This window comes from Gavia stellata, chromosome 17, assembly GCF_030936135.1.
Source record: "Gavia stellata isolate bGavSte3 chromosome 17, bGavSte3.hap2, whole genome shotgun sequence".
NCBI lineage: Eukaryota > Metazoa > Chordata > Aves > Gaviiformes > Gaviidae > Gavia > Gavia stellata.
In genome coordinates this window covers 18649803-19191613 of record NC_082610.1, presented here as the reverse complement: position 1 = coordinate 19191613, position 541811 = coordinate 18649803, and the positions used below count along the sequence as shown (strand labels likewise).

The following is a 541811-nucleotide window of genomic DNA, read 5'->3' as shown; positions in this document are numbered from 1 at the left end:
TGCCTAGAGAAAGCTTTATTGCGTATCGGTTTTATGGATGTTATGGTCCTAACAGACAACACAGTGCCAGGGAGAAGACTGTTTTCCTATTAATTTTGTCTCTTGATCGATAAAACATTCAGCATTTTTCAGTTTTGGTGACTGTTCAACACTCATCTTCATTATCTAAATGATGGAGAGTCCAAAGGCATCAGATGGGTATATTCTCTAGCAGCCTTTGGGATTGCAGACACTCTCAGAACCCTTTTCCTGGATGGGGTTAAATTCCCTCACCTGGGTCTAGAACAGCTCTGCTCACTGGCATAAGAGGTACAGAGATAAAAGCCTCCTCTCATTTGCTCGCTGTATTCTAGTTGCCAGGATGATGGGATAATAGGCAGGCTACAATTTGTTTTCCCTGTAATTAGTGGAGAGGTCCAGAAGACAAGTATTAAAAAAAAAAAAAGAGGAAGGGAAAACTTTACTCATCACTACCATTCCATGTCCTAGATCAAAAGGGATCTGCCTTTAGAAATCAGCACTTGCTTCTTCAGTTGAAGAAAGAAATCTATACATAGATGAAAGCTCTAATTAGTTAGGAATACTTAAGGTGAAGCCAATGAACTTAGTAAAATCAGAAAATTTTCCTGCTCATAATTTTAACAGTATTCACAAATAAGTTCAGGATATGTTTTTAAACTGTGCATTTGTTTCCCGCGCTATCTAAAAGGTTTGGACTGGATCTCCACTAGTGAGAAAATTGGCTGCCTTTTCCCACAGTAGTTCATCATGTTTACCTGAACTGTTTGGAACATTTACCTTATCAGTAGCTGTTATAATACAAAGCCTGAAATCTGCCCTGGAGACTTGGCTGAAAAATAAAGGAGGAACTGTTTGATCAAATAATTGCACATTTTATACATGCTTATTTAGAAGTGAAATTCAATCCCTGAATTAAATCAGTAGAGCCCTATCTACTCGCTTTCGCAGGCATGCCGCGATATCATCTCAGGATTGCCCAGCAGGGATAAGTAGGTTTGTAAGCTTCGCTGAGCTCCGCTCACCTCTCCCCTAGCCACGGTTTGCCTGTCCCACAGCAGGCAGGCTCCAGGCTGGCTTACTGGGTAGGACAGCAGTGCAGACAGCTGTACCACTCCCTGTACCTTCTCCGACCCAGTAACAAGCCACTTTCCATTGGGAACCTGAGCTGAAGCCAGACCAGCTGCGCGCCACCAGTTTTAGAATTTCACCACTGCATCCTCAGACCCTGGACACCAGGTATCGCTGTGAGGTGTCCAAACAGTCCTGAACGGAGCGACCACTGGGTCAAGCACAGCTTCAGCACAGCTTCCCAGGTTTCCGGCTTCCAGAGGGTTTAGCACTTTGGGCATAGCACCACGGGAACAGAGAGAGCCTGATGGGATCTAGAACGGCGCTGCAACGACAAACCCAGATCTAGAACTGCGCGACAAACCAGCACTGCTGGCTGTAGGAGGGCTGCCTACGTCGGAGGCAGTCACATACGCCAGCCACGTTAGGCCTGGTGTTACGACGTAGAGCTAACAATGGCAACGCAAGCCAGACAAACTGATGCCCCAGAGCTGATGGGTCAGGGCGCAGAGTGCAAAAACCCGGTGACACTTACGTAACATAAACCAAACATCTGTAAACACTCCGCACATTGGCTTTGAGTTCAGACTGAACGCAATGAAATCTGTGTGCTTTTCCCCCTTCCTTCCTAGCTCCCAGTCCCCATATTCTGAGTGTTTAGCACCGTGTTCACTAGTTACAAAGCTTCCCTAACATTTTCTGGTCTGCAGGTTTTCCTCAACTACTTTAAGCACTGTATTAACACATTAGCAGTACACCCCAGTTCAGGTCTTCAGCTGCCCTCTAACGGTCATTACTCGCTTCTCTAAACAAAACTAAACCAGGAACTATTCCCTTAATTCTACTGGAAACATTAAGCCTTGCAGGGCATCCATCAGAGATCAATTATATTACCATGTAAAGTTATTTTCTTTTAAATTCCCAAATTATGGAAGATGTAGAGGCTATTTTTCAAGCTGAACACCACATTATTTGCCCATGCGTTTAATTTGAAGGTGCCATTGCAATCCTCAGCGTTCATGTACTGTGTTCAGGAAAAAAAAAAAATAATCAGGACCACAATTCACCGCTTAGAAGAGAATCTTGATTAGTGGGGGTTTTGGGGTTTGGGTTGTTTTGGGGGGGGGTTTTGGCTTTGAAAACCAGCCCACTGCAAAACGCTAGGAACCACTGAATTTTCTCTGTTCTCCTTAAAACACAGCTTCCAATTTTTTTAAAGGCAAATCTATTTTTGTACCTTTTTTTCTCTCAAGCCTACCCAGAAGAAAACCCAGGGAATTTGCACTTTAAGTAAACAGGATTCAGGAGGAGAGAAACATGTAGATTTCTCTTTGGAACAAATGCTCTACTACAATTACCAGTCCAAGGAACCTCTAGTAAGTACTTTAGAGCAGAGAAATTAGCTCAATAGGAAAACATGAAGACATAGGTTTGTTTGATATACAAGAAGTTACTATTTACACTAAAATATATCTAGCTATTGTGTACTATATCAAGCTCCTTAGAACTTGAAGTGCTAGAATGCATGGACGCCTTAATTTTATAGCAAAATTTCCAAATATGTTAAATGTACAATCATAGCAGCAAAATAGTTCCAGTTATAGAACTACAGATTAATAAATAATATTTAAGACAAGAAACAGTATATAATACAAAATGAATCCTGAGTTCTTTCCTGTCATTTCCATGGGGTATCAAATTAATCAGAAAGTGCTGAGTTTTCATCCTATGTTATTTGCCATAATCAAATATACCAATGCTTCACTAAAAATTACCGTAGACAAGCATTTACCTCCACCGGGAAATAGAACAATCATTTTTCTATTCCACTAACTAGGCAATTACAGGGACTACTGCGTTAGGGAATGTTACGTTGTAACACGCATATGTACGCTGAAACTACCCAGTTAGTGCATTTTATTGATGTGTCACATAATGCCTTTTAAACAAATCCGCTGGCCACCCTGAGAAGCTTAAACAGCTCATTGAATAAAGTGTCCCATTAGCAAATAATTTACAGGTTTTATTGTCTGATGGTCTAAACTGGGCAAATATGAAGGTTATGCTGCTGTTCTATAACAGCCAGGGCATTTGTAGAACTGTAATACTTAACCACATGAAAGACATTTTTAAAGTTTTAAATAAGTATCTATAATATATACCCAGAGTTCATCAGTTGGAGGACAGAATTTACTATCACTGAACAGACTAAATTGGGCAAAATAGCTGCACAACATTCATTTGCAAGGGCCTTTACCTCCCAATCCAAATTGATGACTTATGCTTGCTCTAGCCCTTCCAAAACAGAAAATACCAGCAACATTCAATCAGGTGGAGGACTGGAAAACTGCCAAGTAGGCTAAAAGTAATTTGAAATATTAGATGAAACCAATTACCCTGTAAACTGGGAAACAATAGCTCCAAATTATTTTGGTTAATAAAGAACAGCAGGTCCCTATTTATCAATCTTTCCCGAAGTCTTAAGCATATTTTGAAAAATTTGCATGATATAGAAATTCTAAACAAGATCAATACTTCTCCCTTTACACCAGCGTTTCTCTCTCCTCCTCACCTTTCAGAGTAACTTTTCCTGTTTCCTCTTCTCTTGAAACAGCACCTCCAGGCAGTGATTTAAGGAGCTATGTCATTCATTTTGGCTTCTTACTTCCACTCACCTCCCTTACCTCCCATCCTCTACTGATATTTGATTGCACTTCCACGTTTTTAATACAGTAACATTACACCTAGGGAGTTTGATGTGTTCGTTCATGTCACCTACTTGTCTCCCAACACCACACAGAGTTTCTGCATTGTTGATTTTGCCACTACACATAACGCAACTGCATCTGTCGAGAGCAGAGATTCTGTTCTCTAAGAGGCAACATGCTCCTTGGCAACGAGTTATGCCAGAACATTCTTATGGATACCTTGGCTTTTCCATCTCCCGTTTTCACACTTTCATTTCCTGAGCCTCAAGATTATGTTGCCAACAGGAGGGTAAGTAACTGATTTGGCATATTAGGCTCCCCAAATACTGCACCAGTAGCTAACAGGAGTATATAAAATCCACTTACTATAATCCTGAAAATAGGAGGTATGTGCAGAAGTGCTTGCCCGATGTATGAGTATCATACAGAGCTCTAACATTTTGATGATTTTGGGGATCCAGAACTTTATAAGGAGTTGGCTACAAACTAAAGAACACCTCCTTTCTACACAGTGTCAGAAGGGACCATTAAAACATGGTATGCTGACCTTCTTTAAATGACCAATCATACTCCATTTATTTTTGTTACAAAAATCATAGATAACACTAGCTTGGAATCTAAAAATTAAGATATTGCAGACCTTGAATCCGTTTTTACTTATTCCTCTTTCTAAAGCCTCTGCCTTTTCCTCTCTAGAGAAGTAAAAGATTCTTAATTGGATTTTGCCTCCAGTAGAAAAGGATTGAGAATTTCTTTTGCATAAGGTTCCTTCACCCCATCCAACCCAACTCACATAATAGCACAAAGAAGCATTTCTATTTAAAACATAAAAGTGACAATCAAAGAAACAAGAATGCTGCGTTCTAACATCTAGTATCACAGTAACTTTGTGGTTGTTTATGCAGAGATAGTTACAACGTAGTCACACAGAATCACAGAATCACTAAGGCTGGAAAAGACCTGTAAGATCATCAAGTCCAACCATCAACCAACACCACCATGCCCACTCAACCATGTCCCACAGTGCCACATCCTCACGGTCATGCTGTTTGCTGACAGTTGGCTATACCACAACACTAAAGTAACTAAGCTCCCCTGATTTTCTCAGCTGCTTTCACGGTTTGTTTTGTTTGGCATTGATAGCAGTAATGAATCACCTTCAATGTAAAAATATTCAGATTAGCTCAACGGGCTGAGCCATTTCTGAGGTGCATTTTAGCACTTCTGCTATATTTCAATAGCGCAGACACAGGTCACGTTAAATTCTTTTGAAACATTCACTCGACATGAAGTCTGAGTCCTGGTCCTCAGGTAATGAGGCTCTATATCACATGAATTTAAGTCCTGAAGTATGCCAGAGTATTTAGCCGCTTCTTGCTTCCATGCTGCGTGAACATGCTGAAACCCTGAGAGACACACAAATCATCCTTCCATTTCTTTTGAAAAGAAATGTGCTCCAGAGAGGTCATCGGATTGGTCTTACCAGCTGTTTCAACGGAAGTATTTAAATTTATCATTTTAAAGTATTCCTACAATACTCTGTGTCATAAGAGAAAAATAAAATAATCATTTCTTTTGGCATCATCCTGCTACAGTTTTCTTATTCAGACACCCACATTTTAGTAGTTTCAAGTGACCTTTTTCAAATGGACAAAAATAGCACTTGAAAATGTGTTATTTAGGGTGAAGAGGGAAAGAGTTCTCAATCCTCCTGCTACAGGCCACATGCTGATTTTTAATTTGAGCTGGAAAAAAGTCTCCCTTCACAACTTCTTACCAGTACTATAAAAAAAACCCAAGCAGGTACCTCGGAGGGTTACTCTCTGTGCAACAATCTCAGTACCAGTTTCTGCCAGCAGCAGCACACAGGTTAGACTAACTGATCGCCTATTCCTGTTGGTAGGACTTCAATCAAACTGGAACATCTAAATGAATGTATATTACAGCTTTACATACATGGTCAATTTATTCATCAATTCTGCATTTCCTTGATTGTTAAAGGCATCCGAAAATATAACAATAACCCAAAGCCTCTCACACTCCCGTGCTTACCGTGTGGCCTGTAATGAAACAGAGCCAGATCTAAGCCATTGAATTCAGTGAAAACATTCCTGCTGATAACAGGAGGCTTTGAATCCCACCTTGCATTTATGGAAAAAAGGCACATAATGTTTAAATTAAGTACCTCACGCACGGAACTACAGCCTTATTCTTACACCGCAATGATTAGGTTTGCTACTCACCTGCCATGAGAAAGAGTTTCTTTTTAAACACTTCTCTCACTTGCCAGAAGCGTCGCCAACGGTAATTCATCTCTTGCCTGCAGATGCCTCTCTTCACAAGAGAAGGTTCAAGCGCACATTACAGAACACAGAAACCCAACTGTTTCCCTCCTCTCCCCAACTAGGCTAAGTGCGTTTTTCCAAGAGAATATACTACTTGCCCCATACTTCAAGATGCAAGTGTATTCATGGAGAACGTAAGTGCTGCAAGATAGCCCGTTCTTGGTATCATACCCAAGAGCAAGGTAACACGAAACAGGGGGACACAAGAAATCCCTTGCCAATTGTGCGCATGGACAGTGTAACAACGCAAAATGGGGGACACAATGGAAGAACTTTTAAGGTGTACATGAACCTGTCCCTTCTAATCAATTAGAAATTGTAATGGTATTCTGTAAGATTCAAATTTACACTTTGTAAAAAAATAAAGTAGTAATTTTCTCCACAATATTTAGGATATTTGGGATGAAGAAAATTATTACTGAAAGAAACCTAAACATTTTAACACTTCAGCACTGTAGAGAACACTTGAAGTGAAAAGATGAAAAAATAGCCCCCTCCTAATTGTTTAAATTTCTCTGTATTTTCTAACACCATTTGTAAGTTAATGTGAGTTTCGAACTTACTACAAAATTCTATGCCATTAAAACCATGCTGTTACAGCCTTTTATGTTTTGTATTTTCTTCAGTAGTGCTATGGCTGCGCTGGACTGCACACCTGATTTCCGGGGTTCGATGTTCTTCAATGTTTTACTATCTGCGAAGAAACAAATCGTGTGACAACCAAAACACGTGAGACAGGCTGATTAACAATGGACTGACTACAAAAGGTTTTAAGCTTGGAACATCCCCTAGAACAACCAGAGTGATATTTTCATTCTTCAAAATGATAGAAAATGAAAAGATCAAGCCCAAATAAGAAGTCACTACAAACGTCAGCATTGCAAGTTCATTTTAAGTAGGACAAATGTATAAATTAATGTCCTTTTACGAAACCCGAAACCTAGACACCTTGAAGTTGGGGAGTGGAACTGATACTATTCGCAGCTATCTGGATCTCTAACTTCCCAAAGACACATTCCAAGCACAGCTGTATTGTTTGAAACTACATGAAGCATCTTCTGGACTCCCAGTTACCACCCACCCACTAAATTAAACTGAAATGGTTGCCAGCTTATTTACACATCACATTAAAATAAAAAAAAAATAATCTTGTGATAGCAAGCAAGCTTGTTAATTCATACTGTGCCATTTGAGAACAGAATAAATTCCATTTTATAAAGGGAATTACGTTCAGTGAGCTGGCTCTAATAAAAGCTATTATCATAGAGTATCTCAAGTTGGAAGGGACTCATAAGGACCGAGTCCAACTCTCTGCTCCTCATAGGACTACCTAAAACTAAACCATACAACTAAGAGCATCACCTAGATGCTCCTTGAATGCAGACGGGCACGGCGCCGTGACCACTTCCCTGGGGAGCCTGCTTCAGTGACTGACCATCCTCTCAGTGAAGAATCTTTTCCTAACGTCCAGTCTGAACTTCCCCTGACGCAGCTTCATTCCATTTCCTCGTGTCCTATCGCTGGTCATCTGGGAGAGGAGATCAGCACCTCCCCCTCTGCTGCTCCTCTTGAGAAAGTTGTACACTGCGACGAGGTCACCCGTCAGCCTTCTCCTCTCTAAACTGAACAAATCAAGTGACCTCAGCTGCTCCTCACAAGTCTCGCCCTTGAGACCTTTCACCGTCTTGGCTGCCCTCCTCTGGACACACGCTAATAGTTTGATGCCGTCCTTATACTGAGGTGCCCAAAACTGCATGCAGTACTCGAGGTGGGGCCGCACCAGTGCAGTGTAGAGTGGGACAGTCACCTCCCTCGGCTGGCTAGGGACACTGTGCTCGATGCCCTGCTAACTCCCACGCAAAGACCCTTTTCCTGCTTCGAGACAGGTGTACTCCATCTGTCGCCAGCGGTCTGGTGTCATGTAGACCGACTCGTGATCAAAAACCCAAAATTCTGCCAGTGACACCAGCCTCAGAGCCAGGTATTGATCAGCTGGCTCTTCCTGTTTCTTCCCTCATCATTCCCAACAACTGGAAGGATAAAGGAGAACACTACTTGTGCTCCTGATCCCTTACCCAGTCATCCCAAGGCCCTGAATTCTCTCGATTGCCCTTGGACTTCTTATTGCAACTTCATCAGCGCCTACATGAAAAAGCAATAACGGATAATAATCCAAGGGCTGTACCAGGGTAGGAAGTTTCCTCATCACATCTTTAACCCCGGCCCCAGGGAGGCAGCAGACTTCCCTAAGAAATGGGTCTGGTTGGCACATTGGGCCTTCTGTTCCCCCCCAAAAAAGAGTCTCCTATGACAATGACCCATTATGGAAGCGGTTTTGATACAGGGCCTAGGCTGACTCAACCCTGGCGACACCTCCAGTCTAGATGAACCATCGTCCTCACTGTTGTTTGGTTCCACTTGCAGAGCCTCGTACCTGTTATATGAGGGCACCTGGGAAGGTGGGGTACTCACAGAGGAGGTTCACCTGCTGCGCCAGCCAGGAACTCGTCACCATTCCCTCCCCTATGTGCACTTTTATAATTACTTAGTGGTTCATTTTTAAAATAGCATTAAGCATTTCAAATCAACCTCAATGCTCCACATTAAGCTGATTACTATTACAGAAATTATGCATTTAAGGTGGAAAAACATTGTCCTGTGACACAGTGCCAAGCTCCTAAATCTAATCCATAAAGAAACATGGACAGCATGGACATAGAAGATAAGTTCAGTGTACTTTTTCACTCACTGTAGTTATTCTATAATTGGAGATAATTTTAAAATAAATTGAATCATCCTTCATTCTCTTCCAATGATAAATGCATTAAAATTATAAAGGTTGTCCATTTGTATCTAGGCTGCTTCATATTCCAGATAAGTACACTTAATGTTTTAAAAAAAATGTTCCAAGTGAATTCTTTGAATACTCCAAAGAGCAGTACTTTCATAGTTCTCCCACACATGGGAACACAGACATCGCCAAGACCAATTTCAATCTACTTGCTTTCCACAAGTTCAGTTTTCCCACCTATGTGCAAATTCCACTTCAAAAGTTGTGGTATACCATAAGTATAGACTATTTGTTCTTACAAAATTAATTAACCTTTTGGCAAGATAGTAAAGAAAATCCTTCTAAAACATACTGTAGTATGAAAATAGATCAACTTGGGTTTCTCAACAAGCTTCCTGAAGATGTAGGAGAGAAAGCTGAAGTCTTCAGCAGGCTACAACTTAAAACTGCAGCAGAGAAGATTGTTAATATTGGGTTTCATTTTTCCTACTTATTCTAAGAAAACACATATTTGCATTTCTTCCTAGAGGCCCTGCTCTCATTGATGTACTTAAATGTTTTAATAATTCAAAATACACTGACTTCTCTTTACACCCCCACACACCATCACTGGTTGATTAGCATTGAAATGAAAAAGCTAATAAATATTAAAAAGCTAAATAAATGCTTTAGCCAACATTTGTTTAAGTAAATTAATTCTCACTTTTCTTCTCTCTCACAGTGCACTGGAGAAATGTGAAAGCAAACTGTAAGCTTTAGAACATAAATTGGGATAGAAACTGACGCTCAAGGGCTAGCAGAAAGCACAATTTGAACACAATTTCATTTCAAAGTAAGTACTAAGTACATTAACGAAATAAATCAAAGGAAATTCAGTTGTGAAAGATTCTTCTCAACTATCACTTGTTAAAAAAATTAACTCCTGATAAAAACCACACTATGAACTGAACAGTAAAACCCAAAACGTTAGCTTGATAATACACTAATACCTCAGACTAGCAGCTGATTAATAATCACTGAGCATAGATAGCAATGCTGTTAAATGAGAAAGGACCTCAGACAGCTTTGCAGTCAATCGTAGAATTAAAGAGATGCTACGTAAACCCAATCTTTAAAATTCATTAATTAGGTATGAGCCGATAAAGCCAGCTCTTGTTGTAGCTGAAACAGCACATAACAAGGTCTGTTTCGTAACTCTTCACTTGGACACCACTCATCTAGAGAGTTCTCAATCCCTTCATACTTCCCTCCTCCCTTGCCCCCCAACATCCTTCGAACAATGCAACCTCAATACTGCCTCATTCTGGCCTCTAGACCTGCAATATTGAAACATTTTCCTGAGAAAGTAGCACCTAGAAGAGTTAGAAAAAGGCATCTACCTAGAGATGAACGCTTAAAATACTTTTGAGCGTTTACTGTACTAGTCCCACCAGATGATCACATTAAGAACCAGTGTAACTTGTTAACTAATGCGCAAGACTGAATAGACAGTAACCGATACGTGAATTCTGGATCAATCTATAGACAAAGACTCAAATTGTGGTGCGCTCCAACAGAGACATAATACACTTTCATTCAGATGATACATTTATTAAATTAGAATGAAAAAGTTAATGTACTTTAGAGTGCAAGAAACACATTTGGACACTGGACCTCATTACAGAGAAACAATGTCTTCAGAATTATTACAGCGAAAAACATCCTCTGTACAGTATTACATATCAACCAAACAAGCAATAACATTTGTAATGGAAAAAACATTCAGTACCATCAGCAGATGCAAAGAGCAGTAGAGAAGAAGGTAGCAAGGATCTGGCTAGACAAAAAACGTTCCTACCTTTAGCAAGTTTAGGCTCTTGGCAGGACTCAAACTAGTAACTAACTTTTAGCAGACGCCAGTCTTACACAGCTGGCTTTGGCTCCAAGCTGCTTGAAGCTGTTGAGCAGAAGAGCAGCATCAAACACAGTATTATCCCATTAGCATTTTGTTAAAAGCTACAATCATAATGAGTGACAATTTATTTGTTTTAAATCAAGAAACAGACTTTCAGTTCCAATACCTTAATTTCACAGACCCTAGAATAACTAAACACTCCCTGCCTTTTTTCATCTCTCCAATTCAAACCTGACGATGAACAGTTTGACTGAGAAGATATGTATGCTGAAAAGCTGAGTAGGCTTGTGATCAGTGTTTTGTTCTTTTTAACAAGATAAAGTAGCACATCTTGACATAAGAGTTTCAGCTATAACGCTTAATTAAATCAAGACAAAAAAAATCCCCAGAACAATATTTAAATATAGTGTAACATGCTGAAATCCATCTACTGGCCATACTGCTCGTACATATCTCATCTTCAACTCACACATCTACCCTGTTTTGAACAAAACAAAAAAAATGCCAAGAACAGGAGCCTCCCCCAGAGGCCCAGAACCTTGTTTATGAATAAACCCGGCTAACCTAATGTTCATGCTTACCCCTCCTGGTGGTGAGGACTGAAAGGTGTTTATTCTGTGCTTGAAATTGAGCTGTAATAGGATGCAGTACAATTTACCAGCCAAGTTGAACCATGACCACTTGCTTTTATAAAAAGCTGTATTATGGATCCCAACATTTTAATATAAAAATGTAAATATATACATTTTTCCCTGAATTGTTCCATCCCTAGCAGTTCATGCTATCTGTGTAAAAGTTACAGCAAGGGACTCTTCGTGGAGATACCTAAGCATCAAATCCTTACCAAGATTTACCCTTTTGGGCGACAATGTCACAAAATCGCTGTGCTATAACGACCAACTGCCTCTACACCTACTCAATCACAAAATTTACCATGATTGTAGGGAAGGGGCAAGACTAGCTTCTTGATGAACACCTATTTTAGAAAATAAAAATGTGGTGACTCTACAACTGAAGCACACAGAAAGTATAGCCTTGAATCTCATTATTGAAAAGCCAGTTGGAATATGTATAAAGACACTTACGCCTTCAATGGTAAATTTAAGATAAGGGATTCATAACAAAACTTAAAATCATACATTATGAAAAGACAGCTTTAAAAGGTCAGAAACTAGGATGATTTTTGGTGCTGTATTTTAAAAGTTTCAGTATCACTTTTAATCATAAAAAAAATAAATATTCGTGCTCTACTGTCAGTGCTACCTAAAACCTTCTTGAATGTAGGTGGGGCGAAAAAAGCTCATCAGCTTTTCAGCAGATAAAGATAATATTTTAAACATGGGACATGAAACAAAGTGGGGGGAAGAAGAGAATACGGGTCCCTTTTCCCTATTCCACACCTGGCTTTAATGTTCTCATGAATCACTCAAGAGCCTAGATTTCAAGTGTACATTCATTCCAACTCTTGAAAATATAAAGGTCTATGGCTATTGTAGAAAGTATTTGAAATCAAACATTAAAAAGATAAAACAGCAACATTGCACATCACTGGAAAAATAAACTGCTGCATACTATTTAAAGTGCATTGCTTTACCAGCTACAAAAACAGACACTGCAGAAATTTATCCAACAGGTGTAACTGGTGCATACTGTAAGATTCTGCAGCTCCAAGATGAACTGTTATCTGAAAAAAAATAACACTAACAATAAATACAAGCAACCTCCAAGCTCATCTGAGGATCAGACTGTAACTCAGATATGTTAAATTTTTTTCTCACGAAGAATTTATTTCCACCTGCATCAAATAATAATAAACTGACTACAGCAACCGTAGTCTAACAAGCCACTGAGCAACTCATAATGCCATTCAAAGACTCTGAAGCTACTTTTCGTGCTTATTTCAGATTACACGAAAAAATACAATAGTTGTTCCGCTGATATAAAATGATAATTTTGCTGAAATATAGGTGTAAAGAAAGAAGCCTTATAACCAGGTCATAGATTTCTGCTTTTTTAATGTAAGACAACACCTTAAATAATTGTTTACGGCTTCAGTAATTCTCCAGGTATAAAGATCTTTCCTTCTGCACTTACCCTTTGCAATAGCTGTGGGAATGCAGAAGCAGTAGTTCGAGTGCAATTAACTGTGGGAGTACATTAGGGCTCAGTCCTGTTCTCTGCTACAGCAATACATACTGTACAAGTTAAAAGTTACCTGTTAAGGTTTTACAGATATATAACCATACTATATGGGAGGATAAAGCCCCAAATGCACACCAGATAGTATATTGCTTTGGTGCCCGATGACTAGATAGAAGATGCTCATTACAAATACCAACAGCACAACCTAAGAAATTTACCTTATTAAATTAAAAATCTTCAATCAGAAACAGCTGAATATATCACAGCAATAACTAAACACCACAGGACAAGGAAAGGTCTTTTAATTTCTGGCAGAAATAGGCTGCTTAATGAAACCTAAATACTTTAACAAATCAGTTATTTTTAAAGAGCAAACCCTCCACAGAAAAAAAAAAATTTGAGCTAACAAACAGTAGTAAATCCTGTACTGCATAGAGTTACTTCGTAAGAACAAGTTTATGAAAAGGGGGAGAGAGAAAGAAAAGCAGCAGCATTACTCCCCACCCCATCAGAATATAGCCACACAGGGCACAGCTGATAGTAAAGATGCTTCGATGCTATACTGGAGGACATAAGCTAAACTGAGTACGTACATATTGAGAAAGAAAGTGAAAAAGATCCAAATGTCCAAGGAGAAAAGGGGTATAAACTTTCACACAGGATGCGCTAACAGAAAGCTGTTGGGAAATTCTTCCTCTAGCTAAATCCCTGGCTTGGCAAGTAAAAATAAGTGGCATCGAGGACGGGGACTATGCAGGAAGTAGGGACCTATGATTCTTCAGCCATCTGAAGCAAGGAGTTGATAGCTGCATCCTTGTTCCCCCTCTGAGCTTCTAGCACTGAGCGGATTACTTCCCTGTCCATGTTGGGAAACATGTCCTGGATAGATTTCAGGTCCTCTTCATTACACAGGTGCTGAGGGTTGACCGCAGGAGGTGGTATTGCCACTGGTACCATGCCTGGATTACAGACTGCTGGCATCCCTGCAGGCAAAAAAAAAAAAAAAAGAAGGAAAAAACCAAAACATACATAAGTGGAAAATTAAAAAAAAAAAAAATCAATTATTTTGAAGAAAGCAGCTCATGACTTGCCCCAACCCACCAACTTCAGTTGTTTTTTTTAAATGTACTCCAGAAAAAAAAAAAAAAGATTGCAGATATTATACCTAGACTGTTGCAATCAGAATACAGTTTTCTGGAACAGGTTCTCTGCCCAAGTTATGTTCCAGAGTGGTAAACTACAGTATGGCAACAGGTACAGCTCAAAATAAGGTACAACTTTGCATTAACCAGGTTTACACATGAATCGCTAACCAAACACCAAGCACATCACAGAAAGGTGGTGGTGTTTGCCCCCCGCCCCAGCTCTGAACTCCAAAAACAAGGCACCCATTGTATTTTAGTTCCTAGTGTATTTATGTTGTGATGAAAAGAGATGGTTTTACATCAGCAATATACATAACTACTATTTAGAAATTCAATGAATGCAATCTCCCTTTCATTCAAAGGAAAGCAAAGTACTTAGGTCCACTAGAAGACTGGACCACACTCATAAGCAAATTTTAAGCAAATGTTTTTTCCTGGCTAAAGTTCCATCCAGTTCAGCCTGCAAAGTCACAAAGTGGCAGAAGAGCAACTCCTCTTACGCCTATAGAGGTACAGACTGCTTTTCCCTGATCCTCCGCCCGAGGACAAAATTCATCTGACATTTTGCATTAACTTCTTGCACATCTGTGTAGAATTAAAGCACTGTCAGTTTATAAAGACAGTTTTAGAAAATGAGTTTTCTAACTCCTATTAACAGGAATTACTAGACAAAAGTTCCTTTTAATCACTTAACTTTTTTCATTAATTAAGCTTAGATCCATTGCTGAAAAAACTACCATTTGTTTTTAGAAAACTGAAACCAGGAGTAGTATATATTAGGAGACTTTTGTTATCACTGCTGAAAATGGCGTATTTCATTTCTTCTCTAAGTAGTTCCAGACCCCTGATTATCTTAGTCCCACACCTTTGTGTGTTACTTTTCCAGTTCTGCTGTACTGTTTTTAAGGTAAGGCACGGAGAACTACCTGCACCTAGACGCAAACACGGCACCACTTCCTACAGCAGCATGATAAAGCTTTTGTATTTATTCTCTATTTGCTTTCAAGCATTTTATCCATTGTTTCAAACACTATTCACCTGGTATTTTCATAGAATAGTCCACGGTAGTTTAAAGATCTTTATGTGTAGCAATGACCAATCAAGAAATCATCACCAGACATGTATTAGTTAAGATTTTTCTTTACACATAATACTTTCACACCAGCCTTAATATGTGATTTTATTTCCCGCTTACTGTAATGAGATCCTTCTGCAACCTGCTGCAATCAGAGAGACTCAGAAAATTGTTAAGAGTTTTTGTTTTGACGAATTGTCTATTAGTCCCTTTACCTCGATTAGTTTTTAAAAATAATATGATGCACCCCACCAAAGGCCTCCCTCCATTAGGGGATGACTGGTCCCTTCTTTTTATCTGTTCGTCAGCTTTTAAAAATAGCTAATAAACCACAAGAGGACCTTTATTGTATCAGAATATCATACGATAGTAAGAGTCCTTAGCAAATAACATTTTTCAAAATGCAGCTGACAAGGTGATAGACACAGAGCCATCATTCTTACCCACATACTCATACACCCATAATTTTTAGGATGTGCGCTTTCCCTATAGAACCATGTCACCTCCTTCTGAAGTTTACCTAGTTAATTGTTTGTTTTGAATCAGCTCCTTCTGATCTCCATAGGTTTTAATCAGTTTATGCAATAGGGAAAACAGTTACTTCAGAACTGTTTTTAAAAACATCTTTCAGTTTGCTATCCTCCAGTCCTCTGAAAGCAAGACTAATTAAGCAATAGGTTACATACTGCATTTGGTAAGAAAATCCAAAATACAAGACTGGGATTTTCTTACTGATCATCTTAACAATTAGTGTTGAACTCTAAAATTATACTCTGAGGCTTTCTTCCTCCCCCCCGTTATGGTCTCACATTCCAACTGGGTTTTTTGTACTCCCTGATATACTTGTATCTTTATAGGCACTTAATCACCTAAATGATTCTAGATTCTCTGCTTCTTTAAAACAAATAGTTCTCAATTCCTTACATATTTGATCTTCAAAGGCTTCGTTAGCCAATCTTATTACCAGTTTATATTTAATGCATAATTTAACTCACATCCCTTCATTTGGGCAGGCCTACCAATTTTCGGCAGAAACCTACTTTACTGTTTTACTGCAGAGACTTTTTAGGATTCTCCAAGAGTGCTTTTATTTATTTTTTAAATTTGGCATACATTTACTTCGAGCAGCTAACAACTTTTTTTAGGTAGTTTTTAATTCACCTGTTTAGCTTTCTTTCTCTGACCTTAGTTACTTCTCCTTAAATTAAACAAAGGATGAACTATTTGTGTCACCACTATTATACATCTTCAAAATAAGGTACTTTTTGAACTAGGTTTCATATATTACTCAGGAGTAGATCAAAAGCTCTTCCTCTTCTACTGAATTCTGCCTGACTGCTCAAAGCATAATAACATAAAGCAGATCTACAACCGACATCATTTTCAAGTGTGCCTCTTTGCAGCCTCATCTCTCTCGGCATAATGACTGAAGTACTACTTAAGTGATCAAATGTATTGCAACTATATTATACTACTTCTATTCAGACTTAACACGTCCAAAAAACCAAACCAGAGAAAAGAGCAATTTCAATACTTACCTTGTCTCTTCAAGGTTTTCTTTAACCTGTAACTATATAATCAGAAACGTCTATGCTCACTCTAACTTGCACAAATATTTTAGAAAAATTATAATCACTGAGATGCTATCAGCTTTAAAAATGCTACACTAAAATTCACATTCAAGGCTGGATCAGCTAAACCCATCTTAGCTTACATCAACTCTGGTTGACAAAGTACTGCAACTGAATATAGTCTGACCATGTGCTTTGCAACTGAGATTTTACCTAACGTACTCTTTGCTGTTTCTTTCCTCAACTAGGACTTCCGTCCTATCTGAAGGGATGCATTACTGAATTGTAAGCACCTTCATACTTCTTAATGTTCTCTAATTTTGATTCTAAAATTCCCCTTGTAATCATAAGTTTTATTAGAAGCAAAAAAGGAACCCAAATGCCTTAAGTCTAATGTACGGGCTGCATCTATTCGAAAAGGTTCATGCTGGCAGCTAAAGAAATGTCCCTCTCACCATAAATTTATTACCTACACACTGGAACCATGTCTCTGCCCAACCACTTGCATCACACCATTTCCAAGGATATCTACCGCCTCTTCTGCAACAACCTAAACTTTAGCTCTAGAGCTTCTTATACCATTTGAGCCACGGCCCCGGGAATTCTGTCTGGCACTGTGTGTTTGAACATCTGGCAAATCAGACCACGTGTGCACCCTGGAGCCAAACCACCACACAGTCCTCACCAATACTGCAAATACGCTTTACCCAATAATCATATCCAGCAGCATTTCAGATTGCCTCTTCTATAGCTTCAACAAGCCTCAACTCATTCCTCACGCTTCCTACAAACAATCAAAAAAATGAAGCCGCAAAGTACCTGAAAGAACAGAGCAACAGAAGTTATGTTTTCCTTCTAACACAAGTTCCCTAATATTCTTCAGTAAGTCATCAGCACCCTAAAATTATCCAACTATCATGCTACGTTGAGTGGGAACTGTCCATACAAGAGGTCAGTTACGAATCCAAATGAAACATGAGGCTAACTTTGAGTACCACAGCATCCTACAGCTTACCAATAAAGTTTCACTGTCTTGCAGGGTCAAGAAAAAAAAAAAAAAACAAAAACAAATCAAGACCAGCACACAGTTTTTCTTACTGCTTTCATCAAAACAAGATAATTATGAAGCCAGACATCCACACAGGCAGTATTCAAGAAGTATTTTCAATCTAAATGTTCACGTTTAGAGACAAGAAATTTCTTTAGAGTATTGTTTTTCACTAATGATATTCAAAATCCATTTTCTCAGCTCTTACAGTTTTAGAATTAGTTTATGCTGTGTACAACTACGCTGTATACAAATGGAAATCAGTATCACAGTGATTTTTAATAAATATTTCCATGATAAATGCCTACTTTTCACAAAACTCAATATTCAAGCTATACAAATACCAATTTAAAGAGTACCTTGGTTTTTGCTTTGTTCTGCACTCAGACTAAAAGCACCCATAATTTCTGATTTACAAAGTAGTAAGCAAGACTTAAGCATAAACCTAAAGAACTATGCACTAAATTTAGCAAATATACATATATATGCAGTCATTAGAGACAGTTATAATAAACTTTAAAATTATCAATGTTCAGCAAGAAGCTGCTTTACATATTAAGCACCTCCTTTCACTAACAAGTGAAAACTGAAACTAAACCCCATAAGAATCCACTGTAAATGGAATTGCACACGGCCGTGTTGCTCTCAGATACCAGGTAAGTGTTACAAATCAGAAGAATGGAGCACTGTTTTCCAATTCAGTGAGATGGCAATGACAAACATGCTGGCATAAGCAGTGACATTCCAATCCAGGAAACCAGTACGTACAACAGCAAGTCAACTGCCACGAGCAGCAATGGAAGCATCAAAGCAGCATTAACAGGGTAAACTTTTTCTAACTGCACACAAGGCATTACACACTTTTTATTTTATTTTCTTGTTCAGTCAAGTGCCCTACGTTTGATTTCTTAACTCATTATTATTCTGTCCCATGCATAGACCCTTTCAGAGTAAACTCAGGAACCTTCACAGCACAAACTCTTTAATTTAAAGGAAGAAATTGGTATCACCTTTTTTGAAATACGCAAATAGGTCTTAATGATATTTACTTCAGAAAAAAATTCAGTGCTAAAATATGCATGCTCTCATCTCAATTTTTTTTAAAATGTTGCTTCTTCGCAAACTAGTAGAAAAGTGAAGCGTATGGACCCACAGAAAAATTCTACAATTCCACTGGCTCTGAATAAACCAAATACGCTGCGACAACAACATCAGTTTTATTTACAGCATCTTTCTAAAATTCAGAGCATCAACAAACGATATTTTATCTCACAGAATTCTAGAATTTTCTGAACATACTTGATTGAAGACCAATGCTTTTATCAAAGTTAAGGATGTCACAATATCTTTGCACAATTCAAAAATCCAAGGTGTCCTAGTAAAGTGAGTCTAGACTGAAGGAAAATCTATTTCCTGTAACATAATTTGCCTTTAGAGTTCAAGTCAGATGTTCAACTTGACATGGATCTAAAACAGATGTGCACGAAAGATACACACTGATGAAAGAAGTGTTACCTTTTTGAAAAAAGGCTTATTTGAAGATTAACAGAAGGCAACTGGCAGGCTCAATGGCACTGCAGAACCGAGTTCTTCGCTTTCAAGCTTACAAAAAGTCATGACATTACCTGCTTCTCCCCAAATTTTGCAGTAGCAGAACAACTGCAAGATTAAATTTTCCTTTCTAGGCAACCAGTACTATCACCTAGAATAGCTCACTGACATACAATAGTTTCAGAATAATACTAACATCACATTTTAGCCATCAACACCACTATCACCAATTACTTTTATCATTACAGCTTGAAGCTGAGCAGATGCCTTTAAAGACTTTCCAACAGGTTAGAAGGGCTTTAAGAATTTGCAGGAGATGCATTAAATTGTTCTATTGTGACATCCAAGTGGCAATACCTTGTGATACAGTCTGCTGTAACAAATAAAGCTGTTTAGATGAGTTCATGCAAAGACTCTTGAGTCAATGAGGATGGGAGTGAGAAAAGAGCTTGGAAACTTACCCAGAGCAAAGTACTCAAGCCCTAAAGATAGGTGAAAATGAAGGGGCAAGGGGAAAGGAATAAGACATGGGAAAGAAATATTAATCTATTTTTAAACGGAAATGAACCATTTAGCTTCCAAAGGTGAAAGTTGGATAAACTGAGGCAATTGGGTAAAAGCTAAACTACCTAATATCAAAAACTAAATGCAGCTAGGATTCAGTCTCCCAACTAATTTGCTTCAGCACTCTGAACAAGTTTCTTAAATGTCCTGTTTTTACAAAAGCAACAATTAGAGGAAATGTTTTCAAAATAAGTAAGCCACCAGCTGTTTGCAGCAGGGATTATATTTTATAGCCCACAAAGGACAACATATATCCACGGTTTTCTGAACAAACACCAATAACATCACAAGCTAATATATGAAACTCAATACAGGCACCTAAAGGAGTAATGTACATATACACACAACTTTGCCTCAATGAAAAATGATATTCTGCACTCTGACAGAGCCCTGAAACACATGGGGCTTTAACCTACTTTTTACGCAGATGTTTATAAGTACAAATAGATTTCCTATTTGTCCCATGAATACTTAGCTGATAAGAAATATAGCTTGCTTTACGGGACTCACTTTTTTAGCTTACTGTCTTTGATGCCCTATCAAGAAGATCAGCTTGGACTGTAAGCAACCAGTATACCACAGTATTCTACAGCCTAAATTAAGTAATCTTTAGAAAAAGAAACAGAAAAAAATGGTAGATAAACTCAACTTTTAAAAGAGCATCAGGATTGACTAGTTCAAATTTTCCCAAACCCAATCCATAGATATCATCTATGGCAAATATAATTTGTAGCAACTAGCATATTGTCAGCAGTTTTTAATTTTTAAAACTTTTGAAATGAATTAGCATGGTGCAAGAATATTTTACGGCCATTTCTGCTATCATCGCTGTTCTGTAACACGTATCATCAAACGTGGGGGAAAAAAGCATTACTTGTGTTGGCATTTCAAGCTTCATCCGGTTACCACAGCGACTAACTGCTACTACTGTTTACCTCAGTTTGTATGACAGAGACACACGTGAGAGGAATTAGTTGCTTCAACCTTAATTAGAAGGCTAGTTATGTATACTAAGCTTTGAACGGGAAATTTTCTGTTACAGAAAAAACAGCTTGGCCTTCATGACAGCTAAATTTGACTTAACAACATCTCTCTTTAAAGTGCAATTATTTTGGATGGTTAACAAACAACTGTTAAATTGTCTGGATACGCGTTTTAGTCCACCCACTGTATTTCCATCACAGATAAGACTTAAAATCTAACAGCCTTGCCCAACAGCAGCATGTCTTCCATTTCAGATGTAATAAACAATTCAGTGCTGCTCTTCCACTCTTCAGAAAGAAACGAATAGAATTTGCTTATTGACTACGCTCATTTAACAGGATAGGTAAAAAGCCTGAACTATGACGGGAAGAAGGTAAACGTATTCCTGTGGAACATACTGATGTTCTACCATTGCCCTTCTTGAAGCAGTCTCAAAAAGAGAGAAAACCCAACTGAACTTTACTTATCAGTTATCTAACTAGGGCAAATTCAAGCTTACTTACATACTTTAAACTTTTCATCTTTGATAGAAAAACTACAAAGCCTAAGTTAAGATATTTCTTTGGTGTTCCAAAGACAGCATACCAACAGAGTTTCCCCAGAAGACACAATCAATTCAGCTGGGCAGGGAAGGCCAGTAGTTTGCACACACCTTTCTGAAAGGGTTTACCGAAACCAGGAGGAGCATCTAGTTCAGTACATAGAAAACATTCTGACAATACTCCATGTATTCCAAGATGCACTCTTGGTTCCTTTATAATTTGAAATTACTTTTATTAAGCCATACAATTAAATGTATGAAAGAGTAAAAGTATTCTGAAGTCCCTTTCAAAGTCCAAACCTAACCATCCATCTAATTACTATGAGTGGGTCATTGACTAGTGAACAGGCAAAAGCTTTAAAACTCACAGTGCTTTGAGAAATTTTGATGGTGCACACAGAAATTCTAGAACAGCAAATTCAAAGCACAGTAATATTAAAAAAATATCAAAAATATATAAAAAAATTCTAAATACCTCAAAGGTGGCTTGTAATAAGTTTGGCACTTATGAAGTCACGGAAGTACATTCAAGCTTTCCCAGAACAAAGGAAAAATTCAAACCGAGGGGTGGGACTTCACAATGCTTTAAATATACATGTCATAGCATCAGGAAAAAAATTTTAATACAGAAGATTATCATAGCAGTAATTAAAACAAACATGCTGGAACTTTGCAGAAGGGCAATGCTCCAACATACCGATCAACAAAATTGTTACATAAAGCTAAATTCTTATATGCTAAAATGTCAGGCATTACTATCACTTGCTAAATATTAGTTATTTCTTCACTTGACCAAGTAGATTTAATATGTATTACTGAAACTATTCAAGATAAATACAAAATTTACAGAACACCAAGATACACCACTGCACTTGTTTTTCAACTCTGAAGTTCTAGTATCAGTTTTATCTGTTCAGTTTATGTCTAGTTTCAATTATACCTGAAACTAGTCTCTTCATTTCTACTGTTTGTACTCTGACTGGCACAGTAATTTTGGAATATGAATATTCTCATTTTGATCTGTTCAGGAAATTCTATAGCACCTTCTATTACATTGCTATATGTACCACCCCAGCTATTGTTTTTCTTTTAACCACACACAAGATAACTATGTTTGAAGTTCACTAACTGCTCCAGTATATAGGGATGCGATGAACCTACAAGCAAAAAAGATATGGCATCTAATTCAAACACAGAAAAGCTACACAGAAGTCTGGCTTACCACAACGGAATCACACTTCAGGATGCACACACAAGCTGAAACTAGTTAGTTGGCAAAGCAAGCAAGACCTACATCCTGAGAACTAAACTATAGAGGTAAAAGCACTTTAAATGAAGCAAACTGCATGTTTTCATCAGGGAATCAAGTATGTAACCAAACTTTGCCACGTTTTGCTCTAAGTTAACTCTATAAAAATGAAACAGGAGGTATGATTCTTTAAGTTACATATGCAGTCTTCTGTTGAGGAGGTTTGTTTTTACAGAGAATGACATTTTAAATTCAATCAGGAATTGAGTCTTCAAAAAAAAGTAAGTCTGTTGTGTCAGGTCTTAGCATTGCAATTATGTCCCACACACTCTATCACTCATTCATACACCTGTACACAAAGAAATTCAAAATATGTAAATTTTTATCTTATTTTCCCTAAAAAGTACACATATTACTGAATAAATGTCCATACAACAAACTGGAGCTTTTAAGAGCTGTAGGTGAAACGCACAAAAAACCCCAACTGAACTTTACTTATCAGTTATCTAAGTAGGGCAAATTCAAGCTTACTTACATACTTTAAACTTTTCATCTTTGATAGAAAAACTACAAAGCCTAAGCTAACACATCTTTCTATAAAGTCCAAAACTTACTTTGCACATACTAAGAGAACTGACAATATGTGCTTTAGCTCTTCTTGATGCATTTACGTAACCATCTCAGGGCTCCCTTACATTTTTCTATTCACTGGGCTAAACACTTCACATGCTGCGTAGAAAGTTTCCAACAAAGCATCTTTAAAGACCACAGAAGAGTCAATCCCTTTATGGGCTATTTAAGCTGCAGTTCTGACAGCCCAAGTCATTTGGTGCGCTGAAGTCTGAACAGTTTCACACACAGATTGCCACCATTTAAATAAGTACACATTACATTAGAGTGCAGTGACCTGACATAAAGCTAAAATAAATACTCAAAAAGAGAAGCCTTCAAGCTACTTGTTCCAACTTGATAATCATTTTAAGCCATTTAATCAAACTCATGCAGCTCCCTTAAACTGGATACAAGACTGAAAGCAGACCCACACTTAATCCGCTCACACTTCTCCTCCCAAAAACATATCATGGGAAAAGTGGTCACGAACAAAATCATTTATAGCTTCCTTTACATTCCAAAAAACAGGAGAAACTTTGGTAGTTACTTCTGCAAAACCCTTCATCTGGAAGTTTTAAGAGTCTTCATGGAGAGAAATCTCACCTGCTATAGGCACATATCCAACTCCTTGCTGATACACAGTGGGCATCAGGACCACTGGCTGGGGCTGCATCATCATGGCAGCTGGCAAAGACTTGACACAAAAAGCACAACAGAGATTAGAACTGTTCAAGAAATAGAAAAAACTAAACCAGCAATTAAAAGAGTATTTGCAAAAAGTCCTCACATTGCAAAACCATGTTCAATATTACAATATGACTAACTACTAATCTATATTAAGCAAAATCTCTGGCAAATTAACTGAACTACCATCCTTTTAAATGACAATTTGCCTGTACATCAACACAAACATATGTCAAATAAGCCTTTTGCAACAGTTCAACAAATTCTGCCACTGAAATTTTGTTACTGAAGCAAATTATTTTAAAATATGGGTTTAATCACCTTTCATGCCTTATTCTTGTGAAATGGATATACAACATATTCATCGTAAGTGAAAACTTAGCGCAAACCTGAATGTTATTAAAAGCAGTATACTGCTCCTAGAAGCAAATTTTAGTTGAGATCAATTATTTTTGAGGTAAACCAGTACTTTAAACAAAATATCAGTTTAACTCCATTCCCTTTTACTACCACAATTCCTGTTCAGTTTGATCCTGGAAAATATTAAAAGGTCAGATTCTACGTACAGTACATTCATGGGCAGACAGTTTTAAAGGTTAATTACAAACTCATTTCTCCTAGGGGTAATAGAACAACTGTTCAGATGTGGGGCAGAATGTGAATTTCAAACAGCAGGGAACATCTGTTCCCAGTTGTGCACTCAACAGCAACTTGGAACTTTTGATCATGTACAAGCGTAGTAGGAAGCATTCGGGGCTGCACATGCTACACATGCTATCCAACAGCTCCTTAAGACAAAAGTGACAGATGACAGAAGAGTCCATGAGCTGCTAAATGGACTGGTGTAAGTCAGCAGTTCATGACTAAAAGCACCAAATGAACGAGAATGGAAGTGGAAAACAAAGTCAACAGAAAGAGCATTCAAACTATCCAGAAAGACCTAAAATGGAGAATAGCTTCCATTATTTTTGCTTTCAAATTGACATGACTTTCTAAATATTTAAGGGGAAAAAAAAGTTATGGTTAGATTCCATGAAGCTTTTTAAAAATTATTATTATTATTATTAAATTAGAAATGACAATTGATCATTTGACTGAGGATTTCTTTTTTATCCGTCTATCAGCACAGAAATAAGCTGAATTTTTGTAATTGCAAAACCAGATAAATAAATACCCATCTACCACCTCACCAAAAAGTATTTACTGCCTTAACTAGTATTTTTGACTGCTATTCCCAAAGTTAAATATAATTATTTTAAATGCTGACACACACAAACACCCAGTAAGGTACAATGCAACTACTTTGACCTCAAACTAAAATGTCTCTCTCCCACTACCTAAGAAGCTTCACTCCCTTCCTCCTCCCACCCCAAACCTGGCTTACCGTGTATGACATAACCAGATTAATCATTCCTTCCTTGTCATCACCCTGCCTTCCGCTCAGGCTATACCATTCATCCTCCACATTTCCTTGTTTCAGAGACTCAGGAATTGTAATGTGCGTCCAAGCGATGCGGTCATCCATTGAAAAGGCCCGCTGGAATATAATTAAAAAAAATTATCAAGTTAATTGTCCTAAAAAAATAAATCTCAAAATTATTCTTGACTAACACTTCCTTCAGTTTTATGCTATTTCATTTCACCAATTTTATTTTTAAGTTATTCCTTTTGAAATTACCAAAGTGTCAGTAAATATTTTAGCCATCTCCTTTCCAACAAGGATGAATGATGCTTGAAGTGGAATTATAGATTGATTGCAGATATTTATAAGAAATTGAAAACCTGAAGCAGAACACTTCTAGAAATACAACATACTAATATTAATATCAGCATAGTCTGTGTAAATCTAGTGACACCAGAGGCCATTAAATGAACGTGAACAGCTTCTGTTTACACTGCAATAGGCTGTGAACTCCAGTAATTCAAGAGCAGATACAAGCACTCATCTGCCACCCCTGTAGCAGCAATGAAACAGACACTTCAACCGATCAACTAAGCCCACAAAAGAGCATCCAACAGCCTCGCTTGTGTAATGACCACACAGCTGGTGCAGTGTCAAGTTTTACTACACACAGTAAGAGAGGCAGCAAAAAAAGGCAAACCACAGACTTTAGCCTCAGTTGTAGACTCTTAGTTTAAATTGTTCAAGAAGGTACGTTTGTGCTAAGTCAAAGTCAATATCCTGAACTGGAACAGCTGAGCTGCCCGCATATATTCCCTGTTGCCAACAATAACAACATCTAGCAGAACAACATACTAGAATTAAAGACAGTACTCTTCTAGAAAAGCTTTGTAGAGCAGATTGACAGTGCTGGTAGGTAATCAGACCCATTCAATCTCTAAGAAAATGAAATTGTTCAGAGGTTAGGTATTTATTACCACTGTGCCTACGTGCCCACTTGGAATGAAATTTGGGCAAGTATAGATTAAATTCTGTTTCTGCTAATAAATCCTAGTGACCACACACAGTCTATATCTGACAGTTTTATTCTCAGCATTTCCAAGCTTGGGAAAGCTTCCAAGCTCCTCCTGGGTTAGAGTAACACTGAAGAATTTCTGAGTAAAACAGCATTGTATAAACAAGCTATTTTTAATAGGGACAGTACAGAATATAAGGCTGCAGGGCATTTTGATAGCGAAGAGGAGCTTAAACACCACTCAGACATTTTTGCTTCTTTTCCTTTGCAGCGAACCCTGCTGATGCCCCCTATCAGCTACAAAGGAAAAGTAACAGCTCAGATATTCTTGGAGAAGAGCCAAGCCTTATGCATTGCTCCTCTTGGGATTCTGAAAAATTTTCGTCATCTCCCAGAGAGCACAGGTAAGAAACAGCCTTTGGTAACTCAACCCTTTTTTGCAAGATTCCACCCAATCCTCAGTGCAAACAGGAGATGGGGAGGGGAGAAAAAAATATATAGTAGTTCTGACCTCATCAAATATCTCTAGGTAGAAAGAGTCCACACCCGGGGGAACAGTGCACTGAATAACTTTATTCCACCGAGGGTTCTTGGCTCCATTATGCGCTGTTGGAGTTTCATACACAGCATACCCCAGCCGTATTCGACAATACGGATCCATGCGGGTCATTCCATAGTTCTTCGCCAATTTTGCCTGGAAGGAAAAGAAAGCCTATAAGTGTTTAACATTTACAATAATTTGATACGTTAATTAGTATCAGTTCACAAAGAGAATCAGATATTGAACAAAGAACTAGATTCAATTATGAGGTAGACAGGGGAAAAAAAAAAAAGAAAACCAGCATTCAGAGAAGAACACTGAATAGCCAATGACACCATGAAATGTCTGGGAGACCCTGAAAAGGGAAACTCTTTTTAACCTGTCTTTTGTAGAAAATACACATCTTCACCATAGCTAAAATAAGTTACTTCATACCAAACCCAAAAATACATGATTACAAGGAAATAGTACTAAGTTCAATTTTGGCCTAGGCATCTGCTCTCCAATATGCAATCATAAACTTAATGTGATAGGTAGCCTGCCCTCTTTCACTGAAGTACTTTTAAAGGATGAAATACGGAAATCCAGTAGCTTCAAGAATATGACACCATACAAAAGCACAAATGGCAAAAGCAGTTCAATTGAGGTAAAAATCTAGAAGATCATACTTTTCAAAGTGATTAAAACTTAATTTAGTGTGTGTATTTGATATTACTTAATTCAGTGGGCAACTTAAGTTCTATGTTACTATAAAAACAGATGCTGTATAGGATCAGAAGAGATCCAACATACTTTTGCTGTAACATCAGAGGAATAGAACAAAACAAGTTGATGACAGTCCTGAAGACAACAATGAGTACTGTTGCATAACTATGCCAAACTAGAAATCGGACTTTTTGGACATGCTGTTTCTCTGACCTGTACTAAGCAGCCAACAGTTCTTTTTCTAGTAAGACAAGTGACAAAATACAGTGCCTAGAATGCCTCCCACATACAGGACGTTTAAAGAACTGGAACAGTTGAGACTTGCGTCACAATGGCTGCAGCTCTGGCCTGGAAAGCCCTTTTCTCCTTCAGGGCACATGCTGGTTCAGTACTTCATGTGTTAGAGCTGGTAAGAAATGTCTCAAACCATTCCTTGTAAATGTGGGCTTAAAGTAGGAAACTTGGCACCTAAATTATGCACTCTCTAGACTCTGAAGTCCTGAGATTAAGCAGCTTACCATAAAACTTCACCAAAAGAAAAAAGATCATATAAATTGTCTGTTTAGTATTTTAAGAGGACACAATCACCGTGCTTAGACAAACTCACCACCATTCCTATGTATCTGCAAGGAAAAAAAAGCAGTAAAGTACTTTCCCAAAAACATTTTCTGATCTTCCACTAGTTTATTAGTAATGGAATTAAGGCATGCTGCTCTATATACTTTATCAACGCATATTTAAAACCAGAAGGCTTCAACCAGCTTTTCATGTTCGACAGGTTAACTATGCCGTGGCAAGTCTCCTATCCAGAATGCCACATGCCTCAATATGCAGCCAAGGTTCCCACAGCATTCTTGCATAAACTCTCAGGTACAGAAGACTTTCTCTTGGGACACCACAGGGTTGTACTGCCATTCAGAGGAACCTTGACAGGTTGGAGAAGTGTGCAGACAGGAATCTCAAAGTTCAACAAATGAAAATGCAACGTTCTGCCCCTGAGGAGGAGTAACCACATGCACCACTATAGGCTGTGGGCCAACTGGTTGGAGAGCAGCTTTGCAGAGAAGGACCTGGGGGTCTTGGTGGACACCAAGTTGGAAATAAGCCAGCAATGCACCTTTGCAGCAAAGATGACAGACAGCATCCTGGGCTGCATTAGGAAAAGCACAGCTGGTAGGTCAAGGAAGATGATCCCTTCTACTCGGCACTGGGGAGACCATATCTGGAGTACTGTTCTCTCTAGTTCTGGGCTGTCCAGTAGAAGACATGGCCATACTGGAACGAGCCCAGCAAGGGGCCACTAACACAATTAAGGGTTTCACAGAATCACGGAACGGTTGAGGTTGGATAGGACCTCTAGAGATTGCCTAGTCCAAGCTCCTTGCTCAAAGCAGGGTCAAATGCTCAAGCAAGTTCTGGGTGTATGGAAGCACCACAAGCCCTTTGGGCAACCTGCTCTTTTGTTTGACAGCTCTCACAGTAAAAAGGTTTTTCATATATTTTAATAGAGTTTGCTGTATTTCAATTTGTGCTCACTGTGCCTCTTGTCTTTCCTCTAGATAGCACTGAAAAGAGCCTAGCTGTCTTCTTCACAAATACCTGATGGCAGGGACCACTCATTGATAAGAATCCCACCCCCAAGACTGTTCCTCAGCTCTCTCAGCCTTTCCTTGTATATAACATCCTTCTTAATCCTCGATTAAGGGACTGGCCTGGGGGCGGTAGGTAGGCGTGGGATGAGGTTTCGACAAAATAAACTCCAGAGGTTCCCTCTAGCCTCAACTATCCTGTGATTCTATAACAAGGGGTTACTTACAGACATGGCATCAAGAACAGCCATTAGGTTTTATTCTTCAAGCAAGATAAATATTTTTTTCTTGTCTGCACAAGCACCTAAAAATAAACGAGGCTTGAACCTCATAACAACCAGTACCAACTCCATCAGTTCACCAGTCCAAACAGGAATCTGGATGTTTCTATACACAGCCAAAGTGAGATGCAAAACTCCTTCTTGAACACTGTACTGTCTGCCCCCTTATCTGCTCTGAGAACTTCTACCATCTATACCAATTGGATCACCATCCCATAACAAAAAGCACTTTAAGCTGTCCAAGCAAAATAGCCAAAGATGAACAACATACAGAGCAGCATACAAGTTGCTAGAAACTGCTAGAGAGTTAAGACAGACATGGCATGTTGTTTGATAAATGTTTTGTTTCCTCATAGGCCTAAGGTTTAACCTGAATCATCTATCCCTAGCTGTGGAAAAAAATTATACTAAAGCTTCTTCCACTATGCTCTAAAAGTGGTAACATTTTTCTGCTGTTCAAAGTTGCAGAAGCAGCTTCCAATCTTACACTCTCTGAACACAGATTGGGAAACTCCTCAGAATTAGAAAGGGCTGCAACGGAATGCAGTGAACGAGTTCAAGTGTCTAGACCTTAGAAGTAATAAACTTGGAAAAAGCATTACCCCCAGTTTTCAAAGGAAGGATATCGGCTGTGAAGGAGCAAACTGACCAGTGAAAGACATAAAGGAAGGATCAGTGCCTTCTTCCCTCCCCCGAGAGGCCCTACATAGGTTTACTCCCCAATAAGGACCTCACCATGGTAACCATACATGTACTATTCCAGGCTTGGTGCTAAATATCTCCTCGGTATTTTTTTAGAGAATGGCTTGAAAAAAGCACTTGTGACTAGATGAGGTGGGTTAAGTTAATATGAAGGATATTCTGGTGTGCTATCGTAGATAAACAGAATTGTGTTAAGACAGGCAAGTTTTAAAACCTGAAATCTTCTGTATAACTAATACAAGAATACAGTACTGCCGAGAGATGAAAGAAAGGATAACAAGGGAAAAGAGGAAGCAGAAAATAAAGAGCTAGGACTATGCACTTGTGATTAATAAGAAAGCCTGCAGAAAGCACTAGGAAAAACAGCAGATGCGTTAGAGGAAATGGGGATGGAACAGAGCAGTCACTCAAGGAAAAATATGTAAGGTAACTGCAGTTCCCTACAATATTCTCAAAGTTGCTAATGTCTTCAATATTGTGTTTCTACAGGAAGCCTTCTTAACAGAAGTTTTCAGACAAACCTGTTCACTGTAAAAAAAACCCATGAGTTTATTTGATTATGTGCTATAAAAGCAAGGTTTATAGGAAATTGCTGCACGATGCAGCTATGAAACTGGAAAAACCCCACTGATGTACAGAAACACAAAGCTCAAAAAAATTTAAAAATTACTCAGTCCCTATATACAAGTAACTTAGTAATTCAAATTCTAACACAAAAGCTTTTCATGGCCACCGATCAAAAAAGATTAATTGTATTAATTACAATTGTACAAAGATGGTACAATTTATACCTGTACTACAGTAATGCTGAGTCTGCCTACTGTACCCATTGGTCCTCCATACTGTAGCTGCTGAGCTGCCTGGGCATCCAGCTGGATTTGTTGCTGCTGCTGAGTTGGGGTAATGCGAAGAAAATCTTGAGGAAGCTCACCAACATATACCTTAAAAAAGAAAAGGAAAAAAAAACACCTTGAAATTTAAGTCTTCCACTTTCACAGTGAAAAAGAGAAAAGAATATAAATCAAAGAAAAGCTTAGCAAAAACATTCCGCAGAATTTAGTCTAGTTTTGACAGCATGAACAAAGAACTAATTAAATGACAAAACTGCCAACTCATGTAGAGACCGTTCTCATATTCACTTTCAAAAACACTGATTTCCAACATAAGCCTCTGGAAAAAAGTAGGACACACAGAGGCAAGGCTGCTCTGCAACTAAACATTTAAGTAGTCCACACAAAAGTCAGAGCTACCAAGTTTTACATCCCATTCACATATGACTGTCTGATGACACCCAGCTCTTTCACCTACTCATCACTCACGTTGCATCCAATCATTCCTGTGACAAGACACAGCACCCTGCTTTCATTTGAAAGGGTCGCTTTCACAGTCACCTTCAAGACAGATCATAAAGCCAATGTTTCCTATGAAGCAAATAAATCCTTTAACATAACTAAGAATCCTTCAACATAGCAAAGATGCCCTAATACTTTTCCAATGTTAAACACAGGCCGGCCTGCAACTAACTTTGGGGACAATTTGGGGACAAAAATCCCCCCATACTCAAACCATTAAGGGAGGAATTAAAAATCTGATCTACCACAAGACAGACCCAGGATGAAAAATTCAAAGTAGAAAAATCTTAGAGGAATTCTGTCACATATTCATCCAATATGAATCAGCAGTCACTGTGTATTTTCTGTTAGCTTTACAGTAAAAGAAGGGGAAGTTTCTACCTATTACTTGTCAATTCAACAACTCAGGTTGTTTCTAGGTTTTAAATGCTCAGTGAACATTATCAATAACACATTTAGAGAGATCACCACAAATTAACAAGCATACTATAATAATAAACTTTAAAAGGCAAATAAAGTGGCATAGAAAATTTATAATTAAGCTGTGCTCATTTCTGCTGTCTATAGAGTTGCTTACATATTTAATACAGAACTGTCCACCGCATCAAGACAGAAGACGGTGCCATTTCTTATGTTGCTATCCCAGGCAAGATTACTCAGTTGTATATCTGGCAGACACATGCCTACAGAACATACTTTAAGAAGTTAACAAGCCTCTAGGACATAGCTTTTGAAGCTCAGACAGCACTTGCATGCCAAGACTGCATCTTGGAGATAGCAACAGTCATACAAAATGGGATTTGGCAAGAGCTGTAATTTCTAAGAGCCTCAGGATCCTGGCAACAGTAGGTGTTACATGCCAGAAAGAAAGTTTATCAAAAAGCTAAGGAGGAAGTACTGAATGCCTGCTGCAAGGCTGTTGAGAGGCAGGGGAAAGAGGGAATCAGTTTTGCTTACGAGCATCTTTGTAAAATTTTACAATTAAGATCCTAAGTAGCTTAAGCTTTAAAAAGTGGTGAGGGAAATGGGGGCAGAAAGGGAGAAGACTAAGCTAAAAGATAGTACTAATATTAAAAGAAAGCTTATTTAAGTTAGGCTGGAAATTAGACTGTCTTGTAACAGCCTTCTCATTAGAATACTTGTTATAAGAAAGGAGTTAGTTTTAAAATAAAACATAATTCATTTAGGAAAGATTTGAAATGGCACCACAATTAGCATTTACAATAGCAGGTCACCTCCAATCCTTGACCTCCATGAAGTTTCAGGTCTGGTATTATTAGCATCTCTAAGAACAGACATCCAAGATTTCCTATAGCCAGAAGTGGCGGCTGCAGCCCTGAAATTACATTCCCATACGTTCAAGCTCCCTCTGTCAACTTCTCAGAACATAGGATAGCATATTTTGTCTCAGACATCTTAACACGGACATTGGAAAGCTTAATTCATTCACAACAAGCGTGGAGCCCAATAATACCCTTCACTTTTCAAATTATTTAAGTCACCCAAATACTGCTCCAAAGTAAAATACATAAACTAGTCTCTGTACTGAGGTCCAAAAGCGACAAACAGAATCTGTAAGGGAGACCAAAGTTTTCTTACAGAACCTAAACTGATTTTAGGTCATTCAGTTATCTCACAGAAAGCTACATTCTTATCCTGGAATTGCGGGGCAGACTCACACAGAAACTGAAAACAGCCAGGGTAACTAAATTCTCAAAGGACCAGACTGGTAAACCCCTCCAAAAGGAGAGTGGGGAACAGGAGATGCATATGCTCCCATCTTAAATGTTCTGTTCTGACTGAGATCCGGTACACAAGTCCTGGTGAAATATTCAGTAAAATATCCGGGAGAGATGCCTATTGAGGAAAATACACTACTCAATAAGTTCTTATGCTAATTATCAGTTGATTCCACATTGAGAGAGACAAATCAGTAGCGTGCAATCTTTTTATCTGTAAAGAAAACAGGCTAATTTATGTCTTCCTCAAAGCATTTAAAAGCAGGCACATAATTGCCACCTCCAAACCTGAATCAAAAATACAAAGTTACATAACCAGAGTTCAACCACAGTTCTTGTTTTTAAAGCAAGGAGAACATAAGTGACAAGAGCATATCACTGATCCTACTCAACATCCACTTTACAACAAATGCACTTCCCGCTACTATAACATTTAAGGAAGAATGTGAAATTCAACCCCGCTCTGCCATTAACTGTAGAACAAAAAATTAATTCCATTTAACATTTGAATTTTACTAGAACTCTCTTTTCAAGCAAGACAGCAATATGACAGTGCTATGATAGAAGAAAAATGCTGAGGAGGCATTCATAAAAATAAGCCTGCCTTCTTAATTAGTTCTTAATAAACTTTACAGACAGCATTGCATATCAAAAATATGAATTACCTAGAAACAATAATATTGCCCTTCCTATCTGCTAAAACCACCTAAGAGCTAGTTTTGAGGATCTTCAAAGTGAAACGCTTCAGGTACAAAAATTGCATCTCAACTTCCTCCAATTGAAGGCGGTGTGATGTTCTACAGCTATTCGAGCTAATTTAGGACTAGGCTGTCTCAGTCTCACCCTCCTGTTTCTTCTCACCCCCATTTCTTCTGCAACATTAAACGGTGCCAAGGCAATTGTTAAGTACACTAGTGCAGAGGGCTGATCAGAAGAAAACGAAACAAGAGCTGGCAGTAAAGGGAAAAGGGGGGGAAGTCATCAGGACCCTTACCTCGCTAACTGATCGCACGAGTACTGGTACCTACATACGGCAGGGAAAGGGAACGCAGAGCCAAGGACAACCACAAATGCCCTGACTTACAGAACCATATGCTAAGACATGATACATTCAGGGAACTGTAACTAAGGTTTCCACAATAGCAACTACCATGATACTGCGACAGTAGGTTTCAGAGAAGTTTCACGTTAAAGACCTTTAGACACCGAGCTACTCAAAAAAAGTTGTAACCATTCTCCTTTAAACAGTTTTAATGTTTTTAAGAAAGAGTGAGTGAAGGAGAGAGAATTTTGAATTATTATTCTATGTTTTGCACACTAAAGAAAAAATTGGGACCAGATAGGATGCATCCAGAGGTCCTGAAAGAGCTAGCTGATACTTTTCCAAGGCTACTCTCTATCATCTTTGAAAGGTCATGGAGATCAGAGGAAGTCCCCTGTAACTGGAGAAAGACAAACATCATACCCAGCTTTCAAAAGGGCAAGAAGGATGACCTGAAGAACAGGCAGGTCAGCTTCACTTCGGTTGCTAAGAAATTCATAGAGCAAGTCCTTCTGGAAGCTATTTCTAGACAGATGAAGGAAAAAACAGGAACTAGGAATAGCCAGCTTTACCAAGAGGTCAAAAAAAAAAAGCCTAATGAGCCCAACTGCCTTCTACAATAAAATTATTAGAATCTGTGAATAAGGAGAGAGCAGTAAGTATCAAAGCTGAGTCAATACAACCCAAATGGGTGGACCACTGGATGGATGAAAAACAGGCTGGGTCACTGAGCTCAGAAGTTGAAGTGCAGTGGTTAATGACACTGGAGTTTGGTTAAAAGCAGAGTTTCTCAGAGGTCTGTACTGAGACTAACTTATGTGTCTAACATTTTTCCTTATCAGTGACCAGAGGTGAAGACAGAATGTACCCTTATCTGTTTTGAGGTTGAAACCAAATCTGGGGGGGAATGACTGGTATAATTGAGGACAGGGCCAATAACCAGAGAGACAGAAGAACTGACTGACAGGAATCTCATGAAATTCAACAAGTGCAAAGTGCTGTACTTTGGACCGAAAAATCCCTGGCACCAGTACAGACTAGAGAACAACTGGCAGGGCTGCAGCTCTACAGAGAAAAACATGTGGGTCCTGGCAGAGAGCAAGCTAAGCATGAATGAACAGAGCACTCTCACAACGATGAAGCCTAACAGCATACCGCACTGGATCAACAAAAGCCTAGCCAGTAGGCTGAGGAAAGTGATTATTTCCTTTACTCAGCACTCATTAGATCACATCTGGAATACTGCAATCCATTTGGGGCCCAGCACTACATGAAAAATTATAAACTTGAGAGAGCCCAGCAAAGATCCACCAAGATGGCCCAGGAAAAGGGCTGTAGCACAAGGCTTGTGAGGACAGGCTAAGGATTTGTTTAGAGTAGAAGAAACTTAGGATGCACCTCGTAGCAGCTTTCCAGTACCTATGAGGAGGTCATTAAGAAAACAGAGAAGGTTCTCTTCTGAGATGCAAGGCAAGAAGAGAGACCTCAATTGTCAAACTGAAACAGAGGAGGTTTGACATGAAATAAGGAGGGGAAAAAAAAAATTCACTGCAGGGACAACCATGGATAGGAACAAATTGCCCAGGAAGATTGCAAAAACTCTCACCTCAGAGGTTTTGAAGATCCTGCTGGACAAAGCCCTGAGCAACCTGATCTGAATTAAAAATCGACCATGTTTTTAGCAAGAGGTGGGACTACATGGTCTCCTGACATCCTTTCTAACCTGAACTATTCTATGGTTCTATAGAACTCACATTATAGCATGACACATCCCCAGTTAAACTCCTGCAGAACTGTAGTCAAAGGCTCTACTTCAGAATTTCAATTTAGAGATGGACAAAGGAAAGAATATAACAGTAATTAAGTTTATTACATTTACAGATTATTGCCATTTGGTTTTCTGTTTTGGGGGGGGTGGTTCTGGGGGTTTTTTTTTTTTGCTTTTTTTGTTTTTTAAATGTCACCAAAACAAGAGAGTGTCATAGACTGCAAGGTACCAGACATTTCTTCTCCTGTTATTATTTTTTCCTGTTGCCAGGAATTTCCCACCTACTTTGTCACTTCCGTTGCTTCCATATGTCTACCTACAAAGGCCTTACGATTCTAATGTCATCACTTTCACAGTATTTTCCCTTTCCCCCAATTGCACCACCTATATTTAGTCTTGACTAAATATTTTGCCACAAGCTACTGCTTCTGGATTTTCCCAGCACATCTAAATTTGGCCAAGACATTAATATTTAAATATTTGCAAAATACATTCCACAGTCCAAAAGCACAACTGTTAATACAGAAAAAAGTTTGGGTTTACTGAAGAAATCAATACGAACCATTGATTACGACCAAAAAAAAGATTCCCTTCATCACTAAAACAATTCCTGCTAAGTATGGCAGGAATTATTGTATTCAAACATCAGTTAAAAATTAAAGATAGAATGAGTGTCCATAGACATCTCAAATTCAAGGAGCATTTATAGCATATTTGATTCAGTCTGCACTCAATGTAACAGAGAAATAACATCGGGAAAAACCATAGAAGCAGCTCAAAATAAGGAAACCCATGAATTCACATTGGGATTAGCATTAAGGAGCAGGATAATTGCCATCAATTCCAGGAACAGGCTTCTGATTTTTTTCTACACTACCACTAGACATACCAATACAGACCTTTCTTTCCTCCAAGTCTTGGCTGAAAGAAAATGCCATTGGATGCCACAGAAAATAATCCACTTAGTGCCTTAAGGCACTTCTCTTATCTGTTAGAGAGCAAGAGCTTCAAAGCATTACCAAGGCTGCCCTCAACATTTTCTGTCAAAGGAACATGCTCCAGAAATCAGATCACAGCACTTAATTTCCATTTTGCTTAGAAACACTCAATGACATCTTACTCCAACTTTCTAAACAACTTCTGAAATCCAAATTGATTGCAACAATGTGTCTTTATGAGATTTCCACCTTCACAGATCAGGATTTTAATACTACATATATCAACACTCTAGTAAGAAACAAAATATCTAATAAAATACTCAATTATATCCAGAATTATCAACACAATTGGTGATGGCACTTTGTATTCAAAATTGCTCATGTGACAGCATAACATGTATCAATACTGGTCAATGCAAACATGAATTGCTTCTTTGTCACCTTCGTTCAGAGAAAAGCTATCAAAGTTTTGAAGAGTCTCAAAACAAAACTTCAAGTAAAATCAGAGACAAGACTTATGCAGTGAAATGACAGTATTAAGACAAGAAAAGACAAGTAATCATAAATATACCCTACCCATTAGAAGATTTCTAATCATCAGAGTAGTGATTATTAGGGAAATTAGCAGTAGAAATCAAAGTAGTCCTAAGGTTGGTACTTGATCTAATTTTGGAGGACCTGACATATTTGCCAGCATGGTGAATAATCACGGAAATTAATTTTGGGTGTGCTTGGCTAGCTAAGGAATCACAAATACAAGGTTTTGGTCTCTCAGACTTAACCTGAAGCCTGATCAAACTGTTCATCGATACCTCTCACTTGGAAAAGGTATCATTTAGCAGCCCTTGTATATTCAGCTATAGTTTAGATTTCAAAAGCTGTTTTGTTCTCAGAAGGTCAAAAAATGTGAGAACACACTAAATCCATAACATCCTGAAAACAGCCAGAGAAATCTATATTGTAGCAGAACATTTACCAGTAACAAACTGAATGAATTCCAGTTCTGTTTCATCTGAAAAACTAAACAGCAATCAGAAGTTTTAATTACTCACCAAATAAGCATCACCACAAACTAGAAAGCACAGGTACAAGAACAAGACTGGCAACAGTACAGCAGCGCACTTTATTTTCTTACCTGCAAGAAACAAGCTTGAGTATTTTCTTGCCTGTTCAAACAGAAAGGGACAGAACTGCTCTCTGCAGCACTAAACAGAAAACGTTTCCCAATCCTTTAGCACCATTTAGTGGCTATTCATTTGTAATGCAGTTGTATATAGAGAAAAAAGCAGAATTCTACCTTCCACTCTAGCGAGAATTAAGAAAGGCTGGCATGTACCATATCAGCATCCTCACCTGTGAATGGCAGCTTAATATTGCATAATTTATTCATTCATTTGAAAACATTCAAATCTCTAAAGTGGTTAAGACGAGGAAGAAAAGCATACACAACAGTGTTAGGAACGCATGAGAAAAAAGGTATTTATATTAGTTTGAGCTTTTTTCCGTAAAACCTATTACATATTGACAGAATTTCATTTGGGTGCAATCACACCATCAACTCTCAAGCACCAAGCCTTTGGGGATAGCAACTACCTAATTCACCACAGATTCGACCAGAACAGCAGTCGTTGTCTTTTCAAGATACCATCAAGAGAGAACAAAACACTTAATTCACTTTTTTTACCTTCATTCTCCACTTCAAACTTTTATTCCAACAACAGAACCATCATCACAATCCATTGTAAAAGGAATCTATTCTGGAAGACCAGGCAAATAAAGCATTTTAAGGAATTAAATTGATGATCATACTATATTACTGTCATAACAGACAGTGATGCAGTTTTTCAAGATTAGCAGTTTAATAATTCACTCCTCTGGACTTTTATCAAGGCTGCATAGACAAGAAAAAAAAAGTAGCTGTTTCTAGGAAATAAAATACAGCAGTTTAAATTGATTAAGAAAATCTTACTTCACCTGCAGAGCAACATGGTACTGTCAATTACTACCAGATCCTTCCAGACAGGAGGAACGAAGAGAAAGAGCACATCAATCAGAGCTGATGTTATACCCCAGTTATACACCACACAGCAGAACATCCCGGTGTGGGGCAGGGTTAATCCGGGGCGCAACTAGACAATAACAGACTCCCAATAAACTGTCCACACTAACTCCCAGAAGAGTGTTAAATTGGCTGTAAGACTGCTCGGTGCCTCCCCCGCCCGCCCACCTGCTACCCCTGAATGCGTCTTTCAGCACGTTTCGTGTTCCAGCTTTCAGGTGGCAATTTCAAAGGCAGCTACCTGCATCTGCCCTGCCCAACCACGAAAGCACGAAGCTCTGCTCCGCTTTACAGAAAAAAAGGTTTAACTTCGGTTTAGTTTAAGCCGTCCCCGCCTTGGGAAGGCCCTCAGACAAAGAGCGGGCAGAACAGCCTCTTCAAGCCCTCCCCGCAGACAGGACTTTCCCCTCCCCTTTCCCAAAGCCTCTTGGCGAGGCGGAGAGCCAGGAGCAGAGGCACTTTCCTCCCCCCGCCGCCTCCGCCCGTATCACGGCAGGCAGGAGAGGTCTCTTCCCCCCTCTCCGCCACGGGCCGCGAGCGGGGGAAGGGAGGGAGACGCGAGGGGTGAGTCCCCCTCCCACCGAGGCCCCCCGGCAGAGGCCGCGCCGAGGGGGAGCGGGACGGCAGCCGAAGCCCGGAAGGGTCCAAGCCGGGCCTCCCCAGCCCAGCGCCCTGCAGTCGCCAGAAGGAAGAGGAGACAAGCTCCGGAGGCCCCTGCGGCTGACCCTCAGCCGGCGGCACTCACCGGGCCCCGCTGAGTAGTGACGGTGGTCGCCATGGCGCCGCCCTCGGGCCGAGACCCCTCCTGCCGCCCCGCCAGGCCACCGCCGCCCTCGCGACCGTTACTGCTCCAACGGCCGCCGCCACCCCTCACTCAGCGTCAGGCTCCCGAGTCAGCTGACCCCGGCCCCGCCCCCAGCGCCGCGCGTGCCTGCAGCAACGCATTCCTCCCCCGCCCCTTCTGGCGGTTTCCAAAGCCGCGCCGTGCGCATGCGCCAAGGGAAGGAGAAGGGGAGCGCGGCCACCCTGTCTTGCGCATGCGCCTAGCGACATACCGGGAGGGGAGGGAGCGGGAAGCGCGGAGCCACTCTGGCGCATGCGCTCTTCTGCTCTGCGGCCGCCGCAACGGAGCGGAGCGGTGCAGGGAGCGCCGCAGTCGCTAGGAGGCGCCGCGGCGCTGGGGAGGAGCCGGGGCGGGCACGAGGCCTCGGGGCCGACATCTTGGGGCCGGAGGCGCCTTCCCCCGCGGCCTGAGGGGAGTTCCCGCCTCCCGCGCGGAGAAGCGGGCAGAGGTTTTGCGTGGGAGTCCGCGGAGCGCTCCCCAGTGGGTTTTCTGCCAGTGGGGCGATGTGTGTAAGGCTACGGCTTCTTGCCTCGCCCGGCCTGGCTTCGGGAGAGCTGGCCCGCTGTTGGTTTTCCAAAGCAGAGACCATGACCTCCTTCAGCTTGGTGAGCAACTGCAGCCCTTTCCAGAAGAACAAAAGTGGCTTTAATATTCATCCAAGTGCTGCTTTGGGAGATAAAATCTGATCATTTCAAAGCCTATTTAAATAACATAACTGTTTCCTGTTGTTAGGATCTGCTGCACAAATTTAGTCCTTAATTAAAATTCTAGCCCGGATTTCGGCAGCTGGAAATAGAACAGTGCAATTAGGAACGCTCCAAATATAGCACCAGCTTTTTTTTCCACGCTACCCTAACATCTACTTGGAGTGGAAACAGCCTCCTCTTTTTACTTGTGCCTTGATACTCAGAAAAATGACTACTACAGGGTAAAATTGATTGGGAGCCATCGAATGAGTAGAGTTGACGCCAGCTGTGAGTCAGCCAGCCGGCTGAAGAGAAAGGCCTTAACACTCCCTCGTACCCCCACCAACGGTTCCTCTGCTGGAAGCAGGATTCAGGTCACCCTACAGAACCATTAAAGAAGCAAATCATCCTTCCCTTGTTCCTACCACTAGAAAAGAAACCAAACCTCAAAAGACATGGATTTTTTCTTAAAAAAAAAAAGGGTAAATTCACCCCTTTTTTTTTTTTTTAGTTCAAGTCTCTAAACAGTCTTCTTGACAGAGGGGTTTTTTGCAGGGAGAAGGGGTTAAGTTTCTCGGAGGAAGCTAAAGGGACTAGATTTTTTTCACTGCCTCTTGTATAGGCCTTTCAGCAGAGATAGTGCACTATATGAAGGAGCAATGCAATGTAAAATTAAGCTAAGTGATTAAGAACATTCAGCATCTTACAGTATCAGATATGTGCTCTGTCTGTACCAAGTTTGCGTACTGATACAGTGACCTTAGTTTATAACATGCTATCCAGATGTAGCCTCTTTCAGGAAACTCTCAATTTCTTTGTAGTCTATATATGTGCAACTGAGTTTCAATGATTAAATGATAGAAGTTTATTGAGACAACATGGTTAAAACAGTAAGTAAACCCCACAGAGGTAAGGGAAGAAGATCAGCGCTTATCTCCATAATTACAACTTCGACACCATGAAGGCAGGTTGGAGGGAAAAGAGTGTTAACAAGCCTCATTGCTAGTCTTACGTCAATAACCACACAAGCTAGGAAATCAGTTTAGGTAAGTCACGGGTAGTTACAGTTTTACTTACTGTGGATTTCATTCTAAGACCTGGTCTAGTCATAACAATTTCAAAGAGATTAGACATGAGAAAACATTATTGTCTCTATAAAATCTATATCAACAGAAAAAAAGTAGTAATACTAACTCAGAGATTTTTGAGATTTGTTTTCCTCATACAGAGATACACAGTGACTAGAGTGAACATTGTGCCTTCCTGACAGCACCACCATTTCCTAACTGTGTCTTTTATTTTCCTGTTTTATTAATTATTATTCCCAGGAAATCCACATAGAATCTAATCACTTATTTTTAATCACCATTTTTAATCTATGCAGTAAAGGATTTGTTGAACAAGCCCCCACTCTCCCTAGGATGAATTAGTTTCTGAAGGTGGCCTGGGAACTCTGCAAAAATACTGGCTTTGCCATCTGGTGGACATCCCCAAGAACAGCAAGTAGCCTTCCAATCAGGAGAGCCAGGTGGTTTTGTTTCCCCAAGTGCAATATCACCCCAAATAGGGAGCACTGGTGCAAAAACATTAGGCGAGGCATCTGATGTCAATGTAGTAATTAAAGTGGGAATGTAAGCCATGGGAAAGGTGAGAGAACAAAAGTCATAAAACCCTGTTATTTGCAACATATGGGCATCATTAAAAAAAGGTTGAAAGGTAATTAAAGAAGCTATAATGACAATAAATTGCATTTATCTTGTAATAAAAATTTACATGTCAGTTTCTCCTGTATCATTCTTTCATTCTGATTCCCAGACTCTTCTGTTCTTCCCAGTTCTTCATCTGTCCCTCTCAGAATCTCCCCTAACCAAATCTGCCCCTTTTTTCCATTGCCCCATCTTTTCTTTCCTAAATGCCTCTAAACCCTTTTGCATCTCCTCTTCTCTTTGGCATTGACACTCTGTTTCATCTCCTACTTTTTTCTACTTAACTTTGCTTCCTACAGATTTGTCATAAGCCCTGTATTCCCTGAATTTCACCTGGAGCTTTCTGTTCACATTTTTATAACCTCATCTCCTTGCTCCAGCTACTGGCTGGGTAAGAGGCAATGCTGAGCTCTCCATTCTGCTTCCCCAACACCAGGCTGAACACCAAAGATGACTGTTACCGTTGCTGAAACCTTGGCCTGGTGGGGTCACTAATACAGTTTATTTTCTGTAACCAGTTGCCAGAAACTAATGTCTCATGGGGGGTAGGAGGGGAGAAGAGTAACGCATATGATGCTGTCCTCACTGAAGAACAGTTACAGCAGAATTCCTGCCAAATTAATTTCGTGCTTGTTCACAAAACCAGAAGGGATACTTCAAAGGTTGAGGAGAGTCTGTTGCTATGGGGGGAGTGAGGGAACGCGAAGCGCAGTGGAAGAGAGTCTTAACTTTTGGTCGGTATTTATTTAGCACTCAGCATTGGGGTCTAACTCTAAAACTGAAACCTGTCAGATCTACAAAAATGTAAACAGCAGTAATTAGTGCGGTGGGAGGACTACATTTGTACCTCTAATAGTGCCCTTTTAGGAAGGTCAAGCCTCCCAGTTTATTTAGGTAAGATACATAATAGAATCTTTCGGTTAGGAAGTGAACTTCAAACTGTTTGTTAGCTGATCTCTTTCCCAGGGAAAGCTCACAAGTGAATTGGGTGGTTGTATTTTATGCCATTTTTTCTGTCAATGAGTATCTGTCATGATACTGGGGGAGTTCCCACAGCCATTTAAACCCCATTTGTTTATTGTGGCTTACAAAGACAGTGAAATCACAAGAACGTGTTTTAAAATGCACTCTTAGCTGCTTAGCTGAACTAAAGCTGGTGTACAACAGCAGAGTAACAAATCGCAGCTGTGATTTGCTTAGTTCAGAGGTATTAATCTGGCCATGCAGAGATTGAAGAAGGAACTCACAGCGAACTAGCAAAACAGGTTTTGGGTTAAGTTTTGTAGGTGTTACAAGCACACAAGAATACTGTGGGATGGCTATGCATCCCTTGCATCACTGGCTTGAGTCTCGGGCAAGATCAGCCCTTTTCGCTGTGTCCCCATAGGACTTCAGATGCCACACAAAGGTACAATTGTGTTGGATGGGAAAAAGCATCTTTTGCAAAATGCAAAGCCCAATTCCACCATGATTTCTTACGCAGCATCCCAATGCTGACTTGAAGTTAGTAGCAGGCAAGGGTAACAGCGGAGAAGGGCAAAGGGATCCGCTGCTCTGTGGATCCAGCCCATACCAGAGTGGAAGTACAGAAAAAGGAAAGGGATGTTGCAGGCTTCAAGCTACAGAAAAGCCCTTGGAGTCCTAGTGTGCCGAGCACAGCTTTGCAGGATGTATGTGGGCTTATATAGGTGCTGGACACAGCACCAAACACACAACAAAGTGCAATGCTAATCTTTTGTTCATGGTACCAGCTCAAGCTTGGTGATGTACAACAGAGCTGAAACAATAACCTGGCAATCCCAGATGGCATTCAGACTGGCTGTAACAAACAATAATTTCCACTTCAATAGCGTGCAAGGTACTTACAGTGCACTGCAAACTTTAATTAATCCTCACAGTCCAGTTGGGATGCAGAAGGATTACATCCCTCATCACAAAGGAAAGATAGCTCCAGCACAAAACATGGCAACTCTGTAACAGCACACAACAACATTACCCAGGAATTTCAGCCAGGACACATACTGCACTGAAATGACAAGGGAATTCAATCGGATAGACTGAAGAAAGAAAGAATTAAATGCAAACCAAAGCTCAAAATAAGCGTTGCATCCCTCCCGACACCAGGCCATGAAACAGAGATGTTAAACAGCAGGCAACTTACTACCATCGCAACCACCGCATAATTTCATAGCCCAGCGTTAGAGCTGCTGATTGAGCTAGATGAGTATTGGCAAAAGTGTTGTTCGAGCAATTGTGAGGGATTCTAGCAGAAAAGCCAAGAGCACTGCCGAGCAGCTAATAAGTGGCTATTCTTCAGTCACGCTGCACTCAAAATAGCTTTCCAACAGAGGAAAAGCAAATTCTATTGGCTTCAACACCTGGTTGAGCAACTTAATAAGGACAAAATTGAAAGTTAGAGCTGAATCATTATTTATTTTATAACTACATCTTCATCACAAAGTCCAGTCCAAAATGGGAGTTATTTCATTTCAAATCGAGCTCACGCCAGGTTTTTCTGTAGGCTCATTCAGCACAGAGGTGAGGAGAAGGTTCTTTGAAAACAATTTCAGACAGCAGCTGCTTCAGAGTAGGAGAGCAATCTACAATCATAGGAAGATTTTTTCCCTTTTCTCCAGTTCCGCCACGCTTTTCCTGAATTGTATTTCTTAAGTGTATTTTTAACGTACCAGGAAAATTGTAGCAGTGCAAAGACTGTATTTAGTGTTATTTGGGTAACATGCCCGTTTCTAGACAGCACTTCAAAAGAGATGAGCAAACAGTTATGAGAGCAAAATGTCTCTATCCTGTCCACAATAGACACAGAAAACAGCTTGTTCGTCTCACTGAAATTACCTTTTATGTATTTGAAAACTGCTGTTGTTTTACCTCTCAGTTTTCTTTTCTCTGAAGTTCAGCCATTCAGATGAATGTCAGTCTAAACTTAACCCAATTCCTTCAACCTTTCCTTATAAGTATACTTCTATGAAGCCTGATAATTTTTATTGTCTTCCTCTGTTTTTTTCCCAATAGGACCGTACCTTCCTTGAAGTATCCAAAATTGGACACAGCATCCCAGCTGGGGCACAGACAGCTCCAAGGAGAGCTGAAGAATTGCTAAATGTTTTGTAGGTGATAACACTGGCTATAAATTGCAGTAAGGTTTGCCTTTTTCACAGCAGCATAACATTGTTTACTCCTGTTCAGCCTATGATCTATGTTAACATCCAAATCTTTTTCTGCCATGCTGTTACTTAGCTTGTCCTTCCTCGCCTTATGTTTTTGCAGTTCATTATTCTTGTCTAAGTGTGGTCACGTGATTGTTTTTATCGAGTTGCATCCTCTCAACTCCTCCTGAAGTTGTTCTACAATGCACACCTCGTATCTTTGATTGGCAAAAATACCTACCCACAGTAACTGTGAATAAATCAACAGGTTTGTTTATTTAAAAAGAAGCTGCTCTCTTCTCTAGAGAGAAGTCTAGCAGATGAACTCTTCACATCTTTTTTTATTGACTCAGATTATTCTTTTTTATCTAGGTTATTTCGCAAATAGAAAAATTCCCTGATGCCTCATTTTTAAAAAGACAGAATTCAGAAGTCATTATTTAACAATAAAGACTAAGGCAACTTAGATTTTGGCATTTTAGACTCACAGAAGGAGGACATGCAGCATTCTCAGTTGTGATACCCATATTTGTACCTAGTACCATGCCAGTCTGTGAGTAGGTATTGTAGGAATCCTGTTCATGTGCTGTACTATTTTCTACGTATTTGTTTCATTTTTTGTTTGCTCCTTTCTCTTTTCTTTTCTTTTCTTTTCTTTTCTTTTCTTTTCTTTTCTTTTCTTTTCTTTTCTTTTCTTTTCTTTTCTTTTCTTTTCTTTTTCTTTTCTTGTCTCTTTTCTTCTTCTTTTTCTCACAAAAGAAAATAAATATGTAGAAAAGTGAAGGAATTGTTTTTGTCCACTCACCAAATTTCCCCTCACCAAATTACAAATTAAGACACGGAAGGAGAGAAACGATGAAAAATAAGTGAAATGACACAGGAAGAAGCAACAACTTCCTTCAAGAAGTTAAGGGTATTATTTTGAGTAATGCTTACAAGCCCAAATTTTTTTCAGATTTCCTTCAAATACTCAATTTGTTCATACATTTCCCATTTGATCTAATATTTTGTGTAGGCACAAGTAGTGCAAATGTGAATCTCCACTCAACATAACAAACATTTCCCGCTGGTTTACACAAAGTACAATTCTCCACGCTCATAGTAATAGGCAGAAATTATTTTTCTCCCACTCCATCCCCAGGCAAGCAAACATTGCTCTCCTGCTTACTCAGGTTCATTATAGAAATCTTTGCTTATATGCAGCAAAACACTGTTTTTCTCCTTTGTAATTCAGCCAATTTGTTGCTCCTCCTCGATAACAAGATACACATGCAAATCAATATGCTCTCTCTCTCCTCTCTCCAACTGCTGTTTTTTACACAATAAGCACCAATTTTGTGTGTGTGTAAAAGGATTGAAGGGAGAAGGAATTCTGCACATTAAATGTCGTACTTTCTCCCACTGGGTACTTCAATTTTATAGATATTAGTTTTTATAATTAACAGTGAATATTAAGAGGACACTACAATAATAGTGGCTTTCGATAGTGATATTTAGCAGGTTCCTTCTCTGGTTGGCTCTGCCTCTGTGCCTTTATATTTGGTCCCTAAGTGCCTTCAAGGAAATCATTATTTTCTGTTAGATGTTTAATCACAAACCTTGCAAGGAAATTTGCTGTTTTGCAAACAGTGCAGAACTAACTTCATTACCACATTGACACGCTAGATACACTTGTCAGCTCTAAAGTCCCATCTTCTTAAAAGTCCCTAGCCTATATTCCTTTTGGAAAAGATTATTTTCAAATAATACAATAGCCTGATTTACTATTTCCATCTTTCCTCCAGAGCCTTTCTTGCTGAATGTGACAGGTTATGGGGAACGGGGTAAGTTGCACAGAAATACACTTGGTGTCTGCAGTGAAAGGATTCTTACACGTACTGGCTCTGGTTTCTTTGTGGTCAGATCCTCAGCCTCCTTTGAAGTCAGCACCGATGTACAAAGAGGGTCTCGAGCTCTGTCCAGGGAGGGACAGCGGTTTTGCTTCTCTGCAGAGCTGCCTTACTTCAGCCTCAGGGAAGTCAATAGGAGCTGCAGGAGTGCAGCACCTCTGAAAATGCAGCACATTTGGCAACTTCTTAGCAGGTTTCTTCCAACAACCTCAAAGTTGTTAGGGTACTAGAGACAGTGCTGAGGAAAAGCAATAAGATACCAAGTCAGCTGTGGCTTCAGAGTTGTCAAACATCTGGACTGGATGAGTCTACATCTGTAGCTAAATATTTTAAGCATTTCCCGACTCCAACTTCTGTTCACTGATCATTAGGTGTCACCACATAAGGTGTCACCTTAGTGTTCAGTCACACAAGTATCTGAGTGAAAAAGAAAATTAATTTGCTCCCTACAAGGAGAAAACTAATGAGGAATTGGTCTTGTGTTTAAAGCTAATTGCTTTAAACACAAAAGCAATATTCATCTTGTTAGACTGGCTGAAGATCTAAGTTCCGTTTCCATAGGCTCTATGATCTCAGTAAGTAATTTGATCTTGCCACCCAAACAGGGAGATATTACCACATCTGTTGGGTGTTACAATTCTGCATGCTCAAGGGCAGGATCTCTGTGTCAATAAACATGCACAGAGTGTTTAGCACAAAAGGTCATTTTGGTCGAGGTCTTCAGCACTTACTGGAATATGTAAGATACATACTGTAATTTACAAGAAGAAATTACAAACCTGATATTTAGAGAGTGTACATCATTCCTTTCTATCTTCTGAAAGACCGGAGAAAGACTTAGAACAATGGAAGTGGTTTTTAAGATACAGGACATGCAAGTGGTGTAATTACTGGTGCCACATGGGAGCTGCCAACAGGCTCCTTCATTACAATTAGCAGATTAGGTTTCTCCTGTGGCCAAAGGGTACGTGCGGCGCACCACAGGCACGAAAACCAAGCTGAATGTACAGCGCAGCACAAGCCTGCACCTTCCCAGGTTAATCGTTCTGTAGATCACTAACTTGTTAACATACAATAGTCTTCTAGGCAAGATAACTGCAGAAGTATGTGTGCATATGAACCCTCACGAGACCTCATGTACACCTCAAGTTGTCTACAAGAATGCACTTGGAAAGAATGAATGCCAGAAAGAGTAATGAATCGAATCAAAGAGTGAAAATGAAATAAGATAGGTAAGAAAAGCTAGTTTTCATCATCTTTGTAAGTAAAGTTTTCACATTAAGAAGATTGCTGTTTAAGAGCAATGAATTGCTGCTGTAAGTGTGGTTTTAACTGAAGTTGTAATAAACTGTAAAGAAAGCAAAAGTTTGTATAACACACAGATATAACATATCTGTATAACACATATGCTCACATACCTGTTTCAAATCACTTCTTGCTCGGCTTCCCATCTGCTGCTTATAGCATTGTGTAGCACTTTCTGGCACATATGGTGTCTGCAATGGAAAGGTGTTGTCACCTGACTGTAATTGTACCGATTTTCCCTGCAGGAATTCAGCCCTACAGCTATATTCAGAACATGAAAAATGTGTGAATTAAAAATACGACTTTGCTTTTTTTTGTGACAACCAAGCACATAATTTATTATTTTTTTTTTCTAAACTAAAGGTGGGAAAACCAGAAACATCATAGGATTGTCTGAGCCTTCTATACATCATTCATAAAGACTGCAAATTGTAGAAAGGACAATACTGCATATGTGATTTTTTACCTCATTCTGGTTCTTTATCCCTGGTTTAACAGAAAAACCTTATTTTTGTATGACCTGCATATACTGCTATTGAAACAGTTTATCAAAAACAGAGAGAGATTTATTTGCTCTCTGTGCAGAATTCACCACATATTTATGTGTTACGTGAAGTAACAATTTTTTACTGAAAATACATTTGCAAGCTGTAGTACTGCCATAGGTTCCTACAGAAGCCTCTAAAGTTTTACGTAAGCCACCCTCAGATTTCATGTGTATTACGCATACAGGACAGCGGCTGAAGCTGTTTGAGAAGATCTGTTGAAAAATTAGGGTAACAAAGCTATCTACCCCATTGCAGAGTTACCTTCTGTGACTCTTCTCAGGACATATTTCTGGAACCCTTTCTTTAAGACCATGTTTCCTTTTTAGCTTTGACCCCACAGAACATTTGTTTTTCTCATGGCTTTCCCTGTGGCACTGGGCAACAAGAATTAAGTAACATCGGTCTGGCTTTGCACAGCTGCAATTGCCAATGAATTGGCAGGTGATAGAGTTCCGACTACCTTGGCACAAATACCCCCTTACAGGCAGTTCACCTCTCATTGTTGGTATTATCCAGTAACAATAGTACTTAAAGGTCTCTATTTAGATTGAGTCCTAATTGTACCAGATGTTTTCTCTGACTAAACCATTTTTATGCGTGCATAAACTGTTCTCACTGATGTTGCTGATCCAGCGTAAGAGATTTCTACCCTCAGCCTTTGCCACAACTCCTTCTCTTTTACCCCCCTCACTTTGCCCTTTCGACTATTTATCTTCTCATTCCCTCCCTCAGTTCTGTAAAATTATTCTAGTTTAAAACAAACAAACAAATAAATGCTCTCAAGTATTAAAAGAAACACGCTATTTAATATTACTGCCTTATTATTCAGTTGGGGAACCGAGATATGGAGAGATTTAGTGACATGCCAGAGGAAAAGGAGGAAGGATGCAGGAAGAATTTAGTTCCTCTGAGTCACAGTTCAGCATCTTAAATAGAAACCTTCTTTGTTCTGACTTCACCTTACCTCTGAGAGTTGCCTGATCTCTTTATGCTCAAACTTTCCTCTTCTAGACTGTATCTCTTCTGATTTCAAAGGGTGACTTGTCACACAGGACAGGCACGGACAGGCACGAAGGAGATTAAGGTGTTGTTCTAGCCTTTTCATCTCTGGAATTCTTCTCCACTGCCACTGCTACAAGCTGCAGTGAAAATGATGTCCTGGAATCACGGCTTTCACTTCACCACCTAAGATTTTTTTCCCTGTATCATATTTGTTCAGTGTACTGTTTGTTTGCTAGCTCCCGCCTGGCAAGCTTCATCTATCTGCTTTGTGCATAAATGTCAGGGATAATTCTGGAGGCTCAGCATGATTACCAGTTGGCCAGCTGCCATGTTGGTGTTTAGGATTTAACTTTCCATCCACAAAATGGCATGTATTTATTTATTTGTATTTAAAAAGTTCCCGTGCCAATTGTCTCTAGATGCACAAACAAAAGGTCTTAGCCAAATGTAAATAGGCACTGTCTGAATTAATGTCCACTAATGAAAGCCCTTCTTAACCAACCTCAACTAACATACAGAAATCTCCCACATCTTTAAATTCCTCCATGCTCTTCCTCAAAGTCTGGAGAAAAGATATACTCTGCAATGTAACCCATAGATGAAAAAACTTAGAAGCTGGCAGACTAGTAGGGAAGTGGATTCCAGGATCAAGTACTGTGCGTTGCCCACTTTCAGTCAGATTAGCACAAACTGCAATATTTTTGTCTCCTTTGCCTGAGGCAGTGAGTTTTCTGTTGGGTTTTTACTACATGCAGCCATCTATTATGAAATATATTCACAGTTAACAACCTAATTGAAAAAAAACCCAACTATGCTCAGAACCTAAAGTTTACTTGATTTCTAAAAAACCCATGAACTCATGTATTAATACACAGAAGGGGTGTTGTGGTTGAACCCTGGTAGGCAGCTCAGCACCACACAGCTGTTTGCTCACTCCCCCCCAGGATTAGGCATAGAACGAGAAGGGTGAAAGTGAGAAAACTTGTGCATTGAGATAAAGACAGTTTAATAATTTTAAAAAAGGAGGGTGGGAGTGGGGGAGTGGTGGGCAACCACAACAAAACAAAACCAAGAAAAACAAGCGATGCAAAAGAAAACAATTGCTCGCCACCAACCGGCCGACGCCCAGCCAGTTCCCGAGAGCAACAGCAGCCCATGCCAACCTTCACCCTCCCCAGTTTTATTGCTGAGCACGACATCATACGGTATGGGATATCCCTTTGGTCACTTGGGGACAGCTGTTCCGGCTGTGTCCCCTCCCAACTTCTTGTGCACCCCCAGCCTACTCGCTGGTGGGGTGGTGTGAGGAGCAGAAAAGGCCTTGATTCTGTGAAAGCACTGCTCAGCAGTAACGAAAACATCCTTATGTTTTAATCACAAATCCAAGATGTAGCACCATACAAGCTACTGTGAAGAAATATAACTCTATCATAGCCAAAACCAGTACAAGGGGAGATTACTAAATTGATGCGGACATCTCTCCAGAGTCTTTATAGCTATTCTTAAAATGGTAATATTCCTTAATTTTAAAAAATGAAGTATGGGTACAAGACTTGCACCGGTTTATCAAATATACTGCCACTGAACAACAGTGGAATGTTGTTGCTGATAGAATAGTAGCTGAGAAATCCAAAGCAAACTGTTACTAACAGCAAGAGCTTTAAGATATTCCAAATGTAACAGAAGAAATTTTGGGTTTTAAGCAAAGGGAAAGAGTCCTCCAGAAGTACGGCTTCAGCAGACTTGGGCAGTAAGGAGGAGCACGCCCAGGATTTGTTCTCATTCACTACTGCCAAAAGTGCAGCTTCCTCAGCTAATTCTTCTAGTTGTCCTTTCATCTGCGCAATGCAACTCCTCTGAACTTCCCTGAGCTTGTCACGTTCTTCTAATATGTTCCTTAACTGGTGGACTCAGAGCTTTTCTTTCTCGTACAGTTTCTCCTTCAATTCCAGTCTGATTTGCAAGCATTCCAAATGCCTCTCATTTTCAAACATATTCCTGACTTCTAATGTATCTATCTTTTGATACATTTTATTATCCCAGTATGCAGAAATCTGGCAGGACATTTCCATGATCTCTGCTTTCAGCTGTTCATTGATTTAATCCAATTTTTTGTTCTGCAGTTCTAATTGTTTGATTTTGTTTTCTTTGTCTTTCAGTGTGTCCCTGGCATCATCTACCTTTCTGTGTAGGTCTCCTACTAATGTTCTCAAACAGCTTGCACTGGCCTGCAGTCGCCTGTACCCATCCTTCAAATCTTCACTTTCTTTCAGTGAATTCCAATTTTCAATATCCAGCTCTGCTACTGTTTCTCTGAGGTGCCATCTTTGATTTTTTAAATTGTCATTTGTCAAAGATAGTTTATTAACCAGAGAGGTTTTCATGTCAGAGGGAGAAAGCATGGCCAAGGTGGCAGGACACTGCCGTGCTCCCACTGGGCGGCCGTGGCTTGCAAGATGTTGTGATAAAAAATATCAGAAGGTGTTATTAAGAAAATTAAGAGCATTAGGGTAAAATGCCTTCATTAGAAATTAGTTAAGAGTTAAACAGTGAGCAGAAATAGATCATTTTTCAAAACAGCTAAGTTTTAACTGAGAGTGGTGAAAGGCACCATGCTAGGACTGATGCTTTTGGTGTATTTACTGAGTGAATGTTCAGAGAACTGTTATGAACAGTGAAGTGACCCCATTTTTAGATGACATAGCATTCTGTAGTATCATGAAAACTAAGAAATTTGAAAGGCACCTTGACAGATGATGTAGTGATAAGTGCATTTTTGATAGTTAAGAAATAACGCACATTAGAGCACTTCCAGCTGAATTGTACACCAGATTCTTAGATAACAGTAACCATTCAGGAGGCAAACATGGAAATCGTGGTGGATAAATCAATAAAACAACAATCCCCATACCATTAGCAGCAGCAGGGAGAATTCATACTGGATAAAAAAAATTGTAGGGCAAACAAAGACCTAGGGAGCCGTTCTTGCAGCAGAGCTCCTCTACCCCTCCCTCGGCACTCCCACCCATCTCCTGCTCCTATCCATGGCAATTCTCCTGCTTGGTTTTTCTCCAGCTTGTGCCTGTGGTAGTGTACCCTTTTCTCTTGGTTGGCGGCATATTTTATCTGTGCCTCTACTGTGGCTATTTTAAAGTTAAGGAGCAGCCTAGAATAGCTGTATACAGCACGGAATGTCATCGCTATTCTCACACTAGTCCCATCCTCACACGCTCCAATAAGAGGACAAGCAAAGTGGGCTGTATAGGGCTGTCTACCCTATTCTCCAGTGGAGATCTGTGGCACCTTTAGAGCATCCATGTGTTGAAATAATTAATGAGGTTTCCCAATCCAGCTCATCAACCTGCAAAGTTTCTTCAGTGTGTCTGTCAGCAGCTCTTTTGCTTTGCTAATGAGTGTCCTTTCTGGGGCAGAGCCCACAGCTTCTGTAACACGGCACACTTTCACACCAAATCCTTAATGTGGTGTGTTGTGCCTTTCCCAGCACTCAGCTGTACCGCTCCTGCTTGACTTGTAACAGGCTGTGCGCACCTCTGCGCCAAATGTCTCATTCTTCATTCCCAATGGCTGAAGTACACCAGTGACACCAAACATACTGGTTTTGTCACAGTCTGTAATACTATGGAAAAGAAAAGGAAAGGAGAAGAAAAAGCAGGCATCCATGAGATGGAGCCTGGGCAATACAGGAGGATTTTATTCAGCTGCAATATACCTTTTTGTCTGAGTGAATTTAGGTGAGCTGTAATAATACCAAGCTTTTTTCCTCCCTCTCTTTTCTTCCGCTTGTTGGTAATGTATCTTCTTGTTGTTTGAAACCAATTAGCGGGTGTATGGCACTGTAGAGCCAGCAACATGACTTTCCAAAGGATCTTCGCTGTCTCTGCTGATTCTCCTTCACTACTGTTACATAATCCCCTCCTTCTGGATGAGTTATTCTTCCATTTTATGCTGTTCTAGCATGAAATTACAAAGCCCCATGCTGCAAATTAGATTTCTGTAGGGAGATCAGGTGTATCCAGAAAGGCAATTCCAAGTGGCCTCAAAAAACTGCCCTTTTAAAATGTCTCTTGAATGGGAGTATCCACTAATCTTGTAGGGAAAACAGGGGGAGAAAAGGCAATAGAGGCAAGAAAGATTCTGGTATGTTTTGCATTGTAAAGTTTGAGCTGGTTAGCCTCATTTTCAGTGTGCAAAGTCCTTATTGCTTTTAGGAAATTTGAGACACACAGCAGCTCTGCGTATAGAGCGCTTCCCTTCTATTAAAATATCTTTGAACAATGTCCCTTTAAAACACACTTCACTAGGAAGCAAAAAGGGTGCAGGAAGAGAGAAGGAGATTCAGAAATGTGCAATGAATTTCTACGGAAGGAAAACCTCATTAGGAGGACACGAGGTTATGTCCCAACTTATTTTAACACGTACAGGATTCGTTCATCACAGCTAACGTTCACTAAAGCGGCACTCCACCAGCTGCACAAAACCCAAGGGAGGCTAAGGAGAGTGATAATCACTGAAAAACTCTGCTGATGACTCCTCAGGTGGCTTCACGCTGCCTCTTGAAGACTCCATGTGGCTGTTTCAGAAGTGCAGCCTTCCTGCCTGTGTTGTATATCGATGCAGGAGAGAAAGACAAAGTCCTGTAGACAAAAGTGTGGGAATATTATAATTTGAGGAGGATAAAAAGTTTCAGCCTTCAAAACCAAAAGAAGATATTCCTTGGACCACCGTGGCTTGTCATAAAACTGGAAAGGAAATATGTACATTCAACATCAATTCATCTATTGGTATTACTAGAATGGAAGTCCAAAATTCCAATTTTCTATTTGAAAGGACATTGGAAAGCCAGAGAGTTACACCAAATCCCAACTGGACCTGCTGTATTTAAGGGAGTATTCAGAAGGTTTCAGGGGAGGGAGAAATAAAATGCAGGAAAGAAAAATGCCATGTTGAATAACATGGAAATACTCCATAATAGGTGAATTCATAAAGTCCTCATATATTATAAACTCATTGCTTATTCAACAAAATGACTGTTTATGTCAAAAGGAAGTTGGTGAAGGAAGGAAATGAAGATTTGGCCCTAAGTTAATTTCATGCTCCCCTTGCTTTGGACTCATAAGCACCAAATTAACTTTGTGCTAATCAAGAGGTTAGAAAACATTGTAAAGATGGATGATTTCTGCTGATTATGGTAAAAAAAAGTATTTATGACATTCAGACAATACAGCAGTGCATTTCTCCTAATATAATTAGTTTTACACTATTTCAAACTTTTCATGCACAAAAGTAGAAAGTTTTGAGAAGCCTTTTCTTTCTCTCCTCTCTCCAGACCCCTGTCTCCCCTACCCCCCTCCTCAGTGCTTCACCACTTCCATTCACAGAACAGCAGGAGGGAGAATCAAACAGAAAATCATGTTGTTCTGCTTTCCCTTTTATCATATTCAACACTTGACCCAAGCAATCAGGAAGCAATTAAAAGCTTCTGTTTCAACTCCCCATCCTGTTCAAATTCTTGCTCTCATTTTGTTTGTCTGAAACTTTGCTCTTTTAAAAGCTTGCCCGTGTGTGTGAATGTGAGTGTGTGTGTGTGTACTTACAGACATATGTATGCCCTTGTTCTTTCAGTCAAGTGATAATACAAAATGTCTTTTCATTTCTAACAGGGTTCAGTCATCTTTGTAATAAACACGTCCTTTAACAAAATTCTCAACCTTAATGCTTTTCAAAATGTCTCTAATGATTTCTAATTTACTGACATTTTCCCTGAGCCCCTCATCAATTTAACTACTCAAATTGCTAACACTGTTAATAATTCCTCTGTCTCCAGCAGACCACTGCAGACCTTGAAATCCCTCTGCTGCCTCTGCAGACAAGAACACATCTGGTTGCGCATCCATACCATGCTGGATCAGAGTATTTATTAGTCTGGCAGCGGAGTCTCATCACCATGCAGTATGATGATTAACGGCTTCATTTTCACCACTGCTATCCAGAAGGGCCTCTCACGGGGCCACTTCCTTCCCTTGCTTCTATCTTACAGTGGTGTAATTCCACTTATTTCAGCACATGGAGAACAGCATGAGCACAAGGGTCTGTATTTCTACCGGTTTGCGGGGAAGATTTTGAGAAACATTTGGAGCTATGTGCCAAATTGCCTTCCATGCCTTTGAAAAAGTCCAGATGTCTGTACTTTGGGGGAGATTTGAAGGGGAAGCAGATGTAGGCTGACCTGTCTTCAGACAAAAGCCCAAATTTTCAAAATGGCCTGATGCATGCTTTGCTGGGACTTTAGGGCTGAAGATACTGAAACAAGCTAGGCATGACCTTGCTGCACATCAGCTGAACTGTGCTAATTGCTCTTACCCTGTGGTATATAAAAAGCATTTGGAAATGGCTCATCTGTCAGAGGCAGTTCAGGCCTTGGAGTGTTTTGCATTCCAGCTTTCCAGACAAAGCTCCCATGTAGAGGCAGCTTGTTAAGTGGCTCAGCTCAAAATTTCCTGGACAGAAGTGGTACACATCTATGGTGGTACACATGCAGCTAGCAAGTGATATGTGACAGTTTCCTAAAAGAGATCCTCCTGCTTGTACATGCAGAACAAAGAGATGAACTGCCTCTGCTGACATTGCCACAGCCAAGGAAAATAAACAAACTCAGACAGGAACCGGATGGTCTGCAGCAGATAGCCAGGAGAGCGGTTGTAAAGTAGCAGCGTGTCAGGGGAGAATCCCTTTAGAAGTGCAGCCCAGTAATTAGAGCATGAGGAACTTGGTAAAGATTTCTAGAGTCTATGTCTTAACCACAAAGTTCCTGTTAACCAAGTTACTTAAACCTTCTGGGTTTTGGTTTCCTTGTTTGTAAATTTGCAGTTGAGATACCCATCCTGGGGCGATGTAATTAGCTTATGTTTACAAAATGCTTTGTGATACTGCAAGGGATGTTACTGTCTACATGCAAGGAGTGGTTTTTGTATAGGACAGCATACACGAGTTTTTCAGTCTGCCTTGATAGCTGCATGTTCTGTAAAACTGGGGTAATAAAAACTACTGAGCAGCTTGAAAGAGTGCTCTCAATGCCTCTGGAGCTATGGAGAACCGTGAAAAGTTGTCCACAGAAAACAGAAGTCTGCCTCTCTGAATGGTGCTTGCTCCTTGAAAAAAAATTTCGTTTCCATGAAAAACAAGCTTAGAAACAAATCTATGAAAATAATGGCAGAATTAAGTTTCACATCTCCACTCAAGTAGCTTTCTGAGGAAGATCAAACCCATTATTTTGTAGCCCTGATGACTTCCTATGTGGAGTCCAAAGTTCATAATGAGGCCCTAAACTAAACTCTCTACATGGAACTAAATGAATCCATTCCCATGTAACACTTTTGAATCATATTATATAGGAGTAATTGGACCAGAATTTGGTCCTCAATCAGATGATTTATGAAAATATACAGACACAAATTATGAACTTCAGGCCTAGATCAAAATCTAATAGAGTGACCAAGGAAAAAAAAGTAAGTAAAAGCAGCCACACCTTCAACATGTGATAAGCAGGGCTCTGAGCTGTGAAGGACCTGCTAGTGTGGGATAAAGAGTGTCATTGAGCTATTCTGATGTATTTAACTTCTTTGCAAGGCCCGTCCTATCAGTGGGGCTAGCAAGTGCAGCAAGACATTAGGGACAGCTAACTGTCCAGTAAAGATGTGTGGGTGATGACACACGGGAGATTTGCTGCTTTGCCTGGGGCAACAGAGCCCTTAGAGCTGCCAGCCCTGCTTCTCTGCATCTTTCAGTCTCAGATGCTGCTGACGCTCTATTGAGAGGATCTGTTTCCCCATATGTATTAATTTGTAATATTAAAAATAGCTCCTGCATGCGTAGGAGCTGAGTGGAGAGGGAGGCATTCTTCTTTTCTGCTCCATTGTCTCTGGAGATTCCCCATAGCCACAGTGCCTTTTCAAACAAGCTCAGAGCAACATGTTTGAACATTAGTTAGAAACTTTTCCTCATAGTATAAGGATGCATAGAAGATGAACATGTGTTAGAAAAGAGATCAGGGTTTAAAGCTCTTGATGTTGCCATTGCATTAGCACAAAACCTTGATTTGTATCCCTTACTCTGCCAATAGAAAGGAGAAAAGAAAAAGGCACACTCCCTGCAACTCCATCTTGGCCATGCTCAGATTGTTTCTCTAAAGACATGAAGGAATAGAATCATAGAATCATAGAATCATTTAGGTTGGAAAAGAGTCCTAAGATCATCGAGTCCAACCATAAACCTAACACTGCAAGTCCACCACTAAATCATGTCCCTAACCACCACATCTACACATCTTTTAAATACCTCCAGGGATGGTGACTCAACCACCTCCCGGGGCAGCCTGTTCCAATGCTTGATAATCCTTTCAGTGAACTGCCTACAGGAAAAAGCAATAATGGATAATAATCCAAGGGCCATACTAGGGTAGGAAGTTTCCTCATCACATCTTTATTCGGGGCCCCAGGGAGGCAGCAGACTTCCCTAAGAAGTGGGTCGGGTCTGCATATTGGGTCTTCTGTTTCCTACAGGAAAGGGGGTCCTATGACAATGACATGACTTTTTTTCTTTATGGAAGCAGTTTTGACACAGGGCCTAGGTCAACTTAACCTTGGTGACACCTCCAGCCTAGATGAACCATCATCCCTGTCACCGTTCAGTTCCACTTGCAGAGCCTTGTACCTATTATGCAAGGACACCTGGGAAGGTGGAGTACTCACGGAGGAGATTCACCTGCTGCACCGGCCAGGAACTCGTCACCATTGCCCCCTACCCCTGAAGTCACCACATGAATACTTAGGGAGTATGTATTTCTCCCTAGTAAGATCAAAAAGGCAGGGAATGGAAGGATCAGGCAAAGAAGGCTTTGCCTCCAGTGGGTGTAAGCTACTCCACAAAAGGGGCAAAGCAGCTTACTTCTCTAAGAAACAAAGAGGAGATTGTCTGGTGTTCAGAAATCAGGCCATGATGCATAAAGGCATTTAGGTGATTGAGTTGAGCAGGTTGCCCAAATGCTTTTCTGGATCTTAGCATATATGTACATAAAAGCTATTAGGAATGGCTGAGGGAACTGGGTTTTTTAGACTTAGGAAGAGAAGGCAAAGAGGAGATCTTACGGCTGTCTGCAACAACCTAGTGGGAAGGTGTAAAGAAGAAATGCACCCATTCTCAAACTGGGGGGCAACCATCCTGTCCTGGGGTGGTAAAAGGAGATGAGGACATTAGGTTACTGACTCCCAGCCACTCAAAGTTTATCTGAATGAAGGCTGCACCTCTGTTCCCAGCCACTCAAAGTTTATCTGAATGAAGGCTGCACCTCTGTCTTCCTTTTTCTGACAGCCATTCTTTGCAGACGCAGGGAAAGTACTCATTAATCTTCCTCCATTTGATTTCTATATTTCTGGAGAATTCTAAATCGACGAGTGGGGCCTTTTGACCAGTTCACTTTCCCTTGCAGGGTATTTTCTCAATTCCTTTTTACCTTTGACACCTTGTGCACTCAAGCTATTTGCAACGTCTACTTTACACTACATTCAGCTCAACTGATTTGGCATTTCAGGCTTCACAGCTCCTTGCCTGTATCCTGACTCAGGATCCCAGACCTTAAAACACAGTCCTCAATATTATGACTGCAAGCAGGAATTACCTATGACTTTTTTATTCTGTTTCTGGTCTATTTCTGGACAAGCTTGTCCTCATTCTCTTCATACCCCTTAAAATAACCTTGTTTTTTCTGTCTGTAAAATAGGACTAATAAGAACGACTTTAAAAAGTGGACTCCGCCTTGACATTAACAATCATCAGAAGGGTCCTTGTCATGATTAAGCATCCTGAGCTATAAACATGCTGCTACCTGTACATGCCAAACAAATAACTAATGAATACAGTATAAGATTTGGTAGGATCTGTCTCCCTTAGAGACCACTTTGATGATGTGACACATCATTGTGTAAACTTCAATTGAAAGGGAAAGAGAGCACTGGTTCTGCTGCATATGACAGGAGTGACAATGAGGACTTGCAGTTTAATAAGCCCAGTCTATACAGGAAACTAAAGTAATTCTAAATTACCATAACTAATTAGCAGCCTTAGATAACATAATTGCTATGCAGAACTTCCCAGTTTTAGTTAGCATTCTGTATTAACGACTATGTAATTATTAAGGCACCATACTCAGCACCAGCAACTTAATTATCTTTAGTATTGCTCCAGTCTCAAGCTTGAATGCCGATGATTAATAAAACACAATTATTTACATTGTAATTGTGGCATTTTAATTAAACTGAAAATGCACTTCGTTTGCTTTTCGCCACAGTGTTAATTTTTTAAATTAAGGTCAGATCTTTTCATCAAGCTTTTTTTTTATCCCTAATTGCAAGTTAGATAGACTGATCTCTTGTCATCTTAAGAAAACATTGTGACTCTTGGTGACAAATGGGCCTTGGGGCAACAAAACAGCCTCATTGCTCTGCAGTTATGTAATCCTAGTGCCAATAAACAATACCTTGATATGTTATTTCCATAATTCTTAAGTAACTTCAGTGTATGTAAGTTCCATTTAATTTTCTTTTAGAATTAGTCTTTGCAAGGGTCAGTTTGTTATTACTTACATTATCACAATACTTAGAAGGTCCTGTTGAGACCAAAGAATTTACAGACCAACAAGATCAAAGGTGAAAGGGGAAGTGTTGGCTTACAGAAGTAAAATGATCTGCTCATTGTCACCTAACAGGTCACTGTCAGAGCCTGCTAGATCGCATCGCTCTTCATGTTTGCAAGTTTAGAAATGCCAAATGTGTGGAGGCGGAGGCTTAGTCCCTGTTTTCATAACAGGGTTCCTGGCCTTAGTAATAATTGAAGATTTTTTAATGCATTTTTGTAAATCCTTGGACTTCAGAGGATTTTTTTCTGATTTACACTAGTATAAGATGGATCAGGCCCGGGATTAATAGCATTCCTCAGAGTGCCTGAGCACAGTAAGATTTGCTTATATAGAGGAAGAATGATTTCCCTGCCATTACCCAGAGAAATTTACTATGAATTTGCAGCAAGTTCTGCCCCAGTTTTTGCCCTCTGAGAGACTCTCAGTGCTAGCCATTACTTTATAGGTAAGCTTCAGCTTCTTTTTATATAGCCAGAATATAACTTAAATCAAAATGTCAATGTGTTTGCCTTGGGGGAGAATAGGAAGGAGAATTACCTAGTCCATTTCAGGGATTAGTCTTACTTGTGCTTGCTTTATTGCTATATCTTCCAAGTTACAGGACTGGAAGCCCAGAGGTGAAATGGCTGAACACTGGATCAAAAGACAGGTTTTTGAGAGCACAGTGAGAGAGGATTTGTCAGGAGGACTGACTGAAAGCCATGACAGACAGAAAATGAAGACTGGAAAAGATCCAGAGGGGAAAAAATATCTGTCAATTTAGGAAAGAAACAGGTTATGGAAAGGAGGATGCTTTGGGTTGTGCTACTTAAAACAAAAGCAAGGAATTAGCAGGCTTTGAAAGCTAAAGAAGGCAGTGTAGGAAGCAAACCTGGAAGCTGAGAAGGAGGAAGAGAAGAAAATGTTATAATTGCAGGGCCACTTAAATGTGATCTAATCTCTGGCCTGGGCAAATCCAAGATCTGTGTGTCTGCTCAGACCAGCACAACAGTGAAATGACTGACTTGCCAGGAAAGGGGAAACCAATTGCCTCTCTACAGAGATAGTGCAGATATCTCTGTTGCTGTACATCAAACACTTGATGGAACTTGAACAGGTAAAGAAGCTTTCAGTCTACAGGGAAGAAAAGTCTATGTCCACTATGCAGATTCATAAGCATGTATGTGTCCATCATTTCCAGAGGTCTAGTAAAAAGGCTAACCCCCAAATCCTTCCCCCATATGGGATGACAGCAGGTCACTAAGGTAAAAAAAAAAAACCAAACAAAAAAATTATGCAAAAGCAGATCAACAGGTAACAGGAAAGGTAAGAGCCCTTTGTAAGAAAACTCACATAAGCCTTTCCATCCACTTTCAAATTCCCCTTCTACGTTGGAGAATCCTCCTTTTTAAAGATGTAATTAGCAATAATTGTAGGGCTGGATGCTCTTGTCATTTGATTCTGCTGCTGTAACTTCTGTGAAGCTGCTATGGACTTACATAAGCAAAAGAAGAGTCACAAAGTCCCCTACTCTAGGGATCACTTGCCTATTGCTTTTGTTGCAGATCTCTTAATCTCTGGAGATTTTTCTTCAGTTACTTAAGCATTCTGGCTGAATTTCAAGACATTGTAATAATGAGCGGGGTGAGGACAGGGGATTTCTAGGCATTAAGAGAAGCACTTTTCATTTTGTCCTGAAGCAGACATATAAAGTTAAGGATGGCAGCTTGATTCCCGAAGCTATTGGAGGCTTTGGGAATGACAGTACTTGCCAGTTTAGTGAGAAGATAACAGAGCTGATTTACACCAGCTAAAGACTGAGCTAGATTCTCTAGTGCTGCAGAGCAATCACAAAAGTGTCCTATATAATGGCCTCATTAGCTTGGAAAGATGTCAGCTGAATTCTGCTGCTTAGATAAAACAGAAAGATGCTACAGCTTTTCTCAGTCAGATTTATTATCAATATTCTCATCTGTATCTGGTGAGAAGAGTATGACTCTCTCTTCCAGGGGTAATCCCTGCCAGAGTAATCCCTACTTCTATCACTTCAAGATTACTTACCTTAACACCCCTGGGAAACTCAAGCTGAGAAACAATTCTATGACCAATTTTCAAAGCAGCATCATGACAAAATTATTATTACACCAATATTTCTAGGTCTGTAGCAGCTGCCACTAGGTTTCTAAATGGAGTTTAAAATACTAGGATCAACCTGTAAATCCCTACATTTATGGGATATGGTTACCAGAGGGACTGCCTCTTGATTCCTTCGCAACTGTCCTGTCTGAGATTTCTAGGGGCACTTCAGTGGGAATTCTCTGACTATAAATCAGAGAGGTCACAGACAGAATGCTTTTCACAGGGATGAGGTAAGGGCTGGAGATACTTGGATGAAATCTGTATTTTGTAAAAGAGAAAGGAATTTGTTAGTGCAATTTTACTACAAATTACATATATCTGTAGTTCATAGGGTAGGAATGAACAGCTGGGCATGAGTCTCCTCTGCACAGGGGTTTTTATGAACTTACATGCATATAATTACTGCTATGTACTTAGTGCTTTTGGGGCAAGAGGCAGAGTAATGGTCTTCTGGCGCAAAGCATTGTCACCTGAAAAATTCCTGTTTCGTTTCAGTGGCTCTGGATCAGACCTGTTAAAAGGAACAGTCATAGCAAAAGCCCTTACAAGAAATCCAAGCTAGTTAAATGTTGACAACTGCTGTATAGAATAATAATATTTTCATAAAACAGACAGTTACAGGAGTATGATCTCCATGCAATGAATTAGATAAATCTTGAATGCTTTGTATAATTGTTCAATATTTTTCTATTACTTTCATTTAAAGAGCTTTTTATTATGACTACTTGCACCTCCACATGTTGTCTTTCACATAAAGTTTGGGATGTAATATACTTCTGATTTTTAAAAACTAAAAAAAAAATTAATTAAAACCAAAAATAAATGATGCCATTTCATGGTTGAGCACAGAGTTTCTTCAGAAGGAGCACTGAAAAGGTCTCAAGATCCATATTTCATTAAACAAGTAAATACAAAGACAGTCATACTAAAAATGCATGGAATTGTAAGCCACATTCACTTGAGTATAAACAATATTAAGTTTTGATGTAAACCATGATCAATCAGAGAAGTATACACAGTCCAATTTATTTTACGCCCAATTGCTTTTGCCACAGTTCCTTTCTTCATCGATTCTTTTTTGGTGAATTCACAGGGAAAATAGAAAAGAAAACAAGCAGCCTCCACCACTCCACCATTACAGTACTTTACTTGTGTTTCTTTAATTTATTTCAATTTATGTTTATTTTTAGCTAGATCTTTGCTAGTTTTCACTGACTTATTGTTCCTATTGTCTTGGCAACGCAGCAACCCTGCTCCATCTTTCTTCTTCAGTTAGCCATAGCGAGCATTACCAGCCATTGTCTTCCTGTGCGTTCAGTAGTCCTCAGAGGGTGTGATAAAAGTCAGGAATTGAGTATTCCTGGGCCAGGTTCTCACTGTCAGCACAAACCTACATGAAGCATAAATCAATGCATCTGTTTCAAAGGATATTGTATACCAATTCAAGCGGAGATTTGGCCCCTTTTTGGCGATGCAGCCATTGGATAGCCTATGAAGTAACTGGGGAGTTAAGGTGTCTGTCTGGTTTTAGTAACTTCTTTAATAAGTTAATTTGGGCTCTTTACAACTAAATAGCAATTCTTCCATTCTCTTTATATATGCCAGTTTGAATTTCATGGCTGTTTCTTGGTTCCACATGATATTCCCCCATTTGTTGCCAAGACTGGAAGGTGAGTAGCAAATGGAGCTGGGAATATTAATAGGACAGGATGGGCTCGTGCTTAAGGTAATCATCAATACCCTGGGTAACTATATTCCTTCCCTGCCACTGTGATAGTCCTCAGATAACATGCTGCAAGATAAGAAGTCACATATTTGACATGGGTTCATTAATTGCTTCCTTCTCCTTAAGTATCTGATCAGATGTGCTAAGAATTTGCAGCTAAAATTAGCATCAATGAGAACTATTTAATTTATAATGCCCAACACAAAGTGAATAAACAATTTGCATCTAAATCACTGTGTCTCAATTTCCATCTGGAAAATGTGAATAAAAATAACTAATTAACAAGTATGTTGTGGGGAAAAATGTGTGAAGTACTGGCATACTACAGTGATGACTGTCATAGGAAAACCCACAGGGAAATTATTAATTGTCTTTTTATAACGATCTTATTAATATTCAGTAAATAAGTAAGATCTGCTAATCAAACAGTTAGCAATGATAATGAAATTAATTCTTGTTAGCTAAAATTAAACACTCTTGCACTGAAAGAGGCATGGTCACCTGAAAAAAAAAAATCCTGACGTGAGATTGTGTTGCACTACAATTATCTTAAACTCGGGAACTTCCCAAATTTAAAGCTGTCTGGCTTTGTAACCTTAGGGATGAAGCCAGTGTTATTCATACGAAAACCAGCAAAACTGCTGCTGAATACAATTCCAAAACATTGGTTTTTGAAAAAAATAAGGAATCAGCCTCTATCCAGTATGTAAAAAGACTCCATGTATCATCCCCAAACTTACAGCATATAAGCTCTGAGTGAATTTTCTGATAACTTACAAGTAAATCCATTAAGTAGATTAAGTTAAATTAATTAAAAACAGCGTCCTACCAGATATCTGTCATCTGTGACACTTTTGAATTGGACTTGAATGACCTTCCTGACAAATAACACAGATACATCCAACTTTTCAGATAGCAAAAAACTACCAAAATCCCCTCTTTGAAGACATTAAATGGAGGTTAGCAATTGTTAGGATTATTTAGGTTAGCTACAAGCTTGACTCAAGTTAGCATGTGTCAGCATTTGTGGAGATCAAGCAAAGGAAAATGAAGAAGGGGTCTGAATGTCTTAGTCTGATCAGGGAAAAGCAACTCTAAAACTGTTAGCTGGCGTGAAGACTCAAGAGAGTAATGAACTGGCAGTTTAGGTGATGATTAAGCTGAATAGTGTCTGCTAGGAGGACACAGAAAGCTCTGTCACCAGGGAAGAAAAACAAAACTACAGCCTAAGAGACTGACAGCTCCTCATATGAATATCCTCATATTCTCTTTTCTGTAACCCCAGAAGACTTGGGAGCAATGCAGGCTTCCTCAGAGCACGCTGAAGGAGGAAAAACCTAGGTTGAGCATTATGTCTGAATTGAATGTCCTAAGAGTGACATCTAAGTAGTGTCCTTGTCTGGAAATTGCTCTAAGTAAGCACTCCAACCACTTAATTCTAAGCTTGCACTTAAATGTGTGACTGAATTTGTGCCTGTGACTCTCTGGATCCTGAGTGTTTTCTCATTCTCAAAATTTTTGTCTAACTTCGCCCTTCTCAGGCTGTTGCTCCTTAAAGTGCCTTTAGACAAAAGCATGGTGAAGATGACATTCTTTCTAGAAAGACCAAGGGGCTCCAGTTTGCTTTATGTATTCCCTGCTTTCTCTTCACTCTTTCCATAGTGCATCTTCCATGTGTAAATCTTTGCAAAGACTCCGCTCACTCTGTCTCATGCCCTTGTGGCTAAGTTGCTGTGCTGAGCAAAGAGATGGACCATGGCTCAGTCGCCAATGCTGCAGGGAGACACCAGCTCATTGCCAAATCTCAGCGGCTGTGGAAAAAGTCCTTTGTTCATGTGCCGGGGGTCCCAAATAACACTTTTCGTTATTTGGGGTTTTGGAGAAGACTTTTTTCCATAAAGTGAACTCATATGTGGTTTTGTATTGACAGCTGCAGGGGAGAAGTAGGGCCATTCTTCCTGTTCATCACTGACTTGTTGGCCACAGGCCTGCCCACAAGTGATGGTGGAGCATGAGCTTTACTGACAGGCACCTGGCAGCAGCTACGTTAAAGAGAATGACAGTATTCCTGTGTGTCTGTCAGTTTGACTCCCCACAAGGAAGCCACTCTGGTGCTGGTTGACGGACTGGAGCTGAAAGTATCATTTTTTCATGCAGCAAAACCAGAAGCCTCGGTGTTTGTCTCCTTTCTGCCATCGGAAATCTGTGGGAATGCAGTGCTGTAACTCAGAATAAGTTACTAATGAAGTAAGACAGATATTTTTACAGACAAGTTCTAATCCACAAGGTAAGTCAATATTCCTGTAAGTGGGAGCAGTGGCTGCATCGGTTCATAAAGATGTAAGGTTTAATTCCTCAATTTGTATACAAACACTAAATTAGTGGGATTCCCGTGTATGCAAAACTCACTCAAGTCGATTATCTCTACTGGGTGTTAGATTAGACTCTGCCTGCAAGACAAATTGTGTATATGTTGACTGAAACAAAAACCAAGGTACCTTGAAAACTAAGACACCACATAACTGAAGAATGAGTTTACATAAAAAAGGCAAAATGATGAAAAGAATTGTCATTAAGCACTGTATTGATAAAGATAACATCTCCCATTATTTGACTGGCATCTGACCACTTGTGCTTCCATTGCTATTCTACCTCTGTTCCTAAATCATGTTGAAAGGTAAGACTTCCATATTTATTCACATTTCTAAAAGACATTGTGTGAGCAACTGAGGATGAAGGAAAGGTGACTATTTTCAGGCAACTGAAGGCAACTGATTCATTAGCTACCCCAATTTGCCTCTATTTATGTCCTGTTAAGTAGTCCATCCTCACTGAACTTAAACTCCCATAAAGCAACACCACCACCTACAGCTCAAACATCAGACTCTCCACCATGTGCTAATTGCACCTCTCTCTGTCCTGAGCTAAAGCCGTGTCAGACCTAAGAGTAACACATTACTTCTTCTGAAAATATACTGTATCACTTTAATTTTCATTATCCAAAATTAGAGGTTGGTTTGGAAAAAAAAAAAGAAACAAAAGAAATGAAACACCTCAATGCAACTTTTTCAAAAGAAAGATTCTTCTCTATGTCTTCATTCTGCACTCTTGACTTCTGCAGTATAGGACTCCCCAGGAAATGCCTTTATGCATTGTAAGCAAAACGTTTTAGTTCCAGAGCAATCCAAGTTCCTCAGAAATTGATGTTTCTGTATTTCTATGGAAAAAAATACCTTCATCAGCAATGGGAACTAATGAGGTGAATGTTATGGAGAGAGACTTCTTTTTCTTCTACTGGAAATGGATACCACAGCATAAAAATTGGTTTACTGCAATCATTTTCCGGTGATTATTTCTTTGGTTCTTTGCCCCATGTTGCCAATCACACTGTGGCTTTGGCAAGCTGAAAGGGATATTTCCCCCTTGGTTTCACAAAGGTGGGTACCAGGCTGCATTGCACAGTTGAGGGAACCATGGTCTCCACGGTGACAGTGATAGAGAAAGCTAAAATTTTGTTACTTGCAGATAATAGGAGTTCAAGGGAAGTGAGAGAGCCCACAGATGCTATTCTGTCCCATGGTCTTTACCCATTCCTCCCCAAAGTAGTAAAGCACATTTGTTAGCGGCTTTTGACTCCTTGTCTGCCCTAGAAGGCTCTGTTAGTGCTTTTTTGTACCAGTGTAGTCTGGCTGTTGGAGGGAACCACAAAAGCTTCAATATAGAAAAGGCCAGTGATTACCCGAATTTACTGTCTATAACCCTGGCTATGTCTGTTTGTGCACCATGTTTTCTATTGTCACCAGATGTACAGTTATGCAGAATAATGCATACAAATTGTTCTTAAGATGCAATCCTAAGCCACTGACATAGCTGTTTATAGCTTTCAGCACCAAGATATTGGTTTATAGCTTTGGCATTAGTCCAGTCAAGAAAGCTCTGTTCAAGTCTTTTGTAGTGTGTTTTCACATGATTAACCCATTCATGATCAAAGGAGGCTTAAATGTGCTGTTTAAGTATTTCAGAGAACTGCAGGTAACAGCCATTCAAAGTTTAAAAAATGAAGAAAACAAGTGTGTGTCAATTTACTGGCAGCTTACCTTAAATAGAAAGCTAAACGTTCACTGGACAGGGGAGTTTCTTTTAGTGAAAAGGCACAGGAGGCTTAATAAGATTTCAATTCAAATAATATGATCCATGAGGTCAGTGGTACTGATACTGATTCACACTAGCTGAAGATCTGAGCTTGTCTGTTTATACTTCCAGACCGTTACAGTATTCATGCCATGCTATATATTGCACTAATACTTACAGGAGTTAGAACTGGTAATAGAAAATGACTGCTGCCAATGCTGAAAAGTGATTGACAGTGAGTTATGATTAGATGCAGCCATAGGGATCTGTTGTGCAAACACCTAAGCAATCAACGGAGAAGACCCAGAAGAATTTTGAAGATGCCACTCACAGGGGCTCCATTCTCTGAGGAGCCACAGATGTAAGCAAAGAGAAGTCTGTGGCCTGTTTTAGCATTAATTATTACCTGTAACTCCACTGTACCCAACCTACCCCTGCAGGCTAGGAGAACCCACACATGTGTAACGGATCTGTTCACATGCTTACAGGCTTCAATTCTGTCAGGCAAAGGCATTTTTGGGGTGGGTCCCAATAGTATTAGCTGCAAAACCTGCCTGCAATCTGAGATCAGGACCCCCTACCCCAGCTGAGTTTGGTAGAAGGACTTTTAGCTTTGGCACGTTGACCACTAGAGGGTAGTAACATACATTTGCACTAGGTGCCTTATAAATAGGAGAACGGAGTAAAGAAAGAAGTGAAAGAAGATAAAAAAGAAACCTGGTGTACAGAGAGGAGGTGCCAGACCTTGCCTATTTAAGTGTGTTGTGCCCTCGATACATGTGTCACTGTATAGACAATCATTCACTACTGTGAATCTGGGAGATCAAGAATTACTGGCCAGCTAGGAGAACTGTCTATGAAATTTCACATTTGAAGTTAGTCATGTGCATATTTGTTTTCAAGAACTTGCCTTAGACAATACAGAACACAAAGGTAACACACTACATTCTTTTCCACAATTGTATGGGTAGCTGGGAATAGCTTAAAAGCATTGTACCATTACTAATGCTGGCAGAGCTACCAGCATGATTTCTGCATGAGAGGGCAAGAAGTTTTTGACTTTACAGGTGGGGTGGAAATCTTTTCAAGGGATCTTGGTACTCAAACATCTGATTTAGGTTCACACAGAACTGAGTTGCTGTCAAAAAGCTAGCCAGAAGTCTGCCATATAGAAACAGGTGCATTTCGCTGAAGGATCTCTCAAACAGTAGGATTCAGTTTAGTTTGTCCATAAACCCAAATCTTTTCCTGTCTTTATATATCTTATTCTCATCTTTCTTACTCTGTGTGCCCCTCTTCCTGTTTATGCCACCTAGAGCTCTATCCAGAGTGCCTGTGAGTAATGAGTATCTTCAACTGTTGTTACTGATAGCACAATTTTTGCTATAATGGTAACAAGAACAGTAACTTGACCCTTTTGGTTTTCAACTCTTCACGATTCTCTGTTTTACAAGCAAAATTTGAGATCTACTTTGAGATAGTCAGCTTGTTTTCACATCATCGATAATCAGATGGACTTCATGACACACACTAAGTTGCTAAGCTTTAGCAGAAAGTATTTTGGGTTTTTTTTGCCTTTGAGTGTCCCAAGATTTCATGGCTTTTAGCAAGAAATAGAGAAAAAAAGCTGCCTTGTGGCTGCTGAATTGGGACTCCAAAGTTCTTTTCAAACCTGTTTCAGTTGTAGACCTCTCAAATGATGCTGGGTAAAATATCTCTCTGTACCATAAGTCTGTCTTTGTGAACTGGGGAGAGTCATCACTGGGAGAAGGATTGTCAGATACTTATGCCTGACAAGTACTTCTTAAGATACAGCTCTTACGCAGGTTTGGACCTCTACAACAAATTGTAACATAAAATCTAGTAATCTGTAAATGCTGACACGAACAACATAGATGCAGGGGGAATTCCCCTTTTTAAATACATGTTCTTTTCTGTAAAAATGTCCACCAGAATGGAAACAGTGTTAAGGCCAGGTCTTGACTTTACCACCACTGATGTTTGTTTACTTGGTACATTTTTAAAAAGTCTATTTATACCTGCTCAGGACCTGGTCTTTGGACTTTTAAGAGACATACGACACTATTCCCATCTAATTTCATTACAGGTATTTTGCTTACTTCTACAGTTCCAGTTCAGGCCTGTTTCACTAGTATTTCTTTCCACGTGAGCTGTGCATTCTTCATTTTAGGTATATTTTGTTTTTCTTAATAGAATAAATGGGATAAATGGAAACCCCAATGAAATACCTCTTCTATGGCCTCTCTCATCCTGTGCCTTTCAAGTTCTGGGACTGCTAATGTCAGTCCCTGTGATTTATCTGCTGGGGTGAAGTTGTTCTGACCTGCAATAACAAAGTACATCATTGTTGGCTTGCATGTTATAAAAAAGATGCACAATACTCACATCTAAAAGTCAGAATAAACCTTTTATGCAGCTCTTTGTCAATTCTACAAATGGTTGCAGTTAATCGATGCTATAAAACTTTCCTGCGGGCACTGGTATTCCGCTTTCACACTGGGAAATGCAGTTTGAGTCTGACATTTTAAATACCGGTGGTATTATCTAATGAAATAACTCGGGGTTTGAAAATTCCCATCAGTAAAAAAGCACAAAACTGCTGTTAAGTTAGGGTATTTAAAAACATCTTTTGGAGCCTTGGGAAAAAAAGATACTGTACAGACACTATTATTTGCTACTCTTTTCCTGCAGACACTTTTAACTCAACCAGGGGTCTACTGTCCCATCTGTGTGTCCATGTAATTTTCACCAACATTAAAGGGAGCTATGCGTATGAGCTGATGAGGGCATACATTGAATTCAAAATTCTTTTTTTCTTTATTAACAGGTGTCATGCAAGTCTTGTCATGAGGGAAGCCCTTGCGAGTGTTTTCCTACCTTGCCATAACGAACACTGTAGATTTAGCAAACATTTTGGGATTTCTCCAGGATATATTTTTTTCATTTTGTATTTTACAGATTTGCCATTCTGAAATCAACTAGCTCCATCTCAGGGGCTGTGCAAAGAAAAGAGGCAAAGGAAAGGAAAGTCTCCCAGGTGATGACAAGCTGTGGAAATTCCCCAGGCTTTTATCTGACAGTTTAATGGTGAATCACTGCCTGGACATTTTCTTACTCACGTTTAGGTGTATGAAGAGTAAAGATGGCATTTGGAATTTTGCTCTTATGAAGCCCTCAAAAAAACATTATATCTATTGGGGCCATTTTCTTAGCATTTACTGAAATTCTGGACACTCGAAAAAGGATGACATAGAGGAAAGATGTAAAAAAGTCATGGTGGAAAAGGCAGAGAAAAAAAAAGCCTTCTGGGACTCTCCTCTTCTAGTACACGCTGTACTGTATCCGAGGCAAGCCCGTGCCTGGAGGGCACAATCTATCCTTAAGTGTATGTGACCTACTAACCACAGTGAAAAAAAAGAGCAGGTGAACTGATTTACTGCTTTTCTAAGAGAGTAACTTTTGCCTTGGCAGGAGAAATTTGAAGAAAGCTAATGTGTGCACTGCTACTCCCTTGGGGTTCACGGACCATTCTTCAGAGCAGTTGTGTCCCAGCTTTTCAACAAAACTGTTGAAAAGGTCAGCGCAAACTGACCATGTTCAAAAAAGATGACCCTTCAGTCCTGCTGTCAGAGTGTTTGTTGTTCTCATTTCTACACAGGTGAAAAAACCTAAATAATATGCAAAGAATGCATTTGTGATATAACTTTTCAAGAATCTCAGACTTTTCAAGGATCCTTTTCAAGGATCTCTAAGTATATCATAAAGAGCAGGTGAGTTGGAAATACTTTCTTACAAGGAATGAAATGAAAAGGAAGCTAAGGGCAGTAATGGGATTTTAGACATCTCAACTTTGGGCTGCCTACTTTTAGCTAATTTTAATAGGACCAATGTTTAGGAGGGCAGGGGCTCTGCACTTTTTGGTAACGGGGCCTCTGCCAGTGGACTGGCAAATATCTATGACACATAAACTCACTAGTTAGTTTGGCAATTCTTGGTCAGAGTGACTTGCCCAAGCTCATGCAGTAAATCAAAAGCAAAACCTGTGTAACAAGACAGAGTCCTATTTTCCAAAGTTTGTTTATTCAACCAGTTCATAACACTTTCTTCCTGTTCCAGCTGAATCATCTAATCACTACAATGCTATAGTTTGTTTCAGCTTTTTATATCGCCAGCAGGTGGGGGTTTAAAAAGCACTTTGCTGTTCACCTTTCGGTCATCCTCGTAACTTTCATCTGCGTATTGTTTTATTTTGCTAGAGGCTTTCCCAACAGGCTGGCATTTTCTCTGAAAAGCTGGATCACCTATGAGGCTAGGAACTGTGACCTTCTGGTGCTTGGATGGTTCTACAGAAACTTCAGAACTTCCTTTACTTTTTTTTAAAAAGAAAAGTCATTAAAACACAGGTGTTAGAGAGTCTGAAATCCCCTCCTACAATTCTTTGCTCTTTGGGGGGACGGGGAAAGTGCTTGAGCCCTCAGTATTCTGGACTGCCCTGTTCAATACCTCATGGATTCTGGAGCTGGATTTTTCAGGTTTTGATAAATACTAATTGTACTTTTATTTTAGTAGCATTAGCATAGCTCAACTGTCTAAATATTGTTCTAGTATCTAGTAATATTGTTCTAGTATCTAATAAATATTGCATCTAGTATCTGGTGCTCCCACTCTGAATGTGTTTGGGCCTCTTCATTACTGAGCAGAAAGGCTCTGAAGAAAATTCAGTTACTGAGGAAGGTGTTAGTATTTCGGTGTATGGTTTTTGTTAGTTTTATTGGGCTGTTTTTTCGACTGAACAAATGGTTGGTGTACTTAGGAAATACATTTTAAGGGTAATGATGTTGTTTTTCCTTTGTGATATAAAACCAGTATAAGCAACTACTTGCACCAACTAATACACCTCGGTATGCAAATCTTCAGAACAGCCTCTCCTTTCTTGTCTGTGCAACTGGTGGTAGAAGAATCTTGTAGCTGCTTTCCTTAGGATGAGCAATATCCTGTTGACTCCTCAAATGGTTCTTCAGTTCTTTATTTTCTTTCATCAGATGAAACTCTTCCTATTGGTTTATGCTGGATTCCGCTGCCAGGTATGCTGGCTGTTGCTAACCTACACCTGTCTTGCAGTTTTCATCCCAACTACTGTCAGGAACTACCTCACGTGATCTGTTTTCCTTAAAAGCTTATCTTTTGCACTTGCAACTGCTATGTGTGGCAATTTGATGAATAGATACAGATCTGCTCACTAGTGCATAGTGGCCTAAGGTTCTTGGCTCCTTTGTTCTATTTGCCTACTGCTTAGCTTGGCACTCTTTTTTATTGTTTTTGAGTCATGCCTTTTGTTTTCTGTGAGACTGCAGTGAATCCAAAAAGCAAAGCCCCATTTCTTCACCTCATCAATCTCTTTGCTCACCTTTTACCAAATACCTGGGATAGTGTATTTTTATGGAGCAGGGGACCCTTTATCACTTTGCCATTGCCATCAGTCGCTGGCCTGTCTTTACCTCTAACTCTTCCTTCCAACATTTTGTGGGAACCTAGGGCTGGATTTCATCTTCTCAAATTCCCAGTAGGTGCTAAATTGCTACAAATCTGCACACTTTGCTATTCCCCACTATGTGTCAAATGCCAGCCATGCCTTATCTTCCAAGAGATATGGCATGCCTCCAGATCACAATTCCTGTCTGAGGGTCACTTCTGTAATTCTCCCTGCAGCAGGAATGGCAGGCTATTATATCCAAGAAACCGAGCACTTCTCATAGTTGAAAGACAAATTATCCAACAGCATAACACATACAATGTTAAGTTGTGTGATAAAAGCCCACAAAGGAGCTCGAGAGACAACAACAGGAGGGAGGTGCCCAAATAATACCCCCGTGGCCTACTCCCAGGCCCATCTCAGGGGCCATCAGCACAAGCCCAGATGAGCACAGGGGCACAAGGGCTGGCAGGAACCCAAATCAAGGACTCTCCAATCAGCTTTCGGACTAAGGGGCTCACAGCCTAGGGGGGGGACATATTACAGGATGCAAGGGAAAAGCAGTTCCGGATGGCATAGGAGTAATTATGGGATGTCTAGGGGAGGAACCAAAGGTGGAGAAAGGGAGAGGTTTAGGTGATTTGGGGAGGGACAGGAGTGGGGAAAATAGAAGGGTAAGCTAATAAAAACGGCTGGTTCCATCTACATAACTGGCTAATCAGAATGCCTGTCTGGCTATGCTCTGTGCCTGAACAGCACAGTCTGTCCTATGTTCTTATAAAACCCTTTTCTAATTCTTTCCTGAGTGAGGGGTCTCTATTTAGCACACATACATGTATGGAGGTGTGAGTCCAGCAACTGGAGACAGGCCACAGGCTGGAGGGCCTGTGTGTCTGTGGTGCAGTGACTGATTGAGCGTGGGCATGTGAGTGTGTGATTGCCAGCAAAGATCAAACCAAACCAGCTGGTGAGTAGGTGAAGTGACCTGGGAGCAAGGGGGTGAAGGGGTCTCTAAGAGCCAGCTCTGGCTGTGAGAGCATATGTGCATCTCCAGGGGCGAGAGCACAGGGGAGTTTGTGTCTGTGGGAGGAGTGGGGGTGCTGGCCTCACTGGCTTGTATATCCAGGTGCCAGCAACTGAGCAGGCTGGGATCCAGGGGCCAGCTCCTGGGCAGACTGACTGTATAAGTCCAGTTGCTGGAGGCATCCACCTTGTGCGTATATATATATATTCCCACTAATGGACTTCCATCCTGCTCAGCCAGAAGGGGAGCAGGATGAGGCCATCAGTGCTGCCTGTGTTCACATGAGTGCTCCCAGTGTCCATCTAGGAATTGTGTGTCCAGCCATGTAGATATGTAGTGTATATGTGTATATATGCGTATGTGTAGTGTATACATGTGCTTTGTGTGTGTATGTCTGCTGTCTTCAGCCTTGCTAACGGTTGGACATGGGCATATGGAGAAGCAACAGCCTCACCCCTCTCAGGCTGCTGGATTGAGCATGATGTATTTTCCTCTAACATACACATACTGCATTGCTCCAGTTCATTTGTGCATTACTGTCAGCCCAATAGATACACTCCCTGGCTTATCTCAGGAGTACCCCTACGTGCACACCTGAAACATGCATCTATCCATGCATCCATACCCAGTTGTACAGTACCTCTTGATCCCTTTTTCATCAAAACCTTATGTTGCACATATAGCTAAAACCACTGTGCATATTTCACTCAAACCGTACATCTTACTTTCTCTGGTTAAAGTTCCCCTGCGGTCTAGTGAATTTAGTAATTTTACTTGTTCATCCCGGTCAAAGCTTCTTAGGCTACTTGAAATCTCTGCAGAGAAATGCAGAGATATTCTAGGATGTTGACTGAATGTTCCACTGAACCATCTGTGATAAAATCTAGAAAATTTGCTTTACTCAGTGTATTTGACATCATACAACTTCACTGTGTATTGTCAGAGTGCCAATAAAACATTCATGCTAGCTGCTAACACGTGCTTAACAGTCACTTCTTTATGATATAGTCCATCAGCTTGTGATCAGGCTGCACACGCCATTTTGTGGCAGAAGCTGAATGGGTGGAATTGCTCTACAACAGAAAAGCACAGCCAGAAACTGTGTTTCTGTTTTCACATACCTATTTTCTACGTCTTAACCACCAAATGCTCTGGTCTCCCAGCTCTACTGTTTCTAGGCTTCCTGAGCAGTCACCTTGCAGCTAGAACTGCTCCATACAGCTGCAGGATTTCAAGAATGGTGCCTCACTCATAACTTTCTCCCCTTTTTGGGGTTCTTGAGCATTGATCAATGGATGTTACTTGTCTCAAGGATTCACTGTCTTCTGAGAAGCATGCACATAATCTGAAGAGATAGCTGGCCATCTGTCATGGTGTCAAGTTTTTAAGGGAAGACAAAAACAAGCTCACAGAAAAAGAAATCTGTTGAGGACTATGGCATACACAGAAACAACATCTGGCTCAGAAAGTCCCTGAGCTGAAAACAATTGGATCCTGAGAGAGTACTGCAGGGTAGAATTGCATACACTTGCCCTGGACTTATTCTTCGCTAAGTTTGTGTTTACAGGCACCGTTGGAAACACGGTATTAGGGTAGGTGGACACTTGATCTGACAACCCAAGACAGTCATCCTTTTGGTCTCTTGTACCTCAAAGACAGGTCAGTTACCACAGAACCATCCTCACCCTGAAGTGTCCGATTGCTTTCAAGTTTGGTTTCCATCAAGACCCAGTCAAAAGCTTCACACGTTGAGCCTATGAATTTGTCTGCATAGAGTATTCATATTTTTATGAAACACAAAGCTCAGTGTATGAAAAAAACTTCACACAGATATTTTCACATTGCCTTACTAAGCTGGAAAAAGCTTTTTGTTACTTAATAGTCTAACAGTTCTGTGAGGCACAGGTAATGACAGCAGCAGGCTTGAGAAAAAGACATTAATATTTCCAAAGGTATAAAAAGAGTCCATAGTCCAGAGGAAGTAATACTGTGAAAGCAGTTATCTATTTTGTTATTAAACATTTTACTAGCTTTTACCTTAACCTGGCTTGAAACAAAGTTGATATGTAGATGACAAGCTAACAGTTAATTTTTTCTGAGTGAACCTTAAAAATGAGGTACTAGATTACACACAATGCCAAGAATCCTAGTAATAATAGCTAAATCAATAACAACAACAGAAAAATCTCCAAAGTGCCTATCTAAATACCATCATGGTAAACCTCTGCTGAGCGATGTGGACAAGTTTAGGAGCTGCTAAAGTGAGAGTCTATGTGGAAGCACTGTCTTCCAGTAACCAATGTGAACTATTCCAAGTTGCTCAGCGCTTGGTGGCTAGTTGAAAAAGTATCTGAACTCTGAGGGTGTTCTAAGAATTTGAAACACCATCCACTTACTGAAATCCCTTTCTTTCTTTTCTTAGGGTCTACCTGGGCTTCTTAGAAAGACGGTAGATATCTAATGCAAAGGGGACAAAATCTCAATTTCAGACTGTTAGTATCTGTTTAGAGATGTTGCAGATTGATATCATTATTCTCAATATAAGTATTATCAGTTTGTCAACAGTATTGATGCTTAAATGTCCCTCAAATACCTGGCTCAGTTTATTATGGAGTATTTATACAATGAGGTGAATTCCCCAAATATTTTATTCCCAATACCACTTATCAAAGGGGTGTCATGTGTGCCTAGGTATGTGGATGGAACACATAATTCAGCATGTGATAATGGATCCTGACATTGCAAATGCTGAATATTTTTGCCCCATTTATCTTTAATATGTCCTTATCATTGGTATTAGCTATTAGGTTATTCTAACTGGAGACAAATCCCTAGTTTATGTAAAATTCGTCTTACCATGAGAAAAGTATTGATTCATTCTATGCTAAGTACACAAGTTGATTGGTGCCTTTTCCTGGAAGCCTGACACTTCCTTTTTTTAATTTTTATTATTAACTTCACAAATATATTCAAGTGAACCAGTGAAAAATACTGAATAAAATGTCCTCATGGACATGTTTTTTCCTCTAGCTTCTTGCATCATTTCATGATCCATCTTGACACTTAAGATTCTCATGGGAATAAGAAGAAAGGCAACGGGAAGCATCTAAGAAAACAAATGAACATGAGGACTTTCATTAGACACAAGCTAGTGTCAATGGGAGTGGGCGAAAAATGCCAAAAAATGCAAATAATTTTGCTCTGCTTTCTTTCAGAAGTATGAGAAAACTGAGCAAAATTCTAGAATATTACTTTTTTTGTTGACTCCTTACTCACGCAAAACTGTTGCTGGCATCTGTGTTGAGTCCTTCCTGAGTGAAATTTCTGGGATTTAGTCCTTTAATGAGAACAATGAAAAAAAATAATTAATCGGGAAAGAAGTAAAAGGACTGAAGACGATGCCTTATACACTAACTATACACTTAAGTTTACACTGCCTGTTCATTTAAGCACAAGATGATACAGAATAAGGTCAGGGGAAATCATCCTATATGCATCCCCAAAGATATCTGATATATTCAACGACAACAGAGCCCTGTTTATTCAAAATACTTTTGGAACATCAAAACATTTGGATAAACAGGGCTTCAAATAATTGAGGGAGTTATTGTATAAGTAATTCACACCAGGGGGACATAACCTAGATTCAAAGGAGTCAGTTTCAGATCAAAGGGGTACAGATAAATGGGATTTTGCTCCATATGAACAAATAAAATAAACAGCATTTGATTATTCAGGAATCAAGAAGCGTCCAAGTATTTTTTCAAAAAGAGTTTAGGACGAAAGGTCAAAATTGTTGCAATAGGCCGTACAGAAGAATATTCCTATGGAATCAAAACAACCAATAACTAAATGAGACCAAAAAGTTGTGGGATTTTTTTCATGTGTGAGTTTTGTGGGGTCTTTTTGGTTTGGTTTGGTTTTGTTTTTTAAACTCACTGATCTTCCACTCAGGATCATATAAACTTTACCAAGTTTTCTGATCTTATTCCAGCTGTGACACTATCACATATTTTGAGGCGGAAGGTAGGGATTTGTAACATCCATGGCTTTGTAACTCATCTTCCCCAATGCCCAACCCAACTGAAGCAAACTGTAAAATACACAAGTTGGGTCTTGGATGGACACTACTATCTGATTGCTCATCTTTCTATTAATATCATGACCCAGATACAGTTTATTTACATACAGACATCATAATCTCCTAGTAAATGCCCTTTAAAATACAAATTTTGGAATTTAAGAAGATGTTAAGTGTAAAGATCTATGCTGATATTCACCCCCTGCATTGTTAATATGGTGGTATAGATAATTTGCTAATTTAGACAAATAAACAGCCTTTTCCATCTTCTGAAAGTTACACTCACATTCCTGTAATTCAGTATTGCCTCTCACTGTGTAGTGGCCTTTTAGTAGGGGGGGTGGCAGGGAGAAGACAGATGCAACATTTAAAGGGGAGTTAAAGGGCTGAAAACATGACACATTTTGGTTCACCCCAAAACTTGATTTCTGTGGCCGAGAGCCCAGCCAGGAGAGTGCTTCTCCTGCCACGGTGCCTCCCCTCAAACAGCCCCATCCGGGCTTGTAGCCATAGGGAAAGGAGGGCCCCTGCGGGATGGCGTGTGTGGAAGGTGCCTTCTGCCTCAAGTTTCAGGGACATTTTTTCAACCTTGTCGCCAGAGGTTCCAGATCATCCTGTGGAATCTATCCTGACATTTCTAGGCCTCGTAAAGGGTTTGTGAGCCCTGGCGTCTGCCAGCCCTGCCAGGGCCGAGTCCTGTGCCACACCTGCAGCGGGTTCACTTCGTACCACGGGCGGGCTGCGCCTCAGCCCTCAGCCGTCGCTCCCAACAGCCCCACCCTACGCCTCTCCACGGGGGGAGTCCACGCAGTCTTCCCTCCCGCCGCGCTCGGCCCCGGACCCCCCCTCACCACTTTTGGCGGGAAGAGCGGCGCCGCGCCGCCGCCATGTCGCCGTGGCTGCCAGCAGGGCCCGCTGCCTCCTCTCTCCTCCCCTCCTCCGGTCCCGCGGCTCCGCCGGGGTGTGCAGGGCAGAGGGGAGGGGTGCACGGCGTGGGGAAGTGCCGCCCCGGTGGTTGGCATCGTTTCCCCCGACCGCCTTTCCTCCCTCCTCGGTGAGGGACTGCGGGCTCAGCTGCGTGAGGCGACGCACTGGGGCTCTGAGGGGAGAGGGGTGGGAGCGTGAGGGGGAGCAAGGGTTCAGGAGGGGCAGCTGTTGGGATTGCGGTACGGTGGGGGAAGAACAGCGCTTAATGAGGGATTTGGGGGAGGCAGCTTGGAGAAATGGCAATTTGGAGTTGAGTTTAGTAGGGGCGGAAAGTAAACACCTGTGGGGGCTGGAGGGGGCAGAGGTTGCCATTGGTGAAAGGTAGAGGCAGTCCTCTCAGCAGAGAAGGAGTCTGAGTGGGTGGTCACAGGGTGAGGTCTGGAGGGGGAAGCAGAGGAATGGGGACAGTTTGGGGTGTTGTGGAGTTTGCTGGCAAGTTGCTGCAGCGGCACAGTCTGGAAGTGAGTAAAGATTAACCATAAAGAGCAAAGCAGGGGAAGGTCAAGCAAGTGTTGGGGTTTTGTTTCCTGAGGAGGCAGGAAGATACCTTCGAATTGGTTTAAGGTTTTAGTCCACTGGCCTGATTTCCTCCCATCACCTCATCTTGTAACTCCTCTGCAACCTGTTGGGTAGAGTTGTGTTGTATGCGATACAGGTAAAGAGCTGATTTCTAGTTTTATTCCAATTGAGAGCAGCAGCTGCTGTTTGTAGATATAGGTATTAAAAAAAGGTAAATTTCCCTCCAAAAAAACCACAAATAAACCTGAAATAGTCTTTTCTCTCAATGAGCAACAGGTAATGATAAGGCTTCTTCAAGTTTTGCCCTCTCTTTACTCTCTCTTTCTTTTACAGGTTTGTCAAGGCTTCCCGCCCTGACTGGAGAATCCTTGCTGTGTGTTATGTCTCGCTTGCAATTTGATAAGAATACCTTGACCAGTTTTCTCTCTGGAGTGGAGCAGAGAAGAGAAGGTAAAAATGGAACTTGTGCGTGGTAATGGTTTCAGCTTGATAGCCCTGGAGTCTGGCTGAAACTGTTGTGTGGTCCTGAATCCAGAAAATACATAGGCTCGTGCTTAACTTGAAGCGAATCTTCAGAATCTTTTATTTCATCCAACTCCTTAAGCTCTGAAGGTTAAACACAGGCATATGTACTTGGACAAAAACAGTTAAAGTTTTCTTATGTTGCTAGGATGGGGCCTGTGGATCTGGGAATCAGTTCCTATGGCCATCTAATCCCTGGATTTTCTGCTGTGTTTCTAGTTAACATAGTGGCCACACCATTTTTGATCTGTTTATCTAAGGACCTGAAGTCTGTTTGCTCCTATCAAACTGAAAAGCAGGTCTGGCACTGAATTCAGTGGCTACAGGATTGGCCCTGGTTTTTTTCTATCTTTTTTCTCTTTGCCCCAACCCCCCCCAACCCCGCCAAGCCTCTGTTTAAAGGGTAAAACCCACAGAAGATGTAGGTCCTCCAGAATCAAACTGAATCAATTAATTTCTCAAGCTCATTTTCAGAAGTAGCTTTTTTTCTTTCCTATTTCCTGCCACAATCTCAGCCTCTCTTTAATACTCTGGAAGTACAGCTGCATGTTGAGCTGTAACTCAAGAGGAGAAAAAAAAAAAAAGTGTATGTTTGGGTCTTAAAATAATACACACATTAAACCATATTTAATTGTGCCTTATCGATAGACTGATAAACTTCGGTGTTCGCTGTTGCCACTGATCATGATGCTCTGTTGCAGGCAGCAGCAGTAACTGCTGCTGATGGAAAAGAAAAGGTAGTGGAAGGAGGCGGGGAGAAGGAGGTGGGAGACGAGGGGATTGGCTGCTTTTAATGTCAATCACAGCTGCGGGCCCCAGCTCTTCCGCTGCTCTAGCTCTGGCTCTCCCTTGAACAGCTCCTAGGGAGAACAAGGCGTGCGGAGCTCAGATCACCAGCATCATGCTCCTTGGGCTTGGATCGTAGATCCCCCTCTTTGAACATTAAAATAACCTCTTCGTCCATCAGCGTCCCAGGCAGACCCAGCGAGAAAACACGCACGTGAGAGAGAGAGGAAAGAAAGAGGAGGAAGAGAAAAATCTGCAACCAAGTGGACTAAAGCAAAGAGAAAGAGTGCTTTGCTTGCACAGCTGCAAAGTGGGAATTTAAAGAACTGCAGAGAGAGAAATTCCAGCTCATCAGCACATACACATTGCAGAATTACAGATCCAGGTAGAAATGACATCAACAGGGAAAGAAGGCAGCGGAGCTCAACATGCACAATATGTTGGACCCTATCGTTTGGAGAAAACCCTAGGAAAAGGACAGACAGGTTGGTTCTTTTGCAGCAGCACCGGCGCTAGGGGGAAGGTGCTGTAGCAGCCAGTGAGGTGTTGGGGATGGGATATTTGAGGGTTCAGGTTTTCCCATTTGCTGTTTTAGTGGAGATAATATTCATAGGGGATTTTTGCCTTTATTTATTTTTAGTTTTTGTTTTAATTCTTTCTTTTCTTCCTTAAAAAAAAAAAACCAAACAAAAAGCCTGGGATGCTTTATGTTCATTACTCCTGCTAATGGGTGTTGTTCTGATGACAGCCAGAGTGCAGGCAGAGGAAAAAATAGATGATCTGCTGGTGGTGAATTTTCACATCAATTTCTTCACTGCCCTACTTAGGAGCATTTTCTTTTTAATCAAATTATATTGAAATGAAAGGTTCACAGCCTGTAGTACCGAGGAGGTGGTGGTGGTGGTAGTGGGGGAGTCACCAGCAGTATTTCATGACATCATGATTGAAAAGGGTGTAGTCCTTAAGGTGCAGTTGGGGGGGTGGAAATATGTACAGTATGTCTGTGGCACTGACTGCTGTGGGTATTTAGCAAATATGGATGGATGGGCTGGTGGTTTTTGTGGGTAGGGTCTGAAATAAAAGAAAAACAGAGGATCGGTAGCAGAATTAATTCTGGTTATGCTGTGTTTTTGTAGGAGGGCTTGGGGGGGAGGGGAGGTTATTTAATTATTTTTCTTAAAGCTTGTTTATGAAACTCGCCCCCAGCAGATTTTCGTGAATGGAACAATGGTAAGAAATATTAAAAAGAGGAAACCAAGTGGAGGGAATTAGCAGAGAGCAGGTGCTTCTGCCCTACATGACATAATTAGATCCCCTAAATGCGTTCAAGATCTGGACTTACTGTTGCTTGCTTGGATAGCATATTCACGTCAAGGGCAGGGGAGCATTAACTGGAAGAAAAACCATTAAAAAGAAGCCCAAATGTCTTCCTTATTTTTTTTTTATTTATTTTTGTTTTTTAGTAACAGGTGCAATAAGATCTGGCAAATTCATTGGGTTGGGAGCCCCCCGAAAGTGGATTGAAACTCAAGATTATAATTTAGGGGAAGGGGAAGATCAGCCATAGGGGGGCTTCTTTGGGCATGTGGGTGTTAAGTGTTGTTCATTATGGTGGGACAATAAAACATGATGCATTGTGGTGTATTTTTTTTTTTTTATAACCCAGCCGAGCTTTGCCCATCTGTTGTCTAAAGGATTTAATAGGCGTTTCCATCCCCAGCTGCTGCCTCTGCTCTGCCTGCTTCCTCACTGCCCTGCGTGGCAGCAGCTCTGCAGTCCGCAATTTTCTTAGGGACACAGTCAAAATCCAGATCTTTCTGTGTAAGAAGCAATGCTCTTCTGAGATGATTGATTATAACCACCCCCCCCATCCTTCCCCTCCTCTTCACAACCCCATAGCAACCGTTCAGAGACACGGATGAAGATGACATTGTCTTCTAGTGAAAGTGACTTTTATTTATATTTCATTTTTTCCAAATCTCTTCAGTGTATCAGCTGCTGAAGGTAGCTCTCTGTCACTGTTTTGGTTACCACCTTTATTCTTTGCATAGCTCAATAAGCCCTTACTTCTGCAGCTGTATTCTTAACTAAAATCTGTTCTGGTGATGATAATGAAAATACTCTACCAAAAAATTGCAGTGTATTGGTAATAAAACTGCCCTATTTCTGCCAGTAATCCTTTCCTGGATAGTCCAGGTGATCAAAGAGCCAGCTGTAGATGACAAATTCATTTTTGTCTTCATCACCATTTCCTTTTTTTCTCTCTCTCAGCTTCTAAGCACCCCTCCCTCCCCTTTAAATACAATTGTGTCTGAGATTCCTGAAAATACAGCTGCATTAACCTTTTGCTCCATGTCTCATAGCCTGACGTTGTGGTCCTGAAGGGTTATCTGCAGCTTTGGTTATTTTTTTCTTCTCTGCTAATCTTCCTATCTTCCTCCTAAGTGATTAGAGACGTGGGGGTGGAGGGAGAAGAACAGGATGTATTTAGAGGCTTGCTGCTCTGCAGTTATTCAACCAGCTGGACAAGGGTGAAAGTTTCCTTTTGCAGTTTTACCGTATAACTGATCTTTATAGATAGGTCTTTGCTGTTTGCATGCATGAATGCACATAAAATGCACGATGCATGGTGTCACAGAAGCTGGACGTGGGGGGAAGAGGAAGAGAAATCTTAAAAGTAGCTGATGTCAGTCTATGTCTTCCTTGCTATACCCGCCCTTGACTAATGGAATAATGCACTGAGGTGAAATCTAACTCGGTATTAAACATACATGGCTAAATATGGAAAGATGCCTTCTGGTCTTCTCGCATTTTCTGTGCTAATCACATTTGGGAGCATGCAGAATGGCATGAACAGTGTGTGGTACGTAGCTCATTCTCATCCTGCTTGTTTTGGAGGGTAAGCAGACAACCTGCAGCATTTTAGGGAGAGGACAAACGCAGTGTCAGGGCCTGATTCACCATACTATGTTGTCATGGTGTGTAACTTTGAATTTGGGTTGCAGTGGCATACGGCTGAAGAAAATACTGGTTGTAGTCATTCCTTTGGAGCTTGACTTTAAAGCTTGGAAGATTAGGAGGTAATGGCTTGGAATATTTTTTTTTTTTCCCCAAGGGGTTGGGGAAGAGTGAGGAATAAAATCTGGCAAAATGTGATGATGAATGGAAAGAAAGTGTAAGTTGTGTTGCAAAGTCCTATCCATTTTGCGGTGATCTTCATATCCATAATTTTTATTTTGAATAAAAAATTCCTGACTCTATAAAGTTATTTCAGATAGGCAGGTCTAGCTTTGCTCCCACATACATTAATATTATACAAATGTGTTAATCAGTCTTACCTGCTTTTACTGAGATCAAAAGGAGGGGGTTTTGGGAAGGAGCGTGGGTTCATAGTTCAGGGCAGCCTTGGAGAGGGTGCCACGGAGGGAGAACTTAATGGTTAAGTAGAACTCTCACTGGCTTTCTCTCCTGCTGATTGCCACCTTAATAGCTGAAAAAAAGCGTCTACCAGCAGCAGCCTACTGGTCCCTGGAAAGAGGTCCAGTTGCCGTAGCTGTGACATTAGCGGAACCTGGTGGCATCTGGCTGTGGGTGGGCAAAACTGACACGAAAAAGCCTTCAGTTCAAATTGGTGGGTAACTACAGTTGTTGAAAGTGTTGATTAGAATTCAAAATCGGGTATGCAAAATTTGTCCTGAGCAGCCTTCTGTGCTGGTGCGTCAAGCTCGCTGAGGGTGACTGGTGCCACAAAGAGAGGATTAGGGCTTCTCAGTTGGAGATGTTGGAAAAGGGCTACATGGGGCAGTGCTGAAAAATGTCTGTGCTGAGCTTTTTGCTGGTAGTGGGAATGGTAGAGGAACGAAGGAAAATTATTTTTAATAAGGTAGCATACAAATTTAATGTATAATTTGTGTATTGCAATAAGATGGTTTGCTTTTGTAATATGCTGAATTCAGAGCACCTCTTGTTTACTGTAGCTGGAGGAATAGCTCATGGAATCTGTATTTGAATGATTTTGCAAGAATACAATAAGCAGCATAATGTTAATTATTGTACTCAAAAAATTATTTCACAGAACTGTCAGTGTAAAAGATCATTACTGTATAGATACGGGTGTGTGGGAAAAGGTGGGTTTATCTACCTTTCATTGATACATTCTTCTACAGTTACTTATAGGAGGTTTTCATTGTAATTAACAGTAACGAGCAAAGGATGTGTGTCATTACAATAACACATGTGGAAACAGTGTGCCTTGAGAAACCCCAGTTCACACCTGATCATGAAGCACCGTTTTAGTTTTAGATCAAAGAGAGGCTTTTCTCCATTTGCCACTAACTCTTGTGTGAAATCAGCTTCTTGCATAGTCCTTGCTTTATTTTTTTTTTATTTCCACAAATATCTTTGTTCATGTGTTTCTTTTGGCCTCGTTAACCCCTATTTCACCCTTAAAACTCTTAAGAGTAATTCAGATTGACTAGCAAATATTTATTAATGAGTGCAAAGATGAGGAACTGAAGTATTTCTTGTGAAGGGCTTCAGTGTTTTGGAGGGTTTTCTTGTGTTTTCATTTAACAGTCACTGTATAGGCGTCAGCATCATTGTTTGCTATGGCATCAATTCATAGTCTAGTTTAAATTTCCAAAACGCTGCTTTGTCTACAAGCAATAAGACGTTGGCTCTAAGTGGGAGTTACCCTATTCACTTTGAGATAAATATGATGAAAAATTTAATGTTGCTGATACATTTTGTTTTGTTCCTTTCATTCCGTTTTAAGCCCAGTTCTGTAGACATTCAATACAAAGAATAATTCTGCTTGAAACTAATGGCACTTTGACCTTTGCAAAAGGTGTAGGGGGTCCCTTTTCTGCATTGTATACCATATAACTTGGAGTTATTTCGGTGTATAACATGTTAATTATAATGAGCCACCAGTGAGGTGTTCAGCAGTATGCTATTGGGTTATGTAAGAACAGAAATCATTACATTTGTGTCTTAGTGAATTTAATAGTCTTTTATGCAGTGAGAGCTTAAACAGGATGTTTCTTTACAGCCTTAACCACCTGTTTCCATGACACCGGCAGAAACTGAAATTTGTTAATTTTTTTATTTGTCTCTGTCAAATTTGGTTGAAAGTGAAAGCTTCAGATCTGTTTGAGGAGTATTCGGTAGACAATGTGATCTCAAAAGCCTGGTTTCCTTAGGTAAGTAGGCTAAACAAAGTATATCCTTTTCATTCATACTGCTGTAATTATTTTTTTCTGACCCGCTGTGTTGGATCTAGAGAGAATCTAAAGAGTACAGCTTTATTCCGTTTAGCTGTCTAGATGAATATATCGTTACAGAGGTGTAAATCATCGTAGTTTCCCCCATGGCCTTTTTAAACAAACAACAAACCGGTATATGTTCTATTAATGTTTTCATATATATATCTTACTTAAAAGTTTCTTTCAAAACAGTGAATCCACACCCTTTGTCATGATAGTCTGTGACGACTTAAGGGTTCATTAGTACTCATAGAAATAAAATATTGCAAGCAATACTGTGGGCAGTAGAGGTCTTAAGAATGAAATTTTGCGAGAAAAGGTTATTATGTCATAGTGACTTAGACGTAACGGATTTTCAAGTAATGATTGAGTTTTGAGAGATTTGGTCTTTCTTAAGTTTATATACCTTTTGATCTGATTGTTCAAAACTACTGTTTGCCTGTGTTACTGACTGAAGTAAACTAATATAAACATGCCATGTGTCTGAACTACAAAGTTCAGATACCCTTTTTATGACTTTCACTCTTTTTTTTTTTTTTTAAGCAAATTCCTGTTCTTTAACTACAGTGAAAGCAATTTTTAGGCTCCATCCTTCTGCAAACTTTGTAGAGGCACGACATTAGTCTTTTACCCCAATATCAGAGGTAAAATTATTATGAACTTGTTGAAACAGGAGGAGGGTCTGAACGATTGTTTTTCTTTGTAAAGCACAGTATGCTTTCTCACCCAAGAGTTGTTAAAATTCAGATACTTTCAAATGTGTAGGACTATATGACTATTTATATACCTATGTTACAGGCATTAGCAGGAGCTATGGAAGCAGTGATTTCACAAATAGAGTTCTTGCACTGCTCAAGCACTTTTCTACTTTCCATCACCACTCTAATGTCATTTTCTGCCACTACGGTGGGAAGGACTGCATGAGAATGATGAGAGACATTGGAGAAATTAAAAAAGCTTCTCAATAGGATTTACCTCTTGAGAGGAACTCTTTCTGATCTCTAGAAAACCTGTGACTCCGTGAGAAGAGCAAATGTAGCATTTTAAGTGGGTTCTTACAGTTCCTTTTGTAAATTGCAGTGGAGCAGCCAGTGTATGTTTTGGATTCTCCAACATTGCAGTATTTTTCAGTATACCATAAATTCAGTCCATACATTATAGTTTGGGAAGTCTTTAATATTGTGTACTTTAGAGAGTTAAACAGTAATTGCAACGTGGATAATAAATGTTGATATCCACCTCAAAATTACTAGGTAGGTAATATAGAACAAATGTAGGTGGTGAAAGAATTCCAGCTTTCAGAGAAATTTCAAAGGAAATGCGAAATTCGGAAGTCATGCCCTCTGAAGTAAGAGACATTGCGTGAGGAATGTGTTGCACACATAGGAGAACAGTCAAAATAAGAGGTGGAAGCGTGGATATAGATTTCCATGAAGATAGAGTAAAGGCAGAGACATAAATGAATGCTCAAGGAGTGCTCCTCTTCGAATGCTGAGATACTGTAAATCGCCCTCGTGAAGTCAGTCAGTGTTTTAACTTGAGCTGAGTTCAGTAGGAAGATCATCGAGCCCATGATAAATAGGTAAGGGTGGAATTGTTCTGTTTGTCGTGGATTGTTCTATTAAGAAATCTCAAAGAAATTTTCTGGTTTTGTTTTAAACAAACCCAAGATGCTTAGCAATCCTAGTCAATAATGCTGCTCGTTCTGCTTATGGAAAATGAGGAGATTGTTTCATTTTCAATTCATGCATAAGCAGTACTGTTTCTCCACAAAACGTCCATACTGTAGAGTAACATGAATAATTTGTTGTAAACAGTGCTCTTAATGAACTTGAACTGTCTTCATCTGCAGTGTCTGTAAGTGCAGAGTGATTTCCTTTTAAGTTCTTATTTGTTTCAGATTTTCTGCCAAACAACTATTTTTACCTCGTTTCCCCAACTGCCTGTACCTCACTTATGGATTGGTTGCACTTAATCAATATTCAAAGATTTGAATTGTACTCTTGAACGTAGTCTGTTGGATATGTTGCATAAGAGTATTACATTCTACTTGAATAGTTGTGCGAGGACTTCCAACATAAATGTTTGCAAGTGCAAATTGAAAATTTAGTTTTCCTGGGCAGTTTGGACCTGATTCCCGTGAGCATCCTTGCCTGGAAGATGTGAAGTTTTCCAGAAAGGTTTTTTAAAAGGCGCGCAAATGTGACCAAATCAAACTTACCTAATTTTAAATGCTTACTTTTAGAACATATCCAATTCCATTTGACTTACTCTAGATTTAATTTTGAATAGGGATATAATATTTTAATTCCTTTAATTCTGTTTACAGGCTAGAAACATTACTGGTAGAATTCTGGTAAAAAACACGTGAAAAATCCACCCAGAAGATTTTTTTCCATTGCTTCATAGCTTTTGAAAATTCAATGTAAATGGAATTTAGGTGGAACAGAGGAAATTGTATTGGTTCCTTTCATAAAAGTGTATTACTCGCTGTTGATGTAGCTGCAAGCATTTCTTTCTTGAATGTGTCATTTGTGGCAGAGATGCCTATGAGATCGCTGTTGTCCTGTGGACTGTATAAACAGGAATATACTGTTTCTTTTGCAATGACCTTGGGATACAGTTTTTAAAGGATAATAAATGGAGGTGTGTCGTGAGACTGAGGATAAGGAGCAATATGGATAAAGAAGGTAAATGATGGTGTTTATATTTAAACAAATCCAGGTACGTTCTCTTGCTGATGGTACTGTTGCCTTCATAGTAGTGCAGAGTAACCTTCAGGCTGGTGCAGGTAGCTGATGGATAGTTAGTGCTGGAGCGGGTAGAATAGAATACTTATCTTGAGTTGTCAGCTCTCTCAGTTTTATTTTGAGAAAATTATTTTATTATTTCCTGAAGGCCACAGAGATCATTGTCAAGTGACATAAATTAAAGTATCCCTGAAGCTGCCCTAAATGACTCTTTCACAAGGTTCTAATGGCTGAGCTTACTGTTTTGCACCCCATGGCTGTGCCAGGCAGTTTCTGCCTTTTAGACTCTCGCTGTTCCTACTCTGGCTTCCTTGCATGAAGATTATTGCATACTTAAGAGGAAAAGAAATATTTTTTTACATTTCTTGTTCAGATAAACGTTTTTAATTTGGGGTGGTGGAAGGGGTGAGGTCAGACTGGAAAGAACTGTTCCTTCTGTAGCTTACCACTGATATCAGGCTGCTCTTCCTAACATCCATCCATTGATAATCAGTGATTTGATAATTAAGGAGTTTGGAGAAAATTAGGTAACTTGCCAGTTACTGACAAAAGGAAATTATTGCTGGTAAAACCTTTGTGCCAAGATTTGCAATTGACAGTAAATGAGTTAATGCGCAGGGTGCAGGGGGGAATTGAGGGGAGAAACCAGTATCAAGTGGCTTAGGGTGTGCAAGTACTATCTTTTTTTCTTTTTTGTTTTAGTGATCCAACACTATGTGGGAATTATAGGCGTGATAATATTTCCAGTGAAGTGCTTAACTTTAAAAAAAAAAAATTAAAAAAAAAAAAGATGGAAAACTGTTTTCAGGCATCCATTTAGTAAGTGCTCTTCTGGCTGCCTGGTTCTACGTACCAAAACAACATACTCTCTTTATATTCTGAGGCTCTTGCAATTTTGATTTGCTGTCTTTTGCAGTATATGCTTAATGTGGGAGAAAAAAAATCAGTGTGATAATGTATATTTTTTTAATAATGTCTACATTACATACATATTAACAAGCTCTGCTTTTGCAGTGTCATTCTTCTGTGTGTTCAGCCTTACGTGCCATAAGCTGACTGCCCTTGTCATTTAGCTATTAAAAGCACTATTGACTGGAACAAAAATAATGGAGGAGCTGGTTTCTGGGAGAAGCAAACTGGTCTGGACCAAAAATGTGTTAATTTTCTACTGTCTAAAGCCTACTCTTAAAACTATAAGTTTCAGTCTGCCAAAGGTTGAACAGCAGTCCTTCAGCTGCAGGTGAGAATGTGCCAGGTCTTCATACTGACCCAGCAGGGAACATTGATGGAATTGCTTGGCTCTTTGTCTTCTTTCACTCTTTTTTTTCTTAATTATTTTATGTGTGGCTAGCAATGTAGACACTAGATTTCTACAGATGCTCTTCTTGGAAGAGTGATTGCTTTGGTCCAGGGTGAGGTGCACTGTAGCCTGTGTTCATAATGTTGGCTTATCTGCCCTATGTTAATACAATTTATGAGGAAGAGGGACCAGCAATAACGTATTTGCAGCTAAACATGAGCTGATGATGTATGATTTCGGGTTTTTTTAAATTTTATTTTTTAAAAAAACAATGTCCTGCTCTGATAAAATTTGAGCTAAGCTAGCACAAGACTTTGCTAAGACTACTGTTTTATTGCATTTGAATTAAAACACAAGTTTAAGTAGGAAAAGAAGACTTCACATTCCAAATCCTTGTGGTATGAAATGCACTGTGCAGGATGTTTAAAAATTTCTCGTGTCTCTTGCTGACTGTTTGCCAGCTGAGGGCTGGGTTAGTCATCATGCCAGCCATTCACCCTGGGTAAGTTTCATTCAGTGACTGTGTGAATTCCTTTTAATAACTGTGACCTGTCCCTGAGGAATGGATTTGACTCTTTGATTTTTACGTTATTGGAATCTCTTCATCTCTCCCAGTATTCTGTTCCAAAGCTCTCATCTTATTTTCAGGTTGTAAATGATGGGTAGCTTGGCTGTAATGTTGAGATGTCCTGCTGTCAGCAGGTACAGGATTGGTCTGCATTTTTTCTTTTGAAGTTCTGGTCATCTGTTTTTTGGTTTGGTGTTTTTTGATGTTTTTTTGATGTGGTTTGTTTTGGGTTTTTTGTTTTTTTGTTTTGTTTGGGATTTTTTTTTTAACTTGGAAGTTACTTTGCCTCTTCAAACTGGAAACTGGTTCAAGGATTGGCATCTTAATTGGGAGGATGCTAGACAGGTATTTCGGTTTTTTGTACAGCTGCAATCTCCTACAGCAAACCAATGAAGACTTTAGGAGGGTGTTCTCAGGAAACTTTTGGCGATGCTACAGTTCTAAGACTGAGCCCTGTAATCATTTCAGCCCTGTTTAAATAGGTTGATGGTTACTGTCAGAAGAGCTGGTAGAAATACTCGTAAGCAAGAAAATAGCCAATCTTTAAATAAGTTTATGTTATTGTTAGAGATTTTTTTATATACTCTATGGTCACAGTAGACTGAAAAATAAGGTACTTCTCGGGTTTTCTCCCACTTCTTATGCAGATGCATTGTCTTTGGGAAATTAACACCGCACTGTGTATCCTTGGAGAATTATTTTCTCTTATACGTATATTTTGTCTTCCACATTTCATGTGTATTGCCTAGGTTGTGAACTGAGAGGAAAGATAATTTGTGTTACATTATCTGCATATAGTCCCTTTCATGCTAAGGCAGTAATCTTAGTTCGGCCTTTTGTGTGTGTATAGAAGTTTCATTTAAATATAGGAAGAGGCTTCTTCACTGTGAGGGTGGGCTGCACCTGGCAGAGGTTGCCTAGAGATGTTGGGAAGTCTCCATCCTTGCGTATATTCAAAACCAGACTAGACACAGCCTTGAGCAGCCTGCTCTAGTTGTCCCTGCTTTGACCAAGGGTGTTGGACTAGGTGAGCTCCAGAGATCACTTCCAATCTCAACTCTTCTGCCATTCTGTGTTATCCTGTGCAACTAAACCGTAAGTTCTTCAGTGAACTGTGAAACTAAGGAACTGTTTCTGCCAGTTTTGTACCCTCTATTCCCCTCCTCCTCCTGCTCTCTCTGTATGTCCTGTGTCTCTTGGGCTAGGTGAAGACAGTGTTTGTGGCTCATTTGGAACCGTCTCTGCTGCGTATCCATCTTTTTTCTTTCTCTTGGAATACATTAAGGATTAAAACACAATTACTCTTTCCATTGTGGGGAGCAATCTCTTCTTTTCTGCAGACATTCAGCACTTTCCATGAAATTTGTAGAATCTTAGAGACTTCCCTTGCTCTTTCCAACTTGGTTGAAACTTGCTAATCTATTCTGGTGTCATGGGGGAATTCCAGACAGCCTGCCTGAACGTTTAAATTTTGTTTCTTTAAGAAATCAGGCTAAAGCAAAGCTGTCCTAGACAGCACAGCTTCTCTAATCTGCATTTGGTTTTGAAGGCCGTGAGATGCTGCTATGGCAGAGTGGGATTGCTGGAATACGGCTACTCTTCAGATATTGCCCTTACCTTGGTTAAGACTCTTAGACTGAAGTTAGGGGGAAAAAGTGGTGCTAAACCACATTGTGATTCTTTAATGCTGGAGGAATCCCAGCCAGCTTGATAAGCTGGATTCCTGTCTGCTTTCTCCTGCTGGAGCAGTGCAAAGCAGGGAGGATGGAGGCTAGAACTTGGTCCTTTCTGTTTGCAAGCTGACCTCAGTCATTGGGGAGTGTGGGAAGAAGGGAGCCCTCTCTGTGTTTCCTCCATGTATCCATTTTGGTCCAGTGGTGGTATTTGAAGTGGTCCTTTCCTGCAGAAAGCTGAGAGGAAGACTGAGAGCTGTTTATGAGTCTGCAATGCCTGTCTGTACAAAAATCACCACCAAAGACAAAGCCAAGTATTATATTAGAACTTGGCAATGACACAAGTGCTATAGCCCTATTAAACGCAGGCATTTGTTTTCTTGAAAAGACATGGCTATGAGTGGCGCAGCTTTTAAGATTCCTTATACTTTGTGAGCACCAGCCTTAAACAGTTTTTCATTAGCTTTTGAAGCTAGTTAAATCTACGCTTTTTTCCAAACTTCCCACTCCTGTAAATCAGTAAAGCTTGATTAAAATCAGTAATCATCGACAACAAAGATAGATCTGTCCTAGCATTTCTAGGTTTTGTCCCGTGCTGCTTTTCTTCTGGGTCTGTGGTTGATTTCATTTGCTCGTATTTGTGAAATCACATCTCTTTTGCTTCTGGTTGTTTCCTGATTGCACTGAAGACATTACTTAGTCAAATTCCCCACTCAGTTGCATCTGTGCAGACCCAGTGACTTCAAGGCCTTGCTCAAGTTTATCTGAGAGGGAAGTTTGACCCATGAGCAAGCTTCTCATTGATGGCAGCAGAGGCAGACCTCTGGCAGTGTTCTAGTTAAGAGCAGCCTAGAAATACATCTCCTCCGCAGTGAATATTCAAGCAAATTAGAGCACAAAGTGGAATGATACTCTAAGCTAATTCAATTCAAACTGAAAATACAGGCCCAGCATTTTACAAGTTACTATCTTTCATCCTTAAAGCAGAAGTCTGCTCAGCTAACAGACAAATTAAGGTAAGCAAATGTTTTAATGCTTTTAGCAGTAATTCTTCTCTAGTATTGTACGCGTACATATACTGAAATCACCCAACCGGTTTGCATTATGCTTCAGGATGTAACAAATGTCCTTACCTTTATCATTACTGCATCTCTGCTAGGGAAAGCAACAGCCAGACTACTAGCATGGTTGGGACAGTTGCCATCTTGTTACCAGGTGGCTCTTCCTGCTCAGAGGAAAAGCTGCAAAAATAGGCATGGTTTCTGGATCTGTGTCGTAATGCTGTCAACACCGTTTCTCTTACCACCATTGAATCAGATGAGTTACAGCCGAGAGCCTCTTTAGCTCCACCAATGCTTATTTATTCTCAGTGTTTTGGCGCCTGTGGCTCTGCGGAACCAGGTGGTCTGTGGACTGCTTCTCAAGAATTCGTAATAAGATTGATTAAAACTGCAAACTTAACATCATATTTACTGTTCAAGTGTCTGCTTCTCTACTGCAAATTTCTGAAGAGCCCACCAGAGGGGACAACATGTGTTTGTAGGCCTTTTTCTTCTCATTGAAATGGTGAGAACTGAAAACATGGCGAGGCAAAGGATCTTGATCAAAGGGTATGTCTACCTTGCAGTCAGGGGTGGAACTCTAGCATGGGTGGGTAACACTATTATCTCCTGGCACAAGCAGCAGTGAAAATAGGGCAGCGCAGGCTGTGTAAGGGTTGGAGAGGTGTACCAGAGCACCTACGAACCTTGCCCTGTGTAGAAGTCCAGTCTTCCCCATCTTTACCTGATTATTTACTTGTACCAGTTGTGCCTTTATTTTGCTCTCTTGATAAACCCTGCATCAGCTACGAGTCAATGTGGTATGTCAGATGTGGATAGCTGAGCATTTACATACATAATGCACTGTACGCTTTGTGTATGTAGGACCTCATTTCAGGGCTGGGGTTTTTTGTGTATGCAAAATACTAACCTTGTGCTTGATCCTGTAGAATTATAATTCTGATGTGAAAGATTATTCTGTGCTCTGCAGGCCAGATTAAAGGTACTCAACTTCTCAAAGGATTGGGTCCCTATTTGTACTCTTATGGTCTCTAAAATGCTACAGAGTCCTAGCTGGGTCATTTCTTGGGGGCAGAGTAGTAGAGACGTGTACAAAACAGGCTCTGTTCATGTCATTGTGCAGTTATAAGGCAGATTATTCAGAAACAATAACTATGTAGTCTTCACTGGACCTAACAGGCTCAGCCATTGACTTGGGGTGGAGCCTTTGGCAAGTTAATTTATCTTTTTTTTTTTTTTTTTTTCATGATGCCCCGCTGTAAAACTAAGATAATGCTTGACTTCCCTTTTGGGACTGACAGGATTAGCCAGCTAGTATTGATAACTTTTTCAGAAATAAAAAGCAGCACAGAAAGACCTGGGATAACCCTACTATTTAGGCGTAGTGATTTTTTTTGTTTTGTTTTGGGTTTTTTTGGCTAGTGTTCATTTTTGCTAACTTCATTTTATTTAATGTACCTCTGCGGATTTTCATCTCCTGAGGACAGACCGGACCATACAGCCTGGTCTGTCCAGGTGATGATACCTTTTCACGCTGTATTTGTCTTCCATCGTTTGTCCTCTTGATTATTGTAATACTAATACATAAATGCTGAAATCTCTGTGGTTGCAATTTAAAACTAAAGTTGTTTTAACTATCTAATAAAATAGAAAAATTGCTTTGATGTTCCCATTTTGACAATTTGTGGCTATGCTGACTTTTGTTGCTTCTTTCCTTAGGGATGTTTGTCCCTCATCTCAAACAAAATGTCACTGAGTAAAACTATGTTTGTATGATGCTGTGTGTTCTACTTAAGAGATTTATAACTTGGTCACTTTTATTTATGCTCCCGTGGAGCTGGTAGAATTATACTGCAGTGTTAAAATGCAGCAGTTTCATTTTCCTGCAGGCAGCAGCCCTCTGGTGGTGTGGGGTTTCTTCTTTTTTTTTATTTATTTTATTTAAAGTCATCTTTGGAAATTCTGACAGACTGGTAGAGAAGCCTTTAAAAATGCCTCAAATTAAGCTGCCACAGAATCCCATATCTCCTCTCTTTTCCTTTCCGATCCTCACCGTGTCACCACCCCCACCTAAATTTGGAAGTGGAATGTAAAAGGCAAAGCAAGGTTAATAGATGCACCCGGCTGATAATACCAACAGTCTTATTTGGCAAAATGATATTTACCAAATGCTATTTCAGTAGGTTTCAGCTTCCAGAACGATTGCCTGGAAAGGGTATAGGTCGCTGTGAAGTGGGTGGCGAGGCTAATGGGTTATTCTAAAGACTGGCTGAATTGTTAGGAATGCAGGCATTTCTGAGGAGGCTGCTGATGAACTTGAAAATTGAAATATCAAAGAATTTTTTAAAGGGATGACCTTACTAGTCTGTTATATGGGCGTTAATGATAGTTACATTGCAAGTTACTGTCTGGAAAAAATATTTCGGCTAATGGGGAAGGAGAATCTTCTCATCAGTGTCCTAGGAGTGAAATTTACCCTTTTGCTAGTATGAGATTTAGCTATCACTTGAGTCCCACTTAAGACCTATTTTGAAGTATTAAGTTATGTACCGGAGGTAAAAATGGGAGTTCAGAAAGTAGATAAAATATTACTCCTTACTATTTTTGCAATGATAAGCCAGAGTTACGTGCAAATGTTTTTTGAAATTATTAAAGCTGTGCCAGGGATGCATTTGGCTTGTTCCCTTTTCGGCGCTACAGTAAATGTCAAAATCATGCTGTATCTGCAACTGTGTTACTGCATAAATACTCTGTCTTTGTAGGAAGGCATACAATTTTGTTATGATTGAACCCTGAAGTTGTATTAAAAAAATAAAAGGAGAGGGGGCAAAAAAAAAAAAGAGAGCAAGCTTTTATATAACTGAAGCTGCGCAGAAGTGATAATTTCTGCAGTTTCCAGTTTTAGGGCAAATAATTCCAGTTAAAATTAGTTGTTTTAAAATGCACTGATTTTTGACTGTGATGTTTGAAACCTACCGTGTGTGTGTAAAGTGAAATGAAAGTTACTGACAAGGTTTGTGTGTTTGGGGTTTTTTTTGTTTTGTTTTTTGTTTGTTTGTTTATTTTAAATAAGGCTAATGGATTGGTAAATAGAAAGCATTAAGATACAGAATAAATTCTATTACTTTAAATGACAGTGGTTGTAGTGTATGAACCCTTCTCAGTATTTGGTTGCACTTCATACTGTGGACAGCAGATAATACAAATTTGTGGCCTTACTGGCTAATGCTTTAGGTCACTTGTGATATAATTGCTAACAATTATCAAGAGGTATTTACACCAGCTAAGACATATGATGCAAAAGTATTGTTTCAGCCATGATACTTCTGGGGGTGTAAGTTTTGACTCTTTTTGCCAGGTTTGCCTCAATTACAAAGGTTGTCCAGCCTACCACATGTATCACTTGCACAGTTTGGGGTCAGAGTCTAATCCATGCGAAGAACTCTCTATGCACATAGCTAATATGTTAAAGGGATAGCACTAGCTTCAGGCTTTTAATTCTTGCAGTTTACAGAGGGTGAAAAGGAAGTAAAATGGAATGGGAAAGATAGAAAGAAATTCCCCACCCTACTGCCCAGTTACCCTGTCACTGATCTTGAAAGTGAAAGCTTACTTGAGATTTTCCTGCTCTTAATTGTACAGAAATAAATTTGGGAGTAAATCCACTGAACTGAGTGGAGATATGTTGACATAAAAATAAGATGAACAAAGGGGGGATTTGGCATCTTTAAATATTAAAGATTCAGAGCTTTTGTCACCTTAGAGCTGTTTTTTTAAACATAAAAAAACGGAGAATCATAACAGAACTGTAGAGGCATTGCTAGTTCTTGAATAACCCACAGTCTCCAAAACAAGGTTTTATTTTTGCGTATTCAGATTCTTGTTTGTGATTTAAAACGCACAACATTGTAACACATGCTGCAGTAGTTGCTGGTCATTTTTTGGAGTCACAGCTTAAAAAAAAAAAAAAAAAAAAAAAAAAGAAAAGAAAAAAAGAAAGACCTTGGGCCCTTCGTATCCTTTTTCCTAAACATGCTTGTCAAATTGGTGCTGAGAGGCCTAAACAAAACAGCTTTCTGCCATTCAGTGGAGAGGGTTAAACTTTAACTTTTAAACTTAACCTTTTAAACTAAATCCATAAAAATGATAACAATGCAAAAGCCAGGATAAGGGAATTCACTTTTTAAAAAAACTGAATTTGCCCTGTCTCTACGTAGAAGCAGTGGTGAGTCACTTCTCTGTGAACAAAGTGGCATATGGTTTTGTGGAGCTTACTACTGTCTTCCAGTGAGCTGACATCACCAGTTTTAAATGAGGATTTTCAGCTGTTTTTTCTATATTCTTTTATGTTGGTGTAATAAACCATGGGAAAACACATCCTGATGTGGAAGGCCAATGCTAGGCCACTTCAGACCAATTTCAGCTCCTTGCATTTCTTTCTAAGAACAAAGTTCTGCCACAAGCCTATGGCAGTTCAAAGCTTTTTTAAAAGGAAAAAAAAAAAGTAAAATTGAGTTAGTAGACTGGGGATGAGGTGAAAGTGAGTCATATTTCAACTAGAAAAGCAAAGTGCCTCCCCCATCTTGATTATTCTAAATACTTCTTCTAGTGAAAACCTCAAAGTATATTTATTTCCAGCCTAAAAATGAATTCAAGTGGTTCATGGCCACTGCTGGAGGTAGGGTGTTGAACTTGATAAGACTTTTGGTTTGATCCCAGTGTAGCTGTACATGTATCCCAGGAGGAATTAAATCTCTAAGACTTTATTCCCTAACCTTAACAGAGAAGCAGCTATGATTATAGTGTCATAGCCTGTCTCATGCACATTTTCTTCGATTTCGTGTTATCTTCTGACCTGCAGAGTACTGAGATTTGAAAGGAAAGTGTTCAAAATTAATTTGCCCTCTTACTGGCTCTGTTCTTGCTCCTGGATGCGTTTAGTAATGCGACCCTCACAATTTTTGCCATCCTAATGTTTGTCCTGCTGTGAAGTTGCATAGATGTGCCATTTCACCACATTTTGGAAGTTGTGTGATGTGAGCCAGTTCATGTGAAAAATAGTATATAAGTATCAGTTTTAAACTGACACATTGGTGTCCTGGAGTTTTTGGTTTCCACTGGTTATAACAGGCTGTTTTACATGAGAGTCTAAACTTCTCCCTGATCATCAGATTTGTGCCTTTTGTTTTTTATTCAGAGATTGTGTTTTACATGAAAAATCTCCACAATGATGGGTCAGACTTCTGTTCTTGCTACACTTTTTTGTTCTCTTTTCCTGTTGCAACTCCAGTGCTTCATTGACATTTCTTTGGATTTACAGCAGTTTAGCACAGCAGAGCAGTATAATGTCCTACTATGGACCTTATTGTCTTCCATACATCCATATAAGAGTCACCATACTGAAGTCAGCAAATGTATGCTGCCAGAAAGCTGTTCTAAGTGAGAAAATTTTGTAGTTGCTGCTCCTGAATTACGTGTAGACTAAACAGCTTCAGCAAAGGCTAGACAATAAAGGGTATAGATAGAAATATTAGCCAAATACAGTTTGATTATAAGCTGTACCAAAAAAAACCCTGATGCATTCTCTTATTGTCAACTCTGATGCTTATTTAAAATGACATATACTGCTGAAGAGAGAAGCATTTAGTAATTGAAATGTAAGTGGGTGACTAAGAAGCAATACATATGCAGCAGCATTTTTTTCTTCCAGTTTTGTGTTTCCAAAACTCTGGCTCTCATAGTAACAACTATCGACAGTATTGGAAGTAACTTTTTTGGTTTTCTTACTCCTCTGATGCTGTAGTAAACCTTTTATTCTTTGGCATTCAGCAGGTCAATGGTATAGGTTCAACTTCCTGCTCACCCTTTGATTCCACCCCCCCTTTCCCTGTGGCAACTTTCCCTGCTGGATGCATCTGGATTTAGCTTGATTCCCAACCTCGCCAGCAGCGTTGTAAAATCGAACTGTAGCATTTGAAAAAACTGCTCTATTGAAAAACAAGCTGGAGCAATCCAGACTTGGATTTCAAAGGGAATAGAAAGATCTTGATCCATGCTGCTGTTGCAGGCTCAGCACTGTGGAGTGTGATTGACTGTAAGCTCACTCACCATTATGAAAAACTGAAGGGTATTTAGTGTAATGGCCGGCTGTTATAGTGGGATCTGTGAGACCATGAAGAAGCCCAGAGTCTGCCTCTCTCCACAGGCAAATTGGTGTTTTGCTTATGCTGTTGTAAAAATGGCAAAATGGTTCTGAGGCTATCGAGTCTTTAGATTTACACTGCTGCAAAGAAGACACTATTTAACCATGCATTATTCCGGAAACAGTCTGAATTTGTATCCCATCCCCTTAATTGAAGTTACTTTATTCAGTGAAACCTAAAGAAAGGTCAGGTTCTGTGACTATGGACTAGAGCCTCAACTAGTGCTATTTGGTTAAGAGCCATGGACTCCATGCTGCTGGACTGGCTTACCCTTTGACCTTCTCTATGAAGGCAGAGACTATAAATCTAAAATTTGGGAAAGGGTCTAGAGGTTGAATTCTCTCTTTTCAAATGCTGCTGCTTGAGAGAAATAGAAAACCACACACATTAGGAAAGGTTTTGATGTCTAAAGTTTTGGATATCACACCCTTTCTGCAGAGGGGCATATTTGTTTCTGTCTTTGAAAAAGCCTTTCCATAATCTTTACCTTTTTCTTTACTTTCTTCCTGTAAGTAAATGATGAGCCTAGGGGTGACGTGCCACTGTCGGGGGCAAGACCGATAGCCCAGCTCAAGTGCATCTATTCCAATGCACGCAGCATGGGCGGCAAACAGGAGGAGCTGGAAGCCATCGTGCGGCAGGGCAGCTATGACGTGGTCGCCATCACAGAAACATGGTGGGACGACTCGCATGGCTGGAGTGCTGCGATGGAGGGCTATAAGCTCTTCAGGAGGGATAGGCAAGGAAGGAGAGGCGGTGGGGTGGCTCTGTACGTCAAGGAGTGCTTTGATTGTATAGAGCTCGATGATTGTCATGATGGGGTTGAATGCTTATGGGTAAGGATGAGGGGGAAGGCCAACAAGCCGTATATCCTGCTGGGGGTCTGTTATAGACCACCCGACCAGGGCGTAGAAGCCGATGAAGCGTTCTACAAGCGACTGGCAGAAGTCTCACAGTCGCAAGCCCTTGCTCTTGTGGGGGACTTCAACTTACCGGATGTCTGCTGGAAGTACAACACAGCTAAGAGGGAACAGTCCCAGAGGTTCCTCGAGTGTGTGGAAGATAACTTCCTCATGCAGCTGGTAAGCGAGCCTACCAGGGAAGGTGCCCTGCTTGACCTGCTGTTTACGAACAGAGAGGGTCTGGTGGGAGAAGTGAAGGTCGGAGGCCGTCTTGGGCTTAGCGACCATGAAATGATAGAGTTTTCAATTTTTAGCCAAGTAAGGAGGGGGGTCAGCAATACCGCTACCATGGACTTCTGGAGGGCAGACTTTGGCCTGTTCAGGACACTGGTTGGGAGGGTCCCTTGGGAGATGGTCCTGAAGGGCAAAGGGGCCCAGGAAGGCTGGACCTTCTTCAAGAAGGAAATCTTGAAGGCGCAGGAGCAGGCAGTGCCCATGTGCCGTAAGAAGAGCCAGCGGGGAAGACGACCGGCCTGGCTGAACAGGGAGCTTATGCTGAGGCTCGAGGGGAAAAAAGAGAACTTACCACCTCTAGAAGAAGGGGCAGGCAAGTGAAGAAGAATACAAGGACCTCGTTAGGTCATGCAGAGAGGGAATTAGGAAGGCGAAAGCCCAGCTAGAGCTCAGTCTGGCCACGGTCGTGAGGGACAACAAAAAAAGCTTCTATAAATACATTAACAACAAAAAGAGAGCCAAGGAGGATCTCCATCCTCTCCTGGATGCGGCGGGGAACATTGTCACGAAGGATGAGGAAAAGGCTGAGGTACTTAATGCCTTCTTTGCCTCAGTCTTTAACAGCCACACCAGGTATCCTCAGGGTATCCATCTCCCTGAGCTGGATGACAGGGATGGAGAGCAAAATAGGCTCCCCATGATCCAGGAGGAAGCAGTTAACAACCTGCTATGCCACCTGGACACTCACAAGTCTATGGGGCCTGATGGCATCCACCCAAGGGTGCTGAGGGAGCTGGCGGAGGAGCTTGCCAAGCCGCTCTCCATCATTTATCAACAGTCCTAGTCAACGGGGGAGGTCCCAGACGACTGGAGGCTTGCCAACGTGACGCCCATCTACAAGAAGGGTCGGAAGGAGGATCCGGGGAACTACAGGCCTGTCAGCCTGACCTCGGTGCCGGGGAAGGTTATGGAGAGGCTCATCTTGAGGGCGCTCACGGGACACGTGCAGGATAACCAAGGGATCAGGCCCAGCCAGCACGGGTTCATGAAAGGCAGGTCCTGCTTGACCAACCTGATCTCCTTCTATGACCAGGTGACCCACCTAGTGGATGAGGGGAAGGCTGTTGATGTTGTCTACCTGGACTTCAGCAAAGCCTTTGACACTGTTCCCCACAGTATTCTCCTGGAGAAGCTGGCGGCCCGTGGTTTAGACAGGTACACTCTTCGCTGGGTAAAAAACTGGCTGGATGGCCGAGCCCAGAGAGTTGTGGTGAATGCGGTGAAATCCAGCTGGCGGCCGGTCACAAGCGGAGTCCCCCAGGGCTCAGTTTTGGGACCGGTCTTGTTTAATGTCTTTATTGATGATCTGGATGAGGAGATAGAGTGCACCCTCAGCAAGTTTGCAGACGACACCAAGTTGGGAGGGAGTGTTGATCTGCTGGAGGGTAGGAAGGCTCTGCAGAGGGATCTGGACAGGCTGGATCGATGGGCTGAGGCCAACCGGATGAAGTTCAGTAAGGCCAAGTGCCGGGTTCTACACTTTGGCCACAACAACCCCAGGCAACGCTACAGGCTTGGGGACGAGTGGCTGGAAAGCTCCCCCGCAGAAAAGGACCTGGGGGTGTTGATTGACAGCCGGCTGAATATGAGCCAGCAGTGTGCCCAGGTGGCCAAGAAGGCCAACGGCATCCTGGCTTGTATCAGAAATGGTGTGGCCAGCAGGAGCAGGGAGGTGATCATGCCTCTGTACTCGGCTCTGGTGAGGCTGCACCTCGAATACTGTGTTCAGTTTTGGGCCCCTCACTACAAGAAAGACATTGAGGTGCTGGAGCGTGTCCAGAGAAGGGCGACGAAGCTGGTGAGGGGTCTGGAGCACAAGTCTGATGAGGAGCGGCTGAGGGAGCTGGGGTTGTTCAGTCTGGAGAAGAGGAGGCTGAGGGGAGACCTCATCGCTCTCTACAACTACCTGAAAGGGAGTTGTGGTGAGGTGAGTGTTGGTCTCTTTTCCCAAGTGACTATTGGCAGGACTAGAGGAAATGGCCTCAAGTTGCGCCAGGGGAGGTTCAGGCTGGATACTAGGAAAAAGTTCTTTACTGAGAGAGTAGTGAAACATTGGAATAGGCTGCCCAGGGAGGTGGTAGAGTCACCCTCCCTGGAGGTATTCAAGGAGCGTGTGGATGTGGCATTGTGGGATGTGGCTTGATGGGCATGGTGCTGTGTGGTGTTGGGTGGGTTGGTTTTTGGTGTGTTGTGGTTTGTTTTTTGTGGTGGGTTGTTTTTTTTTTTTGGTTGTTTTTTTTTTTTAAGGTTGGACTTGATGATCTTACAGGTCTTTTCCAACCTTAGTGATTCTGTGATTCTGTGATCTCTGAATTTATAGCAACTGTATTTCTGTGTTATTATAATCGCTTGAATATTGCCTGTCTTCTAAGTTATCCACAAGTGCTTACAATTTTCTTAAAATTCATATGCTTGACCTCTAGTCCAGAAATTACTTCTTTCTCTCTCAAGAGATCTTGATAAAAATCGATATGACTAGGTTTATTTTATCTGACTGTTGGCAGCAGGAGGTGGTAAGGAAGGGGAGGTCACTAGTTCAATTCCTTGCTGGAATTAAATCCTTGAGAAAATAAGGATAATCCTTCATTTGATGTTTACTTAGTTGATTGCTTCCCAGTACTTAGCTTGCTCCACATCGGACTTCATAATTTTTGTGCTTCCTTTTCTTTTCATCAGAAGTCCTACAAGTTGTTAATTTTGCATTAATACCCATTGATAAATAGTCACATAGGTGAAATGCGCACAGTTAAACAGAGATACTGTTAGTTATAGGTAAATCTGAGGTCTAAACATCTTTGAATTTCAGGAGAATGCTTGTAGGAAAAGTGTTTTTTGTTCCAGAACTGAGCACAACCACATACTTACTTTTCATCCGAGTAAGATGCAAAGCTGTAAAAGGGCCTGTCTTTTAGATCAATATTGGACATTGTCCAAAATCTCAGGCCATTTGGCACTGTCAAGCCCAAACATCAGCCTAGTTCAACTTTGTGTATGTCTACACTGCAGTTACTAGCCAGGCAAGAAGGAGGGCTCTAGACTGCTGTGATGAGTCAGGCTGATACCTGAATTTGCTAATTTGAAAGTGCCTTGGTTATCTCTACTCTACACTGCTATCAGTTTTAGACAGCTTAGCTCTTGATGGGTGCAATAGGAATGTTATGGTAAAACAGTGGTTTTTGTATCAGACCAGTGTTCTCTCTTGTTACAGTATGGTGTGGTAGATAGATGTTCAGTGGACGGTTTTAGAAATGTTGCAGCATCTGACTTCAGAATCACCAATAGTAGGATAATTTTTTTTGCCCCCAGTATCTGTTGGTTAGTAATTGCCTTCTATCTGAATGTGTCAAAGCTTACCTATTGTTTGTTTTTTATTCTAATATGGGGATATGAATCTATTCCCAATATCTGTCTTTATTTCAGATATATGTGATTGTATATTGTACAAACCCCCAAATGAATGAAAAGGACCATCAAAATCCTTTTCTCCTTTTACTTCCTTCTCCATTTAGAACTTTGTTCCCTTTTACTTTATTGAGATAACACACATTCTGCTATTAAGAAAAGGGGGCATTCTTGATATATCATCTATATACCTTTCATCATCCTGTGTTTGTCTAATGTTATTTAGTATGTCTCTTTTTACTCAGGTCTTCAAAACTGGCAATCTGTATATTTTCATTCTACCCTGATATGATCCTCATGCACTCATCGTTTTTGCTGCTTGTCTCTTAATGTTACCTATTTCTGCGATGCGTTTTCGAGGTCAGTATTCCAACTGAGGCTGTATCATTGTTTTATACATTGGCATTACTCATTCTCAAGTATAATTTTCGATTTCATTGTTCAGCATTTTTGTTGTCACTTTTGATTACCTCTGCACATTGAGTTGATATTTTTATTATGCTGTCTGAAGTAATGGTAAGTCTTTTCTTGAATGACTCCAGTTAACTTGGGAGTCGGAAATGTGTATTACTAGTTCGTATTATTCTTTCCATTATGCATTTGTCAACGCTGAACTTCATCTACAGGCATGCTGTCCGTCCACCAAGCTTTGCTATTTCGTTGTTTTAAGTGCTTAAGTGGGACTTAAGTAACACATTGGTCTTGTGCTAGCCTACTGTGCAAGGGGAAATTTCACCCTTTATGAACTGATGCATCCTGTCACATTAATCAGGGATGTGCTGTGTATTTCCTAGGGCAATATAAAGGATCAAATTTCCCTATTAACCCCTTCAGAACTGAATTAAGTGTTGATGCCATATCTAGAATGTACAACACAAACTTGATGTATCATGATCTGTAGTTCTGGTGATCTATCTTAGTACGACCATAGGGGAAATACAGAAGCAGCAATCTGCTGGATACTTGAGATATCCTGAGATTGAAAAGGTCACAACTAGTGTATCCAGGTGTTGAGAGATTTGTGGGTTTTTTTTCTGTCGCTCCTTCTGTTTGTAACATAGCTTTTTTTGAAAGCGAAGTCCATAAAGGTTCCCCCAAAGCCTAAAACATTTAGTGGAATTTTGAAGAAGTGACTGATTTATGCCCATCTACCCCTTTGCTTTTATTAAAAGGAAAATCCATTTCTTCTTTGCTGTTCCATGAAAGATTTTCTGGGTAGGTGAGCAAACGGCTGGACTCAAGCTTAGGCGGTTTGATTTCTTTAGTTATCTCTGATTTTGAGACTTGGTTCTTGACACTTCTGTTTTGTCACCTATAATGTTGATGATATTCCTTACACAAATTGAGAGTTGCAGACTCAGTGTTCTGTAAAAGCTAGAGAATTTTTTTTGAAGTGTAGCATATCATAATATATAACAGGATTTGCTTAGGTCTGATTTGCCTTTCTGTTGATCACCAAAAATACCAACAAATTGACAAACCAAATAAAACATCTCTCCTCCATATCCCCCAAATGAGGGGGAAAATATAAAGCTATGAAGATGATTCTTCTTCCTACTTCCCAAAAATACCCAAACAAAATAAAACTGCAGTATAAGGGTTGTAAAAATGTGAACAGATGGAATAAATTTTTTCAACCCTGCAAGCTTATTATTATTATTTTGGTGCTTCTGGTTTGGGAAGAGAACTTGATGGGTTCAGTGATCACTGATTGCTGTAAAATTGGCAAACTGTGCCCAGCTGTTCAGTGGATGCTTGTCTGATCATGGAAATGCTGCTTATGAAGTAGTGCAGGGAGAAGAAGAGAGGAACATGCTGGTATCTTAGTGGATTTAGTTTTACATAGTAGCATCTGTTAAACATGCAGTGACTCTTTTACTTAGCAATTTAGACTAAAGCCCATAATTATTTAATGAGCAACCTCCCTCTTTCTGTCCCAGTTGTTTTGCTTCCCACCCCCCAAAAGCGCTGGCTTCAGGATCTATGCTTAGTCTGTTTACCCACTGCCCACCCTGGGTATTGTGTACATTGCTTTGATTTATTTATTAGTCTTTATTTTTTAATCTTTGTGAAATTGCAGGGAGGGAGGAAAGAAACAGGACCTTTAAATGACAGTCCACAGCTCCTATTAAGTAGTGACAGATGCCTTCTGACATGACATTTTAGGGACTTCGAGGCTCTTGATGATAATATTAGTGGTTTGGGAATGACCTTGTGTATCAGAAGGTCTTTGCCTATCCTGCATGTCACCATGTGTTAAACATTCTGGTGAAACAGCACAAAACCAGTAAGTGCTGTGTCTGAAGCTCCTGCTTCCTTGTCGTGTTTAGGAAGAAAATAAAAGTGGATGTATCTTTCTAGACAATAAGGAAAAATTGTTGTTGAAAGGAAATAGCTGTTCGTGTGTGCTGCTTAGAACAGTCTACAGGCTATGCTGGTACTTGACTCAGTGATGGGCAGTATATGGAAAAAGAACTGCAAGATGTCTGGTATGACGCCAGTTCAGAACCTTGCAAGCAAACTCCTGGACTCACTAAATCATTTATGTCCTAACCTATTCTAGTTAAACTAAGTTTGTCTTACTTACAGTTACCTTTCTATATTAACTGTTATTTATGGTGCTAGATGGGGAGGCAAGTGAAAGTTGCATTTCGGTTTTCAAAGACGACTTTTTCTTCAGCTTACTAAAACAAGTCATGCTCATTTGCGCCAATGTCACAATCGGTTACTGAGGGGGAATGGTTGTGTCATCAGAACTGAGGATTGTGATTTAGATTCAGCAGCGGAGAACAGCAACATCTGGATTACATGCAAATGCTCAGGAATACTGTTTTGTATCTAGAGATTTAAGGTTGGAAAAACAAGATCTAAAGGGCTTGGTATTTCAAATGATGCATTCAGTTATAATGAGATTGTGATAGAACTCATTACAGTTATTTTTCAGTGTTGCACTGTGATGCTTTGTTCTGGTTGTGCTTCAACTTTGGAATGAGTTCCCACCAATGTGAACTCCTTATGAGAGGCTTGAAGCCAATCTCTTGTAGTCGCCACATTGACTGAAATACAGTTCTTTGTTATGTGTCAGAGTTGGGTTTCTGGACTTTGCAAGGACTGAAAAGGCCATTGCTTCTAGAGAATGCCTCCCAGCTTCTCTGGGGTGCCATGCAGGAACCTGATGGGTGGCTGGTGAAGCGGAAACAGGAGGCCAGTGTAAGGGCTATATACAGCAAATGAGCTAAGGACAAGAAGTATTAAAGGAGCACCCAAAACTGCTTTTATTTATTTTTCTGCAAGGGTTGCATCTTGTCTGAAGCGTAGCCATTATTAATGAAACCTTTCCTGCATGTCATGTTGGACCTGCTGGTTCTGCCCCTAAGTCTTACTGAAGCCATGAATTGGGAAGACCTTCAGGGTTTCACCACTCCTTTTTCTTCCTTAATGAGGATAAGGGGAGGGTCTAAAACATCATCAGAACACTTCATTTGCTGCTGGGTTTGGTGTGAAGTAGCCTCTGACTTAAACTCTTTTTGGTCAACAGGAAATTCCCTGTGGTAGCAAGAAGTCTTCTGCTTCCATAGTGGTATCCCACTACTGGAGGCAGCTCCTGTGCAGGCCTTGCTATTCGCATTGGCCCAGTATATATGTTGTAGAATGAAAAAATGTGCTGAAGCAGAGCTCTACCATGCCAGTCATTCACTGATACAAGGTCCCCCAGAGATTCAGTGACATATGTGAGAACAATTCCTGCTTTTGCAGGAATAGCTTCCTGCAGTGGTAGCATTTATTTGTTATCATGGCAGGGGTAGGTGGAAGGCAGGTTGACTTTCTTTTTTCACTTTGGTTTAAATGATGGAGGAAGTCTTACGATGTTGATTCTTAATGATTCTGTGATTCCTAAAAATCAAGCCACACTCCCATCTAGTTTGGATAGCCGGGGAGGGATTCTACTTTCCTCTCTATGTCATGAATCAGGAGCAGTATCTGTTTTGGAAACAAAGCAGATATGTGGAGAAAAATTATGTGAGGCCAAGAAGTCATGCTTCCAGTGGTAGATGTGGACTTGCTTATATTTTTGCCATTCTGGGCAACTTTATTTTTCCACCTCTCTAGATAGGAGAAAGCCACGTTGAAATGATAATACTGAGGTGTATTATGGCCCTGGGGCCAATTCTCCCCTTTGCAGGATGTATATAAGCCTTTCTGAAGTAGGAGTTATTTGGTATTCTGGGAGTATCAGAAACTGAACAATTGGACACCTGTTTTTAACATGGCTAGAGCACAGGTCTGTAATGTGATTATAATAAAATTCCTATCCACTTTATGCAATGTATAGAAAGGTCATAGCAAATCGTATTGTAACATGGATACATGATTATCATTGTAAAGGATGATCTCTGGCACAGGCTGATAGTGTAAGTCATTAGTCATTTCTCACATCATTCTTGAACACTTCCTGTTTTCTCAACTGTTCAAGCAGCAGAGATCTAGAACCAATTCCTTAAGCTGAGATAAACATCTGATGATTATTGTGACTGTTTTCATATTATATAAATACCTTGGGAGCCACCCTCTTGGGGAGCTTCATCCTGACTGAGCAGTTGCTACCCTGAGAAACCCGCATTCTGAATATTAAACTTCATGGCTATTAAGGTACTGCCAGAGGCCAAAAAAAGTAATTTAAAAAGAAATGTATTTTAAAAAACCATCACCCTTGCATATTGATGCTCTCCTCTACTAAATATTTCCTTAATACGAATAACTGACAATTTTAAACTAACTTTCTTCACTGGCTCATTTTACATATTTTGGAACAGGAGTGTCAGTACTCTGAAAAATTCATTAGAAAATTGCGTGTGTATGCTAAATAATTTTTTGCGTCTTTGTCAAACTACAGGTGGTACCATAAAACTTCTATTGTAAGACATTATTCAGTAATAATTGTTTCTGAATTGCAACAGCTATTCTGAGTGCCCAGCAGAACACAAAAGTTTTTCACTGTTTTTCACAGGCATTGTATCCTTTAGTCAGACTTTTTGTTTCTGTTTGTTGGTTCATGTTGAATACATAGAGAACATTAATACCAATTGTATACTCATATTTGTTTAAAACTGGCCTAAATGTACAGGGTGACACCATAGATACAATTTATGGATTCTTAGCACAGTGACAGGTTGCACTGCATTTGTTCAACTCCCAGTCCTCCAGTGAGGAATTAACCCATCTATGTAATTTTTTGCTACAGGAAACCCATGTGGGAGGGGTAAATCATAGCTTCTGGCAAACAAAAGGAACTGTCCAGCATTCTCCAAGCTGAATGTATTAAAACACTGATAAACTTGAAGTGGCTTTTAATGTTGTCTTTCAATGCTTCAAAAGCCTCTCATCTATGAAATATTTTTCTATACATAGGGTATATGTGTTTAGATATCCACATATCTCTATATGTTGAGAGAGACTGTGGATAGTCACAACGACAATACTGTTTGTAGCCTAATTCTAGCAGTTGCAGCATGAAAGTGATGCAAGCTTTAAACTTCTGAATCTCCTCATGAAACCTCCAAAAACTTCTGAGTTTGTGAAAGGACACAAAATGAAGAAAATTTGGTTTTAACAGCAATGATAAACAATGATGCACCTAGGTATTCAGACTAAATAATAAAGAATTGTGTCTAAACTATGGCACAGCTGAGAATATCAGTAAGGATGAAAGGAAAGGAGAAGACAGGCATAATACTCAGATTATTGATTTTCTTGGTTTCAAAAAACATCTTAAAAATTTCAAAATTAATGAGACATAAAATCATCTCCCTCCTTTGCAGCTGATTCTCATCAGCCAGTTATAAAAGAGCTATCATAGGAGAAGAGAGCATACCATTAGTTGTTAGTTCAGAATGACTCTGCAAAATATTCCTTAAAGGTCTACTGACATCTTTCTGACAATCTCCTAAAGGTCTCAAAGCTGCTAGTTGCTGCATTATATCAGGCTGTCATCAAACCTGGATCTGAGTTGTATAGCAGAAATGTCCTCGCTTTGCAATTTGCTTTAAAGCAACAGTCTCCGAATAATGTAACTCGGGAAGATATGTTTCCGCAGGGGTCATCTGAGCTCTGTTGACCTGTGCAGCGGCAGTAGTGATAAGTTTATCACTAACACAGTCGTATTTTCTGCCAACAGGCTTTAGGATTGGATCTCTACACTTAATATCATTTTGTCTTGTTTAAAAAAAAAAAAAAAAAAGATACTATTCCACAGCGGGGATGTCTGTGCTTGCTAGCAAGGCTACTTTGTGACTTTTGGTATGCAGCCTGTAATGTAGTATATTGCTCCTGGAAAACTTTTTCTTACTTGAAAGTATCTTTCAACAGTATCTAACCTTGACTGTCCCAAACTGCCCAACCAACAGTCTTCCATTATGCAGATATTAATCATTGTGATGTCTAAATTTTCATTACTGTCATTTTTTAGTAACTGCTGTAGAGACTAAGGGATGGAAGAAAAGGGGTTAAAAAGAATGGGAGCTGTATTGCAGTGAAGTTAGGTATTGTATGTTACATGCAAATTATGTTCACTTGCAGGAAGTTACAGCTGGGTGAGAAAAAGACTTCTGAGTGCTCAAAAGCATGAGTTGTCGTCCTTACTGGTTAAAGGCAGTTTTGGAAACTGGAATTCTCTCCCCCGTCCCACTTACCTCATCTGAGCCAGGTGTCATGCAGCCAGCTGGAAAAGCAAAGTTTCCATTAGTGCTTTGCCAAATGTACCACATTCTCTGAAGCAGGATGAGCCCATTTTTGCTTCACTTATTTTTAGGACTGACAAGTAGCTTGGCTTACACTTTTCGATCCTTGGTGTATTTTGAGAATAGCCTTCCAGTCATTCTGAATTGCATGCATTGCTTTGATATTAAATTTTCATGTTATGAGTTCCATTGGAAATAAATGTGTTTTCTACCCCCTGCAGTAAAATGTTGGTTTATACCAAAGCAGTCTGAGAGGCGAATTGGCTGCTTGTTTAAGGATGTGTTAATGAAGAGTTGTGAACCTAAATATCTTGATTAGTATGAGTAGATTATGTGAAGATAGCTAGCTTTACTGTATTACTGTTGGCACCCACAAATTAGCCCAGTAGCCAGGATGACTGACGGTTCTTTATTGTGCGTTGCTATTTGGTGCTGGTGAGAAAGTGGGGAACCACTAAAAGCAGAGGACAGTGCTACCCACATATGTAATTTTGGGTCACAACAGTTTTTGATAGTTCTCAGAGAATGTTTCCCTAGTAAATGACAAGGGGCAGGGGGAGGGAGAGAGAAAAAGGTGACTGGAATGATGGTGACATTTGAAAGGGGAAGAGCCTTGTCAGAGGCTTGACTTTGTTCAGATAAGAAATGTATTTTCTGATTGTACAGAAGGTTGGGAGAGGCTGCTGCACTGGGCAGATAAGAAGTGGGGTTACATGCCGGTTTATCTGTAACGAGACGGAGTGTTCCTCTCAGACTTGTGTATTTAATTTAGATCAAAAAATCCTAGGGGATTTACAGCTAATCATAAACCAGCATAGATTAAGAAAAACCCTCTGAAAAATATTATAGTGACATATATTATATGTCACTATATAAATGGATGTAAGTAAGCATACATAAATATATATTTTAGCTGAATTAAAGGTCGTTCTGCTGTACTAGTGAAGGACATTGCAAATGTTTCTTCTGGGAAATTAAATGTAGGTGTGTTAGGGAATCTTGCTGAATATAGAGCAGGGCATGTCCTTTGGCTGTAGAACCGGTCCCTGCATGGGCAGCATGCTTGATGGCATGACTTCTTTCAGTACCAGGCTGATCTGTGGTAGGAACTCGCCAGAACTCTGGGCTGCTGTAAATTACACCGGATCTCAGGCAGCCCTGGGCAGTATTTGGAATTCAGAAGATACGTATTTTTGCTCTACGCATTGTTTGTTGCATGTAGTGAAGGAGATGGTAATACTTGATATGATTTTTAAGTTTTCATGTTTCAGCTCCTAGTGGTTGTGACAGTTGCTCAGTGAATTCATCTGAGTTCTAAAACAGGTACCATATGGGCAGTGGTAATATTTTTTTTTTTTTTTTGTCTTCTGCCCTGCTAATATATTGGAGCAATCTGAAAAAAAACAAAAAAACAAACACAACCAAAAAAAATCCCAAAGCCTTTTTAAGCTTCCCTACCTGTAGTTTCCATGGCCTTTTCACTCCTGCAAACTGTAGTGCTTTTTCTGCAATGTACAGTACATCTACCATGCCATAGGAGCTGTGACTGCAATCTGTAGGCACTCCTAAACTGTCTTCCATCTTACTAGGTCAACAACCTGTAGAGTGAAGCAATGGCATTACAGACCTGGGCTGGATAAACTTGTCCAGAACCTTAAGTACTCTGATCAAAACCCACCCAACCAATGCTGAGGCCTGTGCTGCTCTTGACTTGCTGCTATTGTAGTTGTGCTCAGGTAGGCAGATACCTGCCACAGTATAGATGCAAGATGCAAGTCTTATGATGTTACTTGTTAAAAGTTGAACTCTGACCACGTTTTGAATCCTGAAAGCTGACAAAGAGCTGCTGTGGTGATACCTTTGGTTGTGTAGGCATAGGTGTGAGAGACAGAGGGCTCAAATGGTACCGCATCTTTGGAGGGAGACCTGTTGTGCCATCCCGCTGCTGTTCTCGCAAAGCGTCATGATGTCTTTCTGCCTGTATGCTACATGAGAGAACATGGAGTATTTTATGTGAATATAATTTTAAATTATCTTTTTGTCTTGTTTCTCTATTTGCATATATTTTGTGATATTACACCTTTTAACATAGTCACAAAGGTTTAACTATACAGCAGTTCCTAGACTAATGAACCTGCACGTGTTGAACTGTTGGAGCACAAGACACACTCCTGCTTGAATAAAACATCACAAGGTGAATATTTTAGTGATACAGTGGGAGAACAGCAACTTTGTTTACACAAAACCTGAATTTTGAAAAGTGATTCAGAAACAGATCTTAGGAAGCTTTCACAGAGCTGTCCCGAATGAGTTATGGAAAACCAAAGCAGTCTTTCAAACGTACTACTAAGACACCGATGTGAGTTTTTAAATGCATTTTTCTAAGTCATGCCTTCTTCCCAATCCAAGCATAAAGATTCATTTTGTGTTTCCTTGTTGCAGTCCTCAGATGCTGGGTTCTGAACCCACCGAAGAATTGTCACTGAAGGATTCAGATGCCTGTTGGGAGTTTCACTTGACTCCATTTTGGCAAGAGAGGGTGTGTGAGCTGGTTATCTTGCTGAGACCTTGGTGCAGTCCTGTTCCTTAATGCTGCTGAATGGTTCAGAGCCAGCTGCTACCACTACGTTTCAAGCACACGGGGTGATGAACCAACTTTTGGTTCTTTCTACTTAAAAAAAAAAAAATGTATTTTAATTTTATCATCAAACATACATACTAAACTTCTAATGCTGTTCTAGCCTAGAAATAATATTAACCATTTCCATTTTGTGGAAATTTCTGTATTTCATAAGCTAAGTTGCCACTTTTTTTTTCTTTTTGTTTCCTCCCCACCCATTCTACCAATCAGTACAAACTCGTGAGTTATCTTTTAAAGTCTTCTATCTTTGGAAGATAAATTCTTATAGTTAAGGGTTTATATATTTACCTTTGCCTTTTATGGGAGCTTGATTTTTATTTTTTGTTTTTAAAGAGATAAAAGGTTGAGGACTAGGCAGGATGATGGGATGGTTATGTGCTAGTGATGAAGGCAGCAAAATGTGTCTTGAAGTTAAGTCAGTATGTACATGTATTAATTTGCTGGGTTACAGAATAGCCTGGGGTGGCTGGCAGAATCCCCATCACATGAGCAAAGGTAGAAGGATTGTGCCTTCTATTGCATTTCACAAACACTCTTTCTAATTAGGTGGGTTGCTTTTTGGTTTAAGGAAGAGAGAAAAGGGCATCCTGATTCCCTGCAATCTGCACTGTTGCTTGTTCCTTGGGACCCCACTAGTCAAAACAACGGGATTCATATGTTGACAACAGCTGAGAGACCAAAGTATGACCAGATGGCAAGGGGGAGCTGAGCTGTCTGTTTCTGCAAGCGATAGGCACATTATGGTTATTCTCTTCTGGGGATGAGGGGGTGGAAAGAAGGGGGAGGGGGAAAGAGAAAGAGGGAGATATTAGATAAACAGACTGTAGCCTGAATGCATATGACATGTGGGAGGAAAGCTTTGTTAAGCAAGGACTGAAAGCCTCTCACAGAGCATTAAGCAGCACCGCCTGTGCGTTGGACTGAGCCAAAGCAGAGGAAACACAAGCACAAACCTGTAAAACTGCTGTAAGACCAGCAAGGTTCACCAGGCTTCTGCAGAGGTGCTTGAAAGAGTGAAGTAGTGGAAGGTTTTACTGTTTTCTTAGATCAGCTTACTTTTTTTAGTAGGAAGGAAGGGTCATTTAGCAGCAGATGTGCCAAAGGTGTGTTTTCCTTATCTTTGTGATGTGCGAGCTATGTTTTATGAGTCAGAGTTGATTCATAGCTTCATTCTGCTAGACTTTCTAATCAGCCTCATGCATAGGAGATGGCTTTATGGCGTTCTGGGTATCTGCTGTTTGCACTGAAGTCACTAGAAGTTCAGTCTAGCCAGTGATTTGCAGGTGGTGCTCAGCATGCTCTGTAATTAGGGAATGCATCCTTGATCTATATCCCCCTGAACCTGATCTGGAGCCAGCTGAAATCTGTAAAAAATCTTCCCACTTGACTGCATTAGGGTCTGGATTATGTCTTATGGATGAAACTGAAGTATACTTTTATTTTATCAGTTATTGATAGTAGAACTATCAAATCTTTCTTTACTGCCCTCTCTGGCTCAGCAGCATAAGTTGCAATGTTTGTCCCATTTTCTTCTTATATTTTTCTGACTGTTCTTCTTGTGGGACTTGAGCAAATGAGTAACTAGAGCAATGGATACTTGCATTACACAAAAAAAGGAAGAGGGTATTTTCGTTATTTTGCTCATGTGAGGACAGTGTCTGACTGTCTAAAAACCGGTAAGAGACCATAGAGAGCATTTATTTGAGAAGGGTTTTATATTCTTTCCCATCTATGCATCACATGCTGGTAACTTTACTTCCTTTTTTTCCTTTCCTTTTTTGTTTTGACTTTTGCTTCTCTGATTTGCTGACCTTTGAGTAGTTCTTTCTGAAGTAAGGTGATAGGAAAGCAGCCTCATACCATTGTTTTCCTGATGAACGACTGTGAAGTACTCTGGTTTACATAGGGGGAAACATAACAGATTTGTTGGACTGTGGCACCTGACACTGCTGCTCGATAACCTATTGGAGTGTTTGAATATGGTCACCAGCTTGGATTCCCTGCTGCTCCCTAGATAGTTGCTTGTGACATTGATCTGGGGGGGACAGGGGCAAAAAGCTGATTTATAGCTGTAGTCTATTGCCAGGAGGAGTGGGTTAGCTAAGGTTGCATTCTGCCTGGTTTTGGTCACAATACTAAGACTTTAGGGGGCCTTTGCTACACAAAAAGCGCAGCTAGAAAATTGAAAATTTTGATACTCGTACATACATAATGAAAGCCTTAAAAGAATTAAAAAAAAAAAACACCAAACCAACACAACACCACACCCTCCCCCCCCCCCCCCCAAACAAACAACAAAACACCTCCCCTGCCCCCCTTAAAAAAACCAAACACAACCAAAACCAAAAAACCCACCAAAAACATTTAAGCTCTTTTTGGAAAGATGCTGAGTGTTGTATGCCAGTTTTCTATTCACTTCTTGGAAAGCCTTTTGCAGTTCCATATGGGACACCATCTTTTAGAACACTGTTATTTTAATTAGTGAACCAAAAAAAGCATTCTGCTAATTACCATTGCTTCTCTAGCTATGCAGAAGCCCTTTCCACTGTTTGATAGTAGTACAACACCTATAACTGCAACGTATTGGAGATTAACTTTTTTATTTTTATACTAATTACAATGGCTGAACCAGAGATGCCAGTAAGTTTTTGTTGTCAGCCTCACTGATCCAATAATTTATGACCCTGTCTTTCTACAAAACTTCTACCCCATTTTCAGGACTCATAAAAAGTTAGGTGGAACTCAAGTTAGGGACCTCAGCCTCCAAGCCAAGGAAGCAAGGAAGATAACAACTGAAATAAGGATCCAGAAAGTTAGTTCTGGAGTTTTATTCTTTTCTCGGCTGTTAAGTTACTTTGATATTTTTAAAAACCTTCAGGCACAGGAGTGTATATCATATGCCATTAACGTTCAATTTGGTTGTCTTTTGAGCACTTGTACCTAGAATTAAATAAATGAAAATAATAGGCCTTGAAAACTGTGCCTGATGTGTCTCAGCATCGGTTTTCCATGTGTAAGAAAGTTGTACTCATCTACCTCACCCATATGTTGGATTGCTAGTGTGAGAATTGAAAAATGCTCTGCAGTTATCAGAACAGAGGTGCCCAGTACTTATCTTATAAAAATGACAGAATACACTTTGAATCTTGTCTCTGTGTTTTTCCTCTTTGCTTCTCTTGCTCTTAGAGTTTGCTGCCAAATACACTTGAATGTCACGTATCCATGCTGTTATAATGGGAGACTTTTCATCCTGTGAATAAACTGGCAGCTATTAGTGGCAATGGAGATGTTTTTAATTTCAGCTTTTCAGTACAGCACTATGAGTTCTGAGCATTAATGACTGTATTCTTGGGTCCACCCATATACTGAAATGAAAGAGAGAGCAACCCTGTTTTACAGTGATCAATTTTCTGTAAGGAAATGTCAACTGTAATTGGGACTTAAAATAGTCCTTAGTGATGGCTGCTTTGGTAAAAAGTGATAGAGTGAGATCAGGGGTATGTGGCTGACAGTTTTTTTTGAGCAAAAGGCGGGTCACTAGAGTTCTAATGTTCTGACTATAACCTGAGTACAGTAGTTTACAGCATTTAGTTTACTGCTACAGTCTCACACTTTAATGTATCACCAGTGGATCACATATATCTTACATGAATACAAGTGTTTATGAGATTAATTTTTTTCTATACTGTTACTGAGTTCAGATAAGGATTTCTTCCTCTGTGCATGAATACTTACTCATTACATTTTCAGTTTCTTAATCACAATTAATAATACACTAGGTATGTTTCTATAGCAACTTCTACTCAGGGATCTCAAAGCGCTTTAGAAATGCTGGTCTTAGTTTCATAATAGCACTCAGATAAAGTGCCTATAATTATTCATATTTTGCAAGTGGGGAAACTGAATTTGAGAGATTGAGTTGCTGAAAGACGTGCAGAAATTGGTGATGGAATTAGGAGCATTACCCAGAGATTTGATCTAAAGCCTATTGAAAGTGTGTGGATTCTGTCATAGGTTTCTAGTTCCTTTGCAGCTTTGTATCCACAAAACCGAGCATCCTTCCATGATGAGGCAGCCTTGAATAAAAATCCTGTTTTCCTATAAGGTTTTTGTTTTACCCTACCTTTGGACTACTTTACAAGTTTTCTGAAACAATCACTTTTCGTGGTTGCAGATTTTTATATTTCAAATCCCACCTGATGTTGGATAATATCCACATGGGAAGGGAAAGAGGACAGGTAATCATCTGAACATTCTGAGCATTTGTTCCACCTGTGCAGACAAAACCAAGACCATTCTCAGACAGCTTCTCAGAAAGTGGATAGATTGCTTAAAGCTGCTGTCCTTTGTGCAATATCATCGATTGATATCTCAGTAACAGTTGTACAGGAAGTGGTAGGAAATGGAGGCATCTTGTTGCTTTTTTTCTTTCCCTAATGCACTTATCTCTCTCTATCATTTTATTTGAACTCTATTTGCAATTAAAGCTATCTTGAACATTGCACTCAAGAAAAGTATAGTTTTGTTTGAAATGCAGTTGCTCAGCTTTGCAGAAGCAGAGATAGATTGGGACAGGACCAAGAAAGTCTTCATTTTCAATCCCCATTCAAGAACAGAATTCTCCATTTTCTGAACTGAAATGGATTTAATTCTGTTCTTTTCCTTACTTGTTCCCTCCACCTCCCAGCAGCTGCCAAACAAACTAAAACCAGCCACACAAAACATAAAACTTTTTTTTTTGTTTAACTTGAGAGTAGTATCTATGGTGACCAAAGAAATAATTTCTTTCTAGTGCACAAGTGGTATCCATGGATTGGCAAAAGTGTTTCTTGCTTTTTCAAAATTATTTTTACTTCCTGCAGTAAAATGAGATGGGAGATGCAGCCTTTCTTTTGATTCTCTCAGAAGATCTACATTCAGGTTTCTCTCTCTTCCGCAAGCTGTATTTGCTTCGGCTTGTCCATCATTCTGTGCATCTTAGCTTCCAGTCTGTAAAATGAAAGTAAATGAAGCTTCCTTTCTCTTGCTTGTCTGTTTTCTCAGTGACTAGAGGAAAGAAAACTTGATCTTGACGGAAGCTTTTCTAGTGTCATAAGACAAATAATAATGAAATGGATGGAAGAAAATGAATCTGAGAAAGAAGGTAATGGAACCTTTCTGGCTATTGTTTTGCACCTTGCAGTAGTCATAGTGCTGGAGACTTACAAATCCCACCTTTGACTGAGCAGTGCACTGCTGCTTTTGACTGCAGGAAGAAGGCAGGTTTTCTTCAATTTTGGTTCCTTCAGAAGAGTTCTCTATCTGTAAAAAGCTTCTTTCCTCCCTCTTTCCTTTCCCTACTTCTTTTGTCCAGTTCCTTCACTTGTTATTGAAGATGAAAAGTTACTGACAGCCAGAGAAATGGAGGGCAGTATTCTGCATTTTGTCTTCATTTTTATGGCGGTTAGTGTAGATGTTTTTCCAAAGTTCCCAGGACAGCTTTGAGATGCAGAGCGCAATGATAGGAGTTTTTATTTCAGCTCCTGGCAGAGTGCATGGAGATCCAGTAAAAAAAAAAACAAATACGAAAACCACAAAAACAAACAAAACCCAAACCCAACCCCCCTATATTTTGCAGTCCATAGGTATTTGGAGAAACAGGAGGAGTCAATAGGATGAAACTTGAATATTTGGCAGGGCGTGGGGAAGTTGAGTTGGCTATTAGTACGTGCTAGCCAGTGGGTGTTCGAATGGGCCCGTCCTATCTTTTACAGAGCCACTGCTTTCCTAGGTAGTTCAACAATCAGGTCTGTTAGCCATGTTTTTATAGAGCAGAAGGATTATTTTGCACTGTCGTTAACAAATGGGACAAATCAGTGTTGGAAAGGAACAGTTCAGGAATACTTTCAGTGTTAGTGCACTTGGGCACTGCTTAGTTACAGACCCTATTTAGTACCACTCTGTTGATAGCACAGCATTCGATTTATGTTGTTTACTCTATGCGCTGGTATTTGAGAGGCTCTATCAGTCAATGTAACATTTTGGGATGTCAGTGCTGAAGGTTTGCACCTTAATGCAAGGGCGTGGATGACACTTGCCATTGACTGGAATAGCTGCATATTATTGCTGTCACCTTAGCATGAGCTGTCTTACAGTGTTGGATCAAATTAATCTCTTGTGCTGCTGAAACAAAGTGATTGTGCCTGTGATAAAAATTTATTTGTTGTTTCCTAGTGGTGTGTAAGCAAAGACTTGTAATGATAGTGACATCTGGGAAACGCCTGTTGCTACCCTAGTATAAACAGCACTTTAGCTGCTTTTCCCCAGTATAATTTTGTGGGTTTCAAAATTTCCTTTCCTGTCATTTTATTCCTGTCATTCGCAATCTATTTGTCAGTTAGTGTAGTTGTAGCACTTGGTCCAGGATCAATACTTGGTCCAGGACTTCTGTGACATCTCTGAAATACTTTCCTGTGATTCAGTATAACAAGTACAGCTTTCTGTGTGCCTCTAAGTTATAAACATGTTGGCTAGTTGCACAGAGAGGACAGAGAGGTAGTAGTGTCACAAATACTGAATTTCTAAAAGCTTGTTGAAAACAGAGCCTTGGTTAGAGGAAAGAAACCAGGTTAGTGCTCTGTTTAAGGGAAATACTGTAGTGGAAGCTCAGCCACTAGGTATCAGAGAATCTGTATGTGAGAGATGCTTCACACAGCTCAACTACAGAAAAGTCTGATGTGAGCTTGCCCCTTTTAGAAACCAAAGAATGTGGTATGAACTGAATACCTGCCAGAGAGCAAGCTTCTTTAGTTGTGCTGCTCACATGACTACTTTTTACCCAACAGCAGGTAGATGCTGGCAGTTTGATGTGATCCAGTATAGCACCTGACCCATCTGCAAACGTTCAGGCGGAGTTTTCCAAGGTAGTAACTGCTTAGTTTATCTGATTGTATCATGTTGGATCTAAGAAGTATGAGGTCCTTAAGAAAGATGCTGGGACTAGTTAGGAATGCCCACTATCTGTAACACAGTAAGAAATGCCATACACAAGCTTCATTCTACTTACTGAAGGTTGGGAGTTGTGCCTATTGGATAGCGTCCAAATGTAATTTATGATTTCTGATGAAGGAAGATCAGCAGTCACTCTTGGCTGTGACATCTTATTGTATTCAAACATGTAGTTATCCACTGGAGACTCCCAAGGAGCTGTAGGGATAGCTTGCATATTTGGAGATGAGCAGGGAGAGTTTGCAAGAATCATCTCTTCCCACTTACATATTTCTGACTTACCCTTTGAGGCTTGGTGGTTGCAGTTTCTGTTCTTGGCTGGCTACGAAAAAATGATTTAAACCCCCCCCCACTATACAGTTCCCTACAATAATTAGGAAAAATAAATTTTCTATTAAGATCTTCCAGATATCAATGTTGCTATTGTAACTGTGGGCCTGTAGGAGTTTCCCACTGATGCAGGGTTTTGGTGTGCAGGTTTGCTGCTGTCTCCAAGAACTGCCACAAGGAGCCTGGCTTCCTGTTGAGTTTTCATATGGGAAGTAGCAATCAAACTTTGAAGGGCCAAAGAAAAAAGATCTTTAGAGCGCCAAGTCAGCTGTGGAAGGCATAGTGTGCAAATATACTTTGGCAGGAAACATATTTCATATGAAATTATTTTTTGGCATCTTCACTACCAACGCTCCCTGTGGTGGTTGGGCTTGTTCATCTTCCAAAAAAACAACCACCCAAAACAAAACAAAAAAAGCCAAACAAAATGGGGAAAAAAAAAAAAGCCCTACCAAAACAGTTGCCTTTAAATCAATACCACTTCCCTTAGTACAGAACACTGACACCATAAAGGGATACCACTAAGGGATGTTTCTGATTGCAAAGATGGAAGTTTGCACTGGAATCAGGCAAAGCAGTCGACTTCTGTGACATTTGGGATGGGATGGTGGGAATTGCCTTAAAGCCGAAAGCTTGCTTTTGATCCAAGAAATTCCATCATTTGTTAGAGCCTTCTCGTCTTTCAGTCTCAAAATATGTGCTGTGTTTGAGGAAAGTGAATGTGTACTTAAGTTCTTGCTGATGCAAAGCAATGTTGTCTCTCCCCACTGTACAGGCTACACAGATGTGTTCCAGTGCTTCACTGGGTTTATGAGATCTTCTTTGCCCTGCCCCAGTCATTAACAGGACAGATAGGACAGATCTCTGTTATTCTGTTATAGGGTAAAGTTTACAGAGCAGCCTATGTCTATTCTGCTCTGGCAAATTGTAGTTTACAAAACCTAGAATAAAATACTGAAGAAATTTTTTCCCTCTGTGTATGTGGCTGTGGACAGATTGATAGAGGAGATTATACAAATCCAGTGTAACTATTCTTAGGAAGTGTTGCAAAACCTTTCTACTTTGCTAAAGCTTTCCTACCACCATAGTGTTCGCAGTTATCAGTTAGGCCTCTATCCTCTCTAATGAAAAACTCATATACCACTTTTATCTGTTGCATCTTTGAAGTCTCCAAGAGATTTGTGTTGCTAACATACACAGAAGAGATGGAATGTGTTCAGATGCTGAAATAATGGGTGACAGAACAAAGCCAAATACAGGGGGATTGAGAAGAATATGGTGAATACATGTTTCTAGCTCCTTGTTCTGATCGGTAGACTGGCTGTTGTCAGACTGGACCACTGGCCTCATCTAGTATGGCAATTCTTTTGTCCCCAAAGAAGTCACCTAGTTTCTATGTGCTTTCTTGACCCACGAGGTTATTTTACTTTATGCTCCCTTCAGCTGCACCTTGAATCATCTGCAGAAAAAATCAGCACTATGTGTATGAGTAGATTTAAAAAAGAAGATAGCCCATCAAACCTCTCTCCCTTTGCTTCTTGTTTTCAGAATAAAACTGTGAAATTTCTCTCATTTCACCATGACTGGTCTGTGAAATTGGGCATCGCTCTCTTTAGTTTACTGAAGGCCCCAATTATAAGATCAGGCTCTGGAACCATAAGCTTTGCCTGGCATGGAAATTTTGTTTGGGAGCGATTTGTTTGGGTCTATGTGTATGCACAGGATGGGAAAGCTTCTTTATACTGAAGGGTTTATCTGAAGCAGAAAGCCAACCGACCTTTAGATGTAATTCTTGTACGTAAATGATCTGAACGCATACATGCTGATTTTTCTTGAGGGTGTGTATGTTTAAAAAGTCATGCTCTCACTGCAAATGTTCACATTTGTTCCTACCCACCACTTAACTGTTATTAGAAGAGAGAATAGTATTAAATGTAACCATACACGTGTAACCACAGGATTGATTAGAACTTTTCCTTCACTAATCTTAAAATATTTAGGCACAAAGGAGGTACTTACTTAAGACCGTTTTGCAACTGTTAATGGGGTCTTACAGCATCTGAACCAATGGCTGATCCTGCAGAGAGCTGCAAACCATTTGTGTGTTGGTGGCGGTTGTTTCAGGGTACTGACTAATCTATAGTGAACTAAAACTTCTTCAACCTAGTGATCTATTCGTGTTGCACCAGTTTACTTGCAAATGTAAGTCTAGCTTAACCTGACCCACATCTCGGAGAGTAACTGTAGCAGATGGGGGGATACAGCCTCCACTGCCTGAATCTGTCTCCTGTTCTGATCTCTGCATCTCCTTCAGTGAAATGTGAATGCTGGAGTCCTGGCTGTGTCTTCCTATTCATATGCTAAGTTAAGATTTCTGTGTCAGTCACACATTCAGACTTTAGTGACTAAATTGAAAACTGATGCATTTATCCAGTACAACTGGTTTCATGTGAGTTTCTGGTAATTGCATTTCACACAAATAAAGCTAACTTTTCTGTGACCAAGTACTGCTCTGAAGGATTTGGCTGTGTTTTGCTATTTTGTCCAGGTTTTTATTCTTCTTTCGTCAAGCTTTGCCATCAAGACTAAATCTGGAGTTAGATATTCTCTGTAGCATATCTTTATTACTAAAATGATTCCCTGGGGAGCGGGGTTGGGAAGCATAATATAATCTGCACTGTCATGTTTAGGATACTGCAGAGGGATTAGTTTGACTTTCTATTTATATATAGATACAGAATTTTTAAAAACTCTTAAAAAATGAAAATGGAGTAAAAATTTTGATTTGCTGTAGAGAAGGGTTCAGGAGTTGCAGTCCTAAGTGTAAAAGTTATAGGTGACTGTGGAAAGCCATTTTGACCCTGAGGCCTGTAACGTATGCGGTAGAGATGGTGCTTTTTGATGTCTTACCAGTAGAAATGAGATTTAGTGGTATTTTTTAAATGAATCTTGGTCAATACTGACTTCTCTAAAAGCAATCCTTGAAACAATGCTTGTGAATCCCCACAGAAGTTGTATTTCACTATCTTTAAAATATCCCTATTTTTAAATTCTAATTACTCCAAACAAATGCAGCCTATTAAAAAGTGTTGTTTTGAAAAGTGTCCCTAGAGCTGTTTATCCAAATAGCAGGAAAGTATTTATGGTATTTAGGCAAGGATAATCTGCTATATTATTTCAGATAAGCCTTGCTGTATGTAATTTTAGGGATATTTTAATCCTCCTAAAAATTCTTTATCCCTTTTTGGTATATATCACCACTGTAACTGTATCTATTAAAGATACATTATCTAATCTATCTATTAGATATCTATTAGTATCTAACAGGTACATTAAGTATCTATTTCAGAAGTTTTTCTTTTCTCCTTAAGGAAGGAATAGTACTGCAGTGTTAATGGCAAGCAGGTCAGCTGTTGCAACATGCTGCTTTTCTTTAAAAGGAGTTAAGGTAGCGTATCAGATTTGAAATTTTCAAATACTCAAAGGTGTTGAGTAAGAACACACCAGCCCTCTCAGAAGGAGAGAGGGCAAAAGGCATGACCTGCGAGTGGACTGCAGATTTGTGAGAACTACAGAACTACATGGTGAGGGTAACTACAAATTAGTAAATATTTAGAAAATGCTATTGAGATGAGATGGCTGTCTCAATCCAAAATGGTTTTGAATTGGATTTGTGGGTTTATGGTGGATGATGTGGGAGCTGTAGGAAGTAAGTATCACGTAATGAGGAACTATATGAGGTTCTACACCTCGCTTGACTGGAGGTATTTTGAACTGAGGATAGCAGGGGGTGGTGTGAGGAGGCATACACTGCAACCGTTGCAGCCTTTTGTGATTGTTCTCTTTTTTTTTTTTTTGCTGCATTCCTGTTTTTTGTAAGTAACATTCTGGAGTAATTGGGTTGTTTTGCGCTTCTACCCTCTGTCCCTCAGAAATCTCAGGTTATGTAAAGACACAAAGGCTTGGCAATCTGATGTTGTCTTGTTTTCCTGCTATGCTAGTGAATAAATTATAAATCGTCACACCTTTCACAGATGGCTTAACACCCTGTGTTACTCAGTCTTTGAAAGGCCTGGTAAATAATTTCTTTTATAAAGTATGAAGGGGTTTTAACAAGATTTTTGGAATTATTAAAGCTGCATTAATAGGATGTTTTGGTTTGCCTTTTACTATATCTGAGAGAACCAAAGATAAAGGGAGAAAGTATTTGAGAAAAAGCACTATTAAAGTGAACAGAACTTACACTAAGAAGTTGGTACAGACATTGGAATGTAAGCAATCAGTTATGGGCCAACTGGTGTGGAAGCAGAAATTTTGGTCCTTGGTTTGCTCTTTTAGGTAGCCTCTGAGGCCGTGTCAGATAAGAGTGATTCTTCTTCAGAAATGAGATCATTCTTGCTAGTGCTGTGCTGCAGCACTGCATGAAGGCTGTTTGACAAGGGAGCAGTTTCTTGAGAGATGCAAATCTGGAGGACACAATTTCTTTTTGTTGTGACAGAAGTTGGCCTGTTCACAGTTCTGGCATAGCATCAGAAATACTCACTCTGTTTGTAGTAGTTTTTTTCCCGTATCACTGATGAGGTCTTTTTTCTCTTTGCTCACCTATTGGGGTAATAACGTGAATAGTGTGATTTCACACACCAAGCTCAGAGCAGTTTCCCTTTACTTTGTAGTGGAGAGAAAGGATGAAGGGGAGGGGTAAGTCTTTATGTGCAGGTAGTCTCCACTCTGTTCCTACAGATCCAGTCCATGCTCTGGATGATTGTATGTGTGTTATATTTGCAGATAATTTCTGAGGACCCAAACATAGTAATTCATGCTGGAGCTATTACAAAATATAGGACACCTTGTGGTAGTCATCTTCATGCTGAGTGGCATTCCCTTTAGCTCTTTTGGGAAGCTTTCTGTTTTGTAAGTTTATGTATTAACAGGACATTCAGATTGATTCAGTCTCGGGGCTCACAGATTGTGCAGGCTTGTTCAGTAAATTTCGGTAAACTGCATTCAAGTCAGGATGAATAAACAAATTTGCCCCGAAATTTGTCATCTTTAGATAAAAGATCTGTGTGTCCATAGGGTTATTTGACGTAGTCTCTTTATTTTATGCAGTCCCGCTTGCTTCTAAATTGTTGGAGCAATAGTGTGATTAAAGCAATACTTGCTGTTGGTTTGATTTTTAAGTGGTGTCAGGGGAGATGCCCAATCTGCATATTTTTGCTTGTGATGTTTTTGTGTATTAAGTTTCCTTTTATGTCGCAACAGAAAGATCTAAGGCTGTTTATGCCATTCTTCTGAGACAAACTGAGTTGCGTTTTGGCTTTCAGGTTCTGCTGTTGGCTTGCCTGCTCCACATTGTAACTGTTGCTTCACCTCCAACTCGGGGCGATGGTCAGAACGACATTGCCTCTTAGCTCGGAAATGCAGAGTCACATAGGAAAACCTGAAAGGCATCTGGTCATGCTTACTGATCTTCCTTATTTCCACCAGTCCCATATTTTGATCACCTTGCTCTGAAAGGAAATACAAGTAGCTTTGTACTGTGTTGGGGGCAGGGGGGGAAGCACAATTGTCTTCAGTTTGTAAATTGAAGAAGCATGTATATGCAAGACTGTGACCTTCCTCTAGGCTTAATATTTACAGGCCGTTATCTGCAGATACACTGACTATTTCAAATAAAGCTCCAGTGCTACTTTGGGGTACACACCAGTGTTGGAGTTTGCACCTTTTGTGGATCGGTGACAAAACCATTTTAAAACAAGAATCTTCTGAAAGGTGAAGATTTTGAAAGGAGGCACTGTGTAGAGGGCTGAAATGCTTTTGAAGATTGTGTCCTTGGGTGATTAGGTAAGTTGGGACCCAAATTCCACAGATACTTACTTTCCTTAACAGAAATCTTTATCTGCACCTATTTTTGAAAGTCTTGGTTACCATTGCTTGTAATTCTAATTGCACCTATGTTTAAGATTTTATTTTTTAAAAAAATAATTACAAATTAGCTTGAAAGCAAAATAATCCCTTGGGGTTTAGTTAACCTACTTCTAATTGTTGGTTTGTTGCCACCACAAGGGATGTGGCATTCCAAGAAGGGAAGTCTTGCATGGATGCTAGAAAATGAAAAAGGTCTTATCAGTTGCAGTCTGTCTCTTTTGTTTAACTACCTCTGTTTAGGATTTCTGACCCTGAAACTAAGAGACTGTGGCATAGGGAACACTCAAAATCATGGAGCATGCAATTTCAAGGCAATTTCTTTGCTTTTAAAAGACTTCTCTTCATGAAATACAGCATCTGTTTATCCCAAAAGGGATACGTACCAGTGTATGGTATTATCACTGTATTTTTGACAGTTTTTCCTTTGTTCTATGTATCTCTTCTTAATTTTTGCTTATGTATGTACCTGTTTTTTGCATCCGTGCATCCTTCTTTCCCTGTGTTTGTGTCGATGTTTATAAATGGCGATACACATAATTTTGAAGCTGAAATCATCTTTTGAGAGTTTTTGTTGTCTCTGAGTGTTACTATGTATGTGAATTCAGTCTAGCCACCTGAGGGTCCTCGATGCCACCCCACCCCACCCCAACAACCAAGAAACCAATGGAAGGGTTGTTTGGTTTTTTTGTTTGTTTGTTTTTTCAGTTTAGGGGCTATTTGTTCTGGAGATAATTTCCTCCACTATGTGCTATAACCTTTGCTGTCCTTTTGAATTCTTGCTGAACAGAAGATTTTAAAGTGACAAGGGGTTTGGAAGGTTCAGTAGTTCGTAAGAGATGTGTGTTCTATTGTTGACAATGCCTCTCTTTTTCATTAATTATTTTTTATTATTGGGGTGTACTGTGTTAATACATTGCAATTGAAAACCTGAGCATGGAGAAGAGGGAAGGCACTGCTGACGTAAGTGATTTTCTTAAACTTGCCTGTACTTGATAACATTTATTAAAAAAAAAAATGTGGAGGGCAACTGGTGATTAAAGAGGCTTGTAAACCAGTGCTGTTGATATCAATAGCAAAATGCCTCAGTGAACGCAAGAACAAGTTCTACATAGAAGGTATGCCCATGTTTTGGACACTGGATGACATAATAAGGTAACGTGCTGTTTGGCATGTGTGTCAGTGACTGTGAAGGTCATAAACCAGGTATTAAAAACAGAGATGCTGGCAGTCAGTGTTTAAGAAACGCTCTTTTTCTGTAAGTTGTGAAGCCCCGTTGAGAGCAATACATGAAGTCTGGCTTCCAAGCAATCTGCTGTGTTTTGCCATTGCTTTGAAAGTTTCCTTGTGGAGTTTTGTGACCAGGATGTTACTGAGAGAAGTGTAGTGAAAAGTGGGAACATCGTGTGTCCTGCTGTTTGCTGATGAAGTTGTTCTGGTCAGGTAAAACAGGTGAGAGCTTTGGGGTTCTGTTTTTCATTTGCGGATTTCCTTCATGCCCACGAATTTTTTCAGTACTGAAGACCTCTTTGAAATTTACGGATTGGGAATTACAGTGGAAATGAGTATCTGATGGAAGAGAGACCCAGTCCAGAATCCTAATTTGCCAGGAAAATGTCCCTTGAGTAGTAAGTAACTCATGCACAAAGGCAGGTTCCATCTTTAAATTTTAGTGATTCTTGTCTTAGCTAAGCCTGTGAGATTAGGTTAAATTCCAGAAGCCTGATCCAGATCTTATTAAATTCAGTGGAGGGATTAGAGATCCAAAATGGTTTGATTTGGATTGAACCTCTCCCATGATGAGAAAAGCTGAATAGTATGTATTGTTCCAGAGAGAAGGTTTCCTTATTTATTACTCAGCAGGAGAACTTGGCCTTGGAGTTGTGGATGGCTGACAGTAAAGAGAACTCGTAACAGGATTGTGGATTTTGTAATGGTAAAATGTCTTTGCCTCCATGTAAATGTATCCTTTAAAAATTTCACACTGCCATTCCCAGTTCTGTCCTGCACCTTTACAGTATTATGTAGTAATGGCATCAGCCAGTGAAGGTAAGTCTTTGAAAGTTAAGGGTGTGTGGAATGTGAGTAATGGTTTATCACACAGGCTTACTAAAGCAAATGAATAACCTTGTTCCTCTGTGAATTCCCCCTTCTTCCCCCCTTCTCCAGATAACAATGCTTAAACTTTACATAAATAGCTGGAATACTGTGGAGGGCCTGATAAGCGGATTTCTCCATCCATGCTGAGTCTCCCTTATATCATATATCCGTTCCATTATCTTGTGTGAAATGCTTATTGCAATTTCTTCCATTTAGTCTCCTGTTTACATTATCTATAATGCATAATGGAGTGTGTGTATGAATGAAGGACAATACCCCATAAAGCAAGAAAATGACTTTTAAGTTGCAAGCAGTGGAGCCTTAATGGTATGATCTCATTATGTTAGGAAAAAAATTCCCTAGTATCACCCTTTATATTATAGAGCTTGATTTAATTTTCTCTTTCTTTGTTAATCTTCCACATATTTAATCAAGCTATGCTATGAAAGAAATGTATAATAATGTCAAAGTAAGTTATAGGGTGTATACCATGAATTGGTTTTGTAAATCTGCCCATTTAAAGAACATTATAAACTTCCAGTGTGTTTATGTGGGAAGCATTAAATTACGAACTTTGAAGTAATGTAGTAGTGATAGTACCATTTTCCCTCTTCGAGTTGTGTTCTAAACTTTGAAATATGGAGTGTATTTTCATTTTTGAGTGCTCCAGTTTACTGTACGTAGATAGTTTTAAGTTCTGAGGTTATTATTCAACAGCATTATTTGTAAGAGGGAAGAGGGATTAACCTAAGATCTTAGCAAATACTGGTGTTCTGTTGTATTTGTGTGGTCTGCAATGCTCTTATTTTCAATCAAATGGTAATCAGCAAATAGGTGTTAGAAAAGCTGCCTTAGGTTATCCAGGCAACACTGTCATTGGAGGATTGTTATATAGTGTACACTATTTGAGACGTTTCTTTTGGTTATTTAAATATTTTTTTTGCCTACACTTGTTTTTAAGAATTTTGTATATTGGAACTTTGTTCTCTTCCTCTGGAGACTGTTCTGCAGTTTCTGTTCTTTCTTAGATGTTGTAGTTGTCTGCATTGCCACAGTCTTCCCTTTTTTTTTTTTCTTAACTGTCTTTCATACTTGCATGTACGACAGTAAATAATTGCTTCCCATCACTGGTGCATAAGTTTTCCTAGATTTCTAATTTTTTTTATAATTTCTTTCTTTATTCACTATTAGACAAGCTCTGAATACCCAGTCTTTTTTTTTTGTTTGTTTAATTTTAAATATCTGCAGAATAGTCCTTCCAAGCAGATATTATTTTCCATAATTGATACCCTTCAAGTTATGCCAATATCTGTTTTGGGAATGGAGTGACTAGAACCAGATGAAAGGCTCCAGGCGGAGTCAAACACAGGCTCAACTGGACTGAGTTGCCAGTCTCTTTGTGGGCCTTGCAACCCCAGGACATGGCTCCATAGGTAGCACTAGGACCATGGTTGTGCCTTCTCCTCTCACAACCTGGCTCAGAGGCCTGAGGAAACAGCTTTGGGGAGCAACCAGACAGAGACACCAGCTGGTGCTAACAGCTGCAAAAGCGGCACAGCAGAGGCTGGAGGCCGTGCAGAGAGCGGCCTGCGCTTCTGGCCGAGGTGTTTGCTGCCCCATGCTCACTGGTGATGTGCTCAAAACTTACCTCGATTTTTCTAACTCATTCCTGTCTGTTTTTACCCTCCTCATGTTATATCACCTTATTCTGGGCTCCTCCCTTCCCTCAGCTTTGTGGTTAGGTGTCCTCTTCGATGTAAGCACCCACACCCGCACATTCCTCAAACTGTCCAGGTGGTTACAAAGCCTTGCATGCTCACTGTGTGTATCTTCAGCCTTTCCTCTGTTGTGCTTAGGGTCTTCTCCTGTTTGACTTTGGGAGTGATCCCAGCTACATTTCTGTACTTGCAGAGTGCCTAGCACTGTAAACAGGCACTGTAACCATGTCTTAGTGAACTTTTAGGAACTGCAAGAATAAATACAGTTGTTACTACTGCTAGTAGTAACATTGGAGACCTGTGGCTGATTTGTGGTTGGCTGTCTCCCATAGATTTAGCAATGTGGCACATAAATTTCTCCCTCAGCTGAGTAACTGAGTTTCAGATGATCTCCTCAATACCTATCTGCTTTTTCTTCCTCCTTTCCTTCTTCTAAATTATTTCTCATTTGACAGTTTTTGGTGCATTGTTTCACCTTGAAAACCCACTGTTTATGGGTGTCAGTGGACAAAAGCCTTCAGTGGATTTTGGCTGAAACCCTTAGTTTTGGTTTTGTAATTGTGATCAAATTTCTGTCAAATCTCCTGTCGTTAAAAATAAACAAACCAAAACAAATTGTTGTATAACGACATAAGTTATTAAATAGCTGTCAGGTACTGCTTCATATACAATAACATTTCTGTTGGGGGTGACAATGGAAATGCCTATTGCATATGCAGCATTGAATTTTTAAAGAGCTTTTAGACACTTGGTGAAGTGCTAACTATTTTTTATTTTTACTGGAATATAAATACCTTCAGCTATGCCAGGAAGCATTGAAGTGGTATTATATTTTGAATCATTGCAAGGTTCTGTTCTATAGTCTTGCTTTCTAAGGCTGCTTTATTTCTTAAAATAGCTGTAGTAAATTTAATGTTTCTAAGAAGTATTATCACCTTATTGAACCTGGAACATAAGCTCCTAGAGACAGGGGAATCAAACTTTTTGTAAGTTCGTAAGCACATTTATGGCACTGTAGGTATAATGTACTGGTATAAAAGAAAGTTAAGTTTTGTGGTGTGTATTTTCAGTCGTCTCCCCCACACCCCCTACTTTGATGTATGCAACTTCTCCTAAAATTAGTCCTGAATTATGCAGTACCCTTTGGTTTGGGAGGACCCTGTCATGTCCAGAGCCCCATTCAGGTTACTGGATTTCTGTGTGCTTATAAGGCCACAGCAAGAAATGCACCACCGGCCTGGTCTTCAGTGAAATTCTGTTATGCCTACATTGCTTTGAATGATACATTTCCTCACTGAAATGTTCAGAAATAATTCTGTAGATCTGCAGTAACTGTTGATTGGGATTGCATGTTTTCACTTCTCTGTATACTTTTCTTGCATATGAAAAGGTCTCTGTCTGTGCTGTGGTTGCTTATTTTAAAACACCCAAGACTGTAATTGGGTGTGAAAAAAGGAAGTTGCTACCTTTGCATATCCTCCTGGGCTTGATTCTAGGATCCTTGGGGTGTGTGGTGCTTAAGCACGAATTCTTCAGGATTTTGTGCATAATGAATATTGAACAAGGATAAAAGTTGCAGGACTTCATTCTAGGAGGTGTTTGGGGAAGTCTCTTAATTATTTTCTTTTTTTAGAGTACTATAATATTCTCCAGCTGTAACTCTCCTGTTTTTCTGAAGTAATGTAACTGCAATACTGTGTATGTTGACACTGTCTGACATCTTAGTGCCTACGGAAATGTTCGAGTGACGGCATGAGTTAAAATCCTAGTGTATTTGTAAGTATTGAAACAGAGAGATTCAGGGAAGTGGATGTGGCATAGTTTGGAAGGAGGTTAGGAGTTTTGAGGTTAAGCCAGCCAACATCTATGAAATGGAATTAGTGCTGCATGCCTGGAGTGAGAAATATGACCCTCCTTTCTCAAGTCACCTTCTTAGCCACTGTTTTTCCTGCTGTTTGCGTCCCCTTGCATTTGTGGTATCATGACACAGGCCATTAGAAGGACGAGCCAACAGCACTCCATGTACTTTTCTGGACATATTCCTTTATGCATCATCCCTTCTTTTTTTGTGCAAAAATAGAAAGATCAGGGCAGTGGCAGGGGAGCTAAAACTGTTCCTGGAAGTAAAACCTTTCATGTTAACTAGTTTGCCATAAGATTTGTTCAAAGACTTACATTGCTACAGTAATAAAAAGATTGTAATGTGGCTGCCTGGTTTGATGACTGGTTGCTTGGTAAGTGAAAGGGGGAAGAAATGTCTGGTTTTGTTCTTCACTGTATCTGTGTCACTTCTGGCCAGGAGTATCCTCTTAGTTTCTTTTCCTGCCTGCATGGGCTGTCAAACTTTCTCAGCTCCAATATATTACCCTCCATTATCTGCACTTTTACTGCAGTTATCTGCACTTTCACTGCAGTTATCCTCCCATCCTGTTTGGGTTTGGAGTTTACCAACACAGGGAAAGGAGAAAGCTGTAGCCAATGACTGGTGTCAGTATAAGCTGCCTTAAGAGGAAGAAGGTATCCTTTAACTCTGCAGTGATTGATTGCCTCCCTACTGTAACTTAGAAAACAACCTTAGGGTGTTAGGGAGGCGTTTGACAAACCAATGTAACTACTTCCCTGTATGGAAAGAATCATGGGTTCCTCTATGCGTATAAATCTACTTCAAGGGACTTAATCTACTGAGAGCTGAGTGAAGTGTGAAGCTCAGCAGGAGGTGATAATGTTACTTTTGTGTAAAAAGTAGTATGAAAATAAACAGCATTACAAAAACTGAGGAAGGCTGAATTGTAAAATGTGGTCTCTCTGGCAGCTTACAAACTGGGATAAGTTTTTGAAGTGGCAAGTAGAGACTGTTTAATGATATGTCTCTTCAGGGAAATGTGAAGGTTGGGAAGTAGTGAGTGTTGTGCTCAACAGTGGAGATATAACGATGCGCCCTTAGATGTACCCTTATATTTGAATAGAAGTGGGCTTTTATGCTTTTCTGTGTTTAAGGTAGAGCAGTATGGTCTCCCTTACCATTAAAAGGGGACATTAGTTGAAAATAGATTCAAAGGTGTGTTTTAAGACACATTTCGTACAGCACCAGAGTTTTATCTGCAAAGCTTGTCCAAGTCTCTGCAGGCATCAACTTTACACTAACGTTCATCCCAGCCATTTTTCAGAAGCTCAGTTTTCATTGCATTTGAGCCTGGTGCTAGAAATGTGTAAGAAGGAAATAAGAGGTCTTTATCCACGTGCCTCTTTCCCTATTTCTCTCTCTTTTGTGTGGATAAGAGCATAAGTATAAATATATGTGTACATATTTCTATATTTAAATGCATATGCATACGCAAAATCCAAGTATGTAACTAAATGCATTCACCTAACATAAAAAGCTGAAAGAAAACTTAATATTTGGGAACTGTTCATTATTTGTTAGTGGGGAAAGAGAATTTGGAGCTCTGGAAAAGGAAGAACTACTGTACTTGCACTAAATTGAACTGTGAACAATAGGAATAGGTAAATGTGACACCCTATTTTTTCTACTTTCCTGAAGTCTTTTTCTGTTCTATTCCTAAGTGTTTTTAATTAAATACTGTTTTGAGGCATGTGACTTATGAACAGTATCCAAAATTTGAGGACTAACCAGGACTAATTTGCTATGTTTACGGACCCTCAACTTATTTTGTAAATAACATGACAGTAATAAAAAGGTGCTGCTTTGTCCACATGAAATTATTAATGAGCAGCATGTTTAAGAAGATTAAATGTGTGTAGAGTAGAGAGATATTTCAAAGCTGGTGTGTAATTAAAGTTTCTGTTCATGAGTTTGGAGTACCTTCTTTCTTAATTGGAGATAGGAATGACACTTTGGTGGTGGTAACAAGTGGGGAAGGACTGCTGGGTCTTACGGTTCAGTGCTCTCAGAAAGAGGCAAATGATACATTTTCTGATCCTTTGAGAGTGTTATAGCAAATATGACAACAATATGACTTCAGTTGAGAAAAGCAGAGAATGAATAATAGCATATTCAGGAGTGAGCATCCGCAGAGTAGATGCTCAGAAAGTAGCCTTTATTGAAAGGAAAGCTGAATCATCATAATTTGCTCTTCTTATTGGGGAGAGGAGAATTGTGAGAGTGGGACTAATAGCCTCTGCTAGCTTGCTCCTTGGAGAGGAGAGTTCCTGAATGAGATGTGAATATGCCCAGTACAGATCCTAGGAGATCCTCACAGAGACGCAGCACTTCGTGAGTTTCTCTAGACTTCTCTTGTTAATAAATTATATGTCATTCCCCCTTTTTAAGTGACAGAAACAAGGTCATCTTCCTGGGTACACTAGTTAATCCTCTGGACTTTGGAATCTTGCCCTGAATCCAAGAAACCGGTGGGTTTTGTTCTTTATCTTTAAATACCATTGTCAAAGGTTCAAGTCCTATTTCTGTGATGTAAAACTAATCCACAGGCTTGTGCTTTGTGAGGAGTTATGCCCGAATGTCAGGATCTTGCTGAGAAATTGGGACTATCCCATTGTTGTTTTCACAATAGAAGGGAACTGTTGTGTCAGATGTGCGCTATAATGCCTGTAATGCAAGTTCATACCCTACTCTCTGTTTTTACAAGCATGTGTTATATCTACTGTCTGCACTAGGTTTAAAGTCTGACACTGAATTACAGAAGAAATTTAATGCAATGTATTAAATGCTCATATGACCAGCTCTAGGCTCAAAAAAGGTTGCTCCCTTGACATGGTAGGCTTCAGAAATTGATTCAGGTGCACTGAGAATTGATTTGAGAAGTCTCTCTGGCCTTATGGGACGGCAGTGAAAAGAAAGCTCAATAAAAGGATGTTGTAAAAGCAATCTGGAGTAATAGGCAGTAGCCAAGATCAAGGAAATTGGAATAGGTGAGCATTCAAGGGGCACTCTCACTTTGAATTTGCATTTTAACTGATTAGGACAACAACATGTTAGTAAAGGGCACTTTAATGGTAGAACTTAAATTTTTTTTTTTTGCTGTTAGAATTTTTTTCTCTTTTATGCTAGGTCTTTTAGAAAGGCACATAAGCTGCAATACCAAGACAATTCTCAGGCTTATTCTTTCTTCTTTGTTTTTCTTCATTATTTCTTTCTTGCTGAAATGTCTTCTCAGTTATGCTGGTAGTATTTTTTCATTAAATGATTTTTTGATGTCTAGGAAAGGATACACACTACCAAAGAAAGTAGTGTAGTTAGCTACACAGATGAAGTTGCTAAATATGCCAAACAAATGAACTGAAGAATGAAAGAGAAGATAATAAACCAAATTTTAAAATCCCAAACAAAATACATCTTGGCTACTCTCTCCCGGTCAATAATCTTAGTAGTTACAGGAATAGGTTTTTAACTTTCCTGGGGTAATGCGATTTTCAGATTGATGCAGTTCTCCCTTAATATCTTGTCTTGCTTACTGGAGGTCAGTAGAAGCTAAATCTGGAGGAGATTATAGATAACCACTTGAGACAGATCCTAGGTTTCAAATAAGAGAGAAATCCCTTCCACAGGTAAATTGAAATTCATGTTGCAATGAGCAAATTATTGCTAGTGTGGCAAATCAGAATAACTGAAAACCGTTGTGGCAAACTCTAGGTTTTATTCCATGTATTTCTTTTAACCTGAATTGTGTAAGAGAACCTGACTTGTTTGCATGTCATATGGGGATGATTGAAGACCAGCAGGACTTCAAAACTAGATGGAGGTTTTATGCAAAATTTCCAACTCCAGGGAGCTGCACTTCCCAAGGCAATTCCTGAAGCAGGAGCTGTGATGCGGTGCCCTCCTTCTCCTTACATAGGAGACTGTCGAGACCCAAACAGGTAGTAATTTCTGTTTAACATGGGCCCTTTCTGTAAGGATTAAAGGGACATAAATAGACACTAGTCACTTCAGTCCACTGATTCCAGCATAGATAAAAATGCGCATGGCTCTTTGGAGGTGTGAAGTTAACTAAGACTTAGAATAATGGATAAAAACATTGGCCTGTCAATTCCAGTATATTGATGAAGAGTTCTTATTGTTACCTCTCTGTCCTCTGGATACATCGTTCAGTTTTGTCCCTTCCTTAGACACCTTTTTTGTTTTTTAGTTTGCTCCTGGGATTGTTTTATGAAGTGTTTTTCTCTACTGAGCATGCAAGCACACTTGTTAGGTTTTGATATATGTAAGCCACATATTTTATTATGGTGGATGTGTTTGTATAGGATTCTTATTGATTTTCTTGTGTTCTAGTCGATGATGAAGTGAAGCGATAATAAAGCATGTATGTGCTGGGTTTGTTTTCTTTACCTCTGCTGTGACTTGGACACGCCATTGTAATTTTTTTAGATATGCCAAGTGCAGTGGAGAAGTAATCTTTCTCTCAAGTAAAACAATGTAGGATTACAGCAATAGCTGCTGCTAGCTGCCGCATTTGTCCTTTGCGGCTTACTCTTGTGTGCTGAGAATCCTCCTTGCTTCAGTTTTTCCTTTTACATCATACAAAGGTGGTTTTGGATCTTTGTTCGTAAAGGGCTTATTCCTGTTTCCAGTAAAGCCAGTGCTAAAATTCACACTGGTTGAAGGGAAGGTTAGAGACAACCATCTATAGTAAATGCCATGTGAGTATGAAACGATGTCAGAACACATTAGTCTTTACATGTGTGACAAAATGTTGCTTATCTATTTACTGATATTTCTGAAGGGGTCTTGTCATGGTATTAAGACAATAGCATCTTGAGAATACTTTGTTTGGTATTGGAAACTTGTACTACCCTACCTGTTGATGAAAAGTGTGTTTTATCCATGCTGCAAAAACTGGAATACCTGCAGCTTAATTGTACAGATGTACTGTTCTATAGCATTTTATACAGATACATTGTGTTTGCCCAGTAAGACAGAATTGCCTGTAGAAGGCAATTGCTAGTTGCTGCTTGTCGAATAATGCTGTCATGAAAGGTGCTGAGATTTTTTCAGTCTAGTGATTACTCATTTTCACCTATTTTCTGAAGACTGTTAACTTCAGATTTGTGTAGCATGTGTGTATGAAACAAGTGCTCATATCATGGTGCACATTTTCAGCCTCCTGACTGCAAAAAAGGGAAAGTGTTAACCTGTTGTGTTCAAAGGACAGGGTTAAATTCCCTTCAGTGTTTGCTTAAAACTGTGTGGTCATTAATTTTTCATTTCTGCTTTTCTGGCATCTTGGGGATTCCAAATAAATTCCCTGTTTTGGTAGAAAGCATCACTTTATTTTCTATTTTTTTAATGAGGTTTTAAAGTTGGAAACTTACATGTCCCATCAGTTAAAAGTACAGTCTCACGGAGGTCGGTGAAGTTCCACAGCATAAATGTGGATATAAAGCAGGCTGGAGGTGTTAACAGCCACAGTCACCAGCGACCACAAAGACAATTGGGCGAGAGAATCATGTGAGGAACTAGTATTTATTTGCACTCTCTGAGAGGATGCCTTACCTAGTGTTAATTAGCACATTTCTATTAAAATAATAATGACATATCTAATTACCTAAGAATATTTTTAGACACTCTAAAGAAAAAATTCTTTAAATCTGGAAAAAGAAAAATTTAATTTGACCAATGGAAACTCATATATTATCAGGAAAAAAACAAAACCCACGAGGACAATGCAAGCAGACTGGTTGTATGTTTTTGCCTTCTTGAGATTTCGGTCAGTACCCTGAAGTACTGGCAATGCAGCTCTGCTCCAGGGGAGCCAGTACTAGGTTTGTCAAGCAACAGAAGTTAATAAATGTTCTCCTCCACTTGGTCATTGAAGGCTGGGCTTTGCACTTCCTGCCTTTCTTGAACTTACCTCTTTTTTTTTTTTTCTTTTTTCCCTTTTACTACTTTGTTCTGTGTCTGAAACTTTAAAAAAAAAAAAAAAAAAAATGAACAAGTCTTTATTTCCTAGTGAATAGAGATTGCGTCTCTCCTCCCAGGGCTTGCACTGGGTCAGTAACAGCTTCTGCAAGAATGATTTATTGACTTCTCTACTCTGACCAGAATTAAAACAGTCACCAAAGGGCCTGTAGTCCCTAGACACCAGCTTGGCCTTCTCAGTCAATCTGCCAGAAAGATGGCTTTAGTTACGTAGCAATTAAAAGGCTTATTTCATGGTGAGTAACTAAAGGGAAGTGGAGGGCAGAGAGAGAAAGTTTAACACACTCAGGCAGAAATAGTACAGAGCACTAATCCTGTGCTTCTATAGAAGTCTGTCTTTTCCCATCATCTCTCCCCGCTGTTCGTTTTCCACTTTTACTTTGTATATGTCTCTTGATTTATTGAACCACCTTTGGGAACTTTGGAGGCTTTATGAAAAGGGTTAAGATTACTGGGCTAAAAATGCTACAAGTTTACTTCATGGCGTCTTAAACCAAGCTTCATGAGGGATCAAGGCCTATGTGATCGTGAAGAATTTTACCGTCCTTGGTTGTCTTCCATCTTTTTCCCCTTCCAGCTGTGGACCTGTTGGCCAGTTTAATCCAAATTTGACAAGAAAGGTAACAGCCTCCACAATGCAGGAGAGGGGTTGCCCTTGGTGCTCTGCTGAGAAAACAGCATCACAGGTATAGCCTTTTACTAGGCACTAGAAACTACAATTGAAGAGCTCTGTTGTGAGAACGGTAACTTAAAGGAAAATTTAAGTTCAGTTTTGCACCTTGTTGGAAACGAACTGGCACACAAACCCATAGGAGACCTGACTTCATCGCTTTCTTTTTTCTTATGGTCCTACTTGTTTTGCCATCAGCTGGCTGCTTAGCATCCTGGAAAAGAGCTGTCCCTGTGGAAATTAGTGCAATGTCTATGTGAATATCAAAGGCTTTTCATTAATGCAATTCTTGTCGTTGGAACCAAGCTCATGCAGAATCAAAGCATTAGGATTCTTTTTGTTTTGCCTTTTTGGTGGTTTTGGAGAATTAATGTGTTCTCATGCTGTAATCTTCTGCACTGTGATATGTCAGGGAGGAAGCAATGGTTTTTGGATGGCTGGTCGAAATTATGTGTGTTTCTCACTGCTTATTGGTTTCTTGTCTTGTTGCTTGATGACCGGTGAATCGCATGACGGACTCCAGGCCTTCAGGTCTCGCAGCACTGCCATTCTTCCAGCACTTAGTGAATTATACTAGGCACATGGTGCTGGCATTGCCAATTTTACGTTGTTTGTCTGCAGGGATGGATTATATCAGCAGACCTGAGTACATCCCTTTCTTACTGCTAGGGCAGCCAGCTTTTAACTGGTTTTGTAGAAGGACACTTGCAGATGTTTTTTGGGTTGTTTTTTATTTATTTTTTTTAGCCACAGCTTCCTTTCCCAGCTGACTTCCCATGGTGAAGAATTGGTGCCAGAACTCAATACTGCGGTGGGGCTTGAAATGTGATTCAAGCCCTGTTTTGCTAGATTTAATAAGTGCATAAATGTTTTTATTCCAAACAGGTATTATGAAGAAAATAATAATAAACTTCACTGAATATGTTGATCACAAAGGGTTTAAATGACATGTGAGACTTGCTGAGGAAGTCTGTGACATAGCTGTGAGTTGAACTCCAGATTTCTGTATCTCAGTGTAGTGTTTCAGTGACCAGATCCTACAATTATTTTACCAGGGAAGTGCTCATCTCTGAAACCTCTGTGTGTTAGACTGGCTTTAGTATCATATGTGGACTAGAAAGTGGATCTTTTTCTTACTAAATCCTCTCCATCAAATAAAATTTTGGTGCAACTTAATGCCCAAGTATATTTGAGATTTATAGCATATAATGAAGTCTGCATGAGTTTCTCCTACCTTAGTCTGCCAGCGCATCTGCTGGAGCAAATAGGTCCCATGTCAGAGTTGAAGGCTGTTCTACCTTTCTGAGAGAATTTCATGTGGGGTGGGCAAAGATCTCTGGGGCCAGTTTAAAAGGACCAATTTAATTTAATGTGCGTACTAATCTGAATTTGAAATAACTCTCACAAGCCTAATTTTTTTTTTTGTAGTGTACAACTTCACACATCCACAGAGTTCTTAGTAAAATGTTGATTTATTTCCCATTGATCAGATCACAGTTAGCAAAGTATAAAAGTTCATGGCAATGAGGAAAGTTACTGACATTGCAAATTAGAAACCTTGGATAAAAATGTTAACAATTTTGACTTACGGTATTGTCATTGAACCCAATTTGAATTTTTAGTCACAACAAATAGTAAAAAAAAAAAGCCTCTGTTGAAGAGGGTGGCAGCCAGGCTTGCAGATTCTGGGCACCTTCCTGGAAAGAGATGAGAGCTTCATCCTGTCATGAGACTATCACTGTAATTTACAAAGTCTGTATAGCAAGGAGACTATGTTGTCAGACCTGAAATAACATCTGGAGTTACATTGTATCCAATATGCTTCCTATTTTATTGACTCTGTTGGATACACATGAAAGTCCTTTGGGAACTGGAAATCTCCAGAGTTTTTTTTTTTTCCCCTCCAGTATCCAGTGGAAATGTACCTTCCTGGTCTGGATGCATTCATTGCTCTGAACCCCACATATGTGTCTGATGTAGCAGAGGAGTTCTAGAGATGGCAGGATGTTGAGTCTTGGCAATCGCAACCCAGTGACCCCACCAAATGCTGTGTATCTGTCAACATGAAAGTTCATGTTAGCTTTACCATGTCTTTCTATGGCATGGAGAGTCTATCAACATATATTTAACTCTGTGTTAATTAGCACTAGTGTTAATTAGCACATCAAGATCAGAATCAAGATCCTGGTCTCCACTTTTATTCTGGTCCTTTCAAAGACTGTGTTCATGTGCTAAAAGGCTGCCAGTACCCAAATTGGCACCAAGTTCAGTTAAATGATTTGTTTTTCATTTGAGGAGACAAAGTTCTGTCAGAGTTGTATGCTGGAACACCTCTGTAAACTGAGATTTTTTGGAAGGGCAATGAAGAATAAACAGCACTCTGGGGGCATTATTTGACCTGAAATGAAAACCAAATTGTCTCTAAGAAAAAAGTAACAAAAAAACCCACAACACAAAAAAAACCCCAAAACCAACCCCAGAAAAATCCACAAAACCAAACCCCCATCAAACTAGTTGTTTTGGGAGAAAAGAATAAAATCAGACCATTCTTCAGAATTTTTGTTAAAACAGCTTCTAGTGGAGAGGACCAAGAATTGCTCAAAATACATTTTAAAATTCCTAAAGTAGCACACAAACTAAGAGTCAAACTTTCGGGGTAGTTCACTAGTGCTGTCTTGTAACTAATTCATAGATCACTGTGCAGTTGAGGTGTGTGATGTAGATGATGCCGCCAGAGATGCTCTCACCTTTCCCAGCTTCTCCTTGTCAACATCTGAGTGCTGCTTTCTTTTCTGGGCTAATGGCTAGGTATCTGTATCTACATTTCAGGTATGTTAATGTGTATTGTATCTGTAAAAAGTCAGCAATTCTTCATTTTCAGGCTTGGACTAAAAACTTGGTAGCTAACCCTGCTGGAGATGAGGTACAACTGTTTTCATCAAAACAGCCTGGGGGATGATGCAGACAGTGGTTCTTATTCCAACTCACATGTAGCTTGATTTGTTGTGGAGATAAAGAATTGGCCCAAAATTAAGCAGGTTTTGTGGCTTGTTAATGCTTGTTTATTCATTTTTCACTAAAGGTATGCATGGCCCCTCAAATATGGATCCTCTCTAGGTCTTCATTTACTCTCAGCTAAAAAAAGGCAGAGCTAGGGGTAGAATTAAGAGGGAATTAAAAGATCAATTCTGATCAAACCAGACTTAAAACCAAAATCAAAAGAAGCTCTGCTTTGAACCTGTGAAAAGTACTGTTTCCCTTGTTAGCACTTTCCTAGCTTCTATAAACACCAGTCTACCCAGCTTGGGGTTTCTCTGTAGCTTCTGTCATTGCAGCTTCACCCTCGGGTAAGATGCAAGGCAAAGTCTCAGAAAGGGACCATCCAACTTACTAGTAAAACTAGTTGTACCATAAAGTTTTAAAATAAAGACCTTTTAAAATTAGTCCTGGAAGTGGGTGATGATCTTCTTGAGTGGTCTCTTAATGAAATATGTTTCCTATTATAATTTTAGGGTTTCATCCAGACTCATCAGATTTTAATTCATTGGAAATATAGTTTTGACGACTTTGGACAGTGGATGTGACCTGTAACGAATTTTGTGCTTTTATGAAACTCTTGCTACTCTGAATTAATAGATGACAGAAGAGAGCAAGGTCTTTAATTTATTATACATTTTAGTCAGAAATTATGTGTGTCAATGATAATCCTACAATGTAAAGGAGTGTTGGCGGCAAACGATAAGAAACGTTAAGGAAAGTGCAGAAGTGGGGAAGGGATTTTAACATACTAGTATCATACTATGTCCTCTTTTTGATAAGCTGTAATGACAGTGGCTGTCAAAGCTGTCAGGGTATTGAAGGGCCCTTCTTGAGACGTATCTCTATTATCGACAGGCAAGACAAAGTGTCTGCGTGTGCCTATACACACGTATGTGGACGGATACAGTTTGATCCCTTTTATTCTGGATCAGAAGAAAAGATGAAATGTTAAGTAATATTCTGATTCTCATTTGTAATTACTGTATTTCCATAAAGTCTTTGGTGCTGTGTGCATGATCATTTCTTCTGCACCTGTGGTGTAATATTAGGGAGCTCATGTAATTATAGATAAGGTAATACATATCTGTTTTGTATATATTATGTAAATGTATGTCTGTTATAATCTATACCTATGACATATGTATTTGTCCAGAGGGATTTTAGTTAACTGTAAGGCTTTCTAAGAAAGGGATGAAAAGAACCTTTGCTTTCAATGTCTTTCCAGACTGCTGCAGTATAATGTTCCAAATTCAGATACTATCAGGTTTCTAACTTCATCTAAGAGTGAGCGAGTTTTAGGATAGAAGCATGCTCAATACCCTGTCTTTACGTTATGTCCCAGCTTCATGAGACATTTGTTAATTAATTGAGATATTGAAATATAAGCAAATGCTCATAACATAATTGTATTTGGGATGAGGCCTTTGGACAAATTGAGATAAATGAGGGATGGAATTGTCAAAATCTTGAATTTTTTGATTGGGTGGATTTGCCGGTTCCCTACTACGTCCACACTCTGCCATTTAGTGGGTCAGTGCCCTTTGCTCTCTTGGTTTGAGGTTAATACTAAAATGTGCTCTGCTGACATAACTCCGTGGAAATGAGAGAATTTGCAGGAACAGTTGGGTCTTTTATTTTTCAGTAATGTCAGTGAAAATGATCTTGCTAATCTTGAATTTAAGCTTGTAGTCACTGCATGAGTTTAACTTTCGGTTGTGCCAACATGAGTTTTGCCAGGGTAAACAAAGGGAATCTGAGAAGCACAAAAGCAGCGTATGAGAAGAGATTTGTGGAACATGAGACTAAAGCACCTGGCCTGTGGGGAGAAATATTACTTTAATTTTAAAAATAACTAGAAGGAAAGAAGCAAATGGAACACAGAGCTATTTTATGTTCCCATTCTGGTGACTCCAGTGGTGTACAATTGCTTTTTTAAAATGTTTCATCAGGAATATATCTGATAGGATAGGTTATCCATTCTTCTTACAGGCTGAGAACCGTATACAGATGTAAAAGAACGGTATACATACAGTTTGGCAGCATCAGTATTCAGGGTCACTAGTACAAACCCCTCTGAAGCATTCTGCTTGATGGCTGATTAGTCATTTAATTTCCAACACCTTGTATGAATGGGTTCAGTTTTTTTCAGTGACTGCTGTGGCCTTTCCATTGTATCCTGGAGCCCTAGCCGTAAAACTGCTGTGAAGGAAACATACAAGCTAAGGTATAAAAGCGATACTGCTGGTCTGGGTTGCAAAAGTAGCATCTTTAGCTCTCAAATTACCAAATAGTTCTTAGGAAAGCTGGAAATATCTCCCCTAAATCAAGTCTCTATTAATTCTGCTGTTTGATAGCTGCTGAAATGGTGTTCCAGAGTGTAGTTTTTGATGGGAATTTTTCTGTCTTCAACAACCTCCCCCCAACCCGTTTTTTTCCTGATGCTCTAACATAACAGTTTTGAGGAAGAGCCTGTGGGACTGGATGGCAAGATTTATAGGCTAGAATGCATGAGAGATTACACTGTAGCTAAAACTTGTGTGATCAAAGATACTTGTTGTGTTTACAATGGTGGTTTGCCAGGTCCTCTGGGAAGTACAATTCCTATTTTTGCACCAAAGAATGACTTCAACTCTTGTAAGCCAGAGGAGATGCAAATGTGGAGAATCACAGTGAGGCCCTTAGTGCAGGAGAGTGACTTAACAGTTGTTTAATATAGCATTTTTTTTTTTTTTTTCAAATTAGAAACAGGATTTCATTCTGTGATGATTTCCCTGAACATTTCTTTGTCTTTCTGGACTGTCATTTGGCCAGCTGCCCTCCAGAATAGAATCACTCAGGCTGTGAAGTGCTGAGTGCAATCTTCACATTGCAGTAACCTGGAGGGCACAGGGAATGGAGAGAGTTCCTCCTCATCTCCTTTTCTGTAAGGTAAGACTGGACTGGCAAAGCAAGGATTTCTGCTGCTTGTTCTGTAACCTAGCCAGCCATCTTCTGCCTGCTGAAACACTAACAGCTGCTGTACATCCAGGGGATTCATACTCCTGCTGCTGCTTAACAACACAGCATGCTATGCAAAAGCTTGAAGAAGTGTATAGGGCCCCTTCCCTTAGCCCTCCTTCCTGTGTTTACATGACCTGCATATGTAGAGATGAAGATCCCTACATGAAGCTTGCAAAGGGTTTGGGGCTTTGTTAACCATTAGGAGTGGGAGATGTATCTAAGGATATGGTTGATGCTTTGCTGCCCAGTTCAGAATGCTGTTACATCCCAAATCTGCTGTCCAAAGGCTTGGCCGGAGTGCACTTTCCTTTTTATTATATGTAGCTGTACGTATCTGATGATATCAAATAGTACAAATGTTTCTTGGCACTGCAGAGACTGGTGGAGCAGAAAGCTTTTGTCTGTTGATTCTGGCCTTGCTACTGCTGTAGGTGCTGTAAAAAAGGAGTAGGTATCTCTAGTCCTGCAAGCACAGTGGTCTAGAAAGAGTTTTTGCAAAGCTCTAAAACAATGCTGACATAAGTAGATAATTTTAGAGGGGGTAACTAAAGTAGGTTTAGCAAGAAACAGCTGTTAAAGCTGAAAGTATCAGATTAAAAAGGTGTTTGGTGAACTAAGGACATGTACTGGAGATGATGAGTCAAAAGGGGTCACCTGTCATTTGGAGTGCAGTTTCTGAATCCTAGAGGTGACGTGATTTTTATTTACATGCAACTTAACATTGAATCCTCTCTCTTTTGAGAGCCTGTTCAAAGATCTTGGGTTTGGTTCTAAAATTTTGGTTCACGTTTGAGGGGACAGTGGATACCTTATTGATTACAAATTTTTTGCAAGCACTAACACATGACACAGCTCTTGAGAGGCAATATCAAAAGTGGAAGCTTTAGAAGGCCAAGTGAGAGCTTTTAACCATGAACTTCAGTGTCCCTTGCTGCCAGAAACCTTTAGTTGGTGTTTTTTCTGTGGTATGTAGCCACTGTGCTGACACCTGAAGGCTTGATCCTTAGACCTGTGAAGTCAGTGGCCCAGCCCTCAGAGGCATCAGTGATGTAGGATCAGGGCCTGAAATGGCAATGCCCTGCCTTACTGGAGGTGTTACGGTGTCAGCCTCTGCTACAGGGCAAAGCATGGGCATCCTCAACCTAGTTCTGAGCTGCTGAATAAAAGAGGCGGGACTGCCTTTCTGTTTTGCATTTGGTTTGTGTTTATTGAAATTGGTATCGTACACTTGCAGTTTGGAAAAGTAACACTTCGGATCTTTTTGATAATGGAAAACATCTATCTGAATCCATCATTTAGATTTTGTTTAACAAACATTTCCTTCTCCCTCCGCCCTTTCCCTTGTTTTGTTGTCACAGATGGTACCAGGCTAAGGATGAAGAAGAAATGGTAAGTTATTGAGTAGTCAGCGTGGGGCAGGTTAGAGAATTAAAATGCATGTGAAAACAAAAATGTTACACCAACTCTTTCTACATTATTAAAATAACAGGTTTTATTGTGCTGAATATGTCTACACTGGTGTTTATATAAATAGCTGTGCTGGAGAGAGATGAGTGGCTGCTTCTGTATTCCCATATTCTATTCATTAACTCATTACAGCTTAACATGGCTTTTGTTACAGCGCTGGTTGCGGTATTTTGATATGGCATATGGGGGAAAATGGGCAAGCACAAACACTCAGAGAAAGTGTCCTTAACACTCAGCTAATGCAGCTGTAGCAGGATGAGAAGGGAGAGTGTTTGCAGCCTCTTTTGCAGTTTATGACATAATTTGTTAAAGAAACAAGATTTTCTTGCTCCCTGTCTGATAGATAGGCCAGATAAATGAGAGAGATAATAGCTCATTGTTTCCTGCTCTTTGAATGACATTTCTCTATTGTCTTAAAGCCTCAGTGGAGTGAACTTAACACAGTGGGCTTTGTTGAAACAAAAGCACTTGTGCCCCATGTCACCAAGACAGCTACAGTGGAAATGCTAATTTGATAGCACTGAAAGTGTTTGAGGTGGAGCCAGTGGGCTAAATACGAGATTCTCAGCATCATTTACAACCTTTGGTTTTCTGTCCTGGGTGAACAGCCCGTTTCACAGGAACATCAATTTTTGTGCCTTGTCATTTCACCAATTGCATCATGCAGGCAGATTTCAAATGCCTTAAGAGTAACCATAGTAACTGGAGGTCATTTAAATAAGCTGAAAGAAAAGGAATTCCCTCCCTCATAAAACCCTTCAGTCAAACAGGCTCCAAAGGTACAGCAAGATTCAGGTTCTCCTCTGCTGCAAAGTGGCGCTGCTCCACTGGGTTTTAGTAAGGTTCTGTGGATTTACACAGGTTGATCTGGTTCTAAAAGTATCTACAGAGCAAATCAGTGTAAGTGGGTGTAGCTTCCACAAGAAGACGGAGCTGTGACTGCTGGCACAAGGATAGATCTGTGTCTTTGTGCCTGCTTGTCTGCTCAGGCAAGCATGGATATGCCTGCTCATTCTCTTCTCTGCTCCTGAAAAATGTCATGTTTGTTATCTGACACAAAACTAGTATTGCTCTTGTGCTCTTGTTAGTAGAGCTGTGTCAAAGCCTCGGATTTTACTTTGACAGGGTTTCTGTAGTCAATTTAGGATGGATTATAAATCTAACCTTAAATGTTCTGAATCAGAATTTTAATGCAATTGGGTAGGCCCAGTTCCAAGTGCAACATGATACACTTGGCTGTTGTTTAATATCACGATGTCATCCATGCAGGAACACAAGGAGTAAGTCAGGTTTGAGCTGTCTTTTTGTTGTGACAATGAGAAAAACCTACATTTCCCTTTCATTCCTAACGGAGACTTACCCTTACCTACACCTCTTACATTTTGCCTGTTCCTTTTGTTTACTAAACTGAAAATCAGGGTGCTGTATTGTTATGGAGGCCCTCAATGTTTTATTGGGTAGACTTACCCATCCGTTCACTTATTGATTCATTCAGTAATTCTCCCAGATTCATGCTTGCATTGATATCAGTGAAACATGGTGCTGGTGATTGTAAATGTCAGTGATGCTTATATTTTCTTCTGTAGGGATCTCTTCATCTTTACTCTGAATTTGTAATGCAAGAGTATAAATGCATTTAATTTAGATTAATAATTTAATTGATAACTTTTCTGAAAAAGGCAAGGACTAAGCTAGGTAAAATTCAAGTAAACAATTGTTCCTAACTCCTAAGCTGAATGTGCTAATGAAGCAGCTATGTACTGACTGGAGATTTTGGTGTCTGTGCTGGTTGTTAAGAATACTTTTCATTGTTTTGTTTGGCATATCACTGAGAATTAAACTAGGCTAAATTTTGAGTCTATTTATAGATTTAATAGCAAAGACTATCTTCCAACATCTTTCATTTAAGGCTAGTATTTTAAATCTTGGTGATTCTAAGTTATTAGACTTCTGAAAACCAATTTGCTAATAAGGAGTGATTAAGAAACAGATTTAAGTACTGGCTATTAGAAGCTTATCGTTTGGCCTTATAGCGTTAGCATTTTCTGTTCTTTGGAGGCATTCAGGCACTTTTTGAGGGGCTCATGCTTAAAACTTGTTACACTACCCATACTGAAATACAGGCATTCTCATCCTTTGTTGGGCTAACCTGGTGACAAGTTGGATGTTGACTGAATTGTTTTTTAGTCTCTTTGCTTTGAATTTGGTCGCCACCAAAACAGTATGCATTTTTGGTTTGCATCATTCTTTCCCAAGATTCTTCTAATGAATGATTCTTTAAACCCCTTCCGTAATCATACTTTCAGATATTTTTCATGCCTGGGTTCCTTTAGTTGAGCAGTCTTCACCAACTAACTCTTTTCTAGAGGGCTGTCATCAGCCCATAGTACCTTCTTGCAACAATGGGATTTTTGCTGGCTCTTTGACTTCAGTACGACTGCAGAGATCGATAGTCTGTGTGGCGGTGTGCTGAACAGGCATGTTTTGGAGTCTTCCCAGGAAGAAGGGTCTAAAGCTCCCTGACCTTGTGTAGACAGAGAAGGAAGTGAAGGTGACATTTATACCTCTTGGCAAAGAAGTGGGAATAAAAAGGAAAGTTAATATATCTTTGGGACATCTTTATCAACAGTTACAGGAACTCTGAATTTGGGTCTCATTTTTCCTGTGTTAAATGATATTGTCATCTTTCTAGTTGTGTAGAGGTATGTTTTCTCTCCCCTTGCCACTTCAAAAGTTTGCTTAGTTTGTGATCAAGTTCTCTTTTTAGGTTCTTTGTTGTTCCATGTATTAGAATTTGTCATCATGGTAACTTTTATTCTATAAGCTACTTGAAAAAAAAAATTATTTATATAGTTTCAAATTTTCAATTGCAAAATATTACCAGCAGCACCTATTGAAATCAATCCTCTTGCATTCTATCCTCTGTTTTATAATAGGATAGAGCTGGAATAATTAATTTTTTAGTAGGGTACTTAGGCATAATTATTCAGTGCTGGGTCCCCCCTCTTCCCCCCAGCCCCCCAAATTAATATCAATATTATCTAAAACCTCTCAGATTCAGTGGTCTGAATTAATCTAGGGAAGAACAGACGTAAAATATCAGATCTGAGCTTGGGTACAGCTTCTCTGGAATCTACAAATCCTGATCCACAGCCGTTGATCTCAACAGAGAGTGTTTTACTGACTTCAGTGGTGTTCGGAGCTGGCAAAGACAAGCTAGCAAAGTGCTATTTGGTAGTGGTGGGAATCTGGAGTTATAGCCTCGACTGTTGTATAAGCAGTGAAGATTTTAGGGGTTAGGAAGAGGTTTCATTGTTTTGAGAAATAGAGAGAAAATAACATTTCCTGTACTATATTTCATGAGAGGGTATCTCACAGGATCATGGTAGTTTGAGAGCTGAGGTGATCTTGAACTATTTCATTCAACATTTAGAGATTTTGAATCCCTCTCCAGTCTCTTCCTTCTGAAGTGTGGCTTCTATTTCTGACTAATATCTGCAACCAAGTACTATTTCTCTGGACTATTGGAGGCTGGCCAGTTATGGAGCCAAAACATTAGATTAAGAACTTGTTGAAGAAGAAAATATTTATACAATGAGTAACAATATAGGTTTACCATGCGCATTTTGATAGAGAAATAAACCCACACATTTACACTTCCAGTCTCTGATTTTTTTATGGCAGTGATTTACAACCCTATTAACATGTGGCAATCCAAGGACTGGAGAATAATATCAAGCCATCTGCTTGTGCTCCTGTAGGGCTGCTTGTAGCCCTAATGCTGTGTTGCAAATACATCACTGCAACTCACATGCTGGAAATCTTGTTGCGTATCTTGGATCCTTTTTTCTTTTTTTATTTTGCCTGCAGGATGGTGGCAGATGTGCAGGATACACATGTGTTTTTCGTGCGACTGGCTATGCTGTAAATAGTTGAAATTACAATCTGTGATATTTTTGGGTTTTCTTGGTATATAGCCTGAGAAAATGGGGAAGGGGCCTTCGAGGAAAGGCTGGCACACACTAGAAACAAGATAAAATCTTTTTTAGAGAAGAGAAATGCTATTTCCCATAAATAGTTTTTGAGCTAATTGTCTTGCTAATTCTTCTCTTGATAACATGTTCCTCTCTTATTGGCATCATACTTGGATGCTATATAAACTAATTGGGGGTTAACTGACTTTGGGCTGAATTCTTTACTATGGATACTATGCATACTACTGCACAGCAAATGTAAGTTCAGATGTGCCCTACCACTGAAAGTCTCTCCACTTTTTTATTTTTTTCCTCCTCTCGTCTCTGGTAACTCTGTGAGGACTGATGCTGTTCTTCAGTGAGTGTCTTCAGAAAAGAAGATAAAGACAGATTGCAATGAATGTTGGTCACATGCAGGGTTGCAAATCAAGTTTCTGTTCTTACCACACTTCCACAAACTGGTGAGATGTGTTGTCTTTGGGATTAAGTTTTCCCATGCTTGGTTTGTGCCAAGGAGCACTCTATTGTGAAAAACCTGAGAAACACCCTTTTCAGACGCTGTGTAGTTATTGGGGAGGGTGCAGTTATGAAGTGGCATTGCTGCATTTCCTAACGGGGGAACCCTGCTGGTACTGCTGATGACTTCCGTTTTAAGCGATGTGTCGTTACTCCTTTTGGCTCCAAGCTGTAGAGAGTAGTTTAAATGGGAGTAACACTCAGGAGGTGACTGGGGTCAGCAATGCTATGGGTAATAAAAGAGAGAAATGGGCAGATGATAAAACCCCTGTTTTCTGGTCATTAATGTGATATACCATGTAATCTAGCTGCTTTTAATTATTCATTATGTTGGAAGGGTTTACAGTAACAGACAAAAAGACAGCATCTGGGAGCATAGATTGTGAAGCCATTCTGAACTGTGGAGTGTGCAGGAATTTGCTCTTCATTTTGCCTACTTGTGTTTCTCCACTTAATGAAGATTTGGTCCGTAGTGTCCCAAATGTATCTTGTGTTATTATCATTACTCATTCATAACCAACTATATAAATGAATACCTGGCAAGGAGAATATTCCTTGAAGGACTGTGGACAAGAGCAGGAAATTTCTTTTGGGATGATTCTTGTTATGCCTTATGTATGCCTAAAATTACTTAAAAAAAAAAAAAAAAGTAATTCTGTTGGAAGTGGAGAGAGAATTGCAGTGGCAATAACTGGGTCTATTCAAGGTTGAAGAGTGGATGATTTTTCAAAGTGCATTTTAGTTTTGGGAGTAGTTTCCAATGCATACATGACGCACTATTTGTATTTCTAAAACTGGAATGCACTTTTCCTGTCTGTCAATTGTACGTACGATCTGAGATCCCACAGTGAAACTTGTCACATTTGTATGGTTGGTTTTTTTTACATGGCAGGAAGGTTTGAATTCAAGTGTCTTCTGTCTCTGATGTAGATGCTGTGTCCATGTCAGAGATGCAACACGTTTGGAAGGGTTATGCAGGCAGACTTTCACTTAGCATTTGTGTGGTGAAGAAACTCTGGATGTTGCTGAGGTTTACCTTGGTTTTATGCAAAATCTGCCAGGCTAAACTGTTTGATTTTGGATACTGAACTCAGTGGGTCTGTTCTCTGTCAGAAAACTACTCTGTTCTCTTCCCTCTTGATGTCTTGTTCTATAAATATGTCAGTAAAGCTATGGACATAGTCTGTTAAATAAATAAGGAAAGAGTGGCTTTCATGGAATCCATCTATTTTCAGGTATGCAGGTATTAGATAGGAAAATAAAAATAATGATGAAGAGAGGCCAGGCAGAGACTTGGAACAGACCCCCAGGAGCCCTTGCAACAAGGACAGCCAGCCCAGCTTCCCAAACTTACTTCTGAAAAGAGACTGGATGGAGAAACCATGCAGGATTTTAGCTGCCTGTGTGGAATCAGTGCTGGTAGGATGGCTGGTGCTGCGGAGAAGCACTGCCCCCCTACAGAGCTGCTTCACAGCCCTATGTGGTCTGTTATTCCAGTGGGGAGCTTGAATAGAAGTAAGCATTTAGATGCAGCTCTAAAATCATTCCCCGTATCTGTGTGCTTGCTTTGGCACGCACGGCAACATGCTGACCATAATCCTGTATTAGTGATACTGCCAACCATTCCCCACAGCAACAGTGATGTCGCAACGAGAAGATTATGACCTCTTAGGAGATCTGGCAGGAGAGAAAAGGCTGGATTAATAGGGCAGGTAGATGAGGAGAGAGAAAATTCTTTATTAAACCCTAAGCCTTTATCTAAATTTTATTGGCTCTTTCAAGGAAGAGTTAACAACAAACTCAGTCAAGAAGCTCGTATAAAATGGTTTTTTATTTATTTTTGCAAGTCTGGTCATGAAATCTACATATATCTCTCTTTCTCTATTGATCTCACTCCTCCCTCCTCCCCAAACAGCTTCATCCCTCTGGTCTTTCTTCTGTATTAGAACAAGTTTTCTTCCATGGATTCATGGGGCTCCTTGCTTTGTTTATTCGATGTATAAACAAATGCTCTATTTGAGGGCCAGGTGCTGAGGAATATGTAGGAATCACAGCAGTCCACATTTGGGTGGGGTGTAGGAGCGATACACAAGATTTCTTTCATATAAACTGTATGTTCCCAGTTAACTAAACGTCAGAACAGCTACATTGAGGTACGTTGCTATTTGCTGGGGAAATGCTGTCCGTTTATATAATATAGTATTGTAACTGAAAAGATGATATATTTTTATATAGCTTTAAATTTATGTGTTTATGTATGCATGTATCTCCCTTGAAAATTCTCTCTTATTTCCAGTCCAGTAGTTTAATCTGATCAATACTTCCTCAAATGTTGCAGGTCAGGAAAGGTGTATTGTACATGTCGCTCTCCGGAAATTAAATCTGAACTCCCTGCATCTGTGACATATCTGCAGAACCCCTCTGAATAACTCTGCTTCTTTACCAGTGTAGTTGAGAGAAGGATTTGATTACCTATGGGATTATTTTAAGCTCCTGAGGGAGTAAGGTATCAGTTCTTATTGAAGGGCAATGGCCATAGGGTGCTTAATTTTCTTAAACTGATTTAAAAAATCTTAACCCAGTGTGAATATTAACATTTGGGTAGGAAATCGGGGTGAATATGTAATCCTCTGTAAAAGAGATTTGATGCAAAACTTACCAAAGGGAGGGGGAAAAAAAAAAGGAATAACATATTTTGATACAAATTGGTAAAGTTTTGTGGACGTTAGTGAAGCTGCAGTGGTTTATACCCTCAGTCATTTGGCTTAGTAAGTCTAGTTTTAAAATTAAAGTATGTCCCCACTGAGGCTCTTCAGAAATTAAGAGGAGATCAAGGAGAGAGGAAGTACAAAGGGAGAAGGAAGAAAAGAGGAAAGGATGTATTGGTATTTTTCAGACATTAGAATTGCCTCCCACATTCTTGGTTGGAAAAAATAAAAAGGAAAATGCAACAAAGCTTTGAAAATGTTTTCGGTATAGGACGTGAAGTTCCAAAGACCCATCTCCAGGTGTTTTGGGCATTTTAGAAAAGCACTGATCTGGTCTTGTAGCTGAAATGCAGAAGTACAACTAGTTGACTTCACACCCGTTCCCCACCTCTGTTTTTTGGCTTTCTGCATGTCACTCATTGTGGTGTTGTCCTGCTGGTCTTCTGCTAAAAGGATTTGTGGTACCTGGGTTTGCCCTGTGATTTGGTTTCTGTTACTGATTATTTTTTTTTCCTTATGCATTAGCACAGTGCTAGTTTGGGATTTCCATCCACTACGTAAATAGTTCAGCTAGACCATTTGACTGTCATTGTGCTTTCAGGCATGTCAAAGCCCGCTCCTTAAACTCAGATAGTTATCAGTCACCCCTCGGCTTCCAAATCAGTTGCATGGAAGTAGCCAATCAGCAATGGCTGTGGAAAGTGATCATTGGGATAGGTATGCTACGTATTTATAAAAGTATTAACTTGCATGGCATAACTTGATGTTAATCAGTTTAACCATGTGATTTTATTACCTACATTTCTTCTTTTTTCATTTTTCTCCCTGGTGTTTGTTCTAGTTTCTTGCTGACTGGTTTCAAATTATTGATGTTTCCATGAATGTTTATTAGAATTTGTTCTTGCCTTTTAATGTTTTTTTGCATATGCTTTACAAACACACATTAGGCTATTGAGTTGTACTGCGATGGGTGCTTGTAGACAAAGACGAGAGAAATTCATGTTCAACAACAGCTTTTAGCAGAAATACGTTCACAAAATTTATTCCCCTGCACATGGGAAGAAAAAAAATGATTCCTTGTGTCTGATTCAGTCATGCCTAACAAAGCAAAACAGATCACATCCTAGATTTGGAATGTCAAATCACAGGAAGCAAAAATAATGAGAAAAAACACTGAATAGGCAATAAGCTTGTTAAAATTACAGGATGCAGACAAGAATTGTGAACTTCGTGAAATGTCTTAGCTGTTCCAAGTTGTTTGCTCAGGTCTGTTTGCAAGAGGCTAGTGTAGCGTGCCTCCTGGATTAGGGGGCTTAAGAGGCTCCAGTCTCTCTGGAGGTCTGTTATCTCATGCAGGCAGCTCTGTCTGCTTTGTGTACCTGCATGAAACTCATCTGCTGTAATGGTGTAACCACATTAAAAAGGGTGCCAGTGGAGCAGGAGAGAAACACTGGCTTTACAGCTGCAAGGAGCAAAATGGAAAACAAACCAGAAAATGGGAATTGAGGACCAAGCAGGGTAGAGGGGATAGGTACGCCCTTCTCTTTGCAGCTTGCCTGCATGGCCCTTGAAACCATGATGATCTACATTGCTTTGCGTATTCCCTTGTTACGCTACATCTGCAGAACTGTAGGGGCAGCAGTGGGATACCCTGCATTGCTCCTGTCCTGTGAGTAAATAGGGGGTTTGAACCGTTAGCATTTTCTACCTGGTTTTGGATATTTATTAATATCCTTGAAAGCACTAAAGGACTCTGAAATAAAACTATTCTGACTTTTCCAAGCTGTGAGCACTGAACAGGTTAAAAAGGGAAACAAGTTAAAAGCTCTGTTTCCTTTGCTTGAAAATCCACTGATGCAGGATGAAATTAAAGGCTATAAATAGCTCCTGTCCCTTCAGCTTCATCATGCAAGCTTCGGCTGTGTGCAAGGATTAGAAGAAGACAGAATGGATTTCTGTGTGGCGTCAACAAGAGTCAAGGATTATGCCCACTGTGCACATTGTATTGTTCATTTCTCTTGGGCCCTTGCAGGGAAATTAAATCCCTTCTGATGCTCAAGGTGCAGGGAGCAGAGTCGGCTTTGAGCAGGACACGTGCATTGCAAAGCAATTTTACACAGTAGCACTTAGCTTCCTGTGGATCTGCAGCATCAAGCCCTGGCTTCGTTTTTGTACAGGCAGACAACCCAGCACAGATCGTAGCAGCAGGGGCTGGGGCTTTCCAGACTTTGAGCTGGAGCTAGTATCAGTGAAGTTCATTGCTACTGAATGCATTTTGAAAATGAGTTGTATGTTTGTTCCTCATGTCGCCACTCCTTCATTCTGTTCCCTTCTCTTGTGCAAGGCTTTCAACAGAATTAACTGCAAATAGACCCCTGAGATATTTGTAAGGCTCTTGAAGAAGGGATGCCATTTCTTTCCTTAGAGGAGCATTCCGGGTTGCCATGAACTTAGCAGTGTGAAAAGTTACTGCATCTTTTCTCTTTTCTCCACTTGCCTTTTCCGCTCATGCATTGTGTGTGTAATTAGAAGACATTTGTTTCAAGGAGGAAGGTTATACTAAATTTCTCTTTATTATTTACAAAATAATAGAAGTGTTGAGCAACAGTATTTGTCCAAAAGGTGGACAGATAAATAAGCAAACAAACAGCTTCTTTTTGGAGCAGTTTACGAAACTTTTGCTTTTTCAGATTCCTGTCCTGTGAGATGCAGAAGCCCAGTTGCTTGCAACTCCTGTAGGTTTAGATGAGGTCTGATAGTGCAAAGCATCTTTCAGAATTGGATCCTCAGCTGCATATGTATTTAGAGCTGTATAATTACAAGTACTATTAATATCTCTGCTTTATGTACAGTAATTTCAGTGGAGAGAAGGGCAAGAGAGGAGTAACTTTGGATTGCCACCTTACTACTTTATGAATAATAGCTGAGGTCTTTGCTCTGAACATTTAAATAAGAAAATAGTGGTAGTAATTGTTACTAGCTGATAACAAGATTTTATCTACATGTGTATTTATGATATGGAAAAAATAACCTTGGGACTGCTAAGATCACACCTTTGTTGTGGCAACATTGTAATTCTTCCACTAAAATGTGTGCAAGTCAGCATTATGGCAGCATGGGAACTTGTCCCAATACTCAAACCTCCCTCAACAACCTCTCTGAGAAGAAAAATGGTTGAGGATGTAGAACTTGCAGTAGTCATAGATAGTAGGCAAAAACTTTTTTAGATCAAATAAAGCAATTTTGGTGTTAAGTCTTGTGGATACTTCTAGTATTACAGTGTGCATGTTTAAATTGCTGCTTCTAACGGCTAAGAGCAAGAAATATTAGTCCTTTTTTCTGACCTTGTAGTCCTGTTGACCCTATCTGCTGATCCAATGGAAACCATATTTCCGTCTCCTACTGTAGTACGAAGGAGAAGAGCATCAATCCTCTGGGAATTCAGCAGGTGGAAGGAAAAATCCTATCCTTTCCTATACTTTGAAGCCTAAACAGATGTGTGCTAACAATCGGACTTCTGCAGAAAACATCACACTGTGGTGTTGGGACTTCCTTCGGTGGGACAGTGGATGTGAGTCTGATTAAGGGAGGGCTCACCGGCTGGTAGATCTCAAGGTCATTCAGTCATTTCCCCAACACATTTTTTTTTTTTATTATAGGCACATCCGTTGTAGCTGTCCAGTTATAAGTGCATATCAGTAATTGCTTTTAAAACATTTTTAGGAAAAGAAGGAATGCAGAATTAAGGTTGTATATCTTAGAAGAGCTGGAAGTGCTACTTATCTCTGCCTTGAAAAAGCAATGAGAAAAGTTAGAGGCTTTTGCTACTTTGTTCATTTGTTCACAGTTAACGTCATCTCAGACCACTAAACCAAAAAGCCTTGATTTGGTCTCCCTAGTTACTATGAAGAAGTTGGAAAGCCTGCTGGATGCGGCTTGCCTGCAGTTTGTACTTTGGAAGCTCTAGTGATTGCACCTTTGTGAATGTTTTTGTTGTAATATATTTATTGATTACTTTTCCCCATGGGTGAGCTAAACAACATTTTATCTCCATGCTCCATGGCAAAGGAAAGTTTATTTCTCCTCTCCAAAAGTTACTGCAAATATCCTAAGGGTGACATGTGATGTACTGACTGCAACAGAAAAACAAGAACTTTGTTGTCACGTGTAGACAGGAGGAAAGGTAGGAGGGCAGGAATGATTTATTCCATTAGTTCTGAATTCTGCCTGTTTCATCTTCCCATATACAGTAGTGCTGTAAACCAGGAGTCCTAATGGAGTAAAGTAGTAAGTGCTTTAGCCGGAGGCACGTAAGAATATCAATTAAACATACACTTGAAAACATCCACTGGGAAAGTAAGATTTAGTAGCTGCCATTGCAGAATGTTAACCTCCTTTCCCCCTCCTTGCCCTCACCTCTTTTCTGGGCTTCTCTTCCAAGCTCCAGCTCCTCACTCCATGAGCTATATTAGAATAGCAGTTCTTCAAAAAGACCCCTCAAGGACTTGCTGTTTGGGGCCCAATTCTGCATCAGTCTAGACACTAGCTAGCCCATACTTCAATTGGTATAGATCACTACCACCCCATTGACTTCAGTGAACAGGAACACACTCAAATCCTTTAAATCGTTTTACTACCAGAAGATAAGGCCGTGACTATAAGCATGACCACTCCCCATGGGGTGGATGCCCAGTGGCGAGGGCTCTGTGGAGCCCAGAACTCATTGTGTATCGTGCCATTCTGCATATCTCTGATGTACGGATGTGTTCCTGAACAGACAGATGGTATCGCCCACCAGGGGATTATCAGGTCCTCCCCTGTGGAAGTAAAAATTTCCATTCAGCACTTTCTGAGAAGAAGGAGGGAATAGTACAGCCAAACTCCTGAAGAGAGTAGCCAGCTGCTGCCTTGCCATTTTTGACCCTATTCTTGACGTAGCTCTTTGTGAAACAAATAGTGCAAAATGGCATTATTTCTCCCCGGTGAAACCTTAAAATATGTAAGATGTGGGCAAAGGAGTCGGAACCATTACTATTCCTAGACATCCATCCAGTCAGACGAGCAGATGGAAAAGCACAAACCGTTCTCAGAGAGAGCAGGAAGTATGGACCAATGCCTATAGCTCGATTTCCATGCCAAAAAAACAGTGTGATCGGCAAGAGTAGGGATCCCAGTAGACAAAGCCACCAAATAATGCTCGGTATAGTATCTAGTAGAGGAAAAGACCTAAAGTACCTTGACTTACAGTATAATTATATAAAGTTTGTCATCTGAAAAGTCTTTTTTGCTTTTTGGAAAACAAGAGAAAGTCTTAATCTGATGGCTGTAGAAATTTGACAGGTGCCCAGTTTGTAGAATCAGGACGCTCTTGTGACCAGGAAGACTTGTCTAATCCTGCAGTCCACCAGACTATACATCTTGCACGTTTGTGAACTGAAAATGAGAATGAAGAGAGCAGTGTTGTTGCTTGCGTGTAGTGTTGTTAGCTGTGTAAAGAGGTGGTAGGTTGAATGTGATGGACAAAGGTTGTGAGGAGATGACAGACTAAAGATACGAGTTGAAGCAACAGACATACATAAGGAACCTCAGTGTTTGCAGTTACTGAAGTCAGAAGTCTTTGCGAGGCTGGTTACGTTTTCAGATGCTCATTAAGAGAACAGAGAAGGGGGAGGAACCCAGTGTGTGATAACTAGCTGTACTGTTAACAAGCTGTGCTATACAAGATGGAATGGAAGAAAGGAAGAGTGAGGAGAGGAGAAGAAAGATGCAGAATAGGCAGAGGCTTGACAAGTAAGCATGGATTAACTATTGCCAGGTGTCCGGTATTTGTGGAACAGTGGTTATTCCATGGCTTGAATAAGATATCATTGAGGAAGAATATGTCAATGTAGATGACTGAAGATACAGTTGGGGGTGGGGGGGAAGGAAAGACACTCTTGCAGAAGGCAAGTATGATCATAACTCAAGCCACTGCTTCCTTACAGCGCTGACCACTGTCGTTACAAGGTTCTCCAGAATCTGAAGTGCATTGAGGAGGTTTGAAGCTCTTGTTCCAGATGGATCATGCAGATAGTAAAAGTTGTAATCAAGTGCATCAGCCATGTTATGCTGCGTGAGCATTGCCTGAGTGCAGTCAATTAACAGGGCAAGGAGAACACAGAGTGTGAGAAGCAAATCGAACGAGCTCACTGAAGGTGTGAAATAGCTTTCGCCACAGGATTATTTTCTAGACATGGTGTAATCGAAAACACTGTCCGCTTGCTCATACCAGGTTGGAGCATCTGAATCTGTAGCTGGCAGGTCTTTCCAAATGAAGCAAACAAGAAGGCAAGGTAATTTTAGAAAGGGACTGTGTTAGATCATGTAATGTGGATCTTAGTGGGACCATGACAGGACTGTGGAACTATTTCCAGTAAAGTAGGGTAAAAAAATCCATCAACCGTGCTTCTGAAAATTTCAAACTAACTCAAAAAAAGGAAATAAATAACCTGGGCAGATGATGTCAAAGGTGTTCCACTTTGCCTATATAGAGCTGACATGCTGATAATTCTCCATAACTAAAGCTTGACTGTAGGGTGGCAAAAAATCTTCAGTAGATTTGTTTACCAGCGAGCTAGTAAGCAAAAGCAGTCAGGATATTTACATGTCAACATAAGCTGATCATAACCTGCAAGTGTCTGAAATGAGCACTGCCAAAGCTACATCAGAAACTAAGTCTTAGACTAGGGAAAGGCTGGGACGTTTCCTTAACGCAATGGGATATGCTGGCCAGCACTGAGCATTGTAGCCTAGAAAACTGACCTCTAGGTGAGTAGTTTTCATCTTTCAACTCAGTCTTTTTTTAAAATGTAATTTAAAAATAGTTGTCAAGAGCTAAAGCTTAATCATGCCTCTTGCGTTCTGTCAAATCAAAGCCTTTTTCAGGCTGTTTTAAAAAGGTATTAATATGTTTACTTGATATTTATGGTTGTTTTACAAGCTTTGAAGTGGGAAACAGTGGAAATATAAATAGATAGTGAGGAAGGTTACCGAGTGTTTTTGTTGTAGAGGATGTCCTCTGTTGAGACTCCTTAAATCAGTCACTCATAATGTATACCTGTGCTTCTGAGAGCAGCAGTGCCCCACCGTGAGACTGTGTTTTCCCTCTCTGCGATAGAAGGAAGATGTTAGGCAGGAATACAAAGTCTCATAGCTTCCATTAGAGCTGTGCTTAATTTTTTAGGCTGATGTTTTAAGGAGCTGCACCTTTTCATCTCAGAACAGAAGCTGGTCAGTACTCACAAAGAGGGCAAGACCAAAGTGTTTTTTTCTAAATCAAGACAAGCCCCATGCACAGCTTCTTTATTCATACAGGGGATCTAGATTCTTTCACAGTTAAGTTCTTCCTAGACACATAGACAATGCCTAGCTTGGTTCTCTTCCATGGTGAATAATTTATACCTCCCTCTTCCTCTCTTTGTACACCATGTCATGTGAAGTAAAGCCACCCTGAGACTAGATTTCATAGGGTTCCTTCCTTCATGACTTGTGCATCTGAAAAAGATTACCCTCAACGCAGGATTCCAGAGAGGTCTTTGAAACTTACTTTTCATTTCCTTAGTGGTCATCCTTTTGCTCCTTGGATCTATGGTTACGGAGAAGGAGATAGCATACATACTTCACTCTCAGGCTGCACTGGCTGTTAGGAAGCAGGTGAGAGCCGCACCAGTGGATGGGATGTGTGCTCCCTTGTGTCCAGCAGATCCATTTTGTGATTTTTTTTTTTTTTAAATTTTATTTTTTCTTTTCCTCTTATTCATAAAATCTCAGACCTTGAAAGACATTTAAGTATCTATCACCCATGGAAAACAGGGAGATTCAGCTGCCTAAAACACCTCAATCCTCATCTGTGAAAGAGTGAGTAAATATTATTTCATGTTTATTATGAGTATAATTATACTAAAGATTGTAAGGCACTCTATTAGCCTAGCAATGGCGGGGAGGAGTCTGTATTAATTAGAAGAACAGTATAAGATCAATATCATACCCTATTACACTCTTTCAGCCAACTACTACCTCAGTTCATAAGGTACTGGAACAATAGAATGTCACAGGAGAGTTAATGGATTGTTGACCTGTTATACGGTGACCTTCTACATTATTAAAAACATAATGTTTCCTATATTTTGCGGGCTTTGCTGTTTGGGTGCAGAATGCAGGTGACCTTTTGGGAAAAGAGCTTTTCTGTATGTGTCCAGAAGACATTTTTAGAAACAACGTAATATATTCTTATGCTGTCTTTTGTTTCTTCAGACAGTGCATGTCTGCTTTATGTACAGTGTCTGTTGTGTTCTTTTTGTTTGATTTTGTTGGATTATTTTCAAATAGCACATTTACCACTGAGTTTTTGTGTACCTGGAGATGAGGTCTCACCCACTTGGAGTTATTAAAGAGCCCATCAGCTCATTTAATGAAAGAAGAGATTTTGGACCCAGTTTTCTGGGCAGAATTCCAGGCTGGGAAATCATGTTTTTCTCTCTATTAATTTCTTCTCCCCATCTACTTAAATACCATGCCTTTCACTCTGTGTCTTTAAGCAGTTTTGTACTATTGCCCCATTTTAGTAAATAGCTATTTCATTTCGCTGTAAAAGACACTGCATTTCAATGATAAAAAAAGATAGTTTAGTATTCACCTTTTGAAAAGTGCTTTGGGATTTGCTCAGATAGATCCCGTATAAATATATGTTTTGTCTCTGTAGTGGTTTGCTTACCCACTTCTCCTTCAAATTAGCAAACTTGTCCTGTTTCCAAGAAGAGGTGCCAGGTATGACTTCAGGCTTACACATCCTACTGGATTTGAGATCTTTGTTCACTGACTAAGAATATGTAGGTTTTAAATATTACCATGTCTCTGCTCTGGGATTATAGATATTTCTGTTAATTAGTTGCCAGTGGGCAGCCAAACAATATTCAGCATGAATTTGCTTGTGTTTGCACGTTAAGAATCATTGCTTTGTCTGTAGATTGTGAGCAATTCTATGCAAGTATTCAGTATTCAAAATCTGATCGGGTTGTGTAATTCTACTTGGATACTTAAATCACTTTATTCGTTCTAGAGTGGGATTTATCTTGCCTAACTAAACATTTTAATGGAAGCCTGGTGTAAAGTACTTGTGTAGGCTGCCATGAATGGAGAAACATGGGAAGAATACACACTACCAGGAGAACTTATAGGACCCTCTAACAGTGAAGGGAAAATAAATTGGGAAAAAAAAGAGAATATTTTCTTTCACCCTCCCGTTTGTCCTGTATCTTTTGATTATTGGAGGCTGGGGTATTACTTCAAGCAATACTGTGTAAGATATTTTTAAACAGAAGTGAGATTCTTAATGCGATTGTGTTCCTTTAAAAATGTTTGTGTCTCTTCACTTCCCTCCTTTAGATTTCTGCAAATAAAATCATTACTATACTCTTTCTAGAGGCTAAACACAAAAGGGTGAGGAACATGGAAGGGCAGAAATCAATTTCTTTCATTTGTGTGAATGTAAAGCCCATAGCTGCATTTGGGTGTACAGCTGAAGGCGCATTTCCTTTGCAAAGAAACTGTGCAACTTGATGTATTGTTTTCCCATTTTGCCTGTAACTGTTTTGAATTGAAGGGTGGATGCAGCCCTGAAGAGCTGGGGAAAGAAACCCGCAGGTAGGGAGTCCAGAGGATGAGCCTGTGTTGTTTCATGTACAAGAGTGGGTGATGAGAGGATAGCGTACTGCTGTAGCAGTTCTGTTGACTGGTTTCTGTGCTGCACGTCCACAGATGTCTGAAATGCCTAAATCGTAATAGTTGAAGGCTTTCCTTTCGGCTCCCTGTCCCCATAATCCATTCTGATCTTTTAGCTGGGGCAGGGACAGCAATTGCTCCTGTATTAAACCTGTTTTGGAAGGAGCGTTTAGCAGTCGCTGTCCTCTCTAAACTCATTAATTCAGGTGAATAGCAAGCAGAGGGAGAAGGTGGCTTTGCCTGTGTTGCCATGCTGCAGTCTTTCTGTGCTGCGGAGTCTGAATGAGGAAACAAGGGAGAGAGGCAGCTGTGTTAGCCTGTTGTCGCTGCCATCGCTAATAGAACACGATGATTTCCATCTTTTCCCATCTGCCTGTGGGGGGAGAGGCACTGATAAGGCCTTGGGATTGGTTACAATCTACTGAAATCACAAAGCAGATGGATATTGAGCAGATAAGCGTTAATCTGTCCTGGGAGAGGATTAATCGGGTGAAAGATGGCAACCTATGTGTGCGTGTGCGTGCGGGGGTGTGTGGAAGGGGGCGGGGGTGGGAATGGTGGGCAGCTGGTGCTGCTGTCATCTCCTTTGGTCCTGCTTTTGTCTTGCTTGTGTGCCATGATGGCAGATAAGGTCTGATTCCTGCAGAAGTCTTAGTCCTCTAATTTTCACTGAACTTCGACTCCAAAAGCTGGGGAGAACGTATTACGTTTTTTTAAATAAGCTAAGTCTTCTTTTTCAGCTCTTTAGCCTAATAGCTCAGCTTTTCTTTCTTCTCATTGCTGAAATAAATCCAGTAGCATTTGATTGTCTACTTTTCCTCTTTACTTTTAGCCAACATACTGTTTCTTCATCATTTGCAAGCATGGTCTTTTCCCCAAAACGCATTCAGTGATTACGTGACATTTGATTTAAATCATTGTTCTGACGTCTACAGCATTTTATCTGAGAATCTCTAAACGTTTTACAGGCATTAGTTAATTAATCCTCACAACATCCAGGAGAGGTTAGGTAAGCATTAGAGACCTGGTTTCTTCCCCCCATCCGCCAGAGAATTTGAATACCTGTAGCACCTGTTGCCTGAATTTGGAGTTACAGTGCTAAGCACTTGTGAAATTCAGACCTTATATCCATTATTGGTGAGTATGCTGTGACACAGGGCAGTGGGATCAAAACCAGAGATAAAAGAGTATTGGTGACAAAGTGGGAATAAACCAATGAATCCAGCCTTTTCCTCCTCCATCTCCTTTTTTCACCACAATATATAGTGCTTTTATGATGCTGTGCATTGAATGCTAGTCTCTTGTTTCTCTCTGAAATACAGCTATGTCTTTCTCTGCCTCTCAGTTGTGGTTCACATGGTTCCTTTTTCTTCATATCCCTTTCTAACTCTCTCCTGATTTGCTTTTCACTGTAGAAGAATATGCAGTGATGCCAGTGTCCTCTCACAGCTATCTTCTGACATGCCTGTTCTTTTCACTGGCTTGGTTGCCAGCATCTATGAAAGATCTGGCAGCCTTGTATAGAGCCGGAAGATCATAAAACTACTGGGGTTACGTGGAGTGCATAAAGGCAAATTCTGTCCTGCTGTTCTGCCTTCGGGTTAGCTCTCAGTGTCTACACTGACTTTACCGGTGAGTGGTTGAACAGCATGACATAGTTTATGTATGAGAGGTATAATTGCGTGCCACGGCCAGATTTTCAGAGGGGCCCTAACTCAGTGTCTTATTTTTATGCACTCTGAACATTTATTTCCATATGTGAATGAGCTCAATCACAAAGGCATATAAAAAGAGCCTTTTGTAGATTTAAAACTCAACCTATCTGTCTATTTCTATAGTAAATTTCTATAGTAAATTGTGTAGACATTTAGGGGCTTATTTCATTCATCAGGTCTGCACAGTAAAGATCCCTGAGGAACTGGAACCAGGTATCTCTTATCAACAATTTGCTTTGGGTGGACTGGAGCAGACCAAGCAGCGTGCAGTATCTTTGATCAGTCTTGCGTTTTCCTCCTTCCTCCCTTGAAGATGAATATTCAAAGTAATTATTTTAAAGCAAAGTACGGAGGTTTTACTGTCGCAAGCTTGGGATGGGTAGCAGTTGTTACTGGCTCTGTGGCTGTGTGAGGGCTGAGGCATGGTCTGCCGCATGCCCTGGGAACGTCGGTGACGTTCCTGGAGGGTGGACAACAGCAGCAGAATTCTGCCCACTGTAAACTGAGCAGGAGTTGTCTTGTCGTATGTCAGCTCTCTGAAGCCTTCTTCTGTTCCTTCCAGAAGCTAGCCCAAAGAGTAAGCAGTATTTCATTTTTTGTTTGGAGTATGACTTCAGGTCTCATTTAGTATTAATCACCAACATTTGGAGGAATTCTAGTGAAAGTTTTCATTTTGTCACATTCTTATCATAAACCAGTTGCTGTGGCTAGGACAGGTGCGCTGGTTATCTCTGTTCCGTCTTACTGGGGGACTTGCCAAAGGCATGAGAAAAGAGTCAGAGTCAGACAGTCGTGAACTAGGAATAAGATGCAGTTTTTATTTTTATTTCTTTTTACAGTTATGATATTTTATAAATGGTTCAAATTGATGAGGAGGAGTTTCCCTCTCGCAGATGAAGGCTGGATATTTTTAGAGTTATGTAGCCTGTAGTCTTGACCACAGTTTGCAGGCTTCTTATGCAGGAGATTGGATGAGGTAATTAGAAAGGCTCTTTCTGGCCTCAAATCTCTTACCTGAACATCAAGAGGTTGGCGGTCTCCAGGCTGGAGATGCTGTTTTGAGTCACCTGATGGTCTTTTTTTCCACATATTGAGGTGGGGAATGCATTCTTCTGTCTTTACTCTTCCTGTAATTTGTAATCCTTGACTGAGTTTCTAAAAGTTATTTTCTCCACCTTATTTTGTGCTTCTGATTGTCCTGATGTTGTTTTACAAGTTTCCTGTGGTCAAACCATTTGCCAGAGCTTGCTGTGACACGTGGGGTAGAAAAAGAAAACCTTTTGAGACATCAAGTTATTAAAGCCAAGGGGACACACTGGGAAGATAAATTGCCACCAGCATGAACTGAAGTAGAAATATTTGTTAACTTGCTGTCAGACGCAGATATTTTTTCTTTCCTAAGAAGAATTACGAACTCGTTTTAATTTTTCTTCCATCCCTGTCATTTTTATGATTATTTTCTTACTCTCCTTATTGTTTTGTTCTGCATCTTTTCAGTCACCTTTAGGAGGAGCTTTTTCTGTCTCATTGTTATAATTTCCTTAGTTTGGAGTGCTTAAATAGTTATTTTGTAAAAGCCTATGTTTCTGACAGGTAAGAGGACAGAGCAAGATTGGATTCTAGCAACAAAGATTGAATATATAATGTTCATCAAAGATCCATCTCATAAAGGGCTGGATCCAGGGCTGCACTGGTCAAACAAAGAAGAGAATTCTGTTGATTCCTGTGGTTTAGGATGAAATGCAAAATGGTGTTCTAGTGATTTTTCCTTTAAAATAATTCTTCACCTTCTTGTTCAGACCCAAAGTGAGGGGTCTCTTCTTTTATCAAGGCAAGGCTTGGCAGCATCTGTTTCACGTAATAGAGTAAAATTAAAAAAAATAATCTGCAATGGATTTTCCCTTTGTAATTTGTTCAACAAGTTTGACAAGGAGACAAAATTCCTGTTCTAGGGGAGAATGCATGAGTATATCCTGTGGTTAAGAGGTGGTCTTAAATCAAATTTAAAACTTTTGTCATATAGCTTTAATGACACTCAAAGCAAGCAAAAATAGAATGAAAATTGGAAATGTGCATTTGCTTTCCCCACCCTCTTTCTTTTTCCAGTGAAATTCAACTCTGAATGCTTCAGTTAATCACTTCAGTCCGCTGAAGTGCAGCTGACTGGTGGTAATCAAGGTACCAGCCTTATCACCTCTTGCGCTGTTGTAATTCCCTTCCCACAATGGAATTTGCTCTTAAATACCAGGCAGGTAAAACTGAACCCTATGGAGAAAAGTGTTATATTTGGTTATATTGTACAGATTTAGTCTGGACTCTTTGATTCTGTAATCTGCAATGTCTTAGACAAGAGGAAGAGGACTGCTTAATTAGACGTTTACATGACTTTTTAAGAGTAGACACAGTTATGAATTAAGTTAGTGCTTCCCATTGTATTTTGAGGGGCTATGTGTAGTGTACAAAAGTCTCTAGGCACCATGGGTATGGCATTAGAACTCTCAGTGTACAGATAAATGTTACGATTCATCTCATTTGAGAAAATTGGAGCCCTTTTGGCTGTGCTGGGATCAGTCAAGAAACTGAAATATAGATTTTGTCCCTATTTGCATGAAATGTTTTAATTACTTAACTTAGAGAGATGATCACACTGGGAAATACTTAATGTGATGTGCCAAATCCTTAGCAAATATAAATTGACATAGCTCCACTGAATTCTCCAGCCAAGGATTAGAGCTGATTGAAAAACAGGAAATGGCAATGAAAAAAATCAGCCAGCTGAAAATACCTACTTTGATTTAGTTCCACTTGTTCCCAAAGTTTTTATTTTGTTTTTGTTTTGGTTTTGCTTTTGATATTTTCTCTTATGCTCTGTGGCAGACTTGTCACTTTCTTTTGTTCTTTAGGTTTGCTTTTCTATTTTTGCTGGTGTAAAAGAGAATATGAAGGAACAGAGGTATCTGTGACCAAAAAGATGAGAAGAACTCAACTTGGAATTTTCCATTGCATGGAAGTGGCAGATTCCTTTTGTTACAGTTTTTTTCAGTATGAATGCATTTTTTCCTGTAAACTTGCAAGCAGATCTGTTGAGTGAGAATGTTACCAAAGTATCTTAAACAAGTACCTTTATCATTTTCACCTCTTTATGCTAATTTTTCTGGCCCTTCAGGTGGTGATACACTGGTTGGTTCACCCCTCAGTCCTGTTCTATATTATCAGGATGGTCTTATTAAGAGTGGAATGGGAACTGTGACACATGACCACTCTTAGGCCTAGGAGTCCTTTTTTTCCCTGAGAAGAGTGCAAAATCCTAACTTAACGAGATTTTACTTGAAGCAAGATACTTCCAGCCTGCTTTTCCCCTTCCCCCTTCATTTATTAATGAAATTGTTTCTGGTTTTCTGCTTTCTCACTGTTAGAAATGTCATGTTGTTCAGTTATCAGCATGCTCATTTGGAGAAGTTTATTAAAGGCGACATAAAGTTTCTGACATATTAGTGGCAGAAAAGTAAAATGAATTTCATGGCTCGTTTGGTAAAATGCTCCTTTTTGAACTGGTGGATTTAATGTGACTATTATCTGCTTAAGAAAATTGTTGCCCAAAAGAGACAGTGTTTTGTGTGAAAGTAGTAATTAATGAATATGGAGTGGGAAAGATGGTTCAACCGAATAACGTTGCGTGAGATGACTTAAAGCAAGTGGAAGTTTTCTTGTGTTACTGGAACCACACGGCACTGGGTTGATTGGTATTTTGCGTAGTTGAACAGCATTCAGGTTGTGTGGTACATCTTTAGTTTCACTGTATACCTTAAATAGCTGGAAATGACAGGACTTTCCTGCGTATGTGACTTCTGTTTTGTCCCCATACTGCATTTCATGTGTGCAGCTGCAGTGAGCGATCTGGGTACGTACTGAAATGCATTATTTAAGGGTGCTCGCTGTCAGTGCTTTCTAGGATGTTCATGTCAGTCAAGCAGGAAATCTAGTCAACTGTAGCCAGCTTTTCTTTCAAATCAGAAATTCTCAGTTCAGAAGTTAGTCCAAGTCTTTTGTTGCTTTATGTAAGCGAGAATTGAGACTAAAAACCTAAATTTATTTGCTTGAGAGCATCTACTAAAAAATGTTATTGTGAGGGGGATGAGGGGGAGACCTAAATGCATAATGGATTAAAAAAACCGGAAGAATTGGAGGAGTCTTTATTCAAAATATGCATTCTTGTTTGAGGCCAGCCTGTGTCCCAATATTTTGCCATAAATTTTGTTGTAGTGAATGAAGTTCATATCTGTAGGTGCAGGAAAGAGTTTGGTGGTGCTTGGTACAATTCCACAGAGCGCTTCCATGATGTTTCTCAAGCAGAAGTTTCTAATATTTATCAGAAACCACTTTACCAAGTAACATAAAGCAGTGATTATTAAATTCCCATTAACTCTACCCAGGGTTTTAGGAGAAAAGAAGAACCAGAGTAAATAGTGGGACAGACATTATAAAGATAGCTTGAATTTCCCATGCTAACATTAGGCCATGGTGCTTGAGACACACACAAAAATGAACAAAACCCAGTCAGGATTCCAGCTTTATATTTCATTAAAATACAGCTCTGTAATGTGAATAGTGATGTCTGTTACACAGAATGCTTCTGCCCTATGCAAGCCTTGGATTTCAGGTCCCCTGCTGAAGTACTATCTGGGTATTTATTGTATGTTCTTAAGAGGGTGTCAGTTTTGGTGGAGATGCAGGAAAAACCCCATTCTTTAAGGCAGATACTGCCTTAAGGCAGCGATTAGGGAGGTGGAGGAGTAGAATACTGCTGCTACTGATCTGGAGAGAGCAGCTGTGTTGAGATTTCACTGGCGTGCACAGAAGCATGGCTTTCGATGAGTGGTGTGTGAGGCCTTGCACATGCTTGTATGCACGTCTGAACTCTTCAGTCAGGGCTCATTCCTCTCAAGATGCAGCACAGTGAACTGTGGGGAGCAGAACTTTGTAGCTGTGAAGTTATCTGTAGCTGCCATGGCTGACTCAGTAGCTGCTGCTGTGGACTGCCCTGTTCCCAGCTCCCCGCAAGCAGAGGAGTCACACTTAATTCAGGGACAATTTGGAATGTGTTTGTGTGTTTTGGGGAATAAATGGCGACAAAATAAAAAGCTTTGATATTTTTTTTAACTCTATTTTATATAGTTCAGTGCGAATTTTTCTTTTCATCTTTTATTAGAATCGATGCAGTCCCGAATGTATTGAATCATGGTCCCCTGTTGGCAGGATTGGGAGAATGGTCTATGCTGATTTGAGAGATGCTTCTCAGTCTATGAAACGACAGTTTGAAACCTCACATTTTTTGCACTGGTAGATGTACGGGCTTTGCAAAAGTACAGATAATAATGGAGGAGGGAAAGAACAGGTTGTAAAAACTTACTATGAACGCTTTAGAAAGGTGTTTCTTTTGAATATATACTAAAAGATAAATTAAAGCAAATACTTTGGTTCAATATTTTGTGTTTTGAAGAGGGTTGCTATTTTTTGGTATCCAGACTTGGAAAGTGGTAAATAATGATGTTTTTCTGTAGCTAACGGCCACTGTTTTAGAGTTTTCTTTTAGGTTGAGATGAAGGGAGAAATAGTGATAGAACAGAGAAGTACAGAAGAAAACAAACAGGAAAGTTGCAAACTTCTGATCTCCGTTGGTTTGGATGAGGAATGGTGAGAACATTACATTTTATGTACAAAATGTGAATCAGACCGTAACACCCATTCTGCTGTACCAAAAAGGAGATTAAGAATGTAAAAGCTGTTGTAAGGAAAGTGCTTGGAACACTAGAATGCCAGTATGTGTTCTGGCAAAAGAAGTAGGCTATGCAGCTATGTGCTGCACTGGCAAAAGCTGTAAAATCAAATAAATAAATCTGGTTTATGCACACGCGCGCGCACACACACACACACACACATACGTGTGCTTGTCTGAAAGAGACCTGGGCAGAATAGCTGTGCAGGATGGTTCCTAGCTGAGCTGCCTTTTTTCGCTGTTGTTAAATGTGTAGTCCCAGACTCCCTATTTCTGCATTATGTGCTGGCAGTTGAAAGACTGAAGAAGAGCAAAAGAAAACGTATTAAAGTATGTTGAGCTGCAGTAATAGCAGCAGTGATGCTTCCTGGACCTTCTCCATCTTGAGAGGCCGTAGATGTTTCCAGAAACAACCATGGAGCCTGATGTAGGGCATATCAAATTACATGTTTCTAAGACACGATGGAGACTGTGTGTGCAAGATCTGTCATTACTTCGCCCCAGCAGTGGTGCATGAATGCAGGCATTTGCATGGGTGGGCTTCTGCATTTATAATTGACTATTTTGGTTGAAAAGTTACTGTTTCTTTTAGACATCATTATTCCTAGTGTGCATAGTTCCAAGGGAATATATACTGCACATATATACTGCTTTATCAGTTCTTTCTTCCCTCAGGTCATACAACTTTTTCTTTTACTGCAACTGTTTACTGTTTTTTGAAGAGATGGGGCCAGCAAAGCTAATTTCCTTGGAAGTGGAGTCAGCTCAAGTGGAACCGAGCTGAAGGGGAGTGCTCATCTGCGTTACAGTCAGCTCGTATGATAGATGTAGAAAAAGCTGAATGTCAGGGTTTATTGTGGGGTTCAAATAGTTGTGCTTTGTGTATTCCTGTCTGCGAGACAAAGTACTTTACCACCCAAAAAGCATAATATTATTTAAAGGTGGGAGACAATCTGAGGAGAGTGCAGGTGTGAAAGATTGGTGACTTGCCTGAAGTCACCTAGAAACCTAATGGCAGAATCACAAAAGGAATGCAGATCCCATGAGACCCAGTCTGTGCTTAATATATTTTCATTGCTCGGAGTATACTCTAACTTAAATAGCAACTGGAGGAGGAAATACACTCCCTCATTTAGTCTCAGTTTGTAGTCTGACACATAGCGTACCACATCTAGCAGTGGCTGCTGTTATTTAGTGTTTGATCCTTTTTCGGTATATATGTGCCCTTTCAAAATGTTTCAGGATGGAAATAGATTTGGACTTGATCACTGTTTCACCTGCATCAATACAAATCTGAAGAATTTCAGCCTGTATCTTGTCCTTCCCAAAAGACTTTTTCTGGGGTTTAGAGAGACGTTTGCAGAAGAAGGAATAGCGAGGAATGCAAAGCATGTTGGTAGAAGTTGTGACAGACATTGCATACCCAAGGCAGTGTTTCTGGAAGAGTCATTCAGCAATTCCAAGCCTCTTTAACATGACAAAACTGACAATAATTAATAGTGTCCATGGCGTCTGATTGCCTTGGAATCATTGAATCATTAGATTTTACACTCACCACTCTGTGAGATGGGAAGCCATTATCTGCAATACACAAAGAAGAAACTAAAAGATGTAATAAATTAAGCAACTTGTTCAAAGTCACACAGAGAATCATTAACTGAAGAGGGCTTGAACCCAGGTGTCCTGAATCCTAACCCCATGTCTCATTCACTAAGCCATCCTTCACAGCAGTTCATTGTCTCCTGTCATACAGGGCTTTGCCTTGAAGGCTGATGAGCTCTAGCCTTTTTGTAAGAAAGCTATTCCAGTAAAAAGATTATTTTCCTTGGGTGAATCTGATCTTTCAGTAATTAACTTTTTCTTTTGGACATATGAAATATTTTTGAGTTAGATCGATACATATATGCAGGAGGAGTATGAGAGCACTGCATGAACACATGTAAACGTCGACCCATGGGAAATGAGTAAGTGCTCCACACCTTGCTGAGAGTAATTTAAAATAACATTGCCCTCAATATCATTCATCTCATTGTTCTAATGAAGCAGACTAGCATGGGGTCATATTAATAATTTAAACAGTCTTACCCCTCAGCCTTCTTCCTCTTCAATAGAAGGATTAGCACTTAGCAGAACACCGTTGTTTTAGCTTTTGAAGACTTTAATTGGTGTTTCAAAGAGTATGACCTCATTCACTCACACAGCATTTTTCATTCATTTTCTGTTCTCTTCATAAGTTGCCTAGAGTTCAGGTTTGCTTATTTTTCAGGATTTTTTTCCCCCCAAAATATTTATAAGTAGTTTGGTGTATAAAGGAATTAGAAAATTGCTATGCTGTTGTCTCCCCCATTGTCCATTCAGGTCCAAAGCCAGTTGAAATAGCTTAGAGCAGTCTTGTAGCTTTGTGCAGAATTGAATTTCTCGACACCTACAGAAGCAGTTGTTAGAGTCACGTAACCTTCACTTCGCTTCAGTCCTTCCTGGCACTCCTGTTTCGCTCCTGCTTCTCACCTTTCTGCAGCTTCATTGCAATATTTGAAAGGGACCTTTGTTGTTACCCTATTCCAGGCATCTCTTGAGCAGAGAAAAAAGTGAAGATCATTCCATATCATATTATAATAAGAATAAAATATTTGAAAATCACTTCCTGTAATGGACAAAATAAAGCTTGAACAAAGATCCACAGGTTTAAAAACACAGAACCAAATTCAGTATGTGAACTAATATCTTTTCCTTGATTTCAGGCATGCCATCAATGGACTTACATCAACTTTAACTAACTAGCACTTCAGTGTTGAATTAATTTTGTAAAGTAGAACATCCTTATCGCATCCTGGAATCGAGGACCATATGAAAATTTAGTGATGCTAGTGGATGTCTGTCTTCTGATGTTTGCAAAGTAAAGCAACAGTTTAGACACTCTGACCACTACTGTCCCACTCCCCAGCTCCAACCCTACTCTTGAATTCACAGAAAAAATATTTTGATCCCTAAAAACTAGGATAGAAATAAGTAGATGATTTTACATTAGTCCTCAGCTTACTGTAAAAACTTAACAACAACATATATGGGTCTTGGGGAAATGTTCAGCCCCTTTCATCCTGATATCATAACCTATTTCTAGCTTTAGCTGTCAGTATAAACTACTTCAGTAGTGCTTCAGTATTCAAAATATGATATACAAATCACATCTTTGTACCTTCCAAAATGAAACAATAATTCCAGTTTTTGTACCCTGTCATACTGAACCTTAATAGTAGGTGTGAGTATAAGCTAGATAACAGCCTGATTATCCAAAATTAATGGTCAAGTGTAAAAAAAATCTTTTGACACCTGCCCTCATCTTTCTTCTGAGAACTTGAGAAAATTTAGTAATAATTCACAGTCTACAGTACCCAGTTCCAAACCTTAATTGTAAATTTTTGAACATAAATTCAAATTGCTGTAGCTGACCCAAATGTGTTATTTAAATCTGCTAATGTTGGCCCTCCACTTACAATTTTGTGTCATGCAAAGGGAAAGAGTCACTTCAGCTTTGTAGTTCTTGTTTTTCCAAAATCCCAGTGCTAACCCTAAGATGTAGTATGACATCAGTAGTTGTTGCTACCTGAAAAATTATTGACAAAGCATTCAGAGTCAAACTACCCACTTCTAATTTCTGTCTGCCGTCCCTTAGAAAGTCGAGCAATAATACCAGGTGAGCAGCCCCTGTGACCTGGAATCCTAATGGCCAGAAGCTACGGAAATCTGCCTATACTAGTACTTGGTTTACTGTCACAGCCCTGGAACAATGTGTCACTTGAATCCGGGTGTTTTCCCTGCCATCCTAAGCACTAAGAGCTTGCAGTTCTGCTGGTTTTCAGCTGACAAAGCTGATGGATTTGTACCATAGCTTGCTGGGTTAGGAAGCAGTTTGCTGTAGAGTATGTGAAGCTGAATCACTGATCTGTGGGTCTTTTTTTTTTTCTTTTTTTTTTCCCAGGATATTTATGTACATTACTGGATCAGTAAGTGGAGGTCACTATAGCCCAATAAGTACTGTTCTTGGTTTTGCTCTAAAAGAAATAATTTAAACTGTAAAAACCTCATTAGTGCATGTATCTTGCTTACACAGGTGGGGTTAGGAATGAACCCCCGGGAAGCAGCCTTGGAGTCCTTTCCAATAGTTGGATATAAAATGTGAGGAAGCCTGGAGTAATAATGTTATCTCTGTTCTTCCTCTGCGTACCAGCTCAGTTCTTGCATGTTCTCTCTCCCTTATTCTTTGATATTCTTTGGAGACCTTATTGCTCTCTACAACTACCTGAAACGAGGTTATAGAGAGGTGGGTGCGGGTGTCTTCTTCCAAGTGACAAGTGATAGGATGAGAAGAAATGGCTGCAAGTTGTGCCAGGGGAGGTTTAGACTGGATATTAGGAAAAATTTATTCACTGAAAGGGTTGTCAGACATTGGAACAGGCTTCCCAGGGAGCTGGTTGAGTCACCATCCCTGGAGGTATTTAAAAGACCTGTGCATGAGACGCTTCAGGACGGGACGTGGTTTAGTGGTGGACTTAGCAGGGTTAGGTTTACAGTTGGACTTGATGATCTTAAAGGTCTTTTCCAACCTAAACGATTCTATCATTCTGTAGCTCAGTGTCTCAGGATTTCTTTCTCTCCCCTCCCCAATTTACCATTTTTTTCCTTGGCTTTCATCAGAAACCACTGTCATCTTTGTTTCACTCACTTCTTTCTGTCCTTGCTTGACTGTTCTTACCTTTTCTTTGCTTAACCCACCCCACCAACTCCATCCCTGCTCCTCCAAAGAGATGGATCTGGGAAGACAGGAAGGAAGTGATTCTGGGAGCTCTTCTGATAGATGCTGCTGCTGGCGGGGATTTGAACTCCTAAAGAAGAGAATGCCTTTTCTTGGGGCTTAGGGAAAGAACTGCTAGGTACAAGGACACAGGAATGGAAGAGAGCTCTCTGCCTGGTGTGGAGAGGCTAGAGAGGTCTAAGTTTGGGACAGAGGTGAGGTGGAATCAAGCTGACAGTCTCTCCTGTGCACCAGGCAGGCTCCTGGTAGTGCTGATTATATATAGGGAATGGGATCTTGCTTTCGCTATCAGACATGCGTTACTTGCATGGAACATAACCAAAATCCTTTTTAATGGTATAGGAGTCCTCCCTTTGGCAGTGGTCCTTGGATGAGATCTATGGCAGGATGGCTTTGGATTCTGGTGGCATTTTAATGTTTAAAATTTTGTGGTCCTTTTCAAGGGATCAGGCAGCCTCAGATTTTAAAATTTGTATATTAAGTGAGGTTGGTTGAGGTCAGCAGTGGGTTAGAATATCTATCATCAAAGAAAACTCTGCTTTGGGAGTGAGGTCGCTGAAAGGCAGCGCTTTTTACATAGATTCAGTGTGACAATCTGATACAGGAGCCACAGTACTTTAAATGACAGGTGGAGCTGAGGCACTGTCTATTCACGGGCATCAAAAGGTAGTGTAACTTTGCTGTTGAGTTACTAACTTCACTGTCCAAAGAGAATCTGTTCTGCCTGGTCAGACTCCCTCCCTCAGAGTTTCCTGCATGTAGTAGCCTTTGATCTCAGTTTTTAAATGACCGTCTTGTATTGCGGCACAGTTAAATAATGGCCATGCTTCATCCCAGTGATGGGAAAGCTTTGTCTAGGGAATTGTGTACGTAGTGGCTGATAAATCAGTTATGTTAATACTGTTAATGCTTGTGTGAATCCAGTAATTTTGACAGTGTTACATTGTCACGTGCTAACAGGATTGTATGGGTGACCCAAGTCCCTAGCTTGGAGTGAACTTTGTCATATTTTCAAATAGGAGTTGCTATGATTAGTTAAGGATCTGTTTTCCAATAAATTGTAATATAATTGTGGTTCTCCTTAGGTTGTAGGTACTGCGTTGCGTCAAATTTTCTGCAAAAATAGCTGGAGATGAAAGCCCAAGCACAAAGTCTTAACTGGAGTCAAGATCAGGATCAGTTTTGCTGGCAACTCGGCAGGGGAGCTTACAGCATCCTCAATAATAGCAACAATAATAATTCTTTACACTCACATTAGCATTTTTATCTGTAGTTTTTGAAGAGTTTTATCAAGATAATACATTATCCAGATTACAAATGGAAGAGCAGAAAGTTTAAATCCTGGAGGTAAGAGTGACTAAACTAGAGATACCTCGGGGGGGAAAGGTATTATCCAAAATAATCCCTTCTGTCACTTTGTGTTTTCCCCCACCCCATAAAACATGCTGTTAGTCTACTGCAGTCTAACTATGCAGTCTCTCCACACTTAAGTCTGTGTCACAGCTGGTGTAATTTCTCTGAAGTTGGTGGTTTTGCCTCTACCACTTATCTCTTGCCTATGTTTTTCAGTTAACTTTCCTCAAGGTAATTCCCATTTCATTTGTGTGTTTATTTTGGCACCATTTTTGTGCTTCCTCCCTGCTAGTGCTGTTTGAACAGCTTGGAAGGATGGATTTGTTCAGATTCAAGAATCCCTTCAAGGTTGCTTTTAGAGGGAGGGAACCTGTAGGCACACTGCCTTTGAATTGGTCTTTGCAGCCATCTCACCGGGGAGACATGCCCATGTCTCCCTTTCCTTCCCTCTGCAGGCTCCAGCAGAAAGGATCCCGTTAATGTTTCCCCCTCTCAGGTCTGTGTGTTTTGTTCCTAGTGCAGATGCAGATGGTTGGTTAGTACTGACAGGCTTTGCAAAGACATCTTCGGATTTCACATGGCTTTGAATGCTAATGAAAGGTTTGTTGTTTCATTTCCGAGTCTTATAAGTAAACAGTCCCACCGTAGTTGTGTTCGGAGGAGGAAGTTGCTAATTACGTCTTTTGCCTCTCCTCTCCCCTTTGGTGTACCTGTTTCTCCTTCCTGTTGACATAGCAACCAACCATTTATCTTGCTTGAGGGTGTATTCATACACGGGTGTGTTTAGGTGGTGGAGATAAATAAATAGAAACTCTGTGAGACGTTAGGAGCTGGAAATCTATCCAAAAGCACTGTCAATAAGGTGTTGGGATGAAAACACTGCAGAGGTCTATTGTAGGTGGAAACTTTGTTCCTTGCATGTGGTAACAGAGGAGGAAGTCTCTTGGATTGTTTTTATCTGGGATGTCTTAGAATGGACTGAGAACTTCCTGTAGCTTTTCACAGATTGTCCACTTGCCTACTTTGCCCTAAACATTCCTGCAGTGTCAAATCATTGTAGGGGCATAAGAACAGGAAAGAGTATTTTCTCTCTGTAATGGAAATGCAACATTGTCACAGAAGTGCTCTCTTTCTGTAGCAGACCTCACGAGCTGTTGCAGTTTTAAATAATTGCTTTAGCGTAATCCAAATTTCAAAATATTATAGTAACAATCTTGGCTGCTCTTGCTGCTTAATCTTTTCATCAAGCTATGGCCACCAGTAATGAAGAATGAAATAGGAACCTGTCCCCTCTGTGTCTCCGTGTAATCTTTGATCAGGAAAGAGGTCATACAACAAAACCTTAATTCTTTAATTTCCAGTTCCGAGAAAGACGGAGTTTGGGGAATTTAATTTGCCTCCTATTGTCTCTATGCCACCTTATCTTCACGTGTCATGTAGGAAGTTGTTAGGCTGCCCAGATTTTCATGCTGGCACATTGCCAGCCATATGAGTAGCCTTTGTATCTTTGCAGCCAAGAGGATTCAGAGAAAAGAAGGTAAATATTCCAAGACTGCTTGATGTATGGACAAGTTATGCAACACCGTGGCAGTAGGAACATGTACTGAGCTACTTCCAGTGGCTCATTAAAGCTGTTCCAGTTGAGACAAGGGGTCTTCTAATATCCTGCTGACATTAGAAATGTGCTTCAGCATTTCACACAGAGAGTTCCTACATGTACTCAGAACAAGGACTGTAATAGTAATGCTTTTATGTAGCAGCTGTAAGAGGTAGTTCTCAAAGCATTAAATATGGAAAGCAAATACTGTTAATTCCTTTCTGCAGACTGGGGAACTGAATTATGGAGGGGAGGTGATGTGAATTACACAGATGATGCAGCAGGCCACTGACACAAGCATGAATAAAGCTTAGGTCTCAAGTCTAGCGTCCTGTGCCTACTGACAGTGCCACATTGCTGCATGAAACCAGAAGATTATAAGGTGTATTTCACTGTAGCTTGGATATGTATGTTCTTAATCACTGTCACATACAGCTCAGCCAATTGTATAGCCCTTTCTGATACATTCAGTTTAAGATTGGGATGGATAAGCATCTCTCAGCATTGCTCTTGAAGCTGTTGTGCACCCAGATTCTGTCCCAGATTCCAGGATGCAGGCACATGACTCCACAGAGATCAACAGATTGTGTACCTCCGCCTAAAAAAGCTCTGAATTTGGTCCATCTTCTTGAGTAGCAGAGCAGCGCTGCTGCTTACTCTCTCAGCCAAAAGTATCTGTCCAGCATGTGAAGAATGGCAGTCTTCCAGTTCTTCAGCAAGTCTGGACAATGTGCTATTAAAGTGAGTGTATCAAGTAGTAGGAAGAACACAGTCCTTAAAGGGCAGAGTGCAGACACATTATAAAGTGATCTATTTATATCAGAGAGCTACACCTGTAACAATGCAGTGCTTCTGGAAGCTACCAGTCACGGCTACTCTCCTATTAAAAACATGTGACAGAGATGGAGTCTGCAGTAATAATTTCCTCTAATCACTTAATAAAAATTCTGTCCCATATGCCTTTCCTTTTGTACTTTTTAAAGCATTGTGGTTGAATTTTGTTGTCTGAGGGATAATTCCAAGTGAAAAATATTTACTGTAGGTCTTTGCAAGGTCAGGCATAAAGGTCTGCGGGCAACTACTGTGCAAGTTTCTCTGCATGCTGTTCTGTCAGATGTGTAATGCCCCTGGACCTGCAAAATCCCTCCTGGTTATCCGGTCTGTGCCTCTCTGCTCTGTAGCAATAATGAGTACTCACACTGAAGTATATGATGCTTCTATGGGAAAGACATATCTATATATCTATATCTATCTTTGAGGGGGGATTGGACTAGATGACCTTTAAAGGTCCCTTCCAACGCAAACCGTTCTATATGTACACACCTTCCAGGCTGCATGTCAGTGCCTTCCAGGTGCATTTGAATTGCTTCCGGTGGCAAATTTGAATCCAAGGTTTCTATAACAAAAGATGGTAAAGAAAACATTTTGTTTTCAGATATTTCAGGGTTTCTGCTTTTGTCACCGAGTTGTATTGATGTAGACAATGAATAGTATGTTTGCAGTGCTAGTATGTCCATGCCAACCTCAGCATACCTGCTGGGGCTAGTGGGGTAATGAGCATGTGGTTGTGGGGACTGTGCTGCAGTCATACTTTCATTGGTTTATGTAAATGTAGCAACAGTAGATCCAGACAGAACAGTGAGATTTTGCAGCCCACAAAATCCGAAAGTTACGGCTTGAATCCATTTGCTTATTCATCATCATCCTTTTCTATACTTCCGTTTGGTCTAGCTTGGTATGTGATGACCTGCTCTGTTTTCTCCTTTAAGCAGTTATAGCCTTATACAAATGTGCATGTTATAATTGAACAGATGTTGATAGTTTTATAGAAGAGAATCAGATGAAATACATTGTTCATGGCAAAGGAGTATAGAAAGCATTAGTTCTTTCAGAAGATTACATGAGACTGTTTAATCAAGGACAGCAGAGCAGTGTTAGCCTGTACGGCTTTTGTCACTGGTACATCCTTTCATGCAGTGATATTTTTATAATGATGTTGATTACAATAAGTGAAGCCTGATAGTTTTGGAATAAATCTCTTTGCTTGACCAGTCCTCAAAGAATATTGCTTGCTTCTTATAGCTGATAGAGGGGACAAAAGTAAGTGATCATCAACCTACAAGCTCAGTCTGATGCCAGCGTTTTAAATTAACATACAGTTTAGTTGGCATTACTGGGCCTCTTTTGTGCATAAGGTGCTGCCTGCTCAGCAAAAAGTGGCAGCTGCGGAAAAAGAAACCAGTTAGGTTGCTGGTGCTCAGGTGCTTACCCAGGGAGAAGTATGGAGCCCTGAAAGAGCCAAAGCAAGAGGCTTTGCTTAGAAAGAACACTTCAGTCTCTGTCACAACATGCGTACTGGCTGTGGAGATATCCGGTGGTGACCTGGAGAGGAACGTAACTACAAGGTTTTTATGCGGCAGGTCTATTTAGTCATATGGAGTCTCGCAGGGAAGTTTATATGCTGAAAGTCCCATGTGTTATACGTGGATGGTGAAACAACCGCACCACCTCTGGGAAAAAGTGCAGAGTCAGGTGTCATGGGCACTCCTTAGATTTTGTAACAACAGTCTTCAAGTGCATGTCTGGTTTGAACAGCTGAGGGCTTGATCTATGGATGGTGCATTTCTTATCAAAGAAACACCTGTGGAGTTGATCTCAGGGTATTCTGTTCATGTATTAACTTTCTGTTTGGTCTCAGTTAATGGCTGTCATTAAAATGTGGTTTGGAAGCAAATTTCCCAAAATTAATAGATGAAGCGCTACAGGTTTGCTGCTTCTTCCTCTGGAGGATTTCAAGTTCTACTTTTTCCCCTCATTTCCCCTTCAAATCTTTCCTGAAAATTACACCTTTATTAAAAAAAGAACAACAAAGACTTGAAACAAAACAAAACCCAAACCTCTTCTGACTCGTTTCAGCAAAATAACTGAAGAGAGGTGCCATGTTTCTCTATGTCAGTGAGCGCTTGCAGGAGAACTGCTGTACGTTACGTCATGGTAGGGGAGAAAGGAATTTGTAAAATTCCCTTCAGGAAGGGGGAATAGGTCAGCACTAGAAAGCTCTTCTGGTGAATTAATGAGAGAATGGGGCAGGGTGGGAGAGAGGCAAGTGGCTCAGAATGAGAAATGCAAAACAGATTTAAAAACAAAATTAAAAAAGAAGGAATAAAAACAAGGCAAATTCCATTGGGGGATTCTGTGCTGCATTTTCTGTATGTGCTGGAGTATGAAACATCTTCAGGCCGCGCTAATGATGTTGATAACAAGCCTGATCTTTTGATGTTTCTGAAAACATCAAAGCGAAGCTCCTGGAAGGCTCCAGTTCATCAAAATCCAAATCCCAGACAAAAAGAACTTCTTTTGTTTGGTTTAATAGGTATGGATATTTTATTACACTTAATTTTATGTTTCCAGGGGCTTTGGGAAAAGGAAGGAGGAGATGGAAGAAAAATACGCAAGAGTGTTGAAGTAGGCATGAATGGAGCCGAAATGTAATTCGGAATAACACTTTGGAGAACAGTTAAAATCCTTTAAACTACTTTTTGCCTCTTCTGATTTGTGTGGGGAGAAGGCAGAAACCATATTCCATGGCTTTTTGTTTTAGTGAGGAGAGCTGTGTCGATTAGGAATATCAATGGATCCATGCAACCTATAAGAAAGGAATGTTTTTTTGCAGTTGCTTCCTGACATCTGCCACCCTTTTCTGTTACTGAGACCAAGGAAGACCCTTTCACTTCAGTGTTAAAGCAGTTTTAAGCTCTGGTTGCTGTAGTCCTTCTGAAGGACTACTTCCAAAGCAGACTCAGGTGTCCAGTGCTGATACCGTAACCTGCTCCTGTGTCAGGGCTGTAAAGAAGTTATGTACATTACCAAAAACTTATAAAGGTACTGGAATGAGGTAGAATGGATTTTGTAGTTGGGATATCTCTTAAGATTTCACTTAATTTTGGTAGCCAGTACTTCTAATGATACGAAACACAGGCAAGATATCACTAGTACTTGTATTTCACACACCTTTAGAATACCAGGAAATTATATTAAACCCGGAATTAGAAGGCCTCCGCTTGAAGTGAAACTGCTGGCATGTATAAACCAAACATAAGGAAGAGCTTTTCACAGAACTTCAGGTAGAATAGACTCACTCTTGAGTGCATGAGGGACAGGAGCAGAGAAATGGTTTTGACTCTTTTGTCAGAACATCAAGCCCAGGTCCTGTCCCTTTTGAAATTGATGGTTCTTGTGATAAGTCTCAGCTTTGTGTCAGATGCACATGTGTTTGATCACAAGTACTTATTGGACTGTAGTTTGCTGTCAATAGGCGTGAGACAAGAATTAAAATCTTTATGTGACTAGAGTTTGCCGTGTAGCAAGAAGCTACTGAATAACCTCTTCAGATGTCATTGCTGCTATGCTTCCTACAAATGGCTTTTGGTTTCTTGAATTTGGGAATTGTAGTGCAAATCGGGCAACCTAGAGGTGAAATACATTTAGATTAATTCATCTAGTCAAAGTCCTGCTCATGGAAATCTACGTGCTGCAGTGTGTTTTTGGGGCTGCTGAAGCAACTCAGGGTGAAATGCTAACACTCTGTCCGACGCTGTGCTGGTTTAGAGGACTTCCTCTCAGGTTCAATCTTTTCATGATCGCCTGCATTGCCATGAGAACCCATGAGCTCTTGTTAAGGGTAATATGGCAGTGGAACAAATGATGATCACTGTTGGCACCACAGTGGGACTGACAATTCAGTTAAATGCTTCTAGATGCTCGTATGCTTGTATTTTGAAGCTCAGAGGCACCTTTTAGTGGTATAATAATATATGGTATTTTCTTTCATTGTTTAATTCCACAGATTTAGATGGACTTGTGATGGGCTGCCCTGCTCCAACAGCCCTTTCTGAAAAGTGATTTCTTCTAGTGCATTGGAGTCCTTACATAGTAGACTGGACATACAGGGTGCAAGTCACCGAGAGGAGATCAAGGACAAAGTCTGTTGCACTCTTGCATGAATCATAAAGGCAGTGAGTTCAGGGGCACACTCCTGAGCAGCACAATATACATCTATATAACCCTTGTGTGGAGAGGATGAGACCCACTTTTGTCTTACTTTTTGACCAGCATAGGAGGGAACTGTGGTTCTGATTCATACTCGTGTCTCAAATGACAGTCTGTGTCTGCGAAGGTCACAGCAGTACAAAAACCCAGGATCTAGTTGTTAATCTTTAGGGTAGGAACTGGCAGCAGATGGAAGGCTAGGGATGCTGTGTACAGGATAGGAAGTTACATACTAGAAATTTTTCATTCACTGAAATTTCACCATTGACTCTCCTTTCTGCCCTTTTTGTTGCAAACTTTCTACCCTTTTATATTTATGGTTGGCAGCAGTAAGCACTACTACACAGAGATGTAAATAATCACATTACAAAACTTTCACCTCTCTTTTTTTTTTAAAATATTTTTAAAGCATGTAGAACGGAGGCTAGTCTTCTCTACCATAATGAATAACTTCATTTTTTTTCCCCACACTAACAGCTGCTGCATTGTTTCAGGTTTGCTCTTGACTTTGCTATGTTGCCACAGCTTATCTGTTCTATTCTAATGCTGCTAAACTGTAATGTGGATAATAATTTCTTCAGTCCTGTCCTCTAGCCTCTTTCCTTCTTCCCCCACCCAGTCTTTCCAAAATGCATCAATTCACTTAATGTTTTTGTACACCCCTCTGACTTTGTTTTACCCAAATCAGCCACAGACCTCTAATATCCTTTCTTCTTCCACAAGTAGTCCATGCTTCATACATTTACTTCTAAAGCTGTACATAGCCGCTCTGTGATTCCATCTCTTCTGGTTTTTGCGTTCTCCCACTCTGCTATTCCTGAGTCCTTCCATTTCTTCTTCCTACCTTTGAGCCTTGCACACACTGAAATCTGCAGTAAGGCTGTAGTGCAGGCAGGCTTAGCCAAGCAGGCTTTAATCTGTCTAGTTCGACTGCTGGAAGCAGTGAAGTCACACTGAGCACAACTTTTCTGCTGTAGTTGCGTTCTCCTATCTGATAGCAGTGTGGACTGGGCTATCTGAGTCTGGTCATCATCCCCAGTGAGCTTTGAGCAGCCTGCTGCTTCCCATTAAACAAGGAACTTCACTTCTGTTCTCCATCAGATACTGCCTAAAACTCCAGACTGTGCAAAACCTCCTGTTGTAGCTCTCCAGGCTGAGGCTGGTAATTTAATGTTGGGTCCTTAATTTTCTTTACTGTAAAAGAGAGTGTAGACTTTGTTTTCCTGTGAATGTGTTTGTATATACCTAGGTGAGAACAGTGATAATAAAAAGTTCTTGTGATGGGACTAGAATCTTTGTTGGCTGATGACTGTCCAGTATCTTGCATTTGCTTTCCTTCTTGAGAAAAGCAAGAGGAATATGTTGCCTGGGTTTGTACGGGTGAGCTGGCTGCTTCATTGTTGGAATCTCTCTATGCTTATGTGCACTGATATTTTTTTGGTATTTTGTTTAAATGCCATCCCATCAGCAGTGTTAAAGGAGGCTGAACAACCACTCAGTGCAGAAGATCCATGGTCATGGTTGGATACGTAGATGATTGTGAGCATGACATTCAGAGATGAGTTTCAGAAAGAAGAAAAAGAGGTTCTTAAAAACAAATAAATAAGAGACTGCTATCCAGCGGTCCCAGACACATACCTAGACAAGACACTTAAAATCACTGAGCTGTTAACGGTAAGTTTGCCTCACTTCATCGAATGCATCAAGCACAGTGCTTCTGAGAGATAAAAGACCAAAGCTCGCATTGGTCACCCTCTCTTGGATTTCTTTTGCCTTTTTGGGTGTTTTGTTGCTTTGCTTTCTTGGGTTGGGGCAGGGGGAGAAGGAGGAGTGGTGTTTCTGCTGAAGGCAGTTTTAATTTAGTGATTGACAAACTCTCCCAAATCTGAATAGTTTAGCCGAGTTTACAGATTAACTAGTTAAGAAGTCAATAGGCAGTGGTTTGCATTCCAGAAACCTCAGCACAATGGAAGTTATACTAGTGGGCATAACCAATGACTCAAACAGCTATTCTACGCCTTTCGAAATAGTGTTGTTTTTCCCACAGGAATTTTACAGCATCTGATAAGGGCTTGTAGTTTGTTTTAACACACCAAGTGTGAAACTCAAGGTTCTACTGTACCCACAGTAAATAGTATATAGTACAGTAAATGGTTTTAAAATGAAGAAGCAGTAAAGGTGCCATCAAAACAGGAGAGGTGATCAGAAACGGACAGACCTCACTGGACTCCCTCTTGTAATAATTTCTCTTGAGAGATTATTCCAGGTAACTTTTCCCTCTAGCTTAGGTGTCCATGGCACCTGGCTATTTTTGCAAAAATCAGCATTACAGTTCTTAGGATTTCTGTGCACTTACTGGGTTGGGTACTGATGGAACTGTTTTCTTGACAAGTTTGTATTTTGGGAGAGAAACCAATGTTTGTCTGCTGCTTCTAGCTGTTGTTCGCATTCCACCACTTAAAAACAAGAAGACATTTAATGTAGTTGAAAGATCGCAGGCTTGAGTAAAAGGCATTTTGTTTCCTGTATGATCTTTATGTCCAACTTTGTGAAACAGTTCTTCACATGTAAGTTTGTTAGTTGAGTTTTTGAAATTTTTGAACAAAGTTCACGAAGAGAACGCCCCTGAAGTAGATAACTCTACTAGCTCTCATAATCTGCCTACTACCAATTTTAGTTTGAAAGTTTTGCCTTTCTTAAGGTGGTGAGGAGATCCAGACATAGGGAACTTCTTTAAAATGCCCAGTGTTTCTCATTGGAGAACATAATTAGGCAAATCCAGGTAGCAAAACTCTGAGGAATAGCTTCTTTCTTGCAGCTGCAAGCTTAACTCCGAGTATCTGCATGCATTGTTAAAATCATAGCTCTGTTTTCTTCCCCCTGGCCCCACTGTTTATTAATCACAGAAACCTTTTCCTCACTGGTCTCTCTAAACAATTCTGTCATCCCTACTTTGGTCCATGTGTGCTAAAATAGTCTTCCTTGCTTGTAACTCTGATCATGTCACAGTCTCTTTGATTCTTCCAGTTACTCTTCTTTTTACCATATCAGATTCAAGCTTCTGCTTCCCACCTTCAGTGCCCATTAGCTTTCCTCCTTCCATCTCATCCCTTTTTTTCTTCCTTTTTCTTTTTTTTTTTTTTTTTTTTTTTGCATCGCTGTGTTTATCTGTGCCTTCACTGCCTATGGCACAGTGTCCTTTATGCACAGTTGCCCACCTGACATCATCTCCTCTCCTTTAAGACAGCCTTAAGACTGACTGCTGTTTAGTTTCTGGAAGCAATCAGCTTGCTAATGATGGCTAGGTTTAGCAGCAGACTAGGGATTGCTAATGGTATTTATTTATTCATGCTCCTTGTGGAAGATAAAACATCCAGCTGATTGTGATTAGCTGATCTAGATAACCTTATCCTTATTTTCATCTTCCCTCCCAGCCTCTATCCAAGTCTTTAATTTGTTTTGTGATTCAGTTCTAAACTTTTGAAGTCAGTGGCCTGTCCTTTTCAGCCTTTATACTGCAGCTTGCATAGTGAGGTCCTCTTAATGACATAAACGATAGCTATTGTGCAGTTTTAGCCTTGGATTTTCAAGAATGCTCAGCAATGTAGGTGTGCATGTGATCTTCTGGAATCCTGAATAAACTGTAGCCATAGTTGTTACATACAATGGGATTTTTCTTTGGAATTTTTCCAGTTTGTCAAGGGGATACTTGTGGGGTGTGAAAACAGTGTCATTTGGGGTGCTTGGAGGAGAATAAAGTCAGTCCTTGCAGTGGAGGTGAAGCTGTATAACAGCACTAGCAGTGCATGCTGTGCTCCAAGAAATTACATGGATCAACACTTCCGATGGATAACAGAAAAAAAGGCTTGATTCCCTGATGTGTGTATGCTATGGTCGTTGTTCATCACTACTTTGGATTTGGTTGGTTACAGTTTTTCTATTCCATTTGAATCGGAATGAAAGCAGTGCATTTCTAAATGTCTTAAACTTCAGTGCTTGTGAAAGGGGGCCTGAAAGTGCAATTTAGGGTCAAGGATATTGTATTCGGTCACTGCTCAGAACTTCCAACCCACACCATTTTACTGCTTTCCGTCATTGCTAGTCTGGACCCTCTAAAGGTATATATGCTGTGAAACAGATGTAAGCTCATTTTCCACATTGGCCTTGTAGAAATCCCATTGGAATTCAGCGTATGACTCCCAGCTGTGAGTCATAGACACTGTATGAGCAAAACTGGCATCATAAACAAGAGCACTAGTCCAGCCCTTGGCTGAAATAGTTTCTGAAGGATGAATTAGCTAGGCATTTTATTCTTCCCTCTGTCTATCTCTGTATTTGTTTTAAACTTAACTCCACTGGTAATCATGCTCAGGTTGCCTACTGCTCTGTAGTCTCATTGTGAAAAGTGTGTTGAGAAGTAAAGGATGCTTTGAATTACTCACCTGCTGATGTATCATTTCGTTTACGGATATGTGCGCATGAGCTGTAGGTAGCTGGCAGAAGCAAAAAACCTTTTCCCCAGTATGTATTTGATTATGAACCCTCTCTTTATCCTTCAGTTGTCCGTAGTGTTTGGAGTAGCACCAGTGGCAGAGCAGAACAGATTGCTAGAGACCCACGGCTACTGAGGTTAGCAGCTCAAGCCAGGGGAGAAAATACAGTGAGAACCAGTCAAAGATGTAGCCTTCAGGCATGAAAAACAACTTCTTGAAACATTTATTTTTTTTAAAAAAAATTTAAAAGCACCAAATGAGACTGCATTTTATCTTTGTCAAGTCATCAAAAAATGCCTTATGCTGAATTTTTCTGCAGGAGGCTAATGGACTAGCTCTTTCCTTAAGAGTGTAGCTTCTGGAGTGAAACAGAAGCAGCTCTTCATTTTTCATGAATGCTGGAAGATTTAAACTGTAGGTACAGAAATTGCTTAGGCAGATCTCTTAATACTTCAATTTGTTTATAAAGCCCTGTATGTTCAGGATAGGACAGAAAGAGAAAAAGTAGTTTAAGACTTGCACACTTACTGATTTTTCATCTTTGAATGTTAATATTTAATTTTGCACTTATTTCATTTGACCCTCTCTGTTTTTGCTGTGCTTGAATTATATATTCAAAATTACAATATCCCTCTTAGTTTCTAAAGACTTTCAAGAAATTTGCTCCTTTTTTATGTACTTATTTATACCAGAAACCAAAGCAATCTAAATGCTTGTGTTTTCTTACCAAAGTCCTTCTGTGGTTTACTCTGTCATTTATGAAATAAATTATATGAAATGAAACACTTTTATTCTTTTAAAGGAAGAGGATCTGTGCTATGTATCAAATGGATCTTTGTGATGGCAGGGCTTAAAACATGGCATCTTCTCAGCAAACTTAGATGTTACCTTTATTCTTTCTTTAGTTTGGTGTCATTTCTGCATTTATTGCACAATGATCATGGACAACTGACATGTCACAGAAATACCTCAGAAGTTGAAGTCTCAAGAGAAAATCCTGAGGTGAGGTCACTACATTCCCAAAGACCCTGTCACAGGCAAGCACAGGCAAGCTGTTATTTATTGTACGTGAGTGCAAATATCCATGAAGTTGTGCAGTACGTGAAGGTAGGCATCCTCTCCTGAAGTGCTCACAGTTGAACTCTGGCAAATAACGCAACAAAGAGTAGTGTTAGGCCTAGGTGGAAATATGGTTGTGGAGAAGATCTGCTTAGAAAACATTCTGTATGAAAGACCAGGCCCTCAGATTGACAAGAATCAACAAAATGTTTCAACAAAAGTAAAAATAATGAGAAAATACCTTTGTCTCCAAGGAAAGCCAAATAAGAGAGATGTACATGTCCTGGAACAAAGTCCCTATGCCATTTAAATATGGCTGGTTGTATTTGGATGGAGCATCTCATCCTACAATACTGACCTTTCTGCAATGCCATCTGCACACGTGGTCCCAGGAGGGTGCCGAGCTTACACACTGGAGTTAGTATTGCAGGATCAGGCTGTTTGTACTGGGGGAAGATGGAGTGCAGGGAGGGGAGCTGGTAGAGCAGGGCAGGTATTTGACAATTAATTCATGAATTAGAGGGGGAAACTCATAAGGTCATCGTGTCCCCTGCTGCGTTGTTCATACGCTTATAGAAAATCTTCCCCATTTCCCCCTGCTGATGCGAGGCGAAGGGAGGTGTAGAGCTGACAGGATGAATGATGAAGGCTTCCCCCAACCCATTGCCTCACTGTGATGGAGTGACATATTTAACCTCCCCTGATGCTACTGCTGCAGATGAAATGAATTACGCGACCCTCTGAATCCCTTATCGGTGCAAGGCTGTCTCAGGGGTTGGATGCAGCTGCTATAATTTTGGAGTTCTTTCCCTGCTTTGATGCCAAGTACAAATCATGCACATTTCTCTGCTTGAAGACCCCAGGCTGCTTTGAATATGGAACTGGTCTCCCTAGGGGCTGCGAAGGGGGAGGGAGAGCGGTGATAGAAGATAGGAAACCTGCACAGAATTGCTAATCAGGCTCTGCCCTGTGTCTTCCCGGGCTGCAGATGGCTTCTTGCTGTGTTGTGAGCCTCGCAAAGCCAAACACCTTTATTGGCAGACTCGCTGAAAGTGCTTTAAGTGCCTGCTGCAAAGGGTGGGTGGAGAATGGATAGCCCCATTTTTGAGATTGCTGGAGGAGCCTAATTAAGCTGGTGATTTTCTTGTTTGGGAAGTGGTCACTGGTAGCCTTGAAGGTAATGAAGTATGTCGGTCTGAACCACTTTTCATCTCTCTGGAGCGATGAATTTTGCTTGTCAAATGGCCATTGCCTGTTTTACTCTGGAGGGTCAGAACTGCGAGTCTCTCTTGGCTTGCTTCCTCCTTCTGTATCAGCATTGTTTGCTCATGTCTCTCGTTTCCTTTCGCAAAGACCTGTGAGCTCTCCTCTTTCCTGCATGTATGGCCAGATAGAAAGATTCTTCTTTTAAAAAGAAAAACCAAAACAAAAAACAAACCCAACAGCAACACAAAAAGAACTTCACCACACTGAAGGAACAAGGTCTGTAGCAGTGCAGGACAGGGTAACGTTTTATGCCCTGAAGCATTGAGAACAAATACCTCGAAATACAAGTTCCGTGATGTCGGATGATTAAAGAACCCGTGAGTGGGCATGTAGAGAAGGTGCTAATAGCACACCTAGCATTTAATTATTAATACAACCTATAAATTGCAATGGTCTGTTTATACCCATTATATTCCTCCTTTGGCTTCTCTTCCTGTTGAGATCAAGCACTTGAGATGCTAGGGAGCTTTCCTGTACAGTGCCATGGGTTGTGGGCTCGATTTCCTCTGCTACACATACTCTGTGGGCTGGAACTTAGTGGAAATTCTGGAATAAAACCAAACAAAAAATAGGAGGGAGATGGAGAGCAGGGAACTGCTCACAAATACTCCTGTGCACAAGCAACAATTTGTGTCTGTGTGTAGGACCTTTTGTCAGTATTTTCTGTTATTGCTTAGGAGCTTGAGATTTGCTAGCTGTGGACTATTGCGAAAGTGAATTGGTCACTAGGCTGTCATTTCAGTTTCTGTGAGCTACCTGTGTGTTGCATGTGTGGGTTTTTTTCTTGGTTAGTTATGAGAATTGCGTGAGATACTGTACTGATCGCTCAATCATTTTCACTGTCTTCTGTTCTGATAATATGCTGTGCAAAATCTGTATTCTGAATAAATTCAAGCATCATTTTTATAGGAAACACATTCAGTATGATGTTATTAAAGACAGTTCAGGAAGAGAGAAAAACATAAATACTTTAGTTGATATATTTTGAAGAACCTGTATAAGTCTAGACCTTCATTAATTTTTTTCAGGCTATTTCTATACATTTTAAGGTTGCCAATTGCCACACTGCCTGAACGCTTCTGCAAGCCCTGACCTAGGCAGATTTTTACTGATTTCAATACTGGAAATTGGCTTCATTAGAGAAACAGTCAGCAATAAACAATTAATAACCAGAGAAATCTTAACAAAAGGAAGCGATGTAGGAATTAGTTTCCTGAAGTTTTGTTAATGAGTACAATTTCATTTCTTATAAAATGCAGAATTGCTCTTTGCTCAACAAGATCAGAAAATGCCATCAGAGATCATGGAACACTTCCGAAGTGTGTTACCTTGTTTATTTTCACGATTCAGAAGGTTTTTTTGTTCTTGTTAGTCTTTCTGCAAACTATTGCATCCAATTTCATGTCCACTGGTTTTCCACTAAATACCTTTTTTTTAAATTGTTTTAGCATATTTCAGTTTTTTGGTTTCAGTTTGTGATGGAAGTTTATTTTAGCATTGTGTTTTGGTTATGTGGATACACCGATCATCGTTACTTCACTCAGCTGCTTGGCATAGAAGAAGAGTTGTAAGTGTCACAAAGTGTTTACTTGCTTTTCATGGAAAATAGAAGAGGGGAAATACTACATCCTCTTGTAAGGCGAACTGTAGATTTTCTTCCCTTACTTTCCTTGTGTTTTGTCATCTTTCATAACATTCTTTATGGGCTACATGTTCCATCTTGCTGCTCATGCTAAAGGATAGTAGGGGAGAAGACACAAAGGTGTCAGTTCTGGTTTCTCTTCCCAGAGAAACCAGGGACTCTTTTTTGTATTAAATGGGAATAAAGTACTTCATAGGATTGCTGCCAAAAATATTAGTTTCCTGTGTTTTAGTTTTTATGGCTTTCATCACAAGAGGCTTTGTGCAAGTGTAGAGAATCCAAGAGGTAAGAATAAATAGGTGCCAGTTTCAGTTTTGCTAGTCCATATTTCTTTCATATGAACTGTATAGGGAGGGCATTTTTCTCCTGTCAGGTTTAGGGAATTTGCTAGATTAGACTAGCCAGCATTTCCTTATCTTTCTGGATGACTGCTGAAGTTATTAGATTAAGGCTTTAAGACATATTTACTCATACAGTCCAGCTCCTTTGTGTTGGCTGAGTGAAACAAGTGAGTCTGAATATATCACCTCTGCTTCTCCTTCATGTTTGCTCCTAGCTTTCATTAATCTTAGGGTTTCGAGATGACTGTTAAGAGCACCCCTTGTTCCAGGGCTGGCTGGAGTGTGAGCAAGCAAAAGTGAGAGGGACAGCAGCAATTTTGAAGGCATCAATACACAAACTTCTCAAGGAGGTGCAGTCAGTATCAAGGACTGGAGCCTGACTTTTAGTTTCCACATATACCAGCACTTGCAAACTGCTGGTCTGTCTCTCAAGTGCCACATGCATTGCCTTGGGTGCAAAGCAGACTGCAAACCTGGGCTAAGGCTTTGTTTGGAAGCTGGTGCTGTTTAGCAGAAAAGAGTAAAAGAAGATGAATGACATAACACAAAGTGTTTAGGATCAGTGGTTCCTCATCAGTCACCAGATGTCTATCTCTGTACTAGTAACGGTAGAGCTGGTAGCTGGCAGGCAGTCTTGCTGAGCTCTGACTCCCTATGTTCTGCGCGCTGGCAGCGGGTGGACTGGGTGAAGGTGTGCAGTTGCTGCAGTCTCGGAGCTGGGCAACAGTTACCTTTTCCCTGGTACTGAATCCTTCTTGCGCTGCTGTGGTCTGGTACGTTTTGTGATGCCAGTGCTGCTAATGTGGGACACGCCTTAACTGCTGGACGCACCAGCAGCAGGGTTGGGAGATGTCAGAGCTGAGTCTGTGGTGAACGCATTCATACCTCTTTGCTGTGCCCTTCCTCCATGACTTTTCTAAAGCCCCATCACGCATCAGGAACTCTTCATTCACTCTATCTCCTCATGTGCTGCATATCCTGCATAGTACGTGTTGGAAGACTGCTGTAAAGGTTCAACCCCCAAGTAATTATACAAACAGTAGTGAATCAGGATGTAGTATAGCAGCATCCTTTCCCCATCTACAAGTATCAAGTGGGGTGAGTGCTTGGTTTTATTTATTCATAGTTACATTTCCTTTAGATCTTTCTCCTCCTCACTTTTAATGCTACATTTGAAGTTGGACTGAGGTCCAGGCCCTATACAGCTTTTTATATTATTTTCATTACCAGTTTTTAATTATCCTCCTGTTTTTTTTCTTCTCTCATGCTGTTAGAAAAAAGAGAATGTTTGAGTAGGGTGTATTGTACTTTTTATTTCGCTGCGCAGAGCGGAGGAGATGTTTTGGCATTATGTATTGTACATGATGGACCAGAAGCAACTTTCAGCATTCTGGGGCATGGGTCAAATAATATCCAAATCCTTTTGAATATATATGGATGGCCTCTAGCTTTCTATTAAAACCTCCTCTTGTGTAGCATCTAACACTTTTTCCTGTTTCCTGAAGTGTTGATTCCATCTCTGTGCTGCTGCGCTGAAGCATTGGGGCTTTTTCTGGCAACGAGATGGGTTTGTCACTTCTCAACATACACCAGTGTTGTAGGATTTATCCCTGTACTAAGTGTGTGGAAACTCTCCTGTTGGTACCTCTGGACACTGTAGGATCAGATCCTCCCTGACACATACTACAGGTAACTTTCTTGACAAATGTGGTTTTGAGCAGGCTGTAAATCAAAGGAACTTTGTGTATGTTCAGTAACATTTTCAAGTTTTAAGCTGTGCAAAATCAGATGTATGCTTCTGAGATATTAACGCTGCATTCCCAGTATTGCAGGCTGGGGCTGGAGAACTGTTAAATCATTATGACTTTAGCTCTGTTGTAGCACCTATTCCCATGTCAGGTTTGATTCAAGTCAAACAAGAACTGTGGCGTGCCATAGCATCTCAGTACTTCATAGTGTTAAAGGACAAGGTGATAGGCTATACCAGGTTAACAAGGTAAATGGGGGATAGAAACATCAGAGAGAGAAACCTCTGTTTAAGAGTACCTAACCTCATTGTTTCCCCTAGAATCGCTCTCTATGCAAGAACGGCGCAGCAGGATTTCATGATGTATGAAAACCTTCTGCTGGGGTCAAGAAAGAGTTGTGATCATCTGTATCAGCTGGTCACAGCCTAACTGATGGAATGAACTATGGCCACAACTACTTTTATTCACACCTCTGTTGCCCCTTGAGTCTAGTATCATGATTAAATCTGCCAAACACTGCCTTTGCAGTATTAGTCAAGATGTCAACTACTGCAGCCGCTACCAGGCAATGTGTCTAGATTTTGTGCCTATTCGTATACCTTAGCTTTATTTTTATTAAACTATAAGGGAAGCAAGATGACTTTCTGTCTGTGTGGTGTTGGGGTTGGAGGCAGGGGTTGTGTTGCGCTGGTGTTTAGAAGCCTCAGGGCTTCTTATCAAAAAAAAAAAAAAAAAAAGGAAAAAAGCTAATTTAAAACAAGAGTTCATTTGAAAGATAATAAGTATAAAAGAGCTGCATCAGGAACCTCACCAACTGTAAAGAGCAGGAGGTGTTGTGTTTTCTGCCTTGATTTTATACTCGCCCATTCCACACACTTGAACGAGCACAGTTTGGTTTCATTTTCTTTTAATGGAAAACAAAGAAGTAATGGTCTGTACCTTTCCAGGAACAGACTTCCTCGGGTTTAATGCAATAGAGAATTACAGGTTTATAAAGCAATGCTGGTAAGTCTGGGAAAAGAAAGAAAAGAAAGTCTTTGAAAGAGGAAATAATTTCTGTGACTATGAGAACAACTTGCTGATTGCGGACAACAAGTTATTTTTACTTTGTAACTTCAACTTGGTCAATGCTGCAGTAAAGGTCCCTCAATACCAATGTGCCTTGTAGTGGGATATAAAGGTAGGAGTTTGTAATGTTCAGACCTAAGTTCTTTGTGATACCTTTGTATCTTTATCTAAGATGGCAAAATCACTCATATTGGCGATCGCCATGTGATTAATTACATTCCTTAAGATTTGGCAAGCATTCGTTTCCACCATTTATTTTCTGTTTGAGTTTTTCCTCTGTTTGAAGGATATAATGGTTATATTGTGCTGAAAAACATATAAAATTTGCCATTCAGGATTTAATCTTTTCAGTTATTAGAAATCGCTTGGCTAACATTCGTGTTACACAACTGAAAACAAAACTTAAAACCAACCAACCAAGCAAACCCCACAATCCTACTGTTGATGAGTTATTTGGGTCTAGGAGATAAAATTGACTGCATGAAGTGGATATGGATATTGCAGGCAGGTTATTTGGTTGCCTTCTTGTTCAAGGGTCAGCTGTTGATAGTAGCATTTAGTATCATCCCGTGCTCTATTTCTCCACATAGTAGGTTTAATTCATCTGTGGAGTAAATGCACTGAAATAGTAGAATAACAGCAACCTTCAGTTTGCCTCACACAGTCTAGTTCCTTACAACCAAGGGATGAGTCCTGTCCTCCTCATTCTTTTACAAGTACTTTCCTTGTGATTTCAGCACAGCATCTTACACAGTAATGTGTTTTTCATGTTGCCTGAGTGGATAAATGAGGGATGGAGGGAAGCTGCGCAGGATCAAGGGCTGAGCTAATGTATCCTGCTTCTTGCTGTCCCATGTTGCTTAAAACATTTCAGTTTTTAACCTTATTTCTTCCACCACAGAATGGTCCTCCTTTCCTATTACTTCCTATCTATGTGCAGAAGAATGAATAGCAATAGTTTTAATAGTCCTCAGAGCATCATATCTTAAAACAAGCTCAGCTGGATTTTTCACACTCCCTCTTGCTCGCCTTTCCCGGAAGCTGTTAATGGTGACTTGAGTTTGAATCTTTTATCTCAATCAATTATTGTAAATTTATGAAGTTCAAAAATAAGGTTCCAGTTCTGAGCTTTCACTCCTTAATTTTGGAAGCTGGATTTTACAATAACTAGCCAAGAGGAGTGATGGACTAGGAATTTACTTTCTCTGTAGCTTTCCCTTTCTTTTCTAGAGGAACACACGAGAAAAAACGAGTTTTCTATAATCAAAGAAATACTTCTGAAAATAACAGACCTTGCTGTCTCAGCCCTTGTCGCCTATGGAAAAGAGATTTGTGTGTCAAGCAAGTTAAATAAAATACAGTAGTTAAATAAAGTAGTAGTGAATCCCAGCTCCTATGTGTTTCCTAAGGGCCCAGTGAGTTGGATTTTAGGACATGTTAATGATTTTGGCATCAAACTATTGCATTTGCAAATGAGTTTAAAACCAGCAGCCTTTATATGTAGGTTTCTCTTCACACTGGTTTGAAGCATGGGAGTAACTGGCAATTCATCCCTGAGCCGGCACTGTGCCCTCGCCTGGTGCTGACCACTGTTGTCTGTCTGTGCGTGGCACTGACAGGATCAGAAATTCTCTCACCCTTTTTGGTTGGGTTTTCTTGGTGCCTGTCTCTCTTCAAATCTTTATGCTGATATTAATTATGGATGCTCTAAAATTTTCCTGACAAAGACATGTTTTTCTACCCAGTGTAATTAATGCATGCCTTGTCCTTCACCTTAAAGGATGCAGACCCAACCTGTTGTAAGCTTAAAGTAGCTGAACAGGTAGGTGAATAATATACAAAGGTGTCTCTATTGATGACTTTCAGCAGAAATCCAGCCTGTCTTGGGAGAATGTCAACATCTGGAGAGAATTAAACCTGAGTTTTGGTTATCACAGAAATTCCTCTAGAATTTTTGCAGTATAACCCTTGCAGAGCAAGGAGAGAATTGTTTTCAATGTCACAGTTTTTACAGGACCCCATAGTCATTACACTATCGTAGTTTAAAACAAGATGTTGGAAGGAATCTTCTAGCGACTGAAGTTACTCCTCTGCTTTTTCAGACAACAATGCCTGCTAATCTTTTTCAAAAGAAATCATCAAGCTTGAGCTCGACAGCCATTTGCTTACTTGGTTTTTTGTCCACACCAGTGCTATTGGAAAACTATTCTAAAAATCTTATTTACCATCTTTCCTTACATGATTTTGAACATTATCTGTACTATTCACTCTCATTTCTTTGCTGTTCATTGTTAATTTATAATACTAACCTATCAAATTTATTAAAATTTGAAGACTTCCTAAATCATTTTGAGGGAAACTTGTGCCTTAAGTAGAGGGAAGTCTTTCTAATGCTCTCTGGAAGTGTTATCTTTGCCTTCAGAGGCTGATATTAGTAGCAATCACCGCTTCTCTATTATGTTGTTTCTTATTTCCATCAAGTTCTCTTTGCTGCTTGCCAGCCTCAACTGTTAGTCTTAATGTAAAAAACCCTATAAAACAAAAAAACACCCAAATTAAAAAAATGTGATCTAACATATATACCCAAAACACTGGGAATGGGTATTTTTAAATATGAGGAAGCAAAAATTAGACAAAAGCTTGGAAGTATGTCACACAGCTCTATGGTGAGCAAAAGCGGCTTTACACTGGAGAAAGCAACAATTCTTTATTAGTGCATGTAGCATGTCTAATAGTTGTAATGACAGTGTCTATATCCCGCTGGGTTTTCCCGTATTAATATTGGCATGCTAACAGTTCTGGGATCCAAAATGGTGAGTGGTGTTAATGTGCTACATCCAGCCTGTAAACAGTAAATAGTAAAATCTCCATGGTTCCTGCTCTCACAAACATGCCATACGAGCACTTATTCCCATTCTTTTTATAATATAATCTGGTGGCTGCATTAAATACTCGTAGTATTGACATTTCCCTTTTGAAATCTATTATGTGGGGACAGAATTCTTTCATGTGGGGAAATAATGCTTTTGTTCTTTTTTCAAATCTTTGAATAGCAAATAAATGACTTTTCATGTATGTCATTTCTACCTGACTCAATTCTCTGTCTCTCCTCAGCCAGCAACCACTTTATCATTTCATTATAGTCTTGCTGTAGCAACGCTATATTTAAGGTTGAGATGGCATTTTCATCGGCAACCTTATATTCTCTGTCATGTACAACTTTCCCAGAACAACAGCTTTCAGGCTGAAATCTCCATAGTTGCTTTCTGCCAAGAAGTAGGGGTCTGCATAGGTGAGAAATTTGTTTTTTCTTAAAAATAGCAATGGTAATTTCTTTGAGTATTTGGGGTTTTTTTTCTTTTTCTTTCCTATGACGGGGTTTGACTAACTCAGAAAATGTCAGAATTGTCATTCTGCAGGAAGATGAACACCTTTCCTTTCTGTTAATACGTTTGAAACCTGCTTAGAGACAGATCTCACCTGGCGCTGCGCAGCCGTACATGCGTACAGGAATGAGTAAGGAGTTCCTCTGCACTGCCTCTGGTACAACTCTTTGTATCGGGGTGTTGCATATGTGTGGACCTTGCTTCAACGACTGAGCTAGAAGAGGCTAGGAGTAAAAGTGCATAGGAAGCCCTGTCACCGTATGTGCTTGCCACCTTCATCTTTGGGATGGAGCATGCCTTTCTTAAATTGAGGGATATATGCGAAAGATCTGGTCTAGTTCTTTATAGGTTATTTTCTGTAACTTTTCAAATCCTCATTTAATAGGACAGCTAAGTATAGGCTTGGTATATGGACTGTACCTCAGTGCTTTGCTGAATGAGGTCTTACTAACTACTAAAACCTGGCAAATTTTTTCCGTTTACAAATAAATTTATCATTGAATAAATAGAAAGAGGCAAGGAGCAGATGGAGAAGGGTAAAATAGTTTGACCTAACAGAATTTCAGATCAAAGAACTTCATGCAGCCAGATTACACACTTAGAGATCTGCCTTGTCTCGGTACTTAAAGAGGGCTATGGCTGGTCTTTAGAGGCTAGGCTCTACCACTCGTTTGTTGTCTGCTGGGATGTCGATGCTTGAGAGGCGCAGGCTGCTGCAAGTGAGAGGCAAGAGCAGAGGAGTGTTTGACAGAATGAAACTGTGGTTTGAGCATCTCTGGTTTCCATTAGTTACAAAAGAAAAGCAATGTCTGGTCTAGACAGTACTTGGATAAAAAAATCTGTAAAGTTTAAAAAGGAGTCTGTTCGTATGTGTAGCTTTTGTTCCTACTGTCTTGTTTACAGGTCTCAGATAGATCTCTTGCCAGGAAAAAAAAGCACATTTATCTTAGTTCAATAGGTTCCTTCACCGCTTTTGGATTCATGGGTCATGGTTCAATTTCTCACTGGAATAGATTCTTTACAAACAAGAATAAGCCTTCATTTGATTTTATTTTCTTGGTTACCTTTCAGAATGTTTCTCTGTCTACATCGCACTTTGCTATTTTTATCTTTTCTGGATTGAACACATCTAATTATTACAGGTTTTCATTACGGTTACGCTTGAGTTGGCATTGTAGTTCTGAATCTGTAGTTTCTGTGGCTTCAACCAATCCAGAACAAACGCTTTGATGTCTTGGAATTTTATTATTCTTCTCAGCAAAAAAGGTGAATTTGTGTTTTCTATTTTTATTTATTTTTAAGACATTGGAAGAGTGTCTTTTCTTCAGTGAAAGCAAAATTCCTTATTTTAGCTTGTAAATGTTAGAATACCATAGGATAGATGTTTTGTTCTGCAACGACAATGATTTAAACAAACCCTGGATTTTAGACATCAGCTTTCAAGCTTGGAAGGTACAGGACATGAAAGCAAAAAAAGCATAGAAAAAGTCTTGTGTGTTACTTTAAAATCCTGAGATTTGCAGTATTATTTTGGCATTGGAAGTGGGACCAAGACAGGACAGTTAGGGAGTCTGGTAATGTGTGAGAGAAAGGCAAGTGGTGCTTAAATAACTTCTAAGTTGATAACTGTTTGCTTAAAATTTTATAAGTGTTTATTTTTTTAATAGATTTTAGGGAATTAAAGTTTTAGAACACATTTTATGAAGAATAGTTCATGTAAGAATTTTTTGAGCACTGTTAGGCTTATGTAAGAAAAGGTGTTTATATCTGTTGAGATATTTACAATACACAGGCCCTGGAGACACCCCGATAGGACCATTTAATGTAAAATGAGAGGTGGTCATTGTCCCTTGGAGTTTGTCATGAACATATTGAGAACAGGCAGGGGAGGTGAGACAAAAACGAGGACCATCCTGAGTAAACGGGAAACTGAACCACTGCAAAATTACTGCCTTGGCCATAGTATCAAAGAAAGTAAAGAGAGCTTCAGAACGAAATCTTCAAAGCCTTATTCCTGCTTCTTAACCACCAGACTTTCTATTGTACCATCAAATGCAATATTGGATTGACCTTTTATAGTAAGAATTTAAATAAATCTGCAGTAACCTTGGAAATATTTTTTCATGCATGTGGAAATAGCTGGTGGTTACACAGAATTGGAAGAATTTGGAAGATTTTAGTCTAAGTATTTCTTTGCAAAACTTAAAATACAGCATAAGGCTTAAAATTTAATACGATACAAACATGAATGTGGCTGCCTACTTCCATTGTCTAAATTGAGGGGAAAAATTATAAAGAATCAACTAGCAGCAACTAAATGGTAAAGCATAATTTAATCTTAATAGTTTTTCCATTTTGATAATGTAATGTGATGGTTATAGCAGAAAGCAATTTTAAAAATACAGGTTTTGCATCACGACAGTTTTATAGTTAAATTGTTTTGTGGTTTGGAAATGTGTAATGAAAATATTGCATTACAAATAAAACTCTAATGTCATAAGTAAGCTTCAGCCCATCAGGCACCATAGCAGTAAGAGAGTTTGATATCTTGCCCTCGTCTGTAGTACGCAATTAGAGCAGGTAACTAACCACCAACAGAGGCTGGCGGCATGCGAGCAGCTTAGCTACCAATCAAAGAAGTCATTTTGAGAATATATAGCTATTCAGAGTTTCTGCCAGTGATTAAAAGAAAATGATTAATTTTTGGCCATATGACCATAGATTAAAAAAAAGAGGAAAGAAAATGGCTAGTTAAAGCTTCTGCTTCAAAGGAGGACATTAAACCAGTACAAAATGGTGACGTTATTCTTCGTTTTGTTTTTTCTTAAGTATGGAATACTCAGAAACTGAAATGCCCATCACTGCTAAAAGTTTACCCTGTACAGGTCCTGAAGGTAGGGTGTGATTAGTATTTTTTTATGCCAAGATAAGAATTTTTAGTGCAGCGTATCAACTCTTTTACCTTGTGACTGAGAGATCTCCATAATTCACATCCCTACTCAAATTTGCCATTGTGCCAGCATGAAAAAACCCCATGTGTGTTAAATGCTGATTTATAAAAAAGTTTTTTGAAGTCCTTTTCTATTGCAGGTCCTGTTACTTAATTTCTCTTTCCTCCTGCAAAACTTATCAGTGAGTTTTGCCTGTTGGTAATGTTGAATTTTTATTTGGGAGTGTTGTACTAGTTGATTACAGGGTGAAGGACTGTGGCTGCTCAACTCACATTACTTTTAAATTGGGAATGGGTTTCTGGTAGATGGTCTGTTGTGGGTGCCAACTTATGAGTGACCTGTTGTACAATTAACTGCGAGAATCGAGAGGGACCACGTTATAGGGCAAGCTATGACTTGAAAGAATGCCTTGACGTTTCAGGGGCTGCTCACCACTGCATCATCACCTACAGCTTTGTGAAATGCTTGTGATGGCTCGAGGTTTCAAACAGCAGAGAAGTAGCAGTTTCTTGCCTTTCCCCCGGGTAAGCAGGTGATTCGGAGGACTAGGGGGGATGTGTTTAGAGAGAGGTATGAGAGCGTGGTTCATACCCGCAGTGCCAGCTGTGCATCGCGTAACCTGACTGCACACGCTTCCGAGGAGGTGATATATGGCTGTCCCTGCAGGCACTTCTGGAAGCCGGCTGCGGGCCTGCCTTTCTCCCTTCATCAGCAGTTAGGAAAACGCACCTCTGGCCACATCTTAATGCTATTTCTGTGCTGTCATTACAGCATGAAGTTACTTAAGGTTGATTACTGTGCTGAGTGCGGAGTGAAGCTGTAGCTAGTTCCCTAAACCCAACTCGTGCCGTAGGATATATATTGCAACATTAAAACATCAAACAGTTTGGCGTTCTGTGAGCTATTTGCTGGAGTAAAAGGCTTAAAAAAAAAAAAAAGTTTTCATATTGTATAGCAATTTTCTCACTCCGTACTTTAGTACCCAGAGGGTGGGAAGTGGTGTCTGAGGCACTCTGCAGTAGTGAGCAGAGACTTCCCCAAGTCTGTTTGTGTCAGAGTTTTCTCTGCTTACCCTACAAGACAAATGAAGAGAAGCTGTAGGAATGCAAGTCAGCTAGATTAAGGGGTTCGTTGTACATGCAACGCTTTGTGATAGAACGGTGCACGCATCATGCAAAACTTAGTAGCCCAGGTTTCGTTTCCCCTCAAACTGTGGAAGTGGCCATGTGGAATGACAGGCTTACATAAACCACTTGGAAACAGATCCTGAATTACCTCTTGCCTCACCCCGTTGCTTCAGTTACAAAGCAATTCGGTAACTACAAGGCATGGCTGTTAACAAGAGAGAATAATCCAGTGTGTTACAGTGGTAAGAGAGAAAACGTCACTGTAAGTTGTTTTGTTTTCTGCTGATGGCCTGTGGAGTTGTATTTCGGCTGTAGCAACCCCTCTCCCCCCTTTCTGGTGGTGTTACCTCATGAATCAAGACCATTTTTGCATAATTGTATCAGATATCAATTTGATTTAATTCTTGTGGTACATACTGATGCCTTTTTTGTGAAAAGTACAGTTATAGAATCTCCAAGAAAATCTCATTAATAGACCAACCCCCTTAAGATAGAAAAAGGGAGAGAGAGAAGAAGAAAGAAAGAAATTTCGCAGGAAAGGAGGAACATGAAGGTAAGAGCTGGGACTCGGGGGGTCCAGATTCTGTTCTTGCCTCAGGCATTGACTCCCCTGGGCAACTTGCTGTGGCCAAGTCAGCATATGCCTCTGTGTCTTCATTTCTCAGCTTCTGTAATGGTGAAAGTCACAAATCCCTTCTGACAGGAAAAATAGGAGGATTTATTGATTGTGAGTACTGTAAAGAACTGAAATACTATGCTCCTGAGTGTAATAAAAACGTAGATAGAAATAAATTAGATATGCTCCTAACCACACATGAATCTTTGTTGCTAGCTTTAGAGTATGGGCTTGGGCAAGGCATCTAATCTTTCTAAGCCTGAGTCTTCTCACCTGCGAAATGAAGGTGAAAATTCATATGGGTATTGTGCAATTAGTTAAAATCTGTTGGTGAATTTAAATAAATAGTTTTGTACTCACAGTACAGAATTATTTTGCTCTGAGAGACTACTACATTGTATTCTTCTTCATTTTAGACATGTTTTTACTTATTTAATGAAATTGCATAGAGTTTGAAAAAAGAATGTTTTTAGTAGACACCCTCCTTCAATGAATCGGAAGACGACATGGCACCTACAGCAAATAAATGATATATAATTTAATAATAAATGATTAATAAATGCATATCATTTAATAATATATACATGTATATTACATGTATATGTATAGTAAGTTGTTCATTCCGTAAGCTTCTTATACAGAAGGACCCCAATTCAGGAAGTTTCTCTCTATTTGGCATAGAAGTTAGAAAGAAGCTTAAGATGAGATATGTGTAAACATCTGCAATTTCAGAAATTTGGATCAGATCCTTAAATCCCTTCATGGCCTTTGCAGTTTCCCGGGTGGAGTCCTAAAAAGCAGGAACAGAGCAAAGTAAAACACAGGATCTTATTAGGGTGCCATGAGTGTTGGTTCGCCAATGGTTGGGCTGTGACTGTCTGGCTTTCTGCTTGGTTGAGGTGGGATGTAATGTATTCCTGAAAGGGATTTCTCCTTTTGGATTGTGGATCACTCTAAGAGGACAGAAATGGAAGTTGTTTTAGGATACCTTCCTTAGGCAGGTTGTTCCTTGTGTTATATGCTCCACTGCCATCATCTGTCCTATTTCAAAAGCAAGTGAAAAGGATGCCACCTTTTCTGTGGGGAGTTTGTTTTTTTTAGTCTGGTAGATCTTGCTTTTAGGAAATGGTTCCTGGTACTTAACCTACATTTTCTTGTGCTGAATTCTATCACATTTAACTGAGTTATTACTCCAGACCATACTAAATAATTATTTTTCTCTGCCCCCACTTTGTGCTGTTATATTTGAATTTGATTTACAGATTATTTGGAATACAAATAACTGTAAAATGATAATGTTATTAAACAACTAGGCATCCAGTAGGAGAAAATAATGAAAGCAGAAACATTTCTAAAGCCTTCTTTGTTATTAGGTGTAATGACACAGGGAGAATGTAATGGGAAACCAAGCTGGAGTTTTCTAATACACCTCAACAGTTTAAAATAAAGATCCTTGAAGCAGAAGGGGGTTAATGTAATTGTTGGTCTTCATCCCTCTCCTTTCTTTCCTTGAATAGTGCCTATCATACATCTTTGTTTCATTTGAAACTTTCTACACCTGTTGAAAAGGTGTTGCTGGCCTAGAAAGAATTTACCACTGAGTGTCAAATATTTTCTTGTCTGCCCTAATATTTTATGCATTTGTGATTTGTCCTCTCATCTCTATAGTATAAATAAGACTACTGCTGCTAGTGATGTTTTGTGGGTAGCATTGTTTCTATATGAACAAGATGTTGGACAGTGAGTATCAGTCTATCTGTACAAAGGAATGTTGGTCAGTGAGTCGAGGGGGGCTTTCACTGTGCCCACTGCTGCCAGCTCCCTTGTGTCCCAGTAGGAGAACTGTCGGTGGAAACCTCTGATGGTACGAAGACTTTTCCTTGTTGCATGTTTGGTAAAGGCTGTATTTTAAACCTCTTTTTACTATACTTTGGATGTTTGTAACAAGCTCAGAATGGAAGGGCCCCACCAATTCAAGCTTCATTATGGTTAGTTCTTCTGTGGGTATTTCAGTTTCCCATTAGTAAAAACTGGACAGTAAATAAAACATAAATATAATATTGAGAAATACTATTTTCTTTGGAAACTTTCTTCTGTGGCTCTGGGTTCCTTATATTTCTATCTCATGGCTGAGGATGTTGACATCCTTGCTTTAAGCAGCATGTTACCGTTTCAAGTCGAAAGCCATAGGATCAGGTAGTTTCCCATTTTGAATGAAATGGGGTTAAGTGCCCATCACTAACAGACACAGGGAGGGAGCCTGCCTGATTTCTGGCTGTGGCAGGTTGTCTGCCCTCTATCACAGACTGAAATGGTGACAGTGGCTTTCAGCCGCGCTGGGCAGAGAATTCAATGCATCTAGCTGAGTCTCCACGCTGGCCTTCCAAAAGCAGTGTGTGCCTCCCCTGCTTGAAACGCAGCAAAAGTGTGTAAGTAAGGCTGTGAGAAGTGTAGCTGTTTTTCCATGCCTAAACGTAACGGCCAGGAATTGGAAAAGTGCAGAAAACTCAGGGTATGAATCTTTTACAACTTCATTCACCCAAAGGGACCTTTGGTGGAAACCGGAGGGGCTGTGATGTGGCCTCTGCTCTCTGTACATGGTTTTGAACTCGTGTAACCCTTGTTTCTTTTTGGGGTTTTTTGTCCATAATGATGTTTTGCCCTATGAGGAGATGTCACCCAAATGACCTATTTCGTTCTCCATCTAACCGCTATATGATTTCAGCATTGGCTGGAAGAGCACTGTGAGAGGTGAGGTTCTTTGGCAAATACTAATTAATCAGGATTTTATTTAAACTGTACATGGCTAATTATAGCATGAAAACTGATACAGTTGTTGCAGGATTCTTCTTCCTGTTTCTAGTTGACTGCTATAATAGTTTTTTATAGTATGATGATGTCTAAATGTTCACAGGGAGAAAGCAGGGCTGTGTTATGTTAGGCGCTGTATGTATATTTAATGTCCCTGATCCTGTTTAGTCGTAACCTACACTGAAGTTCTGCAACATTTTACCTGCGCTTAGTGTCAACCAGGGTGCGATGCACATACAGAAAGGTGGGTTAAAGCTGTACTGGGCTGATGAGGACTCCATGGGGCTTAGTGTGGGTGAACAGACAGCTTTGGGATTCATACTTTCGGGGTTATCTGGGTTTGCCTGTGAATGTTTTGCTTCTCTAAACTGTTAGCATTTATTTTGCTTAAGTGTTAGGAGTTTGGTGTTAATTCTGCTTGTTTTAAAGCACGATTGAAATGAGTTTAGTTTAACGCTGGGTATGAAAGTTGTCACAATGCATCAGTCTCTGTGACAGTGACACAGGAGAGCAGCACAGAGATACTTGCTCAACGACTGGCGCATAATATTTGCATGGCTAACTTGTCAAAACTAGTTTCTGCTACCCTCAGCCCTGAAGCACCAACCTGGCTCCTGAGAACTGGACTTCTGTCTTCCCGCTTCGTACTTCATTGCTAAATAGCCCAAGGACAAGCAAAAAATAATTTGGGATTGCAAATTATAATTGCCGATCAGGATATAGGAATCCAAGATTTCAAATGCCCCTTTGGGAGAGCTATTGTTGTGTCCTACAGGAGCTGCAACAACTGCACAGGCAGCTCGATAAGGCAATCCGTTCCTTTCTCCTCTTAACACACGTTTATTTCTGCTCTTGTTTTCTGAAGTGTTCCTTATAACTAACATGGGAGAATTTAAGATACTGGCCTGGGTATGGGAAGGTCTGCATTCAGGTCCGGTGCAATCTAGCTGTGGCTGATCCAGCAATGCTTTTTAGAATTTTGCTTGCACAGAAGCAGTGCTCACCCTTTTGGATAATAGGAGGCACAGTAGAAAGAAGAGCTGTTCTGCCAGCAGAAGAGTTTTGTCTTCACAGGAGGGGGGTTTGCATGGTGTGGAAAAGGCTTTGTAGCAGAAATAATGTAGGCTGAGCTGCTACTTTTAATTTTTTTTTTTTATTAATGGTTGTCAACAGGGGCCATAAACATGCAAACACCATTCAGCCCTGATGCTGCTTTGGAGCTCTTCCCTGTCTCTCTACAGCTGGTCCCTAGGACATGAGGAGAGGGTCCCCTGGATTTGCTAGATGGAAATGGAGAATGAGGAGCAATGAGACAGGCTGAAGCTTTCTTAACATCCCGATGTGCAGATCTCACATGCTTATGTTAACTAACTTAACATTGCTGTGTTCTCCAGGTTGTTTAAGCGCATGATCTCAGACCCCCACCTGTGGAGGGACTTGATTCTAGTTCACTCCTCAAAGGACATGTGACATTCAAAGGAGCAGACTTTGTGAAAGACTCAAAACCAGTCACATTTAGTCAGAACAAAATAGATAGTAACAGACAGAACAGTAAAAATACTCTCACACACATAACCCTTCTGAACCAGGGTAGGAAATCAAGGCCCTTTGCTTCTCTTAGATTTATCTGTGCTTCCTTTCTCTGTGAATCCCTCTGAGATTTTAAAAGTGAGCCCTGATGACCAGTTTTCTTGTTCTGAGGAAATTCCTTTCATTTAAACTGAAGCCATCACTCTATCCAGAGTACACTTAAAAATGGCACTCTAGCACAAGAAATGCAAGACAGTTCATAAAATCAAATCAGAAGTTGTATCCTGTACTGATTGCCCCAAATTGTCCCAGTTAATGTTGTGTTGTTGCGTTCTGCTGACTTCAGAAGCATTGAGGAATCAAAGGCAATTGCTCACTCGAGTTGTTTCATGGCCATGGACTTGCATGTGCTCCTGGGAAAACACATGCCTAGATGTTTTGCAGGATCAGGGCCTGAATGCTTTCTGCCTTTGCTGGGGCCAGGATCTCAGATTTTAAAGTGCCTGTCACTCATGAACTTTAAAATTTGCATTTGAGATGCTTAGCATTGTTTCCAGAAATGACTCCCCACCTTTGCTTTTCTCCATGTTTGTATACCTGAAGAATTTATTTGGACTCCTGAAACACCCAGTTTCAGTGGCTTACATGAAGTGCCACCCAGGTCTGAAGAGCTTCTGTCTCTGAACTAGATTATTTACAATGAAAGTTAAATCGAACGCTTTTGCAAAATCATTCATACCCTCCCCACCTTTTTGCTGCTGGCTTAGTTTGTATGTGTGTGGCTTGTGTCAAGAAAAGGCCTGTGATGGGTCATAGTCCAATTAGACGAGGGGCTGAACTCTGCTTTCAGCTACCTGTGATGCAGGGAGGCTGCGGTGGTGCCCGGAATTGCTGAGGGCCCCTGGAGAGCTTCAGCTCTTGCTCCAATGGATCTAAGGTGCTGGGCTGTGAGATCCTCTAGGTCTGACTGATGCAAGATTTATGCTGCTGAGGGCTGGAGAGGGAAAACTACATCTCAGTCAGATCATGTTAGAAGAGTTATGCATAAGGAGTGGGCAGAAGAAGTCCCCACCGCATACTTCAAAGAGTTTCTCCTCCGATTTGTGAATATCTTTTTGAAGGGGAAAAAAGAACAACACTGCTACCACAAACATAAATTCCCGCAGTGATAATAAAGATTCTTAAGCCCCCGGTGTATTAATTACTGTAAAGAAAAGGCAAAATAGGCATTTATTTTATTTTTAATTAAATTTAGGAAAGCATGCAAAAATAGAATTTTTCAAGAGTTCCTTCAAATGTTATGGACTGTCCTATGTTCATTGCTTTATCTTATATTTTTAAAACCTTTTCTGGGTTAAATCCAGCAAGCCTGAATCTGTCTTGTGATATGCAAGTGCAGACAAATAGAGCAATTATATACACATGTATGTATATTTTATGTGTGTATATATATGCGCAGTTTGTTCATGTGTAAGAAAGCGGCAACTGAGATGTGAAACTCAGGCTGTGAGCTTCTTTTCAACAGAAACGATATTTTTAATTTTGCGCCTAGCAGATTAGCATTCTTCTAAATGCCTGGAGGCCTTATGCACTGTCCGTACAGAGAAGGAGAATATGGTCCGTGCCCCACCCAGGAGCTTACCAGGAAAAGATCACTGTATTTATGTGAATTTCTGTTTTTTCTTGTCAGAGCAGCGGGAATTGGGAAAACAGTAGTTATTCTCCTAATCAAGGCAGAGTCACTGGCCAGTTCCCAAAGTGATTCAACCAGTGCTGTCCTTTACCCAAAGAGGTCTTAATGATACAGTCCAGTCTCAAAGTTACTGGAGCCTGCAGGGACCCACTGTCCCCAGCGTCGTCCCTCTGAGGCACATTCTTAGGAGCAGTGTTTCTGCGTAGGACTGCGAATGCTGCAATGTGAGTTGTCTTCCCATCGGGTAACTTGGGCGCTGCCTATCCAGCCTTGTGCCCCTGCTGCCCTGTACTGTCTTTGTGGACAGAAAATGCTGGCCAGGTTGGATTTGACACGCATACTGCTCCTAAGGGAACTGATGGGGCAAAAGAATCGGGGAATTTATTAGCCTTGCTAGTTAAAGCAAAATTCAAAAGCAGATGGGAATGCATCCTGTGATATCTCAGACTTACTGCAACAACGGATGAACGCCTAATGTTGGCAATGTAGGATTCCCTGTGCTCCTTGAGCATATGGCAGAGAAGTGGAGTTTGTTTTGGATAACAAAATATAAGTTGGATTGAATAAATGTCAGTACTTGCAGGTTTCAGGAATTTTCTACAGGAAATATGAGAAAGTACTGCATATACTAAGGAAATACATCTATTTCTCTTCAATTAAATGATGTCTTGGCCTTTAAACTAGTATAGACATACTTATGATTTTACTTTTTTTCTTTCTTTTTTTATTCTCATGAATGAAATGTGTGTAGGACTGCAGAACATTTACTTAACATGCTTACTGTGTTTGTTCAGAGTTATTTACTGAGTGATACACTTCCTGTGGGACAGGGGATAATGGGATGATCAACTTTTCCAAACCTGGCACAGGTGATGAATTGTGCTAGACAGCAGTGTGAGCAAGAGTGCTGTGTATGCCTGATTAATTATTTTGTGTCTCTGATTGTAGTGATGACAGAAAATGACAAAATTCAGTAATCCACACAGGGTGTTCCAACACGGCAGAGTTGTGCATGATGCAGTGGTTGGATTGCGGATCCCTGGGAGTCTTGGCACAGAGGCAATTTAATGGACATACCAGTGATATGAAAATACCCTTGCAGTTGCAACTGCCTGGGTATGCAAAGTGGTTTTGGTTGGAAGTTGCAAGAAGTAAACCTGATCTGTATTCTTTTTTGGTTGACAACATCTTCTTCGAGCTTGGTGGTTTTTACAGTTCATGTGTTGGGCAAGGTACAGGTGACTAAGAGGAAAAAAAGATTGAAAATGCTTTTAAATCCTTAACATGGCATTGTTTTCTACTTCTTCATAAAGTTGTAGCTTTCTGTGGGAGGTCCAAAGGCCCAGATGTTTCCTTAAGCCCTTCTCCTAATTTTGAAAGCTGTGCTCAGCTGTTTGGGGGAAGTAAGTTATTCCTTTATCAGTTGATGGGGTCTAACTCTTAAGATAATCACAACTAACCAATATCTGTGTTTTGCGTATTGTGCATCCAGTAGTTGCTGCAAATTATTTTTAACCTCTGTGGACCGATTAAAAATCCCTCAGAAATAATCCAGAGCTGATGCTGATGACTCCAGTACTGCTTGCTTACCACTACACCTCAAGAGAGGTCCCTGGGAATTCACTGGGACTCGCAGTGGGGGCGAAACACCTATTCACTGTGAGTAAGACTGGCAGCTTGGTTTTTTAGGGATAACTTTGGGGAATAAATAAACTGGAGGGAACCACAATCTCCTCTGAAATGTCGTGCGACGTTTTGTAAGGTGGTAGAGAGGCTAAATTTCTTGAGTTAGTTATGTAGGTGAATGACTAACCCAGTGACTAGATGGCGATAGCTTTGGTTTCTGGGTCAAGCCGTCATATATATATATACATGCAGAGTGAGCGGGCAGAATCTGTCTGCATATTTTTTTCTTGTGTGTGTGTATGTTTGTTTACAATCTGTCTCTCTAATGAATTTCTGTCCTTGGAAGAACTGCATCCAAATTGGATGAGACAGGATTATGTGACCTAGATGTTTTCCACTGCTGTATTGTGAGGTGGTCAAGAGTTGGAGGGCTTTTTTTTAAGTCAAATTAGAGTCAGATGGCCCCGTGACCTAGAAGAAAAGTACATCTTTCTAGCGAGAATGTGAATCCTATTGCATGTTGTAGGGTGAAAAAAAGCCCTCTATCTGAGTTGGGTTTATTTTATCAGACATTGTACTAGCAACATAGATTGGTTTTTTTCCCCTGCACATCTGCTATTCTTTAGGCTTGTCAAGCAGAGCAGACAGCAAAAATAATGGAAAAGTAGTAAAATTAGACACTTGAAAACATTCTTGTGAAAAGTCAGTGGCACTGACGAGCATGTTCTGGGCAAAAAGAAATGTAAAAATAGATTTCAGAAAGGACATGTTTTTCAATTTATTGTTTTCAATAATGTTCTGAAATGTTTGGCAGAAAGATGTGAATTTGAAAGTATCTTATTGTTACCAAATCTGCACATTGGATTGTGAAAAATAATCTCAGCTGAAATGTATTGTCCGTCACTAGCTATAGATCTCCTTCTTTGTTCTGATTTTAGAAAAGCAAATCTATTCATTTAAAGGACTGCTTATCTCTAAGTACCATTGATTGAAATTTGGTTAAGTATATCGCTGAGTTTATTCATCGGTGGATAGGAGTCCCCTGGCCATTTTTGTTAACATCAGGTCAGAATAGGAAGAAGATTGAGAACACTGATCTGCAATTAGCCATCACCTCTGCTTCATATTAGGGTTTCTAGGCACTAAGTCCAGAAAGAGAATTTTTAATCTAATGTTTGATTCAAGTAAATGATGTGATGATTTGACCGCCTTGTTCCTCGATCTTGCGTCTCCACCTGTGAAACTCAAGTCCTTGTAGGCACTTTCTGGTACTGCAGTTCCCATTCATCTTTCTTTGTCAGCATATTTTGGAGGAGGCTGGGAGGCAATAGAAAAAGAACATCCTCTTTTTAGACAAAAATAACTTTTATTCATAAGAGATTTTAAGATATCTCTTTGAACAGCTACTGCTGAGTTGATCCCCTCCCCCTTCTCTTTTTTTTTTCTCCAGCCCTTGGAACTGCTCTTTTAGTTTGGAAAGTAAAATCCTGAAAAATGGCTCAGTTGGACATTCATCTCCCTGGAAAACTGAACTAGATTGTTTCTTTCTGCTCCACACTCTGCTTATTAGTTGGGTTTCATGTAGCGTATGTATGGTGAGATTTGTAGATAGGTGGATTAGCCCTGTTACATGGCAGGCAGTGGAACAGATGCCCTGTCTTTTTGCCAGAGGCAAATCCTTATTTCTGCTTTGGCTTAAAGAAATCTGAGTTTGAGGCAATGTATTCTGCTTCTTTTTGCATCAGGGTCTGCAGCACCACTGTAATTTATTGGTATGATTTAGAACCTTATGCTCTTATTTTGCTTTTCTTTCAAGGGGGCTTTTAAGCCTCTCTGAAAGCATCCAAAGGATAACTGGGGCTAAGGCACTAGTGTCAGAGCATAGTGGGGAAGACTGGAACTCTTAGAGGTTTGTATTTGTAGGGGTGGGAAGCAAGATGGTTAGTGAGGGGAGACAGAAAAATCCAGTCTCTCCAAAGGAAGCGCAGCTGTGCAGCCTCCAGTTAAGAACACGGAAAAGGGGAATTTGTGGCTCCTGGACCATTTTTCATGCTCTTCACTATGGAAACTGTTTTCATAGCTGCCTCTACTGCCTGTTCACTGGCTCTTATTATTTAGGCGCTTTTGTACAGAAAACATTGAGCTTGGTAGATTGGCTAAAAGATGCTGAGTGCTACTGAAGTCTTTCAGCTGTGTTTGCCTGAAGGGGAGGTTTCCCCCCAGTGTGACTTCCTTAAATTGGACACAGAGAGATTTAGCAATGCTTGTATGGTATGATGTGCAGATCAAATGGAGCTCACCTAAGTTAGTTTAATTTCTGGCAGTCGTTCCTGGTGCTTGACAAGTAGGACAACTTTGCCAGAGATTTAGATATTTTTTCCTTTCATTTTTTTTGATGTAAACATTTTGTTAAACTGGGCTGAAATCAGAGAATTGATGGAGAATTAGATGGTATCCAGAACAGTGAAAGGATTCAGGTGTGACATTGGTTTTGAGGGTAACCTTCATCAGCAAGCTTGATTAGAAATGCAAAAGTTCAACTGATTTTTTTTTATTTATTATTTTTTAAAGGTGCTCTCATCTAATGCTTGCTTTCAGATGCTGTTCGTCATGTGGGATTGTTTATTTTCTCAGCAAAATCAGATGGATCTGGGCTGAATTCTGCTTTCTGAAATCCAGACAGGGTACCTCAGTGAGAAAATGCTAAGTCTCTTCTGTGGCAATTTAGATTCTTAATGCTTGGCGATTTACTAAGTAGTGAATCTTACCTTATGGGCCATGGGTTCATCTAGCTTGCACTCAAGGTGTTGTCTCTGCCGGATCCTGATAAAATTCTCAGGAGTCCTCTCTGATTTTGACAGATTTGAGATGGAGCCATTGGGCTGAGACACTTCACTGCAGGGACTTCATTCCTTCCATGAGGCCAGATGCTGTTAAAGTCAGTGGAGAAGACTCCTCCTAAGTCTTAAAGGACTTTGAATATATCAGCCCATACTAAAGAAGTGGCTTAACGAAGGGAAATCCTGCATGAAAGAGCATTTGGCCCCAAAACTATGAGCTCAGTAATATGCTTTGGGGCCCATTAAGAAGCCAGTTTATGAACAACTGCGGCTACTTTCATTAGGACCATGTCATCAAAACTTCATGGTACCTCAGACTTGAGACAGTTGGCATGGACAGTTATTGACTATCTTAGTCAATAAGAAGTCTGTCTACTTTAAAGAGACGTAAAATTGGAGGGACAGATGACTCGGATGCTCAGAAGCCAGAGAACCTTCCCCAAACCTTCCCCAAACCTTTCCCCAAAATGAAGACCATTGATAGTCATACAAGGATGTCGCATGTACACCTTTCTTAGTGTTAGAAATTGAACAAATTTGATATGAAAATCACTGGGAGGAAATAGGGAAACCCATGATACTTTGAATAGGTTCAATGCTCTTCTTCTGCAAACTTGCGTAAACACGACTGGAATGATTTGAGTTGTTATTGCTTTACCCTGGTGTAATTCATAGCATGTTTTGGCTCCTATTGCCTCATGTTTGATTGCAGCTCTGGTGAAAATCATGCTATGCTGCTTAGGAGTAAATGGTCTTTAGAGCTGTTTTTGCAAGTTGGTTGAGACAGGACGTGTGTGTAGCCATAGGACCTCCTTCAGCAGCTCAAAAATGATGAAATCTTGTTTTTTGATTTGGTGAGAGTTGAGCTTAGCGTGATGTGTGGCTGTCGTAAAGACTAACGTGAGCTTGTGGGTAGCAGAGTAATTTTTGTTTGCATAATCTGATGGTTTTTGATTTGCATAATCTTTTTTCTGTGTACATGCACTCCATATCCTTCACAGAAAGCTCAGAGCTTGACTGTCTCCAGTAAAGGGATCCCAGTTATTAATTGGGGATGCCTTTCTGCTCTGTAGACTGAAACGTATTTCCTTGGGATTTTTTTTAAATTCAAAAAAAGCTTAAAATTAATCTGTAGACTGAGCAGTAGGAAGCATAGGTCTAAAAGTGGATTTCACATTCTGTAAGTGAATGGAATATATGCGCCTTTTAACCCCTTGGCTTTCTCGGATAAAATCTTTGGCATAGTTTTCTTCCACTCAGAAGCTGAGTTATCAACTTGTCGAGTGGTGTGATGGTACTGTCGGTATTCTCCATTGCTTACAAAGGGTGACTGTAGTCATCCCTTGTTTATACTGATTTAACTCATAAGTAGTTCCACTAATCTCAATTAGCCTTCTCCTTGTTCACATGCTTTTAACCAAGATCAGATTATTTATTTTTTCAGTCGAGTCTATTTTATTTGTTGACTTGAACTCATTTGTTTTACTGCTGCCAGTGTCACCAACATAAATAGGCAGGTTATGAAGGCTGATACATCCTTCGATACATAGCTGGCAATTCTGGTGTGCTATTTGGGAAAGAATTGTTTGCTGCTTTCCTAATATGATGGGGAAGGACTTCTAATATGGAAAAGAGGAATACATGCTATAGGACAAATGACAAGAGCATTTGCTGTCGTAGTAAGTCGCACAGCATGGTTATGGTTTATGTAACTGGGGAACTCAGAGCTATGTCTGAAAGATAAAGGAAGAAGCCATGTTTCTGTCTCACGGTGGTACGTGCTCATACATGCTAGCCAGCACGGACTAACTGCCTTTTTATGAAATACACATCTATGTTTAAGAAGCAACTTTGAGAAGAAATCACTAAAGCAAACAATCCGTCAATTTAAGTAATTTTGAATGGCATGTGTATGATTAGACTTGACTTAGCCATGTTTAATCTAAGCTGTACCTCTGTGATTTTTGAAAGGGAAGAAGAGTAACTTGCTTAAGTGGAGGTATAAATTTTGCAAGAAGAGACCCATATCCTTACTCAATTTGCTGACCCACTCTAGTGTTAAGGGCCACAATACAGTCTGGAGGGTGTGATGTGTTACGTAAAGACTGAAACACGAATTCGGGGTGGACATGTTACAAGTGCAGACCGGTCAGTGAGAATTGATGGGTTCTGTGCATCTGCCGCTGTAGAATAGTTAGAAGTAGCAAGTTCAGCAAATTGTCTTTCCTGCTCAGTTCCTACGGAGGAAGAAAAGGAGCCTTTACAAAAACACCTTAGAAGTACTTTTGACATTTTACCAACCTGAGTGCATTAATCCTTAGTATTTCTGTGTGGCAGGGTAATGTTACCAATGGAAAAAATAAAGGCATAGGAAGACTGAGGCCCAGAATCAAAAAGACCTTGAGGTACTTAAGTGCACCAGTCAACATGGACCTAAATGACTGGTCCCACAGGACAGTATCCATAAGGTTGGGAATATAGGTCTTTTGAGTTCCTGTCCTATGCTTTAAAAGGGTAAGTATCTTTTTCCCATTTGTCATCAGCCATAGTCCAGAAAAAGTGCCTTCTCTTATTTGACACCAGAACAAAACATGCAAGACACAGCTCATCTCAGCCACATTCGAAAAGAACTAGTATCACATTCATAAAGTTACCACAGCCTTCAGTTATGAAGAGGCATAGCTGTCAGCTCTCCTTCTTTTACTGTTGTATCTTAATTTAACGGTGCCTACACTTTTTGGTCAGAATTGGAGATGTGTTGTACTTACTGCTGTACAGATTGTACCAACCTGTTGGCCTGGTGCTAAAGCCCCTATGCTCCGAGTAGACAGAAAGAAAAAAGGAAATAATGTTGCTCCATGTCACTGATGAGGAATTGAGGCTTGGAAAAAAAGTGGTTAATCAGTGATATGAAGGGAGTTTGTAACAGAGAAAGGAATTGAATTTAGACATTCTGCAGCTATACTTGCAGCATTGTGTATGTGCATGTCAGTGTGGCTAAGCTGGCAGTGCTGTTAGGGGAAGTGACCTCTGTTTCCCTGAAGGTTGTGGGGTGGTTCTGTGTGCTGGGTTTGGGTACAGACCTGAGTTAGTTAAACCCTTTTTTTTTTTTTTTCTTCCTGAATTGGCTTTCGCCTGTGTACTGAAGCACCCATCCTCCATGGAAACAGGCACTTGATGTCAGTAAGATTCGCTGACATTTTCACTGCTGCTGAGGATCACCCAGCGAATCCTGCTGGCAGAGAGCAGGGATGCATGGAGAAATTTTAGTTTTCTGTCTGTGTGGTACCCTTTGCCATCTTGCATGTTCTGAAGGTGCATGTTATCTCCTTCCATTCCCTACATGATAATTTACAGAGAACTCGGCGGTGGAAAAATCTCTTTAAATTTGAAGAGTAACAATTTTTGAAATTATTCCTTGAAGCTTAGTAGCTTTACTTCACAAACAAACAAATAAACCTCTTATAAATACCTACAGGAAAAACAACTGAAACCCTTAATTAACAAAAGATGCCTCTATGCATACAAAATCTTTGCCTGGTTTTCCTGTCAGGCCTCATTTCCACCAAGGGATCTCTTTCCTAAGGCCAGCAGGACTGCTGTGATGTAGGAGGAGATAAATATATATGACAAAGGATGTGAAGGGGCAGAGCCCTGCCTTGACATTGACACAGATAATTGAGTTATTGGGGAGTTAGTGTAAAAGTTGACTGTTTCTTGGGAGAGATGTCACATGGCATTCTGGTTGTGGGAACAATAAGTATCCTCTGGCAACACTTACACTTGCCATTTTCCACCTTTCAGTTAATCCTCCTAATTCCTTTTGGCACTATTTTCAGCAACTCTGGAATAGATGTCTAAGAAAAAAAAAATTCTAGATACATTGCAGTATGTGTCATCTGGTCACCTTGGTAGAGACCATTGGCATGTGGGGTCCTTCAAGACATTGCTATTTATAACAAGAAAACCAATTCATATTCACATAGGCTTGTGAAGGGTTGCCAGAATTGAACCTTCTCTCTAGACCCTGTTAAGAGTACTCAGATACTTCAGCCAGCAGTTGAAATGGAAATCTGGTATTCCTGTGTGAAAAAAACTCCCAAACATGTTTTTTGCTATGAAACTTCCATGCTTTGCATCTCATATACACAAAAGTGCAGATATAAATGTCTGATGTTCTGAGTAGTGCTGTTCGTTAAGGCATAGTGTTGTATACTAGTAATTACAGACATTAATTATAGAGGAGAACTGGATTATGACTTTGGGTGCCCTCATTAGGAGGGGACAGTGTAAAAGTGGTCTTGGGAGGCTTTGTTAATTGAAGAAAACTTGTTTCATAGCATCTTCCTCGCCTTTTTCACCAGGAGGTAGTAATTTGCTACTGCTTATACAAACACCAAATGAAACACTGCTACTGTAGGTCAGCACTGCTGCTCGGTGAGAGGAGAAGTGAATGTGACTCAGCTTCCTTGGTTCGTTTCCAGCCTTTCCCCATCTTTTGCCCTCTTCGGCCCTGCTTTGCTTCTGCTTTCCTGGATTTGGTTTGGGTATTCTGTGTGGAGGTGTGCGCACGCCTTTGTGTGGGCGCGCATCCTGGGATGCTTCATCAAAGACTCCCTTTCAAGACCTAATATTCACAGAGGGCTTCTTCTGAAGTATCAAGTATACCATATGGCAGCTATTGACTGCTTTCGATGTTTCTTTAGTACTCAACCATATACGCGTGCACAGGCACCTGTAATTCTGGACAGATACATCAGGTGCAGTTATCTTGCAACCGGGAGGCCTTTGCACTTCAGGCAACTCAAATAACTCTTCTGTATCTTTAAAAAGGAAAGTAAGCAAAGGCCCTCTGGAACTCTCTAAGTTGCCTGTGCATGCAGCTAATTATTTTGAGATTGAAACAGCACCTTTGAAGCATGTCCATGAAATACATAATTAAAGTATCTTGTGTTCGATCATACCGTTGGACAGCTAATTGAAAATCACATTGTGTCTACATAATGAGACAAATAATATATGCACTTGTGCACTGATGAAATGACTCGTCCCATAGTCTTTTCCCCTTTAATTGCTACGATGGCAACTGGCAGAAGAGGACCACGTGCTGGGCTGTCCTTGATCAGCAAATCTAACAGACGCAGAGTTACTGTTAGGGACTCCCATGAGCTCAAATAAAAGAGGCTCTGAAGGATAGGACTGCTGCTTCCAACAATTTCTGTAGAGATGTATAAGTCAGGCAGAACGTGTTGGGTGTCCTGCTGTCTAGGAAGTCAGTGGCTAGCACAGCATCTGCCTATGCTTCATAAACAAACAGAGCGCCTATATTTTTGGTGAGGAATGGCTTGAATGGTTTTGGCCTGTGTCTGCCTGTAGGATCGTTGCGTTCAAGACCCTCTGTGATGCCCAGTTGGCTCTGCTACAGCAGAGAGTCCCTGCAGAGCAGCTGGTATTTCAGCAAGTGAAAGTCTGGGGCTTGCCAAGCTCCAAATAGCGTCCGGAAGTCTTGCGAGCAGTGAGTTGTCCTCAGTCGGTCTCTTGGGGATCTGGTGACTCAAGAAGTATCAGTGGCAGGGAGTACATCCCTCTTAGCCACGTCCCTTGTGTGTGTTTTATTCTTTCAGTATCTATCTTGCTCCCAGTGGTAGGGGAAGTGCTGTGCTATGTTTTGTCATCACGCCATGAACATGTGTCTTGGAACGTAAGAACACAGGAAGGATTCCTTTGCCCTCCTCTGTACCAGATGTTGTACTTTTGTGGAAGACAGGCATACCCTGGCCAGTAAAATAATTGGTTTGCTTGTCTTTCTTGCTGCAGTCTATAGATATAAGGAGAGACAAGATTTATTGTGTTAGGCTGTACAGTTATTTGCAGGAACTAAGGTTGCTAGAGAAGAAAATTAATTTCAGGATAAACATATATGAGGAGAATTCCAGGCTGGTCCTTCCTTCTGAAATGCACTGATGGCAATAGCCATAGAAAGGAGGACTGTGGGATGTCACTTCTTCCTCAGAAGATTCAGAGCTGGATCAGGGCTTAACTACAGTGGATCTTACGGTCTTATTTTTACGATGATGACTTGTAATGTCTCCCTCTTGTCACAGCAAGAACAGCTTTCCAGCTTACTGGGTCATTCATTTGGCTGTAGAACTGCCTGGAAAGAGCTTGTTATTTCAGGTTAGCATTTACACATACGTATGTTCATGTGTATGTTCTTTATGTGAAATAAATTAAGTCGTTTTTCTTAGCCTACAGTCACATAACCAATCATAGCTTTCCTCTGTAGCTCTTGTACTTTCTGACATCTAAAAAAAACGTCACAGTGCATTAGTGCTAGGGAGACAAAGACAAGTAAGGAAGTCTGCTGATGCTGCTTTTTACATTTAAAATCATGCAACATATCCCGGGGTTTAGGATGCATTTTCTCAGGGGGTTCCTATGACCTGAGTTCCCTGCTGTTTACCTTTTGCAGTCACAGTCTTCTAATTACGATGCTGCAGTTTTGGGAAAGGTTATAGTCGCTTCAACTGGCTTCAAACCTTGCGTTGCAAAATTATATTCTGCTGCTGCTGGTGCCTGACAAAGATCTGGCTTCCAAACAAAGGCAAAGAGGAAAGAATGAAGCAGCAGACCCTGCAAGAGATAGAATATTATCTGTGTGATTAAAGCTCTTTTATTAGGCTATGGTCTGTAATGGGAAAGAAAAAGCATGATCTCCACTGATCTGCATTTTAAACAATGTTGAGGATTAGCAGAGGGGCAGCAGATGCACCTATTGAGCTGTAAAGGAAGGGATTCAAAGCTATATTGGGCAGATGGGAGATTATTGTACTGTACCTCCTTGCATGTGCCAGTCAGTACTCCTGCTGCTCTGCAGAACCACGCTTACCATCTCCATCAGCCCTCCGTGTCCCAGAGCACGCACAGCACAAAAAACCTGCCGTAGCCCTGCCGCCGAGTTGAGCAGACACTCAACCGATCCAAACAAGCAGAAATCGAGGGGTGGCAGCCATTCTGCCACTGTCAGTAGGGTCATGATATGGGTGCCGGATGATTATCACATCCCTCCCTACACAGTCTTTCAGCCACCTTAACCCTTTCCATTTGGACAGCTTGGTCTAAGGATGCTGCCTATCATTTTGCTACAGACCTGTCCTTCTAGAGCAGAGTAAAATGATAAACGAGAGGAGAGAGATTTTCCTTCATGTTTTTTTCTGTTGTGTCATTGCTTCCGGAAATCAACATCCTTTCTCCTATCTAAAATACAGTGTTGCAATTTCATTATTTTTGTTTTCATTAAATGGATCATAAATTTGAAAGCTCTCTCACCAAATTTATACATTCACGTGTAACATAGGAAACCCCCCACTTTTGCACTTGGATTTTCTGGAACAGATCTAGTGGCACAAATGGAGTTATTGGCCTTTTCCACTGCTGCAGCAGGGGGTGGGTGAGAGGTTTATCTGAAATTTAATAAAAATGATGGTCTATTGGCCAATTATTTCTGCTCTAGCATATGGTTTGTCGTTTGAAAATACGTTAATAATGGTTTTCCAGCTTTTATGTACTCCCACCAACTTAAAACGTGATTGTGGCACGTGCTCAGTTTCCAGCTCTGCCACAGGGTTTCCGTGTGACCTTCAGCAAGTTACCCAATTTCTTCACGCCTGAAGTCTTCAAACAGAGAAATGGTGTATAATTAGGTGTAGTCTCTGACTACTACCTGTTTGGTTCATAACCATCTACCCCAAGGCAGGGCCTAGCACCTATTACATGTATGCATGATGTTTATCACAGTGGAGTCCTAGTATTGGGTTGAGTCTTCCAATAAAACCGGTAATAATAATTTCATAGGGCTCTCGTTCACATAATTCATTCTGTGTTCTGTTATGTATTTTCTCGTTAAAAATAGTTGTCTCCATAGTCCTGAAATACGTTCATGAGGCTTGAAAATGGCTGGAGAAAACAATTATTGTCTGCAGCATCCAATTCTTATTGTGTTAAATGTGTCATAAAGTTGGGCTTTCCCAATAGCAGCCTGGATATTACCTCATGCTTTGTCTACTGATATGTGGGCAGGAGAGAGAGTGCAAATTCCTATATATATGTAAATATGAATATCTCTTTGCTTCTTGGTTAGCGTTGATTCTACCTGGTTCAGCTCAGTAGCTCCATCACTTTGTAGACAGTTCTCTGACTTTGTCTTGAAGATTGAGCTCTGCTTAAAGCTGGAACCCACCTCAAGTACTGACATACTTCCCATAGCACCCCTATTTCCCCATCTTGAACAGCTGAGTTCCCACATTTGACAGCAGGTTAGGAAATGCAAACCTTGAACCACGGAGCAGGCTCTAGATGCCAGTAAGTTAAGTGCAGAAGTGGCGAGGATGGTGCCGAGGAGGTAGGGTTTGGCTGCAGCGATGCGCTCGTGCTTGCACTTTTGCTAGGTTCTGACGTGGGGCTGATCTCCTAGCTGTTAAGAGAATTATTATCTGAAAAGCAGGGTTGATGAATTTATATCATTTATATTTAAATTAAGGCAATTTAAATCGTGACTTTTTATTATGGTTTAAATCAGCAAGGGCAAAACCTTGATTTAATTTATTGATTCCATACTTATTTGTCATTTGTACATTTTAGCTATTTTCCTATAGAAAGGTTGATTTTCAAGTTAGTATCCAGATACATTGATTTGCAAAAAAAAAAAATCTCTTTACACAAAATTTAATATTTCTTTTCTGTGGTTAGGAAACATTCTTTACCACTGCCCATTCAAGGAAGTCATAATGTAGTTAATGTGCATTTACTTGCATCCATTCTTGAAAATTTTTTGCTACATTATAGATTGATGACTGGCGTTTTCTACTCACTGTAGATGAACATGTATTCTTCATAGGTAATTTGCATCAACTTCTGTTTGCTTTGGAAATTGAATTGAAATTAAATCGATAAAAGCAGTTTTGAAATCATTATTTATTATTCAGGTGTGCTGGTTCCATTTAAAAATAATGGAAAAAAGATTTTAAAACTGTTTGTTTTGAACAGTTACGACAGTGTGTGAGGTAGCTCTAGGCAGACACTATACAGAGCTCTCTCTGCTGACTTCCCACTGCTCAACTGATGTTTCTGGGCTCTGGTGGACAGACAGTGTTGCACTGGGATCTGCAGCAAGTGGGAATCCCCACTTGGAATTAGAATGAGACCAACCACACCTTAAAGACAGGCCTTTGGAGGAGGAAGTCTCAGCTTCAATTAGGTGTATTGTTACTCTTCTTCCTTCTAGCAATTCCAAAAAAATTGATTGATTAGGAGTGTTTGAGGTAGGGGTAACGTTGGCAGATAAACTTCACTGGGATAGGGAAGGGGTAAGCTATCATTATTGTCAGCGACTTAATACTTAGTCCAGTAGTGGCAATTGGTATGGCTGGGTGTCTTGTGAGGGCATGTAAGCTGAAAGAATCGGGAGCAAGGTTGGGGTGAGGAAGGAGAAGTCCTGTTTTACACGTCCAGCTAGTAAAAGCATGGATTTACCAGAGCAGTGGCCCATTCACGACACTGCCTGCAGTCAGAGCAGAAGCGCCTGAAGTTATCCTTAAGCCAGTAAGGTCTCTGCTTATAGGAAGACTCCTGCGAATGAACTGTGACATGGCTGAAGAGAAACAAACAGCTTGTTCACATCTTTCTCACTCCCTCTTTGTTGTACAGCTTCTGGTTTAGTTTTCTTTGGGTTGTCTTGTACTAGCTTGAAAACTTTGGGGGAAAGTTTTTTTTATAGGAGAAAACATGAAGAATTGCTTGGAGTAATTTAGATAACATTCTTTAAAACTTATGCAAAGAAGCGTTGTTGTTCCATTAAACATCCTTAAAACACTCTGAAAGTGTTCTTTGCTCATTAATACCTATAGAGACTGAATGGAAGGAATCCACTGAATGAAGCAAATACAATACATTGTATTTTTGAGACCAAAACCAGGAGGAATGGCTGATACACCAGACGGTTGTGCTGCCATCCAGAGGTACTTGGACACGCTGGAGAATTGGGCAGGCAGGAATGTCACAGAGTTCACCAAGGGGAAATGTGAAGTCCTGTGCTTGGGGAGGGGTAACCCCAGGCACCAGTACATGCAGGGGACCAGCCAGCTGGAAGGCAGATCTGCAGAGAAGGACCTTGGGGTCCTGGTGGACAGCAAGCTGACCATAAACCAGCCGTGCACCCTTGTAGTGAAGGCGATCGACAGTATCCTGGGCTGCAGGATCAACTAGATCAAGGGAAGTGATCCTTCCCCTCTGCTCAGCACTGATGAGACCGTAACTGAAGAACTGCATCCAGTTCTGGGCTCCTCAGTACAAGAAACATATGGACGTACTGGAGTGAATCCAGGATAGGGCCACAAAGATTAAGGGACTGAAGCATCTCTTGTAAGAGGAGAGCTGGGACTGTTCAGCCTGGTGAAAAAACTCGAGGGTTTCTCATCAATGTGTATAAATACCTGATGGGAGGGAATGAAGAGGGAGCTGACTTTTCTCAGTAGTGCACACTGACAGGACAAGAGACAGTGGGCACAAATTAAACCACAATTCAATCTGAACACAAGAAACCACTTTTTTACTGTGAGGGTGGTCAAACAGTGGGACAGGTAGCCGGAGAGGTTGTGGAGCCTCCATCTGTAGAGGCATTCAAAACCCAGCCGGACATGGTCTTGGGCAGCCTGCTCTAGCTGGCCCTGCTCGAGCGGGGGCTTGGACTAGATGATCTCGAGAGGTCCCTCCCAGCCTGCGTGATTCTGTGACTCTGTAACCAACAGCAGATTCTAGATTCTTTTTTCTTTTCTCCTCAGCAGTGGATTGTGGACTGCTAGCACAAATCAGGCAGCATGTTTAGAGAAGACTTGATTTGTTTCTTTAACCCTGTTGCTAAATAACTGGCCATCTGCTGCCCTGATTTTCTTTATGCTGTTTCCAGTGCACTGCCACCAAGCACAGTGTGGACGTTCTTGCTCTAGTATTCACTCAACCGGTTTCCTCTGTTCTTTCAGAAGGCACCTTCTCTTCCCAGTACAGCATTAGGTACAGTACACAGAAACAGTCACGTACAGTTACAGAGGTGGATTTTGGGTAGAGTACACTGCAGAGAAGAGAGACAAATGTTTTCAAAAGAACCTTTATTTTAGGCTTCGTCATGTAGTTGTTAGTGGGATTTACAGTTGATGCTGTGGGCAGAGGGATTCTCCTTCATGCTTGTCAACTTGTAATCACACAAGGCTACAGATTTGCCTTAATTCCCTTTAATCGGACCAGAGGAGAGCACCTTTGCTCTTTCTCAATTCTGGTTTTCTCAACTGCAACTACGAATATAAGCCTCTGTTTAGACAAACCTTATCTGAAAGTAAGCTTCTCTTTCTGTGATTCTCTGTCTATCTCCTGGAGCTTGCTGGGGCTTCTATCCCAGTGAAGGGAATGGGAAGAGATCTAGTCTTCAGGACTTTTAAAGTCTTGTATCTGCAAGTAAAAATGGTCCCTCAGGAAACTTAGGGCAGATCCTTCTGCAGCTGAGATCTGTGGGGCTGAATCTGCTACACACTCTCCTGTCGGGAAGGTTCACAGTACACACATGAGCTCTCGGGCACTCCTGTTTCTCACGCCTGTAGCCAGTCTGCTTGTGCAGGAGGTCTCATTGACCTGGGCTGGATCTCAGGAAGCAGATCCTGTGCCTATGGCAGTGCCGTTGCACCATTTTGTGACATTACACAGGTCACTCCAGCTCACGGTGTTTCCCATACTGGTTTTGTTTGTCCAACTGACCGAACCATGCTTGTTGGTTTGCAGATTGAGTTACCAGAACAGGACTTTCCATCTCTGAAGACTGAGGCTTTTCTATATTTGTACTTTGCTAGAGTTCCCGATTTTCTTTTTAAAGTCTTTTCCCATCCTTGCTGAGAGTTTTTTAAATTATTCCTCTAATAAGATTTCGACTGCAACCTCTAACCTTTAGCGTCTTAAGCATAGAGGGTCACAGACAAATAATGTTTCTGTGGGATACCTGTCCTGCCAGATAAATGCTATTCCGCTGCTGCTGATTGTTGTGTTCAGGGAGAGACTCTTACACCCTTTGCAACTTGGCCATAGCCTTAATGTGCACGTGGCCTGACCCCACAGTACGAGTAAAGAATATCATAGCAGTTTCTAGTCGCTTAGGAGCTCATAATACAAAGCCAAAGAACATGAGTGCGTGTAATGTTCATAAGGACAAGACAGTATTTTCTTGTGCTCTTTACAGGCAGTATCCCTTAAGGCCAGCGGCTTTGCAGAAAGTGATACGTGATTTGTCTAATGCCATTATTGCTGGGTAGTACTGTATTATCTTAGCACGTTTATCCCCTGTGTATGTTGGGACACTGAATGGGCACAGCAATCTCAATTATTTCTGAACTGCCTCCTCTTCTGAGCGTGAACGGCTCTGAGTCAACACTGAGCTCCTCTGTGGCTGTTGTTTGTAGACTGCGCTGTGTTGTGTCACCTCCTTGGAGAGGCTGGGAGGGCTGCGGCTCTTCTTGGTCGGTAGGAGTTGGGAATAATTCCAAGGAAGCCAATGGGATCACACTAGTGTACGTGCAGGGAAAACCGGGTCCTCATGTGGGTGTGTTGTTCTTGAGGGATGGTATTTTTAACTTTCGCCCAGACTTTGTAGCTTGTAGGGAGAAGATGCTTATTGGTCTTTTGCTTATTTCTTTGTACTTGTCTGGGCTTAAAACTTGTCCTTCTTTTTAAGGTGATTTTTTTGATTGAACCTTCCTGAGTCTTCTGACACCTCATGCTAACTGTGTGGGGCCAAGAAATACAATTAATAATGGAATAGAATGCAATCAGAGGGAAAACCCTGGGGATGAAATTCTCTGCTGACATCTAGAAAACGCATCCACTCTTTAGCCTTCTTTATTGTGGCTCTGGCCTTGAACTAGGGTTTGTGGGGAGCCTAATTTAAGGATTTTATGCTGATACTAAGAAGTTACCAGTCTGAGTAAAGGCAGAACCCTTTCCTGTGCGGGGGAGTGGTGCAGTAAAAGGTGCTGTAGATTCAAGAGTAACAATGCCTGCAGATTTATTTTGCCTTAGCGATAGTTAACACATACAGGGAGTTGGATACTTTGGTAACTGTTGAGAACAGCTGGTTCTGGCATAGCTATAAGGTCTTCTACAGCCGGATCTTTCAGCACTTCCATCTCGTTCTCTACAGCAAGACTCATTAGAGGAAGCAAGGTCTGGATAGCCGTAAGCTGCTGCTGAAGAAACCGGTCTGCAAATTCCTGAAGCAGATGACTCTTTGCATTGACTTCAGTGGGCTTTAGATCAGACCCATGGGATTGTTCATCATCCTCCCCAGTGAATTCTTCCAGAAGAGAAAAATTCACTGTGGGATCTTCCAGCAGCCCAGGCAGGGGGTGTTGCACAGAAAACCTGGAACAGAAGCGTGACACAAAGGTGTGTTTTGACAGCACAGTTTTCATGCCACTGTCCTTTTATAATCGCTGTTCCTGCCTGAGTTTGAAATGGAACTCTATTTCAGGATGTACTTAGCCTCAGCCACTCTAGTATGAATTTCCAAGTGATGAAGCTGGCTATCAGAAGGTGGGCTGCAGTGTGCATGTTTGTATTTATCCAACCACCTTCCTTCTGAAAGGAAATTAAATTCGCTTTCTTTTCTTTTCTTTTTTGCGGAGGCACAGCTGACCGTGCTCTCTAGGCATTACATTGTTTCTCATAAGCCTTACCTCAAATTAATGAGGTGCTTGGGACTTTTTTATAACCGTGTATTGAATATGACCCCCTGCTTTCCTCTCTCTGTAAGGAACATGGTGAACCAGCTGTAGTGAAGTTTGTACTACATGAGCAGGCAGCTCCTGTTCTTCTTGGTGTAGAAGTCGATAAATGCTTTCAGCTCCATGCTGTGATCTGAGCCATTATTCTCACATTAAAGGAAATACTTTTGAAAATTGTTTTTTTAATATGCCTGTCTCTGTTCATTAAAATGATAATAGTGTAATTTTTCTGACCTTTAATTCTTTTGCTGTGACTTTCCTTTTTTTAAGCCAGAAATCAGTTTTCAAATGGTCTTTCTCACCATTGTCCTAAGCCAAAGGCTGGGGGCTTCTCATATTCAGTATAATTAAGAAAATGTGGTATTTCCTACACTTTTTACAGCGAAACATATTGCAAAATGGCAAAAGCAGTCTGTTACAATTGTTGTCATGAGATCTCTGCCCTCATAGTTTTATAATGCACACATTCCACTATGGAAGACAGGAAGCACTTAAAACATTTGCTCAAATTGAGACTATGCAGGCCCACGTGTAGGGATGTAGGAGTCATGTGAAAATACCAGAATCTTATTAAAATTACTTATTTCCATTTCCTTCCATTTCATCCTATGGAGCTGTGTTCTGCAGGCCTGTAAGTCTGCTGTTAGGAGTCCCCTGACCTTCCCCCAACCTCCTGCCCCTCCAGTAGCCTCAGGAACCCCCCTTCTCCATCCCCTTCCCCTGTCCCCTTGTTTAGCCTGCAGCCAAGGCAATACAACTGGGCTCTGCTCAGAAGCTCGTTCTCATGCTGGCTGACCAGCAAGGCATTTTCTTTAGCCAGACTGAATGACTGAAGGCTAGTTCGTATCCTTACCTTTCCCATACCAGGGCGACTTACAAGGTCTCTCCGTAGCCAGCTGCTGAATTTTGTTGAACCTCTTACTGAGGGCTCACTGTTGGAAGTTAGTTGGTGTTGGTCAGTGGGATCCAAAGTTGTTGGAGATGGAGGGCGTGTGGACAGCTAGACATGCAAGGTGTCTGTATTAACGTGGCTTCCTAGTGGAACAAGGTTAACTTTTTTTAAATAAATAATCTAGATATCATGCTTCTGAGCAGGAATTTAAGAAGTCTGAAACTATAGTAAGAAGAACTGCCTTAGCAACTCGAAGTTTGAACTTAGGCATTAACTCAAGAGGATTTAAATTCCAAAGCCCTCTGCCCTCTTGGGAGGTCTCGGTATCATTCTGAAAAAGGCTAGGGCCATACCAAGGGTGCCAAATACAGGACAGGGAGGACGAGGTGTCCCTACTGTGCTCTTACCCAAACCCCAGCCTGATTCCCCTCTTGTATGTGATAACACGATAATGTATGGTGGGAGTATCTCCATCTCAATAAATGGAATGACATGAACATAAAGGTCCCTCAGTCTCAAAAAATCTTTCAAAGGTACTGAAGTCCTTTCAAGCTTTGTTGGATGCTATTGACTGAGTACGGGAGAAAGAACCAAATCCGAGAGGGAAATACAAAGCCAACTCAGGTGTTAGATATTCTGTTTGGTAGATGCTGATTGACCAACAAGACGATGTGCTCACAGGCTGGACTAGCCACAGCAGCTGTTGTCTTCTACATAGGAGAAAGGGGAGAGTAAGCTATATGGAAGGAAACTGTGCAAGTGATAGGTGAACCGCAGGACAAATGGGTAAAACTGTGGAGAGTGTTACTGTGCAGGAGACAAAAGAAGCTAGAGACGATGGAGGTAGAGGTATGGGAGGAAATTGTAGGTGTTATGACATGGGGGGAGAAAGTAGGATGTCTATAGATGTGGTGACAACCTGTTGAGATGGGACTGGAGATCTCATTAGGGAACATGAGGAGAATCCAGGGTTTTGTGGTGGACAATGAAATGAAATTTAGTGTGTGGATGTGCAAGAGATCAGCCCCTCTTAGTTCTTCTGGGTACAGAACAATTTGTCCTTGGAAAAAATGTGTAGCTGTAGAACAATGTATGCAGTGGCTATCCAACGCATTTCTCCCCTGGCTATGTATGGGCCATATCGCACCACCACCGACGAGCCCTTCGGGAACATGGGAGTTGGGATGTGCTGCATGTGCTTGTGACTTGTTGTTTGGTGCCTTGTTCATAGCACGGGTGCAAGTATGGTTAATCCAAATCACTTCTTGAGCCTGAAGTGCAGCGTATCGGCAGTCAGTGAAAATCCTGTTAGGAATCTGTCAGTGGGTGATTAAGAGATGTCGGAGGGCAGGGTAAGCTGTATCAGCACTGAGCTGGGCAGATGAAGTGTTCTGTGGTGAGCCTAATCTTGTGAAGAGCGTGACCTTTGTCTTCTGTATAAAGGTTTTCCATGTTAACCCCCCTTTTTAATTAAGTTCTTAATGTACATATAACCTAGCTGAAACAATCTTGGCTGATGGGAGGGTCAAAAGGGTGTGAGGACTTCTGGCGGAGGGAGGGTGGAAAGGTGTGGTGAAGAAGGGGAGATGTAAGAAATGAGCATAGAAAATGGGATTAACATCAGCTAAAAGCACATGTGAAGAGCAGTTTATCTGCTGTTTCCCCTCCTTCCTCACCTCCTCTTTCTCTGCTGCGCGGTGTTCCCTCCTTGTTAGTGCATCAGCCCTTCTCAATAGATCACTGGACCAAGCGGGGACGTTGTGGCTCATTACCCAGATGTTACCTAATTATAGAGACATGTTTTCTAAAAGAATCTTAGGCAGGATAGAGCCCTGCCAGCTTCCTGCTATAGTTGAAAATGGCCGTCTTTGGTCATCGCCTGACAAAGGCTTAATGAAGTCTGAAGGGGGACATGGATCTCATCATTCCTCAAAAAGAGTTTTTCAAGGAGATTTACAGCTCTTGGAAAGTGGAAAGAAAAGCTTTTGCCTAGGAGAGTTGTGAGCAAAAGCAGAGTTTTTCCGATACCCATCCAGAGATGTAAAAAAGGGAAATTTTTTTTCTGGTGCATCAGTGGAAAGATCTGTTACATTCTAATTTATCTTTTTCATTTGAAAATGAATCCACTCTTCTCTTTCCCTGTCTGCAGAGGGTGGGCATGCTGCCCAAATGCTTTCAGGTGCACATGGTAGAAGCTGAAGTCTGCACTTCTCCCATGGCAGCAAAACTTAGTCTCCCAAGTGTTTTCATATGGAACAAAGACTTGATCTGAAATAGGAGCTCAGCCCACTAGGCTTCACAAGCTGCTGATAGATCCCGGAAGACTTCAAGAGTTTGTTAGAGTTTGGCTGCTGAAATAATGGCATTTTACAAAAGCAGCATCCAGTGTGCCCATTGGGGTTTGTGTCCTGGTTCCCTGGGGGGGCCTCTTTGGACACCTGAGTGTGTATAATAAGATGGGAAAGAGAGCGTGTCAAAAGGACTCAACAGTCACGTTCTTTGCTACGTTCAGGCGGCACAAAGGATTTCTGAGAAGTATTGATTTATGAAATATTATAAGAAAGATACCAAGATAAAAATCAATAGAGGTGATGTTGGTTCTGTGTGTTTTGATCCTGCTGAGCTTGGAGGATGATCCTACCATAATCTCTGAGGCATACAGTGTAAAACCCGCTCCTGGTGAGCTGCTGTGTATACAGACGTGTCTGTGTCTCTTGTTCTCTAATATCAGGCATGTGGATCCGGTCACATCTGAGCTGATACATTGTTCTCACCAATCTCTGAGCTTAGGAGTGTGTCCCTTTGGCTGGCCGAGCCAGCATACATTTGACAGTGCTCGTACCTCAGGAGAATAAATCCAGGCTATAGCAATTTAGCCTGCAGCTTCCCTGTGCCCTGAGCTGAGGCACGTGAATCCCGGCACTGATGAACATCTCCTTCCATGCTCCTGCTGAGCGTTTGAACTCTGGCTTTAGTCCTACTGTAATTACAGTTTATTCAATTTAGAAACAGTTATTGCATGAGCCCTCAGAACAGCCTTTTAGCACTAGAATCTCTCTGTAGAAGAGCCCATGGTCAAATTATTTCATTACCAACATGGGTAGCTCCATCCTCATCCTTTTAGATTTCTAGACAACCCTATACCTCCTTTCCCCATATGCAATTATAAATGGATACCATATAATTTGCCTGTCACTTGATATAAGGCTCTGTTTATTTTAAAGGCAATAATTAGAGATAACAATTGCTATAGAAAAATAAACATCTGTTCAATGAGAAGACTGAGTAATTAAGAGCAATTATTGGTTTCTGTAAGTAGGATGCTCAGTAACAAAGTTCTTTCCAGTGCAGCTAAGAGCAGCGTAAGATGCGTGTTGTAGGAGACCAGAAATCTATGCGTTAGAAGAATTGGGAAATGAAATGAAGGCTATTAATAAGAAATTATATAGACCTTCCTTTCCAGATTGTATTTAAGATGCAGTTTTCCTGGTTGTAATATATAAAACTTGCATAGGGTTTAGATCCCTTTCCAACGTTCTTTGTAAGGATTACTCAGTTAATCCTTCTACAGCCCTTGCAAGGTAAGTAAGTAAGTGTTTTTATCCTTATTTTACGGCTATGGAAATCATGTTGCTGTTGGCCAAATTCTAATCCATTTTCCACTGTTGTAGATCTAAAGCAACTTCACTGCAGTCAGCAGAGTTAGGCACTGTAACTGAACTGATTTAACCCTAATTGAAACTACAGGGTTTGTGAAGATAACTGTTGAGAACAAAGAGCGAGAATATTAAATTTTAAACATTGTCCTATGCTCTACTTGATTTGTATTAATGCTTTTGTTTGCTTTAAGGGTTGATTTTCTAAACTGGCATTCTTGAAGGTTTGCAGATCTTCCAAATACTAGTGCATGTAGTTTTCAGGAATGAGCATCCATAAATACTTTAAAGGTTTACAACAGCAACCTCCAATTTGTGGGGATAAATTACATTACTTGCATATAAAGATCATATATACAAAGCTCATATGCAGCAACGGTGTACACACACTAAGCTTTTTAAAAATCAGTGTATTTGGGTTTGTTCAGCCTAAGATTTTTGTTCCCCCTTTAATCCAGATAGTTTGTAAACAGTACTAGTCGGAGCCCTGAAGTAAACCACAAATGTTTGTGTCCTGCAGTGCCTAGATTAACATTTGCAGAGTATTCATTGACTTGAATTAATTGGCAATTAGCTAACTCAAGTTAAAAGAGGAGTGATATTTCTCTCTAGACATTCTTTTAATTGCTCATCCATCCAAAGTAGATACTACTGGCCAGACCAGGGCTTTCCACTCCGATTTTTTAAGAAGTTTTTTGACAATGCGCTCTGAAGTGAAATGAAGAGCAAGCAATACATGGGACGTGCAGGTGATCTTCTGAAATCAGTGGCTAGTCTCCCTGCTACAGAAGTTTATCAATACTTACAAATAGGGCATTGGGTTGGTTTTATTTCGAAAGAAAAAGAAAGACCTCCGTTTACCTTTGGAAAAATCATATGTATTAAATGTAGCAAGTGTACCTAATTTTTCATTCCATTTCTTGAAGTAGTTATTGGCCTTATGGTTACTTGTGTTTAACATTTCTGAAAGACTGTGGGAACATTCTTCATTAACAATGAAAATACCATAAGTGCTGTATTTAAACAACAATGTTGTTTCATTATTTATTAGTCTTTCTCTCTGAAAATGATAATTTGTTTCAGATCGGTGTCTTTGGCGGACTCCAAGTTTGGATAGGATTGCAAAACAGTTCTCTCTTGTTCCCAGAACGTTTCTTTCTCTAATGAAGAGTTGTAATAATGGGTTTATTAGTAAGGTGTTACTATCCACGGTTGTGTTCCCTCATGCTGTTATTTACACAACTTTAAAGTGGATATGAAATAGCACCAGCTCTGAACTCTTTCTTAGTGTTTTATTCTGTCTGTGTTAGAGAAAATTACTACACAAAATGCAAGGCAAAAGTAAATCAGCCTTTTCTGAATCCTGTCCTTGGCTGAAAAGTCATGGAGGTGATTGCCAGTTACAATCTAGGCCACGGAGATGACTTTCTGTGATCAGGGATTCACAGTGGATATATTGTCGCAGCTGGAGGGAAGCTTTTGTTTCTCCATCCGCACAGTACTCTCTTCTTGGCTAAAATAAAGGATTCCTCTCCATACTGCTTCAGGATGGGCTGTCCACTCGTCCAGCTGATGTAAATCTGTCTCTTGCTCATCACATAAGCTCCTGTCCTTTTCAGAAAAGTTCTGTGCGTCTTTAAGCATCCACAGAGTGGGAGTTTACCAGGAGCAAAATGCGCAGGCCTGGTTGTTAGCAGGTCAGTGCAGCTTTAGGCTGTGTCAGGCCTGTATGCTTCCCCTTGCTCCTTGAATGGCATCTTTCCCTTGTGTCCTCATGCTCACTGCTTTTCAATTCATGGCTTTTAATTATAAATGAAAAGACAATGTTAGCTTACACATCTCCTTGCTTTTCAGTGTGTTCATATTTTCTTCTTTACTCCCCAACCTGAAATTTTAGGGCTGGTTCTGGTGCAGTTCAGTGGCTAAGATCAAAAGCAGCCCAGTGTTTGCAGCTCAGAGGGTATAACAGCCTGTTTGAAAGCCCCAGCATGTCAGTGCCCGAGAGCCCTCCGGAACCACCTATGGATGGAAATCTGAAGTGTGCCCGGAGGAGTGACTCTGTGTGACAGCTGTGTGGGTGGTTGGGGGAAACTTCAAGTGCTTGATTCCCACAGCATCTTAGAATTTCTGCCAGGACAGACCAGAGTTAACTTTAACAATCGTGAAGATTACTTGCCTGCGTTTGAGGGGTCAATTACTCATGAAGCTGACAAGTTCAAACTATTTGTTTCCTGGCAGACTTGCTTTAAGCCAAGCCAGTGCAAAATATCCTCTTAGCGGCAGCCTTGTTTGTTTTCCTTTGGGAACCGCGCAGCTACCTGTGCTGGCCTGAATGTATAGATAAGCTTTACAAGTAAGTACCTAACTTATTGACACATTTGTATTGGAGGTTTGCTATAGATTCGAGGTGCTCATTAACAGCTGCGTATACAGGAGAGGAACAACTGGAAGATCCACAGCCTCTTCCACAACCCTGTAAACATACCTTGGACACTTGTTTCTAAGTGGGCATTTCTGCCACTTCCACTTCAGTAATAGCTCAGCAGTTTACTCACATAGTTGCTTCGTATTCTCTCTAAGGGTCTGTCGTTACACAGATACATAATACATCTTGAATGCTTTATGTTTTCTGTGTCAGTAGAAGGACTTCTTAGGCATCAGAAGCCCACAGGAGTTCAAATCGCCATGTAAGTCATCTCTGAGTTAGTTATACTCTAGACTGGAATTACAGGACAGAAACAGAAGTCCTAGTACAAGCCCTTCCTGCCCAAGCTCAATGAGGAGTTCCTCATAGTAGCAGGAGGGCCTTATCCTATAGATGGACTTACTAAGAGGGGGTTTTTTTGGTTAGGCTGGCATGCAAATGTCAAAAGGAAGCGGCTAGGGGAGTGGGGAGGAGGCAAGGCAGAGCGACGTGGTTTATTTTTATCCTAAAATTACATTCAGTGAATTTAATACAGTGAAAAGTGCTGTCTTGGGCTGTTCAGAGGGTTGGTTGTCTTAAAGTTCTATCTCCACAAAACAGACAGCGGTGACAGTGCTTTTTTTTTTTTTCCTTCATTTTAGAAATGTGAATCAGGAGAAGAGGAAAAATGCATTAAATCTCACATGTGTTTTCTCATTCTGTCCTCTGGTACTGTGGAGTAAATCAAGAACGGCTTCTTGAGATCGATTAAATTCATTCAATATAAAATCAGTGTGATTCAGTATCAGTGTGATTTTTGCAAGGTTTGCGGTGTCTTGTAACAGTTGATTAACTTTTTTATTGGAGTAAATAGAATGGTTTAATCTTAATTTCTGAGTTTCTGTGGTAGGTTAGTAGCCAGAAGGACAGAGGACGCTGTGGAGCTTGCCAGTACAGCATGGTGGTGTCCCAGAAGTTCATGGTTAAAAGCCTTCTGTGACTCAATGACAGGGTGCTTCAGGGAGGCCAAAGGAAAAATAGACTACAGATCAGCCAAGTTCAGTGGGAGAGAGGTCTTGATTTGGGAGCAACAACATTGGAAATCAAACCCTGAAGAGTGAGATTCCAGAAACCTTTATATTTTCTTTGGGGTGAAGCACCAGTTACAGAGAGCAGTTGTTTGTCACCTTTGTTGACCTCTTAAAATAATTGGTCTGCAGCATGTTGCAGTACAGCACTGTGCCACACATCCTGGGAGTCGAGATCTAAAGGGCTGAGCTGGAAGTTCTGCTGAGATGTGAAAGTGTAACTAAGAGTGATGTAAAGAGTGATGTGGTCATGCTGTAAGAGTGATGTAGAGCTGCGATTTGTGCTGGAAGCAGGAAGAAAGCAATCGGCACAGATTGAAACTGGGCACACTTTCAACAAAGTGGGGCCAAGTAGCCACTATCCAAACACAGACCAAAGCCAAAGAGAAGAAGCGTAAGTAAGGCTGCAGCTGCTATGAGCGGGGAGCATAGAGCCAGTAGTGCTGTGGGTAATATTATAAATTTATTGAATAGGCAAAATTCAGACATAAGAGTGAGGACTGGCCGGACATCACAGCATCTTCCCCCAGCCGTTCTTCTCGGCCGCTCCAGGCAGAGGACAGGCTATTGCCGTACCCAGTTTCAAATGGATTTGTCAGTGCACAGCATTCTTAATTTTTGTGACTTGTTTATGTCATGGTTGAAAGTAAGGATGTCAGCATTTAACCAGATGAGACTGAGAAATTATGTGACTAGAAATATCCAGAACACTTGAGCATGCCATAAAAGAGATGTGACTGGAAGTAAGTCGGGAGTTTATTTCTCAGCATAATAACCACTGATTAATGGTTCCAAATTTATGATGAACTGTGTAGCAATAAGATGGACAAGTGTCTGCAGGAGATTGCTGGAGTCCCTGACGAAACTCCAGTTCATTTCACTGGGGACAGTTTGTAGTAAGGCAGAAGCCTATAGAAGTGTGAAGTGCTGTGTTCATTGTTTCGCTGAACTGCAGATCTGTGGTGTTCAATTTGCAGATGAAGCAACATGTTTAGCTTGTCGTTTGCATCAGGGGATGGGGTTGGGTTCTTAACTGCAACCCAACATCGGAGCTGCGAGCTGAACTAGACTTTTTCTTACTGTGCGATGTCATTGCTCATAAACGCTCTGCGAAGCCCGGCACGTCTCAGTGACACCAGGGAGGTGCCATTTCTTCTTACTTCAGTGATAACTGAATTAAACTAAATGGCAATTTGGCATATTGCGTGCGGAGTGGGATGGGATCCAGCCTATCAGGTGTTGTGCTGCATGTGCACGTTTGACAAGTAAAAGCTGAAGCAAACAAGATCTCACCTGAATAGACCTACAAAGTACAATTTTTTCAGGTACAAATTTTCTTAATGGCGATAGAGTTGAGAGCTCAGGGGACCATCTTAAACTCACTTGTGGGAGATATCTCGATGTACTTTCATGCAAGTCAGCAGATTTAGGTGAAAATTTTGCAGAAGGTAATGCTTCATGTATGTTACTTACCTCTTTCTTTTAATTCTTGGAGTTTTGTTCCATATTTTGGTGATAGCTCAGACATCCTGATCCTGTCAGGGATAGCCATATCCTTTTGCCAATATAATCATTTAACAGCACTTGAAGTTATTTGAGGACAAGGATATAGTAAATAATAGCAAATAAGAAGAACTTAAAATTGTATCAGCATATGTTGATATTCCTCTATGCCACAATGGCATTCAACACTGTGTTAACTTTATACAGCAGGGTAGATTAAAACAGTAAGGGAAAGCGTAGTTAAGTACCTTTTTGTTATGATCATGAAAGCTTTGGAAGGAGCTAGAAAAAAGTAGAGGCCATGTCTACGCTGCAGACATTTGACCATCTAGTTTTGTCGACTTCTGAGCTTTTGTGGATGTCAGGTGTCGGCAAAAGCCCTTTGCCTAGTGCGGTTAAATTGGCAAAAGTTTACTTCTTACTGGTAGAACGCACGTTGAGTGGTGAGAGATGCAATACAGTGCTTCAGCAAAAACACAGCTTTAGTGGCAGAAACTGCAGCAGCATTAAGGATGTTGGTGGCTTCACTGCCAAATGGTCACAATGTGGGCTGCAGGGTCTTCATTGCTCACAAGACCTTATCTGGCTGGAGGAGGGACTAGTGGAAATTTCTTGGCATATAAGTTGCCAACTGCTGAGTGGTGTGTTAATAGCAAAAATCTCAACAGTGACTATCTCTAACCAATTCTTCCTTTCTATTTTGCTCTGTTTCTTCTGCAGGGCTTGTGAAGTTGGGGGTTCACTGTGTCACGTGTCAGAAGGTCGCGATAAAAATTGTCAACAGAGAGAAGCTCAGCGAGTCGGTGCTAATGAAGGTAATTTTCTAATGGGAGATTTTTTAAAAAATTAAGTTCTTGGCTCTGTGTCTTCTGTTCCATGCAAAATTAATATCTTTAATTACGTATAACAAACATCCCTGTCAGTACTAGGATTATGCAGAGCATAATAACAATAATTTAGTTATGGGGGAGGCTAGGGCAGCTGAAATTAAATGGGAGTATGCCTGTGCTTTGTGAACAAAATAAATGGTCAGCTGCAGAGTTGTTGCTTCTCTGCTGGGGCGAATGTGTGTTGGGCATCTGACTTCCACCGCTGCAGCAGCGCATAATAGTTGCAGTACGTTGCAGATGGAGGTGTACAAATGTCAGTAGGAAGAGATTTAAGAGAGGCTGGCAAATCTGTTTTTTGACTACTCCTACTGCTTGCTCTGCTGCATGGGTTCGTTATGATCTGATGCGCCAAGGTCTGTGACTGTTTAAAGCTGTTGTAATTCTGTTAACAATCCACAGAGCTGTGCCATTGGAAACCATCGAAGTGTCTGTCCCGATGGTCCCAATGACTGTAGTGTTCAGAAGAGCTTAATTCTTTTTTTTACCCAGCCTTGTGATATCCGTCTCCTTACATGAGTGTCATTGATTGATCTTGGAAACCTAAAAATAAAATAAATATATGCATAAAAGTTTATTCATGTGATTTGGTGACTAGAAAGGCTAAATTCAGCTTGATGGGAGGGAGCACAACTGCACTGCAATCAATAGAACTCCATCAAGCTGTCACCTGCAAATGACGCTAATAGGTCTGCATGCAGCGTAGTGCACTTTATTGAGGTAACTTCCCTATAAGCACATGGAACATATATCTTTACACTGCTCTTTCTTATATGTACTTCTGTGTCAGCTGTTTTCCAACGCAAGTAAGTATAACAACCTTACTAGGAGCAGAAAGAAAATGGAGATTAAAGGAATATGTAGTCAGTGAATATTACTCATACAATGTAAGTTTGTTTTTTTCGGAGAAGGATTCTTAAAAGTTTATATTCAATTGTAACGTGTTCAGACTTACCTTTCTGGAATTTCCCTCTCCTGCAGTACTGTGGATTCAAACAATCTTCTCACATAGACCAAAAGTTAGAAAGTGAAATAGTTAAGAAAACTGCAACTTTAAAGGGAGATTCAGTGGATGAATGGAACACAACGAAAGCAAACAAAGTGTGTAAATGGTAAAATCTGAATGAGACTCTGAACACTTTGAATATTTTCCAGAATAACATAGTAGGAATATTTTTAAAAAACATGAGCATTTTGTTTGCTGAGAGACACACTGTCTGTTATCTGTATAAAACTTCTTATTTACCTCATTGATTTTCAGAGTAGGAGGCAAATCACTTAGCATAGCAAAGTGATCTCTCTGCTTTAGTTGTTGCATTACCTCGGTTGTAGTATGAAATCTGAGTAGTGAAATGGTGTATTAGGCCTTTGTTTACCCAGCCGCCTGCTGAAGCGTGCCATGTTTTCTGTAAGATTGTACAGCATCCTTCTGAGGAGGAAAACACACATTGTATCGTGATTCTTACTTTCAGACCATTCTTTGTGAGATTTTGTCTTTCAAGGATTCTGTTCTCTGTGCTTAGCAGGTTAGAATAACAGATGGGATTGAAATGGTTTGCCCAGTTCTTGCATAAACTCAGTAACCAGATGTCTTTTCAGGAATGCCCTGTGCCTGATGGTCACAGACAGGGCTTGAGACTTCTAAGTGAATTTGGGATTGACTATACTGTTAGCTGGCTTAATCCAGCCTGGCCGAAGGGGGAAAATGCATGCAGCTTTCGGCAATCCCAGCGTGACCATTGCCAAGCATCCAGCTGACAGCTTGCTGCGTGGAGTCAGCAGCCACAGGGAAATAGCCAACAGTGAAGCCAAGTCATGGTGGTGTGGTGGCATTCCTGCTTTGCAAATCTTTCCACTAGCTTATCAGTTCCAGTGACTCTCTTTGCCAGTGGGCTGTGCAGAACAGTCCCTGGAGCCAAATGATTCAAGACCACAGCTACACTCCCAAGCCAGGGCCAGATTGATGGATTTTGCTTTAATCCGTCCTTGGACAGAAAAACTGGATCTGACAAATACGCACACCTGCCGCATGAAGCTGTAACACTGCAGTGCTGTGGCCATTTATCCTAGAGCATAAGGAAGAAGTCTGCTCGCGGTCCTTTCAACATCTAAAATGACAGGCGCAAGCATGTACAGCAGGCTGCTTTCTCTGCCATCGTTACTCTGTTTTGACTTGCTTCTTATAGCTTTCATTTCTCCAGTGTTTTTGCAGCGTTTTATTCTGTACGTTCAGGGAACTGTCCCTTCTTTCTGCAGCTGCACTTCATCTGAGCTGTGCAGAATTGAGAGGCATTTGGTAAAGTGCTTTCTAATCATAACGTCGTAGTATCGATATTTCTGGAGAGAAGAATTTGGAATTGAAGCAGCTGGTCTCAATTAGCAGAACTGCTGCTATGGAGATGATACATGGGCAGGCACGATGCAGCGCAAGCTGCAGCGAATGTATCATCCAAGCGCTTGCTACCCTGTCAAAGGACAGGGCTGCTCAATGTACATGCGAGCCTTTTGCTTTGTCATGCCCTTAACGCGCTAAACACAGGCTGGGGAGCAGTGTTCCTTTCCCAGCTCCAGCTTGGGCCTGTTTGGGAGCCTGGTTTTGGGGCAAAGCTACAAATGTAATTTCACAGATGAGAACAGAAGGGCTAGTTCTGTTCTCGCTCCTGCTTTCACACAACTGGTAAAAGCTTCAGCTGGGTTTCTTCAGCCGCGCTGTGGTAACCCCCACTGATGTGGAGACCTGCCTCCCACGGTACCTCTAGCTTGCTCTAGCACAAATCGGCAGAAGGATTTCAGAAAGGAGTGTGTTATAGGGAGCGTCTGGAGATTGAAATGGGGTTCATTAATTTCCCTGAATTACTTCTGGATTGCTGAGAGGGAAATTAAGCCCAGAATACAAGAGCTGAATGTGTCCATAAAGCAGTAAGCTTTCCTGAACAGGCAGGTTCACTATTGATGGTTGCATTTTCAGTGCCAGCACAAGCGTTTGGAGTTTATAACTTCAGAATATAAAGGTTAAAGCAAATCTTTCCTCTGATGTGGCAAAAGCTTGTTTGGAAACGTTGAGGTGTCTCATGAGATGTACTCAGAAGAGTCCTTTCCTCTTTACCGCCTCACCAGTTCTCTTCTACTCCCTCCTTCCAAAGAACAAACACCAACAAAAAAGCTGCTCTTTTGGTGATCCATCAGACGAAATACTCTTTGGGCAGACAGTGGCAGTAGAAGCAATGGGAGCATAAAGGGTGAAGAGCGAGAAGGGGACAGCTGGCCTTGGACTAATTACTTGAACACGCAGGCATCCTGAGAAAGCCACAGATGTCCCAAGCTTGACGACTGGAGCCCAGAGCTCCATATGTGTGCTTTGTGTGTATGTGCCTTTTGTGAAGCGAGGCAGGTATTTCCAGGGTGGGGGTTGGGAAGAGACACAGTCTCTTCCACATTTCTCTTGTGGAGCTCGACTGAAGCATGGGTGGTGGGTTTCGGCAAGGTTGGTTGCTTGTTTTGGTGCCTTGTGGTGCTAATGAGCTCTGCTTCCGAAAAAATTCTGCAAAGGTGTAGCGTGTGTTCTTAAGCAGGGAGGATCATGCAGCGATCACCGTAGGAGATTGCTGATTGCCTGAAATAGTTGAATGGAGGGATAGGTAGCAGGATCGAGTGTCAGCCTCTTGGAACTGCCAAGATAACTTATGAAAGCATACTTGTGAATAGGCTCTGCTTTGCATGGTCTTTTCGTCATCTCTTGCTTCTTCCTGAGCTTCCATTTCAATAGCTGCTTATTTCTTTACTACCTTGTCCTACTTTGAGTCTTTCCTTCCTTCTCCATTTTCTTTCAGTTATTTTGCCTCTTTTTAACCCCTTTCATTCTTCTTTTCTCCCCTATTCTGTGATTTTTTTCCTTCTTTCTCTGTCTTTTCCCCTTTTGCTACAGAAAGTCATGTAATAACTGTTCTGTTGCAAAAACTGCTGAAATGCAGCGTGTCTGGCTGCAGGGAAAGAGTTTAGAAATCGGGCACAATTCAGAAAAGTATCTGAGAGACTAAGTAAACAATCAGAACTCATGTTTTACGAGAGACTCAAGGGACTCAATCTACCTAGGTTATTGAAGAGAAGGTTAAGACATAACTTAATCATGGTCTGTAAATGCTGATAAGGAGGACAGGCATTTGATAACAGAGGATGTTACAGTCTTGGGGGCAAAAAGCTTCTTGGAAACTAACAGTTGTAAGCTGTAGGTAGACAGATTAGAGGTAGAAATACTAGGCCTATTTGACCACTGGATGAAGTTACTAATTGGAACAAGCCCCCTGAAGCGCTGGTGAGTTTTTCTCCTGAAAGACTATTAAACTTCATCTTAAACTGCTGTGTGTTTTTCTAAAACCTAGATCCTAGCTCAGCTTCAGCTGCTGGACTTGCAGCAGGAAGTAGTTGAAGATGGTTTCCTGATCTGTGCTATGCATTAGCTCTGACTAGATTAACGCAACAGCCTTTCTGGCCTTGAAATCCAGAGTGTGAATTTCTAATCACACACTTGAAATCTGTAAAAAGTCACTTATCTCTCTCTAGAGCATAAAGAGAGGTGCTTGTGCAAGGTATCTGCAGAAGCAGAAATTTAGGCTTCCCCCAGCGAAGTTAGAGAAGGGAATACTTGAGAGCAGCATCTTTGCTTTGGAATACCTCATTTTCAGACCTTTCAAACAAAAGACTGGGATATTGGCTGACCTAGCCGTACTCAGCTGCCGTCTGGAGGCCTGGTCTACAGAAATCATTACCAGAATGTCAGAACAGCATCAGGGAGAAGCTAAATCTGAGACAGAGACAGAAGTGGACTGAATAGTGTAACTTGGTTCAAAATCAGCTTTGATCATAACAAGGGCAGTTTCCCTGACATTACTGAAGCCAAACTCACCAACGCCAAATCTGAATTTCACCAAATCAGATTTTTTTCTTAATGTATTCAATAGTAGCCTAATTGTTTTCCAGCTGCGGTATTTAGGAGTTTTACTATTGATTGCAGTGGAAATGGTGTTAAGCTGCTGCTTAACTGAACACCCCTGCCATTGGGTACAAATGAACAAAGAAACAAGACCGTATGATTTCACCAGTGAAATGTGGTTAGATTATTCTAGAATACTGGCACACAAGATTTTGGAGATGGTCATATTAAAAATAGCAAATATGAGGGAAAGTATTTCCATTTATTAAACAGAAGTCCCAAAGAAAAGTTTTTAAAGCATTCATCCAGGAGTCCCTGATTAAGGAACGCTGTGCTAACTTGCTGGTACTCACCTATTATTCTTCTGATTGATTGGCATATTGCTGCAAGAGGAGAATAACCCAGAGGACCTTGTATTCACGGCAAAAAATGGTGAAAGGATAAAGGAAAGGAAATTACATCTCCCCAAAACATGTACGTACTCTCTGATACTTGTACTTTCACTTGCTGTTGAACGTGCAGGTTGCAATGTAAAATCAGTATGTTCACACCTACTTGGATTGTCCCTTGCACGTGTGCTTGTTAAAAATACACACTCTCACCCTCATTGTGGTTTATCTTTAACCTGGAGGATTACCACATGCTTGTCTGCTTTTAGCACTGGAGGAGAGCAGATTAGGAGTGTACACGTGTCTGTGTGTATGTTTGGCAGTGTGTAGGTGGTGAACAAACTGCAGGAATGGTTGGCACTCATCAAAGAACGTGCGTGCACAAACGCACGCTCACCCCCCACCTATTCCAGTAGCAATCCAGTTAGCACAGCACAGACAGCTTCATGTGTGCGAGTCTCTCTTCTGAGTTCAAAGAGATAAAAAAGCACCTTGCAATATGAAAAACACGGGGAAAATAAAAGGGACTTTTTTTTTCCCTGGCTCCCTTCTGCTATAGGGAATTTGGGAGTAGGGATCTGTTACTGAATGTATAATGCAGAGTGTTTGGTTTTAAACCGGAGCTGGTGGGGAGCATTGAAAGCCTGTTCACTTGTCAGCTGTTTGAGCAGTTAAAGAAGTTGGGTAATTGTATTTTCCTTCAGAGAAGACTCACTCTCTGCCTCCACTTTCCACCACACCCACAAGGAACACATTTTGAGGTATTCTTAAAGAAGGAAATTAAACAGGAATCACGAGCACATGATGTACCTGTCAGAGGAATAAACCTGTCAAGTGTGCTCAGTGCCTTTTGCTTTCTAAACTTAGTATGATCAATTGAGGCATTTGGGCAAGCTATAAAAATAATTGGCCCTATTTTTTCCACCCTGCTTTTAATTCTGCAGACTTTTATTATAGCAGTCTGGCTCAAACGTCTATTGTACCAAACACATTTTACCCACAGCACTGTGTGTGCAAACATGTAGACACAGACGGTCTACCATCCTTGTGTGCTGCCTTGGTCATATCATACAGCAATAAATGTCCCTTGTGAGCCCCGGCTAGAGCTAGTTGAAGTCGAGGAATGCTTTTTCCATTCATTTCACTTGATCATAACCATAATGCCTGGATAGGGAAATAACTGCAGAGGTGAGATGTCTAAATGTGCTCTGCCATCCAGTCCTCATCCACCTATGAAGCTGCTGTCAATAATGAGCATGTAAAAACCCTTTCTGTTCAGCTTTCTCTTTAGCTGTTTCCACTGTTTGCATTTGGGGCGAGACAGACCATAGTTTGACTTCACGTCGCTTTCTCTACCGAAGCTTCTGGGAATTCTCTTCCTTTGCCAAAGCTTAGTTTTATCAAAAGATGCTGATTCACTAAAATGTTTTCTCTGAAATAACTTTGGCTCAGTGAACTCCCAATATATCAAAGACTAGGTTTCTTTTGAACTCTCTCTGGATTCGTAGCAGGCTGTTAGGGAGTCCTGCTTGCCATCTCCAAAGCAGAGACCCTGAAAGCCCTGCCTCTGCAGGGACCTCCGCCACCTCTGAGCCCTAGGTTATCAAGCCAAGATGTAGGAAGTCTTGAGACAGGCTCCAAGAGTCCACAGCTGTGGGGCAGACCCAGCACCCCCAGCTAGAGAGATGTGACCCTACAAAGCATCGCTGCATGGGGGAGTGGCAGAAAGCACCGGGATCCTCAGCTGTTGTCAGCCTTGATGCTCAGTTTCCTGGGACGGACAACTAGTAGAGTTACCCTGAAAGGCAAGGGGAGCCCCAGGTGAAGGTTAGCTTCCAGGCTCAGTCTTCTAGAGCTGCAATGCGGAGCGTGAAAACCTTGAGACTGGCATCCAGAGCTTGCAACCCCTGGTCAGATCCCATAGTATTTCCAGGATTTCTGGCTAGCTGGACACCCAGTTGGTCTAGGAACCTGAAGCTTCGGACTCCCCCAGCCTGGGTGGTTGCTGTAGCAGAGCTACCTGGAGCTGTAGTCTCTGTTAACTCCAGATGTGAACCATGGGTCTGGTGAGATTGTTTTTTTCAATCTGGAGCTGCAGGCTCTTTGCTGCATTTGAAACTTTACTTTTTTTTCTCTGACTCACTGAAGGTTGATGAAAAATACTAAAAAGCGTTGGGTTTTGATCTGACTTAAGCTAAAACCTCTTTTAATTGACTTTTTCTACCAGCACTTCAACCAGCTCTGTTCTGTGGTTAATTAATCAGCCTGAAGAGGTGGAGGATGAAACCTGTCCCAGTCTGCAGAGAACAGAGGATGCCACAGGAAAGTGGGTTCTGGTTGAGCCATAGGTAGAATTGGCCACATTTACAGATAGGAAATGCATTTTAGGTTATGGATAAAATCACTTCCCAAATCTTTTAAGCAAAAAAGGAGTTAGGGGGGCGTGTTTTCTGACCTGAACTACAGAGAGATTTTTAAGTTGTACAGCTCCTTATAAAAAAATAATTTTCTTTACTCACACAATTTCTTCCTGGACTGAGAGCAAAACTCAGAGTGAAACTCAGGTGCAATCAGTAGTGTGAATGCGATACTGACCAAACCATTTGAAACCCATATCTGTAAGCACCAGAGCAACAGTATAGGATTTTGTAAATCATTCCTCACCCACCACCCATGCTGGAATTGAATGAGTGTGCATTGTGCCAGGATATATTCTAGGGGTTTTTTAGAGGCTATTATATCCTGTTTTCATGATTCTGCCATGCCAGTGTTTGCTCAGTGTCATTGCAAGAGCTTGGAAACAGTTTAGGAGGAGGAAGATGCTGGGATCTCAGCACTGCAATGCAGCATGTGGTTTGCAAGGTGATTTCATTAAGGACCAAGGGTAACTTGGCAAGTGTCGTTTAGGTTGTTGTATATTTTCTTTTCTGTCTTAAACTCTTTTTTTCTGGGCTGAAGATGAAGAGAATTCTGACTCCATTTTACATTGGTTTGTATTTCACATTCCAGAATCTTGTCTGGAAACCTTGTAATTCTTTTTTCTTTGCTCCTGGAAAGATAACCAGCATGACATCAGAAGAGCTCTAGCAGTAATGAGACATCAATCCTTGAGTAGATTGACTGAGACCAGAATTGGCTCAGGTATTTGACCCTGCATCTATCATGTAGAATAAGCACCATAAACATCAATATACCGATCCATCCCAATTAAGGGATGCAGTCCATCCCTCTGTATAGCAGGCAAGCCATTTGAGCAAAGACTTTGTTCAAGTATTATCTTAAATTTTTGCTGAAGCAACTGGGTGGTGCCTTGTATACCAGCAGTACCTCTCTGTTAAGAAGCATTTCTTAGCCCCGTATAGCTTATGTTTCCCAGCTCAAACAAAATGTGTCACCTAATGGATATTTAACTAGTATAACTCGGAGCCAAGGGCTGGCATTGCACTGTCAGTTAGGGGATACAGGCTCTTTTTGTTTGTTTTGCATTCTTCTCTCCAACATGAACATTTTGCTGATCATTTGTTAAGTGTAAACCAGGCCTCACTCAGTCTATCCCTGCAGTTCGTGCTATTAAGTAGTTGGCACAAATTTAGGAAAAATCTGGGAAGGCTTAATCCCAGTGCAATTAACTGTTAGTTCCAGAGCTGTCAGTTGGAGCTGGATACAACATGCCATGGGTTTCCTTTGCTGCTGTTAGAGCGTGCCGATCCCTCTCGTGGTAAGATTTTAGGTATCTGGGCATTTCCTCCTTTCCCAGGTGCTATCTTTGAACTCGCTGCCTTGCCTCCTGGCATCCTGAGATGCCGAATCCGCTGTTAGCATGTATTTAATATGCTGGCCTGTTCATGAAGAGCACTCCCGTAGCAATAAACCATTGTTTGCATTCCCCTGCTGTCCTCCCATGGATGCACACACCACACATAGAGAAGGCTGCAGAGTTTTAGTTCAAAATGGTGTTTCTTGTCCAACTCCAAGAGAATCTTCCAGGTGTGCTAATACTAAGAGAGCTCAAGTGCTCTAGTGGTCCAGCTACCATGCAGTGACAAAATTGCAGTCGTGGCATGGTTTGTTTTGCTCCAATGTGGGGGAAGCAATCATTGCTTTGTCGGAACACCTGGTATTCTTGAACCTTGCGGTGTAATATAATATGGTATGCTCTGCAGCTGTATGGGGATGCAGCAGCAACGGCTTTGTGCTGTGAGGGATAATGGAGATGTTACCTTAATTCTCTACAAACCATAGGGAAGGAGAGATTGAGTTTAATCTTGAACTTCTGCATCTGTTGCAGTCTCTCAGCATGTAATGATTGCTCAGTAACGCGTCTGTTATGTTACCACGCGTTGCCCCTGGTGGAAATAGGGACTTTTGAAAGTGGCAAGAAATTCTGGGGTGCAGGCTGGCTTTTTCAAGAACGCTCGGTGAAAACTCAGGCAACCAAAATCATTGTCCTTTCTGGAAATTTGGGACTGATGCTCCAGATTATGCTAAAATTAACACATTCAAAGTCTTGTTTCAGAACATTTTGGTAAGGCAGGGGTGAACAGATGTCAACACTCAGGAAGAAGGATCTGGCCTAAGAAACTTAATCACTTGTTCCTGTTCCTGCCATATACCACAGGCAGAATCATTCTTATCTCACTTGCAGCTCTCACAAGTACCTCTTCTTCTGTACATTCAGCAGGAAACTGGTGAGGAAATGTCACTGGTGCAAGGTGTAACACAACAGAGTGCAGCTCTGTAGTTTTTTTCTACTTTTAGGTTTCCTGTTGCTCCAGGAGACAGAAACATGATCACCTGTATCTCTCAGATGCCGGCCTAGCTACAGGAGATAAGTGATAGCAACATGTATAAACAAGACAGCAACTCCTAGTTTCATCTCAAGTCTGTTTATAAGGAATGCTCCTGTCTTTTAACGGGGTACGTATTTTAGCTTATTCCTCCTGTTCCTAATAGCTTGTTGTACTCTTCTGTACAGCTCTATATAACTAAGTAACCAAGGCTAGAAGATCTCAAATGAAAAAGAGTCACCAGAATATGCAAAGACTGTCATAACAAATGTACCAGGAGATGGGGATTATGTTACTAGTTTTCTCCATTGCACCTGAAGCAGATTTTCAACAGTCATGATACACCCATATAGTTATCCTATAAAGAATTGCTGATAGATTACGTTTTACAGTGTTCTGGAAGTCCGGTCACACTGTCTGTCAGAAACCTGTCACCATGGATCCTTGTAATAGACTGTTCCGTGGGCAAAAATCTGGTGTGCGTGTCTAGACTCATGTGTGTGGAGATGGTCCAACAGAAAGAACTTGCTGTCAACAGAGGCAGAGTAATTTTCCCCAGCTGTGAAATACTTTAGCATAAAGATATTTTTTAGAGATTTTTCATCTTATATTTCCTTCCTAATACCCTGAAATAAATCCCCTCAGTCTAATGTTCTTATCGCTTTTCTTTGATGAATTTCCTCTTTCACTCCTGCTCCCTCAGCTGTCCCTGAATTTCCTTCCTAAATCCCTTCTGTCCTTTGCTAACCTCCTGTTGTCCCTCGCTGTCCACTGCAGCACTTTCAAAGCAGAGAGGAAAGACGCACCCGGTAAGAGAGTGCATATTATCCTCTAGGTATTACGGATTCATTTTATCCTCATTTCCACCTCTTAAATCAATCCCTGATTTAACAAATCCAGAAAATAGTAACATTTGCTTAAGAACAAATGGGTAAGATCATTGGACGCAGGACAGTGGCACGCAGCTGTTCTCACAGTCATCTGGGGTCGTGTTTTCACTTCTTTTTCATACAGGGGTGTAAGTTGTGAGTTTAGCAGCCACAGAGGAACTTGGATTAGGGAGTAGTCTTGTGGGGATACCTGAGAGTGCCAAAGCCCTTCTGGGCAGCAGTGCAGTGCAAACTGTAGATTTGATTGCTCTATAGTACCAGAATATCCCCAATGTAAGAGACAAGGGATCTGGGCCCTGCCCAGCAGCCTAGCAGAATAAAAAGATGTATTTCACAAGGACTGACATGGAAGTCCAGCAACAGGTAGAAACAGATCCAAATACTGCCTGTAACCGTAAAAAACCCCTCAGAGATCTGTTACCCTCAAAGGCTTCATTTTTGAGAGGAAAGGTGCCCTTGCCCTCCTGCACAGCTGAGCAAGGCTGATAGTGGTTAGAACACTTTCAGGTAAACGCACTGCTGAAAACTGCTTTACTTAGCATCGAGGAGAGAGCGGTACCAATTATCAGCGACTGAGGACATAGTATCTGCTCAGTGCTGGGTTACAGCCACTTGCTGCTTGTGTACCGAGAGTGCACATATAGTTTATTGCGCTGTCTTGCCACCTGGCAACCTGTCACCCGTTTTTTGGCAGATACCAATGATTCAATGTCTCTCTGCATCCGTTTGGCTGCAGATGCATCGCAATACAAATTGAACCAGCATTCAGACTCTCAAATGTCAAGACTGGAGCTGATGACATACTGCTTGAGGAAGAGAGGAGATATCAAGGACGAAGAAATCTAAGATAGCCAGATTGTTACAGGGTACAGGAATGAAATATTGGACAAATGTGTAGAATCATAAAAATAAGGGCTGGAAGGAACCTCTGAGGGTTCATGTAGTCCATCCTCCTACTCAAACCAGGACTGCTGTTGACATGGGTCAGCCATGGCTTTGTCTAGCTTGGTTTTGAAAACCTTAAGGGATTGAGATTCATCAGCCTCTCTGGACAGCCTGTTCCAGTGCTACATTACACTCCTAGTGATTCAATTCATCCCTGATGTCCAGCCTGAACCCCAGTGCAGATATGAGGAGAGAGATTGGCCAGCTGTCATGGCTGTTGTGTTCAGTAATGAATAAACTTGTATCAGTCATCAAATAAAGACTTAGAACAATTAAAAAAAAAAAACTATAGGAGTTGGAAGAAAAACTTAATGCCTCGGAGAACTGTGGAGACAGTACTGTATGCTGCAGTCTCATGGTAGGAACAACCGATCAGTGAAATTAAGAGCCATGTCAGGAAAATTCAGTATGAAAAGGGGCGGCAGAAGCAAAAGTGATGAGTAAAACTGAGAATCAACAGACTAGCATACAAAGAGTGGGAGTCTCAGCAGGTGAAAATAAACATTACAGCAGCAGCATGAAGAAGGTTTAGGACACTGGTTCAAAGGCTGCTTTACTGAGGGGACTCTGAGGCTTAAGCAGCCTAAAGGAACTCATGGTAATGATCGCGTCTCGTTTGTGGTTTGAATACCAACAAGAGAACAACCACATTAGCAGGCAAAGGAGGAATGCTTTCTTAGAGCCTGCCTGGAGCCTTGAGAGGAGATCTCAGCGATCTGTAGGAGGGAACACTGGAAATGGGATCATAAAAGCACTGGGCTGGAATAAAGGACATGATTACTGAATTTCTGTGATTTAAGTGTTAGATATAAATCAAATTTTAAATATAGATAAAGTTTTGTAACTGTAGTTTGAGGAAGAACTAGCAGATGATAGATGAAATAATGAACGTATTGACGTACCTTCACTGCAGTTCTGAAGAGGTCTTAGCTATTTCTGACTCTTTCATTTCTCACTCTCTCAAATTGCTGGTTCTCACAGAGGCTTGACCTCCATCCTCTGCTATCATCTCTCCAGCTGTCCCTTTCATTACAGTTTCTATTTCTCTTCCACTTGTTTCCCAGGTGCAGATCCAGTTAGAGATGCTTGGTTTCTCTCCCCTTATTTTTACACATCTTTTGAACAGCATTCCTCCCCATTGCTATAACTGTCTGCTACTATTGCAAATATATTTTTCTTCTCCTGTTTAGATTCTGGGTCCTCTATGTACCTCTCTTCCGACTGCCCCACAGCGTCCTTCTTTACAGCTCGTGTAGTTAGAACTCCTGTGGTAGTTCTGTGTCCTCAGACCTCAGTTCAGCCCTTAGCTGGGGTCTACTAATACCCATATGCTTTAAGAGCTGTTCATTTACCTTTTTTTCAAAAGCTTATGGAGCTTAAACAAAACTCAGGTCTACTTTGTCTGCATTCTTAACCTGAAATAAGATGCCACAAATCCTGCCGTCATACCCAATGATCTGATACCAGCTCTGCGACCTTCAGCGTGACTGAATACAGAATTTAACACAGCCTGATTTAAAGAAAATGCTGTTAACAACCAGTCAGAATGATCAGCCCCTTTATTTGCATATGCAGATATGAATTTTTAAAGTTGCTATGTTTCAACCAGTGTATAGCAACAGTTTAAGCATTATTCTTGTGATCAGGACTAGGAATACCTAGATGCGTAGCACACAATGTAACAGAAGTGAGAGATCTGAGCAGAACTGAAGAATTCAGGGCCTGGCTTGGTTATATCTTGATAGATTTAATGCATATATAGATGTTTAGCTATCCTAAAGCTTAAAGCCTATACTTAAACCCTATAGAAATTAAGAATGTGTTTCAGGGTTTTATGGGCCAGGCATATTCCTGAGAATAGGTTTTAATGAATTAATTTTGGTTATGAGATTCAGGAAGCTAATGATGTAGTAGTTGAGAGATCAAGGTTGCTCCTCTATGCATCAGAATGTATTGATGCTGGATGGGAATTTTTTAATTGATTTAGTCAGCAATATAGAACAGGTATTTGTTGCCTGGTGAGTAAGTAAGTGGCATGTGACATAATTCTGCTAACCATCGTGGAAATAACTTTCATTTATTTTCAAGCAAGACTTCTGTGGCTCAAAATGTGTATAAAACATACTGGCCTAAGCTCAGAGTTATCCTAAGAGGATTCTACTCCTGTTGGATTCAGCAGAACTGCAGCTATTTTCTGCAGGTCTGAATTTGGCCCTGGAGTTTTATCTATACTGTGTCATCCCTGAGATAAAGCTCAGAAGCTCCATGATCCTCTTACTATGAGAAATAATTTTTACTCACCCATGGGCATTTTTGCCCCACCCATTGTGTGCATTTTCCAAGCCATAACCTCCTCCTTCTCAAACAGATGATTTGATTTTTGTTCATTTTATTTTAAAGTGATTTCCTGGGGATGGGGTGGATTTCTGTGCATGCAGAACAACTGTTAAACTGAATACTCATTATAGTAACACCAAGTGGCTGGTTTAAACTGCTGACCACCCATCTGAGTCATTATGTTAAATGTTCTTTGCTTCTGGGCACCTCCCTCTCTGTGTGTGCCACAGTGATGTGAGAAGAAACACGGAGGTTTCTGTGGGATCTTGACGTCTCACCCAAAGCACCAAAGGGCATGGGCTCCATGGGTTTGTAAGTTAGTCTTCTTCCATAGACTTGAATTCACCCGATGGGTCTGCTGATACAGTGCAGTCACAAAAATACGTAGATCAAAAAACCAGAGTAGAACTGGAATAAGTATTAATCAGTTGTTTGTAAATGTGTATGTATATTTTAGAAATTACACCTTTGAAAAAGCAGCGTGAAGGTAATATGGATGGTACTTTGACTCCCAAAATATACTGCAGTATAAAACATACCCAGCATATTGCACCTGATGCTATCGCTATAGCTTCAGTTCCTGGGGAGAACGTGTGGCTGCCTCGTGAAAAGCAAACTTTGGAGGTGGCAAAGATCACATTATTCTATCAGAGGGGCTGTTGTCCTTCAGCCATCCACAGCTGCAAAACCTAAGGCAGCAGGTTTTTCCCCTCTTTGTATAGGAACCCGCCTTTCATTCCTCTTCGCTGTTACACACATCCCGACAAGTCTAGCACTTGCTTTGGGATGACTACTGGCCATCTGCTATGAGGGATGAGTAAATATATGCGTACAGTGCTTTCGTCTCTGCTGTGGTACTTCGTTTTTTATTAGGTACAAAATCTGAAAGGACACTACACAGGTACAGAGACATCAACTCCTGAATGCATTAGGCAACAGTATTAGCGGATTCCCAGCACTTCCAGGGAATTAGCTCCACAGAACAGGTTGGTTGAAAAGTATATTTATCTTCAAATGATAACTAGAAAACCTAAGGGAAAACAGACTTTGTGGCAGCTGTTTTTCTCCCCTTGAATGCTCTGTTTTCACTTTGTACTCAACTCTCCCTTGCCCTCAATTAACCAGTTCTTGATACCTGCCCGGCTTTGCAGAATCAACCACTTAATCATAGACAAAGGCTAAACTTCTTCCCAGAACAGTTTAGCCTCTGAACCTTATGCTCTGTGTGTCTTTCTCTTCCCATGCTTTGCATTTCCCGAGTCCTGCAATCAAACTTGTCTTAAGTATCTGCCAGTGCACTGCATTTCTTTTCTTCATTATTCCCTATGATGATGACTTAGCATGAGTGGAAAATGGGGCCAGTTTTCTGTTTGCCTGTTAGGACTCCTAGGCTGCAGCATTACAAACTATTTGTTACTTCAGAAAACTTGGAGCTGCTGATGGGAAGACCATACATGTTTCCGGTTTGAAGCAGGATGAGACTGCTTTTTGCCTTGATTTTGGAGAGCAAGATGCCAGGCAAGTTGAAATGGCTTTGTTACTGTATTCACGTCTCCATGAGAAACAGGAAAAACCTGCTCACTGTCTCACCCTGGGCTCTGGTTATAGTCTGATAGCATATCCACAGCTAATTTCCATGATTTTCCTTTTCATTCTCCTTCCATTGCAAGTTGAACAAATGATATACTTAATTGACAGACTGTTTCACCCTTTTTTGCTAGCCTTACTCTTTTCTTGAGCAAATAACAGATCAGACTTTGCAAGTACTTCTTCATGTCACAACAATGTCAGAAATACTGTGAGTGACTAATTGGGCTACCAGAAGCCTTTTTTCCTTCTTGGGCTTCATGCAGCAGTCCCATCTCAGCTAAGACTCCCAGTGTTGTGGAAAATTATGCTCTTCTGAGGTTTTGTTACTATTCATTTACCTGTAGTGAACTTTCTTTCATTTGTTGCTTTCCCTCCTCATTTACTAACCTCAGACCGGTCCCTTCTTCCATTCTGTTGTATCCCAGGGCTCTGTTTCTGCATGATGTTAAGTAGCTTGGGAAGTCTCTGCTGTGGATGTTTTCAGCCAAAGCCAGTCGACAGCTGAGTAACGGCAGGTTGCATAACTCACAGTCTGGCCCGATATATCTTTTCATAGGAATACTAAACAAAGCAGATGTCAAAAACAGGTGGGTTTTTTTATCTGCAGAGCTTCCCACTGTCTACAGACACGCTTTATGTTATTGTAGGACAATGCTTTGTTTCGGTGGAGTTGTGAGCTCAAGCTGAAGGACTGGTACCCTACACTGGTGTGAGACATCAGCCCCGCACTTTGGAGACCTCACAGCAGATACCTTCTGCCTTTTTACTGATCCTGAAACATGCTGAGATAGGACTTCAGGAGTTTCAGCCAGAATCATGTGGATACGTGGGCAATATGCACAGTGTTAAGGACTGTTCTCTTCATGCTCTTCTAGCATTTCGGTAAAGCTCTTGCAATAAGGAGCCAGCAAAGAGTTAGCTTGGTGGAAGTAAACTATAACCAGTGCTGCCTTTTCCTCCTTCTCTATACTGATGTGAGGTGTGCGCTTTCCTATCCCTCAGTTGCTTCGGGGTCTTGAAAGCTAGAGTAAGTGTGCTTTGCTGAAATGAGAAGAGTAGGCTTGGTGCTGATGTATAGCACTCCATCAAAGCAGAGCAATGACCAGCTTTCCCATTCCAATTCTCCTGTTGTGCATGAATTTCAGACACAGGGCTCAATAAAGCTCTTATTTATGTATATTGTTCATAGAACTTACTGTTTGATTTAGGGATCTCCCAGTCATCTCATCTACAATACAGGCTCTACTTTGCAGAGTTTAGCCCTATAGCTAGAAGGCATCTGATCTCCAAAAAGAGCTTGCCTTTGACCTTGAATGTTCTTGCAGTTTTTAAATGCTTGTGCAGGTTTCTTGAGGTGCTGGAAGAGCCAGTTTTGCAGTATGACTCTGCTTCTAAATGTGTCTGTAAAAAACAATGGTATTTTATGTTTTCCTGTTTGTTTTTTTCTCTCCATGGCTTGTAGATCAAATACCTCCAAGCTTGCAAGTGAGAAAAAGGATTTTCTAATTGCTAGTTTCAGAAACTCACTTACTTGGTAAAGATACCTGAAGGTAAAGCTTCTACACCTGAAGGTTGGTTGATTAGCTTTATTGATGATACAGCAACCAAAGTTACTCCTCCTGTCATGGCTGTGCTTACTCTGCAAAGATGATAGAAGTGCTAAAATCTTGTTTGTGTCATTTGGCTACGCAGAATTGTCTATGAATACACAATAGGGAGCAAGAGGAGGTTTTTTTGAAAACTGTGCCAACAGCACTGTCAAAATACTTATGCAATACCAGCGCAGCACTGCTGTTGGGAATACAGCCGTATTAGTTACCCTCATCCTACGCAAAGCAAGCTAAACCAGTGGAAATTGTGTTTTCGTGCTGTCAGTGCATCGATGGTAGGGGTTTCTGTGGTCATGGCTTTTTTTAGTCAAATGTTGTCATGCCACTGTCTGATACAGTCATGTTGGCAGCGCCCTGAAGTGCAACTTTTCTGACTGTACATATGCTTTTAAGCTCACCTATTACAGAAAGGCACTACCTATCCCCTCAGAACAGGAGACAGATCTTTCCTGATTGTCCTGACAGTACCAGAATAATTTAATTTGGGGAAAGGACAATCAAAATAAAATACTGCATGATAATCAGAAAATTTGGTCCTGCAATGCAGCATTACTGAAGGAAGAAAAAAAAAAGGAGAGAGAGAGAAAACAGAGCAGTTTGTCTCCATGCACCATATAGAGGAATTCAGAGCAAGAGAACTGTGTATTTGGGTCAGCTGAGTCTTAAAGGAGAATTTTCATGCAGTCTTTTCAACCCACTTTCATATATGGTTATTGAAGATGCCAAACCTTAAAGGGGCAAATATTAATAAGAAATAATCCTATAATTGTAAACTGCTTGTTCTGTAGCTGCTGCGATAATTTCAAAAGGAAAGCAACAAAGCAGCTAGGGTATGTCCACATGATGCAATACAGGGTCATGCAGAGACACCTAGGTTAGCTCTGAACGTGCCCGTATGGGGACAGAAGCATTATAGCCGTGTCAGGGCAGCACTCAGCTTGGGCTCATTAGGCAGCTTGTTTGGAGCTAGCTGAGACATCTCTGCCCAGCATGGAGATTTCTTACTTCTCCTCCAAATGAGCTCAGACTTTAGCTAGGCCTGGTCCACAGCTCACTAAATTCTGAGAAGGTCTTTCCACTGATGTCAGTGGACTTTGGAACAGACCTGGACATCGTTTTCAGAAAGGTGTCCCTCAGTAGGGTTGCGCTCGTGTCTGCCGTGCAGGGCACCTCTTCTGCGTGGTGTTCTGCGGGGTCAGAAGGAGATAAAACCAACTCACTGGGGATGGTGGGAATGGTCAAATACAGAGGAGTATCACACTGAATAAACATCACATTAGTGAGAAAGACGCTTAGCATGTAGTGATCTTCTGGCACGTTCTCTGTGTGAAACGAGACCGAAGTCAAATGCTCATTCCCTCAAAGGCTCTTCATGCAACTCCCGTTATTCCTGCTTCACTCCAGTAACTTCCACTTTGCTGCTTTTGCTCCTCTTTGTCCCAGGCCTTTCACACTTGCCCAGGATGCCCTCCGCACTGCCACTGCCAGGGTCAGTTCCGCTTGGATTTTTTCCAGGAGGAGTAATCAAAACTTTATTTTACTGTGTGAGTGTATTGAAGAATAAATTGATGGTTGTACCACACTGAATTTTCTAAAACTTGCATGTTGTTGTGCATCAGTTAAGCAGTCTAGCCTGTGTGTGTTTAAAGAAACGTGACTTGGTTTTTTTCCTCCTTTTAAGAATAAAGGGATAGGAAAGGATGTTTGAGAAAATCTCTCTGATGTCCAGATCCTGAGGTCCTAAACCAGGCAGATTTTTGAAAAGACTTAAAAGGTGCTATAGTGTTTTAATGTGCCAGCTACAAATTGGCCCAGATAAATTTCATTTCTTCACAGAAAATACATGATAGTGGTGCAGCAAGAGTACTTGTGCTTTGCCTGCTCGAGTCAGTTTGAGCTTTTGGTATAGACTCTGGTTGTACCTCGTCCTGAGGGTCTCCCATAGTTGCCAGTGCAGGAATATTGAGTCACCTAGGTTGCAAAACAGGCTATACCGTGTCCTTTGTCTGGTGATTTATTCCTTGTCTTTATTATGATGTTGTCTGAGGGGCTGCACCGTGCTTTGCTGCTTGGCCAAGTAGCCTGACACAAAATGAACATGAAGCAGCTGTGAATTAGTCCTGGAGATCGTGACAGTGGAGTTAGGGGTAATGCATGTATGTGAACCGCTTGTGATTAATATCAAGTGTGTCTTTTTTTAGCAAGAAGCTGTCATCTTCAAAGTTCCCCCCCCACTTCATCTTGCTCATTAATTTTAATTTTTTTTCCAGTCTTCCTGTTAAAAATGAATTCTTAATGAGTGCTTCTGCTATTTAAAATGCCTCAAATTCCCTCCGTAATGATGCCTCTCCATCAAACTGAAAACACATTCTTTGTAAACAAAAACCAAGACCTTGCGGGGTGCAATTTGCATACCTTCTGTGGCATCTTTTAATTTATAGTATTGAAATTTATTTTTAATTTCTCACTATGTATTTCATTCTGGCTACGCTGAGTGAACACGTGATGTTGATGGTTAGCTGACATTTATTTTTTTACTTGGCCTCTGTTGAAAAAATGTTCCTATAAAAGCAGCGTTTGTAGTTCCTCTGTCTCTGAAGTTTGAATAAAGTTGGACTTGTTGGTAGCGAATTATTCTTCTCAGCACCTGTGTTTCGCTATGCTTTGGAGCTTTGGAAATGTATTCTAATAACGGTTTTCAGCATTTTAAAAATCCATTCCTGCACTTGGACAGAAGTTTTAAGCCCGTTGACATGGGCAGGAATAAAATAATTAGCCAGTAAGTTCAGCTCCGAATGGTATCAGAGGAAGTTTTGCAGTACTCATCTTTTTCTGTCAGTACATACAAAATAAAATTAGTCTCCTTGTAGTAAATTTCTGATGTCTTTGGATTAGCCACGCTACCCATGAACTGCAGCACAGAAGCAGAAGGCGAAGCCTGGGATGAGAATCCAGCAGCGTACTGCCACCTTCCCACGCAAAGGCACGCTAACAATTCCTTAACTGTATATGCGTTATGGCACAGGCCCTTACCATGGTGGCCAGCTCTACGCCACAGTAGCTGACAGTAAAAAGAAATATATTGAAGGTAGGAAGTCTGTCTACAGAGCCCTGTGCTCCTTCTCTTCCTGCCTACATCATCTTCAGCCACAACAAGTGAACAAAATACGGTTGACCATCTCTTATCCTGCTGTAGCCTTGAGATCGAAGGCGAGCAACCCCAGATAGAAGTGTACCTTTCTCAATTGAGTTCAGCCTTGAAAGCCTGACATCTCTACGGAAGTTGTTGAGTCTTACATTTCCGTCACCCAGTCCCAAAACTACCTTCTTCGATGAGGTCTCAAGATTGGGGGTTCAAATACAGTAGTCACTTTTAAAAATGCTCTGCTCCAACAAAGAATTACAGTGTTACCTCCTTAAATAGGTCTTTTGTCCTCAAATGTTCAATGCTAACAAATCTTGGGGAGATACCAACGTATCTCATAGCTGAGGACTTAAATAGGTGGCATTAAAGATTACCAATCAGTTGAATGAGTGTTCTAAGCTTCTGACTGAGGTTCTTGGCAGCCTTTGCCTCACTGCTTGCAGGCTCTCCACGGAAATTTTACCTGTCTTAATTTCAAGGAGGCTTAGGAACTGAAATCTGCTTCTCTGAAAATACTGTGCTTTGAGCTCTTGAGCTAGAAACTCTGTTGCAAGTGAAAGTATTAGACACTTGCATGGGAAGGAGCTAATTTCCAAAAAGTTTTGGCTCTGTTTGACCCATGTCTACTACTCCATTTTATTATTGTTAACTGTCTATTCTTGACTTTATAACCAGCAGCTGGGAGATATTTTGCCTCTTGACAGCAAGGGTAAACTAAGACCATTAGGGGAGAGAGGAACTGTCCATGTTGTTAAAAAAGAATTGTTTGTTCATCAACAAAACTGTGATAGAAATGGAGAGGATTCCTAATTTAAGCCAAACAATTATTCATGCAGCAAAGGAGGATGTAATTTCCAATCTGAAGCACTTTAGGGGCCTTCATCTGCCTTTTGCTGTGTCCTGGCTGGCATCTCATTTCCAGGAGTTATTCTGCCTCTATCAGCACAACAGTAATCTGCACCCACTGCTGTCCTAGCCTGTAAATCACTGCAGCCGGTTACGTGCTCCAAGTTATTGTGCGCAGTCTGAATGCACTACCGAGGACTCTTCCTGCCAGCACCCAGCTTCCAGGAAATGCATTTCTGCTTTCCTTCGGTGATACTTTCCTTTCTGGTTTCCATCTTCATTTCAGAGATCTACTGCCTGGTGTTAGAGGGCTCTGGACAACAGAATCGCCACCTTGCTTAGCAATCAGTGAGATACAAAGAGTACATTGCTTTTGTTATAATATACCTTCTGTAGTATTTAAGTAGGGTAGATATACCCGTGGCTTTAAGTTGTGCTGGTGATAGAACTGTGAAATGGGAAATGCCTTTTTAGTATCTCTTGTCTTTCCCGCTGACCTAAATGCAAAGTTCCCTGAAGTATGTTCCTCAGCAAATTTGGTTATGACACTCATTTCAGATTAATTCAATGGTAAATTTATGTTTGGTTTCTGCTTCTGAGTTCGTGATCAGGATGCTAGTTTGTGAACTTACTGAAGCTTCCATGAATCCGTTTGTCGGTATTTCAGTGACTCATTTGGGATTAAGCAATTTTTCAGAAACATGTTATTAGCAAAACCATTTGTATTAGTTCCTGGTTTATATTCATTGTTTCTAGTTTGCGTCCCTTGTTATCTTTGTTACATGGGTTACCCTCTCATTAGCTGACTGTAACTTTTTAAAGCAGACAAGAGAAGAGGTTGTCATGGTAAATAAAGAACAGTATAAGCCCCTCTTCTCACACAGGTAGTGGGTATGCACAGAAAATAACGCAATCGCTTGGACAGTGAGAAAGCATCTTTGCCTGGGGTCTTTAGAAAGACCAGATAGAAAGGGGCACAGACTTAGTGAACAAAGTGACCAGTACGTTCTGCACAGGCATTGTTTGACTACTTTATTCTTACATTATAACAACAACGGTGTGTGTCACTCACTCAAAAGTATCTCATAACAAAAAAACCCAACCTAACAAATAAAAAACAGGAACTAGAATCATGCACAAGCTTGGTGAAGATGGAAAGGCTACTGTGGAGCACATGATTACCGTGGCAATATCGCATTCCTGTCTATGTCATTGAGAATCCACTTCCATTCTCAGTACAATTTACTCTAACGGAGGTTGTACCTGTGTTACAACAGCGGAGCAAGCCATGTATGAATGGGTAGTCAGAGGTGCTGTAGTGCATTCAGGTTGAGGTTGTTACCAAAGCCCCATCTTGCTGATCTAAACCTCTAAGTCATAGCCCCGGTCTTGCTTCTTTTTAACTGTTTCTTTTATTTTAACTGTTCAGCAGCCAACACTGAGTGAAATAATGACTGAAGATGCAGAAATAGCCTTGTAGTGTGGAGGAGGAGGGTAGCAATCAGGAGGAAGGACTGGAAGCTTTCCCTTGTAGGTCATGAGCTGTGCAGCTTAGAAGGAACTAAGATCTCTTCTCTTGCAGTCACATACTTTCTGGTGGCATTTGGCTTTGGCATGATGTCTTAAACTTCTGCTTCTCAGCTCTTCTCTTTCTCTCCTGGATCCATAATGTGCTAAATCAATGTATGTTTTTTAAGGATATTCTGCTCAAGACAGAGAGGCTGAGTGTGGGAGAAAAGAAACGATCTCCAGATTTTTTACGGATAATCCAGTTTACCAGACAGCAGTCAGAGCCTGCTCTTCACTGTCCCCACCAAGTGGAACTAGGGGCTCTGGCCTCATGCATCACCAAACAAACAGCTGCAAGTGGTTTAAGATATTAACATCCTCTTACTGCTCATTACTGTTCCCATTGCAGAGCTGGCAGAAGAGAAGGTCCATCAGTCACGTTAGCTTACCATTATCTGTGGTTTAAATTGATATGCTGGACAGTGAATGCAAGTGGCTGAGCTGCAGGCGCAGGCTTCACTTGTGTTGATTCTGCTGAAGGACTAAAAGAAGGAGTAAAGTGGGTACATGGACCCAAGTACAGCTGACAGGCCAGTGAAGGTAAGAGGGAGATACTAGCAGCCTAACCTTGTTATGGCCCTCAACGGTGGCTGGTTTTGGGAAGGTTGGGGGCTTTTTTGACCTTTCTGAAGGTCAGAAAAGAAACCTGTCTAAAGTCTTGGCTCTCAGGTCTGTATTTTCATTACTGGTGTGGCACAGTGGTAGGCAAGAATAGTATTTCTCTTGTGACTTGTTTGAAATTTTGTGAGGTTACCTATAGGGCTTGTGTAGATGAGGAAACGAGCTGGAATAGCTGTTGAAACATGAGCTTCTTGCAGCGCCTCAGAACTAGCTCCACATGTAGAACATCGCATTCTGGACCAAGAATTTGTTTTTGTCATAGAATTTAATACCCTTTCAAACTTCGGCTGAATGGGAAAAGGAAGTTTTTCGTTCACTCCCTGTGCAGAGCAATTTGAGAATACTTACTTCTTTTAAAATTTGCTTTCTTGTGTAGAGAAGGAACTAGACACGTAGATGTGAGAGGAATGTGTTTTACCCTGTAAATTCTAGAGGAGAAGAAAACCTGCTTTGCAAAACTAAATCCAGCCCCCATAAGAAATCAAAGGCAAATTCAAAGGTACAGGAGCGTAAACACTACCAGTTGCAAATGAGTGGGCTTTTATGATAAGTTTTAGAGCCTGATCTTGTCACGTTCCCAGTTTATAGTAAGTGCAACTGTGTGATTGCAACTACATCATGTGCCTGGGAGCACAGAAGGCACAGCGGGAGGTGCTAATCAGATGAAGGTAAGGGTTAGGACTGCAGTTGCAATTACAACCCCTAGTAAATCTACTCCTGGTTTTGGGCCACAAGGTTATTTATCCTAAGGGGAGAATAGGTTGTTGCCTGTAATCTGTTGTGGGGCTTGGGGAGAGTGAATAAGGTGTGGGGGAGTGCTGCTTGGAGCAGAGGAGGTTTGGCTTTAATTTGTTTCGCCACCGTTCCTCCTGTTTATTTGACACATTTTGCTCTATGTGTTTTAAATAAATGGAGGAGTGTATTTAGCTGGGCTTCTCCCGAAAGGCAGGAGAAGTCTCTGAGCACAATCTGTGAAATTTTCTCTTCCAATAGCCCTGTTGCTAATAAAACCTATAGCTGCAGCGTGATGCAGTTTCCACCTCTCTCTCTTCTCTGTGGGACCTGCTTTTCCAATAAACTGAGGTCAGCTATTTGAAGAGTCCCCAGCACAGTCTAAACCCGATTTCCCATTGATGCTCACTGGTTTTGGGGGCTGTGAAAGGCACATCTTTAGCAAGCTACTTGGATCTGCCTGTCCAAGGCTCTGATGCATACTTAAGTGAGATTCTTATTAAAGCTAATCAGTTATAGACTCTTGTCTGTCAGCAAGAGCAGCTGTTTGTCTCTTAAATGAGAATTCCCACACCTGCGCCTGCCCTCATTACAGCTACATCCCCACCACATTGCCTCCTGCTCACTTCCTTCCCTTCCTGCACCTCTTCTAGCTGGAAGTCAAAGACAAAGACTCCTCTGGCCCGTAGGTGTGGTGTGCGCCATATGACAATTCAGAGGGAAGCCTCACGGTCCGGCGGCTGGAGCAAATGTCCGCGGGACTGGCGGCGCCTGGGATGCAATGCTAGCTAAGCAGCTGACTGCGTGGCCTTGGGCGAGTCACTTGACCTCGGCATGCCTCAGTTAACCCAGCTGGAAAATTGGGTAAAAAGCAGAAACCTTAATGCTGTGTCTGAGCTGAGTTCTCCTGGGGAAAGATATAAATGGCAGGAAGGTGGGTGTTTACTGCTTTAGGCTTATAAATTATGTGAAGTATTTGGATGACTGGAAGTGCCAACTGGTGTAAATAGCTGGTGCCCAGGTGCACGTAGAGAATGGTGACAGAAATTGATGGCAGCACTCCCTAGGGAAAAGCACTCGGATTTTGTCTCCGGCCAGGCACATGCCATGTCTGTATGGGAGGCAGTTGCTAGCTGTGGCTAGAGTTTAGTGAAATGACTGCTGTGCTCATGCTGGGATGCTTTTTCTTGGTGTATTCCATAAAGATCTGGTCTTCCCTGTTTGGGGCATCCTTGATCTTGTTGGAATATTGGGAGACTATGAGATGAATTAGAAATATATTGGGCAAAACTCAATAGCCCACATTCTCTATGATTTACCTATCGCTGTGAAGTGAAAAAGGAGAGAAGGGAGAGGAGGGGAAGGGAGTAGATGCTACAACTGTAGATGTGTGAAAGCAAATCTCAGGAAGAAAAGCAAATAAAAAGAGTAAGTTTCAGACCCAGTGGCTGCTATTTGCTTTGAAATATTCTGGCAGATTTGGTCGGCTCATGATTTAGCTAGAGCTAGACACACCATAGTCCGGAGATGCACAATTTGCCTTCAGAGAGCTTCTCTTGTAGCCTTGCATCAGGCTCTGGATCAGGAACCTCTCCATGACTTCCGTCCTGTAGCTCCAGGCTGCCATTTACCAGCCTACTGCAGTCCTTCCCACTTCTCTCATTGAAGTCCTGAATCTCCCAACAACTTGCACCGTGCAAATTTTTCTGGTAAATTGAGATACGGGCTCTTTGCACCTTGCAAATAGCTTGGCAGATGCATCTTAAGCTGTCAGGAAGAATAACAGGTAAGGAAAGATCTTGCATGTTTGAACAGCTCCTCTCTCCACCCTCGTTTTCCTCCACTTGCTTCAATCTGCATGACCGACTTGGATCTGCCATTTGTTTTTGCAGTAGGGAGGTGTGGTATCTGGTCCGGAGAAAGGAAGTTGCACAGCATGAAATTCAGGCATAAACTTCAGCCAGAACTGAAATTATTTAAATGGCAATAAAGATTCATTCCAATCCTCGCAGATTCCCCCATGCAGCCTGAGTGGCATTTTTCCCAGTTCCAGTCCAGAGGGATTCGTATTAAGAGCAGCCCTGAATGTGCTCTAAAGTAACATTAATCATTGGCCAAGGTCAGCAGGACAGAGCTTGCAGTAGTGGAGTATGTTTAGCATGTATCGTCCTTGTCTTCTTTTTTTATCTGTCCAATTCGGTTCACCTGCGTGTGTTCACCAGCATGTGCCATCCCCGTTCCCCCTCCCTCCATCCCTTTTTAACTTTGTGACAATTGACATTGCTGAATTCAGAGGCAGGCACTTTATCTTGGCGGCCGGCTGCCAGTTTATCTAATCCAGGGCTGACGCATTTGACTTAAGGCTGTGCTGTCACTTGCCCCTGAGCTGTGCACCTGTCTTGAGGTGCTCTGTCCATCTCCTTTGGACTAACTCCCCCCCTTTGCCAAGGCTTCTTGCAGGTTTTCCGCTACGGGTGAAGGAAAGGAGGGCCAATGTTAGAAGGAGCCTGCATAGAGGGAGGAGAGGGAAGAAGAGCAAGGGACAGTAATAAATTGCTAACAGTCATCACTGTGAGCCATCTGCAGAAATCCCCATGACAATACAGACACTGGGGATATTGCTTGTAAGCAGTGCTGTTAACACCTTCTGCAAAGGAAAAGCTTTGTGAACACCCACTGATCCCAGAGAGGGCACCCACTGGAAGCCAAGTTTGCAGCAGGCGGTAATAATCCTATAGAACAATATGTGCCAGTTAGAAATAGCTGAGCTATTTATCTCCAGAGCTCTCCTTGGGCAGCTGCAGAGGCTGGCCTTCTATATTTCTGATCGACACTTACTAATCCAGTATCTTTTCTATCTAAAATACATGAACAGAATGATACAGAACAGACGCCAGTCTTTGAAATTATTATTTGTGTTATTTAGCATAGACTTGGCTGAAGCGTGAATGTGGTATTGTACAAACAGATAGGAATAGGCAAGCCTTACTCCAAAAATTAACCATCTCAATAGTCAATTAAAGGATAGATCAAGTGAAGTGATGTACCTGGCATCACATGCAAGGTACATGGCAGAGGTAGAGAAGACTCTAGGTTGTCTTGCTCCTGGCATAATGCCTTTCCCCTATATCACTTTATGTGAGTGCTGCTTTTCAAGAGAGTTTCACAGCACTTTGCAAGAAATTGTGAATGAATCTCCACCAGAATCCCGTGAAGAATTCATGAATGAAACTATATCACAGCCATACAAATTAAGTATTATTGTTCCCAGTTTGTAGGGAAGCACAAGTTGCTAACCCAAAGTTAAACAGCAAACAGACTCCCAAGGTTTTCACTTCAGATCCTTTTCAGGTATTACTGAAAATATTAATAGGTGATGGCAGATGTCTTTTTAGTGTGGAAGGAATCAGTCAGTGATAGACTGCCATTATTCACATTTAATATGTTCTTCCTTACCTGGAAGACTACCTTGGCACTAGAGAGGACAAGGAGCCCAATGGCTAGGAGATGCAGGTGTGGTGTAGCCCATGTAAGTCAAATGAAGCTTCATCCATCCATTGAACTCTTTCCTAAGATTGAGACTGATTTTTTCTTTTGCTCACCTTTCCCCTTCTTGTTTCTGCCCCAGAAACCCCAATCTCTTGTGGTTTTAGGCTGCTTGGAGACAAAAGGGTGTATGTAGATCCTCCTCAACAAAGATTCCTCATTAATAAATAAATAAATAAATAAATGGTTTTCAGGCCTTCCCAAATAATGCGGCTAGCAGGTAGAAGAGAGAGGGCTGGTGTCTCCATTTATGTCAGTGAATGTTTATCCAGATGGATGGACTTTCCAAGGAAAATGCATGCTATATAAACCACCTGACATCTGCTGAGTTCCAGGTGCCTGCCAAATTCTGCCCTGTCCCAGGTGTGCTTATTCCCTATGAAGTTTGTTGCTGCCAGCAGAGTGACAGCATACTGCAAGTAGAAGGGAAGATAGTGATGATCAGGCCCTCTGATAGCCGTTTTGGCTGAGTCAAATTGTGTTGCCATGCGCTCAATCCCCTGCTTATCACAGGATGCAGCTGTGTGCTACTGGAACCAGCTCCTAATTGTGCTTGTGGCTGTCTCCTGGAGGATTTTAATAAGCCCTGCAGAGTACGTAGGACTTAGACAGTGTCTCTTTAAGCAATTTGTAAACCACCGGGAGCACTCTTGATTTTTCTTGCAGAAGCCACCAGAACCAATCGGCGTAGTGGTTCATGCAGGTAGTAAGGCTTTGCTTGTTTATATCCAGCAGAGACCGTAATTTTGAATGGAACAGTGGCCATGTGACTTCTTCATATTGCTGACATTGTATAGAGAGCAAGTACACCATCCCCTGGTGAGAAGCCTGGTCTGAAGAGGTCTGCCTGTACAGCGAAGGTGTGCAATTCCTCAGATACACTATTACTATTCAGCTGGTGGTCTTTCTTGATGCGATCACCGATAGCACCTCCCGCTGCAGCCCTCTGGGGGCACAGCACAGAACTGACCTTTTCCAAATGGAGCACCCCTTTAAAAACTGTTCTCATATATTTCAATTAAAGTAAACGAGCAAATTTTCAGATCATAAAGGCCAGCTTTATTCCTAAAAGCAAATACAAGCAGCAGGTAGTAAAAAGAACTAGATCTTTATTGCAGAGCATTGTAGGTAATAAATATTTATCAACTTAATTCACTGGTATAAATATGAGCTCATCTGTGACTTTTCTCTACCAGTCCTCTTCCTCCATCTCAACTAGGCACCACATTTACCTGTTACCCATCCGATCACTCCATTGTAACCTGCTACTGATTACAGAATCTTCTTTTCTTTCCAATAATTACTCCTCTAGAAAAGCATCAGCAAAAAGAGCTAACACATTATCATTTAGGAACTTCCCATTAATGAATGGAAAGAGATTTCTTTGTCCTTACAGAGAAAAAAGAAAGACAATCATTTATTGTGTAGTTTCACTTAACAGAGCAGAAAACACTGCTGCTTTTAATAAGTGGAATTCTTGAAGTGAACAAACTCCTGGGAAAAAGATAAAAAATGGGTACTGGGAGTTAGCCTTCATCTCATTTCCCAAATACTCTTCGAAATCTGAGTCCTTGCCCTGGCTACTGTTGACCATGGGCCCATCATGAGAACATCGGTTTTGAGAGGTGATTAGGGAATGACCTGCCAGAATGAGTGGGAAATCAATTAAATGACTGAGGTAGGGGGTTTAAAATGAACAAAACCCATACCACAAAACTGCAAAATAATGGGAGCCTAAAGCATGTATAGGTTCAAGAGTTAGAGAGCCAGTTGGATAGACGTTCCAGGTCAAGTGGTCCTTGCTGATTGCCAGAAGCTGAAGGGGGTAGATAAACTAAGGGAGGACTCACTCCTTAGTTGCTCTGTTTGTGAGTGTGTTTCCATAAGCAGTGGCTGCCGGCATCTGTTGGGAAGCCTCTGGGCTAGCCAGACCCCTGGTCTAAGGTCCACCTCTAACTGCTTTCCCAGTCTCGGTAAGGCTGGAGTTGTCTATTTTTGTACTTATAGGTATCAAAACAAAGGCATGATGTTAAATGGGGCCTTAGCAAAATATGAATAATAAAATGATAATTGATAAATATGTAAAAAAATTGATTTTATCAGCACAAAGAATTAAATTATAAGACCAGACTCAGCTGAGTGAATAAATCCTACTTTTTGTATGGCATTGGTAAATTTGGGATTGACTTTTCACACACAGGTTACATGTACTACTGCTCTGTTTGGCCATAGCTTTAGGCCCGTTGTGCCTATTCAGAGATCTCAGAGGGATGCACTGGGATATGCTATCAGGTGTACATCAGGAGCAAGCAAAGCAGCTCCAGCTGTGAGGGTAGGAGAAGGTACCGTGCGTCAAGTGAGATGAGCGTAGCTTCCCTGGGGTTTCCCTGTTTTGGTAGGATGATACAGTTCCTTGTTCACTTGCAGCGGAACAAGTATTGAGTGCGCATGCTCTTCGCCATTAGGAAAATGCCCTTTGGAGCAGGTGATCATTTAAAGAGCTCCTTTGTTTGATAAAATGTGTTTGGGGTTTGGTTGAGCGGAAAATGTATTCATTGCAGATTAGCTTTCAGTCGTAGCTTTTTTTTTAAGCTGTCGATGTATGGGAGCTGGGCTTTGTGTATAAGCCCCATTCTCTGTGAGAGCTCATTGAAAAAAAATTAAATGTGTGATTTCCCATATGTGTTGTCTGAATGCACTGAGTGCTGAAAATCCTTGCGGGGGGTTAAGTTCCTGTTGGGCATTGTGAGAGTCTGGGGGTTATATCCCCGGCAGATGAACGTCGTCTTCCTTCCTTGCAGCTCTGCCAGGGCATTTTGGCTGTGCCTTGATCTCCCATCCCGGGATACCCACAGGGAACCACAGCTTTAGTTTATTTCATCCCTCTCAACACCTGTCTTGATCTTCTCCCTTTTCCCATTGCACCATCTGAACACCTCGTTATTGCTTGGGATGTTGTACCTCTGGTGATGTGGCTGAACCTCCCTCCCGTGTGCCTGGACACAAAGTCACCCAGTTAATTTTGCTTTGGGCTGGGGCTGCACTGAAACCTGTAACTGCCGCAGGTAGACTGTGAACACATGAGGCCGATACGTCACCAGAGCCTTTTCTCCTGCTTTCCATATTTTCCAGGCTTCTTCCTGTCATTTGCGTCGAGCAAAAACCAGTACAAAAAACTTGGTAGTCAGTTATAGAGAGAAGTATTTTGATTCACTCCCGATCCTGAAGTGCAACATTTGAAGAGCAGAGAGGAAAGAAATAACTGTTCTTGTAACCTTTGTTTTGTTCTTGCCACCTTTGTTTCGTTCTTGCCGTTTCTGCGAAGGGACGGGGAAGGCCCTTTACAGGGGCTGGGGGCACTACTCGGTGCTTTCCCATCCCTGATGCACAGATGATGGATCGCTCGGCTGCACATGCATCTCTCTCCGATGCATCGTTACATTATTAGCCCTGTTCTGGAGAGCAGCGGTATTTAGGATTGGGCAAGGATGCCTTTAGGATGCATGTTGATTTGCTCATAAAACAGGAGGGACAGAGGGAGTGAAAAGTGAGGGAACGAGAACTGGGTCAGACAGAAGCTTCCAAAAAGCTCAGCTTATTGGGAGAAGAGAAGAAGCAGCCAGAATAACAAACCATAGGACAGTGAAATTGATTCCTCGTTCCCTCTTCATCATACCCTCCTCCGGGTAAACCTGTTTCGGTTGATAGTGAATATTTCATGCAGTGCTGAGCGTTTTCCGAACTGTGGTGTCCTAGTTTTTCCACCTCCAGCCCCAAAGGAATGTTTTTACATCATGGAGCTTTATTTTTGGGAAGGGGAGGAGGGAGCGGAGGCTGCAGGCTTGCGAAGAGACGGCAACAAAGAGTGGTTCAGAGAACAGCTTGGCTCTGATGTCTTGGCTGAGAATCTCACCTCCGCTCCTTCGCTCCCTCCAGAAAGCTCAGTGAAAAGGGTCGGCTCCCAAGGGGCTGGAGCATGGGTCTAGTCGGAGTGAAATAACCCTAAAAATGGCACCCTGCCTCTGCCTGGGTCTCCTCTCAGCGCACTGCCGTTGTCGTAGCTGCTTCCTTAGCTGACAACAGCAAGCTGTTGTTACTGTCAGCACTGCAGGACCGTATAGCTACTGAAGGGAAGAGCTGAGTCCGTTCTACCTCATGCGCCAGCACCCAGAGGACTGCCTGGCTCCTCGCTGCATGTCAACTGTCCCTTCAGGAAAGGGGAGGCACCAAGTCTTGTCCCTCTTTTTACTACCTCCCGGCCTCCCCTCCATGTAGAAAGACCAGCTAAGAGTTTGCAGGTATGGCAGTGCGAGTCCAAAAGCCTCTGAGGTCCTGATCCAGAGCCCTCCAGGGTCAGTCTTCTGAGTTTGTTGCAGTAGTCTTTAGATTGGGGACTTCATCCTTTAAAGGAAACCCTCAAATCCTGCTGGGTACTTAAGAAGCAGTGTAGGGAGCAGTGTCCTTCTGTCCCAATTGTTTTATTCCCTCTTTTGAAATCAGTCTTCTAAAAGTTTCCACGTACGTTTTTATGAAGCTGGTGGAAGGTGCCTGCTTGAAACTGAGACCTTCCACACCACGGTGCCTCCAGCTGCCTCTGAAAGCGCCGCAGCAGAATAAACTGCTCCACTGATCTGCCAAACAGCTCAGGGTCTTGTGTTATCCCCCACCCCAGCAAACTCGGAAGGAGGTTGGTATCCCAGACCCTGCTGTGGATTTGCGTTTCACAAGTGCTTCTTCCCTTTAGGATAGGCGGAACAGCTATGAAGCCTGGAAAAGTCCCAGGGCCTCAATATGCTTGCTCGTATTAGCCTCCTAAAAGCAGACTTTACCTGACCAGCTGAATTAGCATCTACTGTAACCAAGATAGCAGCACAGCAATTCAGAGTCTGACTCACCCCTTTTATGGACTGCAAAGCCCAGCACTCACGTTGCATGATTCCCTAGATAGCCTCTTTTCTCCTACCTAGTCACGCTTGCCCTCTATGCTCACTGCCCATTATTCAGGGGCACAAACTGGCAGAGCTTTTTCTTCAGACCACTGAGCTACAGCTCCAGATCCTCTGCTCCCCCGATGTTAGTCCACAATGTGAAACATTTGCTGTGTGGCTTGTTAGTCTGCAGCAAGCTGTGTTCACACACCCTGAAGGACGTGGCGCAGGAGCGAAGATGAAACTGCTTAGTCAATGCTTTAGATTTGGAAGATTTTGGTTGGTGCAAAAAGGCCTGAAGAAGGTGATGGTACATCTTTCTTCCTCGGTGGTTTTCGTCCCCTTACAGGAAAGGAAGGGTGAAGGCAAGAGAGAGGAAAAATGGTTCTTTCGTGGTGTGGTGGAGGCAAGAGGAGAGCTGTGGAATATCCCCAAAGCGTGCTCCACCTCCACAGCGTTACAAAACAGCAGTTCAGCGGGGGACACAGAAGCACTTAGGGAAACTGCAGCTGAAACTAAGTGAACCTTTCAGATTACTTATCACAGCATTTGCAGTCCCTGCTTCAAGGAGAAACAATAATAAATAAAAAAAAAAATCTTGCAAAAGGAGCTAGTATCCATCTAGAGCACTGGATGAAATAAAAAGTGACAAACAAACAAAATCACCAGCTCCTGCTTTAGAAACTGTTGTTAAAAATAAACCATCATTCACTGCTGCAGTCCTGCCAGTTCCTCTCTGCTGAGAGCAGGAGACCCAGAATACTGCCTGTCTTTCCATTCCCTGCGCATGTGGTATAGTTTAACAGCTCTCTCTGTTGTCATGACAAAGATTCCCTGCTTTTCAGCATGAAGCTTGCTCTATTATTTCTAGTCTACCTGTAATGCCACCCGCCCTCCCTCCCAGCTTACGAGACCCTGTATTATCCTGTGCTCAGAGGGTGTGTGGTGTCTCCGCTTGCTTCTGACTTAACGTGAGGACAATTGCTGACTCCCGATTCCGTGCGTGGAGCCAGGGCAGTAGAGAAGAGCACCAGCACCTACCACAATCAGGTGCTCAGCCGTGACAGCATGCTTTGAACTTAGATTTTGCTCCATATGACATATCGCAGTCTTCACCCCCCACCGCTTCATTCTCTGCAGGCTGTAAGTTGAGTTAGTGGTGACATTTGAAACGTCATTTTTTGTCTGTGTTTGTCAGAGGGTGTGTCTTAGCACGTGTCCTGGCACACTAGGCACTGCAGCTGTGTTTAAAAACAAAGCGAGGGACCATCTCTGACCTGAAGCGTTTACGGTCTAAACAGGCAATACATGTAAAAGGGCAGAAAAATGTGGGAAAAGTCAGATATCTTACTGTCTCCATTCTCTAAATACTGAACTAAGGCACAGATAGATTAAGTAACCCATCCAGGGCAAAAGAAGCTATCAAGAAAATAAGAAAGTAAAGCTAGACTTTCTGAATGCCAAATCAGCGCCTCAACCTCACACCCTCCCCCTCAGAGCAAGCCAATATTGATGCCGTGTTTCCCAGAGAGGTTTGCCTTTCCAGACCCAGTGAATCCAGGTGAAGTTACGGGATCCTTAAACATCTTTATGGCTTCCTTTGGATATCGTTTCAGATAATCATTCCAACTTCAGCCCCACCCCATGGAACCTCCAGGTTTGAGGTGGTTATCATTTTGTTCAGAGATACGCCAAAGGTGGGTTTGGATGCAGACCTCATTCAGATTCCAGTCTGGAACTATGTGTATATACATGCAATAAAAGGTATTGCACCTTTTATTCCATTTTAATATTCTCTCTGTTTTATATGTGTATTTATGCCAAACACTATAGATGCGTCCAGTGTTTGAGGAATATGTAGGAGACGTTTGGTGTAATGAGACTGACCACTCGCACCTCCGGTGGGACCCCGCAGCAGCCTCTCAGCACCTCCAGAATGTATAGGGCTTAGGCCTAGGCTTTTCGGAGGGGCTCAACTTCCACTGTTAGGCCAGATTTTCATTAGACCCAGTCAGCTATAGTGTCTGAGCAACCTGAAAATCCAATTTTGATATCATGCCTAATCGGAAAGGGGATTCTTCTTAAAATCTTAGCTGCGGGTAGTTCAGCAGCTGAAAATCTGTCTCTAGAGTGCTTAAGTGTGGAGAACCCAAAATTACTGAACTTTTTGAAAATGTGGGCATTACCTGCTGCTGCCACCCGCAGGAGAGCTGCCGGAGGGGAACACCCTTCCTTAAGGGGATTCCTGGGGGGGGGAGTTGTCAGCGTCTGATGAAGCTCCTGCTGGCAGTACCTGAATTCCCAGAGGGAAACAAATGCTCACGGTAAGCAGTATTACGGAAAGCTTTTTAGTGTTTTACAATGGTGATTTTTTTAGGATTATAATGATTGCACTTTTGGGAAAAAAATCCCTCATTTAAGAAGAGGCTCTTTAATCCTAATATAAGAAAATTCCCCATGCTCCAGTTTGAAGAATATTTTTCTTGGGAATGAAAAGGGTGCTAGCGTGTATCCAGGGCCTGACCCAGGTTGTGTTAGCACCCGGATGCTGCTTTACGGTGACTGACAGCAGTCGCCGGGGAGGAAGATGTGCCAGTGAGGTATTCAGTGCTGATGCTTTCTAATACAGCCTGCCCGCTCGCATGTGCCCCGCAGGTCCTGGAGCCGCCGTCCATGTGATAGTGACACTGTTCTGAAGTGACTGCTTGTTCCAGGGTCCTGAAGAAAAATTCCTTGGAAAGGACAAAGGAATGAAATACAAAAAGGATGATGATCGTTCTCGAAAAGACCACCTTGCGCCTGGCCGCTCCCAGAGCTGGTCTGAGCCGCAGGGACGGTCACTGGAGGGAAAGAGAGGGACGCAGGTGGAAGTTACCACCAAAGAAACACTAAATCCTCCCTGACTGGGTTTGAGTGGAGCTGTTGTGTGGGCAAAGTCCTGTGTGAAGGTAGAAGCAGCGCCCCGAGTGCATCAGAGCTGTCCTAGGAGTCTGTGGAAAGCGGTTAGTTTTCATTTCTCTCTGGCTTCCTGCTTCTTTCTATTTGTCCTGCAGGACAAAATACCCACATTGTAAGGGTAATCTGTGACAGTGAAGGGGTTGTTGTTGTTTGTGCTCAGCCAGCGCTGCAGAGGGAATAGGAGCTCTGACATCACTGCATCTGCTTTGTACCAGCACATCAGGTCGTGTGCAGCTCCCTCATTTTTCTGTTGATTAGTTGAAAAATGGGAACGTGCTTTACATTTTGGAAATGCTTAACAGTCCTGTTCTGGCTGCTGACTGATCTTTGGTTTGAAAAAGCTGTTACTGAAAGAGGACTTCCCTTTTGGTACTACATACTGCATTTTGCCAAGCAGTTACGTTTGTCGGTAGCTTGAAGGGCACAGCCTGCTTTCTCAAGTCTCTCTGCTGCATTAGGGGGAGTAGAGATAAAGATGCCTGTCTCTAAGGGTAAGTTAGAGTCGCCTCGCAAATGCTCTGACTTCTGTTTTGAATCCCATAGTTTTCTACTCCAGGGACTGAAGCAGCTGTGCTTCACCCACCAGCTGGCACTTTCATGTGTCCCTGACATATCTGGGTGGGAAACTGGCACAAAGTCTTTAGTCCAAGTCTGCAACGATTACAGTGGCCTTTTGCTTGGGAGGTTGCTGCCATGTGTACGTTGTACTGCCCTGACTCTGCTGGAACATCAGTGTAACACAGAGACAGCCACCGCCACCGTCAAGACTGCAGTACAACTCTTTTTCCTGCTTTTAAGGTCAGAACCTGTATTCCTCTGTCGCAGCACACACACACACACACAAAAAAAAAGGATGTTTCCCTTTAAAAGCAGTTGGGGAAGGGAGAAAAGCCTTGCGTAGCAAGGAGGAGACAACATCCTCAGTCTTTAGGTGTCTGCAACCGTGGCAGCAGCAGTCGCATCCCGAATGATTAATGAGCAGGCAGGCTGGATGTGAGGAGCAGAGCACAAGCCCCGCTGCAGAGCTGGCTGGGGGGATCCCCCAGGGAGAGGCGGGCTGCTCCGATACGGCGGGGGACTGGGGGCGGCTTACAGAGAGCTGACTGCACAGAAGGCAGCAGCTCTTAATGGTGCTGATGTCTTAATCGTTGGTGGCTTCGGCAAGTACTTATCTCGCGCCCCCATACTGCTCCGGTGAACAAAGGACTTGAGAAACATAGCTTGACCCCTTGGCATTAGGTGGGTTTGGGGCTGGAAAAAGCAACTCTATTTAAAGAGGTGTCATAAGGGGAAGAGAAAAAGGAAAGAAGGGAATTCTCCAGCCCGGGTTAAAAATAAAATACAAATCCTATTTTAACCCCTTGCCAGATTCGTTCTGCTGGTTTAGGATCACTCCTGCAAAATGCAGGTGGTGTTTCGAGCAAAATGAGGGCATTTCTAGAAAGGCGCCCTGGTTTTCTGTAGCAGAACAACAGTATATATATGCCCGCCTAAGCTGCACAATAAACTGTTTGGCAGTGCTCGAGGCATAAAGTGGTTGTTCAGCTACATAGTCTATGCATCTGCTAGACCCCCGCTGCGTTGTGGAAAGGGAAGTTTGCACAGGACTTGGAGCCAGCCAGAAGGCCAAGAAAAGCAGCATGCAGCAGGGGCAACAGAACCAAAATGCTTATAATAAAAGTCATTCTGCCAAATAGGACTTCTGGTAAAATGCACACTCACCCATGAAGGCAATCCCCTCAGGTTGTCTGAAAATCCTTTTGGTTGAATAAACAGTATGAGGGAGAAAAAATTAGGCTGGGCGGGCTGTTTCTGGCCTAAATTTGAAAATCAAAGTCATTCATTCATGTAAACCTTCCATAGATTCTTGCAGTCCTGTTTCACCTCTGAGGTCCTGGGTTCCCGTGTAACAGGAGTCACTTCTCCCAGACGAAGGAAGCCTGCTGCAAACTGGGTGGTTAAGTGAATGCTCAGGTCTGAAGATGTTCAGCAGAGCGATCCCACTGAAGAGCTGAACGGAGGCGCTGACTCCCATCTGGAGGCTTGGAGAATAGGCACACCTATCATGGGAAAAGGATGAGGAAGAACACTACAGTTCGGATCGAGGAAAGGACACACCTATGCACTACACATTCCCTCTACAAGGAACATTATGTTATTTGAAAAGATTCAGACAACTTTTAAGGGAGGGCTGTTTGCTTTGTTTCTTTCCTCTTTTGCTTATTTCCTGTTTTAGATTTAAAGAATTGTTTCGTATTTCCTTAATGAGAGTGTATCAGAGCTGGATGCTTGTATATATTCTCCCTAAGTGAAGCTTCTGCTCCTTTGTTTGAAGATACAAGTGACAAACTCAGGCCTTTGGTAGGTAGGCAGCAACCTCCTCTCCTGTGGGCTTTAAGTGACTGATCATTTGCAGATCACGAGCAAGATAAGGGATCAGAGAGACACAACAGTGCTTCAGGGATCTTGGTATGCCTGGAGAGTGCTAAATTATACCCTGTGGAGACACCTCAGGTTTCTCAAACAGGTTACTGTTCCCGAAGAAGGAAGAGGGATGACAGTGCCTAGGTCCCTGGGTAATTGAAGACATGTCCAAAGGAATCTCATCAAAAAAGTAGCTCTGTAAAATGCATGTTTAGTGGGTCAGAAGAAAGGACCTTCCCCACTTCCCGGTTGGCCACCAAGAACATTCACATTGGCCACCAAGAGCTTTCAAACGTGTTACTCTCCTATAGGTTTGCTAGAAGTTACAAGGTAATGTTTTCCTCACCTTCTTTCATCACTTCACTGTCTTTCTCTTGCTTGCACTACTATACAGTAGTGGTGCAGACTAAAGCATGCACTTTAAACACTTAGTTGAAATGGAAATAAAACATTTTCTACAAGTTCAAGTCCCCAGCCACCCTGAAGGGAACATGGACAAGGTCTGGAAAATTGCAAGGAAAATCACTTCTGCCTCAGAAAAAAAGTAGTAGCAGAAAAGGTTAACAGTTTAGAAATGTTAGCAAGCATAAGAATGCAAAAATAGAAGAGGAACAGTCAGAAAAAGGCTCTCACAGCCCCTAGGATTTTACAGAACGTGGTTCTTCTTGAGTGGCTTCTGTGGTGGCATAAGGAATCCACTCCAAAATAAAGAACAGGCTCCCAGTTTGGATGTGTAACATTACCCTGCTCTAAATACAGAACATGTGGGCAGCAGAAAGATACCAAAGGACATGCAAAACTCTAGATAACCCTCAAGTAATCCACTTGGGATGGAGTAAGACTGTTACCAAGGGAGGGAAAATTGCCTCAGCTCTGTTTAACAGTTGCATAGATCTCTGCAGAGCAGAGGGCTGGCCTCCTAAAGTCACCATGATTCCTTACCAGCTGCCGTCCCAGCCCTTCTCGCTGAGCGGCACCCAGCAATAATTTTAGGACTCTCAGAAACAAAAGGGACTTGGCAATGTTACTGTGTTCCTCTGGCAAACAAAATGTGAGACAGGCTTGGGGCAAACTTCCATAGGGCTTTCCTGAGTACCCTGCAAGGATGCTTTGCAGAAGTCTTTAGTTCACCTTGGCTCCTTGGACCTGGGAAGACGTGTCCAGCATAGAGCAATTAAAAGAAGGTGCTGCCCTGCCGTCCCACGGTGTCTAGCAGCAAAGCACAGAAGGTAAATCCTTTACCTGGAGTACACATTTCCTACTCAGAGGAGGGACTGTGAATAGGAATTATTTCTGTTGCGGTGCAGGAATGAACTTAAGGGTAGGAGGCAGTACGCAAATGGAACTTCTGACCCCCATGCAAATTCATATCGTACAGCAGTAGGATGCACTGTAATCCCTACCATCAGACATATGTTAATGTAAACCCACTGAGTTCGGTGTGCTGCAAGGAGAGCATCTCTGCGGTACTTTCCTCCCAAATACGTTTGCGTAAGTCAGGATTCAGCATGTGAATGTCACAGCACGGGCACTGTCTCCTCCTATCTGAGGTTACTGCTGGGTTTCCTCAGCGTGGCAACCGCCTCAGCGAGATTTTGGTGGGGTTTTTGTCTGTCCCGTGTTTGCGTGGGAGGCAGTATAAGCTTTTCATGGAGGGAAAGGCTTTCTCCATTGGAAAGAAGGGAGCTAATTATGTCTCCTATAAAGAGATGTAATTGGTTTTCTTTTCTGTAGAGAGAGGATGACATGAACAGCATCCCTTGCCTTTTCATTCCAAAACTCTGTTGTGACCATATTGCTGAGTCTTGGAAAACTCCCCGATTCACAGGTTGTTTTTTTGCATGTTCCAAACATCTGGGAACATGGTTCAGCTGACTGATGAATGTGATCTCTGGCAGAAAATGCTGAAAAGTTGGGGAGGGAGGGGGGTAGATCTACCCCAGCTGTCCATTTCAAATACTGCTGGTTTCAAATTTAGCCTGCCATCTTCTTAGCAAATTGTTTGCGAGCACTTTTAAATCTGCACATGTAAGTGTTATCATAAGTATCTGGCAAGAGCAAGGGATTTTGAATCAGATTGTGAAAGGAGGATGCCTGTATACGCGCCAAAGCATCTCAAGATGTACAGGCCTAAGATGGTATGATTTAAGTGAACCCCCATTTTCAAATTCTCTTCTGGTTTTGGAATGCTTGCTCTGCCACTTTCAGGAATAGCTAGAGTAAGCATGTCCAGCCAAGTCCATTCTTTTCAGAGAATTAAGCTAATTTGTTTATCGTTAGAACTTTCCTGTTGCTTCCTCTATGTAATTTTTGAGTCATTAGCACTTTCTTTAGTGATGTATTATCGCCTGACATAACAAAGTGTTGCATCCTGTCTTTGCTCTTCATCAGAAGCCAAATAGCTTTGAACCCTGTATTAGATGTGTTGCACAGGGCAGATACAAAGGAATGGGAAGAGACTCAAGATGAGTGCATTCTGAAGATGCATGACCCGCAACAACACCTTCAGAAATAATGAAAATACCACCTTCCTCAAGTTTAAACTGCCTTCGTTTCTTTCCTCTTTCTGGTCTCCATGCAATGATGCTGTGTTGGTGGGTGCATCTGCACTGCAGTATACCACTTGTCATAAACATATAGATTGCTTCAGAGTGACGCAGGTAATTCAAGGGAGGGGTTTTCTGTACTGCAGAAGTGATTGTGACGATGTGGAAAAGGTGATCTGCCTTTTCTTGAGAATGGAGGGCTATGGTTTAGTATGGTGAAGCTGAAGAATTCACCATTAGGACTCAGAAAGGCTCAGAAACAGTGCAGGATCTGGGAAGTAATGTTCAAGGTGTAGATTCATAAATAGCAAGGCAGACCTCATATTACAAGACCCATCTCTAGGGGCTTAGAACTAAAACGTGGAATTTGCCATTCATTGCTGGCTGATTCTGGTCTCATTTAGTAGTAAGAATCCCATGAACTTTGAGATAAAAGAGATAGGCCAATGCCAAGTACTTCTGAAAGTCTGACCAGACTGAATAATGTATTGGAAAATATAATGAAGATGTGGAAAACAATTGTATTCCACTCCAGAGAATATGCTGGACCCTTCTTGAAGGATGTGGCCAGAGATGTCTGAGCCCTCCTTTCTCAAGGAGGTTTGGACAATGTGGAGAAGAAATGACTTGGTGTATCCTCATTGCGTGTTCGGAGATGTTTGAGAGCCTGTCTTTACAATGTTGTTTGTAAACCTCCCTTGCCAAGAGGTTTCTTGATCCTGATATTGATGTTGATAGGCTGCAAGATGTCATCAGCACCTCCAGCAATAAGGGACCGGTGTGTGATGGGAAGGATATGAGAAGAGCAGAGATAACATAGCTGAGAAACAAAATGTTCCTTCGTTGCTGTCTTTGATCTCTTAACTCCCAGCTGTGAGAGATCCTGGATGCTGATGGCAACAATCGACTAATTTTCTGCTGCTTCTCTTGCTTGTACAAAACAGAGGAAGACGTTGTCTTCGCTGAGGGGAGTACAAGTCTTGCTGTAATGTCTTCTGTTGCAGGCTGAACCTGAGGAGAGACAGGGAGTGAGCACAGGCAGCCCCAAGACTGAGGCAAAATACGCAATTTTATGTCTTCCTCTTCTCTCTCTTTCTACCTCTTGCTTTGTACTACAATTCCTGCCTTATTAACCATCCTTTTGCAGATTAAAACCCAAAGGAAAGCTCCCAGCCAGTGTTGCTATCTTTGCTGCATCCGTGATGCCGAAGGAAGAAGTGGCAGGCACCACGGGCAAAGCTGTTGCATCAGGGCTAGCATCATCTTGAAAGCTCGTGTTGTTTCTCAGCACTGATGTGTGATAGTTGGAGGGAGGGGACAGTTTTACAATAGTCATTTAAGTGTCCACCAATAGTTTACTCCTGACCTGGGACTGAGGCTGAGTCCATAAAGCTAATTTTGCTGTGTGAGTCACCAAAGAGCTGAGAGTAACAGGCTTTGAGCCCGTCTGCTGTTGGCTAGATCCAAACAGGTAGCCCAGAGATGAAGACAGTGAGAGGTCACTGCTGCTTTCCCATGCTGTTCAGTCCTGTCTTGCAAGATATGGAAAGACGCGCTTGTGGTTGAGGTGGGTCTGCATTAAAAAGTTACAATCCCACATATAGATGAGTGGGCAGGGCTGTCTGGAACTGACGTGCTGGTTCACGTCATTATAGAGATACGCCAGTTATGGTCATGTCGTTATAGAGAGACACTGGACATGTGCGTTCCTCAGACACAGTCTCTGCTCAGACTGCTTCTTTTACGGACCAAGCAGACTAATTTCAACATCATGGATAAGGATAAGTAGCTCTTGGGATCAGTGTCCCTAAGATGAGATGGACGTAGAAGTGCTAATGTAGAGCTGGTGCACGTCAGGTGGGAGCTGCTGTTCATGCTGCCGTGCGATAGAAACTTCCAATCTTCTGTGGTAGAAGAGCTGGGCTGAAGGGTTGCTCGGCCTCCGAGTACACAGCCGCTGGCTCCACGGTTTGGCAGAAAGTCAGCTGCTGATTCCTCTGCCTGCAGCTGCCAGGCCTCCCCTCAAGGCTCCCTCCTTATTGCAAAGCAAAGTGCAAACATGAGCTTTGTGAGTCTGTGTTGCCCTTGGCCTTTTCACGGTTCCCGGCTAAGGTCCCTGCTGCTGTTTGTCTGGGACCGTGTCCCTCTGGGAGGTGCAGTTGTGCTTCAACAGCATATTTAGAAAATGGAAACAAAGGGGAGAGCTGTGGGTTGCTTCAGTCTCTGCTTCCATCACTGCCAGCTGTGAGGGACTATCGGGATGGAGGATCCCTTCTAGATATCAACCATTTGTATCTCGCTGGGTTTATTAACTCGGCTAAAGCGAGATCCTAATATACAAGTACATATGAATATCCATCTAAAGGTCAAGGGGCACCCAAAAGCGAAGAACAGGAGAATATAGTAGAATAACAAAAATAACATTATCTGTTTTCCACTCTTTGAAACGATTGGTGTCCTTAGGCTTGTTGTGGAGCGGGGCAAGGCAGGGATGGAGTCTGGGCTTCTGCCTCCAGTCTCCGCAAAGCTCCAGCTATTCTGCCTGCTCCTGGAGCATTTGTTACCTGCCTTATTTCTTAGGGAACCAGAGATGGCCATTAAGGAAAGATGTAGAGAAGGAAACAGCAGCAATCCTATTGATTGCTTCTGAAAGAGTATTATGGAGAAAGTATAAAGGAGGTTTGTGTAAGACAATGCCAGAGAGCTAAACGGGGCCAGTGTGACTGATGGAGAAAAAGAGGAGGAGGGGGAAAGAGGCTAGCCGAGACACATAGGAAATGGAGAGTTTATCCTTTGAAGCTTTTCCAAAACTGTGCTTTTAAATTTCTCTTCCTACTGATGGTGGACTCCCTTAAGGATCCAGTCCATGGTACTGTCAGCATCACTTCACTGTCTCAGGCCCTTTCCTGGATGCTCTTGGGAACCCCTCTGCCTTATCGTATCTTCAACCAGTGCTCTCAGAAGCTCTACACTACATTTTTGGCAGAACGTTACGCTGTACTGTGCTGTACCACCTCCTTTGTGCTTGCCCATATTCCCTTAGTGGGATTCAGCATCTCCTGCATCTTCCACCCACTCTTTGGCGCAGACATTCCCATGTTGTGTTTGGTACTGCCTGTATGAAATATATGATGTCCCAAGTAATACAAGGAGCTCTGCACTTGTATTATTTGAGCTCTCCGTACCCCTCAGTTTTGCAGCTTGTTTCTCCTCTGTGTGTAGTGACTGTTTTTCCGTAGCTGAGCATAGCACGCACAAGGCATTAAATGTTCTTGAGTATACCTTCTGCCTCCAGCAGAAGGAACTTCTACTGGGGGAAAATGAGTTACGAATTGCGTTCCTTTCCTGCGCTCCTGCACAGGGTCTGTTGGCTTCCGACTCTTGTGTTCTTTAACCTGTACATCCCTGAAATGAGTCAGGTGTAAGTTCGTTGGTCCTTCAGGGGGAAAAAGCTGCAGGTGAGTACTGCCTACAGCATGGCTTGTGGGGGCTAGACTTAAATTTCTAAGTTTGGGGTGAGCATTGTGGGTCTGACGCGGCAGGGAGGGCTGCTCACACGGGCGGGACTGGGCTTGCTGCTTTGGAGCAGTGTATATCGGCGTTCACCCAGGCTTGGCCATGGCTGCTGATCTGGGGTGGTGGGTTTCTCATAAACACTGGGCTGGCTACACATGAGTTAGTTTTTTTCCCCCCTCGCAAAAAAAACCCCAGCTGTGCAAACATTCTGCTTCGGGTCAAAGCATAGCACAGCGCGCATCAACATTAAAAACCGGGATAAGGAGGGAAAAAGAAAAGCAAGTCAAAGATCAGGTTATTTCTCCTGCAGAGTGGCTATTGGTTTGTCTCCTGTGTCCTGCGCTACTCGGCGATGGCAGCCAGGATGTGGCACTCACCAAAGGTGACGGGAGGCACAGGGAGGCTATTTGCCTTCCGGTGTAAGGGGCCAATTCTGCTGACTGCTGGCAGAGACTTGCATGTCAGTCACCCGTTAGCTGTGTACCACCGGGCAGCAGATAATCTCAAGTGCTGAATGAATAAATCCACTCCTTGTCAGCTCCCATCAGTGTCTCCTGCATGAAGCCCTGATGCTTCTTAAAGAAGCATACGCTGCAGATAAGTCTAAGTGCCATATTTACTCAGTAGCCTATGGCAGAGTGCTGAGGAACACTGCAGGTGTTAACTACCGAGTTAAACCATGCAGTTCCTGGGTAGGATTTTCCATAGTCAGATAACCTGTAGGATCCAAACCCTGTCACTTCAAGACCTTGGAATCAATGGGCCAGGCCAGGCCAGGAGTCCTGTCCTGTTGTGGAGGTGCGTTGGCAGCAGCAGAAAGGATTTCCGAGAAAATTCTCACAGTATCCGTGCGGCTGACTCAATAGCCTCAGACTTCATGCCAAATTTTGGAATTCAGTGAAGCTTTAGAGTTGTGGTTTTGAAGGGACGATGGAAAACTACTTGTTTTGATACAGACGAGTAGAAACTGACATTCTGTTATAATAGTGGTTTGTGGAAAATGAATTTCCCTACTAAAGTGTCGTGGTGTAGAAGTTTGCACATGCAAATTTTAACATCAAATATGCATCTCACTTGCTTCTCATACATACCTATTTTCATTTTCATTTTCATTTGTGGGAAAATAGCTTTGAGAAGAACGCATGCAAACAAAAATTGGGGTGGAATGAGCCCATAATAGAGCTTTCAATAAAATGAGGAATTGCTCAGCTTTCCAGTAATTTTGTCTGTTTGTTGTAAGTATTTTGTACAGCGTTGTCTAGCTGCCTGATTCTGTGGAGACCTAAGTCTAGTTTCCCCCCTCATTTATCCACTTTTTATAGAATCTTCTTGTAATTACTAGTACTTAGCAGAAAACCTGAATTCATGTTAAAGCATTTAATTAGTCAAAATTGTGTAATTGGAGATTTCTTCCAGATACCACTTAATGATCATTAGAAGGTCTGATTCAAAGCCCACTTAAGTCAATTGATGTCTTTTGTTGACTTCAATACATTTTGAATCTGGCTCAGTATATTCAGAAATGTGAAACTAATGGCTACAATAGCAGCAGGAAATACTCTCCGTAGATGGACAACTTCTGTGGGTCTCCGTTTGCTTCCATAATGGCCTGCTGAAGTAGTTTTGGATAAATGTAATGAAAGGCGACGTTAAGTGAAAAATCAACTGGATTCAGAGATGCAGAGGAAGATATTTTAATGTCTAATGATTTAAAACCTGATTTTTTTCCCATTTTATTCATGATCCCATTGAAATTAAGGATGCAACTGATATAACGTGGAATTGCTTAGATGTGGTAATGGCTTAAGTTTGTTTGGAAGAATGATATCCCACAGCAGTGACCCTCCAAGACCTACTGGGCCTACAGTTACTTGTTGTACAAAGCCATTTCTCCTTTAATGCTGTTCTCTTCTGATTTCAAGAGTAGCCTATTTATTCTGTGATTATGGGAAAGAGTGAACAGGTGATGTAGATTGGTCTTCACCAAAGCCAGTCATTTTTTACCATTTTTAACTTTCAATCCCACATCACATGGAAGAAAAAGTACCAAATTATTAAAATCCCAGGGTCTGTTCCTGGGATATTTCTGTTATGGCAGGAATGCAGACTTTCCAAAGAACTTGAGATTAGTTTCATCCTATCCAATACCTTTGGTTTTGCCACTTCAAGTCAGTGAAGTATCACAGTGATTTACTTTCTGTGCTCTCATCATGGGCAGTCATCTTAAGTTGGGCATGGATGAAGGAATATATTAGAGGGGTCGTAGAGGCATCAGGTTTTACTTGCTTAGTGCTTTTATAAAAATGACTCATAGAAATGCAAATTACTGCGTGGCAGACCAGACGCTGGGGAAAGTAGGTACTTTGGTACAAGGTTTCCAGCCTGAGCATCCAAATCTCTGCATCCTTTGAAGTTCATCCTGAGTCTAAATAATTCTGAACTCAGAGAAGGTTTGTGTCCAGGTTGAGTTTCTAGTAACTGAGGGACAGCCATGAGTTCTGAAAAGTATTTCATTAATTACTTCAAAGCAAAGCAGAGTCAACATTAGAGGGCTTGATTTTCACATGAAAACCTGCCACCCCCACCCCCCCTCCAATATTTTGCTCTGAGAAGGAAACACAGCACAACACATTTGCAGCCTGCCAGGGCTTTATTGCCTCTCGCTGCTTCTGCAGCTCCAGACTTCCTTCTCAGGCCTGTGTTTTGGGCAATATGGGAGCCACTAATGTCGACGGAGAAAGAGAGAGCTTTGCGGTGTGCTGCCGGTGAGCTTCAAAGCGGCTGAGCAGAAATGTCATCTGCTGTCCCCCAGCTTTTTGGGCGTAGGTGTTCTTTGAGAAACACCTCTATTACTGATTGTTGCATAGTGCTTGCACAGATTTGGTTGATAAAATACAGCCTGGTAATACAAGACAGCTGCCCACTTCGTTTTTCAAGTTCTCACAGCACCACATGGGTGATGGGTGACCCAATTGTTATTGAGCAAATGAATACAAGAGAAAAGGAAACTTTCTTCGTCACTGAGACGAACCTTCAGGCTCTCTCGACCTGCCCTCCTTGCCTTCCAGGTGAACGAACACCCCCTGTGTCTGTGAGTCGGAAGGCAAGAGAGCAGAGCACTTGTCGCCAGTGGAGACTGTGCCGACGAGATGGGCTTAAACCAGAGACATGTGATTTCCTCTGGGGGAGAAGGAGGGTGAAGTAGAGATGGAGGAGAGGGAACCAGAGTTTTGCATTATTCCTCTAAAGGTCGCGTTGCCCCTGTCTTGCTCTTTGTCATGAGCTGAATCGCTGGAGCATCCTGTCAAATCAGCCTCCTGCATAGATTTTTAAAACCTCTAATTGGCACCTGCAAGGTTACGAGTTCGCAATGTGTCTCCATTTGCCCTGCACAGCCTTTCACAGCTTTTTCCCCAGCTCCAAGGCGCTGGAGTGCTGCGCAGTCACTAACCTTCTGTGGTATGAGGCAACTCAGGCTGTAGTTGGGACCCTGTGACGTGACCTGGTGTTTGTGTGACAGAGAAAGCTTCACTTTTTTCCTTTCTCTTTTAACTATTACGCAAACATTTCTCCATGTTTCCTGTTTGTCACAGACTCTGAGCCTCCCTAGCCAGGCTATTCTGAGCTTGGCCTGCTTTCTGGTAATTGCATCTGCATTAAAGCAAACACCCCTGCAGGGTTTCTCCATTCCCCTGTCCTTGCCAGCTCTGAGCTGGACAGCACTCCGTGGCTTTGCAAGCACAGGGATGCGCAAAAAAGGCATGCCAAGGGCTGGCAAAGCTCTGGGGAAGAAGGGGAAGCTGCGTGCTATTTCAGGCCTCTCTTACTGTGCCAGTGAGTTCAGATACCTCTGCTTTGCTAATGGCACGGTGGCTGCTAGGTCATCCTGAGCCATGCATCGGTAAAATCACCGTTGAGATCTCCAGTCTGTGTCCAACCCATATCAATTACTGGCTTCTCTGTGGGGATATAAAAAATTAATAGCATCCGGAGAGTCGCCCATTAGGAACGACCACAGTAGGACTTTTGAGAAGGTGGTCCATTGCACGTTTTTGTGAACTGTTGTTTTTCTTTGGAAGGGAAAAGGGGCAGGGAACTGCTGTAAGATTTTTGAGGATGATCTTTATCAGATTGCTGTTTAGAGAGCTGGGAATCTCTAGTTCTTGAAGTAATACAGCCATTAGAGTCTTGCTTCTCTACACGGGGCCAGGGCCTGGACTGTGAGAATTACAGTAATGACACTTTTCCTTCATAAAGCCCCTTTTCACTGAAGGATTATGCAAAGTCTTACTGAGATGAGTAGATGAGGTTTGTCCTTGGTTTGCAGCTAGAAGAGGTAGCAGACTGTGGAAAGCTGCCTGCGCTGGAGTGCTGCAGCACACCGCTGAACTGAATACATTGTAGTGAAATGCTGCCAGGCACATCAAGCCGGATGCTTTCTGCATACCTGGGGTTGAAATCAAGACCTCGGAAACTATTTCCTCTCCGGATTAAGTTCCCAGGAAATTAAAAATATGCACAGAACCTTCCATGCTCAGACTTAAAATGATGAAAGTAAAGTAACTCAGGTTATTTCTTTTTAATTGGTTCCTAGCACAAATCTTTAGGTAGTAAGTAGATACTTGCTTTCTGGTCTGATTTTCTCTTCTCGAACATAGGCCATGCAGTGCTGTAACTGCACTCCCTCCTCCAACCACCGCCTCTTCTCATGCTTTAGGACATGAGCCAAGCAGGACCCTGACGGGATGCTGCTGTCCATCACTCACTTGGTCTGAACGTACATTGCCACCGCCCCCACCAAGAGGTTTTCCAGAATTGAATCTCCAGTGCAGTTAGAGAGCCCGTCCGCAGGGAATTTCATCTGTCACAGGCAGGCTATCGCTCAGGAGGGAGAACGGGGCTGGTTGGTCCCTGCCGTAGCTAGTGCTATCGTCACATTCCCCATGAAATACCTGGTCACCCCCATCCAAAGGGAACTTTGCTGGAGTTCCAGTTTCTGAGCAGTTGTGGTACCTGGTGCTGATGGTGAAGCCCAGTACTATTGGAAGAGTGTTATGGGAGTGGGTGCTGCTTCTGGGTGGTTTTTTGGGAATGGGTGCTGCTTCTGGGGTTTTTTTCCTCATTTGTGAAGCAAATCCAACTTTATCAATCATACGGCTGAACAAGCCCTTTGCAAATATCAGTGCCTATCTTGTAAGAGAAAAGAGTAACAGGTCTTTTTGAAGAGGAGACAAAAATGGAATAAACTAGCTCTCCCCCTGTTTTGTTGGTGGAATAGCTGTACAGCTGAAATCTACCCAACTTGCGTTTCCTATTTGTGTAAGCGGCTTTCATCTAAGTGCTGGTCATGAGTAAGTTACGCCTACAAAGCTGTCACCATCAAGTACTGTGTATCACTGAATTCATAGCAGTTCTGGCAGCGCTGAACTGCGTACGTACATGTTTACATGCATGCGCACGTACACACTTAATTCCATTAGAGCTTCCTGATACACTTTTCTCTTCCTCGCTTCTCTGAAGGAGCTATTTCCAGACATCTCAAGTGAGGAAGCAGATCTCTCAGATGACTTTTGACTCTGCGGAGAGGAATAAGTGTCTTTGAAAGACTAAGATTGACACATGTACAAACACCCTTTCCTCCATCCTGATATGCGAGGAAGGCCAAGGGTGATGTGGTGCGAGAGTTGCTTTTGCTGTTTTTGTGTGGCGATGTAGAGGAAGAGAGAACCGGGGTGATAACCAACATGCTGGGAAATCCTCCTCTTCTGCACAGTGCTGGAAAACTACCACTTTCTAATTTCCTGCCGAGTGTCTTACTGGCATTCAGGGAAAGTTGTCTGTGTTTAGGCTTAGCAGAGGATGATATCTCAGGAAATTAAATGACATCAAGAACTAAAGGTATACTGGGGCAAGTTCCTAATGACTTGTCTGATACCTGCAGGGGAGATGTTCAGGGATGGTTTTGTAGTTTGTTCATGTTTTGTTTGTTAGCATAGCAGCTCCAGGACGATCAGTTATTTGAAGGACTGGAAAAAAACTGACCTCGTTGTCCTTGTTTGCTTCTTTAGGTCTTTTTCCTGCCTTTGTGGATTCCTGGAAATTTGTCATGCCCGACCGTGCAATGCTTAGACTGCGTCTTGTTGCAGAGTTTATTTCAGTAATCTACAGTCTCCACAGTGCTACATTAATTCCCTTCAAGTTAGCCTAGGTCAAATCAGAGCAGTTACAATGTGGCTTTGAGCAGCACAGAGCAATTTTGCTAGCAGCTGAGGAATTGCACTGACTCCATCTCTAATGAATACCCTTAGTAAATTCAAGTTAAAATCACCACGGCAGTCATGCTAGGAATTTTGGGTGAGAACAGGGCTTGAGCTAATTACAGGGACTTAGTCACAACTTGTTAACTCCGTGCTGAAGACACGCTTTTAGAAGTAGCCATGCTCGGACAGATTGGGAATTGAGAGAAAGTACAGTCTTACGCTTAAGGCTCTGAACACTGTGTCTCCAATAATCGGGTTTAATATCTTGTTGTGCCATGTATTTCTTATGTCACTTCTTATATTTCTTTCCCTTTCTGTGCCTCAGTTCTGCAGCTATAAAATCACATTGCTGTCTGTCTTCTGCTGTTTGTCTCCCCTGCATACACTGCGAGTTCTTCAGGATGGGGATTTTCTGATATTGAGTATGGAATACGTAGGGCAGCATGGCCACACCTGTGCCTGTGGCAGGTCAGGAAAGCCCTAAGTGACATCTTAGAGTTTCTGTACTTTGAGAATATGTCATTGGCTTTGGGTTGGGAGGCAGGAACAGCCTTGAATGCTCATATAACTCCTACAGCTAATTCCCTTTGGTAGATCTGGGACTTTTCTTTCAACCTCAAAATGTTGCTGGTTTTCTGTTCTGCAGGGCAGGGAGTGCTGAGGCTGAATAAATTGATTTTTTCTTAAATTATATGAATGCTAAATATGGTACATTGTTATAAGTTGCTGTATGCTCTGCATATAAAGAGGAGTGGAAAATGGATAAATGGGAAGCAAATATGTGACAATATCTAATGTATTCTAAGACCAAGCTTCTAATCTTCTCTATTTCTTTTTGTTTCTTCCAGGTGGAGCGGGAAATAGCCATCCTGAAGTTGATAGAACATCCCCACGTTTTAAAGCTGCATGATGTTTACGAAAATAAAAAATATTTGTAGGTATAACTGGCTTTTGCCAGAGAAAGGGGAAGGGAAGGAGGAAGGAAGGGAGGGAGATGAGGGGTTTGGAACTTGGTAACATTTCTGAAAGAATGGAGCAGGGTGTGTTTTCACCCTCAGCTGGTGTCCGTGTGATATCTGGTATGTGGATGAGGAAGGAACACTCCGTATTTCCTTGGCGTTTCTCATTTTCTTCTCTGTACTTTACTTATAAGCTGTTTCTTTTCCTATTTAAAATGGAGGAGAGGACAAACCAATGTTTTTTATCAAACAGCAAGAGGGGAGGAAAGTTTGTACTTGTGTGATCTGGAACCATGTTGAATCAAAACTGTAACAGACTGTTACCTCCCTTGCCTAATAGTTTTCATTGAAACCCTCGACTCTCACTAACAATATTTTAAATTTGCTCCATCAATAACAATTTTTGGTTTTAAGGGCTGCTGAAATCTCCTGATGGTTCCGCAGTAACAGTTAAGTAGCAAAGCCTTTTTTTTTTTCAGATCATTGCCAGTGCCAGACAGGGATGTTGTCCACAGACAGAGTCATTTTAGCTTGACAGGGCACTAGGTGTGTTGAATCTGTTGTCAAACAAACAGGCCACATTAATCTTGGCACAACAGGGAAAAAAATCAATGTTCTCCAAATGGAAAAGGGCAACCCAGTAGGGAACTCAGTGTTATTTTCAGCTTTTTAACAGGTTATTGCAAGTAGAAGAGAGTGGTTAAAAAAAATTAAACTATTTTTAAAAACCACCATCCATTGGTGACCTCTTCTTAATGTCACAGCACAAGAAGGGAATGACTGTTTACCCAAAGAAAGTAATGGAGGTATGAATGGAGGTAACAGTCCCTCATGGACTATTCAGCCACTCTTGTTACTGGAGCAATGAATTCCTGTTCCGAGAAGTGAGGCCTCTGTGCCTAAGGGTTAGCTTAGTAGAGCGGGCAGTAATTTCTTTTGGATTCCCCATCCTCCTTTGGGGCAGAGCCTGCCATCCGCGGTGAAATGCGGTTGCCAGAGTGAGCTCCTGCAGGCACTGGGTAGAGGCTGGCTCCTATGTTCTCTGAGCTGCATGCCGAGTGCTCTGTCCTCAGTGCCGTAAATGGTCACGGCTCCATTAAGCCCAGCGTGCCCCAGCTGAGGACAGAGGCCCAGATATGACACAGCCTGCTCTGCCTGCAGGAGAAGGGTTGCGAAGGGAAATGGGGTTTTACAACCAATAAGTTCTCCTTAAATCCTGAAAAGAGAGTACATTCCTCTGTATTCCTGTTTAAAGGGAGGTAGGATGAGGCCCCAGGCTTTCTTTTGGTTAAGAGAGAGGGAATATTCTTCTTTGTGATCCTTTTTTATTTGTATGTTGTGTAATCTTATGTATACACACACATAAACACACCCACACTTGCATAAACACAGCATACAGCTGATATTCCCAGGTAGGTGTCGTATTCTTGAGCGGTGGAAGCAAAGAATGAATAGATGAAGAAGAAAGGCCATGATCATCACTTGGAGTGAGGGGATGGGTTATAGAGGTGCTGAAGCTTTCTCCTTGCTCTGAATGCCTGTGAAGCCAGCAGCTGAGCTGAGGTCTCCTTCTTTACCCCAAAAGACTTGGGGGCTGTTTTGCTCCATGTGAAAAATATCTAGTGCTCAGAGCAGTGGGGTTGGTTTTACACCAAGATTTCCAAAAAATGACTGCATTCCTTGGCAGGAAAATGTCTTCCTGCTGAAAATCACCTTGAAAAGGGAGGCACCCCATATCTTTAAGCTGTATCTGGATATCCTGGCTTCTAAAAAATGTTGGGCTCCAAAGCATGCTTTGCCAGTGACCGTTTAGCCTTTGACAATCACTGTCTTCTTCGTGCTGTAGCTCCTCTGCCTGTAAGATTGAGCTGTCCGCCATCTCCCCGCAAAGGCACTGCATCCCTCTGCTGAAAGGCACTGACTCTGTGAAAGAGCCAATGACTGTTAATTGCGTTTCATTTTTTATTAGTCACTATTTTAAAGAAACGGCACAATGCGGAGCTTCTGCCAAGCCTCCGTGTTCGAAATTAGAAACAGCCCTGGCCTTGGATATATCTAAGAGGTGGAAGAGAGTGCCTGTGGAGGGGCGAAGTGTTACAGGTGTGTGGGGGCTGAGAAGTGTGTATGCATGTACTTTCCCAAATCCTAAGGCACAGTGACCTCTAGTTCTCACCAGCATCAAAAAAGGGATTGCTTTCTGGCTGTGGCAGCACCTTTCCATCATGCATGCCGTCTCAGCAGTAACGGCAGTGGCATGGTTTCAGAGGAGCTCGTGAATTATGGGGGATATTTCAGATGCCGGAGACTAATCACGATGCAGCGCTGGGGAGTATTTCCTCGATAAATGTTAATTTCACAAATCATGTTTGACTTTTGGTTTATGATTTAATTTGTGACAAGGGGCCTTGGTTGAGTAGATTCCTAATGCGACCATGAATCAAATCCTTTTTCCACAGTTTATTTAACGTTGAAAATGGGTTCTAAAAAATAATAATAAAAATCTGTTAGCGTACGTGTGTTAGCCTAGCAGTCATTTTCTGTTTGTTTTGGTGGTTTTTTACCAAGGTGGTTGGAGAGATGGAGGTGGCTATGAGCTCTAAGACTTCCAGCTCTTTATCCAGCATTTTGAGGTGTCTTACTTAGTAAGACTCTGGACTACAGTTCTAGGTGCATAGGGAAATGCACAGCTGCACTGTGGCTCTCTGTATGTGTGCTGGAATACCACCTCAGATACACATTATGTTGGCTACAGTAGCAATATTACTGACAGTTGACTTATTTCCTTTTTGTTGTATGATCACACTGACAGCCTTCCAGCAAGAAGTCCACAGTAATAGGTGATTTAGAAATAGCTAGAGACAATCTGTGCCTCCCTCTCTCCCATCGTGTAATGATAATAAACAAAACAGCCAGGAAGGGCTCCCATTTTAAAGATCAAGAATGAGTTAAAGTAGCCGGTATGGGGTAAGCCCAGAGTTAAGAACTTACATTGCTGGTTCATAATGGGGAATGATCAATGAGCTACCAAAATTTGTGTGTGCACCAGTCATTTTGACTAACCAAGTTCAGACAGTCAGGAATTTTAGGGAAATGTAAATGAACTAAGGGAACGAACATGGTGATAACAAAGCTGATAACAAAGTTTTGGTGTGTTCTGTAATGCATATCGGAGGGGAAACACTCCTTTGATCATGTGGTTTCTGCCCTGCAAATGAAATGCGTGAACCTGGGTGATGGTCCTCTTTTCTCTGTGCTGTTGTATAGAAAAGGTCTTTCCTGAATCGTCCCTGGATAGAGTTTGTGTAGCAAGCGGAGAGGAAGAGGGAGTTCATACGCTGTTAGCAGCACTAGCACTGTGACTGAGCAGGAGGTTCTCATTAGCAGACTTGTTGAGGACTGAGTAAGAGGGAACATGCAAAGCCCAGTCCTTTGTGACTGAAGTGGTTGCCTTGGATGTTTTCTAGAAAGCAATCCTATGCTTTATTCTTAAATCTCTGATATGTACATTTACCACATGTTATGCAGTAAATTCAGCTTTCCTTTTGATCTTAGAAAAGCGATTGTCCCACTGTTGGAGAAGCTGTTAGAATGGCAACCGGAATGCCATCATACAGTCCACAGGAGACGGCCCTTCCCTTTCCAAAGGGGATAAAGCTCACTGATACAGTTTTGCTGCAGAACTCCCAACGGGGAGTTCATTATCCCTTTGATCTCATTTGATTAGCTATGTAGTTCAAATTATCGGAGTTTGGTGGGGAGTGGAAAAGAGATAGAATAAAGACATCCTAGGACCACTCCATGCCCTTTTCTTTCAGATGTTTATACTAGTATTTCTCAATTCCCTGGCCATCAATGTCTGTCTATATATATCTGTAAATTTCTATTTATAGGTGCATACAGGTATTTGTATATAGATGTATAAACTTATATCAATTAATTTTCAAATCTTCACGCTTAAGATTTCAAATTTTCAAATTTTGTGGGAGCATTTATGTTAAATCCCTATGTTGTCCAACTTGATCAGCATTTTAAACAAGTATCTGTTTTGAGAGAAGGAGTGAACATCAGAATATTGCTCTCTGAAATGCACCATGCATTCATCAGCTCTTTTTCCAAGCACAACAAGTCCCTTTCCCATCATTCACAGTACAGTGCTATCACTGGGCAAGCGCCCAAGCCTCATTGCAACGTACACAACACACCACCTCCTGATTTCAGAGGTGAGGGTGCTTCCCAGTGAGCCAGGTAACAAAATTAAAATGTCCTCCTACCCGTGCACAGCTCCCGTTTCTGGCTTATACAAGATCAGCTGACAGCAGGAGTCGAAGGCTTACAACTCTGGTGGTGTCTGCAGAGGCATTCATGCTGCCAGTCCTCTCCTGCAGGTTCCTGTAATTCTCTTTATTTTTGTTGAAAACTAATTGTGAGGTGCCAGAGGATGCAAGAAAGACAAAAAAGGGTTCTGCATGTTCTTCTGTTATTGGTAGCCCGGGACTTTGACATTCGATCCATCTGCGGGGAAGCCTGTCTAAAGGCAGAAGGAGGGTTCAGAAAGTTGGAGCGGCTCCAAGGGCTCTGCGCTGAAAATTAATTTTGTGGTAGTTATGATTCTTGGTAGTCTGGTTGGGGGTTGTCAGATGCTGTGGATACAGGAAAAGAAAATAAAACAGGATTGGAAGACAAAACGATGTTCCACCTGAGCCTTGATTAGAATTAAGAGAAATGTTCATAACCAGCTACTTTGACCCCTTTTCTTCTCCTGTTGACTTGGTTTAGCACTGCCATGAATTACAAGCGCCTGTAGCCAAAGGAAAGCCAGTCAGCTGTGGGAGCGGAGCCTGTGCACGTGAGGTCTTGAGTCAAGGGTGGGCCTGGAGACGGGGAGCTGGCTGGGGGCCAGGGGACGGGGAGGGGGTGCTGGGCCGAGGACAGGCGTCACCGCTTGCAGGAGGGATGCCAGCCTGGCACAAAGCAGGGCTTACACAGAGGTGGTGGTGGTGATTAATACTACACCTTGTGCAACACGGTCTTGGTAAGCTCTACCCAAAAGCCTGACTGTGTCTTCTGCTTGCTGCCTGACGTACGCTTGCATACCATGCAGGCCGTGATGCTGGGCTTGGGAGAAGACCGGCCCGTAGTGGAGCAATTCTGTGGCGTGAGCAAAGGGCAAGGGGAGATGTAGCTCCAGAGCCACAGTATATTTACATGCCTCATTTCTCTTCCAGGCTTCAGTAGGCAACGTTCTGTGTGTCTGGGCCTTAGATGTTAAAGGAAAGGCCACTTAGTTCTGAAGAATAAAACCCAAAAGTATATGGTCACTAGCAGAATTGCAGCAGTGAGCTGATGGGTGTTGTCTCAGCTCTGCCGGTCGTGTGCTGAGGATCCCTCTGGCTGGATCCATTCCATATCGCGTGCCCAAATAGGATGGCTGCTGCAGTGCCTTGGCATGCATGACTACACACCATAAAGGCATTGCTCAAAACACCTTTCATCCCCAATAAATCAAAGGTACAGAGCGCAACAGCGTAATCTCCTACTACCTCTCTTTTCCCCAAAAGCCCCAACCTGTTCATGTCCAAACGTAATGAGCAATCAAATACAATCTCCATTCAAACAAGCAGACTAGAGTTAAAATTGTCTTTTGGAAGAAAAAATCTAACGCATGCACATTTTCTTTCAGGCAAAAATATTGGGGGAAAAAAAAAATAAGAGTTCCTGGCCTGGTGCCAAATGAGGGTTTAAAAATTCATGCCCGCCATAAGAATTTATATAACTTCTGAATAATTTACAGGCTGCGCCAATAACAAGGGGCTTAATATCTGATAGAGATTATTTAATCAATAGAAAACAGTGCAGTGAAAAAGCCGTCAAAGAACTACAGCATGTCAGTCTGGGCTGGGCAGCTTTTCACCTCTTCCCTGCTACACGTATGTCTGTTCATATGTATGGATGGAAGGACATTTTGCAAGTAGGGTGGTAGCGTGGAAGAGGAATTGCCAGGACTTTTTTCTTCTAGAGGCTTTTCCTCGGCAGTCTGCCGTTCCAGACAGATCTCTTGCTGATTCACCAGGGCTTTGAAATGTGCTGAGTTTTCTAGCTCTTAGCTGAATTGGTCACAAGGAGTAGCTGGTTTCTCGTGAATAATCTGCCGGGGATTGTGGGTTACTGTGAGATGGTTCAGAGTTCATCACGATTGGTGGCAGTGCCTAGCACATGCTGTTTGTGGTGCAGCCATTTCCATTTGTGGTTGATTCCGTGGCCAAACTTCAAGAGGTTTTACAGATGTGGCGCTAATAAACATAGGGACAGAAAAGAACTAAAGACCTATCTGTCTTTATAGAGAAGATTCCTACCTGACTTGTGTCCCTGGCCTCAGTAATTGCTTAGACATCTCCATCAACTCTGAAGTGTCTTGATCCATGCCATATTCCCCAGTTTTAGGATTATGCTCATGATTTTCATATAATAATCAACTATCAAGTGATAAAATGGAGTAGTTGAGCTTCTCAGCAGGTGTGGTCATTTCATGAAATGTCTTACCCATGGGCATCACAAAACAGTAAACTCTTGAGCATAGAGGAAGCAAGCAGGAACCTTCCCGATTTTTCTTGTCTTTGCATGTATCTCGTTCTATGTAACTGCATCTGGGTTTTGCATCTTGCTGGAGTGCACGCCTGAAGTTGCGCGTCTTAAAACTAGCCTGTGCCACATGAATATCCAGTCTAACTTCTGGCATAGTAAAAGTCCTAGACCATCTCCCAGTGATGTGTGATGGTACCCAGTGGTACATTCAGGCTTATGTAGAAGACCAACCTGCTTGTTTAGGTTTAAGCGAGGTTGTGTGTCGTATGTGTAAACATTGTACCATTTAATAAAAAATGGATTATTAACTGGTTCCCTAACAGACAGCAAATCACATGCCCTGATGAACAAACCTTCTGTTGCCTGACCAAAGCAAGAAGCTGTGTGAATTGACTACCATTCCTAGAGCACCACAGAGTATTTCTTGTTACTCTTATTTTTTTGCCATTATAATACCTACCTGAAATACTTTGTGTTTCAGTATAAGCATTCATCTAAAGATCTCCATCCACTTAATGCATTTATAATAATAAATACATTTGTATTGCCCCAGAGGACCCAATTTATGTAGCTGTGAATGTCTCGTAAATTGTCTTCATCTACAAGGCTGAGAAAACAGGAGCTGCGTATCCACACTGGGATGTATAGTGATGGGCCGCTGCGGGCAATCCCATCTGGCAAGAATTCTAGTATTTCACACCATTCTTGCTAATGGCTTAAAGACAGCTTTTCGTTCTTTACAGATCATTACTGGTGTGTTTGTTTGGGGTTTTTTTGTTGTTTTGCCATAAATATCTGGTAATGCACTGTCCTGGTGTTCTCTGTGCCAGTTAGTCTTTCTTTAACAGCATTTTTCCAGGCATTGCTCGGAGCCAGCCTGTTTCTTCCGTTACAGTCCTGCTTTGGAGGTAGCATGTAGCTGCCTTGCCTCAGGGAGAGCTCTGTGAGTTATTCCTCAAAGCTCCCTAGGGCTTGGGCAAAGGCACCCTTTAATAAGTTGTAGCGTAGTCCACCAGATGGGAAGGAGAAATCATCACCAAAAGTGTCTTTGTTGCTGTTTTAAGTGACGTCTTCATAGTGTTGTAGCGCAAAGGCAATCTGGTCATTGAGAAGACTTTGCTATGCTGGCACTGGACAAGAATGGGACAAAACCAGAGCCTATGCCCTAGTCAGCTTACAATCCAAAACACAAAGCAACTGTTGCAAACCCTGTGATGGGGAAGTCCAAGCTGTTGTCAAGCATCACAGCAAAGAGCACTCTTCAGGAAGGAGCTGAAGTGAAATGATGATGTAGCTCTGTCATTAACAATGATGCTCTTCCAAGCGTAGGGGGGGTGTTGTGAGAGCAGAAAATCATTTGCCTGGATATTTGACAAGGGGATGGTGGAACCTGGTTTTGGAGGCTGGTCAGGGACAGAAGTCAACCTCAAAGGCCAAGGAAGAGATCCTGGATTGGTTACAGAAGGGGCTACAAGGTATCTAGAAGTGAAGGCAGCTAGTTCATGTTAGATACAGTATAAAAAAAGGAGGCAGTGGAGGCATGGAAGGAGTGGTCGAAGCAGAAAGCTAAGAAAATGATATTGCAGTGATGATCTGCTATCTCTTTTGAAATGCCAGCAGTGGGGTAAGAATGTATTTATCGAAGTGAAAGAGATGATGAGGAACTAATTTAGATACAAGATATCTCGCTAAAATTAGACATGAAATTTTAGCTATGTGGGTGGATAGGAAAACCATTATCTTAGAGGTATTGTAAAGAAAGCATCTAAAAGATACCAGTACAACCAAGTTGTAGGGACCTGAAGAAAGCCTGAGTCAAAGGTAACACCCGCACTACACAAGCCTGATTTGTAGTCAAACAAGGAGTGTTGTCCCTAGGGGTAGAGAAAGGGAGAAGTGGAATGGGGTGGTGAGGCTAAGAGTTCTGGTTTAGCCTTGTTGTGTTTGTGATAGGACAACCAAAAGATGTTAGACGTGAAAACCAACCTCTCAGTTTATTCAGAAGAAGAAAACTGTACTGATTTTTTTATCAGTGTCTACATTTTGCAAATTTTTTTGTGTATTTTGGGGCAAAAGTCACGTTTTGTTTTTTTTAACTTCTGGTAGTGACATCATAAATCCTCCCAGCCCTGTCAGGCAGTTAGCATGGTTGGACACAACCAAAAAATACGGTGATGATAGGCAAAATTGGTGTCGCTTGTTGGATATTTATTGATAGTTCCCACGGGAAAAATGGACTGTCCTCGGTGTTTACAGGAGTCCTACTGACATGCAGGATTTGGAAAAGACTAAAATGACTTGAAGGATGCAGGGATGATGTGAAACTGGTGGGCTGTCACAACTTGTGATTCCCAGAATACAGTCCAGTTGGGGCAATGAGGAGGAGAGGCACAGTGCTGCTTTGTTAAATTCCCAGTCTAAGCTACCGATCAAGCCACAGTCAACCACAGAGGGCTCTGGAGTCTGTGCTGGTTCCTGGTATAGCCAGAATCTGCGGGGCACAAAGGCAGTTTAAGACCACATTTCTCCCTATTCATCTTGGCTGCTCCATCCCTTTCACATGCAGAAATCATCCCTCCTTTATTTAGTTTTCGTTATTACTTCTTTATTGGTTTGGTTCCTGAAAGAGTAAATAAAATGACCCAAAGAGAGAGAAAGAAAGAAAGAAAGAAAGAAAGAAAGAAAGAAAGAAAGAAAGAAAGAAAAGGGCCTAGGATTATTCTAAGCTTGCTTTTATAAGCTGCATGCACGGCTCTGATATGATATGTAGTGGGTCATCTGAGGTTAGGAACTTACTAGCTTTTATTGGGGAGATAGTGATGATGGGATGCAGATGGAAGAATGGCAAAGGGAATAGCTAGAATGCTGCTGCACGCAATCTCTCTGCTCCTCTCCAATAGACGAAATTATTCTTGTATTAAGCATTTGGCCTCTTTGTCTTTAAAGACCAAAATCTTGTCTCCTTCAAGTCTGAAACTTAACCAGAGATCTTTTGTTTCGTGTCTTAGCTTGTAGCAGGGACATGAGATATCATGCAAGACGTGGACCTCGGTGTCTTTATGAAAGCAAGCTGTGGCCTGTGAAAATTTTTGCAACCTCTTAAAGAATATAGCTAGTGAGGAAAACAAGTAATCGAGAATTTATTTTTAATACCACATGCACTTGGCTTCATATTGAGTTGCAGAAGCCTGGTGTTTTCTTGCTTTTCCAGTGTCCTAGCAAGCAGAGAGGAAATTGGTGGGGACAGCATGGAGTAGAAGGCACAAGGAACCACCAGTGCTAATCCTGGCTCTGAGCCTGGGTGACTGAAACCCTGGGCAAGTCACTTTGCTTCGCAGCTCCCTATCAGTAAAGAAGAGGAGGTTCATACTGGTAATGCTTCTCTCATGTGAAATGCCAGGATTAGAAGAGCTGCTGTGTGTCCAGAGCATCCAAGATGTGAGAGCTAAGTGCTGTGACAGAGTCTTTTGTCCTAATATAGCACCTCTCTGTATTATCACAGCAGGTAGTGTGCGTGCTGCCAGCCAGAGGCTGAGTCTTTTCTTTCCTTGAACCTCCTTGCAATGGCTATTACAGAGCAGGGTTTCCTACGTTTTTACATGGAAGTGGGAAGACTGATGCTGTCAATCTTACGTAGACAGGATTTTTAAAAAAAGCTTTATTCACCAGTAAGTTACTTTTCATCTCCAAATGTAATAGGAGACTAGTCCTGGTTATTGTTCTGGGATTTTTAGAATTCGCTTGCTTGCTTAGAATAAATGGTAGTACTGTAGTGAGATGAGAACTTGTCATATCTGGAAAAGATAAAAGGGAAGGGGAAACTCGGGAAAATACTTCTTAGTGTTTTTCTCCCCTACAGGCTATGTGTTATTTAATTTCTCCTAGATCCTCCAAGAGTTGGCATTGGCGTACTTCCAGTCCTATAGCACTTTGCTAAAGCAAAGGATCTTAGATGCTGATGTGGACTCAGGAGATCTGGATTCTCTTCTGTGCCACAGATTCAGGAAAGATGTAGTGTCTGTATGCCTTATTTTCCAGCCTCTGGGACAATGCTCTTTCTTTCCTTTGCTTTTTCTGTTTGGCTTTTCAGAGTGGTGTTCTTTTATGGAGTCACTCGGACACACTCACACATACACAGATAGATGGATAGGTACAGATATACGGCATTTAGTGGGGATTGTGTAAGCTGTACAGTGATAGTTAGGACCGGTTGGAAATGTTTAAACCCCTCTTGTTGGCCTGTTTGGAAATAACATGTGTACTACTACTGTGCCACGTAATGCGCCAGCAAAACATTGGCTTGCACAGAGATGGAGGCAGGTGCTGAATTACGCCCTTGTTTAATCAAAAATCTCCTAGTTGGGGGCTATCCTAAAAAAAACCGCATCGTACTGGAGGGAATAGGGTTGGCAGGTGACCAGCTGCAAATCCGAACTCAGTAATCCTAGCTGCAACATCACCACGTAGTACTTGTGGAATGATCCCTGCAGCATTTATTTCTTGCACTTGACCAGTGGGGAATGTGTTTGTCGTCCTTCTCACTCCTGTCACGTTGGGGGCTTTGTCAGATCAGAATACATCGTTGCTCTGCTTCTCTGTGTCCCTTGACTTGTCATAGGCACAAATCTTTTTCAAATGCTCTCCCCTGTTCATTTCCATTATTATATCTGGTGCTTCTAGGTGGCAAGCAAAAATGAATAACCTTGTAAATGCTCCCTGTCTTTCAATTTGTTTTATTTTTCATACAACGTGTCAGTGCATTTTTGTTGAGTGTTTTTAATAAGATGAAGTTGATGAAAATAAATTGCTTTGCAGTTCCTGCTGTGGGTGACAGAAATGCTGGGTCTGTAATTTTCCAAAACTGTACATTTGAAACCAGTGAGGAGGGTGTTCTGTGTGCTTGTAACTGCAATCATCTTCGTAAAATACCTCCCAGGAAAAGAAAGCAGCTAGCAATTTGAATTTGGGGGGCAAGATGCACTGCTGTATCCAGCTTCTGCTGGGCACAGCGAGAGAGGGAGCTGTCAAGGAGAATTTTAGGATTGATTCTGTGCCAGGCTTGGGTCTGCCATATGGGCTAGTTAGCCAGATCTGTCTCTAGTATGAGAGGGGGAATGAATTATATAGCAAACCCTCTTACCGGAGTCTTTTAGCCAAGGCTTGGAAAGTGAGGGTTGGGACATGAAAACGTGGACACCCCTGTGCCCATGGCTGCTGCGTATCAGCTTTCTTTTGAGCAGTTCAATGTCTCGCTCAAAAAATGTAATGCAGATAAACGGTGATCTCCGTATTACCCAGCTGTACTCAGTAGACAGTCTGCTAACTACTCATCTCTTCTTGGAGAGAAGATAACTCACATATTCCAAATGTGACTTTCAAGTCAAGGTTTTTCTCTTTTTTACTCATTTTATTGAAAAAAAAGGTCAATATTACCATATTTCTTGTCACTGTTTCTATTTTGATAAAAATTGCAGAAAATACCATTTTAATTCCCTAAAGTTTAGAATGTCATTTTGTTTTCTGCTTTTTCGTGCTTTTGTACTACTTCCTTAGCTGGCATCTCTTCCTGTGTTCTCTGCTGCATTTCTGTAAGGCAGCGAAATGCTTTCTCCTTGCGCTGGCTGGGAGCTGACGCATTGACATCGCACAGGAGCTGATGATGGACCACGAGCTCAGGTCCCACTTTTGCAACTTCAAGGCTAATGCCATTATCATTAAGCCAATTTTACTTTCCTCAGAAGAGCTTTTACTCCTTCTACTGTTCCATCTTCTTGGAAACATTGAAAACAGGAATAATTAAGCCCCCAAATTTATAATCTTCTCCTCTTTCCATTTGAAATTTAGAAATTTCCTCCGAGATTACGCTGCTTGAGGTACAGAAAAGACAGTATCCTGGATTAGTTATTTTCATTGTCCACTCAAATTTGAAGAGTTGGATTAATACTGGCAATAAAACTAGCTTGCTGTAAAGCAGAGCATTGCGAGATAGATCTCATACCGCACACACAGTTCAGCCTGGTCTGCTGTGCGGTTGGGAGGAGGGGACGGAGAAGTACACTCAACATTTGGAAAAATACCTAATTCTTGTTTGCAGGTTTTCTGGTGATGTCTCTCAAACAAACTGCCGAAGGTTTGAATGCCCTGTTCACCCTTGCATCGCTGCTTTACAGAAACCTCCTTTCAGATCACGAGCCGTGCCGTGCAACCCTGAAACTCACTTCCACGGAGTTAGGCAGTAAGGGAGGAGTACAGGTTTCTGCCTCTCTTACAGGGTTTAAACCAGCTAACAGAGCCAAAGAACAAAAGTGATTTTTCAGTAAAAATAATGATTTGTTGTTTATACTTGTCATTTCAGATTCTGAATAAATAATCTCTCTGAATAACTTCTTCATTCTGTATGAGAATAGTGTATGCTGGGTGAACAAGAAAGGAGACAGTAGAGCACAAAATCACATTGGAGATGGAAAAAGTCCATGGAGGTTTCAAGTAATCCTCTTGCCAATAGAAGCCTATTGCTTAGTCTATATTGTACCTGGTTTATTTTTAAATGGTTCAGTTGACCAGTGTTCCTGCCACTTCCCTGGGGAAACTATTTCATTCCCACTATTAGGCAACATTTCCAGAGATTTATACTAAGTTTTCCTCTGCTTGGCTGTCTTTCATTACCCCTACTTACAACAACAAGACGGTCCATCCATGGCAAGTCCTTTCCTTCCAGAAGATTTCACTCTTCTCTCTATGACTGCCAGGAGGAGTGCTACGTGAGGTCTGGGGTTTCCTCTCTTGCTCCTAGGTCCCTGTTGTGCCTCATTTATTCACTCAGTGTCACATTTTTCACGTGTGAGTTGCAAGGGAGGGCAGCTACTCCAGCAAATCACTGCTGTTCAGCAGCAAAAGCTGAAGCCCTTACGTAGACTGCACACGTGTAGTTCTTTTTATCTTTTTTCATAATTTAAACTATTCACTTTTTTTTTTTTAATTCCTTCTAGTTTGTTGACATCTTTCTGGTTCTCAGGTGTCCAAGACAGAACAGTATGTGAGTGCAGCTTGCCACAGCTGTTTTATAAAGGAACTGTCAGCTTGGTTAAGGGACCCGAGGCTTCCTAGTACGCAGTCTCACTCCACAGTAGCTTTAAGAGCTGCTGTGAAAGTTTATACCTGATTATTCTCTTCTTCCCCTCCTGGTCTTTTGAGTAATTTTTGGCTTCCGGATTATCTCTCACTATTATATTGAACACTGAAGCCCACAGTGGCATGTCTGAAGTTTGCAGAACCCCTGTTAAAAGTATTAATCGCTCCTGATTTTAAAATTCTGATTCTCTTCCACTGTTCTTTCCAGAATTGTTCTCCTTGACCGCGTGTAAATAGAGGTGTTTGTCTATAACTGTGTGTGTGTGAGGGGGGTGGTATGATAACGTGCTTACAAAATCCTGGCTTTGTTATTTTCTAGGTATTTGGTGCTAGAACATGTGTCAGGTGGGGAGCTCTTCGACTATCTCGTAAAAAAGGGAAGACTGACACCAAAAGAAGCCAGGAAGTTCTTCCGACAAATCATCTCTGCTTTAGACTTCTGCCATAGTCATTCAATATGGTGAGTACAGCCATTTCCAACGGGAGTTACCTGTTACATAAAAGCACAGAATAAAGGGATCCTACTTCTTGATACTTTTACTTACTATTAAGTAACTGATGTTGTAAAGCTCTAAAAGCATTGTGTAAAGCGCTGATGTAATTTTTAATTCTTGGCCGTCTGTGAGATAGTGCACCAGTCACAGATAGACTTTTCATGGAGAAGATTGTCCGTCATTTCTCCCTGGAGGGGAGTTCACTCACAGGGAGTGCTTTAACCAGGAAAACCAAAACCACCAAGGAAAAGCAGTTTAATTTCCGTCATTCTTGGGGCACTTACTAATAACTGAGAATTGCATACACTGTATCAAAGTGAATCCCTGAAGAAACTTGGGACAATTACAAATACAGCAAAGTCGTTTTATGGCTTCCTTCAGATCTTGGAAACCTGCTGGCTTTTGGCAACCTTCATTGAGTCCCTTCTGGGCATTTGAGTCACTGTTGCCTTTAATTTCCTTTCCAGTAGGGAAGAATTTCCTTGATCTGACTGCTAGTGATACTCACTAACTTCATCATATGTTTTAACCATCAAGTGTGGTTTGACCTGTGCTTTCAGATGGTGTTTTAAATTGGACCAGTTTCTCCTTCATCTTCAGCAAGTTAGGTAGTTTAAATTATACTGAAATCAGGTTGTTATAATCACTCTAAGTACAGAGTTTCTGTATAGCTGCTGACCCATAACTGCCTACTTATTTCTCAGAAATGCAGCTCCTCACAGTTAGATTGACTGGGGGAGACCATTTACATTATGTCTGCGTGGCTGCTTCTCCATAGCCACAGACAGCCGTAGATCCCCAGTCCAGGCAGCCGAGGGCCACTGATAGATACTGCAGTAGCTGGATTTGCATAATCACTGTGTGGTTACTTCTCAGTAATCGTACAGTGATTTTCTGTACCCCCAGTTTTGTGCTGAGAACTCGCAAACCAGATGTCCACAGCATAAATGACCACAGCAAAATTGGACGCCTAAATATTTAACTTGCTCTTCTAGCCCCCTCCTTCTACATCTCTGACTCATTTCAACAGGAAATATTAATCTGAAAGAGAGCATATTTCTAATAAATGGAAAGGTGTATTTCTTTCTTGAGGGTATATTAAGAAGAGTACACTGTTAGCAGAAGAGGCAGTTCAAAGGTGGTGGATCTGGGTGAGAAGGTCCTGGGGACGATGCCTACCTGGCACAGGCAGGGTTACAATAATCAGAGAAATTCCCAGAGGAGCTGAGAGCAGGTTGCATGCCCTAACTAGAAGATCTAAGTTTCCTCTGTTGGCAGAGACCTCTGACAAATTTTATTCTGCGAATTCCACAATTTTTCCTCCCTGCTAATCAACGGGTTTGAGTGATCATGACCTTCTTACAATCAGCATAATTCTTGGTAGGTTGTAAGCTGTTATTTTTTATGTACGCTGGGCAGTGTAACCACTGGTGGATTGCGTGCATACGTGTTTCTGTTCCCTACTTGGCTTAACACTTAGAGACCCAATCCAAGAAGACTCAAAAATGTTTAAGTGCAAGTGAGGAGAAATTATTTACTCTTCCAAATGAATATTCCAGAGAAATATGAATCTCCATTGGGATAGAAGTTTCTATGAAAGCATGCATATATACGCATACATACTAGTCCTTTGGGCTCTTGATATGGCAGACTTTAATAAACTGAGTGATGGTTGCAGTGAGGCTGTCAGACAGACAAGCACCTCTGCAGGTTTAACGATATGTGGAACTTCCAAAGCAGAGTGTGTGTGTCTCTTGAGGAATCCATTTTCCTCTGTTAAACGTACTGGATTGTGGGCAGTAGTCTTGTTTAGAAGTAAATCCCCTGTCTTCTTGCGAACTCCCACTCGACTAGCATCTAGTGCTGAATAAGTTAGCAGTAAATCATAAGCTTTTCCTCCCTCCAGGTCACTCTGAGACTTGTGTGGTCTGTGTTATATTAGACTCTGTGTTGTATTCTGGACAGTTTTCATTAAACCCTTTTTGAAAATCAGAGCATGCATAAATATATGTGTGTGCGTCTGTGAGAGTATAAAAGTTAATGTGCTTTCCTAAGCAATGAAGCCTGACCTTGTCCTGTCGTGGGGCAGTGAAATGACAAATCATCTCATCAGCCAGGTTATCCAGTTATGACCACGTTGAAAAATGAAGGCTTCTGCTTTGGTTAATGACTAAATGTGGGTGCCTCTTACCTACTGGCAGCATAGATTGATAGCCTGGTGTCCCCAGCCCCGTATCATTGTCCAGTCTTCTTCCTGTACCTCCCAAAACACTGTGAAATCTCTGTGGCACAGCAGTATGTAACCACATTCAGCTTTCACTGCTTAAAATGTATTGATGCACCAGGATTCCTGGATCAAAGAATCAGAAAGGATTCCCCAATCCTCCCATCAGTAAAAGGCTTCCGCTGCTACTGCGTGGAGAGATCAGCTGTGTCTGAAAGGTGTTTTCAAACAAGCGGCTCGGACAAGGAAGCAGAATAGGCTTAGAGCTTGAGTCTGCGTGTTCTTTTAAAAAAGTATGAGCTTTCTGTTCTTACCTTATTTAATGGAAACAGTGGGGGAAAATTTGATGTACCGCACTCCGAGGTGCAGTCACTTACGGGGTTTTGCGGTACAGGTTGGCCATGGGGGAAAGCTTATAGGTAACCCGCTGTAGGGTTCTCTAAGGACTTCCCTGTGTACATAGCACTGTGCCGTGCTAGGGACCCACAGGCAACCGTGGGTGCGAACAGGCAGCACCGCGCAGAGGTATTATGTGGGATCCTGCCAACAGTGTATCTGTGTTACCTTGCTGCTTTGCCTGAGCTGGCAAGCTGAGCGGTTAGCTCAGTGATGCAGCATTATTGCTTCTGTTTCCAGCTCTTCCTCAGTGGTAGCTCCGAGGGCTCTGCACCGTGCTGCAGTGCCCGGAGCAGACGTGCTCAGCAGTGGTGCAAGAAATGGCAGAGGAACCTGGGGTTCCTCGGACATCAGCGTAAGACCATCCTAGCCTAGGAAGTTTTCTTTGGACATAACTGATGGTTTTTTCCCTAAGCTGCCGTTCACCTAATGCTGGCTGTCTGCTCTCCTAAATTCAGGGCCTTTAAGATGTCTCAGCTGGGTGCCCCAAATCAATAGTCCCTTTTAAATATCCTGCCTCCGTACTGTGGGAGAGCTCTCAGCTAATTCAGTGCCGGCTGTATTTTCTGTCGGAAACAATGTAGGAGCACATATCGGGGTAGGTCGCAGATCCTTCCTTTCCTCGGGAAGAGCCTCTTTTATCTCGAGCGAGGGAATGCTGCAGCAGCAAGGGAGGGTGGGAGCCGGGCGAGGAGAGCTGGCGGGCGCCTCATTGGCTGGCTGTGACATCACCGGCAAGCGCTGGGATTGGCGGCGTGCGTATTTTGTGCGCGTTGGGTTTTTGCTTTGGTCAAGCTCATATTTGGTGTCTGTATCTCACAAGCTGACAAATAAAAATATGATTACAGAAAATGCCCCGTGGCAAACCTTATTATGGCTTCAGAGATAACAGATAATGCCAATTACTGCACAGGGCAGTGGTGACATTGAGAGGAAATCCCCTGCGGTAATGAGCAGCAAGATGATTATTTCATTTTATTTTTATTTTGGTTGGGTTTCATTTTGTGTTTTTTTCCCGAGAATGCACAAGAGGGGGTTAAGGCAGGTTCTTTATGAATATTGATAAATGACAATTATGAGGGCCCTTTCTCCTTTCATTGCCCGGGGCTGTGCCTGCTTGAGTACGCACAAGGCTCTTGCTGAAGTGTGTCTGTGTGTGCATGCGTAGGCATGGGGGTGTGTGACTTACAGGGCTGAGGCAATGAATAAGAGCTTTGTTTGACTTTGTCTTGTGTTCTTTCCATCGGTGCAGGGGGGGGGGAAAAGGCTCCTTATAAAATAACGCTTCAAGATTTCACAGCAGTAGTGCCAAAATCTCTGGTATATTCCTGCAGGCAGGAACTACAGAGCACTGTCAGTAAAGGAGGCATGCTTTCAGGGAGAAATCTGGGGTGTCTTCAAGAAACAGAGAAAGCTGAAGGATGCCAGGTGCCATGTTCTGTCAGATAGTGCCATCCTCCTAGTGACTCCGGCTCTGCCTTGCTTCATTTATAAGGAGCGTGCTGTAGTGTTCTGCAGGGATGGTCTGTCGAACACTTAAGGCTGCAGCAGCTGGACAGTTTGAAATCACGACGCAAGACCTCCAAATGTGAATCTGATCTAGCAATTGTGGAATTTAATAAGGTTGGTTTCTGGGTTTGTTTTTTTTCTGGTCCTTGAGTCTTTAGGTTTTGAAGCTTTCTTTCAGACCATCAGAAGTGAGGAAGGTATCTTGTCCCCTGTTGAGAGCTGAGATTCACCAATCATTGCCTGAATCCAGGAGTTTCAGATCTGTGATTGAGACTCACTCTAAACCAGTGAGGAATTTGCAGATTTCCCTTGTACAGGGAACTGGAGAAACCCCATCAAGTACAGCAGCTGCAACGCCAAAGGCAAAGTTACCAGGTCAGCTGAAGTCAGAGGACATGTATTTTTGTAAGTTTACTTCTTTATATAAGCCACTGGAAACTCAAAAATGGCATAGTCTTATTGTAAGCGTAACCAGGTAACATTCTCTGACAAGTACAGCAGTGGTGATCAGATCTGACAGTCTGTTCTGGCTTTCAAATACATGAATTGTTTGGAGGCAAAGTTGGTAGGGAAGAGCAATATATTTTAATAGATCGATGGAAATAATTGTTAAAAAGCAAACAAGGTTTTATGCGTACAAACCCTTCTCCAGGTCTCCTGATATGTTTATACATGTTGCCCTTTTTCCTAGCTATAACTATATTTATTTGTTCTGCAGAATTCTGTGAAAACTTACTAAATTTGAGCATAGCAACCATGGTTCTAAACAAAGATTCTTCTGTAGGTAGATACAAGTTACACATTCAGATCTGATTTGCAGAAGGAAGAGAAAATAAGATGAAAGGCTTTTTCTGCTCAAGAAAATTAAAAATATTGCTTCTCATACTATTAATTATTACTGATAAATTATTTGCATCACATCAGGCACTTTTAAGAGGCATACTGCAGAACAATTATTCTGTGGTCTGGCCCTTCTGGGAGTTTGGGGTCAGTAAGAAAAGCATTTGCAAAGTAGCCAGCAATTTGATTAGTACAAATGACCTGCAACTACTCCAATTAGGAGGTTTCTTGGGTTAGAAATCTGTGACCTACAATGAGTTGTCATAGAAACTGATATGAACGTTTCAGCTCAAAAAATCACTTTAAAATACGGGGTTGTTCATCATCTCATGCCGGGTGACGTAGCTCCTTTGAATCCAAGATCTGGAGTCTGTCACTACACCAAAAATCTTCTGTTAGCCCTGAGTGACAGGGAGAGAGTGTTTTACTTCTCTTTTTTACGTATCCTGCAATTGCTTGCAGTACAGATACGGGGATATTCCCAGAGCAGGAGGACGGACTAGAAAGGCAACGGAGGGAGCTAGAGGAGCTGTCTGAATAGCATCACTGCGAGCGACCAGAAAGCAAGTGTGGCCAGTGTGTAAGTGGGAAGCTGGAACATGTTAACGCATATGTGTGCCTTTCATTTTCTATGCACCACCTCCAAGAACTGTGGCCCATTTCCATGGGACAATTTTTTCAGACCTCTCTCTGTATCCATCTTGTGCTGCAAGGGAGCTGTAAAGCCTTTTTTGTAATCTGTAAAAGAGGGACGTTGCGGAGAGTCTGACAGTGTGTGCTTCCCCTGTCATGGCTTGTTTAATGGCTCCCTTTCATTCACATGCTCTCCCTTCAAAAGCCTGCCGTATGCAGGCTCCTGGAGCTAACCTCTTGCTCCATTGTCTTGGTTGAGGAGCTCTGGGCAGTCTGCGGCCACCCCAGATCAGGGTTACACTGACTTCTTCAGCAGTGCTGCATTTCTCTTTCATATTCTTTCTCAGCATATGCAGGGCTCAATAAGAGTTTGCCGTGTTTGTCACTGAAGAAGCTGCTTTCTTCTCTTCCGATTTTCCAGCCATGTGATAAAGCCCCTACGGCTTTAGAGCCTTTAGAACAACGAAAGGGTAACGAGTCCTCTGTTCACCTGCAGAGAGAGGAGTTGATGCAGTCATATAAGCCATGGAAAGCCAGAGAGATCAGCTGGAATGGGACCAAATTAAATGCATTTACTCTGCAATGTTCCATTAATGCCAAGTAATTACCACATACAGTGGGATTTTTGTTTTGTTTTGTTTTGTTTCATTTTGGCACAAGAGAATTCTTTCCAAATATGAATGCATGAGGCTGTCCGGGCTGCTGGGCTCTTAGGTAAATTATAACAAGCCTTCCCTATTCCCATATGTTCCTCTCCCTTCCTTCTGGCATTTAAAAAGCTGGCAATACAAAGATGGGAAATGCAAATGCAGAGAGGAAGTCTCATTCCCAGTGGCCATGATGCTGGTTCTGCCTCTCTGGTGCAGACTCCTGGCCTGACTTCTATCCCCAGGATGCTGCCTCGGCAAATTCAAAGCGGTCCAAAGGTGGATGGCAGAGAAACGTTCCAGCTAGAAGAAAATTTTCATTGGGGCATAAAATTCTCTTGTGGTTGAATGTGCAAGCGCTGCCTGATCCCACTGGCACCCTGATCTCCGAGGGGAGTGCTGCCACAATACAAAAAAAATACTTATGCTGCCATGAAATTCCTCTGCTAACCATCCATACTGGGTACTAGGGGCTGTGTTGAAAGAGGGGTTGTTCAGCCTGGAGAAGAGGAGGCTGAGGGGAGACCTCATCACTCTCTGCAACTACCTGAAAGGGGGTTGTGGTGAGGTGGGTGTTGGTCTCTTCTCCCAAGTGACGAGTGACAGGACAAGAGGAAATGGCCTCAAGTTGCTCCAGGGGAGGTTTAGGCTGGATATTAGGAAAAATTTCTTTACTGAGAGAGTGGTGAGACACTGGAATAAACTGCCCAGGGAAGTGGTGGAGTCACCATCCCTGGAGGTGTTCAAGGAACGTGTGGATGAGGCATTGCAGGACATGGTTTAATGGGCATGGTGGGGTTGGTTGATGGTTGGACTTGATGATCTTAAAGGTCTTTTCCAACCTTAATGATTCTGTGGTTCTGATTCTGTGATTCTGAGAAGGGTCAGAGAGATGCAAAACTGCCATATGACGGTTCTTGTATTTTAGGGCCCAGACAGCAATAAATGTAACAATTCTCAACACTGCCCCACTCTCCTCTCTGCTCAGTTGGTTATAGTGAAGAGCTAATAATTTTTCTTGGGTTTATTTTGCTGAGTGTCTGGAGGGGAAAAAAAAAAAAAGCTTTAAGGTTTGTTGCCACTCCGGATTTCCTTTCACATATACTGTTCCAGTCCCACGAATCCCCAGATCCCCACTTAAGGCCTTCAAAATGCTCTCTGGGAGGTGGGTCGGGACCTCTGCCTAAAGACCGCCATCAGCCCATGTAGGCTGATCATTCATGGAAAAGCATTGCACAGCACAGGGAGGTGAAGCTTGCTGCACTTTTGGAATGTGGATGGTGGCACCCCCTTTTTCCTCTCTCTCTTGCAGTGGCTCTCCAAAAAAAGCCTGAATATATTTGCCACTTTATAGGAACCTCATGTTCCCACTTGATCCCCTCTAAAAACCCAGGCCTAAAACTGTCTGTGTTGTGGATCCCAGCTGATGGGAAGACAGGATGAAATGGGGAGAAGGAGACTCCTTTCCGCCAGTGAATACTGCACTCATTTTCAAAGGTGTCATCCTTTCCCTTCCACCGCCTCTCAGTGGTCTGGGAGTGGGGCTGGTTCAAGGTTCACATACGGTCTGCTCCAGCCAGGGCCTGAGGCAGGTCTGCTAAGGCTGGTAGCTTTGAGGCGTGGAGGGGGAGCATTTTTGCATTTCCTTTAGCTGCACCATTTTCCTGAAACCACATGAGATGTTCTGTAGTGAGCATGCATCCAGGCTGGAGAAACACTTGGGGACATCCTGTGCTCAGGTCATGCTGTGCCTTGATCGTTCCTTCAAGTTCTCTTTTCTCTAAAAAAAGACACAATTTTAGGATAAGCAAAGAATTTCAGTTTTTAGGTACAAAAGGGACATGTCAGCAGTATGCCTGCTATAGACTGAACATGTATGAATGATACCAGCCAGTGCACAAACAGTGGAACAGGCACGGCAGCAGCACCCTCAGCTTCTCCACCATGTATCTGTTCAGCCAGGAGCAGTCACCAAGACCAAAAAACGACCATAGTCACTGAAAAGCCACACACAGTAGAAGGACACGCACTCAGCTTGAGCTGCAGGGAGGTTTCTTGTTTCATAGCATCAAACAAGCACTGCTGTCTTTGCAGGGAGCTGTTACTTGCCACTTGCCACTTGTCTGAGCCCTAGTCCTCAGACAGGAGAACTTCAGTGCATGTCCCCAGTCGGATGAGGTCTTCCCAGTACCCCGTTAATGAAAGCAGTTGTAAGATGAGAACTGTCCAGGTTGTCTGCTGGAGGAAGGATTAAATGACACGCTACTGTCTCATTAGTGTCCAGCTTTCCTAGCTTGCCTTAGGACTGTGGGCTTTTCACTCCATTTCACTGCTGGGGCTGGAGCATGTTCAGATTTGGCAGACGTTGATCTTGCCTTTGTCCAGGACTGCTGTCCTTGATGATGGCATTCAGAGGTTCTTTTCGTGGCCGTTAACTGGTCATTCACTGCCTCTGGAACATTTCCCTGTCACTCATCTCCTGCTTTTTTGTCAAGTAGGTATGACTATCTTGATAGTTATTATATGGCTAATAAATCTGTCTCCAGTTACCTCGAAACTTTGATTTCTGTGAGAAAGAGAGATTTGATAAAGCACCTTTTGCTTTGTCAGATGAAAATATGCACAAATCTGCATCATGCTGCTCCATTATCTAGCGGGTTGTTTGCCCATGGTTAACAAGGCCACTTTAACATGCAGGGTTCATCATGTTTATACACAACTGGAGACCAAATTTCATGCTCTTTAAAAAGAGGGGGGGAAGGAATCATAGGACTCGGCGATAAGTTAAATGACCAGTACCTGCTCTGAATGTGTGCTGTTTTGCTGGAAGTCTCCTTTGGAAATATCTGTTACACTCCCCAGGCGTCCTGTTACAGTGTGCTCTGGTTTTGCTTAGAACTGACCTGCATTATTTACAAGTTGTCTCTAACTGATCATTCCAGACTTCTCTTCAGATGGGAGGAGATCATTTCCGAGACATTGTCATGCCTCTCATGTTGCTCTGAGAGGGTAAAGACTGCCCTTCTTTACAGTGGTATAGAGGTGGAGTTACACTTGCGTGCATGAGGAGTGCTGGAGGAATGTCTTAAAAAGTGAAGAGGAAATGGCATGAGGATAAGGCTGCCTTCCGTTCTGGGCGTCACTGGACTAGACTGCCCTAATGCTGGTTCTTTTGCTGAGTTCAGTTTCTACTCAGGGTAACTGGTTTTAGTGAACCATTGTTGTAAACGACTGTTGTTCGCCTGACACTCGCACGTGTTGTCGGCTGGCCGTTGTGTCAGCTGGCCGAAGCTGGCTGTTCTGCCTGCAAGGTTTGAGCGCTCAGATTTGGACCTTTTATTAGCAAGACATCAAAGACTCATTTTGCCTATTTATAAGCAAAAACAAAAAAAGAGCTGCTTCTTTAGCCTGCCTAAAGTGCCTCTCTCATCTCTGTGACTCTTCAAGAACTGCAAATAAAAGAGAAAAAAGCAGTCATCACAAATTTTGTGTGAGATTTTTGTCTTTGGATATAAAATCAAGTAAATGCAATAGTTGTACAAAAGCACTTGAGTACTAAGACGCGGACATGGGTGCACAGTGGTGTTGGCTGTGGGTAATGGAGATTAATAAATTAGTCAATATACGATAACTTTTATTTAAAGCAGGCGTTGCCATCCTGAAGATCATGGCTGCCTGGCTCTTCCCATGTTGCCAAATAAGAAGAGAATTGAGCTTTGATGGAAAGGATGGAATCCTCTCTCTTCCTTCTAACTGCTGGGCCCCTCAGTGATAAGCCATGCTGGGTTAAAGGGATTTCTCCATCAGAGCTAATTACCCCAAATTATTTCAAAGCCATATGCCTATGCAAACAGCTCCTGAGAAGGGCTTTTTGCAGTAGCGTTTACACCAAGGATGTTTTTTTCTCTAGATATCACTTATTTTGTTTCCTGTTGTTGACAGAATATATTGATGGCGTTGCCTCCTACCTTAAGGAGCTGGCGTATGATGGAGTATATCAGCTCTAAATCCAAGCTGAAATTCTCCTCCTACCTATTTCCCTCAGTCTCTCCCTGAGATTGTGTTGGTATCACTGGAAGTTGAAGATGATCATTTCCTGTCAGGGCACTGCAGACTTCCAGCCTTGCATTCATCAGGAGTGGGCATCTGGGATACGGTCTAGACTATTGCAAAGATTGGATCCTGGATATGTGTCTTCTCCTCCCTGGGACAGGAAAAAAAAAAGAAGTCAATTAAAATATAATAGGTTGGATGCTATGCTGGCTAAAGAACAAGTTTTGGAGTGGGAAAGCTGTCGTGGATAATTTAACTCACATTTTGATCCTCTCTTTACAGCCACAGGGACTTAAAACCAGAAAACCTACTGCTGGATGAAAAGAACAACATCCGGATAGCAGACTTTGGGATGGCATCGCTGCAGGTTGGGGACAGCTTGTTAGAAACCAGTTGTGGGTGAGTGTCTCAGAACATATTGCAAAAATCAGTCATAGATTCCAGACATAAAAGTTGTCTGTAGTAAGGGTTTCAGTAAAGACCTGCAAACTTACACCGTGCATTGTTATTTCCCAGCAAGATGTTGATTGATGTGATGCACATAGTGTATCAGATAGCTAAAAGAAGGTTTTTTAAGTGCTTTACAGTGAAGAGCAGGCCTCTGTGGGTGTCATATATGGATTTAAAAATCAAGGCTTTCAGATTTGGATTCATCTGCATACACTGGTGTGTGTTTGCTTTCACTGGCCATATAATTTTGGGGAACTGAAAGCGGTAGTGTTGGCTGTTTAAAGAAGAGGCTTTAAAAATACTAGAGGGTGAAAAAATACGAATCTAGGGGTTCTGAAATAGAATTTGCATGTCCTGATTAGGCTGCCTGCTTGCAGCTCTTCCTGTTCATGCTCCACACTGCTTCGTTTCGGCTCGCATACAGGATTGGCAGGGAGGCAGCAGGGTCCTTTGCAATTACAAGCAGGGCCTGAATGCAGATCCAAAGGAGACTGCTTGGAGGAATATTGCAGGGGCAATCTAAAAACATTTCCATGGCAATTAAGTTGCCAGAAAGAGCTTTCTAGGAATTTCCGAGGGAGCCAGCAAGAAGCCCAACAGCTGAGCGAAGCCCGGGCGCCTGGCTGGGGACAGGGCGTGCTCTCGGGGGACAATGCCCTCTCATCACCATCGCCTCTAGGGGCACCACTGGACTGTGCCCCCCGCCACCCCCCCATAGCTACGGCTTGGTGCCCTGTTGACTGTGCGGGGGGCTGCCACAGTGAGCTGTGGCAAGGGCAGCAGCTGCGTTGAGCTGCGGCAGCCTGGCACCACTACGCCAGCTTTTAGCTGTGTCTGAATTTGTTATAACAGCGAGCTCAGCAACTGGAATTGCAGGCAGTGCCGGCAGATTTCCACCTCCTCCCGTACAGACGTACTCTTCCTGGCCTTTGGTAGTGTGAATCTGATGACTCCAGCCCAGCCCCGTCCTCAGCTGGTTATGGTCCATGTTTTTTCAGTCTCTGATCTGAGCGAAGGCGACTCAGGGTAGACGTGGAGCCATCATGGTTCCCTGTACATCCCAGCCACAGCCTCTCAGTCCTGAGCTGTACGGCTCTGCTTTCCAAGTCGTGAATAATGGATAGCAAAATTATTTGAAGTTCGTGATGTGATCGAATGCTGGTTGATGAGTACGCTGAGACCCACCAGTTCCTTCCTGTCCCTGTCAAGATTTGACCTCTTAACAGCAGAGATGAAAAGCAAGGAGCTATGAGTCTGCACATCTGTTGCTTGCAGCTGCTTTCAAACCTTCCCTCTAGATTAGGAAATGAAGTCCTCCCTGCAGGTGCCACAAAGCCTCTATACTTTTTAAATAAAATTTTCCCCCTTCCTTCCATGAAAAAAACAAGAGGAAGTATAAAACCCATGCCAGTCTCACGTTGCCCTGTAGGATTTTTCAAACTCCTCGGGAACCTCTCGGTAGGGTTCCTGTTCTTGTTAGCACCGGGCTCTGTCAGCCAGGTCTGGAGTCTCAAAGGGAGACCTCCTTTCCATAAGCTGTGCTGGAATTCAAACCTCCGTGCTTCAAGCAGAGCCAGCCCCTACACTGCAGCCTTAAAACGCGCTGATAAAGAAATCAATGGAACGGAAGAGACGTGCCTGTTATAAACAGAACACAGCAGCAACGCTATGATCTCCTGCCTTGCAGATGCATTTTAAGTGTGGTGCCAATCACTGGGCCTCCGTGTGAGCTATTACACCACTTCATTAATTCTCCTGGCATGGAGCCCAGCATGGCTGATACTGGCGTCTTGTGATCTCTCTGGTTTGGGGGGTGAAGGGAGGAAGGAAGGAAGGAACGCTGTTCACAAAGGAAGGCAAACCAGTTATGACTCCCTTTCCCTTGGAACACACACAGTAACCAACCTCAGAGCTTTTCAAGGCAACAGTTTTACCTACCCTTGTAGTTGGTACTTTCAGCCAGCATGAAAAGGAACAAAACAGAGTGAATCATGGCTGACATACTGAGCTTCAATGAGATGCTCCTCCGTGCACCCAGAAGTTAATTTCCAGAATGGTTTTATCTGTGCTGTGAGCACTGATAATGAGATGAAACTGTAACATTTCCATTGACAGTCACGCAAGGAGTCTCCAGGTATTTCTGTCAGTCAGAGTGGGAGGATCAGATGGGGTTGAGCTGTGTGATGCAGCTAACTTTGTCAGTACAGCAGAGCAGTTAGAGTGCAGTCAAAAATTCTTGGCTGTCACAAGTGAACTGCTAAGTTTAGTCCAAAGTTTGGGTAGGCTTTAGGTCACCACAGAGCCGTGACTGGCCTCATGAGGATAGATAATCATGTAGCCTGAATTATGCTATATTGCATGCCTCAGAGTCACGGTTTTCTGGGAGCTACTCCTTAGATCTGCACAGTTTTCTGGAGCACTGATGGCTACCTGGAGAAAACAATGGAAGGTCAATCCAGTTGTGTTTGTGTAGGAGAGGGAGGTAAGGACGGACTTGCTGTTTCATTGACATAATTTGTCACAGACAGACTGCACGTTGGGCCTTGACTGTAATGAATCCCCATTCCTGGAAATGTATATTGTGCAAATCCTGTATATACACAGGGCAGAGGAATAAGCCATAGTTTTAAACATGTGTCTTTAGACTGTTGAGGGGAAGAGGACCTGTGTGTAGGGTCTGCAGGAGTAATTCTGCTTACTGCAGAAGTTGCACAGCAAGGCAGCCTCATGGAGAGACAGTCCTTGAAATGCCAAAGTAACACAGTGAGTCTCTGCATTCCTCCGGCAGCAGGGGAGGTCTGAGCAAACAGCAGACAAGGAAGGAAGCAGAAGATATGGTAGGATGCTGCTTCTATTATTTTAGATCTCTTCGGCTCTTCCTCCTCTTTGCCCATCCAGGCAATGGCATGTAGAGACACTCCGCTGTCTCTTTTCACAGCTATTCTTCCCAGCATGCTGCCTCGCAGTGTTTCAGAATGGTAGATATTGTCCAATCCATCCTAAATTGTCACTAGGCAAGAAGAGTGAGTGCCTTATGCTTAAATCTCAGGACTGAGACCCAGGTGATCTGAGCTTGATTTCTTTCTCTGCCGAAGGCATTCAGGGTGGTCTTGGACAAGATGCATTACCTTTTTCTGCTTCAGTTCTCCATCTTAGCAAGTCATTGCGGTGCCCAAGTTGCTCTGAGCATAAATTGCAGTCATTTCTATAGGAGTCTTGGAAAAGTAGGAAGGATTGGGGCATTCCCTGGACCTTGTTCTCTTTTCTTGAACTAAGAGGGCTCATGCCTAAAATGAAGGATTGAAAGAGGATACTGTTGAGTTACAATTCTTGGGAGCTTGTAAAGGTCCTTCCTAATTCCCCATTGCTCCTTACAGAAACCTGGCGGAGTAAATTTTTGCCATCTCTTCACTTCTCTCCGTTTCACTCATCACAGCTTTGAAACACTGAGTCTTACAGGATGGAGATTGCTGCAAGCTGCCAGGTGACCGAGAACCCACAGCAGTGCTAGTCTCTGTGCTGCCTGCCTCCAAATCTCTCTGTCCCAGCCATGACATGTAAATGTAGCTGGCTCCAGCACCAGACCTGATCTCTGCAGAGGCAGTCGGTGTGGAGACTGACACCACTGCTGACAGCCCCACAATGAACTGACTGGATGCAACGGTTCCCCCATAGTGGTGTCTCCATAGGGAACCCTTGGCCTGATCCAGAAAGCTGTGTGCATGGGGGAAGAGCGATGCTGATTATGATTTTGTTGATGGTGAGAAAGCCTTGCTCCTGTCGGTGGCATAATGGAGGAAAACAGCAACTTCCAACCCCAGGACAGTCAATTCCTCTGCTCTCAGCTCTCCCTAGCAATTCCTAGCAACACTTTGCAGACCCACAGATTGCTTGGATCAAAAAAAAAAAAAAAAAAAGAACATATTCTCATTAGGACTGGTTACTGGCTCTTTTTGAGCTCAGGTTATTTATAACAACCAATGCAGTGTGTGTTTGTTAGAAATGCTAGCAGAGATCACTTAGCTCCTGATTCCCTTACATCCCTGTTTGGTGTATCAGCGCCCCTGTGATGAGCAGGTAATTCAGAAGAGCGATACTCAGCTGCCACACACCTCAGTGTCCAAGCACCATTTCTGATTTTAATGCCAAGACATGATGCTGTACATATTCTTTCCCCTTTATAATAAATGTGCGCATGTTGTTGAAATCATATGCAAGTGTCCTACATTCAGTTATTGTTAGGGTTGCAAATTTAGGCTCTTAAAATTGGAAATGCCAGAATTAGTACTTTTTACCCCATCTCATCAAGAGCTTCCATTCCCAGCACTCCGTTCCCATCTCCTTCCCTGATTTGCACTCTAGTCTTGCTGACTTCTCCCAGGCATGTCTGCTCCATATTTGGCCCCAAATCCCAGATCCTTTTCTCTTTTCCACTAGGTTCCAGCTCTAGTTTCCCCTACTTGGTTGTCCCAGTCAGCTGCTGTCAGTCCCAGATCTCTTTCCCGTTGTTTTTGCACTCACTTTGTTTTAAAGTTTGATACCTTGTGATAACCCCAGCCACAGCAGCTCATAATACCTGTTTCAGGTAGAAAAATTGTTCAGTGAAGTGTTACCAGTGCAGGTAGAATTTTGATCCTGATGCTCTAGAGAGTTTCTGCTAGTAAATGCAAACTGCGGTTTTTTAATGGCAGTTTGAGTAAATTTTTTGAGAATGCAAACAAATATCCAAGTTTTCCCTTTGCAGTTTAGGATACTAAAAATTTTCCTTTTTTATGGGAAAAAACATTTAATTTAGATTTAATTCCACTTAGTGGAAATGTTTTGGCCCATACACACAACATGCATGCACGCACAAACATGAAACCAGTCTGAGGCAGATGAAAAGCAAGGAAAATTGTTGTAAAGTTGTTAAATTGTTGGTAAGTCATAAGCAACTTAAAATGAGGATTATAAAAGGAATACCAGACAACCTTATTAATAACCATTAATACCAGCCTCGCCTATAATACAACCCAAGGTATGTTAAAAGAGATTTAAGTCTGCAAAGTCAAGCACTGTGAATTTAAGATGTGCTATTCTTCAGATTGCCAATATAACATCAACTTAGCCCATGCACACTAGGATACGGCCATTAATTACGAGCTTGTACAGGTGTTTTCCAGCAAATCTTTGCCTCATTTGGTGTTTGGATGGTGTGGTGTTTTGAATAAACAGCTACTTAATGTTTGATTTTTCCTCATCATTCATTTTATGGATCCATTCGTAATTTCTGCTCACTGCATTCAAGCCTTGCTATGAATGCTAGGTAGGATTTTCATCGTAGTGTCTTAGGTTTACAAATACTAATTATACTGTTTTCGTATTATGTTTGCCACATTGATCTGGTTATCTCCATTTATATGAGGACATATAATTCTACAAAATGAAACTCAAAATTATCAACCAGTTTTGAGCGTGCAGTTGGATACTCTGGGCCTAATATCTCAGAATACTCTGCTTGATAACAGTGCTTTACGTGGAGAGCAGAGTGCCTACCGACGGCAGCTGCTGCTCCACGTGCTTATAAATACAGTAAATCGAACTTCGGATGTGTCGCACTGTGATTTTGAAAACTGGGGAACCTGCAACTCACAATTACCTGTGAACGTCTCAGTTCAAGGCACCTGTTCATTTTCTTTCACGGAAGGATTCTGCGGCATGGGCAGAGAGAGAGTTTGATTCTCCAGGGTGTCAATCAGCTGCCTCTACCACAAGCTTGTCCTTTATGACGCTGAACTTCCCTCACATCGCTACAGACTTTCCAACTTGGGCCGCAAGTAAAACAGAGGTGTTGGGGACAGCAGCACATCCACCGCCCCACCCTGACAAACCTGCAGAGTACAGTATAACCTCTTTATTTTAGCATTTCTTAACTTTGGAATACCTAACTTTGCAATCTTTATGCCCTTTTAATACAGGGGGCTGATTCATTTTTTGAATTAAGATCTCTTAAAGGTTCCAAGTCTTAATAATTTGAACTGATATATTAATTAAGGAACTGATTTGCAGATTCCCCCAAAATGTAAACGCACTCGAGGAGTAAACAGCTGTAAGATGGCTGAAGGCTAGATGCTGAGTTTTCTCATCTATAGCTAAATGACTGAGTTGAAGCTTTAATGGCAAAATAGCTCTCAGCCTTAACTACAGCTACTACCTTAATTACAGCCTTACCTACAGCTACTGCCTTCACTGCAGCTTTAACTACCCACTGCTGCTGGAAACGTTTCTTCAGTCTCTCCCTGTCTTACTTTTCTGTGTGATCTGTGGCTGTCGCTTGCTCCACTCAGGATGTTCCAGTGTATGTCCTTCTCCTGAAGAATTCCCTTTATCTATTTTGCTACTCCTCTGGCTTTCCCCTTTGTCTCAGCCCTTTGCTACCCAGCATGGGGGGAAAGCACAGGCAGCCTTTTGCGCTAGTGGGCGGCTTCTGTCTCTGAAAGCCAGCTTGGAGACGGTGATTAACGGGGGGGAAGAAGGGACTCTAGCATCTGAGCAACAGCAAAACCAGCTGGATGTGGGAGGACTTCAGTGCACCTATACAACCTCCTGTATCAAGGTAACTTGATGCATAAGAAAAACAGAGGGAAGGAGACTTCTTGTTCCTCCCTCTCTGCTGAAACTCTGCCTCCAGCTGTGAGGCCTAAAGAATGGCACTCAAAGAAGCTTTTCTTCTTCCCCAAATAGTACCATCTTAAGGCATGGGACCAAAGGACCCAGGCATGGACACTCATCTTTGATGGGACCTAGGAACCCATCAGGCAGTGTAACACATGATCTGTCACACCGTGGAGCAGGATCACACAGCTTTCCCTGTGCTTCTTGATCAACCAACTGCTGCTCTGGAAAAGCAGTTACTGTATATTCCCAGGTAAACCATACATGGGCAGTCGATTCGTGTGTGCACAGTGCACGTCTTTCTTGCCTACATAATGAGACCTGTAGGTCACAGGCACATCACATCTGCACTGAAGATACGGCCCTGGATGTCTCAGATCTACTGTAGCTGCGCTGTATCTTGATATGCACAGATCAAGAACTACTTTTCTAGTTTCTCAGATAAGATTCAGGATGCATACTTCAAGGATAGATACATTTCTTTCTGAGTGCCTGACTTAGCTGTCCAGGGCTGTCCTGGATTTCACCATTGCACTCTGGCTCATTTCCTCTGGTTGAAATCCCACGTAAATGCTTTGCTGAGGTCCCCCAAGGTCCTTAAGATTGCTGTGTCCTAGAGTCATAGCTGTGAATGACCATTCAGAGAGCCCTTCCTGCCGCAGGCAGACTAGCCTGGGAAAATCCACATCACCCTTGAAATAAACACTGCCAACATCGGTGCTTTTTCTGCAGCAGTACCCGCAGGCAGCAACTGCTTCTTGATCTTGCTGAGCGATATACTTATTTGTTATCAAGGGCAGATTGTGGCTTTTGCTGCACAGAGACATAGCTGAATGATGAGGAGATGGCCTAGGGGAAGAGGCAGGGAATGTTGCTCTTGACACACGTGTATTGAATAATTAGTGATAAAGAACCAAAGAAATATTCATGACTCTGTAGAAAGATAAATAGATTTTTGATTAAATTTGAGTTTTCTCTTTAAAGTAGTTGAAGTTGCTCTGTGATTGGCAGCATGGAGATGAGTTTTCCATGGATTCTGGCTGGCCAGACGATCCCTTTTAGAGCTGTTAGCCAAGATAACGCTGCAGATATCTAGCTAGTGTGCGCTGGCAAGAATTCAGAATGGCTGTGCCAGAAACCTGTGCTCTCTGGGCAGTTGCAGTGCAGCTGTTGAATGATCGAATCAATCCAACTTGTTCAAAGGATTTATTATAGTATTTTCTCCACCCCTTCTCCTAGATTTTAGCAGAATTGCAGTGGTGCCTTGTAAGACACCTACAGATTCCACTGCACTCCAGCTGACCTCAGGAACGTAAACGCTTTAAGTGCTTTTGCTAGTGGGACACATAGATAGGTACGTACCTATCTTGGGTTCTTCTCAACACTTACATTCTTCTTTTCAAGGGTGTTAGCACGGGAAGCTGTCAAGGTGGTTGCATTGCTCAGCATCCACAGTTCTGAAATCTTTGTTGGAGTCATCGTCTACAAATAAAAACTCAGAAGCACTCTGCAAATTGAGATACTGACTCTTCCAGTGCACCCCAGATGGCATGGCCACACAAAAAGTATTGTGCTGAAGGATGATGCTGAACTGTACATGATACCATGCAGGATTTGAGAGGTCTGGCTTAAGTTTCTAGCTCAGCCACAGGCACCACCTGTAGTAGCCATTTAATGTACCAGGTGTCTTCGTTGCTCACCTTCTGTAGGAATGGCACCAGTAGCATCATAGCTGACAGAAGCTAAAATGCATGCAAGACTGAGAAACTCAGACACACTGAGTGACAGGAGCTCAGCAGTTACCTAGATTGTGTCTTCACGCCTTTGTTACCCCCAATATGTTTTCTAATAAACCTAATGTGACTCAGTTATATAGAACATGTTAGAACTGGTCTTTCTATTCTGAGGTGACTAAACTGAGTGGATGTCCGTGATCTGATGTAATTCCTATACTCTTTTTGCTACCGGGTTTTTTTCCGAATCATAGTTGCATTACTGTCTTCCCTACAGCTCCCACACTGCCCTTTCACTGTTCTGTCTAAGCAATCCAGCACTGGTCACCGTTGGCTGTGCTTGTCCAGTCCTGGGTTGCAGTCCCAGTTCTGGTGCTGCTCCTTAATTCTGATTGCGTGTACCTTAAGGATGGCCTGAACACTAGACACCATTTTTATGGTATGAAAAAAAGACAACACCACCATTCAAGCATTCTCACAAGAATAATTTAACTTGTCTTCTAAAAGCTTGTGAAATCATGCATTAGTCCAGTGACATGACTGTTTAGTGGTTAATGCTTTGGGGTATTAAAAAGAACAGGTGTAGAGTAGCTGTTGGATTGCTATAAAGAACCAAATTCACAGGGAACAATATACATTGGAGGGTTGGGAACACACATACATAACATTAACCAACTCAGTGTCTCACTCTGGCCTCACTTTCTGTCCAGCAGTGGCCAGCAATGCTGCAAGTCCCCCAAATCAGCCTCCGCCTAGTCAAGAAGCAACAATTTTATTAACATTACTGACTGCTTTAGCTTTTTTTCGTTATTGTTGCCATCACACTCTTTGTTATTATAGCAGCTTTTACCCTAAAAGCTTAAAGCGTCGTACAAATCCCGGGGAATTCAGTCATACAAACCTTTGTGAGGTATGAAAGCTGTGGTGGCATTGCTCTTGTTTGAGTCAGAAGAGTAGACTCCTGGTGAGGTTCTGGTCACCTTTTTAAACCTGTGGCCCACTGCAGCTTTTAAAAACATGAAGTAACCTTGTCCATGTCCATATGGCTGCCCGGGACAGAGCTGCCAAGAGAGCCCGGGTAGTCTGTCGTGCCCACTAGGCACAAGTCCATTCTTTCTGGTCTCCCAAGGGCCGACTCTGGCCAGCTCTCTGAGGGAGGGCTCTGGTTTTCATTATGTTTTGACTCGAATTGAGGTTTTAAAAATCCAGTCTAAATTAAGACACTTGGGATCGCTACTAAGCGGATAGACCTGGTTAGAATACCTGTGATAACCTCTTAAATGGGGGACTGGGGGGGTATTAAATATTGTACTAAACTTCTGAATTCCACCTTTCCTAAAATTTGTGAGGGATCAACTGCATTTCTCTCCTTGCTTAAGCTTTGCTGTCAAGGTAGCTGCAGTCCCAAGTGTACCCTGAGTTTATTATCATGGTCTGCCAAAAGCTGTGATACCAAATCAGGGCGTTCCATGCCCACGGGATGATATTTTGCCATAAGATAAATGTAGTGTGTATGGAAATTCAATTAATGGGCTGTCTCACTGGGCATTAAGCTAGCACAAAGCTAACCTCACTGTGCTTCTGTTTTGCTCATTACTTTGTGAGACAGGTATTGCCCAGCCATGATTGCGTTTGTCACGAGAAACAAATGCACAAATGAAGACAGGCTCAGGGACTGCTGGGAGGTGTCAGCATAAACAATAGCGTGATTTGCACACGGGTCTCGGACAGTTTGCATCCCTTTTACTTGTCAAGTTACTTTAATGAAGGCTATAAAAAAAATAGCTGTGGCTATAATCTTTACGAATTAAAATGATTACCTGGCAAGTTGAAGTAATTAACTATTCTCAGCCAGGAATCAAACCAGAGATGTATGGGTAGCAGGCTGCAAAAAGAATATATTAACTCACTAGGTAATGGTACTACTGTCCATCCCTTTTAGTTTTTTTAAAGAAAAAAAAAATTGCATGTTGAAATAATGTATCGGCAGCTTTTATGACTGCTGGAGTAAATGAGAGCCATCTTAGCAGAAGAGATGCAAGATGTGGTTTAGGGATGCATGTGTCTGGTCGGAAAATATTGTTCTGTCTTTTTTCTTATAAACGGCTATCCAGCATGGGTCTTCCTTCTGATTAGATACAAGGCCAAGTTAAAGGGTGGGATTACAGGGCTGGAATTCTGTATAGTCACAGAATATGCCTGGTCTTCTCTTCCTTCCTCACTTTTAAGAAATTCATAGTAGGGCCATAGAATTTTGAATTTTGCTAGTTCTTGGCCATTTGCTTAGACACGTGTTCTCATTGGGGTAAGGAAAGAAGTGCTGGTTTTGCACACGTACATTCTGTATGAGCGAGCCAATCATGATTCTGCTAAACAAAATGGAAATGCACGTAATCCATAGATAGCAGGCTGTTCCATGCTCATTTGACTGTATTTTGTGTTTCAGATCGCCGCATTATGCTTGCCCTGAAGTCATCCGGGTAAGTTGGTTAACATTAGTGTGGATAAATACATTTTTTAAAATGTCACTCGTTGCAAGTACGCAGATGGACCCTCTGTACAGGAAATCTGTCCAAGGCAGACAGCATTGGAAAGGGCACAAGGAACGTAACTACGGTTTTGTTTGTTTGGCTCAGCCCTGAATCAAACCGCATCAACCGTATGAGGGAAATGATCGTGTGTTATTCTCACAGTACCCTTCGGGCCATGTGATCAGACAGAAAGACAGTAGCCTCGTTTGACTTGATCTTTCCACCCAGGGGATGCAGTCCCCTACGCTTTCCTGTCTCTGATGTAGCTGTCATTTCAGTAGAAGAACCAGGGTTGACTGTCAGTGATGCTGGATTCCGTTAAACAATACGAACTATCCTTCCTATGGTCTCCCTTTGTCCTCTGAAAATAAGTATCCAAGAATTCAGTGGCCAAGATTCCCCTCTTTTAAAGCATGCCTTCAATGTAAAGCCAAGCAGGAAGCGTACAGCAGAGACTGTCCAGACAATACTATGAGTTCGCAAATAATGTGACTGGTGACAAGCTTGACAAGCTCCCTGAAGAACCGGGGAAGAGAAAAACACCTTCTTGACGTCCTTAATGCACCTCTGACACTGTTTTAAGTGCCAGGTCTAACCATTTGTGAGTTGTCAACCATTCCTGCCCAGCTCCCCAGTTCTGAGCCTGTTCTCGCAGATCCCGGATAAGACCGTAAACTGATGTTCATAGAAATTCAATTAATAGGCTGTGTCATGGCCTCCTAGTTGGGAAGGCCACCTTGGGAAGCAGGTGGCTGAATTGAAATGTGGGGTTTCCCATTCTCCCCTCTCTTGTTCTTCAAGGATAATTAATTCATTTACTAGCGAGCAGTCTTTTGAACCTCTGTGTCATTGCTGCGCAGGGAGAAAAATATGATGGAAGGAAAGCAGACGTCTGGAGCTGCGGAGTCATTTTATTTGCGTTGCTAGTGGTGAGTCATCTTTCTTGCACTATCCTTTAAAAAGAAAAGAAAAATCCAAAAGTGCTGCTGTATTTAATGGCGATTCTATTGACATCATGTACAGATGGGTTTTTTTAGTTCCCCTATTTTTGTACCTCTCGGTTGCATCCTTTCCTCTTATTTCTACATCTGTCCCAAAGGAAAAGCATGAGGAATATTTCACTGCTTCTTTGAAATGCTGCTGCCCTGCACAGGAGAGCATAGACAAGCATCAAAAACTTGTCTCCATAAATGCTCTTTGCTGTGTTGTGATATCGCAGCACATTTTTTGACTGGAGAGGATGTGCAGGGTTACAACTGCAGGATACAGAGAGTGTCAAATAAGTTGTCCTTCACAGGATCAAAATACGGCTGGGTTTGGGAAGTATTTGGTTTTTCTGCTGTATGTATATATGTGTTTCAGTAGGTATATGCATATATTAACTGCAGTGTTTTATCAAGAGAAGGTTCGAGTGCAACAATTTTGTTTCATGCAAGTATTGAGCTACATTTTAATTTGGTACACTTGGGAATATAAAACTGAGCCAGTAGTACAAAGTTTAAATTAGTTTCCATCTGGCTCAGTAATACTTTCTTTGGTATTCAAAATGTGGTATCTTGTAACTTATCCTTCTTTCGATCCAAGTTTCAATTCTCTGTGGAATTTATTCTGATTTGCAGTGGTAATGTAATACTCCTAAATGTACAACAACTGGCTGTCCAGCTGAAGGCAGATAGGCTTGGCATTTGTTATCAATTTCTGCAGTATAATGTAGGAAAACATAATTTATGTTCATCTAAGCATATACCATGCACAGATTGAAAACTGTGTATGGGAATAGATTTTATGTGCGTGTTAAGTTTGTTATGTCTATAATAGTTCAGATGATCACCTACAGTTATGAAAATAACAAGCTGGAAGTCAAATTTTGATGTCCTTGTGCATTTATTAGTAAACCTAATTACTTCACTTAAATGTTTTATTTTGACAAAAGCACTTGTACAATGTACAATCAGAGTTAGATTGTGTACATTATTTTTTTTAAATACCTGAAAATTTTAAAGGGTTTTTTTTTCAAAAAATATGCTGATAATTTTTTTAATGGCCCAAATTAAAATACCTTGAAGTAATCTCAGTATGATGCTTTAATTCACCTTAACCGATCTTACTCTTTTTTTCTTTTTAGTCATTACAATTCACTGATGTTTTTGAAGTTTCAGATTTTTTATCTAGCTGTTGCAAGGGAAGAATTTTAGCTATCTCACTAGATAGCACCTGGTCATCTATTGCTCCTGAGCTGCTATTTTCATGGCTAGTAAAATAGAACTGTATAATGAGCTCTTCATATAACTTCTTGAATTTGTGAGAATGGAAGAGAGAACGTGTTAAGATGGTTGGGATTTGTAGGAGTGGGCTTTTCATTTTCAGGGGGATTCTCTGTCAAAATTTGGTGTCTATCTGTTGCTGCATCTTCATCTGTTCCTACATCTATACATGAGCCTGCAAAACGATTGAAGTAAGTTTATTCTTGACGGAGAGTGCAGAGCTCTCCAGTTAATTATGTCAGGACAAACCCTACAAAAAGTCTCAAACCGTACTAGCAGGGGGTAGTAATAAGAGAGCTGTAGTTGTTACCTTCAGAAAATGCCACAAAGCAACCTTGCTGACTTCATCGTGGCTTAAATTGCGTTAGCCAAAGTACTGAACTATCAGAATTGATTTTCCTTTAAGTCTGGAACGGTTAGGAAAGAAGTAGGTAGCTCAGGAGATTGGTTACAGAAGACAGGGAGGCTCTCTCTTCAAGGCCGCTTGAACGAACAAACAACGGTAAATAGCCCCAGTAGCACTTGCCATCAGGTGGACTTTCTGAGGCTTCTGCACGCGGAAACCATAGACACAGGACTGCTTATACAGATGCACTACTCACTGTAGTAAGAGCAGTGCCAGAATTGACAACTTAAAGCTTCATTATCACAGCAGCTGACAGCTTGCAGCTTCCCACAAACCGTCCTGGAAATCAAGGAAGCTCGGCACCTACTAGAATGAGGCAGTGAAAGAGGGAAGTGAGAATATCTAGGAAGGTGCAGACTTGCTATAAAAGGGTATCGGCTTCAGTTGGTGGAGTTATCCTGAAGATTTCAACTTTTTTTTTCCTTTTTGTCCTTGCAGCAAGGATAGGTCTTTTGCTGCTTTTTGTGGCAAGCTGATGATCTATTCAAAATGTAATTTCAGCTAAAAAAACCTCAAGCCGTTCATGTGAGTGAGCTACAGTAGGGAAGCAATAGGAACTGATGACCTGGCCACAGCATGGGAACTGGATGGAGTATATTAAACAGGTAGAACGTCTGCTGCTTCCAAAGGCTAACGTTGGTTAGGGTTTCTTTCAGCTGTGTCATTTCACTGCTCCATCAGAAAGAGGATGTTCTTTACTGACAGTCTCTCAAATGCTGTTCACCTCCTTTTCAATGTCTGCAATAAACGTGTCTCAGGAAGATTAAAAAATAAGGAGACGATAAACATTGCTGCTGTGAAAGTATGCCCAGGAGGAATACCAGCAGATCAAAAGCTTGAGCTGAATTTAAGTGAATCCATGCATCTTTGGTGAATTTGCCTGGAAAGGCAATTTCATATTTTGTATGATGTTTTATACTGGTAGTCATTTTCTAATTAAAGGTCTAATAAAAAAACTGTGTCCTCAGTTTCGTTTCCTGTGTTGGAGAAAATACAGCAGCACTAAGAAATTATTTATTTTCAATGGATAAAAAGGTTTTTTCACTTATTATAATAATTCATTATGACCTGACTTCCTCTTTTCCATTCTCTCACCATGTTTATCCTGGCTTTTCTCCTTTTGCCCTCTCCAATTCCCTTCCGCTCGTCTCTCCCATCCACCACTGTCACATCCCTGCAGGGTGCCCTGCCTTTCGATGACGACAACTTGCGGCAACTGTTGGAGAAGGTGAAACGTGGAGTGTTCCACATGCCACATTTTATCCCCCCAGACTGTCAGAACCTTTTGCGGGGGATGATTGAAGTGGATGCCTCGAAACGTCTCACGGTAAGAAGGCATTTGCTGCAAGTCCTGTGAGCAAGGCTTCATTTGTCACCTTGTTGCAGTTACAGTTGAATAACTAAGGTAACTTGTTGATTTACTGCCGCTCCTGTGTGCTTCCTCCTGAGCTAAGAATGAGTGGAGTTGGTGGAGTCTTTGGGAAGATGTACCTTCTCCTTTGAATCGTGAGGGCAGATTACCTTTGTGTCTCTTCTCTGGCCTCGTAATTCTCCTTCATATGTAACGGTGGGCATTTAGAAGAAATCCCCCATAACATCATCACAGTGCTACTGACCCACTGGCACATTTTGGAGTCCTCCTGAGTTGTCTGGCTCTTCTGGCTGGTACAGCAGTTTGCCAGGGACGTGGTATAACTGTTTGAAGGTCAAAACTATTAGCACTGTTATTTGAAGCTTTGCTGTTAAACAGAGAATGCTTTTCTTACATTTCCGACAAAAGCGATGACTTCTCGCTTCATGCCGTGCAACCTGCATTGTCTTCTGTCCTGCATATGCTCTGCGTTTTCCTCTAGCAGCCTTCAGAGCAAGTGGCCTCTCGTCTGCTCTTCCAGCTTGTGCCCTGTGGTCCTGAGCACGATTAGGCCCCCAGTGCTGAGCTCCTGGCATTCAGCACTGGGTCTGTGCGTCCAGGATACATCCCATCACTACACCAGAGACCCTGCAAGGGTGAGAGCACTGTGTAGTGATTGTATCCTTCATTAACACTTGTGTTAATGTTTTGGGGAATTAAAAAATATTAGCAATTAAAATCATTTTGGAAAGCAAGATTGCCTGCTTGTCAGTGGAGGCTTCTGCCTTTATGGGTACATTGCCCTTGTAAATCCTATTGTCAGGCTCTGGTGATGATTTTATACAGATTTACTAAGCTCACAGATTCTGAGTGGGAGTATGTATAAAGAAATGTAAATTTAAAACTCCTCCTGGTTCTTCAGTCTGCTAAAATATTTATAAATAAACTCTCAGATCAGTGCTTGGCCTCTCTGCTGAGATTGCTAACAACAGCATCAGTCTGCGCCAGCTGTGATGGTGCTTTTGGGATGCAGACACCTGTCTGCTAAGAAGTGAACTGAAACTCCCTTCACAACTCTCTTTACAGTATTACCTGACAGCTGCAGCTGGGTTTTTCCTTCATTCATTACAAAACCAGGTCATGCTCTATTTGGTGACATAGGTGAAAAGTTCTTCGTGCTATTACTAGTCTCCCTACTTCTGCAAACCCAGTAGCCATCACATTGGCAGTACGTAAGTAGCAGTGATTGGAAAAAAAAGTAACAAAAATACTAGGCACTTTGAAAGGCCTTTTTGAAACAGATTTTTACGGAAAGAAAGAATATTTTTCCAAGTATTTTCATGGAAAGAACACTGCAGAGGTTAGGGCTGTAGCCTGAGACGTGACACAGCTGTTCTTCATGCCCAAGAAAGTCACCAAGTCCCTCTCCAGCTTAGTTTCTTTTCCATAATGTAAACATAACAAGTTTCTCTGTTGTTTTTTTTCCTCTCAAAGATCTTAGTGCCGATGGTTTGGGTATGCCAGAGAGCAGATCACCAGACATTAGATCTTCTTCAAATTATTCTGACTGAGTTTTGCCATAGAGCATAGTCCCCAAATGTTTTGAATTGTGCAATACAGCAGAGAACGTACACGCATGAGAGAGAAAGCAGTTAAGGTAAATCAAGGTCCCAGAGTGACACACCCCCCCCTCCTTTTCTTGATCAAAATGAAGCTCTTATTTCCTTAGGGAGGAAAAAAAACCAGATCGGATAGTTATTGACAAGCACTAACCAGTGAATTGTGAGTAAGAATTTGAAATAAAACGTATTCAAGAGCTGAGCGCTGGGAGGAAAAAAGGGTAGCTCTTTGTTATTAGCTGCAATCTTATTTTCATTATTTTAGGGTCTCTCGGTTTGCTGTCCCTGCTGCTGTCACACTTCCCTTTCTATGCCGTTAGCGTGCCGGTTGCATAGGTTGCCAGGCAGAAGGGAGCTCTTTGTTCATCGCACAGGAGCTGCGAATATATAGTTCATTTTGAGGAGAGATCGGAATTCTATTTTAGCTGTGTCCTGTGAAAAAGGGTATAAATATGGGTTTATTTGGAAGCCTTTATTCCTAGAAAATATCTCACTTGAATCAATTTGATGTTTATACAAAGATGTGAGCGAAATTGTGGCTTGGGTACAATAAGTACAGATGTAGCTGTTACCATTACTGATCATTTGCTCAATATCTCACTGGTGAATTCAGCAGAAAAACATAGTGAAATGTAAGGTCACTAGAATTTTTTTCTTTCATTTTTCCCTTCCTCTTTCTGCTTTCTTCCTTTTTTTGATTTGTATCTCTTTTCCTTCTCATCCAACTGCATTTCCCTCCCTGCAGTAATTGCCATTTCACAGCACACCCACACCTTCCCCAGTCCATCTGTTAAAATGATCAACAAAAACAGAGCTAGAATTCACATTTAACTGTCATCATTCGGCTTCAGTGTTAGAGCTTGAGAGGATTAAAGGAGAGGAGGGTACTCAGAATTATAGTTGTTGGCCCTTTCCTGCCTTAAGAAATAGGCATTACCTGTCTTTGTACACGATTCATTTATGGAAAGAAGACTTTGTTATGTCTTAGTGGAATATTTTTCATGCTCACTGTATATTACGTAGCCTCAGGTATGGTTAGTGGGACGTCCTTGACCACTCTCCTTTACTGGGGCTGTTTTACTAAACATGCTTTAAAATAAAAGAATCCATGGTTTTCTTTCAGTAGGCTGCAAAAGTTGATGCTAGCTGCTGGTCATGGTATTTCTGACCACCCATGTTCAGGAAAGATGAAATCAAAGACTGAGTACTAAGGTGGTCAGCATTTGAGAGCGCCTGTCTGAATAGCACAGCCTAGAAGAGCTCAGCTTAGTCGACACAGATGATGTCTAAGAAAGGTGGTGCACGTTGTCTGCATATTCATTAGAGGTAATTACCAGGGAGAGAAGGATTATTTAAACTAAAGGAAGACACTGGCACAAAAACAAATGTATGTCAAATGGCCTTACCTGAAAGTAGGCTAGACATTAGAAGCATTTTAGCCATATTAGTGGGGTTCTGGGACAGCTTTCTAGTAAGAGTGGTGTCAGGAGGGAAAAGGGAACTAGTTTTAAGTTTCAGAAGGTTTATGGAAGAGAATGAGCAGTCTCGGTGCCTGCAGTACTGCAGGATGAGGTTTCTTTCAGTTACATGCTCTTCGGAAAGTGGATGTGTTTTTTTCCTTGGAGGTTTCAAATGATTCAGCATCTCTACAGCAGAGAATTAGAGCTCCTGTAGTGGAATCCGTTTGCATTCTCAGCTGATAATTTCTTCTACAGAAACACAAAGGCAAAGGGGGGAGAGTAAGGAGCTTTTGATCCACTTCCCTTTTAAAGTTGGATGACCATTATCGAAACTTTGTAGAGCAAGGTGGATCAGAGCAGATACTGCAGAATAGGCTATTCTGATAAAGCTGTTATTGTTCCAGTGTTGACAATTTTATTCCAGAGTAGAATGATCTGTCTTCCATGTTGGGTGTCCACATAGTCTGAAATACCTGTCCCTGAATATTATCCAACTTAAATTACACACATTTTCAGAATCTCCTCTCTGCTCTCTGTTTGATTTTGTTTTTTCTTGGGTCTAATGTATCTTAATGATGGACCACAGCATCTAAAGAATGTTAAAAAAATAAACAAGGGAAAACACACCCTGATTCCTTCTTCATTTGTCTAGAAGGTCTTACGGTAAGGTGCCTATCACATCATTTAAATTATCGCACTTTGCCACCTGTAGAATGGAGGTCATTGTCCAGTTGATGTATTTAGGCTGCCAAGGGCCCTTTCATGCACCGTGCACGTAGCACAGTGATACCTTGCCTTTGTCAAGGTCCCTGGAGGCTGCTAGAGTACAGCTGCTACTACTGACACAGATAATGGTTTTACCAGTGCTGTTCGCACTGCCGGCTTGAATCCTTTGGTCAGGAAAAGCCTCTATCTTGACATTATACAGTAGGTTTAAAGCTCAGACTAGAGGATCTTCTGAATGAAGAAGATTCATCTGAGGTGTGGGTCGATTTAGTGCACAGATGGGTTTGAGACTGTTCCCTTTCTGGACAGGGAAGTTTGAAATTTGACATGAGTTCAAGCCCAGAAGCCCTCATCCATATCCACAGACTTTGAGAAAGTTTTTCTTCAGGTCAGAACTTTTTAGCTTGGCAACAGCTCTGCTGAGATCAGTGCTGAGGATGTAGACAGCGCTGTCGTGTTTTCCATCTGCCTGTCTGTCTCCATCTGTTGTTCCCTGCCTTAGAATTCAGACGTAAGCTCCTTGGGGGAGGAGACCTCTTTTTCTGATGAGCTTGTACGGCTCTGTATCACGATGGGTCTCTCATCCGTGAGTGGGGCTCCTAGATGCTACTTCGCTATACAAGTTGAATATATATTGGAAGTATTTTTACATAAAACCGTGATAAAGGAATTCCCCCTCTCCTTCCATTACAGCATTTTAGCTTGCAGAAGTCTCTCCTCTGACTGTGCATGTGCAATGGATCTGGACATGTTTTGTTGTTTCAGAGAGGGCGTCATGAGACAATTGCCTGCGGTGGCTAGGAGATATTAGGAAGCAGCATTTTTACAACTTCCAGAAAATGGCATTAAATTTGGCAAACTCATGTGCAAACAGCAAGAAGAACCCTCTGGGAAGGGTTGTTAAATGCCTTCGTCACTTAAAGGCATTTAAACGTTGTGTTTAAATGAAGGCAGGAGGGATGAGATTAGCTCCCACTGTGTATCTCCCTCCCCTGCATTGCATAGTAAAAAGCATACAGACTTCTCCTTGTCAAAACCAATCGCCCTCCCATAACCCTCCTGTCACTTTAATGCAGATGAAAAGCAACAAAGCATTAATTAATTACCTTTAAAAAGCACTGAAGATGTTGGCAGCAGCAAGCACACTTGTAATAGCATTTCAAATGCAGTTACATTTGAATCAGAATAGAAACTGGTTTCGTAGAATACTTTTCACATCTGGGATATCCCAGCGTACTTCACAGCAATGGGTTTGATGAGGCTTGAATGGCAGATGTGTGGGTAAACAGCGGCCGTGAGAGCTCTCATACACCTTCGAACGAATATCAATTGCTACAGGGCTCCTCTTTGCTATGGGTTCGTTAGCTTGAAGGAGATTGATCAGCAGGGATGGGCAGAAGGGATTTCTTTTTGCCATCCTCTCTGAAGGAGCCCAGAGGTTCTGTGACTAAGACATGAATTGGTGACCCTCCTTTCTTCCCCCTCTCTGACTCAGAAAATGAAGTGCTGTTGTCTGCTTTGCCATGGCATTTCTGCATTTCACAGGCACAAAAGAACAATGTGACCCATGGAGACAGAAAATGCAGCAGGAGAAGCAAGCATGAAAGAGGCTTGGACATCGCTTAGCTGTATCATCTGCATCTTGTCTGAAATCATTAATGTCTCTAACCCTCCATGTGGTGTATATGAAATAACGAGTGGATATGCGTCTCATAGGGCGGTTTTAGCAAGCAGAGCTACTCCTTAGGAGATCCTCACGGTACTAGGGAGCTGATAAGGAACCATGCTAAAGTCCTGTCCCATGAAAACTGTTCAAAACAGGCGCTTCTTATGTTTGGTGTTTGTATCTCGGCTTCCAAAGAACCAGGAGGAAGAGGGCTGCGTCTCCAGGCTGTTGGGGGAACACCCATAAGGTGTATCTTATCTCCTTGAGTTAAGCTGGTCAGGGGAGATGGTAGTGTGTCAGGAATACTCCACCTTTCTCTTAATAGCGCAGGGATGAAAGGACTACCTAATGCGAGGGGAATTGTGACGAAGGGGGATTATTGTGGCAGAGCTGAGTCCACAGCTGGAAGCTGTGCCGGTCTGCCTGGGGCTGTGGATGTGTGTGCCGTGGGGCGTTGGTGCTCCCACCACCTGGGCTGCTCAGAAGACAGGTAGATGTGCAAGTACCAACTGCACCGCTGATTGCAGTGTTGATACACTCTTGGCTTTCAAGGGGGCTGTTTGTCTCTCATACTGATCCCTCCAGCCTCCTGTCATGCTTTCCTCAGCTGCATTCCCTTGTTTCTTTGTGTTCAGGAAAAGCCCTGTCTTACTTAAAAAATAATTTCATCTAGAGCCGACCTCAGATCTTCCTGGTTTCCCAGGCACGGAGCTGTCGTTCCATAGCACAGAGGTCTCTGATTCCTTGCTCTCTGTGGCAAACACCTACTTTCTATCTCCTGAGAATTTGTTGTTTGTCCGTTCCTCTCTTTTTACTTTTTTTTCTCTCTGATTCTCATTATTCGGGAATTGAAGTGGAAAGTAATAAGAGCAGGACAGCTGTCTCCGTTCTTCCTGACCAGTTTAATGGGTCTGTGATTTCATCTTGTAGCCGTTAGCACTTGAGTTCCCTTCCAGCTCTCCCTGCCTCTCACCTGTGTGTTGCACAAACGCGAGCCTGTGTGCAAGGAGTGTGCGTATTGTTCTGCACGTACAAAGGTGCTTCATAAGGAGGAATATGAGAAATATTGTCCGCATAATGAATATTCCCTGGGCATCTATGGAAAGTTCTTTTCTACTGTGATGATGCTTCAAAAGAAAAACCAGATTAGGAAGGTTCTGCTGTAAGTATGTCATATGAACAGTTTGTTCTCTCTACTGTTAAGAATTTCTCTTGAAAAAAGGGTGTTACTTTCTTTCCGCCATGCTTGTGGAAAACATGGTCATCATGTAACATTTGCTGGGATCTACCTTCCATAGGTGGACAAGGCCACTGTTCAGCTTTGGTCAGTCATTACGTAGTGAAACGCTCATGCGTGAAACAGGAAAGAGGGAAGTAAAAGAAATTTGCAGTATGGTGTTCAGGTGCTGGAACAATAAGCGCTATTATTTTGACATCGAGCCTTATTCTACTCGGTCTTTAGATTTTAATGATAAATCTGAAACCAGTCAAGAATGGGGCCTGGCAGAAGGTCGTATCACACATGCACAATTTATTTTGTTTATTCACATTATCTGTTTGAATCTGTTTCTATTTCCTTCTCTCTCTCTCTCTTTTTTCCCAAAACAAAAGTAGAAATTAACTTTGGTGTAAAGAATCAGCTAGTATGCACATACAGAAAGGAGCAGTTTGTTAGCTTCAGTTAGGTTATAGAGGTAGGGAGAAACTTAAATTGCCAAAACACTTGTCTGTGAAGCCTTGTACTTCCACATTTTCCTGGGAATTGCTCCTGTCTGATTCCTTATGTCTGGAATTATAGTCTCATTTCCAGTGGGGTGGGTGAGGATGAGGATGCTCTTTATGTAGCATAAAGTTCCTGTTGTTTGCACAGATCCAGCTCTGGAACGTTGGACTTATTTGAAGAAGCCTTGAATCAGGATGTCACAACAGGAGTTGCCTTTTCTGTTTTACAGCACTAATTCCTTGTTTTCTTTTCCTTTACAGCTAGAACATATTCAGAAACACATATGGTATATGTAAGTAACACTTCTTTAATTCTCTTTTGCATGCGTTCGTTATTGGTTCTGTTACAGGAGCTGATATTCTGGTGATCTCTGGAGAGAGAGACTGGAGTTTGAAAGCAGCTTTCACACAGGTGGAGAAAGGGGCAGAGGACAGAAAAGGCATCTAATGTTGGGGGTTTTACCCTTTGCTACTCAGATAATTTCATCTATATATATATCAAGCCAGGAACTTTTTATACAGTGGCTACCAATTGTTTGAAATAAGACGTTCAGTCCAGCAACTTGCTGTGTTAAAAAGATACCTGCAAGTGATCAGCCAAAAAACCCCCCAACTAACAGCCGTATTTAGTTTGCTATCCAAGTGCTGCAGACAATCCCTTGTAATACCTTCTTGACAAGAAAGCTTTCATTTGTTCCTTCTTGGCATCTTGGCTTTTCTCTGAAGTAGAAACAAAAATGATGATATTGGTAAGTGAGCACCTGTGAACAAGAGCTTTTCTGTCTCATAAGCCCTACTCCTTCGCAGCAAGCTAAGAGGCTGCTTCTGACCTTCTCACCTGTTGATGTGAGAGTAGTTCTGTGACTTGATTAAAAGCAGCAGTCTTGACAGTGAAACAGGAGGTCTGCGAGAAAAGTACGCGCCTGTCTTGTGGTTTGGGTATAAGGAAGATTGATGGCTTTCAACAGTGACCTTGCACTTTGTGTAGCCTTAATAGTATTTCAAGAAACCTAAGTAAATAACTTTTTTTTTTTATACTGGTGATAACCTAATCAAGCTAAGGAGAATACTTCACATATTAAACAAGGAAATGATGCTTTGATACATGCTCCTGGGGGTCAGCATACCTACAGGTTCCCCAGGTGGGTGGTAAGGAAAGTCCTGCCCTCATAATCCTCTCAGTGCTCTTGGGAAATACTTGAGGATGATAGGAACTGATATTTAAGCCTGTCACCAGGAAAAAAAAAACACCTTTGTTTTGATTTGTTTTGTTTTCTCTATCTTATGGGCAATGTTCACTTCTGGGTTTAGCTGACTTTGATAGGACCTGAGAGCATTCAACAGTTTGCTGAATAACATGGTTTTTTCTTAGTTCACCTGAAATGGTGGCAGCACTCTGCCCATGGCTTTTTCATGCTCTCTACAGTTACCAGTTGACATGGCAGCTTTTTAAACCAAAGAAGGACTGGAGTCTTGTTTGCTGCAGGTATTTTTTTTTCTAAAGTCTCATGGATAAATGTAGGAGAAATGGAGGGGGGAAATCTCTAATTGTAATCTCTAAAATACCCCTCCTGTGATGTCTTAGGAGCAATTCCAGAAGTAAATGCTGTGTACATCAGACTGGATAGCTGATCCCCTCTATTTCTTCATGGAGTGAAATCAGCTGACTTTCTCTGTGCTTTGATCCGAGCTGGAATAGGAAATAAAATGAAATGTCATTGATCACTTATATTATTATTCTAACACTCCTCAAGATTTTTGCCTGGAAGTTTTCACTTGCTGGAGGACTGTTGTCCCAGGCTCACATACGAAAATAGGCAGGTGTTATTCCATGACCTTATTCTCGATTTAGAATTTGAAGATTTTTTTCTTTGCAGACATAAGCATTTGAACATTTTCATGTACTTCTCGATGAAGGTCAGACTTTCTGATGATTGACACAATAAACAGTTTTTTACCCCAATGGAAATGGCATCTGAGGCTGTTCCCAGAAGTAGAAGCTGAGTTTTGCAAAAGCAAGTCTCCCCTAGACTCCTAGTGTAGTCAATGCTGAGAGAGAAAGGCTCTTCCAGAAGTCTGTTCACATGGCCTAAAATGAAGTTTCTGCTCAAAATAGCTTTTTAATGAGTCTCTTTCTCATTTTCTCTATACTGGCCACGGATTGACCTAAGGAGGTTAACCTTCTTTGGCTAAATTTAGTCTGTGAATAACTCTGCTGCCTCCAAAACTCAACTGCTTTCATCTGGTAACGTTTCACAGCCTCTTTGCATTCATTTTGCCTGGAAATATTGATTCTGACAGAGAAGGAGGGGTTATAAGTGTTTTACTCTATGGCTGTTTTGCTCACATCTTTCATTTTTTCTTTATTTCATGTAACACTACTGTTCTATGGAAAATCTTCATTCTTTGTCACATATAGGTTACTGACCTGAAAGTTGTACTCAGAACATGCAAGTGATTGCACCCGATTCTTCAAATAAATATTAAGACTACTGTAAAACTGAGGAAAAGATTTAATTGCAGACTGAGAAATGGGTCTTGAAAGTTGAAATCATGATTCACAAGCCATAAAAAAAGGAAAAAAAAGAAATCAAAGAGAAACCTTTTATCACCAACCTCCAGTTCTTCTTGCTCTCCCACCCAAATTAATTTAATTTTAAGCCTTTTTAATTGAAACCATGTATTTTTACCTCAAGCGCAGGTTATCATAAATCAGCAAATAAACAGCAGTTATTTGCACATTTTTTTAATAAAGCAAGAGGGCAAATAAAATTGGCTATTATGGTAAATACATACTCCTGTAATACTGAGTTATTGCCCTAATTGTGAATCACAGAATCCCAGAATCACTACGGTTGGAAAAGACCTGTAAGATCATCAAGTCCAACCATCAACCAACCCCACCATGCCCACTAAACCATGTCCCACAGTGCCACGTCTACACGTTGTGAAGGTACCAAATTTACTAAAATCAGAAAAAGAGTATCTGTACCAGTTCTGCTTTGCTTTGCGCTGATGCAAATGTGCATCTCCGTGAGATTCACAAGGGAATTTCATGGAGAGGCTGAAAAAGTCCGCCCTGCTCTGGAATCACAGCCATTGTATGCACCGATCCTCACAAAAGAGGATGGGTTTTAAAGCAGCAATTACATTCATGTGAGCCTGTAAAAAATATACATGATTTGCAGTACTCATCGTGTGACATTGTTTGATGTCTACGTGGGCTGAAATGCAACAAATTTGTCACTCTGCTAGACTGAGGATGGAACAGGCAATACAGTCATGCCAATCACAGCCCAGACCCGGCGATTTTCATTTCATTGCCAAATGACGAGGCGCCTCGTTGCAGATTTTGCTTGTACCTGATGAGGAGGTGGGAAATTCCTGACTATGTCTGAGGCTGACCAGGTGCAGGGCATAAGGAAAAGCCATTTCTCAGTGCACAGAAGATGGCAAGCTGTGCTCTCTAGAAATGGCTCCCATGCTGACTGATATAAAAGAAGCTTGCAGGTAATATTCTGCTGTAGACTAGAGCAACCAGTAGGAAACCCAGATTTTCTGGAAATTTTCACAAACAATAATTATTTTTAATCTCTTTAAATTACCTTAAGGACATCTGCTTGTAACATAATGAATGATTAATTAAGTCAATACTTTTTAAAAGTGAACTCCAGATCATTAAAAAACAAAAACACTCAGCTGCAGTTCAAAGGTCCATCCTGCAAGAATTTATCTTAATGACAAGGTCATCACTGGCTTTAATAGTGCAAGGTTGTGATCTAATCATTGCTTATTACTTGCTGAGAGCTAGATCCTGATCCTAAGAGGTAGGAGTAGCTACCTCTTAAAGACGGGGCACTCAAGGAATAAGATGTTTCTTTAGTTGAACAAGGGTTTTTGAATCTTGCCCTTCGATTCAGGACCATGGTGTCATTGCAGAAGACATGGACACTTCTGCGAGACTCCAAGGAGGCGTTGGAAGCTGTCTTTTAGCAGTTTGACACGCAAGAACGAATCCCAAGGAGCAGATTCTGTATCTATATTCTGCTTCCAGTCCCCTAAATTGAATAAAACTGAGCAGGGTGTGTGTGAGTGCTCAGTGTAAGAGAAGTGGGATCTGACCCGGATCTGACCCATGTTGTCGTGACCCGTGTAACACGCACCAGAGTCTGACTCCATGACATGTATCCAGGAAGGGCTGAGCATATTTTCACTGCTTCAAGAGAAGATAAAATGAAAGTTTCCGAGCTGTCTGTGATGTCCCACAAACATGGTTAACAGAGCAGATGCCTCACAACTGCATTTCGACTTGCTTAAAAATAAATTGCAAGTAGCACCCAGCAATCTCCTGTGATTTAAGGTGTAGCTGTCCTGTCGTGGCATCAGAGCCCTGGCTGCAATGACTTAGTATTGCCGTCTTACGTTGGAGGAGATAATCTGCTTTGGCTCTCTTTTTGGTACACTGGCTGAGGCCTTGAGCTCATGTGTATGATCCTACCAGAGTTGCTTTCTAACCTACCCAAGAAAAATTAGGTGCATTTGAATTGGAGCTCCTTTTTCTGTGTAGTTACTTGAATAGCTCACGTCTGAGCCCAGAGCATTTTAAGCTGTGTAAGTTCACAGGCTGTGTTCACCTTATTTCTGCCAGCATCAAAAGGAAGAATCTTTTGCCCAAACACAGCCCCATAAACAGCAAACGCTGACTCCTGATGCAGTTTAACTATTCCTGATTCCTGTTGCCCATGCTGGGAGCCTGGACCCAACAGTACGCATTTACATCACGTAAAGGAAAGGGAGAACCTCACCCACAGAGCAGGAAAACCTCAACATCGCAGAAAGCATCCTTTGAGAAATAGCAAAGATTCAGGGAGGACACTTTCTCCACCATCGCCAAACCCACCTCTTTGGGTGGATAGAGTTTACATAAATTGCTCACTGCCTACCTAAACAAAATCAAAGGATATCCAGGGTGCCTGCTGTGTATATCATTCAGTCGGTTATAGATACCCTGACACCTTGACCTGTTACAGTCAGAGCCTTTAATTGCAATGAATGATCAATATTTCCTGAGTCTGGTGAATGGGATGAGATAATTATGCGGGGAGTCTATGTTAACTACTTTTAAAAGAGTAATACGCTCTACTGCTAATGGTGTGTTCCTAGGTCTGCCACTGACCTCAGGCATCACACTTGGGCTACAATTTTCAAATTTGCATGTCTGAAGAGAAGCAGAGATTGTTGTATTTGGGCGTGTAAATTAGCAGCCTGGTTTCCTAAAAAAACCCCTTTAAAGTGTGTCTGGTGGGGAGCTGAACACTGAGGTCTCTTAATCACGTTGGAAGCTGTAAGGAAAGAAACTGCTGCAGTGCTGGTTCTAATCAGAATTGGTGGAAAACAGCGACGGTTTGTTCGCAGCTCCTTCTTTGGAAAAGAATCATTCAGCTTGCACTTTTCAGCCTGATAGCCTGAGGTCTGACCTGCTGATGAGACAGCATCTCTGAAACCGCGTAGTGTTTTATAAATGTTTGGCATTAGGATGCTGAACAGCTGCTTAAATTATGAGGGCACTGGTAAGTGAAGTTCCTACTGCCTCTCTGACTGAACGCAGACATTTCTCATTAAAGACCCAAATCCACAAGGTGCTGGTCACTCTTAGCCTTCACGGCGGTTTCTTCTGAAAAGGATATCTGTCTGGTTGCGAGCTCTGGTCTCTCAGTGGGAATTTAACAAGCTATTTCCATCTGTTGCTGCAGGCTGTGTTTCAGCGTACGGGTTCATTTGTGACTCATGTTTCTTTTCTCTCCTTCTTTCCCTGCCCCCTTTCTCTCTCTCATCTTCTTTCCTCTGCAGAGGGGGTAAGAACGAGCCAGAACCAGAGCAACCAATCCCTCGAAAGGTGCAGATTCGTTCTCTCCCTTCCTTGGAGGATATTGATCCAGACGTGTTAGATAGCATGCACTCGTTAGGCTGCTTCCGTGACCGAAACAAACTCTTACAGGACTTGTTGTCAGAAGAGTAAGCTCAGTCTTAATATCAGTTGGGTGTCCATGGGCTGGGATGCTTATAAACCTGGGGAGAGGTAGAGATCACCTTAACATGTATCTCGCTGTGAGGGACCAGTAGCAACTTCTCGGCTTCTGGCTGCTCATTTGCTGGCGAGGTGTTGGGAGCAAGCACCGTGTGTCAGAAGCTCACAGCGTGACCAGCAACGGAGGCATGGTGCTGTCTCTCCCCTTGCTGCCAGGCAAGGTCACTTCATGAAAAGACAGGCCATGCAGTCTGAATGGGGAGGTATCATTGCTCTTATTTGTGTTGGATATGCCTTTGTTGGCAAATTTTCATTTGTTTCAAGCTTACGCCGGAGAGCCGGTGTATTTCCTGAGGTGTTAAGAGAGACACGTAGTGGGAAGAGCACTTAGAGGCTCAGGAGACCTGTCTTGCTGCCACTCTTGGTTTGGACTTCCTGTGGACGCGTTACCCCGTCTGTCCTGTGCCTCTGTTCTGTGTGTGTAACATGGCAATCGTATTTCCTTTTCTCACTAGCTGCTTGTTGGAGACAGCAAGATTCTCAAAAGCTTTGTGGGTTGTGTATCTAGCTAGCAGGTACATGACCATTTCCAGCTTATTTAGAATAACTGTAACTGTTTGGTAAGAAGGGTTTATCTACATGTTGATGTTTTTTTCTCTTCAAATTTAAAGATTTTTCTTCTTTTTTCAGAGAAAACCAAGAGAAAATGATTTATTTTCTTCTGCTTGACCGGAAGGAGAGGTATCCTAGTCATGAAGATGAGGATCTTCCCCCTAGAAACGAAATAGGTACTACAGATACTCTGTCACCACAAACCCATCTCAACTAGTTCCTCTTCACCTTTTTTCTTTTTTTTTTTTTTTAAATATACACCCAAGCCCTAGCATCACTGTTACCTTCCCACTGAAACAGTGTACAGCATTGGTGAGAATCCTCAGGCTGAGGCGGGCAGGTCTGTTCTGCAGTTAAACTCGAAGGCTTCATTTTTCAGGACTGTCTGTCTCACAGTGCAGAAACATCAAAGTTGGTCTTGAACCAGATCTTAAAAAATATGTGGGGACCCACAAGCTGGATCTATGCAAGGAGATGAGGTTGAGAAGCAGCGTGGTCTAGTGGAAGAATTTTCTAATTACTAATCTACATACAGTATTGCAGAAATGCTGCTTCTGGACTTGAGCTAGTAAGACTGTGTAGCATTGCATCCCTATGGAGTTATATATGTATGCATGCTCTTTGCTGTAGGTAAACGTACACGCTGTTGAAAGTACGAATAATATTATTACTTAGCTGTTTATAGTACATACATCAAACTCCCATGTTTTTAGGCTAGCTTAGAAAGATTTCTAAAGCTTAATATGCAGTAAGATTATATAACTTACAAAGCTCTAGTGATACCACTTTATTCCTGAAGAATTGTTCATTAGTATTTTAGGGTACTGCTGATCTCCGAAGTTTAACTAATAAAGGATTAGTCGCTTCTATCAATGACCTGAAATAGCATTTTTACATGGTAGTGTTGTGATTTTCAAGTATTGTATTTCAGCACTTTGAAGGCTAGGAGCAAAGTGCTCTTTATTTTCACTGGAAAGCCTGGAATCATCCAAGCCTACAGGGCAGTGGTACATTGAACTGTAAGTTTGTTAATACTCTGTTGAATTACTACCTTATCCAAGTTCCAGGCTCCAGGCCCTATCATTTTGCAGGGAAATCTCCTCCCTCTATGGGAGAAGAGGTGGAAATTCTTAGTCAACACAGTAATTTTTAAACTCTTACCTGGATGGAGCTACAGAGAGCGTGTTAGCAGGGATCCTGATGAAGATGGGTAGATGTGCCAGCTGCAGGTCCTGTAATTAAAAGCCCCTTGCTCAGTGCAGTTTGTAATCTAGCACTTTACCAATCAGCTTTTGATTCAAACAGATTATCCTGCAATGTAAGGACACCATCATGTTGTTTTAGAAATGCTTTTGTCATAAGAAAAGAAGCAAGGTGACTCTAGGATCTTCATATCCAGCATGTAAGTGAATAGGTAGCTATGCCCTAAACACGTCATATATCTCTCTTCCACATGCCAAAGTATTTTCATAGTTTGAACTGAAATATTATGCTCTAGTCTTGTATTTTTTTTTGTACAAGGAATGAAAATGTTCCTCAACAGGGAAACACTACTCTGAATGTATCATTGTGCCTCATTGGCACATTTTAGACTCTTTGAGCATTATTCTTTGAGTGTTCGTAGGTTGTATTTCCTCTTCCACAGGGGGTTTCCACCTCCTCTGTTCCCAGCAGTATCTCTGAGAACAGGGGGCAAGGTTTAATTAAGAGCAGTCATGCTTCTGATGAATATCTCATCATTAGCCATTAGCAATGGCCTTGCACAAACAAAGAAGAGCAGAGAAATAGTAACAGATTTAATAGTAGCAGCTTGAGGAAACCACATTCATGAGAGTTGTGTATTTCCTGAGCTCTTGCAAAAAAAAAAAAAAAAGTGAAGGTGCATCTCAGAGTATTTTGCTTTTTCCTCTTTCTTTGCATGTTAGGTCTCAGAAGGGTAAAGGTAAAGGTAAAGGGTAAAGGTAAGGGTAAAGGTAAGGGTAAAGGATGCAGGTAAAAATACGGCCAGCTCAGACTAGCACTCCTTTCTGATGTCCCTTTTGTATGTTTCAGCTATATAAAGCTTTCTCAAAGGGCCAGGGAAGGGCCACCTTCCCCATCTTTCGAGTCCAGCTCCATTTTCTTTACCTGAAAATACAGAAAAGAGAAACTTGTCAGTAAAATGAATGAATGTCAACTAATATCTCCTTGAGGAAAAGGCTTTTGTGGGGTGAAGTTTCTTAATAAACCAGAGAACAAGAGATTGGGCCAGAATAGCCATATAGGATATAGGTGCCTCATCCAAACTCAGAAGTTGAACCTTTATTTCCCGCCTTCCGGATCAATGCCTTTATAACTGGATCATTACCTGTGCGATTCTCTCTTCCTCTGTAAAAATCCTTAGGAATGGCTTCACTTTTCTGATGTGAAATAAAAGGAAAATGCATCCCCAAAACTATCACAGATCCAGACTAGGACTTAAATTTTTTTCCCCATGTGAAATATTTCCAGAGAGTCAAGAAGAGAAGGGCAAACACCGGTGGTTTTCCTATTTTTAATTCCCGTGCTTCTGCAAAATCTTCAATTGCTTTTATATGACACCACTTTAGTCTTTATGGCAGGATGGCTGTGTATTTACTATTTCTTTAGTATAGAACTTGACAGTGATGACAGACTCAGTGCCCTGTCATATCTTACTCAGACCCTTTTAAAAAATATAGCATCATAGAATCATAGAATGGTTTGGGTTGGAAGGGACCTTAAAGATCATCTCGTCCAACCCCCCTGCCATGGGCAGGGACACCTTCCACTAGAGCAGGTTGCTCAAAGCCCCGTTCAATCTGGCCTTGAACACTGCCAGGGTTGGGGCATCCACAGCTTCCCTGGGCAACCTGTTCCAGTGCCTCAGCACCCTCATGGTGAAGAATCTCTCCCCAATATCTAATCTAAATCTCCCCTCTTCCAGGTTAAAGCCATTACCCCTTGGCCTATTGCTACATGCCCTTGTAAGAAGTCCCTCTCCAGCTTCCTTGGAGGCCCATTCAGGTGCTGGCAGGCTGCTAGAAGGTCTTCCTGGAGCCTTCTCTTCTCCAGGCTGAACAACCCCAACTCTCTCAGCCTGTCCTCATAGGAGAGGTGCTCCAGCCTCTGATCATCTTCGTGGCCCTCCTCTGGACCCACTCCGACAGGTCCATGGCCTGCTTATGTTGGGGGCCCCAGAGCTGGACGCAGTACTGCAGGTGGGGTCTCAAGAGAGTGGAGTAGAGGGGGAGAATCGCCTCCCTCGACCTCCTGGTCACTATTCTTTTGATGTAGCCCAGGATATGGCTGGCTTTCTGGGCTGCGAGTGCACATTGCGAGCTCATGTTGAGCTTCTCATCCACCAGTACCCCCAAGTCCTTCTCCTCAGGCCTACCTCAGCCATGTATGGTGTAGGATTGTAGCCAATTTTAAAGAGGAATCAAATACCTTTATTAGAAGCTCAACCACACTCATGCAAGCTTCTGGATGTATTTTCTATCAAACCTTTGTGAACTGCTGTTCTTGAGTTTATTGGTGTGTTTCACCACCTGCTCTTTTTGCTTAGTCTCTCTCTTTGATAGTTTAAAATATAGATTGGAAATCAATATCTTCCAGCATCTTGAGCAGCAAGGACTGATGTAAAAGAACCATTTAGCTTGTTAGCGATATCCTTCTCCTTAATTGTTCTGTTGATTCCCTCATGGTCCCTCTGGCTACTGTCCTTCTCACAAGCTTTCTCTTTCTGACGGCTGTACAAAACACTGTTATTCAAGTCTTTAGCCAATTCCTCTTCAAATTTCTTCTTCCCTCTCTTTTAATGTCCACCTTATATTTGGCCTGTCACTTTTGTGTCACTCAGCTGAATTTCCATTTGCTAAAGTCTTCTGGTTTGAACATGCTTGGATCAAACTGTCTTTTAAAATACCTGTTCATAAAATGTTTTCTCTTGCCTTTTCCCATCTTTCTTGTTTAGACTCTATTATTAACTAACATTGATGCAGTCTGAGCTTACTCATCTCCATTCTTTTGACATAAACTGCTTGCTTCATCTTCCTTCTTCCTTCTTTTTCCTTTCTTTTAAACTGCACTCTTCCACCTTCCTTTCTAATGTCTGATATCTGATCTCTGATCTCTGCAAAACTTGTATCAGCTCTGTTGTTGACACCAAGCGTAATTACATCGTCTTTATGTGTGTTACTCGGCTCCAGTCGCACTTCTGATACCAGCAGTTGTCCTGTGGGATGAATCCTTTCTTATTCTTTGAACTTGTTTGAAGAAGCAGGAATTTGAAATGTCTAAACCTTGTCCCAGCTTACTTTTGACCACTTACACATGTGCAGCTGAAGTCACCCACTATAACTGCTTTATTAGGTTTATCTCCCTTTGTTTTTCCCGTAACTTTATGCACTATATATTTTTCCTAACCTGGAGGTCATTATCCCTACTAGTATTTTCTACTGCCTTTTTATTACTGGACATAGTTTGAAATGGAGTGAGATACAACTGCTTTTTTTCTAATTAATTTTACCAGAAAAATTATTACTATTAATACAAAGAATATTTGGGTTATACAGTAATGGGGTCAGTTGTTAGCACTAGCCCGTTTGCATTTGAGCCGTCGTTGCTCATGCTCATTGTTTTGAGAATAAGCCCTGCCTTAAAGGGATCTTGTTCTAAAAAACATGATGTGAGGAAGAGGAGAAGCAGGCAAGTAGATGGGGGGCATGAGGAGGGTAGGATAATAAAAATAATACCATCAGACTAGGCAGTAGAGGTAGAATTGTTTTTACAAAGGAATCCTGGCAGAGGAAGAAGCCGTAGGGGCTGGGCACTGTGAGCTTCTTTCTAACGGCAGGGGTGAAGGATGCCTTTTTTTACAGGTGGTCACCCTCCGCTAAAATTAAAAATGTGTCTATAAATAGAGGCAGCAAACTGAAATAGCCCAACCAAAGAAAAGAAAATCCTTCTGTATTTTTTTTCTGCCTTCCTTCTTTTTACTGTTTTGATGCCGTGAGAGATGTTAGTAATAAAACATCTCAGCAGGTCTGCATTTGGTTCCCTGCTTCACCATGGAGGTGTGTATGGTTTGGCAAGTCACCTAGGAGCACTTTCTGCAGGGCGGTTTGGTATCTGGAGACTCTTTTCAGAGCGACTGAGGTGCTCCTCAGAACCTCAGTAAATGTTTGTAAGCACCTTTAGGAATGAATTGCCTTTAAATATCTCATTCTTATACCTCAGTTTTCACTCTGCAAAGTGAAAGTAGTACTTCAATAGCTCATAGAAATGTTACACAAAAAAAGCGTAAAGCACTTCAGTTCCTATAGCGGTAAAAGCTGTATGATGACCTCTGAGATAAGTTTTAGTAGCTCTCATTGGAGATTCATCTCAGGCAGACAAGTATGCTTAATTCGTAATAATTGAAGGAGGAAAAATATAAAGCAGTGGGCAAAACCTGAAATCTAATCTTAAAGGTCCAAAAAAAAGGGTATGTTTTCAGAGGAGAATGCAATTCTGAGTTCAGAGTGTAGTCATGTCTCACATTTAGCTAGCAGGGATGTTGAAGGCAAGCGCTAGCAACCTGAATACATATATAGGATCCCTAGATGGCTCATACTCTGGCTAACAGCTTGTGCTATAGCCCATGCTGTCATCTTCTTATTACTGTTATCAGCTTTGTAAGGTAATTTCTGGAAGCTATGCTATAGTTTTATCTTTATTTTACAGTGCTTGTACATTCAGGGCAGTAGCAGTGCTCCTTCTCTCTGTGTACGGATTGCAACTTACGTCTTAATGTTTGCAAATTTGGAAGAAGGGAGAGACTGCAAATGATCATTTCCATCACGAAGATACCTGTCTCTGTAGGGGAGGTGTGAGAGTGAGATTGTTGAGAGAGGATTTAACTAACCTGCATGAGGTAAGTCACAGCCGAATTCAGCTGACAGTGTTTTCTTTTCATAAAGATCCCCCCAGGAAGCGTGTGGACTCCCCAATGCTGAACAGGCATGGGAAGCGGCGGCCAGAAAGGAAGTCGATGGAGGTTCTCAGTGTGACAGACGGCGGCTCCCCAGTCCCTGCTCGCAGAGCTATTGAAATGGCACAGCATGGACAGAGGTGGGTCCCTCCTTTACCCAGGAGTCCTGCCTGTCTGGGTTTGCTACCCCCTTTTATGTTATACACACAAAGGCGCTGTGGAGCTTTTCTATTCGCACCAGCACTCATTACAACTTCCAAGCACATTTGCAACATAATCCGGCAGCCAGCAGCCCTTACGCACCCAGGACCAGGAGTCCTGCCAGGGGCTTAAGGGTTCTGTTCGCTTGCAGCCATTGCTCAAGATACCACCACGTCCTCTGGGCAAGATTCATCTCACCTCTTTCTAACTGTCGAGAACATAGGCGTTCAGTCTAAGCTTGTGCTACAGGCTGTCACTCTAGGCAATGGGGACAGACGAGGGCTTTGGAAGGTCTCAGATGTATATGCCCTCTGTTCCAACAGTCTTAGATGGGATAAATTACCCTCTGGTTGTTCATCTCTGGCTCTGTAGCCTACAACAGGAATGTAGATTACTATCTTGGATTAGGTGCCCAGCTTTTGGGTACCCAAAGTTAAAGGAGATGAACCCCACCCTCCATGCCATCAGAACAGCTTGAATCTGGAAAGCCCTGTCCAGGCATCTGTAGATGCCTCTAAAATGTGCTGTCAGAGCCAGCATGCATCTGACCCACATAAATTACCACATGCCTGTAAAGTGATGGAATATGTATAATTTTGCCTCTTTTCTATCAGAGAAAGTGTCGGTCTTGTGGAGAAACAGCAGAGGAAAATGGTGTTTCCTCAAGGCAGGTTCTGGGACAGTAAACGAACTGTGGAAGTTCAATTACGTGAACCATGGAAGTTGCTTCCTCAGTCCCTATGACTAGCCTAAGGGAAGCACGTGCATTTGGATTCACACTTGCATAAATCAATCAATATAAAAGAATGCTTCACATATATGTATGCTGATGATGCTGTAACTTCTGTTTCAGCTTTATGACATGATTTTTTTGTTTGGCTGTTAAGATCTGCTCAAAAAGAGCCTGCTGTGCCCAGAAACTCCCTTTGCTGACTGAGAACTGGGTGAAGAACGTGAAATAATTTCATGTCCAGAGGCCCCTAGAATTGCTGGAAAGTTTTGCTGGCAACTGTTACAGTTCTATCTACAGTGAGGAAGAAGTGGTGATTTCCATAATCTGCTAGGACTCATTTTGGACTGGATATGTGGCCTTGAGATACACTGCCATAAAGATTTTTCATTGTAGTATAGGTTGGAAACCTGTCTTGAATATGTGGTTTGCTTTGATGTGAGGTCTGGGCGAAGGAAGTGTTCAGGACAGGGTGTGCTCAGTGTTCCTCATAGGCTGCAACGTGATCAGGATGAACACGACACTGACAAACAGTTGCTCGCTGCTTACTCAGCTCAGGGTGTTTAATCTGGTACCTGGTAGACGCATGGGCCATGAAGCTCCCAGAGCCAGGCAGCGGTGAATCACTTTCCCCCACCCCAAGGCTGCCTGCGAGTCGCAGTACTCTGAAGCTGTGTACAGCAAGTGTCCAACTGGGCGGAACAAATAGGAGGCGTTAGGTCGATCCCAAAGTTTTCTGAGAGCTGAAACCTTCTCTTCCAGCTCTCAGCTTTGACTTTGGATTCAAAAGTCTGCAGAGGCAAAGCTGTGTCTTGCTATCCAAAGTATTTCTTTTGCTTTTAAATGTCTCACTCAATTCTGCACATGAGGAAACAACTGAAGTCAAAAAGTCTGAGATGAGTTCAGAGCAGAGACGTATCCAGGCTACAGATCAGTAATGAAGGGCTTTGGCTTAAGGAGGAAGTGAAACCTGCCAGGCCCAAAAGAGGTACAGGGCAATGCATACCACAACTCAGGGCTGGACATAAAGGTGTGATTAAGGGTGGAGAAAGGAATGTAATAACACCATGATTGACGATGATGGGCTTGATAGTGCTTGTTTTGGAAGGGGTTAAAGGGAAGTTGTTATTTTACTCCACGTGTGAGCTTCCATAATTCATACCATCCACATCCACAGATGACAACGGCACATTTTGTGTTGCTGGCAGCACAGTCGTTTATAACGTGAACTGGCTTCATTAACGAACACCGCTGCATGGGGATTGTCTGGGGACGATGCATTGCTGATGGGGCACCATCTGTCAGAACAGTCAGTAACAAAATGACAAGTGCCTTCCACCAAGAGTGGGGGATTTTTAATGGCTAATTGCATATTATATTCCATGAAATGACCCACTGACGGTGGATTTTCCAGCAGTAGGACTTAGATCCCAAAAGTGGATGCTTTTTTAAGAATGGCATTTTTGGTCTCAACAGATGACTATTCAGTGCTTTTATCCTACGATACTAGGACAACAGGGAGGTGGGCCATGGAAACGGGTCTCCTGTTCAGACACAGATGACTTGTGTAAACATCCGGAGACACAGAGCCATTGCTTCTTTCTTGAGCTGGCAGAGATACTCTTCTAAGCAGTGGGCAGAACACACCCATGTGTCTTGTGATTTAGTCCTATTGTCCTCTTTCCCTGTAGTAAACAGATGTTTGCTTGCATAAAGGGGATTTATGTTACAACCTCTGGTTTATGTGTCTGTGTGATGAACTGTGCTTTTGGTAACCATGTGGGGACCCTACAGTTGTCTGGTCTTGGCTTGTTTAAGGGCATATCTTTCCATTGAGATTTGAAACTTGGCAGCCTGCAACCCTACAGGCTGAGAAAGTATTAAGCAAAAAACATAGTCCTTCAGTGACTTAGTTTTGGATAACGGAGGAGGGGAGCTCAGCACAAAGGCTGCTTGTTGAGCTTACAGACTCCTTAAAATGCTTGTGCTGACCTCCCCAAGTGTTCTCCATTGGGTCTTTGTATATGGCAAAGTTAGCATGCAGAAACATGAGCCACCCTAAAACTGGTGACCAAGTTTTGTTAATTCTTGGGTTTCCACGCTAGTTGTCAACTAAACGGGTTCATAATTACATCTTAATTGCTTCTGCTGTTGTGGTATCCACAACTCTCAGACTATCTGGTATTTCACCGAAATGTCAAAAGAAAAGAGGTAGGTTCTGAGCTTAGTTTAACACCAGCTAATTTGCCCCTTGTGCCAAAATCACAGAGACTAGGAACAATTCCATGGGAGCTAGAATCCGTCGGGGATATGCCAGAAATTTTCAGCAGCTCTGCTGTGAGGGTCCAAAACTTGTTCTAAAATGGGCCTCATTAACTATTCATTTTCTTCCGGTTATTGAAGTGGATAGCTTGCATGAAAGATCAGCTAACATTAGGAAGCAGTGTTCTGTGAAACAGTGAAGCAAATTAGCAGTGAAACATGCTACAGAGAGCTGCCCCTTTAGCAAAGCATGGGGAATTTCGCTTCTAAGCTTCCGGTATTCAGGCCCAAGATGATAAAGAAGGGCATTTCTCTATACACTGAGTATAGGGAAGAGAGTTGGGAGTAAGTGGTAATGGACCTTACAAATTAGAATACAAAATGGATTCCTGTTCCTCTAAGAGGCTCTATAGTCTGATTTTAACCTTTTCTCAGATTGTGCTTAGGGTTGAGGTCTTCTAGAAAAGTCTGAGTAATGAGTGCTTTGCAATTTGTGCCTTCAGGCATGTTCTATTTTCCCTGGACAATGTGACAAAGTAGATGGTACCTGGGGTTTTGATCAGAAAAAGGAGAGCAGGGTTTACAAGTATGTATGGGGGAAGTTGTCTTAGACCTCAGAAGTCAGGGGAAGATAATGAACTTCAGCACGGTGTAGGCATGAGCCATAGTTGGGAAGTAAAAGAAAGGTTTTTCAGAGCATTGCTTAAAAAGGGGAGGATGGGTTGGGGGGCTGGGTGTCCAGCATTGCTTCAGGTGACTCTCTTTTATAAATGTCCACACTAGTAACTCTGTTTTCTCGCTTTGTTCCTGCCATAGTAAAACAATGTTCAGTAAAAGCCTGGATATCTCTGAAGCCAATCCCAAATTCAACAAAGAAGAAAGGTATAAACACTGACAATATGTTCCTCTCCTCTACCTCACTGCTGAGACCTTAAAGATGCAGTACTTACCTTCTCCGTGTGGGGACATAGCTGTTCTCTCTTTAGACGGAAACAAAGAGGGTGGGGTATTGACAGCCCCACACCACGTATATTTTTGTACAGTACCAATCATTTGAGGCTATCCCCAATGCAGCCTGTGACTGTACCAACGTTTTCCCCACTAAAATTTCATCCTACTGCTACTTCCCATTCAGTTCTGCTATGAGCGAGGATGCCCAGGGGGGAAGACGCATTTGCTAAGGCTGCTTTGGGAGGGATTGGAATATAAAACACTAGGAAAGCCCAGAGTGCTCCACTCCCAGCACTAGAAACAGCAGCACAACTGAGTCAGTGACAATGGTAGGAAACTTTGGAAATCCTGTCCGACAGAGCAAAATATTAAGTGCCTGTAGGTGAGAGACAAACTCCTTAAGGCTACCCTGGCTGCAGCAGAGAACACAAGATGATGGAAGACAGAGTTTTTGGAGGATGATTCCAATCTAACAGTTCAAGTGACAGATGGTGAAGAATAACAAAAAGGGTAACTCCCAATTGTGGATAGAGGCACAATGGAAGACATGCAGGCCACCAGATTTAGGGAGTTTAAGTGGACTCATGTGGGTCCACGAACAAAAAAAAAAGTTTAGACTTTTGGGAAGGTTGTAAGTGGACATGTTGTTCCTAAAATTTTGGTCTCAGAGGAAGAGAATTTTTCTCTAATGTTAAAAGCTGGCATCCCAATGGGTAATTCTTCATCAAAATGTAATCCTTACACATTTTGGACAAACACTTAGCTCACCCAAAGGTTAGGAGTGTTCCATGTGATTCAAAAAGGGGGAAGCAGTGGGTTCCTTAAAGGAACCTATAGACTTGGCAAACCATTCTTCTCTGCATTTCCCCTATTACTAGAAACCTTTCTATTTAAAGATAAATGTGGCCTTTAAGCCTCAGGAGAGTGGTAGGATGTGTGAGGGACAGCCCCTGTTTCAGCCTTTTGCAGACAGAGGCAGTGCTTTGTGGGCGGCGTTTCAAGTCTTGAACCTGCCGCAGTGAAGACCATCGTGCGTCTGCAGGAGAGACTGTGCCTCACGCCCTCTTTAAGATGCCAAGATAGGAACAAGCATTGGACCCGAACTGTTAGAAACCTCCAAGTTTCACAGCCATGAAGAAGTAGTGGTTATACAGTCTTTAGTGGCTGGGCTTTCTTGGACTGTTCCATAGACATGGAATTCCTGCTCCTTTCTCTGATTCCCCCTATACGTAAGTTCTGTTCTTGAACACGTGGCACTTCCTGCGTTAAAAGTTAGTCTGAAACTACTCCGAAGATGAGCTCTTCCCACAGCAATTAAAAGTCAGGTCCAGTAAGAGAAGTGCAGAAATTTTACCTGTGACAGGAGAAGGATCTTTCAGCAGATGTTCCCAGCACCATTCGTTGTCCCTCTGGCCTTCTCCAGCAGCTGCTGCAGCTGTGTTCAGAGCAGAGGAAATGACCCTTCAGTAACCGCTGGGGGAATTTCTTAAATGCACATGGGCATTTCGTGTTCCCCCTCAAACGTGCTGTCTTTCAGCGTACAGGAGGAGAAGGTTAGGGCACTGCACGAGGAGCACCCAGGGTCCTTCTCATTGGAGGACCAGGCTGATTTTTCAAGGATCACATTCGCTGTGGTCTTACCTCCCTCCCACTTCTAAGAGTTAGGATGAAGGACCTCAGTGGTGGGAAAGCGAAAGGACCTGGATTCTGGAGCCGTGCGCAGCCACATGAAAGAAAGGGATAGGCAGCAAAGAGAACCCCAGCAAAATGGGGCCAGCTAATCATGGTGGCCATTAAATTTTTGGCCAGTGTTTAATTATCCAACTTTATGATGTCTTTTTTAAAGGAATACTGCATCTTTAAGGGTCCCTTCCCTCTAGATGCACATGGTTGTCTTAGTAGCTGAGGCCACTGTCCCTTTCTTTTTCTTTTTCTTTCTTTCTGACTTTCACCCCCTCTTTCAGTGCTTCTCTTCTTCTGTATCTGGGTTGCTGCAGCTCCGTAGTTCACTTGCTTCAGTATTGTAGGGAATGCACATGTCTGCGCTTCTGGGTCTATTGTGTCCTGGGATTGTTCATTTTTTTTAAACCTCATTTCCCTCTTCCTTTTCCCTATTGTCAATTTGCTTTCCATTCTCTTTGTTAACCTCTTCAGTGCCTTCCCTGTTGGGAAAATGACTTGGAAGAAAAATTAATCAACCTTCTCGCACCCATTCTATTTACATTTTAATATTCTGCATGTGTGAATATGGGTGTATTTTCTGTACAAATGTACACACACGTTCCAATATACAATGGGTGTCAATTTGCTCTTCTCAGTTACATCACTGTAGATAGATTTGTACGGGTACAATTGAGGACAGCGTTTGTCCCTAAATATATACATATATATGGAATTGTATATATATGAATTAGATCTTACCCAAATTTGCACTCCAGGCTGAAATACAAATGGAGTGTCACTCAAACACATGACAAAGAACTTACTGTAATGCTTCTTTCCACTTCTCTATCAATGCGTAGCACAACAATTTTTTCTTTCTCTTCTAACTACGTTTTAATTTTAACTGTTCTCAAAACTGCCTTGCGTTGCCCAGCCCAGCATTTGCAATGTTGATGTAACGGGAAGCATGGCTAGTTGCACTGAGCAATAAACTGTGAAATCTACTGGGCATATATTAAATTTGGCATTTCTGTTGGTGACCGTCTTGTGGAGAATGGATTTTCCTCACCCAGCCAGAGGTAGCTCGGGCAGCTTGGGAGCCTGTTAATGAAAATGGAGAGCATGAGAGAGAGAAAGAGACAGAGAGGAAAAAAAGCGCTGCATCCGACTTGAAAATAATTTGGCTTAATAACACACCAGATTTTTTTTAATTTCTAATCTAATCTTGGTTAATATGAAAAGGTGGTGACACTTTCCTGTGTTTGCTTACCTGCACCCCTGAAAACTTAATAACCTGACTATTCTTTTTGATTTTGAATGCTTTGGTTAGTAGTGAAAAATTAAGAATACTGAATTTTTTGATTGTCGCTAGGTTTCAAAGTCAACATGCCAGAGATTCATTCTGCTTTTAGAGCTGCTGTTTCAGACTCTTTTCACCACAGCGTTGATTTATTCTCCATTCACATTTGAAAGATTTTCTTTGCAACCTTTAAGACCCAGAGACTGAATTTATTTTAAATGAAAAATGAGATCCTGGAGCACAAGATGGCATCTGCAGAGATAAGTGCCGGGTTGCTGAGCTGGTATGTTCTAGCTGATCTGAATTCCTGACTATAAGACCATCATGACTAATAAGCCAGTATCAAAGCAGCTTCACAGCTTGAGCTACAATCTTGTACCCTGGGCTCCCAAGCTGGCTCAGAAATGCATGCTTTAATAACCAATACGTTTCACAGTTCATTCGTGGCAAAAAAAGTACTTCTTACCAGGCCAGCTTGGGGGACAGAGGGACACTACACTGAGCAGTCTGGGGACAAAAAGAACAATTTCCTTGATAACAGTCTGATCTAATGGGGCCTTATGTAAGAGGCAGAAAAGAAATGCAGCACGAAGTATGAACCCCATTGCTCTGCTGACTGCTTTAATTGGGATTTGGCCGGGAATTTTTTTTTTACAGCCTTAGTATGTCCCTCTCCATATTCCCCAGTGCCAAAGTTGGACGTGTCCGCAATGTTGTGAGCAGGGCAAAAGTGATTTTCTGGTAAATGAAACTGTCCCCCTAGTGTTCCTGGTCTCTGAAGACGTAGGCTCCGGTGGCAATAATTATGACCGTTCAGTTCTCCGAACAGTATTTCACTCTACTTTTCCTACTCTTCTCTCCACCTGTCTCCACATCCCTCTCTCTTTCTTTCTCTCTCTCCCTCTCTCTTCATTTTCCCTTTCCGAGGATGGCGAGTGCTGATCCGTTGGGGTAAGCTCTAGTTTTGGATTATTCCTGTTGCGGGACCTGTTGTATCTTGTAGAGAAACTTTTCATTTGCACTTTACAAATACAGTACAGGCTGATAGACTTCAGTGAATGAGGCTTTACAGCAGGGAGAGAGAGAGAGAGATGTGGGAAGAAGCATTTTTGGTGCTTTTGTGTGTGTTTGTGTGCTTTTATGTTGGAGTCACACTCCATATAATTTGGGCTCTTTTTTGTTCTTTTGTTTGTCTCTATGTTTCAATGTCTGTGGGCACAGAGAACTATTCTCAGACACTGTGCCAGTACCAGGACACCTTCTGAGAATGAAACCCCCTTCTCCGTTTAGCGCTTTTTGTATCTGTTTGGTACCCTCCAGTTAATTTTGATCCTAATTTATCCTTTTTTCTTCTTTATTTTTTTTTAAGATGAAGCTGAACCCCATCCTGGTTATTAAAAAAATGCTGGGTATTCCCTCTCTTTTTAGTATACGTTTTCTTAAGAGATGAACAGATGGCCCTAGAGACAGATACATCTTCAAAGCTCTTTATTTTCAATAAAGAGGATATAGGTACAACTAGGAATGCAGTCACACTTCAAATTAAAGTTCCATTTATAAATACTTAACAGAAGGAGAATATTTTACTAATAAATGATTTAATAACAGTATTTTAATAGATCACTACAGACTACAGCAAAAGCTTATTGAGAGGGTACGTATTGAGAAAGCTAATTAGCACCACTAACAGTTACTTCTCATGTTTGTAGCATGCTTTACAATTTATTACTTCTTTCTAAACCATTTATAAATGGAACTTTAGTATAATTGGCCAATTAAGGAAGGTGGTGCTGTTTAACATCACCCTCTGTGTGCGCTGAAAGGAAGAAGAGGTGTGTTACCAACACCTGCGGTCCTTTCTCTGTACTCTTTTAAGGCTTCATCTTACAAGCAGTTATTACTATGAGCAGACCTTCTGACTTAAGCATAAGTATTCCCAGTAAGAGGTGTTCTAGTTAGTATTATTTGCACGGTTGGGACTGTAAGAGAGTGGAGCGTGAAAGGTATTCTATTCATATTCCCTAGACCAGGGAGCAAGGAAGCACAGTTTGTATCTTTTGGACACCCAAGAGTAATAGTGATGAAATGTTGCAACACACAATACCTGACTGCTCACCTATTGCATATTAATTCTGGTCATTTTCAGGGGTCTCATACCCTGAAATACAGTTTAGAATTTTTCGGTTTTATTTGAGTGAGCAAGCAAAGAGGAGTATCAAATTCCACCCAATTCAGGCTTGAAGCAAATAAAAGGTTGGCTGGAAGTTTTGGGAATGACTTTCAAAACTACACGTGGAAGCAAACCGATTCACAATTTCTAAGGCATTTCACCCAGGGACACAAATCCGATGCATTACTGCACGCTGCATGCATGCTGCAGGCTCCCCTTCGTGGAAGCATGGCTCCAGCTTGACCAGCTCAGAGGCTGTATTCAGCATCCTGGTAAAACTGTGCTATGACAGCAAGTTCTGCTGGGACTGCAACAAGGTACCAAACTCCCCTTTGATTGTAAGAAAAGAAATTTCTGTGAGATGGTTATTCAAAGAAGAAACAAATGCCAAATCTGATCCAAATGTTTAATGCTGGCTGTGAAACCTTTGTACTCTACTGGTGTATACTAGCAGACGCACTGTTCAAAGCACTTGAAAATCAGAGTGAAGGGCTACATAGAGGTGCTCTGTACATGTGCTATATGTGTCGTGCGGTTACCAGGTCAGCTGTGCTTTTCCTTCTTGTATTTCTCTCTGCCTACACCTCAGCAGTGTGAGGCTTCAGCCCTTCACCTCTTGCAGCTCTCAAGAAATTCTGCAGTTCTCTGAAACCAGCTGGAAACTGGATTCCAGCTCCTCAGTTTCACCAGTAAGAGACCACTGGTCTAACATGAATTGGGCCTCGCATGCCTTCCCCTTTGACAGCAGCTGGCTAAAATGAGTAAAAAATTACTGTAAAACAAAGGACCTTTTAACTTTGATACTTCGAAGTATCAAAGGGATTGAATAAGGTCTCAAATCATCACATCTACAAAGTACAGCCCGCACATGCACATTCCGTTTCAGTCCTTGACCTCTCTCTTTCATAGCTCAGATGTCTCCAGATTACTGTCAATCTATGAGACGGGAGGAATAGCCTGCAATGGTCTCAGTGCCCACCTTATGTTTAGAGTGCCCTCTACATCTTCCCCCTCCTAAACCTTGGGTCTAGCTCCCTTACGTTTGGGGTTTTTTTAATTCCTCCCTCCAGGCTTGGCAAAACAACTATGTCACTTTGGAAGGGACTAAAAATCTTTTCTTGTGTCTCTAAATCTGGCAGTTGTGTTTGAGGGAATGCTTTTTATCTGAGCAACTGCATTAACTTTGCTGCTTGTATTTTCAACAACTTTTTGATGGCTTCCATTGAGTTAGTGCCCAAGCGTACAGCAATGCAAAACACAGAGCAAAATGAGTCACATGCAATGTTTGTCGTTTCCTAGATTGTTGCATTTAGTATGAAGTTATTGGAATAATTACAGATTTAATACTTCCAATGACATGTAATGCCTATAGAGACTCTTAGGAGGTTACTCACTAATAGATATTTCCCACTAAATAAACTTAGTTCATAGCCATAGAGATAAGATGATGCCACATTTTTCTCCTCTTCCCACACGTAAGATCATCCAGGGTCTGCCATACTAATGTGCTGCCTGTAGGGCCTCATACTTTCATTTTCTGGTGAGGGGAATAAAAATGTAAATTCTCTCTGTTCTTTCATTACAACATTTCAGCATAATGCAACATTTTCATGACTTTCTTTTGGCCCTGTCCCAGTTCTGTCCACCTGACTCTGAGATACAGGAGCAGTGCCTGTGTGGTTTTTGTTTTTTTTAAAGAACTGAATTCTAGCATTTCCCAGCTAAGATGATCTTGACGGGAGAGACAAATCTGACATTTTTGCTTATTAGTATTTTTGTACTGAAATATAGACCCTGCCACTGTACTGAGTTTTTGTAGCCAGCTTGGGAACTATGGGCCATTTGTAAAGGTAAATTACGGGAGATTTCTTAAATTGAAGAAGATGCAAGGAAGATCTCCTCAGTCTGGGTGTCATATCCCATACCGGCACGCTCTTGTAAAGGGGGAAAGTTGTGAAAATGTACAGCTCTCTTTTTACCCCAACACTTAAAATTAACCCAGGATTCTTTAAACTCTTTCCACTGCTCCTATATACAATTTCCAGTGTGGACAAACTAAAACTTGCTGTAGGGCTTACTTTCCTTCTGACGTATTTTGCATGTAAATCAGCAGCAGAAATAAAGCTTGTTCGGTAGCAATCGTGTGGATACTGAATGCATTTCCAGGAGGATTTTCACACTAACTCTCTCTTCTGTCCCCCACCTCAGGCTCCTAGGCTGGATGAAAACACAGTACACAACAACTCTTTTTCAAATATTGCTTCCCATAAGGAACTGGGAGTTGGGAGGTGGGGCCTGCCGTGCTTTGCCCTCCGTGTGTGTGAGCGCTTTTGTAAAAAACTAGGAGGCAATGGGGTTGGGAGGGGAGAATTCAGGACTGTTGGAAACACCTGATTGCAAAGAGGAAATAGCAGATTGGAACTTTTAATCGAGTATCCTGGAATTCAGGTGAGTGTCAGAGAGGACTGTCCCACCACAATTAAGAGTTGGTGGGAACAGCTCCTAGTGGGAATTTAACTCCTAAGTAGGTGTTTAACTGCATCTGTGGGCACCTCTGAATGCCTTCCGCATTTGTCCAAGATAATCTGTAGACTCCTCTTGTAAGTTATGGTTTAGAAGAAGCTTTTCCTGATGACTCACCCAAGGAGGATTTTAACTAAATGAACTTCCCATACGCACGACACATCTGCGTTGCTCTCAGCTACTTCAGTTATAGGAGAGGCACATAAAATAGCCTTTCAGAAGTGGAGCAGACGGTTCTTCCCTTAAAAGTACTTTGCATAAACCTTCATGAGTGCCCCAGATCTTGATGGTACAAATTTAGGTTTAATCTAGCGCAGAAGAATGCCAAGACTGAGCTTCTAGTTTTTGACTGCTGTACTGTGATGGGCAGACCGCAGCAGGGTACAAGGAAGAACGTAAGTGGGGAGTTTCTGCGTAGAATGAGTGCCCCGGATTTTCATGGTGCAAATTTAGATTTAATCTGGCAAAAAAGCATGCTGAGACTGGGCTTTGGGGTTTCACCTACTTACTGTGACGGTTGAACTGCAGTGAGATGCAAAGAAAAAGATCAGTGAGTAATTTCTGCAGAGGATACAAATAGAGAGAACAGGACCTAGTTATAGCTTACCCTTTCCTTGGAAATATTTCCTCTTCTGCAGTTCACATATTTTTTAATAATTCTACTACTCAAATTTATTCAGTAATAAATGTCTGCAGGACCATTTTAGAAACTGTTTTTTTGGTTTATTCTTTTGTAACAGTAGAAGAGAGTAAACTGAGACAGTTTATGGTCTAAATTTGTTTTATATTCTCTTATGTGTAAGCTGACACTAACTACCTGACCGATACAAATTTTAAATACATATATGTGTACACAGACGTAGACACATATGTATACACATACACACATGCACTCTGTTTTCCAAACACCTACAGGATTTCACCTTTTCATGTTTGTTACCTGAAGGCAAGTAACTGCTTTCACGGCTCTTGCCATAGGTGAAACATTGGTAGGTTTGCTATATTGACATGTTGCATGGTCATTGTTGGAACAACTCGGTTCTTAGCCACGTCCTCTCCTGTAAGATGTTTCAGTCTTCAAGACAACTTACTTTCTGTTTAAAAAGGAGAGAAAGCAGCTGCCCCTGGGGCTTAACTCATTTACAGTCACACGGAGGGGGTTTTTTCCTGCAGGGCAGCCCTCCTCCTGGAAACTTCTGCTGCTGAAATGTTTGTGCATATGGCCTGTCTGCCTTTTCAGCACGTTCAGCGTAGCACATTTGTACGTTTTATTGTCTACAGCTGACGTTTTTCATAGGTGGCCTTTGCTGGAGAGCATAAGAGCATTACAGTATAGGTGACCTTGTCAGCAAATAGGACAGTTTATTCTCCCTTGACTGGCCTCTTTTTGAGAGCACCTGGGCTGTTTTCTTGATATTAGTAAAGTCATCAACAACAGCAGAACTCGTTATCCATGGAGAAGACCTGGCTGGTTTAATGCAGCAGCAGGAAGTCTTACTGGAGAGCAGGGATGTGAAATCCATCAGTGAGAAGCTGGAAAGGGTTAAGCCAAGGTGAGCTTTGATAGCAGTGTGAAGTCATCGCATAGGAAACGATTGCATGCCTGGGTCACTGAGACTTGTTCTTTTAATATCTGGAAGAATCCCCTACCTTTGTGCCTTGTACACACAGTGCTTTTCCACGTTGCTCGTGACAGAGAACGCCTCGTTCTGTGTCCACCAGCACTGCGCAGAAGAGAATTCTCAGCACCAACATGAATGTCTTGACAGTCCTTTTTGAGTTCAGCAGTTCAGCTTGTGCAGGTCAGGCGTAGTAGCTTCCATGTGCTTGATGACCAAAAAGAAGGTAGCAGCTCCCTTAATGACAAGGGATTGTAGCATCCTCCCTGAGCAACAGCACTTCTTTGTTTTGAGGGTGGGACAACTGTAAAATGTGACAGTAGTGAAAGGAAAGAGTCATGTGCTTTTCCAGTGACAGCCTCCCTCCTCCTCCTCACTTCATGCCTGTGCCTGTGCTGGCTGGTGTTCAGGGTTATGACTTGTCCAAGTTTTCTGAGGGCTGTTTTCCTTATTGTGTCCATTCAGGTCTCGGTCAATCAGCGGAGCGTCGTCTGGGCTCTCCACCAGTCCTCTCAGCAGTCCAAGGGTAAGTGGTGCTGCTTCAAGATCTGTTGGTCCAATTCACTCACACATGCTTGATGCTTTTCGACATCTGTTGCTGCGGACCTGTGGCTCTTAGCTGGGATGTTTTGTTTTTCCTTGGCAGCTTCTAAATTTTCATGGGTGGTGAGGGAAATGTTATTTACAAATGCAAGCAGAGAATTTCTCATACATCTTCCCTGCGCTGTTAGCAGGGATCTCGCTGTGCCCCTGCCCTTTTTCAGTCTCATAAGCACATAGAATAACGTTGCTATGACTAAACACTGCCATATCCAGCTGAGGTCGGGATACGGTGTGGTCTCAGACCAAATATCAAGAACCATTTCACAGCTACCTTCAATCAGGTCACAGTAGAGCACCAAACCGTGCCTGTTACAACCAGCTTGATTCCGTTTGCCTCGGAATAGCTTGTGTTGGAAAGTCAGAGAAGATAAATGACACAAATGTGAGGGCTAGCAAATTTAAAGAGGAAGTAAGAAGTCAACTAATTAAGAGGAGAAAAGTACACTCAAACTCCTATAAAGAAGGTACGTTCACGTGCCCTTATTCGATATACAGTCAGCTAAATACCGATACTCGACTAATACTGATACTCAGGTAGTACAAAGCATGCTTGATAGTACAGCTGTTGCAAAGTTGTTATAGTTTCTAAATGCAGTGACAGAGGCCTCCCTCTCCTTGGTAACTTCTTTAGGGATAAGAGTGAGTATTCCTCGTGGCTGACCAGGTCAGCTTAGTCATGTCAAGACTGCAGACCTACCAAAGTCTAGACCTCATCAAGACGTCTGTAGGGCTGTGGGAATCCATGTTACCTAACTGTCTGGCCCAGAGTCTTTGGAGGATGTCTACATACTTCTCAAGACTTCATGAGAAGATGCCATTCCCTGTTGGAAATGGATATATTCCATGTGTTAGGGTATGGATGCACCTATGGATCTACTCCTAGGTCTATGAAGACAACATTAGTATTCCAAGTATTTAAAATTGTAATTCCCCAGTATCATTGTGTGTAATTCTTATGCATAAAGACACACTGTCGGGTGCAAGTTTCTAGGCTACTAAAGCTTCCAACTCCTTGCTTGATTGAACTATTTTCTGAAACATATTCTGGGTTCCTATCAGTTGCTACCCTGTTTTGCAACTGGCACAAATGCATTTGTGGTCTCCTCTGCGTCTTTAATGTACCAGGAACCAGTGAAGATCCATTTCCTTCTTTCTGCACTGGGACTCCTGGATGTTGGCGGAACGAAGCAGAGGTCTGAGAACTCTTATGCCACTGCAAAATGTACTGAAAAAGAGCATGGGAACAGTTTCGTGCACAAAATAAGCATCCAGTGCAGCAAACCTAAATCTCAATCTCATCAATTGATCTCTTGGGATCAATTTCTGACATCTCAGTAGGACTACATCAAAGAATAAGAATGACAAGATCTGTTCCATAGTTGCTGTATCTTACCATTATTACTTAATAGGCAGTTTATTAAATAGTCTTCAAAGGGATTTAGCAGCCAGATGGCATTTTCAGCAGATCACAACGATATTAAGGCAGGTCAAATTTGAGGCTTAAAAGGAAATGTTGGAATAAAAATCCTATTTTTTTTAAAACGTCCTTACCTATGCTTCTAATAGCACCTTAGATTATTGAAAGAGAACATGCTTTAAAAAGCAAATACACATTTCACTGTATGCATTGCTTAGGTTCAGCTCTGTGAGGAATGGAATTCGACAGCAACTAGGAGTTCTTGAATCTCACAAGATCTTGCTAATGGTGTGCCCCATTGCACCAGCTGAAATATAGACCTAATCTTGTGCTTTATTTCATTATTAAAAAAGCGGCAATTAAGGGTGCCCCTTCAGATTATTAATGGCTTAAGTGGGAGTTGAATTTGACTTTATTTCTTTCAAATTTGTTTCTCAAACCATCCTACACATAAGATACAAAAATTGCAAGGAAACATTTGCAATCAACTGTCTTTGACTTTTATCCATTGGTGTCATTTGCAGATGGTTAATAGTCAGATGCTGAGAGTCACTTCCATAAATTAACCTCTTTCCTCATCTTCTCCCCTTCCTTTCTCATTGGTGATCAGAATTTACCAACATGGCAGACTGTAGTTTAACTTTACAATCCTAATAACAATACAAATGTTTTGATGTAATGATTGCCTTTTAATTTTGGTGGCCTAACCCTAAGTTCTTTAAAGTAATTGCAAAACTTCGATGCAAACAATTTTAGGAATTAAGTCTTAAATAGATTTCTGCATTTTTTTAAATATGGCAACATTGTGCTTATCCACCAAACCCAGAAAGTAAACTCAACTGGTGAGTGTGCTTACCTGGGACTGAGATTTGAGGCATGGTTACGTGTACATGGTACGTCTGGACAGTGCTTGATTACAGCTTTTAGGTGTTAAAAATTAATAATAATGATAATGGTGATAAATAATTTGTAATAGGTAATAGTTTCTAGAAATCAGAATCTGAGCGCAGACAAAAGCTAAAGATCTTGAGTAGTGATTTCTATTTTTACAATTCTGCCAGTACTTGTAATCTAAGGTGTTAACAGCAATGTTCTGTAAGGACATTCGTTTTGTTTTAAATGTGATTTTTAGCTTGCTAATATTCCTTTAAAAGGCTTCTATCCTCCCAAGTCTGCGTAGTGCTGTTTGCTGTCGATATATGAATGGTTTCCCAAAATGCCTCTAACATGTGTAAATGTTCTTGTTTGGGAAAAAAAAATTCATAATCCCATTTTGATAACTCACCAATGGATTATGAACTTCGGTTGTCTTTTTCTTTTTAAACTGTGTCTTACAAAACAATGGCTCACCCCACCCCCTCCATAGAATTGGGACTTAATGGCAAATATTGCTGTGACTTTATGACAGAAGTTCCGATTATCAAGCTGTCCTTCGTCGCAATGAGGGATGTTGCAGCGGAAGCATAAAGTCTGATGGGGAGTATCATCTCTTCCCAGATAAACACGTTTGCCAGGCCTCTCTGAAGTTTTTGCTGTAGCTGTTTACAAATCAAACACCAGCCTGAGTTCGTATTTTTCTCGTGGTGGTGTGTGCTCTGAAGCCTCCAAGTGAAAGCTGAGTGGTTTAACCTTCCAGACCAAGGGAGGAGAGTGGATGCCCGCCTGGCATCGGTCTCCCTTTCCCCCCTCTTTCTGCAACGGGTGGCTGCAAGCGGGGTGTGCGTTAGCCAGAGTCAGGGGTACAGAGGAAGGAAAGAGGTTCTGACTGGCGTGTGCAGTAACCTGTGTGTATCGCCTACCACTCCGTATGTATCACCCACCTGTTTTGAGTTCCATCTCTCTGCTGGGTTTGCATATGGGCACTTGGAGCTGAAAGAGGTGGTCCCATTCTTGGCACATCTCAATTTGTCTGTGGCTTGAGTGGTTCTTCTTCCCCTTCCTCACCTCCCTACAGCATCGTGCTTCTCTCACTGCAGGGCAATCAGAACAATCCCAGAGAGATGGCATTTCTCTCTTCTTTTTTCTTGGTTACTTTCTTTCATTTTGTTTTTTTTTTTTTACTTTTCCTTTGTTTTACTTTTCTTTCTGTTGTTTTCCTTTGCTGACACGTGGTTGGTTAATATGATGAAGCCTGTTATGACACTGTTGTTCTTGCTGCTGCCGCCGCTGCTGTTGTTGATTATGCTGTGTTCCCAGCTAACTGCATGTCTTTTTTTTGTTTTTTGTTTGTTTGTTCGTTTTTGTTTCTTTGCAAAATCCCTCCCCCCCCCACTACCCCTTCACCTCCATCTCTTGTGTCTCCTTGTGACATGGTGCATCTTTGTGACTCGGATGGATTTTATTCTGACTTTCCTTTCTCTGCTCGCCCGCTCTATGCGTAAATCACTGTTTTTGATGTGCATGGACACTCTGCGTCTGTCTCGTAGCCTATCAGAAAGTTCTTCATCCCCCCTCAGACCTCCGACCTCCCTTTCTCTCCCCGACCCCAAGTCTCCTTGGACCCTGATGCTTGTAGGAACGCCTCCAGGCCTGGACATGTACTCCAACCAAAGCCAGCACTTCAGCCCAACCCAAAGACGCAGACTTTGCCATCCAAGAGCAAATTGGCCGAAAAACCACTCCAGTCTACTAAATCCAACCCACTCCCCGCCAGCAATACCAGCGCCCCCTCTTCCCAGAACACCCCTGTGCAGAATGCTCAGGGCCGCTCGCCTGCTGCCGGCTTTAACCCACAGCTCGCTGTTCCTAAAGTGCAGACCAACCCTATGTCTCCTGTTAGATTGCTCCCTTCCAGTACTGACCCAAGCACCAAATCTATCCCCATCATACAGGTCACCCCTCACCCCTCTCCAAGGGGAAGTCCCCTCCCTACCCCCAAGGGGACACCTGTCCATACGCCAAAGGAGAGCCCAGCAGGCACACCCAACCCAACACCACCATCCAGCCCCAGCATTGGAGGAATGCCATGGAGGACACGGCTCAACTCAATCAAGAATAGTTTCCTGGGGTCTCCTCGCTTCCATCGCCGGAAATTGCAAGGTGAGTACTCATCCAAACGTACCGGGTGGGTCTGATTTGGGCAGACGTTCAGCAGCGAGTTGATACCTCTCTGTGGCTCTGCAAATTCCATGTACTGAGGACTGAATATTGGTGTTGAAAATGGGCATGATAGCGTCAGCCAGCCCTATCCCAAGGCACGTGTGAGCGGGCTCTGTCATGCCACTGTACCTGCTCCAACAGCATCTCCTGAGCCTTCTTCACGCTCTAGCCATACACCTCTTACTATCCCTGTTGTGGCTCTTGGAACACAAGAAAATTTTATCTTCAGCTTCTCCACTCGTTTAGTCAGCGAACCTAGAGCTCTGCCATTTCCCCTATGGCTGTACTCCACTCCCTCTCCGTAGCCACAAGCTGAGCATTCTGCTGAAAAAAAGATAGCCGGTGGCAGTAGCCTGAAATTGTCCTTCTGAAGCACAGCTTGTTTGATCTTGGTTAATGCTTTTTTTACCTCCTTTGGTAGTTGGTGTAAAAATCTCCTTAATACAATCAGTGGTTTCATACCTGCTGGCCTGTTTCAGTTTTCAGAGTCTCTAGAGTGTTGAGATGTGCAAAATTTTCTTCTTCAAGCTCCAGGTGGCTTTTTGCATTCAGGCAAAGGGCACTCAAAGTCACATGCATTATCCTCAGATGTCATCAGCAGCTATCCCAACACCCTGTGGTTTTACAGGGTACTGGGATGTGATCCCATGGGAAGGGAGGATTACAGCCATGGAAGAGTTAGATTTTGAACTGTGATGGTCAGAGAACTGCGGAGAATCGCAGCAGTGACTGAGCTGCATCCAGCTGGGCTTTGAAGCAATTGTAAAGCAATCGAATTGGCACAGTGTTTGGGTCTGAACCAGAAACCATTGAAGCCAGTGCAAGATTACATAATGACTTGAGGAAGGGTAGGGTGAGCCTTGAAATGCAGCACTTGATTAGATACAGTCATCTAGAGACATATGACCAATGTTCAAATGTCAGAACTAGTCCGCAGAGTCAGTGGGCAAATGCAAGAGGGTGTAATGCCAGAATTGTTTCATTGGTATACAAGCAGAAAATGGAAGGTGTACTGAATCATCAATTTCTTTTCTCCCTCCCTCTCTTTGGCTGTGCGTGCATGGGCAGTACCTACACCAGAGGAGATGTCTAATTTAACCCCGGAATCATCCCCAGAGTAAGTTATTTGCCAGTACGCTACTTTTTTTCCACCGCATACCAATGTAACTTCCTTGCCTGAATGTCATAGGGTGACATATTCCTGTTCCGGATCAGTATCTGACTGTAACCAGTTATCCTGTGAGTGGGGTAGAGATGTGAAATGGTTCTTCTGCTAAGGACCCTGGATAAAATCTATACCTCAGTAACGGCAGTGGGGTCAGCAGGTGATGAAACGGTTTCCCAGTAACCACCTCATTTTAGAATCATAGAATGGTTTGGGTTGGAAGGGACCTTTACAGGTCGTCTAGTCCAACCCCCCCTGCAATGAGCAGGGACATCTTCAACTAGATCAGGTTGCTCAGAGCCCTGTCCAACCTGACCTTGAACGTTTCCAGGGATGGGGCATCTACCACCTCTCTGGGCAACCTCTTCCAGTGTTTCACCACCCTCATCGTAAAAAAATTCTTCCTTATATCTAGTCTAAAGCTACCTTCTTGTAGTTTAAGACCATTACCCCTTGTTCTATTGCAACAAGCCCTGCTAAAAAGTCTGTCCGCATCTTTCTTATAAGCCCCCTTCAAGCACTGAAAGGCCGCAATAAGGTCTTCCCGGAGCCTTCTCTTCTCCAGGCTGAACAACTCCAAGTCTCTCAGCCTGTCCTCATAGGAGAAGTGCTCCATCCCTCTGATCATCTTCGTGGCCCTCCTCTGGACCCTCTCCAACAGGTCCATGTCCTGCTTATGCTGGGGGCCCCAGAGCTGGACGCAGTACTGCAGGTGGGGTCTCAAGAGAGCGGAGTAGAGGGGGAGAATCGCCTCCCTCGACCTCCTGGTCACTCTTCTTTTGATGTAGCCCAGGATGTGGTTGGCCTTCTGAGCTGTGAGCGCACATTGCCAGCTCATATCCAGCTTTTCATCCACCAGTACCCCCAAGTCCTTCCCCACAGGGCTGCTCTCAATCCCTTCACCCCCAGCCTGTGTCGATACCAGGGGTTGCCCCCACCCAGGTGCAGGACCTTGCACTTGGCCTTGTTGAACCTCAGGAGGTTCACATGGGTCCACTTCTGGTTTTTCTCATGGTTTGCTGAATTTACTAGGTTTCTAACATGTTCCTTCTCTCTTCTTTCATTTGGTTGTCAAGCAGATCACTCTTGGGGAGTGGAGAGGATAATCAATGGCTTATACTGGCACTAACTATGCATTAAAAAGTCTTCCTCTTAGTACAGGAGAGTTTGTATCCTCAGGATACCATACAGAAGCCTCTGCTGAGATAATTCAGAGGAATCTTTGGCTGCCTTAGTAAATGCAGTGTTAATTCTGGGCAGCAGCACTGGGACAGGGAGAAGCTGTTTCATATTCACCAGACTCATTCCTAAAAGTCAGTGCACATTTCAACCATTTCACTGCACAAATGTGCGTCACTGCATGGCAGGTTTGGAAGTCCCTGCCAGAGAGTGCTGCTCCAAATGCGTCCTAATATATGCAACAGATGCCAAATAATTCCTTTTTATTTTCACAGCTTGTGTTTGTGCACCCAATGCCCATAGACTTACCCTGCCAACCAAGGCAATTTGGTCTTTTGTCAAGATACTTGTGTGAAATATTCATGAGTCGTAGATGGAAATTTTAGGCCCAAAGTTTTGTAATTGGTGACAATGGTATTGCCTTAACAACTTTCCCCAGACCTGGCATTTATCTGGTATAAGATGGGCACTCTGTATCTAATGCTGCAGAATGGAGAGGGATAAAGACTTCAGAAGAGGGAGAAGTGGGAGTAGTAAAGGTTAGTAAAAGAAATCCAGGAAGAAAAATGGAATAAATTGTGTTTTCAACACTTTGCAGCATTTACTAATAGAGAGGCATGAAAGAATGTCATAAAATGAACGCATCCTTATCAAAGAAATATATGATACTCTCGTCTCAAATGTTTTTAAGGCCATTAAAGCAGAAAACCTTCAGAATTAAATTTCTCCGCTTCATGCATGTACGTTGGTGGAAATTTTTCTGTTAATTTATTGCCTTCTCTGCTTCCCACTCACTCTTTAAAAGCTGGTATAGAGAAGTAGTGCCTGTCATTTGAGGCAGTTTGGATGCAAGTCAAAGCCTAAGGCCCTTTTTTCTTTTTCTGTATAATTGCCAAATTAATGAGTTCAGTTGGGCTGCACCCTGCAGTAAACATAATAAAAGTCATAAAAAATAATGAACTGGATTATATTTTAACGATAGATGTCTTGTTGCTCAGTGCCCACTTCCACATGTCTTATTTTTTCTAGTATTTTTTTCCTTTCTGTAAGAAATAAGATAGCCTTATCAAGAGCTGTATTGACCTCCTGGGTTGAGCGATAAAAATACATGTCCTTGCTCTGGTACGGCATTCTTTAATGACTGCCATTCATTTAACAAACCTGATGATTAGGTAATACACTTTGACATGTCTGGGTAATGCTATTCTTTCTCATATGGAAAAGTCCTAGAAAATGTGTTAGGGATGACATTTAAAGAGACATAGCTCCAGCTGCTTTAAACCTGCGAACCTCCCTTTGCTTGAGTAGAAATGCTGTTATTTATGCCAAGCAGGTAAACCTCTGGAGGTTACAGATCCATGCACTCAGGGACAGACGGAAGACAGTGAGGCTCTCCAGAAGGCGATGAAGTCAGACACTCCAAAAGTAGGAAAAGGAACAACATTATAGCAGTGAGAAATTCAGTGTGAAGTAATAAAGCACCAGCCTCCATTTTCATGCTAATCTATTTGCTTTTTCATCAACTGGACACCTGATTAGATTCCCTGGAGTAATCTACATACCCAGCCTCCCCCACATATCTCCTATCTCCCTCCCCCTTAGGAGGTTTGCCATGACAAGAGAAGATTGTTAATTTTAAGTGCAGTTTTTATTGCTTACAGCCTGATCTTGTGAGATGCTAGGGCGTCTCAGTCAGGGTGCTGAGGATCCTTGATTCATACCCGTTTTAACCCAAGTTAGTAGCACTTAACACCCTCTAAGAGGAGGGAAACCTTTATTGTGTCATTTCACTCCAAAGCTGCCCCCTCTTCTTCAGTGGGCCCGTGCCCCGGCTGTATGAGCACAGCTAGTTTTGCCGATTTCGGGGAGAAAAGCCAGTGCAAGTGTGCTATGTCTTGATTCTGTTTGTTCCAGAAACAGGAGGGGCCACTGCCATCGATTCCATCTTATGCGACACTAGCAAAATTATTTAGTGAATTCCAGTGATTTACAAGCTGGAGTATAGTCCAGGCTATCAGTGAATCTTCTGGAGTCAGTATTACTGGTGATAACCTTGCCGAAGAAAAGAGCTCAGCTGGACGCTGGAGACTCCAGACCAAGTTTCCAAGCTGAACAGGAGAAAACCTCCCTATGTCCTGGGGCCCTTTTAACCTGTGCTCATTAAGAGACCTATAAATGAAGGGCCAACAAAACCATTAATGAAAATACAAAAATGAAAAGCCATATTTTAACGTGGCAGACCTGCAGTGAACTATGCACACTTTTCCCAGGCCCAGCTTCCATGTGCGACGTACACTGGGCCCCTGGAGTCCGTACAGCCAGCCCCGGTTCGGATTATGATACATGCAAGCCTAAGACAACCAGCCGTTTTAGATGGATAACCAGGTGCTAATTTACTAATGAGCATAGACCCTTTACATGCAGGGAGCTATTGCCCCAGCTCTCCAGGGGCTTGCAGAGTTGTTATGGTGTGTGCGAGACACATGAGCTAATTAGTATGTAATTTCCTTTCACACTCTAACCCCGGCTCCTTAACGACCCATTTAAATGAGAGGCCCTTTCTCTTTACTGCTCCCTATGCTAATCTCTGGTTCACTGGCTTAGTTACAGCTGCCTATGAATATTTTAGGGAGGGACAGTTTTCCAGCCCACTTTAATTGAGGGGGGGGCACTGGTTTAGCAAACTGCAAGTGAATCTTTCTGTACTCTTATTTTTGGTTGCCTGCAGCAAGCAGAAGCAAATGATTATTTGCACAGCTGAGCTGTCTTCCAGTTGTGGTCTTTCTACTGTGTGCATTAAACGGGCAGTGAGACGACAGTTGTGTGATTCATGGAGCACTCTGGAATGGGGATGAGTGCAAATTGCTGGACACTGCTGAGGTCAAGCTTTCTTCTTCATCCCGAAGGTCTAGACTTCAAATTAGTTTCCTAGTTTGCTCCTCTCTCTCCTAGTCTCTGCCCTTCCTCATTCTGCCTCAGTCTGAGTCTTTGCCGCGGAAAGTGAATCTCCTCATAACTCTCTCCAGCTGTTTATTGCTTTGCTGGAAAGCTGATGTACAGTAATCCTTTTTGCAGATGGCTCTCCTTGTCTGGAGAGGTTGTCTTCTTCCATTGAGTGGTGAACATCCGCCAAAACAAGTGAAAGCCTATTGCTTGCCATACTGCAAACTGGACTTGTCGTGGCATTTTAAAGTGTCCTGTGGAGGGAAAAAACTGCAGTCTCTTGGTGGCAAGTCTTTTCATTTCTGACATTTGCATGCTAAATTCTTCTCTACTAGAATCACAGAATCATTAAGGTTGGAAAAGACCTGTAAGATCATCAGGTCCAACCATCAACGCAATACCACCATGCCCACATAACCATGTCCCGCAGTGCCACATCTACATGTTTTTTAAAAACCTCCAGTGATGGTGACTCCACCACCTCCCTGGGCAGCCTCTTCCAATGCTCCACCACTCTCTCAGGAAAGAATTTTTTCCTAATATCCAGCCTGAACCTCCCCTGGCACAACTTGAGGCAGTTTCCTCTTGTCCTGTCGCTAGTTACATGGGAGAAGAGACCAACACCCACCTCCCCACAACCCCCTTTCAGGCAGTTGTAGAGAGCGATGAGGTCTCCCCTCAGCCTCCTCTTCTCCAGACTGAACAACCCCAGCTCCCTCAGCCGCTCCTCATCACACTTGTGCTCCAGACCCCTCACCAGCTTCGTCGCCCTTCTCTGGACACGCTCCAGCACCTCAATGTCCTTCTTGGAGTGAGGGGCCCAAAACTGAACACAGGATTTGAGGTGTGGCCTCACCAGCGCCGAGTACAGGGGGACGATCTCTTCCCTGCTCCTGCAATATGGCTGATTTCAGTGGAATTTTCCCTGGGTTTAGGTTGGTCCAGCAATTCTTTGGCTGTATCTCATGGCTGACAGCATCTTCTCTCCCCGCAAAACCACACCTGTCAGAATGTGGCCTTCAAGTTCTGGGTGGTGGCCCCCAATAACATTCATGTCCCTGCATTTTTCCTTTAGCCTGTTCAACTTAAAAGGGAGTGTCAACAAAGTGCATTGAGATGGTGAAGCAATAAGCAAAATCAAACATTTGCTGATACGATCGGTGTGAAAAAAACAGAGCAATTTCATTTTATGATGAAACAACCATCTGATGCTGAAAGGAACTGTGAAGTTGGACTGCTGTCAGTGGAAAGTCTGAATTGTGTTTTGCATGGTGTTGGTATCTTCTCTCTTAGGACGGAAAATTCATTCCTTTGTAGGATGGCCAGAGTTCGCTTATTATACAGACACCCTGAATAGGACTAATGAATGGGACAGTCTTTGTCCTGGCCCTCTGCGTAGGAGTGGATTTCACTCACTGACAGATTGGAGGTCCAATGAAAGCTCCAGGTTGCTTTAAAAAGCAAGATCCTGTGATTGTAACTGTCAGCCGGACAGGACGCCTTCAGAAAAGGAACTTTCCAAGCCCTAGAACACCAAAGGGGTTGAAATTGGGTGGAAGGAACTTAAATCCCTGTGTTACCAGCATCTGCATATTGTCACAAGAAATGGAGAGATCCCTGGAGACAAACCAGAAATGTGTCCCCTGGCTTATATGCACTTTATATGGGCAGTATTAATTGGTATATTGGCTCGGTCAAGAGAGTTGCCATTGCTCCCGATTTTTCATTGTGGGTCACACATGCTGCCAGACTAACACTGTATGGTCCGTCATTTTAACAGTTCTCACTAAGTGAAATGTTGTTCTGGATGTTCTCTGACACTGTTTTCCACTTACTACTAGTAATAGTATCACATCTGGAGTGTTATCAAAACTTCCTTGTGTGTTTTGTCGTATTTTTTCTAGCTGGAGGTATGCAAGAAGTCGTGCTTAATATTCTAAACCATCTCTTTCTTTTTATTACATCAGGCTTGCCAAAAAATCCTGGTTCGGTAACTTCATCAACCTGGAGAAAGAAGAACAGATTTTTGTGGTCATTAAGGACAAACCACTAAGCTCCATTAAGGCTGATATTGTCCACGCTTTCCTCTCGGTAAGTCACCCCAGCTGCCTCTTGGAGGCATTGCTCACTGGTCAGGTCCAGGGCTCCTTGTGCCATATGTTACTGGGCAGGGTCTCGGCTCCTTTAAATGCATCCTCTGTGGATTTAATGTACATGGCCTGTTGATTCAGGCCTCCACGGGACTGTAGATAATACTCTCTAAGGTGAGAAAAGCTTTCAGCCTTCTTGGCAGGCTCTCCAGGTTGCCAGTGCTTGGAATATCGCTGCAGTTAGAGCACGCTGCTGGTGCGGTATCAACGACAGTGTTTTGCTGCTCTGTCAAACTAACCTTACAGTCACCGTCTGGGCGTCACATTGGGTCTCCCTCGGCTGGGTATGCCCTCCGCCACTTCAGCCAGACAAAAATCCTGTCCCACATCTGCGTTTGTTACTTTAATCTCCTCCTCAGTGCTGTATGGCAGAAAGAAGGGTAATTTCCTCTGGTGACCGGAGTATCAGTTGTTGCAGATGCGGTTTGTTTGCAGTCTAGGAAAGCAGAGGGAAGTTGTCATTTTTTCCTATAGAAAGTCCTTATTCTCACTATCTAGAAGTACCGGTGAAGAAAAAGTCAGCACAGTAAAGTTAATTTGAGAGCTTTTTCAATTCAAGGTAGTTGACAACATAATTAGACTTCCTTGCAATAGAATTAAGAGGAGACTTAATTTCTTATATCGTTTGTTGAATTGATACTGTTTTCCACAAAATACTGCACTCCTTTTTAGTCTCTATGATGCTGCAACGAATTTATTCCAAAAAACCAGCCATAATCCTTTTAACTGTACAGGCATACACAAAGCAAGTGCAGTATAGTAGCATGCATCAGACAGTGGTATCCGTCTCAGATTGGTTTGAAGCAGCCATGTTACTGTATCAGTTTCATGCATTTAGCTCTGCTTGTGGGTTTATGTTGTGGCGTAGTGTGCACTGCTGTCTATACTGGTGATCCTGTGCATACCCCACATGTGTGGGTTGAGGTGCCGTGTAGTGATTTGTGTGCAAACCCTGTGGATCGTCTCTTACAGCCAACTTCAAACTTAAATGCATTGTCACAGCCTGCCAAGTAAGTCCTTAAGGTCAGCTTCTCAAAGAACTCATCTTCATTTCTCTTCCTAAATTAGAGGCCAGATTTTCAAGTGATTTGTTTGTTTTTAAAAAAAAAAAAATCTGGTCCTTTATGAAGCAATAAATAGAATGTGAGTATGTTAAATTTTGGCATGAACTCTGAATGGTAACTGCTTGAAAATTAAGCAGTTACAAAATTCTACCATGGGTCTGAAGATACAGGTATTAGGTGATACCAGAAAGCTTCTCAAAATTCTTTTACGTATTGACAGGAGTTGTGGTTTGGGTAAGTTATCTGCAGGCGTGCTTTCCCTGTGGATATCCCGGGCACTTGTCTAAATGTCAGCTCTGTGTCCTGATGTCTATTTGATATCATAGAATCAGCAAACAACTGAGGTTGGAAAGGACTTCAGGAGGTCTCCTGCTCCAAAACAGGATCAGCTATGAGATGAGATCAGACCAGGCTGCTGAGGTGGTTTTTTATAGCCAGTCTTATATCCCGCTGACTTTTCTGCCCCCTCCCTTAAAATCAGTTTTCACTCGGCAAAAGGCATTTCTCAAAACTGGGAGATGAGTAGGAAAAGAAAGACTGAGTATATGAAGCTGTGCAGCATGTGTAAATTTATAAGCATGCTGGGTATTCCACCAATATTCAACCTTCAAATTTAGGTCAGACCTGTAAGGAGCAGCGCATTCTTCTGCAGTGCCAAGCAACCTACACTCTCACTGATTTCACAAAAACACTCTGTACATTACAAATTCAAGTCCAAAAGCAAGTCCAGCAAATCTTACCCACTCTGGAAATGTGTATTATTCGAAATCGAAATTTGCAATTTTGTTCCCTTTGTGCTCTGGTTCTACTATCTCCTTCTACCCACCTGTTTCAGATTCCAAGCCTCAGTCACAGTGTCATCTCACAGACAAGTTTCCGTGCAGAATATAAGTCCACAGGAGGTCCTGCTGTCTTCCAGAAGCCAGTGAAGTTCCAGGTGGACATAACATACACAGAAGGGGGAGAGGCGCAGAAGGAGAACGGGATCTATTCTGTCACTTTCACACTCTTATCAGGTAACCATGGCAAAGCTGTAAAATGGGTGCAAGCTGGCTTTGTCCTTGCTGATACAGAGGCCTGCAAAGAGAGCTCTGCCAGGGGAAAGAACATAACTGTCTTGACCTCAGGGGAAAATTTAGATGGGGGCAAGGAGGACACTGGGAGGGAAAACGGTGTTGGTAGTGATGGAAATGCTGGGAGGAAAAGAGATTCCCAAAGAGGTGAAGTTGCCACCACCATTAGTGCTAAAATGGCTGCTCGGTGCATCAGATTTGAAGTATCTCCCTGTACTGTCTCCTTGCTTCGCTCAGAGGTCGCAGTGTCTCAGCTGGGCACTGTGAGGCCTCTGGTTTCTTCCTTCTGACAGAAACGTGCTATCACCCTTTTCTTCTGGGTGGTCACGTGCACCCCGCAGGGGTAAAACAAACAAGCAAACAAAAAAAACCCCCACCTTTTCTGTTCTTACAAAAGGAGCCCAGAAACCACCCTTCCTCCTGTTAAGTCCAGTCCCTATTAACGTGGGGACTCCTCAAAGCTGTGCCTTCGGCTGAAGGGCATGCACTGTCAGTACCCTCCTGGGGACAAGACTGAAGGGAGGATGTTAGTGATCCTTCCCCTCCAGCCTGGGTTGTGTGAGGATTCGTCTCCTGCTCCTCTCACAGCCATTTGTGCCTCTTCTCTCCTCACAGGTCCAAGCCGTCGTTTTAAGAGGGTAGTAGAAACCATTCAGGCACAGTTGTTAAGCACACATGACCAGCCTTCAGTGCAGCAGTTATCAGGTAAGTAGTTTCTGCCGTTGAGCACCTCGCTTCAGCAGGGCCAGGAAGGTGAAGTGCCTCTCAGTCCCGGGAGGCTGAGGGAGGCCATCCCTCTGATTACAGCAGAAATGAGCTCCATTCAGACAGAGCAGTAACTCCCCGCACCCACCCTACTCTTCCCTCTCTCATTCCCACTCCAGTGCTCCCAGCGCATTCCCCAGTTGACCAGCTTCTGCCCTCCTCCCGCCCAAAGAGCCATTTGCCCACTTCTCCATCAAAAGCTGCATCATCAATAGAGCTTCCAGATTTTCTCCGGCTCCAAAATCTCCCAGAACAGGGACATGCTCTAGAAGATACCTGATTTTCAAACCCTTCAGGCATGCTTTAGAAACATCCAACTTCAGAGGGTCCCAGAACAAAGTTGAGAGCTACTTTTAACTTAGCCGTCAGCAGCAGCATTTTCAGATGGTCAGAAGGTGGCTAATAGTTTCCAGTAGTGTGGTCAAATTCTTGGCCCAATACTGTGGTAGCACAGATCCTATACTAAGGTTCTGCAGAAGCTATATTTTATCGATTTTTAAAGTAAATTTCAATTCCTCATGTTGGTAAAGAAAGCTTTACATGTGTGACCCTGTGTAATGACATCAATCTGAATCTGCAGGCAGCTTGAATTGGTAATACAGAAACTGGCCTCGTCCCGCCATTCTGTAGCAAATGTTCACTCTGAACACTAGTGGTGACACCCACACGCACACAAATATCAGTCTTAACTCTTCTATCCTTTAAAAGGACAGAACAAAGGAAGAAGGTGAAAATTGAAAACTTAAGGAAGCGTAGCTATTGGGAGTGCTTCAAGGAAGAAAAAATGGGGAGAAGCAGGAAGAATGTACAGATACAGGAAAGAAATAGGAGCAAGGCAGAGAGCAGAGGCTGCAGGGAGAAGGCAAAGAGACAGGAAGAGTGCGAAGAATTTTCGCATTGTATGATGATGAAAAGGTAGTAACTAAATATTCTACATAAGAGCCAAATTCTGTGCTTGACCTTTGTGTGAACCACCCAAGTCAAAAGTGGAGGAATGAAGTCGGCATTGTATCCTGCAGTAAATCCCAGATGTCCTTGGCTCATTGCACATACAGGTTACCTCCTTCTGGTCTAACAGTGTGGCTTTAACAGCTGAAGATAAAATAGCTCCATCTAGAAGGGTGTATGCTCACTACATGACAGACAAGTATGCTCAGTTCAAGAAATACTATTTTCCACTTCGCTTTTGCCCTCCAGCACTGCCTGACCTTCTGCACGCTGGATTGCAAGGGTGCCCAGCACATGGGTTATTCTGTTAGGAAACAGGAAAGGTGAGGGTACTAGAAGTAGGGTTGATTCTGGTTTTTGCTGTCTGGACTTTTGAAAGTAAATCAAACTCAAGGAAGCAGCCAGAATTTTCTGCCAGCCCTTCCTCTTGGGAAATGCTGGGGTCGAGTGCGAGTGAGGGGGATTAGATGGAAAAGCATCCTTTGAGACTAGTTCATATTACCCCTGCTGCGTGAACAATGTTCAAGCATTCCTTGTTTCTTAGGGAAAGAAGTGTACCCTTGCCTTCTGGTGAGGAAAAAACTGTTAAAAAAGTAAATAATATGGTGATCTCTCTTAACTTCTTCACCGTAGTATGTGCTAGCTACTGAGGCTCTCTAGAAAGACGGACCCTGTTGCACACTTGCATGTGAAGCAGGATGTCTCCCTAAGAAAGTCATATTATAGCAGGAATAAAAACCATTCATTTAACTAAGGCTCAGGAAGATGTTTAGGGCAAACTGCGCTGTGAGAAATGTATCTGACTTACAGTTTTGCTCTGGCTCTGGAATGGAGAAATCATATTATAGACACAGAATCTCTTTCTACTGCCTAAAGCTACATGAGAGCATGTCGCTCTAGCAGGGAAAACCCAGCCTGATCTTTAATGCCAGAGTGGAACGGATAACTCCACATGGAGCAAAACCAAAATGAATGGTCTCTTGAAACTTAAACATTAAAATTCCTTCAGCCTGGGAGTTATCCAGGCAAGACAGCTCACAAGAGACAGGGTGCCAGACTATCCTGTGTTGTGTCAACTGACCTGATCAGGAATATGCAAGTCTCTTGAAAAAGAGAGAAGTAATTCAACCTGAAAAATTTAGGTTGGAGCAGAGTACAAGGAAAAGAGAAAAGGAAGGGGAAAAAAAATTTTTGTTACCAAGAAGAGACAACCTGTGCATCGAAGTAGGGAGGCCCTGTGGTTCACATCCCCAGCCAGTGAGAGAGTGAGGGGAAATAAAGGGATAAAGGCACAGTAAGAGAAGAGTTCACATTCAGCACCTTGTTTAGCTGGGCGGCTGTGGTTGGGAAGATGTGTGCAAGAGCTTCCTAGAACTTGCTGTGGAATTACTCAGCATTTCTTACTAGAAACAAGGCAAATTCTTCTCTGTTTCTCTTCTTCTCCCCTATTCCCAGCCCTGAACACCTCACAGGAACTGTGGTTGTACTCCTGTTGAGGTTCCTGGTTTGAGGATGCTCTGTAGGCAGTCCACTGCTGCAACAGAACGAGCTCACAGTTCACTTTGACTCTCCTCCTCCGTGGCTCTGAGCTGCTGGCTCTGACCAGCGATACTGGCTCAGCACCGGAGATTTTCCTAGCTCACTGTGCGCAGACATACCCTCTGTGCGGTTATCTCCCCTGCCTTTTAGTTCACATGCCATTACAGGTGGGATGATGAAAACTACCTGTGAAAGGTGCGTGCATGTCAAGTGAGACCTGTGGAAGGGGAAGATTCAATGAACACAGTATAAAGCAGAACAGCAAGACCTAATAAGCATATGGCGCTGATAGTCATTCTCTCTCCTGCCCCTCTTTCATCTGTTATGCAGCATGCCAGCCCACTAAGCCGGCTTGCCTGGGTTTCAGAACGCACTTTCCTCTTTCTCATTTCCTCCAGCTCACAACAGTGTTTGTAGACGTCGTGTTGCCCATGCATCTCTGTGTGTGTGTGTATGTGAGCCTGATACGTACCTGATTTAGGCAGATGTGTTTCTGTGTCACACTTGAGCACCTTATAATCTTCCTTCCTCCTGGATATCCCTCCATTCACTTCCATTTTTCCTCCCTAAAACTGGCTGTGCTTATTTCTTCTGCCATACTCTGAAGCAGGAAGATAGCTTCCCTCCCTTACCTGAATAAGTGTGTAAATAAATGAAATCTATTCCAAAAGCTAACGTAATACTTCTAAAATCCACTGTCCAGCTGGCCCAATTTAGTGCAACGTATCAGCCTTCTACCTTAACGTTTCAGGACATTAAATCCTCTGTGGTATAACTGCTGAGACAACACCAGGTCTACAGACTTATGACTGGCGTAGAACAAGTAGCTAGGGATTGAGTGTTCATTTTTTCTTCCCAATGAAAGCACTAGAGGCCATCATATGAAATTAGTGGAAGCCACGTACCAAAAAATATTGGAAGGTGTGTCTTCATGTAACGTAAGACCTGTGGAACTCCTCGCTGAAGCAGGTTCTGAATGCGAGGAGCTTGCAGGTGCTCGTCTTCCCCTGAGTAGTCCTTACTCACAGGGAGGCTGGACAACTCCCTGGAAGAGAAATCTTCACGAGGATTGCCAAACAGAGAAACCGCAACAGGCCCGGGAAATCTCTGACCTGAAAGTGGTGAGGTAGTGTTAGGAGGAAGCGTTCTGTATACTTGGCCTGCTGTTACCCTCCTGCATTGCTCTGCGTGGCTGCTGGTGGAGACAGAGCACTGGAAGCTTTTGCTCTTTGATCTGCCCCAGAATACCTGTCCGTGTGTTCTCGTTAGTGGTATCACAAAATCCATTAAGCCCAGCGAGGCCGTGAAAGGACAGTCCCTTTTCGATCCAGAGTGAGTATCGCTGTCTGTGAGAGCAGCGGGCCTTGTCTCTCCTCCATGTATGGCTCCGTCCCCGAGCCTTACGCTCAGAATCTCTGCCTAGGTATTCCCTGGGCAGCACTGCCTTTTGGTGGGATAAAAGGATCTCTCTCCATGGAAGAAAATATCTCAGATTTGTGCCTTTGCTTCAGCCCAATACTCTTTCCATTAAATCATAATCTGTTTTCCTCCAATGCCTTTGCACAAAAGAGTAATAAAAACAGCTGGTGAATAGGGACATGCAAAAGCCATCTGTGATCATTCACAGGGTATCAATTTTTATTTCCCTAATATTTTCTTGCCTCTTTGGGCTTTAAGTTTTAAGTGTGGGGTGCTGCATATTCTTATTTGTTCCCATTTTCCCATGTTCTGGGCAATCAGCAATACTGAAATAGCCTTTATAACTTCTTTGTAATAGGCTTTCTGTTTCTTTATTATATTTATTGGCTTCACATCAGATTTTAACCATTGGCATCTCAAAGTTCAGAGCATTCTCAGTGTTACTGCTGGAAATGCCTGTCATCAGCATAAATGAGTGTTCAGAGAGCATATCCAGCTTCAGAATAGGGCAATGCAAATTCTTGCTCATTGTGTGTATCTTCTGTATATGCACCCAAGCTCTCTTACTGCACTGGTGTACATCTCAAAAAGCAAAACACGCTCATGTGACTCAAAAAGCTTTGCTAGAGTATTGATCTGTGAATTCTGGGTGTTCATCTTTATGGCTCACAAGAGGTGTAGGTTGACTAATTTGCTACAAAAAATTAGTGAGAAACGGTTTCCAAATGTGCAAAGGATTTTATCATCAAGACAGAAAAGAGAGTAAGGAGCAAATGAAGTGCTTTGCAAGGTGAACTTCCAGCTGCAGACTCAAAACAGGGCTATGCAAATGCCAGTTTGGAATTGGACCGCAAGTCAGTTTTATCCAGGGCTCATCCAGGTCCTGGGTTTATCTTGTTTCCTGCATTCTTGTGCCATCCTTTATGTCTTGTGCCATCCTTTATGCCCCATTGTCTGGGGCAATCACTTCATCTTGCTGTCATGGTTCCTACCTACATAAGGTGCCGTTTAATGCCTGGTTGGATTGGCAGAGCACTGGTTTTTTGCTAAACAGCTTTAGTATTATTACTGAACAGATTCCATTAAAATTAACTGAGCAGTGCTGGAATAAAGCATGTAGAAAAAATCCAAGCTCTCCAGAGTTTTGATAGGAGAACAGTGAATTTCAAATAAGCACCCAAACACTGGGGAATTCCAATCTAAATGATAACTGCCTTGGACCAGGGGAACTGGTGGCTCCCTTGACATCATCTCCCTTAATGGAAGGGTTTATTGGGGACTGTGAGCATCTGGCAGGAGATGCTCAGTGCTTTCTGGGATCTAGCCCTGGCTTTGGAGATCTCAGAGGAGCAGCTGTTGGGTGAGATTTCCTGGGCTGGGACAAGTCTCAGTCTCAGAAATATCAGAAGCATCACAAACCAGCCAGCTTGATTGTGACATTTCTGTAGGATAGAAACACAGCAATTAAAGAAAAAAGAAAATGAGGAAAGAAAATTCAGCAGAACACTAGCGTTTTTTAATGGATTCAAAGCTTGTTTGGCCTTTTGAAGGAAGGTCTTATTTTAACCAAAGCATTTGCCATCTGTTAATGAACTGAACTGGGTGTCATTTATGAAAGTGTCTTGGTCAAATCCAAAGTGTAAGTGACTGCCAGCAGTCTCCATGAAATAAGGAATTGCCTTATCATCAGAAGGATTGAGATCTGTCACTGCCACTATGCTTTAATTAAAAAATTAAACAGCACACATTAAAAATGCGGTTACATGACCCATCGATGCTTCTCAGACAGCTAAAGGCCTCTGGATCCTGCCTTTATTCACCTCACATAACACCTGGATCCCACAGTCACTGGGTTGTGGGTTATTATCCATGAGCAGAAGCTGACTGCCAAGAATCTAAGGCTTTCTAATTAGAATGAAAATTCTACTTTAAAATTATGAAATATTTTATCATATAGAGTATTTACTAAAGCAGATGTTACAATATGATGGAGATGAAAGAAGTATTAAAGTAATTATTATAACAGAGAAGCTGAAGGCATATTAACTCCATTAGTCTTTCAAGCGATGTGGTATGAGCTACTGTTTCTGGTGCGCTCATGTTTGCTGTGCCATAGGAATGGGGGGAAAAAAGCCTGATCGTGTCTTGGAAAGGCATTAAAAATAAATTCCTGTGCAGTTCCTGGGACTGGCCATGGCAATATAGAGAATGTAAATTATAGTTATGCATGAAAGTTTTATGAAAGACAAATTAGAGGTTTTATTAGTGTTCCTTTGATATTTTTCCATGGTCTTATATTTCAAAAAAGGGTTTGCGATTTTCCCTATCCATCAAAACCAATTCTATAACCTGCAAATTTAGGTTTTTAGGAACAAAATGGGGTACAGAGCCCAAGACTTTATGCTGTCAAAAAGCCTATGTTAGAATCCTTTTTTTCTGTTGTAGATCTCTCAGTTTGTATTCTAATCACACCATGAATGTATGTAGACCTGTTCCACAATTAGCTTTAAAAGAAATACTAAAAAGAGCTATCCTGACTGCAAGTGTCTTAGAAGAAAGACAGTATTCTGAAGTATTAACTTAAGGAGCCATGATTATTTTTAATTTGTTAAAATTAACAAGGAAACAGGAATAAAGACATTCCAGGAGAATCTTAGTAAACCAGCTACAATGTTTACCTACTCGGACATGATCCAAATACTACCTTTTTTGTTGCCAGACTGCTAGTTACTGTGTGGCCAGTCCGTCCGGATACACTTGAGGGGAAAATTCCAGGTGTTGGAGGTGGGAGTCAGGAACAATCTTTCGGTCATATGTGAGACTTTCCTTGCTCTTAATGTGTTTTTTCAAAGCATAAGTTCTGCTAATGATTGGGTGAATGCTCTGGGCTCTACCACTCTAGATCTGTATGGCACTGCATTACAAGAAGGCGTAGTTGACTCAGAGGGGGCTGGACAGGAACCACTAAAAGTCATGAGACAACAAACTTCTCCAAGTTATTAAAGAAAAAAAATGATACAAACTCGTGACTGTGACTTCTGGACGTTGGCTCAATCAGCAGCTGTAGGCACTTCTTAAACCTGTTAGGCATCTTCAGGAAGAAATGTATTTTGAGAGCTTAATCTGCCTTCACTGTCAGACTACCCAAAGAATTCCCAAGGCGGGTAGACTCCTGGCCTCTCTGACACCTCTGATGACACCTTGTTCCAGTTCTTGAATCCTCTCTTCTCCTTCACCTCCTTCCTTTTTTCCCTTTCTCTTTCTCTCAGTCTTGTGCCTTTCTGAGAGACCTTCCAAGGGTATGGTCTTCCAATGACCTCTGCCAGCCCGCCTCTAACCTTGGGGATGGAGACCATATCAGTGCTGCTTAGGTGCTTTGACCGGTGTCACTGGAGCAAGCGCCTGCCCTCTCTACTCCATGCTTTCCCAGATGATCCATGCAGCACAGGCCTGGCTGCATCAGAAAACATACATATCCATGCTCTTCTAGCACGGGTTCAGCTTACCCAAGCATACCCAGCACCCCTTCCCCCTTTTTTGAAATTACTTTTCGCAGTATTTAAGGGGAGGAATGCTGAGAAATTATCCTTCCCTTTCTCCTGCAGACTTTTCAGCAGATAGGGAGTAGTTAGAGCTTCCTAGCAGTTAGGGATTTTCAGCGTATGTGTGCATATTTCCACGAAGCCTATTTCGTGAATACCCAAGTGTTCATCGAGAGGCCAGGCAAGGGGAGATCTGAGACTGAACTGAGTGCTTTAGCCGTTAGCCACTTGCTCAGCAGCGAGTGCTCCGTATTGCCCAGCACTCATGGACGCAGTGATTTCGATCCCAAACGCAAGGGAATCCTGGCTGACAGCAGCAGATCTGCCTTGCCAGCAGGTTCCACATGGAAACGTTCAGCTGGGCTGGTCCTTTCTGCTTTACAGCTGACGTGTAGAGCTCCTTCTGCTTATCGCACCTGAGTAAGAAGCACTCAGAGGCTGTGGCAGGAGGAGCTATACACAAAGTGGACAGTAATGTCTTAGGGCCAGATTCTGCCACCCTTTCCAGAAGTAATTCTATTGCCTTCGAATAGTGACGTTGAAAGCAAGAGGGGGAAGAGACCACACGTGAATGAGAGAGGCAGAGTTATGTTGAGAATTTGGACATTATCCTTTGGGGTCTAAAAGATGTTTTTGAGCTGTGCGAGTAGTCTTCTCATTCCATGTCCGATAGCACAGTGCTGCATTTCCTCCCTCTCTCCAGGTTTTTGATGTACATAGATCAGCTGGCTGGGCATTTCCTGGCTGTTGCAGGCCAACTTGCAAAGCTGGCCAGGTGAAACAATGTATTCAAGGCTTTTCGGTTGCTAATGAGGTGGCAGAGTATTTCCCACATCTCATAAATACCTATAGCTGTGATAAAGAGGTGAGTGGAAGCAGCGGGGCTGAAGCAGCGTCCGCCCTCAGTCACGGGGCCAGGTTTGCACTGGCGTACAGCGGGTGGCAGAATTTGGCCTGGGTTGTGTAAAGACCGAGATGTGTATATGTTTCCTGCTTCAGGTAATAATGTGCTAAGTTACTACTTTATGCACAGAGGTATGGAAACCTTTTTTTATGTTTTTCCCTCCCTCCCTCCTCTTTCCGTTCTATGATCCAGACACCACTAACTGTATGGAGTTGATGACTGGCAGACTTTCCAAATGTGGTAAGAACTTCCTTCCCTTCTGCCTTTTCTCCTTCCCCAGCCCCTGCTGAGCAACATAATAATGCGCCGTCCTGTCCCTTCCACCTGTTCCCCTTCCCTATCCCTGCTCTCCCACGCTCTTTTCAAGACTATCCACCCCGTAACAGCCCACTATGTCTTTCACTTACCTGGTGGACACGAGCACATACCCCTTATTCTGTTCCTCCCCATCCATGCACAGATGCACAGGCTCCCCCACGGCTTTCCCCTTCATAGCACAAGTGTGTGGTGTTGCACTTGAGATTCCCTCCCTCACTCTAACCCAGGCCAGTGATTTTCTTTTTCTTTTCTGTTTTTTTTTTCCTCTTTTGTTTACTTGCTGCCTTTGATTCATGATTCTTCAGTCCCTTTTCTGCAGTGAGGCTGAATGCTGCCCTGCTAGCTGCTGTCTCCTTTGGTTTCCTGTTATTTATTGAGACAGGGTTGCTATGTTATTTAATTCCCTTTTGCATCCACTCCTTTCTTCCCCAAATATCCTTGCGGTAAGACCCTTTTAAATCTTCCGTAAGACACACTCCATATTATCTGTCAGGCACTTAGTTAGTGTAAATTGTCATAGTTCCAGTCTGGTCTTGGGGAAGGATGTTGTGTCTCTAGCTGGAGGAGTAGTGAACCTACTGGAGATTCAGAATTTTGCTAGGAATGAGAAAAAAAAGAGTTTCCTGCAAAACTTGCAGCTCAACTTGCTTGGGACTCCATTTATTTTGGTTAACTTGTCCCTTGCCTTCCCTCCCTCTATGCACACACGGGCTGTATTCTTTCATTCATTATCTGTGCCCCTACTGACTCCTCCAAATACAATCGTGGAAATACCCAAATACTGTAAGAGAGTTTTTTGTCTTATTACTTATATCTTGTACAGAAAGGTTCTGCACAAGAGAACGCTGTTCTCTTTAGATTTCCATTCTGGTATCTAGGTTGAATTCAGATATCTCTGTGAAAGGGAACACAAGCTGTTGAGGAAGCGATCACTGAGCAAGTACCGCTCTCCAGCTGGACCTGCGACTCCTGCGTCATCTCTTCGTAAACTGAGGGAAGTTGTTCTGGAGTTGTTGCAGAGTCTGAAACAACAAAGGAGGGTTCTCATGGTGGAGATAATATTAGGTTTATGCATGTGTGACTGAGGCAGAGTTTGGCCCGTTTCCTGTATTTCAGATGATCTCTTTCCCTTAAGTTGCGGCTTTGCTGGTGGCAGTTTCTCCTCCACTCTGAAGGGAGCTCGTTTGATTTCTTATTTAAGTTTTCTGGGTTATACCATCTCTGATCTCCTCGTGAAGACTCATTTAAGTTGTAGGCAGACCTCCAGCTTGTTCTTGAAGGCATCAGGCAGCAAATCCCTCTTCTCCCTCAAGCCTTTGTTTCTTGCCTGGATCTGGCATCCACATCGGACAAAAACATTGAAATGCTGATTCTGCTGATTGCTTGCAAGTTAATTGAGCTATACGGATAACCAGCCAGCACTCTGCGTTCTCTAGATAGAGAGAGAGAGAGTTCAGGCAGGCCCTCCAGCTGTCACAGTGTCAGCATCAATCCAACAAGGGACAAAGAGGACAAGGTGAAGGCCAGCAGGGAGATGACTTTGTGGCAGCTACAGCACAGACAGAGCACACATATATATATCCAGAGAAGAGAAAAGATGGTTTACAGAGATTTAACGGAGCTGCTTCCTTTAAATCTTATTCCTGTTGGTGTGCTCACAGACAACATAAGCAGTGGTGATCGCACCACGCTGAATTCCACCCTCCTATACGAGTGAAGAGCTGTTTCGTGTGCAGGAGAGCTCACCCACTATTTAGACAGGGGAGCGGAAGGGAACGATGCCAGCATTTAGCCTGTTATTGGCAAACCGTCCTCTATGACTTTGAGGACAGGGAAACCCCTGTGAAGTTGACACAGTGTTTATCTAGCAACAACAAATAGTGTAAGAAAAACTACTCTATGTGGTTTTTTGACCTCATCACTGTTCCATAGTCTGAAAGTGAGCACAGGGGGACATTTTTGCAAAAGAGTTGACGCTGGAGCAGGACGAGCTAATCAGATGCTTTATGCCTGGCTCAGCCATGTGAAAGCTCTGGTGGGAATGAGGAATATCTTTTCACCCCCTCTAAACCATTGAATGCTGTAATTAACAGCAAGGCAAATTTATTTAGTCCTTTAAATGTTATCTCATCTCCTAGCAGCAGTCATCAATCTGAGAAGTTATTTTGCATATAGCCATTGGCATTGAAAAACAAGTTAATGTTGAACAGCAAGGGTATGTCATAGGAGCTGCCAATATTCAAATGACGTAACAGCTGTTCTATCAACACTACCTGTGCACACTAGAAAACTGCTGCCAACTCTTAATATTTCACAACGGAAGAAAATAATTTGGCTCATAATAAAGTTGAAATGCACCTTGGAGTGGAATATTCTATTTTATGTTTCCACCCATCTGAGCAGGTGAATGGGCATTTCTATTGTCAGAGAGACTAAGGTTTCCATGAAGTCTTTCATAGCTGTTCAGAAGATTAAATTTACCTTGTAAAAATTAAATCTTTACATTTAAAATGCAGCTGTAACCTGAAAACTGCCTACAGGAGTGATACCTTCTAACTTAGCTGATCTATTCCTTGCGTGTATTCAGAGCCAAATCAGTTTTGTGACAAACAAGCTTTACCGCTTTATGTGCTGCCGTAAAGCCTTATAAAATCAACACAGCTGTAAAAGAATGAGCTGGATTCTGTTTCTTTTGAGGCAGGATCGAGAGAACTGTTTACTACCATCTCATCTGGTAGTTATGTCTGTCTCACTGAAGAATAGGTTGTATAATTGACAATGAGGTTCTAATAGGTTCTGCAGAGCCTTTACATTAAAAAAAAAAATCAAGATAATACACAAACTGGAAAGCCCTCCAGCTTCAACCACAAAGCTGGGAATTAGAAAGCAACTATCATTGTAGATTGAGCACATTGGATCTGGAGCCATTGATGCACGCCACACAGAAGGCCACAATGCCATTTCAGTAGTCTTTGTTCAGAAAAAAGTCTGCCTTTACAAACTGTAATGATTTTAAGTCCTTTAAACAGTGAGCTGAGAATTTCTTTGGGTGGTTGACTCAGTAGTAAAGCTGGTGTATAGCCTTTGATAGCTCCCTTTCCCAGCCATCCCCCGTTTTTTGGAGTCCTTAGGAAGTGTGTTTAGCCAAGGTGCTGGCTGCTGGCAGAAAGCCGTGAAAAGCCTGCCTTATTCTTGACTTTACCTTCTGAGAAACACCAGGAAGCCTGTAAACTTTCCAGTCTCCGCACTGTAGCTGTCTGGGGCTGAATTTTATTTCCAAGTAAGGCAATCTTTGCTTGCTGCTTTCCGTCCCTCATGACTCTCAGGAAAGTCTTCAGTTACATCAGTGGCACTTCCATGGAACTGGGTGATGGTAAGAGGAGGAAAGGGTTAGTACGTATAAGTAGCGCAGCTCCAGTCAGATCACGCTGTTACGTTAGGCACTGCACAAACATAGGTTCCGGCAAAGTCCTAGACCATAACCCTGCGACAACAGGCTGGCCAGAAGACCTTGTGTTTATTCTTAAACATCCTGTGTTGCCACTTAGAATGCAAGACCTTGATTCCTGGCACTAGAGTTAAACAAAAAGCTTTACAGATCCTTCTGTGTACCAGTGGCTATCATCAAAATGACCTGATCAAAGCAGAAGCACAACAAATCCACTTGCCTTTCATATCTTTCCAATGTATCTCACTCAAATCTCTTGCTTCGTGTGTAGGACTTGACATAGCTTCCTATTCCGAGCCATCTGACCTTGTCCCCCATGGCCAATCATCCTCTGTGCACACAGAGCAATTGCACTGCAGTAAAGGCTTCTCTTCATAGCTCCTTGCAAATCACAGTTTGATTCATACAGATGCAAGCCCATGTCAATAGCATCCCAAGCTACTCGAGAAATTAGGAGACATTTTGTAGTTTAAAACTGGTCACATCATGTTTGGGTTGCAATTGCAGCATGTAGCTTTGTGAGTGCTAATTTAGACATTGTTGGTGTTACTAGCAGCAGCAAATATCTGGATTTGGTGCTCTTGGAAGTGATCCTGATCCATATTGGCATTAATTAGAGTAATCCTGCTTCTCACTAAGTAGCTCTTTGATGGAAGAGGAGGATCGTGATTTGCGCTCATCAAGTCATAACTGAGGGCAGAGACACTGATGCTGAAACCTGCAGAAAAAACCGAATGCTGCCCTCCCAGCTGAAAGGCTCTTCTCACCGCTGTTACACTGTGAGGTAGTCAGAACAATACTATTTTTATTAGCATTTCTGAAAAATGTGCTGGCTACTGGTCTTTCTGAGCATGGCTGATTCTTCTGTCTAAATTGTGACCCAAAATGAGAGAGAAAAGGAAGAAGACCCACCTGAGAGATCACGTATTCATTCATAATGGGTGGATCACGATAAGTAAGATAAGTCAGGTTTTCCAAGGAGTTCAAGCCAGGTTTCCCAGTTATCCTTGCCCATTCTACTAGAATCCTTTGCTGTCCAAATAGATGGCGACTCCCCCCACATTGCAGGCGTATCTCGTCATTCTAGTATTGTGTTGGGGAGACATTTCTTTTCCGATTCAGGACTCATGTTTTTGCACTGTAGAAGAAGGTAGCAACAACAACGGCAACTTGGCACTAAAGATGAATCCAGATGTATTGATCTATTTGGTACATGTCAGATCCTGTTTTGACAGCTTTTTACTGTCCAATACAAGATCTTTTCTTCTTTCTCTGTAATAGTATCTAATGCAGAAAACACAGATATCTCTCAATTAAGATCACAGTACTTTATTTATGGCAGGCAGTGCTTCAGGATACTCCATGTGAATATTTGCTTGCTGTACTAAGCTAAATGTGAGATGGCCTCCCCAGAAGATTAAATCATATTTTGAAAGGTTTGATTCAGAGGAAAAGAGGAGGCAACATTTCACGACCATACACATGTCGTTTCTCTCCTTAGGAACAGGTCAGAGAACTTAAAAGGCATAAGATCATATTTGAACATCCGTCTGGCAGGGAAGGACAAAATCATATTATTAAGTGCCAATACATTTCTGACACTTTTATAGACAAAAAATTGGAATGAAGCAGCAGAAGTCTCTAAGAGAATGGGTAGCAGCGATACTGTCATCTGCTGTGGCTGTACGAGTACAGGTCATCAGCTTCCCCTCTCAGCACACACTTGTGCAGGCGGATCTTTGTAAAAGGACAGGCAGGTACAAAGAATTCTTGGGCTGAATCCTTTACCAGCCAATTTGCCAGAGCAGCATGATTCCACAACAGAATCTGGCATGTCTTCATCCCAGCGCTATCCTTGCCTGCTCTTTCAGTGCCACCAGCTGTCCAAAGGAATGTATGATTCCCTCCTCTCCATCATCATGTCTCCTTTTTTGAATGTTACGTGGTGGTGCTGGATCGGCCAGAGCTATTCATCAGCAATGGACACATTTGTTTTCTAATTAATTACTCATGCCTTAGCTCTGCAGAAGGTAGCAGCAAGGAAATATGCCTCATCTATTTGGGTCTTTGCTGCCTGTGTTCACCATTCTCTAACTCATTACCCAAGAGCTGCCCGCCTCAGTTCTGTTGTCTGTGACAGGAGAGGCTGAACTGGATCTCGGCTTCTCTGTGTGTGTATGAGAGAGAGAGAGAGAGAAAATGTGCAAGATAGAGGCAGAATGGGCATCTGGATGCATCTGGCTAGTCACAAATATTGGGCCCCCCTCCTGCAGAGGAGATGGGATGTTTTAGGGGAGTGAGGACAAGGATGGGTTATAGAGCATTTAAATGTCAAGTTGGTTGTTCACATCTGCCCAGGTGTGTAGCGATTGAAAGTTCCCATCTTCTGCTAGTAGCACGGACGCCTGTGCTAACTGTGTGTGATAATCTGAATAGTTCCTACCAGCAGTCTGTTTCTGCAAACACTGTTTTCAGCTGGCATTTTACTGGCAGAGTCTAAGGATTCTGGAAAACAAGCTCTGTTCTTACCTTTGGAAGTCACCTTTCCCACCTGCAATTCAGGTGTCCTGCTAAGAAATGGTAGTTGTTCTGTGGACTGTCTGTCGCCATTTTCTAGTACAAAACTGAACTGAAATCAAAACAACTGTCCCATTAGGTAACTTAACTGGGGGAAAAAATAAATGGAAAAACTCATTCTCGTCAATCTGTTGTGACAATTTCTAAATCCAGTAAATGCTACATCATAGAATCATAGAATCATTTAGGTTGGAAATAATTTCAGATCATCAAGTCCAACAGTAAACCTAACCCTGCTAAGTCCACCCACTAAACCATGTCCCTAAGCGCCTCATCCACACGTCTTTTAAAAACCTCCAGGGATGGGGACTCCACCACCTCCCTGGGCAGCCTGTTCCAGTGTCTGACAACCCTTTCAGTGAAGAAGTTTTTCCTAATATCCAATCTAAACCTCCCCTGGCGCAACTTGAGGCAGTTTCCTCTTGTCCTGTCACTTGTCACTTGGGAGAAGAGACCAGCACCCACCTCCCCACAACCCCCTTTCAGGTAGTTGTAGAGAGCGATGAGGTCTCCCCTCAGCCTCCTCTTCTCCAGACTGAACAACCCCAGCTCCCTCAGCCGCTCCTCATCAGACTTGTGCTCCAGACCCCTCACCAGCTTCGTCGCCCTTCTCTGGACGCGCTCCAGCACCTCAATGTCCTTCTTGGAGTGAGGGGCCCAAAACTGAACACGGGATTTGAGGTGTGGCCTCACCAGCGCCAAGTACAGGGGCACGATCCCCTCCCTACTCCTGCTGGCCATGTCTCTTGAAATGCTTTCCTGACTTCCTATATATTTAGACAAGTACCAGTCTTGGGATTTCTGCAGTTTCTTCAGCTCACTTCAGGTGGCCTAGAATGGGTTCATAGACTAGGAGGAAGTTCTGTGTGATGGCCTCCAGCAAGACATTGCAACAGCCTTTCTGTCACCCTTCTCCAGTCTAGCGGGAAGCCTCATACATCCAACCATTAAACGAGCAAAAAGTTCTTTCTGTAGCCTTCTGCAGCAGTCGGTGAGCTTGCTGAGGCATCTCTCTGATTTGTATTTGTACAATGCCTAGGCTAGGGGCTCTTTAGTCTGGAGGAAGACCCCTACTTGATATTACAACTTAACAAAGAGAAATGGGCCACGTTTATCTTTGTGCCATCCCTTTCACTGCATATACGCTTGGAGTGGGTTCTATATTTTAAGTCTTCTGGTTTCAAAGGCAGAAGGGACTCTGCCAACAGAAACCAAGCAAACAGGCAAAAAATGCCTCGTCTTAACGAAGAGGGCTAGAACTCTGTCAAAGTAGTGAAATGGGTTTGAAAGGGAATGAATTATCACCCATCAAGAGAGTTTTTCAATGCTTTATGTGAAAGGAGTTGGATTTTTGTTACATGGTTTACTGAAACCACAGCTGCTATTGAAATACAGAGTGAGCTAGGGATGAAAAAGACAAAGGGTTAAAGAGAAAGGAATGAGAATAGGAGGGAAACCTCAGTAGCAGAGGCAGGCAGAAGACAGAAGGGATATGAAAGCAACAAGGGAAGAAATATGGGAAGTCAGGTTGACAAAGGGTGTCTCTGTTTCCAGTTGAGACCTATCTTTTCCCATTCGCTTTCTCCCAAAGCCTAAGCTAAAAATGCAGAAGCCCAAAATTTCTCAGGCTGTACAGAAAGGAAAGGCGGAGGATAATCCCACAGATGGCATATTTGTTTTGTGCAACTTTGTGTTCAGCACCACATGGATTAGTGCATTAAAAATACACAGACTTGAGAGAGATGGTTTCACAGGAGAAGGAAGTGCCTGAGGGTTTGCTTCCATTAAGTCGATGGGAATGTTGCTAGTTGCTTCAATGGAAACAGGACCAAGTCCTTATCTGACTGTCTTTAAATGTTACAAAACAGCAGGCTCTAATCAGTGACTGAAGCCTCCAGGCTTGTCCTGAAGCTGCTTGTTCACCAGCTCCTGTTATTTTCCGTGGAGGACTCTGAGGGTCTTTGCCAGGTCAGGGCAGAGTTTTTGCAAGGTTAGAGCAGGGTCTTTGCAAGGTGCATCCTTTCCTGGTGTCACTTCTGGTGCCTGGAGTGAATCACCTCATTTTCCTCTCTTACCTGGGTGCTCCACTTCCACTTTGCTTCTCAAACCTGTGACACCACTGGGGCTAGGTCAATGTCAGACAGACTTCCCAAGAACAGCAGACGAAATACAGAGGACTGTGAGGGTTGATACAAGCCACCTGCCCAGCCTCCTTTTACATTTTTTCTTCCCTTTAGTGCCTGTTGTATTCAAACGCATTCACAGTTTCGACTTCTTTCGTGGTATTTGGCCGTGACAGTGCTGCACACAGGTGCCGCAAACCAGTGCCTTCTCCATAATCCCTTCAACACATGACCCTTTCATAACCTTCAGTGCTTGTTTTCAAACCCATTCCCCTTGCCCATCTTGCAGCATACAGCTCCTTGGTCTAACTCAAAAATGCATATATCCATCTCCTCCTAATAGATGTAAACCTAATGCTCTGAACCTCCCTTCCTCCCTCTGATCCTTCTCACGGTTTCTTACCCTTGCTACCCTTCACACCTTTGCTCTGTGTTGATGAACATTTGCTCTCAAGGGGAAAGAAGACCTTAGTTACAGATGCATGAAACACCAGGGAAGTTTTAAAGGATCAGTGAGCCAAACCTTCATCCCTGTCCAGAGGAAATGGGATGTCATCTCACTTTCCGAAATGAGAGGCAGCCTTTTTGAGGCCCCCAGATGGACTTAAGAGGTCTAAGAGCCTATCACACATTTTGCACTGAATGCTAGGAGTGGAAGATTGCTGAAAAAGCTATTCTAATCCATCATCACCTGCATTTTCAAGTCTTGTTTTACTGGATGTCTAAGCCCAAAGGGAACTGAGAACTAAGAGGAGCAACACCACGCACCATTGTCATGCTTCCAGCATAGCTGACCCATGTTTCCGTATCGCCAGAGAAAAATGTGAGGACTCTTTGTCTATCCAAAGACCAATATCTAGACCAGCCCAAGAGGGGGCTAACAAGCTGTCATGTAGACAACATCAATGCAGTGATTGTATTGCTTGGTGTAGGATCAGTTTGTTCTTGACTGCAGGATAGAAGAGCATTATTACCTAATACTTAATTAAAGTCCAGATACTACAAAAGGCAAAGGAAGGAAAGGGTTAGTGAAATGGCCTATTTTATTTTTCAGTAGCTCTCTTTAAACATCCCTAAGGATTTCTTACCTCCCATTAAAATTTTACCTGAAAATGCTGATTGTAAGGAATCCAGTAGCGATACAGGCAAAGAAAGGCAGACTGTTAAATACTTTTGCTGCAATAAATCTCCAGGCACTTGAAAGCCAGTAGGGCATGGGGACGAGAAAGGGTGGATGAAACAGGGACTGCATATTTTAATAGGATGATTAAAAATCCTGTATCAGGACTCAGCAAATACAAGAGATATAATTTTAAAAATGTTTTATTGCTCCCTTCTTGCAAGTTGTACTTTTGTCTACTGTTCCTGTCTACGTGAAAACAAAAAACTTCCCGATTCCTGCAGAGCCCTGCTTCCTCTGCCTTCTTCTTTCCCTCTAAGCTTGTTGAATAAACTGCTCAGCTGAATAACTAGAGATATTCCCCTCCCCTTTTCTCCCAACCTAGCAGTCTTTCCCTCTCCAGCATTTTTTTCAGTGCTCTTTTTCATTCTCTCTGCTGACTCCATTTGCTTATGAAGATGAGGGGTCCAAAGCCACATAAGAACCAGATCTGCCCACACTCCTGCATTCAAGGCTGAGTGTTTGCTTTCATTTTTTCTTTCTTTTCATTGAAAAAGAGTATCCACCTAAAAAAAGTAGAAATGAGTCTGAGCAGATAGAAGTGAGTCTGAACAGAGCACGCGCCCCCAAACCTAAAACAGTTTTAGGGAGGCTTAGGGAAATCTCTGAAATGGAAGTCATAGAGATGGAACAGATATCCCCCTTCCACAGCATTTGCATGCACGTAGAAGGAAGCCGGTGGAGCTCACGGAGGTCTGACCCCGAAACAACTGAGGGTTCGATAGCCCTTCTCTTCTTAGCCATAAATTGAGATACGTGATTTGCCTGGCTGTTTGTTTGGGCCCATCTCGGGGGGGGGGTCAAGTCTTCAAGGCTTCAGTCAGTTCAGTGAACGATGCCCTTCCAGAAACTATCAGCCATTTGCTTGTGGCATTGGTGTAACTGAATGCACAGCAGAACCAGGGCCAGCAGTAGGTTAACCACAAAGCAGCAAGTAGAGGAAGAAAAGGACTGAATTAGATTAATAAGACTGAGATCCTTCACTGTATATGCCAGCCATTTGATTTTTCTCAATGCCTTTTAACGTGCAGGAGAAAGCAGCAACTACCTGGTTAGCATGGGGCAGGCAAAAAAGAGGAACACATTCAGTTTTGCAGGGCACAAATACGATGTATTTCCTCTTTCTTTGTGTAAGAGCAGTTGATGTCTGTCTAGCATTTTCCATTAGAGAATAAGAAAGCACTCACTTAACAAGCTCTTCAGACAAGTTACCGTGCGCAGAAAGTACCTGCCTGCTGTAGTAACTGGTTTGCTTATGTTTGTAATGAAAGAGAAGGGAAATACCGTATCACCAAGCCACCGGTGTCCACCAGCTGTGGTTAAATGACAGTCTCTGCCATGAAGAAACCCCTTTGCTCCCAACTGAATGTTCCTATCTCGGGGACGAAAGTTTCCACTCTTCACAGCATATCACAGCATTGGAAGGCAGATACAAGCAGCCCATTTCCTTCTGGGAGCTGGAGAATGAAATTACTTAGGTGGGATATAAATGATTTGAATTTGTTAGAACAATGGAGCAAACAGTCCCAATATTGGGAAAAGCATCATGGGGTTTTAATGATCATGAACAGGCATCACCTCCATGGTGTATGTTAGATAAAAAACACCTTCAATATCCATGTTCAGAGAATTTAGTGTGACCCCTCCTATGTCTGATCGGAATTAATCCCCCAATCAAAAAAAAAAATTAAAAGGGACTAGAAATGCCCCAAAAAAGGCTACCTTTCCAGTAGTAGCTGGTCCCTTTCCCTCGGTAGCACCCCCGCACCTTTCCTCAGGTATGGCCTTCCACACACCCTCCGAGACAGGACTTAGAGTATACAATCCTGTTGCCTGGAGGTCCAAATGGCATGAAAGGTGGTATTGATGTGCACAGTGCCCAACCCATGTTAACCCTGCAACCTGCTCTGGAGGCTGGCTTAATGAGATACCCATTCTGCTAGTACGCAACCTACACCCCTCTCTGGCTCCTAACTCCGCTGGAGGGAGTGTCAGTGTCGTGGAGGCTGTGTTGTAGAGAGAACATACGTTCAGGACAATGAGGAAGTCGTTCTTGACCCTGGTAGGTCCCAGAAATAGATGTGTAACAGCCTGCTTCCACAGTGCATTCAGCATCTTCATTTCCAGGTACCTGTTGTAAGAAGGATCTGAAGCTTGCAAGTACAAGCCACGAACCACACATGCAGATGGCAATACTCACATCAGCCGTAGCTCGATTTTCAAATGCTGTTTCCCTTGGAGCACTCAGGTGCTTCAGGCTTACTACTGAAAGGTGAGCAAGGAGATACTCGGGAAGAAATAAAATGCAAGCAAAGAAAGCCTAATGCCAGTGTAGCCAGAGAGCTTAGCAAGGCTGCAAAGCAAAGCATCAGTTGGCAACCACATACAAATACCCCATGTTTGTACCAGCAGCAGTAAGATGGGGTTCACCTGTGTCCAGCATTACATTCACTGACGTTCCAGTGCAGAGCGGCCAAGTGACTCCAGGTAACAGCCACATGGTACTGTGTCCTCCTGCGAGGTGAGACAGCAGTGCTCCCCCCCTCAGGAGAAAACTAGGACCTTCCCCCTCGATGCTCTGTGCTCCCAGCCTCTTTATTTCTGTAGGTGTCCCATCCTAAACACTCTTCCTCTTCCTGCTCATTGTCTTCATCCCCCACACACCCCCACGCACGTGGCTCTGGATCTCCTCATCATGTTCTTCTCGTTAAAAACCCCATTGTTCATTTGTTTGTTTGTTCTCTCTCTTTCTCTCCTCTTTTTCTCTCTCTTTCCCTCTCGTTTTTTTTTTTCTTTCTTTCTTTCTTTCTTTTTTTGTCTCCTCTGTTTTGTGTACCCAGGCAGCCCATTGAGTAACTTCTTTGACGTAATTAAACAACTTTTTTCAGACGAGAAGAACGGGCAGGTGAGCCATCCCCCCGGCACGCCAACCAAGCATAGCGCAAACAGCAAGCGGAGCGATTCCGGTTCTAATGACTATGGGTCTAGAGGAGACAATAAGTACCCTGCTGGCAAAGACAAGGCAAAGATGGTCTCATCAGTCGGCCTACAAGACCAACCTTAAATAAACACATAAAAAATTAAATAACTTAGAAAAAACAAAAACAAAAAAGCAAGAAAGAATGAAAGAATATTCCTTAGCAAGCTAGCCTCTAAACTAGAAGGATGTATATACCTTGCCACAACAGTACAAAACTGTCTATAGACAAATTTTGTATGAAGGAATGACTGTATATATATACATATATATATTTATATATGATATATAATATATATCTCAGAAACAAACACAAAAACAAACGAATGAAAGAATGAAAAGAAAAGAAAGAAAAGAAAAGGTAGCACAGATGACAAACCCAGTTCACCAGATCTTGGGTTGTGGTTTTTACGATTGGTTTTTTTTTCCTCCCTTTTTTTGAATGTTTTGCTTTTTTTCTCCTTCCTGATTTTTTGGGTTTTTTATTATTATTATTATTATTATTTTTTGTTTTCTTTTGTTTTGTTTCTTGTTCTGTTCATGCTCTCTCTGTGTTTCTGACGACACCACTTGTTTCCGCTCTGCTACCAGGAATTATCCCGAAAAGTTAACATGTCAGCCACGGCTTCACCTTCTGTGCTCTGCGGACACTTGTTGACGGAAGGCAACCGATGTAGACTGTCCAAGGACCAGTCCTGTTTGAGGTTCCCAGCCTCCCCTCTCCCTTCAGGAAGTGGGTTTCTTCCCCACTTCTCCCCAAACACCTCCCCAGTGCACGCCTTTTTTTTTTTCTTTTTTCCACCCACCCCCCCCCCCCTTTTTCTTTTTTGATGCTCCGCAAGAGAGATCTGCTCAGTTGTGGGATTGCAGAGTCTGGGCTGAAAGGAGGTTGCAAATTGTTGGAGTGAAACCTTTACCCTTGGCAACTTCTGTCCGCGCAGGTGAACTCAGCCCGGAGGGGGGTGCGGGAAGGAGATGGGTGTAGCGGGAGCGCAGTGTTTCATCCATCCAGAGCGCGTTCGCATCAGAAACCAGCCAGGAGCAACTCAAAACTAAGCGTTGAACCAAGACAATATTGGGGAGCTTCATCCCGGGATTTTCTTAACCTTCTTTTTCTCCCCACCACCTTTTCCTTTTCTTTTGCCCCCTTTTTTATATATACATGTATATATGTGTGTGTATTTCTAGATAAATATACATACGTACATACATATATATACAAGAGAATTGGTTTTTTTATACTGTATCATTTTGCTTTTTGACCTGCTGGAAGGGGAAAGGAGTAAACGTAGGAGGGAGAGGGGGTTCAAAGAATAAACACATACAAACAAAACATTAAAACTTAGGGAAAAGGCAACTTCTGGTAGCAAAGAAGAGGGACAAGACTCTGCCAAGGACTGTCTCTCCCGCCGCCAGGCACAGTTGCCGCTGCTGCTGCTGCTGCTCCTCCTTCGAAACCTTCCTCCCCACTGTCACCTCCCTGCCACTGTGCCACCGCGCTGGGACCTTCTCTGACCAGCTGGATCCTCCACCACACCCTGCATTTAGAGGCAATTGTTGTGTTGCTAGTGCTGCATTGATATCAGTATTATTATTTCTTTAAGTTACCAGTTTTATTTGTTGGCTTGGGTGATTTTTTTCTAAAAAAAAAAAGAAAAATGGAAAAAAAAAAGAAAAAAAAAAGAAGAGGAAGAGGAAGAAGAAGAGAGACTTATCTTGGGTTTTATTTCCTGTGTGTGTGTGTGTGCAAATCACTGGCACTTAGTTCATCAGAGCAAGACAAGGTGGAGTCAGGGCAATGGGAGACTTAATCACGAAGCTACTGTAAACTTTAAAAATTACTGCAAGATATTTTTATAAAGTTTTTGTTTTGTTTTGTTTTTTTGAAGGGGAGGAGGGTGGGATTGGGTGGATGGGGACCTTTTTTTTTTTTTTGTGTTTCAGTTATTAGGTCTTGGTTATTTATATATACATATATATATTTAAAAAAATAAGCTGTTAGATATATCTTCTGTTTAATAACTGTGTAGAGGCAACACTGATTCTTATTTATTTTGGGGAGGAGGGGGAAAAAAGACACAGAAACCCCGTAAGTGTTCATCTTGTGACTTTGAGAAAGAAGAATCGCCGCCTTTTTTCCTCCTCCTCAAGAGTTATGTGACCAAGTGTAACTTATTCTGGCCCAAGCTCAAAGGTTAAACAAAAAAAACGTGGTTTTACGCGTGGAAGACAAAACACAGTGAGAAGTACTTCTTGACTGAGATTTTAAGAATGTAGGCTTAGCATTAGTGTTCAGCTCTTTTATGACCTTCGATTGCTGCTCGTTGGGTTCCTATGGGTGTATGTTGTATCGCAAGATTTTTTTTTTTTTTAATGATAATGTTGGCTGAGTTCTTTTTTTGTTGTTGTTGTCGTTGTTGGTTTTTTTAATCATTTTTCCCCTTCTTGGACCAGTTTTACTTGTACATAGGTTTGAAGATTAAAAAGAATTTTTAAAGACACAACTGGGGCAAAGACCTTTGACTTTTGCCCCTTTATCCCCATTCCCCCAAATGGGAGGGATTTATTTTAATTTTTGGTTTTATTTATTTATTTATTTTCCCTATTCTTAAGCTTTTCTCTCTCGTATTGCTGTGTGCATGTCAGACACCGGGGGGTGATGGCTGGGGAGGGGGGGAGGCAAGGGTGCAGGAGAGGGGGGCAGTTTTAATTGCATGACATTGCTGTAAATTAGTCTCTTTTGCTTTCGTTGTCTTTCCTGCCTCCGCCCTCTCTCTACTTCTCCTCCGAGCTCCCCTCCCACCACCCCCGTCCTTCTTTTCCCTCTTTTCTCTTCCCTTGTGTATAGATTTTGATGCTTCTGTTACATTGTACCTCTACAAAAGGCTGGGATTTCAATACAAAATAATAATAATAATTTAAAAATACCTATATCAGCAAAACCCATGTGGTACAAGCAGGAAGGGGATTACTTACACAAGATATAAGAATAAATGAAAGCAATACCTCTTGTTATCCTTCCTATTTTGTACTTTGAAGACACACACGCGCGCACACACACATATACAGACACAAACTGACATTATTTAATGGTTTAAAATGGACAAAAAAATCTGATGTATCCCTTGTTAAATAACTGTGAGCAACTTTAGTTCAAAAACCAATAAATTCATTCAGTAAAGATACCAGCTGTTGAGTGTCCTGTTTATGTCCACGAGAACGAACTACTTCTCGCCAGCGCCGGACCCAGTAAGTACCGTATGACGGCTCTCCACGCCAAAGGAGCGGCAGACGGCCGGGGCGGAAGGCAGCATCCTCCTGGCTGCGGAACTGCCGCCGTCTCCTCGCAGCGCTGCGGCCTGTTGCGCGGCACAGACGCGCCTCGCGCGGGCAGAGGGTGAGGCCAGCTCAACTTTTAGGCCTGGTTTTCCACAGTAACCTGTTGGAAAAGAGTAATCCGAGTCACAGAGCGATCACACAGCCCCTAGACCCGACCCGGATGGAAACGGCTGGACCAAAAACTGTTGCTGCTTGCGATCGTTCTCATCCCTAACCTGAGCTTCTCACGTTGCTTCCAGATTTAGCGTAGGAAGGATTTCTCCACCCTCCCCGCCTGAAACACTCCCAGTCCCACACATTTGAAAAAGCTCATCAGGTATGTCCCTGGCTTGCCTTGGGTTTGGGGTTTTTTTGCAGGTTGGTCGGGCGGTTCCTGTGGCTGCCGGCTTCTCAGGCGGCCCCCTCAGCTTTCGGGCGCTCGCCTTGACCCTGGATTCGTAACTCCTTCCAGGTTGCCACCAGAGCCTGGCAACTCGCCGCTTGGGCCCGGAGGTTTGGCTGGCGCACGCCCAGGAGGAACCGAGACCTGCGCGGCCGGGGCGAAGGCGGCAGGCCCAAGCCCACGGCGGGACTGCCCGGGGGGCCTTCGCGCCGCCTCCCCTCAGCCGCGGCTCTCCCGCCTGCGGGGCCGCGAGGGGCGGGCGCCGCGCGGGGAGGGAGGAGGGGGCGTCCCGCGCGTGCAGCGGCCGTTGGCGAGGCGCCGGCGGCGCAGGGAGGCGGGCAGCCAGCGCGGCGGCTGCTCCCGGGGCCCGGCCCGGCCCGCCCCGCTGGAGGGGAGCGCAGCGGAGCAGGTAGGGCCCGTGGGAGAGAGCGGGGCGGCCGGTGGGGCCGGGCCGGGGCAGCGCCGTCCGCGGGCGAGCGGGGAGGGCGGCGCGGCGCAGCGCCGTCTGGAAGGTTCTGTGGTGCCGCCCCGCCGCGGGGGAGCCGCTGACAGGCGAGGGCGGGCGGCGCGGCCCGGGGAGCCCCCCGCCGTGAGAGGCAGGCCCCCGGCGGCTGCCGCCCCGCCAAGCTGCCGTGCCCTGTGAGCGAGAGGAGTGGTCACGGCCCCGCCGCCTCCCTGGCGTTGTGGCCACCCTTTGAGGCCGTAGCCCATCTCCGCGGGGCGCAGCCGGAGTTGGTCCCCGAGGGTTTGTTTCCCCGGCCTGCGGGCAGCAGCCTCTCCCGCTGGGCGCTCCTGTGAATAGCGGTGTGCAGGGAGGGTGTCTGCACGGGTAGGAACAGGGAGCATCCGAGGTGCTGGGAGCATGGCAGTAGCATCATCTTTCAGGGGTGTCATGGGCTGGTTGTGGCCTGTGGCGTTTTCCACAGAACTGTGCGCCAGCCTCTGGAGCTCTGGGTTGGAGTAGTGCAGATGTTGGTAAAGCTCCGAAGCTCCCCAGGCAGGGGTGGCAGAGGAGGTGCCTCCCAAGGACACCCTGCCCCAGCGAGGGCTCAGCAGGGTGCGAGACTCCCAGCCGTAGCAGACCGTTTCCTGGGAGGTGGCGGTTCGGGCAGGCGGCATCTCTGGGGCTTGGCGCTCTCGTCAGTGCCGGCGGCAGGGTGTGGAGGCTGGCGCTGCCGGTGCCATCCCCTGCGGGTGCTGGAGGGACGCAGGTGCACCAGAGGTGCCGAAGGTGTTGGTTCTGGAGGGGCAGAGGGGGACAGGAGTGCAATGGCTTCGATGCCGTGCGTGTTATTCATACAAAATACCCTCTTACCTAGGAAAAAGCCAGAGTGTTTTTAAGGTCTTTGGGGGATTTATCGGTCTGCCAAAACCAAAGGAGAGGGAGGAGCAGAAACATGAGGGGAGCGGAGAAGCTGACAAAGATGAAAAGATGAGGAGAATCACGAGTGCTGTGGCATTTGGTCTCTGTAACACTGGAAAGCCAGAACTGGGAACTAGCTAGCGCTGTATCATTTGCAGCAAGAATGTGCTGGGCTGGAGCGCAGTACAGGGGAAGGGGATTTAACGGCGCTGTGGCAGCGGGCGTACACTGCTTCTACATCTGTTTCTCTCTCTCTTCCTAGGTTTTCAGAAACGTTCATAAACTTATATGATCTTTCTATGTCGCTAGTAGTACTCACAGTTAGGGTCCCCACAATTGCTAATTGTGGTCTCCAAAAGCTGTAAGAAGAAAATAACGAGTTTGCAAAGTGAAGGACCTCATGCTTAGGGCCTACCCGCATTTATTCTGCCTTCTTGTTTGGCCATGCTGTAACACAGTCCCTAGCTCCGTGATGTTGTATCATCATCTGTGATGCATAGGAGGGACTGTGCCTCTAGTGAATTGAGTTTACATTTAAACTGTTCTCTGCAAAACACCCTTCCTGTTTTGTAGCTTAAATCTGAAGGCAAGTAGTAAATGCAGCAGAGGATTTTGGTATGCCTCTGCAGGTGGGGTAGTTGGATAGATTATCTCTGCTGTCAGGTGGTGGCTATTGTCCTCGTCCAAACCCCCTACCAGGTGATGGCTGGGGAGGTGCCGTGAGCTGTGACACCTGCCCTTCATTTGCTGTGGTGCTGAGCTCCGCAGCTCTCTGGCTCTCTTGGAGAGCCCAGCCCCTTGGCCTCAGTACCTAAAAAACTTACTACGTTTAACGTTCGTCGGTCTGATTTCCTCTGGGTAAAACAATACAGCATATGACCTTCCGAGTGTAACTGAAGACAAGGCAAGTGTGTAAGTATGTAAGACTCTAGTTTGTCTGCGCGTGTGTGGATATTAACTTTGTTTATATATGTGCATACATGAAAAATGTATTTGTGCTCAAGGTGAACTGTTACTGAGTGAGCCAGCGTGCTATATAAGCAATAAATTGTGTATATGCATCAAATGAGCAGCTGAGCCCCTAGTCATGAAGGTAATTCTCCTTGCCACATGTCAGCGTACAGCGTGTTTGGGGGCTGGGAAAGAAGTCGGTTGTGTTTGAGAGCACTAATGCAAATTGCCCGAGCCTTGCAAGTGATGCATGAAAATTTCCTCAGTAGTCAGGTTGGCTTTAATGAAAGTGATCTGATACAAACGACTGAGCTTCAATGGTTCATGCTAGGCATAGGCAAAGGCCAGTGTTTGTAAAGACAGCGAACCTTGCGGAAGGCCCGGAGGTAGTGCTAATTCTGGTGCCTGCTGTTAGGACGTACACCTTTTTTCTTGCTGATTGGGACAGTGCATTTAACCCAACGGGCTCGGACATTTTCTTAAATACTGCAACAGAATGCCCACAGGGATTGTCTTCCATGTGGAAGTCTGCGGGACTGGTCCCCTTACCTTTGCTTCATTTCAGCTGCATATAACCAATTGCATGCGAGCTCATGATAGAAGGGCAGAGTGTTTTGGTAAGGAGGCAGATTTAGCTCTGAGTTTCTTATTATAGAAAACAACAGGGAGGGGAGAGAGACACTTGTTTAAAAACTGGAAAGTATCTTAGCTCTTTTTGTACCCTTTAATCTTCTTATTTTATTTAAAACCACTTCTACAGCTGCAACTCCTGTTTAATTTGGAGAACAAAACCCTAGCAGTTCAACTGTCTGGGGATACTTGAGGCCACAAGTGGAAGGGAAACCCACATTGAGGGCAAGTCCTTTCTTCTTCTAAATGCACAACTTATTGTGTGGGTTATTTTTAGTGCTGTAATCTCACTGAGTGCTGCTGAGAGAAACTGTGCCAGGCAGGCTGGCAGGCTTTGAAGGGCTTGAGAAATGGGATTTCCTGTTCCACCGGCTCAGAGCTGACTCCTGCCATTGTCAGGAGCTATTATCGCCTTCTTGCAGCCAAAGCAGATAACACAGCTTCAAGGTCAGGGAAGACACAAGCTTTCATCAATGGCGTTAGCAGAAGGAAGAGTTTGCTTGCAGTCAGGGCGAATGTTTCTGTAGCTGGTGTAGTCGGGGTCCTCTGCCTGGGCAGAAGGGTGTGCATGTGGGTCACAGAACCCCACAGCAGTTGAGGTTGGAAGGGACCTCTGGAGACCTCCTCTGGGCCCCTCAATACAAGAAGAACATTGAGGTGCTGGAGCGTGTCCGGAGAAGGGCGACGAAGCTGGTGAGGGGTCTGGAGCACAAGTCTGATGAGGAGCGGCTGAGGGAGCTGGGGTTGTTCAGTCTGGAGAAGAGGAGGCTGAGGGGAGACCTCGTTCTCTACAACTGCCTGAAAGGGGGTTGTGGGGAGGTGGGTGTTGGCCTCTTCTCCCAAGTGACCAGTGACAGGACAAGAGGAAATGGCCTCAAGTTGCACCAGGAGAGGTTTAGACTGGATATTAGGAAAAATTTCTTTATTGAGAGAGTGGTGAGACACTGGAATAAGCTGCCCAGGGAGGTGGTGGAGTCACCATCACTGGAGGTGTTCAAGGAATGTGTGGATGAGGCACTGTGGGACATTGTTTAGTGGGCATGGTGGTGTTGGTTGATGGTTGGACTTGATGATCTTAAAGGTCTTTTCCAACCCTAGTGATTCTGTGGAAACAGGTTGCTCACTGCTTTTTCCAGTTGGGTTCTTGGTGTCTCTGGGGTGGACACTACACAACCTCTCTGGGCATCCTGTTCCAGAAACAGCTGCTGGGGAGAGGAGGGAAATTTATTTCTCTGCTCCTCAGCTTCTCACTGACCTGCTCTTTGTTGTGGCTTTTGTGCTTCTGCTGAGCGTTCTCTCTGGTGTGTGGAGTTACCTGGAATTAGCTTCCAGTATTATGCCATTCGTGACAATTGGCTCGGTCAAGTCGTGTTATTTATATAAATAGTACAGTGGAGTAGTGATTTCTCTCCTGTCTGAAGCAAATTACTTCCATGGTTCTGATACAGTTTATTGAATATGCTGCTCACGATTAGGTGCAAGAATGCATCAGGGACGTATTGGAGCTATGTACGTTAGGGATGCTTTGAGGATACATGAAAAGCCATTTTTAGGACTGTGTTACAGATGGAGTCCTGACTGAGACCTCGCATCACTTTATGGGAGCGCTCATGAGCTCCAGTTCATATCGGGTTCCTGATCTATACACTTGTGCATAAATGCGGTGTAGGAAGTTGTTTCTCTCTTCCCAGGAGCCTTCAGTTCTAGCACTGAGTTGCACAATGAGAGTTGGAATAGGCGTGGACTAGCTTAAAAAAAAAAAAAGCCTTGGGGCTAAAGTCTGGTCCCAAAATTTGGTCCCTGTCTACTGAGCTTTAGGCCAGTGTTTTGATGGGCTGTGATACCTTTCTGCAGCAGGGCCTCTGTGTAGGATGGTGAAAAGAGGGTTGGGCTGGGACTGCAATGTGTCCTGGCCTTGGCTTTGCCTGCTGTGTGGCAGTGGGCAGCTCCCCTTTCTTACCATGGCCGAGATAAAGAAGCAGAGGGAGGCAGCACCTCTTTTGCAAAGAGCTTTGAGGGTCACTATTAAAAACGTGGTATAAGAAGTAGGTAATTTCGTTAGGCTATTCCTGTTTGACTGCAGTTGAGGAGCAGAAACTGGGCATTGAATGGGAAGCTGACGCTTTGTCTGAAACCCAGCAAGTTTCCCATGGGTCCCTGAAGTTGCTGGCTCCTGAGAAATGTGAGCTATTCAGATGCCGTTGTACTTCATGTGAGAGTCAGGCATGTTCTTTGCTTGCACTGAGATAGCTCAGAAACGTCTCTGGAGTGACCCTGTGGAGAGGAGACCTGGACCCACACAGGGTCTGTGGTACGCGGAGTGGTTTGGTAGTGTCCTGGTCTTAAATTCCTGAAGTCTATTCTCTATAGGGAATCCAAATGTAGATTCAAATAACAATTAACCTTAACCGTTCAGTGTGAAGGTGTTTATTTGCCAGACACTTGGATGGCACAACGATGACGGCTTTGTCAGCACTTTACAGAGGGACTTGCCTTTAAGACTGAAATCTGGATGGGGCTAGGTAAGAGCAGTAAAGAAGGATGCCTCTTGCTCTGCTGGGCTTGTAACCGAGAGCAGGTATCTGAGAGACAGCGAGCGCAACTCTCTTCCCTTCTCTGCCCCTGGCCTTGTGTTGAATGTATAACCTGGTAAGTGTGTGTGTGTGGGAGGCCAAATAGTTCATAACTTAGACCAGAGCGGGTGGGTTTCCTGGTGCTAGCAGCACTGCTCTTGGGTGTAACAGAGTCATGGGGGGGCCCCAGCAGCCACATCTGGCAGAGGTCTGTGTTGGCTGAATGAAGAATTACATTCAAAGAAGGAGGTAAAGGCCCATGCTGCTATTTCCTTGTTTCTGGATTTAGATTTAGTTTAGCTTGCTAGGGCTTGGTTCTGCGGGTGACTGTGCTCGGAGTCGATGGTGGAGGAGGCAGTGCTCAATTTGAGGCTGAAGTATTGCCTCAGCCACAGCGCAGTGGTGGTGAGAACTGGCCAAAACAGGGTCTCTTTGCTGCTCCCTTAGGTTCCCCTGTGCATCTGTTTCTTCTGCAACCGTGTTTTTCACCCGTGAAGTGGCGGATCCTTCCCTGTCCCCTGCGCTGGGAGGGGTGACCTGTGGAGGCTGCCGTCCCAGTGCTGGGCTGCCAGCCAGCCGCAGAGCTGCGTGGGAGCGCACCCGGGGGAGCACCCATGGGGCAGGCTGGCTGCGCTCGTGCTGGCACTGACCCCTTTGGGAAGCCGGGTTCTTTGGTTCTGGTTATGCCGGTGCCCTGCTTAGCGTGTGTTTTGCTTATCAGAGTAACCCTGCTCTGTACATTGATGTTAACACGGCGTACCGCATAGGTGACTTCCCAGCACAAGATTATGTTATTCACACCCCTATTTTTTTCCTGAGCTATTACACTGCATTTTCTCTGCTCTCCCTGGTTCTCAGCTTTTCTTGATTATCATTCATTTACAACATGCCTCAGCAGTTGCTGATTGGGTAAATGCTGTCCTCCGCATCTTGACGTTACAGAATCACAGAATCATTAAGGTTGGAAAAGACCTGTAAGATCATCAAGTCCAACCATTAAGGTTGGAAAAGACCTGTAAGATCATCAAGTCCAACCATTAAGGTTGGAAAAGACCTGTAAGATCATCAAGTCCAACCATTAGTGAGGTGTTGTCTGGTTTGACAGTGAGAGAAGGAAGGAGGAGCAGCCCTTGAGGCTTCATCCTGTTAGGCCGCGGTGTGAGTGGTTGGGTGCTGGGAGCCCTGGGGATAGCCCAGCAGCCCCCCTGCCAGCCCCCGAAACACGCCTGCGGGAGCGTGGGTCCTCTTGGACAGCCGTGGGGATGGAGCTGGAGGGCCAGTCCCATGAGTTTCTGCCTCTCATGGAGAGGGGGATTGTGTGCACTGTGTTTCTGATAGAAGGATGCTGGTAAGTTTGTACTTCTTTTTTTAAGGACAGTGTTTGCAGTGCTTGTATTCTGTGATACTTGACAACGCAGAGGGTGCAGTTGAAGGAGGAGGCCTGTGGGAGAGCTGAGATCTGGTTTTCGCCTAAAACTGATAAGCTTGGTGACTTTGGCCAGGCTGCTTCATCCTTTTTGTTTCGATCGTCTTTCTCTTTATGTTGTCTCCTTCAGCTGGTTTGTCAGCTGGTCTATAAGGCCTTCCGCAGAAGGATTGCAACTTAGTCTGGGAATGATGTTTGGCATTGGCCTTGATGCAGCCTTTAAATGCTGCTGTTACCCAAATGATAAATATTGCAAAATATCTCTTATTTCTTATCACCGCACTAAGCAATGAAGAAGCAAGCCTGAGCTTCTGGTAGTAAACCTCGTGGTGAGTCTGGTAACTCCTTTTCTTGCAGCAGGAACAGGCAGCTTGCTGCTTTTCCCATAGGTGCCAAAAGCAGAGAGTGCAGACACGTGTCTGCTGAGGGGCTGGAAATGACCCTCTGCTTAGAGGGGCCTCAGCTTGCTGTAAATGAGCTGGTTCGGGTGCGGGAAGGGGTTGAGCTATGTTAGCTGGCACAGCTCCAGGCTAATGCAGCTCGACCGGATCCAGTACCCGAGCCAGCTTATCTGCAGGAGCTTCAAGTACCGCGGTGTGATGCAGAACTGATTCACTCACTACTGCTTTGGAGTACCCAGGAGCTGAAGTTTCTGTGTATTATTTGAGGCAGCATAGACATACTCCCTGGCTTGGAGGTGTTTTCCTCCTTGGCTGGGTAAATTTTAATCAGTCTTACGCTTTACCCTAAGAGAATTTAAAATAAGAAGCCTAGAGCAAATGGGAGCATGGGTCAGTAGGGGTATGTGCGAGTCTGAGCAGCCAGTGGTCTTCTATTTCTTGTTCCCTATAAAATCCTGGCACACATAAGGCTTGTATCCTGGCAGCAAATGGGGAGGCTCATGGGTAAAGAAAGAAGTAGCAAGTTGTCTGTCTGGTGAAGGTTCCTCTGATACCATGAGGATTGAGGGTGGCATGGCTACACGTCCAAGCTGTCCTGTTGCACAGTGCTCTGTGTACTTACCACGCGGTATCGCCACTTAAGAGTTGAGTCGTTGAGGAGGCTGGTGGTGCCCCAGTTCTTGTTTAGGTATCAGGTGATGTGAGAGAACTACTTGGATTTCCAACAACTTTGAACCTGCAGCACCTTGCCTTGCATAAAGGAAGTGGTTCTAGTGGTTAGTCCAGGTACTGTGGCTGAGATTTTTAAGTGATTTAATTTTTTCCTGCTGTTCTGTGAGAGCATAGTTAAGCAACCTTCAAACCCTCTGAAAATCTCATGTTACTGTACTGCTTGTAGTAGCTGAACTGAGCTCTGAACTCAGGTATGCCTGATCCGCAAGTCAGCGAGGGAGAGGAGGGTGCTTACGAGGAGAGACTTCGACTTGAGTATAGATCTTGCCGTGCCTGTGCAATCCCCAGCCAAGCCGTGCTGCGCTCCGGCTTGGCCTCGATCCTGCTATGCAGCAGGAATGCAGTACCTGTCTCTGCAGCCTCTTCTTACCAGGGTGCAGACAGGTTCCCCTGACTCGGCGCGTTCGGCGGGGTGCATGCCCGTACAGCACGCCGCACCGCTCTTGCTCTGGGGGAGTATATCAGCCGGGGTGGTGGTTTAAAGGAGGCAGGGAAAAACGCCGTCTTAGGCCAGGATCGGGCCATCCTTTTAAGGAGCATGTGGAGGCTCTGTGTGTGCTTCTGGCCCTGTCCTAGGCAGAGGTAGTCATAGGAAGTCGCAGCACAGACGTTCCCATAGCCGCTGTCCCAACAGGGAGCTGCGCGTGTCAATTCAGGCAACTGAGACACAAATCAACATTGAGGGAAGGAGGAAGCAGGTTTGTCCTGCATGATATTTAAAAGAGGGCCAATAATGTCTGTGATTTATGCATTAGAAGAGACTGAGTAGATTCAGTTGGCCAAATCAACACGGCAATGGCAGTAAGATGTAGAAAGGGAACTTAGTAAGCAATATTTCAAGACAGACTGATAGTTGTTGCTTCAGCTGATAGAGATCTGTACAAGGTCGTTGGCCTCCTTGGGTTAAACTAGCTGTAGATCTGACCCTGAATTAGCAATAATTCTGGCTCCGGGTTCCAGTAAACTTCAGCTCAGTTTATATGATGGTCTACCCTGAGCATTTTACACTGGAGAAGAATGAAAACTTGTAGAAAAGTTCTTAGTTTAAGTGCAGTTTTAATTAAGTTTGATGGACTAGCTCTAGTTTTTAACCATGTTGCTAACATGTGGGGGCTTGGTTTTTGTTAGTGGCCCAACCAAGGGCCAGCTACAGCCCTTTGTGAAAAAAAAATAGTTATGTTTGGAAGTATGTGGGCTGCGGCATCATACAGAGGCGTGAAAGCAGATACAACCCTGATCTCCAATTTCAGTGGAGTTGTACTGCAAATTTGCTTTAGCAAAAGGGAAGAAAGAGGAGAGCCTGATGGCTTCTGTAAGCCAGAATGAAGAGGATTGCTGCCAGTCTATCTCATTTGGGAAAGGGGGACAGAGAGCTTCTGTCTCCTGAAGTTATACTGTCCTGTAATGGAAAGGGCTAATTACTTGAGCCCTGTGTGTAGCTATTTGTGCTTGCTCGCTGTTTAGTTTGCCCCAGGCCATGTTCCTGTGCAGTCTCTGCCTGCGCTTGCCTGTTCCACCTCCTGGGGAGAGGGGCTGCGGTAGGATGGAGTCAGCCAGCACCTATGGATCAGCACTGGCCACCTCCAGCGTGAAAGGTCATTGCAGCTCCTGAGGTGTGAGTGGAAATGAGTAGAACCAAGTGTCACGATGTCACTTGCAAGTACAGACAGTGTGTTTTGCATGAAGATAAACTTCCCAGTCTGCCTATTGCTTCCACAGCTGCTGCTGCTCCGCTCTCCACAAGAGAGGGGTGGAGAAACAAGATGACCTTGTAGTCATGCAAGGTAGCATGCAAAAGTCCTGTAGAGAGGCAGAATACGGTGTCACCCATTAGATGTTATGTGAAGCAGCTGGGGATCTGTTGTGCTACACTGCTTTCTGCTGGGCCTTGCATGATGCCCTTCTGATGAGCTGGTATGGAGCAGAAGGATGTCTAGAACACAGGACCTTCCTCAGAGAGGAGTGGGTAGCAGAGACACCGTCTTTTCTCTTTGCTTCCCAAAGACTGTTACAAGCTGTGCCACGTGCCTGCTCTCAGTTGTGCTGGGCAGCAGCAGGAGAGGATGAAAGAGGGGTGTGGATATGCCTCTTTCTAACCCGTGTAGCATCTCCATAGCCTTGCAGAGACGTGACAGCATTCAGTCTTGGTGTGACAGGGACACAGCTAAACATCGGAGTCTATTTGCATAAGGGAAAGGGCCATGCATAAGCTGGTCCTTCTCAAAGGGAAAGGTGAAGTAGAGCCCACTAGCACAGGAGCCTGGACAGAGAAGTACTGTGCCATGTTACTGAGGCTTCTTTCAGTAGCACATGAAAGCCACGAGTCTGTTCCGGTACATTCTTTGATAGTGCAGCAAGGGACAGCTTTGTCCGTGTAGGTGTGCTGGAGAAGGAGAAGAGGTGTCTGTTGTCCGCATTATGCAGATTCAGGAACTGAGATGAAGAGCAATTCAGTGATTCTCTCAGTTGCTCGCAGGAGCTCCGTGGCTTGGGCTGGAACTTGAATCCAGATCTTAACATGGCAACAGCACGTTCCAGTCAGCAGATCTGTAAACCTCCTCAGTGGCCTGTCCCTAAAGACAGGTTCCTTCATTTCTCAGCACATCGCTTTAAAGTAGCTCTTTTCAGATGCAAATGCTACATTTCTTTCTTCAATAATGAAAGAAAAGTTGTTTTGGCATTTCTTCTCTCTCTTGTGGTACAGCACCAAGATCCGGCACGGTATCTGCAAACTGAGAGACTGCAGAGGCAGTCTGGATCACGCAGACTGTGTGCCTGCATTTTGGAAGCTAGACTTGTACAATTTGTGATTTGTGGTCGATTCCGAGCTCTTCTGTCCCTTTGTGTTTGGGGACTTCTATGAGTCTGTGTTCTTGTGCAGGTTCTTTGGCATCTAGTACCATGGGAGCACAGGCTGCAATTTTTAGCTTGCTCAGGAAACTTAAGGGTTCATTTACAGGCTCTCTCTCCCTTTCCAATGGTTGCTTCTTTCTGCAACACTTGCTTTCTAATCGCTTTGAGACTCCTACCTGTCTTCCAGGTTGGTTGAAATCAGCCAGCACTTCAAAAGTTTGGGGTGGGCCAGAAAAAGGGACAGGCAGATGGAGTCTTGCTTAAGCTTTCTTCGTTTTGGACACCTGTCTTTAAAAAAAGCCCATGTTTTCACTTCATGGGCCAGAAGCCTTTCACTGCAAAATAAAGCAACGCTCTTAGAAACCACCTGAGCTATTTATCTGAGGAGCACCTGGATCAGAAATGAATGCTAATCCGGTAATAATAGATAATTACACTGTTATAATGGGGTTTTTAATCTCTCTTCTCCAGCTGTAGTTTCGCTTTTTGCCTTCATCGGGGAGATTATAATGAAGCACAGAGGGCCTCTAATCCAATCAGAAGTCCATGATGGATTGGAGTATTTGTTGTGCTTTCACGTTTAAGCAGTGGTTGGACCACAAGATTAACTTCGTTCACAGGGTCGCCATCTCGTTACTAAACTAGCCTCATGGTCTGATGTAGGCAGAAGAAGGGTGATTCCTGATCTCCACGATGGTCCATGGACATCTGTGGGGCGGGGCCGGGTTTGTGGAGATGTCAAACCAGCCCTCAGCCAGGCACTGACAGGAGTCTGCAAAACCAGCACTCGGGTCCTGTCCAGTGCTAACGGCACCACAGGTTCCTGGCAGTTCTGGTTTGGCCTCCGAGCACAAACGGATCGGTGAGACTGCGAGCGGCAAGGAACAGCTACAGCCTCTCTCGGGCTGCGTTCCTGTGGAGGTCTGCAAAATGCACGTTCCCGCTTCAGCGGCTCCGCTTGAGCTACCTTATCTGCACACGCAACACGGCACGGTTCCCTTTGCCAGCTAGCCCAGTAATTGCTCAACAAGGAGGTTCAGACTCAGCTCTGCTCGGTTTGGAGCGGGGCGGGTGCTGATCATTCCCTGAGCATCTCCTGTTCTTTCCTGCAGCGTGTCGTAAGTGTGGCTTTTGACCTTCAGCCTGTCACGGCGTGCAAGGGGGAGTTTGTGGCTGGGAGCACGGGATGCAAACATGCCCTGTATCTCCGCGCTGCACATCCACTGCGGAATTGCTTGCAATTGCAAGGGGCTAGGCTTTGCGATTCGGGTGATGCTATGCCGTCTTCTGGTGCCTCGGTGCCGAGCTTTGTGTGAGCTTGAACTGACCTGGCTTAAGCCCTGAACTCAAGTAGTGGCTTTGTAGTGGAGAATCTCACGTGGAAGGAGCCTTACCTGTCCAGCTGGGAGTTGTGTGTCTGCTTGCTTTTGCTCTATAGATTTCATCTGATTCTTTCCAAGTGTCTTGGCTTCAAACTGCGATTTCTGTTGGGCAGCAGGACGCCGACAAATGTTGGTTTGCAGTGCCCGACCACCTTCCTGCTGTCTGCTTCCTCATGTCATCCTTCCGGCAGTGAAAAAGGGACTTCTGCACAAACCGTGTTGGGTCCAGAGGGGCAAAGTCAGGGAAGCAGTGGTTCTTTGCCATTCTGCAGACCGTGAGTGTCACTGGTATAGCAATGAATGAATTTCCAGTGATGAATAATATAGAGGTCTTGATGCACATCTCGTTTTAGGATTTGCTAGGAACTACCTGTCCGCGCCGCAGTCCTTTTCACGTGCCGGGACTGTGCTGCTCTCAGCACAGCATCTGTTCTGTAGATACCATTTAAGCAAGTTTAAAACAGTTTTTCAACTGGTAAGATTATTCAAAAAGACATTATTATTTGTGCTCTCTTGAAAATGTTCTTAAAGTAGCTCGAGTTTTCACAGTTCTGCTGCAGTGGGTACAGCTGGTCTTTAAGCACAGTTTGTCCTCTGCTTCTCATAGTCACTCCTGCTGAGACAGGTTTTATAGCTGCAAGGATTCAAATTAACCTTCCTGAATTGTTGAGTGTCAGTAAACCTGGCTGAAAAGGACACAGAGTTCTTTCTGTTACAGTTTTTCTATAGATTTCATGTAACTGTAAAAATCGTGGATTGTTCAGTGTCAGTTTCCAGTTCTGTTCTAGATTATCCTCTTTAAGTGGAGCCAAGCACAGGGTTCTCCTTATTCGGAAGAGTAAATTCTTTTAATAGGCAGATGGAAGTATTCTGGCTGTCTGCAATACCAGCGTCCCCAAATTTGTTACAGAAGACTTTAAAAACCAATGTATTTCCACCTTGCAAAGTAAAGTTATCCCTTACGTTTAGTCATCCAAAAGCAGACGTGCTGTCTGCCTCTCTGCACGCTGTCGTAACGGAGACAGGAAAGACTCTAGCATTAGCTTGCAATAAAACTAAGCAAAAACCCAGGTTGGCCAAGACAGAGAATTGGGGTGAATTTCTGTGTTAATAGCTGTTTCATTGCCTACCAAACTTTATATGAGAGAGTTAGCTCTTCTACCCGAACTACTCCATCGGCTTTGATGCTTAGGAACAGAAAGAATATTCCTTGAGGTGATTTTGGGAATGAATCTTATGGAAGTCAAGTTTTTGTGTTTGATACTTGGTCAAATGCAAATCAGAGGGGGAGAAAATCATTTAGGAAATCTCATCTGCTTGGAAATAGAACTTTCAAGTGTAAGCCTTTCCTAAAGGAATTCATTCAGTCCATGCAGAAGGAAGCAGAACGGAACTTTGTAACCACGGTGTGGCCTCATGGGGTCTAACGAGTACGCGGTGCCGCAGAGCTGTGCAGCCTTTCTTCTCTTTATCAGACTGAGCATTCACCTTCAACTCCTTGCACACCTGCATTAAAGCCCTTCTGGGGGAGCCCCGCACTGTTTCCTTGGGTCGGTGTGGTAGTTAAATGAGTGACTGGTGCCAAGGACCAGTTTGTTTTTCTTTTTTCGGTTTCCTTTTGCGGTCCTGGAGGGCAGTACTTGCTTCGGGGCAAGCGTCTTCTAAGCCTTACTGATGGCAGGTGAAGCGGTGGCTTCACAGAAGCCGAAGTCCCTTCTGAGACGGCATTTGACCTTTCTGTATCTGAGCTGATGTTGCAGGGAGTCGCTTTCCACTGAGCGGAAAGGCCGTCTAGCCCAGGCTCTTCGTGCCCTTCCTTTTGAATTATCCCAGAGGCCATTAAAAGAGGAGGAGTTTTATGTAAGGGACCCTGCACCGCTTGGTGAGAGAACGTTAACTATCTGCCCTGGTGTATGGGAAAGCGTCAGAGTATTTTAATGCCTCTTTTTTAGGTATAACAAAAAGAATTAGCAGATGACAACACATAGAGAAGTGAGGCTAGTCCTTTTGTTTTCCCTTTGGCTAGACAAAGCTCTCTGAATGTTCTCTCATCTGAGTGCTCGGCCACAACAATGTCTGTTTTCTCCGAGTCACGTGCTAACCCAGCTCTGAAAAGTCTTATTGTTCATGTCAGCTGTCACAACCAGAACAGTTCTTCTGTCCATGAAAAGAATGGAGACCCCATTAGCACACTGGAGGTTTTGCTAGCTGTTTGGTGGTTTTCTCACTTTATACCCTCAGTTCCATTGGGAATATTGGGATTTGCCTGTCCTGCATAGAGCTGTATCATGTAAAGATAGCAGAGCTGTCTTTAAATCCTTCAGGTGCTGAGCTGGCACTAGTATTGCCGCAGCAGCATGGATAACTTACTTAGCCACACTGAACGCTGTGCTGTAACTACTGCCGCACCCCGGGCATTAGATTTAAACTGTCTGGTGTTGCCATTTGTGCCACAGACACAAACATGGGTTTCGTTTGTTTCGTAGGTTTGAACAGAATAAAACAACAACCTATTCCTCTGTCCTCCGTTTAGATAATGGAAGAGTATTTCTGGATTCGAGTCTTTCCGTTAACAGCTGAAACGGTGAGCTAAGGATTGGCTGGGATGAGTTACATGGCAGATGTGAGTAAGGGCTTGTTTGATGCAGTGTGGCTTTGTGTGAGATCAGCATACTTAGGAAGCGCTCATAAAGTTGGCTTGTTCTTTTATGGGATAGCTTGTTTCTGTGACAGTCTTTTAGTCTTCTGCTAACGTGCAGGAGGTAACTGGTACCGGACAGCATCCACCTTGAGCCCCTGAACACTTCCAGGAGCACCTTGGCATGCGCACGTTTGGCCAGAACCGGGGGTACCTTGAGCCGGAACACGTCTTTCCCCCTCCTCAGATCTGCGTGTCAGAAAAGTGTTCCATAAGAAGCAAGGTCGATTTTTCTTAAAATTCTTGGTTAGAAAGTTGTTATTCATACATAAAATGAGTGTGTATGCTCTATGGGATCTCAGACCTGGTAACTTTCTGCAGTTCTTGGGCAAGAAAGAAGGAGGGTGTAGCTCTGATTTTGCTGGGCTGAGGTAGAAGATGCCTGACTCAATTTACAGCTTGCCCCTTCAGGCCCTTTCTTAGGGTTGGGGTGAAGCTGGTCCTGTGATCTCTACACAGCTTCGTTGCCTTGAGGTCAAAGCTAAAGTTGGGCGTTTGTGCGAAAGACTTGGTGGCACTGTTCCTGTGCCCCGCTCCCGCAAATGGCCGGATGTAGCCTGTGTCACGGACACAAGCTGCTGCCCTTGGTGCTTTCTTGCCTGCTGCTGGTATTTATTCCAGATAGCATGTATGAAGCAATTGTTTTCCTCCTGTTTTTATTTACAGGCGCTTATGCTTGAATTTCTTAAGGACACTGCAGCCTCAAAGACTTACAATGACAAAAAACGGGTGGGGAAAAAAAAGTTTCAGCTTGCTATAACATTTCACCCCATTGCTATAAATTTATGCAACCTCAGCTCTTCAGCACACTACTCGTGTGTCCAGAGCACCAAACGTCAGGAACACAATCCTACAAAACATGCATATGACTAGTGTTGGTTTTAAGGGAAAGACTTTAGCCCTGCGACGGCTTGTGCTCATTGCCGGGGTTTTAGGCGCGAAGGTTGGGTAGGGAATCTGCAAGGGCAGATGTAAAGCTGGGAGTTCGGCAAGGCAAGGCCTGCAAAAGGCATGTGTGCCGGGTGCATGTAGATAGTTCAAAAGGTGTCTTCTAGAAGCGTTGGGTTATTTTTCTGGGGTGTTTTGTGGTTTTTATTTAGCAACTCTTAAACAATGGTATGGTACATAATGATCTTTAGGGCAAGGGGGTGGGGGTGAATGTAGCATAATTACGGTGTCTCTGCTGTTGTGACAGCGCTTTAAACAACTTCTTTTACTTACTTACTTAGAAAACCCATTTAAAGCAGCCAGATGCCAATTACTTCCTCAGTGTTAGAAGACCTAAGCCTGTCTTTTAGATACAGGGGGATTCAGGCTCAGTGCTTATAGTGTGGATAGTCAACAAGCATCAGCCAAGCGGAGTTTGTAGACTCAGTGACACTGCTGTATCTAGTGTTACGATGGCATAATTCAGTAACCTCTGAAATATGCTTGGACACCTTGAGGCTGAGCTTTACGGTAACATTTACTCCTGACAAGAAGAACATTAGTGTTGGCACTATTTCAGCATTTTCCTTATTCCCACTGCTAAATCCAACAAGATGAATGGCTGCACTAAAATACGATTCGTTATTTGTGTTCTTGTTAACTGCTTGTAAAATATAAAAAGATTACCCTGCTAGAGGAAGCGTCTATGCTTTCAGGACTATCAAATGGCTGCAGAGTAAACTCGGGACAGCTGCCATGAACAACAGCCTCTTCTTAGAGGGAATGGGGTACTTTTACTTACTTAGAGGGCATGTGGCTGAGGGAGCTGGGGTTGTTCAGTCTGGAGAAGAGGAGGCTGAGGGGAGACCTCATCGCGCTCTACAACTGCCTGAAAGGGGGTTGTGGTGAGGTGGGTGTTGGTCTCTTCTCCCAAGTGACGAGTGATAGGACAAGAGGAAACGGCCTCAAGTTGTGCCAGGGGAGGTTTAGGCTGGATATTAGGAAAAACTTCTTCACTGAAAGGGTTGTCAGACACTGGAACAGGCTGCCCAGGGAGGTGGTGGAGTCCCCATCCCTGGAGGTTTTTAAAAGACATGTGGATGAGGTGCTCAGGGACATGGTTTAGTGGTGGACTTGGCAGGGTTAGGTTTATGGTTGGACTCTATCTTTTAAGGGTCTTTTCCAACCTAAATGATTCTATGATTCTGTGACTTCCCTGTTCTCCTGGTAGCTGAACTAATGGTTTGCTGCTTTGCATCAACGCATGGGTTGCCAGACTTCCTATGAGGTTCTGTCAGTTCTCCTAGGGGAAGCTAAGTTATAGTCACACTTGCATGTAATGTGGGTATCACTGCCTTGTGTTCTGAACTTGAGTGTTGTAGCTAAAAGTCAGTCTTTCCCTAGGAGTTTCTCTTTCTCACTTGCACATGTTTCTTCATCTGTTTTTGCCCTTGCACAGTTCGCCACAAGCTTTTTTGTGCTTGTGCTTTTTCTTTTCCCTCTATTTGCCTCCTTTCTTGCTTATGCCTCTTTTTTTTCCCCCCACTTGCCTGTGCTTTTCCTTCTTTTTTTTTCTTTGCACTTGCTCTCCTTTTCCTCTCTCTACTGACTGATGCTACAGTTACAGACCTCATTCAGGAAAACCTTCTAGGATTCATGCCAGGTCAGTTATTAATGATGTATATACCTCAGGATAATGACCCAAACCAGTAACAAACAATTCTCAGAGGCTGTTACAGATTTGACAGAAGCACAGTTGCAAGCAAAATTTGGCCTTTTTCCCAACTGGAAATGCTGACTGCAGGAATTCAGTGGAAATGTGAAGGAAAGAGTAATATCACTGTCCAGATACAATATTGATACAACACTGTATCCACAGATACCGTGATACAATATTGGCTGCAAAATATCCAGGAGCCCACTGCGTTTGCAGAATTCAAGTACGTACAAACAGGGAACTTGCTCCTTTCCACGTGCTGCTTATCTTCAGAGTGCTCATCTTCAGGTTAGCTGGGGAGGAGGTTCTTAGCACTACCCAAAAGAGCAAGGAATTGATTATAAATGTAAGATGACAGGCTGGAAGCCAAACAATAATTTATAAAGCTGGTTGACAGCAGGGCCAACAGCATTCAGTGGTGAAAGGGAAGCTGTATGGGGGGGGGGTGTGGAATTCCACTGACTTTTGACGCTGCAAACACAAAAACAAAGCTTTGGGCTGATAGATTTTTTTTTTTATTATTATAGAACAGATGAACTAAAATAAGCCAACAATATAATTTTATGCCAACAGCCATCTTTCTAGCACAGGCGGTGACTGACTCGGCGTACCCTTCTCCCCCCTCCCCGGGCCTCTGTTCAATGGGAAGCAAATGGTGGTGGCTCTTGCATGTGGGTTTTGGACTCCAGTGATCTTACTCTTTTTATTTGTAGAGGTGTGCCTGGGAAAAGAGGAGGCAGGGGAGCAGAGAAAAGAGTATATATGTTGTAGGAGCAATAAGCAGAAAGGCTTGTGGATCCTCTTGCATGTTGACATGTTGTGACCGGGTAGACGGGACAACTGAAGACTCATGCCCGCTTTCAACACATAGCAAACCCCTAGTTGCTACTCTAGTCAAGCCAGGAGTTTCTTCCCATTCCAAGCTAGCAAAGGGCAAGATGCACTCAACGGGGGAGTTTCTGGCAGGGTAAGGGGCAGTCTATGTAAAAATCAAACCAAAAAAGCACCCCCACCCCCCCCAAACAAACCTGCATTTTAAGCCACTTCAAAGTAAAAGTCACTTCTTATATTATAATAGATATTTTTTAAATGGCAGGACCACCATCCTAGAAAGACAAAGGGCTTGCACTCAAGACCAAAGAAAGAAAAACAAAAAACCAACCAACCAACAAAAAAAAAAAAACAACCGAAAAAACGAAGAGTGGCCCCACGCTCAAGCTTGGCTCTTCTCTAAAAACAGCACTCATCATCCCTCTGAATAGGTGAAAGGAGGAGTGGACAGCAAATAAAATAAAATCGGTGCAACTTCTGGCCGGGTGGCGCATGAAACCAAAGCTCCGTACAGTCCCGTTCGACTACACGTCCTGTGGTGGCAGCGTAATTGCTTTCAGCTTTCATTTCAGCTGTATATGTCTGTATGTATATCTGAACATATACATACGCATACACACAGAATATATAATATTGTTTTTAATGTTAGTTTTGATGCTGCGGGAGGGCTCATCTCTCTTTCACGTGGTTCTGTGCTCCTGCGCTGTTGCTGCTCCCATTGCCGCTCCCATTACTGCTGCTGCCGCTGCTGCTGCAGAGGACCTCTGTGAGGTCATCCATGATGGTGGTCTCTTTAGGGTCCACGAGGTTGAACTCCCTGATGAATAGGATAAAGTGTGTGTAGAGCGTGTTTAAGTGTCCGTGCAGCTCCAGTGCCAAAGTCTCCTTAAAGTGTGAGGAGTAGATATGGGCCAGCACATGGAACAGGTACTTGCAGATCTTCTTCACTAGGGACTCAAACGAGTTTGGGAATTCCTTGCCTGAAAGGAAGACAGAGAAACACCGTGACAGCTCCAGCTGCTCGCCTTCAGCAGTATTTGTTTGGGCTGAGCTGTGGGTAAGAGCAACTAGCCCACCTTACACAGCAGACAACTTGTGGACCCTCTATCATCCTCTTGTTCTTTTTAGAGGAATTCAGGGAAAGAATCTAAGGAGGTTTTAAGCATTTTCATTTCAAGTTAAGTTTTTAAACCCTAAGGGTTCAAAAATCAGGAAGCAAGTGTAATCATTCTTTAAACCCACACCATTTTTTGTTACTGACTGTAAAAATAATAAGAGGTTCTTCTGGGTCCTTATCTACTTTGTCCAGGAGTAGCAGAGTTTTCCCCTGGAAGTACCTGACGCTTGGGAGACCAATTCACAGATCCTGAAATGGAAGCTAAGGTACACAGGCCTTGGTAGTGTGCAGCAGTTTGACTGTATATAACGACTTCCCTCATTTCATTGTTGAAATTCTATCAAATAGGAAAAGAAATGGAAGGAAATAGTGGGTGCCTTCTGTCGGGTGCAGCTGAAATGGTGCTTGCTGCAGCAGTCCTGTGCCTGCCTAGTAAAAGACAATTGTTGGACAACTCAATTGGTAACGCTGAAAGTGAAACTGAGGCAAGCAAAAAAGCAACACCCGCCATCCTGTGCATGATGCACAATATCTTGCTGGCTAAAGTGCACCTCAGCCACACGGACAAATGACTTGCACGGGAAAGGCCCTCCTTGCCCTTGAAAAAGCATATTTTAAAAAAAAAAAAAACAACTGCATGCAGCTGGCTCACTAGACACTGCACCTCTCTTTCCAGATCAGAATGCTTGTAAGCAAAGGCTACTAGTTTAACGCTTGCTATGCTGTAATGTCCTAGTACCCCAATTATCTGATGAAGGGGCTCGAGAAGCCAGCTGCTTTTAGTCATGATTAAGCCCACCTACCATAACTTCAGGTCTCTCTTTTTTTGCCCTTAACGAAGGGGATCGCATGTAGCAATCCTGTTAGGACACAAATTTGAGTTAAAGTTACTTTCCTATTGCTTTTCAATTCTTAAAAAAATCACAGTTTTTTTAATCTTTGGAAGGGAAGGGAGAGACTGCAAACAATCTGTGAGCCAAGGCCTGGTTGGGCAAGGAAGAGAAGCCCCATTCCTGGCAATCCAATTTATTTCCCCCTTAATGCATCAGGGCTCTAAAGGGAAGAGTAGAACAGCAGCAAGGTTAGATTTCACTAGCAGCAGGCTGTATTGAACGCATACATGCTGACAGTTTTCAAATTTTTCTCCTCTCTGAATACAGGCTAGAACATCTCAAAATGCTTGAAGAAAAAGATGTACCGATGATGAAATGTAAGCCAAGGGGACAGGATTGTGAGCCTTTCACCCCAGTCCACATGCCAACTGTGCAAGTCTTTCTTACTGCAAGAATGAATCAAACTTAAGATCTCCCTTAAAAAAAATAAATCAATCAAACAAGTGAGAAAGCTGACTGGTATTAATACATATGCTGAATGCCAACTTTCACCTTACTTATGGCATCTGCAAAGAGCCACGGGAAGCACCTGTCCAAAAGCAGACATACCGTATTTTGTTGGAAAGACGTCCTCATCTGTCACTAGTTTCTGCACTGAACTCATGACGAAGTCAACGTACTGAGGAGCGGTGCACTTGATCTTCTTTCCCCGCTCATCATACCAGTAGTACTGTCTGTGGAGAGAATTGACAGTGTCACCGCATTATACCTTGGCTCCGCAGCTCAGCTCCTCTAAGAGGTTAGTGGCTAAATAATATCAAACAGATGCAATGTTACCAGGATACATCATAGCTGCTACAGAAGAGATTCACCTCGGGGTATCTTTCTACATCAAAAACCTTGACTTTCTGTTAGCCAGTTTTGTTTCTCCCTATCAATTTAGTAGCCCTACCAAGCACAGAAAGCCTGCTGACAGGTCCCCACGGAGAGGAGCTCTCCTGAGGCAGTGAGAAGTCCCCATCCATGACAGACTGAGGGTTTACTTACAGCCTGTAGAACCGTACAGGGAAGCATTATATCACTATTTTTAATGGGCAACAACATTGCACGGTAATAAATGGGTGATCTTCTGATGCTTAACATCACAAAGCAGGAATCACTCTTGTAGTGTAGTATTACTGAACAGACAGGAGGTGGCTCCAAAACACCAGCTTGCTCAAGCTGGTGCTGCATAGCCCTGGCAGCATTTCTAAGCACTGCAAATCCTCTTCCAGAATCCCATCTGGGGAAAGTTTTTCAGGACCCTTCTGTACATCCTCACCAGCGTGCCTTAGAATTCTGCTCCTGTGGTTACAGGCTCCCCAAAACATCTGAATTTACATGTGACACCGCCACCGGTGAATAATCCAGTTGGATCTTAAGGAACAGGAGGCATTAGCATATTGCCTGGCTCTTCAAAAGCAACCCTAATTCAGTCAGTTAGCCATAATCATCTTGATTAACTGCAGCCGTCCCTCACCTGACAGAGAATCTGAAGGCTACAAAAGCACTGAAGGTTTGTTCCTTTTTCTGTCTTTAAGTCATGGTTAATTAAAGCACCTCTAACTGTTACCAGGCGCAGCTATCCATTGCATTAGGTACAGACAGAGAGAAATGTTTTACCGATAAGGAATTTGGCAAAACACATTTTAATTTTTTTTTTTTTTTTTTTTTTTTTGCCTATACCACATTAGAGGTGTCTTGAGTTCCAGTTCCTGAACTCTTCCTTCAAACAGTCTAAGTTCCAGGCGCAGTCCTATATCATGATAGGACCGATAAGAAATCCACTGCACTGGTCTTCCCAGAAGACAGCTTGGGTGGGCTTTGCTGACTGCCTTTGGAAGCAAGGGTGGAAGCGGTCTGAGCACCGGAACTTGGCTGGGAAGACACCTCACCCACCACGTGAGCCCACAAAGCCGGGTAGTGGTTTTTGCCCATCTGTCAGCTCCAACTCTGCTGCTGTTGGCTAATGATCTGTTACCTGACATTGCTCACACCAGTCACCAAACAAGCCTCATTGTAGCCCTAGACAAAATACCACTTCAGTGTGACATTTAGCCACCTTTGGACACCTTTTTTTTTTTTTTTTTTTCTCTTTTTGGGCATGGAAGATAAAGATTAGAGATTAAATGTTTTTTCTATACCTAACAGGACTAGACTGCATTGAACTGGAAGGACCTATCCATGCCACTTGGAAAGTGAAGGTTTATGTATACTGACCAGCAGAACAGTCCTGAAGCAACTAAAGAAAAATGTTAAGTAGCAAATGAAAAGTTTTAATTGACAATGTGTTCTCATTGCCCTGAAAGATTCTTCAGGGACCTGAGAGCGGTGAGGCAAAGAAAGACACTAACACCACTGTTCATGCCCCAAGCCATATGAAAACAAAAGGAAGCTGCAGAAGTAAGTAGAGTAGTTTAGACTTGAGGAAAAGGGCAACTGCAAACTAGTTCTGCAGACACCTCAGGTTTAGAATTTTTCTTTCAGCTCATTTTCAGCATGTGGTGCTTGGTCACTCTGTCTGTTGTTTACTAGGGAGAGCAGGATTGACTGCAAAAGGGCAGGTGAGCAAGTGGATGAAAACAGCAGGAGTTAAAAGCTCTTTGTAGAGCTATGTCAGGCATCAAAAGTAGCATTTGGGTCCTTAGGCATAGACTGTGTTCTTCACCCCTTACTTCCTTTATACAATCCACATATAAGGAATTATACAATGTAGTGCACAAACACAAGCCACCTCATTTGTCTAATCCTGCAGTAAGCTGGAACGAGACAGTTCTAGGCAACTCGGACTTATTTTGGGAATTAAGACAATGCTTGTTGCCAAGAGCAGAAGCAGACTGGACTGTCTGTACCTCAGCGGTTTTCTCATGCTGCAGAAATCCTGAACTGCAAGACAGAAAGCATAGTTTAGAGTTGCCCTTAAGCGCAAAATGAATCTGATTTACTGCATTTTAGTTAAAAGAAGCAGTTTGGCAACTGTACAAGTTCACTTACATGAATAAATCTGCTGTAACATCCCACTGCATAGCCTTTTTGCCTTTCCTTGAAAATTAGGCTAATTATGCAAAATAGGAATTTAAAAGAAGAATCATCAGGAGTAAGGGGATAACTATAAGGATTGTCTTGTGGATTAGAATCATCTCTCTTCCTCATGTTACAGGTGCTGTGAACAGAGTCTTCATGGGCCTTGGAGGAAGAGAGGAGCCCCTGACATGCCACGAACATCTCTCACCTGGTACGCAGCTCCCACCGTGCTGCAGTTACCTCCGTTAGCAGGCTCGGAAGCGGGCTGGGGCCACCGAAGGGCTCGGTTGGGCACCGAACCCGAACTGCATTCCACCCCTGGCACTGTGACAGTACGGTCCCGTATTAGGCAATGGACGGGAAGCAGAAAGGACAAGATGACGACACTTAAAGGCACTTTTCAAAAAGTGCTCACGATACAGATTTTGATTATTTTATTTCCTATGTAAAATTCTGGCAGATTTCAACTTCCCCAGTATGGAGAGCATGAGGAATTTGCTGCTCCATTCTAGATCCCAGGGAGAAATGACTATGGGTTTAACAGAGAAAAGCCTATGATGCAAATAATAAAGCATAACACATATTAAGATGCAGCAGTGTGACTTCATATATATGTACGTATTTTATCCCTTTTCCCCTAAACCATTCTGGATTTGTGCTGATGACATAGAAGCCGAGGCAGAGCAGAAGTTACATCAGTACATGTAAGGAAAGCTGCTGGAAGGAGGGAAAGGCAAATGCTGTGGACATTATGTGGTCTGGAAAGGAAGGAGAGAGAGTCCTGCTAGAAATACCAAAAGATGGGTTATGAAGAAAGCAGGATAGCAAATTCTGTCAAATGCAAGGGCAGTAATGCAGAGCTTGTCAGCAACTCGGAATAGCTTTGATGGTTTGACAGGGGCAAAGCAACGTTCAGATGGGCAAAAAGAGAGGAAGGAGCCACCATGTAGAAGCATGCAGCTCGGGGAACTTAAATACAAGCAACTGTAAAACATCCAAGTTTGAGTTAAGATTTCTAAAAGGACATACCCTCCATATGCAGAGACACTAAGGGCAAGGTACACAGGAGAAAGGAGATTGTAAGATTAGAAAAAATGAGTGATAAGGAATTATCCATTAAGGGATTTCACTGGACCAAAATGAGACCTTCCACTCTTATCTGTGGGCTGCCTGAAGTTTGCGTCCATCCTTGATTTCTGCCTCAGGAGTTTTGTAATCTCAGCCTCGCAAACAGCACGTTACATATGCTCTTAGTCACTCCACTCACTTCAGCACTTGTGAGATGTTTTGCCCAAAGGTCAGCTAGGAAACCAGTTTACAGTCCATGGTGCTTTAAAGCTAGTTTGTGTAATAATAAGCTATAAAGCATACTAAATCTAAATAGTAAATACTGTGTTAAAAATATCGTACCTGCTTTACAGCAACTGATAAACATATTAATGAGCACAATTAAGTAATTGCTAAAGTTACATTCCTGCCACCCTCATTAAATTTTGAAGATAACTGCCCATTCTGGTATTTGTCTTGGCATTATCCCACCTTGCCAGCAAACGCTTCCATCTGTTCTACAAGGAGACGTAAGTTTTGGTCAGATGTCTCTTAGTAACCCTAAGCAGCAGTTCTCTCCCTCACTGTGTGCAGATGGCTGTGCTATCTCGTGTATCTGACAGAGGGCTGAAAGCTGCATCTGTCTGCAGTTTGTCAGTTGGCTGGAGCTTCTCTGAGATGTTAAAACCTTACCTCAAATATTTAACTGCAACTGGTGCTTATTCTGCCAGCAAATCCTCTAAACTTGGGATTGAGTATTTGCAGCGCATTTGAATGCAAAGTAACTTGACAAGCAACCTGTTCTCAATAGTTACTTCAACACCTCAACCACAAATACAAAAAGCCTTCCTTGGGTATGACCAGAATGGTGTGGCCCAAAGCATGCCTTAGAGAACTGAGCAGACTGCAGACCTTCACACTGAGTTACTTCAGAAATCAGCACTGAAAAAAATGGCAAATTGCACCCCTATTGCAAGGTACTGTAATTCTGTGGCGGTCTAATACAGGGAGATGCTATTTTATTCCAGAGTACCTGAACAAAGAGATCACGGCCACAGAAGGTCAAACCTGGAGTGCCCATCAGGTTAAACAGCAACTGACTCTCATGTTTAGGTGATGCTCTTTATATACAGGTCAGAGGCACAATAAATCGTATCAACTGGTGTTTCCCCAATGCAATAAGCATGTCCTTACCTTACTTCGTTAGGGTAAGATCTTAAAAAAACAAAACAAAAAAAAAACCAACACACCCCAACAGAAGGAGGGCGGGGAAGTGACATATGACTTTGTCATACTCATAACTGGGTATGAACAAATAAGCATCTTTGAGGCAGTTCTCCATCTTCCATTTAGGCATATCTCTTCCAAAAGGGAAGAGCTAGGAAAGGCAGAACATAAAGATAAGGATTATCCAAAATTGTCATTAGAGATACTTGGAGAACACAATTATGAACAGGGCCTTCAAAGCTGAACTGTATTAGGTGTGCAGCTAGGTGAGCTCACCTCTGTGGTTTTTTCACAGACCCGCACACTTGATAGAAAAATGAAATATGCAGCCTACGGTTTGCAAACATGAATCAGTCATCTGCCCCCAAGTACAGGAAGATACTTAAGTTGTTATGATTTAGCTCAACACAAACCGTTTCAAGTGCTTCACCCAAGTGTAGACATGCTTCCTGTTATTCCCAAATAGCGCAATTTTTCAGTTTCCCAAAACAAAGGCTAGGAACATTCTGCTATCGGTCCTCACCACTAAAAATACAGACTACAGCTGGAGCCGCCTACAGGCACTTCCTTTCTTTATTCTGCAGCATAAATTGCTTACAGAGAGCTCTTGTTTAGGGCAGAATGGAGCAACACGTCCGTGGGTTCCCTACCACCACCTCCTCTTAGCCACTGTTTCCCCTCAGCCCAGTGGATAAACGGTTAAACGCACTCCTTTGGACAGTCAGTACTACATCAGGAACTAGAACACGAGAAAGCTTGGGAGCAAGAGTCAACAAAGTACTCATCTTACTGATCCCCATTTCTCATTTAGAGACATGCTGTCTCCTTTTGATAAAATCTGGGTCCAGCAGAGATTTATTACTTGCTGTTCTAGCCTGCTTTCAAAGTCCCTAGCATGGCCTTTAATTCTCTAACTGACAGTTATCTTTCCAACTTCCACATGCAAAAATATCCTACACACACTTTGCATTCTTCAGAGTGCTCTCAAAGAAAGCCCCTCATACTAATTTCAAGTGTACAAGATAGCCCGGTGCATTAAACAAGGATTCCTTTCTAAGCACTACGTAATTATTGTCAGAGATAAAATATATCGCCCTGGTTCTGTTGCATACATTCCCTGGGATGTTTGTTTGATGTACTGTAACATTAACTGCTCAGTCTTCTGTTTTAAAATCCATCTCAACTAAATTAATCCCAGGAAATGCAAGAGGAGGGAAGAAAAGGACTATCAACACATGTGCTGGAGAAAAAAAAAACCCACAACACAACAGGCTTATTCATACTCGACTGGATCTCATATTCCATCATGTTGGACTGTGCTAATCAAGAGCAGGAGTTTATGGTAACTTTTTTCTTATATTCACCATGTACAGTAAAACTACAAAGCCTTCTTTCATAAGTGACAGCTAGTCAATGTTAAAAAAAGTCTCCTAAGTCCTACAGGGGGGAAGTGCCAAGCCAAAACGTTTTCCTTACTCTTTGCAAAGCTGCCACTTGTGTCCTCTGTGCCCAGGGGCTCAGGCAGAAAGCCAGTGGCTCACGTCAGGCTAGAGGTTATCTGTCAGCAGCCTGGTGCTCTGTCAGCATTCCAGCTATCAAAAGCACCCTCCGAGGTTTTCGCAATTCGTTCATCCTCCCCGGCCTTCTATGGAATCCCAGCACTGTTACCAGTAAGGACAGTTTTGCCTTGCTCTTCTTCCCTCTCCCCCCAAGCTACACACGTGGTAACTTGCCTTTCTGATCTGACCTTATAAAACCAGCTCAGAACAGCCAAAGATTCTCGTCTTTCTAGTCCTCCACCAAAACAGATTTCCACCACCCTTCCCTGCTGAGGGGAGAGAAAAGGATCTACAGCTGCCACATCCTCGCTAAGTAGAGATCTGCTGTAAAACACTTGCCCAGTGCCATCTGATACCAGTATCTCCCCCCAAGCAACTCGGAAGACTTCATGGAAACCCTGTAATTGTAAATATCGACTTACGTATTGCACACTGCCATGGTCTGACATGACTCTCCCGTACAGAATTCTGAGATTGTACTATACTGTAAGTTGATGTGATGAAAGAAAGTTGTTGCTGAAAAATAAACACAAAGGAAAGAAATTTAGAAGTAAAATACTTTCAAACACTGGTTATTCTCCAGACATTTATTTAAATAGAGCAAGCGAAGTGACCTCAGAGTCTTGAGCTTGCATACAAATTTAAACATGATTTAGCTAAATGAGCCTAATGATGAACTGCAAAACAGAGAGGTACATAGAATGAAAGCTCTTGTTTTGATTTAAGATGAAAGCACCATGATGCATCAGCTCTTATTACTCACTAAGCAGCAAGACTGGAAACTGTCTCCATCATCAGCCTCACCTTTACAGCAGAATACTCTGCTACAAGCTGAAGGCAAACAATATGCTACATTCTTTTGAAGTCAGACTTAAAATGTACAGTGGCTAGAAAGCAGCATTAGTAGTTCTCGTGACATACCGCCTTTTAAAAAAACCAGCATGAAAACACATACACTTCAACTTTTTAAAAATCTCCTGAGATAATTTAACATCTTAATATTCCTCAGGGGGCAACTCACTTTTTCTTAATAAGTCTCTATAAACTTTCCTAGCGTGCAGTTTGAAGTAGTTTCTTGCTGTTACCACATACTGTTGAAAATGTAAACAGGACTGGGTCATAGCTGCAGGTTAGGACTGGCAGATGAAGCAGCAGCACAGGAAAGTACTGTAGATCAGAACTGAGAATGCTGCAGATACAGCATTCAGTCACAGTAGTCAGTCACGTCTCTGAGTTCCGGCTTGACTACAGTTTAAATTCACAGGAATTCCACCAAAGCTTGGAAGGACCGGGGAGAAGAAATCCAACCAGAGACTTCCAAACTTCTGGCTTTACGTACAAGTCTTAACAAACTACCATTTTTACAACGCTTCTGAAAGACCAATAGCTTGAGTCAGAAACGTGCTGAACCAGCCGGTTCAGCAAATAAGTCAAAGGGGATCCGATGGGCCTCAAGAGAGCATCCAAAAATGTAACGCCCTCAGTGCCACAGTGAGGGAGTTGGAAGGAGGAAACGCATCAAGGCTTCCATGCTGCTGAGCACAGTTGGTTTGTATGTAAGACAGCTTAATTACTATTCAAGGTATAATGACATGCATTATGCAGTAAGCATAAATAGTCATTGGGTGTTTTTTAAGCACTGAAAACAGTAAAAAGAAACAGAGCGAATGAATGCCTTCTTGGGTGTGGACAGCAAGCTCAGAGCTGTACGATCACAATACTCACTGTTGCTGGCTAGCCACTCGTTGAGGTCTATTTCTCGTGGCAACATCACTAGCTCTTTAAATTCAAAGTCAGTGATTCTGGATTTTGTGTACTCTGGCTCTAGGTAAAGTTTCTTCTCTTCCGGTGCTGGCTTTTTACCATTTGGCTTTCCCTTGGACTTCCTGCAAGAGATTAAGAAGAGAGAAGAAAGGTTACCTTTACTGTTGATGAACAGCTACAGAAACCTGAAAGGAGCTGGTTTATCCAAACTCCTGTATTTGTGTTTACACTGCTCCTCCTGCCTTGCCTCCCCTTAGCTTAATTTTTTTTCATTAAAGCAAAAGATAGTTCGTTTCTTAAAAAGTGTATTTCAACTCAGTCACTTTTTTCAAGTAACACTGGAAGTTTTGAATGGCGTTAAGAAACTTGAGACTGAGCTGCTCCATCCCCATTGCCCTTTTTTCAGTTTAGGTTGCAAGTTATCGGGAGAGTGACAGTCTCTTTACGCCTGTGAACAGTCGTGACAGCAGAACGGCACTGTGCCTGAAGGAGTTACTCTAATGCGAGTATACTAACAATCTGCTGCATCATACAGTTAACTGGCACCTGCAAAACAGGCGTCTGAGGGACAGTGAAAGAGGACTGCTGCAAGAAGATAGCTCTCAGTTGGAAAAATGCTCTGGGCACACAATGTGCTGGCACTGCTCCTTCAGAGCTACAGCATTCCTCGCTACTCCAGCCCTACGTTCTCCGAGATACCAGAAGCCTTCTGGAGGCGAGCATCTGTGACTCCAGCTAGAAGCACTGAGAACTGCAGGAACACCCGATTTCTCACCTCCTGGGGTACTTGAGACAGAAAGATCAGAGTTCGTTTTGGTTTGTTTGGTTTTTTTTTTTTTAATATCCTTTAAAATCCAATGCCTTATGAAATAACCTTCCATTTGGATTTATAAAAGCAGACAAACCACATTCCATAAAATGCATATCTCTCCCAGGCATATTGTGACTTTTCCTCTCCCATTTCCAAAGTGTTTGTTGCAATCCCTGGAGTTTTCCTCCCACTCTGTTTTTAACATCCTCAAACTAGACTCTCAACCCAACCGTACTGGGCCGGGGGCTCAGTAGGGACTTCTGAGGAAGGATGGTGGGTCAGCACTTTGGTCTTTTAGGCTATATGGTCAAACAGCGGCGTATCCGTGTTTCTACAGTTAAAAAATCCACCTAACCAGCGACAGAAGATACGTTTAATGGTGAGGGACAAGTGCAATAAGGCAATACTTGCTGTGCACTATCACAGGAACACAAGGAGGAGATGCCAGGATTTTTTAATGTCAGGTTTTCTTGGTTCAAGAGGTTTTTACGGATCTACAGAACCAAGACAAGCCCGCCTTTGCAGATGACTGCATTAAGTTTGCTGTTAAAACTCATCTAGATCCCATCCAAAGGAAACTGATCTCACGTTCTGGCTCTTAGCACACTTTAAATAATCTTCCAACTGTGCCCCTGTCTGAGTTACATGCAGGCTTGATTTTTGCTGTGAGGATGGGATGCACGTCTTTCCTGGAATGGTGTTTGAAGGGTCAGTGCTTTCCCCAAAGAAAGTATGATTATTCAGACTTCTCTCTGTATGGGCTCTTTACTGATCTGTTCATTAAACCCGTCTTCAGAATGACTCACGTCTGCATGGTCAGCACTGCAGGAGGGAGAGACCGAGATTCGCCTCCCACGAGAAAGGAACACCATAACTTACTACAACTCGGTCACCAGCACTGCCACTATTTACCGTCTTGAACTTGCACTGAGTCTTGACAAACTTCTCTCCAACCAGTAAATTAAGACTAGAGGGACTTTAAGACCTCAAGAAGGCTATCATCAAGGAAAAATAAAGGAAAACTTAGTGACAGCAGCACAACATACACTTAACACCCTCACAATATATTTACAAACCACAAATGCGCAGAAAGCAGTGTAGGAGGTCTCTAGTAGGGAAAAGATGGTCTCACTTTATTTCCATATGTTAATGAGACAGGTGGATTTTGTGGTTAGAGAGAGGACGCCTGTGACAGAACATCTTTTGAAAGAATACAAATACAGTATGAGAATAAACTAAACCCAGTATATGCGAAGATGAATTTAGCACATAGCCACTCTGGCACGTTTCCTACCATCTCCTTTTTCCACAGCAGTGCATTCCCAATCAAATGAAGCCTGCAAGATTTGCCCTTATGTTTATTTAATGAAGTAACCTGGGCTAATTCTCATAGCTGCTCCACAAAGGGATGTTTTAGGACTTGCGAAGTCAGATGTTCCTCAGCACAAGGCTCAGTCAGACCAACAGCTCCTGGTTGTCAGCTAACTATTCTTGTCTTCAAACTCGTACATTTGCTAGGTCTCATCTGAACCTCACCATGTAAAAATAAGCTGCAGATAAGAAAGAAAAGTCCAGGAAAGCAAGAACTGCAGGAGGGCCTTAAAGGGATTTTAAGAAGCTATGAAAGATATACTTAATTTATGCTTGGGCCTGAGACTTCCTATTTTCTCAGAACCTGAGATGATATTCAAGGAAAATATAACAGCATCAAAAAATCTCATTCGATAGTCTGTAACCTTGACTTTATAACAGACGAAGCAACATGTTTGACCTCTTCCTTTTGGAGGAATACCATGTTAAGACTTGAAACTACCTTACCCTGACAGTCAACAGCATAAATCCAGTTCAAACTATGCACTTGGCCCTGAGCTAGTAAAAAATACCCCAGGCCACTGATTTGCTTAATTCCCAGCACAGGCTGCCTTACTCCTACGCTGCAAAACCAAGCCTGGCACGCTCCGTACAGCACCTTCATACCTGCTGGGCCTCTGACAGACAATATTAAGGTCTGTTCAGAATATACTCTTTGGGGGTTTTTTTCAGCTGTTTGGGTTTAGTGGTTTTGGGGTTTGGTTTGGGGGAACAGGATTCAGGCATTCAAAGATAAGTTGATTTTTTAAGAAAATTATAGTTCCAGTAACAATCATGCAGAAAATACCTTCAACTTCAGAGACTGGTTCAACAAACCCTATTAATCACACTTGGGGGGGTGGAAGTTATCAGAGAGAAGCAGTTTGGACAGAACAGGGTTTGTGTCTTTGCTTTACTTCAGGACACTTCAACCAAGGGCCCCAGGTTAGGGCTGTGCCACGTCAGCTAAGAACAGTCTTCTGAGAAGAGGAGGAGGAGGGGAGAAAGAGAGGAAGAGGTCAAAGACAGTCTGTCATAGAGCCAGGCTGTGGAGGGAAACCACAGAAGGAAGCCAGACAAGGCTGAGGCAAGCCTTCCATTGGATAGAAATGGATAGCGCGTACCTCATTCTCACTTCAGCATCTTCTCCCCATTTCAAGAAAAGAAACAAAAATCCAGCACTAAATAGATTTCACAAGTTTGCTACTGCAAACGACTATATTCCGTCCTTTTACAAAAACCAAACACCCTCATTTCCACACAAATGTCAATTCTCTCTTAAATTAGTACCTGCAGCCACTTTGTGTCTTTTCAACAGATTGTGCAAGTCTTTCCACCACTGCCTCGTGCTGGAACTGCAGCACTTCAAACAGAAGCTTCCTGAAGGATCCCATGCTCTGCCCCTTTCCAAAGCTTTGGCTCGGTTTACAAAAGAACCTGACTCATGGGCATCATCACTGAACCTGCAAAATGCCCACAATCACTGATACCAAAGGGTTTATTCACACCACTGAAACCTGAATGTCAAATCACCATGTGCAGCACAAACTTCTTTTTAACCTTTTGCAGCTGCTGAGAGCTAAAGGAAGACCACAGAAATTGTTTCTACCAGCAGATTTTCATGCAGTGCAGCTGGGATACTACGTGGCCCAAATATTATAAGTACAAACTAAAAAAAAAAAAAAATCCCAGTCTTAAAAACATCAAGTTTTGAACTGGACCACACATCTTCCCTCAATTAAGCAGAGCTTAGGTTATAAAGTCCAACTCACTCGTATTAATTGAGCCAAGCTCAGTCTAGGCTGTAAAACTGTGGGTTTAGTTTGGAAACTTGTCAATACTAGTCAATACTGAAGCGTTTTCTTTACAGACTTAGAAAGCTGGAGCACACAGGAGTACAGAGAAAACAAGTTTAGAAAAATGATTACGTATGATTAAGAATCAACAAATAATAGCTCCATGTTCTAGATAAACCAAAGCTCGTACATTCAAAATTACCAAATAGTGTGAAGTTTAGAAGTTAGCTTGCTTCCTTCTGCTCTCCCCTACCTCCAAGGTTGCTGTTGTTTCAAAGACTTGTAAGGAAACACCATCTAATTAGAACCAACTCCAAATGTGCAAAGCGAAGCATCCATTATTTCCTTTGTTGTGAGCTGTTCGCATTCAAGACGCCTTCCTCAATTTTTCATTTTATGTTTAAAGTACGCAAATACGAAAAACTGTGCGGAGCCATTCCTGAGATGTCCCAGAACACCCTTCTAAGCGAAGTCTACAGCGGTGAGCATAAAGCAGGACATTCAGCAGCAGCTCGTTCAGCCTGCTTTCAACGAAAGGAAAAGTGACAAGAACAGTAGAGTTTTACTGTTCTCTTCAGGAAACACCAAAATCCATGACCTGTAGATGATTACCTACTGGAAAATGTAACTAAATGTCATACAAGACCACAAAAAGGGCAGTACCTTTCAAAACACTGCTGCAGGCACCCTAAAGCAAACCAAAGTCCTGATTCATGCTTACCTGTGTCTTTCTTGAAAAATAAGAGAATTCTGCTAAATGTGTCTTAACACGTCCATGTCAGATCAACCGTATCTCCAAAGCAGCTGGAGGAATAGCTGTTACGCAGCAGTTTGGCGAAGGTCTGTCAAGAGGTTAGACCAAAACCTGTCTATCAATGCTTAACTACTAATTAAGGAAAGAAACATCTTCAGGGAATCCAAGGAGACGGCATTCAGCAGTTTTTATTGACAGGCAAACCGGAGTACAAACTAATTCTTCAGATAACTCCCAAGATAGGTTTGTGTTTGTTTGGGTTTAGGCACTCAATTGAGTATGATGCCGCAGGCCAAGTCACAGCCACGAATAAGTTTCAGAGAGGGGAAAAGTGATGGGAGATGGCAGAAGAGAGGGCACTCATCTAAAGTTTTAGAAGAAGATTCAGCAAACTGGCTCCAGCCAAAGACAGTACATTGACTAATGCTTCTAGCAGGGCTTCCACACTCAGCCTTGTGTTCAGCTGCGAAAACACAGCAGCTGGAAGTTTGCCTGGGTTTCACTGGAGAAAGAGATGTCTGAGACACTCCACCAAGTGACAGGCCCACTGGGCTGTGCGGATTTTTTCCACTGGTCTAACTGCTTTGTTAAGCTCGAGTAAAACTGCCGCTTTCCCAGCTTGTTTTCTTATCCCATCTCCGTTAATAAAGATACTCCTCTAATCTCGCTCTCTCATTTCCTTCTTGATCAGATGCCCAGTAGTTTCTTGGTTTAAAAAAACCCCACACTTTGGAGCATCTTCAAAGTACCATCCAGGTATTAATTTAGTTTTAAAACCGTATGAGGAAAGTATTATTCCCATTTCATAGCAGAAACTGGCAGGACGGTTCCAAGTTTATTCCTGGTACGAATACTTAAGATGTGCCTCAGTTTAAACTGATATGGTTTGTTTGGAAAAAAGCACATGCGAAGCGATATGATTTAGCTGAAGAAGCATCCAAGACACCATGTCCACTACATGGAGATGCTTCATAACCTGACGTAGTTCACATCACCTTGGAATTGTACCAGGCATCCATGGTTTTGGTCATGAGAATCTGATTTACTACAAGGTTGATCACACAGAGGGAACACTAGCCATTTATTAAACGCCATGCTTCCCTAAATGGATCATGCAATTTAAGATGATCTCTACCAATTCAGGATCCCTTTTTTCCAGAGGGAACCAGGACAGCTATAGTAATTTCTTGGTGTCTCCACCATCTGTGCAGTTTCTTACGCTGCATCTGAAACCAAAATCTCCTCCAGGACAAACGATGATGCTTCAATCACCATCTCCTACCCTTCACACCCAACTAACTACCCTTGGGGTGAGTGGCTGTTTGTTTTTTCTTTTTTAAATACGAGTAATCAGTAGCTTCTCTCTTTTTAATGTGGCATATTAAAGCGGGTTTAGTACCAGATATAAGAGTAAATTTAAAAAATTAAAAAGTTTTATTAAAAAAGCCCATAGTGGTGAGGAGCAGAGCTGCAGGCAAAACGCCAATCGCTTTGTGCCCTCTGGATCAGGCACCAGGTTCATGTTCCAGCCAAGTCTCAAAGACACTGATTTCCATTTGAAAATTGACAGAACAGGTCCAACAGGCTTTACATGGCCAATGTGCCTCCTTGTTTGCAAACCGCAAAACTCACAAGCCATCTCAAGTCCGTGGGGATGAAAATCGCCATGGATTATGAACCTCACAGGACAAAGATGCTTATTTTGTGATTAATGATACTTATCATTTTTTTGTAACTGACCCTATTTCTTACCTGAGGTTAACTGGTATAATCCTAGCAATCCCCAGCAAATTTAGAAGAGAGCAGGTCTCGACTGTGACAATCCAGCTGTGCTGTGGTCAGTCAGTGTTGGCGAGAGGAGAGTAAAAGCCCCACGGTTCACAGCAATGCATGCAAAAGTGGCACAAAAAGAAAAATCTATTTTAAGGAAGATCAAAAAACCAAGATGCCCACAGAAATATTATCAAATGATATTAAAAAAGTCACTTGAGGTTTTGGGAGTTATTTTCAAGTAACCTAGCTTGCGCTTTATAACTTCTATCATTCACAATCTGGAAAGTTTTGGGGTTGAAATGGTACGTTCCCAACTAAAACATTTATGTGGAAAACTTACAGTCTCCAACAGCAACACCATATTCCACCTCACCCAGGTGTACCCCTACGCTACCGGATATATAAAACTATCTTGGCCTTTGATTTTCAGGCTGTCATTTTTTCCTTTCTTTTTCAAGTGTCACATTTTAAAATATCCTCCACTGATGAAGTATTATAGAGTGAAGTACTCCTGCCAAAACCTACTTTCTTGGTAATCTGAGGATGGGGGTTAGCTTCTTAAAACATAAGCCAACACAGAATTAGAGAGGCAGTAAGCCAACATTTTAACAGTGTCTTTTAGGCCAATCTTTATCAACACTTTCATGGTTTTGTATTTTCCAGTGAAATTGAATCTTATAGTTCAATATTAAAGGTATGCTGGATATTTTTGTTTTATCTTCTCTCCTCTTCCCTTTTTTGGGTAAGGAGTCAAATGGGATGTGAGTGGAACAGAAGAGGGAATAAAACACATTAAGGTTAAAAAATTCTAACGTGCAAGCTGTCTCCCTCTCATGTACTCCCTTTGCAGAGGGGAAAACCGCAAAGATTTCAGCCATCCACGGAAGGCTACAGCTTTGCAAGGAAAACCAGGTTAGCCGGTCCCAGATGTACTTGTTACCCTTCTGTTTGTTCTGTGGCACTTTACTGGAAAAAAGTTATCAGTTAATTTCTGGTTAGAAACGTTCTACATAAGTATGGAAGTCCTGAACCCATTATAGCAGGAAGGAAACAGTTTTATGAGCTAAAATTTATGAGTCTTAGTGACAAACTCCCCCCGCCAAGAACAATGAAGCAGCAGGTTACGCCAGCTTTTACAGGACAAACTCGTGAAGGCTGTTCGGTTTCCCACACGAGCGACATGCAGTCTTTTCTCCTCGGTTGAATACAAGGACTGGAAGCTTACAGGCGCTAGGCAGCTTAAAAATCACTTCTTGGTTATTCAACATCTTTATTTATTTGTATAGCAGGCAAGAAAAGGGCAATAACAAATTTCATTTAAACATCAGTAGAGTCGCCCTTCCTTTAAGAAAGTGAGAGACGATACTTGTATTTCCCTCTTTCTTTAAAACCATACAAGATTAGTATCTCTGTGAAGGTTTTTCCGCCATCTCAGGTCCTGTTTTAACCCAGATCACTGCTAAGTCTTCGGCTGAAAATGCTGCCTGACAGTACACCCAGAACACAAATCCTGAAAGTACATATACATGTTCAGGATTAGGAAAGTAGAGAAAAGAACATCAGCATGGGAAGGGAAGCTGTGTAAGGTACTGGAAAGCAAGCCCAAATCCCAGTGCAGCATACAGTACAATTGTTCATGGACTGCTGCGGTCAGAGCGTTTCTCCAGGGTCCGGGGAAGGGAAGGAGACTAAGCTTTTTAAGACAGTCTCCATTCTGATTTCCTCTCGCCCCAGGTCTCTGAAAGACCCCTCTGACCTCAGTTTCATTCTTCCCCTCTCCTGCCCTGGGTTAGCTCCAGGGCTCGGCTGCTGCGCAGGTCTAAGGGGGCTGCGCAGAATAACATGTCTTTGGCAGCATTTCTGGCCCTGCTTCTTCATTTTTGTTCTGTTTTTAAAAGTTACTAATAGTTTATTTAAGAGGAGGAGGAAAGAAGAATGTACCCTACATGCCAGGGAAACTTTTTCTTCTAGATTCTCATAGTGGCTCTTTGCCTTAAAAGGGAATCTTTGCTGGGCCTCCGGATGCTCCGCTGTAAACGGTCGGTGCCAAGGCATGGCAAGCATGTTAAGGATGACAAGTGCCATAACATTATTTCATAATGCTGCTTCTCAACAGAAAGCCCAAAACATTCTGTAGGGCCAAACTGAGTTCCAGCTGGTGCTGCTGGCAAAGCAAGGAGAACATGGGGCACCTGCGCACACTACGTCTCTGTCTCTGGTACATGAGGCCTTTCCCTTCCCTTTTGTAGGACTCCCCATCCATCTACTCGTGAAGGGTCTGGAGCACAAGTCTGATGAGGAGCGGCTGAGGGAGCTGGGGTTGTTCAGTCTGGAGAAGAGGAGGCTGAGGGGAGACCTCATCGCTCTCTACAACTACCTGAAAGGGGGTTGTGGGGAGGTGGGTGTTGGTCTCTTCTCCCAAGTAACAAGCGATAGGACAAGAGGAAACAGTCTCAAGTCACGCCAGGGGAGGTTCAGGCTGGATATTAGGAAAAATTTCTTCACTGAAAGGGTTGTCAAGCATTGGAACAGGCTGCCCAGGGAGGTGGTTGAGTCACCATCCCTGGAGGTATTTAAAAGCTGTGTAGATGCGGCGCTTAGGGACATGGTTTAGTGGTGGACTTGGCAGCATTAGGTTTACAGTTGGACTTGATGATCTTAAAGGTTTTTCCAACCTAAGTTATTCCATGATTCTACTTCTCTCCCTCCTTCTCTCTTCCATTGCATGTCACCTCGCAGCGCTAGCTCAGCGTTCACCATAGTGTTTGCTCATAGTGGTGTATCAGCTGCCTATTAACTGCCTTTCAAAGTACAGTTCAAAGTACTCCCAGGTACTTGCTGGTACCGCTGCTGCTCCTTCTCTTCTGCTCAGGATCCCCCATCTTCTCTTTAGAGCAGCTCTGGGAAGAATGGCTACAGAGGCAAGGCCAGGCATGCGAACAGCTCAGTTAATGCTACAAAAATGTGCAGAGTGCATTCTTGCGGTAAAACATGCTGGACTAGAGTTTCCTTTCTTCTCTGGGCGTACCTGCCAGAACTCCTCCCCCAGACCGAGAGGAGGTATCCAGCCTCTCTGACTGCCTTCGGGGAAGGTCTTCTGACCGCACAATCCTTGCACTGGTCCAGGTTCCCCTCCAGACAACACACTTTGGAGGGGTTGAGTGGGACAGAGCCCTAGGAACACAAGTGATTCAGATGGCAGACAAATAGATTATTTCTAGGAGCCAGTGATGCAATTTAAAAGGAGCCATTCACTAGAAGAAACACAGAAAATTACCTTACCCAAGCAAATACCCTGTTCTTCATTTTGAAATGTTCTCTTTTACCTTTATGCCAAAAAGCCCTTACATCCAAACCAGGAGGTGCCAACACAAAGCCTCAACAAGATTCTTTTCCTAAGCTATTTTTTACAGTCCAGATTTTTGGTAATTTGGGGACTAGGAAAGAAAAAGGACACAGATCTTTCCTAACGTTTATTTTCAAGAGAGCTACGTGGAGCCAAATTAGTTCTGTGGTAAGAGAGATTCAGTAGGTCACAGATTAACAGTGTTGCAACAATTTATCCAATGCTTAGGACAAACCATACAGCAGAACACCGCGTCATAGGTGCCCACGTCCTGAGCCTGTGACAGACACGGGGTGGTGGTTCTTGGGTTTGTTTTTGATGTTTTTAAGTCTCCAATTGTAGGCGAACTCTGGCTGTCTGACAAAGGAAGCCAAAAACAGAGCAGAAAAAGGGCAAATCCCTGCTTGAGAAGGTGTCTTGGAGCATATTCTCCCCTGCTTGCAACTCCTCCCCTAGAAGGGTACTCTCTGAGCAGACCCTGGTGCAGGGCACAAAGGGACAGGAGGGGCCATGCCATGCTAACTCTCCAGGCCAGCTCTGCCCAGCCACTCATCAGTTCATCAGCTGAAAATACAGGCTAGAGTTCTGTGTTCTGGAGTTTCTCTCATTAACATGCAGCTCATTTTAGTCCCCAGGAGGAGTCACTCCAAACCCATCAGGCCCATAACACAATGCCAAGATAAGGATGCTCCTGTATCCCTGCCTCCCTTAGAGGAATAAGGTGATTCGTATTCTAGCAACACAAATGCTTCCTCATCATCCTCCATCGCTAAATACACTCCCATACTGCAGCTAGACAGTATGAACAGGATTCATTTCAACTAGCCACGGATATCTGCGTATGTAAATGTTTGTATCAATTGGCTCGCTAAGGACCTTTTTAAAGTCAGCAGAGATAAACAGTTTTTTCTCTATACTGGAAAACATTTCAGTCCAAGGCAGAGATCTCTAGTATACCTTCAATTTCTTTATTTAAAGCACACAGGCAAAGGAGAAAAGTGGCTCTCAAGTGAGAGCACAGTGGCAGATACTGAGCCTGGTGCTGTCACAGGCACTGTGTGCTGCAGTGGGGAGATCTCCCACCCTACAGAGCCATGGGAACAAGTGATCTGCACCAAGATTTGAAAGCAAGTAAGTTTTGGGGTGGCTTTTAACACCTTTTTCACATTGGGGAAGGCAAATATAGGCCTGTCAGGTTTATTATTATAATACCCAGAAGAGTGGTTTTTCAACACATGATTTGAAATTTTGGAGGCCAGAAAAACTGCTTGCAAAGAACAAGTAAAAACTAAAAAGAACGGAACTGGCAAAAAAGTCCGTATCTGTCTTTCAAGGTTTTTAGACTCTGAAAATTGAAAGAAAATGTAAATGTACTGTAGTAAAAAAAAAAGAAACTTCTTAATGAACATATCTATTCCCTGTATGTTTTCAATCATGTCTATTAACTTAAGCAGTAGTTTATTTATTTATTCTCCTACAGGAGCACACTTAGCATTATTTTGACTTCTGCATCATGATTAAATTCAAGTTCTGGCAGCAACCGCTCCTCCTGGTTATTCTGATGCAGCCCTGTTATCTTTCTGGAAGAGCACATGCCGTACACTTCGGTCCACCTTTGCGGGGAGGAAGTTCAGCACCAGAGCACATAAACGGCTGAAGACACTCTTTGTTATCTTCCAACCCTTATAAAGTTTGTAGAGCTGGCAGACTGCAAAGCTATCTTTTTATTTCTAAACCGAGCAAATTTGATTTGGAAACCTCATGGCCTCGTACATGTGGGATTTCAAAACGTAGCTTGCACAGAGTTGCTTTTCAGGATAGAACTGTGCTTTAATTGCTGGGAATTATTTCACCATGGCAACCTGGCTTCAGCAGTCAGACTTCTTGCTATATAGCCCAAGATACACAAATGCAGACAGGCTGCTCTGCTCAGAGACTACCAGGGTGCAGACAGGTTTGTCTTTGTAAGAAGTCTTTTAGTTTCCTCACTGCCTTTTTGCCTCGCAAGCTCTCTTTGTACAATGAAAACCATTTATCTAACAATACTAACTAGTTTTAAGTACTACTGTAGCCTAAAGAAAACCTGCAATAAAGGAAATATGTTAAATATGCAGGTCAAGCTCATCACCTTAGGTGCATACTATGTTTTGGAGGACAGGTACATATAATGTCTAATGTACCTGTAATCAGAATTTTACAAGTCTCAACTTTTAAAAGTCTACGAGAATGTTTAAAAACATATTTTATAATTATAGTGTGCAGTAAGAAAGAAGGCAGTATGGAGGGCATGACAGTCCCCTAACAGTTAATGAGAATACTCACTCCAAGAGTCTGTGCTCTCAATAGATAAATGTTTTTCAACATGGTGCAACATGTCAGCTTGCAGCTGAGCTCAGCCATAGCTGCTGTCTCTCTCCTCAGCTCCCCAGAGGCAAGAAACAGTAAAGGACTTTTTTACTTCTGGCACGACCGAGCAAATTACAACTATTTAGGCACAAAAAGTGTCTTGCATTGAAAGGATAAGTTAGTTATTTTTGTTGGGAAGAGAGTGAAAACAAATTCATCACCTGCCTTGCTACTAGAGTTCCAACCTTTGAAAATGTCATCTATGTGCAATCACACAGTAGGCAGGACTTCAATAGCTGAATCCTTCACATAAACACGCTCTGGTTTACATCTAAGAAGTGTGGATTAATAGGACAGAAAAGTGCTAGGGCACAGCAGAACTGAGAGTGCACACAGAAACACAGCTAACGACATAGCTACCTCAAACATCTTAGCTTTTTTTGCAGGAGCTTCAGTAAACAATATAAACTCAATTAGATATACAGTATGGGGAAAAAACATGTAAGTGGTTTTCACTATTCATAAGCAATTTTGCATGCCTGCACCTGTAAACTCACTTTTAAAGCATTTGCACTAGCACACACATCTGCATCTTGTTGCATTGAGACACACAGCTGTGAGGAACTCCATTACCTACCCAGTCATTAGTTATTGAACAGGTTGGGCAAAGAAATACCAATGCGGAGAAGCAGCAGCCCCACCTGAAATTTTCATCCACTGTATCAAGCTCCACAAACCCATCTCTTACACTTTAACAACAGCATTTTAATTAGGAAGGATATTTATTTACTAGAAACGACCATGGGTCAAGGTCAAGTCTCTCTCAAATGGCAGCTTTGAAGATCAAAAATGGATCATCTTCTTTTCTTAATATTTTGGCTTTAATTTAAACCAAAGTTAGTACAGGGAAGTCCCACCTCTCCTGGCATGTCTTAGAGCAGATCCTGCGATGAGAAACGGTGCCTTTCAGTCTTAGTATGAACTATCTTGTTACACAAAAAACCTGACATCCATAGTTAGGAGGCCCAAACTGTGCCTCCTCACAGGGTAAGAGAGAGTTGAAGGTAAAAGGAATCAAAGCATTATCTTAATTAGGTAACTTTCATGAACAAATGATACGTACAAAATATTCACTAGTCTAACCATGTAGTTAATCTTTAAACTTTTGCGTCAGAATGATGCAACGCTCTTTGTTCAGTTTTGTCATCAATAGCATACAGCTGTTTCAGTATTTCCTGGAAAACAGCGCGTTAAAGTTTTGGTTTCTGTACAATAGAGGAAGAAAAACCTATTTAAAATACAAACTCTACGGACTCATGGGTCAAAGTAAAGAATATCTGAATGACTGATTAAAAAAAATGGTAGGGTGGATAACAGTTTAATTACTGGTACAGTTAGATCAGCCACTGTTAATTAGCTCATGAGACAGCAGTGATTCCCAACCCTAATTTATTACTTTTCAGGATACACCAAGGGGGACCAAAAAGCTTAAGCAGAAGCACCTTTACAGATGCATACTGATCCATTAGCAATCAGAAAAACCCAAAACCATACATATATTCAAACTTGTAGCGTTATCTCCAAGGGCTTGCTGAGATAGAAATTCATTCTTTTAATTAAATGCTGAAAGCGCAGCCAAGAAGTTGGTTAAGGAAGACTAGTAATTTTCAAAAATAAATATTAAAATTAGATGCACAGTTGTGTGCTGAATTTGTTTCATTCCCTTGGCTGCACGTGCAAACGACAAGCACTATCTTTAACTGTTCACGTGGATTTGCAATTAAACAGTTCACACAAGCAGAGATTCCTCCTCAAAACACAATGTGAAGTCAGGCTTTTACACTAGCTTTTGCAGCCCGACATCACACCTCAAAACAAGGGATGGTTACGACCAGCTAACTCTTCAAACACAGCCTGCATCGCTCGCCGGAGAAGCCCTATTTCAATTCCTGGCAGCAACCGACCGTTCGTACTGGTTTTGCAGAGATGTAACCACACTAGTCGTGCGTAGCTGCGCTAGTAGTTTCACTGCAAGAAATGAAAGATGGGCCCTAACCAGTGAAGAAGTCCCTCTCAAGAGAGTAATTTACTATCGTCGTCGGGTGATCCAGTTACTTCTCAGTATTTAAGTCTCTACTTCAACAATCAATAGGAAACCTTCTCAAAAAGCTTGTAACTGAAATCACTTAACAGATTAGTTAGCTCGACTACTGAATAAGATATGTGGATTTTTAAAAAACCCCACACAACCAAACTTTCTGATGTATTTGAATGATGTACCTAGACATGAAAAAAGCTTTGTATGCTGAAAAACAACAGAAAAACAAATATTTCCGTTGAGATAGAATACAGTTTCCCCTCTGTCCCACACAGATGGTAGTCTCAGAACCCCAGCTTTATCTTTTCCCTGCACAGGTTTGTTCTGAAGAAATAAAGCAGTCACATCAAAACTGACGACTTGTATCGTGAAGAATCAGCAAAACCTAGTTTATCACAATTTCCCGTCTCACCAAATACATCCCTGCTGATTGTCAGCACTCATCCCTGGTAAGGCTTTGGCATTCTGAACCTGGGATTCGTGGTCACAGTGGACCGAAGAACAGATCTGGATAAGTGTCTGGAGTGTGAGCGGAGCTACCAAGGGCACCCAAGGTCATCTCTCCTGTGCGTGAATTTTCATAGATCACCACGAAGAAGCCCAAGTCTTCTTTCTTCATCAACTCCATGTACTTTGGACAGTGTGCTGTGATTGGGTTTTTTTAGGTATTAAGCTGTCCTAAGAGTTTTAATATTCTGTCACTACCTGCCTTTCCGAGGACAGCTGTGCTGACTGCTGATTCTGCCTTTTTTAAAAATAAAAGGAATTACACAGACATCCACAATGTTCCTTTCACCTGGGGAGCATCTGCTATCACCAGTCCCTGTTCTCTGAGGAAAAGCACTTTGAAACTTATTTCAGTACCAGACAGAAATGAACTTGGAAAGTGAACAGAGCAGCATTTTTCTGACAAGCTCAAACAACCTAGGCTCCAGTGTTAATGGACTCCAACTCCAAGGAGTGGGGTTTTTTTCCTTCAGAAAGCTGGAAGAAAGGGTTAATCCACACATCCAATACCCTTCTCTTTCCAGAGACTAGGTGCTGGCAGCTCTTGAAAGAAAAGCAACATCCCATCTTCTCTAACAGCAATTTGCTGAAATCTTAGTTAAGATTCTCTTGAGCCCCACAGAACCAGGGATTAAGGAAAAGGATTAGAAAATCCCCCCCAACAAACAAACCCCTTTATGAAACTCCGTTTTGGTGTAGTCACAGAGAAAGATGTACGACAGGGGAACAGATACAGTTTGTCTTAGCCATCTTAGAGACAGAGCAACAATCGGTGGGAGACCGCATTCCTAACACCACGTCTCTTCAAAGATCATCAAGAATGGAAAGAGAAAAGCTCTTCTACAGATGATTTTTTTTTTTTCCCCCCTCCTGCAAACCTACTTGGTAAAGACCTTGGGGTGCACAGATGGTCTGAGATACCAGAGAACAGCAGATAGAAATTCAGTGTGAAATAGATGCTTTCTCCATAAGGAGCAGGCCCAGAAAAATGGGCTGTTCCAACACAGGAGCAAAAAGGCAAACCAGGAATTGCAGTCAACTCCCAGAAGGATGAATGTTGCACACTCATACTTTGCACGTATATAAACTGAAATCATCTCCCAGGCAGAAACAATCAGCTAAAATCTGGAGCAAATCCTATAATCAAACAGACACATACCAAGGAAACAAAATAAAAGAAGGGTGAATGATTTCAGAAGTTTGAGATTAAGAAGAATAGATTTGATTATGAAGCGTCCAGGAGGGATCTTCAGAAAAAAAGTAGTATACTTTCACCCCTAAAACAGGAAAATGCTGTTAAACCTTGGGGCAGGTGCCCTTCCTATACTAGCTCTGGAGACACCTTACAGGGTTGTTTCAACACACACCGAAGAATTTTAGCAGTCCTCTCCCTCTGGCTATCACTTCACAGGATGTAGAACACATAACCAATATACAGCTCAGTGTTGTAAACACCTCTGAAGAAAGACACCGACTTCTTCATTAAGTTAATATATTGTACATGGTTCACTAACTTTCATAAAGGCACCAGAGTTATGACACTCCTGTGGCAAATACAAGTGAACACATGGACGACTACACCAAAGGAATAGAGGAGTGCACGGCTCACCGGACCGCTAGCGAGACACAGCATCAAGTCCTGAGCTTCAGGAGGAGACCACGTTGTTAAACGGCTCTGACAGAAGTATCTGACAGCTCATAGCGGGGCTGAACATCAAGCAGAACACCGCAAGTTTTGCAGCCACCACCAGAAGACACTTTGCTGCCTGCATGTACTGGAGAACACCCAGCTGCACAAGCAGGGAGAGCCATCCCTCCGGAGGGCACGTCCCGGCCGGATGAGTCCACCAGGCTGGCAATGCCCCCCAGCCCCACCTCCGCTACAACCTGCTCTGTCCTGAGGACAGGACACTCGTGTCAAAGAACAATCTCCCAAAGCACATCTGTGCTACCCGAAAGCCCCTCCTGCCCGGTCACCCCTTGCCAAAGCACAAGGTGTTACTGTCCCACAGTGTCATCGGTCCTTCCCGAGTAGCTGGGTGAGCATCCCGAGAGGCTGTCATTGAACAAGGAATCCGCTCCCAGTACAGAAATATTCAGCAAGACACAGCATGACAATTAGTGATGTCAGTTGCTCTGAACCATAAACATCTTGAACTATTTTGGTACAATGGAAAGTTGTGGGAGAGAGAAAGAAAAAGAACAGGATAAAAATAGCTGACATGGTTCTGAAGAGCATTTTGTCTATAAGCCCCTTCCCTGCACTGCCCTCCCTCCGTTCTCTCTCCTGCCTGTCCCCAGACTTCTGCATTAATCAGATTAGCTAATGTTAAACAAGGGTCTTTGTAATTACTTTCTAATACTGCAGACTGGACTAAATTATTGAAAAATGTTTCTACCTAAATTAGGATAAAACAGGATTGATTTTTAAAATATTTGCTTTAGTGCTGTCGATGCACACAAGCATCACAGACAACAGCTATCTTCAGCAATGAAAGTCGAGACAGCGGAGAAGAGGCAGCCACATCAAACACACTCTGCTTCTACCCACCTATGTCTCATTTCACGAACACATTTAAGACTACTTTGCACAATCACTTAAAAAAAAAGAATCCAATGTCAAAACTAACCTGGTTTCTTTCTGATCTTGCTATGAGTTATTTGAGGAATAGATAAGGAATTTAATTTTTCAAAAAATTCATCCAGAATGCCAACACAAACTTGATAATTTATCTGACTGAAGCAATCGTTATCACACTGTCCCTGAAAACAAATTACTACGCTCTTGAAAAGTACCTGTAAAAATTCCGCTTTGTTAGTAACGCCAGTGGCACACCTACCCAAGAAGAGCGGGGTTGGTTGTTTTATTTTTTGGTTGGTATCCAAATCAATCCCTGCACATTGCTGTAAGAAGGGAGGCTCTTACGAGAAAGAGGAGTTTTAAATTATCTATTCCCACACTCACCCTGGACTACGTGTACATATAAACCGTACTGTACCTTATCAGAAGTCATTACACAATGACATCACAACTTTGTAGCCCGCATCATTCCTCTTTCCTGACACCGTATCACCGATTATTAGTCAACTATCCCAGAGCGACTGTGTTCCACTGGAGACTTAAAAAGAAACGCACTGACTACGAAGCTGCATGAGGAGCAGTCTCCGAAAACCACCTGCGCAGGACCCCCACGGCACAGCAAATGCGCCGCAGTTCTGAGCCGCATTCGAGTGTCTGAATTGGGATTCAAGCACCAGCACAGGCAGTGAACGCTGTGTCCTGGAGTCATCAGCACACGGGGCTCTCAGGAACACTTATGGCCAGCTGGGATCAAGGAGAGGAGCCCTCTCATCTACCTCCGTCTTCCTTCCACTTGTGCTGCTTGAAGCCAGTAAAAAGCACACCTCTGCCAGGAAGCTAACAGTAATCAGCTGCTTCACAAAAAAACTTGATTAATTAATGTTAAAAAGTGGAATAATATTCCAAGTTTTGACACCATACTTTTTCCCCCCTTTCCCCTTCTGGCTCTCTCCAGAACCACCAACTTGTAGAAAACAAAACAACAACAAAAACCAGAAAAACTGCCTCCACTTTGGTTTTTTCCCTCCCTAACCATGAGCTAAAAAATTGCACAATTCATTACAGGAGAGGGGAAAAATGAGATTAACATATTTCAAAAGCATCTGAAGTGAAGCGAAAGCCCTAATTAAACACTGTGCTAAGGAATACACGTAACTTCATCTCAGCTATGCTATGATTAATTTAAAGGGGAGATGACACTTTTCTAATGGTATTTCAATTTTTTTTCCATCATTACAAGTGTGTAGTCTTGGTCCCATCCCTGTAGTGTTAAACACAGTTTACTAACCCATATGATGAAAGACAAGCATCTCCAGAGTTCTTCATAGCTGAATCACTAATAATTTAAAAGAGTAATAAACCTAACAGTAGCTTTCATAAAAAATTAATTAGAAAGGCTGAGAGCACATCTGTTGCTTTTGTTACTTTTTTTCCCCCTTTCTGGTTCAGTTGTCTTTCCCCACGCTCTTTTAAACACTTCTCAGGGCTGCTGCTTCTTCTCGTGAAGCCTTTTTGCTTCCTCACACTTCCCTCCTTGTTTCCTCCCCGTGCTGATTTTCCCTTTGGCAGCTGTTATTGCCAGCGTGTGACACAGACACTATTTGGCACCCAGCAGCTAGGAGGACTTGGACCCTCTAACTAATGAAAAGAAGCTTTTAACATGCAAGTTGGAAGAGAGCGAGTTACTTAGAAGTACGTACAAGTCGTGTAAATAACGTACAACAAATCTGCTACGGAGGAAAAGCATAGTGATTAAGTATGGTACTGGAACAACTGAGCTTTATAATTCATAACCAGGAGAGAGACAGAAACGGAGGGCAATTCAGAGAGAAGATGGGCACTCTTTCCCTTGTCCATGGTGAATTTCTACAAGTCCTTGGCAGCCTGTGGAAGGCTGGGAGGGAACGGTGATGGTGATGGTTCCCAGTTATGCCTGAGAAAAAAGCCTAAAATGCAGTCGGCTGTTCATAACGCCAGGCTACACACAAGCAAGATACCCTTTGATCTCATCACCAAGCCATTTGTAGGCCAGATCAACAGAAGAAAAATCACTTCATCCAAAGTTTAGTATTGATTTGTCTCCTATATAGACTACAGAAAACTCAGTCAGCAGCGTTTCAGTTAAAAGTGGTGTTTGATAGCCTTTGTCCTACACCTACTCTGAAACAGATGGGAAACCATTACAGTAATGTGGGATTCATCTCGTTTAACTTCATATGACCACAACGTAAGTGCTAATGAGTAAGCTGGTCACTCTGTACAGGGCTGGCACCGCACCTCTGCGTCCAGCCACATCTTTAAGCTCCCTGGTTCTTCTCTACCAATAATAAAGTGGACGAAGCTCAGCTGTGGATGCCTGTGTTCAAAGAAATCCCACCACAGCTGTCACCAACAAGTCACCCTTTTTGGCCTAAACGAGGTCCCATGAGGTTCCTTCTTTCACCCTCACTGGGTTCAGGCTTTCTTAAGCACTAATACCTGATTTCTGCAATAAAGAAACTTCAACTGCACTTAGTATTCACCCAGGCTCCTAGCTAGTACCTGTGCTCTTACGCCACCTGAGCTCTTTGCAGAATAGGATGAGTTTATGTTTTACAGAACAAAAACTGAAGAAAAGCAAGATGAAGCAATGCACATAAGGTCAGAGAAGGCATCTGAAGTATATTTAAGAAGAGAAATAAGAGAACCAGTCTGGCATCTAAAGAAAGTTTTGTGACTTCGCATTTCTCTCTAACTGGGTGCAAAAGGAGATAACTCAGAATCAAGAGACACGTTAAAACACCTCTACTACAAAATAGTAATCATTCCCATCTAGTAACAGCTTAGCAAACTAAAGTTATGCCCAAAATACTTCATGTACGACAACAACTTTTTCCTGCTTTCGCAACAGTTTTATAGCATATATAGAAAATAAACCTTAGGGAAAAAAGCAAATAAAATTATGCACAATTTCTGCACGTACTCCAGTTGGAGGAGAAAGGACGAGGTTACGTTATACTTTTTCAAAAGCATGCACTGACTGAACAAATCAAAAATACGTTTCACTGCTAAGTCACAGGAAGTTACCTATATTTTTAAAATAAACTGCCATAGATACTGAACAAAAGGTTTGGCAATTCTTCCCTACAGAGGCACCCATCTATTTATTTACATCTGGGAGTGCTGCCAATAGAACAGCTACCAAAAAACTTCAAAAGGTTCACAGCATGAATAGCAAGCCGCTGGCCAAAGGATTTTATGATATGACCAGCTGTGTAACACCATATTGAATTAGAGACACACCACCCCCCCAACAATGCAAAGAAGGGCCCTTAAACTTCTTAAAAAGCTGAAAAAGAAACCTGAATTCCTCAAACTAATGTTTTCTACAGGAAAGTATTTTTAATGGGGGGGAAAAAAAAACCCACAAAAAGTACTGCAACTCTACGCAGTTCTTCTCACCAAGCCTACTTTAAGCCCCGTGAACGTCTCTAGTTTAAGTCGCAGCCAGAGCTCAGTCGCTTTGTGATCAGAACGCTCTGCTTTAATAAATGGCTCCCTTAAACTCGCTTGGGGAGAGAAGAGACATGAGTCAACAGAGGAAGAGAGGGATAATGTTTCTGTTGACAAACATTTAACAATTGGCAACAGATAGTAGGAAACGGGGACAAACGAAAGCTTGCCAAATAAAGTTACGCTGGAGGAACAAGGCTCCTTTTTGGAGCAGCACTGCCATTCTTCATAGAGCCCAGAAAAATATCTGAACACACTTAACCAAAATAAAAAGCTGCAGTTGTTGAAGAGCAAGGCTGCTAATCCTAATATTTGTGGTGACGTTTTTCCCTGCAAACCAGAACGGGTCAGAACTCCTCCGAATCAAATTACTGCACGTCCTTTGCCAAAGAGTCTGGTTTTGGTCTCAGTAGTCATACACGTCTCAGTGTTCACACAAGTCCTTCTGAGCTACATGAGCAATTTTTTCCCCTCGTCTTACGACATTTCTGTAGAAAACATGCCAAAGCACATGTACTGTCTTGGTCAGACTCCTTATTCAGGAAAGCCAGGACCTTCACTGGCTGCTTACGTCCCGGAAATTTAGTTCTCAGGGAGCGCAAACAAAATTTGACTGCAGTATTACGGGTGGACGAACGTTTCTCTCCAAGCAGCTATTGCTATTCCAACTTCCACCCTCCCAGGCTGCTACACGAGCCCCAGAGGCAGCCAAAAGCAGTCTCCCAGAGGCGAGGGGGGCTGAGCGGAACAGCGCACCCGGGCCAGATTTTCATCTTCAACTCCAGCTCCCTTCTCGCCCCTCTCAGGGCCCTACAGACGGTCGGGGGGGGCACCCCCCGTTCACGCACTCGCCCGCGGGAGCCCCGCGGGACAGCCGCCCGCCCCCCCGGCGGACCCCTCCTTACCGCAGCACTTTGCCCACCGCCTGCAGGACCATTTTGCAGCTTAATCCGGGTTTGGGACTCGGGGCGAGGACGGGCCGTTCACCGGGGAGGCTGCAGTGATCCCCAACCATGGTACGGCGGGAGGAGCGCGGCGCAGCCGAGCACAGCGGAGCGGGGAAACGCCGGGGCGCCGGTGGGCTCGGCACGGCCCGGGCTCTCCGCCGCTCTCCCCGGCCAGCAGCCGCCCGCCCCCGCCGAGCGCCCCGGCCCGGCCCGGCCCCCGCCCGGCGCCGCCAATGGGCCGCGGCGCTGGGGGCGGGCGGCCGCCGCGGCTCCTCCGCCCGCCCCGCCCGGGGCCGCCCCGAGCCGGCCCCTTGCAGGGCGGGGCGGGCCGCGGCGTGGGGCCAGGGCGCCTCCGCGCCCCGCCGGGGCTTCTGCCGCGCCGCCCCGCAGAGGCAGCGGGGCCGGGTTATACAGCCCTCTCCTCCCTCGGCCCCGGGCGCCGGGCAGGGCGTTACAGGCCATGGCAGAAGAACGCTGCCAGGAGCTGCGGGGCTGCAGCAGGTCTGCAAGCGGCAGGGCGGGAGGGAGGGCGGGAGGGAGGGCGGGAGCACCCCGGCCCTGGCCCCGGAGCGTCCACCACAGCAGCGCTGCCCAACACAAGCACCACTACCAATAATAAAAATCCTCTGCCACTTCTTTAGGCAGCCAAAAAGTAAGCAGGACAAAGCAGATTTGCTAGGACGGTGATGCCACGGGACACGGGGGAGACACGCTGTTGTTGCTGTCTGCAGTACAGGCCCCATGTGTAAGGGGGCCAGGCTGGACTCCCGGTCAGAAACGGGAATAATGACGTCTTCCGTGAGCAAGGCTTTGCATTTCTCGCTCAGGACTCTGTGACAAATAAGGGCACAGGCTAGCCCAAGAGCAGAGCTAGGTACGTTCTGCCAGAAACAGTTTTACATGGTGAATGTCAGCCCAGCAATGACATCAAGACCTTTATCAGAGGAGTTTAAACAGAGGAAGGGTGAAGAAGAGTAAAACCATGAACAGCAAGAGTCACCTTGCCGTTACGACCAGAGTTAAGAGCGGGCAGTTGGGTAATGGTCCTCAGAGGACAAGTGATTAAGCAGCATCCCCAAACACGAGGTCCACTGGGACACACCAGCAGTTTCACACGGAGAAACCACTTTGCCAGTTTTCCTAACCGACCTTAGAAAGGCGCTGTGTGTCCGGCTCTGTAGCCATGCCGCGTAACCACCACTCGACACGCACCTTTTGGACAGGCAGCTGTGCCCAGAGCTTGCTGATGTAGCATTTAGAGCCAAATCATAACAAAAAATGTGACGGGTGTGGCATAACATGACCTAGAACACAAAGCCCTGAGGGCATCGCTTACTCTGACACGCTAAAACCTCACCAGTGACATCGCGGAGAAAACTGTGGTTTTGCCATTTTAGGTACAGCTGTTACACCGGCTGCAGTCGGAAGGGACAGTTCCCCAGACAGGTATCGCCAAGCGCGCCAGTTCATTTACTAAAGAGGCATCTTCCCCTGTAAACCGAAGACCGACAGGCCTGTTGAATTAAACCTAGCACAAATCACGCCACTGCTGCCGTCACCAACCCTTGGCATCACTTAGTCAAAGCGGGTGGGAACGCGGCTGCTGTTTGCACAAACCCAAGAAACCACAGCCACGTGACGCAACTTGGAGGAATAACGTGCTGCTCTTGGTCCCAAAGCAGCGGCGTTTGTCACTTACACGCTGTCTTTCAGTCGCGCATCCAAGTTAGGCCTCTGCATCCTTGCGACGCAGGAGGTATTTTTATTCCCACTCTCCAAGCAATCCACTTAAGATGGAGTTTTAATGACTTCACTGATAGCACACAGGAAGCCTGCAGCTGAACACTGCTCAGCTTTCCACTCCGCGGCCCGGCACTTCATACAGAAGATGATCCAACCCTTGAAAAACCTGATGCTGGCTCAATCTTTTCCCCAAGTAACAACGACTTGCCACAGTAACGCTGGAAAGCCGCAGTCCTGGCAAAGGGGGGGAGGACACCTGCCAAGAGGGCAGCTGCCCTCGTTCCGTTCACCAGCGCAATCTGCACAGAGAGGATTTTGTTTGTTAAAAAACCACCCTAAAAACAACAAGCCTGTGATATAAAGCAGCTTAAGTTTTATTAAAAGTCTGTCTATCCAAAGTAAATTAAAGAAAAATCCAGGGGTCAAACCAAAATAAATACAGCTCTGTGGTGTTAGAGTTGTATTAGGAGGGGTGGCCTCTCCGTGACTCTGACAGCTGAACAGTCGCTCTTCAGAGACGGAGCTTCAATCATCTCACACAGGTTAGGAACTGATGCTCTGCTGTTAAAACTGATAGATCAACTGAAGTAAAATTTTTAAACCTGATATCTTTTTACTTCGACCCAGATAAATGACCCACTTCTCTATTCTGTTAGCTTCTGCATCAAACCGGCGCTTTCCTGCCCCTTTCCTCAACCATACATCCCCGTAGCACCCTCTCCAGCCTTTCCCCCACCTATCAGTTTTCCTTCATTCAAGCAGTATCCCCTTTTTTGAATCAACTGCATGCTACAGTTTACTGGTAGTACTGGATTTTACGCAAATTTTTGGAAAACCCAGCATCTCACTGTCCATTTTAAATGCCTCAAAATATTAAGAATGAAACAAGATTATAGGAAGCACAACTTAAGCACATCCACTTTATTTATATGGCATCAACATAGGTAATTTAAAACACATGTGCAGCACAGGCTCTCACACAAGATTTAGAGCACATGTGCAGACACAAATGGGTTTACTCTGAAAGCTGCTGTATCCAGAAAGAGCAGTACTCAATCTAAAAGCAATGTATTTATTTGAACACAGCTACTGGTCTGATCTCTACGTATGCACGTTCCGAAGGACAGATAGCTGCACCTCCTCAAGGGTGTGTCTTACAGCCATCCGATATCTGCCCATTTACCTCCATCGGTAGTTGCTTTTTCACTTGCTTCCTCAACATCCCCTGCAGGTAACAACTGTTGGATCCAACCTTAGCACAACTGTGCTTCAGCAGCGGCAAACTGCTTCTAGCACATCCCTTACCCACCAGCCAGACTTGAAAGATCACGGAGTTGGGTATTGAAATCATCACTAAAACGTTAACAGAAATATCTGCAGATGGACCTACCAACAGCTTTATCGCTTGCGTCCGTCCTACAGACACGTCAGCGAAACAGTAACATCACCAGTGGCACAGAGTAAGGGCACAAATCAGTACACTGGAAGAGGGGAGCCCCACTTCCCACCACTTACGCATGACTATATGTGCTTATAGTACACTGATGGAAAGTTTTCTACATTGATCCCAACCACCAAGCCAAGGAATGGTATTTATAAATTTTATGAATAATGCTTTGTATTTATAATGATGTTATAAGCAGCAGTTACACAATTACATATTTATTTGCCCCTTTTAGGGTTCCATAAAAATTAAGGGTAAAGCAGCCACCACAGGGATGTATACTAGCACCCAGAGGTTTGGCAAAGCAAGCAAGGCGTATCAACCCAGACAAGCAAACAATATCAGGAGCAAAAAGAAAAAAATAATAACCATTATTTTGACTAAGGTACAATTCAGCATTTATATGTAACAGAAATGAGGCCTTGTAACATCAGATTGTAAAGTTCTGTTTTAAATTAAACTTAAGTTTATTGTGTGTCCCTGCCTGACATACGTTTCCATTTTGCTAGCTAATTAGCCCTTTTGTTTAACTTTAGTGTGCCCTGCTACCACCTAGCCGAGCACCCTTCCCAGTTACCTCACAGTGCATCCCCAGGTCTCTGGAACCACTTAAAATCAGCAATGAAAACATTTCATCCTTTAGTTTGCCTCTAAACAGTATTTATACTGAGATTACATTTGCTCTCCATTTTGTCATCCTCGCACAGCGGCAAAGATGGCACAAGCAGCTCTGCTCCGTATAGACAGTAAAGGCATGGATTTTGGGCAGAAGACGGACCGAAGTCAAAGGTGTCTCAGTCTCAAAAAGTAGTTTGGAGGTGGTCATAGTGAAAGGGGAAATAAAAGATTTCAAGAGTATAGTTTCAGCTCCACTCTTGAGATAAAAGCAGGAGAAATTGGTCTTCCTGACCACGCAGAGCACTGTGATACAAGCCTTACCAACAGCGGCCACACACATTGCGAAAAGTTTGTGCATAAATAAAAAAATCGAGCTTAAAAGCAGCACATTGGGAAGTGACATGGTGCATAGATTTGCTGCTTTATTGAAAGCTCTGGCAACAAGTAGTCAGTGCCTATCCTGCAACCACCACCTCTTTGGCTTCATCAGTACGGGGCGGGGGGGGGGGGGGCGGTCAGGGGGGACTGCAATAGGCAGAGAGGGAAAAAAAAAAGGTACATGATACTCTCACCTAATCCATAACATGAAAAAAACAATTGCAGCAAGCATAGGAATATACCTCAAAATATGAGTAAAGCTTCACCAGGAAGTCCAAAGAGTTTATATTACAGCATTTTGGAAAGGATGCACAAAATGAGAAGAACCAGTGGTTCATCAGGTATCCCTTTACTTGATGAAAAAGGAAAGTGAATGTTGCTGTATGTACCAAACAGAGAAATCGTGATCTCAAAGGTACTGTATTTCTGGCATGTGTGTAGGCACATCTATTGTTCTGAAATCCCCTGAAATGTCAAGTTAAGCCAGGTTCATCAAGAAGTGTGTATGGGTGACAGCTGAAGAACATGAATGTGTTGAAGGAAGCGGCAATAGCAGCAGCTCAGCAGGAGATATTCAACTCTACCAGCATTGAGCAACTACCCGAGAACTATTAAGAAAGGATGGGATGGTCACACTCAGACTCTACATGGAGAAGCGATGTGAAATAGAGGGCAGAGTTGATTTTTATCCCCTGCATTTCAATCGGTCCTCCTGAGTCAGCCTACCTCAAGCGGCAGAAGCCATGTGCAAAACACACACTGGCAGGACACTTGTTTCCTGAGCGGCTGTTCCAGGTGAGTTCGTGACAAGTAGATTCTGGGTTGATGAATTGCCATGAGATTCAGAGATGAGATTCAGACCTTAGTTTGTAGTATCCCTGAAAACTTACCACTGTTATAAATATAATATCTGGTTTTAAAAGTCATTATTTTGAATCCCAGGCAAGTTCCAAGATTACTGCATTCTGCTTAAAGTTCCCCCTGCTTTCAACTGAAAAGGTTCTTTGCTTTCTGTACTAAGGTGTTGTATACCATTATATAGCACCCTATTTCAGTGACAGATGAAGCAGTCCCTATACGGCATTCTTCTTACCTAGTTCATTCCAAAAATAAAACATCACAACAACACAGCCTCAGGAGGCAGAGAGTTTTCCTCTTCCTCGTTTGCAAAACAGTATGCTTGGCACTACTATATAAAGGAACAACAAACTGGAAAATATTTGCAAATAAACAGCTCATGTATCACCCTCATAAAACTGTCTTCCATATAGACAAAGTTTGCTGGGCAAAAGCCTGCCAACAGCTCCAGGTGACACTGAAGCTCAAGTGACAGGCAACATCCATCTCAGAGAGGATGAAATCCCTTTTTTCCATTCAGCGGGGGATGAGGAAAGAAGAAAACACAAACAAGTAAAGATGTGCAGGTGAAGCTAATGGATTTATCATTCCGAGTGCCCAAAAGGATGTCTTTCGACACACACACCTCACAGGTCAAGTCAGAGGAAGAAGTCTTATTAAGCAGAGTACCTGCTGATAGGCTGCATGGGGTGCTCACAGCATACTGTAAAGACAGAGATGCTTAATTTACACCATTGCAGCTGCTGTTAGCTCCTTCCCAGAGATAACACAAGTGAGAATTTCATCTTGCATTTTACCATTCCTTTTTTCTTTTCCTTGCCCTAATTTTGAAGTTGAACTAGGCTGCGCTCCAGGGAAGCATTAGCGCAATATGCATGTCATATAGAAAAGCTAAAATGAAAGACTCCTGTTCTTTTCCTTCCCTCCCCCAAATATACTGGACCTCAAGCTTCATATAGAGAGGTAAAACTTCTAAAACTTGGCTAAGAAGTCCTCCCCAGGGATTGTTTAACATATTCAGAGCTACTTGCTACATATATACAGAACTCTCCCTGTAAGTTTTACAACACAACTACTGTTTTCACAGACTTTGGTAAACATGGCATGGACAACAAAACCCTAATTGCAAATTGGCACGAAACTCTAGATTAAGGAGTCAAAGGTGTAATCAGCACAGGAAAGGAGGGTATCTGTGTCAGCACTGTTATTGGTCAGGACTATCTACGCTTGGGTGGGAAAGGCATAGAAGGAAAAAGGGGAGATGCTGGGAGTGAACTTGCAGAGTTTTCCCAGACAGATGGAGAGCCGCTAAGGAAATGAGAGTTTCCCTCCTTCTTGGTGCTAAGAATGGCTTCATTTCAGTACAGCAAATGAGTTTATCTGGTAACATCGTGGTTAGATGACAGCATGAAGGAAAAACAATTAATGAAATAAGTGTGAAATTTATTCTAGGAGGATTTTTCTCCAGGCATGCATTACAAAATATAACACACAGAGCTTATATTATATAAGATTAAACGGGGGAAACTATTCCCTGTAATTCCTGGTGCTTACAAAATAATTCCTTAGCTACTACTTCTAAAGAGCAGGACCACAGAATCCAGAAGTCACAGAATTAACTTGATTCACATCCAGACCAGTGCACATTTGCATTCCACGTACAACTCAACACACACAGGCTGCATCCCAGCTAATTTGATTTCTTAATACCTCGCAGGCCCAGCACAGGAGGCCAGTGCAAATGATGCCATAAAGTACCTAACTTAAAACCTGAAATAGTGCAAATTTATGAAACAGCTGAAAAGATTTCCAGCAGTCATTGGGACTTGCAAAGCTGCGGAAGTGCTGTTTGCATTGCGGCAGCTCAGCCCAGAGGAGGGGCCACTTCACAGCCCTTGAAGTAAAACCTGTTTGGTCAGCGTGCGTGTAAAGGCGTGCACCGGAGATGGACACAGGGCTACGGAAAGACACCGACAAATAGCTTGTCACAGGGACTCACCTCTGCTGAAGTTACACGGCTGTATTTCAAACAGCCGTGGGAGTAAAAGCATGAAGATCTTGCCTTTGAGGAATCCTCAGACCTAACATAACGCTGATGAAGCATTTTGAGCCATTTGAAAACATGAACAGTTCTGTTCCAGTATGTTAAATGAGAGATTTGTAAAATTACTGAAAAAAAACCACCTTGAAATTTTATAGGACAATTCTTGACACTTGGTTATAGTCAAGATGTTACACGCAAAAACCCATAATATTCTCACAGCAGCGCTGTCTTGGGTCTTTGCTGCGCTTGCCAGTCTTGCCTGTGAGAGCTCGGCTGCATGTGGGACATATGCTTACGTAGGCACAGCCACATAAAACTGCGTAACATAAGTAACCTGCTTGTAATTTTCCTAGAACTTGTTACAGAAATACAGCCAGTTCTCATGCTTTGATTTTTCTGATAAAGAAAATGGCTTAAGTGCATTCACTTACCCATTTGATTTGCATCTCACACTTCCATAGTATAAAACTTCAAGCATCTTACAAAATCCAACGTAATCCTGTGATCTTGAGATCAACCCCCTCCCACAAATTCCAGACAGATTTGGACAAAAAGTGGCAGGATAATACAATTTAAGGTTAAGACTACCATACATTTTTCAGGCAGTGCACTAACATATGCTGGGAGCACACTGGTCTAGTTCAATAAGGAACTGGTGGATTAAAAAATGCTTGTATACATCCGATTGTTGGTTTTGTATCATATTCATTGTTTCTAAATAACATTTCTTCAAAAGCAAGTTAAGCTAGCCACTGAGTGAAATCACGCTACATAGTAAAAAAACCAAACCAACCTCAAAGAACACCCAAAATAGTAAAATTTATGGAAAACATCACTTCTCTATACAAAAATAATATAAACCGCAACTACTTGAATTATCTCAAACCATCAGAAGTTTCCTTTTTAGGCTCTGACTATTTGAAAGCAATTTTTTAAAAAGCCCCTCCTGGAAGCATACAGAGGTCATGAGAAGGTCTACTTATGACAGAACTGCCTTCCAAATTATGGCTAGATTATTGCTTTACGGGACACAAGTTTTTTTACTACTGTGACATGCTTGCACTGCTGTAAACCCTGGTTAAGAGGCAATCATGGATTATGTCTTGAGAGATAAACACCATAAAATAAAGGAAACTTCTATGAACCCAAACCTCATCTGATCAAGGAAAAAGAAAAGAAATGGTAGAATGCACAGTGGAAGAGCCCTGAGTTTAAGCCAATCATGCAGAAAAAAAGGCATGGGTTTAAAAATAACACCTTTAAGCACAGATCGGTCTTTGAGCAACACTGCTGTATATAAAGCTTTTGTGATGCTGTCTGGCTTAACATCTCCATTTTGCCTAGAATTTTTTCTATGGCTAGATTTACACCTTTTTCCCCCATAGTCCATTACAACTTTTGAATGGATGTTTATTTACTAGGAAACAAAGAAAAGCACTGGCTGACAGAAGAGCTTTGCCGTTCTGGTTAGACAAGAATGCCATTTGTCATGTTTTAGTAATGCAATAAGAAAATTAGCCTTGCCTGCTGTCAAGTACAAAAAAGCCACACTTAAGGTACTGGACAGAAACTGAGGAGAGGACACTGCTGTGTCTACCAGGACATGAACTTTGGTAAATAAGTCTTTACCCCAATTCCACAGCCAAAAAACCCAAATTACTATCATCTACATTTTGCATGCCTTGTTTTGCATACTTTTCCTAAACTACTTGCTTTCAGGACTTTGTCCGTATCAATATGTACCAAGAGTAGGACCAATGGGTGATAACGTCATACTATCATAATTCCTACTTACCTACTGAGAAATACCATTACCACGAACGTGCAAAAGACGTCTTTTTCAAATGCTTGATGAAGACTGCTTCATGACTAGGAGAAGGCCCTGAAGTCGCAGTGTTACCGTGCGGATGCACGAGCACTAGAGGAGAGACAAATACTATGCGATGGCAGAAGAGGGGAAGGACGACTCCAGACTTCTCAGAAGTCCAACTCTGCCACTACTACCTCTGGCGTGTGAGTGAAATTGAGCCTCTCTTTAAAGCAAGATAAATATATATCAAATTTAATCTAAATTCAGTGATACAATCTACCTGAAGTATTTTAGCATTTTTCTAGGCTTCTTATTGGGGAGGTGAAGGGGAGGTGAAGGCGAATAGTAGGATATGTATTCATTCTGAATCTTGAGCTACTTCCGCACTTCGAAGGTACATTATATGCATCAAGCAAATGTGCTCCGATAGACAGTACATGAACTTTTCTCTTTTGACGTTCTGCTCTAAAAATTATTTGAAACTAGGAAAAATACATTGTGTTCCACCATGCAAATAGCAACTTCCCTGTATAATTATAGTACATTTTGCTGAGAATTGCATCACAACTAGGATACTACCAAGAGGACAAACATTTAACCACTATTCTTAGTTTGTTAGAAAATTTTTCCCACATTACATAAACACGTACACACCCACACATGGGCAGCACCATCAATCTTTTCATTGTTTTTACTTTAGTAAAGGAACAGTTATTTTTCATTTCAGTAGTTTTATTTTTGTTAGTGCTATAAAACAGGTATTAACTCTTCTCCTTCAGCTTTCTTCACTATTATTCTTCCTTTGCCCTTACCACAGCTGCCTTAAAACTTTCTGTAAGACAAGACTGTAAAACAGAAATAAAAAAACTGGCATGCTGATTCCAAAATATCCTTAAAACTTTAGTAAAATAATTCATTTCTAAATGTGTATTCAACAGAAAAGGGGATTGTTGAGGAGTTTCTCCTGATGTTTTCATAAAATGGATAGGTGCACATTTGACAAAAGAAGAGATAGAATGTATTTCTAGTTCACACACATTAACCAGAAGCACCGGGAACAGAACACAGCAGATTATTGGAAAGATCATCTAAACTTTACAAGCTCTTCCCATAGGTTGGCCAGAAGTATGAACCATGCAAAATTCTTCTGAACAGATGCAGCCTTATATCCTTTTACTTGTACGCATATCTCTGTCAAAGCGTCAGCCAATGTAACCACACCTGAGCAACAGTCACCTTAAAAGATGACACAGAACAGCTAAGAAGAAATTAAGCACTCAAAAGCTAACCTTGGAAGATCGATTTGCACTCCATATTCAAGCTTCTGATTGTACTTCAGAATTCAGTTTTTCACTTCTTTGCTGGAGGATGGTAAAATACAGAATTCTGCTCCCAGTTGCTCTCCTACGTGCTCAGTGCTAAATCTAAAAAAAGTACGAATGCTGTTAAGGATGTGGTTCCGGTCTTCCCAATCCAACCAGGCTGTTAGATACGCACATAAAACTGATCAGCTTCAAAAGAATTTATGTGTGCGTTCAAGTGCTATATTAAACCAGAAATTAAAAGGTTGGATCTTAACCTCTTTGAGAATCACTGTCAATATGATGCAGCTTCCTCAGAGGGCCAGGGAGAGGGGATAAGGGCATGGTATTTTAGCTCTACAGGGTAGAAGAAAAATCATATTTTTCTTCCCAATACACGTTCTACATTTATACAACGAACACACGGCCAACTAAATGCACATTTTGAAAAGAATCCTTTTATCATAAAAAAGTACAGTTGTTGCTTTTAATGAGACAACACTCAAAACACGTTGCTGTTGCTGTTTCTGAAAGTAATAAAATATTTTATTCCACAAATTAGGCTTTGCTTTGTTTGCCTTTGCAAGCGTTGACGCATATTTGGAACCTGACCGCAGCTATACTGCTAGCACTACTGCTTGTACGCCTGTTGACTAGCGGTTCTTGTACGAAGTATCTCTCTGCTTGCCTTTCCCTATGACCAAGTTTATAAAGAAACCGGTAAAAATCCACCTAATTGAAGTCAATATCCACATCCATCACAATTTGGGGCATGCCAAAACATAGAATAGACACAGAAAGAATACCATGGAGAAGTGAGGCCCTGCTATCAATCAGCTGAGCAGCGACAGACACCCATTGCCCTGTAATCCCAGGCCTCTCAACAGCCCTCGGCGCTGCAGCCCATCAAGTCCTTCGGGTCTGCCTAACGGAGGAGGGAAGGTCTAGGGCAGGGGGGAGGCTAAACAAAGACTGTTTGCTTCCTACACCAAAAGAAAAGGGACAAGAAACTATGCTTCACTGTCCCAGGATTCAGTAAGTCCTCAAGCCTCCTCAGATCAAAGTTTACCTTTGAAACAGCCAGTTGAAGGAATCAGATCAGCATGGATTCAGCTGTTAGCAACATACAGGTAGTGTACAGCTCCTCTTATCTTTTGCCTCATATGACTATTGCTGTGTCTTCACCAACAATGGTTTGTTGGAGGACGGTAGTTTTAAAGACAAGACAAAATATGCAATACTTATCACAGCTTAAAATTTACATAGAGACAAGATCTGCCAGGTCAGTACAATCAGCATTGCACAGCCCCTCCTGGGGTTGACTTCATCTATTTTAACCTTGTAGATAAACAAAATAGTTGTGTCCCCACTATGGTTTTCATAGCTTACATATTCTAATTATTTCACCAGGAAAGCGTGTGCTTTTTTGATCTGAGACAATATTTTGCTTACAGAAATACAGCATGCTGGCAAAGAGTGGCTGCTACTGTAGACACAGGACTTCCTATGAAACCTGTGCTTTGCACACACATTTTAGAAGTCACCCCTCACCCGTGCCTCTGAGCTGTCCAAGTAAAACAAGCTATACTGGTAAAAAAACCCCCACGTTTTGCCTATAACTACACTTGACTTTCTTCCAGTGCAGGTGTATGCTCAAAAACCTTCTTCATACCCCAACCGAGGACGCCAGAAGACATTTGGAGCAGAGACAAAACGTACGCGGGTAACGCCCAGCTTTTCCACCGGGTGATTCAGGCGTTTCCTCCAGTGGCAGGCTGGGCTCCTGCACCACAGCACCCACCCGCCGCTCCCCTGAAAAGCCTGATTTACTGGGATTGCACAAATCAAAAGACACTGCACGTGTCTTTCAGGACACAGGGGACGGTGCAGCCACCTACCTCCCGCTCGGGAGCCCACAGAAGGCAGCAGCCAAGGCAAGGTGGCTGCCCCTCTCCAGAGCACCTTTCCAGGGGCCCTCGGGGAAGCAGGGGCAATCGGGTGCAGGCCACAGAACCAGCTACCAGACCCGAGATGCTCGGGTACGCTATATGCCAGCACACCACAGTAACCAGAGCGGTAGGCTCTGGGGTCAGAACCAGCCTTCAGTTCTTGTCTGCCTTCCATCTAGTTACCCCTGTAGTGAACCCAAAGCTGAATTAGCCTCAAGCACACCTTCCAGAAAGGCATCTGGTTTTAACTTGCACATCTGACAAGAAAGAAAAATCAGTTATTTTGCTCAGTAATTTGTTTCAATGGCTGATTACGTCCATTGTTAAAACCCATGTCCTTTGAATATTTGAAACCTCCCAGCTTTAACATCCATTTAAGTTTCCAATTATCATTGTTATCCTTTCTCTGTTAGATTATCACTGTCGTCTTCCCCCCCTTTTTTAACTTCATTAGCTAGATATTATATTTACCTCTTGACCTTCTGAGAAACTAAAAAAAAAATCCCCTTATGTCTCATTATTAGAGACCTTTTTTCCAGTCTTTAAATACGACAAGTCTTTTCTGCCTTTCTAGTTTAGAAGGGATCCAAGTGCCTACTCAAGCACAACTGATCAAAAGATCTGGAGCTGTTCTTAAAGTCTTAATAGGGATGAACAAGCACATAGAACTTTATCTGGACCGTCATTCCCCAACATATTAAAGGACCATTTTTCATTTAATAATGCAGCAAGTTTAAAATGTTTACGTTTCTAACACTTAGAAATTCAGAGAATATTTGCATCCTAAGACAACAGAAAAAATGCTAGTACTCCTTATTTGAGCAAGGAAAGAAAAAATATCTACAAAATCATCAATTTATTTACATTTTCCAGACAGAAGAGCTATAAATATAATATAGCTCTTGTTTTATAAATATTTCATCAGCTTAATAACAATTAGGATCATTTCATCCCACACAGGTTGTGCTACCTTTGATTAAAAACCTCAAGGAGGAAGAAAAAGCTTGTTTTTCTTATAATCCATTTTCTTCGCTTTCTCACTCACAACCATGGGGGCGGATGGGGAAGCCACAGCACGATCATTCAAAATTAGGTTGTAAGAAACAAATGGAGAGCACATGGCAAAAACGTTATATCCTCTTCCACATAAAATTAGCTCCTTATCACTGCGTTGCTTCCACTGTAATCCTTGAATACCCTTGAGCAAAGAGCAGTATTGATTCGAGTCAAATTATCTGACCCAAGGGACTGCGTAGAAAGGAGCGGGGAAGATGATACAGCCTAAAACCTGAATGAGTATGTCTTATCATCTGCTAATATGACCATTAGCGTGGAAAGCCGCTCAGTTCCACTTTACTGCCCGCTGTCTCCAACGCCTTCCTCATTCTTCCCCCTTATACTCAGAAAGGGCAAATGCCTCCCCCTGTCCTTTACAAGGAACATGCTCAGAGAGCAGCAATGAAAGACCCCAAAACAAGTTGTGCCCCCCAACTCCCTCAATACTGTCCTTTGTCTCACTTTACCAATGCTACTTTTAACACACAGTACTCAGAAATTATATCCATCCACACCTGAACTCGCTGAAAAACATTACCCACCCTCACCCTCTCCTTAAACACACTCCATATACTTCAAGGATTGTTGGGTTGCCTGATGGATGAGAAACCCAAGACACAACAGATTGCCATCGTGCAAGTCAGAACTTGCAGATATTTCCCAGCTTCAACACATTACACCTCTACTGTAAGTGAAAGCTGCAGTTTACCCTCTTTGGGGCTTCACTTACTGCCTCATTTCTAATTCCAGGTAATCAACTTCCAACAAAACTTGAAAGCCCACGCTCTCTCACCATAAAACAAAGGAAGTCAGATTGTCCTCCTGTACTGTACACATCTGCTTTTGTACCACAACTTCTATTAGCAGATTGTTGCTTAAGAAAAACAGACTGGCAATGAAAAACAGATCAGCAGCTTGGCATTTGTTCTACTTGTGTAACCTTTCACAAACAGCCTTGCATTTCCATGAAGGCAACAAACATCTGCTCTATGCAAATATAAATATTAGATAATCCAAAAGCTGTGGTGTTGTTCAAAAATTGGTTTCTCTGTATCCATTCAGCCAAACTAGATCGATATTCAGATACTCTAAAACTTCTCAGTGAAATTTTTTAATTTCTAAAAACCTATTTACAGTAAACTGGCATTTAAATAGCGCTTATGTGGTCAACAAATAAAGGTCATCAATCCCTCTCTTAACGGTGTTCTTTAGTAGTCTACCAATATAAAATGCCACTAAGATCTTCTGAAACCCTCCGAGGGCATCTTTTGGTGACCCAGGTAAGCCACTCTATCAGCTAGCTTCTTCAGAGAGGATTATCCCATTCACTCCTCCCTGCCCAAACCAGCTAGAAATGGTGCATTTTCGTAGCATTCGTTCTCTGCTAGTTTAACCCCATGACGCAGCTCACCATGGAGCACTTTCAGAGTCACTGGAGATAGAAGAGAAACAGCAGAAACCCAGCTAGGGATAGGAAGACCCTTTCAGGGCAGGTTTGCCACTCCAGTGGCTTAGCTGTGCTGCTGAATGGCGTGCTTACGCTAACAGCTTCACACACCTGCTTGCAAAGAACAATGCCCAATGTGTGTAACTCCGTCGGTTCCCATAAATGAGAGTGATAAGACCGTATATAGAGAAAAAATTCCACTCGTTTCATTGTTCCACGCTGCCAGGACAGGGTGTTAAATACCGCTGTAGGAGGAAGTCAGAAGTGCTCCAGAACACAGGAAAACACTTGGAGAAATGGACTCGAGACCGGAGAGGAGCAATCCCAGCGGAGCTGTTCATCACACACACTCATGTGTCAGAAAACAGCTCGAGGCCCACAGTTGTAGATTACCAGAAGACATTAATCTCCTCCCAGTCTTGCAGTTTTCTGACCACCCTTTGAAGGATCACTCTAAGCAATAACAACGAAGAAAATCAAGCCTGAGCATTATGTCTCAATCTTGAAGCGTGTATGAAGCTTGAAGTGTGTATTTTGGGCAAATAGGGAATTACTCTCCTAAGGATGAGATGAAGCATGCTCTTGAAGAAACACTTTGTTTCTAAGTATTTTTTTAATCCTCGGGGATGGATCTATTTTGAAATTGCATTGCTGTATTCCAATATGTACTTATGGAGGACAGGCAAACGGCAATTATTTTTCAAGAACATGACAATGAAAATATTTAACCTGTATTGCAATATAGTTTGTAACACAGAAACTGCCTCATCATTACCATACTTACTCATGCTATAGAGCAGATTTTAGTATGATAAACTATCCTGCACATGCAGAAGTGGAAATTCACACTTCTTATTTCCTATTGACAGTGTCACGGCAGCGATGCTGAAAACTTATTAATTTATCTATATTGTCAATACAGGTAAACTATCAAAAAGCTCAATTTATTTATTCAGTCTACTAAATTTCTCCAAAACAATAGGAAACTCTCTCCCTCCCACCAAATGCCCTTCAGAGCCACTATAGTCAGAGCGCGAGCTGATGGATGGAGCAAAAGCAGCAAACTTACACGCGCACCGTAACTCCTTTCCAGAGCACAAAACCAAAAAGGGAACTGGTAATTCCACAGCCACTTTCTGAAAAACCCCAAACCTTACTTTTAGTTCTTGAATGATTTTTACGAGAGCTGTTACTTATTCACAGACCTCTTTAATACACAGTGACGCACTACTACTTGTCCTGTATCTGAGCATTGCGATTCCACTATTGATCACATACTGCATTATCGACTGCAAATTCTCCCACCGAGAGCAAAAGTAAGTAGGTTTTTTTCCTTAAAAGGAGAACATAAAGAGGAGACATGAATTCACATTAGAGTTTGAAGCTGCTTCTATGAAAGCTAAATTTATTTTTGTAATTGGTACCACTGGAGCTGACTTTAAAACACAGCAGTCCCAATTTGTACTATTTTAAATCAGGATGCACAAATATGAATAATGTTCAAAATTTAATTTTTGACGAGAAATTTAGGATGGGAAAAGGCTGGAGCTACCCTTGTTCACATAATACGGGACAGAATTGGAATAGCCATCAAAATCTAAATAGACTTGGAGAAACAGAGCTGCCACACCTACACTGATACCCCTCTAAATGAAGAGAAAAAGAAAAATCATTGTTGTTCTTATCCTGTACGTTTTTACTGTCATTCCAAGCGCAATGCTAATCAATTTGTAAAGGGCTACGATTACTTTGTAAGTCGCTTAAGCACGCGTTCCCTCCCTGCCACTGTGTCCTCTGTTCCTTGCAAAACTCACTCTTCAAAGCTCAATAATCTGTGACAAAAACTAATCCATAAAACTGAAAACAAGGGGTTTGGGAAGAAATCCTGCAGGGAAAGGGGGAAGATAGTGACAATTTTTCTGTGCTTCAAAGATTGGGTCAAAGTGACATAGTAAGAACTACCCGTCCAGCTCTTTTTGCCACCTTTGGGCCAGTTTCGCTCTCTCATAAAACCTCGAGGGCGAGTCCGGATGAGATGAGTTGCAGTAGCAACGTGCTGTTCAGCCAAGGGTGGAAAGGCGGAACTCGCTGCAGCCTTCAGCTGTTTGCACGCTCACGTTTAGGCTGGCAGCTGATGTGGGTATGGAGTCACTGCCTGTCTTTTGTTTTTCAGAACAAGGAGAAAACACATTTTTCCCCTCCCTTGTCTGGGAAACAGGAAACAGATTCTTATAAAGACTCTCCCGCATACAGACTGGGCAGGAAAAAGGTGGAGTTTGGCACCGTTAAGATTTGTTCTTCAAATGCAGACCAGTAATTATTTTAAGGTAAGCGACAGGATGGCTGGGCTTAGTAATGTTTACTCACCCTGCTGCTGCTGTTTTCAAATGTATTTATATTTCATGCAGACTTACCCATAACTGTATAAGTCAGTTATTTTTACCTGAGTTTTCAGGTGGTTAGACCCTTGCACAGACTTTATTTACTTTTACATAAAGGCAACAAATGCAAAGAAATATGCCTTTTTAAAAAACTGTACAAGTTAATTAGTTCTTAAGCTCCTTAGAAAGTGGCTAGACATTTTTATCCCTCTTTTATAAATGAGACTATACTGTTTCAAGTGCAGAATATAGCTCCCCAGAGCACACGAAAAGTTCTACACCTCCACCTCAGAAACCATAAGCTAGTACCAATATTGTCTTTAGCTCAGGGGAAAAAAGTTCATTAGGACAGAAAAGTATGTGGGTTTTCTATGAATATCAGTCACTTGATAACTGTAACTTGTATGTCTGGAAGGACAGATCTTGTTGATCATATGTATTCCAGGAATTTATATTTAAAACCTGTAACAGGGAAAAAATTAGCATGAACACAAAGAAGGCTCTCCACTGAAAAAAATCCTGAGATACTGGTTTGAAACTACCTGTGTATGAGCTACCCAAAAAAAGTCCTAAAATAACTTAGTAAATCCAAAAGTTAAGTATTTATCTGAACTTTTTTTTTTTCCACTAGCCAGAGTCTGAATGTTTCTGTGACCACCTACATCAGAAATCCAGAACCTGTAAGTACTGTAGAAGGTCTTTCTAGCCATTGTTTGTGGGGAAAAAAAAATCCCAACCTTAGGAAAAAATTCAAAAGGTTGAACCATGGGAGCAGCTGTGGACGATACAGAAGACACTGAAGGAATACAATCACGACTGCCCAGCCTCAGAGGGTACCTAGAGCATACATATAGTTTGCTTTTTGTTTTTATATGGGATGTCCTAGCCCACTTTTAAAACGCAAAATTTTGCATGAGATTACTCTTTGTAACATGCTCTAAGTTCATTCTAGGCTTAGGGCTTTTTAAAAGCTTTTCACCACACAGGGATGCACAATTTGGTAAAAACACTAACTTTTATCTAATTTAGATCCCAAATTGGTTATCCGGCAGAAAAAAAACTGGAATGTGTTCAGTATCCAGCTCTTTCAGAGTTTATGCTGCCTATATTAAGAAAAGCTCTTAACATTCATGGAGCGCTATTAATCAGCAGCTCTCAAAATGGCTTAAATCACATTTTTCTTTGCTGTATTATGTGCCTGCAATATAAATTTGCATAATATGCTTGTATCACGTATTCCTCCATCATAGCATACATACCACAACTTCCAGCTCACGCCAGTGCAGTCCATGCACGTACCCTGACACATGCCTTCTGTCAGCCCCCCTCCCTTCCCCACATGCCAAAATCCCCAGCCCTCTACCCCTTCCAGGAGTCTCCAAGCATGAAAAGAAGACCCAGCTAGTTCTCCAGCTTGTTGGCTGGAGACAACACGCTCTCCTGCCTTGCTCTTTGCCGTAGCTGCTTATCTTTTCTTCTCCATCTCCTGAGCCTTGGATCCGCTTGCGAGGACAGTGGCAAGGAGCACACCATGCAGTTGGCTCCCACACTTGGAAGGGCACCGGTCAGGAATTTGGGGCAGGCAAGTTCTGCAAGAAACAAACCACTTCCAGCACAGCCAGCCTTCTCCAGCGCAGGGTCCTCCTGCACGTAACAGCTCTTACTGCACTGCTCCGGTGCTCCCAGCTTCCAGGTCACCTCGGTACAGCATCAGCATTGGTTTCAGAGCTCGAGGCATTCCCCAGAAAGCACTTCATACCCTGTGGCTTGGAATGGCTATAGAAAGCTATTAAAAGATGATTTTCTGATCACAAAACCTTCTCTAAAACAACAATCAAACCCTACACAAATCTGCCCGGTCCCTTCTGTGTCAGACAACAGGAGAGAAACCTAACAAAGCGAATGCACGGTAGTCCTCCGTGAAAGAGGTGTTACAGACCTAGAAAAATAACATTTTGAAAACAGCATTTTTTGTTTAAACCATACTCTGGAACACAAAAAGAAAGGTCCCTCATGACATGAATGGTCAGTACAACCAGCGCAAATAGAAGAGAAACGCTTCTTCAGCAACGTGGTCGATTTTATGTAAAATCTAAGTTGCACAGTAAATGTTTGGGTAACTCCAGAGACCTCCAGTATCGCCTGGCACTGTGCAAGCTAAGATGCAGCGCAGAGCTCCAACTGGCCTCCTCTAAAGTGGTCTTTCCCTGCTTGACTGCATCACACACTAAGGTTGGTATATTATCCACCACAGAAAGCATCTAACATCCCAACTGCTTAGTATTAGAGCACTAAACTGGACGGGAGTCAAGCTCTCTCAAAAAGCTATATTCCAAGCACTGAGAAATCAAATTATTTTAGTGAAAAGATGGAACAAACCTGCAAAACATCCAATTTCTTTCAGTTCCTGAATAGCCACCTTAATTTGTGCTTGTCAAGGTCAGACTGAACAGTCTCTTAGAGCTGAAAAAAAGGATTTTTTTTAATAATCTTAAGTACAGTGAGAGTCCTGAGCATATTACAGAACACAGCATTTAACCCCATAAAAACATTTAAATATACAGTCAATGTAGTTCCTCTTCAGTGTGTTCTATGAGCCATCACTCATTACAAAAATCCCCTAACAAGCTCCATGAAATCAAGTTATAATGAAAAAATGATTAAATTCCCCTCAGAAGACTGCCATGTGACTGTATCAAGAATATACTCGTAATTAAAACCGACTGGGAAAGCAAAGACTTGTCTTCAAAAAGAATAGGTTCAACACCTTTGAGTAATGTAGCTGCACGACTGCCATGAAATAAAGCTCCACAGCCAATAAAACCTGACATGCACACAAAGTCAGCATGGTGCTGTCAGCTACCTAACACTCAGCATCAGGATCTTTCCTGCCAACAGACGATGCTTCGTTATCGTTAGCATCCATCAGCATTGCTGCTGTTCTCTCCCACATAGAATAAGTTAAAGAACTCACATTTTCTTTTAGCTGAGCTAGCAGCATGAAGCAAAGCGCTGGTTCATCCTGCATCGTTGGCAGGACAGAGCTTTGGGAATGGAAGATTTAAAAATATCATTAACAGGTTTTTCTTTATTTTTTCTTAACTTTAGAGCGGACCATAATGAAGAATCCCTTCAATACAGCTATGAGGAAAGAAACCTCAGTTTACATCATCATTATTGTAGGTATGGTTTGACAGCAGGTAAGGGAAGAAAACAAGCTCCCATTCTATTTTAACAGAAAGCTTGAATTAACTGAAAAACACCGTTAAGATGCTTGTATTTAATCATTTGTTCATTATGCTTTCACAGTAATATCCCATTAAAAAGCTCTAGTCCTCAGAGCATCTTAGGGGGAAGAAGCAGAAATAAACTGTCCATTGCAAATCAAGCTACTGAATGTGCAATTCACAGTAATTGGTGTAAAAGTTTAGAGTTAATTTACTGCCCCTCATTATTATTAACGAGCTATGAATTGGCATGTTAATAGTTCTGGTGTACAACAGATAAATTATATGGCTACTTTTAGAGGGCACTTCTTACTCTGCATATATACTACCTTCATTATAAGCCCTGACCACACTACATATTCCACAAGGCAGTTTACTTGGGGGGAGGGAGGTGGCATAGAAGGTGCCAGAAAAAAAAATAAAATTAAGTGTCTGAAGTGTTTTGTTGTTCCCTGTTCTGGCCCCAGGTTGTTAATAGAACAATATCTTTGTAATACTGAATTCATAATATGAGCATTTATCACCGCCTGAGATTCCGTATGTCAGCAAGGATGGCAGTTTCCTTGAATTTGTGCCACAACATTGTTTTTATATCAAGAGGTGAGACATTTCCAGTTAGTAAATATATACACTATGGGGGGAGGAAAAAAAAAAAAAGAGGGAGAGAAGAATACACACACACACACACGAGACCTGCAGCCGCCCATTCTGGAGCTCTGAATTAAATCTTTGCTTCTGGTAGAGACTAATAAAATATTTGTGAAGAGTTACTGTTAGCTGCACATAGATAAACTATGAGATGAGCATATATTCCTATAGATTATTCTTCGATTTAACTATTTCCAAAGGGTAGGAGACTAACTTATCAGGGCACTTTTAAGAGTATGTATTAAAATGAGCACCTTTCTATGTCACAGCCTGAGATTTTTATTTCTCAACCACTTTTTCACATAAAAACAGCAAAGATTTTTCTGACTAAAATATCATTGGGCATAAAGCACTACAGTTTCAGAATTACATTACAAGATTATTCAACACTATGTGCTCCACTGATCTGAATAACTGGCTGATCAAGAGGCTACCCCAAAAAACCATTTTATATTTAAATACTGATTTTCTGTAAGTTATCTGCAGCATTCAGCATGAAGAAGGCCCAGTTCCAAATCCATATTTGGGAACAGCTCTATTAATATAACAACAATGACTCACAGTGCAAGTTCTAATGAAATCTTCTATTTAGAAGCATTATAATACTTTCCCCATATAAGGTTACAGTTTAAATCTTTACGCACACATTGTTAATGAATATAAAAATGCTTAAACTACTTTTGCCTGCTCACACATGCAAAAAAATCCCAAAGAAAACACGTGTGAGATGATAAACCTTGTGTTGTAGGACAAACGCTACCAGAACAGCCAGGCTGAATACAGCGGACAACAGTTACAAAAATAATACCCGCAATCGCTATGAAAGAAACACCATTCCTGAAGGTGATGATTAACTCAAAAAATTCAGAATTACAATTCTAGAAGTGGTTCAGTATTTTGCACCGTATTTTCATCTCCCTCTACTTGGCAAACATACTGTCAGCTTCTCATGTAAGGTGGACGGACAGTAGCAGGACTGCCCAGGATACATAAATAATGCCAAAATGGGGTGGGATTGCTGCAAATGTTAAGTTCTTGTCACCAGACAGTGACAGTGAGACTACTGTCAGCCCTACTGCTTGCTTCCAAGCCCCTTGCATTCATTGTCACTCTCCTTCTCCAGCTTTTGACGGCTCCATACCCCTCTCCACAGTTCCTTCAGCAGAGCCAACACGAAGGTAAGAGGGGTCCTGCTCAGGCAGAGCACTGGGAAGAGGAAGAACACAGCAACCAGAGCCTGAACGAACGAACCTTCAAGGCACAGAGCACGCAGCAGCGGTCAGAAACAGCCAGCAGCCCTTCCTGGCCCCACCGCTTGCTGTGCGTGGGGAAACGCTGCTAGGCTGAAATCCTGTCCTGATCATTTGGCTCTGTCGCCAAGCAGTAATGGGATGGCAAACGTGGGATGCAGGGGAGTGGAGTGGGAGACTCAGGGGAAAGTATTTTATAAAGGAACCTTCTGCTGTTTGTGAATGAGAATATTTGCCACATTTTGCTTCTCCTCAGAGGCTGTTCTCCCTCTATACACGCCCAGCAGCAAGAGCGTCCTCAGGTCTCGGTCTCCGTCCAAATGCACTACTGAAATGTCATCCCTGCATACACTGCTGTAATTCTCCTCCTTCAAAGAACAACAAAGTAAGGAACATTTTAATGACACATGAGAAGCCACCTCACTTTGTAACTGAAGCATACCCAATGAAAAATCACTGTCAGCTTCAGAAAATGGAAAAGCAAACCTGTAACTAAGTGACAAATGAGCACCAAGGGCTACAGCTGGCCAAGAAAGTACTAAGATCACCTCGAGTCAGGCAGAGTTCAGTCAGCAGTGCTGGCACATTGCATCTTGGCTTACATTTTTTGACATCAGAAAGCATTCTAAAGAAGACTCTCCAAAAATGGATTCCCAATCCAACAAAAACTGAAGTGGATAATCTAAATTTTTTTGCCTTAATCTGATAAAACTGTGCTGTGCTTTCCAAAGATAACAGTCTGTATTGCTACCCTTAGATTTTTTCCCCTTTTTCCATGACAGAAACTGTGGTAATTTGGGAGGACCGTAAAGCAGTTCAAACAGCTGCTTCTCCTCAGATAAGATATTTGGGTGTTCATGCTACTTCTGTCTGCCAGATGAGCTATTTCAGCGGGCTTTCATGAGCTGTTTGTCACATCCTTTAATGCTATTTTTCCTGCAGTTGCAACGATACTTAATAAAAAAAGCTTTCTGAAGCAGATTTATATACTCTTTCCGATTTCTACTTTTTTGGGCAAGATACTACTTCTCCTTAGCTCGCTTTGCGTCAGTGCGAGATGGAAGCACATAAGAAAAGTAAATTCTTTCAATTTCAGCGCTTGGCTCAAAATCAAGACTCACTAGTTTAAAGCAGTGGCTTGGAACAGAGGAAACAGATCTTGGGGCCAGCAGTATTTTATCAGAGTCACTTGAGCATCCATTAATCACTAAGATATTCCTAAGTATTTTGTCCCTGTCCAACTTGAATTTGTTTCAAGGCATCGGCTACTTCTGCCTTTGCTTATATGTAATCACCTTCATGTACACATAGTCCTGAGATGAATGCAGCAAAAGAAAAAAAGCATCTCCATGCAGAGCAGAACTCAAAGAGCATTTTCAGAAGGGCCCAGGGCAGCATAAAAAGGGAGATGTCAAACTATTTGAATTCTCAGTTGAAACACCAACATCACAAGTGAAACACCAACTTTAAGAAGGCTGAGCAAGACCCTGCCAGATTTCTGAACGCACAACCTAGCTATGTTCCTTTGGCACTTAAAAATGTCGCAGGAAAACACACCACACAACAGTTATTCAGCAGTGCAGAGTCAGGTATGGTAATGATGGGAAAATAAAAATTATTTTATTAACATTTAAACATTTTACTTTGTGCTACATATTTGTTTCAACAAATGATCTCTTGTACATGCTGTTCAGTTTCCACTACCATGAGTTTGGGACAGCTGCTGTGCAGGAGTTGCAGAGATCATTGCTTAGCAGTCATCTTCAGCCAGCTGTCAAGTTTCTAAACCTGCACTGATTTAGAAAATATTGCAGGCCAAGCGTACGCTACACAGCCCTGTCAAAATCGCCATGTCAAGCAGAAGAGAGTGATGAAGCATCATGTGGCTCACACTGACCAGGGTCAGCAGAAATCCCAATCGGGGTGCAATTTTACCTGGTAGACTGTTTATCAGCATATCCTATGATATTTGAAGCAAGGTCAGCAAGTTGCCAGCTGTCCAAAGGAGCTCTTCATTTCTATAATTGCACGATCTCCTTAACACTGCAAAGCTTTCCTACAGTGCGCGTGACCATTGTGAAGGTAAACCGGCATGGGCACGGTTCTGTCTGCACCACTACAAAGGTTATAGGCAGGCGTAGGCCCATACGTTATGATTTTAAAAGGCACAGAAAGCTTAGATCACCCCACCAAAGTTCAAGCTGCATATTTGTTTTGGGTGAGTTGAGGTCATATCTTGTGAAATGCATGCTTGGATTTACACCCTTCCTTAAGTCATTAGGAGAAAAAGAAGAAATAAATGAGTAATAAACAGTATTTGTTATCAGACACCTTACCAGTGTGCAAAGACTTATACTATCAGTTATTCCAAATGCTAAAGGAACAAGACGACAAAAAAATAGCATTTGCAAAGAGAAAAAATGATGCTGAAACTATTACAGTGCATTTTTCACTGTCAATAAACACAGCACCAAGCACATAAAGGGCTATCTCCCAAGTTAAGATGACCTTCAAAAGAGATCATTTATAAAAAGAAACTTTGCAATGCAAAGAAATATAATCAGCACACTGCAGGTTAGCACCTAACAGCAAAGCTGACTTAACAACATTGTCAAAGAGATGTTGGCAGGTAAGATTTCGACCTCAGTCTCAGCAAGATAAGGTCTCCTAACTCGGTGTCCTCTGGTGAATCTCAGCACCCGATCCCTCTGTCTCTACAAACGTGTAACCATCACCCGCTTCAAAAAGCGAGAGCAAACATTCCCATGTCCAGCAAGACCTGCTCAAAGAATACCCATAAATCACTGTTTTCTAAGTGAAACTCTGGATTTTACATGTTTCCAGTTTATATGTGTACAGTTCTTACACTAGTATCAACTGAGGTACAATGGAACAGGAAAAAGGCCAGGCAGGGGGAGCTTTTTGCTGGTATTAGGTTTGAAAACAATTTCAAGTATCTTCGCTCCCCTTGCAGTCTTCTTCCTCCTTTATGAGTTTACAAGTGCAATCAGAGCCTGACCGAACCATATCCAAAGAACAAAAAACTGTTTATTGTGTTGGCTCTTACTACAGTTCCTTGTTTACAAGCAAAGTTGAAAACCAGAATCAAGATTTTCCTGAAAACTGGATCAGGTATCTGCAGTTTTGGGGACTGCCTTATGATGCCAAAGACAGAACTATTAAAAGGAAAAGTGAGCATCTTTATGCAAAACATGTAAAGGTCTTCACACAACCCCTGAATCCTAGAGACTGGGCTTCTCCAATCACCCTTTTTGGTTGCCCCATCCAAGATACCAGCATCACCTAAAACAAAAACACTATCTAAGGCTTGATAAACCAATCTGTGAGAACTTAATGAGTTAGGCATGGTTTATTTACTTTTTGAGAACATCTGGATACAGTATGTAAGGAGAACAAGGAGCTGCACTTTTGTTTTGAGAGTTGAGGGTTTAAACAGAATTCCTGTTCTCCCTCACAAATGTTAAGTTACACCCGTTAATGTGAACTTCCTGCAAATTCAATAGCTCCAGTTTACAAAATAAGATTCGATACAGTAGGAAAATACCAAACAAAGTGACTTTTGATGTAAAGAATTCCCTCCTATTGCTCTTGATGCACAACTATGTTTTGACATTATTAAACATTTAGCATAACACAACCTTGTCTGATTCAGAGTATACTTGGGAAGTTTATCACCACACTCTGCAGTTACACCTCTGAACACGCCGGTTATCTTCAAGTACTCACGTTTGGCTGTACAAACCACCTGCTATTTTTTTTTTTTTTTTAAAAAGAGACTCTCAGTTTTCATGCACTACACTGTAAACAGTAATCCCGCGGTAACTACGTCCTCTCCATGTGCAGGTATCTGCTGCAGCAGTGTTTGTGTCTGCCCTACAACATTCCACCCCAATGAGCTCCCGTCCCCTGAAATGACCTGTGCGACAGGGCGCTGCTCCACCTGACAAGTGGAACATGCTGTCCCAAACAAAAATCCCTAAAGATCAAAACAAGCCTTTCTGCTGACATGCCAAAAGTTTAGGCTAAACAGGAAAACATACTTGAAGCTCTTTTTCCATTACCTTGCATTATTAAACCATCTAGGCAAGAGATAAACATAAAAGGAATTTCTTTAATTAGATAAATTCACTCCTCAGCATCTGTTGTTTAATAGAGCAAAGCACATCAGCATGTTAGAATCAGATAATATTGGAGTCTCCCACAAACTCACAGTTGAAGCTTCTTTTTCATGCAAGCGTTTGGGTGCCACTGGTTTTACTCACTGTAACACAACACTTCCAGTTAAATGTTTGCCATAAAATGTAATGCCAGGTATGCACTGGGCCACAACAAGTGAAATTCCTTAAAATGATTATGCAGCATCTTGCAAGTTAGAACAAGGCAGAACAGATGCACACGGTGATCTTGCACAACTTATTTCCCTGAAGTTCTATACCATGCATTCATTTTTAATAAACCTCACATCAATTAAAGATTGTGCTTCCCGTAACTGAAATCTAAAAAAATTCCTTTAACATAAGCAGTATCCATCACGTTTTGCATTTCAGCACCATTTCTTGACTCTCTAAACCAAGATAATCTCTCAAAGGGTCAAAAACCTCTGCCAAAAAAACAAGTTAATGCTAATATAGTCTTAACCTCTATCTGCTACAAACTCAATCCCATTGAGTGACAAACTCGTCTTACAGCTTAAAACCAAATACTGTATGATAGTAACTTTCAATTAGGTTTGATTTTGTATGCAGTCAGATAATGGAATTTTCATTACAGTTATAAAAAAGAAGTTAAGGATAAGCCAGGAAGATGTTAGCATCCATCTACTTTGCCATTAAAAAACCTAATCCAAATCTAATTTAAAATTTTTTTAAAAATCAAATTTAAACATATGTCAGCAAAGCAAAAGACCCTTCTAAGTGGCATTGTGCAAGCCAGCGCAAGCAAAAACAGTGCAGATCAGCTGAACAACACTACCAAAGTACTTCCTATCTGATCTGCTTGCACTGCTATATGCCTCTCTGGTGCAGAGATTGCCAATCAAATGCGCAACGGACCATGAGTTTAAAGCACCCAGGCAGTTTTGGGCTGCTCTGCACACCTGTACTCGGAAATATATCTGGGCTTTTCAGGAACGCAGCACTAAGCCAACTGCACCATGAAGCACTTATCACAACGCTTACTCAGTACAGAAGGTTAAAAGCAGCAGCAAAGTAAAATGACACTCCAAGACTAACAACTTTCTTCATTTGTCAAGTCATCTGCCAGGTACTAATAGTTAACACAGCACTGTGGAAGTGCAGGTTCTCTTCAGTTCAGGTATGCCGTGCTGAGAAATACAACTTACATCGTACGAAGGCATACAAGAATCTGCTTTGGTAAATCCAGTGTAATTCTAAAAAAACACTTCCACCTGAAAATTCTCTATTTTCAAATACTACAAAAGATTCTTTAAACAAGGAATGTCTAGTTTGTTGTCTTCTTTACAGTAATGGTGTATTCTCAGTTACTGAGAGGATTTAACAGCAATCAGACAGGAAACAAGAAAATCAGTATTTTTAAAACCACAAAACTAGTAAAGTAACTCAGAGTAGGTTTAAGTATTTGAAACTACTTAAACTATTTTTATTAGACTGACTAAATTTAAAGTCATTTGTATTGCCTATCAGGGAGCATCACATTTAATGAGTTTAGTTCTTGTTCGTATCAAAAGCATGGGGTGTTTGCTGGTAAATACTTAAAAGAATTACCACAGGCATCTCTTCGGGAATCAGACAGTTCCTAATGCTTTGGTGGTTTTACTGAGCAGATCTACCTCATTTGAAACACAGAGACAACTCTAACCTGCCCCCACCAAACGCACACGTTTTAAAAGCAAAATCTAACAAAATGTGGAAGAAAGCAAGCTAAATACACTGCATATTTCCTATGCTGCGATCCTCCGCTCTTTTTGAGACAAAAGACTTGATCATTATTTCATGTACCCTGTCACTAGAAAGAAAAATAAAAGCTTCCGTTTTCACGTGGTTTTAATGATGAAGATTCAAAAGAGGATGCAGGCTCTTTCTTACCCGTTCAGCGTGTATGAACCATTCCTCTTGAGTCTCATACTTGCAGATAAGAATCTTAGGAAGAAATCCAGAATGAGGTGGTTTGTCCTCTGCTAGAGCGGAATACAGGCACCTGTTTGGTGGTTGTGCTTTTTGTTCACCAGGGGATCTCTTTCCTGTTGCTCTGAGTCACCAGCGAGGAACAATGCAAAACCACCACCAGGAAGCCCAGAGGAAACCGCCTGCAGCCAAACAAGAGTCTGGAGGTGTCAGATCTCCCCAACACACCTCCGACAAAATCTTGGAGCCCACCAAGTAGCAAAAATTCATGGAGGAGGCAGTTTTATAAAATATCTTAACTGCTCCCTGCACGTGCAAGAATAAATCTTGCAGAAAGCTGTATTTTATTGGCAAGCTGCTCTTCTTCCAATTAGTCTGAAAGCAGCTTCAGATCTATCCCCTCCTTCTCACGAGCCCTGCTGCGACTATCACGCAAGTATTCAGCACTACCCTCAGAGCACAAGGCAACTCAACAAGAAGCCCTAAGTAACAGATACTCAGACTTTTTCCTATTTTTTCTCCCCCTAATATCAAGTTGGAAACTACACATGGGGAAAGGGACACAGAATTAGTGGTTAAAAGGTTTATTTTCCTTGTAGAAAGTTAAAAACAGGCAGATCTAAAGTCACGCTTGAACGCTACAGAGAAAAATATCCTCTAGCAGTCCTGTCCTGGGCAGGCTGCCCTGCATAAATCACCCGATCGCACTGTCTCTGAGGAAGCTGGTTTCCTTCCCTTTCTGTTCACCTACCATTCCCCGATAGCTGTGAACTAAACAGCTGCACAGCTTCACGTCTGGACCAGAGGGGTGAATCTACCACACAAAGCAAAAATTACTCCAGATAACTGTTGATCATGTACTGTCTGTGAGCAAATCGACACTGACTCAAGTAATAAATCACACGAGAAACGTTTTTAAACAATGAATGTTGAAATGACTGTCACTTGTGGTCTAGGTGAAACTACTCTAGGATAATGGGAAAACTGCACGCTAGCCAAATATAAAGATTAAATATTCACGGCCGAAACAGAGGGAAGCAATGGATAGGGTCCCACAGAACTCTGGCCTGAGTACAACATTATTCTGTATTTTAATGGCCCAAATGTCTAAAGACAAAAATGTTTGTCAAGCTGTATTTTCATCTTGATCCCATCTTTGCATTGTTGTTTCAGATTTGTCATCTGAAAAATCAACCATTATAGAAAAACGGCCTAAAAAAAATAGAAGTGCTTTATTTCTTTCTAGGTGCCTGAGTTTATACAGTTAGATGTAATCACATATAGCTGTATAGGGACTGATTAGACCACAAATGTTGAGAGAAAAAAAGAGTTACAACGAATTACAGGCTGAAGAAATCAACAACGTCGTACTGTTGATAAGAGGCAATGAGACTGAGCTGCACAAGCACACTGCGTCTGCAAGACAGAAAGTAGTTCTCAGCATCTATCAGGCCTCACCTGGAGTACCGTGCCCAACCCCTGGCACCCTAGTTGAAGGCAGATGTAGAATTAGCTGGAACCCAGGGAGCACCAAGAAGAATACTGTCTATCTCACAGGTGAGAAAACTGAAGGGAGGAAAACAACGTAACACCTTCCAAGAATGCAGAACACTGCTGTAAAGAGAAAGGAAACAAAATGTTCTTCCTGCTCTATCCATCACAAAGGGACTTTAATTAAGCAAGAAATAAACCAGGTTAGTAGCAGATTGTTTTGTTTGAGGTTTTCTGTTTGTTTGGTTGGTTTTCTGTTTGTTTGGTTGGTTTTCTGTTTGTTTGGTTGGTTTTCTGTTTGTTTGGTTGGTTTTCTGTTTGTTTGGTTGGTTTTCTGTTTGTTTGGTTGGTAAGTACAGGAACAGATTAGAGAGTCTCCATTATTGCAGGCCTTTGAGATGATCTTGCTCCAGAGCTGGGGACTGACTAGGTGACCTCTACAGGTCTCTCTCATCCCTAGCTTTCTATGATTTGCTTCCATTACTAGCTGGAAGAAAGAATGAAAATTATGCTGTGTAACCACATGAGGCCAACTAGCTCAAGTCAAACCAGACTACAGCATGCTTTAGATTTTTTTTTTTTTTACCTCAAAATAAGTTATACTGGACAGGACTGCAAATAGGTCCGAAACATTACCACCACAGTGGTGGCAGCACTCTGCTTTTATCATGTACATCATGGGAAAGAACTACACTTCGTGTTCTTCTCAATCATCATCTCTGCGAAGATCCTACCTACATGCTGGCTGGCACCAGGGCCCGATTCTTCCAGTTGCTGTGGTCAGGCCCCGCTGTCCCTCAGGAGTGAGTGAAGACTCACTATGGCCACGGAAGAGCTAGAAGTTAGGTCCCTGCAAGCAGCTACCTACCAGCCCAGAGAAAGTGGAAACATGTTCTTGGAAGCCTATCAAAGAAAACTAGGATGATTTATTTGGTTAATAATTCAGAGAAGAAAAAATAGTTAAAGCTAATAAATCAAATATTTTAAATAAAGATCATTTCTAAACACTCTGCAAACCCAGAATCAAATGAAAACTTGAAGTCAGTTTTCTTCTTGGAAGTGAAGATTTCTGGTGAAATCTCTCTGGAGAGGTGGTCTTAAACCCAGGCTCAGAGTAAATCTGTTATGTCTTCAGTTTTAATCTAAATAAATCATTCCCCACTGAAAAGATGCATCTGACAGTATAATTAAAGCAACTGAGTACTGATGTAAACTGGAGAATCACAATTTTTGTAATTTAAAAAAGCAGACCTTTCCACAGCTTTAAGTTCCTTTCCGGATGCAAAATGTAAGCGATGTACCCACGGATTTTCTGAGCATTTTGTTTTTACTGGCTACCTAATTTCTTAAAAATAAATTTCAGCATTCTGTTGCTGCAAGCAGCTGCTGTTTTTTCCAAACTCTACTTCTGCTGAAACACATCAACATTTTTTTTCTTTTTCACTTCCCCATGCTCTTTCAGGGATTACAGCAGCACAAGGGTATGTGTTCTTTAACATCTCCATCTGAAAACTATTATAGGAAACCAGCAACTAAATATAAACTGTCCAATCGGAGCCAGAGTCAGCCACATTAATGCTGGGATCCCAAAATGCGATCATGGACAAAAGAACTTACCACAGTAACACAGCAAAAGCCTACTTGCCAATACGACTGCTTCAGAAACAATGGATTCCTGCTTCAGAGAGGTCTTCTGGAGAAATGCGTTTGGTTAACAGAGATTAAAAACCCTTATTTTAAGTCAACATGAAAATAAAGACGATAAACTTACTGCAGTAGGCAGCTCTATGGTGAGGCAACATGCTATACACGTTATCTCCTACAGCATTTTCAATTAGCTGCACCTAAAGAAACCCTTTTCTCCTCTCTCCCTACACGTACGCATTCCAGAGAGCATACACAAGCTGAATCATCATTACTGTGGTGAAAACACATGGGAGGAGGGAAAACATCTTTACGTCTCCTTAAGATCCCTTCTGACAAATAAAGCATTCTTACAGCCCACTTCTCTTTTATTCCTTTCCCCAAGCAGAATCCATAAACTTTAGCATGGATTATTTGTTCCCAGGCTAAACATTCATCCAATTACTGCTCTGCTTCTGAGGGGAATTTCAACAGGACCATTTGGCCCAGTTATTCTGGACGTTAGCTCAAAGTACAGTACTTTAGATAACAGAAATTAGTATGGATGATTTACCATTTTCAACCGTCTCCCAGCCACTCTGTCCTTTGAGAACAGCATTAAAAGATCTCTGTTTCAATTACTATTAAAAAAAAAAATCTCCATTTAATAAGCAAACGTACATGTTAAGTAAAAAGCTGGATACAGAAGAGAATAGGTAGTCCTCTACTACTTGGAAAGACTTACAGTACACTCAGAGCTTAATTATTCATCCAGGGGGAGTTTTGCATATGAATGAAACATCTTTCTACATCTCAAAAGAAACACTCACTAGCAACCTCAGTTCTCCACATCTGGTCAGGAAAGAGAGGAGACAGTGTGCCCATATGTACCCGATTTTGCAGAGCCATGGCTTTTTCACAAGTGTTAAAGTTACTCCTACAGCATTTAGTGTTATTTTATACACATACCCTTGACCCATTCCCTCCAATGTTTTTGAAAAACCCATTTGAATTTGTCCCACTATTGAAGAGAACAATTTACTCCCTTTCTTCTGGAAAACACCCACTAACCTAATGCTTAACCTTGTTTTCTACTGTCTTGCATCATAACTTGCACTTAAGGGCTGGCCAAGTTAATTCCCAAGTTCATCAATGAAACACTGAATTCTTACGAGAAACAAATTTGAGTCTACTTTTCTGGTCTGATGGTATTCTTACAGCACTTTGTGTTAGTTCATACATCACAACAGGGCTCCAAACAGTGGGTCAGTCAGGTTCACGTCTACTTAACTACTTAGCTAATTCAGGCTTAATTTAAACACTGATATTAGAGAAACAAGGAGCTTACAGGTCAGTATCAATCGTTGCTGGATAGGGAATGAAAAAGTAAAAGAGGAGGAGAAGAAGAGGTAAATTGACTCTGGGACATAGCTGGAAATAAATCTTCTCCCCAAATCCTGCTAATTCATTCTGCACATGAAGATAGTGCTGCCTCAGCTTCAGAGCTAAAGGGATTTCTTTGCCAAAGCTGTAAAGAAATCCCATTTCATTGGGGGGTTTTGGCTCGGTATTGAAAAGAAAAACCCTGTGTGGGGACACTACAATGGTCAATATACAAATGAAAGCCGTATCACATTCCCTATATACAAACAGAAAGCCGTAACACATGAGAAGTCTTTAATTTGTTTTTTTAAGAGAAGATGTTTTTTAAATGAATACAACAGCCAGTCCTGATTTAAGGCAGAGATGACAGCAGCACTAAGAGAGTTATTGCAAGGACTTCATAATAAGCAAAACAGGACAGTGTTGGAGAAAGTTACAGAACTGAAATAACAGAAAAGCAATCCGCCTGGAAACGGAAAAGGGTGGGTGAGCAGTCTCTACCGGACAAGGGCAAAAGCCAGGGTTTATAAATTTAGAAAAAAATACACACCCACACAAAACTTCTCAAGTAAGAGGATGGGGGGGGGAACACCAAAAAACCAAACCACACCAAAACCACACAACATTTTACAAGGCCTTTATATAAATTTTGCCTAATCATTCTTAATGGACATCTGCCCATGGCTTAGTACAGGAAAGACCAAGCTTTCAGCGTGTGCCAGACTGTCTGAAACACAAACCTTTGGCACGCTGCCTACTTCCCCCCCCCCCCCCCCTTTGGGCAGTTTCCTGGAGGCAGGTTTGGAGCGAATGAACACAGACAGATAGCTCCTTGGAAGGGCTGTCCGAAAGAGTTCACGTAATGCAAGTTTGGTATCAGACTTCACAGTGCTCAATTGCATTATTTTTAACTTATCTGAAATGATTTCTAGGTTTGAAAAACCAAAGCAGCTAGCGAGAATTTAATAATTAGTTTCAGTGTTAAAGAGAGGTCCTTACACAGGGTTAACAAAGTACTGTGGCAAAATAAATTCTTCAGCAAGAGGTGAAAGTTGCCCTGCTTCACGCAGATAGATGGGCATGAAGACCAGCCACGTGGCTGTAGAGCATGCAGACCCCCATTCAGATCAGCCTCCAAAACTTTGTCCACCTCAAAGGAAGGCTTATAAAGTAACATAATAAATAGTAAGAGAAGATTGATGTTCTTGGCAAGAGCAGCAAGCAGGTAATTTAGAGCAGGCACTGCCCCTTCAGTCCAAGAACAGGAAACAACTGTATGACTTACCAAAACGCCCCACCCAAGAAGTCCCAGTCGGTATAAAAGTTTCTGCTGCAAAATTTAGCTAATGATACAATCCAGAAGTCTGGAAGTACCACAGAGGGAGAACAGGAGAGAAGCTTCTGAGAAAGAGACTTTAGCTAAAATTAACTACACACAATCAGGCACGTACGAATCCCTGAAGCCTATAAAACAAGCAGAAAGAAAAAGTAGTTAAGTTTTCTACTGCACAACTTGCTTCTTTCCCTTTTTCCTTTTTTTTTTTTTTAAACTTAGCTAAGTGGTCTCACATTAAGGTGCTAAAAGCTACAAGCAATTTTTCTACTAAAAAAGGTTTAAAACTAGATTGGTCTTGTTAATAATGAAACAGTACCCAGATTCCAATACAGAAAGCTGGTATTCCACGAGTGAAACTTTTGTTTCCTTTAACAAAGGGAAGAAAGGAAAAGTCTTTAAATATTAAAAAAGGGCTGTAATTTTGGTCAAATACAGAACAAATCATTAAAAACAAGAGGTATCAGTAAATACAATTGGATAATAAGGGTGTAAATTTTGTAAGACAGACTTCATGCCATAGTTAAGTTAGCAAGTACGACAGACAGTAAGATATACAACAACTATGTGCTTGGTCATTAAAATATTTTTAATTTGAAACAAATGAAAAGTGTCAGGCCCTTACTCTCTGAATCTCCTTTTAAACTTGATTATGAGCTTGCCCTTGCACATCCTCCCCAGCATCCTCAAAGATTCATACATCTCTTCCATTACTATCCTTGCCACTGCATGGAATGATGGGACTCTAAAATGCTCCTCTCGCACGAGGGTAAAGGAAATTCACTGAAGTCCCAAGTTCAGACTGCAGGTGCAGATTCTTATTGCCAAATATTACGAATTTAAGAAAGTTACTTGCTTAAGAAGTTTAACATTCACACCTGCAAGAGAAGACAAATCTGCCAGCCACTAAGTTGCTCTTTCGCAGTTCCTAATTCAGACGGGTCTGAAAGATCTGTGCAAAAACGCTTACTGGGGACAGGAGACACTCATCAACTCTCTGCAGTTCAGTATCCAGTACAAATCTAAACAGACACACACTTCTGCACCCATGGAATATAGTTGGTGTTGACCAAAGGGATTATGTGGGGGAAATGGGGCTGGTAAGTAGCGGAGGTGAGGGGGGTGGGACACCAAAGATGAGCAAAAAAACTGTAAAGCCAAACACATATATTACAGGAAGACAACTATGATCAGAAGCTTCAAACTGATCTATCAGTTGCTGACTGGTATGAAAAGAGGAGGAAAGTAGAAAGTTGAACATTTCAGAATAAATTCTGATCATAAAAATCATCCTACATTTGTGAAGTCACATACCAGACAGGCTTTATATGATATACCTTCAGAAAGAAGACAATGAATTTGACTATCTCAAAACAAATAAATACAGTGTTATTTCTGCAGATTATTCTGTACTTCTAAATTAATGCACATAATGAAGCAGCTTCTCTGAAATTAAGTGCAGAGTGAAAAAACGGCAAAAGCAGCAAATCATCTGAAGACTGGCTTTTTAGGCGATCCTAACAAAGCCCTTGCCAAACTGGACTTCAGGTGCTGCTATTCAGGTTTTTGCAAAACCCTAAATGTTCAACCAAAAAAAGTCCTTGTAGACTAATCCCAGGCATAACCCTAGTCATCTATCCTTCAAAGAAAGGCAAGAATACTTCACCCCAGTCAGAGTCTGGACCTCCTATTTGAGGACATCAGAACATTAACATTTATATAGCACTTTTGGAAATTCTTACAGTGCTTTGGAAATAACATAATTCAGAAGTCCTCAGCTCCCAATTCAAACCTCACTGCTTACACCTTGTGCCATTCAAAATACCTCTTACAGGAGAGAAGCTGCATTTCAGTTCCAAATAACTGCCCTTTGTTCTCTCATCTATGCACACACACACATACTTTCTCTGAAGATTTTTGTTGAATGGGGAGCTCCCAAGGCAAAATTTTAGGCAAAGCCCAATTACTAGATTCTTACTTTATACGCTACCATTCTCAAGTGGGAAAATAAAGTCTAAAAAAATTGTACACCCACCACTAAATTTCATCCAAACTTTGCACAACTGCTGCCTGGCACATTTCTGGTTTATTCAGAAGTAGTCCATCTAGCTTATGCAATGGGAAAACCTACAATCCAAGGCAATCCCTGACTCCTCACTTACATAATTTATCCCATCCCTATATGCAGTCTTATGGCCTAAAAGTGTTTAGCCTAGAAAGCTGATCTTAAATGCCTTCAGAGATATGGCAATATACTTCTTCAGTAGCCAACAGGTGATCTGGGAGAACAAAACACACCAAACCTATTTTGGGAATGAAATATTTTCTTCCTGGCAAAAGATGGAGTAACTCAATGTTAAAAGCAGAATTTCTAAGCTACCACCAGAATTTTTATCCTTTTACCATGCCATTATCTAGAAGAAGGACAACTTAAGGGGAATGACTAATCTTACTGTGAAGACCCAGGTTAGATGAGAGAACCAGTTTTTGGCTGAAAACTCTGAAGAACCAAGAAGCGACTTGGTTCAAATTTGAAAAACTGACTGCCAAATTAACGAAGTCACAGAACTCCATATGACAGGTTAGAGTTGCCTCAAAACCATCATGTTTGTCAGGTGGCATCACCCTTTCATTTGGAAAGCTCTTGAGTGTTCCTGGAAGATTTTAACCATCATCAGTTTAGCCCCACATACACCCGCACATGCACATACGATGGTCAAATACTTTTTTTTCCCTTCAAGCATCGCTCAGGGTACAATATCTCATATAGCCCACTCTTTCCCCACAACAAGTCTCTTCTACCAACTTACACAGCTTCCTTCAGATTGCACTTGTGTTATGCTTCCCTTCTTTATGGATTCCATCTTCACTTCTTTCAGGATTTAAAAGGAACACTAAGCCTACAGTCACGTATTTTAACCTGTCTAGTTGTATTTACGCATGTACTTCCACCAGAGTACAGCTTCATGAACGGTGGTGGGTGAAACACAGGCCTGACAATCACAGAGGCTGGGAATTTATTTTCAAGAGGAGGCTGTGTACCTGTTTGAGCCATTCCTTCTATACACATGCCCTTTTATAGAATTTCAACTTGCACACTGGGGATTTAACCAAAATCTTGGATGTATAAAGCACACTGTTTAGGGTCACAATCACAGAGTTGTTAGTTTGCATTCATGATTCAGAAGAATTAATTCAAAAGCCAATCATTAAACCCACTCTAAACTTAATTTTAGATTCCTGATAGATGGGCAAAAGAAAGCCTGCACAGCAAATCGAGAAGGGGGATTCTCCTGACATGGTATTCTGGAATATCGACTATTTATCTGATGCTTTATTATTGTTGTTGTTATTATTTACTTATCTATTTATCTAGCTTGGATTTTTAATCCAAGTTAATGTAATTTTGCTTGAAGTTACTAAGCTACAGTAATAAAAGCGCTCTTGCCTACAGAGCTGTGAACAGGACCCAAGCAAAAACTGTACTAATAAGCATACAATTTTCAAAGGTCAATTATCACATCATTAGCCAAGCCATTTACATCTCTGCAATGTGGAGTATTCTCCAATTTTAGACAGTAAAGTGGGACAAAAATGGATTAAATTGCTTAGGGTCAAATAGTACAGTGTGTTGCTGAGTGAGAGTTTAAACTCTCCAGTAGCCTGAGTAGCTCATAATGGGCCATTTTCACACTGTGTCCTTGTCCAGGTGACACCATCTTCTGTCAGATGTTTAAAGAGATAGAGCAAGCTTATCTACCAAGAAATATTAACATTCACTTACACTGTGAGTAAATCTCATTTATTTACCTCAAAAAAAACAACCCATAAAGGGCCAATTAGCAAAACATGTCTGGCTGTATCTTCGCAGACACATAATTTAAAAGCATAAATAATAATCAGCACCTATATCTGTCACGTCTAGAAGCAAAACCAAAAAATACTACGACACAGTACAGGTTGTCCTAAAACTGCTTCAGGTTCAATAATCAAACTTTAAAAAGTGTATAGTCAGAGTAACTTAAAAGGATATCACCAGTATAATAAATAAGGGTTTTTTTCCCCTGGATTTTAGCTGCATGGTACATATCCAAACACATGTATGTTAAAGCGATTTTGGGCACGCAGTGTCAAGCAACTCAAGTTTCAAAATGCAACGGTTGAAATACTGCAGGCCTTAAAGCTGCCTTGTTGCTCATATGGATTGTAAACCATTTTTCCCTGGTGCTAATTACCATACGACTCTCTTCCCTCCAAAAAAAGAAGATATTTTGTACTCTGTTTCCTATTAAACACATTGCAAAGTAATTTCTATATTGCGCTAAACTCTAGCATCTTCAAATCCTGGAAGTATATAAAAGTATGCAATTCTGGATCCACAGCAACCCCCTGCCACTGGAGCAGGCACTGCTCACGATAGGTGAGCATCTTTACAGTGGCATTTGCCCTGCTAGCCTCGGCAGGCAAGCTAGGCAGAGGACTGCCAGGTTCAGCTCCAGCTGATGAAAGAAGGAAACCTCTAATAACTGGAAACCTTTCTGCCTCCAACAGAGCTGGCATTTCTTCCCCTACCTATCCAGCTTTCTCCTTGGCTGTAATTTGCACCCATACTCACTCTATGATTGTATTTAACCTTTATATCACAGAATCACTACGGTTGGAAAAGACCTGTAAGATCATCAAGCCCAACCATCAACCCAACCCCACCATGCCCACTAAACCATGTCCCGCAGTGCCATGTCCACACGATCCTTGAACACCTCCAGGGATGGTGACTCCACCACCTCCCTGGGCAGCTTATTCCAGTGTCTCACCACTCTCTCAGGAAAGAAATCTTTCCTAATATCCAGCCTAAACTTCCCCTGGTGCAACTTGAGGCCATTTCCTCTTGTCCTGTCGCTAGTCACTTGGGAGAAGAGACCAACACCCACCTCACCACAACCCCATTTCAGGTAGTTGTAGAGCGCGATGAGGTCTCCCCTCAGCCTCCTCTTCTCCAGACTGAACAACCCCAGCTCCCTCAGCCGCTCCTCATCACACTTGTGCTCCAGACCCCTCACCAGCTTCGTCGCCCTTCTCTGGACACGCTCCAGCACCTCAATGTCCTTCTTGGAGTGAGGGGCCCAAAACTGAACAGAGGATTCGAGGTGCGGCCTCACCAGTGTCGAGTACAGGGGCACGATCACCTCCCTGCTCCTGCTGCCACACTATTTCTGATACAGGCCAGGATGGCGTTGGCCTTCTTGGCCACCTGGGCACACTGCTGGCTCATCTTCAGCCGGCTGTCGACCAACACCTCCAGGTCCTTTTCTGCAGGGGAGCTTTCCAGCCACTCGTCCCCAAGCCTGTAGCGTTGCATGGGGTTGTTGTGACCCAAGTGCAGGACCCAGCACTTGGCCTTGTTGAACCTCATACAACTGGCCTGGGCCCATCGATCCAGCCTGTCCAGATCCCTCTGCTGAGCCTTCCTACCCTCCAGCAGATATAGTACTCTCCATCACATCTGTGCTTCAAGGTCCTGCGCCAGCACAGCATCCTTCAGTTTTTCAGGTGCTCATCTGACAACTGAAAGGGCCTACGAAGAAGTAATACAAAGCAAACTTAACCGTGCATGGCTTTATCAGCTTTGACGTGCCTTTCGCTTCAACCTGCAACCCTCACCTCTTTTTTCCAGCTATTCCAAATTTCTTAAGAAATATCTTTAAAAAGGTTAGCAGAGCTCTCCATTTCCGATTAAATTCGGAGCCAGGGAGTCACCAGAACAGATACTGAACTGGTTGCTGCATTCCCAGAACAGCTGTTTACAGTCATATTGAGTGCTTCACATGAGCATTGTGCTTTAACCCCACACATTATTTACAAATCACCTTGCACACCAACAGCTGAAGCCTCACTTATTTTAAAACTTGGGCTAGATCATAATTCAGAAAATCATTCCTGTTCTATTCTTTCCTTCTGACAACTAATTCAATGAAAAATTATACTCTGTTGATATGTACCACCAGACTCTCCACATCTAATACAATAATGGATCATCTGCTTATTTAGAAACAAAAAAAACCTCACTACATTGCCATAAAATAAGATGAAGCTCAGAGCAGTGAAAGCTAGGAAGGGATATTATTGTACTTTTGCTGTTAACCTTTAAAAACATACCCATTTCAAGTTGAAGTGATGAAAAGCTTTATTCTTCATAAGTGGTGAAAAACAGAGGCTCTTCATTTTTCTATGAATCGTTACCAGGGCACGAGCCAGTTTTGGTCCTATACCAGACATAATAGTTCTTATCAAGCTTTGTTGCAGGTTGTCAGCATTTTTTTTAACAGCATTTCATCATTTCATTTTTCTTATACACTACACTTAAGTAACAATATATACCAAAGAATTTGGATCATCAAGTGAGATGCCTTATCTCTACCGCTGAAGTTGCAAATGACAAATGAATGATTATGCAAGCACCTACAAAACATTATAAATCCAGGGCCAGAGTCCCTGCCTCACCCCTTTAATGTCTCTGCCTCTTCCAGTTTCCCCCGTCTCCGAAAGAGCAATTGATATTTTATAGTCATGACCAGATTTAGGGAACGTCACTGCAACACTTGGACATTTCTTAATACAGGTCACCACTTTTGATTAAATTATTGAGCAAGATAATTTCAAGTCCACACACTACAAAGTGTTCCCCACACACACATTAGAGTCAAGCTTATTTTCAAGGCCATCTTCTCCTCCACTCCCAGTGCACATACTTTGGCCCAATCACACAAAATTGCTTCCCTTACACGTATTACTGACCTGCTGTTGCTGTTGCAGAGAATCCATGACAAAAAAGAGATAGTTCATCCTATGGGCCAGGCATAAAGCAATAACGTGCTACAAGGAAAGCATATGCATGTGGTTTTACATGAACATTTTTATATAAAATGCCACCTTTCACCTGCAGATATTTTAACAAAATCCCATCATTTTGCTCCTCAAAAACTCTATGACAGATTTCACAAACTCCATGAAAGCGCAACAGCAAGTGCTCAAAGAGGAAAAGCAACTGTAGTAAGTTTTGACTAAGCAAATTAGAAACACTTAAGTATCATAAACTATGTTTTGTCCTCTATAGACAGTGCAAAAAGATTCCATTTAAAAGGTCTTTTCCGCCTATTTTCTCGTGACAGAAAGGTGAAAAACACTGCCATGAACACAACAAGCTTCTTGAGAAGACAGGATTTTTTTCAAGCTTGGCTCAAACTTATACTAAGTCACTTCTGTGCTCTTTCCTTATATCTAAAGATTTGCCCTCTCCATGTTGTCATATTGCAGTGTGCTCCAATTACATACACCACAAGCCAAGAAACATTACAAAATTTCTGAAGTTACTGCTGCAGAAGTGACAGCAACCTAAAATCCTGGCATTTACAACAACCACCGATATGCACAATAGGAAAAACCACAACTATCTTTCAGCAAAGAATCAGTGACAATTCATTTAAACACTAACAAACTACTGAAATTCCTTCTCTGGCAAGCTACTGCTCTATGAAAGGACTAATGAAATTCATGAAAAAGCTTAAGAAAAGAACATGTCACATTCCTCAATCTTACCAAAGAATCCAGTTTACCACTATTCAATCCTAAAACATTTAAGGATTTTTTTTATTTTTTTACAAAACCAACCCTGTGTAATGTAGTGAGCTGGCACAGAGATCATGTTATCCACTATTTATTTCTTCCTCAAGAGCAAGATGCATTTAAACCTGTAAATTGGTATTTCACTTTGCAACACTATGCAGCTATACTCTGTGCTATGGAGTTTGAAATACATAATGCAGCTGGAAAACAATTTAACCTGAGTGCACATAACCTGCACTTCCCCTAATTACAGATGCAAATGGTAGCTGCGTGCAAAGCCTCTGAAATAATTACAGTCCTTACCGATAGACTGTAAGTGATGATAAATCGAGTCATTTAGAGGGAAACGATAACAAGACAAACCTTCCAGCAGTGAAGATGTTGCTGTGGAAGGATCTACTTTTTCCATGACAAGAAGTTTATAATATTCATATGGTTTTCAAATTCTGAGTTATTGATCAACGTGTAAATTAGAATTTCTAGACTACAATGTCTGATGGTTAGATATATGGTCTTTCAGCTACATAATCCTACCAGGGAACTGTATTAAAACATTAGACTAACAGGCTAATTTACCCAACAAGTACAGTGAGGAACCTGAAAATTACCGTTACTTTATTGACGTGATCCTCATTCCAAACCTGCGCCTTCTACTCCTAGGTATCATGCCCTCATTACCCCATTAAGTTCTAATCAAACCATAAACTATCTGCGGTGATCTCATCAAGAAGTGCATGTACCTGATAAAACAAATGCTTTGGAAATCTCCTCTCATACCCAAGAAAAGACCTTCTGCTACCGCTCAGTTCTAGTAGGCCAGTGAGTGCTGCCACTCAACGCATACTCCACTTCCAAGGTCAGTAATAGGAAATGTACCACCACCCACCTTCACATGGGATATACAGTAAATGTTTGAAGATACTCTCATTTTTCCTTTTCATTTTTCAGAAGCATTAAGTGAAGGAAAATAGCTCAGTTTATGCATAAAGTCTAACTTCCTCTAGAATTAACGTCTTCGCCTTCTAAGAGCATTCATTAGATTATAATAGCCCTGAAGTCTTGTGAAGAGTCATTCACTGTGTGTGTTGAAAAGCTCACTAATAGGAAGGAGCTGCTTCATGCCCACATTCTTTGAAATACCTTAAGAAATGAAAACTTACCCCGTTTCAACTTACTACTTACAGGACAGCACAGAAAGCAAAAACATTCACCATTATCTGCCTGGTTATCCTTAAAATGCACAACAGGTGATGCAAATTATTTTCACTGTAAGGTTTCTCTGCAGGTATTGGAGGCTCTTATAAGAAGAAAAGATGGGTGGTGGGATTAGCTGACATTTCCATTCTGAGAAGAGTACAAAGCCTGTGCCACCCTCATAACCGGGAAAGGAAGAATATAGTTCTCCAGTATTATGATACTTACTAAAGCGCACTAAAAGAATAAAATATCCCAGCTCATTGGCTTTATTACATGAGAAAAATCATTGAGGGCAGCATAGTCCACTCATAACATCATCTGACCTGAGTGCAACAGACCCCACCAAACACCATGCTGCAGTAACACACAGCTTCATGACGACTCAAACATGGCAGCATCAAGATAAAACCTAAGAGCAGTTGGCACCATTCTTTCTATAAACCTTTTCTATTTCAAAATCCCTAGGATACCAAGAGCTACACATTTAAGTACCCCTTCCTACAAGGGGAAAAGATCCAAATCACTCGGATGAACAAACGAGTAAAATGCCCTCACACGTATAAAGCAGTAAATGGAGGGGGGCTTAGGCCTCGGAGGAGAGGCTGTACACCGCCGAGCGCAGCACAGAGGCTCTCCTTATCTGCCTCTCATCCCCAGCAGTACTGTGACCCACAGAGCAGGGGTGCTAAGCAGCTCCCCCCCCCGCAACGTCTCAGACACTTCCTGTCTCCACTGGCATTTATTTTCAGCCCTCAAGATTCCTTTCTATACGTTCCAGGAACCCTCTAGCCATCCTCTGTCCAGATGGCAGACTTCAGATGAAGGGAACAGGGTCTTGGAGAGTCTTTTCTTGGCCTGCTTCTCAGCGGCCTGCTGGAACTTAGAGGCAGGCTGAGTCTTGCACAGACAAGGCTCTGTTGCACTGCAAAAGCCCTTCAATCCCTCTCCACAGTTTTCCTCAATGCCCTCTTTGTCTTCAAACAAATTTGTCTTAAACCTTTTAACAGCCTCTGCTTTCCAGGGGCATGCTTTATACAATCTACTCCCTACAAAGCTGCAGAAAGCCAATAAAAGGGCAAAGGAAAGGGGTCTTAAACAATGCTATAATGGACAACCAGAGCCTCAGTTTTTACTACGTACAAAGCAGATGCTATTTTGACAAGCAGATGCAGAACAAAAAGGTAGGTGATAGGTTTCAGTCCTGTTGATCCCTGTCATCTGCAAGAGATTTCTGAAACGTGACGGAAACACAGAGGTTTACGTACTCAAATTCAAGTAGGACCATCACCCTACAATGAACTACTTTCAAACTATGACTCTCCCGGATAACTAGGCCTTCTTAAAGGCCAACGCAGTGTTATCACCAACACTATATATTCACATACAAGCTTCGGAGAATGACTTCTATGTCTCTTGTTTGAGAAAGTCAAAGTTTTGCCAAAATAAGTAGAAAAATGCAAAAAAAAATTTTTGTTTCCAAGTGAAGCTTCAGTGAACAACGGTTTCGTAAGTTTTAGTAAGATTTATTCAGGATTCCTTTAACTATTCATATCAAAGGCTATGACATTACTTGATTTATTAGATATATAAATAAAACAATACTACCAAGACCCAAGAGAGTTTAAATCTGAAATAAAGCTGGATGCTTAAGAGTAGAATATATTTAGGCATAAACTATTCCGAAATCAAATGCAATAAGCAAGGCCAGTTCCCCATTTAAAGACTCGAGCTATCAGAAAGACTCTAATGTAGCTCTTGGCTAGAAAGATTAATTCAGGAAATGAACTGCAAGAGAGAGAACAAATTGCAGAACTGCAGTAAAACCCACTGGGGTAGGAAAGGAGAAGCTACAGAGAAGCTGCAGCAGCACAGAAAACTTCCCAATTTCAGGCAGAACTTTAAAAATCCAGCACCTCAAAGCAAATTATCAGAACAGTGAAGTGATGGGAAAATTAAGCAAAACATAGCCTTGTCCTTTGAAGGTTAATAAAAAAAAGCATCCTCCTTAGTGCGAAAAGCAACACAATCTAGAGGCAACATTGTACACTGCATTACCACTAGCACACTTGCAATAGTGTTTTTTCAGTCAAGTTCTTGTTCTTTAGGTTTACCATTGATTTTAAAAAGTTAATCGACGACTTCTTCTGACCCTTTTCTCATTTACATTTGTCCTAACACTGCCTGTGAGAGGATATCTTCCATCTCATTTTGACCAAAAATCATACAAGAAATATCTTGAAGAAAATTCACCACTCCTTTATGGGATAGCTTGAAAACCAAATGGTATAAATAAGCTATATTTGATACCCTGGCCAGATTTTTATCGTGTATACTATATGTGTATTTTCCTTAACATTTGTATTCTCAGAAACCAATCTTTTTCAGAGAGGTGCATAAAAGATTCGTAACTAATTTCAAATAGTTCAAACCCTTTTCAGATAACTCCTTTCATTTAAAGGGTGTGATCTATTTTCTCGTTAGGGTAATATACTAACTGCATGATGATATCCATAACTCCTCCCAGAAACATTTGGGATCGTCTAATTGCGATTTATCTGCTCTTATGAAATATCCACTATGTGATTTACAGTCATTTACTGTGTAATAGCTGTAGCTGATGAACTGGTTTTAAGTTCCTGTTTTATCTCCTCCCTTCTTTAGTTTCTCAACAGATTAAGAAAGGTGTAGCTTCATCAAAAATTATTTTAATTCAATTTATACATCCACAACCAATGGCTGGCTACTACCAGAACATCACCTAATTCCATCAACTGAAAATCTGATCCAGAAATTATATTATTTAAAATTGCAATCAGTTCTAGACTACCTATAAACCTTAGCTAATATGAGCTATAGCTAATAAAACATAGGTGGAGTGAGCCAGGTACTAAAATCATAGAAAATCAAGTCCATCAGCTATAGAGTCAATGCAACATAAGGAGACACAGTAAACCACCCCATTATGACCCAGGACACCCATCCCCTTACCCGAAAGATGGACTCTAAGTCAATGGTTACTAACCAGACACTTAGACGAAAGCCAGAGACTTTGTGAGGGTGGTTCACAGAAAGGAAATCGAAATCCAGAAAGTCTGGTGTAAGACGTTTGGCCTCTGATCTGAAGCCATGCCATCCGATCATACCCTTGGCACTGAGGTTTCGTACTGACCTTTCCCTGGAAGCCAGCAGGTGTCAAAAAACTTTCTAAGGAGTATGAGAGTGTGGAATGAAAAAAAAAAAGATACAATAATCCTTTTGAAACTCATGCAATTAGTCATGCTTCGAAGAAAACCGAGAAAAACATACAGAATTTAAGTACACAAAGAAGGCCAAGGGAGCAAAGTGACTGAGGGAAAGCGGAGGGGAAAAGACAATGACTGCAATAATACCTGAAAAGACACTTAATCATCTGTCAGGATATGCTAACAGAGCAAAAGAACAAATACAAAAGAGCACGTATTATGATTAATGGAGATGATGACTGCTTTATCTGTTAACTACTACATATTGTTGCTTTTAAAGTAGGATGGGAAGTGCGCATGCTTGCTCCATCAGTTACAGCTAAGCAGTAATAGACTTAGAAGTGAGTGAATAGACAAATAATTTTGCACTATTTTTGGCACAGTAGTGGGAAATACAAGAGATTGCTGCATGGAACTTAAGCATTACTTCCACACACCCATTTTCAATTCTGGTTTTAAAGCTAAGATCAGTCTAGCACTTAATGTATAATGACCATTCTCCTTGCATCACAGCACAGAGTTATCTTGGAATTCAGCACGAACAACTCAAATAGTAACTGTATCACAGCCCAGGACAAGAGCACACCAAGAGCAGGAACAAAAAGGTAAAGTTTATACTGCAAGTATCTCGGTTTTATGAGCATCTAGGTCTACCATGAAAAAAATAATGCAAGATAATCACACAGACAGTGGGACAGTAATCCTGTAGATTAGTAAACTTGGAAAAAGCAGATGCTGAAGCCACAGGCAGCTTTATTATGGACAGCATCTATCTTCCCAAATCGTGACATTTTCCACCATCGTCCTAAAAACTCCTTCTGTCACCCTTCTCCCTTTGTAAGCTGCACAGGGATTTTTCACACTTATTTGAAGCTAAATAAATGGCTACGCTGCATTTCTTTCACATTCTATTCTGAAAATAGGGCTTGCAGAGAAAAGGGACCATAAGGGAATCCAGCTAAATAGTCGCCAACTGCCTATTCCGTTCTCTAATGGTGGTTAGGCTACTCTCAGCCTCTTTCCATATGTGTTTGCTGGAAGCATCTGCTTTAGGTTGCTATTTTGATATCTTCGTACCAAAGTTTGTTTAAATAAAGCAACTATGATCTTTTGGCTAATAAGTGCTAAGAAAATCTTTGCTCCGAGACAACCGTATTCTGTTACCAACAGAGGAATGCCTCTGATCTGTCTGCTGAGGGCGTTTTTGTCAATAGGGCATTGGCCTGTGTAATATAAAAAATAAATATTTACCCCTAGTAAATATACCCTCAGTATCCTTAGCTTTATTATCTCCACTCACCCTGAAACTCCCTGTCAAAATCACTGTTTCTGTAAAGCTGTGTGGGAAATGAGTAATTCTTTATCCAACTCTATAGACAGTCATTGGTGTTTGGAACGGACTACTATAGAACCACTCACTGTTATAAAACTTAAGGATTACGCAAAAGCTTGCATCTACAGTATTTCTAAGTAATTAATACTGCTATTGCTTTCAGAAAAGAAAGGTATTTTCTGCTAGTGCTAGGAAACAGAAGGGGTGGAGTACTTTGAGAGCCCTTGGAAACTGGACCTCCACGCTGGCAGAAGCAGTGGGAGGGAAGGGCAAGAATTCTTGCCCATACACAACCACATCTCCCATAAGATCTGGGCAAAAAACCCCCATGATTTCAAGCTCACTCCAACACCCTACTCATATTACTTTATTTTTTTGCAAGTCAGTATCTATTCCGAGGCTGTGGTTCAGAAATCTAGCCTAACGTTGTATTACAGGGAAGGGCTCTTTATAAAACTGTCCAATTGGCCTACCGCATCTTCCATACCAACAGATACATCTACTCAGCTAGTAACGATCTGATACTTAAACATATTGCACAACAAGAATACCTGAAAAAAAAAAATAAGAGGTGGAACCAAAAGAAAAACAAATTTAGACAGTTCTTAACCCGTCAAGACTGTGATAGCATCTGAGGGAAACTGAGGTTTAAAGAAGAGTTCTTAACTTGGACCTGCAGCAGATCCAGTAAAACGCAGAAGCATTACAGCCTGGGTCAGCCGCTGGCCTACGTGAAGCCTAGAAATCATTCGCAGTCGGTCTGTGCAGAGAAACTCTTAACTCACTGTAATTAGGCCTAAAGAACGCCTGCTTTCTATTGCATTTGCCACATGCTATTTTCTGTGCCTAAAACTAGAGAGGACCATCAGATAGGGGGGTAGCAACATTAGAAAGAGAGAAAGTGGATTTCTGATACACAGTTTCTGTTCCAAGTTCTTAAGGCCCTACTTGTTAACCTAGGGAGACTCCGCAACCACAAAGTACAAAATCATAACCAATTTCTTATCTCTTCCTTCCTAGCACACCACCTGCAAAGCACAAAAGAAATAACACAAATAATTTACTTTGAGAAAATGTTTCACAACCTTCAACTGCAACTCCTCAAGTCAAGCACGAAGTGACAACATAGAGCCTACAGAAAGTACTAATAAAGTCCCTTGGTCTAAACATATTGAGAGGAACATAGGAGTTAACTGAAGAAAGGTAAGAGGGAAAGAGTACTTGTAGAGTCCTCAGTAAACTGCTTCTGTCCTCAAGTTTTGTTTCATACAAAGAGACATGGCAAACATACATTACTAACATTTGTTATCATCAGAAGAGGCTTGCTTGAGGTGGAAAAACTCGACAGGAAAGACACTCAAGACTTTGGTTTCTCCCTCCCTGCTGCTACCCCTCATCTGGTCCTTCTTCCCCCTCTCCAGCTAAGCTCTTTCCCAGTTTTTTGTCTGCACAGTACCAGCTCATGTCCACACAGGTCTGTGCTAGTTATGTATAAAATTGTCTTACCAGCAGCAGCACAGTGAGCAGATGATGAATTCCATTCCAACAAAATTAACAGCAGGGGATTTCCAACAAGATGGCAATAGAGTAAAACACAGTTCGGATACTCAAAGAAACATGGGAAGCCCGAGATAACTGATTACTGAAACACGGCCTGAAACATCGGTAGCACTTCTCCAGAATTCGGCAAGATGCAATTTCTGGCAGGCAGAGTGAAAAACAGAAAAAGCTTCTCTCCTAGAGAAAGGGTATATACATAGCTCATTCTTGAAAAGACAGCGGCGCAAAAGCAAGGAAAATGCTTTCTGCCTTTCTTTTATCTATCAGAATAGCTGTTATCTGAAGTTTCCTCCTCTTCTTTTAGGGTAGGACTGTTTAAAAAAAAAACTCCTCCCAATAAATGAAGATCTAGCAAGCATTTTGATAATGCCTTTCTCTATCTAGTTCTGCCCACCTTTCAAGTCAGTTTGGAACCAAAGAGTAATTCCAAAAGAATAAATAAGTAATGAGAACTATTTTTTCCAATCCTTCCTTTCTTCTTTTACAACATTAACTCCAGTGACTCAGACATATTAAAGAGTCCAAAGTATCTGTTGAGTCTGTTGGTTTTTTCTAAAACCCACCCACTTTCTTGAAAACCATTGAAATGGTCGTTTTATACCTGTTTTAAGACATTTCATAAACTCCATTCATCTTTCTGCTTAGTAGTCAAGAGGGAAAAATTCCCAGCTGCAGAGCCTTAAAGCTCCATCTTGTGGAAGATGCCTATAATATACAAGTAGGCTCCAGGGGGAAAAGGACTTCAAACAGAGCTCACCATTAATAACGTGTTTGACATTTACACTTGGTCATCAGTCATACAGTAAGATAGCCTCTTAAATGCATTCTACCCCAGTAGAAAAACAAGCAGTGGGGGATTACCAATAAAATGAAAAGCTGGTTTTTATTCTGTGGCAATAGAATGGGCATCCTGCGTTGAACCAGCAGATAGCATCCACAGCAGTCCAGAGCAGGTCTTGCTTTCACTCATTTGCTGGCTCCTGTGCACTGGACTACTTCTATTCGTAAGGAGGGAAAGAGGGAATCACAGACAGATTTATCGGGCCAAGGGGCAGACAACCAAAGCATGTAGCAACCCTGCCATTAAGAATAGATAAATGACTAACAGAACTTCATCTTGTGATACTAGATTGACCATCATTTTACACAGGTATTCTGAAAGCTATTCACAATCCTCCTCCAGCCATCTATTACAAACTGAACTCAATGTCCGCATTCAACCATTCCTAAAAGCTCGTACCGAGAACAGCGTAGCACAACCGTATGCTGCCTATGACTGTGCATCTAGTGGACTTTAAAAGAAACTTGAACCAGCACTGCCCTCTACTGAAAGAGGACCCTGCACATGAAAATTGTAGCAACTTTTATACCATTCTACTTTTCCGCTTCATTCATGTACCTCGTTTTTCCTTCTTCTCTGTAAGCCTTCACAATATTCAGGGTTCTGCTTTATCATGTTTTTTCCTGCTTCTTCTACCCCATCAGGGCTACAAAGGCATCAGACAGGTTTCTAAGTTTACATACTATAATACCATGCCAGCACATACAGACTCCAGAAATCAAAGAGTTGCTGCACGAAAGCACTGCAGACACAGCTCATGTTTTTAGCAACATAAGAGCAGATAAACAAATAAAAAAGAACAGAAACTGTGGTGTTCAAAACTAATGCCAGAAAAATGAATGTAAAATTATTCTTTGTCATCTGCAGTACACCAGTCATATGACAGTGTCACGAGATGTTCTTGTGTAGTAAACCTAAGATACTTAAAGAACAGACTCATATTGATTCAGTACTTTGAATTAATAAATATGCCATAATTAGGCATTGATTATTAACAGTAATCCCATTACCTTCTCCAATATAAACCTTGCAATGTTTCTTTTTTCAATCAGTTGCTCCCCTTTGACATTTAGAAATTCATAACAACCTGAAACTCGGAATAACTTAAGGATTGAAATACTGTACAAAATCTGAAAGCAGCGTACTTCTAGCAACGTAAATATAATTTGGCTGAACAATACATTGGCTTGGAACATTAAGGAGCATGAAGTTTGAACTGGTTGAACGCAGGGTCTCTAAACCTGTAGAAAAGATGTCAGCATGCCATTCAAAATAGAGGAAAGTACATGGCTTCAGAAACACGCCAGTTTGCTGATGCCCAGGAGCTGGGAGAGCCTGTATCTCAGCCCCGAATCCCCAGCTGGCAGCAGCCACCAGAAGATTTTCAAAGTCGCTGTGAGGACACTGCATGCACTTCAGCACGTTTGCATAGCTGGAGGCTGACTCCATTCCCCCAAAATCATCCAGAACACCCCAACCTCACCCTGTGCACCAACCTCCACAGGAGCACTGGCATCCCTGGCTGCAAAGGGAGCCTGCTGCCCGCATGCCTGGTGGGGGTGGCCCTCAGGTCCCCTTCCCCGAAAAGGCAGCAGCCCTCATGTCACTCGCAGGAATCCAGAGTCCAGCCTCAGGTTCACTTTTCAGCCATGATCGTATCAGGAAAAAAATAAAGAGCGATTACTCAATCAGCAAGAAGAGGGCCTGATCCATTGCTGCAAGGTACCCTTCGAATTTATTTCTTAGAGCACATGTTAAACTCCACCATTAAAAGTGCTTGTTTTAAATAACACTGAATATTTTATTCTTCCTGTTCTCTAAGCTATACTAGCTCCAACTCTGAATGACTTCTCACTTCACACAATGCTTCTGTGGGAAGGATAGACTTTCTTTTTTAAAGAAAATAATTGAACACATCCTAGGTTGCTCAAAGCAGATCCTGGTTGCCCCTTTTAATAAAATAAAAAAAAGGCAGCCTTTTACTGCAAAAAAAAAAGTTCGCAGCCTCTATGAAGTCCTCTATACTTTTCACTGTTGCTGGCTGTTACCCAAAAAAGAGCCCAGATACAGTAGAACAACACAACATTGAATTTGTTAATAGACTTTAAAACCAACAGAATAGATTAAATATACTCCAGTACATAACCTGAACGAATTTACCTCACCTTTCCACACTGTGGTCTTTAAGATGAAACTATCAAGTCTTCATTAAAAATAAAAATCTCAGTCAAACACTCACTCACTACATTATTCCAAAATGTAGAAGCATGTCTTAATTTTTATACCTCATGGAGCAGGACCAAAATCATGGATAACACTACCACCATGCACGGACAGGACACCAAAAGCCCATTTCCGTATTAGCAACGATGAAGTGAAGATGTTAAAAAAAATGGCATGCCAAAGGAAAAGTATCTGTCATCACTGACACGTGAAAATCCCTTGTTTAAATTAAGCTTTGATAATTCCTCTTCATGAAATCAAAGCTTCAGTCTAAAAATGACATCTCATACAGAAAAGTTTCAAAGCCACTGTTCTCACTCTGACCCCCACATGAACCTGTCAAAAATGCTGCTCATCTTGAACTATCATTTTTTACTGGATAATCTCCTTTTGCCCCCCACCTTGCTTCAGCTATGCTTCTGTGTAAGCATCAGATGAGGTGGTTTGGATTAGTTTACTTGCAGCACTAATCACTGCATTCAAGAATAGACCTCATTTCACTTACAGAAAGGTACACCTCATTACCACAGAACTGAAGGAACACACTGAAGCCAAGAAAAGCAGCACCTTTTGTAAATTTTTTTTTTTTTTAAGGAAAGGCTATATATAGCACTTTAAAAAACAGATGCAGCCAAATTGTTCCATCAACAGGAGAAGCAACACCACACCTGGCCTAGTCCAAGTCAGTCTTGTTCAGATAAAACTGCATCGTGTTTCTAGCAATTTCTTCCTTAGAAATCAAAAGCGTCGCAGCTAGATTATGTCTCTGAAAGCCCCGAGTGCTGCCACATGCTTTGTCACTATAGCAGTATCTTTCTGCTTGGCAGCCTCACCATGCTTTATCACTCTTTTACTTCAGCTGCCATATGCTTAGTTTCTTTGGCTGGGAGATATTATGCCTGCTGAACCACTTAGTCTGCAAGCGTAAGGAAACCGTCCATCGCATGAAAGGGCTAGCAGGAACTGACATATAATTTTTTTTAATCCACAACTTCAATTAGATTTATCATCTGACAGAATAAAAATTCATTAAATTCCAAAGATCCCTCCAAGGAACCACAGGAGAGACCTGTCTGTCAACATAAGCATATTCTAAGTCCACTTTTCAGCACATCCTTTCCATTACGAATAGTTAAACAGCAAAACTTGATAAAAATAAGGCTGGACTCAGGCTGCCAGGGTACACAGAGAACTACATGCAAGTAGTACGATTATAAGAAGAGTGTTCTGGGTAGGTAATTCATCCAGAGTATGAGAACCGGGCAGAAAGCTCGGAACCACAAGAAATGCGTGCCCATTTCACCTTACGATAATAAAACAAAACAAGCTTATTCATCTCCACCTTTCATAGAAATTACAGCCCATAGAGACTGAGGGCACACAACAAAACGCATCAATTTGCCATAATGATGCACTCTGACAGCAATACACATACCATGACCTTTAATTCACTCACGTAGGCCTCTTCTGTATGTTTAAAAGGAAGTCAGGTTAGAAGCATAGACTGCAATGACAGATTACATGAGCCTCACTGACAAGTCTTTTATGTGTTACATCAGTCTCATATATTTAGTAACCGAAGACATCAAATAATTCTGTTGCCAGTATCCGGACTGATACTCCTTGCCTGAGATTTCATGCAAAGTGCAGTTATGCTCACAGTGTCTGCAGCTCTCAACTATAAAAAAAAGGAGGAAGATGTGAACCAAACACCATTCCAGCAAAGAAGGTTAAGCCGTTAAAAAACCCAAACCCTTGTTTGTAATACTGTGACAAAATTTGACCACTACCATTTAAAATAGCCCATCGGATCAAGCTTCCTAAAGAAAACTATCTACAGAAAATACTGAACGGTAGTTTCAGTTACTTCCTTGGAAAGTAATATTGATGCAATAAATAGAAATTATAATAAAAGTAATGGAAAGTATTTCTGAATTTACTACTGAGCTATGAATGTACAGAAGAAAAACATTTTTCTCCTTCATTAGCACGCTCACTCTATCTGACCTTTGAGATCTTTTTTATGAAGCCTGAAAAGACTGACATATTCTGGAACATTGTCCTCGCCCAATGCTAGGGAAGAATTATTACACATGCAGTTGAACAGGCAGACTAGTCCACGTTTTGAACTTTCACACCTACATAGATAAAGTAACTAAAACCTTAAAGCCAGCTGAAGAAGAACTGATAGCGAACTTAGTTTTTCCACCTGATACGGCCTGTGGGGAAGGGCCAATGCCTGCATGGGCCTCTTAAAGAAAAGGAAATCTATGTTTTGGTTCTCCTGGTAAAACTGTTGAGAAAGACATCAACAGACACACAAAAAGGTAAACATAAGTGGCCTGCAATGAACATGAAAAAATTTAGATGTCCAGCCTTTTTATGCACTTGGAAAATGTAAGCATTCTTTTGAATGCACATTTATATTAATTATTTCCTGCGTTATCGACAGCATTGCACACAGGGAAACAGCTGGACTCTGGAAATTCAGCTTCTCCCTGCTGCTTTTCATCCTAATGTTACATAATGGACCAGCTTTTATAGTGTGACGGCCAACCTTGTCTTTGGTCTATGCTTTTAAAGAGTTTTCTGGTGGGTTTGGTGTTTTGGTTGGTTGGTTGTTTTTTTTCACAGTAACCTAAACCACAAGGTCAGTATCTCCTCATAAAATCTTTTGTTTCTAGCTAATTGGCAATGTCAACATTACATCCTTAACAGAGAATGACCTAATCCATCTTCTTCTGCACTGAAAATAGAGGAGTCCTCAATTATCTTCGAATACATGATGTTAAATGTGCTGCAGTTATCAGAGGCAAACACCCCCCCCTTGGGTTGCTGGGAACCAGTACTGTTCTAGTTTGCCTGGTTTAACACAGGATATCCACACCTGCAGTAGAGCACAATGACAGGAAAATCCAGTTGATTTTCAGAAGGTGTTCTTTTCTCTGATAAAAAAAACCCAGAAGCCATCTGCGCCTGTGGGGGGGTTTTCCCCCCTAACATGACTACAGTATATTCGATTCTGTAACTTACTTCATTTGAGTGATCATTATGACCCCTCAAAATAAAAGTCAGTGTCAGACAGCAAGGCCGAGCGAATTAAATCCGGCATGCTTTACTGTTTCTGAAAAGGCTGACTGACCAGCTGAGCAGCACAGTTATACTTCTCATCCACAGATATAAAAAAAGCACCTTCCAAAACCTGCACTTTCCAAAGCACTTCCCCTGCTATGTACAGGGTACAAAAGCACACCCCCACAAGAGCACAGAGGTCAAAGGCAGAAGAGAAATAGTCTTCATTTCCCCTTACACCTTAAATGTCTCACATACTGGCCTCAAAAATCACCCTTCAACCCTATAGTAAAGTTCATCAGGGTCCCAGACCTTACTAAAAGAAGTCATACAGGCAAACTTACAAGTTGAAAAAGAAACTAACACTGTAAGTTGAGTAAATAGAAAAGCACTCACTAAAGCCACTGTAAAGACATTGTAAAACAAAATATTGAACAGATAAACAATTAACACTTCAATAGTCATCACCAAAAAGACAATAAAAATACGTTTAGTAACATTTCATTGATTCGGTTTACAAACCCATACTGCAGGAGTCTAATACAACCATTAACCAGGTTATTTCATCCAGCACAGCATTAAGTGCAATCCAAAAATCTAGAAATCAGATACAAGTAGTTTGGAAGTTTCAGAAAAGAATTTAAGTAACTATCTTGCCTCTAGCACACCACATATACCCTGAGCTTTTCCCAAATAAAATGAATCTTTTCCCATTTAGTATTTCTCCCTTTCTTGCCTAGAGGCCTCTAAGAGGGATGGATATATCACCACCATGTTAAAAGCCCCCCATTACCCTTTTCTTTCTCCCACCTTACACAGACCCTTTATGCACATGCTAAGTACTTAGTTTACCGTGGAAGCTTTTTCCAAAGGGGTGAATAGTATTTCAAGGAGATAGTCTAGCACGAATACATTTCATAGGAAAGTAATAGACTTACAGTAAAATACAGAGACAAGTAGCATATTCAGTCATTATTTCTGTTGTTCTGACTTCCAGGTTAATAAAAATTTAACCACGATGCATGCAGCACAAAGAGGTGTATTAGTTCACATCTCAGGAAGACTTATCCGAGACTAACATAACTTTTATCAGTTGTGCAACACAGCTGCAATTTAGAGAGCCCCTTCACACAGCCACAAAAACTAATGCAGGAAGTCCTCAGCTTCCTCTCATTCTCATTACACTTCCAGAATTATACTTGCAATAGAAGCGGCGGCATCCTTCATGTAAACATGTATCTTCTCGATTTGCTTGAGGCTGCACAACGTTCCTTTAGAAATGTGTCACTAAGAGACCCAAAGCACAACGCTCTCAGTCTTCTCTATGTACGCCTGGGAAACACAATATTCACCTCCCAAGGTCGTTATGAGGAATACCATTTATAACTTGCTAAGCTTAAGAAGCTATACAGCTCTGCATAGCTGTCAATTTAGGGCAGCAGCTTAAAGACAGGGCAGCAGCAAAGCAAAAGGCAAGCGAAGAGTTTCCCCTTCAAGAAGGTCTCTGTTCTCTCACAGAAATCTCACGGTCTAATGAGATGCACCTCATACATCAGGTGGTATTCTTACTTGACAAGCAGAAAGATGGCTTTAAATTAAAAAACTGAAGCACAATTCATCTACAGGTCAGGAAGAGATGAATGAGTATTTCAGATCCTTAATGTTAGTGGTGGTCTTCCTCTTAAAGAAAGTTCTCAGCCCAAAATCACTTTCCTTTCTGAAGGAAATCACTTTAGATACTGGAATCTTTCAAAGAATTAGCTTCTCAGGGACTGCAAAAAATTGTTTGTGAAGATGCAGTAGTTCACAGCATGGGGAAATCGCCCTTGAAACCCCACAGTCATGTACATTACATTTAAATCATGTATTATATGTATTATCTAACAGGCAAGTGCAGTACAGATTTAAAAGCTGATAGTAAAGATAGAGGGTTTTTTAATGAAAATCAGGGTACTACATTTTCCAAAGATAACTAAACACATGTGACTCAAACTAATTTTAAATATGGTATTTGCTGTTATACTCGTCAGACAAGCATGTCCCAGACCACTGTGGAAAAATTATTAGTGAAAAATGTGTTAATAGTTATCATGTTACCAGTAAAACAACAATAAGAAACTCAAAGCCTGAGCAACAACATAGATAGAAATCTAAGCTGAAGCCACAGGACCCGAGTGTCACATTTCCTTCCCTCTGACTCAGGCTTGGAGATGTTCTAGGCGAAAAAACATCCAGGATGGTAAAGCATGCCTCTTTGACAAACCTGCTACATCACCCCCTTTTTCAGGGGCTCCTTTGAAAATGTGGTGCAAGGAGGAGCTTTATCCACCCTGAAAAGTGAAGTACTCAAAACACTGTTTAGAGCTTTCAACTGTAAATGCTGCCAGAACTCATTCAGCTTATTGTAATGCCAGATGTACCTTAAATTCCTGGTAGTGTTTCACAGGTAACTTAGAAACAAAATACAACAGTTCCTCTACTGCCAACTCTTGCTTACTTTTGTAAATGTATGAACAAGCCAAGCTGAACTGAAATCATTAAGTTTCAAAACATCATCCTCACTATCACTTATTTCATGGGCTACAACAGCACAGTTATTTCTTATTATCCAGTTAATCAAAAATAAGCATTTCTGACAGCGTAGCTTAGGAAAAAACTCAGATTTTTGCTATTTCAGGGAAAAGATACCATTTATAAAGTACAATTTTCCAGAAACCCACATAAATACATCTGTACAGTACAGAAATTTCAGCTTGTTTCTTCAAATGGTTTGCTATTAATTCTTCCATTTAGCTGGAATCCACACGTGCTTGGATTCTTCACTACTGTGCACAATATTGCTTCTGCAAATTAGGCTATTACCTGAGCAAAAACTTCCCTGTTAGACTGAAGAGTACAAAATGCGGTGTGCTAGCAATCACTGTAGAACCAACACCCACGAAGTTTCTCCAAAATCAACAGGTGAGAGCAAAGCTCACATAGATAACAACATCCATAGTGACCCACTGAAAAACTGCAGCCCAGTGTTACACTGGGGAGGGAAGACACAGAGTATGAAATTCAGCCACAGTCTGGAGTTACTGGTGGCATCACTTTCCTAACATTACAGGTGTGCTGCATTTTCTGGTACCACAGTCTGTGTTAATACAAAAGTCACCCCGGGGAGGGGTTAGAAAAGGAAAAAGCTCATTTGTCCCTCTGCCTATCTAGATATTTATCATACCTACCAATGTTCCAGCCCTCTTACCAGCTTAATAAGATGCAGACTAAATATCCCAATGATATAACCATATCCAAGTCTTAAAATTCATTTTATCAGCAGATCTCAATGACTCACCTGGGAGTTAACCATTTTAGAATGGGAAATGAAAGACAAAAAGGAACTGGAGAGACATGTCTGAAGTCACCTAGCATGCTAATGGCCAAATTCAAAATAAAAATCCAGAAGGATTTACTCCATGTCTCACCTTCTCATTTCTTTATCTGAGGACCTAGCAGCTTTGGAAAATTACTGTGGAGACTGTGTATGTTTTGAATAGGAACTATTTCTCTGTTTTTTTTCAACTTTCAGTTATTTAAGAACAGGGTTGAAAGAGGGAACCTGCACTTAAGAACTAAAAAAAGCCAAACCCAAACCTTTCATATTTGAGGTTACTTTGTTACTTCTTATTTTACACATTTTTATAACAAAACTGATGAAAATACTGTTGTGAAATACTCCCTCCATTTATACACATGGAGAAGTTATTTCAAGAACTTAGACTATTAGTTTGTCAAGAAAATTAACTGATAAACTTTGTTATGCAAGACATTATTGAAAACCACAGCATATTTTGGAGCAGCCTGTGATCTCTCAAATACAGGTGCACACTTGTGCACAAACACCTCCCAGCCCTTAACTGAACGGAGTACATTCTGGTACGCATGCTCTTCTTTTCTAGTAACTGCCCTAGTGCATGTTGTTGCATTTGTGTTTATGGATAGCATGTTTCTCTATTTCTTTTACCCTTAAAAGCGAAGTTCAGAAATTTGCCTGTGCTGAAAAACACCAGCTAACACTTGCTAAATTGTCACACAAAAAGCTGAAAAATCACTACTCCTTTGAGGATACCCTTGAAGCAACCAGCCAGCCCCACTATTGCTGGTCTTCCACGGCTTGCTGGATGAAGTTTGCACCGGCAGCTTCGTCTGCTTAGCGGATGTCACCCCAGTTTCAAGCTGTCACCTACCATGCCCACAGCCCTCAGGTCCTGCCCGAAGAAGAGAGCTGAGAGACTAGTTTCTCCCAAAGGGCCTTGGCAGCATAGGTGCACAGATGTTCCTCCAAGCAACTCAGGCAAGAAATAAACTGATTCACCATCAAGAAGAATAGCTAAACTAAACAGAACCCAAAATTCATTAGTTAACAGAATTCAGAGCACCTTAATTATAAGTCCTGGTGAAGGACGCTGGCTAATGAAGAAACAGCAATTCAAAACACAATGCACAGTGTACTTTCAGGTTCTCTCTTGAGCTTGACTGAGCAGGCAAAGGGATGCTGAGAACAGTGGAAAAAGCTACGTGGCTTGTTAAAACAGGGATTGCTGCTCTTTTCAAGTGACTAATGTAATTTTTTTCCTCTAATTGTAGTTAGCAGAAAGGTGATATTAGAAAAAGCGGCTCCAGGCAGTACATATCTCTTATAATTATCCAGCATTGATTTGGTTTTGGTAATTGCCTTTGGACATTTTAGAACAACAGACATTATGAAATATACACAGAAGAAAAAAATTAAAAAGATCATTTTTCATCAGACAGCCAAGTACACATTTATCTGGCACTGCAAGTAATTTGTCCTCTTGTTTGTATCTGAAAGCAATGTTAAACTGAGGAGAAAACATTTCATAATAAATTAGAGGCCTAGCATAGTCATTGCCAACATTAGCATGAAACTTGTACAATTAAACCATGCTCATGTAAAAGCAAAGCAAACTGTTCTGTACAACAGTTAAGTCTTGTGAAGGTTTGTAAAATGTTATCAATAAGAATTTAAGAGTTGCTGGTTGCAGTACAAATATTGGAAAAGCAACACACCAAATCTTATAATGTACTGCTGGTTTTGTAGCTGTTTTTTTACATTTTCGTTTTCACTGTGAAAATAATGCAACCGTTAACTACCCATGCACTCACCTGCACATAAAAATGCCCCGGTGCAACACAAAGTTTTCAAACTGGTCCATGTTGTGATACTCAAACTTGGATCAAACTCTGGTAGGGCAGCAAAAGACACTGACCCAACAGTCGCTGGCGGTTTTCACCACAAGGAAATACCTCCAGCTTACAGTTACATTCTTTCTCAGCTGCACAGTCCCCGTGAACCAATACATCAGACCACCACCCTGGGTGCATCCCTGTCTCCACAGAGCTTTCAATAGCTGTCTAGGTAGCTTTGGCCTTAAACTGCCATTGGCCTCTAGCAAGACAATCTGATTTGCGCTTTGTTATTCTAATATATGGATTTGCATAGCATTCTTGAAATATTTTGCTGGAAACAGACTACTTGAACTTAGTTTGCTGAACAGCACTGTCATCCCAGACATTAAAGGCTTAGTGGAAGCCATACCCTAGCTTTTATAATTCCATCAGTTGCGAGGAACAATTTCTTAACAAACAGCATTGAACTACCAGCCTGCGTTTCACAGCACAACAACTGCACTGTAGAATTAGGCAAAGTAATTTTCCACGTTCTTCCTAAAATTATTTCAATCCCACAAACATTAGCTACTCCTTCTCCAGATTCAAAAACAATACGTGACACTAATCACAGATTTTGCCTACTAAACGGCTACAAAGCATCATTCTCATATCCTTCAATTAAGGACAGGGTGTTCTACTTCCTTAACGGTGTCAGATTTTGCCTGCTAAATAACTACAAAGCATCATTATTGTATCCTTCAATTAAGGTTACGGTGTTTTGCTTCCTCAATGGTGACTGACCAAACAATATGTAAGCTACAGGAAAAGAGCGCCGTTCCTCTGTCATGCTACCTGCAGATTTGATTAATGACTGTTACTGCAATCAGTGCTACAGACAGCAAAATGCAAGACAAGCTCAGAGGGGTACCTGGTCTTGCAAGAACCACCACATTTCTTCTGCAGTCAATCTTAATACATAAAACACTCAGACGCCAGTTCAGAGTTTGTGGGTGCAAGTTTCTGCAAAAGTACTACAAGGTGTATTCAGTTTTGTTTTATCAGGAGTTAGTATTGATCATCACAACTCTATATAAAAATCAGTCTGGAAGTACAAACAGCTGTCCCCAACTGCTCCTGAACAACAGCAGTGGTATGTGCTACACGGGAAGCATTATTTCACCATTCTTGAAAGCAGGCGGCCAATATTTTGCTGAGAACCAGAAGTAACTACAGAAAAATTACTCTCTTCAGGTGATGCCTGTGCTTTCTTCAGATGGGGATACTGTGACTTTGTTAGCAGCAAGGCGCCTCAAGAAGGAAAAATGTTATCCTTAAGATTAAGATCCCACTAACGTTTGTCTGATGGAAGAATTCAGCTTCTCCTGAGCAAACAAGAGGAGACCAAAACCGTTGTGTAGTTTTTGGAAACATGGAAAAACAGTTTTAATTGATGATGCACTACTTAAAGTTAGCTTCTGTTCCAATTAAATCACAAGTAGCAGGGCTGAGAGCGTGGTATTTTCTGCTCTGCTGGGGTGGCCGGGGTCCAGGCCATCTGCGTGGAATGCACGGCAGGACATTCCACCCTTCCGCCAGCATGGCCAGCGGTGCCAGCCGCTCCTGCAACCCGCCGAGGGGACAGGGAGGGATCTTCTTTTGTTTTCCTTATTTGTTTATTTGCTTTACTCTGGCAGCAGGCAAAGGGCTCTTCTCTTGCCAAGTTCATCACCATTGTAAAATGTTCCCAATTACACTGAGTAGAGCACGCTACAGTGAGGAGGAAAAAAACCTGTAAAGTTTACAATTAAACTACAAGACTTTGTAAGCCTTGATTTTAGGAAACAGGTGAGAGGAGAGATGTGCTATATCCAGCTAAGTGCTCAAATTCACACTGATCACTCGTTCGAAATATTTCTTCCAAATTTGTCAATGAAGCTTTTTGTTAAATTAAAGAATCACTCAAGTGCTATCAGCCTCTTCATTTAGTGATCCTCTACAAACCCCTTCTAAACAGCTTGCAGAACTTTACAGTTTTATGTTTACATCTGGGACTATTCAGTCATAGCTGATTTATTACCATTTTCTACAAATGACAATCAGTTTGTTATTATCAACATTAAAAGGCATGCCTGTATCTCTTTGCCCCCCATTAACTCTCCCTCCCTCATCCCATGAAGTTCTCATCCCCAACTCACTGAGCGCAGACACAAATTGTTGGTGCAGCATCTTGCAGTCTCCTGAAGATGACGAACTAACCAAGGAGCAATATTCCGCTAGCAGCAGAACCGACTCAGGAAAATCCCATCCTCCTTTTCCTCAGTGGCACCACAGCCTAAATCAGCCTTTTGGTATGACTGTGCTCTGAGGGAGTGAAAAATGCTGCTAAAAAGCATTTTCAAGCAAGCACCCATTATGCTTAAAAGACAAGATTAAGAACTCCAGCTGTATCACTTGCAAAACTCTGGACACCAAGTGGACTGTCATGGCCATAGAGAGTATATGCACGGGACAAGCTCTTACTCATTTATAACACAGAGTCGTTCTATGTATACCATGCAAGTCAAACATTGCATGTTTTCCTCTGAAGAGATTGCATTTGCTGACTTGCCTCTTAGGTCTAACTTACAGTTCCAAAATACAGCCATCATTCTCCCACTTCTCAGATCAGCCAGTGCTATATTTGCAGGGTCTAAGCTGCAGAAGACAGGAGACCTTCCTCTCCAAGAGAGAGGAATCCATTCCAGTGTAGTAACCAGAGGTTCTCCAAGCACCGCAAGAGAGAGCACAGAACTACAATCTGACATGCAGGAGCAAGGCTGTCCTTTCCAAGATAAGAAACCAAAATATACTTGTTTGAAAGGCATTATTCTCAAGTCCCTTCTGCTCAGTTGGAGAGCAAAGCATTTGCTTCATATATTAAGAAACAGATAGAAGACCTGAGCATAGTAATAACTCTATAATAGACTACAAGAGTGCTGAATATCCTACAAAAGCCGTATCATTTTCTCCAAATACATGACGTTCCAACAGCCAAGAATTAAACCCAGAAATCTTTCATTGCTCTTTCACTACAGAAAGATTTCAGTTGCCCTTTAATACAAAAGGAAGCAGTAAGCTGAACAAATGCTTACCGTCAACCCTTAACCAGCATAAGCTTAGGAAAAAGGATGAGAGGAGAAGCAAGAGAGTAGGAATAGCATCAAAAGCAAGCACTCACCCAGCACTTCCTGAAGTTAAACAAAAGGCACAGAAACTAGTCAAGCTGCTGTAGGCCCTCTGCCCAGCTCATACCTGCCACGCAGCTTCTGCCCACAAAATACCACGACACCAGACATGAGCATTTCGAAGACTGAATGTTAGTTACCCTTTCGTGAGGTGTTCCCACATTTCTCAGCAGAAAAGGAACAAGCAAGTGGACTGCTGTCTAAATCAGTTTACCTAAAATAAGCCATCCCTTCTTCGACACTCCCTCCCTATCCCAAGGGATTTAAGAAGCATGCATTGCCATGATCTGACAAGAGGTAATCCAATAAACCAGCCTCCCTCTTGCCTGCACAAGGACACAGCTGCTCTGACTCCTCATCCAGGCCTTGTATGTCCAAATGTCATCTGCAACAGCTCAGCCAGATCTTTACTGAAGTAGGAAGCGTTAGGCACCCCTCTAATCAAGGCTGCAATTGGACCCACATGCAGACAACCAAATCCTGAAGGCTTCTCCTGACACAAAAAGATTAGTAGAGCTTGTGTTTTTTTCACCATCCCTTTTCAGCTCCTATCTCTGTTACAGTAGCTCTGCTAAAACTTGGTACACTTCCCAAGCAAAACTGTCACCAGCTAATCTCTAAAAGCCACCAGCACGCTCTCTTCCCCCCTCCGCCCCAGATGGATCCGTCCACAGAACAAAACCAGCTGCTCCTGATAAACCTCCATGGCTGCATTTCACAATACACCAGAGACCTCTAAAGCACTGCCTCTGAGCACAGCATGCTTTGTCCTGTAACAAGTGCATTGACACACTGCCCCTTGCATCCTGGAAGCACAAATATTACCGGAAAAAAGTGCACAAAATCAGAAATTTTAAGAGTTAACTGAGTCACAAGAATGAATGTACTCTGAACAGCAGCTAGACAACTTCAGGTTGAACAAAATTACAGTCATTTTCAGTGAGTCACACACAAAACGAAGTACAACTTGCAAAGAAAGTGAATTAAGAACATTCTGTTATAATTTATTTTACTCGAGAACTTCATGTCATTTCATATTAAAGTGTATTTTTGTTTCAGAAATTACATGCTGGATTTTCACATCACAAAACATCTGGCTGGGAGCACGTGGCAATAGACAGTATGCGATGCACTTCCTAACTTCTCTTTGGACCCCTGACCAGCACGAGTTGGCCATCTGTGGCACTAAGGGAGAGGGAGGACAATTATCATTATTCTTCTATAATCTTATATTCAATAAACAGGTTTTCATGCATAACAGCTGCATCCAGCAATGAGCATCATGTTTTATCAAAGTCAGTCCTTTACCAAAAGGTTATATCTGACTACCCACAAAGGGAACCCGTTCCTGTCCCCAGGATACGCAGCATCCCAGTTAGGGAGTGTTATGTCAGCAGAAAAAACTAGTAAAAGAGAGATAACGGAGTTGAGCTTTTTGCTGGCTATTACCATAGAGGGTGACAGAACACAAAAGAAGCAATACAGAATGGGTCTGATTTGCATTCACTTTGCTGCAGCAAAGCAACTTGAATATAAAAGAGAGCTAGTCTAATTTTAGCAGAAAATAAGCTGATGTACAAACTATTCTTCCAACAATGATAATCAAGTTAGACACGCTAAATCTCAGCTAAAAACTACATTTATGGAAAGTGTCCTTAAGCATCTGTTAAAACATATCCACCCAATTAGCATTTTCCCAAAAAAATTCACACGTTATGTACAAACCCTCACGAGATCTGCAGCAATTAAACAGGATACCTGGCAAGCTGACATGCAGCTTGTTTCTGCAACTGCCCTGGCCCCTCTACTCTTCTGTTTTCCAGGGCAGCCTGATTTTGCCATCCTGACTGATTACACTTTGTCATCAGATTGGAAGTTACTTTTCTTCCTCCAAACAGAAGCATACTCTGTCATAGTGACACTTCCAGATCCACAGTTGTAGCAAACGAGAGGAACAACTTTATAGACATTTGAACAGTTATTCATTTCTCAGAGGACATATTACTTAACTGAAAATTGATTATTTTAGCCTGTTTTATAGAAAAAAACGTGTTTCATCTTGTCTAGTACATAACAAGTTTCTGAGAGAGACCATAGCACCTAATGTCACCGTTCCACAAATACATTAAGGCAGCAAACTGTCACTACCACCCTTAGAGTTGATCCCACTCCCCCTCCATCACTGCTGGTGTCTCAATCTTCTCTCTGTGCCTCTCCCATGCAGAGGTATTTGTGCAGCAGTACAGTGAAGTGGATCAGGAACTGATCCCAGTCAAACCGAAATGCTGTTTTCTTTCCATTAGTCTTAACCTGCATCACTAGCAGGATCCAATTCCTAATGAGCTCCCCCTCAAGCACTTGAGCAGGCAAAAAGAGGGAAATAAACAGCTGGAGCAGTGAGAAGAAAGCACTTCTCATGGCAGTCCAGTTGGCCCAAAGTGCTCGGTGAACTATGGCATAAAATACATAGTCTTTGTACGACACCAAGATTTTTGTTATAGGATACTGTGGTGCTTTTTATAAAGACCTGTTACTCCTTGTAAATCTGTGTATTTAAAGGGCAGTTCCACAGGAAAGTCTTCAAGGTTGCCTTTACTTATCCTTCCATTGTTGCCAAAACCCTCTTCTGGAGAGAAAGTAAAGTATATGTATTAGGAAATTAAATAATTAAAAAAAACCAAAAAAAAAATCAAGAGATGTAGTGCGTAGTGAGCAGAACAAGGTACCAAACACAAGATATTTATGCCAAGTCTAACAAAATTAAGAAGTTCCACAGCAGACAATACCTCTCTTCTCACCCTCTCCAGAAGAGGAGTTTTTAAAAACAGAGGAAGGATCACAGTAGAAGTGACTGGGCACAACTCCTAACGTAGCCAGAGCTCGCTGGGGCTGAGGCCTGCTCTTCCAGCCCTACAGCAGTGGTTATTACAGACGTAGCGGTACCAACATTTAGGTTGGGTGGCACATTAGTGCAACCGGCAAAACAAATACATGCTTGTTTTGCCTCAAGAGGAAAATTCTCCTCCTCCCTAAAGTGATCCACCCCATTTCCTCCCTCTCAATACTATAAAAACACTTTAATGTTTTTACATTTTCAACTCCACATTGATAATTCCACATTTACCTTCTCCAGTCTCAGTCATGAAGAGTAGCAAAACATTTGTTATATTGCTCTTTTTTTGCCCAGCTGCATGGCTACTAGGAGAGGAAAAGCTGTGTGTAAGACAGATTTTTATTGATGTTGATTTCATGCCATAATTTTATAGTTTTCATACTTCAGTGTGCTAATGTTTTGTTCAAAATAAATCCAAATGATACAAAATGATGAGCTAAACCTAGCATTTAATTTTCCAAACAGTACTTGTGCATTCTGCATTTTGATACATATGCTAATACCTACTAATTAGAACCATAACAAAGACTTTAAAGATGGGAATTAGGGAGAGGAACTTTCCAAACCAGATTTATTCGTTATTTAATGAAACAAATATTAGCACTATTTCTCCTGTATAATGATGCAAAATATTCTCAATAGGAGAAACTGGGGGGGGGGGGGGGGGGGATTCTAATAGGAAAAAAAATTAAGAAAATTAAACAAAAAGCTATGCATTATCAATTTGCCATTTCATTCTGTATGCCCAGCCTCAAACACTGTTGAAATACAAAATTATCTGAATTTTAGCATAGCTCAAAACCAAGAGATACCACAGTTTCTAGGTGGTACAGTACAAATTCTAGCTACAGTATTAGAAATGAGTGACATAAACACCGCGGAAGGACTGAATGATGAAATCCATATTGCGGATTATGGTTAAATTCTCTGTATCTGTAGCAAAAAATAGACTTATTGTTTTAGAGCACTTAAAGGACCAGGAAAGCTTCTATGCTCATAGGCTTTTTTTTTTTACATAGACGAAGGCATATTTTACTTTTTATCAACACTGTAACTACATTAGGTTAAGAGGTTGTTTTACAGTAGCCTACAAAAGATGATGAAGCAATACAATTTCACTGAATGAGAAGATCCTAATCAGTACCTTGTATTAGCAGTTTAATACCAAAGACCACTGAGACAGGGCTAGAGGTTAATACCAGTCATCTTCCTAGGAAGACTTGTTTGATACATTCTAAACACTCCTCCTTCTGTAATATTTAATTTCCATCAATCATTTTGCTTTTGTATTAAACCTATAAGCAAAATCATATGAGTATCTTTCTAGTGAGCATATGCTGAAATCCTCAAAAGTATTTCTGCATGGCAGGAATAGGCTGTTACGCTATTAGAATAGCAAACTAGGTCCCCTTTTAGCAAGTGACCAGCAACAGGCCACTCGGAAATGCTTGGTAATGGAAGAAGGCTTCTTCTCACAGTAGTTACCAGTTACGTTACAGCTAACCCATCTCAACTTTGCAGGCTTGCTTACCTCAGCAATCTGCGCATTTGAAATAAATAAAGCAGTAGGAAGGGAGAAGTTTATATTTCTGTTCCAGGCTGCTGCTTTCAGTATTGTGCAAGTTCATCTGTAGTTATACTGTTCCATAATGACAGAGTGAATATTCAAATATTCAAACTGCTACCAGACTACTCTTCTCTAAATATACACCCTGAGAAAAAAATACCCGTACCACAATATTGACTACTTAGATATCTGTTATCATTACAAAATACTTCTAAAAAAGCTACAAATCCATCCATTAGTTCAAACAACCTTGCTGGTTCTTCAACTCTTACACCATTTATGAACATACGCACTTCTGTCCTTAGCATTCACCAACTTTGTCAGACGCAAGCACAAAACATCCTCCAAGCCACATTCTCAGTAGGAGCACAAGACTGGAGGAAATAACACAATTTCGTAAAACAGGATGTGCACAAGAGATCTTTAGCGTGCACATTCCCAACTTGCATCTTCAAGGAAGGTTTGGGCAAGGGGAGAACAGATTCAAGCCCGGAGCTTTACATAACTAGCAAAACAAATAAACAGCAGTAAGAGGACGGAACAACAAGATTATGCCCCCAATGCTGTTGTCTAACCAGAAGGCAAAGCCAAGAAGCCCTGCAGGAAACACAGGCTAGAAGCAAACTGTCTTATTTCCTATTGCTTCTGTGTTTAAAAACATCCCCAGTATGCATAAATCAAGATGTCATTGGCAGTGAAAACAGAAGCCCAGCTTAACTCCATAGCTACAAGGCTCTGTTAATCCCCCTCTAACATTCTCACTAGGGTCCCTAGCTTTCTTTTGTTCTCATAATACCAAGCTATGACAAAGAAGCTATGACAATGACACACACAAAAGAAATTTGCATTCACTTGTCACATACTGCGTAAAAATATCTCCCTCATCGGTACTGTAATGAGAATTAGAGCAAGCAGAGGCTACTGTGGCATATGGACAATCATTCCAATTTTTGAATACGAATTTATTTACTGCAGCCCCCAAAACACTGAGAATACTCGCAGCTGTAGTCTAACACAGGTCAACATAATACACCAACGTCATTACCTGGGTTTTTTTTTTTTTTTTAAGAGTATCAGTCTTCAGAAACATACATTCAAGCATACATCAGCTCTGTTTTTTAACATTGCAAGGTGTAGCGAGAAAAATAGCGTCCTCAGTAAACTCACTGGAGGGAGAAATTGGAGCAATAGAAAGCAATGGTTCTCCCCTACATAAAGGGAATCTCCTGCTTTGACACAGACATGCTAAAAATCCGGATAGCTTTTCTTTCAACAAGATGTTTCATGGAGATTATAAACTTGTTGCTGCCACAGTGCATCTGAGGAAGCAGGCACTGTATTTTTAACTTTTGTTTCCCTTCCACTCCCATATGGGAACTATTTTCAAAATGATCCCAAGAATTTATCAGCAACTACATCATTGACTTGTTTTCGTAAAAGGTATACCTTCTAGAGGAAAAAGGACGAAGGAGACGCAGCATCTATGAAATCTGCACAACTTTCCATAATAAAGGCTCGTAAGAGCTGCTACAGCCTCATTTGCTCCCTTGGCGTATGATGAGGTCATCCTTTAGATGATAAAGCACTTAATCTTCTCCAAAATCTTTTGGAGAATGTAATACCTGAACGAGTCAAGTTCTACTGTACTTATAAGGAAATGGAATCTCACCGGGAAGAGCTGAGGTACAAGACTCAAATGTTGGACGTTCTCATACTTTAGTTATCTTTTGAACAGAGTTAGCTAAACCAATGCAAATCCTCATAAAATCTACGTGGACAATAATGTGTACACAATGGTTTTCTAACAATTGGATTTCAAAACTAAAGAACAAAGCCAGGGAAGAGCAGTAGGTTTTCAAAAGCCTGAAGTGAAAACAGTTCCAAGGAATATAAAAAGGTCATTTCCAGTCACTACACAAACCTGATTTATTCTCAGCATGATACCAACAAATGAGAGGTAGCATTCAACTGATCAGCTATTTGAACTGGCTGGGGTTATATATTATTCCTTGCAGTGCCCAACAGAATCATATTTTCTTCATCTACATACTTAGACACTATTTATATGTCTCCTGATCTAGACTTTCCCCTTGTATTTATACTACATAAATAAAATAAAGCTAGGATTATTAAGCTAGCGTGTTACTAACCATAAAACTTTAAAAATACAAAGTGTATTTAGATCCCATGCTGAGATCTGTCTTACACATATGCAAAAAAAAAAGCCAAAACCAAAAGCACCAACAAGTAAAGCACTCACCTAATGAGACAAAAAAAAAGTAATCATTGTTCTTTTCTATCAAGGATCCTCACCATTAGCATTTTGGGGGAGTGAAAATTCACTTTAGCATTTACATCATTTTAAGTGGCACCTTCAGTCCATGACCTTTTTGTTTCATATTTCCAGATGCTAAAGTAATTCCTACTGAAGGATTATAATAGCAAACTGTGCTTAAACATTAACATTATATTTGAATTGTTTGTTTTGTTTTTTTAATCACAAAAATATTACCATGTACTGAAACCAACCCTTCAGATTGTGACAAAAGTTTACTAAAACCTCAGAAACTTCAGCGCAGAAGAGCCCAGAGGAGTATGCAAGTTTTAAGTATTTAAACTGTTCAGGAAGCACTGTAGATTCAAGATGACCAAGGCCAATGTACCATCTGGCATCTCCGAAAACACATGCCTGATCCAAATAGATATTTGTTTTTGAAAAAGAGCTATAATAAAAAGAAACAAGCAAGTACAGATTAGAAAGCCAACAGTAGATCAATAATACAACTCGTATGTAACCAAGTGGTCTTGTTTCCAAATATACATTCTATTCTTGCTGACATTAAAATAGACTCCATCTTAATCCTTACTTCTTTCTGGGGAAGGAAGAAAAAAGATGGTGTATTTTCACCTCTAGAAAACTAGTAATAAAGGAAGTGTACCACTGTAGTTCAATATTAACATCCTGGGATACTTTTAGTTCCATGGAATTTCAAATCTTCTCCCCTAAGAACCAATTTCATCTTTTTCCCTCATTATAATTGCATTATCAATATCATTAAAAGTTAATACAAGGACTAACATATGTCTAATGACAGTCACAGTCCCAAAGGTGACATTTCAACAATAGGGAACAGTAAATACCAGAAAAAGAGTGACTTCGTCATCCTTGGGAACCAGATGCTGTAATTCAGGGCTTCTAAACAAATGCAAGAATGAAATATGCTAACAAGACAGCTGACTTCATGAATTATAAATCTGAAAAAGTTGACCTTAGTCCAAAAAGCATTAATTTAAAACAAGGAAGAAGAGATATCAGTTTCTTAATCTTCCTATAAGACACATCACAGAGGTGCAAATGCACAAATAGCCATGACTTAAACCAGGTGGAAAAGCATTCCGTTAGTACTTCTTAAAGTCTTCCAAACTTAAAATCAGATCACTATCTAATACATTTAGTACTTTTGGGAGCTGAAACAGATATTGGGAATGAGTGTTACAAAAGTTATTTTAGAAGGGAGTTATATTTTTGTCCCTCTATAACAATCAGATTTTTATGGAGCATTTCAGCTTCTGTACATTGAAAGGGGAGGTATTTGCACACAGAGGAAAAGATTAAGCTTTACTGTGCTGTTATGTAAATATGTTCTGGATATCTACCTCCACTTCATAGGGCCATGCATAATGCAAAACAACAGCCTACTAAGCCCAATATTCCATTTCTGACAATGGCCAACACTGAAGCCATTCAGAAGACTCCATAAATCTTTGGAAGTGCAGCTAATTGCCCAACGCCATATCCCAAGAGAAATTTCTTCCTGGCTCTGACTGCTCAGCTTTGATGCATGGACTGAAAACCATTATTATCCTAGCTAGTACGCTTGCTAACGTTGTTAATCTTTACAGAACTGTATTATTTACCTTAGTGAATCATACAATTTAAACCCCATAGCTCAACTATGGGCTGTATACAAAAATTCTTCCTATTTATTAGTATTCCAACCTTCTATTGTTATGCAAGACACCAAAATTGTTCTTTATTGTAAAAGCATGCTGGCAAGTCAATTGTCTTTAAACCCAATTTTGCCTTATTCTCCCCCCATTTTTGAACTTGCTGTTGCTTTTCCACATGATGAAGCAGAACAAGTATTTATTGAAACCTAGTTAATCTGAAATTCTTCTGGATTTGATTTTCTAACGAAAGCAGATTGGAGAATTCATTCCTTCTTTGGAAGTCTGAGAAAGTACCTGCTGTGATACTCACATTGTCATTTTACTACTAAACTCAAAAAAATTGGCACAAAGAAGCAAATCCAAAATGAGATTAAAAAGTAAGTAACAGTTTCGCGTTAGTAGCTGGCTGTCACTCTAGAATAATATTTGTTTTAGCAGCCCCGAGTTAATGAGTAGCCCACGGCTATATGATAACTATTGTCTTCCTTGGAGATTAGACTCCTTTTTGGACAGGTTTATCTCACAATATTTTTACTTCATGTCCTGTGCACTCCACCCACATCATTAGTCTCCAGGGATCTCAGGAAAACAAGCCACGGGGACAGCTCCTGTAAGCAGCCACATTATTACTTTCAGTGGGAACATGGATCCAATTTGGATTAGTTCTTCCCACAGCTGTTTGGTCCTGCCTCGTTTATTTTTTTTTGTATGAAAAAGTCCATATACTTGGGCATATACTAGCAAAAGGATGAGAGGACAGTCATTTTCAGTTAGACTCTAAGAAATTTCGTCTTGGCAACATCCATTCATAATGATGTGGTATTTTTCATCCAAAGTATACCAAAGCTAGGATGCATTATCCCTCTTATTTTAGCTAATACAGACCAGATCTACTTCATTGTTTGGTCAGCAACACCAAACAGGTAAAATTAACTCTCCCTCCATCTAGCTAGTAAAACTTCGTGTGCCATTTTTAAAAAGTATAATATTTAGGATAGTGAATCACAGAATTAAGAGGAATAGGGAAAAAGTAGTACATCTTCACATTTCACTTCGCTAGGAACAAAAGGCTCTGGGCAGATTTGGTTTGCACATGCAGTCTGGCTCCCCCATTACAACAGCCTTTGACCTCCTCCAAGCCTCATGTGCTTTTTCATAGCTCATTTAACAGATGTCTAGTTTGACTTCTGGAATAGTTGGTTGACATAAAAACAGTAGCAAACATGGAGCAGTTACCAAAATCTAGTTTCAAAGGAAATGGCAGAAGACACAATTTTGTGCAAAGTTGCACATTCCAGCCCAATCGTATTTCCTTTCCCATCGCACTATCAAATCAAGTCCCCCCAGAAATCAAAGGTTCTTTCCCACTCGGGTACTGTGTAGTCCACAAAGGGCACACTGATCTGGTAGTTAGGTGCCCTCAAGTTCAAATCTCACATCACTCAGAAGACATCAGTGTTTTGCCATCCTAGCCCTTGGGACTGATCAGTAGTATCTTTTGGCCTGGCTTGTGATGCCATCAAATTGCATACACTGATTTTTGGCATAACTAGGACTAGAACCTTTGCCTGTGAAGTCACAAACCCAAACAAACTGCATCCACACCTTATAATAAAAGTGTGCTAAGTCCGCAAGTAGAAGAAAATATTATATACAAGCCATGGGACAAGAACTATTGGCCTAGGGATTAAAGGGCAGGCCATAATGCTCGCAGCCACGGGCAACTGAAAAGTCACAACAGACGGCAACACAGCCAGCATACTGTGATACACGGGCAGCATGGTGCAGGCATCTATTTGCAAAACGTGCACGTATGACGAATCAGGCCACAGACGTTTATCTGGGTGAACAATAATTACTCCTTTAAGTCAGGTATGTACTGGAATTCCCCAGATCCAACTTCTTAGTGCATTTGTTTTGACAGCTACAGTTCAATTACAAACAGTGATTCTACATAAGATACTGTTGTGTACAGTATTTTATAAAACTATCAAGGTTTTCGTAATACTGGAAAATAATTATTATTCCTTTATTATACCCAGATGGGAAATTATGATGTATGTGCTAGCAAAGTTTTATTACATGTATAAGCACCTTCTTTCTGCCTGTATTCGCTTCCTCTTTTCTCAAATTCTCTCTGCTTACTCTAACAGCAATGGCTGTTCTTAACACTGGGGACCATCACCCTGGTGATCTCTCTCATGCACTCTCAGGTTTGTTTCAAAAAAAAATATTTTTTTTTTTTGTTTGTCATTGCGAGAGTGCTTTTCTACACAGGAAGTCAAATTATTCACATTAGAAGAGTGAATTTGAATAGTATCTGTTAAAACACATGAAAACCTTCATGGAAGTTGTCATTCAGAAGTTAAGCAACCTTCACATCTGTTTAATTCATGATGCCCACAAAAATATTTAACACCCTTTTATTTTACATTTTTTGGCTTGGCTCAGAAATACTGCGGATAGCCGACATACCCTAAACAAGTAGAACCAATGAGTTGAAGTGAGTCTGTCTTTATAATAAAGTTACTTCCTTCTCAATAAATTTTTGCCAACTAGAAAATTTAAAAAGAGCCCATTTTTCAGAACAAAATGTTTGAATGTAGGAATTTAATAGATCTACTAAGCAAGAATATTTCTTATTTACTTAGAAAAAGGACTACATACATTTCTACTGAAAAAAACAAATCAGCAAGTGATTTTGTCCTGCAAGGTAGCGGATAATCATACTGCAACTGTTCCAGGAACTGCAGAAAAACATTTCTCCATTAGCAAGATAACTAATTTCAAGTATTCCCAACCCGTCAACCTAGTAAGTTTTCACTCTACCTAAAACCAAGATGAACTTGATTTAAACAAAAGCATTGATTCTATTAACAATAATGAGAAAACGCAAGTCTGAACATGTAAATAATATTTTGCCTACCTGGAAAGTTATACCACATATAGCCAACAGCTGCCTACATTTTAGTGGATGACTGCGCACATCCTGCTTGAAACAAGCCTGGAAAACACTTATAAACACTTAAAAAAACCCCACACCACCTTACAGTACTCTGTGAAAACAGGAAGGCCACCCTTTAAAAAGCAAACCAACCACGTTGTCTATAAACTTGCAGCTAAATATCTAGCTGTGCTTTGCAAGCATTAACACAGAATCTCGCCTTTCAAAGATGAGTTTTCATAGCACTTTACTCTAACAGCTCAAGCCTCAACAAGCTCACAAGTAACTCGGGCCAGTACCTTCACATTCAGCAGGGTGGGGCAAGAGAGAACCTCATTACTCTGGGGTTATAAGAATGCAAATCACCAAATTCGGCATTTTGAATAGCACCGGTAACTCAGAGCTAAAACCTGTGCTATGCCAGACTGCATGGTAAAAGCCTCTCATATGCCTAATATGAAACATTAATACATACATCCAAAAAACCCTGAAATTTCAGGTTAGTCTTCAAAAACTGCTCATAACCAACAGCACTACAATAATCAAGAGAGGAAGGGGCATAAGAACAAGGACTGTTAGATGCCCATCAAAGAATACTGTGCAGAAGAAACAGTACTCCTTAACACCTGAAAAAAAAATCAAGCAGCAGAGAGGCATCCAACAGGCCCTCTAGGAGATTAAGACTAGAACTGAACAAAAAAAACAGCTATAGTCATTAGGCTGAAGTATCCCCTTTGCTGTTTCTTCTGTTCATCTCTTACCAGCCAGACTTCTTCCAAACCTCAAAAAATCACCTAATTCAAAAAATGGCACTATCTGGCTACAACAAAAAAGTGGCACAGATGAGACCCATAAATAGGTCAGCATTTCATGTTAGCACATACACCTCTACCAGAAATTACAAACGAACCGAGAAAGGCTGGCTCACGGAACGAAGGAAAAGATGATATTAGAGGGGATTAGGTGCATCTGAGGATCCGGATACCCGAGACCAGAACCAGCAAATACTCCCATTTCTCATCTCTTTCCTTTCTTAGAGGAGATTCAGACAACCTTCAATAGCAAGACCAGTGCCCACCTGTGGCTTTTTGAACATAGGCTGGTCAGCTCCTTAAAAAGGTACCAGCCCCCTGCTAAATCAGCAGGTGAGATTTATCCAGCTGACATGGAGCTGTAGTACTAACATGGTTTTGTTCAAGCCAGTCTATTAACATAAACAAGAGATACAAGTATGCCCAGAAGCTGCTTCTTTCACAGAATCACTAAGGTTGGAACGGACCTGTAAGATCATCAAGTCCATCCGTCACCCCAACCCCACCATGCCCACTAAACCATGTCCCGCAGTGCCACGTCCACACAATCCTTGAACACCTCCAGGGATGGTGACTCCACCACCTCCCTGGGCAGCCTGTTCCAGTGTTTCACCACTCTCTCAGTAAAGAAATTTTTCCCTAATATCCAGCCTGAACCTCCCCTGGTGCAACTTGAGGCCATTTCCCCTTGTCCTGTCACTAGTCACCTGGGAGAAGAGACCAACACCCACCTCTCTGCAACCGCCTTTCAGGTAGTTGTTTCTTCCCCAAGTACATCTGTTTGTCTAATGAAAGTTATTAGCCCTCACTACAAACTCGGTCCCTTTTATATCTGATGGAAAGCAGTCACACACTAACTCTTTATTAGACATGACAGTCATGAAGGTTACAGACTGGAGTTCCAGCAACACCTGGATATCATCAGAGAGAAGACTGACTGAAAAGAAAGCTATTTATCACTTACCACACCTGGCAAACTTGAAACCAGAGAATTAACTCTGTAACCTGAGCCTCATCCGCAAAGCAGACACAAAACACCTCCTAGTAAAAAAGCATCTCTATCCAGTTTTGCATAACCTGTTAAGATACACTGTATGGAACAAAGCCTTTCCTGAACAATTCCCTGAGGTTTTATGAAAAGCCATGCAAAAGACAGAAGTTCTCTAAACTAGGAAATTCTAGACTGAAGGAACATTAAGGCTGTAAAATGAAGCAGTTGAAAAATAAAACCACTCCCAAGGTCACCTCTATGTAATCTGTTTCACACAAATTCTGTGCTTTATGTATAAATACTAGGAAACTCAGGTAAAAGTGCCAACTATATACACATTTCAGTGTAGAAAAGGGACAGCAGTGATCCAGTCACTGAACACTGATGATAAAAATGTTCGACGAACACCTTTCTAACCTGAACAGTAAAGAAAAAAAAAAGAAAAAAGGCATGCAGATACATTCTGAAGAGCTCGAGTTACCGGACCTGGATCATTTTCACTTTGCCCTAACCACCAAAGCCCGTAAGATGCTTGCTAAAAATACAGTTTTCTGCACGCTTACGTTCTAGCTTAATGGATTTCCTCTTTGAATGTTCAGAGCAAGAAGGAATTTGATCTATGACAGTCATTCGTGTCTTGATTCCAGTTTAATTTCTGACATTCTTCAGGGCCTTGAAAATTGTATCTAAATTCTGGGGTTTATTTTGTTTTTAATGTGCGTTCAAACCTCTTTTTCCACAGTCAGAAACAGAGCTTTGTGGTTGTATGAAGAACCTGCACCCTGACCAGTTTCTCTTGGCTGGCAGAATAAAAGGAAACTAACTTCAGACAAAACTGCTGTTTTTTCCCCTCCAAATGCTGAAATTATAGTACTGCTGTTCAGCCATTTACAGTTATACTTATCATTCTAACTCCAAAATTCAATTATTTAAAATTATTGCACACTGTCTCAGGAGCAGGAAAGCTCCTAGAGTACAACTGTTTGAAGTGCTGGAAGAAAATCATGAAGCAACAGTTCTTCCTTAAGTAGTCTGACTGATATAACAGTCTCCAGTAATATTATAAACAACATGATTGCAAAAATCTATTTAAAACAATCACATTTATTCATTATAAAGTTTAGTACAGCAAAAGACACAGTCTAATTTTTTTTTATTGCATAATAAGATGAGTAGAAAAATTGCTAAGGAGGGCATTTAGAAACTGAACCTAGCAAGTAAGTTTCACAACCTTATCACTGATTGTAGAAGGCTAAACATGGGTTAAAAATGATGCACAAGATTACTTCAATAGCATTCCACTAGCAGAGACACACGTTAAAGTTGTTTAATAGGTCAGCAATGATTGCAGAATATGCAGATCTGACAACACCGAGTTCAAACTTGTATACACAGCTATCTAAAAATTGCAGTCTCTTATTAATTTTACTCTTTCAAGTATGCTTGCTCTGGGCCCACATCCAGTAGATGTAACAGATGGAAACTGCCAGTGAAATATGGCAAAGCTATGTAGGCCATCACGCACAAAACAAGCTTCCTGAAAACTCCCTTGAATCAGACTGCTGGATTCAGCCAGGCATCCAAAATGCCACCTACCTTCACATCCACACCATGACAGAGACAGCACTTTTCTCAGGTGGATGATACCTGATTCAGAGCAAACTATCAATTCCGAGTTATTCATAAATATCCTGTTCACTACAAGTTTATTTATAGTTTAGCCATAAACTGAACGTAACACAGTAGGACAGCAACTCTGACAAGTGTACTGAGGCCATTACCTGTTCCAAGATGCCAGCCCAGCTATAGCATCTCTTGTTTTCAGATATTCTGCAGTTCTTCCAAACAGTTCAAGCCAAAGGATACATCATCAGAAAATCGCTGGTTATTTGTAGAGTAATTAGCACTAATAATCACATTATGACATGATTACATTCAATTGATTTAAGTCCTTGCTGCCACCAAAAAGCTTTATGTTTTCACCAGCTCCATAGTGCTATTAACCTTACTCATGTAGCTACACAAACAGGCTGCAGGAACTCATTTAGCTGAAAACTAACCTTAGGAGAAGAAAAGGCAAAAAAGAAAAAAAAAATTAGTTTTCAGTCAGATGAGCATCTTAACCTACCAGCCTTCCTGAATACTGATGCTAGTACAAAGGAGAAGAGGGTAACATGCAGAGAGACGCAAGGAAGGAGTATTGCTACACTTTTAGAATGCTCAAGTCTTCCTAAGGAAAGTAATAGTTCATTTTACTTTGGGGACCTTGACATTGATCTACTCTTCTTGTCCCTCAATGAAATCCTTGTTGGAAAAAGAACGTTCTCCTAAGAACAAACCAGTATTCACATGCATTGTACTGACCAAAGGAAAGTAACTGTCTAACTGATACAAATTCAGTGGTTTGCTAAAGTACCACAGATTTCAAAATGCAGGATTTTTTGGCATTTTCTCCAAGAAATCAATAATTAACTATACCAGGACACTTCAAGGAGCAAGGCTGTGCACTTATTTTTTATTTGTTTTGCATTACAGCAGAAAAGCTGTAACAGTGACAATCTCAGTAATATAACCGAGCACTTCCAGAACCAGAGAGACATAAGGGAACAACATGCCTGAAAAGTTTAAATTGCTCTCGTCCAGTCCTGCCTCCTTTTCTACAGCTATGATAGCCCTGGAAACTCACGTTTCAAACTAACAGCACCCTTCCACTACTATACTAATGAATATTACAAGTTAATATTTAATGGGCATACTCTTACCTGTGGACAATGTTGTACTAGTTGTTTTCACAGCTAACTTCTGGGTTAGCAGAGGTACTGCTCATTGTCTGGTAATTATGAAATAATACTAAGTCTCATAAGTAAGCGGTGAACTGAGTGCAAGTGGCTCACAGACAGACCTAGATTTATCTGGGGAGAACAACCTGGGACCCCATAGGTAATGTTACACCTATAAATAGAAGTAAATAAGGAACATGTGAATATTTCCCTGCCCAATGGGAGTGGACATGTCTGGTTTACCGGTTCCGAGTTATTTTCAGCTCCCTCAAAGTAGGGAAAATGGCCTGTGAAGCCAAGAATTTGCAGGGAATGTAATGCAAGGGAAACACCTGTTGTGAGGTCAGTTAAAAAACAGAACTAATATACACACTGTGGAAGCTGTGAAAGGTGAGAGGTTGCAGCAGAGTTTCTAGGGGGAAGACTGCCTTATAAAGGCAGGAGACTTTCTTCACTGAAGATGACCAAAGGGAAGAAAGGGGAAAGCATTCCTTATGGTTACAGCAGCTGAAGAACTTCCAGTCTTCTTCCTTTTTATGGAAATATTTGCTATAATTAGCAAGTTTCAAACAGCACCTAGAATAAAAATCATTCGCTACCTTTTTATATAAAGGTCTGCTAGGCAAAGACAGCAGTACTCTTCTTGGTTCAACTGTATTATGCATCAGCCAAGCTGACAGCTAAGCATGCTGCATGGTTTCTCACTGCTCCCACTACAAGATGCATTCCTTACGATTAATGGACTTGATGATCCTTACAGGTCTTCTAACTTGAGATATTCTATGATAATGCATTCTGTTTCAAAGCAACAAAGACTTAGTCTAACAGCTGAAAAATTAGCCTATTGGATTTTCACTGACTCAGAACTAGAATACTTGTGTGCTTTTTTCACATCTAGTCCTTAGCTGTTCCTGCGCAAGGCTAGGACTTCTCTGCATAACAATATCACTCACATTTCACCATAGTGTGTCTTGAACCAGACAGTGTATTAAGGCCTTATGAGGAAATTGCTTAAAGACAATTCCATAAATGCAGAATGGAAGACAGCAAAACAACAGTACGTGTTACTTTTCTTCTGGCCTTCAAAATCACTGTGGCAAAATCCTACATTCAAAACAAGTGGACAAACTGCTAGCTTTATTTTAAACCCCTGACAGTTACAGCTAAATAAAATAAATGCATGACAAGCCTTCTGTACTAGACAAATCTAGCAGTGTGCAGACCTAGAGAAGTCCTCTTGCACTGTTTGTTAAAAATCATCAGTATAGCATATACCCAGTATATACGTAGTTACTGGGCTGTCTTAATACAACATACTTTCCAACCACCTATCCTGGTCAGATGAAGACTACGCACGACAGTGTATATATGTGGTGTTTATAATGGATTAATTGGCATTACAAAATAAAACCTGCAACTGTGAAGGCTGTTACATTGGATTAGACATTCTCCAGTTTACAGCTGTAGCCACTTGCTCTATCTTGCAGATCACAGAGCACCTGAGTAGAGCAAACCTATCTCTGCTGTCTTCAGGCACAAATGTTCTGATCAGGAGTTTGCTTCTTTCCTCTGCTATCTGTATTTTCCTCACCTTTCTAGGCCATTGCTTTTCTAACTGTCATCAAAGCTGAAGATGCGGGATATGAGAAAAGGGTAGCCTTCAACCATTTTTAGGCCCTCCTTTCCAAGTCACCAGGGCAACATAAGAAAGAACAAATAATTGAGCCGTGGATGGTATGACAAAATGGATAGCAAGAGCTACAACTTAAAAACTAAAGACAGAAGGAATCCCTATTGCACACAGCCCCTTCTCTTTTACTCCACTTACACACTAATTAAGTCTGGGAGAAGGAGCTGTGAATCTTTGTCAAGTCACCATAAGGCACAGAAAGGCAGAGAAATAATACACTTGTGTAAAGTTAGCATGCTCCCACAACTTATTTCTTACCATCATAAATCCCCCTGGCAAGAGCTGGACACCCTGCTGTCCAGAAGAAAAAAATTATTACACAACAGAAGTTTTGCATCTAAAATTTTGTTTTTAACAAGCCGCTACATCCTGCAGTCTTCCCTCAGAAAAACAGTCCTTAGTACCACAGTGAAACCAAGCCGCACGGATGAGGGCACTGACATTTTACTGGTACCAGAAGTGCCTGTGAAAGGAGCAGACTGCAGCTCACAAGTACAAGAGATGCTTACACTGATCCTGGAAGAACACAGTCCTCTGATGCAGAGAAAATACTGATACACGTTCAACAGAAATTAGATTAGAGGTAGCATTTCACTTCTTGATGATATAGTTCTTCTCGTGCTCAGAGGCATTCAAGTAAGAGTCGAGAGGGAATGCCATTAGTTTATGGAAGCAGAAGCTTTCTTGCAAAGGAAAAAATGAAAGATCTCCCACCCTGCCCATTTCCTTCACTAAGAGTCCCTTTTTATAGGGCTGGTCTACATGCTGAAGGCTTTTCAAGTAGCCTACACAAAGCTCTCCAGCTCATTTCTGCAGAGGTAGGTTTTTTCCCAGTTTAAGATGCATCTACAGCAGTGTTTTGCCATCACAACTGTGTTAAACTATTGCAGTTTTCTTAGCTTCAATCAGCATAGTCTACAAAACTGCTAAACTACAAAGTTTATAGTACAGATGTAGCCCCAAATTACGTTTTGTGTTTAACAGGTAACTATCGGTAAAATAGTTTGTTTCTCTCTCGCCTTTTTACATAACAGTTCACAATCCTTCTCTATTAGGAAAAAATGTGTTACAGCATCAGATGTCGCAGCTGAAGATTAAAAATAACTGACACTGTGTCAGGTTTACCAGTACCATTAATATGTTTTACTTCTTTTTAATGATGAATTTTAAAACAAATTAGAAAGCAAGTTTCATAACTGAAGGAAGAATGCCTGTCTTTGTTGCTACTTTGAACTTCAAGAGCAGATCAATGCTATTTGTAACACAAAAGTTCAGAATCTCTTCCCAAGAGGGTAATGTAGATCTCTGTCAGATGTTGGTGAGCAAAGCAATTAAGCAGCACTGATGTCTAGTCAAAATTGAACTTAAAATATATCCTAGGTACAACAAAAAAGCTCAAGATGGTCTTTTTTTTTTTTAATGGAGGGAATGCACTGAAGAAACCATAGTCTTTCACCAATATCAGTATTAAGGCCACGTTCGGTAGAAGGGTAAAAGATACCACCAACCACAGAAAAGACTTTGGGTTTATTTTGGTACTAAAGTGAGCACTGTAACATGCCAGCAGCTCATTTATTTCAGGTTTCTTCCCTAGGACTTGACTGGATTTTGAAGCACTTGACTGAACAGAAGGCAGCACCCAGAGAAGTTTTGCTGTGTGACCACGTAAGCCTATAGCTGTTCATTAATCCGTAATAAATTCACTATTGTTTATAAGCTTCAGCTTCCGTTTTTTGTATATTAAGCACTCTGAGGCGATCAGAGACACTTGGGTTGCTGCCCTTTGTGGTATGATTAGAACTTACCCTTCCCCCACTTTCCAAGAGACCACAAGTGAAGGGGAGGACCAGCAAGGAATAAAGCAGATCTCACTCTAAATCGTCTGTCAGATAAACGCAACACCAACTTGAGGGCAGAGATCTAGAACAGAAGCAACTGTTACTGCTGCCTAATTTAACACGCTTGCACTCAAAGGTTAATTTCTCAGGAATACACAGTTAAAACACAGCGGGTGTTTCTCATACCAAAACATTAAGAAAGCACAACCGATAACATGAGACATACAAGAAGGGCTCTTGCGAGCCAGCGCACCGAAAACTGTACCTGCAAACCAGCAGGTTACCAAAGCAGTTAGGAATACAAAAGATCGCAGTGCTGTTATTAGCGGTGACACTCATTCGGGAAAGAGCAACAACACCAAGAAGCAGACCGATAAAATTTGCTCTCTGGAGGCACAACAAGACATCAACACAAACTGATGGGTTACTGGGAGTGACCTGTTTTCCTGCTATTTCTGCAGGTTTTTCTGCAGCCCTTCCCTTCTCACTAAGAGACCCAAACAGCTGAAGTTTTCACTGAAAGAAAGGCTGAGCGAGTGACATTACCCAAACTTCTGCCCTGGCAGACAAATGTCCTCAGTTCCTTTCTCAACAAACAGCAAGAAGGATGTTTTCATTTATACACATAGTTGCTAACGGCAGCCGTAACTTGGACAGAAGAAGAAAGGGTCCCTCAGGCCTTCTACCCCTTAGTCCTTCAAAATATCAACACTCTCCCTCCCTGCCATAACCCTCCCCAAAATTCACAGGAATAGAACTCACAAAGTTTTAAAGAAGAAAACATTGAGGGCATCAGTGGGACAATACTGGGTTTGGTCAGGCGAGAAACGTATCAGGAAATAGCTGAGAACAAGCGAGTAACACACAAATGACTCAGGATCCATTCCCATTACAATGGGGAAAACAGGCAAGTCTTTTTCCACACATGCTCAGATCCACCCACCCGGGGTAAAAAAGTACAGAACAAATGCCAATTTTTTCATAGCAACTTCAAAAAGCCCAAAATATTTCTCATAAGAAAACTGGCATCTTAACATACTGAGAGTTTGGCTAAACTAAACCTTGATCCTTTTCTGCTTTACAACATAATTCACACAAGTTAAATACAACTGCGTAAATGAGGCATTTTGAGTCATCCAGATGTCTTGCATAAGTCCTGGGTTTGACTTTTTTTGTAATTAGAGTGGCACTTTGACACTTCAGCTTTTACTTTTACAAAGTAAATATAACAGACCACCTGCGCTTTGTGGTTGTTATGAAACAAATCAAAACAAGCCGGTCATTTATATTTTCATTAAGACCATGTAGTAACAAAGTGCAGCCCTCTGACTTCCGAGACACAAGTGTCGCGGTACGTGGCATATAGACCCCTTCGCACGCCACAAATACTGCATTTCCACTGCTCAGCCTGCTGGAGGAAAACCCAGGCAGCAGTATCTACCGCACAGATATTCCGCATTCGCTCCATCAGATCGAGGGGTCTAACTTACTGTAAAACATAACTGGTACTGACAGCTGGCTCAAGAGTTGGCCGCATCTAGTTTGAAGACAAGTAACACGTGCCGTACTTTCACCAGCAAACATTTCAGCTGCAGACAAAAGGCAACACACAGACGAGTGATCTTTCTAATACGCCACATCTAGCAACTGCAACAAAATAGTTTATTTTGTATTCTAGGCACATCACATTAGAAAAAGAGGCAACCTCGGTGGTAAAGATCACATTCAGGAACCGGATCAAACTACTGTCAAGAAGAAACTAAGGGCAGCAAGTTATCACCGCGATACTGGTTTTGCTGAAGCATAAACCTACTGCTCACGCGATTTTGAAGCATAATTATTCACAGTTCACCTGAGTGCAGGTCGCCAGCACAATTCATGCAAGAAGTAACCGAGTTTATCTTGCTTGGGATACTGGTAGCGTATCAGGTCACTCCCATCAACTGCATCTCCCTCTCCTGCACGGAGGTTTTCAGACCTAAAACCAGCAGCAAAGCGCCTTCTACCTTCTGTCTCTGCGTAATTAGCGCTATTAATCCCAGGCTGTCCAAGCCCCCTGGCGCGGCTCTGATTTGGCTTTAATCTCTGCCGAGGTCTCTTCCTCCTCTCCACAGAAAGCCATTTAAACCTTGGCAAGCCTTTGGGCTTAAAGCGGTGTTCTGTGGCGGAGGTATTAGTCCCACGCTGTACCGGTGGGAAGCACGGAGACCTGCAAGGCCCAGCCTTCCCACACACCCCCCCCAGAAAAGGAAGGAAAAGTTACTTTTCCAGAGAGCGGCCGCCTGGGACGAGGCAAGGGCTGCCCTGCGCCTCCTCCTCCCCTCCAGCGCCGCCGGCTGCACCCAGAGAAGCCGGCCCCTGCGCGCTCCCGCCGCCGCCTCGAACGCTTCCTCCCGCTGCCACCGCAGGACGCCGACACGCCGCCTGTCACCCCGCGGCGGATAACCCCCCGGCCGCCTGCGCCGCCCGCGGGGCGCCCCGCACCCTCCCCGCTCGGCTGGCGCCCCTCGCGCGCCCAACGGTTCGCCCTCGCGCCCCCAACGGCTCCGGGGCGCGCGCGAGCGGGGAAGCCTGCTGAGGCGGGAGCCGCTCCGGCGGGCGCCGGCCCGCGGGGGAAGAGGGGGCCCCACTCACCCCATGAGCCAGTCCATGGCTGGGTCCCGCCGCGCCGGGAAGCTCCCGCGGCCGCCGACTCCGCGCTCACCGCTGGCTCATGGGGGCCGCCGCCGCTGCGGGAGCGGGGGCCGGGCTCCTCCCTCGCTCCCTCGCTCGCTCCCTCCCTCCCGCGCTGCCCGGCTCCGGCTGGGCGGTGCGGGCGGGGCGGCCGCCAGGCTGCGCCGGGTCCCCTCCTCAGCCTGACACTCGCGCACTGGGGCGGCCGGAAGTAAACACACGGCGCTGGCGGCCGCCAGCCGCCAACCCGGAAGCGGCCCCCGGCCTCCCCCCCGCCCCCGGCCCTCAACCGCCGCCCGGGGCACGCTGGGAAATGTAGTTGGGGCGCGGCCGTCAACGCCCTCCGGGGCTGGGGGGCCGTGGCACGCCCGGGTT

The 541811-nt window shown here is 41.9% G+C and overlaps 3 protein-coding genes across 6 annotated transcripts; 1 reads left to right on the top strand and 2 right to left on the bottom strand.

Moving 5' to 3' along the window:
* Positions 1 to 10522: 10522 nt before the first annotated feature.
* On the bottom strand, positions 10523 to 39918 carry TOLLIP (toll interacting protein). 2 transcript variants are annotated; one of them, XM_059825769.1, is made up of 6 exons: positions 39872 to 39918; positions 31020 to 31169; positions 26922 to 27104; positions 25378 to 25530; positions 23913 to 24003; positions 10523 to 13952 (listed from the first exon to the last, which is right to left on the bottom strand). In XM_059825769.1, the coding sequence occupies exons 1-6, from the start codon at positions 39902 to 39904 to the stop codon at positions 13738 to 13740; spliced, it is 825 nt and encodes a 274-aa protein (XP_059681752.1). In that variant the 5' UTR covers positions 39905 to 39918; the 3' UTR covers positions 10523 to 13737. The 2 variants fall into 2 exon arrangements, with proteins under 2 accessions (XP_059681752.1, XP_059681753.1); XM_059825770.1 differs by lacking the exon at positions 26922 to 27104.
* Positions 39919 to 82760: 42842 nt separating this feature from the next.
* Positions 82761 to 401169, top strand: BRSK2 (BR serine/threonine kinase 2). Its single transcript, XM_059825816.1, has 19 exons — positions 82761 to 82854; positions 239835 to 239929; positions 291419 to 291504; positions 305562 to 305702; positions 316321 to 316437; positions 327322 to 327355; positions 328267 to 328335; positions 331257 to 331403; positions 338882 to 338913; positions 344471 to 344635; positions 345339 to 345436; positions 351221 to 351371; positions 365115 to 365175; positions 369501 to 369708; positions 370837 to 370885; positions 377023 to 377146; positions 379105 to 379285; positions 379958 to 380047; positions 400994 to 401169. Exons 1-19 carry the CDS (start codon positions 82761 to 82763, stop codon positions 401167 to 401169), a joined length of 2118 nt encoding a protein of 705 aa, XP_059681799.1.
* Positions 401170 to 422972: 21803 nt separating this feature from the next.
* MOB2 (MOB kinase activator 2) lies at positions 422973 to 541433 on the bottom strand. 3 transcript variants are annotated; one of them, XM_059825785.1, is made up of 5 exons: positions 541398 to 541433; positions 433859 to 434019; positions 432556 to 432649; positions 425847 to 425971; positions 422973 to 424267 (listed from the first exon to the last, which is right to left on the bottom strand). In XM_059825785.1, the coding sequence occupies exons 1-5, from the start codon at positions 541412 to 541414 to the stop codon at positions 423957 to 423959; spliced, it is 708 nt and encodes a 235-aa protein (XP_059681768.1). In that variant the 5' UTR covers positions 541415 to 541433; the 3' UTR covers positions 422973 to 423956. The 3 variants fall into 3 exon arrangements, with proteins under 3 accessions (XP_059681768.1, XP_059681769.1, XP_059681767.1); XM_059825786.1 differs by lacking the exon at positions 541398 to 541433 and adding an exon at positions 516068 to 516078; XM_059825784.1 differs by lacking the exon at positions 541398 to 541433 and adding an exon at positions 455657 to 455814.
* Positions 541434 to 541811: the final 378 nt, after the last annotated feature.

Excerpts from the sequence above, each read along its gene's own strand:
- MOB2 (XM_059825784.1), bottom strand. The coding sequence starts at position 455,766 with ATGGTTGGGGATCACTGCAGCCTCCCCGGTGAACGGCCCGTCCTCGCC. Across the intron at positions 434,020-455,656 it reads GCGGTGGGCAAAGTGCTGCG|GAAGTCCAAGGGAAAGCCAA; the intron begins GTAAGGAGGGGT and ends AATCTCTTGCAG. Across the intron at positions 425,972-432,555 it reads ACCATGGCAGTGTGCAATAC|ACAGTACTACTGGTATGATG; the intron begins GTAAGTCGATAT and ends TTCTCTCCACAG.
- BRSK2 (XM_059825816.1), top strand. The coding sequence starts at position 82,761 with ATGACATCAACAGGGAAAGAAGGCAGCGGAGCTCAACATGCACAATAT. Across the intron at positions 345,437-351,220 it reads TCCCCCTAGAAACGAAATAG|ATCCCCCCAGGAAGCGTGTG; the intron begins GTACTACAGATA and ends CTTTTCATAAAG. Across the intron at positions 380,048-400,993 it reads TTCAGTGCAGCAGTTATCAG|ACGAGAAGAACGGGCAGGTG; the intron begins GTAAGTAGTTTC and ends AACTTTTTTCAG.
- TOLLIP (XM_059825769.1), bottom strand. The coding sequence starts at position 39,904 with ATGGCGACCACCGTCACTACTCAGCGGGGCCCG. Across the intron at positions 25,531-26,921 it reads ACCTAGAGATATTTGATGAG|CGGGCCTTTTCAATGGATGA; the intron begins GTCAGAACTACT and ends ATTATATTCCAG. Across the intron at positions 13,953-23,912 it reads TGGATATGTGCCTATAGCAG|GGATGCCAGCAGTCTGTAAT; the intron begins GTGAGATTTCTC and ends TTTTGCCTGCAG.